General features: G+C 41.9%; 13 protein-coding genes and 2 long non-coding RNA genes across 39 annotated transcripts; 9 read left to right on the forward strand and 6 right to left on the reverse strand.

Annotated features, from left to right (window-relative positions):
* The first annotated feature begins 321 nt into the window (after positions 1–321).
* Positions 322–37,324, forward strand: TMEM181 (transmembrane protein 181). 2 transcript variants are annotated; one of them, XM_062640844.1, is made up of 17 exons: positions 322–527; positions 13,430–13,533; positions 18,428–18,483; positions 19,736–19,826; positions 20,385–20,503; positions 21,595–21,711; positions 23,724–23,804; positions 24,761–24,860; positions 25,644–25,774; positions 26,962–27,053; positions 28,122–28,179; positions 28,852–28,954; positions 29,052–29,103; positions 29,721–29,803; positions 30,824–30,913; positions 32,501–32,567; positions 33,501–37,324. In XM_062640844.1, the coding sequence occupies exons 1-17, from the start codon at positions 397–399 to the stop codon at positions 33,577–33,579; spliced, it is 1,554 nt and encodes a 517-aa protein (XP_062496828.1). In that variant the 5' UTR covers positions 322–396; the 3' UTR covers positions 33,580–37,324. The 2 variants fall into 2 exon arrangements, with proteins under 2 accessions (XP_062496828.1, XP_062496829.1); XM_062640845.1 differs by lacking the exon at positions 322–527 and adding an exon at positions 8,611–8,726.
* A 1,629-nt stretch (positions 37,325–38,953) lies between these two features.
* Positions 38,954–43,976, reverse strand: DYNLT1 (dynein light chain Tctex-type 1). Its single transcript, XM_062640773.1, has 5 exons — positions 43,857–43,976; positions 41,053–41,094; positions 39,923–40,046; positions 39,651–39,728; positions 38,954–39,372 (listed from the first exon to the last, which is right to left on the reverse strand). Exons 1-5 carry the CDS (start codon positions 43,881–43,883, stop codon positions 39,302–39,304), a joined length of 342 nt encoding a protein of 113 aa, XP_062496757.1. The 5' UTR covers positions 43,884–43,976; the 3' UTR covers positions 38,954–39,301.
* Positions 43,977–45,175: 1,199 nt separating this feature from the next.
* SYTL3 (synaptotagmin like 3) lies at positions 45,176–79,476 on the forward strand. 9 transcript variants are annotated; one of them, XM_062640814.1, is made up of 18 exons: positions 45,177–45,279; positions 46,025–46,081; positions 46,442–46,518; positions 50,294–50,456; positions 51,903–52,118; positions 53,729–53,793; positions 56,750–56,801; positions 58,111–58,183; positions 59,153–59,225; positions 62,619–62,743; positions 66,665–66,808; positions 69,603–69,781; positions 71,357–71,459; positions 74,979–75,149; positions 75,356–75,455; positions 76,624–76,732; positions 77,627–77,832; positions 79,018–79,476. In XM_062640814.1, the coding sequence occupies exons 4-18, from the start codon at positions 50,347–50,349 to the stop codon at positions 79,143–79,145; spliced, it is 1,854 nt and encodes a 617-aa protein (XP_062496798.1). In that variant the 5' UTR covers positions 45,177–45,279; positions 46,025–46,081; positions 46,442–46,518; positions 50,294–50,346; the 3' UTR covers positions 79,146–79,476. The 9 variants fall into 9 exon arrangements, with proteins under 9 accessions (XP_062496800.1, XP_062496798.1, XP_062496797.1 ...); XM_062640813.1 differs by lacking the exon at positions 45,177–45,279 and adding an exon at positions 45,395–45,646; XM_062640810.1 differs by lacking the exon at positions 45,177–45,279 and adding an exon at positions 45,723–45,795.
* A 465-nt stretch (positions 79,477–79,941) lies between these two features.
* Positions 79,942–115,444, reverse strand: EZR (ezrin). 2 transcript variants are annotated; one of them, XM_062640820.1, is made up of 13 exons: positions 115,299–115,444; positions 97,691–97,774; positions 93,112–93,207; positions 92,031–92,305; positions 91,201–91,284; positions 90,433–90,579; positions 88,055–88,151; positions 85,026–85,189; positions 84,090–84,220; positions 83,269–83,429; positions 82,881–82,973; positions 81,713–81,964; positions 79,942–81,373 (listed from the first exon to the last, which is right to left on the reverse strand). In XM_062640820.1, the coding sequence occupies exons 1-13, from the start codon at positions 115,308–115,310 to the stop codon at positions 81,209–81,211; spliced, it is 1,761 nt and encodes a 586-aa protein (XP_062496804.1). In that variant the 5' UTR covers positions 115,311–115,444; the 3' UTR covers positions 79,942–81,208. The 2 variants fall into 2 exon arrangements, with proteins under 2 accessions (XP_062496804.1, XP_062496805.1); XM_062640821.1 differs by lacking the exon at positions 97,691–97,774.
* An 11,756-nt stretch (positions 115,445–127,200) lies between these two features.
* On the forward strand, positions 127,201–130,527 carry LOC134175203 (uncharacterized). Its single transcript, XR_009968919.1, has 3 exons — positions 127,201–127,399; positions 128,040–129,096; positions 130,388–130,527. It is a non-coding gene; the product is annotated as an uncharacterized LOC134175203 (long non-coding RNA).
* A 2,361-nt stretch (positions 130,528–132,888) lies between these two features.
* LOC134175230 (uncharacterized) lies at positions 132,889–134,338 on the forward strand. Its single transcript, XR_009968929.1, has 2 exons — positions 132,889–133,262; positions 133,890–134,338. It is a non-coding gene; the product is annotated as an uncharacterized LOC134175230 (long non-coding RNA).
* Positions 134,339–159,103: 24,765 nt separating this feature from the next.
* Positions 159,104–197,930, forward strand: TAGAP (T cell activation RhoGTPase activating protein). The gene is made up of 12 exons (XM_062640893.1): positions 159,104–159,112; positions 159,706–159,794; positions 189,597–189,638; positions 190,068–190,152; positions 190,261–190,314; positions 190,941–190,998; positions 192,358–192,530; positions 193,246–193,407; positions 193,869–193,978; positions 194,687–194,882; positions 195,409–195,523; positions 195,725–197,930. The coding sequence occupies exons 1-12, from the start codon at positions 159,104–159,106 to the stop codon at positions 196,894–196,896; spliced, it is 2,265 nt and encodes a 754-aa protein (XP_062496877.1). The 3' UTR covers positions 196,897–197,930.
* A 9,122-nt stretch (positions 197,931–207,052) lies between these two features.
* Positions 207,053–216,996, forward strand: RSPH3 (radial spoke head 3). 2 transcript variants are annotated; one of them, XM_062640824.1, is made up of 8 exons: positions 207,054–207,230; positions 207,510–207,597; positions 208,702–208,843; positions 209,429–209,571; positions 210,122–210,325; positions 211,331–211,493; positions 212,537–212,623; positions 214,743–216,996. In XM_062640824.1, exons 1-8 carry the CDS (start codon positions 207,088–207,090, stop codon positions 214,949–214,951), a joined length of 1,179 nt encoding a protein of 392 aa, XP_062496808.1. In that variant the 5' UTR covers positions 207,054–207,087; the 3' UTR covers positions 214,952–216,996. The 2 variants fall into 2 exon arrangements, with proteins under 2 accessions (XP_062496810.1, XP_062496808.1); XM_062640826.1 differs by lacking the exon at positions 210,122–210,325 and having other exon boundaries at positions 207,053–207,230; positions 214,743–215,158.
* Positions 216,997–220,544: 3,548 nt separating this feature from the next.
* PLAGL1 (PLAG1 like zinc finger 1) lies at positions 220,545–266,937 on the forward strand. 6 transcript variants are annotated; one of them, XM_062640798.1, is made up of 8 exons: positions 220,574–220,681; positions 236,876–236,918; positions 251,374–251,529; positions 252,615–252,727; positions 254,931–255,080; positions 258,538–258,657; positions 260,146–260,636; positions 261,019–266,937. In XM_062640798.1, the coding sequence occupies exons 2-8, from the start codon at positions 236,900–236,902 to the stop codon at positions 262,283–262,285; spliced, it is 2,316 nt and encodes a 771-aa protein (XP_062496782.1). In that variant the 5' UTR covers positions 220,574–220,681; positions 236,876–236,899; the 3' UTR covers positions 262,286–266,937. The 6 variants fall into 6 exon arrangements, with proteins under 6 accessions (XP_062496786.1, XP_062496782.1, XP_062496781.1 ...); XM_062640797.1 differs by having other exon boundaries at positions 220,593–220,709; XM_062640800.1 differs by lacking the exon at positions 252,615–252,727 and adding an exon at positions 239,880–240,055 and having other exon boundaries at positions 220,594–220,709.
* Positions 266,938–268,542: 1,605 nt separating this feature from the next.
* Positions 268,543–276,199, reverse strand: ZC2HC1B (zinc finger C2HC-type containing 1B). Its single transcript, XM_062640829.1, has 6 exons — positions 276,064–276,199; positions 273,904–274,023; positions 272,816–272,954; positions 270,714–270,835; positions 269,857–270,006; positions 268,543–269,053 (listed from the first exon to the last, which is right to left on the reverse strand). The coding sequence occupies exons 2-6, from the start codon at positions 273,961–273,963 to the stop codon at positions 268,844–268,846; spliced, it is 681 nt and encodes a 226-aa protein (XP_062496813.1). The 5' UTR covers positions 273,964–274,023; positions 276,064–276,199; the 3' UTR covers positions 268,543–268,843.
* Positions 276,200–278,105: 1,906 nt separating this feature from the next.
* LTV1 (LTV1 ribosome biogenesis factor) lies at positions 278,106–287,194 on the reverse strand. 2 transcript variants are annotated; one of them, XM_062640751.1, is made up of 11 exons: positions 287,037–287,194; positions 285,704–285,835; positions 285,024–285,212; positions 283,910–283,997; positions 282,853–282,973; positions 282,108–282,351; positions 281,476–281,603; positions 280,378–280,517; positions 280,126–280,178; positions 279,196–279,396; positions 278,106–278,611 (listed from the first exon to the last, which is right to left on the reverse strand). In XM_062640751.1, exons 1-11 carry the CDS (start codon positions 287,037–287,039, stop codon positions 278,498–278,500), a joined length of 1,413 nt encoding a protein of 470 aa, XP_062496735.1. In that variant the 5' UTR covers positions 287,040–287,194; the 3' UTR covers positions 278,106–278,497. The 2 variants fall into 2 exon arrangements, with proteins under 2 accessions (XP_062496735.1, XP_062496736.1); XM_062640752.1 differs by having other exon boundaries at positions 278,106–278,603; positions 279,187–279,396.
* Positions 287,195–292,064: 4,870 nt separating this feature from the next.
* On the reverse strand, positions 292,065–429,990 carry PHACTR2 (phosphatase and actin regulator 2). Of its 6 annotated transcripts, XM_062640809.1 has the most exons (13): positions 429,486–429,987; positions 343,820–343,987; positions 334,882–334,962; positions 331,470–331,628; positions 321,595–321,831; positions 317,368–317,905; positions 314,460–314,656; positions 312,526–312,682; positions 310,377–310,432; positions 304,105–304,166; positions 302,946–303,083; positions 300,760–300,836; positions 292,065–297,607 (listed from the first exon to the last, which is right to left on the reverse strand). In XM_062640809.1, the coding sequence occupies exons 1-13, from the start codon at positions 429,628–429,630 to the stop codon at positions 297,592–297,594; spliced, it is 2,031 nt and encodes a 676-aa protein (XP_062496793.1). In that variant the 5' UTR covers positions 429,631–429,987; the 3' UTR covers positions 292,065–297,591. The 6 variants fall into 6 exon arrangements, with proteins under 6 accessions (XP_062496793.1, XP_062496787.1, XP_062496791.1 ...); XM_062640803.1 differs by lacking the exons at positions 292,065–297,607; positions 300,760–300,836 and having other exon boundaries at positions 302,829–303,083; positions 429,486–429,988; XM_062640807.1 differs by lacking the exons at positions 292,065–297,607; positions 300,760–300,836; positions 429,486–429,987 and adding an exon at positions 398,915–399,301 and having other exon boundaries at positions 302,829–303,083.
* A 3,074-nt stretch (positions 429,991–433,064) lies between these two features.
* On the forward strand, positions 433,065–443,762 carry FUCA2 (alpha-L-fucosidase 2). 2 transcript variants are annotated; one of them, XM_062640822.1, is made up of 7 exons: positions 433,065–433,348; positions 436,187–436,374; positions 437,953–438,292; positions 438,890–439,100; positions 440,469–440,659; positions 441,611–441,719; positions 443,161–443,762. In XM_062640822.1, exons 1-7 carry the CDS (start codon positions 433,125–433,127, stop codon positions 443,299–443,301), a joined length of 1,404 nt encoding a protein of 467 aa, XP_062496806.1. In that variant the 5' UTR covers positions 433,065–433,124; the 3' UTR covers positions 443,302–443,762. The 2 variants fall into 2 exon arrangements, with proteins under 2 accessions (XP_062496806.1, XP_062496807.1); XM_062640823.1 differs by lacking the exon at positions 433,065–433,348 and adding an exon at positions 433,436–433,696.
* Positions 443,763–444,999: 1,237 nt separating this feature from the next.
* PEX3 (peroxisomal biogenesis factor 3) lies at positions 445,000–467,166 on the reverse strand. The gene is made up of 12 exons (XM_062640827.1): positions 467,030–467,166; positions 459,422–459,553; positions 457,396–457,477; positions 452,110–452,153; positions 450,821–450,945; positions 449,432–449,498; positions 449,277–449,331; positions 448,855–449,011; positions 447,664–447,734; positions 446,760–446,882; positions 445,509–445,605; positions 445,000–445,142 (listed from the first exon to the last, which is right to left on the reverse strand). The coding sequence occupies exons 1-12, from the start codon at positions 467,100–467,102 to the stop codon at positions 445,059–445,061; spliced, it is 1,110 nt and encodes a 369-aa protein (XP_062496811.1). The 5' UTR covers positions 467,103–467,166; the 3' UTR covers positions 445,000–445,058.
* On the forward strand, positions 467,161–476,586 carry ADAT2 (adenosine deaminase tRNA specific 2). Of its 2 annotated transcripts, XM_062640830.1 has the most exons (6): positions 467,161–467,290; positions 467,485–467,589; positions 473,802–473,952; positions 474,513–474,619; positions 476,248–476,320; positions 476,439–476,586. In XM_062640830.1, the coding sequence occupies exons 1-6, from the start codon at positions 467,231–467,233 to the stop codon at positions 476,477–476,479; spliced, it is 537 nt and encodes a 178-aa protein (XP_062496814.1). In that variant the 5' UTR covers positions 467,161–467,230; the 3' UTR covers positions 476,480–476,586. The 2 variants fall into 2 exon arrangements, with proteins under 2 accessions (XP_062496814.1, XP_062496815.1); XM_062640831.1 differs by lacking the exon at positions 467,485–467,589 and having other exon boundaries at positions 467,191–467,290.
* The last annotated feature ends 28,584 nt before the right edge of the window (positions 476,587–505,170 follow it).

The following is a 505,170-nucleotide window of genomic DNA, read 5'->3' on the forward strand; positions in this document are numbered from 1 at the left end:
CTGGAGGTCAGCAGGAGCCAGTCTGAAAATCCAGACAGCTTTATTCCTGACGTGGGAGCACTTACGGCGTTATGACCACGAGAAGCAGACTGAGCGCAGGATGCCTTTTACGCATATGTGAGGCCTTCCTTGGCGGTGCAAACTGGCCCCATTTGGTTGGGTAAAACAGGCCATAACAACCGGGACGTCGGTATTATGCACTGCTGGCACGTTCAACTCGCCCCCGCGCCCTGCCCGCCCCTGTCCGTGGTGCTGAAGCGGCTCCCGCCGTCCCGGCCAGGGCCCGCCCCTAGCTGCCGCCGCGGTTTCTGCGCCGCCCGCGGCCGCGCAGCGCCGGGCGTGCTGCAGCGGGGCGCCATGGCAGCGCGCGGGGCCTGAGGCGGCGGCGGGGCCGGCATGGAGGCGGATTTCGCCGCCTTCGGGAGCCCGCTGTGCGGCGAGGTTAAGCGCTTCTGCCGGCGGGTGCGGGAGACCTACCGCGAGATCAAGGAGGACCTCACCCCCTACAAGGATGACCGTTACTACCGGTACGGGCGCGGTTCTCCCCCGGGGCCCTGCCCGCCCGCCGGGGCTCCGACAGGCTTCGTGCGGGGTGGGCTCAGCGGCGCTCGGCTGGGGCTCCGGACGGGAGCGGGGCCGCCTCGGGGGGGGGGGCGGGCGGGGACCGGCATAGGGAGATCTGTGGCCGGGCTTCATGCGAGGACCCCCGCCGTGCACTCGGGAGCAGCCGCCCCGGCCCAGGGGCCCACCCCAGGCGGGCGACGCCGCGGGCGACCCGGCAGCGCAGTGTCGGGCGGGCGGCAGCGGCCCCGGCGCCGCGGGTGGTGCGCTCTGCCCTGCTCTGGGGGGAACGTGGTCCCGCAGCGCCCTGGGCAGAAAGCCTCACACCTTTGGGCTGCTCCTACCCTCAGGCACCGATATCCGTGTGTAGGTGATAAAAGCAATTCTAGTCTGCATCCATCCGTGCTGCGCCTTTTCCGCTGTCATATCCAGTGAGGGAAATGTGGTCTAGGGTGGCCGTGAAGCAGTTCTGGAATAGGTACAAAACTGGCTGGGGAATCAGCAGCTAGCAAAGGTTGAGGTCAAAATGGACAAATGCACTGGGCAGGCTGCACCCATCTTTCCTCCACGTCTGGCCCTGTGTTTCCATGAACGACCAGTGATGGCTGAGGAGTATTAACGTGAGATGACTCAAGGCTAGAAGAGACTCCGAAGGTTTTGGGGGACTGGGATGTAAATTAAAAGAATTTTTGGATTAGAGGAAGGGTCTGGAAAAGGCAAATGAAAATCATGAGAAACAAATGCCACCAACTGCACAGAGAATGAATGCTGTTCAGCCACACAAGGGTGTTTGTAAAAAAGGTGGTAGTAATTATAGTGCTTTATATACATATACATACACATATACGTATACGTAATTGTTTTAGGAGGGCCACAAAGATGATCATAAGCCTCTCCTATGAAGACAGATTGAAAGAGCTGGGCTTGTTCAGCTGGGAGAAGAGGAGGCTCTGGGAAGACCTTATAGGAGCCTTCCAGTACCTAAAAGAGGGCCTACAAGAAATGTGGAGAGGGACTTTTTACAAGGACATATAGTGACAGGAAAAGGGGTGATGGGTTTAAGATGACAGAAAGAGATCTAGAGTAGATACAAGGAAAAAATTCTTTGTCATGAGGGTGGTGAGGCACTGGAATAGGTTGCCCAGAGAAACATGGGATGAAGTTGTAGCTGCCCCATCCCTGGCAGTGTTCAAGGCCAGACTGGATGGAGCTTTGAGCAACCTCGTCTAGTGGACGGTGTCCACAACTTCCTTGGGCAACCTGTTCCAGTGTCTCACTACCTTCATAGTGAAGAATTTCCTCCTAATATCTAAATTGTCTCATTGTTCACAATAGCAAAGACCATACAGAGTTACAGTGTTTGGAGACTCTGCCTGCCAGCTGGTCAGAGTTGAACACAACCACGGCCCCTCCTGTCAAGACAGTGGCTCCTTGTTGCTGAGCCTGAGAGATGTGAGAAGCCATGGGAGGTGATAAGGAGTGATGGCAGTGTACCTGTATGCATCTGGCAATGTGATAATGAATACTGGCACTAGAACATTCAGGAGGGGAGACATAAGCCTTGAATTAACAAATCAGAGGTCCCAGGAGAGGCATTTCTTCAGCTTTATTTCCAGATGAAACTTGAGCTCTCCAAGGGAAATTGTTATTAACTCAGTTTTATGACTTAAAGTGTGTACAGAGGGACTTTCTGTATTGAAAAGAGAAGATGCTACTCCACCGAATCAAATGAGCTTGTAGAGTAGTACTAAATTGCCCTCTCTTCAGTGAGAGTATCCTCAAGAGAGATCAGCTGCAGAATGAAACAGAGTGATATTGGGCTTTTGGCAAGAAAATGACACTCCGTGACTTAGAAGTCATGCTGGTACTTCTCTGCGTTCCAAAGATCTTAACCCAAGTGACCTGGCTTAAAGTAAGTTTACTGTTACTGTCACTGCATACCTGCTGTTCTGGTGAGTGTTTCTCATCAGCATTATGGATGGATGTAGCAATGGCACTTGCTTTTTAGATTCCTGGTAAGGAAGAGGGTTTCTCGATCCTACCGTATATTCTTCCCATAGCCAACTCTCACTGGTGGGAAGCAGAATTAAATACTTCATCCTCTTCTCTCTATACTTCATTCAGTATGTTTGGTCAAGTTACAGATGAGCACATTTATGGATGTAATGGGGATCTTTACTGGAATTTTGGAAATTTGACCAAGGAAATGCTGTGTGGCTTGTCTTTACTTCAAGGAGGTTCTCTAAAATAATCAGGTTACTAAAAGCAAATAATATCTTATACCAGACTAACAAAATCAAGAGATGGTAAAACCATATAAAAAGTGTGTGTCCTTTCACACACTGTATTCACAAATGTAAGGCCATCAGCCACTCCAGTCTCCCCTCCCGCTGGTTGAGCAAAGCCATTTGGCCATCAGCTGGTGGTTTCCAATACCTCTTTGGAGCAGTCTAGTCCATTAAGTGGTAGAGAAGGAGAGGGCTGGGGTGGGAGCTTACAAATAATCAATATTTTCTAGAAAAAACATCAAAATTGGCTGCTGCAGTCTCACTCATGATTTCTGTATGGACATCCTTCTCTGAGTGCCAACAGGGAAGCTCAAAACTGGAAAGCCATGGGGCACAGCTGATACAGAAATGGAAAACCAACATGCAGGCTCCTTTGTGACTGGCAGGGAAATGGCTTTTCTTGACTGGGGGTGCTCGTTGTAGGTTGTGTGAGTATGTGGTCGTCCTCAGAAACAGCATTTGGTGCAAGAGGATGGCCTATCTCAGAGGCGGCTGATGAAGCTGTTGCCCAAGTAACTGTCCTGTTGCTGCACGGATGGCTGAGTCATTTCTGATTCAGCTCGGAGGCTGTCCCAGTTTAGTGACATCTTTTGGCAATGGTTTCCTTTAAAGCATGGTGCTCTTGAACATGTGGTTCAGCTGCTGTCTATGAGCAGCCTGTTCTTTGGGCAGGGGCAACAACTGATGGTGGCAGGCTCCTCAGCCACCCCAGGCTACACTGTCCTCACTCCGCACAGCCCCAGGGCACTCATCCACACTAAAGAAAATAAGGGATGTCCATGTCAGTGAGTTTGTTCTGCCCAACAGCCTAGAATAGTCTCTCTACATTGTACCTTCTGGGGTATTTCCCCATGAGCAAGTGCTTATTTACCCAGCCATCTGGGAGAGATGTGAGAGCAGAGCTAGCCATGGCTCAGCACACTGATCAATGCCATCTGTCTGGGTTAATAGTTCTCTTAGGGAGACATGGCACCTCATGGTAAGCTTGTAACAGAGACTGTGTATTTACAGACTGATGAGTGCAGTATTAATAACCTCACTGGTAACCACAATACAAGATTGGTCTGGACTTAGCACACCTAATATTAGTCTGTGGTACATGAGGAGATGCTTGGTGCAGTAGATAAGCTCAGAAAAGAAAGAAGGGAAAAGTGTTACACTCTCCCATCAGTTGTAAGGGCTATCACAAAGCGTATCGTATTTATTACAGCACCTTCAGGATTGCTCCAAGTAAGCCACTTGAATGAGCAGTTTGTTGGCTTGTATCTCTCCCTCTCATTCTAATGAATTCCTCTCCCCACTAGCATGCCTCCTGGCCAAGATGGCAGGGCAGGGAATGCTGATGGAGAGCTCCCTTACTGCACTGGGCAATTTGATGTAAACTATTGGTATGAAAAGAGCTTAATATTGGTGTTTCTAAAATAGATACATTTTTATCTCTTCCATATGTTGTCAGTGAGATATACAAAGCTTACCAGAACACACCAGGCCTCCCAGTCAGAGTTTCATAACCCTATCCCGTAGCTAACATCAAAGAGTTCAGCATGCTGAAAGCATTTTGGTAGGAAAGCAAGCAATTAAACCTGATAGAGAGGAGGGAACAGGAGGTTGGCCAAATTGTGGCCTGACAACAGGGTTGCGTAACTATAAGTAACAACCTGGTATTCTTGAAAAATCAGTTTCTAGGTTAATGAACACATCCCACTGCCCAATCAGCTTATATAGGGAAGCACAGTGTTGATGCTGAATTTAGTAATAATGCCCAGAGATTAAGATAAAAGACCTACAATCCGCCCTGCTTTAAATAAGGGATACATTTTAAACTCCTATCACAGAACAATATGACATTTTGTACATCAAAAAGAAAACACTATGTATTGGATATCATGGAACATATTATTTAACTCACAGTTTTAATTAATGCTTGATGTTCCTTATACGGGTAACAGAAGAGATTAAGTATGGATGATACCAGTGTTCTTATTTCCTCAGCATCTTCTATTAGTGTTTTCAGTTCATTAAGACACAGCTACTTTTCAAAACATTTGGGAAAAATTAATTCACAGTGGTTCTGCTCCTTTGGCAAGAAGAGAATAGCAGATCATTTGACTCAGCAATAAAGAGAAGCTGTTTGTTTTTCCTTAGAGAAACTAGTGTTCACATGCTTCAGAGAAGAAAACTTGAAGCTTGCAGAGAGGACTGCTTTGTCCCACCTTCTTAAAATCTTTCCCAGGTGCTCAAAGTGCAAGCCTGTGAGAAGCCAAGGGGTCAGCATGACCTTGCTGGAGAACTGCAGTCAAATTTCCTGAAGGCTCATGCCACACTTCCAGCCTGGACCCAGGTGGGATCTTCAGTGGCTGCCTCAAGCCACATCTGGTATCCTTCCCTTGTTTTTCCAGGGCTCCCTGATGGGTCTGGAAACTAGGGGAGGAACCTGAATGACTCCAGTGTGAAGTACACAATGAGGGTGAGAGGCTGTGAAGCAGCAGGTGGAGGAGACTAACACCTCAGCTCCGTGACTGCTATAAGCTGGCTCTGCAGCTAGAAGAATCCATCCCAGCCTTCTTTCCCTAGCCACACATTTCAGCTCTCTTGTCTGCCCACAAATATTTCTGTAGCTGCACAGGGACTGAGCAACCAATCCAGCAGAATGCCTTTTTTTTTTTTCTCCTGAGTGACTTTTAACTCAGGTAATTTCCATTATTTAGTTCACCACTCTACTGCACAAATATTCACGCTGGCAAAACCCAAAGAGCTGCCAAGAGGCTGCATTTCACCTTTTGTCACTAAAGCTGTAGGTATGAGCCAAAAAATGTATAAACTGGTCATGAAAGTATAGCATTGATGCTAAGGTGGCTAGTGTAAGTAGAATCCCAGCTAAGCTAGCATTCAGCCTGCTTTTTCACATGTCAGTCTGCCACTTCTTGCAAGCCTCCTTCCCTATACACCATTCAGTTTCTACACTGGATGAGGCAGACAGTAGCTTCTTGCACTATTTCACCCCTGAGCACCTTCTTGCAAGTAGGAAAGCAGAGTGAGACTGATTGACTCTGTGTTTGTGAAAGGAGTGGGGTTTCACAGTACCTTTCTTCAGAGTATTTAGTTTGTAAACTCAATGGCACTCTTTTCACAAAACTTAGAGGGTGCAGAATGTGTGTTTACAATGTACTCACAAGCCTTTGAAAGCTGGTAGAAGGCAAAGAGAGATGCATTCCCATCTGTGTGGCTAATTGAAGTGACCTGGATTTCAAGCTTTTTCAAGCACATTTACAGGCTGGAGAGGGTCCAGAGAAGGGCCACAAAGATGATCCAAGGACTGGGAAACCTGCTGTATGAGGAGAGGCTGAGAAAACTAGGTTTGCTCAGCCTTCAGAAAAGAACACTCAGGGAAGACTTTTTTCCAGGGAAGACCTTATCACCATATTCCAGTATTTAGAGGGTGGCTACAAAGAAGATGGAGACTCCCTTTTTTACAAGGAGTCACATGGAAAATACAAGGGGTAATGGGCACAAGTTACTCCTGGGGAGATTCCTACTGGACAAAAGATGAAATTTTTTCACAATGAGAACAATTAGCCATTGGAATAATCTCCCCAGGGAAGTGGTGGATTCCCCAACACTGGACACTTGTAAGATTCAGCTGGACAGGGTGCTGGGCCATCTAGTCTAGGTCATGCTTGCCTAGAAGGGTTGGACCAGATGATTCTTGAAGTCCCTTCCCCTGGTATTCCATGATTCTGTGAGTCCATGCCACCCACGCTGTTCTCCAAATGTCTTTTGACAAGACTCGGTCTCTCTGTGCTTCAATTTCCTACCCATGCAATGAGAATGTATTTTTGTTTTGAGAAGAATAATGTCATTCACCTTAGTGGGACACCTGAATGCCAGAGCCGTCATCCAGATAGCTCAGACGTGTGCACAGAAATGGCAGCAGCCTGCAGCTGTACCTCCTAGAACACTGGAAATGGCCACAAATGCTGTAAGCACCATTCTGTTGTTTTCTGGCCAGGGAGAACTTGTTGGAGAAGCCTGAAGTGTGCTGAAAGCTACACAATGCGTATCACAGTAACCTGTGACTTAATGACCTCAACTTGTGACTTGCAGTGCTGTCTTGTTCTGAGCAAATGCAGTTTGTTGTGTTGCCCTGACTACTCAAAGCTTTATTTTCTGCCCTACAGCAGTGATTCTTGTTTATTTAAAATTTGTAAATGACTTTCTTTCATCACTTAATATTATGCTTGTCTCAAGACAGCCTTTTTATGAGATTACTAAGTAATCATCAGTGCTATAAATCACAGATCTAACTGATGGGATACACACCAGTATCAATGACTGAATTAATTCCCAGCATGTTTCTTTTGGCTTCAGGGGTGTTACACAAGAGATATACTGCATCCCACCGATCACCAGAGATTATATGAATTACCTGTAGGGCAACTGAATGAAATGAGTAATATTATTAATGTGAAGTACCTTTTAAAAGTAATTGCAATAAAACTGTCTTACCATCTACATAAGCTTTTAATGGAAGTATTCGATTGTTGAAGAGCTGAATTTTCAAATTACATGTTGACTGATCTATCTAAATATTTCTGGGGTCACACTGAGATGGCTCCACCTTATGTATACGACAAACACCAAAGCCAGGAGGTTACTCTGGATTTTATCCTCAACTAGGCACCAGGCATCCCCACATGTTTAAATAACTAAAATGCTGACTTTCTCTAAGAGCTATCAAAAATTAATACAAAATGTAACTGTGTGAGCCCCTAGAACTGCCTGGTTTTCACCATCAGTCCCCAGTGGATGGGTTGACAACCTTCGTTGCTCAGTCTCAGGACGTTTAATAGGAAAGCAGGACAAACTTCCATTTCATCTCAACATTTGTGCAACAGTGAAGTAGCGTGAGGTGAGATCTGGAGATGTTTATTAAATGGCATGTTTGAAGTAGTAGCTTACTGCTAGCATCTCATGTCCAGTGCTTGAAAGCTGACCGGGTTCTCCGTGAGCATGATGCATTAGTTGCCTCTTCAACATCACTAAGCTGCATGCAGGTGACTGCAGTGATGGCATTTTCAGTCCATGAAAAGCCATTGCCTTTTCCCATCAGGCTGGGGGGAAAAATGGCTTACAAGCCAGGCAGCTGTCTCCAATGGGCACTGAACATGCATGTTGGGTGTGGGTAAGTCACATCAGTCCTTATGCCTGAAAGGGATTGAATTTTATAACCCTTTTTTTTTTTAATCGTTTTTTGTTTAAATGGATTCAGAAGCTCTTACTCTTACATATTTTCTAAGGGTAAATGTCCCTCTGACGAACGTGGTTGCTGGTACTACAATACAAGCTGGGAAAAGGCCCTGGTAATGTGTAAATCACAGCCGTTCCCCCCCAGCAGAACGGGGTGTTCGGCGGGCAAGGACGAGACACAGCCCAAGGCCTGGTCACTGAGGTGGCGCTTCAAAGCGCCGGGGCCAGCTACTTCCAGAGGTAGCTCTCTCTCCCTCCGGCGGCAGTCGACGGCTGCCTGGGCCGGGCCGGTGGCCCGCGACCGCGCCCCTTGGCCGCCCCGGCTGTGGAAAAGCTGCGGTTTGCCGCTCAGGCCGCAGGCCAGGCCCTGGCCACCGGGGCTCCTCCGTGTCCCCTCTGACTCGCCGTAGAACCGCCGCCAACAGTGCTGCCCTTCGGCCTCGCGGCGAAGGAGTGGCGGGGGCTCCTGTGACGTGTCCCGGGTCGCCTGGTAGCCGAGTGACGCACACGGAAGCCGCCGCACGGCACCGCTCGCGATCGTGCCACAGCGGCGGCGGCGGCGGCGGCGGCAGCTCACGGGCGAGGGCGGCGGTGCCGCCCCCTCCGCGCATGCGGCGCCGCGATGGAGCCGTGAGTGGCGGGCGGGGAGGAGGAGCGGGGTGGTCGCGTGTGGGGGCTCGCTGGCGGCAGGAGCGGCCGTTGAACGGGCGGAGGGGCTCGTGCCCACGCCTGAGCGGGGGCGTGCACACCGAGCCGAGGCTGCCGGGGCGGGATGTGCTGCCTGGCTTGGGTCCGGGTCCGCGGCGGGAAGAAGAAATGCCTTCCGCTGTCCGGGAGCAGTGATTTGAGCTGCTGCTCTGTAAAGGGGTGAATCCCGTCCTTCGTCTTACACACGTTAATTCCTATTGGGGAAATAAGATCACCGAGGGTTAAATCAGTGTGTCTGAGGCTATGATTCGGCAGTCAGAAAACCCGAGAGTGACTCTCCGCTTCAGTAAGATAACGCTGCGTTTTCTTTCTCTTCTGCGGTGAATAACCCCTCCTCTTATCTCCACTCTCATATTAGATCTATTAAGGAAAAGCAAAACTTGTTTTCCTGGGTATGTCTTCGCTTGGACAGAGCCACAGTCGTGACTAATCATTCAGACTTCAATGAGTACAACAAACAGCACACGTAAAAAAGAAAAGCCAAACCCACCCCGTGCACACAAGCTGTTTAGCATAGTCACGGTTAGCTGTCAGTTGTCCTATAAAAGTGCTATGTAGTATGTTAATTGTATGCATCTTTTTGTGTAGTCATGTGCTGCCTCATTAGTTGTTAACCGCTGTGGACTACATCTGCACGAAATTCAAGGTCTCCTGAGGGACAACAAGGCAAGCAGTGTCTTTAAACAGTAAGGTGTGGTGTGTACAGACAGACCCAGTACTATGGTTGTAGGTAGCATATGTAATAATTTAAATCAGAGTGGTTTTGATGGTTTTATTTGGGAGGGAGCCTAAAATAGAGCATTTGGAGGCAGTATGACAGAGAAGCTGCTGTGCATAAAAGTAAGTTATTTCTGATTTTAGTATGAACCCTGTGCTACCTACTGTTTAATCCCAATTTTGTCACAGCTTTCCCATCTGTAAAGTGGGAGTCTTAAGTGAAAACTGTCATATAAGAGATTATTTTTCTTGATGGTCTTTACTCTGGCTAAGACTGTGTTGTGCAACCATGACAGGTGATTTGAAGATGAGGAATAGCCTAAGAAATATTTTGCTTACCTATTTGAGCCAAAGCTTTACTCATAGAGCACGAGTTAACTTACCTCTCCATTTCATATGTGAACAGCTACTGGAAGACTGCAGATGTTATGATGGTGCATTTCCATAGTTCGTTCTAGCACAGGTTACGTTAATGCAGTTGAGCCTTTACTGACTACTATTTGAGATGTGTAAGCATAATGTGCTTTCTGCTCCTTTGCAATTAGTTTCAGACATATCCAATTTAATTATAGAATATTTAGTTCCTGTCGGAGTTAGGATAAAACTCAGTGCAGGTGGAGGAAGCTGCCTGAAAAATCGGCAGGTGCTTGGATGGCCAGTCCTGAGCTTTGGACTGCCTTGGCCAGGCCAAATAAGGCATCTTCTGTTGATGAAGCAAAGCACAGTTCTTCACTCATTTGAACAGGTGCTTCCAGAGTGAGTAACCTTCTTCATTTTTCCTGTAAATGCCTTTCAAACATTATATTCCTTGTTAGGCCTCTCAAGTGTCAGAAAGCTGTTAGTGGGGATCATCAACTTGCACTTAGTAGATTAATAAACTTTATATAGTCTCTTTCCAAAAAGCAGATGTTAAACAATGAATGTATAGGAAGATAATTTAATCTGCTTGCTTTGTCAGCTGGTGATAGGTTGATAAGAGGCACTTAAACCACACAAGGAAATGCTATTACTGTAGCAAGGAGCAGTCACCCCACGGGAATCCTGTTGTTTGCTGTCATGATAAATGCAGTTAAGATTTGGCTGAGTTCTTATGTTTGCTTTTACAGAAAGCAAATATGTTGTTTTACTGACCTGTAAAGTAGCACAAACCGTCAGTGGCTTAAATGAGACTCCAGGAGTTTCTCTTCAGAAAAGGGAAAACACAGTGTTTTCTGGTCTCCTGTCTTTGTTAAGTGCCAGTATGACTGTTCTTAGGTGGGTGTGCACCTACCCATTTTGACTTCTAGGTGTTGCACTGCCTGGAGAGGAGTTGGAATAAAGAATGAGGCAATGTCTGGAACGTGTTTCTTCGAAAGCTTGCAAGCACACCTGTGCTCTAGCATATGAGTAACGGAAGGTGATAATTACTAAAGGCTGTAACACTGTGAGTGTTGGCTGGGTGGCAAACTCTGGTGACTTTTCTGTAAGGACTGCGGAGGTGAAGCTGCTTTTCATGTTCACATTGCGCATTTTGAAATGTCTGTAAAAATTTGGAATTAGGAATCTTATCAAAAGAACTAGGAATATGTGTAGCAAGTCAGAAGTGTCCTGTATGGGGCTGTAGCTGTTGATGCCCTGATATAAGCTGTTACAAACAGCACAAGCATATGTGATACTTCCCTGCATGTATCTGATACTCTTCCAGTCGGCAGCAGTTCTCAACTCTTTCCCATCCAGACTTCCGCATCCAGACCTGGTTCTGTATATTGAAAGTGATTCTCAGTGCTCTCTCACGAAGCCTTTGGTATGCACTTGGACCCTTACAGTTAATTTAGGCATATCAGAATTTTATGTACCATTTTTATATATGAAGGATTTTCTTGTTAAGATTAGTGTTTTGGTCTCTCAAGATACATCTTGATGCGTAGTATCAATAGGCAGACAGGGAATACCAGATCATCTGGGGAACTGAAGGAGCCCTTGGAACAAACAGGAAAATGTACCTTAGTTAGTTATTTAGTTAGTTACTTTAATACTAGTACAGATGTAATAGCTTTAAAGAAGTTTAAATGCATGAAGGCTGAGATTTTAAGATGTTGATTTAAGGAAAGTACTGTAGTTACCCTGGTAAAGTTGTACAGACAAGTTCTGGTTTGAAATGCCTCTTTTAATTGGCATTTTTCAAAGTCAACTTTAAATAGTGTATTTAGTGTCGGTGAGAATTCTGTGTGATGATCTCTGTGACAGAGATCTGATCTGTCCCTGTTTATGACTGTTATAATTTAATGTACAATTTACCTTTTTTTGCCTATGTAATCAGCTGTTAGGACTTCATAGGCTGCTGTGTTTTTGCTCTGCCTAACAGCATGTGGCAAAGCAAGTTACACTCTGCAGGTGCTATGGCTGGAATCCTGTACAGCCAGTTTGTTCAAACTTGTAACATTTACAGTTACTTGCTTGTAGTTCTCATTACTTCTGTTGAGGTTTCCTCCCTTCCTAGTCTCCTTTGGGAGCTAAATTAAGCTTTCTGTCTTTCAATCTTTATAGTAAAGGAATAATGTAATTATTTTTGTAGTGCCTCCTTTGGAGAGAGTGCAGTGATTCTTAGAAAACAAAAGGTATTAATAAATCTTTTACTGGTTTAAAGTGAATTGTTTGCCTTGCTTTTAAGGGCTGCCAGACATGCAGGCGTGTGGTACCCGATCCCAGAATTCAGGTTGGGCTTATGGAAAGGATTCCACCACCTTTTCTGCATTTCTTCATAATGTGGTTAATCAGGAAGAGCACTATTCAGCTAGTGAAAATAAGTTTTATTCCAAGCTGAAAGGGAGCACTGTCATTAAAGTCTTACACTTTCATTTCTTTCCATGATGGTGCTCATACAACTTTATCAGAAAATAGCCCCACCTCCAACCCTATAGCTTTCCCATATAAACTGTACAGCTTTCTGTGATCATGCCTACAGGAACAGCAGCACAAATCAGCTATACAGTGGCTCAGTTATGGCATAACTCAAAAGGAAATGTTGGCTGTATTTTAAAACATGGGGGTTTGTCGTTTTTTGAACTATGCATTTAACAAAAAGGGAGATAGAGAAGGGATGCGTTATGTAGGATTAAGTCTTTGATCAACTTTCCTTTAAGCTAGCAGTTTAACTGGAAGTTACCTGTTTCAAAGAGAATGCAGTTGGTCCTTTCTGTGCTTTTTTTCCTCTCTATTTTGCCTTTAACTTAAGGATAACCACCAAACAGCTGTGGAAGAGATGTCATTGCTTTTGTGTTTAAGCACTGTATATAAATACATTGTATCTGTATTTAAGTGTCTAATAATGAACTTCAGTTCAGGTTTCTATTTTCCAAGCTTTGGTAGCCTTCAGGCAGGAATGCAGGATCTGAGCATCTAGCAGATTTGGGGTTCTGCTTTACTGCATGTTAGGGGTGACCCTTCAGGGAGGAAGTGTAGTTATATATACAGAGTGCAGAAAACTCATCAAGACCCTGTGCAGGTAACTGAGTTGTTAGTGACGTCAGTCCCTTTAGGTTAAGCTGTCATTGCAGGAGACATGGTATCTTGGATGTTTAACTTATTACTGTATGAACTAAAACCACTTTTTCTTGCTCTAGAAATGCTTTTTCAAGCTCAGGTCCAGTAGCTTTTTCAAGCTCAGTAGAAAATCCTGGCATCAAAAGAGTGGGGAAAATTCATACGTTTTGGGGCATGACGCCCATGCATGTATATACGTATGTCTAATAATTCCTAGTGGTTACCCTTGCTCTATGAAACAGCGTTACTTTTTTTTTTTTTTCCCCTCAGTGTTACCTCAGAGTTTGATTTAATTTTCTGTGTGAGGAATGAATGGGGCCTGTTCTCTTCCTCCTTTTAAAAGTATGACTGGCAACTAATTCATTGCTTTCTTTTGATTCCTGTAGGCTGGCACCTATGCGATTATATACACTGTCCAAACGACACTTTGTGCTGGTCTTTGTAGTATTCTTTGTTTGTTTTGGTCTGACAGTCTTCATAGGAATAGCAGGTAAGGATGTTGTATTTTTAAGAGATTACAGTTCTTGTATGCTTTGTCTAAACCTGTTAGTATTTACAGATGTATTTAAATGCTAATGAGCTTACTGTGCCTGGGATGTCTGAGGGAGCATTATTCTTCCCAGGGAGGAGGAAGTGTTTCTTCCGTCTCATTTTCTCATAGGAGTACTACCTACACAGATTTGGTGTTTGCAGCTGCCTTGCAGGGAAGAGTCAGTAAAGTAAAACAAAACCAGCCTTATCGTAATGTATTTTTTCAACAGATTGCTACGTTAATTTTCTTCTGTGTATTTCAATCTGCAAAATGGTGGTGCTAATAGCTGGTTTACCATGAGGAAATTGATAACTGTTTGTAAAGCCACCTAAATGTTTGGGTGATAAATACCACAGAAATACAAAATACTTTAGTAATGCAAAAATACGTATTTCTGCTGTGAAACCAGAGCTTCAGTCTCTGGTTTCAGGGACCTTTGTGGGAGTCATGAGGCAGTCTGTGAGGCTAAGCACTTAGTGCCTGGATACTTGTCCTGGGAGATCAGAGATCAGTGCAAGTCTGGTTGATAGAGATGCAGAGTGTCATTAGAGAGATGGAAAGCGTGGGAGCCCTCTGTATTTCATTGCCAGAGAGCTTCTCCAGGTCTAAAACGTACTTGCAAAAGAAGTCAGCATGCTGTCCCTGCCATGTTAGTAAGCTAATACTCTGTTGTAAGGGTAGCTTTGTCAGCACAGAAGTTAGGGAGAGGGGGAGGGATTTGTACTCAATAAGCAACCTGCCCCCCCATGTAAGAATTATAAGGATGTTACCACCTCCCCCCGCTTTACTGCTGTTTTCATGTCACCCAGCATGTTCTCCTGTGCCACTGTCTGATACCTCTTGACCTGTCTGTAAGGTTGTCTCTGCCACTGCCCTGTTCTTCATTTCCTCCTGAATGAGGCAGGCTGCCCAGGCCTGGCACTCATCTGCTCCTGCCTGCCTTGGAAAGGGAGATTAATTGGAGGCAGCTGTTTGGGCCCATCTGTGCCTTGTAGGTAGTACATTCTTCATAATAGCATTAAGTAATTAAATTTGTCTGTGTTTGGTTTATTGTAGCAAACTAAGTTCCAAACAGACTTACAGTTCATAAAGGTTAAACAGTAATATTCCTGTGATTTTCCTAAGGATGCTTGCTGAAGTGCGTTATTTGGCCACTAAAATACAGTATAAACACATTCGCAAAGACGCGTTTTATATGAATGATAAAGGAAAAAAAAATCCCTGGAATAACTTGGTTTAGTGTCATTTTGCTGTTTGGCTTAAAAAGTGAACCATAGTTATACTTGTGTATTTATACTGCTCAGTTGCAAGAAATGCAAGCAAGTTGTTTTATGTAAGACTAGGCAAAAAGCAGTGCTCCTGGGAGAGAAAACTAAACATTTAATTCTTAATCAGTAGGAGAACCTGAAAGAGAGCTATGTTAGTGTGTTGCATTTTGTCTGCAGGCAGCTTGATCTGATGATGTTGTTACCCTTTGGTCCAGGGGACTTGACTGCTATAAGCAGCTCATATGTATCCTGCTTCTAGGGTCCCAGGATTCACCTACAGTCCCTTTCAGGAGTGGATGTGGGATTCTTGTCCTTGTAAGACTGGTTTGCTGGGTAGTTTTGTTGACAGAGCATGAACACAGTTCATTATTATAGCTTAATTATTTTTAAAGTAATGCTGTTTACCTTGGGAGAAGACTCACTGAATACTTACAGTGATGTTTTTTGAGGCTTTCATTGACAGGTCCTTGCTGCCTGTGAATAGTAGAGTCCTCCCTCATTGAAGTGTGCAGTCTGAGCAAAACTCACCAAACCCTCTTAAATAAGTGAAAAAGTGGGATATGCATCCATATTTACTGTGCCACTTGAATATGCAATTGTCCATACTCAACATCTCTATCTGCAGTTTCATAAGCCTAGCGGAAGTCCTGCTTTTCATCTGAGAAAACAAGACAGTTTAAAGTAGCTGTTGTTTTTCCAGTTCTTGTAAGACAAGGCAGATGCAGACTTGTTGGTTTGTTGTTTTCCTTTTTGTCCTCTTTTTTTTTCTCCAAGTTACACTTTTCTTTCCCTTTTCCCAATGGGTCTGTGTCAGTTTTGGGGTAAGACAAGTGCAAGGAAAATCCAAGGTGCATAGCTCATTTTCTGTACCTGTGTAGTTCTTCTGTTCACCACCTCAGTGTGGTTCTTTGCTTTCAGATGTCATTCTGTTAACTGAGCAAGACTAAAAGAAAAACAATAACAGTGTCATTAAGTCACCATATTTTAATAATATGACCACAGCATTGTTTTGATGTGTTGCTTGCTAGAGGAGTAGCAATTACAGCAGTAGAACCTCATAATTTATTTTGTTATGGTTGCTGCTCTTAAAAACTGGCACTGTGATCTCTTTGCCCCAGTACTGACTCATGTCTTCTGGTTAAAACCCCCAGCTTCTAAAAAGGGCTCATTCTGTTGGGTTTGTTAAGACTTAATTACTGAAATGTGATGAGACGTCAACTATGAGCACTTACTGGATTTCAGTTGTACTTTTCAAAACAAAAATACCATGCAAAAATTTGCCCTCTTTATGTGTACTCAAGAACTGGAAAGTTCAGTGATGTGGAGCTGACTTCGTAGTGGGTGGCTGTTGGTGAAGTTGAACTGTAATTCTAATACAAGGCTTTGAGTGTGATGGGTGAAGTTCTTCAGTTTTCCATTTATAGTTTGTAAGGTTGTTAATATTGTAGTTGCGTGGTTGTAGAAGCCCAGCCAATGCTGCACGTTTAGAGCTGTCATGACAGCTAACCTAAAATACTTCTTGCACAGAATGATCTCATGTTGCTCATTTGTAAACTTCCTTCTTTTCGATGGTTTCTCTGTAGAAACTTTGAAGTTCACAATTTTTGCGAAAAATTGCTTTTCTTGATATTCTTTTTTAATACTAAGTTTGTGGCTGAAACAGCCTGTTTTGAGAATTAATAAATTACATTAAATTGTCAGACCAAATATGTAAGGGGAGAGACCATTTAGGCAGAGAAATTGTACTGTGGCTGGGAAGCCTCTAGCGTGACCCAAATGCACATGCATACATCCTGCCTGTGTCTCTCTATGTGCTATACATCTCTTCCCTGTCTGTTCACACCCCAGTATATAGATGCAGACCTTTTCCTACTCTTCCATTTAATTTTTCTGGTTTAGACCTTTCATATATATACACAGGCATGCATGAATACTCTTGTGTATGTACATACACACATGCATTCCTCTTCTCCCCAGTACCATGTGTTCTTGCATACCTAGGGCGGCTAAGGGGAAACCATACTGCTGTGGGCAACAACCTTATCAAAGGGTATTCAGAAGATATGGCTAGACTCTTCTCAGTGGTGCATGATAATAGGGTGAGAGGGAACAGACAAGCTGGAACACAAGAAATTCCAGCTAGATATTAGGAATTTTTTTCTACCATAAGAGTGGTTAAATACTTCTTTACTGTGAGAGTGGTGAGGCAGTTGAATGGGTTGCCCAGGGAAGTTGTGAATGTTCCATCCCTGGCGGTATTCAAGGCCAGGTTGGACAGAGCCTTGGGTGACATGGTTTAGTGTGAGGTGTCCCTGCCCATGGCAGGGGGGTTGGAACTAGATGATCTTAAGGTCCTTTCCAACCCTAACTATTCTATGATTCTGTACTGGAACAGGTTACCCAGAGAGGCTGTGGGAGTCTCTGCCCTTGCAGATGTTCAAGATTTGATAGCACCCTGAGCAATATGGTCTAATTAAGCAAGATGGTGGACTAGATAGCCTCTGGAGGTCCCTTCTAACACAAATTATAATTTTATTGCTTTCCATTTATTGCATACAGAACTAGAGGTAGGGTGTGAGTGGATGGATGCTGTTGTTGAGTACGTGTTAAGTGTGTTGTCTGTATGCAAAATGTTTGAAGGAATGGTTGCATAAAAGGTCTGGTAGCAAGCTGAACATCTCCTACTATAATTGGACATGAAACTCCATTGATTAAACAGATTGTTTTAGCAGAAATTGTTTATAGAACTTTTCTGCAATTCTGTTTATTTATGCAACTATATACATTCTATATTACAGCCTCAGATTTCTATAGGAAAGGTGGGGCCCAGTCTGAGTAGACTGAGAACTGTTCCCAACCAAACGCATGGGTATATTGGCTTGTACAGACTAATGCAATGAAAACCAAACACTAGGCAGGAAATACTGTTACTGTGATTGGACCAGGTAAGTGTGGTACTCATACATAGAAAGGTATTAGCATCATGCACTCAAATGCCATGAGAAGTGTTTGCCCTGGTACCCAGACCTTGAGTGCAATGCATTATGGATACAATGGTCTGTGTAGATCAGGTAACAGCAGTAGTTTAGCTGTAGAAACTTTATAGTGCAGTTAAATATGCTGGTTTCTCAGGTGGGTTTTGCAGCCCTTGTTGAGCTTCAAGGTGCTGTAACAACAGTGTTAGCCAGCTTAGCTAACTTAGCTAGCTTTTTCTGTAACTGAATACTTTCATGACTGCAGTATACAGCTTAGCTTGGCAAAAATACTGTGTGGATTGTTGTAGTAGTTTAAAGTTTAGAGTACACGTGCAGCGCTTCTGACATGGAGTTCTTGATTTATAATTTACTTCCTATTTAATCATGACTAGAAATCCTATGGCAGAGAGGCTTAAAGGAACATTCAGGCCAATTTTATTAACGATACTGAAATGTCTTAGGTGATTTATTTATCCTTCAGCTTAAATAGCTGAAAAGTGGGATACTATTTACCTGCTTTGCATGGAGATGTTTTTGAAATCATGTATTTACATCAATAATATGAATACTTTAGTATTGTTTTCTTCTTCTTTCTTATATGCTGTGTAGGTCCTAATGTAATCGAAACTTCTGTAGCAAGAACTGATTTAAATAACAGCCTAAAGGTAAGAGTTAATAAATATCATTGGATTACAGGAGTGGCTTTATTTGATGTCAGCAATGTTGAACATTTCCCCCATCCCCCAATTATTGTAAGTATTTAATTTTTTACTGGGAAACTTCTTGGCCACATGGTGCTTTCCAGTTTGAAATTGAACACGTAATATTGTACTACCACTGTGTCATTTCGTGAGTAGCCCAGCAGCAGTTTCTAGTCTCTTACCTTTGTTAGCTGGTAAGGTAGAGAATTCTGTGAATTTTCTACACAGTACTTTCTGATAAAGTAGCATGGGTGTTGATAGGATTCCCTGGGGAGTTCATGCTGGAGATCCTGGTAGGGGGTCCAGAAAGAGAAATTGAGAACATAAACTGAAAAATAATGCTCTCAGTGGCAACTAGTGATACTCCTCTCATGATGTTCCTTCCCATCAGCTGGGAAGGAACTTTTCTTGTTAATTGTCCACTGTCACTTGAGCAAGACCTGGGATCTAGCTTCCTAACACGAACCTTCCCATTTGTTTTCTTGAAAGCTCTCGTAGTTGGGTTCTCACTTCTTGCATTTTTATTTCTGTCTAGCTCTTTACTGTCAACCTAGTATCTGAAGTAATTTTGGTGAAAGTGCTAAGAAGGTTTTGTTGCTTTGTTTTGAGGGATTTTTGAGTAATTTTTCTTTAGATATACTGGAACCTTATTTTTTTTGTCTATTAGCCACCTGTATGTGTTTGGCTTGATATTACATTATGGGTGGATTTTCTTTTAAGCGTATTTTTATATCAAATAAGAGAAGTCATTCCTGCTTGTGGGTTTGATCTGCTAGTGATATCTTCTGTGCTTTTGAAATTCTTATGTGATTTTTAGAAAATGTAGTGGAAAACAGTTGTTGTTTTTCACAATTATAGTATAATAGGCTTAAAACTGAGGGGTCACAAATCTGACTTTTGATGTAAAGTGCTAGAAACGACTTTTTATTTTCAGGCTAAGTCTCAGGATTTTGTTTTTCATATCTGAACTTTTTTGGGCTATTGCTGCTGCTTTTATGTGCTTTCCTTACATGCATGATGTGCAAAATACATGTGCTATTTGAGCTACTGCTCTGTAAGACTTTGAGTTGCTTATTGTACTGTCCACAGAGCAACACATATCTATTCCCAGACACCATGTCACAAACATAATGAACATGTCTTTGCTCATTTTAAGTACAGATATGTGATGTAACAGAATAATGGATGATGCTAACCAGGTGGGTTTTTTTTACAGCTGAAGCCGTTTAATTTAAGTTCACCACCACTGTCTACTTACAACCAGCAGCTGTGGCTAACCTGTGTAGTTGAGTTGGATCAGCCTGATGGTAAGAATCTTACCCAATTCTCAGAAAACTGCTATAGTAACCTGTATATTGGAGCTTCAATTTCACTTGTCACAGAAGTGATCCTGTTGCTTTCTGGTACGGTTGGTGGGTTTTTCCTCTGATACATTTTCTTCCCCCTGCCTCAGTAAAGACATGGACAGCACTGATCTTGGGAACTGAAAGCAACAGGTATATGGGATAAGTTGTTTGTGAAAGCAATAGTATCTAGAGAATCTGTGTCTCTCTTCTTTAATTTTGGAGGGAATTAGATGTGTAGATTGTAATGATATTATTTTTTTCTATAAAGCTTCCCTAATTGTTAGTAATTGTTAGTCTGTCAAGATTCAGTACAGAGCATCTGTGACTTACTGCTTAAGCATATCAAGAAAAGAGTTCTGTGGGTTTTTATTAATATACTGGACCTCTACTCTAGTAAAGTATAACTTAGTAACTTTGAGTAATTTTTGGATATCAGTATGTGGTTTAAACTGTATTTGGAACTCTGAACTTTCATTTCTGCACGTAGCAATAGCTTAATGTTTTCTCTTTTAATTACAGTATCCCTCAAAAAGAATGTTACTATGACAGTCAAAGTACTTGGAGTGGTGAAGGATGGAAGCACACCCTATGTTAATAATCAAGTTCACAATCGGACAAGATTACTCAGTTGTTCACAAGTACATGCCTTTTTAAACGAAACCTATGTAGTACATTTTCTTTAAATCTGTTTGTGTGCATGTTACGTTACATTGCAAATGAGAAAAATATACCTGTTAAGCTTGTCTCAGGAAAGACTCTAAAGTATATTTCTGTTTATAATTGCAACCTAGCTAGTAATTCTGACCAAGATACCTACCCATCCATCTTTTGTTTACTTCTATGACTTGTGTCTGTTACCCCTTGAACATGCCTCTTATTAAAGTAGCTCCCTAAGCAGTGAGCCCTGCTTAGTCACTTAAGCAGATTTAGCAGTGCTGAAGAAAGGGATATTGTAGAAAATTGGATAAAGGGCTCCAAAGGAAAGAAAAATTCTCCTCTAATATCTAGCATAGAGTCTGGTTTAAATCAGCTGGTGTCTGTGTTCTAAAAAAGCCAGATTTCTTGCCACCTGGGAAGAAATGTTTAAGGTTTTGAATTTCTAGTTTCATTTTCACTGAAATTTTTAAGCTCAGACATCCAAAATGGCTTCTCCAGGTGCAAGTCCTTTAAGGAGGGGCATAGCTGAAGTTTTTTGTGATAAGCATATTGGGTAAATAAAATATTTTGGTTTTATATATGTATACACATATATCCGAAAGCTGCAGAAACTGATGAATAGAGTTCCTTTAGATTTAATTACACACAGCCAAGAGAGAAATATGCTTGGGTTTTCTCCTTCCTCCTGTTAACTTCTAGAATCGAGTTACCACAAGATAGCCTGATTTCACAATCCAGTGGCTTAGAGCTTGACTGACAGAGTTATTCAGATCCTTCCCAGTACTGCTAGCAGCTGCTGTCACCAGCTTAAGTGAAAAGGTAGCCTTATTTATCAGTTCAACCTTTGATCCTGCTGACTGACTTTATCAGTTCATTCTGCTTTGTCTGGTATCTTTCAAGAAGTTTGTTATCTGTGTGTCTAGTTCGAGTCTTCTGATGAAGATTGTCAAGGCATATAATAAATATTATCAATATCTGACTGTTTAGAAACAAATTCTCAACCTGTACTTATAGTGCATATACTGGAATAAATTGAAGGTTTTTACATACTGTTCTATGTATACATTCACAGAAATGCAGTGAAATTATTGTTGCTCACCTTGGCTACCTGAACTACACTCAGTACAACATATTTGTTAGCTTTGAAAATCTAAACAAGTTAACGTACATCCAGAATATTACTTTCACAGTAAGTATAAAGCTTTATATTAGTAAAAGAAATCTCTTTAATTGCTAATGCCATGGAAGTCTGCTTTAATTATAAGGCCCTCAGTGATATGGTTTAGTGGAGGACTTGGCAGTCCTGGGGTAATGGTTAGACTTGATAATCTTAAAGGTCTTTTCCATCCTAGTTGATTCTGTGATTCTATAACAAAAAGTTATCTCATTTTTGAAGATAAACATAAAGATGCTTCACAATTAATATTCAGTGGCTGAACTGTTACAGTGTTTGCAGTTAATAAGGGTCTGGACCAATTTTTTTATAAGGGCAGATTTTTCTTCCAGAACTGTTAATGCTGTTTTCTGGAGGAGATAAATTTAGTCTGATTCCTGGGGGATATTTTTAACACTAGGCAAGCTAGACTAGAACATCCAGTTTTCTGCATTTGCTTATAAGGATGTTGGCTCTTTAAAGCACGGTATGTTTTTCAGCCTTTCCTGGAGGTGCATTTGAATTAGCAACATTTTCCAGCCTTTACAAAAGTGTGGGCTAGAAATATTTAACAAACCCAAAGATACATGAAGAGTTGTTTCGGTTTTGGTTTTGGCTGTGCTTATGAGGAAGAGAAAAATGTTTATGTAGCTAAAAGAAGCAGGCTATTAAAATAATTCACTAAAATAATCCCTAGTGAAATAACTAGCTCAGTAGCGCTAAAGATTGCTTCTAAAACAGTTGCCTCATCAGTGTGTGCTGGCTAGCTTCAGAAAGAAGTTTAGAAACATTTATACTGGGAGACAATGGAATTAAACACAAGTTATAATGCACGTTACTATGGTATAATCTACCTGTATGCAACATTTGGTATGTCAGAGCAGGTAGCAAGCAAAAAATCTTTCTGTAAAGCAAAAGTGTTTTTCATATACTAAATGAACTTCCTGAATAATAGTATCTGTAATATTTCCAGCACATAAAGCACATAATTAAAAATAAGCTCTAAGGAGAAACAAACCAAACTCACAAACCCTTTGCTTAATTGCAGATTTCAAACATGACAAAGTGTACGGTTTATTACCTTGCTTTGCAGGCCACCTCTAAGGCAGACTTGTATACAACCCTCAGAAAAACAAACCCAAAGCTCTGCTTTCCTGCAGCAACTAAAATTGTCAGTTTATTTCATTATCATAATGGTTTATGGTGAGCTCAGTTGAAATCGTAGTTCGCCTTCTGTATAATGGATTCTGTACATGTAATTTTCATTCTACATTTGTGATTTAAAAAGACCCGAGATTGACAGGTATAATACAGTGAAAGGCAGAGCTTATTGTTTAGATGGGCAGAGCATATGTTGTACGCGGGAGCTTACATTTCAAAAGTGGCTTCAAAAGAGAAGTGTGCCCGGTATGAGATAAATCATCAACAGAGCAGAGTTTATGCAAGCTGACATGTTATAATTAGTGTTTGTGCCCTTCTAATGATTAGAGGAGAAGGAGCTTTTCCTCCTTAGCCTATGAAAAAAGTTTACTTCTGGTTGGGTCATTTATTTTTCCATTACTTGATATTTTTTTCTTCCATTTCTGAATCAAGAGAATAATCTTTAAGAAAACAAACCTATTACAGAAAGCATGCCTGTACCTTATCAACCTCTTCATCATCCATTTATGCATCTGACCTTGGTAATAAAAAAGAACATACTGGATTTACTCAATTATTGGCATTCAGACTTCTAACGGAAGTGTAATTGAAATCAATGAACAATACCCTTTTTGTCCTGAAAAATGCTTTAACATGTGACAGCACACTTTGTTACGAAGTGGCAGGGTAAAAGAGAAGCAAGGATATTAGCTGGTTTGGTTATCTTCTCATCAGATAGTCCTATGTTATGAATTTATCTTTGTCTTTCCATGGTGCTGTGGTGGAACTTGGTTATACCTTTCAATTTTGAAAGGCCAGAGAACTTTTCAGTATCTGCAGAATGCTAATTATTGATGTTGTATGTACTGTCAAAACAGTGTTCATTGGGCTATTCTGTTTTCTTGTAGTGGAAGACCTACAATCCAACTTTTTCACAAGTGGAAATATGGTTCCGATTTGTCTTTGTAGTTCTTACTTTCATGGTCACGGTAAGATTTTATTTCAGTTTTTCTGGAGTATATTATGTAGGCAGCTGATAACACTGCTTTGTAGTGCTGTGTTTAGTAACTTAACCCCAGGCAGCAGACTTGAGATACCACTGAATGGGTGTAAAAATGTTTCTTCAGTATGTATATAGTTGCTGCTCTTATGTTTTTTACAAGCGGTATTGAAAGGACATAAAGAAAATAGGATAAATGGGAAAACTTGTTTTCCTAAACTCTGATTCTGGATTTAACAGAATTTTGCTTAAACAAAGGAAACTGTGATTAGATGCTAAAAAAAATATTTTATTGCAGTGCAGGCAGGCCCAGAGCTTGGGCTCTCTGTCACTGAAAATGAGCAAAACTCAGCTGAATATAACCTTGATCCAACTTTAAAGTTGTAACTGCCTTGAGTGTGAGGATAAGCCAGATAACCTCCAGAGGTCCCTTGCAACCTGAATTATGCTATGATTCAGATTATCTCTCCCCTTCAACCTGGCTTGGCCCTGGAAAAGAAACGTTTGTGGGAAAAAAACTACAAACCCATAACGTCTAAAATGCAGAATTTTCAGAGTAGGGACACTGAAGCAAAGAAAACTTACATCACATTTTCCTCACATAGATGTCCCTCAGCAGGTAACTGTGGATGTGGTGTGGAATCTGTTTCTTTTAAAAAGTGAGTTTAAGCGGAAATTGTTGGTACTGTGTGACCAGTAATCAGGCAACTTTTTTTCCACACACTGTTGCTTTGCACAGTACTAGCTGGCTTCCTTCTCAGTTTGCTTGAAAGATTAAGTAATTTGCATTGGGTAAGCCACCAGACTTGAAGCAGAAGATAAGAGATGTAGCTTCTGGTTTACAGTGTTGTCAGTGGCAAAGTGAAGTAGCTTTTGCAATGTGCTGTGTTCTCTCTTTACTCTGATTAAACTACTAAGGCTGTATTCCTTCCTTACATATTATAGTGTCTGTTTGCACATTCCCTGCGGAAATTCTCCATGAGAGACTGGGGTATTGAACAGAAATGGATGTCCATCCTGCTTCCCCTCCTGCTACTTTACAATGGTACTTGTATCCTGGATTTTTTTAGAGAAGCTCCTTTTTTTTTAACAAAGGAAAATAAAAATAAATTAAAAAGAGTGCATGAGAGAGAGAGAAGATAAAATGAAATTTGGCTTTGAACTTACAAGCAGCTCTTTATAATGCTTCAGAAAACTAATTAAAACCTGACCAACCAACCAAAACCCTAAGCTTTAAGTATATCAAATTCAAGGGCATAATGAGTAGGTGGATTTCATTCTTTTCAGTCATGTGAGTGTCAACTTTACCTGTGTAAAGCTCCAGCTGAAATAGGTGGCTGCAACCATTCTGAACCTTTCATACAGCAACATATAAATGCAGTTTCTGTGTTTGCTAAGTCTTACTTCTTCATTTTTCAGATACGTGCACTATAGTTAAAAATGGAGGCTACTTTTAGTCCAGTAACTACATCAAATTCTAGCACTCTCTAGCAGTACCAAATAACATTTGCCTCTCAGTCATTCTGTGGTAAGTTTTAGCTCATCACCAAAAGTGATTTAGTAGAAAGTCTAATAAAACTTGAGATGTTGTAGACATGTTGGGACCATTTTAGGTTATTTCTACAGCACAGAGGATTGCTGCTGGAGGCACCATTTTCTTTGTAAATTTCGTCAAGACACAGCAAATTTCAGTTTAATTTACTGGTATAATTTGAAAGATCTAGGGGGTTTTGTTCCTCTGAAGTACATTTTGCTTTACTTTTCATAATGGAAAGACTGTGCTTTTTCCCCTCGTTTAACTTTTTGGTTTGCCCTTATTTTGTTGCAGATCCATTTTTCCCCCTTTCTTTTCTGGTGAACAGCTGGTTTCCAGGGATGCTGGATGATCTATTCCAGTCACTGTTTCTGTGTGCATTGTCACTGTTCTGGCTTTGTGTCTACCATGGGATAAGAGTACAGGTAAGAGTACTTACTGAGAAGACAGTGCTTGTTTTATCAGTTCTCTAAAAAGGTGATAAAATGAAACCAAATTTTTAGAAAAGAGACATTTATTTGATTCTTACAGTGTGACACATGAGGCTTTGGAGTTAAAAGGATTTGTGGTGAAGTGGCTTGTGGGGCTACCATGCCTAAATGAGATAGATGGTATAGTCCACTCTAAACATTTGCAAGACAGTCTTCAAAATTATGATGCCATTATGCTTTGTTCTTGCTGGAAGGGTTTTGTTGTTGTATATGTGTCCTGGGTTCAGCAGTAGCAGTCATGTTTTTTCCTTTGTGGTAGCTGGTGCAGTGCTGTGTTTTGACTTCCAGCCTGAGAACAGTGTTGGTGAAGTCGATGTTTTCGGTTGTTGCTAAGTGATGTTTACCCTGAGCAAGGACTTTGTGAGGCTCATGCTCTGCCAGGGAGGAGGGGAAGCCGGGAGGAAGCAGAGACGGGGCGCCTGACCCGGGCTAGCCGGGGAGGTATTCCATACCACAGCACGTCATGCCCGGGGTGGGGGGTAACTGGGAGTTACCCGGAAGGACACGGGCTTCCGGGTGGAACTCGTTTTCTTGGCCGGTGGTATCGTATTCTCTTCCCTTGTTATTTTCCCTTATCATTGTTGCAGTTGGTGGTAGCGGTGGTGATTTGTGTTGTACATTGGTTGCTGGACTGTTCTTGTCTCAACCCGTGGGAGTTGCACTTTTTCGATCCTCCTCCCCGTTCCTCCGGGAGTGGGGAGAGAACCCCGGTGGGGGTCGGGACATGGACCTCGATTGTTGTCAGCTCGGCACCACTCACTGGGAGTGAGTGAACAAGTTACCTGACTGGGTTTAAACCACGACAATATGATAGTTGATTGTTTAGTTTAAACCACTTTACTGCATAAGATAAATATGAATTTTGGAGCATATTCCCATATTGCAGTTTCAGTGAAATACATGGGACCTTATAAATAGGATGCTCCAAATTTGCAGCATCTTATTTTCACAAATGATGATACAATTTTATGTCTTCTGTAGTCACCTGTGCAGGTGAAATGAGTCTCTTAAACTAGTTCATGTTGAATGAAACAAAGATGATAGTTACTTTATTCTGTCAAGAATTAATGTAATCTCAAATGTGTGTTCACTCCTTCACCACACTGCTGTTTACTCAACAGGGGGAAAGGAAATGCTTAACTTTCTATCTGCCCAAATTCTTTATTGTTGGACTATTGTGGCTGGCTTCTGTTACCTTGGGAATATGGCAAACGTAAGTAATTTAAACTTTAGTGCAAAAGGAATGAGCTGAAAGTGTTCAAGAATGAGCAGATTGTTTGTAATTAGTATCTGTTTCTTAATGCTCCAATTATGATGTTGGAATAGTGTTCAAATTTTTACATTTTTGTTTTGCAAATTGTGACTGGTTTGAACAGTATTTCTCATTGACAATCTAGCAGTACCTGATTTTATAAATCAGCGTGAGATCTAGAAATTGCTACTGTGACGTTATGTTGTGACCCCGCTACAATACTGCCTCTAGTGCTATGTCCTAATTAGCTTTTAGCGTTCGAAGGAACAGTTTCTCTGTAGTTAACTTACACAGTTTGACCAAACTTGCTCAACCACTAAACCTGCACAATTCTACTGACACTGCTTAGTCAGGCTATGCTACTGCTCCTCAAAACTCAGGTCTTGTGTTTGGTTAGGTGTTTCTTTCTTTTTACCCAATTTGTTAACAATATGTTAACATACAGGTTTCCCCAGCCAGAAAACTTTCTCAGTTTTGGTACATTTGTAAGTTCTAAAGCTCTTTAGTCTCCAGTGTTTGCCTCTTATGTCTCAGAAAGAAACATACCTTCTAACCTTTTCCATGCAGCTGTACACTATTGAAAATAGTGCAGTTGTAGGCAGTGCTCATGCTAGTGACCTATCATTAGAATTGCTGTAAGGGAAGGGCTTATACCACAGTTATTTCTTAAGTATAATTCATATCACCAGGCTAAAAATTAAACACTAAATCCTGAAGGCTTGTAGGAATTGGCAAGGTTATAAATTTTCTAAAAAGTAAGTGGGGAGATTAGACATGCTTACAACTGAAATCCTCCATATTCCTTTAAAACTGGGTTTGGGAAAGATGATGTTTTGTACTGTAAATTGTCATGACTCCATTGGAATCAATGGCATTGCACCCCTTTCTACAGCAAAACCCCTCAGTTATAAACTCTGTATAGTAACTTTAAACCTTTCCTTTGTTAGTGGGTTTCTTGGTCAGTATAGCTTTTTGACCTTGTCTTTTGTAATAGTGTAAGTATCACTTTCTCATTTTGAAACTTTCTAGTGTTAATGAAGTACATGATCCTACATATCAGTACAGAGTTGACACAGGTAATTTCCAGGTAAGTCAGAAATGTTTTGTTCCTATTAACTTGTCAGGTGGAGTTAAGCAGTGCAAGGAAGTATGGTTTGTCCTTCTATTAAAATCTATAACACAATTGAGAAAATAGCAAATGCTGGTCAGATGGTGTTATACTGACTAGGATACTTCCAGTTTTGCTTTAGATAGTGCTTAGGCCATATGGAGCTCCATCCCAGTGGAAAGAGTAAATTGTCTTGCAAATCTGGAGACTCAACACCACAAGTTTAGTGCAGGCTCATGACTGTTGTGATTTAAAGAAATTTTTTAGCCTCTTATTAAGTCCATTTTGTACATCTTTGCTCCTGCCAATATCCTCTGTCCTAGTAAATTTCAGACTTTCTTCTTGTAAAGGAAGATCTGATTTATACGGGTCATTGTACTGTTCTCAGGAGCTGTGCTTTTAAAAACTCATTGAGATTCAGCTCACTGCGAACTCAGTGAACAAAATGATGACTTCTATTAAACATCCTTTCTTTACATTCCCCGAAAACCTGCCTCAATGTATAGCCATCCTTATTTTAATTTGTAAGCCTACTTTCCCTGAATAAACAGAGCATTGTATGTTGTGCTTTGGGAAATAATGATTACTGTTGAGGGAAGAAGGAATAGATCATATCTTGTTAAATAATAAAAACTAGCACTCTTCTTACAGGGAATGAAAATCTTCTTCCTTGTGGTAGCAACCACATACGTTCTCTACCTTCTGTTCCTGATAGTGAGGGCATGCTCAGAACTTCATAACATGCCTTATGTTGGTAAGGAGTGTTTCTTTTGATCCTTCCCCAGACAGACTTGTTTGTCTTGGATGGAGGCATAAATTTACTAATAACAACTTTTCTCAATCTTTTTCAGATCTCAGGTTAAAATTCTTGACTGCATTAACCTTTGTAGTGCTTGTCATTAGGTAAGGCTTTTCAAAGTATATTTCTCAGTACTGTAACCTTTATTACCCTTTTTTTTTTTTTTAGGGCTTTGAATGCATTTTCTTGATAAAATTGTCAGTGAAACTGGGGAATGTCTTTTGATCTGATTGTTACGGCAAGCATTTCTCATTTTTTTAATGCTTCTTGACCCTTTTAGAGCTAACTTTACATTATCTCTATTACCACTGCAAGATTTAGCAGAGATGTTTTCTGTACTGCTGAGTGGTCTGCAGTGCACCCTTCATCTCTTTTGGAGCTCTCTTGAGTTTCACTTAGTCAAAGAAGGAGTTTAGAATCGGTTGCTTAGATTATTGTTAAGCAGTTTGTTCAAATTTCTGTTGATTCTTGGATTGTCTGTAGCAGATGAAATCTGAGGGAAATAGACCATGGGAATTTTTTTCTCCACTTTGCTCAATTGACTGCTGACTTCTAATCACAAAAGAATCATTCTTAATTTCGAACTATGAAAGCAAACATGTCCTAGAATAAACAGCATATTAACATAATTATTCTCTCATATACTCTTCCATCAAGCTACTATTTCAGCCTTGCAGTTTAAAGGCACAGTACACCTGTATGCTTTAACTTTTTTCCACAGCATTGTTATACTGTACCTGCGCTTTGGAGCACAAGTTCTACAGGACAACTTTGTTGCTGAGCTGTCAACTCATTACCAGAATTATATCCTTGTGTTGTGATACTGCTCAAGTAGGAATATTAATCTCTTTTCATGTAGAATGTACTTTAAAATGATGTACCTAAGGACTGAGATCTTTGACTTTTAGGGGAGCTTTTGAAGTTCAGTTAATTTTGATCAAGGTTTCATGTCAGCATTTTGTAACGGCTCTTTGTAAAGATTATGAGTTGAGACAGTTTCAGTCTAATTTGTTTATATCACATAAATCAGAACTGCATTTAATACTCTTGAAAGAAATGCAAGCCTAGATATGCAAGCATTCAAATAATTTTAACATTACATTACATTATTTTAACATAATATTAAAGTTACTGCCAACAAATTTGGCTGTATTTGCTGTATGAACTTAGCTTGCTCTGTACCTGTCAGTTGGCATGGGGTGTACCGAAGTATTTGAGAAATTAACAGTTTAGAAGTCACTGAAAATGCATTTGTGTATTGGTCCCAGTCTAGCTGTGGAAGAGGTCATGGCAGAGAACTGTGACTTGAGAGAGACTATTTCTGATGTCTGTTGGCAGGAGGATTACAAATTGTATTTCTGGACCTGAACCATGAGGTCCCGGTTCATTCTACTCTCTAAAATTGCCTGTGTAACTGCAAGTACCCTTACTGATAAACATAGATATGTGATGGGAGCTAGTATAAAACAGTATGTAAAGCCTTTAGCATTTTACCAAAAATGAAGGCAAGAAGCCTTCTTGCTCAGCTTTCGTAAGGCACCCAAGGCAGAATTATATGCTGCACCTCTCAAGAGTAGACCTAACCTCAGCAAAAGTTGCTTGTGTTAAAGCTTTGTCTTCAAGCGGGAGCTTTACCTCGAAATGGCTTGAATGCATTAGTGGGCATTGAATTTAAAACATGCAGGTTTGTTTAGCCATTCTTGCTCTCAAACTTTAGTAAGGTAAACTTCCTTTCCATTGAGGCAGCTTATGTACGGTTTGGGTCTTGTTTCTAAAGTTAATATGTATGGAGCTATATTGAGCAATATCCTTGACACTTAATACCAGCAGAATTCTTATCTTTTTATGGTTTATTGAATTTTTATCTCTACACATTAGCCTTCGTGTATTCCCCCTCAAAGAATGCACTGTATGGTAAGTGTAAGCAATTGTATGGTAAGTGTAAGCAATTGTCTGGCAAGCTTAGATGATGAGCTGGCGTATTAGCAGATACTGTGTAATGCCTTCATATTTTGGCTGTCGTGTTACTATTTGAATTTACAAAGTTTGAATACTGTTTGTATTTGAAAAGTTAACTGAAGCAGAAATTAATTTGCTCAGGAGCAGTGCAGCATTGGAAATATGATGGAACACATAAAATGTATGCAACTGATTTGCTAAACTTGAATTCTTATGTACTTGGATCAAGCTCATAGTCAATATGATGTTTGCATGTGATGCACCAACTTCTGCACTGACTTAGAGACAATACTTCATTTATACTTTGTTCTAAGAAAGGTTAACATATGGTCATGCTGACAAACTGGACTCTGAAACAGGTAACATGATGTTGGAAAAGGAGGATGAAGCTGATCTCCAACATGGGAGGAATTTTGGGGAACACAGTTGGGCTGCACGGGGCCCACCAAATCAGTGGCACTTTTTTTTTTATTATTATTCCTATGTAGAGGATGTAACATGGTGCTTATAAAACATCATCGCTTTCTAACTGAAAGATATATACGGTAAATACTTGCACCGAGTCACTCTCCACTTTAAACACTGAGTTTAAAATACATAAACATAGAACAGCCCAGGTTGGAAGGGACCTGGGAAGATCACCTGGTCCAAACTTTCATGGGAAAGGCAGCCTAGATGAGATTATCTATCACCCTGCCCAGGAACATCCTGTGTGCTGACAGGTATGCAGGGGGAAGGCTGCAATGGAGCTGGTCCTTTCTCTGAACATTTTAGAGTTGATATAGGTAGAACTGTTATGGAAATGTTATTTTCACATTAAGAAGACAAGAAATGTCTGAGTGAGAATAAAGTTAAACTTGCTGTTGGGTCACAAGAAATACTAGTTTATAGACGGCAGAAGGTAGTGCCAGGAAAAAGATGTTTATGGCAAGTTGCTGGATTGAATTTTATTTGCATATAATTATGCACTGCAGCTAAGCAGCACAGATTATTTAAGAAATAAAGGCCTTAGAGGAAATTGTCATAAATAACCAATGAAAAGTTATGTGTTTCCTTTCATCTCACCATAAAGGTACAAGTCCTTCTTTTACCTATTACAAGGGTGAAAAATAACTAGCTAATCATTGACTTGCATACAGGGGATTCCAGCCTTGGTGTACGGTATTTGTAGCTTAGAAATAACCAAGAAGTCAAGTCTGTGCTTTTCAATAATGAGTAATAATAATGAAATCTGACTTAATTACTCTTATGTGCAGGTTGACATAATATGACATAGGAACCTGCACAAGTGAGGAAATCCACTTATACCACATGGAGAGTATCTATCTAAAAATGAGGTTGTTACATTATCTCTTAAGAATACCATGATGTTGTGGATGAAGGGTGAAGAATTTAATGGAGAGAATTCCTGTTTGGGTATAGTTTTGTTGAACTGTAGTCGTGACTGCCTTGGGAATTGTCAAATCTGTTGCTACAGCACCGAGTTAGAAGTACAGCCACATTTATGTATTTAATGTATTAACTCCTATTTATATTTTCCAGAATCACAGTTGAAAGACAATCCTGCTTTTTCTATGCTGAATGATTCAGATGATGATGTGATTTATGGGTAAGATTATAAAATACCTATGGGGAGTTACTTTAGGTGTGTTATTTTCATAATGTTCTTTTCCATGTTCATTAAATAGGTGAAGAATTTGTAGGTTGTTAGTGAAAGTATTCTGAACAGAGTAACAGTCTTATTCTGAAATAGAAATGCAACGAGAGTGCATGTTGTCTTGTCTTTTTTTTGGTTTCTAAAAGGGATTGCTATGACACTGATACAAACAGGTAAGAAAGCACCTGTAGGGTGCTGGTAGGTCATGGGGTGAAAGCACCAAGAGCTGTGAAAGGAAAGGGCTTCCTCTGAAACCAAGAAGGAAGTTGGGTGGAGCTGACAAAGGAGCAGCTCGTGTGTAAATACTTCACGGAAGCAGAAAGGCTCTTCTTAAGTCCATCACTGACTGAAATAAGAATAATCAAATCTAACAAAAAGTCCCAGACTTGTGTGAGTTTCTGTAATAAGAGAATTATAGTAGTACTTAAAACCCACCCCTGTCAGGTGTGTCTGTGTTGGACACTGAACAAATGTATTAGCTGCCCTTGATACGTTCACCTTTTACCAAAGACACTGACTGTGGCCGAAACAGTGATGGGATTAATACTAGGGTGAACTGAGCAAATTTGTGTTAGACTAGCTGTATGTTTGTCTGAGCTAGCTTGCTTTTGTTTAGATTGATGAGTAGTGGTAGTATCAGCTTGATTCTATGTGGATCCTTATGAAAAGTGGCTTGTAATTGCTGGAATAACTTCTAATATGCATCATCCTCTAAGGAAAAGTCATATATATTGTTCATACTTCCAACAGGGAAGGAAGAAAGATACCAGATTCTTAACCTAATAACAATTTAATGCTTCAATGTGGTTTATAATTTTCCTGTTTATTTTGGACTTCCCATCTAAACACTGTGTTCAGAAGTTTTCACAAGTATCTCTTTCACAGGAGTGACTATGAAGAAATGCTGCTTCAGAACGGCCAAGCTATTAGAGCCAAATATAAAGAGGAGTCGGACAGCAATTGACTGATTCTGACATAGACAGACTTGTTCAGCTGAAATTAAACCAATTTTGAAGTTTTCCTAGACAACTTCTTAGCTTCCTTGCAGTCCGCTGTCAGTCTGAACAGTGACTCCCAGGAAGGACATCCTGCTTCTGTTTCTGTTTACAAAGTTTAAACTGAAGAAAAAGAATGCTTGAAAAGGTTGTGGTGAAAACTTCAGAAATCAAGAGTTTTACCTGTCTTATAAAATGCCTGATAGCAGGATGCCTGTGGACTAGTCTTTAAGTCTATTTCCATTCACAAGTATCACTGATTATATCCTGATTTTAAAATTGCTTCCTTGCTGCTTAGTTTTTTGGGTTGGTTTGGTTTGAGGGTTATGCACAGCATACTGTCATTGCTCTGTTGCTTTTGTGTTGGCTCCTTTGTATATTGTCCACGTACGTGCCTCGTTTTGCTTCCGATTGCCTACCTTAGTCTTTTGAGCTGGAGGCGGGGAATGAAGTGTCTTCGGGCTTTCTCTCTTCTGTTTTTTTTGTTGTTTGGTGCAAGAAAACACACGCTTTCCATTCTTCAAAGTGATACAGACTTAAGACCATTTTTGTAATTCATTGAAATGAGTTTACCAGACTTTTAAGTGCTAGGTATGTGCAAATAGTCAACTTCGAGTGAGCCAAATAGCCTCAGTGGTGCAAAATTATTTGCCTAATATATGTTTTATATCATGTTTTGCTGCCACAACAGAACTGTCTGTTTTGGGTTTTGTTTTGCTTTTCTCACCAGCCTGTTCAAATGGAATTACTTAGCAACAAATCCCAGAAGGAAGCCAGTGGATTTTTGTATGCTGAGGGTGATTGTTACACTTACAGAAAATACAGTATGAAAGCTTCATAGTGAATTAAAATTTGCAAATTCCAAACATTTCATTTCTAGAGGCTTTTTCTACATCAGGATTTTTCCTTAAGATGTATTAGGAGACAGTTAATCTACATCCCAGGAACAATCGTGGTTGCTCATGAATGTGCATCAAAGTTGGCTTTTGAGTACGTTCTGTGCAGTTCAACTTCTCTGTCATGCCACAGTCACCACCTATACTGGCCAGAACTAGCACGTTTTGAGATTATCTGTATTGTAGTCTGTCCTGGAACAAAGTTAGATGGGAATTAAGTATTCCTAGTACAATGCTGCTTCTCTGTTTGAAAGTTGGTTTTCTCCTACACCATTGTTCGGTTCATTATTTAAGTGGATGCTGTTTGTCTCTAAATACTTTTGTTTTCAGGTACTTGAGTACAGGTATCTTTCTTTTCCATGAATTTGTAACTGTGATTTACTCTTGTAAAATTTCTCTACCCTGCTGCTGCAGAAGACTCTAAAGCACCGTAAGGTGTTCAACAAAAAATGGTGCTGGCTTACACTAGGAAATTGTGCTCCTCACTGAAGTAGTTTAAACAGGAGATTGAAGTCCTATTAGACTTGCTGGATTAGACTGGGGAAAAATAAGGTTTGTTCTGCTTTGATGCAACAACTGTTGTAGACCATTCCCACTGCAGGAACCTCCTGGCAGCTGTTCAGAATTGTGAAGGGGAGACTTCACAGGACAGTTCCAAGCAGTTTGCTTAGAAAGGACCAAAGGAACTGCCTCATATGGTTGCACCCTTGCTATCATAGAATAGTTCACATTAAATTGGTGCTCTGCTAAAGGTAATTGTAGTAAGATACTGCGTGTGTTTGTGAGAGAGAACTGCATAAAATAGGTAGAGCTGTGAAATTTTTTGAGGGTATTTGAAATTTAAAACCAGGGATCACTTACGTGTTAGAAGCCAAAGCACTATTGTATGGCTAAAGCAAGGAAAATGCTGTGGAGGAAGGGAAAGGTTTTCCCTTTGATTTTTAAATGAATTGGTGTCAGTTTAGTAGAAGAACATAGGAAAACACTAAAGAAGTATTCAAGTTAGTGGTGTTTTGTTTCTCCAGTGTTCATAGTCAGCTCTACCCTCAGTGCTTCCTCTTAGGCTTGTTTTTTAACAAGTATGGGAGATGATCTTTGTATCCTAAAATCAGAGGGCCCATTCTCACTCTTACTATTCCCCAGCCACCTCTCCTGAGACTCACAGCTGTTTGGATGTGCAGAGTCAGACTTGGAAGCCACCTCGGCATCCCTCACATACCCCAAGTCCTTTTGACTTCCATTTGGAGTGAGTACAGGAAGTGGGTCTTCAAACACTGATATTTACATGATCCTTACATATTCCATCTGTTTGGCTCTGATATTTCTTAATTCTGTTCTAAATTGTTCTGAAGAGATCAAAACTTTTGATTTGACCAATGTGCAAGTGTATTCCTATTTCTTATCACAGTCTGCACTGATGGTTACAGTTAACCCTGAAATAGAGTGTCATGCTCTGGGATTTCATTAACTAAAGAAGCTATTTTTAATCTAACTTTTGAGATGATGATTTTTTCCTAAGATGTTTTCCATTTCACTTGCTGTGTTGTTTGCATTAACTTTTCTACATCACTACATTCGAAGTGGAAATAGGAAAGTTGAGAATGGGAAATGTGTACTTAAGGATCTCACTATGAAAACAGTGAGAAAATAGTTTCCTTGTTAGTTTTCAGAGATTATATTTAAGCAGTGTTTGCCATGCAAAATATCTTTGTATTTGGGAAATTGCTAGTGTGTAGCTGTAAGCTTGGTTGAATGAAGTACTGTCACATCAAATTCAATGTACAGTAAAGGCAAGAGTTGTGAAGCAAGTGAGGAAGTAGTTTTGCCAGTAAGAAATCTCAGTTTCACCCTTCTTATTTTCACAGCTGGAAAGCAGAGACAGCATTTGAGGCATATTACAACAGGGACTGTAAACAGCTTGGGAATAGATGGCATAAATTCACCTCTAAGTATTGTAACTTAAGGGTGAAACAAAAGATATCTGGCTAAGAAACAAGCCTGGCTGTCCTTTCATTACTGTTGAAGTAATTATTTCCATCAGTAGTGAAGCTGTATAAAATGAGACAGCTACACAAACAGGCCCCACAGCACATGGTGTTCATCCTCTGAAGGAGGTGCCATCTCTTAAGTAACTGCAAGACTTCCATGAACACAGTGGCAAGAGGGATGTTTCAGACACCAGTAACCATTGAGTGCAAGCCATTTGTGGCAGCCATTTTCAGTAGCATTTGCTTTAAAAATTGCTGGTGTTGGAAAGGGTGGGAAACTTCCCCAGTCCTGGCAAAGAGGTGTAACCCCAGTGAGAAGCAGGGACTGCAGCAGGGCCCATGGCACTCATGCTGGGGTGGCCCAGCTATGGAAAGCTTCTGTCTGTTGTCTTTCTCCCAGCCAAAAGACAACTTGGTATCTACAGCCACCCAACTCTTCCCTGTTTCCATTTGCTAATGCCAGTAATAACAACCTTTGCATTACTGTAAGACTTTTTTGAGAAGTTTGTAAATGCGTAAAATGAAAATATGGAAAAATTGTGTACCAAAATGGTATCAAAATGTGTAAGATAAATGCTCTGTTTAATGAGAAGCTGTAATTAAATGCTGCTTTGAGACAGTGTGCATGAGGACACATGTTGAATATCCTGTGTATCTAGAAGATGTGTTAATGACAGCAAATTATCCAGTTATGTTGGAAAACTTCATGCTAATATGGAATATGAAGGAGAAAATAACACTTTAAGCAAAAGTTGGGTATTGAGTTTCTTGGACAACTTCATGTGCATAATCATTGTTAAATATGTTCATAATAAAGTTTTATATCTTTATATTGTAGCTTAGTTCTATTTTCCTTCTAGCACCATTTTCATAACTTACATCTATTATTTGCAGTTTACATGTATCTTCTTATGCATATTTAAACTTGGTTAATTGCATAAGGATGAGATTCAGGAGGCTGTGGCAGTACAGATTAACCAGTATCTACCTCTGGAGTAAAACTTAACGTTACTGTTTTTTCCTCCCATACAGCACTTACTTACACTGATAAACATCCCAAACATTTTTGTCTGCACTTTAGCACCTTCATGAACCAACAAACAGCAAAAAGAAAAAAAAAAAATAAAAAATCAAGGGCTTTGCTATTATTGGCATGAGCAAAGGACAAGGAATGTCTGAATAGCTTGACCAAGAAGTGAAGTGTTTCTAAAAGTAAACAGTGACTCAAAGTGCACAAAACTATTTCTTCTAAAAGTAAACAAGACGCTGAAGAGGTGCTTCGCAACAGCCGCCTTCTGGAATGCTGATGGAAAGGAGATAAAGTATCTAACTATCCAGATCAAATACGAATGTCCTTAGCAATTCAGAGATTAAAGATCTTTTTATAACAAGTTTCTCTCTCACCCTGATGACTAGTTTCAGGCACTGTATTCAATCTTTGTTTTAATATTTTCCTAAACATAAGCAAATGCAGGTCACTCACACTGCCTCCAGCCTGGAATCCTCTACCCCGCTGGCTTTGTAATTCTTTCAACTTCAGCAGCAGCACAGCACTTCATAGGGGTAGTCTGAAATTTATAGCATGCGCCCATTTCTTCAATTAGCTGACAAAAACTTACCCAAAGCCTATGCTGAAAACAAGTCTTACATGTTCCTCTCTGCAGCTTTACTCTAGAATGCAGGAGGCTTATTCACATGTTATTTAGTCATGTGCCCGAGGCTGGTTTTTCCCCTGTCGGAAAGGTTCATGTTTTACCAACTATCAGAGCTCATCACAAACCATCACCAAAACCAACACAGAGGATAACAGGGAAGTTCAAGACCTACTCAACATGCATAACTGGCTGTGGGAGTGAATGGTTACCCATGTACAGCTTGCTGAGCACTCCTAGAATGTGAAAACCTTATCTGCCCTTTTTCGCTGAAGACAGTTATTTCTGTTATCATTCCATGCCTTCAAAACCACACAATCAGATTAAAGAGGTACCAGAAATGCAGACAAGTTACTTTCTAATAAACATCATCTAATTTTCTTGCAATTTTGTAGGGACTATTCATTAGGGACCGTAGTGACAGGACAAGGGTTAACGGGGTTCAAACTTAAACAGGGGAAGATTAGATTGGACATAAGCAGGAAATTCTTTCCTATTAGGGTGGTGAGGCAGTTGAATGGGTTGCCCAGCGAGGTTGTGAATGCTCCATCCCTGGCAGTGTTCAAGACCAGGTTGGACGAGGCCTTGGGTGATATGGTTTAGTGTGAGGTGTCCCTGCCCATGGCAGGGGGGTTGGAACTTGATGATCTTAAGGTCCTTTCCAACCCTAAGTATTCTATGATTCTACAACTTGGGCAAAACTACGGAAGTGCTTTGCATTCTGGTATGTACCTCAGCTAGCTTGAAGAGAAAGATTTGGAACTTTTTAAATATCAAGAGTTAAGTTTAAATGAATCACACCAGTGGTTATGAATTTCAATAATTTAATGCTAACCAAAAGTACAAAGTATGAAAATCAGTGTCTCATTTAGATTGGTCTTAAAAAAGAAATCTAGAGAAAGTGTGTGCACTGCAGCAGATTTCAGTACTAGCACCTTGAAGAGAAGTTCTTGAAGTGTTAAGACAGTGTGGCAACACTGCTACAATACTAAGAACAAACATAAACCATGTAACAGCATGTTTTTACGCTTCTACTTTTGAAAAAAAGTTACTAAAAAAGTACATTAAAACCAGAAGTTGTTCAGTGTATTCACAGTTTGAGTAGAGGTGGACTTAGGTGCTGGAGTAGAAAAGAGTGAATAGATTCCAAGGCAATCAGATTGCAAGTCCAAAGGCACTGACAATACAGTACACAGTCTTATTCTCCCATCTCACAGTGCAGGTCCCTACAAATACAAAAAAAGGGTTTCAGAAACAGAAGAGTGTAACAGTGATTACATGCACACCCTTATGTGCAGGTTTGTAATTTACATTTAGAACCTTAAGCATGAAGCTTTCACAACAGCTAAACAGTTCATATGTAGCAGAGCTGGCACCACACCCACACAGAAAACGCACCAATGTATTTGCTATTACTCCAGAACTACAGCACTCAGGAAAACACAAAAGTATGTTGCTTAGCTTAAGGGGATGAGCTGAAAAGTCCAACAGTTGTGTTTCTTACCATCACTGGAGTTGTCCCAGAAGCAAGAGCTTGCTGTATGTAGCCCAGCACCATTTTTTTGCATAATCACACAGGTCACTGTTAGTAGAGAAGCTTTTATTAATCTATCACTGACATCAATTAACATTTAGTTCAATTTTTGCTTAGCATAGCACATACACCCATGCTTATGAGTAGTTTACAGACACGGTTCTTGCCAAGATCCTCCCCCAGCCCCACCCATCAGCACACTTGTCTATATCAGCTTTAACAGCAAAGAGAAAACAGCTCACCAATATACTTGAAAGGCTTCCCCAGCTTTGTGAGTTGGCTCAGCGTTTGCTCTACCACACTGGTTGTCCACTGGTTCACCTTGCTGTGCTGGTAAGTATTGCCACCTATTGCACTTTCTATGGCCTATTGGCAACAAGTACACACAATAAGCTTCACAAGGCACCCATTAGCCTGTTCCCCATAGCCACAGAAAAATTCCTAAATCCTGCTTGTTCATACCGATCGTTGGAAGTGTTTTCAATTATTACAAAAATTTAACCCCAGCTCATTCATACATATTCCTCTACGAAAATGATATTCAGATTTGTCAGCAGAACCATTTTTGGGAAACAAAACCCCAAATTGAAACAAAAGACTCGTGGTTGCGGGTTACTAAGAGAGCAGTAGCCTTCAGCCAAACAGACCATTTTGCTTACAAGGATAGTTTCCCCTTTAAGATACAGGTAAGTACATTAAAGCTGCATGGTTTCATTGACACATTTCTTCCTCACAGAAATTGTTTTAAAAAAATAGCCACAAAATCATTTCATATTCAGAACAGACACAAGCATGCACTGAAGCATGTGCATTCAATTTACAGAGTGACCAAAATGGCTGTTTTGCAATGAGAAAAAGACTCCACTAGTTTAGTCTACAAGAGGAATTCTGGACATTAAGAACCCCACCCCAAATCCCTCTGGAATTTTTCTAGACAGGAAATTCATGTTTCTTAGCAACAAGAACAGTTTAAAATCCCAAACAAACAAGAACTCATTTTGGAGGAAAGGCAACTCACACACAGTTACATGCACATACAGACAGCCTAGAAAAAAGCCCTGTACGTTACTGAAACATAAAATCTATTTCTATGGGGTTTAACCTAAAAAAAAATCCAATAAGGATACGCTGCAATGAGAGAGAAGCATATGAAATTACTTTAGCTATCATCTGGATTTGCAATGTATATCACAACTAAAGCCAGGTATCCCACTTAACGTATGTACGCTGGTTAAATCAGCAATTATACTTTGATAGCAACCTAGCTAGAAATCTATCACATCTCAGTTATCACATTTTCTCGAATGCCTTTTAGAACACAGCATATGATATACTCTACTTTCACACCAACAAAATTAAAGTGTTAATTTACCTCTTTAATGATGGCACTGACTTCATCAACAACAAAGGAAGTCTACAAAAAAAAGTAGAATTTTAAATAATCAGTGGACACATTTCTCTGATCTGAGAGTTCAAGCTTTGTTAAGAATATGCACAAGAAGCTTAATTTATGCTTGTCAATTTCTTGCAAGTCAGGAGATTGGAGTTTTCCTTTATTTGCCCACATGTCCTTTGGCCCCCTGAACCCAGGAAACATTCTTAGCAAACTAATGAAAAGTAACAGGTGAACTAATATTGGCTGGCCCTTAGAGGCAAAGTTCTCAAACTTTAACTTGGCAGTATTTTGGAACAACATATACAGCACTTCTGTAAATGTATATTCACATATTACAACAAGCATTAATGTTCAGTTTGCAGCAGGGTTGCAGAGGTAAGCTCAGTGTGCAGGAACAGCTTACAGTTAAACTAAACCAACATCTCCAGGGCACTGATGCAGACAAAACGTTAATTGACAGTTTAAGGAGAAACTGCCATGACAATCTCAGCTGGGGACACAAAGAAAAGTGCCTTGGAAACAAAAGGGGAAATCCAGTTTGATGTCCTTCCCAGCACCTCAGTCTTCTCCCAGGCTCTGGGGAGCAGAGATTAAGCACAGAGAAGGCCCCAACATTTTACTAATCTTAAAACTACACTCGTATGGTTAGTATGTTCTCCTGGTTGAGTGCCTTAGCTATTGCTGCCTCCCACGTAAGACACTTAAAACAAGCAGGACCCCACATGGCATGGCAGCAAGCCATGCACCTTGGTTTTACTGCTGGTATCTCACCTCATAAACCAGAAGAAATGAATCAGACAAAAGAAATGCACATAACAATTAATTTCAGAAGACTGAATAAGGATTTCAAAATGAACTTCATGGAGTATATATTGTCTGAGTTCTCACTGGCAGGTCTGTCAGCTTCTCCAGCTGGCAAACATGAATAACAGCATAACTCACCTGTGCAGGCAGGACGTAGTTACACCCGCTCAGAATGTCAAGATTCTATTGATAAACCTTTGGCCAGAACAGTCTGGCTGGCTTCAGTGACATTCAGAAAGATGTGAACAGCTGAGTGTTCTCTGAGAGAAGAAACAGCGGGATACATGCAAGCAGTGCCTTTTCTCTATTTGGAGGCACCAACCTGCCTGCACACATCAACATTTGTAAAAGCTTTTATGTGCTGTGGCAAACTGGGTTCTATTTTCAGCTTCTTGACTTTGATTTAATTTTAATACGCCTCATTTGTTTTCATGGTACTAAATTTTACAGGTGCTTATGTTTTAAAGAGCATATTTAAACAAAAAAGAGCGCCAGTTATCAAAGTACTCCTTCCCTAGAGCATAAGTTAAGAATATGGATGCCAGACATGCTGGCAGACATGAAACATGCTGTCAGGCAAGATGATAAACTACATATAGCTTTTTCCTTTGTGAAGTCAAGAACTCTGCTCAGAAACGCCTTTGAGTGAGCACAAACAAGGTTCACCAAAGCAAACTGAATTAAATTCAACCCAATTTCAAATTCTCAAAGGTATTTTGAGGACTAATTTGTACTGAAACAAGTGGGAAAGAGCCATACAGAGATTTAAGAATTTGATTCTAGAGTTGCTGTTACTTCTTGACTGTCTTCCTTTTTGGGGATCACAGTGAATATAGGTTTAGATGCATGACAAAACAGAACACAAAGTTCTGATATCCAACTTTGTGATTTATGTGCTATAACTGAGCTGCTAAATCACACAACACTACCAGTCCATCTTTTAACAAGATGATATAAGCACTTTCTGTATTAAATCAGCAGCTTATTCTTTACCTGCACTACCCATCTGGCACAGGGAGATCAGATATGATGTTTCCAGTATCTTGTTTAGGCAGGGCGTTCCCAGGCAACAAATATAAACGACAAAGCAGCCTTGGTTTTTCATCATTCTGAGGATGTTTTTGGAAACAGCTCTAAGAATGATGTTCAAGTGTGTTAAAGAAAACCCCCCAAACCTGTAACTGTGTAACATAAGCCAGACCCAGCAATGAGAAAAAGGCTTTCAGAACAGCACAAGTCTGACCCACCTTCACTCTGCTTTGCTATTGTCTAACCAAGTCACAGCGCAGCTGTTTAAGAACAATGCAGCAAATTGTCACAGCTCACAAAAAACTGTCCCTCTGCAAAGAGCACCACTTGCTGGGCAGTCACTTACTGTGATACAGACCCTTGATTTATCCGACTCTATCCTCATTAACGGGGTACAATGTCTCATTAATGAACCTACCTGGCTGAACTCTTCTTTCCTCACAAATTTAGCTTGAGTCTTTCACTGAGGTAACCCGTAAACCTTTTACCACAGCATACTGCCTCACCCCGCTGTGGGGGGACCAGAGGCCACGACACCCCCCGAGCGTTTTCTCTAAGCGATCTGCAGCGGCCGCTTTCGGGGGAGAGGCAGGCGTGGGGAGAGGCCAGGGAAGAGGAGTCAGCCAACTCCCGAAACACAGGCAACGGGCTGGCCCATCGGTTACCGGCCGTACTCCCGGGAGGAGGAACAAAGACTGGGCCTGTCGTCAGCCGCTACGCGGGATGCGCCGCTCAGAGACGCCGCCAGCGCCCGGCGCCACACCGGCGGAGGGCAACAGGGGACCGGAGCGATGAGTAGAAGAGGCGGGCGGGTTCCCAGCGGCCCCGGGTTCACCCAAGTGGTGTGGTCCGGGCGGACAGGTACCACCCGAGACCCTCCGCCAGCACTGAAAGGAGAAGCCGGGGCAGTCCCGACGCTGCCCTCCCGCTGCCCCCAGCCCCGTTACCTCCTCCCCCGGCTGGAACTCGTCCATCTTCCCGGTGAAGCCCCTCACGCCGCAACCGACACCACCCCCTCGCCGCTGCACTCCCCGCGGCGGCCGCTACTCGCGCTGCGCCTCCCACCGACTCCGCGGCACCGGGGCGTTTGCGCAGTGCGCCTGCGCACACACTCGCCTCCCCCGCGCTCGCAGCCGCTCCATTACGTCCCTGGCGCGTAGCAAGGGGAGGTTCCGTAGGCTATGCCTGCCCAGCGCCCGCCAAGATGGCGCGGTTTCCATAGCGACAGCGCGGAGGTGTCAAACGGCGCAAAGCCTGAGAGAGGGAGAAGCTGCTTGTCAAGGGCAGATACCTTTGCATGCAGATAGACAGCTCGCCGTTTGTGTTCCGCAGGCGTGCCTGCGAAGAGGGACATCCAAGAGGTCTTTCCCTGGAAAGGAGGGTCTGCATCTTGCTTCTGGAAACAGAGCTTGAAAAGAAGACCTGAATATGTCATGTATGCACTGGAACTATTGAAAAACCAAAACCAAACAAAACAACCCTAAACAAAACAAACAAAACCCCACAAACAAACAAACACATGGAAAGACATGAAGAATACCTGAATTCTTACACCTGGATGTTAATGAAATTAAAGGGCATGCTTTTCACAGTTTATGGATTTTGTGTTATGCAGTGTGAACAGGTTGTCCCAGTGTCTGATGATACCGACCTCAGAGAGCTGCTGTAGGCAGTGGGAGATGCTGTTCCGGCTCAGAGTACCATAGATGAACTGGAAATATAGCCTGAATGAAGGGAAAAATAACAGGGAGCCAGTGCAAGGTGTGTACTGAGGCAGGAATACCTAGCTCTATAAATGCAGACAGGGCAGGACTGGCTCATTCAGTACCTGTTCCATAGACCAGGGAGTAAAGGGGTGTGGGAGGTACAATTTTCCTAAATTCATCCTATGATGTGGTTAAAAAAGGGAAGATGCCATACTGGGATGTGGAAATGGATGTATAGCTTGCAGGACATGGGAAGCAGGATTTCCATTGCGCTCTCTGTACTAAGGCCTTGCAAGGAATGCTGTGTCCAGGTTTAGGCTGAGGGAGTTAAAGCCTCAGGGCCTGAGTACCGACGGGCCTGAGCTTCCCTGACCAGCCCCAGCTGTGGTCTCTGCCAATGAGCCCCTCTGCTTCAGGCTTGTCTCTTCAGTGAACCTCTGCTATATTTTTCGCACTTGTCTCCACTCCTGTGTCAGACCCTGCTTTTCTTGAAGCAGAAGAGCCAGTCCCCTTGCCTTGGGAGTGTGTAGGGGCACCATGCAGGCAGCACCCACTGCTGGATGTGGTGGGACTGTGGCTGGCTGCTCAGCCTGCCCAGCCTGCCCTCCACTCATCTCTGAGCCTACGCTTGCTGCTCCTGCCAGCCTGAAAGCAGAGATGAAAGGTGAGGCTATGGGAAGGTTGAACAAGTGGAGCTTGTTTAGGCATGTTCTTAGCAGGTATAAAATACTGCAGCAGTTTTCCATGCCTAGGGATGAGAGGGAAAAAAACAATGAGGTGAAAAGTGTGGTGATTAAGGTTGTGGTTAAATATTGGGGGAAAGCTGGTGGTAAGGCTGATGTCTTTCAACCTGGATTTGTGATATTACACATCTGTTGCTGTGGGTAGTTACAGTTCTCAGGTTATTTCTGAGCTTTCATTTAGTTAAAGTTTTACCTGAAATGAAGGCCCAAATCATCCAAATATTCTTTGTTGAGCATAACTGTGCTCTACTAACAGTTACTTTCTGTTTGGCAATACAGCTGTAGAAGGTAATTAGACTTGACATACACAGGTGGAAATGTCTGAACCTATTTAACTGAGAAGGGCTGCTCCAAGGTACATACAGTTTATCTGGTAGAGCCAGGAGGGAAACAGGAGATTGATTTCCAAGAACAGCAGATTTTGAAATAACTTGGATGTAATTTTGAACTTTATCACTCCCATTTGGTTCTGTAATAGATTGAACTGGGATAACTAATCCAAATAATATTATAATTTTTAATCATTATCTGAGATCGAATTTCTAGTTATAAAGTTTAGTTTGGGTTTGGGTGTTTTTTTTTCACAGATGCATTAAAAAAAATTCTTTTAAAGTTTTTTACATTAATTGCTTTGTCATTCAAACTTGAAAACCATTTTGTTTCCAGGAAAAGACTGTTAATGATACAAGCAGAGTTTTTTGTGCGAGTCCTGGGGCCAATGAGGTTAGTAAGATTTTCACATGCATAGTGCCAGAGAAAGAAATGATGTAGAACTCAAAGCCACTTCTCTTCCTGTGTGGCTTGAAGGCTGAGCATAGTTTGATGGTATCATTCAGCTTTTATAGTCTTTTGTGTTCACTCTCTTTTTAATGTTAGAAAGAGGAGTAACTTTTCTTGATTGCTTGTTGCTGGTAACAAAACCAGACACCTGGGGAAAGCTGCTGTAATATTACAGATCTTTGTTGAGTGTATTTGCTTTTAGCTGTTTGAAGGATGCTCCTCTCTACATGAGTCAGTCTAATTTTGGTGTCCAAAGGAAGGAAAGGGGGTGGAGAACAGCCACCATTTTTTTTTTTCTTTAAGCAAAGATAAGTAGAGTGCTACTCATCTCTTAAAAGCAATTTACTTCCACCTGTCTTTCTTTGGTGGCTGCTGAAAAGGTAAGGGCATTGTTTTAATCTGTTCTATATGACATTGCACAGGGGGATGCATTTTTACTTGGATGTTGGTTTTTTTTAAACTGCAAAGATTTCATAGAAAGACCACAACTGGAGCTTAAGTGTCTCTGTTGGGTTTGGGTTTTGTTTGTTTTTTATTTTTTTACTGTAAGTGCTGGCATGGGATGTCATTAAAATCACAAGACATAACTTTGGTAAAATATTATCAAAGAACTTTCAAGTAATTTGCATGTGTGCATGCAAGGATGTGAAAATTAAACTGCTACAGCCAGGTAGTGCAAAGTAACACTTGTAATTTTCTTAACTAAGAATAAATTTCTGTGATTGGCCTCTACAGAACAGAAAATAGACACAAATTACAGTAGGTTTTGTGATAGTTTTTATCTATATTTTTAATCTGTCCTAGCTACTGATGTACTGATACATCCATCTTCTGGGTTAACGGATGCAAGTAGTCCAGTTATCGCAAGTCAATGAAGGCCACAAATTTAGAAGATCATCTTATTTATACTTATTTAATTGTAATTATTTTGCTAATGCTTAAGGATCTGAATGGAGATCAAGAATACATTACATGCAAGATTGCTTTGAGAAAAAGCTTGCTAAGTCAGGCATTTCTAAGTTCAAAAACTTAAACTACCCTTTGCAAACTTAATCTTGTCTAAGGCAGGCCTTTTGGTTGATGTTCAGTTATATAGCTGCATACTGTTCTAGCCTAATAGAAAAAAACATGGCCTTCTGAGGTTGCACTGTGTGTGTGCATCTCTCCCTCTCTTAAGGTGTCACCACACTGGTTGTCCAGTCTCCTTTACAATGGCTTTGAGCCTTTGCATGATATTTTTAAAAAGCTACTGATCCATCTGCAAGGTGCCTGATGCTGTTTTACTTTAAATACATAATTTAAAATAATGTTTGAACAAAATATTTCATCTGAGCTTTGTGGGAGAAGTGTCATTGTATTTATTACAGAGGTTGCTGTTGCTTTTGGTTTCATGTAGAAGACACTCAGCTTTGAGGTTAGCTGACTATGTAAAACGGCTAGCTAGCTGGGTTCAGTGGGTAGATGTGAACGGAGGGCACCTGAGAAGGTTTTTTAAATTATTTTTTCCTGTCAAGGAGGATCATTACTGAAAACACCACTTGTAGCAAGTGACCAACTGGTTTTAATGATGGTGCTTGCAGTACCACTGATGGGCTGCAGTAGGATGCCCTTCTGAAGAATCGTGCCCTGGCTAGGGCAGAAGCTGTATTTCCAGGGGGGAGTAGCTGTGTGCAGGGCAGAGTGGAAACAAGAGGGAGGCTCCAAGCTGTTCCTTTCCTCACACCATTTAAATTTGAGCAAGCTTGAATAGCTGAAAAAATAATAAGAAAAAAATCTGCATCTCTAAATAAGATTCTATATACCCTCAATATTTTTCATACAGTAAGATGTTATCTGAAACCCATTTACTCAAAATAGCCATGAAATGTGGAAAACTTTGTATTCTTCTATGAAGAAGGGAGATGGCCCTTTTATAAAGCATTTGAAGGAGATATAAGAAGTATTCTGTGCTTACTTAACTGCAGAAGTTGGTCTTAGTAACTGTTTTACTGTGGCACGTTCTTAGTAGCCTTGCAAGACATTCATATATTTTCTTTAAAATCATTAGAGTGCTTTTATGGGATCCAGCTAATAATGACTATCACAAATTTGCTAGCTTGTACTGATGCTTCCGCTGGGCGTTCTGATGATTGTGTAGATATGCTTGCCTTTGGAAATTGTAGGAGTTTATAGAAAATGTATCTTGCCCAGTAATGAGTGTTTTGATATCCTTCATGCGGAGGTCGCTGAGTTTGTGCTGACTGCTCTTTTAGACTGTATTGACTTGAATTGAAGACTCAAAACATGCTCATCAATCCTGGGAGGTATTTTTGAGGTAAAAGATGAAAGCAGGTAAAGGAAGCAGGGGCCTTTGAAAATTACATATACTGTGTTAAAAAGTTGCTCAGGCTTTTTAGCTTTCAACTGAGTAACTTCCTGTTAAACTGCAGTTTGTAAGGAAATAAAGTATGATTCTGCCTATCTCTGCCTCTTTTGCTTCCACAGGAAGACAATCTTTTTTTTTTTTTCTTTATTGACATTGTTTCTGTGAAACACGTCGTTCTTTATAAACACAAATTGTCACCTGCTTTTTTCTTTTTTCTTTTTTTTTGTGGGAAATTAAGTAGCTTGATGGGGCAAGCTGTATGTAAAGTAATTCCCAGCACTGAAAAAACACATTGTCACTATATATCTGAAGTTTTGGTGCAGGGTGGGTGTTTTCCTTTGTTTTTTTTGTTTGTGTTTTTTTTTAACTTAAAACTCACAGTATTTTAACATGCAGATAGTTGGTCAGACTCTCAGCTGAAGTCCATCACTGAAGCATCAGTAACTGCTTTGGGAAAGTTTTCCCCTTGCTGTCCTACTCCCTAGACATTCTGCCTAGAGCTCGACTGCATGTATTTCATACAGATTAAGTTTGAAACACCCAGTTTTTATGTATAAATCTTTAATATTTGGTGTACCATGTGTGGAATGCTCTTCTATGTCTTGTAATAGACGCCAGACAGCAGTATTAAAACTGAATATGGTGTGTAAGCTGAATTAGTTTGAGTAATCATTTTCTTGCTCTACTTTGCTGTAAAATACATTAAAATTATTTCCTATTGTTTTTGAAGTTTTACGAAAGTGAAGATCACAGAATATATCCAAAATACAGTTGTGATTCTGTTTTAATTTTATACTTCTCATTTATCTGTGCACCAACATCATCAGTTTGGAGCCAGAATTGTTAGTGCACTGAGCTGGAAATAATATATATCTTAAGTCTTCAGTGTTTGTGTGTATTAAGAAAGATAAACATTATTGGGTATTAAACTGTTTATTTAGACTTAACAGACTGAGGTAACTGGTAGGAGAGACCCTTAAAAGGTTTATTTTGCTCTTTCCTCTTAAACTTGATGTTTTATCTTTTCAGTAAGATGAGATTAGAAAGGGGTGTTTTGTCTCGACCAGTATGGCTTTTCCACTTATGGGACCTGTAAACCTTTGTTCAAAACTAATTTAAGCTTCTTTATTGGTTGTTTTATGTTTACTGAATAAAAAATGTGAAGGCTTATGTCTGAGTATAACGGGACAAATACGGTAAAACTGTCTGCAGAACAGGACTGTCTCAAAGCCTCTCCTGTATCCGAGTTAGTGCATGAAAGGTCTGAGGATAGCAAAGTGTGGTCTTCACATACTACCTAAAACGTCCTGAAGAGGTGAAAAGACTGATAGCATGTTCGGGTTTTTTTGGTTTGTTTGTTTGTTTGTTGGGTTTTTTTTTCCTGTAGGTCTGGAAATGCCAAATCTGCAAGACCAAATAAAAAAATCCTTCCATTCCTTTACACCATCTCTTGGTGAATTGTCCCTCCTTCTGGTGACAGTTAAAGCCCAATCCTGAGCCTTGCTGCAAGCTCTCATCTCTTTTGGAACCACGCTCAGCCACAAAAGAAAAAAAAAAGAAAAAAAGTTATTTTGTGTGAAACAGACAAGCTGCTGTGACCTTGCTAATTGTTCATGTTCCCTGGGTAGCAGAAACACTTAAATGATGACTTTTGTGAAGACAGACATGGTGGTTTTTCTCTTCTGGGGTATGATACGGTGAACCATATCACTGAAAATGTTAAGAGTGCAGGCACTTATAAACACTCGGACCACTCTGACTACTCTATAAAGTAGTATCCATCATTCCAGGTGCTGTAGAACCATAGGACAGGAGTCTACAAAAGAGGACGAGTTTGGGGAAAATGGCCTGTGAATTCAATCTAAACTTCCTTAAGCAACAGGAACAAGAAGCTGTTCTAGAAGTCCTGTACCGTGACCAGATGGTGAGAGAAACAGAGGAGAAAAGAATAAGGTATCTGCTGTTCCCTTATTCTTGGATTTCTGTTTTTTGGTTTGGGTTTTGTTTTTTGTTTTGTTTTTTTTTGTGTGTGGTTTTTTTTTTTTTTTTTCCTAAAAGGCACTCCTTTGCTATCATTCCAAATGTATTCCTTTTTATGACTTGTTAGCTAATGCCTTTTTATTCTTTGGGAATACTAAGGGTTATCCAGAGTCCCTTACATTTACCATAATATACACTATTCTTCAGTAAAGATGAGCAAATACTGTTCAGTGAATAATCTACTTAGAGAATTTTACTTGCAGCCTTCAGAGAAAAACTAAAGGCAGCAACTGAACTTTCTATGAAGGCTAGCAGTGAAATTTTGTAAGGAGGTTCTGGCTTTATGGCATTCTCATCACATTCCTATGCGTGCCTATATAGTCCTAATAACACAGAACATCTTCAGCGCTTTGGATGCTTTATTTAACTTACATTGTGCCAAGACTGGAATTAAGAATCACTGGATACCTGCTCATTTTGCTGAATCCATCACTGCACTACACTGTCTTGGAGATTGCTACTAGTGTCAATAGGTGTCATTGGCTATCTGGTTATTTTATGCTATGCAAATATCTTGGTTGTGAAGGCTAAGGGATAAATCCTCCAGAATTCTATTTGCTTTACTTTAGGGCTACAGCAAGGATTTCCTTGCAGCTTGTCTACTTTCTCACACTGCATCCTTGTGTAAAACGGTATTTGTGTTGCAAAGTTAGAGATTTTTAGTCTCTTAAGTGTAGAAACTTAAACTTTGCTTACAGCAAATATTTATGTAAGTATTACTGGATATTTTAAATTATGATAAAAAGTAAGTAAAGGGTTATAAAGAAAGTTGGAATTGGTCAGAAAATATCTTTCACCTGTTGAGGATTTGCTAACTCTTTGCTAACAGTTAAAAATTTAGATCTTGGTTACTGGTATATGTAATGAAAGCAAAGTCAATGAAAGGGAAAGGCTTTGATACCTTGGTCTGATATGGTTTTAGTTAACTTACAGATGGTGTATTTGTTATGAATATTTTTACTTGATAGAAGATTTTATTCTTGGATAACAATGGTAAAAAGAATCATCTAATGACAGGGACCACTGTCTAGTCTCAGTTTTTGTATGTGAATACATAATCACTTGCATACACAATTTCAAAACCCTGCCCTGAGCATGCACAACTGACATGAACAGAATCCCATTTATACCAGACTATTACTCTATGCACAGTTGTGGTTGCATACAAAGTCACAATGTAGAATGCTGTGTGTAGATGCCTTCAGCAAGTGCTCAATTGAAGTCAAACTTGGAGGCATATCTCCCACTGGTAATGATATTGCACAACCAGGGCATTAGCTTGCAATTTACATGAGGGTTTTGGTCTATTTAATTTTGTAATCTTTTCTTTTTGTTTGCTTTTCTTATCCGGGGGATTAGGAAACTGAAACTACAGTTGCAGCAGCTTCGGTGGAAAGGGGCAAGAAATGCCAGCCATGAATACCAGGAGAGATCTTGTGCTCGATGTCAGAAATTGCTTGGGTTGCTGATGAACAGGGGTGCAGTATGCAATGGGTGCAGTCATCGAGTGTGCTCTGAATGCCGTGTCTGCCTGAATCCCTGCCTTTGGAAATGCACTGTTTGTTATGCTCATGGGTAAGAAATGTTATTGGTTTGGATAAGTGCTGGTTTACACTGTTTACTCAGTGGATACATGCTGGTTTATGTTTCTGTTGCTTTAAATAATTAATGAAACCAAGCCTCTGGTGGAATGAAAATGTTATATGGAGTCCTGGTAGCAGTGAAGTTGATGGGAATTTTATGTTATACTTCATGTAGTCAGGATTTTGCAAATGTTCTTGTATTTTGCAAAATGAATCCTCAGGGTAGGCCAGAAGTAGTATGACAAAGATGATAACAGCAAAGCACAGGAACAGTTGTTAGTTTCTGAACAGCAGATAGATCTCCTTCCCCTGACTCAATACTGAGCCAGTAGATCATAGCAAGGTACTGAAGGGGTAACTAGTACAATATACACAGGTAGTGAATTTTTTTTTTTTTTAATTTAATATTCCGCATTACTACTTACAAAGGTATATTTTAAATGCCTAAAATGCCTTAAAATCAAGCCACTGAAAGAGCAAAAAACACCATCCTACCTATAGTTTGTCCATCTTAACATAGAGTAAGGTTAGGTGTAAAGTGGCAGACCCAGGGATTTTGTGGCTGGATTTTGGATATTGCTGTAGCTCTCATGTTAACAGGTTTTGCTTTCTTAAGGAAACAAGCCCTATGTAAATCTACTGTCTGCATGTTGTTGCCAATTTGAAGCAATTTTGTCAAGGAATGGTAATAAAGATGTGATTTTCATAGAAAAAATGAACTACTGGGTAGAGAAAAAGTTTAGTGGTACCTTCACGACGAAATTTTTGCAGTGGAACTTCATCCTATAATAAGTGTCAGAAAATCCACAGGGAACAGAGATACTATATATGCCCTAAAAATTAGTAAGACATTTAGATGAAAATTTCTACCCTGTAAACTCCAGAGAATCCTTTCCTCACTTAAAATTCTTTTTGTCTCTTTAATAATGGATTAATTCAGATTGTAGACTTCATCTAAGTCTGTTGGAGACAAAATGCAAGAGTCAAATCTGCTGCAGATTGGCTTTTGACAGAGCTATTTGGTCTAATATCATTTTATACTTGTTAGTCATAGCTTTCCTGATCCTTGTGTCTGTGTATGACATTGGCAGTACTGATGTTGGTTTCCACAAAATGGAGAGAGAGAGAACATGCAGCCGTTGCACCATCACGGTTGTGGAGCTTAATGTTCCTTGGTAGCCATCCCAAGTTCTGCCTGGGAGCACATCCTCCATTGTTGACTTTCCCTGCTCTTCAGACTAGACTGCAACTGTAAGCAGTCAGCACACCAGGCAGCACAAGTACCTGGGCTGTACTGTAACTTGCTTGTATAGACTAGAGTGGATCCAAGACTCCTGGCTTCAAAGTTAACACCTAGAGCAGTATGCATTGCTTTTCATGGGCAGTCCTACGTAGGAAAAAGTGGGAGGAGGGGAAGGAGAGGAGGAACCCTTTGTTTGCAGACCCACAGCAAAATTGATCAACAGAGTGAGCAGTCATAAAATTTTAGCTTTGTGGTAGGATTAAAAAAGAAAAATTGTTGGATTGTTAAATAGCTACCAAACATATGAATAAATGCATTTTGGAAAATGTTGATTCAAATGCCTTTTATTTGCTTTTCAGAGATGTGAAAGTAAAGGCTGGCGAATGGTTTTTTGAGGAACGAGCAAAGAAATATCCAAGTGAAGGTAATCACTGACCATGTCATGTGTAGTCTTCATCTTTATGAAACACTGAATGTAGTTTGCCACTGTATTTAATTTTCCTTCCACTTGGTGAGAGATTTGTCAGAAATTACCATGCAGTGCATCTGTCTATGCACTAGATAAAGCATGAACACAAATTAGCAGAATGCATTTAAAAGTATAATTTACTTGGTATGAGTAATAGGAATAAGAAAATTGTTGGCCATATCAATTTAAGTTAATGAGCATGGAAGTCTTCTGAGAAATACAATGACATGAAAAAAATACAGAAATGTTAAAATATGTGTGCAGGAAGGAAATGATCTTGCATCCATTGTCTGTCAAAGTTAAAACTCCAGTTGTTTTCACTGAGACAGTTCTAAAGCTTGAAGTGGTTACAGAATGGAATAAAGAAAAACATGCATAGCTATAAATTATAGAATCATAGAATATGGAAAGGACCTTAAGATCATCTTGTTCCAAACCCCTGCCATGGGCAGGGGCACCTCACACTAAATCATGTCACCCAAGGCTCTGTCCAACCTGGCCTTGAACACTGCCAGGGATGGAGCATTCACAACTTCCTTGGGCAACCCATTCCAGTGCCTCACCACCCTCACAGTAAAGAACTTCTTCCTTATATCCAATCTAAACTTCCCCTATTTAAGTTTTAACCCGTTACCCCTTATCCTATTACTACAGTCCCTGATGAAGAGTCCTTCCCCAGCATCCTTATAGGCCCCCTTCAGATACTGGAAGGCTGCTATGAGGTCTCCACGCAGCCTTCTCTTCTCCAGGCTGAACAGCCCCAACTTTCTCAGCCTGTCTTCATACAGGTGGTGCTCCAGTCCCCTGATCATCCTAATGGTCCTCCTCTAGACTTGCTCCAAGAGCTCCATGTCCTTTTTATGTTGAGGACAGCAGAACTGTACACAGTACTCCAAGTAAGGTCTCATAACTGTTCCTTTACTTTCAGCCAGCTGTGCCACTGCCTTGTGTTCAGTCTTTTCAGTGCAATTACAAAGGTCTAAAAGAAATTACAGAGGATGTGGATGGGTTGCTCTATGGGGAATGTGTTTTGCTAGCCAATGGGTTGTTGGTCTTTGGTTTCACCTACAATGACTAATGAGGTGGAGAGGATTTCCTTCCTTCTTCCCCTCAGATAGGCACATATTTCACTTTGTGCTTGACTGTAGCTAAATGCTGAAGTTTTACTTACAGTATCTGCATCACATATAGATTAAAGAGTAGCTGGTAGATAGGAAGGCACTGAAACATCTCTTGGAAAACTTAAATAGGAAGAAGTTTATGAATGGAAGAATGTAGTCAGGCAAATTTTGGGTAGTAGGTATTCACAAAAGACAATAGGTAGCATATTAAGAAACTGAACTACAGTTCCTGCAACAATTCATTTAAAATTTGAAAGATTACATGGAATTCAATACTAGCTAACATAATTTCTGATTTTTAAAATATTAGTTTAACAGTCTGTTATTGGAAAATGCTGAGTTTGTCTCAGAAACTGAACCTCATACTGCAAGGTACTGACTGTCCCTCTTTCCAGTAAAATGAATGAGTTCTCACCTTGCATTATCAAAGCTTTGTGGGTGCTTTGAAGCATTTTGCTTAGTTAGTTGAATAGTAATACTGTTGAAGTCACAAAAATCTAAGGACATGCAGATGATAAGCTTCCAGGGAGACATATGTTTTGTTTAGTTCCTTTGGTTAGACCAACTAATATAATTAAAGGGATTAAAACGGTCAAACTTTGAAACAGCAGCTGTTGTAGTTGTGTGTCCTTCAAGTCTGGAGAGACAGTGCCCTCTTTTGGTTTGAAAATATAACACACTGGAAGTTTAACTGAAAAAATACATGTTACGGTAAAGTTTTTCTCATGTAAAAAAATTATATCAGTATACTTTTTACTAATTTTGTGTAGCTTCTACCTAAAGAATAAAAATGCTTTCATCAAATTGATTGCCTTTCCTGAATAATGAGTTAAAAATCTAAGAAATCTAACTTAATTCTGCAATACATCATGATACCAAATATTACTTATTAATAACAGAGCATTAAGTCTGGAGCTCTGATTGAAGTTTGGAACATCAGTAAGTTGATGTAAGTTGAAGTAAGCAGTATGTTATGATTAATGACATATTCACCAAAGTACGGATTGCATGCTGTTTTCTATTGTATTAAGAACGAATAGCAATTAAAGCCACCCCAGATATTTTAAGTTGGCCATTTGTTACAACATTTAGCTCTTCTTCCTGTTTTGCAATCACTCAGGAGCTACATTTTTATGAGTCTTCATTGTTTCTGCCTGATGGAGTGCTTGCTCTATTCACCTGAGGAATGCCACATGGTTGCTATTTCCCCACAGGGGTTGGCCTTGGCAAAGAGTTGTGAGCTAGTCATGTGTTTTCATGATTGTTCGAAGTCTCTGTTGGGGAAAGTGAAAAGAATTTTTTGTAGAGATGCAGGAGGTGACCATGTGCCTACTCTTGTACACGTTTTCAAGCTTTTCATAGTGTTTGAGTGTTATGGTTGAAGTGTCTTGTCAGTGCAGTAGGTACTACCTGCTTCCGGGACCTCAGGAGGCTGAGAGCACTTCTAACCTGTAGGAACGGGCCTGTTAGCACCTGTACATCAGCTGAGGTTGTCCTCAGCATTTGTGAAGTGCTGGTCTGAACATGTCGCCTGTGAAAGGTGAGGGTGAAATTGTGATGTGGCTTGTGATACAGGAGAAACTTGCATGTTGCTTGGCATGTATGCTGGTATGTCAGGCGAGGGGTAATTTTTTTACTCCTGACTTGCATGTGCATGAGCTCCTGTAGATACAGGCCAGCTCTTGAAAGGCACTGATTTTATAAAGGTATCATATGGATGTTAGTAACCGCTGCTGTTGCTAAATGACCTCTGTGTGGGTTTTTAGTTTGTTTGCTTTTCTCCTTTGCAGGCAGACACGAAACAGTTGGTGCGAAGCTCTTGAAATCTTATCAGAAACTGAGGTAAGACTCATAAAAGGACAAATGGTCCTAGGACACTGAGAATTTGTATAGGTGATATATTGTATGTTACAAACTAACCAACAGTTTGTTTTTATCGTAAAAAACAGATTACAATACTTTCAGCATACAAATAAAAATCATAGAAAAATGCCACTTTTACCTGTCAGCAATACATAAGAAGGGAGTAAGTATGTTTAGAGTAATATGTATCTTATTTACTTGAAGGGACGTATGTTGTTTTTGCCGTATCTGCTTAAATTTTTACATAACTGCTTACACCATTATCTTTCAAATTTACACACTATGACAGAGATTAAAATTATTTATGCAGTATAATAGCAACAGCATCATTTTTTACTCAATGGGAGATACTGATAATCTGATAACTTTAGAATAAATAGCAGACAAGTAGCTGTCTGTTCAGTAAGATGCATCCACTTACTAAGCTTAAAACGAGTAACAAATCCAGTTTACACTGAATAAATACTTTGACTAGAGGCCTAAGCATAACCATATGTAAGTTATTACTAGTGATACATAATGAAATAAGTCTACTTAAACAATATTGCATAAAAGAAACCCTCTTCCTTAAAAAAAGTTAAATAAGATACAAAGAGATGGCCTCAGTTTTATGGTAATTAACTGGTGAGGCATAGCTGCATGAGACAGAAACTTATAGGTAGCTAGATATGATCCTAACTAGGGCTGCATAGGACTTGCTTTTATCTAGATGTGGTAAAAGTAAAAGGCAAACAAAAAAGAAGTTCACTAGCTGCCTTTAGGGTCTGTGATTGTGCTGTGGTAGCAGAATCAGTAAGATGACAGTGAGCTGGGGCTATTTACAGCAATTGAAATGGCTGGAATGCTGTAAAGGGGCTTTAATAGCTTTGGGCCCAGACAAGGGCCTTTTAGTATGCTAAATAAAGATGACTGTTTTCTGGAAACATCTCTGAAACAGGGATGGGGCGTGTTACACAGAAATTGTGTTTTAACACTCCGGAAACGGATTGTGATAATGTCAACCATGTAGAATTGTAGAAAGCCTGTCCTAAATCAGGTCTTCCTGATTGTTTTAAATCAATAATCCTGCCTAGAGCAGCCCAAGATTAAAAAGTCAGAAAGGTAGTCATAATTGTTACAAACAGGCAGTCAACCTGTGATGCAACTATTAAAGACACAGGATCTCAACTCGGATCTTTAGATTGCAGGAAAGGCAGATAGTAAAGATACTGTGCATGAATATGATTAATTTATCCATCTATTAGTATAATATATTAATTGTAGCACTGTTTATCTCTTAAATTTCTAGTAAAATTTCTGTCATACCTCCAACTCCACCTCCTTTCACAGAATCCACAGCAGGAAGTAACGTGATGGTAAATGTATGTATCTGCAAAATATACATATATATATCCACCTCTCAGGGTGCCATTCATATGAACAGGCCAGCCACAGAAAGGCAGGAAATAGCAAATACTGCAGCATCATATTGCAATATAAATGCTCCCTGATGTTCCTTTGTAAGGTTTTTTACACGCTGCATTGGTAGTAGTAGAGAGAGGTCAGAGGCTGTCATGAGGGAAGTTTTCAGTTAGTTTTCAGTTTTGAGGAAAGTGATTAACCATGCCACTTGGCACTGGGATACTGCACCTGGTTTTTGGTCCTTCATTACAGGAAGGCTGTAGCTCCTGAGCTTACCTCTATCCTGAAGAATCTCGTGATCCTATGGTATTCAGTAGTCATTTATAAAGCTATAATTCCATGTGTTACTTTCATTACTGGTGAAACACAGTAAATTTGATGCTTGCCTTTGCATTACAATTTCTAATGGACGAACTAGTAGGGCATGGCTCAGAACTCATTGAAATCACACTGAATTACTATTTCAGTTAATTTTGGACTGGGTCCTCAGGCCCTGGTTTGAAGCCCATTGCAATTCTGTAAACATTCTAATATGTGCTTACCTGGAGCTTGATGGAAGTTCCGATTCAGAGGCACAGGAACATCTGTAATAGATAGGACTTTCCTGCTTAGTATTAAATACATTACAACAAATTGGTGATGTAAATAGTTGTATTTAAGAAATTGCTGTGTAATCTGCCTACAGAGGAGTTCCACTTCTACATCAGAGTATGGAACTGAAAATATTATTTTCCATCTTCATACATTAGAATGACAGTCTTCAACCATGTTAACATATGTCCTCAGATGTATTTGTCTACAGAAGTGAGCAAAGGGCTGCAGCCTTACCATCTGATTGTTATATGGTCTGTAGATAAGTGATCATGGAAATTTTAAAACATCAAATATTTTGTGATTTCTCACTTTTGGCATCCATCTCCCATTTGCAGGAACTCGGTCAGTCTAAAAGTTTTAACAAATCTGTGGAAAACTTGTTTCTGTCTCTCACAACACATATAAAAAGTAAGTAACTTCCATTGCTTTATTGTTCTAGGGTAACATAGTGAAATGTTTTTTGGTCCAAACTGTTGGCAAAAAAAAATAGTTATTAAAAAAGGGTATTGAGAAGTGGCTGAAATGACTAATGCCAAGACTGAGCCAACCTGTAAAATAATACAGCAAGTATAGTTCTCCTTCAGTGTTTTGCTAATTGAACAAGCTGATGATACTATCCCAGAATGCCTTATGCAGATGCGAAAAGACTGTTTAATGTCATTTTTCAGTTTACTGGGTGTTCAGATGCAGCATTTTTAATTCACATTAGTACAGTGTAATAACCGCTTTCTACTTCAGTGATATTCATGTTGTATCCTTGACTTGAACCCCAACTGACCCTGTCAAAGAATCTATCATGTAATGGAAGTAGAGTTTAATATTTTCATTCACTGCCAGTTTTCAAGAGGGCTTCCTTGCTTCCTCTTTCTCAGTCCATCTAGTTGTGTGCTTTTGTCCAGTTCATACTTTTAAGAGCCAGGCAGTCCTAACAACTCTTCTTTCATTCTCATACTTCTCATTCCTTCCATTCACTTATGCTACCTGCTGTTCTTGAGGGTACAGACTGGGTATGCACCTCTAAGGCTAACTACAGCCAGCCTCTGTGAAGAACAAATTAAAGGCATCAGTGACCAAAGGAAAACAACTTCTGAGCCTTATGAAGATTACAGGGGCTTGCACATTTGCATATATTTGAACAAACCTTAGTGTTTTTTTACTAACTTAATCTTACACAACCCCAAATGTGGGATTAGACCTGAATAAATTTGGCTTTAGCGCCTTCCAGCCTTTACCCCTAACTCTTGTCCTAGCTTTTGGTTGGTCTTTCCTCTAACTTTTTCCACCCACCCTAAAGGCCTGGTCTTTAACTAAACAAATTTAATGTTGTTCATGTGAACACATATTAAAGCTATGCAGAGACTCAAGGGCTGCCTCTTCTGAACAGAAGCATAGTGTAGGGTGGCATAGGACACTTCACTGCTGGAAGCAGACAGCTGAGGTAGCACAGAATTGGATAAAAAGTAATTAATTCTGATTTCTGTTAGTCTAAAGCCAAGTCATACCCCACAGTTACTGGTGAAGACTGCCAGGACTGCAGCAAGCTAATTTAATAGTTGACTGCTACCAAAAGAAAGGTCCTACTTCCCCGTCTTCCCCCTTATCTAGCTTCCCTGTTTCTGGTTGTATGCAGCCATCACTTAACTTGAATTAGCATCAGTGTTTCTGGAGCCTTCTGGAAACTGATTTAGTTAATTAAAACGGCAGAACATTAGCACAGACAAAGCATGTAGGTGCTTTTCCACTGGTTCATTGAGTTGAATAGGTTCAGGGTAGGTTATATATGTTGGAGCTTGCACAACAGAGCATGCTGGGCTATATGGCCAGGGGCTGAGTAGGGAAGAGCAGTGGTTGCAGAGGGAAAAATGGCAGCAAGTTGTTAGCTCAGTTCAGCTGTATGTGGAACCCCACCCAGGTGCTATCATTCTCTTAAGGTAGAACCTTTTAATTTGTAAGGAAATAACTGGCTGTTGCAATCACTGAAGTCAATAATTAGAAACTATAGAAAGTCTTACAGGGGGAAAGGCTTGGGCTTCTTGGCTTAAGAAAACAGCTCTTTTGAACAGTGTGGCCTCTTAATGCAACCTGGTAATGTGCTGAGAAACGCTTTTGGTCACAAGTGTATGAAGTTAGTACTCTACCTTATCTAGATAAAAAACATCCTAGTTTGAAGAGGTATTTAATACATCCAGCTCTTGTGTATTGCTGGAGAACTTCGTTATGCCTCTGATTCTGGAGCCTAAGTATGTGCATGTCTGAGAGCAGAGGGAACAAAGGACTATCACGTGCAGCACAATGCTGCCTTGTACAGTCTGCTCTCTATGCTGTTACCTCCTGTTCCAGCATGGTTTGGCAGTAACGGGAGGTTATAATCCAATGGCTGCCATTTGGAGAATATAAAACGAGGAGCTGGTTGTAGTTTTATTTGCAGTGCAAAATCACCCTTGGCACTAGAGATGGTGTCTGTGTTACTGATATTCGGGTAGAGAAGCCAAAGTAGGAATAGATATGAAATCTGAACAATCTTCTTTTTTTAATTTGTTTTCTTTTTCCTCACAGTAACCTGTTCTTTAACTTGTTCATTCTAGCAGAGTGTGAGGCAAGCTTGTGTTTCTGCTTCTCCTGCTGGTCAAGCTACTCAGATTGTATCTACCCCATTAGATCTCTCACTCCAGTTCTTTTTATGATCTCTTATTTCAGTGTGTATTTTAAAAACCTGGTTTCATTTACAGTCAGAAATGACTTAATTGAGCCTGCCTGTATATGTCATGTGATGCCTTAATAGTGTGCATAGAGTACAGTAAACAGCTGAGGACTGATTGCTGCTAAGAACAAAACTAATTCAAAGTGGCTTTAAGAATCACACTTAAGAGTGCAGTTTGGTTTTTTTTTAATACTGTAATGACCTGTTGTCTGAGGCTCCTCCACAGAGGCTTATGTTGTGAGAGAAATATTTATTTCTTCTGTATGAATTAAACATATGATAGCTATTTAATGTACATCTTATAAGTTATTAATTTATCATGAGAGACTATCTAGGGCTTGCAATGCAAAGTGTCTGCTGCTAAGCCTGCTAGTTTTCAACTTCAGATGCAGCTGAGTGCTGCCCTCCTCTTTATGTGAAGTTCTGACTGTACCCTGAGGAATAAGAAGCAAAAAGTGCTGCGCTAAATGCCTAATTGTCCTTCAGATTTATTTGACAATAAACTAGGTATTGCTGAAGTGCTAATTCAATAAGCTACTTAAGTATGGACATAAACTTATCCATATGAGTAATGTTATTGAAGTCAATGAGGGCTACTCATGTTCTTAAAATTATATGTGATTTGGTACCTGAGTGTGTAATGACTCTCCTTTCATCTGTATTTTGGATACATTTTTAAATACTTTCCAATATGCTCTGCTTTCTAATTTCCATTGTCATGTTGCTTTATGTTATAGTGATCTTGCTTTTACTCTGAACCAAACCAAACTGCTTTACAAATGAAACTATATAAAGGGACTGTAGTAGCTACTTCTGCATGGAAACTGTATTTGATAGCATACAACAATTCCTTGCAGTAGCTATAATGATAGGAAGCACGTAGTATAATCTCCAGTTGAAACAGCAGGAAAGATTTAGGTGGAAAAAATATCATTATACAAAATGGGATGAGCACTTGCTTTCCCATCTGTTTTTTACTCTTAGGAGATCAGTACTAAAACTGCAGGCTGAAAGTTTGAAAGCTACAGAGTTAGCCTATAAATCTACAGGGTTGGTTGCAATGTTTGTTATAGTGACTCCTCTTTTCATTTTCACTTCAGAAATCTCGAAGTCCCAGAATGATATGGCTGACAGATGTCTCCTAACCACAGATCATGGGCAGAATTTGGAAAGAAGGAAGCAAAGAAGGAGCCAGTCTGACACAGCCATCAACATTACAAGCAGGGTATCTGTTATTATTGCACAGTCTCTTAACTGTAAGGGCTGTTTCAGGAATGGAATATGTTTGTAAGAATAATGACTTACACATTGGAATTTTACATTCATTATACGAGCAGGGCTTAGCTGTTGTTCACTGACCATGGCCAGAACTCTGATTCTTCACAAGGTTTTTGACTGAGTCTGAACACTTGATCTCAGCCCACAGCTGAAATGTTGGACTGAGATTTTTACAAAGACTTTCACACAGGGAGGGAGTGGGTCATTTCACTCCCAGTTGCTCACAGTCTCTCCTGAAGCTGATTGATGTCTGCCCTGTGTGATTGTTGGGTTGCTGGGAGGTGCTCTGTCTTTTGTCCTCTTCCTGCCCCTCTTGTTGCTGCCAAGCTATGGCCATCCAAAACCCATCTTGACAATTTCTGAGCTCTTTTTAATTTGGCAAGGAGAAAATGTTGCCTGCTGTTAGTTGTTGGGCAACTTGCCTTTTCATTTTGCTTTGGTTACAGTCTCTAGCTTTCAGTGTTTTCTTGAGAAGTTTGAGAAAAGTCCAATCATCTGTTTTTCCACAAATCATGCAGGGCTGAAGATGATGTCACATATCTGCTTTAAAGTTACACTGAAGATTTTGTGTTGTGCACTTTTACCTCTCAAGTGACCAAATTTTGGCCATACTCAATTTTCTACATAGTGGGTACTTACTGAATTGCTTTGTTCATCTGAATGAGGTAAATGTGGTCTACTAAGTGCCTGGATTAGATGCTGAGGAAAGCTTTTGCTTTGGACCTCGTGGTAAATACTTCTCACAGCTCCCTTGATGCACACTTTTCACTTTCCTCTGAGGTGTTAGGTGTTGATAAATGGAAGAGACAGGATGTCGGACTGCGTGGACTAGTGGTTTGAATTGGCCCAGCAAGGACTGTGAACTCTCTGAAATTAGTTCTGGTATTTTTGTATGCAATTATACTGTAAACAAAACTGGCAACAGTTGTTAAGTACTGGAGTGCTGCTTTCATTGTGGCAAGCCACGTTTCAGTGTGGCTTTATTCCACTGGCAGAGCACTGTTTTTTTTAATGCAGAAAAAAACATTGCAGTTGGAGATAATATGGACTTAAACTATGTTGCATTGCATGCTGATCGCATGCAGCCTGTCATGTTGATGAATATGGATTCTTTGTCATGAATTGGATTCATAACATGAATTGGATTCATGACATGTCATGAATTGGATTCAATATGAATTCTTTGTCATGAAGATGAATATGGATTCTTTGGCTTGAGAAATGTACTAGTAGGAGATTACAAATTATTTGTGTGGCTTTTTAGTTGCTCATTTAAAGACTTGGTACTTAATTTATGTCCACCTTTGTGTTACAGAATTTGAAAGATAGATTTCAATGGGCTTTGTGTGCCAGAGCATTATTTCTCTGAGTTGTGGAGCTTTTGTCTCATTCAAACCAGTTAGACTATATTTATGCTAGAATTTTAGTTTTACTAGAATTACTGTTGATCTTTTTTTCTTGTAAATGCCATCTTTGACATTTAGAGATTTGGGTTTTTTAATATTAAGGAAATTTTACTCAGTTGTCCCTGCACTTATCTGATGGCTTTTGTATCTGTACTGTGATTTTAAAAATGAGTTTTAATTTCTGTCAATGGCAGTATTGCATTATTCTTCCATTTATTTTTTTCTTTTCCATCTTTGTTTTCCTTCAGTAAGGGTAGATGTTTACATCATTACTAAAAACATGACTTCAGTTTAGAGACAGGACCTGGTTTAAATTATGCTTGCAAAACAACAACTCATATTTATAACAAAATACAATGTATAAATCTTACTTGCAATGATTTTCACAGCAGAAAGAATTCTCATTTTTAGAGAATGCATCAAAACAGAGGGGTGGTTTTACCTAGAAAGTGTGTGTTTTTCTCCAGGAATAGCTGGGAAGTAATAGCTGTAACTGTGCTATTTTGAACGTGCAGGGTATAAGACTGGGGCACCACTTCAGTCTCAAAAGCATTATCTGTTTCTTAAAGAAGTTTTCCAAACATATTATCTGTTCAGAGCTTGATTCTTTCATTAAACTTGAAAGAGGTTATATTTAACTTCAGTAATAGTGAAGAAACAATCCCATGGCAAGAACTAGCAGCCGGTGTAAAATCTGGATTTAGAAAGTTAACTGAATAATGTTTTCTAGGCCTCTCTCCGTCAGAATCTCCAAGCTCACTAAAGGAACAGCCTCACTGGGGGAACAAGCAGATGTATGGAAGCTTTGGAAGCTGTGGTGTGTCAGTAGCTGTGGGTTATCTCTCCTGTGACAGTGAATGCATGGTGCTTCAGATGTTAGAGCTGGGCTAGGGGAGAGACTTGCTTGGGTGATCTGCTAGTTTAGTGTTGCTAGTTATGTTGCCTTGTCAATTACTTGTGTTCTGTTTAACACAATAGTCTTTTCTGATCCAAGTAGAAGCTAAAATTTGGTGTGTAGTAGGTTGTTTTGGTTAGCAAGTGGGATTTGTGGTGTTTCAGGTTTTATAAGGCAGAAGACAATTTCTCTACTGAGAAATATGATGGTGGTCATTGGGGATATATGAGACTCTATTCTGAATGTGGTTTCTGTTAGTTTCCTTTTCACAAGAGAATTTAATGAATTCTTACATCTATTCTTAAAGTAGAGCAGTTACTACCCATAACAATTTCTGTATATAATAACAGGCTAGTGGTTTGCATTTAGCACATCCTGTGGTTTAGGTTTTGGGTTTTTTTTTGTTTTTCTTTTGGGGGGGAAACTGTGTTGTTTTGTTTTGTTTGTTTTTGTTTTCCCAGAAGTAATGTCAATATATCATCTCCTCTGTTATCCTCATTCTTTAGTGCTTTCTGCTGATTGTGTGGGAGGGGTTCCCAGGTTTCTTAAATATATGTAGTTTCTTCTATGCAAATATGTTGAAGTCCTTTTTGTTGGTTCAATTACACAATGTTTTTTCCAGTCTTTCAGGTAATCCCTGTTATACATTATTTTTAAGAAATTATTTTATTAGCTCCTAACCATGTAAAGCTTCTTACTTCACTCTTTTCCTACCCATTGAGCTATGAATGTACTTTTCATAGTTTGTTTTATCCAGGGGTGGTGGTGTGCCAGAATGAGCTAAAATCTATTTTCAGCTTATTTCTAGCCTTATGTATTAGTCTTTCAGCACTTCATTCTAGTAACTGTTGTTACTTGTAACAGAGATGGCTGAAGTTAAATCTCAAGGAGTTTAGCTGCTATATATGTTAATTTTTCACAAATTATCAGGGTATTATTCATGGGAAAATTGGAAAAGTGGATGGACATAGTCAAAACAAAGTCAAGAACACCTCAGAAATGTAAACTTTGTCTATAATCAAAGTTAAATAAGAACTTGAGAATGTGTTTCTATTTTCAAGTCTCTTCCATCTTGCTTTCATTCTTGCATAGGCACACATGGGCCTGTGTCATGCATATTGCAAAATACTGTTTTGAGTTTCCTGGAGGCAAGGTTTTGTTGTTTTGGTTTTTTTCTTTCACAAAATTACTGGTTTGTTAAAGACTAATAAGGCCTTTTATTAGTATATTGCTACTTTTTGGTCTGTTATTAGTAGACTGTTAATAATTGCTGCAGTACTGATTCTTAGATTAGGTTGTGTTATGTTTGGAAAATTATGAATATACTACTAGCTGGGATGGGGAGAGTTGCGAATAAAACTAATAATTCAATGGAGTTACTAAATTGTCTTTGAAAGTGTGCCAGCTGTGTGACGTTGATCAGAGTGAATTGCAGCAATTCACTGAATTTTCTTCTGATAGGATAGCATTCCTGAAGGAATCAGGGCATTTTTCTTAAAACAAACAAACAAAACCACCACACCCCCCCTCCTTCTCCCCTCCCAATTACTTGCTGGATTTCTTACAGATTAAAAGTACACCCAGTCTTCAGCAGCTCATTACTGGGGCCCAAAATGACATTGAGATTCTGACCAAAAGGAATTGCAAGGAGGAAGAAGGCATAATAACGAGTCCTACAAGTGATGCAGTTTTCTGTGATGGCAAAACACATGTAAGTTAACAGGTGGAAGCACAGAAGCCCAACAGAACAGGTGTCTAATGGGAACAGATATAAAAGCTATAACATATATAATATATAATGGGAACAGATATAAAAGCTATTCTTGTGCAAAATGTTGGTGTATTTTGGGTTGCATTACAAAATGAAGGAAGACTTTTACTTGAGTTTGTATCTGATGAAAGACTAACTGCCTTTGGCACAGTCTCCAGAGTAACACTGAACTTTCTGAAGCATAAGTCCAATCAAATTCATAATGGATAATTGATGGATATATCCATTAATAATGAATAATTGATAGATCAGCTTCCTCTGATTTTGCAAATGCAACTAACATTCTTCCCATTTTATAAGGTTGGAATTGTGAACACTATTCTTTCTAACTGAATAATAGTTTTAAGAGAAAAACTTTATTTAATGGAAGGGGTTTGTTATTCTGTAAGAGCTGTGGTAAAGGAAATGTCAGTGGAAATTCAAAAGTCAGAATGTCAATGAATGAAGAGGAAACTGACAATGATGGAAGCCAGGGGAGCAGTTCATAGGTTTAGGGGGTGGCACTGAGTCATCTGCTGACAGATGGCATTCTGAATACTGCAAATGAGAGAGAAGGAAGCCAGTTATAAATGAATTCAGCACATGCTTTAAAGCCTCTATAATTGACTGTGGAAAGTAATTTCTATGTATTAATGATGAGGTTAAGCAGGGTGAAGTATCCGAAGAGTCTATGATTGATATAAAGAAGGAAATTAAAATGACTTTTAGGGAATCAAAATTAAAGCAGCCTGCTCACTTTATACTCACACTTGTGAGTATAAACACTCACAAGGGCCTTGGTGCATGCTCATAGTTTACTGCACTGTGGAGTCAAGGTGTTAAGCCAACAAATGGGTAAGTTTTGAATGACAGTTGTGATTCTTATGACAACCGTTTGAACTGGGCTATAGAGAGCCCAGGCTTAAAACTGAAATATTTTCTACTGTCTTATAAGGGGAAAGGTCAAGTTCCATTAAACTTCCCTTTATGGGTGTTGGATATTGATGACTACTCCATGAAAATGTATCTTCCAAAATATCAGATGAAATTGCTTTCAGTCATGCCAGCAGAAGTGCAATACATGAAGTCATTTAATCCCTCTTTACTGAACGAAAAGGACAAATGATTTCTGCATTGAATGTATGTGACTCCTGATCAGATGGAGACATATATAGTGATATTCGGTCCAAACATCATTAGTCAGAGCACACATCCAACCTTTCTAAATAAATAAGAGATTCTGTGGAATAAATATTGGGGATTTTGCAAAACATTTTTTTAGGACATATAAGCTAAGACAAAAATCTGTTTGCATTCCTTTATCATGAAGGATTTTGGTGGAAACTAAGCATTTTCTCTTCAGAAGAATAAAAATATCAGTGAGCAGAAGAACAGAGCTGAACAAAGCTGTAAGGGAGATTGATTACACTGATATGCATCTCGTGGAGGGAGCAAGATTACATACAAGAAGCATCAGGTCAAAACAGTCCCAACACTTAATTACTTCCTCAGTAAGCACTGAGTGCTCTGACCCTTCTTTTGTCAAGTCTGTATGTTACTTAGATCTTATAAGATAGATAAGCTATCTAGATAGGTAGCTGCTTTAAACTGATTAGGCTGTTGGCGTAAATTTTACAAAGAATATTTGGCAAGCTGCACGAAGGAGGAAGAGCTTCTGCATGGGAGAGAGATATGATCTAAACACTACTCTGCACTTTTAGCTGCTGGGTTATGCAATGTAGAGCTTGTTGGTTAACCAGTCCTGTGCAGGCTGGTGTTTATTTTCAGAGGGAGGAGTGATCTAACACATACCTTGGAAATCTAGGGCAGTGTTGCTCTGAGATTAATCACAACAACAATTATGTCCTTGTGACATATACTATGCAAAAGGTTCCTAGGGCTAACTTTAAAGAATATCATTATAAATGAATGGAGACCAAACTATTTTGATAGATTTGATAATATGTTATGTTGAAGTCTAGGTAGCATCATGAAGTTACATGTCTGTGCTGGGCCACAGAAAGGATTAGTCTCTTCCTTCCACAGATGCAAATGCTGTTTATGGATGGACAGTGTCCAAACCTTTGCCTCAGAGGTGAAAGTAGGTAAAAGGAGAACAGAGTGGCTGAGGTGAGCTAGGGAATAACTTCTTTATGCACCAACATACAACAACTGGGTATCCTTGTATTTTAATCTTTCCTGAACTGTCTGCTGCAGTATGGAGTATGTCACTTTTATATGGAATTGGGGCATATTATAGAAAAATATACTGGATTTGCAAGAACACTTTTGTTTCCATGATAGAACATAACATCTTGGCAGTGTACCATACTATGAGTTATGTATTAAAAGCAGTCTAGTTCAATGTTTTGTATGTTCTTGTATTTGAGAGGCTTTTTTTTTTTTTTTCCTCCACTCTCTTCCTTTCAGACACTTATCCCATTTTTCTCCTGGTAAGCTACATAGCAGTTTTATTTGGAGACAATTTCTAGATCTAGATATTATATAAGAAAGCATTTTCTTATCCTGGGGAGCTTACAGAGGGGAAAAGGCAGAGCAGTAAAACTGTAATTACAGTAATAATTTTCAGGGCTATTGTGGAAGCAATAGGATATCTTCTACAGATCACCTTAAATCTTCCTGATTTGCAGTAGCTCTAGAGTCATGTCTGTAAAGATACTGACCTTTGAGGAAAATGCATGTCTTGTCCTATTTGATCTGAAGCTATTTTCCCCAAACATTTGTTTTTTCTTAGGGGAGTTTGTATAGTCTTAACAGCACTTGCACTGAGTCTGGAAATTTTGGCAAAGCTAATGTCATGGGAGAAATAGAGTTTGCCATGAGATATATCTTCAAAGCTTGCATCTTAGAAATTTGTATCAAGAGATGCAAGAACCTGGCTTATGGAGAAGAGAAGAAGAAGAAGTGTAACCCGTAAGTATTTCGTAGAGAAGCAGAAAAAAACAAGGAAAATATTCTGCATTTAAGATATTTCTGTATGTTGTGTCTGATATAGCATGGTATGCTGTATTTGCACTTTCAGAGCATTCAACATATTACCCATTTTACATATACATACTTGAAGTCACCTTCACCCAGAAGGCACATGGGTTTTGTGCACCTTACAGAAGGTGTTGATAAAGACAAGCTTGGTGATTAAAGGAGTCTTTCTGGAACAGCAGCTCGTGACAGGGCAATTTGGGAACACATCAGAAGTGGCTCAAGGTTCTTTGAGTCCTCTGGTAACTAAGCCAGGCAAACAGTTGCAGGAAGCCTGAAAGGCAATGTGGGAAGTGCTACGTAATGAACATTACACTCTCTTAGTATGTATTTACATACTTCTGTTGGTTTCCAAGCCAACCAGAAAAATACCGTCAGTGTATTCACTTAAGACACTTGCCAGAAAGCAGACTTTTAGCTGATTTTTTAAAACCTACTGAATTATTTAGCTTGTTGACTGGACTGGCTACTTTTCAGTAACATTGGTCTGGGTTGGTAGAGCAAGAGGCTAAAACTTCTAGTATCTGGGTATTTTAAAAAGCTATTGCTATGGATAAGTTTGGAAGGAATAGGGAAGGTGTGTAAGCTCTGCACTGACAGTATGAGGTACAGTTGATCTTACTTCTGAGTAAGTTAATCAAGAGGCTGTTTAAAAATTGGTTTTAATCACAATATCTGAAAAGTATACAAGCATAGTTAAAAAAACCTTGGTATTATGTCAACAATCACTCCTTTCTTGCCAAGCTGTGAGCAAGCACTCTCTGTTGCTAATACTCTTTAGTTTTGAAGCAATAACACAACTCAAGTCCACTGAACTCTCATTAAGGCGAATATTTAATATTCACATGACCTACACATTAGAAACTTTGGATAGGAATCATTGGAAGCTTGATTCAACTTCCAGACATTTTTTACTGGGTTTCCTTGAATCAATGTTAAGTCAATTTTCAGCACTTCAGACAATCTCCCACTTTCACTATAGTGGCTATTTTAACAGGTAGCATTTGTAAAAGCTATAAATTATTATGTATTATTTGTATGATTATACCTTTTTTTTTTTCCTACATGGTACTTGATGTTGTAAAAATGAGATGTTTTTTTCACGAGCAAGCAACAATGATCCAAAAGTTAATTGTGCTAATATTTTTTTCTTGAGCACATAATATACGATTTTTATTTTTGTCACAAAACCATCACTACAGCTGACAAGGTGACTACCTTTGTGGCTATTTTATGAGAGGCCAAGAGTATGAAAGCAGAAGATTCCTATTCAGATACTGATTCTTTCACAATTAGAATTGAAACATATTAGCTGAATGGTATACAGGAATCCTTATAGTCTCTGTTTTTACTGAGAAAGGATATAGATCACAATTTCCATTTTATTGCTTGGAAAATTATAGTCAGGAAATTTGTTCAAGAATTAAGGAAAACCTAATTTTTCTTCTTTGATTGCTTCTAACCAACCATTTTCTCTGGTTACCTTCCATATATCCTTCTCTCTACAAGGTATGTTAAAGTTTATTTACTTCCTGATAAATCTCCTCAGAGTAAGCGGAAGACAACTGTCAAAAAGAGAACAGTGGATCCGGAATTTGATGAGACTTTGAAGGTACTGCTTGCAATTGTGTGCTGCTAAGTGTGCTTTTCCAGGGTAATGTTTCTTTTTGTAATGTACAATCCTGCAAGTTCAGAATTGTCCTAATGGGGCAAATCTAAAAGTCACTGACAACAGTTAATAGAAAAAAATTATGGTTTTCAGTCCAAATAAGAGAAAGTGCTTTTGGAGTTACAATAGTAAATTGCAAATCATTAAAAGAGTCTGCCTTTGTCCGTGAAAGCATTACTGATGAATTCCATGTTGTTCTGAGTTACCTTGTGGGAAAGCAAATTGGCTTCCATAGATGCTTTCTTTTTTTTGTACATTTGGGAACTGGGTGCATTGCAGAGCAGCATGTATTTTGCACGAGTATCTCTTTCAATCAATACCCTTTGTCAGTGCCACTGAGAGTGTGTCTCTGCAGTTAGCTGAATGCTAACTGAATTCCACCAGCTGTAAAACACTGTCTGCTTCCTTTTTCCTGTGCAATTGATGCCAAGCCATCTCTTCAGAGTTCTAATTGCAAGCATTAAGAATCCTGCCAGATAACAGTAGTTGTGCTTATAATGCTTTAATGCCTTGCAATATTACTTCTTGCATCCTTGTAAGAGCTGTGTGTAGAAAATAGAAGCCATTATTTTTGCTTCATATACACTTAATGAAATGTAAAGCTGAAGCTGAGTACTACCACCTGGAAGAAGTTCATAGTATCATAGAATAGTTAGGGTTGGAAAGGACCTTAAGATCATCAAGTTCCAACCCCCCTGCAAAGGGCAGGAACACCTCACACTAAACCATGTCACCCAAGGCTCAGTGTTCATCCCTGGCCTTGAACACTGCCAGGGATGGAGCATTGACAATTTCCCTGGGCAACCCATTCCAGTGCCTCACCACCCTTACAGTAAAGAACTTCTTCCTTATATCCAATCTAAACATCCCCTATTTAAGTTTTAACCCATTACCCCTTGTCCTATTACTACAGTCCCTAGTGAAGAATCTCTCTCCAGCATCCCTATAGCACCCTTCAGATACTGGAAGGCTGCTATGAGGTCTCCACACAGCTTTCTCTTCTCCAGGCTGAACAGCCCCAACTTTCTCAGCCTATCTTCATACAGGTGGTGCTCCCGTCCCTTGATCATCCTTGTGGTCCTCCTCTGGACTTGTTCCAACAGTTCCATGTCCTTTTTATGTTGAGGACACCAGAACTGCACACAATACTCCAAGTGAGGTCTCATGAGAGCAGAGTAGAGAGGCAGGATCACCTCCTTCGACCTTCTGGTCACACTCCTCTCGATGCAGTCCAGGATACGGTTGGCTTTCTGGGCTGCAAGCACACACTGCAGCCACCAGCTCATGTTCATTTTCTCATCGACCAACCCCCACAAGTCGTTCTCCGCAGGGCTGCTCTGAATCTCTTCTCTGCCCAACCTGTAGCTGTGCTTGGAATTGCTCTGACCCAGGTGTAGGGCCTTGCACTTGGCTTGTTTAAACTTCATGAGGTTGGCATCAGCCCACCTCCCAAGCGTGTCAAGGTCCCTCTGGATGGCATTCCTTCCTTCCAGGGTATCAACTGAACCACACAGCTTGGTGTCATCGGCAAACTTGCTGAGGGCGCACTCAATCCCACTGTCCATGTCACCGACAACGATGTTGAACAAGACCGGTCCCAACACCGATCCCTGAGGGACACCACTTGTTACTGGTCTCCAGCTCGACATTGAGCCATCGACCACAACTCTTTGTGTGCAGCCATCCAGCCAGTTCTTTATCCACCGAGTGGTCCATCCATCAAATTGATGTCTCTCCAATTTAGAGACAAGGATGTTGTGTGGGACAGTGTCGAATGCTTTACACAAGTCCAGGTAGATGACATCAACTGCTCTACCCCTGTCCATCAGTTCTGTAGCCCCCTCATAGAAGGCCACCAAATTGGTCAGGCAGGATTTCCCCTTAGTGAAGCCATGCTGGCTGTCACCAAGCACCTTGTTGATTTTCATGTGCCTTAGCATGCCATCCAGGAGAATCTGCTCCAAGCTTTTGCCAGGCACAGAGGTGAGACTGACTGATCTGTAGTTTTCTGGGTCATCCATTTTCCCCTTCTTGAAAATGAGGGTTATGTTTCCCTTTTTCCAGCTGTCGGGAACTTCACCTGACTGCTATGATTTTTCAAATACGATGGACAGTTGGATTAGTTTTGTTGTTCCCAGCTCCAGTTGTGTACTTAGATCACTACAAATCAATTTTTTGTGTGTGTTAATGAACTGCAGTAGTACATAAGATGATGACTTCTTCAGTAATGTGTTGTCTTGGAAAAGATAAGAAACAAAGTTAATGGAGGGAAAAACTTGTATTGTTGGTCCTTGAACTACACAAAAGCTTCAGTGTTACCCCCATCTTTTGGTGTGTATGAGCAAGAATTTTTAGTGAGTGAAACAGGCAATGTGTTTGAAAAGACCATTGTAAAATTCTGTAGCAACCACAAAAAATTTAAGTAATGTACATAACTCTTATATAGCCTGAAGTCTGTATATAGGGTTTAAGCTGGGAGAAAAAAGATTGTGAAGTTGGAATAACTGATCCTAATTTTATAGTCCCTTTTCTATGCCAAATCATGAAGAACTAAAAAGGGGAAAGTGAGAGCCATGCCTGAACTGGCTCTATGAACACTAAAGTTACTTTTGTTAGAAATCTTTTTAATTAGTTTCATTATTAATTTATCCAGAGTAGTAGAAATGGTCATAAGACCACAGTGCTAGTGCAGGTAAACTACATCATGACACCAAGATCCAACTTGGTGAGATACAGCTGCAAATGAAGGTGCCTACATCTGGGTAGCTTCATGTGTGAGAGGTGTGTAAGTGCTCTTGAGAATTGCTGGAGCCCAGGGTGATTAGTTCCACAGCTTACACCCAGCCTGTGATTCAGCAGCCTAAGTGTGGGTAGTGATGTCCTTGCCTCCAGCTTCCAGCCCAGGTGGATGTAGATTCCTTCCAGGCTGGGTATCACATTTGCCAGTCTTATGTGGGTATGTTAGATACCCAACAATGTCTCAACAGGCTCCAACTATGTTTTGGGAACAGATCAGGGCTGTAATTAGTGATCGGCTGAATTACTTCTTTCTTCTTACTGACTGCATTGAGTAGATGTCCACTCACCAGAATGGAAGTTGAGCACCCTTGTTAGGCGTCTTAGTTTTGAACTGGCCTCCAGAGTAGCCAAATTGGAGTGTATAACAGAGAGAGGGAGAGAAGGGAAAAAAAATACCTCAAAAACCCCACCAGCAAAAATGGGCAAGAATTATTTCAAGTTCTGAATTAATAACCAGAATCTTTAGCAAGGCGGGTCAAGGTATTCCTGGAATGTTATTTCATATTTGGATGAGTGTTATTTAGCATTTAAATGGTGGAGCAATATGCAGATTGCAAAGCGCATTCAGATGGCATGGTTCTGTCTGTATCCAGGTATGCTGTGGCTGGCCTGGTTATGGGCATGGGCGTGCATTCACCCTCTAAATAATATTTATATTTCCAGTACAAGATTGAATACTCCCAGCTGGGAAGTCGGCAGCTTCAGATCTCTGTGTGGCATGCAGGAGCACTCAAATACAAGGTGTTTTTGGGGGAAGTGGTGATTCCACTGGCAGCATGGGATTTTCAAGAGGACTCAATGCAGTTGTTCAGCTGGTACCAGCTCAAGCCGAAGGTGATTCTTATTTTTTTGTGCTTAGTTATATCTTAAAAGCAAGATGTAGTAAAAGCTATGAAAAATGTCACACTTCTAAGATCATTGGAGGGAAACATGCTGTCAATCCAGCCCATTAAGAAGGACATGTTGCAAACATAAATAAACTGTGAGAAGGATGTGGAATGTTCGCAGTAATGCAAATTTCTGTGTGTTCCTTTCTTCAGCTTGAAAAGCCTGGACATGATCTTACCGAGTACAGTGGTGAACTCCTTGTGTCTGCAAGACTGTCAGCACCAGCTCAGTATAAGAATTTCCAGTTTGAAGGTATAAAATGTTTCAGCATATTTCACTATGTATGCTGAATCCCTTGGCTAGAAAAGAATTGGTATCAATGAGGGACTAGCAATGTGTCCATGTAACATGCCTGTATGGGGTTTATAACAGCTGCTGCAAATAGTGGTTTGTGGTGTATTATATTTCAAATTAATTAAGATCCAAACATTTGCCAACTTCATCTTTTTTGTTCTTTTTAATGCCAACAAAAGCTGCACATTATTGTGGTAGCAGTATGATGCAACCGGCTGTTTGGGAAGCTTGTGCCAGTCATAGTGTTGCTGGTAGACCTTGTTCTGGAGGTGGTGCAGTTTTAATGCCCAAGGTGGAGTCTGCCAATTTGGGGAAAAGGTGGAAAAGAAATGGCTGCAAGGATACCAACCACCACCCTTAGCTTCCTCCAGTGGTTTCATTTAAGAGAGATTGTTTCACTTAGAAGGTGTTAGGTTCAAAATGTAGAGTCAGGATTCAGTTTTTGGAAATGAAAGACTTATAAGATGATACATAAAGTATTGCTGGTGGAGTAAAAGAAATACCTTGGGAGAAGAAGGGGTAGGACAACCTCATAGGAAAATTGCCTCCCTAGATCATAGTGAGATATACAGAGGTTCAGAGCTCTACTAACTCTCTCAAGTGAGAGGACCACAGCATAAGGTAGAGGCCACTAAGAAGATCTAAGTAGCTGTTAGGCTAATTTTGTTTCCTTTTCTTTTCCAAATGACCTAAAAGTTACAACTTTCTTTCATTTTTCTTCCCTGTGCATGCCTATGTATTGGGCCTCTATAACTAGAGCTGTAACAGAGGAGCGGAATCTCACTGTATTTGGCTGTTTCTCCTGCTTCTGGCTTTGTTTCAGAGAAACACTCCTGTAGGTACTGCCCTGTATTTACTTTATACAAATACATCAGAAAGCTCGGTCTTTGGAACAGGAATCACAAAGCAACCTGCTACTCATTGCTTGCCTTTTTGGGGAGTGTGTGACTCATACCCTGTACAAACAGGTTAAAGTCTTTCAAATGATCCAAATGATCCTGTATTAGCACTGTGAGTCCTTATCTCAGTAGTACCACTTAGGCATTTTTCTACTTACTGATAGTTCAGCTGAAAGCTTAAGATGTTTCTAACTGGTTATTTCATGTGATAAATGCTCTTGTTGCAGGAAGAAAAGACGAAGGTGTTCCCAGCTGCCAGCTTCAGGTTGTGATAACTGGGGCCAAGAACTTGCCTGTGCTGAGAACTTCTGGAATGCCAAACCCATTTGTTATAGGGTATGTATGAGACCTAACACTTCAAACAGAAAATGTCATACATGTTCTGTGTGAATGTACGTGTTAACATGTTTTCAGTAGGAGAGTGGCCCTTGAAAGTGGCACTGTCCACATTCTTAGACATTCCTTTAATGGTGGCATTTGGGTGCCTACACAACAGCAGCATTCAGCAGTGCAGTGACAGGTCCCACTGGCTCTTTGGATCCTGAATGGAACTTCAGCAGTGACTCATGTCATTAAAATTCAGAGGTCGCTAGTTTAAGTACCTGGTTTTAGATATTGGGGGTGAGGTTGGGGTAGCGCCAATCAGAGGATATTTTAATTCTTGTTTTTCATGTGTGCCATGGCAGAATTAAATATATCTTTGGGTAAAAGGAAACCTTTATCCTCTTCATTTTAGACTTTTTAAAAGAAGAGGGACTGAATTTTTCTTCAGTGTACTGAGTAACTTGTATGTGGGATCATTTTACTTTCTTACTGTCCAGCACCAGATGCCACTGGAAATATGATACTGGGGTACATTTCCACCATCATGTAAAGCCATTTCATTGTTTGCGGCACTGAACTTCAGTGAAATGGGCCGGAAATTTATCTACAGAAAAGCAGGTTTGGGGCAGATTTGGGTAACAGAACAGACAGTAAAGATTTCTTCAGCAGTCAGTGACAGCAAAAGGCAAACAGACTAGAAGAGCCTACTTGCACCCACAGTGAAGGCAGACAGGAAAAGGAACAAGTCCCAGAATAAACACATTGGGACCATGTTCTACCTTGCACTTAAGCTGAACTTTTGTGCTATTTAAAGCAAACCAAAGGGCCCTGGTTGATTATTGCAAATGTTCTGTTTTCTGGTTGAGAAATCAGTAACCTTGCTGAACTCTCATTGTTTTGGGGAAGTTGTCTTATCCTTCCAGACCAACCAGAGGTAAAGCAGAAGTCTCCTGTCCGGAGGAAAGAAGCCTGTCCCCAGTGGAATCACTTCTTTGTCTTTGATGGTGTGACCCCAGCTCAGCTGCAGCAGTCATGTCTACACTTGACTGTCTGGGACAAGTCAACTTCCAGCTCAAGCGATCAGTTCCTAGGAGGAGCTACACTTGGTGCAAGTAGGTTCTTTATCATGAAAAATTGAAGGCAATTGGGGAAAAGTTCATTTACTTTACATTCTAAATAATACTTACACTGTGCTATTTATCACCCACTGCTGTGTGCCTTGGGCTTTGATCCTGTAAGAAACACTACATGTGCTTTAGTTCAGGTCTTTGCAAAAGTTCAAGGTTGTCAGTGGGAATTTTCAGGAAAGCCATTTGTTAACATGGTTAAGTTACAGGACTGAAGCCTGGCCATGCTAAGGCAGGCATTGCAAAGCTGGGTGGAGTTAACTCATGTAGAGCTCTGTTAATGATTTTTTTAAGACCGGTTCTTTGAGCTGTTTCCTATGCATTGGTTGATTTTAAATACTATTTAATAAAAAGGAAGCACAAGAACTAATGACCTACTAGACTCCAACCTTCCTTATGTTTGTGCTTATTAGTTTACATCCACGAAACAATCCAGTCACTGGGAGATACAGACAGCGAAGCTTGCTCAAAAGGGGCTATTGCACATCTGAGTTTTGGGCTCTGTTCTAGTGTATGTGCAAGTGAGGAAGCTTGCTCTCAAGGCTGAGAAATTTTTGAGAGGCCCTCCGCTCACTGAATAGGCCCCATTTCACTTTTAATTGAAGGCTGCCGCTTGAAGACTGCCCCATGGAGTCTGTCTTCCCAGAGAGTTCTGAGAGGAAAGGCTCAAAAAGATTGCTCAGACACTGTGTTATGGTATCAACACAGACTTTAGGGGAGTATTATCACTAATAGCTCAGTGCTGTGCAAGCTGCCTTATGAACTTGATTGTCCTACCCAGCATCTTCCTTTCTGCCAGAGCAGGAGCTACGTGCTCCTGAGTGAAGACGACTATTCAAGCTCTAAGCCTAGTAATGCATTAAAGTGACTGGAGATGAACCGCAGCATGCAACCTAGTGCCATGCTGCTGTTAGTAATACACATGCTTGCTCCTTTGCTTTTAGTCATATAACCAGAAAATTTTTCTTTGCTGCAGGCTGAATTCTTTAGTAAGTGATTCTAGTTTAACAGGATTTAAATACTGTTTCAAAATATAACTACAATTTATTGCAATTAATGCCCTAAGGCATTAGCTACAGAACAGCTAAAGAAACAGGTTCATTGTTGTCCAGTCAGTTGGGTAAGACCAAGTGAAAAGTAACTGTACCCTTCCCTTTTGCTTTGTTGCAGTGGAATGGTTTGGCTCTACAGCCCTTTCTCAGTCAGTGCTTCAATGGCAGGAAGTACTCTGCAGACCAAACACATGGATGGACTTCACACTTGTACTGCATTCAAACAAGGAAAACTTTAAATCATAAGAGAACTGCACAACAGCTTTCCCCATGTGTGAAGCTTTCAATTCAACTGGCATGTGCCTTTCAGGTCTGGTGAAAGGTACACTGCAAGCGTACCTAGTCCTGCATTTGTGAAACAGAGTTATACATTTGAAAGTGTGTGAGGTTTTATTGCTCCAAAGGTTAAGGCTTTGTTATCTGTGCATCTATCTGAAGTATAAGGTTTCTTTGAGAGCGACAAACTCAGAAATGCAGTGTGGTGACAAGGCAACAGTAGCCAGATGAGATGCAGCTTTCTAGTTCTGGGCATAGAACTGTCATTCTTTAATCACAGATAGGAATACATCTTAAATAACTGTTACTTCAAAGTTACCTGCCTTCACTCTCATCTTGATGTTTTATATGTTGAAGGAATTGTCCTGCACTCCTCAGCAGGAGTGAGGGACAACACTTAATAGAACAGTGTGGTTGCACTAAGTTCCTTGCTCTTATCAGCTGTAAGACAGTATTAACAAGATCCATATGGCACACAGAACAGGAGTTTAGCTAGGGTTATAATTTATTCATGTAAGCTTAAGGCCCAGCTGCTGTATGAGTTCACTTTGCCTGTGAACTGTAGTGTTACAGTCAACTGTAACAAGTGCTGCTGTTAATACCTCAAGCCATTACAGATAGTACTCTCCTTTCTTCCTTCCTAGGTAATGTGGCTTTTAAGGAGACTTAAAGACACAGGGACTTATATGCTAAGCTCAGGAACTAGATGAAAATGCACACCTGATACAAAATATGCCCTACACAAGAACCACTTGACTCCAAGTCCTTTGTTACTTTGCAGATCTTTTATTTAGATGTTTGCTGCTGCAAATAAAAAACCACACACAATTTAACTCAAGTATAAAGCAGCAGAGATGGTGTAAATGGAAGAGAAGAACTGACAACATACTGTATCTCACTTTCTAACAGATTTTCAAGGAAAGGGGGAACTTAGGAGGGGAAGGAATGGTCACAGAAATGCTCTCTACTAGAGAGAATACAACTGTGATATAAACAAGCAGTCCCTTCATCTTTGGAGTCTGAAACTTTAAATCAAACATTTAAAAAAAATTAGAAAATTTGTTAGAAAAATAGGTGCAGTAAAATTGTATCTATTGGATTATGAGTACATAGTAAGTTTTCATTAAGTAAAAAAGTGATCTTTACAAATAATGCTTTGTAGCAAATAATCAGTTAATGCACTGTATCAGACTAAGCATTGTTTAGGCATTTTTACAGATGCAAGTCTTATTTAATCTGAAAAGTAACAAAATATACAGAGCAAAACTATTTCCCTTTAAGCTACTGCAATCCACATATTGCATGGTTTTAATATATATATAAATACTACACTATGACTGATCAGTAATGAAGCTGGAATGCAAACACAGGAGTGTATTAGATTCCAACAGCATATTTGCCTAGGTGTTACATGAGGAGGGTATCGGTGTCCCTGTGCCATCACTGCAGAGTTTCTCCAGTTGAGAGCAGCAACCAGAAGCAGCCTAATTTCTACACAGAGCAGTTCTGAGGTGGTGTCAGTTCTTCTGTGTGCATGGGGTGGGGAACAGGTTATGGGCATCAAGACCAAGGATAAAAAACAGGGTATATAAACACACATGCACACATACATACAGGGCTTGCAAATTCTGAGTTCTACAACCTGTCTTTGCAACTGTTGGACTTTACCACTGTAACTAATAATACAGAAACATATGGCACAAAATATGCCCACAGTCACTTAGTTTTAGACCAACCTGAATCCAGCACCTGCTTGCTTAAACAGAGATGTGACCTAAGGCCTTTTGGCACTAAGCAAAGGTGTGAGCAAGTTACCAGGATCAGTGGTATCATGAGTTTTTAACTATACCAAATTTAATAGGAGGTACAAAATAAAAGGGAGATTCAAACACCTTGGGGTTTTTAAAGAACACTTGTTACGTCTCATACAGTGACCCCTCCTCAGGGGAAAAAAAACAAAAACACCCCCAAAACAAGAATACAGCATTAAGATCTGCCCTCCCCACAGTCCTTCCTTCTTGTTACAAACATCATTACATTGCCTCAAACTCATCAATTCTCTGCTTGGTGTTGCCTTGCCGGATCTGCCGCAGCGTCTTGTACTTGTCACGTCCCTGTCGCATGTTCTCTGAGTGGATAATATCATTGTGGGTCCTCTTGTTTTCATCTCTAGCCTGGGCCAGCTCATCTGTCAGCGCCTGCAATATCAAGGACAGCAGATACAGATTATACATGTGAAGCTTTCAGCTGGTGACAGCAGTGCTCTTTGGTGAGAATTGACAGTCGTTAGATGACTGGACAGAGTGATCTAACAATGATGGAGATACAACACATGCTTTCCATAAACGCTATGGATAATGTGCATAAGTAATCTCAAAGCCTGAGCAACGACAGTAACTGTTGTAGATCTTGTATTTAATTCCAACTGCCTACAGGAACTGTAAATGAAGAGAAACTATTGTGCTTTGTGTGCTTAACCAAGCAGTTAAGTGGTCTATTTTCCAGGAACAACTGTTTCAGTTACTCCACTGTCTTACCCTCAGCTGCCTCTGCACACGCTCATTCTTCTCTGCTTCAGTAATGCGCTTCTCCTCGTTGCGGTCATTCCGGATCCCCTCACTGGAGAACTCTGCACTGTAGGCAGAGTACTCAGATCCCTCATCTTGCAAGTTATCATGGACATGGTAGTTAACAGGCTCATAGACAGGCGGTGGGGGTGGAGGTGGAGCAGTCATCACCAGCTGTAGCTCCTCCTTTGTCTTTACCAGATCCTCCTGAGCTTCCTTGGCCTTTGGGCAGAGAGTGAAAAATAGTTTTAAATGCATTTCTTGCTTTACACCAGCTTAATGAACACTTTAACACTTGTCTCCCTGCTTTTTTTCAAGCTACTATGAAAAGCAAGAAGAGGGAGTTAAATCTCTGCAGTTGACACACCGTTGTGGTCTTAAGCAAAACATTTTTGCTAGTGGTACTATCATCCACTGTGTAATTGCGTAATGTGCAGGGGATCTGAACAAAGAATCTTCCAACACAACACACTCTAGGAAGAACAATTCTGCAGGCATCTACAGTTATCTTCATCCTGCACTCCATCTGAAGAGTTGTAGGCTCTAGATATGGGTTCCAGATAGCAAGAACTCTGGTTCCCTGGTTGGCATTTTAATGCAATTGCATACTGGGCAGTCAGATTCCATGCTGCATCAGAGGTTCTGCACTCCTGTGCAGTCTGCAGCACCTGCCAAAGGGCACTAGGAGAACCAGGCATGCTTGAGCCTGGCATGGGTTGGGGTTGGTGCATCCAATTATTAACTCTCCCAACCCAGGTCCAGGAAGCCACTGACAACAGCACACAGTTCTTGGGACTGGTACCTGCAGTGTGGCATCTTCTCTTGATTGATGTGATGTTTGCATCATGGGTTAAATACCTCATTAATACAATGTACCACTTCCCCCCCCCCCCCATGTCTCCAAGACTATAATTACACTTTTAGGTTTCATACAGGCTTCAATTTTGAATTTTGACTGAGGGCTTGTTGAAAGAAAGGTGTTTTACAGACATATTGCACATTCCTCCCAAGTCTGCCCTTTGCTGTTGGCCTACAGATGTTTGTCTACACATTTAGAGAACTCATATCAGGCTAAGCACTGTGGTATGCTCTGCTCAAGTGCAGAGCTCCAGAGCAACTTCGTAAAGCTGATACTCACTCTGATTTGCCATTCTTCAACCTCGCTCTCTTTACGCCTCCTTGCCTCCTCAAGAAGTGCAATCCTAGCTGTATACTCTGCAAGCTCTGTAGCCTGTTGAATAATGAAACTGGAATTACAAGGACTCTTCAAAAAAAAACAAAACACAGAGCAAACAAACACTACTGACTGAGAAAAGATCCAGGTGTTACACTCCACTGTAATAAAGACTGAATAAGAATTTAAGACTTAAAAAGCAGACTGCTCATGATAGAAACCAATGCCACAATGATGTTATCACAGGGTCTACTACTTCACCATGTTTTTCTCTGGAGAAAAAGGCTTTACCTTACTTAAAGGGCATATTAACATGCCTGTATCTCTTATCCTCAAAATGACTGGGTCTTACCAGCTGTTCCTGGCTCTTTATCTGGTCCATATTCTGTCTCTCCAGCTCTTCTTTGGCCTGCAGAGCAGCCAAGCGATCAGCTTCTAAACGTTCTGCTTCTGCCTGCGCTCGCCTCCTTTCCTCCTCCAGCTGAATGGCTCTTTGGATCTGATCTGAGAGCTCTGGAACAAGATGAATCAATGTGGTTACTGCATAAGCCTGGTCAAAGCAAAGAGACTACAGGCAGTCTCCTAGGTAACTGCAGAAGACATGACAAGCACTTCACTCCTGCATGCAGTACCCCTTCACTGTGCACCTCAAAGTAATTATTTGTGTAACACATCAAGTAACTGAACTCGGAAGTAGTCAGCTGCACATGATTCAATTTTCTGCAAGATATTTGCACTGAAGCCTGCAGCACTGACATGATTCTGGTGCCCTTAACTGCACGGACCAGATGTTGCTGTCTCAAACTGAATTGAAACAGAAGCTTCCTTTTCACTTTCCAAAAGTACTTTTTCTGTTAGGAGTTAAGTAAAAAGTACTTGAGAGCTGAACGCTTACTGCCTGCTGGAAGAGGCCAAACTACTTAAACTCTCTTGGCAACAAGGGGAAATAGAGTTAGTGCCCTTCAGTTTCCAAATACAATTGGCAGATCTTATGCTACTTTCATACTTTGGCTGGTATCAGTATGCAAATGTATGTATTTATCCACATAGACAGGTATCAGTAAGGCTTGCCAAGAGATCCCAGTGTCACCAAGGTTTAGGCTAGGTGTAGGTAGTGTCCCATATAACCCTCCTATGGAGCACAATACATATGGTCTGGTACAAGTACTTTACCTTTCTCTGCTTTCTGAGTCTTCACCTCATATTCCTGTAGCCTCACCAGGAGCTCCTCCTTCTCCCTCAACATTTGCTCTTTCTCCCTCTCAATTGTCTCCCTTTTCTTCTTTTCATTTTCTAGTTGTTGCCTGTTAGAAATAGATTTCATGCTTGAAACTCACTTTCAGACCTAAGGTACAGCCAGACAAGAATGCTGCCTGGGCATTTCTCCAGGCAGCTCAGTGGGAAGCAACTGCCACAAAATGAGAGCCAGAAGACAGAAACAGATATAGCTTGTTCCTTCATCACTTCAGAATTTTTGCTCAGTCCTGGATACACCACTTCATAAAAACATTTCTATTTTAGTTGCCTGCCATAGAAATTTAGAACACCAAATAACTACTACATGCAGAGAGAGAAAATCTGGACTTGGCACTGCAAGTCTGGACTGGGTATTGCAAACCTTGGTGCAGCAGAGATTTGTTACTTCTGTTGTAAGGGAAGCTAAGAAGGCATAAGAACAAGAGCACTAAGGGAATGACAGCAAATAAGCCACAAATACAGGAGAAAAGCATCATGATTTCTTGAACCCTAAGCAACCTACAGACAGTAGTGGAAGTCCAACAGAACCACTAATCCTTTTTCTGTGCTTGTAACAGGTCTCTCAGTCCCCTCTTTCCTTTTCACAGCGCACCCGCGTGCACCCTTGAAGGCTTCTTCCTTACTCCCAACCATCCCTTGGTCCAACACATAAACCAGACACTAACACTCAGGAGGATCCAGAAGGAGCTCTGAGTGTGCACCACCACACAAGAGTCCACTGTGCCTTTACTTGCATGTTTCCTTGCAAAAGTCATGTTGCTGGTAGCTGCCCTGCAGGTACAGCTGCCTGCCAAGCCCTGCTGTGGGATTCATCCCTGCCGCCCTATTTCTGCTGACTGTATTTAAGCTCACCTTTCCAGTTGTTTCTGGTGCTTCTCCTCCCGGGCCTGGGCTTTCATCTGTTGCACCTCAATGGTGTCGGGCTTCCTGCGCCGCATATACAGTTCATGGTTGCCCATGCAAAGCTGCAGGATCCTCTTGTTAATTCTCAGACGAGGGGCATAGAACACAAAGTCCTAGAAAAGAGACCTGACAGTCAGTTTTCCAAGCGTGCTTTCTCCCAGCATCTTGCCACTAACTTCACTGTAATCAAGACACATATGCAAGCCACTTAAATATAGCAGTAGAGACTGACAGTATCATCTGAAGCTAAAACAACTGTTATTTATATTCTTCAGTTACAGTCTACATAGAATCAACAAGTTACTGTTCTAGAAAAGGTATCCGTTATAGAAAATTAACAATCTCCATTTAAAGGAGTCTTTGCGGAGATTGTCACAGAGGATTCTGGGCTGGCAGGAAACCATCTGGGCAACTACTCATAGATCTCTAGTACTGAGTAATTAGTTTTTCAGTTTGCAAGGTTTTGTGACCAGAAGATAAAGCATTAAACTAAAAATGCATTACAGATTGTTAAAGTAACCACAGAATTCCCTGATCTGTTTAAATCAATATTCAAGGCACCATCTGTGGGGTTTTGGTTTTTTGTTCAGAGAAAGAGAAGAAACACCTTCCAATGTCATTCCTTCCTCTCCAAGGCATTTCCTAGTTAAGCAGACCTATGCTGTTACTGGAATGTCAAATGGCAGCTATTTTACTGGAACCAGCAAACATAAGGATTATTTTGAATACTGGGTTGCAGGCAGTGACAACACACAAGACATTCCAAAATTTCTGGTTGGTTCAGCAAAAAGAACAGCCCAAATTTGTTATCTGTGTTCTAACCGGGCTTTCATAAAAACCACGCACCAGACTGATCTCCTGGAAGTCAATCTGAGAAAGGGATACAGAGGGCCAAGGTCATCACCTGCCTGATGGTTTTTCCCAAGTCCACAGCCACACGCTTACAACACAGTCTCAACGTACACAGCGAATAAACTCTGCATCTTTGTGCTTGTTCTCCAGTACTGTGAGGATAGCGATATGGGCAGTAGGCAAGCTGCCACATTACCACCAGCACCCATTCCTCAGAATCACTCTCCCATGGATTGCCTTGCTGCTAGCAAGAGGTGGAAATGAGAAAGGGCATAACAGGGTGTCAATTCTGCATGGCAGCAGCGATCATGTTTTTAAATGCCTGAGCTCAGAAGCACAAGTTGTAGCTGTGTTTTGTCCTTGCCCATGGCAGGCAAGTTGGAACTAGATGAGCTTTAAGGTCCCTTTCCAATAACACTGTAGAATCACAGAACGGTTTTATCTCTGGAAAAACTAGAAGTTATATTAGAAGCAATGAAAAGCCCATCAAGTACTGTTAAGATGATCATGAATATGCTGACAATGACTTGTTTCCTTTAATGCATTTTTCCAGCACACTGATGCAGAAGAGGCAGTCAGCAGAGTGTGTTGTTTCCTACTCCCCAGAAATCCTGCCAGAGCCATTCTGAGCTGTACCAGTCTGACACTGTAAGCTGTACCTGTAAGCTATTCATCCAACTTCCTGACAAGTAATTTTGAAAACAGTTTGTGTGCCTTGTGATGAACACGTTCTACCCTGAGGCAAGGCTCACTTCTGTGGAGGTAAATGCTGAGGGCACAAGCAGTGGTTGCGTTTATCATTTAAGGCCATAACCAAGGGACAAAACATTGATATAACACAGAAGAATCCCCACCTCCTTTCCTCATCCCCAGTCTCCCCCAGTCACACATCATTTAGCTTGATATTGTAATGATAATGTGCTGAAGACGTTGAAGTGTGGGGGCAGACAGGCCTAAAAATTAAAAAGTTTATTCTAGGCAAGATGCCACAGGACTCTACTCATTACATTAGAGTCCATTTAAACACTGGCATGTGGAATCCTCCAAATTAAAGGGAGCTTCCAACTCACACCTTGGGTGGACTGGGTATTTTGTTGTAGTTATACTACTTGCATTTTTCAAAGGAGACACAAGCATATGAAAGACACACACAACTTCCCGAGTGCTCAGAATTACTGTCCAGAAAAATTCTTCTTTCAGGCATAGCTTTAACTCAACTCCAGAGGGAAAAGGGCAGTTGAGGCAGAGGCAGGAAACATAATTGAGGTTTTCAATATTAACACCTTTCTATATCAGCTTCTTGCAAGTCTCTAATTTTAAACTGAGTTGGATTTACTGCTGGGGAGTGGATGCAAAGCTGTGATCCATAAACAGGAGGTTAATACTTTATAATGTGTAGAACACGCCCAAGAGGCTCTTCTATTGAGGAAGGCATGCCTGACAGACCAGCTTCTTATCTCTCTGGAGTTTTGTTGGCTTTCACTAACAGCATCACAGAAAGAAGCTCCTCCCCCTCAAAAGCCAGGTTATCTGCAGGAAAGCCCTGCAGCACACTGCATGAGTACCCTTTAAACTACTGGGAGGACCTTTTTCTGTTACAGAAATTCATAAGCCATCACCTTTTGACAAAGACAAACAGCTTATTATTTCTCAGGGGTGTACTCACCCACCAAGGCCAAGTGGTGGGGGAAGAGAAAAGGAGGCCTTTCTCAACTATTCCAAGTGTTTCACAAGACTGACAGAATGAGATCCACCTATACCAGTTATTCCACTTTATGTTTCTAACAGGTCAAAGTAAGTCCCAATTCTTTACTACAGGAACTCTCAAACACATCTGTAAGTACTGAAAAGCAACATTCACAGGTAGCTACATTTCAGTTCTTCCACAGAAATCATATACTGCCATTTACCCTAGTGTTCAGGGTCAATGATCACCATGGTCCTCAACTGGCTTTTACTCTTTTAGTGTGGAAGTGAGCCATGAGCAGACAGCTCTAAACACTAACACTCATTTTGCACCTAGAATATCTGCAGCTTTATCCTCTCCAAAGACTACTTTATTTTGAGATGAAACAGCATTAGCTGCTCATATGCAGTATCCAGGAATCCAGTCTAGATATACTTACTGGTGCTTTCTTGTCAATAGGCTTTATAACAAACTTCTTGTCATTGAAAGAGATGTTTCTGATTTCGCTCCAAGGGAACCCAATCTTTGGAGTCAGCCTGGAAAGAAAATAAGTATTTTTAAGGGATGCTGCAAGGAACTCTTGCATATAAAAAGTATTAAGCTACTTGCAAGGTCAAATGTTCCTAAGCCACTTCAGTCCTGCACCCTTACATATCTGCCCAGTTCTGCAGCAAGTTCTAATATTACAAGGACTTGCATCTTTGACTGTAACCAATTCCTTTAATTCCCCCCAACAAATTAGTTCCATGTTTATGTTTAATATCACATTGTTATTCTTTTATTCTTTTTATCAAGGGAAGAAATATTCTCTAAAGACAGCAGTTAACAATTAAGAATTGTGTCTCACACAAATGGTAATACCAACAAGCAATCTTCTCATTATCTAACACCTCCAACATATGTGTCAGACACACTGAAGTGCTGACAATTATTTCAAATAAATGAAGGCACAAGTATTTAATGTTTAGCACTTAGGGAAACATCTGTCACCACAGAGAGCCACTCACACCCTGTAAGAAACCTTCCTATGGAGCTCATTGGTACAGGAAAACATGACAGTTCTGGGGGAATCTGACTCATTGTCACAGAGATGGAAGGCTACTACATAGCAGGATTTCCCTGGAGCCAAGCATTTTTGTTTAAATTGGACATCAAGAATAAAATACACCCTCTTCAGAATTTACCATTACTCAGCCTTTAACTCAACTGCGAGATTACACAACAGTGTGTGTGTGTGTGTGTGTGTGTGTAACATTAAGAACAGCAAAGAAAATTATCTGATAGACTAAGATTAATTACTCCAGTCTCTGTCATATTAGCTTAAGGGTTTCAACCCTAGATAATACAGCATGATGGACAACTAAAATGATTCACTTCTATTAATGTAAGTTTTATTGCAGGTTCCCCTCTTTAATGCAGAAAAAGTTTCAAGATACCTAGAAGCAGGACACTGACATACACTGCAGTACAGAGGCTCATACACCTATAGCATGGTCTCATGGTTGAGCTTTAACAATGAAATCTTTGTGTTTACACCTTTGCCCCAGTCCCCAAATTTTGCACGTATAAACCAGAGACGAAGTACACATTGCTATTTTTCTAGTCCCCCTATCTGCCCAAAAAAATTAATTACATAGCAGCAAGAGTTACAGCAGAAACAAGCAGTTTATTCCAGCATGGTATTTGTTTTGCAAACACGCTTGATAGCTCTTTGCAGTCAATGGCTACACTCTGTCTGCTTCTGCAGCTCGAAAAACCTGTTTGTGTGACCGTGGTTACATAGCAAGACTAGTCATTCAAGACTGAAGTATTACATGAGCGAAACTACTTTTCTTTCAAGTGACACTCCTTGTTTTCTGGGTGACAGCACGTATTAGCATTGCAGGAAAGATTGCATTTCTCTCTGCAGTCTTTAACAGAAGCTCCAGAGAGTTCCAATTAATATTTGGGTTGGATTCAAAGCTTTTTGGAAGCAAAGATATGGAATGGGTGAAATCCCTTCTGTATTACAATGATAGTCTGTTACAGCTTAGTGACATGAAACTAAGACTTGGAACATAAGGGGCAGGGGGAAGCCACCCAGACAGCAATGCTTTGTCTAAAAAATACCTATTTTAACACCCTTTCAATTGTTCAGTTGTGGAGTATTAGAAGAGACTAGAAGGCTTAGACACAGCTATTCTCACCTTCCTTTTATGTTTATTTATACATGTAGTCTTATCATTTCCCACCTACTACCCAATTAGCAATGGCTCTGCCTTTACCAGAAGGGCTGATTAAAACTACCCATACCTTGGCAAGACCTCATTTCATTCCTTGTTCACAGTAACTATAGGTTAACTCCTCCCTGGGCTCTGGGTGTTATCCAGCTTTGGTTTCGTGTCCACCCCATAATCTTTTTCAAAACCAGGCAGTTGTACACACATCTGTTATTAACTTCAGTGTAGGAATGGCCTTGAATGTCCAAACACTCTGCAGATTTGTTAGCCTATCTGGGTTCTCGTACCCAGTGCTGGCATACCTGGTAACCTGACTCAAGGAAACACTTGGTAAACTCCTTGGCTCAGGGTACAGCTCTACAACTGTGCACGATTTGCCAGATGGCACTGTACAGCTAACATCTCTGTAGCAAGTCAGGCAAGTCATGAAAACAGAAATGATGTGAAAGCTCATTTCCTAGCACAGCTTCACCTACCGATCCAAAACTGGAACATGAGCAAGTTCTAGACCTTGCCTTGATACTGTAAATGAGAAATGTCCCTGGGCTCCCACACCAACCCTTGCTCTGGAAGATTAGAAATGAAACAAAAGCCTCACTTGTCATCCTTTTCATAGATGTTGAGACCCAAGGCATCAACTCCCAGCCAAAGCTCAGTTCCTTTTTTATTCTTTATTTCAAAGTAGTTGATTCCATACATCTCAAGGTCTTGAGCAATCTTGAGGTATTCCAGCATGGCATTCTCTCTGTTTGACACAGGAAGGAGGGCACATGTTAGCTTCTCATTTAGCTGACTATCTCAAAAAGCACAAAGCTGTCAGAAGAAGCTTTTCCTAAACCCATACATCAAACACAGGAGTTAAAACTGAACATTCACCATTTGGGATTCCCTTCAGAAATTAATGATATTACATCTATGAACACAAACAGTGCTCCATCTACCAAGCCATAGTATTTCCAGACAGGAAATTCACAACACCCATCTCTCTCAGCATTCATCCTTGCCTCAAGGTACAGTCAGTGGGAAAGGTACAGAATCTGAACCTTTCCCATCTGCCAAAGCAAAAGCTTCAGTGAACATTAAGTCAGACTTACACCTTATTTTCCAACTCAAAGTCATCATTGATACACTGTATCTAGGGTTCAGGATCTTCAGGAAGACATCCAAGATACTGTTCTCAGCACCAGTGCAAATATCCTACTGAGTTTTACCATGTGATTCAGTGCTGGACTAGAAGATATACACCAAGAGTTCCCAGACAGGCAACTCCTAGAGTCTATTTCAAAAGCTGGTTGTAGAACTACAAGTTTAAGGTAACCAACCAGCAACAAAGTGACCAGTCTAAGGACCAACGCAAAACACTTACTTGAGCATGCCACCATGTTCAGCATGCCACACCTGGATCCGTTCTTCCCACTGCTCTCTGGAGAGCTTATGCTGGTCCATCACCCTACACAAGCAAACAGATATTAGGAAGATTACACTTTATGTTCTGCAGTATCCATTAATGCTGATCTTTGCTACAGACTTACTGAAAAATCAGTCCCACCCATGAAGCCTTCCTGAAACCAAGAGGAAGACCCTACTCAGCCCAAAGATGTACTCTGTGAAGCAGAGCAATTCAGAATGAACAAAACCCTTTCACAAAACCTTTCTAGTCACTGACAAGAGACGCAAGCAGAATGCTGCCAAAAGAATAACATATACACTGTAGACACCAGAGGGTTAAAGCAAAGCAGAAGTTGGTGTTGTTCTTAAAATTAGACACTGCTGCATCAGGAAGTGTAAACAGGAGTCTTTTGTTTGGTAGCATACATTTATCCTTGTGGGGATGGACTACATAGCCTCAAGACATGCTTCCCAGAAACAAGACTTTTAGGACTGCTCATTAGAATTAAGTCAACGCAACTTAGCCTTCTCCAGCAATGACAGGTTCTTGACTGAACGCGTCTCTTATTGAAGAGAAGAAATTCATACTGCCAGTTTCCAGCATGGCAGCAATGTTTAGGAAAGAAAAGGAGAGAGCACAAAGGCCACACTCTATGACACAGAAATAAAGGAAGGTAACCCCCCAAAATGCATAGAGTTCAATAAAAAAAGGCATGCTTTCAATGAAACTCTGTATTTAACTAGAGTGCAAATTCTTGACTTCAAAAATACAGAAGAAAGGGAGGCTGCATCAACCAACTCCTTCACCTCTGGGGTATCAGACGCTCTGAATTGAGGTATCCAGGCTTGTGTACATCTTTGTTGTAATCTCCAAATTTGGCCTGCACAGCATATGAGCCAAGAAGAACTGCCGTTTCAGGAGGACAGTAGATCTCATCGCTGAGAATCCCTTCCTTCACCTGCAGGAAGAAGAGCTTCTGTGTGATGTCTTGGATCAGCTCTTCAGACACATCCTCTGGGAAGAACTTGGCACGGAATTTGAACTGGAGGGGATTCTCCTTTCTGATTTCTTGAGCAGAAACCTGAGGACAGAGGTGACACCACAACTGAGCAGGGTTGCAAACAGTAGAATAAGTTCCTTTTACACAGAAAATAGCATTTGGGGCATTTGCCTAAGAGGAGAGGGACTGTCAACTCATTACTGGAATTCCTTAATTCTGGCTGCTTACTGGTAGGAGAGTACAGGGGAGATGCATTATGTTTTCCAGCTAAGCCAGTAAAATTCCATTTGCACAGCAAACCTTGGTGACTGGAGAACGAGTTACCATGCTGTGTCAGATGGGCAAACCCATTCAAGTACCGTATGCCTCTGACGGAGAACAGCTCCCTGTCACCGAACAGGAACTCCATTGACTGCCCAATTAAGAACAACAGTTCATACCCTCAGAAGAAATGCAAGCCTACACACAAGAGCATATCAGAGGCACCAGGGCTCTCTTACAACTGCCCAGCTTTGGAGTGACCTCTCTTTCACCGTAACAACTGATCTTGAATAAGCAGAGACCAAAACCATTCACCAGCCCAGGTGTTCCTCCAGTCACAGCAAGAATAGCTGCTTCAGTCAACCAAAGTATGGTAACAAGCTGCCGCTGTGTATCTGACAAATGCTATAAAGGTTTCTGCATTTCACACAGAAAAAGGGTAAACTTCCACCATGCCACACCTCACCCAAACAGTTCCCACCACAACCTCTAAAAGCAATCCTGGAGTTATGAGAATTAAAGAACAATTGACAACAGGTACAAGGTTTATAAAGTTAGAGCAAATAACACATCAGGAATCATAAAAGTGTTAACCTTTGTTCAGCAATTAGCCCAAAGTCTGTTACCTTTTTATCAAGCTTCAGCCAAGTCTGGAATCCTTTGTTGTCCACATACTGAAGACCAAAGTACCACACTTCTCGCAAGCCTATGGTTTTAACCACCTGCAACACAAGGGTAAAAAAAGAAAAAAAATCAATTATTGTAGGCAACAGAGCACCTGAGGTGCAGGTATGCTCAACTCTTGCACTGCCTGCGGGTGCAGGCAACAGCCTAATCCTACTCATCTGGCATCTCGTCTCTTAATTTCATCTCATTGACAAAGATACACAGCTGCAGTAGATGACAGCAATAGCACGGGTCAAGCTACTTGTCCCATGCAGTTCCTAGAAGAAGATGATTCTGGGGAAACTGTGAGAAATGAATGGGACAAGTGAGAGGCCACCAACTGCTAGACTGGTACACCAGGAGCATTTGGAGCTTCTGCCCCGGAAAATCTACTGTATCTTCTCAAAAGTGTATTTGGTGAAGCAGACAAGTTACTTCTTTCACCAAAGCTTATGGTGAGATAGTCTGTAATGGTGTTAGTAGTAACTACAACTAGGTAGCGGTACTCAAGTGATCTTGTCTGCCAGTCACCAAAGACTATTTGGCTGTAGGAAGCAACTACAAGATAGTTCACACAGCTCCTGCAGTGAGCTCCCTGTGCAGGTCTGAGAATTAAAACAAGCTGCAAGTAGTCCCAGCCAAGGGAATTCTTTTTTAAAATTCACACACAGGCTGATTTTGAAGGACACAAACATAGGAATGGCTCAACACCAGGACAGATTTAATTTCACAAAGTGTTAATCCTAACAAGATGAAATCCCTGGGTACACCATCCGTTGACTGGATGGCACACTTACTAGTGAAAATAGTCCTGTTTGGAGACGTTCCTTTTCTTTAGTGGAGGAGATGGCCTAACAGGTTCCTGACTTCCTCCTGCTCTTGGACTGCTTGTTCTTACAGCCCAGTAGTTTGCTGTCAGCTCTGCCTCACTGTCCCCCTTTACAGTATTGCTGGGCACTCCATCTGGAGAGCGGACTTGAGAGAAACAATGATTTCAGGACACTTCATTACATTTCCCTTAAATTTTCAAGAAGTTTGTATCTGGAAGCCAGAAGCTTCCTGGGGTTGACAAAAGAGATGGGGAGAAATGCACCATTCTGATTAGCACTGAGACTCACTGTTTGTACGACATTGTCCAATAATAGGCAATCTATGAAGTTTAGTGACAGGAGCAGACCAAGAAAATCACACGGTAGTATGAAAAATGCCATTAAGCAAATACAGTGTTTTAAGGATACAGAAACCAGTGCCTAGCTGACGAAATAGGACAGCTTCATAGCTACACACTGTGGGCTCTATTTAGTAGGGTACAGTTCCCACATCTACTTCAGCAGGGCCAGTCATATCTAACTAGAGTTTATGTTAAGAAAATTAAAACAATCAAGCAAACCCCACAGCCACCCAAACAAAAGCTCCCAAGCCCCTCAACTTAAAGACCTAGGGTCTGAAAGCACTTCGGCCTTTACTGGACTAGAATTCCCCTCCCCTCTTCCCCCCCACGCAGCTCGTTTCCCCACAGAGCAGACAAGTTTATGACAGTTACACATATATTTAGAAGGGACGGAGCTGGGCTTTACTAAACCCAACAGAAGAGCAGGGGTACTTCCTGTTGCACAAAAAAGTGTGGCAACTTTGTTAAAATAGGGCTACATGAATCAAGCAGTTATGAGGCCATTCCCTCTGAATGTCTCTTACAACAGAAAAAGTACACTTCTTCTACAAATCAAGTTAGAAAACTTGCAGAAGTTGTAAGCCCTCAAGTTCTCCCCAAACCTGAAAGGCAAGGAAGAAGAATGTATTAAGCTAAACATTACAATTTGGCCATTTTGAGTTCCAATACAAAGAATAATGTTATGAATGTTTTCACCTACATTCTGGGAAGTGGTCTGTAAACCTCTTCCATAGCAAAACAAGGATGAACTAAGAACCAAGGCACAGTCAAGATGGGAGTCAACTCCCCCCCCCCCCTCCAGCCCCAAAATGCACAAAGCAGCAAATTTTATGCCTTCCCACTCCAGCCAGAAACGTATTTACTCCCAGACACCACCAGTGGCACACTCTCCTCCACTGGAATTTCTTCTCCTCTTGGCCAGCTGCAGAGTCCACCACCGTGTAGGGTCTCAGGACACCTCAGATCATTGTAGCATAAACTCCACAGAGGTCTGGCTTGAGCAGAGCGGAACTCCATAGTTACAGCTTTCCACTCTTTCCCCCTTTCTATAAAAGGGAGCTGTAACTCACCTTACGTGCAGGATACACTTATGACAGCAAAGCCTAAAGCTCAAGGGCACAGCCAGAGCAGCCTTGCTGGCTGACAGCTCAAGCCAAGAAATCATCTTGTGGTTTTTAAAAATAGCCTGCTTCTTCAATGCCCTTTTCCTCTCAGGGTGGGTCAAGTTGGGCCACTCCCCATACCTGTGAAAACCTGTTGCCTCCACAGGCTTTATCTGAGTGTAAACTCCATCCAAGATAAGGGCCTAGTAAAAGGCTTGCACAGCAGAAGTGAAGAGGGGATGTCAGAACAGTTGCAGCTAAACATACAGTCTTGACCTTCCCCTGTTTTGCTCTGCACTTCTACCTCAGTCATCTCTTGATATGCAGAAGTACACCATAACAAGGTATGAACTATGGATAAGAACTTTCAATCAGAGGCTTTAAACCCAAGCCATGGGATGCAAGGAGCAGATCTTCATGAGGTGACAGTCTATCCCAACAGCAGCAATAAGTGCTGCAACAAGCAGACCCCAGAAATGCAGAACTATCTAGACAGCAAGCTGGAAGTATCTTCGAACCAAAGCATCCCCACCTTTTTCCATGTTCTCAAGATCTTGTGCTTCATCTCTGGAGGTCAAGAAAGTAGTCTCTCTTCCACCAGAGAGATGACCCTGACTCTTAACAGCTGTAAACATTAGTGAATATATGGGAGGGGGGAAGTCCTTGTCATAAAGGACATAGGACATACTTGTGGAGTCCTTGTCATAAAGGACATAGGAGGTACTTACACTGTCTGATCTAAGGTATTGCTTTTAAAAACCTGGCTTTTAGTAACTTGGATTTTTGCACTCTCAGAGATGAAACCACAGTTGTCTGGTTTGGGTTAACATGGAAGGGGCTGGCAGAGGAACTTACACTGATACAAGGGTGATCAGCAGTGAATGGGAAGTCAAACACAAAGGCTGGCTCCGTACAAACGCACCTTTCATATGCAATTCACCAAATTTCCAATGAATACTTTATCCCATATCATTAATAATCCAAAGAAATTAAAGTTAGACTTAACGCCAGACACAGTCTGTAGTACTTTATTTTATATTGTGAAGTTCTGCAGAGATTATAATTAGATTTCCTCCTTTCACTCCCTCCAAGGACCCACTAAATGTTTTGTTGTTTGTTGGGGGTTTGGGCTTTTGTGTTTGGTTTCTGTTTCTTTGTTTGTTGTCTGTTTTTGACAAGCACTTCTCAGTGCACAGTTATCATAAAGCCTGGCAAGTCGCAGCTAGCTCACTGAAACAAGAAACAGTACCAACAAAAACTCAGAAGGAATGGACGTTTTTAGCCAGTTCTGCCTACCTGAGTTAAAGCTTAGCCATCCCTTGCTACCAAGGCTAGCAGGGGATGAGAGAAGAAGCACAAATGAACTGCTGCAACATTTCATAAACAGCTCAATATGTGTAACTGAAGTCTGCACAGATCTGTTCTTGGCTTGGTTTTCAGGGTTCCAGCAGTAATAGCTATAAGCAAACTTTTTATTTTTTAAATTCCAGAACAGTAAATTTTTCTACTGAAATCTCAGCCTTGCTTCAGTTTTATAAGAGCAAGCTATCCAAGAAAAGAGTAACTGTTTTACAGAGTACTGTGTTTATTTTAGTTGTCTTTATCTCACCTTTGTAGGTTCATCTCCAAACAGAACTGTATTTTGTTAATACAGCAGCAGGAAGAATAGCAGTATGGGAGGAGAGTCTTGGCTAATTCCTGCCCTCCACTTCCTTGCAAACCCCTGGGGGCAGGCTGGACAAGTCTTTGTTCAATCCTGCTGCACAGAGGCTTTTTACAAGGCATGCTGCTATAGCTGCTGCACAGTGATCACAAACTCTACTGGTTTTCTAGTAGCCTGGCAAACACCTGTGGCATGTGGCTACCTCCAACCCAGCTTCTGATGGGTCTGTCAGCCCTCTGAAGTCCTGATTCCGGGACAACATTTCAACTTCAGAATTCAGTAAGTTCCAAGATGTATTTCACAGCAAGAGGTGAACTTTTACACGCTACCTGTGCTGTGTAGACATTTTAGATCCCTTACAACAGTTTACCATCCAACACTGCTAGGTAGACAGGTTTCACTGGAACATAACATACCTGCAAGGATTTTTGCTTTTTTCTTTTATTGTGACGAAATTTTGAGCTCTTAGCTCAGACCAGGGCCCTTGGATTAGAAGGCAGAGAGAAGAAAGAAAAGTAGGTTTGGAATTCAGTCTTAAGAAAACACTATAGTCTGAAATGTACTCTAAGCTTAAACAAGAGCCCATACCAAACCTCACTGACCTGGTCAAACAGCTGCTTTCCTGTAGTGTTTGGCTGGATGGCAAACTCCAGCTCTGCATCCATAGTAACAACTCGAACATTGATCTAAGGAGAAAAACAAAAAGCATTGTTTAAGACTTACAGAAAGCTATTTCTTGGTGTTAACACAGTACTTTGTGTACAGTACAGTCTCCACGCTTTGATGCACTACCGTAACCTCTTTAATATACACACTTAAGCCCCAATTAGATTTGTGTTACCACACCTGCACACTTACTTGGGGGACTGACTCTGCTGTGTTATCCAGATTGCTTTGCAGGTTTTCCCACTCAAAACAGAATTTGACTGAGCTTCTACTTAAATGAGAGGGAATTTCTGACTTGACCATTTCCAGGCCTAAACTCCCTTAGAATAATGGCTCCTGCAAGCACACAACATAGTTGCCTACAGGCCATCCCTTGGATTACAAAAGGCCCTAATGACTAAATTAAATTTAAGACTTATAATTTAACTTCCATTTAAATTAGAGCTGGCATTAATCTGAGGTTTTAAGGGCAAAAGGCTGCAGATTTTTCTTAGGAAGCAATCAGCATTAACCTGATACATGTTGATTCTTTCCCCTCATAAAAAAAAAAGTCTACTTAGCACATAAAACCAGCAGTTACAGGTACTGAATGATGCTACAGGGCAAGAGTTCATAAAGCTATTACTGTTAGTGAAGCAACAACACAACCAGATTTACTGCAATGGCAGAAGTAGACTGCAAGACAGAGATTACTATTGTACGCAGAAGACAAGAGTGTTTAATGACTAGAAAAAGTCCATTAGCAGTTAATCAGGAGGCAGGAGCAGCAACTACACTTGCAGGGATCAGCATAAAGACCAGCAAAATGGCAAATCAGGGCAGGATTACCTCCAACTGTTCTGACTACAGGAGACTATACTGCTTGCAATGTATCTCAAAAAACCAACCCCAAAACAAATATAAAACCCCACTCTGGGATAATCGTGTAATAGAGTTTACTAGCAAGTCAGATTGGTGGCTTGGTATTTTGAAGGAAAGAGAAGAAAAAGTGGACATGCAAACATAAGGCCAGATAACAGGAAAGCTACAAGCACGCAAGGCTTCATGACAATTTCTCAACATTTTAGAAATGTAATGTTACAGAATAGCCCAGGAGAGCCTGCTACAGCTGCAGCACTGATGCCCAGTGCAGGGGCATCATTTGAAGAAATGAGAGGAACAGGCAGAAAAGAAACAGAATCACTCACTGCAAAGCCCTGACACTGCAGCAGTTTCCAGCCACTTAAGTATATTTAAACTCTAGGATAAATGTCAGGTTAAATCAGTGTTACAGTTAACACAGAACTGCAAACAAAACAAGTTGCCTCTGCTAGTTTTAGTCAAACAGAAAATTTTGCATCCTTTTTCAGTGAGACATGAAGGCATCAAGTGTCTTTCAGCCTTTACTGAATTGTTTCTTTCTCCTGCTCTCTCCCAGATGATGCGCCTATAGAAAGACGACAGAAGGCAGTTTCCAAGACATGGAACCCCAGAACTGAACCAGAGAAGACGACTGTTTGGGTGTGTTGTCACTTTCAATCTGTATTTATAAAGCAGTGTCCTTTAAATTAGCATTAAAAAAAAAAAAAGTCCTCTAAAAGCAGGAAGAAAGAACAAGCAATAAAGGCTTTCTAAGAGCTCCTTTTCCCAACTGTAGCATTTAAGATCCATGCTCCATTATTCCTCTGCCTTAAGAACCCAAGGTTTCTCAGTGTTTCCAGTGTAGGAAGGGAGAAGTTCAGATACCAAATTCTCAGGAACAGCAAGGCTACAATTTGAAAATGTGACCTTAAAAAGCTCCTCTTGCTTAATCCCTCTTAACAACAAATCCCTAATCATATTCTAATCCCTTTCTACCCCCTTTGAGAAAACATGCTTGCAATCTACAGTTTTGTAGAAGTTATTTGTACTCTGCGCTGAAACTCCACAGTGGATATAAAATAAGTATCACTTTACAAGCCGAAGAATTTGAGAGGATGTGCTTCCCATTCCTTACCAGAAAGCCTGCAGGATGTTGGCCAAGCACAGAATTCCAGCTGGTACTAGTACATTCACCTTTTACTCTGTGTCTCCTTAGTGGATATTTATTAGTAACAAAAGGTAAACTCCCTAGTCTAGGGGAATACCTTGCATTACTCTAACCCTAAAAGACCCTTCTGGATGCAGTCTCCTTCCTAAAGGATAGGCTACTTAGTGAGCTATTTAGTGCTAAAGCCATCTACCTCCTACATCTTTTAAGAATTATTTTAGCATTAAGACCAAAAATTGAAGTAATCTGCTTTCCACTTCAATCATTTAAAGCCATAAACATGCAGGCACATGATTACTTGGTTACCCAAAAAGCTTTCAAGGACAGTTGGGGCATGTGGTATAGGTTAATTTCTGTGCTCTCAAAGGGCTGAACAACTAGCAGGATCAAGAGGAATTCCCTGGTGTGCCCTCAGACAAGCTGCTAGCCACATGACAGTCGGAGTAAGGAGAGACAGGGCCTCAAGCACTTGTCACTTCAATGGGTTGATGACTGTGTGGGAAAATCCTTTGAGTCTCCTTCTTGACATATTAGGTCCTCTTGCTTCTCATCTCCAAACCTTCACCTTGATTTACAGAAGAACAACTTCAACAGTGTTTCTGAACAGATGTCCTACAACCACTCCACATAAGCTTTTAACAACGGAAGCTGGTAACGAAGCAGGCAACCAGAGCTTAAGCCACTTGAAACCCTGATTTAGACAGTCTGGAGAAATCCTCATATGTCTGTTAGGCTGACACACAACCAGTTTGGCATTCAGCTCAGACCACATAAAACTCCCCATGGAGCCAAGATAATTAAATCAAAACCCAAGGTGCTAACCAATTGAAGATGCTGTTGGGGTGGAAAACAAGGAACTCTTGACTTATTTCTGTCAGCAACAAAAAGAACAAGACACAGTTAAGATGACTTTCACAAGTGAAGCCCTGCTTACCCTGTGCAGTAGGCAGGGCAGGTCCTGGCAGTACCCCAGGACAAAACTAAAGTCATAACCAAAAAGAAAGCAGGTTTTTATTGTTTCAGAGCACAGGTGCGTGGAGAGGGAGCAAAGCACATGGCTGTTTTACATGACATAAGGGTTTTCAAATGCGCATAGCATGCTAAAAATCCTAGACAATAAGATGTAACTTCCTTCTCAATAAGCAAATCTCATGACACTTTCACTACCCTTTCATGTCCAAGAATAACATACTTGAAATGAATGACAAATAGGGCCTTAGAAGGTTATTAAGGAAACATTACAAAACACAAGCTTTTCCTCTTTCCCTGTCCTAGACTGCATAAATTTGCTAACAAATTTGATCCAGAGGGGCACAACCACTCTACTGAAAAGGCAACGCCATTTGCATTTAAAGGAAAAAAGCTTCATGAATCATAAAAGACAACAGAAACGCTAGAACTTACACACCAGTTCCACACTTCAGACTGTTCAGGGTGGACTGTAACACATTCCATACATTTCCAACTAGGACAAGAAAGTGGAAGTAAGATGAAAGAACTGCAGTGAACTTCAGAATACAGTTTAAGTAATTGTAACACTATGGAAAGTTCTTGTATTAGAAGTTATAGTAGTTAGAATGGGATCGTCCTTGCTTTAGCAATGCCCTTGAGTCATGCATTTGTTCTTACTTTCTGGTTGGGTTTTTTCTCATTGTTTAAAAACACATCTATTCTAATGTTAAGTCAGTAGACCAACCTGTGGGGCACTGCAACCTTTCAGAGACCATACACCATACAGTACCTAACTTAGAAATTTAAAGTGCCATTGGAAAAACATTCAGAAAACATTCTCTCTTAAGGAGGGAACACACTACCAACTAGCTGAGTGGCAACATCTTCCCTGTGTAAGATCCAACATCCAGGTAGGAACCCAAGATGACACTTCCTCTTCAACCCCTTCCTCTCATACATGCCCAGTTTCCAGGTGTGCTGGGCACTATGCATGCACAGGTAGACTTTTTTTTTCCCCTTAAGTTTGATTCCTGAGCTATATCCTGTTGGTCCAGAATTTGCCTCTAGCTGCAGGCAACACGGTATCTTTGAAGTTATCCTGATACTACATCTCCACTGCAAACACTCCATCTTACACTGTAGGGGAAAAGAAGGCAGAACAGAAAAAAAAAACACAAAAACACAGCCCTCACACATAGTAAGTCATCATGGATATTCTACACCCTGATGCATGAAATTCAATGCCTCTTAAGTTCACTTAATTCACTATAATAAAATGGTTCGGTGAAACCATGAAGTTGTGCAAGTCATTTAAAATACCACACAGTTTATTTCCAGTGAATACGCAAGATAAAGGGCAGTAAATACCAACTTTTACCCATACACACAAGATAAACCAGTTCTTAATGTGTTGCATATCATCATATTATGCAGCTTTAAATGCCTCAGACAATGCTCAGGAATGTTTTCTTCCTCTTTTCAAGGAAGGATAAAGACCAGAGCCTCTTTAATAGCAGGTTTACAAGTGCAAATATTAGAGAAGTATCTTTCCAAGTGGTAGCAATCAGCAGTATCATGGTGGAGAAACCTAGACAGGAATGCGTTTTTTCTTCAGTCACTGGATGTCTGGAAATACCAGGCAAATAGCTAGTACACATAAACAGATCAACTACATTCTGAAGTGCTGTGCCTGCACAGCATGTACTGTGAAAACCAGCATGCAGGCCTGTTAAGGTTTCTTGCACATACGTGAACTGACCATATAGAACACGGACATGCTTTCCTCCTAAAAACAAATAAGAGAAAGTGGTGCTATTTTAATATTCTTAAGAAAACAGCAGTATTAAGCTTGCATACACACTTCTGCAGGCCTACTCTTCTGCCACACAACAACTACTATTGTACTTGTAACAAACAGCAGACAAGCTTTTTTGTCCTGATTTGCAATGTACCTGCATGGACAAAATAATTTCATTTCAACCTTAGCAACCAGACCTGTTCATAGATGTGTGTAAATGAATCTGGTAATAAGAAAAGTGATTTCATGTAGCAGCTTCAGAAGGACCCTCTTTATTCTTCCACCTTCCATGCATTAATGCTCTTGGGTTCCAGACCCAACAATAAAGGAAGATATTGTCCTAACTGATGGAGTACCTGTAATCACAGCTCTTGCAAACTCTTCTGGGAAAACTTTCAACTTCAAATTAGGAAAAAAAAAACAAACCAACAATGAAAAACAAAACGAAACCCCTAGGGGCTCCAGAGCTCAGAGCTGACCTGCTCACAGCTTCAGTGTCTGCATTTCTTTATCCTCCACAAGTTATTTCAGCCAACAGCTAATAGTTCAGACTGCACAGAGGGCAATTCTGGGAGGGTCAGCAGAGCGAATAACCCAAGCAACCAGAGAGGTATTAGTTCAATGTATTATGTTATTCTTTAGTACTTCTCAATGTGTCAAGAACATAGCGCTTAGAGTCAATTCTCTTTCTTCTCCAACAGAATAACCTGCCTGATGGATTGAACTTCATCTGTTATATTTGATGGGATCCCATATGACAGACTAGGCATACAACAAATCTGAGCCATGTGAAATGACAACTGAATGACAAGTTGCACAACTAAATTATCCATAGCTTCTGTCAAAGCAAGAGACAGTGTCACGAATATCAAGTAAATGATTTACTGCTGCAGGACTGCCAAAACATGACTTCCTTCCCAGTTAAGCTCAGCACTGTCACCTTGCTGAAACTACTGCAGGGACATGTATTCTGACCTTTCCATGGCAGACCAGGATCTTGAAAGGGGGATGGATGAGAGTGTGCTGGGGTGGAGTAAGAAAATGTAGTTAGGTATTGTCACAGTCCCTGGAAGATGGAGTGCATTTACAAGTTCACAAACAGCACCTAGTCAAGAACAAAACAGAAACTTTTGAAGGACAGGGATGGACCTCAAAGGTCTTGGTATAGTTGCAGGTGTTATAGTTGGAGATGTGAGAACGGACAAGACGCAGACAAAGAACAAATTACAGCCTTGCAAACAATGGGCTACACACAGCAGGACTGTAGACTGTAGTCTATTATAATGCCCAGAAAAGCACCACATTTCCTGGTGTGATGCTATTGCATAGGAGAAAAAAAAGAAAAAAAAAAATCACATTCTTGAGTGTATTTGTCACCGGATGCAGGACAGAAGGTGACTCTTCTGTTTTGTTTGCCTGAGGACTCGCCAGTTGGAATGCTGTCACCCAAATTTGAATGTTTCTTTTGGAAGGGAGCAAGTTAATCAAGGGGAGTTTGCACTAATCTGCACGTCAGGTGGGTTTGGGTTGGTTAAATGTTTCAGGGCTTTTTTGGCGGGTGCTTTGTTTTGGTTTTGAGTGTTCTTCCTTCTCTTCAAGCAGAGGGGCTGGTTCGCTAGCATAGTGCTGATCTTTTCCAAACAGGAGTTGTCTGTAACATGATGTGCTTATGGAGAAGACAAGAACTTTTAAACCTCACCCAAAAGCTGTCTTATTTTGCAGGCTAGATAACAGGAAAAGAATCAGTAATTGCTGGAGTGGTAAAATACTGGGATACTATATAACCATTGCTGCAGCCTTCAGACAACTTAAGTTCAGATCCTCCCCAGTGCTACGTTTTTACAATTTAAAGGATCTCCAAGAGTCTAAAATGAGAAGGCAAATGACAAACCTCCAAATTCCAATTGCTCTTCTGTGGGGAGAATGATTCCCAAGGGAGTGTGAAAGAGACGTACAACCCAGCACCAAAGCAAGCTTTTAACACATTCCTCTACTGCTCCCATGCCAGGATCCTTTCTGAACTACCTGCCCAACACCTAGCATTTCAGAGGGCAATGACAGCACAACGAAAGAGTCCCAAGCGTTCCCTTCCACACTACAGAGCACAGTTTGCTAACAAGGATGAAAACAGCTTCATCAGTTCACAAAACACAAATAGGGGACGACCTCACTGGCATCCACTTGACTGACAAGGCAAGCTCATTTCTCCCATTTAACTGACCCAGTTTCTCAGCATACCATGTTAAATCAAGAAGACCTGACTGTGAACCAAAGGACACGCTCCATTTCAAATCTCATTGTGTTAAACATTGCTTCCTCTTTGCAAATAAATGGGAGCATTAAGTCACCTTCCACTGGAATTCCTGCAAGTCTATGAAGCAGAGTTAGGTACTGCTGTATCTGCAACAGGTACAATTGGAGCTAAGTAGGCTGGTCTTTGTTTCTTAGAACCTTGCTCACCTTCCTGGAGAGGAGGAAATACCACTGAGGGTAAATATCATTTATACAATAATCTAGAAGCTAGTAGTTACTTTAATATTGCCCAGCACAGTTGTTAGTCTTAACTGCTAGTCAGTAAGTACAATGTTAGTAATGCTAATACTAACTACTAGTGCTTAAATGCTAGTACAAGCAACAGCTTGTACAACCATATTGTTGATAGTAATCCTTAGTATTTACGGAGCAGTAACTATATCAGCTATACTTAACTGAAATTTCTTAAGCTTACTAAAGGCAGTAAGAACCCAGGTGTTCACTGCTCTTATGTAAAGTGAAGGCACCTTGCAACAACTTACATAAAATAAGTTCTTCTAAGGAGAAAAAGTACTTTGAGTAGAAGCCAAAAATAATTTTGAAGTGAAATCTGAAAGCTACACTCTTTTGAATGAAAGACAGGGGGTAGGGCAGGCAGCAGGGCTCAAATGGGCAGGAAAACCTTGAACACCCAGATGCGGGAGTCATCCAGAAATTCCAGTTTTAGCAGGTTGAATCTTCAGGACAAACCTCCCTCTCCCTCCCAGCATACACAAACAGATCACAAGAAAGCCAACCTACTGCGTTTGGTTTTGCAGCCAGGTCACTTGACTCTTCTTCGCGAGACATGAAGTCCTCCTTATAATTAAACATGAAGATAATCCTAGACCGTAAATTCAAGCCTTTTTAGTTTAGATAGGCATGTAATTTAGATGGCATCTTCTTCTGCACATCTCAGTTTCCTTAACTGAAGCCTGGTATATCTTCTGTCAGCATATAATAAATGCGTAGCAGGCATCTGCATGTAAAGCTGAGAAGCACCCATGGCTGTAATTCAGTTCTTTATCTTCGGTCAAGCAATAATGTTCTGCATGCCAGAAGATCAGGAAGATTTCATGCAGGTGTGGCAAGCACATGTGATGCTGCACCTCTGAGAGCCCTGGTTCCCAAATGCCTCTGTCAGACTTCCAACATCCTCCACCCCTGGTCAGTTCTCTACAGTTAACATGAGTTGCTCAGTAAAACCTAGGAAGTACACTTCTCAGAGAAAAATATTTCTCCACCCACCAAAGTCCCCCCCAGCTCTCTCCTAACAAGCCAACTGCATCAGTCTGTTTCAAGTTAGAAATAACTGGGCGGAGAGGGAAGAGAGAGGCCTTTCCAAAATTTTAGAATTCCAATCTTTTTAACATACAAAGTTACCTTGGGACAGGCCTATGTTCTGGCAAGACATAAACCAATGCAGTTTAAGACTGAAAGGCCCCAGGATGTTGCCCTTAAAGCTTGGTACACTCAGAGAGCCCAGATGTTTCTCATGCAAAACACCTGCTCTCACTTTCCAAGAAGGACATAGGAACGGTTTACTCTGAACACTGACAACGTTAGGAAGCAGCAGGAGGGTGTATGGTGTTCTGTTGAAATACATTAACATTCACTTTAAAGACTCTCTGATGCTGCATAAATACTCTATTAGCATTGTCAGAATATCTGCATACAAGCATCAGTAAACTCTTTAAAGAAGGAACACAGTGCACAGTAGAAGCCAGTGACAGCAGGCTCAGCACAATACTGCTGCTTAGGTGAGCCATTTGTCCTCAACTAGATGGATGTTAGGATACATTTAGGAACACAGACTGGAAAAACAAAGGTCTTTTGCACCTGCAAGATAAACATGGAGGGAAGCTACGGGCTACTGGATCAAAGTCCTTCATACATAGACATTTATCATGACAGCTGCTGCATCTAATTGGACATAATGAAGTTGTGAAACTGAGGCTTTACACATGAAGTTTAAAGAACCCACAACTAGTTCTCAAATAAGCTTTATCTCAAGAAGTCACCAGAGCTCAGACCAAATTAGATAATCTTTTGGGGTCTTCCATCAGAAACATCAGCATGGGGCCAAGTTCAGATAATACAGAAGTTTAATATCTCAACTTTTATTATAATTTTAGTCTTTTTGACAATTTAACATCTCCAATATTTATGTAAGTCAGCTAAATATGATCCTTCTGCAGTCCTCACAAGGGAAAAGAAAAAATTAGTATCTTACAGGCTTTATCCAGAACACAAACATCATTTCATACCTCTGCTTGGCTTTCTCATTTGGAAACAGACACACACCAATTCAAGTAGAAGCTGAACTCCATACTACCAAGTCACAACAAACAGGGGCAGGGCCTGAAGGCATGAATAACCTAAATAAAAGCTGTAACAGCCTCAGAGCTTCCCCTGAATCCAAGTACCAATGCTGCTGCCTTTTATTCCAATGCTTATGCAGAGGAACAGGTTCTGGAGACCAATGTGCATGGAAAACCCAGAGGCATTCTGAAGAGTCAAAAGTCTGACAAATCCTCACCTGGAGACCAGGCAACAACACAGCCTATCAGTACACAGCTCTTTACACTTTCAATAGACCCTGCATGAACCGCACTCATGCAAGGTACAATGACTGTTGTTCTGAGGTGGAAGAAAACCATATTATACTGGAGCAGGGTGAGCTGTGTCTATGATTTACTCTTTCATAGGATTATGCCCAGAGGATTTATGGGGACCAGGAACAACTGTTGGAGAAATGTTCTCAACAACTCTGCTCTTCCCAGATGGAGACATTACAGAATACAAAGCAGTATTTTCATAGATGTGAACAGGAAAGAGCTCAAGGATGTTCAAAAAAATTGCATAATTTCCATTCAAGGATCAAGTCCCTAAGCTAGTTAAGAACTTCTCAGTTTGGAAGAAAATTAACTAAGGCTAGGACATAAGAGCATACAGATTCATCAGTTACATGAATAGGGTGGAAAAGGGACACACGCTCATTGCTCTACCAACAGAATAACTACAGGGCATCAGCACTGAACAAGAAAAAAGGTTTTCAAGTAGTGCTATAGCAAGGAATTTTGTAGATAACTTTACAAACAACCTGAAGGTTATCTAGGACAGCCTTTGTTAAAACATACTGTGGACATTAGAGTTCACATGGTTTCAAGGGGAGACTGGACAAGTTCTCAGAAATCCACTTAGTAACTCATTATATAGGAACTTTCAATACCTCAGCAGCTCAGAGGAAAGCAATGGTGCATTATCCCTGAAATACTCTTCCACAGGCCAACACCAGAGGTGTACTATTAGGCTACAGGGGCTTTCCACCTGACCTACAAGGACAGCCATGTTCTTATAGAAAGAAGTCAAAGTGCAGAAGGAACATGAACTCCATTTTCTTAAGGATAAATGGCCTTGTGTAACTTGTTATGCTACTCAGTAATGACGTATGTTCATTCTGCATTCAAGATATGAATCCATTTGTCAGAGGGATTTACTGATTCAATATCCCACCCTTGTGTTTTACCTGTCCATAATCAGTCTCTTTCATTTTACCTCAGGGACTTTGGTGAAATGTATCACATGGCATTTGTGAACTTCATAAGTGTGATGATATGGTGTGATCACCTCTGATAGCTTAATAACCTGTTCTACGTCCAATACACTATAGTGCTTACACTTCCCAGTAAGGTACTTCAAATGGTATGCAACAAGCACTATTTGCTCCCAGATAAAGGTAGGTAGGTCAGTGCAAGTCCTGGAATGTCACCTAAGCACAAAGATATTGTTCTTGAGAAGTTATAGATTGTACAGGAAAAGTGACTGGAAGGATCAGGTCCTTCCTGACCCCTAAAATAGCTTGAGGGCTTCCGAGACAAAACTTTCCACAGGCCCTTCACTACAGATGTCTGATGGCAAACAAATATGCACCAGTGACTCCCAAAGCATACCCAGAGCACAGTGGGGGCAGAAAACATGCCAATTTTTAACATGGAAAGCTACTCTCTCCCACACTGACATCACCTAGTATCAATTATGCAAATCCACCCACCAATTCACACCACACACTTTGTGCACCTGGAGCTTTCTGTAACCACTTACCTCTACAAAAAGTGAAGCAAGCTAAGCTTTCACAATTGAAGTGTATTCAGCTTAGATGTTAAAGAATTACTTTAGCTCCCACAAAGAACTCTGAAGTCCAGATCCTACAGCATAAACTCTGAAGTCCTCTACAGGCTAAATTCAGGCATACCACTACAAATGTGAGATTCTTAAATTTCTACTTCTTCAGGTAGCAGGCAGCCCATGAATCTCCTCTATGCATCTGCAGAACGGTGATCTGGCAGAACCAAGCAGCTCTAGACCCATTTCACAAGCCTGCTCAAGATTCATCAGCTGGGTGTCCACGCATTTACAAACTCAGAGGAGCCTTTCTCATACTCACCTCACACTGGGTCTAGAACTACCACAGCAAACAGTGATGTTTTCATGCAAAATCAAGAGATGATAACAGTGATATCTCTGAGTTTTACACAATAGCTAGAGCACTTGCTCCTGAAAGTGGGATGGAGAAGTAGTGCACAAATACCCTCTCTCAAAAAGGGCAATTCCATACTCCCTTCTCGAAGCTAGCAGGCAGCCACAGACCATGTGTAGGAGTGCAAGCACTTCTTACATTGAGCCTATATAGTAGGTAGCCAAATACAAGTCCTTAGTCATCAAGCAACAGTTTCTGTTGCTTACTCAATTAGAAGATGAGAGTCCCACATGTTAATTCTTAGACTAAGGATTTTTACTTTGACAGCTGATAGTATCAGGTGCTCATCAGTCACAGCTGAGCACGTGGCTGCTACTCATGCTCTCTCAAAGGTGACAGCAGATGCAGAGAAGGCAGGTGACTTTTCCCCCACTACGAAATAGGAACTAGAAAGAAAAACAAAATATGGATTTGAATGGATGAGCAATATGGAGCTATTCAATATGGTTAGCTGTTACACTGAGCTATGCCTTGTTTCCAGCCTCACATAGTAACAATTTTCTCTCTTTCCTAAGGGAAAGGATCCCATTCACTGCTTAGTAAAACCACAGATTTCAGTTGCTTCTGCAAAAAGCTGTACTTCTCATCTCATAGGCTAAATGCTATCTAATTCTGAAAACAGGCTTCAAAGCAGTCACACAAGACAGCTAAAATATATTACTTAACACAGAATGTAGTGTGGTTCAGTGATCTTGGGCAGCACTGCCTTCCTTCAAGGTCAACCGAGTGATTATGGGATTTACAGCGCACATAAAGCTCTTTGAACACAGAGTGCCAAACAAGAACACCACCAATGAGTGAATCTTCAGTGGTCATCGAGAAGTCTTACTCTCAAAAAAGTCCTGATGTACCACAGCTTTTTTCACGCCAGAGGAAGACGTGGGCAGAGGGAGGGGGAGGAACAGGAAGGCTTATCTCCCCCCCTTAAGAAGGCTAAGAAATTCTTTAAGTAGTGACTAACATAACAGTTAACACCCTTGACTTCTCTGCAGCATCTAACATCCCAGAACAAACAGTCCTCAGAAACGCTTACTCAGCTCGTATAGTAAATCAGGATTTTGCAAAATTGTGAGCTCAGTCTCTTATAACTTCATTCATCTGTGAAATACTCTTTACACTTATTAATAGCATTCTCCATTCTCCACCTTCCTTTTGCAGCTGAGTGGGAGTTATCACATTTGGCAAATGGAAGCTTCCTTACATTTCCGTTTTGCACCAGAGTATATTCCTCCTGGTATCAAGTAGACTGCATTGGGTACTTACTTACAAGGAAAGGGTAAGATTTTATTCCTGACTAAATCTATAGCTACCCATAAGCTAAGAGTATTTTAATTAATTATGAGCACTTAAAGAAAAAGATAAAAAGATATTAAAAAATATATTCTTCGTTCACTTACAGCAATCTGCTGTGAAGAACTTGGAAATAAAACTGCTATGCGTAGTTAGAAGATACACAGTCAAAAATAAATTGGGAAGATCTGGGCACAATTATTAGTATTAATTTCTTGTATGCAGAACAAATTCCTACCACAACACTTGCATCTCTGGGCTGGCTTATGAGAAACTTGCTGAATTTTAATAACAGAATCTGTTCACAGACAGCTAAAAGTCTGGCTGAAGGCTTGCATGCTGTCTCCAACTGTTTGTTGTTTTTTTCCCAGCATTCATGTATATTCAACATCAAACACGTATGGAGGACTTGTCTAACCATGCAATGCCTAGCACACACTAGCACAACATAGGGCGGGGAAAAACCTTTTGAGTCATCAGTTCTAGTTCCCCACTCCTACAAGCAGGAGCATTAAATTGTGTCCTTGTCAAACTTTATCTTAAGGGATGATAACTCTTGGAACAGCTCAATAAAAAAAAACACAAGAACAGGGGTAAAAAAAAAAAAATTTAAAATCACCTACCAATAAAAAACCAACCACACACACTTAACTGCTCTAATGTTTAGAATTCTCTTACACCACAAGTTCTGCTTAAAGCAGTTCTTCCTCTTCTTTGGCACTTAAACTCCTTATGTTTCATAGAGGGGAAGGAAGAGCTAGCTTGTTTAATTCTACCAGGCTAAACTTGCCAAACACTCTTATCGTGAGGTGGCTTTCTGCCTCTAGTCATCCAAAAACCCATCTCTAAGTTCTGCTTTGAATTTCTCTCTCCTGGACACAGATGATAAGTATGCAAGGAAAGATCTCAATAGCACCTTCTGTTAATGCTTTCCATTCAAGAAACCCTATGCATTGCAGATAACATGGACAAGAGAGTCATACTGCCACCATCCATATTCTCCTATGATATATAGTGAGGGACCTTCTTCCCCCTACCCCTCTAAGTTTAACTACTACAATGGGACCTTATTACCATCAATCCTCCAATCCCTTTATACAGTGCCCCCCCGTATCAATAATACCCCCCTCAATCAACAGCATGGCATTAGCAGATTTCATGAGCATGCTTTGCTTCCCGACCACAAGCCATTAATAAAAGCATTTAAAAAAAAAAAAAAAAGGCACTTCTGGATATTATTCACTTGTATGTTCTCTTTAGCACCAGACTCCATTTACTGCTGTCCTCTCTACAGAGTTTTACATACATGCGCCCAAGTATTAGAAGTTCTTGTGTGACACTACATCAAACGCTCTACTGAAACGCTGAATTCATTTCTCATGAAACTTTAAGCTTTTTCTTCTAGAGAAAACAAAAACCAACCCAAACCTCAACCAAAAAAACCCTCTACCTTCACTAAAGTAACAGCGAATGCAGCTAGGCGAGATCAAATGAACAGGCCTATAGACTAGTGATCATGTTTCCTTCTCTTTCAGTAAGTACTGTTCATTAGTCCACAGCCATGCTGTTGTAGACACAATTTATAAGATTGGCTTGTTTTGCAAAAGGATATAATTCTGCTGGAACACCATCCATTCAATGAGTCAAACAGAAATAAGCTAGTAACATGCATCTATGAAAAATGCAAACAGCACAGACACTCCAGTAATGAAAAGATGCCAGGCTAAGTTTATTCACTGTTTCACTTCTTCCCAGGTAACACAGCAAGATTTGGCCAAGATGACATCTCTTGCATTTCCTTACATAGCAATTCACCAGCTGTAAAGCCCAAGGAATCTCTGTACAGACTAGATAGAAATTATGTATCTGAACTGTTGATGAGCTCCCTCCCAGCCACAACCCCTCCACTAACTGGGTACAAGTCACATACTTACAGCTTACCTCAGAGACAACTCATTATTTTGTAACTGTTACACATGGTAGAATGCCTGCATGAAATTATAGATTAACACTTGCCTATATTAACAAATGTATTTATTTCACAATTATTTTCTGGACTGTTACTAAAATTCGAGCATTGTAAACATGCATCAGATCCAACTAATTGTGATTAAATGTTGCCACAGAATCTGCAATACTGCTGACTTTCTACACTTCGGTACACAATTAAAACAAAATCACTAACTTTCCAGTGCTAATAGGCTTAGTACCTGTTTACTGTGAAAGAACGAATTACAAACACTACCTATAAGCTTTGTGCACGCAAGCACAGTTTTTGTTAAAAGTTTCATATAAAGGTTTAACTTGGTAGTTTGGGGGTTGGGGGAGAGCTGCCAAAATACTGCTGTCATCTTAATCTTCACTTGTAAAGAACGGATGACCAATGTGTCAAACTTAACCCACAGCAGCACGAAGACTGCCAAGCAACATCATATTTACTTATGCCATGCAGACAAGACACATGCAAACAAGCATAGGTAATAAATATTTAGTACCCATGTCAAATACTCATCAGAAACTAAAACTGCTTCACTGTGTGTCCCAAGAGTTCATGCCATCATTCCTCACACATGCCAAAGGCTGTTGTCTCACTTGTCCTGAGCACAGTTCTGCCTCTAGAGCAACAGCTTTACATCTTCTCCCCCTGTTCTCTACAAACTGACAGAAATCCTATTTAGCTGTATTAAGACTAAATGAGCTGGGTTGGGAAGGATCCAAATCCAGTCTCAGTCGGAAGCAGTGTGCTTTATTAAAATAACCTGTGCAAAACTCCTCCTTTCTGTATGAAGTAAGGTAGCAACTACCCCTATGCAACAGCAGATTTAAAAAAAAAAAAAAAAAGCCGCTTATATTGTACAAACTATTGACACAGTCTGGTCCATGAATCCCAGCTAGTAGGTCACATCTCACAAACCATTATCCACCTTGGCTATTCAGCCAAGAAACAAACAAAAACCACCATCTAGGAGGGAATATGAACATAGTCATGTCAGGTAAAAGGATGAACGCAGCCTTATGTTTTCCACAAAGTAAAAGAGTTTTTCCACACTTATCCATGGCTTCCAGTACGACTTCGGCCTACACCAGGATTTCAGATTATTCTGACCAGGATATTTTAAGAAAGCACTCCGCAGTTAGCAGATGGATAATAAGGCAGAGAAAGATTATTCACACATGACCTTTTATATCCATGCTTTGTAAACCATTTGCTCCTCCAGCTGCAGAAGGGTTCCTTCTGTATGTATTTTTATATGCAGTAATAAATCACCTCCTACTAACGAAATACATCTTAAGACTGAACAGTTCTTAAAATGATTGAGCATCCTTTTTTTTTTCCCCCTTAAATTTTCAGTAGGTTTACAGAAACTGCAATGTTAACCCAAGCACTCCTTTGGGGGGGGGTGGTGGTGGTGGTGGTGGTGTAAGTTAACCTCACTATAATGTTATGGTGGTAAAACATCAATTGCTTATTACCCTTAAGATAAGCTTGTTTACTCTTTATTTCACAAGGTGTAGCTAATACTTACCCAAGTCCTTCACTGCACTGCACTTTAAGAAATATTGCCTCTATCGAAAATAGATAGCAACAACAACCTGTTCCGATTATGCCCTTCAGAGTTCAAAAGTGGGTCTGCTCCAATGACGGCTCAGAGCTTTGCATCAGGCAGTTGGTTGCCCAAGGGAATTATCGTTTCTAACTGACAGAGGAGCAGCAGACTTTAAAACAAAACAAGTAAAAAGACCCACCAGATGATCGGGAAGGGGGGGGGGGAGAAGGGAGTGGGGTGTGTCAAGAAAAAGGAGAGATGAAAGACAGCCAAGTTTTTAAATTGAAAAAAAGAAAAGTAACCAAAACCCCAACCAAAACACCCTACACACAAACAGAAGAAACGGGGTTTTGATAACAGCTGGTAAAGAGCACTGTGGAGAACTGTATTAACAGTCCCTGTATTTAGCTTTTAGATCACAAAGCAAGGAGGGGAAAAAAAAAGGTTTCTCCCGCGTTTACAGACAAATATGTGTTTCCTGTACATAAATACACGGTCCATGCAAATAGCAAATGGAAGTCAGATCAGTTTTGCCATCTCTCCCACAAGTGGGAGTGCGTTGGAAGCAATTCTTTCAAGAGTTGCTCGGGAGATCTGTATGCTGCCATCATGGAGTACTGCAGAAGCCGGAGCCATCCACCGTTCCCCCTCTCCAGCACTGCTCCCCAGGTTCCTTCCCGCTCTCCCCGCGGGGCGCTGGGACGGGAAGGGGAGGGGAGGCGCGGCGCGTCAGCCCACCCGAGGAGCCGCTGTCCCGCCAGCGGCCCGGCGCCCGCCCGTTACAGCTCGGCGCCGAAAGCGAGCCGCTCCAACTGCTCCTCCCGCCTAAAGTTGGCTGGGTCTGGAGCTACCGGGTAAGGCGCGGGGGGTGCCCGCAGCTCCCTCCTCGTACCGCGGAGAACTTCCGTGAGCCCAAAAGCCGCATCCCGGTACCGGGAGCTCGGGGGCTTAGACTCAGTTGTCTCAGTGGAAGCGGAAGGACCCCGGCGAAAGCGCGATGCCGCAGCCCCAGGGGTGACAGCTCCGCCAGGCGCCCAAGCTCGGGCAGCCCCTAAACGGCCCCGCAGAGTGCGTGCCTGCCTGCCTCCCTTCCTTCCCTCACCCGTGCCCCGCTTACCGGCTTCGGCATTTTGAAGGCTGCTGGTGCTTCTACTCCTGAGCCAAACGTTCATGCAGCGGCTGCCTCGCCGCAGCCGAGTGCCCCGTGAGGAGGAGAGGGGTGAGGAAGGAGCCGCTCTGGGCCACAGCGCAGCCCACGAGTGCGGCGCCAGCCACCCGGCGGCGGTTAAGTACGCAGGTGGGGCCGTGGCGGTGACTCAACGCCGCCGGCCATTATCCGCCGCTCCCCCCGGCGCTTTCCGAGAGCGGCACCGGCCTCGCCCAGCCACCGAACACCCCCCGGCGGCCTCGCCTCGATGTCCCCAGAGCGCAGGGGGACCCCACGTTCCGGAGCGCTCAGTCTCTGCAGAGCGAGAGGCAGACACCCGCGAACTGTCGGCAACAGGTGTCGGAGGGCGGCGCCGCGCCGGTAACCTCCAGGCACAGCTGAACCGCGGCGGAGCTTTCCGTCTTCCGTCGTCTCCTCCCTGTGCCCTCCACAGCACGACCCTCACCCGTGGTGCTAAGCCCCGCCACCTACACACCGCAACATGGCCGCCTGGGCGAGACCCGCCGCCACGCCCGCACCTGCCGCAGCTGGGGCCCAGCGGGCCGGCCCGCTTGGGCGCGGTGGGGCCGGTGTTTTCCAATCCTGCAGAGGGCTCAGGGACGAGAAGGGTATGAGGGAGGGCTGCGATGTGCGGGCTCACCGGCGGCCCTGCCTCCAAGAACGGGGCACCAGTTACTGCTTCATGCGATGGTGGGCACTGGTGCTTCTTGGGTTTTATTGATAGTCTGTAACAGTCGCTGTTTCCTGAGGTGCAAAGTCGGGAGATAGGGCTACTTAGCAAAACGCAGGATTGCACTGTGTATTAAAGCACGTTTTCAGCCACTGGAGCAAGAGATAAATATTTGAAAATCCATGAAAAGAGTATACTTCAGTTGGCCCTGATCCTTCATCAAGACTAAAAAAGATCACTCAGACTAACAATTTACAGGCACACAGAGATGACAAAGTCTGTGTCTTTGCCCCTTGTTCCTTCTTCCTCCTCCATGTGAACGCACTCCCGCAGCTGAAGTGCCTGCCAGCTCTGCAGGAGCTGCTGGCCTCCCACATCTCCTCGCCTGGCTGGTCGCAAAAGCACATTGTATTTACATAGTCATGGGCAACGGCCTGTAGAGGACAGCCCTTCCGCTGTGCCGGCGATGGCATCCAGTCGAGCTGTGAAATTAAGTAAATCACACAGCCTGGACCCGAGCTGCTGCCTGCGACATCCCCACTTGAAGCGGCGTCTGGCTGTTTGGTCAGAAAAGGCAGAGGACAAGATTAGGGAGGCACAGGACAAAGCAAATAACAACCCACTCAATGGAAAATATATAGGGCAGGAGATAGCCTGGGAATGTTCAAGGGATGGTAACAAAAAGGACATTCCTAACAAATATAGGTCCTGTATTGGAGGAGATCAAAATGGTGTCTTCCCTTACAGAGTCTACTTGGCAGCCATTGGTAGTGCCCCACTGAAATAAAAGAATCATTATGGTGTTAGGTCTGTGAGAGAAAGAGAGCAGCAGTGACGGGCTCAGAGAATTCACAGTTGTATTCCTGTTGCATGATCCTCAGGGATTAGGGGAGGCTTTACCATCAAAACAGAGGCATGGGGGTGGCAGACTTGCAACAGCAGGTGAGACAAAACAGTCTGAGCTGAACAGCTACCAAGAAAAGGGCTATGGGAACAAACATCTTTGGGAAACAGATTTGGCCTCCATTTTCAGATGAAACAATTCCACTAAGATTTACTTGGGTCCAGTTAATTTAACAAAATATAATTTGTGGAAAAGACTTTCCATGCTCTTCTCTTAAGCAAGAAGTTTATGCTGGGATTCATGCCTTGTCCAGTAGGATGGTGCTGGAGGCAGACCAGACCAAATTATCATGGTGTTTTCAGTAGGCTACCAAGCACAAAGAACAACCATTCCAGGTAAGGAGTGCTGTAAGAACCCAGCTTTTGCAGCTCTCACTCAAAACCCTAGTTTGTAGGGTGTTGTTTTTTGTTGTTTTTTTTTTTGGGGGGGGGGTTGGTGGAAAAGGATAGAGAGATTTTCATCCTTAGTCTTAAAATCCAGATTTTGGCTGTGATTGGAGGGGGGGAAACAGCCAGAACAAGTATGTATGTCTGCATAACCTAGAAACAGGGTTGAACAGGAAGCCCACTTCCATCCTGGGAGATTTCCATTCCCCAAATCCTTTCCTGTCCATAGCTCGACATGGGCTCAGAGACCATCCCCCTGGGGATCCATGCTGGAGCAATTCCATGCCAAAGTGATGCCTCACTTAATCATAATTTCTTCAGTGTCTTGGATCAGTCAGGAGTTTTTTTCCACGTTATTTATATATTCAAGCTTAAACCCCTGATTTTTTTTTTTTTTTTTTTTTTTACACTTACCATTTGCTGCTTCCTAACTATACAGACCTAGAGCCAAAAGGAATTTAGGTGACTAATAATTAAGTGTGGCAACATACAATCTTTAGGTTCCTGTTTGCCACAGCACATAACCTTAGTGTGCCATGCTCCCACAATCACCTGCAATGCATGGGGAAAGGTAGGTACCTCAGTGGTATCCATAACTCCCAGCTTACTCAGCACCGCTCCACCCAAACCCAACCACCATGAACATACTCAGCTTACACAGGAAGAATTGTCTTCTGTGGAAGGAACGAGAACAACTGCCAGCTTGGAGTACACATTAGAGAGCCTTTGCCTCCCGGCTGGGCTTTTGCCTTCTGCTAGGTGTGTTTCCAAACCCTTTTGCCTGCAGAGCATGGTGCCTTACTAAACTCTCAGCTAGGTGGGGTAGCAAGGTGTCTTTGTAACAGTATCAAACTCTCTTTTATAGCTGGGTCCCTGAGCTCCTTCTTTTAGATTTCTCTCCTCATCTGCCCCCCAAAGGATGGGAAGGTATATAATGCCAGCCCGTTCTTGCCTTTTATGCAGAAGCCTACTCAACGCTTTGCAGATGCCAACCAATCTGGCTCCCCTTTCCTCCAGAGGTGTGGTGAAACCCCTCAGTTCTCTGGTTTTCCTGGAAGTGTCCTGACAGTCAGCATATTGAATTTTTGGAGCCTGAGCACCATGTAAAATACCGATGAGCATTGCCTGAGAATGTTTACAAACTTAATCCCTTTTGGAGTCTGGGTGAGGGAATATTGGAGAAAGCATGAAATGGATGCAAAGGCCTCATCAAGACAGCCTGGGGCAGAAATACAAATATGAAAAAAAGCAGATACAAATGTAGAAGGTGGGGAAATTCAAAGACCTATGGAACTTGGTAACTTTAGGCATTAATGAAGGAAGAGAGATTTTATAGCCACCCTAACTACAGTATCTTCAGTCAGACCTCACAATTAAGCATAAGACCTAAATCAAAATGAAGCCTTTAAGTTACAGGATTAAGACCTGCTCTGATCCATCACTCATTCTTAACTTGCTTTATTAAGAGGATAACATTACTAACAATTTACAGGAATTACTAAGGCAGAGGAGGTGATGAAAGGATCTCAATTGCTCAGCAGGTCAGCAGCAGAACCCAGTTTCTGTTTTCTTCTCTCTAACAGTTCCTGTACCTTACTGACCCCTGACCAAACTCTTTCATCCTCCTCAAGCCTGCCTTTCCTGTTTCAGAGAGAAGACCCATTTAATTTTCCTGTTCTACTTTAATAACATTGCAACTTTAGGTAAAACATTTATGAATTCCAAGTCCTATAGTTATAAAGTGGTTTTTGCTTAACAGGCTTGGTGCCAGCCAATTTTTAGTTAACAGAAAACTTCCTAAGACAGACTATCCTGGAACTGGGAAACACGGAATCTTGTGCCATAAAAACATCATGTAAAATCAATAGTCTCAACAAGAAACAGACCTGAACTCCCTGCTTCTCCATATAGAAAGCTTCATCTAGGTTTGACAAGACATAGCTGGAAGAGTTTTGCAGCATCTTTGCTGGTTTGTTTGCAGTTTTACTCTGGGGCTACTTTCCAGTTTACTAATTGGGAAGTAGTAGCCAACTCTGTCTTCTCGATAACTGACAGACTGTGTATTTGGTATAGCAATTAAAAGAAAGGACATTCAGTATAGTAGTTAAAGGATGCCATGTTCTTAGCTGTGCTGTATAGATTTAATGAGATTTGCCCTCATCTAAGACAGTCAAGAGGGGGATTTTCTTTGTCAATTGGAAGAGCTGTAGGAGAAAAAATAACCTTATGGTGTTATTGACAATAGCTTATTTTTCATTGTGCATGACTAAATAGGCAGCTTATTCCCCATTGCAGTTTCTGAAATTTTGGCATTAGAATTCCTGAAATGTCAGACTCCAGGAAGCATGGCCAAGGACCTTAGCAGTTCTAGTTCTATCTGCACTGAGAACTGCTTCCCCACTGCCCACACTGAGCTTATTGAAAACCCAATGAATTCAGGTCACAGTGGACCAGCATCTATTGACAAAGCACTGTTGACATTCTCTGGGTTTCTTTTGAAGGGAATATATGAGGTAAAAGAGTGCAAAGCTTGTGCCTCATTTTTGGTTGTTCCTAAATGAGAAGCTGCTGCCAAGTTCAGATAATGTTTTTTTCCCAGTAAGCGTGAGTTCCCACAAGTTGGTTTTTTTTTTGTGTAACAGATTGTTAGGTGGGTTCAGGCCTGGAAATAAACCTTATTAAATGATCCAACGGCTACATGCTGGACAACCTTTATCTTTGCATTTGTTTTATTTTCCAGCTGCACCCCTAAGTATTCATTGAGATTACCTGACCCTCCAATTGATCATCATGGAGCCCTATGGGGACATGCTAGGTTATGAAGAAATGTGTATATATATAATGAAGTTTATGAAGGATTATTTTTAAATGTGGTAAGAAGGAAAAAGATGCAGACAAGACTCCAGGCTTTTATCTGGTTTGTTCTTACCTTCCATCAAAGGAGAGAAAAAAATAAGAAGATTATGAACATCTTCTCAGGAAAAATTCTGAACAGTCCCAAGGCCAGTTTGCTTTCAGTTTGTATGACAGCTGTCTTAGTAACAACTCCAGTAACACATTCTTCACTCTTCTTCCACAGGAGACTTCCACAGGAAGTAATGCAAAGTGTGCAATAAAATCTTCTGAAACAAAACCTAACTTGGTATTTACATTTTGAGTACACTGAGACTGAGAAATTATTCATAATAGCTGGGGAAGCCAAGACATAGCAATAGGCAAAATACAGATAAATACTACTTAAAGTAAAGGCAGGTTTAAACATGCATGTAATCGGGAAAGGAAAATCGATGGTAATCATCTCTGTAACCGAAATCCACAATGAATTATTGATCTTACCAACAAAAATAAACAAATAGAAAAAGCATGGAGTTTTCTGAATCTATTGAATGAGAGCAATCATATTACAAAGCAGTGCTTAAAATGCATAAAACAACAAATGCAGTTTGTGACAGACTGAATTTGTGGAGATAATACCACATGTGTAAATCCAGCCACGTTTGTCCAAGACACAAAGCAAATGGAAAGTAGGGGCAATGCAGCTTTTACATCTCAAAATGAAATACTGATTTTAACGTGTATGAAAGGAAGGGCGTTCCCCTGGTTAAGTAATCTCTATTCCACCTTGATATCTTCCTTTGTGATTTTTTTTTATTTGGAATCTGATTAAAAGCAGAGCTGAGTGCCATGTACTGCAAATACCCCCTGCACATCTGAACTCTTTCTGTGGGGACCAGCTCTTTTGGTTTTGTTTTTGTTTGTTGGTTTGTTTTTTTTTTAACATCAAACTAGAGATGTAAAGAGACATTGTTGACAGAAACAGCAGGTCAGATAATGTTAGCTAACTTAGCTTGTGCTAAATCAAGCCCAGATGTGTATTTAGAGCAGGTGTGAGTAGTAAGGAAGGTGGTGGCAAAATAAATGCTCACTGGTTGATAGAGAGAAAAATAATTCATCCGTCTATGTACAGGAGGTTTTTTACTCCAAGTTGTTTTATAATTATATATACTGCTGACATGTGTATTGTTCTCACTGTGGCTATAAGAGTTCAAAAATATAAATAATTAGCCATTTCAACTAACTAAGAATGCCAAAATTCAGAATTTCAGGGATAAGAGTGCAGAGTTCAATGCACAATTAATGGAGATAGAGTACACTTTCTTTTCCTGTGATATGATGCTGACTCACACCTTTTAAGATCAGAAGGACCATGTTGTTTGACTTTCAGCACAAACTAAGCTGTTGAGTTTCACCTGGCAATTCTCAAATTGAGCCTGTAACTTTAGAAAAGCCTTATACCCCCATCTCAAGACTGAATGACAGTGATTCTACCTCCTGCCCAGTTCTCTCCACAGCCAAGTGCTCTTTCAGGACTGGCAGTTGTATCTCTCATTTTAAAGGTCTTCTCCAACCTAGTTAATTCTGTGATTCAGTTTCAGAAGATGCATTATCTGTAATGCAATCTGCAGTTACATACTTAGTCATGATAAAACATGGCCCTTGCCTCAGCTAGGTCAGTAATATAAGCTGTGCAGTTTGAAGCTAGTTATCAAATGGCCATTTTCTCCTATTTTTCCCTAATTGACACAGGAAGAATTTCTGGATGCAGAGGTTACCAGGTGAAGTTCAGAAGGTCCAAATATCACTTTAGCCTATTTTTATGCTCAGGACTGTCTCTTTCAGATTATCTTCCCATATTTAGCCTAGCTTCATTTAAGTGCTTTATGCAACAAGGTCTCTCCCCCTTTGAACATTAGAAATCAGGTTTATTTTGTAGTGTAAGGCTAGTTATCCTTAAAACCAGCATTCAATAGCAAAAGAATCAGAAAATATGTAATATTGGGGGCTGCTGTTTATTACTGGTCTGTATATGAGCTTTCCTGATCTGCATCACTTTCTTCTGCTGTAGACAAGAACATTTCCAATCACCATTAGGAGCTGAAGTTATTTCTGCTCCGCTCTGGCTCCAACTGCCCAACAGCAGTGCACACTGCATAGGGAACTCCCAGTGCTGGATTAGAAAAGAATATACAATGGAGACTTCTCTCACAGATAAAGGAGGGTAATTTTGACCTTAGTATGTCATGAGTAAGACACTGAGCTGGAGTCTGAAGTACAAGAATCCACCTATCTCTTGGGAAATCCTCTGTTTGCCCTGTGATAACACAATTATGCTGAAAACAGGCAGGCACTGATAAAGACGTAAGACTAAGTACAAGGCAGGTATAAGCAGGGTGACATTGCTAAACAAAGCAAAACACTGCCCACTTTCACCAGACCTGAATTTTAACTCTAATATTTTGCAAGGGCTTACATGGAACTGTACCTCAATTAAAGATTCATTCATGAGAAAAAGCTATTTGGGTTTCATAGCAAACAGCTCATACACAATTTACAAATGGCTACATATATCCTTAATTAGTTTTCAACAACCCTGCTAAACACTGAGAGCAAACTAAATCCATTGTATGTCAAGGCTGCAAATACATAGTCACTTTATCTAATCAGCCCCAGCAGCCTTAAAGCCAGTAACTCAGAAACAAAGAGGCTACCAAACCAAGTAAGTTCTGTGAGGCCTCCCTGGAGAAGAAGGGGATCAAGTTGATTACTGCTCACCTGTCACACTGAGGCATACAGGCAACCTGAAACAAAGGGAGTTTTCAGTACTTCCCAGTGACACACCTAGTTTGTGAAGTAATTACCTCTGACGCATGACACAAAAGATAAACACCAAGTTTTGTAGCATGTTGGCTAGCAACTCCTCAAAACACTTTGGAAAATATCATTATGCTACCACTAAAACTGCAGGTGAATTTCACCTGTTTGCAGCAGGTAACTCATGACCTAGGTACTAATTGAGCACCACTTCAGCCTTCAAAATAGAGCTGAAGTACTGCCTCACATATAACCAGGATTTCACACAGATTTGATTTGCTCCTAGGCAAAACAGGGCTCAGCTCACTGCTTCACTTACTTAATTTATCTTTTGAAGATAGCATGATGAATTATTTGGTCTCTTTTAATAAAAGACAAATGTAAGATGAGGAGGAAAAATCTGTAACATGTAACCTTATGATCACTTTCTGTGCCATGGGTTCATCTGCATGACCTCTCAACAGTTGTTAGCAATGCCTTTGGAGCTGGGTTTGTTAGTCCACTGTTCTGGTTTGACCTTCAAGTGCTTACAGTGTGGGAGGAGAAGGGTGAGGTGCTGCTGGACTCCAGAAGCAGGGTGTTGTGTCCCTTCACCTGGTATCAGTTGAGGGTGAGGATCTGGGTGACTCCAGAGCTAGTGGTTCATGAGCTAATTGCTCAGTATGTTTAATTATTCTGGAGTGGTAAAAAGCATTGTCATTGCAGCAACCAGACATGAAGTAGAGTTTCTGTATCCAAGAAGATTGTCTGTTTTCCCCAACTATGTCATTTGGCCTTGAGGACTTCACTTTGGTTTAGCACAAATATATATCCGTTAGAGACTTTCATAGGCTTTATCTCCAAAGCCAGACCCAGCTCAGTCCTAGATCTGAGAGAGACCAGGAGCAGGAGGGCAGGAAATACCTTGTAGACATGAGTGAACCCTATTGTCACTAAGATGTGCTACACTGTTATGTGTGGCATTTTGCTATGAGAAAGTGGGTTTCCGGTGTTGTTCTCCCTAGCTGTGGTCTGCCTGCCAGGGCAGATGTAGAATGAGGTGCCAGTATGTCAGGTATGGCCTTATTTTGCATAGTTCAGTTTTAAGGTGAAGTGCTGTAAGCACTTGGCATGTTGTTACAGTAAGGGCTTCATAGTAGGCCATACCAGGTAACATGGCCTGTTTTTGACTCAGCTTGTTGAAGCTAGTCACCCCAGGAATGGCCTCTGTTCAGAGTGTCCAAGTGCTCTGAGCCTAGGACCATGAGTACCTTCTTGCTGACTGTCTGTGGAGAAACTGGTCATTAAGGGTGGTTTGCAAAAGCCTGCAAGAAGGGCTCAGCCCACTCCAGGCCAAGCCTCTGGGAAAGTTCCCTGTCCTGCTATCCATGGCTGCTCTGCCAGGCAGGACAGCAACACCAAGTGGGAAAACAGTCCTGGCCACTGACCTAGCTTCCCTTCACCTGCCTGACACCATGAGGCAGGAAAATGCCAGAAGGCCCTTGGAGACGACAACAAAACGGTGTGCATATGCAGCTAATTCATGGGGTGGAGTAACAGCTGGACATTGCAAAGAAAGACACTGGTCTCACAGGTGGGGACCACCAACAGAGCAGATGTGCCTGTAAGGGTTCGGGGGCATCCTGGAGACTTGCATCTAAGGTGCTCCCAGAAAGCAATGTGGACAGCACTAATGAAAGCCCTTCAACTGCACTATTTATCTCTGGATCTGAGAGAACTAGGAGCATAAGGGCTGGAAACAACAGGCGCAAGTGTTTCTAGCAACACAAAATTTTTTCCAGTTGTGTTCAAACCAATGGGAACTCTAGTGATCCCTTTAGGAGGCTGTCCCATAAGTGAGCAATGTCACAGGAGGGAACAGTTTTCTAATGTATTATCTCCCCTAAGATCTAAATGTGCTCCTTCCCTGCATTGCTCTCAATACCCTCCACCCCTGTCACCTGAAATAACTGCTCACTCATCACCTTAGTGGGTTTAGCCATGCTGTGCAAATCCAGGGAGATAAGAAACAATATTCTTTAGATAACAGCACAGTCTTGCACAAAGTTCTTTCTTGTCTCAGAGTTCAGTCTGCACCCTTATTTTTTTAAAAAGGGATGTAACAAACCCCCCCTCTTTACAGGAATTACCTTAAAATGCAGCATGCAGTATCATTTGTGCAGTGCTAAGGACTTTTGAAATAGTGGTGGTGTTGCAAGTAAGATTATGGCCACCATTTTCCCCAAGGTTGCTAATGTGTAATATTTGAAACAATCTCTATTTTTTCTGTGTTTCAAGCAGCAATTAAGTATTGTGTTTCAAATGCTACCACACAGCAATAGTGAGTAAATAATGGCTTAAATAAGAAGTAAGAAAAAGATTTGTTTGCTTTTGCAAGTATTAAATTTCAGCAGGACAATCTAACTCAAACAAAGCCCTAAACAAAAGTTTCTGGAATTCCTGACAACCTGAGTTTCATGTTAGACAAGCAGATAATCAAAATGATCTCTCCTGGCTCTAAAATCTCTAACCACTGATTTTTACCATGGCTGTAAAATTCTGAGATTGCGTTTTTTAACTTGAGGTGTAACATTTTTGTTTAAATTTTTAGTGCATGCGGAAAACAATTGCAGCAACTACACATGGTTAAATGCTTATTTTGGTAATGAGTATCCTTAAAAAAAGAAAACTCAATCCAAACCCCAAAAAACGAACCAGTAAAACTTGCACTGACAACACTGCAGGATTGAAATGTGAATTTAAGTTATTTTCTTGTTCTTCTCATAACCTGGTTATGCCTCCCTTTAGAAGAAATGCAATGATATGTACCCAGATGGATTCAAACTCACATTCCATAAGCAATCTCAGGACATTAGCAGAAAGGTAATTGAATAATTTTTAGACTCGGTAATTAATTGTGGAACACATTTACAGGAAACTGAGCTGCAGTGGAACCCTACTTGTAGAGAAGAGAATGAAAGCTGCAAATTTCAATGTGAACTATGACGCTTGTGAGTCCATTCCCACACGACTCAAGCTTGCAATCCTAACCCAATGTCAAAGCCCTTCAGAGTCAAGACCAGTTCTATAACTGAGAGATTTAGTGGAGAAAATTCCATAACTTCACTAGGACAGGCTCCCATTGTAATTCTTAATTGGTTACTTTAGATTACTCTCTCAGCCAACCCCTGTTAATGTGAAATGATAACCTTGAACTCTGTTCATGGTTTAAGTATTATCGAAAGACCTGCACATAATGTACAGGGACAAAGTCAGAAACTCTTGCACCTGTGTGAGGTCAGAATCAGGTTGATTCTGTCAGCCTGATCACAGAATCACAGTAATCTAGCTGTTTATGGGCCTTATCAAACATCACTGTGTGTGCTAGTCTGGGAATAGAGTTTTCCGGCCTGATTCTGCTACTTTTAGCCATGGTGCTATTACCTGATTTCTTATGCAATCTTATTTAAACACCAGTAGAAGTGGAAGAGGTGAGTTCTGTGTTCTCTAGGAAACTTGAAATGACATGAATGGAGCAAATCAGCGGTTCAGCAATTATAAAAAATTGAGGTAATTCAGGGAAGTTGAAGCAGTCTTGGCCAGTACAGTTGCCCTGTTAATTTTCCACTCAAGCAAGTGCCTGTGTGTGTTCTTTGTCCTGGAAAGAAACAGATGAGAAATTCTTTAAAATAACAGATTCCTTTTAATCTAAATTTTTACGTAATGATTTTCAGCTTTCTGTTGTTGTGCTTTTTATCTCCAATATATTTTGTAGTATTATACACATTCTATATATATTGTGTTCTATGTACACATTAATTACATCTGGCTTTGATATGCACAGATTCCTCTCACTCCTTTGAGAAGACTAGTGGTGCCACTGTTTGGTGGCACTGCTCAAGTGAGGAAGGTCAGCCAGATTTGGTTCACATCACACAAGGATGGAGAGGGTAAACATGACCCTGCTCCTTGAATTATTGAAGTATCTCCTTTACTCCTCCTTCTAGGATTATTATCTACACAAGATTTCCAATTTGGATGTATGCTCCTCTGCACCCATGTGCTGCTTCCTAAAGCTCACTCAACAATTCCTTTTGCATCTTCTGACCTGAAGCTGCTTTTTCAATAGTTGTTTACCCAATGCCTGCTCTGTTTCCTTTCACAGCCTGTCAATGGTGCCCTTCAAGCCACTGCATGGTTCAGCTCCTCTCAACTCTCCCCATTCCTCCTCATCTCACCTCCCTCACTCCTTACCCCAGCCAGCAGCTGGGAAGGCAGCTGCACCAAGGGTCTTGGTTCTCCCACAGGCAAAGAAGGAGAGGAAAGCACAATGGAGTGAGGAGTGGAGTGATCCCTGTTGTTCAAAGTATGGAAGTAAGGAAGGTGTGGCTCATCCTGAATTTGCCTGAAACCCTCTCTCATCAAAGGACAGCTGTCAACCAGGAAGAAGGTTTATCAGGTAAGGGTTACTTGGAATTGCTCATCCAGGCCCTACAAAAAAGGCCAGGCTTCATGGGATTAAGTTTTGTTCTGTGCAATATGGTTAATAAAAAACCTGCCCGTAGGCTGGCTCCTGGTGTTCTGGGCTGTGAACAGACTGCTGTGGGACGCACCAGGACCTTCACTGGATCACATGTACAGGGCAGTACATGTAGGACAGAGAGGGCCTGCTACAGCAGCCAGTAAATGTTAAGACTATCCTAACAGCATAACAAATGAGTTTTACTATTGACACTATTTTACTATGACACTCCATGTAATTTTATCATTAGTTATTAATATTCAGTTAATAGGGCAGTGAGCAGAATGTACCCACAGGTCTATCCACAAAGGAAGTAATTTACAGCCTGACTTACAACAGTGCTGTGTAAATACTTAGGTTGCATTAAATACTGCATTTCTATGGGAGTAGTGGCACATGCAGGTGAGCAAACACAACACTGTGGGGAAAACCAAGCACTTTGGGTCCAGCCCCAGGCCACACTTCTACCAGCCCATGACAGTGTAAAAATAAATCAATGCTGTTAAAGAAATAAATGAGGAACTAAAAATGATCCCAACATACTCTTTAAAATTCAATGTTTCTGCTATTTCCACAGGACTTTTGATTCATGCAGCTTGAATGTAGCACTGGAGAGGCCCTGGCCTTACTCCAAAACTCTCATGGATTTCAGCAGGTCAGCCCACGATGGGCGCCTGAAACCAAAAGGGTAAGGAAGAAAGCCCAAGAGATGTCATTACTTTCCATCATCATAGTGATTTCTTATAAATGCCTTACAATACTCTCAAAAAAATACAATTATGCATACATATTTGATTCTACAATCCTTGTATTGTCCTGCTTAAGCTGCCTCTGTATGAGAGTCAGATTTTCCTCTATTCCCTAAATCACAGAGCAGGTTTCAAATGTCATTATTCAGCTGCTTCTTTCCCCATAGATGTAACACTGTTTCTCACAGTGCAGTTTCACTGCTGAACAGCAAACGAACTGACCCAGAGGGACATAGGATCTGCAAGTCCCTCCTCAGACTTGCAGTGTTTCCTTGCCTTAAAGTATGTATCGGAACTCTTTGTTGGGACCCATATATCTCACTGTGAGGCTACTGACTTGGAACCAGCATCCTCCAGAATTTAGTGATATTATGGTACTTATTTAACCCTGTGCATATACTTTGGTCTTGCTGAACTGGTGCCTGAAGAAAGTCTGGGTCCAGCAGGCATTCCTGCATACATTCAAGGATAATAGGTGACTAATCAGTATGAGGAGAGCTGATGCCCAACTTCTAGTGACTGTGATCTTCAGTAAAACTAACTTTCACCAGTAACATTTCTAGAATCATTTCAGTGTGGTATATGTACACTGTAAGTCACTGTGGCATACATACTCCCCTGTTTTCTTGCAGACACAGGAACTTCGAATTTTTACTCTCCACCCTCCCACATTCCAGTGCAATTCCTTTCCTTAATGAGCATACACACAAAATGACCTCTGTGTTCCCTTCTGCAGAATTGTGCACTGTTTCCCTGAATTCTGGAGCTCACATTTTCATGCTAAAAGGTGCAATTATTTTTCTGTGCAGCAACATTTGCAAGAAGACTGGCTTTGCAAACCGATTTTCAGCCTCTCAGTAGGTTGACAAGAATTTGGTCAGACTGGTGAGAAATCTTTTGCACGTAGAAAATTCACTTTACTTAAGCAACCCTTTACATTACTTTTTTAAAAGAGCAAAGGCAGACACTAGTGCTCCACCTGCCTTTCCCTGTGCATTACAAATTATTAATGAAGCAGGTAGAACCTGATTTTATGCAATTGATCAGGAACATATCTTAACAACTGCAACCTAAAATTAGCACCTTTCACGACTGTAACATCATTCCCAATTTTCCCTCAATTACATGCTGTTTCTGAATGGTTACAGTTCATTCTTTGTCAATCTGGTGGCTCAGAAAACTGAGCCAGGTATTACACTGGAGACCAAGGCACTGGCAAGGCAGAAAGTGGATCTGTTAATTCTTAAACACTACTTACGGATCATTTTTCCCCCCACAATACATGAAATTCAGTGAGTGCAAAACTTCACTGACATTCTTTGATGATGCCTTTGATTTGTGGTGATGGCAAAACTGCTCATCCCAGTAACCTACAAGTATGACATTTAAGTGATAAAACCCACACGACTCAACACCTCTGCTAACAATGTAGTTTCACTATTTTAAAGTTGGGAAATTACTTGCCTTTTACTTGTGTACACAGGTTCTGATTTAGTTCCCAGTTAAGTCAGTGAGAGCCTGGCGAATCTTTCGGTTTGCTTCAGTGATATGGGATAAGCCCAGCAGTCAAGGATTATTCTCCAAATATTAGCAGAAGTGCAGTTGATATTGTTAGCTCAAAGGCAATAAAATCTTTGCATCCAAATACAAGCTTTTGTGAGATCTTAGTTGACAGATGGATTTATAAATTGATACTACAATCTTTAATTTCTTCTTAAACTTTAATTAATGGAAGCATTTGGGAAAGTGTGGGTCTTTCCAAAACAACTCCTTGAGAAACCATACTGAAATTATGTTGCCTGTTCATGAACTTTAATGTGAGTGAACCTTGACTTTCCAATCATCATAAACTGTCTTAAATTAAGACTATTATAGAACTATTATAAGACTATTATAAAATCTATATTTGGATAAATCAACTCAAGACATACAACATGGAGCTAACAGAGTTAACCAGGTCTGAGGCAACCTATGCTAAAACTGGAAACTTTACTTTCAGCTTTCTCCTAAACTTCTTCCCCAGAGAAGACAATTTACCAGTGGGCTTTATAAAAAAATTATGCAATGAAGGCATGCCCCCAAATACACCGAAATTCTTCAAAAGACTCACAGGCTTCAATGGATTCATAATCATGCTCTGAATGTAAGAGTCAGCCTTCCCAGTTTTGTTTTCTAGATAGAGTCAACAGTGATGGAAGTGCCTAGCTCTGAGAAACATGTAAAGTTTTATAGTATGCTGTTGTAAATGGCTGATAGTGGTACAGGTGTGACAGACTGGGAACCCTCATAGGATAGAATATGGTAACTCCCCAGTGAACTGCCTTCTGGAAGAAGATTTTCTTTTAATGAATTAACAGGCAGCAGATGCTGGGAGGAATGTATTTGTCTTTCAATATTGCTTCATATGTAGAGTAAATACAAATAAAGCAAGATAAACCTCTAAATATATGTATAAAAGATGGATTGCTCTTTAGAGATTACAAAGCACTGTAGCATAATCTTTAAACAATTTGATACTTTTGAGAATAATTTTTAAGCCATAACACAAATAGGTTCTGAAGTCCTACAACAGAAGTTGAACAGGAACAGCTTCTGCAAAGTTTATTTATTGCAGTCCACTTGCCGAAAACATGGTCTAAACCAGGAAATGGTGTGAATTAAACCAGCTGAAGTCCAACCACTTACTATTTTACTATAGCTATTAGCAGATGAGACTGTAAAACGTCCCTCTTCCCCATCTGTGTGCTTAGCATGTGACAGGCCAACCACCTGGCAGACTGTCCAGGATTCTTTTGGCTCTGGCTCCAGATTAGCACAGATCTTACCTGCGCAGACAAATTCCTGTGGGAGACAAAGGGCCTACACAGAAGAGCATTCCAGGGCCACACTGATATGCTGTTGCATTTCCAACCTGTCCAACTGCACTGGATGCAGAACACTGGGGATTTTCCAGAATATCCACCTCCATGTGGCTTGACTTCTGCATCTTCCCAAATGCTACATCCAAGAACTCCAGGGATGATGATTCCTGCAAGACTTAAGGGAGGCAATTAGCACTGCTTTTTCAGTCTCACACTACATTTGCCAAGTTAATACTTGCACTTTTCTTGAAGTGCTTAGTTGAACAGTTTGATGAACTGAAGAAACTTCCACACCCAGGTAAGAATGCCAGATAATTTTATCTTGACACCAGTTACTGCTGAGCTCTTCGACTACATGAAATGGCAATCTAGTCTTTCACCTTTACCAGTGGAACTTTCCGACCTTAACCTCAGGTGCATACAGATGTACCAGCAGACCTAGTGGAAAAATGAGGGACTGCAGCTGCTAAAAGCATACAAACTAAGCATGATCACAAACTTCCTCTACACAGAGCATGGAAGTAACACATGGCTTGTATGGGCCAGGTGTTCTGGAGGCTGGTTTTGAGTGGCACTAAATCCTGATATTGTATTTAGCCCATTCATTGAATGTTCACAGACTGCTTGTGCTATATGCAAAAAAATAAATCTGCAGTGACCTGATCCATCGTTAGCCATCCTGTCATGGAGAAGTGGGGATGTAAGGATGCTCCTATGTAGAGCCCAAAATCAGCAAAGCTGAATTGTCTGTACATCTAGAGATGGACACAACCTGGCTGCCTCCTGCAGCCTCATTTGACCAGTATCAGGGGTATGCAAAGGTATCATTGCACATTTTCATGTCTGGACTAACACCTAACCCTAAGGCAGCAGTGGCTACACCCCTTCTCTCAGGTTCATGCCTAAACACAGCTGTCCCTGGGTTTTCATCCCTTCGCTTCTGCAAGGACATGGACACACAGCCGGAAACACCATCACAGGATGTTCTTGCCCTCTGCAAGCAAGTCTAAGGATGAAACCCCAGACCCCTCACAATTCCACCCCGGACTCTGGTGCCCTCTCCAGCCTGCCCCAGGAGTCTTCGGGGGGGGGGGGGGGGGAAGCATCCCCTCAGCCCCGCCGCCATTTTGAGCAGGGAGCTGAACACCCCAGAGGTGGCAGTGGGCCTCGGAACAGTGACGACCCATGTCTCCGCCACCTCCAGTAGGGGCGGGAGCCACAGGCTTCCTCCCCAGCCTGGTGAGGCTGCGACGGAGAGATCCCCACCGCCTGGAATTGCTCCAGAAGCAGCCCCGTCGCGGTGGCACCACGCTCCCCCCTCCCGCCACGCTGACAAGACTCGCGTCCCCGACGGCACCGCGCCCTCGACCGCCACCCAGCGAAGAGGAAGAGCAGAGCGGTGGGACTTTGCCCAGGGAGAGCCGATGTCGTCACACGGCCACGGCCAATGAGCGAGCGCGATTAAAATAGCGCACTATAAATACCAGCCCGCGGGCTGGGCTGGGTGCCACCCGGCGCAGGTGCGCTGGAGGGGCAGTGGGGGGTGGCCCGTACCCCGCCCCTTTCCCTCCGTGTCCCGTCTTGTTCCCCCCCCCACCGTGGGCTCCCTGTCACCGCTACCATCCCGGCTGTGGTGGGCGCCACCGGGGCGGCTGGTGGTGGACGTGGGGCGCGTCCCCCTTCCCACGTGTGAAGCCCCAGGACAAGGGTGCGACGCCCTCGGGCCTGGTCTTGTTGCTTCATCTCCCCTCCAGGACTTGGTGACTCTTTCTGCTGGTTCCAGTGCATTCTTCCTTTTAAGGGTGCTCTCCTCCTCTCTCTGAGGTAGCTGAGGGTAGCCAGTGCTATGCCATCATGAAAAAATACCACCGTTCCTGGCAGTAATGTCTTGTACGTGCTTTGAAAACAGCATCTGTTTAAGGTCTGAGACTTGACTGCTGCCAGTGAAGGAAATGGAGTGATAAAGCTTGTCATGTTGGCCTATTTCTTCTATTTCTCCTTCATTGCTCTGAACCATGCTGCAAAAGAAAATGGTTTCAGAGGTATTCTAGAGCCAGACCCTTCATGGATAAGATCCTGCTGGAAAGATACAGCCCTGCCTTGCTGGGGCTTACAGCTCAGGCCTCCTGGTCCTATACAGATGTGCACTGTGAATACATAAGCTCATACTCACAAAAGGAGAAGCATAAGGTGAGGTTTTCTTTTTGTCCATTTTCCCTCTGGAAAAGATGGGGACGCATTATATGGCGGTGAGTTAAGGAGAACCGTGTTAAAACAAACATGACTCATAATGAAAGCAAATAGTGTTCTATTTGAAGATTTTTGCTCTATTTTTCAATGTACGGTCAGGAAAATGTTAAAAATAAGCAGACTCCCTGACTATACTCAAGACTGCAAGTGGTAGGAGTGCAGTAGGTCACTTAGAAGATGTGTTCCTACTTGCTTCACCTATGCTGTGTTTGTGGAAATGCTTGTAGCATACCTGGTGTCAGTCTGCACTGTGCAGTTGCGTTACACATATTCTAACCTTACTGATTGCATTGTACTGCATTGCTACTGTCATATCAGATAAGGTATCTGCTGTAAGATCACCAGGGTTTGTTTGGTTGCTTTTGCTGGGTTGGTTTTTATTTGTTAGTTTTTGTTAGGTGGTTTGGTTTTGCCCTCCCCTTTTTTTTGTGAAACATTGGCAAAGATAATAAAGAATACACATTTGCTATTTGGGAGGATATCGTGCAGTGCATTTTACATAATTATGTGTATACACTTTCATCCAGATAAATGAATATGATGGTTTTTATTTAATTTTTTACAAAGTTGCCACTGGAATGCTTAACATAGCAGCTGAGGGCAAGAGGGATCATCAAATGGAATTAGGAGGTGGCAGGTTCAAAAGAAGGTACCTCAACATGGAACAATTAAATCTTGGAAGTCATTGCATTGTTGAGGATGCCAGAAGTTCAAAAAGCAATTAGGCACCATCATGGAGGAAAAATCTATGCAGGGATGTTCAACACAAACACCTCTGATTCAGGAACTCTTTGAGGTGCAAATCCGCATCCTGTGGAAGCCTTTTAGACAGCAGCCTCCCTTCTCCTCACACTATCATTAGGTGGTTCCTGTTGGCTGTTCCAGGAGATACAGTCCTGGACTAGACAAGAAATGCTGCTGTTCTGACACACCATGGTCATCCTGTGTTTGACTGTCATTTCATTCAATGTGTTTGGGTTTTTTCCCCCTAATCTTTAATAAATCATAAACAGCAATTCTTGCAATGAACTTTTGTGATACATAAATGCTATTTCCTTATCCTGTGTACATCTCTGCTCTTTCTTGCCTGTTACTTTGGGTGAGGGATGAGAGGTTGCTTTGCTGTGTATTTGTATACTGCCACATTACCAAGCTGAGCACTGGGTCGTGCATGTATTTCCTACATAATTATTTGTTATAAATACATATTAATAACCTGTATTACTGAAGATGGTCACAGGTCAGAAGGTTTGCTGCTCATATAAGTACCCTAAGTAAGGATCCGTGGGGCTCCAGTCCTCATTTGCTGGCAGAGTTAACCAGATGAGCCATTTGAGAAAGTAATTAAAATACCAGCAATACCTGCCTAAAGAGTTACAAATTCCACTCTCCTCCAAGGGCTGGTATTTATTATCTAGGAGCACAGGACCAGACCTTGTGAACCTGCTGACACTGAAGGGTGAGACCAAGGGCAAGACACCAGCAGAGCACAAAGGCATAGGCCCCACCTCTGCCCTGAGCCATCTGCTCTGGGGAAGCTGGCACTGCCTGTGGGTCCACAGTGGGTCCATGCACACCAGAGGTGTTCTGCAGCCTTAGGTCTGTGTGTGGCAGTGCCTGCAGCAGGGAGGACAGAGTGTATCCAAAGAGGCATTAAGAGGGCCTTGTGAGGCATTGAGCAGGCACCCACTGAGGGCTGTATGCTTACAGCAGGCTCAGATGTTGGAAATGGGGTCAGCTGGGCTTGGTCTTTGGATTTTTCCTTGTTAGCAGGGAGATAGGGTTGGCTCACGTGACACAGGTAGCTCCTGTTCCAGCCTTGCTGCCGGAAGGGAGCAAGGATGATGCATACATTTTCCATTGAAGTCAGTTGTCCATATTCATGTTTTCTTTCCAAAGACAAGCCTAATTGAGGTGCTCAGGAATGGAAGTGCCACAGGATCATAAGGGGAACAGGAGTGTGATCATCCCAAGACCATCAGCACAGGTCTTCTGAAAAAGCCCTAATCCCTTTCCTGCTACAGCTGCAGAACCACTATATACTCTAATGCTCATTTTAAACTTAATGGAAACACAATGTATAAGTCTTAGGCCAGTACCCTTTTCTTACAGGGAAGTGAAAAGAGGAAGGGCATGGGATTCTGCTGAGGAGTATCCATGCCACATGGATAGGATTTTATCAGTGTACAGCTCTTGGCTTGGATGCACAGCCTCCCATGTATACAAGGATCCAGCTCAGAATGGATGTGGGTAACCCAGCAAAAGCCAAATGGTAAACCTGTTTATCTCACCTGTGTACCTGTTGCTCTTCTAATTTTGGAGAAGTTCAGTGAGAGATTGCAATAGACACAGACTGAGAGCACATTCTTATAGAGATTGATGATGGAAGCCAGTCTTGTATGCCATTGCCATTTGTGTTGCCAATAACCATGCAGCTTATGGCTTTAGCAGCTCTTCAGAGGTAACAGTTTCAGAGGGACAAGTAGTTCTTCAACAGCTCCTTAAAAAGGCAACTGCACCTTGGTCTTGGATACTTTGTGTAGTGCTTTTCTCCACAAGTGAGTTAGCATATACTGTAAATAGACAATAAAACTGAGTTTATTCTTTAGTGTGGAGGGAATGGGGTAGGTCACTGAGCTTAGTCCCACAGGACTGGCAGTGGGGATCGGGCTTCAGTCTAGAAAGGGCTGCAGAACAGGTATTCCACCCACCCCACATTCGACCTATGTTTATATCACGTTGGCTACATGTGCATAGCTGCCTTCTGTTCTTCCTGTTACTTGTAACAAACCTCAGACTTAGCAGATGTCCAAAAGTCACAGGTATGAGGTCCTACAGAAGCAGAGTAGAGGTCGGGGTGCTGGCACTGTGCCCCCGCTGTTGAAGTGTTTTTCAGTCTCAAGTCCCACAGTGCTGTGGCACTTACTCAGCTCATGCAAAGTCCATAGAGGAACAAGGGAAAGCTCTCCCTACTACTCTGAGTTTAAGCTCTTGAACAAGGCCTGATGCGGGTACCCTTTTACTTTTTCTTCAGCCCATCCCATCCATTCCCACAGGTGCTGCTGCAGCCCTGTGCCTCCTGTCTGTGTGGCTGGGCAGCTCCTGCAGGCAAGACGTAGGGTGTAGGTGTGTTCCCATGGAGCGGTTCCTCAGCTCAACTTCTGTGGGAAACCCAAGTCATCAGTGGGGAATGGACAGGAGATCTTGCTGCTCAATGGCATTTGGAGGGCAGTAACATATTTTTGGAGTGGGGCAGTACCTGGGAGTCTTTGGAAGAGGAAAACTTCTGTAAATTGCTCTTCATTTAGTGTGTCAAGACACTGTTGCAGGGAAATTGCAATTTGTTTCAAAATTCAGAAAACCACAATTTTTAAGTAGTTTGTTGGAAATAATCTGGGCATGCATACCAAAATAATATACTGAATCAGTGTTTATTGAACATAGTCAAAACTACTGGGTTTTGTACTAGTGTAGATTCCAGTATTTGTGAACTGATAGTTAAGAATCATAGAATAGTTAGGGTTGGAAAGGACCTTAAGATGATCTAGTTCCAACCCCCCTGCCATGGGCAGGAACACCTTACGCTAAATCATATCACCCAAGGCCTCGTCCAGCCTGGTCTTGAACACTGCCAGGGATGGAGCATTCACAACCTCCCTGGGCAACCTATTCCAGTGCCTCAGCACCCTAACAGGAAAGAATTTCCTTCTTATATCCAACCTAAACTTCCCCTGTTTAAGTTTTAACCCGTTACCCCACGTCCTGTCACTACAGTCTCTAATGAAGAGTCCCTCTCCAGCATCCCTATAGGCCCCCTTCAGATACTGGAAGGCTGCTATGAGGTCTCCACGCAGCCTTCTCTTCTCCAGGCTGAACAGCCCCAACTTCCTCAGCCTGTCTTCATACAGGAGGTGCTCCATTCCCCTGATCATCCTCGTGGCCTCCTCTGTACTTGTTCCAACAGTTCCATGTCCTTTTTATGTTGAGGACACCAGAACTGCACTCAGTACTCCAAGTGAGGTCTCATGAGAGCAGAGTAGAGGGGCAGGATCACCTCCTTCGACCTGCTGGTCACACTCCTCTCGATGTAGTCCAGGATACGGTTGGCTTTCTGGGCTGAGTGCACACTGCAGCCGGCTCATGTTCATTTTCTCATCAACCAGCACCCCCAAGTCCTTCTCTGCAGGGCTGCTCTGAATCTCTTCTCTGCCCAACCTGTAGCTGTGCCTGGGATTGCTCCAACCCAGGTGTAGGACCTTGCACTTGGCATGGTTAAACTTCATGAGGCTGGCATCAGCCCACCTCACAAGTGTGTCAAGGTCCCTCTGGATGGCATTCCTTCCCTCCAGCGTATCAACCGAACCACACAGCTTGGTGTCATCGGCAAACTTGCTGAGGGCGCACTCAATCCCACAAATCTTAGCGATAAGATTTTTTAAATGAGTAGATTTTTATACCTGTCTGGAGCAGAAAAATGCATTGCTCAGTTATTTCAGTCATGATCACCCAGCATCACATGTAATCTCAGTGGAAGAGACAAGCTCTGGGGAAGCCCACAGCTAGTGTCACTGCCAGCCTGCTCTCTCTCTGCCTGCAACCCTCTGCCAGAAACCCGCCACTGTCCCCAGCAACCCCTTGTAGTGCTGTGGTCCTCAGTGGCTCCCATGGCAAGTCCATCCTTGGTGCTGCATGGAGCAGGGACCCATGAGACTTTCCATAAGCACCTGTGTAGTGTCCATGGGCTTGAGGGCTGTTCTAGCAAATCCTAATGATTGTGGGATTGGCTTTGCCACATTGGTAAAATACTCTTCAGAATCATAGAATCATAGAATAGTTAGGGATGGAAAGGACCTTAAGATCATCTAGTTCCAGCCCCATTTTTCATTTTCTCATCAACCAACACCCCCAAGTCCTTCTCCACAGGGCTGCTCTGAATCTCTTCTCTGCTCAACCTCTAGCTGTGCCTGGGATTGCACAGTAGTAGTGTGTGCATCAGGAAGGACTGAGTTATTGAGGAGTACAGATCAGGGGTGACCAGCAGTGGATCCTTCAACAGGGCAAGTGTGGTTCCCAAGCTGGAGCATTCTCACAGTAAGCAGTGCATTGTGCAGGCACAGATGCTGCCAGGCAACCTCTGGCACTAGCTCTGTGAGGTAGTACATTGGCAGAGATGGCTGTCCAGCTCCATAGAGAGTATGGGCCCATGGGGAGTGGGTAAACCCGTGCTGGAGCTCTTTTCTCTTCCCTGCCCTTGGCCATATGAGGATTTTGGCAGGCAGTTTACATGAGCATGAAGGTTGTTCACGTTGGAGTAACCTCACTTCTCCAGCCCCAAGACATTCACTTGCTACACGGCAGAGACCCAGAGATCAGCTGTAACTCTGTCAGGTACACAACTTTTCCACCACTCATTACCAAACAGTTCCCTCTCCATATGTCACTTTGTCCCTCCTGCACATTTCTAGTGCTGCTTTGGGCAATGGAAGGAAATGCAACAGAACCTGCCTAACAACGGGTCTGTCTAATAGCAAGATGCCCTCTCTGGGTCAGTGCAGTGCAGTTTTTATTGGCATAGGAGCAAGACAGGCTTCTAAGTAATTTCTGTTGCTTTTCATATCTTTAAGCTAGAGCGAACTTAAACAATTCCCATTCAGCCAAAAGAATGTGAGTGCGAGGCTGACTGCAGAGGCCATGCACAGCGATGTTCTTCCACCAGCAACGGCTCACTTACAAAAGGTGGCTTGCGGAGGACCATTATAATATTTTTCTTTTAAACTTGGGTACACCTTATCCATGGGAAATATTTTTTGTCAAATAAGCATTCCTGGAGCCCATACTGATGTTATCATTAAATACTGTATTTAGGGAGCATGGAATAAGTTTGTTATTTCTTTTAACAAACACAACCATTAGCTATTGACAAAAGAACACAGATTGCACCATACTTTAGAGCTAAAAGAATTTGTTACCCTATTATAATACATTTTGCAAATTTATTGTAGGGTAATTTTTACAGTGTAGTATTATTTTCATGCCACATTTGTTTTCTGAAATGCAGACTACTAAGTAGGATTTTATTTATAAATTCTAATGAAGTAAAATGGCACTCTTATATGAATGATGCTGCAGGAGTAACATCTAAACCTAAGTTCTCACATAACCTTTCATCAGTACCCTCTACCCAAATTATAGCAGGTGGAGGGTGAAATCCCAAGCAGCATTAGCTAAAACACCTTAGGCTGACCTTATAGTCTCTTGACTAAACAAACAAACTCTTCACATTCTACTTAAGAAAAAAACAAAACCAAACCCCAAAGTTGATACAGAGTCAGGAGAAAGATACGACCAAAAGATACTTGGTTGTATCTTTCTAGATACGACCAAACCTGCTTTCTTTTCCATAGTTGTGCACTGTTCACATCACTTCAGGTAAGTGTTATGATGGGACTTTCTGAACAGTACTTTTAATGTTATGTGAAAATCAGATGTTATATGTGAGTTTTGGAATTTCTCTTAAACATATTCTTCACCTTTCAGAACCCAATATTCCTGAATTATTGCAATGGATGCAATTAGTTAATTTTTTTCTGACAGCAATTTAAGAATAAAAGTAATGTGACTGTTTAAATACAACAATTCAAGACTCTGTAACTAAATTTTCCAGCTAATAAAGCACAGAGCAGAAATGGCAGAGATGAAAATCTTCCAATTGACCACTTTCCCCTTGGATAATTTCCAAAACAAATATTCAAATCAGCATTTGGTTCTTTGAGTCTTTTCACTAATATCCACAACAATCCTCTTAGCGATGCTAAATCTCTTGTAAAGATATGACAGGACATACAGTAATGAGTAATCCCTAAAACTGACATATAATATTCCACTAAAGCAGCTAAAACATTTACAGTTCTCACAAGCCACACCTTAATGTCCTTTTTATTTATTGTAATCCAGATAAAGTAAGCCATAATAAGACTCATTTATGTTAAGTCATGGTAGGAGTCTCCATCCTTGTGGAAACAAAACCATTGTGAAATCTTAGTCCCTTTGACTTCAATACCTAAACCAAATTTTCACTGCCAACCTTTGACTCCCGTCTTGTATGTCACCAGAAGGAACTGAGCAAATGTTCTCAGATACTAACAGCCAGGTGTGGTGAGCATGGATAATTTTCATTTTGGACAGACAACATATATTTGATACTTTCAGGAATGAATGATAATGAAAAAATAGCACAGTATATTGAATTAGTGTGACTTAAAAAACAGAGTTGACAGAGGAATATTCCGTCCTTAGAAAATGTCCATGGTCTTAGCCTAGTTTTGACCTGAAACCATCTTGACTACAGATCCTCAGTTTGACACACTCAAATCTGCTGATCCTCAAACCCCTGAGTGGATTTGTTGGTGGTTACATCTCATTACTTCTGGATTTCAGCTGCCTACAGAGAGATGTCGATATCTGACACCTTCCAAGGGAGCTTTTCCATATAAGCAATAGCTGCCCTTGTTATGAGTGGATATACTAATCTAGGATGAAATGAAGGCAGGGTCTGCCTTTGAAGCCACTCATACAACTTGTCCAGTAAAAAGTGTAGATGTCCCCTTACAGAGTATGAGATGTGAAGCAGGTCCTTGTCTCTTCAGGACTGGGACTGGGATCTGGCCTGCTGGGTTAGCATTTGTGGCAGATAATGTTCTCAACCCCAAGAGCTTCAGCAGCAGCAGCCTTTGCTCCATTGCTTGCTGAGATGCCCATGTCAGACTCCATCAGGGAAGAAGAGGCAAATGGGATGATAGCTTTCCTGTTAGTCATTTCCCAGCACCCTGCCACCCTACAGGCCTACTCTGGCTGGGTCTGTCCCCTCTACCTGCCCTAGGCAAGGGGATGAGAGTGGATGCTGGTATCCCCTCTGCATCAGCCACATCAAGCCCCATGGCTGTCTCTAAAGGATGAGCCTAATCCTCTCTTTCCCACTACAACCGTTTTGGTGTAAGTCAGAAGATAGACTTTTATCACCATTTCAGTTTTCAGGTTTTTGATTTTTGACCTGAAGCTGTGGAGAGCATGTTTTTTGTTACCTTGCCAGGTTGTATCAATAGGCCTTACACTGGTGTACCGTCTGGTCCCTAAGCCTATCTCAGTCCAACCTAGGGAGATCCTGGCCAGAATATTACACAACTCAAAATGCATGATAAGCAGGAACAATGCTAGGAAGGGCTTTACACTGAGTAAGCTCCGCATGACAAATGCTAAATTAATGCTTGCAACGTCAATCACCCATGGCCATGGTGCAAACAGTGGACAATAGGTGGGTGTGCAAGCCTGCCTTTGAGGGAAAACTAAAAAGCACAGGTGAATGTGCTCTGCTTTAGTGTTATCAGTGACATCTGGTGGTAATAAACAGTAAATTCAGTTTAAATCTGAAAGGCTATGTATGAGTTTTAAATGGCTAATCCAAATGGAAGTATTTTGCAAAGCTGTATTTCCCAAACTTATTTCTAACAAAACTATATAAAGACCATGCTCCATGTCAGGAGCAAGAACTAACCAGGAGACTGCCTGTACACTGCATGGTATTTTTTGATGGCGGAAAATGCTGGAACCAAGAAAGCCCCCAAAGTATATAGTGTGCCTGAAAAGCAGCTGATGAACACCTGTCCTTTATTAGCCTTAGCTACATATAGACTTTGTAAGTTTTCCAAACCTGATAGACCTTCTAAGTCAATGATCACAGCAATAATTCATCTCCCAGTTTGAAATACTTACTTCACAGCTTGTCTTTCAGTACTGGAAGTGGTTTTCTCTCTTCTGACAAGCATTCAGACAGACTCTTCAGAAGTCCTACCTTCTCCTCTCTGTACCGCCTGTCCTGCTCTTCCAGGTGCTGTACTTCAGCAAGCTCTGCGTTGCGCAGCTCTGCATAGGCACGCTGATGTGCCCACAGCTGGGCCAGCTCTTCCTCCTCCATGACTTCCAGCAAAGCTTGCTCAACCGTTTTCCCAATCAGCACTTCCAGGATCGGCTTGACTTCAATGTCAAAGTCAAACAACTGAGGATGGGAGTCAGGGAAACAGACATAAATGTCTCTTGATCACAATCACTCTTAACTTTGCAAGGAGAAAAGGAGGATGAGCAAAGCCCCTGTGCTGAAGGCAGGGCTGAGAAATGGGGGGGTGGGGGGGGCGGCAGTGTCAGGTAAGGCAAGAAGTGTGAATGCAGCTGGGAGCTAAGTGGGCTGGAGTGAGACACCACACACCCTACCACAGCCACTGTGGGGCTGCAGGGAGAAGCAGAGCACTTACCTGGACCCTATCTCTGCTCACCTCTGTGTTCCCAACCCCTTCTCAGGCTGGACAGTATTTCTATAGGGAAAAGCATTTCATACCGGAAAGCAGCAGAACCAGTGCACATGGAGAAACACTTTCCTTAATTTTGAACTTAGCCTGACAGCATGCAGTGGAGACAGTTGTGTTTTAATACCTTCTGTGAGAAAAGCTCCTTTCTGGTTTCACTCCAGTTTTGCATCAGAAACTTGTCTCATACAGAAGACATGTTTTGACAGTGCTTGGGGACTGTACATCTCTTTTCCTACTTGTACTGCCACATGTCCTCCTCTTTCTTCTTGGGTGAAGAGCAGAGAGAATTGTTGGTCCAGAAAAGCATCTTCCTGACTGTATGTGCACCTCTTCTGAATGCAGCTCCAGAAAGCAGGGCTTCATTGTGTTTTTTAAGCCTGACAGTTCAGTAAGGCAACTGTTATCCATCAAATGAACAGTAAAATGACTTTAGTGAAGCCAGAAACAAAACTCAAACCCCAACTTCAGACTGTGCATGCTCTGATGCTATGTTCTCTGTAATGTCTGCTGCTCTTCTTGGAAATGTTTCCTGGAATGACATTTCACTAAACAGACTTCTGAAGCCAGCATCTAGACCTTTAAGTTTCAGCTCACCTTGAAGAACAAACAGTTCTTGGAGGAGTTAGCTTTGATAAGACAAGTTCAAAAAAGGACACAGATAGCATATCAGCTATGCTGAAAATGTGTCTTTGTTTTCTTAGCCTGTTCCTCCTGAAAAGCAGTGGCAAAACAGAGACTTCTGAATCTGTTAGGTTAGGGGAAAGATGCTCTGTTTTGAGCCCAATACAAACAAAATACCACCAGCCACAGCTTTGGCCTCTCTATCCAGAGAGCCTATGGGTATCAATGCCCACTGGTGCCCCTTTGCCCTTTGTGTATGCAGGAGCTGTACTATGATGTAGGGAGCTGTGGGGAAACTGCTTCTTTTGTTCGGGGAGGTGAAACAAGGAGCTGCCTTGCCCATCACACTGCAGGCACCTGAGGTGAGGGGCATTCCCAATATGCAGGGGTGCTCTTTTGTTCAGCTTTTGCAGTGGCAGTGGAATCCCTCTGGATACTCTGAGCTGCCTGAAAGGGGGTGGCTGGGTGGTGAGTCAACACACCTTGCCATTCATCTCCTTCTGCACTTCCAGAGGGATCGTATTGTCTGTCTCTGGGCTCAGCATATTTGGGCCCACACTGGAGTCCATCCTGTTGGTCTCAGTGTTTTGGCTGATGTGGTGGAGCAGAGAGAGCAAGTGCTTGAGCAAGGCCAGGTTTGGCCTAGGAAGTTTTTCAGCCACCCTGCATGGACAGAAATAAAACATGACATTAATTCATGGTGCAGCGGCCACTGCTTCTTCATTTGAGCAAGTTTCAATTACACTCAGACAGATGACACTTCCTCCAGAAAGAGGCATGTGTGTGCTTTTGTCACTGCTTAGCAGAAGTATCATCCAGAAATCCCCAGCAGCAGCTGAGCGTGTGGTTAATTATAAGACCTTGAATTACAAGGTCCTGAAGGAAAGGCAAGCACTACAGCAGTCCATGTCCTTGAGTAGATGGGACGACATCAGGAGATGTCACTGCAGGCTTCCCAAAGGCATGTGAAAGCCTGCAGTTGTGCTGTGCAGCTTTCAAAGCATTGCCAGCCGGCCTCCATATCTGCTCCTTCTGAAGAGCAAAATGTGGTGGTGGTCTCCATGTGCCTGACCTCAGCCCCAGCAGATGTGCAGGCTCCCTCTCAGAGCCTGTCCCACAGCACCGTGTCTGTGTTAGTGGCACACTGCAGCCTCTCTCCTCTTCCTACACCAGCCGTTTCATAGGGCATGCACCAGCAGGGTCTACCCTTGACACAACGGAGTGTGAGGAGGAGGGTGGTAAAAGAAGCTCCCTGGGAGAGTAATGAAGGACTTGCAAGCATGTGACTAAAGCAAGGCTGTTGGAACTAGGGCCAGGTGATCCCAGAAAACAGGAATATACAGCGGGATGAAGTCTTCACCTCTGAAAGGGGTGCCACCACTAAGCCCCAAGTGCAAAAGTGATTCAGGCTCTGCCGATGCTTTACAAAAAGAGACTGTGATTATTTGAACCATCATCCCCAGAGCTGAGGAGACAAAGAAATGAAATGGGTGTTTGGGTGTGGGTCTGGGCCTCTGGAGGGGCTGCTGCTTCCCAGGGCACTTGGGGTGGCATGTTACAGCCATCTGCACACGGGTGTGCAGAGCCAGGGCTTGGGTGCTGCTGGATGCCTGGCTGCTGCAGGAAGTGTCAACAGTTGGGGTTTTTGAGTGGTTGAAGGAAAATGCAGCCCTGGATGTGTCACCTGGAAGGGAGCAGTTTTGACTTAGTGTTTGATAAGAAGCCATCCACGCATGTGGGTTTGATAAGAAACCTTCCACCTCCCCACAGGGCTTCTGCTGGTGCCTTCCCCCCCCCCCCCCCCAGTTTGGCTCTGCACCCACGGGGGCGCAGGGGAGTTGTCGGGCGTTTCCAGCTCCTGTCCCCATCTCAGAGCCACAACAGCATCCCTTGAGTGCATGTGAATGCGACGGGGAGCGCAGAGGAGGCGGAGGGAGACACTAGAGGGCGAGACAGCCCATAGCAATGCGGCTGCAGGAGCGCATAGAGACGCAGGTCACCTATTGCACACTGCGCTAGTGACACCCAGCTGGACTGCTCCCCTTTGCTAAACCACAGAGGCGTCACCCTTTTGCAATATCTACTCATGTTTGTGGGATGAGGAGCCAACACTCAAGAGTCACTCTGCACTGTCTATACTAAGATTACAGACCCGGAATGGGTTGAGTTGGAAGGGACCCTTAAAGATCACCTAGTACAATGCCCCTGACATGTACCCAGTAAGATCCTGGTGTCTGGTCTTTCTAACTGCAGTTGCTGACCATCTATCAGCCCTGGGCCAGACCCTTTCAAAAAGTTCAGCAGAGGTGTTTCAGCCTGTCCTTTGGGCAAGATTTGAGGAAAAATATTTCCCTGCCTATAACCAACCACCTCTGCAGATGCCTCAGTAAGTAACCCTAGCCACCTCCTTGCCAGAAGTTGGTGGTTTAGCTTTGCAGCACCACCATGAGATGCCTCAGCTGGGAGGTGGGAGAAATTGTGCAGCACAGCTCCAGCACACTTTGTGAGAGTGAAGCAAAGGCTTTAGCACACAGACAGGCAGGATGCTGGACTGCTGCTCTGTGTTTTGTGGTTCTCATGAAAATCTTCCTGCAATTTTCAGGGGGAAAAAGGAAGTGGCAGAATCAAACTGCTGAAAACAGAAGTTACTCTCTGGAGCAGATCTTCCAAAAAGTCTGTATTCCATGCGGGCTCCAAAAAAAAAATGGAGAAATTTTCAAAAGAGCTTAAGTTTCTGGCTGCTTTGAGAAGATGTCCAGGGACATTGTCCATGTGGAAAACTCCAGTCCCATAGCTCATGGAAATGACAGGAAGCCCCCTTTTTTTTTCTGCTTCCCATCTGAAACTGAATGCACAGAAACCCAAAGGGCAAGTAGAGCAGGCTGTATGAAACCAAATTAAATGCTCAACAGCCACCTGAAAAATGCATGCACTGCCTCGAAAATTGCAGATTACTGTGCGCTCATGACCAAACCCTGTATAGGGAGCAGCCTTGTTCTGCTTGCACACTGCATTACACTCATTTAGTCTGTGGTCCCAGAGCTGCTGCTGGTGATTCATCTCCTCCAGCACCTCTGGCTGCTTTCCCAAGAGCAGAGCTCCCGGCACAGATCCCGACACCGCTCCTATCTTAGTCCATGCTAAGTAGCTCCTGCATAAGGCACTAACATACTCTCCTCATGGAGACCTGGAGGGAGTGCTCAGCAGACATTCAGCTATGCATTATGCTATCTACTTGTAGAAATGTTTCCAGAAGGAATGCATTCCTGCTCTCTCACTGCTTGGGATTCACCAGCAATTCTTCTGGTGCTCTTTGGCCTACAGGGACAAAGACTGCCTCATCCCATGCCACCTGATGCCTGTTTCCCTCCAGACCATGGGCTCTTTTGCAAGCAGGTCTTGCCAGTTAGGGCTAGGAACAAGAAAAGAGTGCAGACTTGACTCTTTTCCAAAGTATACAAGCCCTTCAGTATTCGGCTCCTAATCAGTTGTGAAACATCATGGCATATGCAGATTCACAGCATTTGCAGTGCCTGACTACACCCAGTGTCTCAGGGTATGGTCCATAACATACCCCCATCTTGTTAGCTGACATGAACAGAAATGTCCATCTGGGGATGACGTGAGCTCCAGGCTTGGACCTAAACCCCAGGAGAGTCCCTCAGGAGCAAGTGGTGGCTGAACAAACCAACCCGGGTGCAGATTTCCTCACCTGCACTGCACTCTGCCGGCCACCAGCACTGCAGGCAGCATCCCTACAGGGTGCAAGGCGTTTATGTGGCCCAATACAGTCAGCTGCTCTCTGTTGCTGAATCTCTTCCCAGGTGGAGACCCACTGGGCTGCACAGGCACACCCTGACATGCACACACATGGAGTAGGACACTCCTTCACTGTGGGGTCCGGGCCAAGGGCGCTTTAGATCATACTTCCCAGCCCTCTGATCTGGTCACAGAGTTTCACACACCAAACAGCTCATGAATGAGAGTCTGCACATCTCTTTGATGAAAGCTCAGGGGAAGAAGGATTGTGTTTTTCTTCCCAAAACACCATTACACATGCTGAGGTCCTACTTCCCACAGAGTGGCTGGACATCTGCCTGCTGATGGGAAGCAGGGAATTAATTCCTCTTTTTGCTCTGCTTGCATCACAGCTTTTGTTTTTCTTATTAAACTGTTGCTATATGGACCCATGAGGGTTTTTTTCATCTTATTTTCTCCCTCTGTCCTGCTGAGGAAAGGGAGTGAGAAAGCATCTGGGTGGGAGTCTGGTAGCTGTCCAGGGTTAGACCGCCAGTCCTTTTTATTGCTGCCCAATGTGGGACACGAGATAACAACAGTTTTGATCTGGGCATACTATAGCTGTGGTAGCTGATAATCAGCAGGCTTCTGCGTGGGTCACAGAGCTTGCTTGATTTATGGTGTGACAGAGCCTAGGACTCATCAGTGGCTGCTTTCAGCTCCTGTCTTTGCTGCATCACTTACCTCTGTGTTTAGCTGTGCCTGGGAATGTTCTGATAAAAGCAGCTGCCATGCACTTGGCCCTGGCATGGGTACCAATCCTCTGCCGGGAGGGCTGTCCTGAGGAAAGGCGAGGGATTTCACCTCCCTCTTTCCCCCTGGGACTGATGTTGCCACCTTTATTGCACAGGCTTCAGAGGTCCTCACACATCCTAATCTAAGCTGCTTGATTCATGTCATCATTTCTTTGTCATGTGCATAGAAACTGGTTTTGGTCTGGTCTTAAGGGGAAACTGTTGGTGATGTGATAAGGGAAGAGGTCAGAAGCAGAAATCCTCTCGGCACCACAATTACACGTGCAGTGCTGGATGTTCAAAGGAAGCACCTCTACACATTGAACAACCTTCACTATGTGCAGAAAGTGGGTAGCAGTGATCACACAACAAGTTTGTATGGGGAGCTCAAACTACCTTGCAATCCTGGAAGAGACGATGGACTGGCCAGAAGGCAGATATTGTGGAGCATGGCCCAAGGGGGCGACTCTTGCCCAAGAAGCACCACTGTATGAGTTATCAGAAAGTGAAAGGCAATGTGCTCTGTTTACCAACAAATCCCTTGTGTTGCAAGAAACCATCGGAAGTGGAAAGCTGCTCTCTATATGAACACTGGGACATCTAGGGAGAGATGTAGCATACAGGTAGGCTTGTGATCAAAGGGTGGACCTGAACATTGAAGCCGTCAAACAGGTCACCAATGAATGTGAAACATGCTGCAATCAAGACAGCCATATAAATAAAGTATCCTTGAAACAGGGGGAGATAGCTGAGTTGTTGATATAGTGAGGCCTGCCAGATACAGCTACTATTCCTTCTAGGTTGGACCACCTGCTGAGGCAAGTGCTGTGACATGCTCACCACTACCAGACAGTTGGAAATATACCCTGTACCCCTTACCACTGCCTGAAACAGCATTTGGGCCTTCAAAGGCAAGCTCTGTGGTGACATGGTACCTCAGAAAGAATTGAGTCAGATAATGGGGCTTATTTCCAATATAAGACTCACAGACTCTTGGGCCAAGAAACATGGCATTGATGGGGTGTATCAAATTCCCTATCACCTACAAGCCTCTGGAAAGGCTGCTGAGAAAATTGAGTGCTGGGGCATGAAAACACTGGGATATAAATTTAGCAGAAGATCTGCTGACTTGGGCATTGCTGCCCAAGCACTGCCGCTGCATATTGTGGAAGGAGATAAGGGAAGTGGCTGGGAAGGGCCGTTGTGGGTTGCCCTTCCCTTGGGAAAAAGGCAAACCCACTCAAAGAATTGTCTTCTCTCAAGGATCCAGGTGTATTTGGTGGATAATGTGGAAGGATGGGGAGATAGCTAGTGTGTATCTCAAGGGAATTTAATCTTGGGAGGAAAATAATCTGTGAATTGAATTGTATGTAAGTGATGTAGCAAGAACCACCTGAGCTGGTGGAGTAGACTGGACTGCCTACTTCACCAGGAACCACATGAGTGCAGTGACGACCCAACACAAACTGATCTTGGCACCCAGAAATTCCACCTGCTGCTTCTGTCCTGCATGATGATCTTGACACATGGGGCCTCAGTCCTTCACTGTTCTTATGGACTTTTTTTGGGGAGGCCTATGGAATGAGAGAATAATACCTCTCTATATGTCAAGGAACAGGGTACAGTGGTTAATGTTGAATGTAAAGAAGGTTCAAGTATGTAGTAGAAGTGCTGGTAAGAGGAGATTTCAGGAATAACAAAAAGATAGAATGGGGTGGTCAGAGGATACTTAGATGTAGTAGATAACCTGGGACCTGGATGTGACACAAATGGCATGGAATTAGGGATGAAGATTGGGCTGGGTCTGGCTGGGTTGAAGTTACAAAGTTAACTTTCTCCATCACAGCCTGTATGGTGCTGAGCTCTGCATTTGGGGCTAGAACAGTGTTGATAACACACCACGGCTGAACACTGCTTGCATGGTGTCAAGACTTTCTTTCTCTCTTCCCTGCATTCCTGAAACCAAATAAACAGGGAATGCACAAGAGGTTGTGTGGGGACACAGCCAGGACAGCTGACCCCAACTGGCTGAAGGGATATTCCATACCACATGACATAGTGCTCAATATATAAAGCTCAGGGAAAGAAGCAGGAAGGGAGGCACATTTGTGCTTGTGGCGTTCATCTTCCCATGCAGATATTCTGCATGCTGAGGCCCTGCTTCCCACAGAGTGGCTGGACATCTGCCTGTGGATAGGAAGTAAGGAGTGAATTCCTCTTTTTGCTTTGCTTGCACACACAGCTTTTATTTTTTTAATTGAACTGTCTTTAACTTGACCCATGTCAGGTTTTTTTATCTCATTTTCAACCTCTGCCTCACTGAGGAGAGGGAGTGAGAAAGCATCTGGGTGGGTGTCTGTCAGCTGGACAAGGTTAACCCATCACACTCATGTGCACATACATACTTACAGGCTCTGTGTGTATGCTGATATACCTGAACATACATATGCTCTTCTCTGAGCTAATTCACTTAGTAGCAGCAGGCAAAGAAGACCGAGTCAGCTTTTCAGATGGTGAAAATATATTTGAAATAAACTTCAGATTGGAGAATTGCTATCAATTCCTTGAACTAATAACTGTTATTAACATTAATAAGAATTCCTTGAACTTACTCTTATTCCTATCCTTCTTATTCTTATTATCCTCATTCCTATTATCCTTATTCAATTATTATGGTATTGCATAGAGCTTCTGGAGGATGGGCGGGGGAAGAGTGAGCAGCATTGACTGGATGTCAGTAAGATTCTGTCCCTGCCCCAAGGAAAATCCAGGCGCCAGTGCAGGTCCTGCACTGTTCAGGTGGTCCAAGCAGTGCCATTAGGGACACCTGAGGGGTAACTGTCAACAGAAGTGATGGTAGCAGAGCCTGGATCTCAGTATGTACAAGACGTGGCAGATGGAGTGCAAAAGCAAACGGGCTGGCTACCAGCAGGCACTTCAGCAATGAAGCATCACAGGAGCTCGCAGGCTCCTCTCTGATTTAACTGGGCGTTGTTCCAGAGTGTGTCTTCACCGTTTTTTTTTCCCTTAAGTATCTGCAAATGAACGCCTGCTAAGCTCTTGGATAAGATAAATGTCTCTTTAACTTCTCAGTCTCTTACGAATTTCAAATTGCAACTTTCATTATCCTAATTGGTGACTGCCTGTTTTAATTAGGCATCACAGTTAATCTTACACTGCTGACACGTATTGAGGCTTTGTGCAGAGCAAAACATGGTTTGTTTTTTTTTTAGCATAAGCACCAAAAGAAATATGAATTGTAAGAAATAAGACGACCACGTTTGCAATTCTGATTTTCATCTTCTTCCTTTCACTGTAGTCCTCAGTTACGACCTTCCAAAATCCTCCAATATTGTACATGCAGGTAGGTCCTGGCCAGGATATTGTGTGAGCTGAGGAAAAAATTCTTCCCTGATCCAGGAAACATTTCTGATTTATACAACAAAAGGCAGAGAGCAGCGGTCTGTCTCGCTTCTCTGAAGGTCTCATGCCATCATTTTATCTGCCCAACTTGAGCTAATATCAAATAACAAACAAATTCTTAAATGTAGAAATCAATCACTCCCGATGATGCCACCTGGGAACATACAATTTCCAGAAAAGCTGGCCCGCGTTCATGTCCTAGAGGGCTTAACTGAGCCTTCACAACAGTTGCACTGATGATGCCAAACCTCGTGTAACTTCCCTGTTGATTTTTGCAGGCTGCCAGAGGGTGTCACGGGGGGAACCCAGCCCCTTGGAAAGAAGTTTCATTAATATTTTACACAAAGAAGTGCTCAGCAGTAAAGCTGAAAAAAACACAAGAGGAAATAAACCCAAACAAACCAAAACCCCACAGAACTCCCTCTGGATCCCACAGAGCTGGGAAAAGGAGGGTGATACTGGCAGGCCTGAAGTCTTATTTGCAGCTGTACACAAACAAGGGCAGAGCTGCTGTGACCAGATGCAACTTCTGCAGGAGTCTGTATCTACCTGCTCTGTCAAAGGGTCTAAGTGGACTTGAATGGTGCTGTATTATGCTGGGGTTTGTTTCCTAAGGAGTGCGTAACGGACAGTCAGGGAATGATAACTCATTCCTCCCTCTCCTCAAGGACAAACTGGAGCTCTTATTAACCAGCCCACATTTGACAGAACACTTGCTGTTCTCATGCGAAAGAGCAGTTCCTATGTTTTTTTCCTAGCAAAAATACCATAATCTGGACTACAAGAGGTAATGTCTCAATTGAATGCAATTCATCATTACATGGAACAAATCCTTTATCTCTAACTGCCAAGCAGCACAGCTCAGTGAAAGCAGGTCACTTGTAAATAAAATAGTTAAGTGCAAGCAAGTCTGTAGGAGAATGAACCTGCTTCAGACTGATGAAGCTCCCCTGCACTTGGGTCACTTTGATATCAATAAGAACATTGAGAGTGATGGGTATTAGACAATCCCAGTTGGTTAAGAGCCCTGTGCAATTCTTACAAGAGTTAAAACAGGTGATTCCCCAAACCTGTGCTCAGGAGGATGCTGAGGATGTGTTTTCCAGACAGAACTGGACATTTGCAGGGGTGATGAATGATTATAGAGTCATTACCTCTGGGGCAGTGCTGTCACAGACCGCTGTCCCTAATGTCCCTTGGCCTCACCCCCCTCATTCCTCAGGACATCCCCCATCCGGGATGGACTCAAATTTGGGTTGTAACTTCTCCAGCACCAGCGCTCGTTATTTCTGACACCCTGTGGTGCCACATCCATACCTGCCACAGTAATAATCCTGGGGGGAGGGAGGGTTGAGCTAGGGGGATAGGCTGCACCAGCAATAAGTAAGAAGCCGAGAAGGGGTTTCTCTTTGTAAGTCACTCTTCATTTCTCCCTATCCTATAGATCCGTGTCTCCCCTTCCGCGGCGGCTCTGCCAGCGGACAGCTCGGCATCCCGGTTCCCCACAGGGTTTTGGTGCCGGGAGGGGGAAAGACTCCTCCCTCCCTCGGCGGAGAGGAGGGGGAATTGCAGCGGGGTCTCCCTCCACTCAGTCGCTCCGGCTCCGCGCCCGAGGCGGACCCGCGCGATGCCGGGGCCGCGGGCAGGAGGCTCAGAGCGGCGGGGCAGCGGTGGCGGCAGCGGGGGGGTCCCCGCGGCCGAGACGGTGAGTGTGGAGCGGCGGAACGGGAGAGGGGCGCGGGGGTGAAGGGTGATGCTGGCGGGTGCTGGGGGGTCTGAGTCGTTGAGCCTGGCTTAGATTTGGTCCAAAGCAAAGCCCAAGGCTTCTCTTGCCTAACTCTATGCATCCTCTTCCCCGAGACACTGGACCAGTTCCCTTCTCCTGGGCTCGGCCGGTTCCCTCACCGAGCGGCGGACCGCAGGGCACTAGTTATCCTAAGGAAGGGGCCACGGGAATCGGGGGCTGCCAGGGCAGGATTGTCAGGGTCAGGCAAACGCGCAGCCCCCACCTCTTGCCAGAGACAGTATTTGAAGAGGCTGCTTCACGATAGCACTGCGGGGTCAAACTGCTCAGGCACCGCTTTAGGGCAGCAGAGTCCTGGGAAAAAGAGCAAACAGAACTCAACCCTCAGCCACGAGTAAATGGGTATTGGTTGAAATGAAACCGGAGCGTTTCTTGGCTGTATCTGTCTGAGGGAAAGAGTTAAAGAGGGCTTTTTGTTGTCCTCATTGTTATTCTCGTTGTGGAGAGATTTACCATCATTGCAAGAGACATGTTTCCCATTAGTGCACGCTGTGAACTCTGTCCCGCAGCACCTGGTTAGTCTGGTGTGAGCCCAGGACCAAAGCCTGGTCCCGGGGGGGGGTGTCTCAGCTGCAGCGATCGCTCCTGTCAGCAGGGAGAGGAGCCCCGGCCACCAGCCCATCGACTGCGGGGTCAGAAGGGACCGTTACATCATTTAGTCTGACCCCAGACAGTAGCGAGGTGCTGGCTGTGGAGCAAAAAGATAATTGGTGGGACTGAATCTCTGCACCGAAACGCGGCATTTCCTCATGCGCTTCAGCTCTGACAGACTCTGCCTTCCACAGAACATGAGATTATTGGCAGGTTCTCACTGCGCTAATTACTTACACAGAGAGGCATGGATTACACATAACAGCTTCAGAGCTTCCAAATATAAAGCCTGGAAGTGTATTTTACATACCAACTGATCTGGTTTTCCATTGTTCCTCCTGCTCTTTAAAACTAGGGCTGATAGCAGAAACCGAGTCTCTTTTCCAATAAGAAAGAGCGTACTGGGGTGGTATGTGTGTGTGTGTAAGAAATAGTTAAGAGGAAAAAATCTCAAGTAATAGTTACATTCTGTTCGAATTTGTTAAAATAACCAAAATTACAGATAAGCATTTTTTTTCTCTCTCTTCATCCCATTTCTTTCTTTTTAACCTCTCTTTGTTTCTCTATTTCTGGTGAGAAAGTAGGAAGAAACAAAAAGAAAAGAGTAGGTGACTATTTTTCAGGAAAGTCGGGATGCTGACTGCCCAGAGAGCAATTTTCACTGAACTTTTTTCAAATGTAATCCCTCAATATACATTGAAACAATGCTATTTTCTTTGGACACGGCACAGCCACAGCACTTGCACATAGCATGAGGCTGGATCTTTCTGCACTTTGGTGTTCAGTCTTGTCTTCTCTTCCAGTTTTACGGAACTGGCCCCCCACTGTTTTACTTATGCCTAGTACGTTTTCAGACTACCAGTGGTCTCCAAAACCAGAAGACAGTACTGACTAAAGCTCCTTAACTTACATCTTGCTTTCTCTTATATTAACAATGTACATAAATCCAGTGCAATGGCACGGGAATGGAGTATCACAGGAGTGCAGTGATATACTGGGACATGATCCCAGGAGACAGGAAGGCTGTATCACCTCCCCAGCCCCATACATCATCCGCCAGGCCAGTGCACCATCTGCTACAAGCCAGTGGGTCCTCCTGGGAGCTTGAGAAATCCATGTTTACTGTGGATAGTCATGGATATCCAGCTTGCATGGTGCGGGAAGAAAAGGGATGACAGTGTTTGTGGTTAATGAAGTCCAGTGCAAAGCTGTGTGCCACAGTAATTTATTACCTTGGAGAGCAGGAGCATGGTGCCAGACAAATAACCGGCCCCTCGGGAGGGCAGGACATCGGGAAGGCAGGACCAGGAGGAGAAGAGGAAGACGAGGAGGAATCTCCCAGTGCCATAGCTGCTGGGGACAGCAGCAGTGCCCAGCAGAGTTTGTGGGGGGGGGGATTTGTCACAGCTGGCTCTTAGAGAACCTGCAGCAGGGCCCCTGCGGGGGCTCTTAATCACACTGATTGCACAATCAATAAAGAGAATCTCAACAGTCCCCATAACCAGGCTGTTGGCTTTTAAACCTCTTCGGATAAAAATCTGTTTCTTGCTGCGCTTTAGAAGTTCAGAGCAACTGTGCTATCTCCAGCGTTGCTAGTAGAACAAAGGAGCTTTGAGAAAGGTTTTAATATAGACCAGCTCAAGGCAAATTCCATCCTGGTTTATTCCATATAGTACTGGAGCCACTCCTTGGAATGGCTAGCTTAAATTGAAAGTGCTGCTCCTTATTTCTGAGGAACTGCTCTCTGTCCACACTGATTCAACCAAAACCAGACATGTTCCTCTTCCGTGTATTTATAAGTTCTTTCCCAGCCCACCTGACTGAGCCAAACCAACCCCTCACCATCCGGAAGTACCTACAGGGCAGCTCTTGTGGGTACTGCTGAGGGCCACAGAGCAGCAGGGCACAGGACAGGTCCCAGCAGGTACAGAGGTGCCCTGGTCTATGGGGGACAAAGGAGTAAGGCAAAGCTCATTTAAAGCACTAATTTCCTCCCAGGAACCCTTTTTCCTCCTGTTTTTTGGTGGTCTGATATGCCAGGCTGGACACAACTGCCCCTTCCTGAGCCTCCTCCGCAGGTGCACATGCATGATGTGGCCAGGGGAAGTCCCTGGGAATTTTGGTGTGTGCCCTGGGAAAATCTGGTCAAGGGAAGGCAGTTTTACCTGCCAGCTCTCCTCCTGGAAACCCCCCGGGCTCCCTTTTCTGCTTCTGCTTCTGGTGTCTCGTGGGATTTGGTTTAAGAGATCACTTAATGTGAGCCGTGTGAAATTTCTGTGTTCGTACGAGTGATGGATTCTTTAAGGAGGAGAAGGAAGGACATGGCTTTGCCATTTCCACAGGGGTTGGCTCCCAGTGTCATGGAGGCGGGGGGGGATGGGGTTGGGTGGGGGGGTGGTGGGGGTGGTGTGAAAAGGCTCTTAGTTCACCTTTCAGGATTGTAGAAGTAGGTTTTGTAGATGTGAGTGTATTTCTGCAAGTCTCAAAGAAACAAAAGTCCAAGGTTTTAGAAATGGGTTTAATTTTCAGCTAGTGCTGGTCCTTGCATGCTGAAGTCTCTCCAGGTAGCAAATCACATCCTTTCATCTCTGAAGGAGGTGACACTTTGAAAGGCTTTCCAAATGAGCAAACCCAAGAGACATGTTTGCACCTATAAACCAGCAGCATGTGGTTAGTCTCTCTGAGGAAGAATGACTGAACTCTGGATTTTCAGTTTTTTGGTGGAGTGCTTTGAGCTTTTGAAGGAGTTTTGACTTCTCTGTCTGTTTTACAAAGCAAATCATTTGGTGCCGGGGTTGTTCAGCACTCTCAGTACCCTCTATCCCACCATAATGTGCAGAGAAGGACAGTTTTTAGGCTCTCTCTTGTTTTCCTGGGTAAGGTTGAGTCTTCAGATAGTTCTCCTTATGGGTGCCTGGGATGGAGCCCTTATGTGGTGCATGCAGATAGTTTCATTAAGCAAGTGGATCTGAGTAAAGACACCTGAAATCCTGCCATCTGCAGATTGCAGATGCCTTCCTTGTGTTGTCTGCTTTGTGTCTCGAAATGAGAGCAGGTTACAGGGCAGAGTAAGAAGGGCTAGAGTTTAACTTGTGGCAGATACTGCAATATATATAGATAATAGATAATGCAATGAAACAAGAAAAGATTTCTGTTAAATGGAGGAAACCCCCTGAAGAGAGAAAGTATGATGTAATTGATAGTCAATACATAAATAGCATAAATGAGTTCAAATTCTCCAGCTCTTGGAGCACAGGGCAAAGTTAATTTGTGTTCTTTGTACCTGCTGCAGTCTTTCATTAAAAATCATATGTAGTTTTTTCCACCAAAGTAGCAGCAACACTTAGGAATAAAGGTTTTCTTCATGATAACACGTTTGGTTCAATACATCAAATGAAAATGACCATCCTCCCCATGTCAGTTAAAGACCAAACACAAAATCTGACAAGTCTAAGTCTGTCCAGGTCCGGGTTTTGCACCACCAACCTGACACTGGCTTTGTCCACCTGTGCTGGCTTTTTATGGGATTTCCGAAGAGGACAGGGAGGTTTTACAGGGAATCACACAGGAAGGTGGGGAGGGGATGGTGTTCCCAGTAAAGATGCACAGTATCTGTGAAGAAGCACAAAGGCTTCCCAGATGTCTCAGCAGTCCCAGAGGGCCAGTGGGGTCAGTTCATGGAGCTCTTCTTGCTCTGATAAGGACTCAGGCCAGAAGGAAAAAATATACAGACTTTGTGGGAACTTTTGTGCAAACTCTTCTAACAAGGCACTAATTTAACTTTTAAAGCCATAAAAACTGACTGCGCTTCCACGTGGAAATAGCCAGTTCCAAGACCCTGGACCCTGGTCAAGTAATTTATTGCTTTTACCTGAAACATGTCACATGCACTGGATTCATTCTCCACAGTTCAGAACCTCCCACTTCCCAGATTCAGTCCTTTGCTACTGAATCTCGATAGGCAACCTCCCACCCCAACCAGACAGGATTTGTTTCCAATTCACCATAAGGAGAATCGCCTAGAAGCCTAAGGAAGAGAATAATTTGGAAGGACTTCTCACCAGTCTCAGCTGGCAGCCAGCATGCTCCTACAGATGACAAGCATCAGAGCTGGGTGAATTAAGGAAGCTCTGCACCTCATCTCCACTGCTGGGCCTGGGGCCCTGCTTCCCACCTCTGCAGAGGCACAGAACTACCACTGACTGTCCCTCACCAGAGCTGCGTCTGCTAAAGCACATAACCCTGCTGCAAAGCAGGGTCCTGCAGGGCCCATCACAGCTTCCCACCCCACAGGGGTGACACTTGGGTTTGTGCCTCAGCCTCTCAGGAGACCCCCCAGCATCACAGCCCAGAGCCAGGTCTTACCCTCCCTTGCATTTGCAGTGAGAGGGGGAACATCAGGTCTGGTATTTTCACTGGTCCCAAAATGTGTACTTTTGTACACACAAAACTTGAAACACATTGCTCATTTAAACTATGCTGTATATAGTTGAAATTGTGGCAGCTCTAGAATAACAGGAATAACAGTAACAGAAATAATCTGCTTTACACTGGTTCAGAGGAACAAACCTGTCCTTCCCCACAGTACAATGCTCTTTCTTTGCCCTCCTGGTGACACACTGATCCAGACGCCCTGAGCATCGTGCTGCCACCAGCCATAACCCACATCCCCACCCCGGGTGGCAGTCAGAAGGTTGCTTTTCCCTGAGCATCCCCCATCTCCCCTGCATACAGCATGCCTCTGGCTGGCTCTAGGTGGTTCAGAAGTGGTTCCTGGCCCACCTCTCCTTGCCGCTTGCTGGCAGACGTTGTGCCAGATTAAGAAAGTGGTGTCTGGCCTCCCACGTGCAGCTTGTTTGGGAGTCTGCTCTGAAGAGTGGGTTTAAATGGAGGCGGGATGACAGACAACACTGACAGCTCTATAAGCTGATACAGCAGAGCTCATGATATGAGGAAGTAAGCTGGGGAGAAAGCAGACCTATGCCTGGGTCAGGATTCATCCTCACTTCCCCTGCAGTGTGCAGCTGTCACTCTATCACCAACCTGGTGATTTATCCTGGTACTGCAAACAAGCAATGGGCAGACCATGCCCCTGGAAGATACCATACTTTAAATTGGAGCTGGAGGGCAACCCCCAGGCTGGAGTCCTGGTGGGATCAAGTATGAGGACAGCACCCTGCAGCATCTGAGGGGAATTATCTTTCCCCAAAACACATTTAACTCCCCATGCTCTGCAGTTCTACCAGGACAGCAACATGGGCTTTGTCACATACTGACCTTTCTTGAGCAGCTGCCTTCAGAAGAGCTTCTGGTAATAATGAGTCAATGTTTATCAAAAAAAAGTCCTGCTGCCTGATATCAGACACATGTGCATAATAAGCAATGTCAATGTTAACTTCTCTGGCTTCCAGTTGTGTATTTTAAGGTATTTGTCAAAGTTAGCCATCAAAAATGGCCATGGTAGTGCAAGCCTGGGGACAACCATTACATTCACAAACCAGCGCCTCTGCAGGTATGAAGCAGAGCCACCTACTCCTGCCATGCAAGCTCTCAGCGCAGAGAGGCCACAGGAGTAAAAATATACCAGTGTAAAACTGGCATAAACCACTTATAAATCATCATCAAATATTCCAGTGTCACTCCTTTCACTGTTTCTAGCAGAAAGGGGGTTTCTAGTATCTCACCGCAGTGCTGCTGCAGCTGACCATGTGTACCAACACCTTTCCCTGCAATGGGAGTGAGGTGGCTTCTGCTGCTGCTTTACTTTTCTCTGCTGATAACAACCAGAAGCATTGTCCATCTCCTCTGGGAAACTGCATTTGCTTTGGGTTACACAGACTGGGGCACCATGGGGATGGTCTCATCCAGCTCAACTTCCTATCCACTTCACAGGCTTGGTCCCGACATCCTCCACCACTTTCCTGGGCAATGCCTGATCACCTTCTCTGTGGAGAAATTTTTCCTAATATCCAATCTAAATCTCCCCTGGAGGGAGCTTTGTGGGAACTTTGCTGGATGATGGAAACTGATAACAAACTCATTCTCATTTTCAGCCCCTCAAGTCTGTTCCTTCCCGGCGGTCTTCAGCACCATCACTCTTATTCAGCAAAGGTTTGAGCAAGCCGTGGTTGCCTTCACCCAGGTAGGTACCTTGTGCGCCACATACAGGGTGTCTGCACAGATGTTTAACACCCAGGAGCAAGGTGATATACTTTAGCTTGCCTATGCATATATCCTGTGGTGCTGCCCTCCCACCAGGACTGTGTGAGCCTGCAGGAGCTCAGCCTTCTCCTCCCACCTCTCCCACCCCATAAGAAGGGCTGCCAGTGCTGGCTCTTTGTTCATATTAGTTTCTGCCTATGCTGTTGAGAAGCCTCCACTGGCAGTTTCCCCTGCAGAGCATTTTGATTCTTTGCTTTCCAGCTGTTTTTCTTTCTTCTGGGTAGCAAAGCCTATAAAACAGGCAGAAGCTGGCTGTGATAGCATTTACGGCCTTATTTTGCTATAGGTCACGGCTTGCCTAGCCAAGCCAGTGTTAAATTTCTGCTGATGTTAGTGTCAGTGCCTCCTTCCTTCATTAAACTGATTTCCAATAAGCAGAGGAATGCTATCATTTGAACTGGAGCTACTTCACTGCAGTGATCTGCAGACTCCCCTTCTATCCTCTAATAAACTCAGTCAAATGGCACTGCCGACAGGGCATGGTGGTGTTGCAAATAGGCTGCTTATGTGTTAAAAAAAAACCTTGCAGAATAAAGACAGGAAGGGCAGCAGTATCTTGGGTCTTCAGGTAGAAAAGTCTGAGTCCTTGAGCATTCCTTGCTTTGGGAATGGGGAAAGTTGTGCTGTACAAGCACTTGCAGTTAATTATTCTTCAGTTACATGTTTCTTCAGAGGGAGCACATATTTTGCATTCGTTTCTTGACATGAACATCAGGAACTGTCAGACTGTGAGAAAGGCTGAGTTTAACACTTTTCCTTTTGCTGGAAACATTCCTGATTGAAGTCTGTGCAGCAGCTCTGTGTGACACCTCCTGGCTTGCCATACGGCTCCATCTCAGAGCCCAGAATCATCCTGCAGCCTTTGAGGGGGAAGGGTGTGTGGCTGGTGGAACTCAAATACTGAACCAGTGCCAGGACTCACAGCTCTGTTTTCCTTGATGCCACAATCTACTGGGTGTTACAAGCCCTACAAACTCCAGGAGCCTGCAAGGAAAAGGAGCTGTTGATGTCTCTATAGGAAGGAGACAGCAGCATCCCTGTGTTGTCTGGTGATGGGTGATCAGCTGAAGGGGCAGTTGTGCCCTGCCTCCTCCAGCCTCTGGCTTTGGCTTTTAGAACTCTATCTGTGAGAGCAGACCCAGCTGGGCAGGAAAGTGGTCCCAGTGCCTCATCCACTCTGCATGCACAATATGGGTCCTCCCTCTTGTTTCTGCAGGAGTCAGCATTTACCAAGAGCTGTGATCCACACTGTTGCTGGTACCATCAGCTAATTTGCAGCTGGTGCCAACAGTTAATTTGCCCGTGGCCTGTGTGTGTAGAGGAGGGAGGTGTGCTCTGGCAGTCTCCCCTATTTCCTACCCATCCAGGCAAAGCCAGTTTAATATCTGGGCAGGGTAAGCAAATGTCAGGTGCGAGCACTGGGCTGCCCCTGGAAAGGGAGGGAGAGGGCAAGCAGCAGCACCAGCAGAAATAGCTCCTGGGCCGTGGGTTTGTCTGCACTTCAGGAGTGGAGCTCCTGGGGCAGGGCAGAGCAGGAGCTGCCGCTCCTCCAAGCAGTGGTCCAGGTGTATCTGCTGCCTCCCTTTGCCCCAGATCTTGCCTCCTAGCTGCCCAAGCAGCATCGCTCTCCAGGCAGTGTGGGCAGGAGAGCTGTGATGGTTTTCACTCTCCCAGCAGCTCACCCCCTGTGTGACCGCCTGCTTTGCCTATCCCTTGAGCTGGTGCTAATCCTGCTGAACAGCCTGGGCAGAGCCCCAGCTGCTCCACCAGCACCTGCCTCACCGCACTAATGGCCACAAAGGCCTTGAGTCAGCCCATCTCCCAAAAGGAAGTATCATTTCCACTGAATACATTACAGTCAATGAACACACAACAGCTCTGAGGTGCAGAAGAGGCTCATGTGAAAGTCAGCTCCCTTTGTGCTGCACACACCGTTCCACCCCAGGACCTCCCAGCCCTGTGGCCAAGCCACTGGTGGCTTCACTGTGATATAAAGCAATAGAGAAGGCCCACAAAGCCCTACAGGAAGAGCCTTTTTTTTTTTGGTCTGTGATCAGCGCAGGTTAATCAGCCTCTAAATGAAAAATGTCTTCAGTATTCTGGAAAACACTGATATCTTCTGCAGTGCTCCAGACTTGCTGCCTGCAGACATGGCTGGAGCATCTGAACCTGCAGAAGCATAAGCAGAAAAGTCTCTACTACATAGAATCACAGAAATGTTATGGTTGGAAGGGACTTTTGGAGATCATCCAGTCCAACCCCCATGCCAAGGTAGGGCCACCTACAGCAGGTTACACAGGAACATGTCCAGGCAGGTTTTGAATGTCTCCAGAGAGAGAACTCCACAACCCCCCTGAGCAGCCTGTTCCAGTGCCCTGTACCCTCAAAGAAGTTCTTCCTCATGTTGAGGTGAAACTTCTTGTGTTTTAGTTTTTATGGCCATTGCTCCTCATCCTGCCACTGGGCACTACTGAAAAGAATCTGGCATCATCCTTTTGATACCTGCCTTTGAGATATTTATATGCATTAATGAGATCCCCTCTCAGTCTTCTCTAGACTAACCAGGCCCAGCTCCAGCAATCTTTCCTCAAAAGATGCTCCAAATCCGTGATCGTCTTTGTGGACCTCACTTAATAGCAGGAAATTTGTCGTAAGTTGGAATTGTCACAAGGAACTCACCTTCATAAAGCTGTCACCTGTCAGGATTCAAAGCAGTCACAGATGCAATATACCCTGAATTTTTCTGTGCTGGTAATAAGCTATACAAATGCCACAGAGCATTTACTAGAACATTATCTTTCATAGTCACTGTACAGTGAGGATGAATTTCCACTGGAGGTGAAAGCCTTTGTGGTCTGACTGCCAAACCCATGAACCATGTAGTCCTGATTGTTCTCGGTGTAAATGGTGATCTTCCTTTTTCCCTACAGAGGTTCACAAACTACCTGACTGTGCTAATGCAGGTGATTGTAGTAACTGAAGTCATCTCCAGAAAACTGATGGATTTATTCATCTTGCAGATTCAGCTACCTAGAAACTAGTTTCCTCCAGCTCTCAAACCAATTCCTGGTAGCAGTGGCATGCAGGACATGCTTAATCAACTAGTGCAGATCCAGACTTTGACTGAAGAGTTAGCTTGTGAGATAAAGTCACTGTAGTGTCTTGTTTCTGGATCTACTGAGCAATTATGAGCAGCATTAGAAAAAGGTAACATAAGCATACTCCTGTGCTTACTTTGTGGTTATGAACCGACACGCCAATCCTTTGGGTTTGTTGGAAAACTAGCAATGACAAACTTCAAGAAGTAAATAGGGCAAACCTTTTGGTTTAAAACATGTCCTCCATAGCAAACCGAGATCCTGAAGGAACATATTCCTTGGGATGTTTTCTAGAGGACATTTCCTGACAACTGATGCTTATTTTTGTACCAGGTATATTCTTTGTATCTTCTGTACCTCTGAGACTGAGTTTGCGTGTTGCTTATTGGATGCTAACTCCATTGCCCAATCCTGGCAGGGAAGACATTAAACAATATGCATCCTCTTCAAACACTCATGGGGACAGGATTCCTACCCCAAAGGTTTTCCACTGGGTTTTCCAGTGAGGTCATTTTGGAGAACTCAGTGGACCCAGACCACTTGCCATGACCGCAGAGGCAATTGGAGAAGATGAGCAGAGCAGTGTACGGAAGATGACACTCAACTGGGCTGACGAGAGTGAGGCAAATCTGATCTGCAGCTTTTATCGTGACATTGGGAAAGTAATTTAATTAACCACTGTCTTGATTTCCAGCCTGATAGTGAAGCTAGCACTGCATTTCCTTACAGAATCATTGGTTCTGGGGGCTTCTTCACACTGATAGAACAAGGAGTGGGGGAGCTTGGGCTCTGTGTTCTTTTCTGTGTTGTCCTGGCTCCTTCCCCTGCCCAGGCAGCCAGGTCCAAGCAGGGAGGCACAGTATGTACCGAACTCTCCTACAGAGATGCTGGATCCCATCCAAACACTGAAGATCTGATTCCTGTCATCATGCAACCACATTTAGTTGCCTTCTTTTTCCCCCAGTGGTGTGACAGATCTGCCTTGCCAAGCTGAGAAAGCTCAGGGAAATGTCTGCAGAGATGCAGAGGGGGTGAATCATGCAGAGTCTGGGGGCTGACAGCAGAGACCCACGTGTGGAAGGCTGTGGTTAAAGGAGGTAGGAGGGTGTCTCGCCACAGGACTGAATTGGGCAGGTGTAGATGAGTCAAGTGAAGCTTGTGGCAAAACAACCTCTCTGAGGGTGAAATCAGTGAGGCTGTGGGTAACAGTAAGGACTTTTATGGGTCAGATCAAAGCTTCGATTTCCTTTCTGTACCCTCCTGCTACTTCTTGACATTCATGCTGCTCCTGCCCTTCACTTTTCTTTCACTTCTTTTGTCTTCCATTTTTCATCCTTTGTGTGCTCATGTTAGCTGAATGCTTTAGCTCTCTTGTTTAACCAGATGATCACTGTGAGTTCCCTTTCACAGGCTGACTGATGGGAAAATAATGAGTAAAAATATAACATTATCATAGCACCAGCTGTATGGAAGCAGAGTGGGCAGGGTACAGCTCTTCAGGGGAAGAGCGGGCATCCACCCCCTGCTCTGGGGTGATGACCTGGATCATCTTCAGCATGGTATTCGGCCTCTGCACCACAAGTCCCCATCTGTAACATGAGGTTAATAATGCTGCCTTTCCTCGTGGGGATGTGGCGAGGAAAGGAATAGTTAACGACTCAGCACAGTAATGTGGCTGATCCATTTGGAGGTAGATATAAGGCAATCAGGAGCTGCAGAGACCCGGGGCAAACCCACAAAATGAGTTTTTTTAGGGTAGGACTTGTCCCTTTATTAACTGTTGGCATAACAGGACTCTGATCCATGCAGGACCTCTCTTTTTTTTATAATACAAGTAACAAGTGAAAGTACTTCATATTCATTGAGAGCACTTTACTTGAGAAAGAGTTCTGTGAAAACAGGCTATTTATAAACACACAAGTAACATATTCAGCTTTGCATGCAGATTAGTGCAAAACTGTTCATAGAAACTGTTCTGATGAGAAACTCAAGAGTTTGGCTGATATTATAGAAGGTGTCTGCTTTCTTTGTAATTGTTAGGTTTTTCTTGAAGAAAAACCCAATACTAAAAATATCACCCAAACTAAAGAGCTTCTCAATGGGAAAACCTTGTCATAGTTGTTGATAGAGACCTTAAAGCTTTCATTCTACCTGTTTTCTAACTTTCATGTGAACTCTAGAAGCTTGGGCTGCATGACTCCCCTTCTTACTTTTAATAAATTACAGGCCCATGCAAGTTGCAATCCAACTTTATTCAATGAACACCAAACCCAGGGTTTTCACACCAGGAAAGCTAAGCACGATTTGAAACAATATTGCCCTCCCAATGACTGATGTTAACACACACAGATGTGTGGTTCCAAAACCAGTCTCTGGGGTCTGTGATTGGATTGATTTGATGGAGTGAAATGGGAACTAAGGCATCTCCTGTGTAAGGGTCAGCCCATAGCAGGATGGCCTCCAGAGCCACACTGCTGGCGTGGCAAGAGGCGTCCAAATTGCAGTGGACTAGCTCATCAAGGTACACATGCAGGTTTAAGATGATTGGAGGGACTTCAGGTGTTATTGCCTTGTTCCTACTTATTGCTATTCCCTGTCTGGAAGTTATAGCCAGCAGCAAAGGCTAGTGGGTGGGATCTCACAGCTTGGGTACCAAGTCTGCTGCTTCTGTATTATGGTGCTGAGTGGTGGGGTTTGAAGTAAGCTGGAGATATCCCCCTGGAGAAAACCTGGGAGCACTTGCTTGCTCTGTTTTACCTGCAGATTGGTGGGAGCAGGATGCTCATCAGTTGGCCAGAGACAAGCAGCATCCAGCAGCAGCTGCTGCCCTCCCAGAAACTGAACTGTACAGTTATTTCACACAAGGCAGAGTTTGTGCTTCCACCAACACACCTTGCTTAAAGCAGTAAAACTGTATTATGTGTTCAAGCCATTCAGTTGTAACCAGCTAAACAGCTGACAATTTCATTTCTAAATGAAACTCCTAGGCAAGTCAGAAAAGGTTTTTGTTGACCTTTCTGCATACACACAGCTATTCCCACCTATGTGCTGCAAGAAATGTGCAAGGGCAAGTGCAATGTTGCTACTGGACTCATCTAGGACTTAGCTGAGTCCAGCAGTACTGCAGACATCTGGACAAACTTCATCCAAACACAGCCAGCATTCCTTGGCACTTGCAGGATGCTTTTAGAATACAGGATTCTGCATGCTTTGGAAAAATGTAACCTAGAAAGGAGAGCCTATAGAAGGCCTTAGAGGGATGGGGCCTTCAGCACTGTGGCCCTGTCAAAAGACCAGAGTGAGAAGAGATAGCCTCAAGCTGAGAGATGCGCTGATGAAAACCAGGAGCATTTCAGTGCAGGTCTCTGTGGAGGCTAATTAACACCCATGACAGATTACATCCTGTCTGCTGGTGGAAAGGAAATACGCTGTGGGCGTCCCAGGGCTGACATTCATGCCTGGCATTTTCCCCATGCTGCCGCAGCGAGGTGGGCAGCACAGCCGGCAGTGTGCTGGTGCATAAAACACTGACACCCGACTGGGATGGGGGGTAAGGAGAAGCAGCATTGCTGTGATGGGGGTTGCAGGCTGACTGGGGGTACTTGCTGCTACCTACTTGATGCCTACCCCTAGTCCCTTCTCCCTCAGCAGTTTTGTGCATGGCGCTTGCTGCTGCACTTGGCAATCTTGGAAAGGCGCATACACATACAGGCCATTAATGCACAGGAGAACCTGTGCTCCTGAGCCTGCCAGGAGCTCTGGTAACCCTGGCCATTGCTGGTGATGCCTTCAGAGCCTCCAGTCAGGACTTCCCCATGTGCAGCAGCATGTGGCAGCCTGCAGAGCTCTCCTGCCACTAGAGCAGGACTTGTTGGGGCATCATCTCTGCTAGCAAATGGGGTGCTCTTGGGGACTTTCCTCATCACTGGCACAGGATCAAACTTCTCAGAAGGTGTTCAGGTGTTCCCAGCACAGTTCTGCCTGGGGCCAGCCAGCCCTTGCCAGCAGCTCCTTGGCACTATCTGGAAGATGGCATGAGCTGGCTGTATCCAGCAGGTGGCTTGGACAAGGTCTCCTTGCTTGGCAGGGCGATAGACTTGAACAATAAAGACATGGGCTGCCCTGCACTAGGTCATGCCAGAACCAAGCCATGCAATGTGCCAGCATTGTCACAGCCTGTGCTTGGTGTCTCCCCAGTCGTTGCACTAGGAAGGACCATACTCTGCCATAGGCCAAGGGCAGGGGCAGGACCTGGCCACACTGCCAGTGCATCCGTAGTCTCTTTAACTGCCTTGCCCACACAGCAACCCTACTTTGCCCCCATTTGTTTCATAGGTCACACCTAGGTGCAAGATTGCCTGGTGCTATCAGAGCGTTTGGGAACAGCACTGCCTACCTCCTCTAGCTGGGGCTGCCCTGTGCAGCATCTCAGCCCTTGAGAGGGTTTCACAGGATGCACAGGTCAACCCGGGCTGCCCACAGTGCTCTCCCCAGTGACAAGCTCCAGCAACGGTAAGTTGCAGGGCTGAGCTAAGCCGAGCAACACTCACCCTCCCCCAGCTCAGGTGGGGCTGAAGCAGTGCCTGTTCCCTGGAAAAGAGCCTTTGGCGCTCACCGAAGCTGGGAATGCTGTGCAGGGTGAGATGGGTCCAGGTTTGTTTGGAAATCAGCTTCAACCCATGCCATGGTGTCAGCCTGTCATGAATGGAGCCAGAGGGTTTCCACTCACCTGCTGCCTGTGCTCTCACATTTGCCAGGCTTTTAAGCCTAGACACACGGTTAACCAGTGCCTCTTCTCCCAGGCAATCTTCTGCTAGCCAGGCCCAGGAGCACTTAGCACCCAGGTTCAGCAGAGAAATGGTGCCTGCACCACATGGCTGTGAGTGACCCAGAAGGGCTCTGTCCTTAAGAAAACCAAGACTGAAATGTGTAAACACACTCAGACAGCTCTTACTGCTTCAGACTCCTACTGCTTCTACTCTTTGTCCCATCCACACATCACCTCCCACAAACGGCACGTTCTACTTCAGTCTCCACAAAACCAGTTAATAACAGTTAAATGTCAACCAAAGCAGCAGAACCTTTTCAATTCTGCAGCAGACTGGAGCTCCCTGGTACAGCACACAGGGGCTCCGGAGGAAGCAGCGCATACCGTATGTGTGGGTGTGCTCCTCTCGCTGCGCAGGGCATTACTGGAGTATCACTCCTGCTTCTCATTCCACACGTGACGCTGTCAGCTGCTTTGCAGGGGAAATGGCATGAGCCGAGTCGTGAGTGACTGGGAACAACCAGATGACGTAGGAGAACCTTCATTCACTTTGAAGGCTTGCTTCACACCGTATTGCTCTGACTCTGCTCGCTTTGAGGTTCCTGAAGATTTGAGTGTCATGGGAACCATCTGTAAATGTGGTACAAAATCCATCTGCACTTCATTCCTCTCCATGAGAGAGGGCAGACTGGAAGGAGCAGGATCCCAAGCTGATCTCAGCCCAGTTCACTGGAGCCGTGGACAGACCCTCAGTTTGCCAGAAAACAAATGTCCTTACTGCCCTTCTAGGGCAAGTGCAAGTATGTATAGACTACCCAAGCCAATGGAGGAGCCTGGCATACTGCAAATAGGCCTGCGTATTTGGGTTTTATATGGAAACACAACCTCCCAGCTGCTGGACCTGTTACATCCTCAAACACCAACCTTGTCTTCTCTCTTGTCCCAGGCAGCAGTCACATCCCACTGTCCGCTGCCAGGAAGCTAAGTAGATAGACCAGATAGATTACTAAAAGGAAGATTAGGATATGACTCATTTTATGTGTGTGGATTCATTCATGGAGGGGAAACAGCTGCCACAGGGGGCTCTTGAAAGTAGGAGAAATAGGCATTAGGAGAAGTTATATCTGTACAAGCTGGGAAAAATCAGATGTGCAAATAACCACACTGTTAATAAGCCATTGTGAAAGTTAGAGCTGCACTGAAAAAAACATCAAGTTAAGTAGTGGTCTCTCTGCTGAGATGTTCAGGGGAAAGGAGAAAGGAAGAGCCTTCTGAGAGGATGTATGCATTAACTAAAGCAGAAGTATTTTAGTCAGACACACATTGCTGGCTGCGCTCACTCCAAGACTAACCAGACAAAATTCCAGTGTGGACATGCAGCCAGACTAGATGATTCTGTGGACTCATGTCCACATGACTGGACATGACACCTGTTTTCCTAAGGAAAAAAAGAGAAACACCTCTCTTCTGCTTGACATTCCCTCATCGTGCAGTCCTCACCTGAGCACAGATTCCATCAGCCTCTTCAAAGTGTTGTTCACACACTCCTTCAAAGCCAAGGGCAGATCCCACTCTTGGCCCTTCTCCTAGCTCAGACCATGACTCTGACATGCCATCATGTCATTGCAAAAATAAGGGCCTAATTGCAAGATGACAAAAGAATAAGCATCTAAAAGGGACCAAACACATCCAGAGGCATCTAAAGAGAGAAGTCTTTGCTTTCTTGGGCAAGCAGCAATATTTAACTACAGCCAGCCACACTTTGCTCTTCCCTGCAGTTGTAAAGTTGGCCCTGTGGTGGGCCTGGATCGCAGAGTCCCAGCAATAAGCATCCATCTCCCTCTGGCTAACAGCAGCACTCCTACACAAGAAAATGTGCACACTTGTTATGTCTCACAAATATTGAGTTAAGTGGGTTTTCTTCTAATACTTCTATTATTTTTCATATAATATCTCTAAAAATAATGCCTGAAACCCCCTACCTGAAGTGGCTCTTGAAAAATAACAAAAACCCCCAAGAAACTCTCCAGTCAGTTATAAACAGATGACAGGAAAATCCTGCACTTGACTAACTGTAGCACTGTGGCCAGGCCTCGTCTTTGGGGATTTCTCAAAGTTCAACTTCTGCATGAGCGAGCGAAGAGCCAAACCAAAAGTGAAAAAATCAGGCTCTGCATGGAGCCCTGCTGAGCCAACCACAGGTGAGGTGGGTAAATCTGCGACTCCCCTTTTCCTTCCAAACCAAACAGGTCATTTTGGTGCTGGCTTGAGGAAGAAATTTAAAAGGAGCTCGATTTCTTAAGAACAACTGCTCAAAATCCTATTTTTAGCAGGCTGCTGGGGACTTTCTTGCTGGAAGTTAAAGAAATACAACAAGTTGGCTTGCATTTTAAACAGTGGGTTTTCAGCTGAGGTAACTGCTGTTTACAGTGAAAGCATTTTATATTCAATTAAACTTTTCATGATGTGGAGGTAATTTCCAAAACAGTTTCAATCTTCCCTTAATTTTGCAAAGAGACAAATCGAACCTGTTTTTCCTCAGTACGTGTGGCTCACCATGGACCAGCAATTGAGTGCAGCTGCCCCATCAGCACCTGCTCACTAATTCAGACCTGCAAATGGTCATGTTCCTGTCCCCATCCTCACCGCAGGGAAATCCACCTGTATCCTACACTCAGAGAGCCTCCTCACAGCATACCTCTCCAGGCTGTTATGCTTAGGGTATAACAATATTTCCCAGGAAAGTGACAGCAGGTTCTTAGTTTGAAAAGGATTACCAGATCCCTTCAGGCTGGTAACCTTTTCATTGCACAGACCCCAGGTACCTGCTGTGTACAGGCTATGACCTGCTTAGGCAGAAACCTGGTCCCTGTTTCAGTTGTGGTGCTCTGATTTGGTTGAGCTCCAGTCACTATGCTGTAATAAGATTAGTAGTAATGATGCTAATGGCTAGATCAGCAACTTCAGAGTCAATCAAGTGTGCCCACCCTCAGACCCCAAACCCAGCCTCTCTATACGTAACATACTGACACAGGAACCTTTCCTTATCAAAACAGCTGACTGACTGTTTATCTAGCATTTAAGCATTTATCACTGGTTTTCAAATCAACCATCTGACATTTCTCAATTTATATGTGAAAGGCACAAGCTTTCACTTCAGGAGAGTGACTTGCATACAGCCTGCTCTCACATGGAGGGTCACTGGCATCCACTGCTTTTTCACACAGGCATTCAGCCACTGGCAGCTCCTCCTCCAGCTCCCACTTTTCTAGCTGAACTCTCCATTCGGACCCTGGTAACACGGTCTGTGGTTCAGATGCTATCTAATGAGCAGATCCTTCAAAACAAATGGGGGGGAGAGAGCAAGCAGCTCTGTTTCTCTTAAAGAAACTTTGAAATGTAGTAATTCAGGAGGATACTGAAGGCAGAAAGGGAATTTCCCTGGACAGGCTCAGTCTGAGGGGTGCTCCTGGCAGAGCTACATGGAGAAAGGAACTCCATGGCACAGACAAAGTTAGGTCCAACCTTTAAATACATTTCGTCTACTCCATAGATCAAAAATGTTTCTGTAGACTCTTTGCTGGGTGAAGTGTTCATTTCAGAGTCCCAGGTCTCGCTTTTCGTAAGCTTCACAGCTAGAGGAAAATGAAGGAGGCTATGTACCCTGAGGGGAGTGATGCTTTTTGAGTCCTTTATCCTCACAAAATTGCATCAGGAATCTTGTACACTGTATAGGCCATTATTCAGAAAACACTGCCACTCTGAACATGTGCCAGCTGGATGCGTTGCAGTACATGCTGTGAAAAGAGCTGGCTAGTGACCTGCAGCAAAGCTTTTGCCTGGTGGACCAGGACAGCTGTTTTGTAGCAACAGAAGGAAAGGTTTCCTGAACCCTAGCAGACACAAAGTGGACTCTGAAGTATGATGTTCCCCAGCATCTGGTGTGTTTGGTTTTCAGTTGGGTTTTGGGCTTGTTTTTTTTTCCCTGCAACTGTCCTGCATGCATGTATCTAAACTCTGTGTGGCTCATACATGTAGTAAGAATGTTCGCATCCTCCTCCTGCATCCTGTCCAGGTAACTGTGCCATGTACTTGGAAATGCACCACAAATCAGACTAGTTTTCCTTTTCCTGGCAGCACTGGAGGAAGGGACTTTGATTGTGCTCCAGGGCCCGAAGGCTTTGATTTTTTTCTTAGGAAGATCTTCTCCTCAGGTAAAATTATCAGCCTAAACTCTAAATCCTTGAGGGGTTAAAAAAAATACCAGCTCTTCTGAAAGAGTCTCTGCCATAGTCTTAAACGGCAGACACCCCTGGACAGCCTTTCTCTTCACACAAGCAAACTATTCAGCCCGCACGCAGGTCAGCCAGCCCACTGCACTTTGTTGTCTTTTCACAATCCTCCTACATTCAGACAAGTTGGTGCTTCTTCATAAACCCCTTACTTCTTATATTACTCAGGGGGGAACTTAGTTTATCAGTCTGAAAGTCTGGGAAACAACAGAGGCTACACCTCCTGATTCAGCCTCAACTGCAATATTTGTCTTAACAATGGACGAAGTGCATCTTGTGTTTCCCATCAATGCTATTCATTTCTGCTGAGAAGTGACTGATCAGAGAGAGCTGACTGAAAAAGAACACAAAGATCTACATGTATTCCTATCTAATTTCTTCTCACAGTCAGCTCAGATGTAGTTTTTAATTTCCATTGTTTGGGGTAATGAAAAAAGTTTCAGTTATTGAATTAGATCAGAAAATCCCCTAGATGATACCCATGGCAGAATTCTTAGAACCAATTTGCAAGGTCACTTTTGCGATACTGTGATACAGGTTTAGGCTTTTATTTCTGCTGAGAAACGCCAGGAAGAGCAACAGTCTTTCCTGGTTCTTTGGGGTAGTTTGCTTGCTTTGGGGTTTCTTTTCCTGGTAGGCCTACTGGCAGTTGTAAATTTTTTCCTTGATTTTCTTGGCCTCTTCTTGGGTGACAGAGGAAGAAGAATGGAACTCAGCTGACGCTTAAAAGAGAAGAAAGGCTGAGTCTTTAATGGGAATGTTTTCATCTACTTCCTTTAGCAGACAGTATTAAAAAGCATAATTTTCAGGAGCCTTCAAGGAAAAAATAAAGAGTAATTAAACCCAGAATTTTGAGTGTAAGCTCATTCAAGCATTTTTCACCCTGCCTATGTTCCGTGAAAAGATTAAGGCAATAATGGAATACATTAATTCACTTTGTTAGTCATTCTTTAACATGACTCTGTGCTGATAAAGGTCTCTTTGGCTATGACTGAGAACAGAGTGATGCAAAAAGAATAGGCTCTGGAAGAGAGGAAGGCTCTTCTCTATTCAAGGACAGGAAGTTCATCCTGCTGCCAGGACTCAATGCAAAAGGGCACCATATGTGTCACAGCTTGCATGGATTAGACAGACATCTGCTATTGATTCTATTTTGGAGGGTAGAAGATGCCCCAGAATAATGCTGCTGGTGTCCTTACCAGCAATGTCTCCTTTGAACACTGCGCTCTTCTGCCCATGGGGACACAGGTTGATGTACTGTTAAAATTGAAATGTTACCAGTGTATTATCATTACTGCTTTTGTTTTTTTTTTTTGGCAAACAGTTTCTAATGAAATAGAACCTAAATCAGCCTTCTCCTATACTCTTTTGTCAAGAATAAATACAATTAATAAACCAGGGCCTTGGAAGAAAAAGCTCCTTATAAAGATATGAGAATTGCACCTGTTTCTGAAGCAAGTAGCATAATTTGCCACCAGAGATAGAAACCTGGATTAACTGGCTTTTGAGACTGGTTCAGTCTGCCAATTCCTACATTCCTATGTTTTATGTATAATGGTTTTCCACAGTGATATGGCTTAAGATGAAAATTCAGCTGTGTTCATACTTCCATGGGCTGCTGAGTATTTGGATATGGAGGTTAGCTGTGGTCACCTATAGGGGCTTCCCACCACCACGCGTCTTCACAGAAATCAGTTTCAATTGCAACTACAAGCAGAAGTACCCAAATAGTGTAAGAAAGAATGTTCCCCAAATTGTTTCTAAAATTGGGAAGTAAAAGAAATTTGGCAAGACCTCTAGAACTAATACAAACGGTAGACTCATTCACAAGGTACACCACTCTTGTGGACTGCTTCTGCCACCCAGATTTTTGGGCTTCCCCACCCTTGAGTATATTTTAAATATAATGTAAAGGGACTATGCTTGGCTGTTCAGAGAACCACAAATCGCCAGGATCACCCCACACACCACAAAAGTCTTCAGGCTATTTGATCATGTTACTTGGTGATCTGCTCTGTAGGCGCCTCAATGCAATCATCATAGAGACAAAAAGGCAGGGTAGTCCCCTTAAATGAGTACTATATGGCTCAGAACTATTATGGACATGAATTACAAATGCAGATCTGTCCTGCATTTCTGTATTCTTTTTTTTTCAACTAAAAATGACAGAACTAAAAATGACAGAATATTGTAGGCACACAAATATTGCCTGTCTGTGTAGATGGATGTCACTACATGTAGCTATGCATTTAGTGGGATGGATCCTGTTGGCTTTCCTTTACACAATGTGTTTTTTTATGGAGACAAAAAATAATGATGCTCAGATAGTTCAGAGCCTCTGCTGACACCCCACAATATTCAAGTTTTCTTGTTCAATTTAGAAAAAAAATAGCACGTTTAGTGAAATACGGTCACCCACTCCAAAAGCAGAATCCTGCTTTATCGCTATCAGCTCAGAGCAGTGGCATGGAGGTTGTCCGTTGCAGTTTCTCGGGGATCCAAGAGAAGAGATTTTGCCTCAGTTTGGGCTGGCTGCATGTTAGTTGATGAGGCATGAATGTGACAACTGTAGGCTTTTCTCTGTGTTACCAGATAATCTGAATACCCACCTCTGGCTTTTTCAAATATGCTGAGGTTTGTAATCAGTGAGTAGTCAGTCAGCTGCTGTGAGGATGACACAAGCGATGGTCATCTCAGCACTGGGAGAAGACTCAGTAGGGCAATAATAACCAACATTGTAAATGGAGCACTCTGGTCGTGGGAATGAACAACTCATCAGATTTCTCACACAGCAAAAGGCACGTAGTTGCTTTCAAAAGAGCAACACAAGCCAAGCTAAATCACTTGAGTGGCAACAAGATGAAGAGCTCATATAAGAGGAACCAAGCCTATCTGAGGTGTAGAAAACTTTCATGATTGCACAACAGGCCACTAGACACTGAGACAAGACACAAAGCAGATGCCACAGATCATATGATGCTGTTGGTCTCATGGACCAGGTTGCAAAGAAAATCTCTGATGTGCCTTTTAGACAGTTACTCAGCAGATCAGCTGGCATGGACCCTGCAGAAGGACCCTTCCACATTTTGTAGTGTTAAGCCCTTGTTCTCAAGAGTCTTGGCACTGTTAAAGAAAGAGATGGGCAAAGGCCCTCAGTCTCTGTGAGATAACAGTGGGAAAACTTTGACCTTTCCATACTGTAGTGTAGATTGTTTCAAGTCTAAAAATGATTCTACTTGGTCAGAATCATTTAAGGGGACAGATTAGAGGGACTGGCTTTTGCCTCCTCGGTTGCTTAGTTCAACACAAGGAAGCAGACCCCACTTCTGGTTTATCAGCCTCCCACATGCAAACAAAAACCTGAGAGTTTCTGAGGAGGAGGGTGTGAAGAAATGTCACCAGCAATTGCTTTCTGAATGCACTGGTGGGCTGGAATGTCCTCTTACTGGCACCAATATTATACAGCTTTCATAGCAGCTTCTTGCTGACATGTGCAATCATGGCTGCAGATCTGCCTCTGCTCTCATTCCTTTTTTCCTTTCTCTTTCTGCTTGGTCAAACTGGAGGCATAAACCCAACTGCTCTCTGGGCCTGGGAACAGTTTGTACTCACCGTGCCCTGAGCAAAGCAGGGGAGAACCCAGCTTAGAGCATCTCCAGTGGCATGATGGAAGCCTAATGCAGCTATTACAGAACCATCAGAAAAAATCAGATGTGGGAATCCCAGGCTTCTTTTGCATGAAGGTAGCACAGGCCCATGCTGCTGAAGGGAACCTAGGTGAGTATATGAGAGAAACCTCACAGCATAAAAGAGCAGAGAACAGTTTAAGAGCAGGGTGCTACTACTGTTAAGTGAGCAGTATAGTTGGAAGGAAAATGGTGGCTGTTTCCTAAGAGCTGCACAAGGAGAATGTCTGTCTTTATCAGGAACTGAAAGCACGTTTCTATAAATAAGAGCATGAAGTTTTTATTCCATCTCAGTTTAATACTTCATCAGGGAAATAGTCTCCCACCAGTTTTCCTCCTTGAAGGAAGCGTGCTACTATTCAGGTCTCAGCTTTTGACTGCATCCTCTTTGGGTGAAAGCTGTTATTTTGTGCTGTGTTTGAAAAGTACCTTGAGCAATAAGCGTTCATTCTGTGCTCTTTCAGTGAACCCTTAGTGTTGCACACACAAAACTAATTATAACCATCATCCTAAAAAATGAAGGTGTGTTTGTCTCATGTTTCTGTGGTGTCAGTGTTGGGATACCAATGCTAGTGTAAATGGCAGGATGGAGGGAAAAACCAGAAAGATGCCATAGGTGAGAAACCATGGCAGTGCCAGTCAGCGTGTCTTCACAGCAGCGACTGTTGCTGATTTCTGCCATCCAGGACTCTGGGCCTCCATTCCCAAGGCTCTGCCTCAGTGAAAAGACTTTCTCAGAGATGGTTCCCATGGTTGCCGTAAGACAAACTAGAAGTAAGTCCCTGCTGCTGCTCTCTGCAGCTGGGGCACAACTTGTTCCTGAACCACAAGCTGGGTCTTGGTGAGCTGTGGGTTGTGTGGAGCAAAAAGGCAGCATTCAGGTGTGAAGAAGAGCAGGAGGTGTTCATCTTCAGATGCAGTAGTTCTCTTCTCCCTGTCTTGACCACCAGCTTCTCTGTTGCCACTTTCTGGTGAATTGGTGACATTTCACACAGCTGTGCTGGGTTGTGTGGCATAACATTCATTCACCATCCTATCTGTGGTACCTCAGGCTTGTGTCAGAGAGTGGAAAGTGAAGGCACCACTTCATTTTTAGACTGTGACCACATTACTTTGAATTGATCTTCTCCCCTTTGTAAACAGGCAAAGCAGTAAGTGTGCAGCACCACAACAGTGAGGCTGGTTTGCAGGAGGGATACGGGATGAGCTTGGTGAGAAACTCTTCACCCATCCCACGAAAAGTTTCTGAGTCTTACAATTTTTCAGAATAAAATTCTATTCAGACTGCACAAAACTCCTGTTTCCAAGGGTATTTTTCTAAGAAACAGAAAGGGAAGATGAAAAGGCTGCATTGAATAAACAGAAGTGGAAAAGTCAGGCTAGACACACTTCGTGTCGGACACAGACTTACCAATACTGAGCCACTTTCCTGTCATTGGTTGAAAAATAGTAAAATGAAAGTTAAATTCAGTGGGTGAATTTTAATTGCAACATCATTCTCCGTGATGTTGGTTTATGAATATGTTGAGCCTTTAAGAAATACATCTCCATAAACTGCAGAAGTAACTTCCCTTCCACCCCTCTTGCAAAACATATTCCAGGAAATCATGAGGGAAATAATATGTCTAGTGAGGAATCCATTTCCAGGAAGAAAACCTCAGGCTGGATGGGCCAAAGAAAAGAGAAACTGAAGAGTGTGGAGGTGAAATATAATCACAGAAAGCTGTGTGGTAGCTGCATATATCAATGCAGAAATAAAAATGTATTGAAAAACATGGGTTATGATGAGATGTATTAAAAAAAAACTGAAATAAGGAAGGTAAGAATATTATTTATGTTAATCTTAAGCCAAATCCTTATGCATTCATTTCAAATCCAGAATGAGACAAGGATCTTATTAAAAACATCTACGTAGTTATATGACCAGAGACATTATGAGGGTACATAGAGTGAAGGCAGCTAACACAGATTTGTCCATCAAGCAGACACTTCTCAGTCACTTCACAGTTTGACTCAGCAATCAAGATCACTTTCTTTCTTCAATATAATTTCCAAGAGAGAAACCAGAGTCACCTGTATTGTTTTGTTGTGCAGGAACATGCATCCTTTCACTTCAAACTTTGTTGTCTATGAGCCTGAGTTTGAAAGTTGGCGCTTCCAAGCTCCTGGCAAGTAGAATCAACTATGTTTATAAATCTGAGTGGAAGAAAAGTGACAACGCTGCTTAAGCCAAGTCCAGTGAGATGGACATAACTGGACATCATTCACACTAACATCATGGATTCGTGTTCCACTTCTGTTTGGGATAAAAGTGTCCACAAAGAGGAGGAAACAAGGAACAGTAAGAGTTAATAAAGACAGCCTACAGACATGGTTCAGGAGACCCTTTTTTTTCCCTGTCCTTCTTGTTCAGAGCAAGAATGATGCACAGCTTCTTCAGGCAGCTCTACAGAAATCCTGCAGACCTATTCCAGCCTGTCTGCCCTCTTGACAGTCTCTACTGTGACTTTGATCTCCCTCCCAGAGGAAGAGCAAATGGAACACCAGGTGTAAACAGCTGAGCAGTTGGAGGACAGGTTCTTTCTGCTTGTCACTTTTCCTGGGGTCTCTGACCTCAATGCTACCCTGGCTCTCAAGTATGGACACTGCCCTAACTGGGTAACTGGGGGTGATCAGAGCCGCTTGCTCCTCACTGAACACTTTCTTTCATCTACCCAACTTCTGTATATCGTTATGTGTAACTTCCAGTAGTATCTGCTTTTCTTACTCTACCCCACCATCAGACCATGATCTGAAAAGAGAAAATGAGAGAAAAGAGAATAATACCATACCTGCACAAGAATTAAATAATTCTTTCTCTCTGCTAATAATCACTGGGTATGTATCTTGAGGTCCTTTCCAAACCTCACTATTCTATGTTTCTGTGATTCTATGATTCTCTGTTTGTCTCCTTGAAGATGTCAGCCAAATGTCCTTGCCATAAGCCCTCCCACTTGAACCCTTTGTCATTGTAAGGGTTGAGTCAAAAAACAATGTGGTGGCTTGCACCAAGTGAGGGCTGCTATCTCAAAGATAACGATGCATGTTTGCATCTGAGGAGTCAGCCAGCACCTCACCTAGCATCTCAGTCAACTGCTGCCTCCCCGTCTTGTGGGAGCAGAAGCAGTATGTGCCAGTACAGATGGAAGCTGTTCAACTGACTAAACCATCTCTCTCCTCCCTCCACTGTTGCAGCTGATTTGACAGCTGTCAAATGTTCTCAGCACGGTGGCTGCTGTTGTTGCTGGATTTGTACTGATGGGAAATTTGCCTTAAATGTTCCTGTATTTATTTGTCATTCAGACGGGCCAACAAAGCGTTCCCAAGGCAACCCAAGGCAACCTTGGGAAGGTCTTTGACTGTGTTTGGTACTTTCTACATCCCCAAAAGGCGAGTGGGGTTTAAGAAAATAATGTGAAGGTATTTGTATCACTCTGTAGCTTTCCATATGCTGAACAGCAAAGACAGTGTGGTTTGTTGGTCTCTCAGATTAAAGATTTTCAGATACATAGATCAGGGCTCATAATCAATTCCCCCTTAAAACATCTTTAGTCCCCTTCTTCAGAGAGCTACAGTCAGCATGCACATTGAAGATCTGTTACTCAATGTTCTTAAATTGAAGCACAACCAATCCTGGAGGTGTTGAGAGAAGTGTGACCGTACATGCACTGTCCTCTAGGACAACAGGTTAGTAGGGGTCATGTTAGCCCAGTGACAACAGGGAAATCTGTAGAACAAATCAGCTATGACATGTGCAAGTGCTGTTGTCCATAACCAGCCAATACAGTAGGACGATCTCTTAGTTTTCTCTACACTTTCGTTATTGTTTCATATTTTATGGGCAGATTCAAACACCTCCTGAATTCCTGTAAGACCTTAGCAGGATTCGTATTTTACATTTTGCATTATAACACTACTTATTAAAAGAAATGGTACTTTCCTTGTTTTCTTGTGGTCATGCATATCACCTTTAATGCATCGAGTTTGTGGAGAAGAAACAGCTTCTGTCCATGCACAAGGTTATTAACCTGTCAAAGGCTATACAGTTAGTCCTGTTAAAGGTTTATACAGCGTGGCAGCATGGTGAAGATGTGTTAAAGGATCTCAGTGATCCAGGGCCCAGTTACAGTAGAGAAAATTACACTAAAGGAAACATCTATCTTGCTTTGGCCCCATAAGTTAGTCCAAGGCAGAGTTCATTCAGAGCAGAGTTCCACTAGGGACACAATGAAAACTCTTCCCTTGTAAGATTTTGACTGGTAGTAGATCTTTGAATTGTAATAATTTTTTTCAGAGATGAGTCATTTGACTGAAACTTGATTTAAGCACCATTTGGAGCAACTTGTCTCTGAATCCCAGTTCTGCAGCATTCCAGTATTTCTGCGACAACTCAAAAATCTAGATGCTGATCTTCATCCCTTTTCTTTCTATGTCCCAAGACATGCTATTCCAGGCAAGCACCATGACATTAAATTCACCCTCTCTAATTATCAGATGCAGTCATGTTTTTACCTTCTGTTTTCTGTAAAAGCAATTTTGGGAATGCTAAATAGAGTCTATAACCTTTGTACCTCCTTTCACTGGTACTGAAAATAAAAGGGACCACAATGAAAAGCACTGCCCCAGGTTAGTTTTACCTCAGCCATGCTTCATGCACAGCTATCATGAAGAAGAGCAAACGGAAGGGAGTTACACCTCACACTGTAAAAGCCTGTCTGCCCTCTCCCTGATACTGCTCTCATCCAAAATTTGACAAGGCAGTTATGTTCCCAACTCCTGTTTAAAATGGGAGTGTGTAGGTGATTAAAAAGGAAATAGGTCCCTAAGTATCTTTGAGGATCTGATCCTTGATTCCAGTTCCTCACCAGAGCCCTCAGTGGTAAGTCCCCAGCACCATGTTGCCCACAGCCTCCAAGGCCAGCTCCAACCTCGTAACACAGAGACAGTGCAGAAGTCACAGCAAAGGAGATAACACCCCACAAGTGGGGAAATGTTGTTTCCATTCCCTCTTCTCTTCTAAGGAACAGAGGCCAGGGTGGTACCTTGACTGTGTAAAGTGGAGCTGTCATACATGTGTATCATTGTGAAAGAACCTGTGGTTTCTAATGGAAATCCTTCATTTTAAGGACAGAAACTTTTCACTAAAAGTGATAGAGTATTTAATGTCAGCAGGCTTTTAGAGGTATTCTCTCATAAAGGCATGATCTTACACCAAAAGCCTGGGATTTGTTCCATGTTTTGTTGTCATTTATCCCTGTTTACTTTCAAACTCCACCTAAGTCAGAATTGTGGTGTTTTACACATGGGCCTGAGGTGCACGGAGAGCCAGGCTGCAGGGCCTTTTCAGTTATACCTGCGCGGATACAGAAACCACCACACAAACCACTGTGAGGGAAGGCATTTTTGGTGGGAAAATGCATTCTCCAAAACGAATGGTATCTTACACATCAAGAAAAGAGAACCAACAGAAACTGCATCTTGAGGAAGTAAAACTGTGATCTGTTAAGCAATAATAAAGAAGAATAAAAAGAGAAGGAAGAGAAAAAAACAACCACAGTGTCTGACCATGATTTCCTTTTAGAGGATTACCTCTGTGTAAGAAATTCAGCAACTAGTTTCAATTTGGGAAAAGTTTGGTTGGTTTGTTGTTGTTTTTTTTTGTTGGTTTGTTGTTTTTTTTTTAAATCAGTACAACATTATTCATCATTAAGAAATGAAACTGCAAAATACAGGCATTTTTTTCTCCTTAGTTTTATTAAAATCACTTTATCTACATCGAATACTGGCCAAACCCCAACCAAATTCTCTAAGCTAAGCAAGGCAAAAATCAGTGGTCAAAGAAAGAGTGTTGCTCCTGTTTGTTACTGGATTCTTCCCGCACTGTTAACTTCACACTCCAGCGCAGTGTGTTAGCTAAGCACTTGTCTATGCTCTCTGCTGAAAAGTGATCAACTGAATCAAGTGCTTTGGTTCACTGGACATCTCAGCATTCACACAGACGGTGTTGCACTGGTGGAAAGGGATGCTGCCTGCCTTGTTGTTAGGATATAGAACAAGAACCGCTAATTTCCAAATGCCTCTAGGAAATTCACTGGTCTGGGGAAGAGTTGCTTGCTTGCCTGTTGTGACTGATGACTGAAACTAATGTCGAAACTAGAAGTTACTGGGGGTGATAGAAAAGTAAGAAACACCTTGGGAGAGGGGAGGAGAAATGCAATCACATAAGCCTTGCCTGTGAGACTAGGAGCCCAAGATTAAAAGCATACAAAAGATGAAATCCAGTTAAACCTGGTAAAGATTCTGCATGGTTAAAGAATTTGGCACAGGGCAGCAAAAATTAGAGGTCAAAGAATACTGCGTGTGAGAAGTTAGACACCAGAGCCTTAGAAGGGGTAACTGTGGGTTGGGGGTTTCTGAGGAGCCGCCACTGAGGGCCCTCACCCCTCTAGAGAATTAGACCCTTTTTGTTAAGGGGTCTTTCAAACTTTCTTGCTAAGGAGGCTAAGAACCTTCTCAGGATCTTGAAGGTACACAGCAGGTGCAATGACTGCAGTGCCATGTGACCCTTGCCAAGCTCACTTTGAAAGAAGTAGTTATCCCACTTTCTGTCTGATGTTTAAAGCATAACATCTGCTGTGACTGTGCTGGAGTCCCCATGTTAGATCCATTTCTTGAGGTCAGGCAAAAGGAGGGGAATTCATGCTCAGAAACAATTTTATTACAGAATCTAGATAAAATAGATAGCTCAGTTACCATATTGAATGGTTATTTCATTGTGATAGTGTCGTATTTCCTCCTGACAATAACTTACATGCTTAAAGTGAGTATTTGATCTGGCCAGAAGGTGACTGTTGCATTTTGATATGGTAAGTAGAACTGCAAAGACCTCGAGGGACACAAGTAATGACCAGAAAATAACATATTCTCCTCACAGATGATGCACTTAAAACACATTTATTTGTCAAAGACTTACTAGAAAGATTAAAATTAAGGTTTTCTTTTTGCTATATGGCACAGGAGACAATAGAAGCTACAAACTCTTTACAGGGTTCTCCTGTATGTACTGCTTTTTACCAAAAGATATCATAGCACCTTGTGCAGTGACCTTTAATTTTGGCATTTTATTCATGACAAACTAAGGCAGAGAGAAGGCAAGCTACCTTTCAGGTGTGGCATGGAAAATCAAAGAGCAAAACAAAGTATACCCTGGAGTTCACACACAAAACCCTGACACAAAGATGAAAATTCCCTAATAGGGGATTATAGTGTGCTGTAGGTTTGATGAGTAAGCCTGTTCAATTGTTAAAGTAACAACTTTTTCCATGATTATGATGTTCATAGGGTTTTTCCTTTAAGGTCAATACAGGAATATTATCTGCATTGTTTATTCATGTCAGTCTCACAGTTGTGACAGGTTTATGTTGCAGCACACTCGTCCAAAGAAAACTGCGGGAATGCTTAGTTCTGGAAGTAAACAGAAATGATGCGGGGAGGAGGGACAATTCACTGGGACATAACACAGGCCTCTCAAACTCCTCTTTAGCACATCTGGCTCTCCTAAAATAGCACAGAAAGGAGTCAATTACAGTGATACATTGTATTTCAGTGCCCGAGTTTAGCAAATGTTTTTGCTGAGTATAGCATAGGAGGTGATTAACTTAGAGCTATAATAGTTCCAGCGGGTTATGTTTGAAAGATACACTCTGGGGATCCGTGTATAATGCAGTTAGAACAAGCACTTTGCCTTGTTACTTACCAAATGGAAGTAGTACCAGCATCTTACATTTGGCATAACTTACAGGATAACTAGTGTTCACTTTTACTCCCTTAATACTAAATTCAATTAAGTTACACAAGGACAGGATCAGTTCACAGTGTTGCACAAGCAATACTAAGACTCTTTGTAGCAATATGGTCTTTGTTTTACACAATTGTTATGGCAGTTGCTGTACATCTTTTTGTTTAGCATTTTTATATTTTGTGGTGCCTAAAGACCACACACAGTGAGTGCTTCAGAGAGAAAAATCCCAAAGAAACACACTCATCTGATAAATGGGAGAAAAGGTAAAGCTCAAACAAAGCACAAGTAAACCTTTAAGAGGAAAGGGGAAGAGAAAACAAAATCTTCTTTTCAGGCTTCAGCCACCACTGAGAGCGGAAATGGACATGGTAGTATGCAGGTACCTTCTCTGTGTACTCCCTACTGTCATCTGTGCAACGACTGCAGATCTGAAAGCAAAGACAGGGTTCAGAGCAGGCACGCAGCAGTGGGATAAGCAAATGCAGCCAGAACAGAACCTGGTCTGCATGGCAGCATCAGTAATTAATGGCCAACTTCACAGGAACACAGACTGGAACAGAACAGCCTGGCCTTCAAGCCGAGCTGTCTCCAACAATTAGCTGATATAGCTGAACTCAATCTCAAAACCATTATTTCTTCTCCCTAACCCACTCTTGCTAGCAAGTGATCCCAGCTCATGTTTGCTCTGGAGAGTGGGAATTCCTCTTTTATTCCTGGCCTGGAAAAGTCACTGCATTTTTGCAAATGTGGAGGCAAGGACCTAGCTGTCCTGGTTCCAGGGAGGATAGCTGTCGGTGCACCCTAGTTGTGCCAGTCAGTGTTGGTGCCCGAGGCCAGCTTGTCCTGCCCCACAGCAACACTATCCACATGTCCCCACAGCAGCAGCAGCAGCAGCAGCAGCAGCAGCAACAGTCATGCTTGCCCAGAAACCTTGTGCTTCCCTGAGGCAGGAGGCAGAGCTCATGCCATAAGAAGCATTTGCTTTCTGAACTCCTCATACGGTAGTCACGCTTTAAAACAGGACAGCAATACAAATGTGTTTATATAAAACACTAACACAGCAGCTGTTGCTAGTAGCAACAATATGGCAATCACTGGCTAATATGGAGATGTTTGTTTCAAATTTATCATCTTGATTTTGAGGGGTTGCCAGAACTACACAGAAGAACATTTTATTTTGCTGTGTTTGGATGTGCATGCACAAGGACAGGGCATGACAGCAAATAAGTCTCCCAAAAGTACAGGGTCAGATTTACACTGGGGATTTTAACTGCAGCCAGCACAGTTGTGCTTGGAAGGATTTGCTCTGACTGACACTGCTTTTGCCTTGAGGATGGAGTCCAGGTGTGTGGTCATAAATGGTCCAATTCATGGTTAATTTAGTGGTGATGAGGATCTGGTTACGGGTTCTACTTATTACTTAGGAAGCAGGTACAACACAGGAGTGACAAACTCACAAGGGCATCACTATGATGAAGAGTTTTAGGATATTCCCATCATGCCACTGGGGCTTGGAGGAGGCCAACTGGAGGTGAACAATGGGGAAATTCCAGCTACTCCTGGCTGTTCCTCCTGGGCGTCTGGTGACACTGTGTTCACAGCCATGGACACTTTCTACGCCTGGAGCAGCTCCTGCTCTACCAGGGAAGTCATATAGTCTTGCCACTCCTGAACCTGGCTTTCTTTTCTAGTTTTTGTATCAATGGGGCACATACAAAACAAAACCAAAAATTACGCTTGGGCTAAGTTTTTATAGTATTATTTCAGACTGGCTCCTAAGGCATTGGCAGTCTGCAGATCACCTTTTGTATGAAAGTGAGATGACTTATGCCTTAAAAATCAAGTTAGGATTCAGTGAAATCCAGGTTATCTCTGGTTTCCACTGACTCTCACTTTGAGATCTGAGATAATTTTGAACCTGAAATTCAAAGCAAAACAGAAGGTGCAAAATGAGAAGAAATACAAGCCTAAATCAACCAAAAGCAGAAAGGAAACACTAATCCTGGAAAGCAAAGTCAAGATTCACACCTTTCTGGATTCAGTAAGAATTTCAGTAAAAAATGCATTCTGTCCCTGAGAACTTGGCAGAAAAGCACCATCTCAGTTCCTGATTTGTGAATGGAGAACATAAAGAAGCAAAATAAGTGAGAAACCTGCTAGAGTAACAAAAAAGTGAGTAGCATCTCACTTTTCAATATTATTTGAGTACCTTCAACCAGAAATCTTGCAAAGAATAGCATTCAGACTTAATTATACACATTCTCTATTATCTTGCTGTTTATTGTAAGCAAGCAAAGATTTAAATCTGCATCAGTCGGAAATGATGGGCAACTTCAATTCCCCAGTGCCTTTGACCCGGCCACCTCAGAGAACCCAAGGAAGGAGTGATTTCCAAGCCCCACCAACCTGCAACATCAACCTGAATTCAAACCAGCACAGACCCTTTGGGAAAACGGTCTACATACACCTGCCCTCCACAGCTAAATAACTACCCATAAGAACCAGTCACTGGATGATGAGTAAAGAATTCCAGAGCTGCCAACTGAGTGTTGGGGGTGGGGGGGCACCCGTGAAAGATTAAAGAAACCATCCTGCATATGCAACCCAAAGGCTGTTATGGAAAGGGCAGAGATTACACTTTGGGCTGTATTTATGGTATTATTTTTGATTTGTAACTTTTTCCCTATGTAACCCAGTGTGCGGAAAGTTGGTGCAGTCTAACTGCCACTGCAATCTAACCTGGATATCTATTTAAGGATAGAAATTGGCTGAACAGAGCTGTGAAAAACTACTTGGATTTCGCTTTCCAAAGGCAGGGTTAGCACGACCTGACTAAAACTGCAGGAGTTCAGCACCAGCTGGGTTGATGGATCTCGCTCTAAACTGTTACAAGTAGGAGGTAGGGACTGGTCTGATGAAAATTCAGGCAACCCTCTTTTTGGTGACCATACCCTGAACTGTGCCTATGCAATCCACAACACCTCTGGGGAGTAGTAACAAATCAGAGCCACCTTCAGTTGTCATGTAGAAATGTAATCTGTTCCCAGCAACCACCCTGTTCTTTGAATCCACGGGCAGATTGTACAGAGCTCTCCTTTCCAAAAAACAACCACAACCCACCCAAACAACACAACAACTATGACTTTGGCAGAACTGCTGTCCTTATTTTCATAAACACCCCTATTGTCCCCCAGGGAGAATGCAGTTGCGCCAGTGAAGACAAAACTAGAACACAGCCCCTTTTCCACACAGAGAGGTACTGATAAAGGCTCTTTCTGTACTATATGAGCTCAAGAGTCACTGCTCCAGGCATGTCCTGCTGTCCCCTCCTCACAGCTACACTCCTGCTGTGTCCTTGCTGGTACTACAACAGGGTGAAGGAGGGTTTCAGGATTCATTCACACGCTCACTTGTTTATAAGAGCTATCGTGTCAAACACTTGTAGTAGAAATAAAAAAAGTGAGCTGTGGCTGGGATTTTCCCATTTGTGGTTTGGTAAGGAGAGAAGAAAACAGATGCTTTCCAGACACAGCAGATCTGTTCGTTTGTTCTTTTGTTTACTATCAGCTCCCAATTCCTTTCTCCTCCCAAGTCATGCTGCCCCTTCATTGGTAAGGTCTGGAGTCCTTCACTGAGCCACAGCGTAAGAGGAGAGAGGAGAAAAATAGGAGAAACCACCTAGCTTGACTGTCACTCACACAAAGGGGGAAATAACCATCTGGTCTGTGTTGGCAGAAAGCACTATACGAGACCTCATTCCAAAAACTGGCTGGGTAAAGTGCTTGGGATTGGACCATGAAAGCAGCCATGGACTCAGAGGCTATGGCTCTTGGACCTCCCTGCTCCTGCCTTGCCTCCAGTGAATCAATTCAGCAGAACTGAGGGAAACAACCTGATGTACGGGAGGGGAAGAGCTCAAATTGTTTTCCATATGGGCAGGCAGGCCTATAACATACCTTCCACACACAATGACCATTATATTTCCACAACTGTTAATAGATGGGAACTAATTAGATAGAGATACAGCAGTGTGAGTGTCAACGGATACACCACCCATTACGGTAACTTTTCCTCCAGGGAAATTGAAAGCATTATGCCCTGTGTACAGCTGTGCCCTATTTGTAATCTAAGCTTCTGGCCTGGCTAATCACCACCCATTAAACTCCCATTTTCTCCATGAGTCACATTTTCCATATCAAACCCCATGTCTTAATCATGAAACATACTGAGCTCAGAAATATGTCCATGTACATTGCTGGAAGTAAAGGCAAGGCAGAACTGAGCTGCATAGGTCTCTAAGATACTCTCTGAGGTATGTTTAGATACACATTTAACAGACCTACTGAAAAATATGCCACTTTGTTCCAGGAATCCTGCTGGAACTATCAGCAGGGGTGCTACAGCTGCCAGGGAGCCTCAGAACAAATTCTCAGGAGAATGTGATGACAATATTTCTGTGAGAATGTGCATCTGCCCATGGAATTTACTAAGGGAATTACAGATATCATGGGACTGCTAACTAACAAAAAAACAGATACAGAAGTGAGCAGAAGATCAGTAGTAAATGTACAGGGCTGCAGAGCAATTGATTGAGATTCCTATAAGTTTCAGCCCCAAACATGTCTATAGACTTCAGAAGCATAGAAATGATAGGTCTCAGGAAGACTTCAAAGGTCTTCTACAGCATCTCTGCCCCTGCAAAGCAGGGCAGCTCTCCTTTTGCCCTTCTGGACAAAAGTGAATTTTGCACCTTGGATTTCTGCCAGAGTCAAGCTGAGACCACCCATCAGTTTTTGCGTGACAACCCAGGGTCAATACTACATGAGCCAGGCCTGATGTGGTTAAGCAAAAAAATGGCTTTCAGGGTGAATTCAGCAGCGGATGTAGACGTAATGTGCATCTACAAAGAGCTGTGCTATGACACAGCCACATCTCCTGCACCTGTGAAACGGAGGATCCACTGCGGGAAGCACCAGACAGACCACAGTTTTACAAGTCTGTTTTCCACCTAAATCCACCACTGAAGTATTCCAAACCTTTGATGCTCAGCCTTAGCTTCTTTTTTTCACTAAAGACTGGTACTCAGAATACTGGGTTGTCATTTGCCTCTGTCAGTGAATCAGGAGAACTAATATCATGCATTTAACATCAAACATTGATGAATTTTTGTAATGGACTGCTAGAGTACTGCTGCCCTTATGTTCCTGATGTGCTCAGGTTGGGGGGAAGTCAGCAACAGACCGTGAAGAGGTACAGGGAGACCAGAGGTAGAGTTTTCCTGATTTTTTGATCTCTTCATTTAAACTAAACTTTATTACTTAGACACATAATTCTTACTAAGAAATATTTTAAGCAAGACTTTTATTGCATATTGTCATACATTACTAAATAATTACATAATACTACTTTTATAGAAGTTCAATGCTTAAGATTTGCAAGAACTAGTTGGCAATGGCAAAGTGTGTGTCTGCATCTGCTTGCAGACAGTAAACTGTTCCCATTAGCCTTAAAAAAAAAAATACAGAAACATTTCCCTGAAACTTGGCTATTGCACTCCCCCATGTTTTTAACTATTCCTAGTGTAACTTCATCCTGCGATGCATCCTTAAACTGCAAAGCCTAAGATCTCTGAGCAGGCAAGGGACAGGCTGTACCCACTGCCCTTTAATGGTAAGGAGAAGCTGCCCACACTGCAGCCCCCTCTACACGTCCCACCTCATGCTGGTGATGCTAGATGGAACCTTTACCTGGCAAGTGTCTCATCTTTTCCATACATAACAGCTAGAAGGGTGCTTTTTCTTAATTATTTTTATTCTTTTAGGAAAAAAAAACCCAACTCCCCTAAAAGGAAAGAGGAAGCCAGAAATTTCATAGCTCCTCAGTCCTGCCCCATGATGCTTCTTCCTGTCTGTGAATTTCCACCTGCCCCTTCTGCATATATAAGGCAGCACACGTGGGGTAGAACTGTTTAGTTGCCTGCCTCTGTGCAAAGGATTAGTAGCAGTGGGGAGTGATGCTGTTTCTCCTTTCCTCTGCAGCTCACGGGAAGTGAAGGAGCTCTGGCTGGACTCACTCCTTGGGTAAGTACTGCCTGGGATAAAATCAGTGGTGTTACAGTTAAAGTCGGTGGGGTGCTCCAGACCCAGTTGTACAGAGACGTACAAAAGTACAGAGGGGAGAGGTGTGCCCACTGCTAAGTGCAGCTCGTGGGCAGTGCTGACTGACTCGCTGAGCCTTGTGTTTGCAGATTAACAACCACGTGTAGCTGTCAGCACTTGCTCATTTTTTGTATGGATCAGAAAAGGAAAGCTGCTTCTTTTCTGTTTTAATCAAGAGCCAGATAGGGCAGCTGGGCTGAGTGCACTCCACAGAAGGGCTCTGTGACTGACTTGTGTGGGATATCTTGCTGGTTCAGGATCATACTTAAATACCAGGCTGCAGGGAAGAAAGACAAGATGGGTGCAGTTTTACAAAGCTCTTTCTCTGTCTGTTCCCTGTTCAATAAACAGGCAAACAAAAGGACCAAAGGAAAGCAGAGTGTCCAGAACTCCCCCGTTCAAACTCCTAATGAAAGTGTTAAGCAGCTGTAATACTGTGAGTGTCTTTATTGCTCAGCTCTGTCAACATAGCGATTTTGAAAAGCTCTGATTTCTAAACTGTAGCATTCAGTTACTCACCTGGTGTCTTTTTTTTCTTGCCTAGTCAAAGACACTAAATACTGGGAACATGGAGAATCTGATTGAGCACCAGTCAGAGGTAAGCAGCCACTACATTTCCCCCTCCCTGATCCTTCTTGGGTACACATGTGGAATATCTTAGCAAAGTGGGGGTGTCCCCTGTAGGAGCTGCTGCCTGCCTACCATTATCCAAGAGTGGGCAGAGCCCTACAAAGGCAAGCCATGCAACACTGCAGAAAGAGCTGGGAATGGCTATGAGAAGCCAGCTCATTCCCTGGGGTCCCAAGGAGCTTTGCTGAGGAATCTGGCAGGCTCCAAAGCCATCAGGGCTCCCTGGAGGAGTCCGGGAGGTATTCTCAAGTGCCAGGGGAGTACACAGAAGAGCAGGCTGTGCCCTGCTGTGGCTTCTCTGGATCTAAAGAATACCTGAAAGAGCTTGAGGTTGTGACCTGCCAGGAAGGTCTAGGATGGCTGGCTGAAGGGTTTACCACAAACCCCTCTCTTGGGCTCTTGGGCCGTGAAGCAGCATCACTCCTGGACCAAGTTACCTCTTCAGCCTCGGGATGTACATGCCCTTTACCTCAGGGTGCTGGGCATGATCTGGTTATTCCTGGAGCCTCCCGCAGGTTTCTGAGGAGCTGCAGCAGCTCACAGGTGGCTTTTGTTGCTGATGGCAGCTCTGTAACCCCAACTTGTTTCTTGCAGGCTGATACCAAGAAATGCCCCCCGCTGGTCCTAGCAGGTACTGAAGATGGACCTTCTGGTGAGTTTTAAAGACAAACAGAAGCTTCTACAAGCTTCTTCAAAACAACCCAAACCTGCCCACTTCACCTCCCCGAGAGCAATCCACAGCCCTCAGCACCATCCAACACCTTTAGCCCTGGAGTGCCAACTCACTTGCAAATGGCTTCTTTCCCTTATGCTCAGTGGCAGAGGTGACAGTGCTGAGTGCCAGAGGTCTTGTATCCCTATTCCCTGGTCCTCAGAACCCTGTTTCTTTATGTTCTCTGGCATCAGTGGGAAGTAAATATGCTCCTTTCTCACTTGAGCATTGCCACTGAGGTGTGGCTCTTAAGGAAGTACCGAGTACTGCTATCAGTGGTTGCACACCAGAGCAAATAAATCCTCTTGGCAGCAGCAACAGCACTTGTTTTTTTCTTGCCCACCGATAAACAACCCAGAGGAGAACATTGGCAGGGCAGGGTCAGATTTGGAGTAGACCATCATATCAGATTGTTTTTCAGGAGTATCAAAAGCAAACATTTTACATGACACTATAATATTAGATGACTTTCTCCCCCTCCCCATTAGATGACTTTTAAACCCTCCCTACCAAGGACTTTGCTAAGCCACAAATATTGGTTCTGAGAACTTACCTGCATAAAAGACAACTTCACTTTGGATTAGAAAGGCAAGTCCTTTATAGGAAATTTGCAGAAATTTCCTTTAAGCTTCCTAGAAAGCTTTAGAAAGCTTTCTAGCAAAAGAAGCCTCCTTTTCTCACTGTTTCTGAAAGGAGAAAAAAGGCACATCCCATCTCAATACAACTGTCATCTCCAGATTCCTAGTATGCCCTCCTCTTTAAGATGCAGATGCAAAAGTGATGCTAAGAGATTTCTTCCGTTGTCTGGTTGACAGGGAACAAGCACTAGCTCTAGCAGGACCACTATCATTAGAGCTGGCTCCAGAGCTGGCAAAGCTGAAGCCATGTATTTTTATTTGAGCCTGTGAAAGAGGCTGAAAAGCAGGAGCCCCTAGTTCCACTCTTGACCTAAGGCTGAGGCACAATCAAACTGTGCAGCGAGATATGTCTGTAAATGCTGTATTTCTGTGCCTTGTATGTTCCCACTCTCTAAGAAGAAATGGTGACTAGAATGTAAAAGAAAACACCCCAAACAGGAAAGGTGGTGTCCTTAGAGGGATGGTCACAGTTTCACAGTTTAGGCGGTTGTTTCCTTAGTAACCACTTAGTTGTCTTTCAGTTTCTCCCAGTTTAGTTTGAGTTGTTTTAACGTACATCTCTGCACTGCACACAGATGAAATAACATGCACAACCGCATAGTGCTCTCTGTTTTGTTTAGGGGTTCTTTAATTGATTTTTTTGCTTTCCTTTTGCTTGCAGCAGATGGAACAAAGAAAAGAAAGAAGGTAATACCACAGTCATTTACTCTGAGACGAAGCTCTGCCAATGGGAATTCCCTAGGGCAGTTAGACTCGGATGCCAAAATCATTCTGTTTGGCCAGCCTCTGGCAATTATCTGTGGGGAAGACGACACACTGCCCCAGCCCATCCAGGTAAGCAAGACAGGCGATAGTCATCATACCCTATCTAACAGTGTGAGGCAGGTACTTCCACAGCAGCACCCAGGAGATGAGTGATTTTGGTGTTTCCCCTCCATGAACACTTCTGATAAATTCAGGGCCCATCCCAGATGTAGAAAGGATCAGGTCTGTAGGTTTTGTCCAGCTCACCCAACTTCCACAGGAATTAACTTTGAGTGGAGACAACCCAGGACCAGGAATACGAGTTCTGTTCCTTAGTATAAACATCTGTGAGCCTACAGAAGTCATTTCAGCAGCACAAACTTCCAAGGATTTCAGTATTCCCCTTAAAAAAGTGTTCAGCTGTGAATACCTAAACGTATCTTCTGGTTAAAAACACTCTTGTGATTTTACTCCCACTGATTTTGTTTTTCCAATAGATAGACTTATATCTCTTCTAAGCAATATTTTCTTGACTTTGGAGGGAAAGGATTTGAACTAAGACTTAAGAAATCCTTTATTTGCTTCTGGAAAGAAGCAGGGATGCCTCCAATGAAATTAGTGGAATTCATCAGTCAAAAAACAGGGTGGGTTGGGGGAAAATCAGGTTATTACTCATGTAATCGGAGAAAGAACTAGATAATGACCAAATCAGGGCACAGTGTATTTCTGTTTCTAAGGAAATGTTCAGATACTAAAGGACTTTTCCTCAGTAAGTGTTCTTCCACTCCTGTCTTTTTCCCTGCAGGATATCTTTGCTATATTGTATAGGAAAGGACCTTCCACTGAAGGGATATTCAGAAAAGCTGCCAATGAGAAAGCACGAAAGGAGTTAAAGGAGGACCTAAACAAAGGTGTGAATGTTGATTTGAAAAGCAAATCTGTGCACCTGCTGGCAGTGGTCTTGAAGGTGAGCTCCTCTGACATTGGGAAGACATTGTTAATCTTCACAGGCCCGCTTCAGTGCCAGAGCTGACTTATGTGGGACTCCAAGCTAAAGCCAGAGCAAAGACAGACTAAATGTTTCAGGGCTGGAAAGTTTGGCATTTGCTTTTTCCACCTGATTTTCAGTCCCTTTTGTTGTGCTGTGGATTCCCATGAGCACAGGAAACTCACTTTGTCCTCCTCAGCATCCTCCCAAGGAGGAATACTGAGATTATGTATGGGTGAACAAAAGGAAGCTAAGACCTGGGTCCTATTGTTATCCTAATGGCAAGTCCACCTGGCATGTATTTATGTATTGCACTGCTCTGCCAGTGATGATGGTGTGGTAGCTGAAGTCTGCCTCCTAGTTAGCTCACATCGCAGTGATGCTCCCTCTGTGCTCAGGGGTAGTGTCCACAGCCTCAGCTAAATCTCTTGGCCTTGCAGGACTTCCTCCGAAATATTCCCTCCAAACTGCTGTCAGCCGACCTCTATGAGAAGTGGATGCAAGCTCTGGAGAAGCCAAGCAAGCAGGAAAAAATTGAAGAATTGAAAGAGTAAGTTCTGCAACCAGGAAGTTTTGCAACCAGCCCCAGTGTGATGGAGAGGCTGATAGGGGCCAATGATAACTCTCAAAAACGAGAGTCTCATTTAAAAGCATGTTATTTATATCAGCTTGCTATTGCTCCACAGGGTTTGGTTTAGAGGGTTATAGCAACAGCACTTCCTGAAGTTATTTGAGATTGTCCTGTGAAAACACTACTGTAGGAAGAGGAGAGAGGCTGCAGTGTGCCACTAACACAGACACAGTGCTGTGGGACAGGCTCTGAGAGGGAGCCTGCACGTCTGCTGGGGCTGAGGTCAGGCACATGGAGACCACCACCACGTTTTGCTCTTCAGAAGGAGCAGATATGGAGGCCGGCTGGCAATGCTTTGAAAGCTGCACAGCACAACTGCAGGCTTTCAGATGCCTTTGGGAAGCCTGCAGTGACATCTCCTGATGTCGTCCCATCTACTCAAGGACATGGACTGCTGTAGTGCTTGCCTTTCCTTCAGGACCTTGTAATTCAAGGTCTTATAATTAACCACACGCTCAGCTGCTGCTGGGGATTTCTGGATGATACTTCTGCTAAGCAGTGACAAAAGCACACACATGCCTCTTTCTGGAGGAAGTGTCATCTGAGTGTAATTGAAACTTGCTCAAATGAAGAAGCAGTGGCCGCTGCACCATGAATTAATGTCATGTTTTATTTCTGTCCATGCAGGGTGGCTGAAAAACTTCCTAGGCCAAACCTGGCCTTGCTCAAGCACTTGCTCTCTCTGCTCCACCACATCAGCCAAAACACTGAGACCAACAGGATGGACTCCAGCAATCTGGCCATTTGCATGGGTCCAAATATGCTGAGCCCAGAGACAGACAATACGATCCCTCTGGAAGTGCAGAAGGAGATGAATGACAAGGTGTGTTGACTCACCACCCAGCCACCCCCTTTCAGGCAGCTCAGAGCATCCAGAGGGATCCCACTGCCACTGCAAAAGCTGAACAAAAGAGCACCCCTGCATATTGGGAATGCCCCTCACCTCAGGTGCCTGCAGTGTGATGGGCAAGGCAGCCCCTTGTTTCACCTCCCTGAACAAAAGAAGCAGTTTCCCCACAGCTTCCTACATCATAGTACAGCTCCTGCATTCTTTGCATATGCAGAGGGCAAAGGGGCACAAGTGGGCATTGATACCCATGGGCCCTCTGGAAGCGAGGCCAAAGCTGTGGCTGGTGGTGTTCTGTCTGTACTGGGACAGATCAGTTTGTCTGCAGCATCAGACCTTGTCTTCCTGACAAGGACTCACTCTCTGACTTTAAGCTAGAATTTTGGCAGAAGCCACGTGCTCTGTGCTGCCCTTCATACAAAGACAGCAGGCAGGGGCAGGAAAGACTGTTCAATAGATTTTCAGCCCTTCTGACTGAAATAAACTTGTTTTTTGTGTGCAGGTGACAGTGTTGGTGGAGTTCCTCATAAACAACTGCTCAGAAATATTTGGGAAGGACATTACCTTGCCTGTGTGCTCCTCAGTTGAGTCAGTGGAGCACACAGACAGCTCCACAGGTATGAGAATGGATGGGAGATGTCACAGACTGGGGCTGCTGGGCTAAGTTCTTTAATTTGATATGGGAATACATCTGTGGAAACACAACTGTAGAGGGCTCAAGACACTGTTCCAGTGCTCTTCTACAGGAACTCTTTCCATATAATTCCCTTTCATCCTCAGATGATCAGTGGCAACTAACAGGTGCTCTTTCCCTACAGAATACCTGTGTGCTGCTCATCAGAATGACTCTGCCTATGACAGCCCAGATCCAGAAGCTGAATGCAGCCCTAGTACCTCTCAGATGGAGCATCCCAAAGGGAGGAGCACTAGTGTGAGCAGAAGATGCCCAGCCTCTGGCTCTTCACTGACTAATTTCAGAGATGACATCAGCATGATGGACAGGAGGTACTCAGAGCCCGACCTGTCCTTCCAGAACCACCTTGAAGGCAGGATAAGGAATCAGAAGCTAAACAAAAGTGAGGACAATTTTCCAGTTCGGCAGAAACAGCTAGGTTTGGAGGCACTGGAGAAACGGCTTGCAATCTTACCTTCACAATTATCAAATGACTCTCTACCTAAAACATCTTCCAGCTGCTCCCTGGAGAGCTCTGATGGCTCAGTCTTCACCAGCTCCCCAGTAGTTTCACCCTCTAGTCCAAAAAAAACCTTTTTAAATAGGCCCCAGTCCTTTTCCACAAAGGCCACTGAACACTGCAGTGTGCCTAGCAGAGAGATCAAAAAGCATTCCATGTCATTCTCTTTTGCAAACCGCAGGAAAACACTAATCAAAACCCAGAGTTGGGGGCCTGGAAAAAACATGTTTTTTCAGAGAGACAGTTCCACAAAGAAAGAAGAACAGTTCTCCTGCAGGATTGTCCAGGAGAACATCCCTGATGATAACAAACCATTGCCTGTGGAGCATCATCCAAGGCCCCGTTTCAAGTCAGTTGATGAAGTGTTCAGAGAGGTAGACCAGAGGAATCCTGGAAGACCACCCTCTTATCAAGAGGCTATTAAAAACTGCCTGGCCACTAAGGTTGCCTCTCACAGTCTTACAGTTCAAACTATGAGATTAAAAATGTCAAACCAGGACACTTTGCTGCCTCATCCAAGCAGCAGCTGTGCACAAGACGCAGCATGTATGGCTTTAAGGGATCTACCTATTGGCAGAGTTTCTGCAGTGAAGAATTCTGATGTGGAAACTGAAAACCTCAATGTCACTGTTGGAATAAACTCCCGTGTGAGTTTACCTGTGACCCCGGGAGTCTACCGATTGAGAGCCATGTCTGAATCCTATCAAAAGAACAAACTGGAGTATGTGGCTCGGAGGTGCAGCCAGCCAGTTTTTGAGGTAGAACAGATCCAGTATGCCAAGGAATCCTATGTTTAAAAAGCCTATCCCTCCTCTTTGTACTGTACAAAGTAAATACTGTTAAAATTGACATCTTGCTCATTCTTTGTAAGGTTTACTTTCAAGAGACCAAGAATAAGCTAGCTCTGCATGAACTTTTTTTTCTTTGAAGCTCTCTTGAAGTGTCTGTCAGCTTGACATGTCACATTCTTTCACCACAAGAGGTGGTGGTGGGGAAGACCTGTGTATTATGTAAAAATGTAAGTGAATATGTTGTACATAACCTGTTGTGTGGAAAAACTAGTTATTCGTTGATAGAGTGTTGTATTTGTATCCCTGAAAGGACAATTAAAAGGTTGGCAGGTCCAAGACCTGCCCCACCATCATTTTCTTTTTTGTATGGTCACAGACTCCATGCCATTTGTCATGTGTGTGTCAGGGTGATGCAATCCTTTCCTGATTATCTGCATCAAGAAGTGGGCTCCTGCATTAAGAAGTGGGCTTCTGCATTAAGAACTGGGGAAGAGCTGCTCTACCATTAAGGCCACTTCAGCACTCTTCCATAAATCCCCTGTACTTGCCTCAATTTCCAATTCCTGCTTGTTGGTGATGAGAATGGTCTGACCACTAAGCAGCATTAGCGTTGTATACCAAGCCTGGGTTTAGAGGATCATTATGAGGATGTATCAAGTAAACCTCATGCAGCCTGAGATGCGTTTAGTCTACGTAATCTGGACAAGCTAAGCAGGAAGAAAGAAGGAGTACCTTCAGGGTTGGTTTTATAAGGGGAAAAGTCCCCGAACAACAAAAACTCCTGTAAAGAAACATTCTGGATTCCAGCTTTAAATAGTTAAAAGCTACAGCTCATTAAAAAAAAAAAAAAAAAAAAAGGTAGTGTCCTTATGACCTTGTAAAATTGACTGGAAGTGCAATGTGTTTTTACATGTAGGAACTTGTTTTGGCTAGTACTTAACTGTCCTTTTATGGCTCAGCATAGCCTTGAACCAGGAGCAGGGAGACTTTTGTTTTTCTCCTGTGCAACATCACTACAATAAAACATTTTTATGCATGAATGCTAAAATGTCCATTGTCTGTCTTTAACACATCCAGGCCTTACATGTACTGTACCTGCTTTTATAGTATTCTGCAGGTACTGCAGGTCTGCTTGAATGACATGGCATATCTAAGTAGCAGGAAGGAGAGTAGTTGATCAGCACCTGCCCTGACAGGAGAAATTATGTGAGAAGGACCATACTGATAGGCTGCAACTAGAGAAAATGCCACCTCACTCAGGTCCTTAAGAAGTGGCACTCTGCTTCCAAGCATGCTGAATGAGCGGGCACTGCTGCCAGCTGCAAAAGGCATTTTTCATTTTCTAGAATCTGCAACTCCTGAGTCACAGAATCACAGAATAGGCAATATTTGAGATCCTCCCATCCTACCCCCCTGCTCAAGCAGGTTGCCCAGGACCATATCTAGATGGCTTTTGAGTATTTCCACAGATGGAGACTCTGGAACATCTCTGGGCAAGCAGTTCCCATGTTTGACCACATGCACAGTGAAAAAGTGTCTCCTTGCATTCAGATGGAATTCCATGTGTTTTAATTTGTGCCTGTTGCCTCCTGGTCCTGTGTTGAGTGGGAATGATAGCTTTCTTTTGTAAAGAACACAAGCATCTTGCTCTCATGGGAGAACAAGTATGAAGAGAATCCACATGCAGAAGCCACAGATAAACATGAACTTCACAGATAAACACAGATAAACATGAACTTCAGAATGTACTCAAACAATAACACAGCAATTTCTTTGGTAAGTGACTCATTCTTTTTGGGGTGTGACAAGGCTATGGATCCCAAGAGGAGAAACTGCTTGTTTCCTGTCCTGTAACTACAACAGAAAACCTAGGGAGAATAAGCATGGTCACTTCACCAGAGATGAGGAAACCCTCTAAGTCTAAGGTGTCCTAAGGTAGACATGACAATAATACTTATATAGCTTACCTGGGCTCTAAATATTCAATATAGATGAGCCTGTATCTTCCTACTTCTGTATAAGAAAGCCTATTTAGAAATTCTTGTAAGGCATTTCAACAGATGGAGAAAAAGGAAGAGAGATGATCTCTACACATTGTTAAGAAACAAGGGGTGAGGTAAAGGGGTGAACAAAAGAGTGGACAGTCTTGCTAAGCTTGCTCTTGCATTTCTTTAAGTCAGGGAAACAACAAGATTAAGCAAAATCTGAAGGTAAATAGACCCCAAAAGAGATTTACTCTCTCATTGACGGATAAATTTTGTTCTCCTCTATCTCTCAAGGCTTGCCTGTTTACTCATCATTATTTTCATGTCATGTTCCTCCACAGAAGTGATTTCTTTTCTATATAAGCTCTTGCGAGATCCCAAAAGACCAGAATAACACAGAAAGCAGAGAACTTTCCTTTAGCACTTACTTATCTGCCTTCAGCCCAGGAAACAGTTTTATCATGTTACTAGCCCACCCTACTACATTGAAAGATCTAGCCCAGCTCTCCTGACCCCGCTTCTTTACTGCTATATCTAAAAAGTGAATCATCTGAGTGCCTTTGTCAAAGCTGCCTTTGACTCCTTAGCCAGAAAGATCAAATATCTGTTTACTACTGGGTCAGTTGGAGACTGATTTTGACACAAGAGTTGAATGATGACAGTAAGCCTCCCATTCTCCACAGGTTACTCCATCATCAGTATTGCATTGCTTGCTTCACACATCCAATTTTCTAAATAGATTTGATGAACACACTCCAAACATACAAGGCATATAGGACTGGAAGAGGGAAACAGAAGTATTAAAGCAGAAAATCCAAGTCATTGCCTTGTGAGGCAATGCTGGAATTCAAGTTATTGGTGCAGCCTGAACTCAACTCCTTGTGCTTACATCCTGCTGTTGTTTTCAATCACATGATGCGCTCTGTTCTTCCCCACAGGATGCACCTGCTCTGTGGAGGAACCGAGGTTGTGCAGCAAAGGAGAAAATTTTAAGTCAGGCATTCCCCAGCACGCTTGGCTAGCAGGGCACCCAAGATTGGACATGTCTCTGGCTGAGTTTCTGGGATTTGAGAGCCAACAGACAAACAAAGGAGTTCTTCATGAAGCAACACGCTCCTCTCTTTCCTTCCCCATGTTGTGCACCAGGGATTTGCAAACTCTTGTTCTCTGCTACTTGAATTATGACAGCAATTTACAGCAAGAGTACACTGTCATGAACTCTATGGTCAAACATTAGTGAAGGCTGAGAGAAACACCATGCCTGCATGTTTCACAGACGTTCAGTCTGGCACCCAGGTGCAGACTGCAGACAGAGTTAGTTATCTATAGGTTTAGTTATTTATAGCTATATATAGATACAGATATTTAAATCTCAGATTTAGTTATCTATATGCAAGCATTTATGTGAGCTGTGTCTCATTTTGTGCACAGTCTGCACTTGAATATCTCTCTGGACTCCTGAGACTAAGTTGAGCACAGGTGGAACACAGTTGTCTGAAAGTAGGTGTCTGCAGTCATTTGGGTACCTAAGGGCACCTTTAGGAATTTTCTATGACATCAGAAGTGGATGCAGAACCAGATACTTAGGCAGCTGAATCCTTCCTTAAAATCTTCTCTGACTGTGATGGGAACTTAGTGTTTCATCTCACAGGTGAAATAAACTAAATAGATGCTACATTTAGATACCATAAATACAGGTCTCTGTAACCTAGGGCTGACATTTTTCCTGACAGTAAGACTTGGGATTTTAGGCTCCACCTAAGCCTTCAAGGGGAGCATTCTTCAGCAGGTATAGGCCCTCCTGCTTGCCTCCCTTCAGAGCTTGGGGCCTTCTGCTCCATCCCACCACAGAAACCTCTGACTCAGACCTCCCTCTTCTTTACTCCTGAATCCTCATCTCTGCCTCATTTTTACTGCCTCCCCATTCCCAGTCTCCGTTCCTCACCTCATCCAGCTATTTACCTTTCAATTGAACAAAGCCCAGTCTATCCCAGTGGATTTGTTGTCAAAGTACCAATTTAATTTCTGTCCTTAGATCCACTTTTCTCAATCAGACAGTTTGTTTTTCAATTTTTTTACATTTTCCCCTTGTACCTGCATTGGTTGTTATTCCAATAAGCCCCACCAACATCCATCTAGTTTCAGTGCCCAAAACACACCTCCCTTGTTTTAGTCTCTGCACATGCAGAGAATCAGAGAATGACACATCATTGCAAGCTAGAAGAGAAAATGTGTAATTCATAAAGTCCAGTGATGACCTCAATTCACAGCTGTAACTATGGAAAGCCTCTAGGATGAAAATTCCACGGACAGAGGTCCTTGACTTTATGGGATTTCAGCAAGGGGTCTGCATATCTCTTGTGTGGAATTATGGGCTGTCAGTTACATTGAAAGGATTTTGATTTGGAGCTAGGATAAATAACAAGTCAAAATAAGCCATTTTTCCTTGTGCCTCACCAAAGCAATTCACCAGCTATGGTGTTAGGGATATTTTTGGTAAATCGCTCACCTTCTCTGGGAAAAGGCATTGTCAAGTACACAGTTTTTTTCTGCCTCTACAAGCAAGCTCTTGGGGAAGAAGCTTTCTCACCTGTCTGACCTCCTCTCCAAGCTGTTATCTGAAGGGTATCTCTTTCTAAGAACTGTGAAAATTAACGAGATTGTGAATCCTCCATGCCTCAGGAAGAACAACTGCTGACCACTTAACAATGATGCACAAGAGAACTGTTACTACCGTGGTCACTTTCTGTAACAACTGCTGCAACAGCCCAGGAAAGCTCCTCACTGGACATAGCCACAGAACAGAAACGCTTCTCTACATAAAACTTTTCTTCTGTATTTTCCTCCCACGATTGTTACCTGTATACCCCAGATATAAGATGCAACACTGAGATTACTGGTACAAACCTGTGGCAAAAAATATTAATGGAAGGAATACCACAATATACCACAGTATAAAGGAAACTTTATACTAACTAGTAGGTTGGAGTGTTTGTTACTGCCTGCACTTTGTACTTGGCATTTATTCTCTACAACACTGACACTTGGCTTTCTTTCAAGTGCACTTGGCTCTTCAGAGTCTCTTTTCATTTAGTTTGATGAAAGAGGATTTGCAATCTCCTTTGGACATTATTTAAATGGAGGACAAGACTGCATGCCCTGCATTGACAAACATCACTTGGAGTTCAACAGAATCCTGCAATCCTACATTCCTGTTCAATGTAAATCATGCCTGTGATAATGGGTGCATAAGCCATTCCACCTGCCTACTAAGACATGTTCAAGACAGCAGGCCTCCTACTCCACTGCTCTGCAGGCTCAGGGGGCACTGAGAGCTGTGTGAAGCAGGCATGCCCTCTGCATGGCAAATATGCCTGTCTCAGATGGAAAGCAGCATAGAATCTTAGTCATCACATTAAGTCAGAAACTAAGGCACAAAGGTAACTAAGTTCACTTTGAAGCTGGTTTGATTAGCTGTCCAACACAGAAAGCATTTCATGTCCATAACTGATCACATCTAGCTGCAAAATTCAGGTGATTAAAACATGCTGCTACCCTGCTAGCATTAGTCAGATAGCAGTTACTGTGGCTATTGTGTGTCTCCACAAGGACAATTTCTGATTACAGGAAAAGGAAATTCACCTCGGTTAGGTGCTCTGGTTACATTTTTCTCTGAATTTTGCAAGCAGTCAGTCCTTATCACTTGTGTCATCAGAACAGAGTGAAAACTTCAGAGGAACTTCTAAAAGCTAAAAATTCAGAAGAAGAATTAACTTTTAAAGTATAAAGTCTGACAATAATAGAGAGAAAAATCCATGGGAAAAGGGCAGCCACTGTTGGAAGCGATACAAACCTTATACAGACAGCTGACTCTCATATACATAGCCAACAGGAAGTTGCTGTGGATGTTGGATGAACAACTGTTTTTTCTGCCTTTCTGTTACTCAGAAATGCTAACTATTCATTTTTTTTTTTAATAGAACATATAACTCTTATTGTTTTAAATTAGTCTTTTCTATTTGCTGTGATAAATATACCAATTTAAAACTCACTTCTGAGTAAACCACTTCCAAATTCTTAGTGTTCTTCTGCAAGGGGAGAGTGCATAAGTCGGAACAAGTGGTTCACAAATCTCAAAAAATGGTTGACTCCATTGAGCTCTGCTTCCTCCACTGTGTAATAATACGAAAAGGTTTCTATGACAGTTTTCACACTTTCTAAACAGAACATGCTCTTTAGCCAACCAGCTATTTACAGAACTGATCCAACGGCTGCTTTAAACTCTTCCTTCCTACAACCCACAAACCTCACACCAACTTCCTTAACAGATTCTACCATCCACATTCAAACCCTGCACCTTCAGTATTCACACAGGCCAAAACTATAAAACTGTATTTTTAAAAGATGTTAAGGCCAAACCCAAACAGATTCCCAGGCAGATGATCAGAGAAGATGCTCTTATGGAAAAGACTAGAGATTTGTCTGTTGTTCCACATGCTTACTGTGCACTCTTGGGCTATGCAGTTCAACCTCATAATATGTAGGGCATAGCCCCCCTATTTCCTCTATGCACTAAGGAAAAGGTTTCCTCATTCACCTCTTCTCCCTAGGTGTGAATTCTGTCTCTCCATCACTTTGCACAGCTTTGCTTACAACTCACCAACCAGTTTTCTTTAGCGCAACTGGTCATGAGGTGCGAAAGTAACAACAGTGTCATTCAAGAACTTCCACAGACTGCTGTACTCCAAGGAGCACACAATGTTACCTGATACGATGTGCAGATGCACACCCATTCCATGAGCTACAGACACCAAAAGACATGGCATTTGAGAAGTCTTTGGGTATGTGAAAGAGCAGAGCAGTTGCTAGTTCTCCATAGGTGATCGGGGAGGATGGTCTGGAGGTAGAGACTGGAGACTTGTAGTTAGGTTATTCAGTATCTGGGTCTGCTTTTTCGCCCAGTGCAGTTCTTGGCCTGTGCAGTTTAATTGCAGTAAAACACAGATACTGCTCTGCCTCCCGGAGATGTGATAAGAAGCAATTTACTTCAGGATGGACAAACACTGAAGCTGCAGCGAAGGGGTGACAGAAGCAGATTAGTCTTCTTCCTTACTCTCCAAGTTTTGTGCAGTTGAACAACTGCCGTCAACACAAGGGAGAGCTTCTTGGTGCAAAAGGAAGGCACTGGGAGAACCCTGTTCAAAGAAGGGAGAGGTAAGAAGGGGCTGGAGAAGGATTAGCAGCACACAGTCTGTGCTTAAATAAGAAGGTCACCAAACAACTGATTTTCCAGTTAGCAGTTAAATTAATGATAGTTTAAAATTAAGTGTGCACTGCTCCACCCTCTAAGGCGCTTTCTCATCTGTACATAATTCTTTCCAGACCCTGGCTAGGGCAAGAATGCAAGCCCTGAGAGGCAGCTTGTCACACTGAATAACAGAGCTTGTGAGGGACACGAAGGGAAGAGAACATAGAGAAAATGGTGCTAGGAATCAGAGGTGAAGTGATAGAGGGAAGCAAGATTGTTAATTTTGGCTGGAAATCATCAAAAATCAGATTTTACTATTCACTAGTGTTGGACAAGTGAAGGCCCTCAGAACTGGAGTTTCCTAGTCCTGCCCAACCCCACATGCTCAGGATGGGCGTCAAGAGGAAGCTGTGCTGCTACAGAGAAAAGGAAGATTAATAATATTGGTTTGCAGACATGAGTGATAGGATCTGCTTTTTTTTTTTTTTCCTATTCACAATTATATATCAAGATTAGCAACCCTTCTTAAAAAAAATATTGATGCCACTATAGGGACTCAAGTTTAGCTCCGGTATTTATTTTCCTTCTATGCCTCTCATATGTCAAAACTCTCAGGCTGACACATATCTTTTAAAATCAAGGCATTGATGAGCAGCAGCATGATGCATTCTGGGATTTTCAAGGCTATCCCAAGCATCTCCATCCCTGGAGATTTTCAAAACCTGGCAGGAGGCCCTGACCAATATGATCTATCTTTGAATTTGTCCCTGCTTAGGCAAGGGGGTTGCACTAGAGACCTCCCAAGACCCTTTCAGCCCAGATTGCTCTGTGATTCTGTGTGTTTGCTTGAAGGCAAAGGCATTCTGGCCTCAAGTAGTTACTTCCAAGACTGGGAGCTCCATCCCTTTATCTGCAGGCCCAGAGGGATAAGAACAGCAGCTTAAAGTTCTCAGGACCATGGAGAACCAACTTTAACTCAAATTTTAGGTAACTACCCAGTATTAAATTAGGGAAGCAGTCCTGTAAATTTAAAAGCAGTCATAGTCCTCTCCAGACAGAAGGCAATCCTCTGGGAAGGCAATATGCTCCTTCATGTTCTTACTTGATAATTAAGCAGCCTGCCTCCAAAGGAGGCTCTATCAACCTCCTTCCTTACTGAATTATGCAATACTGCAGAAAGTTAAGAGTGGAAACTGGACACAGCTAGCCTGCTCAGCATCACATTATGCAATGCACTGTGGTACAAGGTCTCCCGTGCTATCAACGTCCAAGTTAGATCCCAGGAATACACAGTCTCAGCATTGCAGAAACCTTTATATTGTATTTCAAGGTCTCATGCAGTAGTTACAGAATGCATTGCAAGCAGCAAGCCATAAGGCATGGTACAATGCCAGAAGATTCTCAGGAAAACAAAACAAAAAAATAGTCAGTTTGTGGCTCCAAGGCACAAACAGATCTACAGCAAACCTGGAAGGAGACAAAGCCCTTGCTCTGCAGCTTTCAAGTCAGCTGAAGGTAGTCCAGGCCTTTCTTAGCTGCCATATGGGAGATGGGCTGATTCATTCCTCGCTTCCCAGTACATACTGTGCATCTGGGTGGGATGGGGAGGAGAATCAAAAGAATGCAAACCCCATAGGTTGAGACAAGAACAGTCCAATAACTAAAGTATAACATAAAACTACTACTACTACTAATGATAAGGGAAATAACAACGGGACAGAATATGAAACTGAAAGGGGGAAAAGGAAAAGAAAACAATAAACACAAGTGATGCACAATGCAATTACTCACCACCTGCCAACTGATACCCAGCCTGACCTGAGCAGTGATCTTGGCCTTCTGGACTCCCCCCAGTTTATATCCTGGGCATGACATGCTGTGGTATGGAATATCCCTTTGGCTAGCTTGGGTCAGATGTCCTGTTTCTGCTTCCTCCCGGCTTCCCATGGCCCTCCTCACTGGCAAAGCATGAGACTGAAAAGTCCTTGATCAGGGTAAGCGCTACTGAGCAGCGACTAAAACATCAGTGTGTTATCAGCATTGTTCTAAGACTAAAAACACAGCTCTGCACCAGCTACTAGGAAGCAGAAAAATAACTCCTACAGCTGAAACAGGACACCTGGGAATTATGGTTGAACCAAAGATTTAACAAAGGGCATGGATTATTCTATGTATTTGGTCTTGCCAAAGTAATCAAGGCATATCACTCCCTACATAGGTTAAAAAAAGAGCTGTCACTGTATTAGTAACCCTTATTTACTTTCATGTTTCTCTTAACAGATTTTTTTTTCTCGGAATCTGAAAACGCATTCTCATGATTTGTCACGACAGGGAGGGCAGCTCACGATGGAGGGGACGGTGTACTTCAGAGCCCACCACACACTCCTGCCTCCCATCGTATGACACCTTTACAGCATCCAAAGCTAACGCTTGGATGGAAAACCAGAATTAGGAGCGCAGCTGTTGGCGCTGCTTTTCCGGACACCGGCACTTATACCACTGCACGTCATCCAAAAGGTTTGTGCGGTGCTCCAGCCAATTTTTGATCCCCAGTGGCCGTACAGATCGAGTTAAGGCACTGTCAGTTTAACCGGCAGCCTTCCAGTCCCTGGGTAGCCCACGCAGGGCGGAAGAAGGACACTGACACCTCGCGGTTACACTCCGTCATTACCTCAACGCAGGAGGAGCCCCAGCACCCCCAAGCGCAAGCCCGTTAGCAGCTAAAGCGATTGTTTTCCGCTAAGCACCCCGGTGCCTCTGGAGCAGTCATGTCCTCCTGGAGCCTCCCTCACCTTTACCGCTCCCCTGTGAGGAAAACCTGCCTGAGGAACGACAGTACCAACCGCTGCCACGGAAGCCTCGCGCATGCGCAGAGCCCTAGCCCCGCCCCGCCCTCTCGTTGCCGTGGGGACGGGTGCCGCGGTGCGAGCGGCTGTTGCGGGAGTGAGCAGCCAAGCGCCCTGGATGCCCCGGCCGACCCCCGCCATGCCGCGCTCCCGGGACCTGGAGGTGGCGGCGGTTCCTGGCGTCCTCTACAGCTACTGCAGCCTCCCTCGCACCCTGCCCGCCCGCCCCAAGTACCGACCGCCGCTGGACGCCGCTGAGTCGTGAGTGTCCGGCGGGTCGAGCCGTGCAGCCCCGCGGCCTCCGCTCCCCGAACAAGTTCCGCTGCACCCTCCTGCCCTCCGCGCCCTTACCCCAGTGCCCTCGCCGCCCTTCCCGGGGGGGCGGAGTCCCCGCCGCCCTGCCTGCAGGTCCTTCTTCCCGTAACTTTGAAGGGGATTTGCATGAGTCTGGCCTTTCAGAGTCCTCCCGGCACCTGGTCTGAGGTACCAGCGTACCGGTTACAGCTCTGTGAGCGCGACTGTCTGCGCTTTATGTTGCAGAGGAAAGGAGCCTGTTCGTTACACCAACCTCATGTACGACCCGAGAGTGGTGCGCGGCAACACTTACGCCCTTGAAGTCATACCTGTGGTAGGTGTTTGTCATGTTACAGCTTTGTTGAAAAGTAATAGGTAGGGCAGGAGAGCTCTTCCTTATTAGTAATTTTAACTACTGAGGTCGTGATTTTACTTAAAATACTTCACACAGCCACAGGCTCTCCAGTTAAACTAGCATGTGACTGCACTCAGCTTTTCTTAAAGCACTTAGTTTCACATGAACTTCTGTAGTTCTGATTTTTTTTTCCACATTAAGTACCTGATTATTTCCTTCCCCCCCCCTTCCCCCCCCCCCCCCTTAGTATAATGATCCTGGGCACAGGTCATTGCTGTATAATCTGTTATCATATGTAAGGTGTCATCAATGATAATAGCAATAGTGTTTGACTTATTCTACTATAGAAGCAAATGGTCCAGCTGTATGCAAAAGCTGTTTGTATGCTGGTGAAAGTATTTTATTTCTCTTGATTCCGTAGCAAATGTTTTAGTGATGCTTTATTTTCAGGGGATATTTCTACATAGAAAATTTGATCATATAAGAATTGCAGTCTGCATTTTTAAAAGCCACTTTGTGGAAATAACTGTGTTTTTCAGTAGCTGTTTCTTAGAGTGAATTTCACATATGTTCTGTTACGAAGTTTGAAACTGATGTTCATTTCAATTCATAAATGGACTACAGAATTTAAAAGTTAGTATGGGTTTCTCTTACTTCATCAGCAATGAAGAACCTATAGTTTTTGTCTAGCAAACAGAACTGTTTATAATATGATAACTGAAGTCCATTTGACCTTCTTAAAGCTTTACCTAGAAACTCTCACTTGTCAGCAAGAATTTGATATTTTAATATACTTTATCTCACAAAGCAAAGTTGTGTGTGTAATATCCACTTCCAAATAACAACTAATTGCTCTTAGTGTAAGATGCTATCGGCATGTGCTTAGGCAGCTAGCACAACTTATTAGTTTCATGCCCTACAGTCTTTAAGGTAACTGAAAATTCAGGGTCACGACCCAGAAAAGTCAATCTGAAATGCTAGATTTGTAGCATTAAAATCAAACAACCACTTTTTGTGTAGAGAGAAATTAGTATCATTTTAGAGTACAAAGTGATGTTTTTTATATTCTTCATCCCTGCTCAGATTACCCCACCCACTCCCTTTGAGATTCAAAGGCAGAAAGAAGCATGGAAAAGAGCACTGGCTAGAAAGCGTGCAAAAGAGCAAATGCGACCAAAAACACCTGAGCCTGTGGAAGGCAGAGACCATGTTCAGGTGCAAACAGGTAAAAGGCTGACTTTATTTCTTTTTTCTAATTAATCTGAAAACAAAAACTTGCTGTTCTATATTCACTTACTAAATTCATGATACAGTTGGTAGAATCACAGAGGGTTAAGGTTAGACTTGTAGAATAATAGAATTGAAGTTTCTCTAATAATTTCTATTGTAGCCCCTTATAACACCCTTATTTGACTGATCTATGTTTTCATAGAATCACCAGTAATGCCAGTGGGGTCATGGCCCTTCAGGTGTGTGAACGCCACTAACTCTTCTTGCATTGGCATAGAGACATTTCAGTTGGGCCCCGGAAGAAGGCAGCTTATTAGCTGGAGTGGCTGGAAGTACTTTGTGCTGCTCTTCAGGTGCTCCCATTACTGACCTGTGATCCCTCTCTAAGCTCTGGGTATCTCCTACTGTCAAGAGTTTAAGTTGAGGTGTCTTTTTGTCTTCTTTTTTTTTTTTTTAAATTCATAGAAGTCATTTTATGGCACTGTTTGGATATAAATCACACTGTAGAGTCATCAAAAATAGTTGAGAGTTAAAATAAAAGGAATCCAACTTTCAGCATTCGTTGTACTTTCGTTTCTAGAACTGTATTTGGAAGAGATTAGTGACCGGGTAATAGAGGTTGATGTAGAGTGTCAAACAGATGCATTTTTGGACAGACCACCCAGTCCATTCTTCATACCAGCCAAAACGGGAAAAGATGTGGCCACGCAATTATCAGGAGAGGTATGGAGGAAAGTCAGGTCTGTAAGTGCTGTCAAAACACATCGTCCATACAAAACACACTTCTGCTGCAAAAATCAGGGCAGAAACAGAAAGGAACTTATCCTCACAGATCATGCCAAAACCCAACAAACCTCTCCAAAGTCTGCTGTGAGGTTAAGTGCAAAATTAAGGAAGATGTTTCTCCATGTGCACTGGTTCTGCTGCTTTCAGATAAGAGCTAGAGTTGAGAAATGCTCTTCCCTATAGAATGTGTCCAGCCCAAGAAGGGCTTAACACAGGAAACAGCTCCAGGTAAGTGCTCTGTTTCTCCCTGCAGTCCCACAGTGTCTGTGGTAGGGTGTGTGGTGTCTCACTCCAGCCCACTTAGCCCCCAGTCGCATTCATGCTTCTTGCCTTACCTGACACTGCGCACCACCTCTCCCCGCCCCCATTTCTCAGCCCTGCCTTCAGCACAGGGGCTTTGCTCATCCTCCTTTTCTCCTTGCAAAGTTGTTAAGAGTGATTGTGATCAAGAGACATTTATGTCTGTTTCCCTGACTCCCATCCTCAGTTGTTTGACTTTGACGTTGAAGTCAAGCCGATCCTGGAAGTGCTGATTGGGAAAACGGTTGAGCAAGCTTTGCTGGAAGTCATGGAGGAGGAAGAGCTGGCCCAGCTGTGGGCACATCAGCGTGCCTATGCAGAGCTGCGCAACGCAGAGCTTGCTGAAGTACAGCGCCTGGAAGAGCAGGACAGGCGGTACAGAGAGGAGAAGGTAGGACTTCTGAAGAGTCTGTCTGAATGCTTGTCAGAAGAGAGAAAACCACTTCCAGTATTGAAAGACAAGCTGTGAAGTAAGCTGGCTGTGCCCCAAAGGGTACTGTCAAGTCTGATATTCCTCAAAGCATTCTGGTGCTATACCTGCACTCTGCCATTTGCTCTCATGCACCAGCACCATGCTATTGTGTTTATTTGGAGCAGCCATGCTCCAGTGACTCAGGCCTCTGATTGAGAGGCCAAACCTAACAGCATTTTTCTCTGTACCTGGTGCAGCTGTTACTCAGACTTTTTCGTTATAATAACTGCTAAATGTCAGAGTGCTTGAAAGAGAGAGAGACGCCCTCTGGTCCTTCACACCCAACACATGCACTACTAAATGTGCACACATACCTGTCAAGATCTCAAAGTGTTAAGCTGTATTAGTATTATCCAGTAAGTAGGAATTCAGGAATAATAATAAATAATAGGAAATACAAAAGGCAAGTCTTCCTTACTATTCATTAGCCTTGTATAATTGCTTTTTTTAATGTTTCCTGGATCATTTTGAGTTTAATCTTGTATCAAATAGGATATAATATCGGAAGATGAAAAGTTAAGGAAATCTTGACCCAATTTCATCTCCTTTCAAGGCCAATGATCAGTTTGATCTGCAATAGTAAAGCAAAGAGTCATGAGTTTAATGGATACTACGATATTGGAGAAGGGCTTAATTTGTCCAGCTGCAAAATCAGAAAAGATATACCAAAGGAACATGTTTCCCTCTAGTCCCTGTGGATTATAGTACTCCAGAAATTGAGTACAAGTTTGCTTTCAAGTACTCTTTCATATGAGGCTTTGTGAAAGTTAGAGGCCTCAAATACCAGGTAGAGACCATAAGTACCTGTACTTTTGATTATCTTTGCTATTTATGACTCTCACACAGTGATCATTCTTCAAAGTCTAGATCAAAGGAGTAACAGCTAAAGGCCTGAAAGTTTTACACACATTATTGCCTTGACAGGAACGTCGCAGACGCCAGCACATGCAAATGCTGAAGAAACAGAAAGAGACTGCAGAGAAAATTGCAGCTCAGGCATTCGCTAAGCATTACTTGGCTGATCTTATTCCCTCGGTCTTCAACAATCTTCATGAGGGTGGATTTTTTTATGACCCTGTAGAAAGGGGTTTGTATTTTTTTTTTTTTCGCATGTGAACTAAGTAACGTAAGGGTCAAAACCACCATGAAACATAGCTTATTGCCCTATATTTAGAATAATGTCATAAGACTTTATTTACATTTGTGGTTGAATGGATAGTTTCCAAATTCATATTTTTTAACACAAACATTATTGGTCTTCTGTACAATAGTGAAGAATAAGCAGGAGCTGATAGTGTGATAATGAATGGGACTGCTCTTGAACTGGAGAGAAATAGTGGGTGGTTAAGATTGGTAGAGCAGAGAGATCCAAACTGAACTAAATGTGTTTTGATAGGACAGGCAAAGCAAGCCGTATGTCACTGAATCTTTTTTAATGCTTATCAGGGCAAGGGAGAAGTTAGTTAGAATTAGGCCCTGAAAATAATTTTGGAATTGTAAATCAGTGACTCCCAAGCTTTTAGAATCAGCAACATTTCTTGTGGGTTACCTTGCTGCACTTCACTTCCACAGGCCCTGCAGAGACCACAGCTTGGGAATGGTTACACTTTCTCCAGAATGAGTCATGGGGTAAACACAGAAACAGTGTATTTTGCAAACAGGGCAGGCTTAGGGACCATGGCATACAAAGAGCATGATTTGAGAAATACATGGGTAAACAAGAGCTCCTTAAGTCAGAGGGAACAAATGCTTTCAGCAGATCAGAAGCCAGACATCTTTGGAGAGAAAGGCAGGAAATGTTATTCTCCTGACTTGTTCAGGATAGTTATTTTCATCTCACTAGAGCATTACTGTGTATCTCATCTGTGCTTGCCCTTCAAGGGTGCCAGACCTCTTTAAAAATCACTATAGCTCAGAGGACTCTGCTCTGGGTCCATAACAATGTGTAAGAGAGGCAGGAGATAAGAAACCAAACAACACCTGAGAGATTTCTTCCAGCCCTTGCAAAGCAAGTGTCTTTTGGCAAGGATGTTAATCCCTTGGTCGTAGCAAATGAAAAACAGTCCCAAGATCATGTTGCTCATCTTTGATTACAAGATATTTTTCTTTCTTCCTGCTAAATTCTTGCAGATATTGAGACAGAATTCCTTCCATGGTTGATGACAGAAGTAGAAGAAGAACTAGAGGGGAAGGTTCTAGCAAGGATAATGCTTGACTGTAAGTTACTAAATCCTGGAATGCAATCTGGGCTACTTAATGTTCTTGATTGTTCTGATTGGGGAAAAACAAATATTATGTTTACAAGGTCATGGTGGGTTAATGTAGGAGGTGTCATTTTAGCAAGTACCCATGGCTTTTTATGTCGTGGTTGGTTGTGGGGGTTTTAATGTTGGAAACCTACTACTACATACATCTAAGTAATTGATTCTCAGATTAAACAATAGAAGTGTCAGTCATTCTGCATTGTCCTCTCTACTGTCTTTACACTGTTTGAGATGTGTTGATACTGGGAGATGCAGTACATTTGGCAGGAGTAGAATGGTTAGAGAACACCAGTTCTTCAGTACAGAATTGTTATTTCTCACGTGTTACTGCTATGCTGTTCTTTGTAGCGTGCCAGATTGTGCCAGTGAGAACAGAAAAGCCCATCTTGTTTACAGCCATGTGTATACCATGAAAGTCTCCTAACTTGTTTGTGTAAGCTCCCTGGGCTATGGAGTAATATGTTTATCCTGTGTGAAAGGAGAAGGATAATTGTAGCCTATGGTTGACAGAAGTCAGGTGACCAGCACTTTTCATCAAAACAAGGGCTTACTTCCTCAACAGTCAATAATTATGTCCTTGCTTTTGACATAGATTAAAATATCATCTATCTTTTGGACTTGCTCAAGCTTAGTATTCAGGTTCTTTTATTAGTCGGTCTTCAGAGGCTGCAGCTGAAAACTCGGTCTTACGCATCATTATGATGAATATGTGTTCACCATGGTGGTCCTAAATCAAACCACTTTTTATACTTGAATTGAATCATCATTCCTATAGTTTTCCTTAAGCTGTGATTTTGTGTTTTTTTTTTTTCCTTTGGGTCTTTTTTCTGTTGTTAGGGTATAATTTGGATTAGTACAGCTGGTCTGTTAGGTATTTTATCCTATGATGTAAATGCTGGTATGTACGCTTAAGGATCACTTCTTTACGTAGCTCTTCAGTGGAAAGGGAATTTTCTCTTGTTTTAAGTAAAAGTATTGTATGCAATTACCAAATAAACATCCCAAGATGAATGTTGCTGCAGGATGCACTAATGATGAGAACATCTATCATATCCCTGTTAAATCTTTCTCTTTAATTTTTAACCAGATATCATGGTCCTGCACCAGTTCTAAGCACCTGGAGCAGGCTAATAAGTAATATCAGCCATCCCTGTTTTGCTATTTATCCTCTGTATTTCCTGGCTTATAGCCAGTCATCCATTGTTGAGTAAACATCACCTCTGCAAAAGGAATCATAAATTGCATTCTTCAAATTCATAAAGGCAGACACAACCTCAGCTGAGAGAGTTAATGGCTTCTTTGCCCCCTTACGCAGAAGCATAGGAAAAGTCTCTAAGGATCTATTTTTAACCCAATTGAATGAAGAAGCTACTTTGTTACTTAAAGGATTTGTCACTGTTCAGTAAAAGAGCTATGAACTACAAAGGAAGCACCCTCAGTGGAAGGCAGCTATGTTGTTTGTCATCTTAGAGGTGACCATTCTTTCTTTTACTTGGTAAAGTCAACCCATGATTCAACAATGAAGCTCTTTCATTATTTGTCCTATTTTCTATGTTAAACCTCTCTTCTTTCACTGTTGGCCTCTATATTTTTATAATCAAAATTATAGATATCAAAGTAAGTGCTGATTTTAATTTTTTTTTTTGTTGTACCCATTGAGAGAGGTATGGTGTTTAGAGAAATTTACAAAGCCTTGGCAGCAAAACCAATAAAGACTAGGTGGTTTACAGCTGCTTTTCAGAAAGAGAAAATCTTTCGATGACTCCCATAGTTCCAGTAATTCCCACTGCCAAAAAAATCATGCTGTGTACAACCTGGCCAGTCCTTGTTTCTGGCAGTCTGATGTGCTTTGGAAGAGAAGAACAACTATGAGGAAATGAACAAAACAATCCAGGTGAACCCTTTTAAATCAGTAGCAGGGATGGTTGTTCTAATTCAAGTGTTCTTTCATTTTTAGTGTTATTTCATTTTTTCCCCTGTTTAAGAAGTTATAGGTCAGTAATATATAAAATAATCTCAAATTAAGTTTTTTTTCCCCCCTCCATATTTATTGGTGTCTTTTTCTGTTTCAGCCTTGGTTCGTACAGTTGTTGAAAACCGCTTAGAGGCATTTAGCCGTAAACCTCCATCTGATCAGCCCCAGGCACCTGCTGAAGAGCCTCAGCCACCAGAAGAGCCCAAGCCAACACATGCAGAACCCCAGACATCTGGTGAGACAGTTGCTACTGACCAACCAGTCACAGAGAAAGAGGAGACTGACCAACCTGTTACTGTGCAATAGTCTTCTCAACATATGTCTTTCCAGTTAGAATTGGAATAAGTAAGCACAGAGGATTTGGAAACTGAGTAACAAGCAGGCAAGTCATCAAGTAAAAGGAGATGAATATCTTAAAAGAAATGAATTCTTATTGACTTACAAGTATTGCGCCCTAGCCATGCTCAAGGATGAACCTAAGCAACAGTAGAGGATTAAAGTAAGTTTACCGTAGGCTGATATTGCTGATTTCAGACTGTGAGAATCAACAGAGATTCCTAGGCAATAAATGTCAGTGACATTCTATCCCGTTCTACACAATACAATCCATAAAAAACCTGGGACATTTACAGTTGAAAAGTAATGCTGTCACACCCTGTGCCAGAAGATCATGAGAAGGACATAGAAAGCATCCTAGTTACCTTTGCAAATGCTTTGATAACATTGTCAGAAAACAGTTTCCATACTTACCCTGTTTTGAAAAGTAGCTACTACAGCACTTCAATTTCTTTTCACTCATGTTAGTATCTCTTTTCCTGACAAACTTGGATGGGAATCTCAGCAGGCAATAGAGCAAAAGCTGCTGTTTCTGAAGCTCTTTAGGTTCAGCATTGTCTACCACTGGGAATTTCTGCCAGTGCAAAATCCTCCTCAGTTTTCTGACTCCCAGAGCATTCATGAGGGGCTGGAGTCACACATGCAGTTTTCTTTGTAATCATTCTTTCCTGCTGGTTCACTGCAGTGATATCATACCTGACTGACAAAATGCACCTGCACTGCCATGTGTACCTGTCCATGAGCCAGCTCCTCAAGTGGGGCATTTCCTCTCATAAAAGTACAGCTATGCTCCATTGCAGCAACACTGTTTCCTTGATAGCTGTGGCTGTGGTGAAAGTCCTGCCTTGCCCAGACTGCTTTGTGCTACCTCCTCTCTGCAGGTTAGAGATGCATGCTAACCCAGCAGGCCACATCCCAGCCTGAGTGGAATGTCAGGCATGACACCTGAAGAGGATGTGGACCTGCTCCACATCTCACACTCTCAAAAGGGATGCCTAGACTTTTCACTGGATCACTTATACATGTGGTTTCAATGGCAGACCCTGCTTTCCCTCCATCCTGGGCTAGGACATCCACTGATAACAAGGGCAGCTATTGCTTATGTGAAAAGGCTCCACTGGAAGGTGTCAGGTATTGACCTCTCTCTGTAGGCAGCTGAAAAATAGAAGTAATGAAATGTAAGCACCAACAAATACTCAGGGGTTTGATGTGGTATGAATATGTTAAAACTAAATGTCTGGAGTTGCACAGTACAGGTTGTAGACTAACACACCCAAGGATGCTTTTCAAAACTGGAATATTCCTGTGTAAACTCTTTCTCTGTTTGATAAGTTGATAGTATTTCAACAGGGTTTTTTTCCATTTATGATTGATTCCTCAAAGCATCCAGCAAAATGTATTATGTGTATGGCATTAAGGTAGCTGGTGCTCACTACATCTATCTGTAAGTTTGTAAGAAGAATTTATTTTTATGCACATGACCAGAACTGAAGGCTTGAAATGAAACTGGTTTAGGCGTTGCAGTCAGTGGGAAGTTTACCTCAGTTTTAAGTGGGACACAGATTTTGCATTGCTTTTTTTCCCCATGATGATGGAGACTCCTGTCGTGACTTTATATAAATCAGGTAATTGACATCAGGCTAATTTTATTATTAAAGAAATAAAAAACCTTTTGTGTCATGATTATGACAGTTGTAAATGTTACAGCTCATTTTTGGAATACTATATGGCAGGTTTAAGGATTCCTCATTACTGAATGATTTTTTGGTCATGTATTAACAGGAGATTAACCTAGAGGACTGCTGTGGATCATTCCTGAAAAGATACAAACAAATGTCGACTTGAATATTTGGGTTTGGAATGTTCCAAGAGGAACCTGGAATATTTTAATTCTTGTCACTTCTGCTTTGTGCTTGATTGCTGGAAAATTTACTTTAAGTGTTGAATTATTTTATTTAAACAGGTTGTGACACTAACATGTATTCATAAATTATCATAAAAAATAATTAATTGTATGCCCCGCATTTTTACTTCAATAGAATGCATACAACTGGAGCATTGGGTATTGTGGTAGAGCTGCTGTAACAAGTTTTTGTTTTTATGGGGCCATATAGCTATGAAGCTGTACTAGCGGTTTTCCATCAATGGACCTGTACTTGAAGTCAGCCCCCAGTGAGGGCAGGTTAACAGGGAAGGGGACGCCCCGCATCCTGCCAGTCACTGGAGAAGTGGAAAACCGTGAGCAACAGTAAGGAGGGGAAGAGAGATTTGGGGTAATGGTGTAGCTGTTAGCTGTTTGGAGTGATGCCAGCAGACAGGCAGGCTGTGCGGCAACAGACCTCACTGCTGGCATTGCTGGCTGCGGGACTCATCCCAGTGAGCTCTAGTGTGAGCACATCTGTCACACCACTCCCCCACAGGGACCCTTCCCGACGCCTTCCCCTCCAAATACCCGTTCTCTGGTCAGTGTCCCCGGCAGCAGGTGAGGTGGACAGCTCTGCACCCACGGTGGCCCGGCGGCTCCCGCCGGTGCGTGCAACGGGGAGCGGAGAGGCGACCGAGGCAGACGGCACTGCAGGCACCAGAGGGCAGGACACCTCACTGCAGAAAGGTCTAAAGACGCTGAAGTCACCTATTGCACATTGCACACCCTGCACTAGTGACACTCGGCTGGACTGCCCTCCTCTGCTAAGCCACAAAGCCTTCTGCACAGATTAGTCGTACTTTTAACGTGAGGAACCAACACTTAGGGTCACCCAACACTGTGCACAGTAAAATCTAGAATCAGAATGGTTTGGGTTGGAATGGACCTTAAAGATCACGTAGCTCCAACCCCCCTGACATGGGCAGGGGCAGCTTCCATGCTTAAAGCTCCATTCTACCTGGCCTTGAACACTTCCAGGGATGGGACATACACAACCTCTCTAAGCATTGTGAGTTTCAGCTCTTTCTGACTGCAGTTGCTGAGTTTTTCACTCCATGTCTCATCCCTGGGCTGAACCACTTCAAAAAGTTCAGCAGAGGTGTTTCAGCCTGTCCTTTGAATGAGACTGGAGGAAAAATGTATTTCCCTGCTATATTCAACCATCTCTGCAGATGATAACCAACTTGTAACAGAGCTGTGTGCTGGACCTAGCATGTAGGCTTCTGGGTGCTTTCTCCCAGACCCATCAGAAAGCAGACACAAAGTTCATTTCGTCATTGAACTGTGTCTGAAGGGCCGCCTGTAGCAGGGAGGAGTGGAGCCTGTATCTATTCTAGTCAGGCCCAGGCTGGGTACCTGTCAGGGAAGGCCTTAAACTGCAGCAGGTATGCACGGTGAGGCTTCTTATCTTTGTGTGCTCTCTCCAAAGCAGCTGGTTATAACAAGACTGTATCCATATGATTCCATATATTGATTTATCTGCAAAAAGCCAGAGCATTACTCCAACAACCAGTTCAGCAGCTTAGCTCCATATTTACTTCAATACCCACTTGAGATATGGGAAAGACACTGGAACTTACTGCCTGGCCTGATTCAGTTTGGGAATCCTTTTGATATTGCTGCACCAGCCTAAACTCTCTGCATTTCTCCATTGCACACTGTCAGAGTAGGAGCATTCTGGTGAGTGTAAAATTCATGGCTGGTTTGCTGCTGTCAGAAATCATGGGTTTTCAAGAGCTGCGGAGAGAATGAATAAAAAGAATACACCTATGAAAGTGCTTGTTTGTATGGACATGTTAAAAATCAACCTCATCTTACCCATCTTTAATGGCTAAGGCCTTGGGAGCCCACAGATGCTGTATTTAACAGCAGCAGTGTACAGCAACAGTCCCGTGGTGTTCATGAAGGCATGGAGATTCCTGTCCTGCCTTCCTGCAGGAGACATCTTTAGAGCAGTGTGATGGTATCTATCCTAGCAAAATACTGGAACCATTTCTATGTGGTTTCTCACTGCCATGGTGTCCTTACAGGTATAAACCAGAAGCTGGATGTGACACAGGGTGCATTTGAGCAGCATAGCAGTATCACTGTAGTTATAAACTGCCTTTGGTTGCCTCAGTCCTCCTCAGCCCCACCACAGATGTTTGGTGCTCTCAAATTGCCCAAGCCTTAGCTCATAACATACAATAATGCTAGCATGCGTATACTGCCACTGGCAGTTTAGGTTAATAAATTTGACAGTGAACTGTAGCAGCCGCAGCAGTGGCATATCCCACTGCTGACTGCTGTGGGTTTCACGATTTCTGACAAAAAGTCTGGCGGAGAGATGGCTGGTGCAGTAGGACTTGAAACTGCCCCAGAAAGGTACCTACCAGAATCCTAGCTGGATCTGGTGGCCACTGCTGAGACCACATGTACTGTTAAAAGAGACTTAACAGTGGAACTTGACTTAATGGGTAGGCGATTTAATCACTCTTGGGCAATTTAAATTATACCTACTTTAAACAGAGCTTTTTTTTTTTTTTTTAAGATGATCATGTTGAAAAGTTCTCACAGGCATGTTGCAGAGTGCATCTAGATTATTTCAGGCCAACCATCACCATTTCAATTAATGGTAATTAATCGATCAAACACACTTGTTTCAAACAGAGTCGACATAACACTCAACTTATGGACAGCTCCCAAAGCCACACAACACTGTGATCACTGGAAGGTCTAAGTAGGGTGGAAGAGGTCCCTAGATCCCTGCTCATCTGGTCCAACCTTCTCTAAAAGTGGGCCCTAGATTAGGTGGGTCTTTGACTGGCTGCGGTGTAGTGCTGCTGAAAGAGGAGCAAGGGGCCGGTGTCCTGCCATCTAAACAGACACGTCCCTTGCAGCTGTGAAGGCAAACTCTGCTCCGGGCTGTGTCAGCAGGAGCAGAACCAACAGATCACAGGAGGCCATAATGCCACCCTGCCACTTGCTGGTCTACCTGGAGGACTGAGCTCAGCTGTGGTCTTTCTCAGTTCAGAAGAGGCACTGGAAAATTGGAGAGGTCCCATGGAGGTGCACGGAAATGGAGAAAATGCCACAGGGAGCAAGACTGGACGAGCTGGGTGCGTTCCACCTGGGAAGAGGAGGCTCAGCTGGACCTCATCGTGGTTTTCCAGCACTGATCTGGTGGTCACGGGGAGCATCTCCACAAGGATGACCTGCGGCAGGACAAGAGCCACATGTTCACACACCAGCTGGCCTGGGGTATGCATGCTCTCCCTTCCTGCACCCCTTGCCCTGCCAGAGTGCAAGTTGCAGTAAAGACCCACAATCAGGAAGTAAAATCGGTGTGTGTAAAGGAAATGCTTAACGCCGTGAGATGCCTTCTTGGAAGTAATTTACTACCACCAGTGCAGGTGAGGGAGCTGTGCGGATCTTTGCGAGTACGACGACAACGTACGGCCACAGCAGCGGCGGCGGTCGGAAAGCCGCAGGCCGGGGTGCTCACGCTTCGCTTGTAACAAGTTTCTCGATAGCGCCGTTACCGAACAAACCCTTGGGCTCCGGTGGCAGGGCCTCCGGCCTCCTCACGGCACGGTTCGGCTCTCCGCGGGGCGGGAAGCAAACACCGCCCTGCCGCCAGCCCGCCCCGCGGCCCGGCCCTATTCCGCTCCGCCCGCTGCCGCCCCGGGGCTGGGCACCGCCGCGGGGACGGGAGGAGCTGCCGCCGCCGTTGTGCTCCCCGGCCCGGCGCTGGGGGTGGGGGGGAGCGGGCGGTGCCTGAGGAGCTGGGCCATGAGGTGAGCGGGGCCGCGCCGGGGGCGGCAGGTGAGCGGGGCAGGCGTGCGGGGCCGGGCCGGGCCGGGGCTTTTCGTCTCCCCACAGCCGTGTCGGGCCGCTCCGTGGTGGCGGGGCGCTGAGGGGCGGAGGCTGGGGAGGGGGGGCGCCCGCTGTCGCAGGGAAGCGAATTGCGCCACATGTGTCCGCCTTCAAGAGGAGACTCTTGTGTTTGTTTATTTATTACTTTACACTTGTACCTAACAACTTTTCCCGAGCCCCAGCCGCTGCGCGGGCTCTCCGTTGTCCGGCCACTGAGCCTCGCACCACAGCCCGGGACGGGCTAACGCGCTCGGGCCCGCCCCAGCCCCTCTTTGCCTCCGGGAGCAGAAAGGCCTCAGGAGCGGGGATGAGGAGGGGGAACATCTCGGTTCGTGCCTCTCTGCAGCCTTTCGGTGCTCACGGGCTCTGGCAGCGGCCCGTGCCCTGATGCACATTATGTGGTGGCACTCCCGGTCGTGGCCCCCGGGGTTTCGTCCCAGTGTGTACCGCCGCTCATGGACGGGTCTCGATGCCTGCCTCAAAATCCATCCAACAGAGGCAGTCGCAGCACCCTGTAAATCAGTTGCTCATCCTTCTTCAGCAGGGTGGCAGTTTATTGCTGTCAAGTCTGGAGTTGTCGCTGACTCCTGCAGGAGACGTCTTTTTTTTTTTTTTTGGTGGGGAAGAGGGATTTACCATATTATATGGTTTATTTTTTCTTAGTACATAATGTTATTAAATTTCAACTTACAGGTGTTGTGTTCCCTCACCCCCTTAAAATTCTGTGTCTCATGGCCCAATGACAGTTATTTTTCTAGAACGGTGAATTCAGGACAGCCAGACTCTTCTCTGAGGGTTGTTCCTTTCCCTGTGTGACTTGAGCATAACAAGTATGTGCCTCCTTGCAAATGAGGGCCAATAAGGCTAACTGGTTTTGTAGAACATTTAAAGTAGCTGATGAAGAGCACAAAGTAGCAGCTGTCTTTAAAATGTGACTTTGAATGTAACCTTCCAACCTCAGCTGATATTTTTAATTTATAAAGGCTTGTATAGGATGGAATCCAAGCTATGGTTTTGCATACATGATATATCTACATACATATTTGTGATGAAGGTCACCTTGATGAGGGGGGTCTGCATGAAAAAATATAAATAATGTATGAATAAATATAAAAACACATTCCTTTTCCAAGAAGTGGTAGGAGAGGATGTGCTTGACATTATTGCCAGATTAGCAAATCCAGCTCTGACAGAACGAGGAAGGAAGAGATTCCCGATCTGAGCATTTGCCTCTCTCAGTATTGCAGTTGTTAAATTAACATCAACACGTGCAACCTGAGCCTTGGTTGTCCCAGTGTTTAGCAGAAAATCTGTCTGTTTAAGTCTGAGAGATCTAATCTCATGCAGCAGCATAAAGTGTCAAGCAGTCCCATCCTGACTTGGCAACTTCTGCAAGATGAGAGTCTCGGTGGTACTCCACTGACCCCTCATGCATAGCACCTTTGTTGTGCTCTCACCATTTTCTGAGGAGAAGCAAAGATGCTGTCATTGGGAATTTCACTTCACTGTTCCTTCCCATCCCAGTTGTTTTGGAGAAGCAGTGTGTGGAGCACTGCTCCACTTCTGTGCAAGGAGAGCAGTCGTACTGTGCAACACAAAGTGGGGTTGTGTGGGGCAGGTGTCCCTGAGTGGATCACGGGTAGTTCTGCTGAACAGACGTATGGCAACAGTGACAGGATCAGTGACAAACTGCATGATTATTGCTTGATACTCTGTGTGTTTGCTGCTGTGGTGCCATTGGATGTGTAGTATGTTTTCCGCTATTAGTATGCACTTACTTGCCCTGCATTGTCAGTCAAAGCAGTCAAAATCTCATTTGCAAGCCTAATGGTAGCTGCTATAGATCCTGGGGTGGTATTAACTGCTGATCACCAACATGTTTTGAATTGTTGAGTGCTCTCAAGGTGACATTTAAACAGGACCTGATTGTTCTGATTATGCAGGTGCTGCAAATCGATAATAGGATTATTTGTGTAAGAGGCAAAAGATGGGATGAGTGGGCATAAAAGCTAAAATAAAATCAGAAAGATTTGTACCAGTTTCTTTGGTCCTGCCCATCAGAGTGAGAACAGTAGTGGGAGAGTTCAATACAAGAAAGCATGGAAACACAAGAAAGTAAATAATTATTTCTTAAAGGCAGAAGGGCCCATTGAATCATGTGATTAGCCCACCAGGTTTAACCAGGTTGAAGCCTTAAATTGGCATCTTCAGGTTGATTTAAAATTGCTTAGCATTTAAGATAAAAATGAAAAGTTAAAACATTTTGAGTGCGTTGCTTGTAGGTAGACTTTCTTTTAACCTGGACACTTGTTTTGCAGTCATTTTGCAGACATGTAAGCTAGCAGGTCACAAATTAATGCTGTCTAACTAAAGACAATGACTTCTATTTCCTTTCAATTCCATAATCTGCTCTGCAACAAGAATGTCCTTGTTGTGAAGCTCTGTGAGCACACGCATGTCTTCTCTCCCTGCCTGCCCTTCTGCCAGGACTCAGTGGAAAGAAAACAGCATAAGGTAATTATCCCCATGACTGCTGAGACACATTTATTCTACAATGTGTTGCAGGGGAGGGCCTAGGACCTGAACCACTGTCCCTTTTCCCTCAAACCCCTTCTTGGTTGATAATTAAAACCTCAAAACATCAATCCCTATCCTGCCCATAAGTGAATACACACACTGTACTTAAGACAGTCTATGCTGGTGTTTGATGTAAGTTTAATATGTGGATACAAGTTTTAATTTTTTTGAGCACTTGACATTACACCCAACTTTACAAACCTAAATAGCCCTCTTCAATCCGAGCAATGTGGCTTACAAGCTGTTTGCAGAGCGTATTTGAAGTACACATTGCCAACTACTTCCCTACTGGCTCCACTGAGTTTTTATTTTAAGATGTTCCTGCTTTCAAAGATAAGCGTGAAGCAGACGAGACTGCTCCAAACACCAAGGGAACAGCAGTCACACACTTCTACTTAAGCATGTGCCACCGTACACCCGGCCACTTTATTTTGTTATTAAACCCAGGAGAACCTGTTTTTTCTTTCCTTGCGTGTATGGAAAGAAGTAGGAAATCTCTTTAAATGATGCCAAGGATACTGCTATTTTATGATAACTAGCAGGAAATAACAAGAGTTAGGACAGAAAGAAGGTCAGTCTGCTTGCATTCTGTATGGGAAAATCTTGCAAGTTGCTCATACGATTTATGAGCAGTCCAGACAGTGTCCTGAGGATAGTCAAATAAGTATTTTTTTTCCTAGCTTTGCTTTTTTAATGTCTTACCTCTTTCTTCCATGCGTTCTTCTGAATATGGGCTATTTGGAATTTGCTGTGAAAGAGTGGTTTGGGTTCCAAATGCCTCTGATGTGATGATCTAAAAGTGACAATTCTTTCCAGTGGTCTTTGTCAGTATGATTTTTGTATTTCTTTTTTTTTTTTTTACTGACTTTTCTGCCTGCACTGATAGATCTTCTGTAAAATGGTGAGTTGCAGTGCTAAATAAGGATCAAGAATGCCTTTGTATACTAATTCTGTCTTGGAGGACAGAGTAGATCTGCTTTTATCTCTCTCCTTCCTGCACCTAGGATGCTATTTTAGGAGAGGCTGTTTCACAAACAACTTGAGAGAGCAAATTTTAAACTTTCCAAATAGCATTAACTATTCATAATTCCAAGTTGAAATGAGGAAACAACGGAGACTGTGTTATAAGGCATTGATTCATAGTTCTAATGAGTTGGAGATACAACTTGATCACACTGATCACCTTCCAGTGTTTGCTCTCATTTTGCTTTCATGATTTTTCAGAGGACATCCCTGAACACATTGACACTGTGTATCTGCTTGCTTAAGCCCCTGAAAAAACTGCAGTGGAAATAAAATGCAAAAAAAAATTTTGTGGGTCATAAAAGGGTTTAAAGTTAGCTCTGTCATGCTGGTTTGGTAACTCAATATCCTTCTTGTAATTTTTTCCTATGGAGAGCCTCAAGTTTCAAGTATAGAAAGGTTTGGCTTTTTGAGTTGCTAATAAATCCTTCAAGACACTAGACAAATATAAATGGACACTCTACTTCTTGTCTGTATCAGTGAAGAGCCTGAAAAAGTAGCTGTGCAGAAGAACTGTGTGCATTTCATCTTGTTATCCGTAACTTAGGTGCTGTCTGGTAGCTTGAGCAGACAAAAACAGGGCGCGGCACTTGTTGTAAGTCTTGTACCATGGCACAAGTTACAAAGTTGGTGTAGATGTCCTTTACTCTTCTTCAGGGCATGTAACAGAATTGCACTCAGGAAAATAATAAAGTATCACTATTTAACCTGTGCTAGCATGTATGATAGAATGCAAATGTAGTGCAGTGAACAATGTTATAGTTTGCTCCTCCACTTGGTCTCTTGTTACCAGGTTCCTGTTGCTATGAATGTTATTGAGGGACTCTTGAGGATAAGCAGGAATATGTTCTGCAAGAGTGTCACGTATATCTGTCAGAGAGAACTGCATCAGCAGAAGTCCCATGTGCTTTTTTGGCCATAAACTATCACAGCAATTTTGCTGGTTTACTTCAGCTAAAATATTATTTCAATCACTGCAGCTGTATAATGTGATCAGCAGCATTGGTTTGTCCTGTTAGAGAAATAAGTAACATTAGAATCAGTACGGCTTTGTTGAGATGACAATTAAAAGTGCTGCAAGGCTGAGCAATAAACAAGTGTTTTATAACGCATTGAATGTCTGTTTTGCCAGTGCCTTGACAAGACTGATTCCCAAAGAAGATACCAAGTTCTGTTCATTACATTGTCTGGCAATAATAAACAGTGGAAGGACCAGTAAAGCACATGTTGAATACACAGCTGAGATAGTTCAAAGTTTGTTTTATCCCTAAAGAGCTGGATGCTCCTTCTTTGTCAGGTGTAATTATTTCCTGTCATAGCCACAGATATGGTGTGCAGAGAACCAAGGGGAGTATTAATGGAAGGGAAGCAGCAATGCTGAACAAACATCTGTGAAAGGCAAAGGAAAGATACTGAAAACCAGAAAGTATTAGCTAAAGGAATGAAGTTACTAGAAACATAACTGAAGTTGGATTGAGGAAATTGAAGAAAAGAGAAAGGGTATTTTTTGAGTTGTGCACCCATAGGTATTCCGAGCACTACTATGAAAACGTAACCCCTGAAAATAACATATCCTTTAAGAAAAGGCAATAAGAAATTACTCCTCAAGTTACAGTTTAATTCCAACAGAATTAGTACCTGAAGATTCAATGTGATGGCTCTGTTTTTGTAAATTTGTAAATTTTGTAAATTAGCTTTAATAACTGCCCCTTTCATCTCTGCCATATGAAGTAATAGATTGTGTTTTTCACTCCAGCCAGTCCCATTCCCATGTGTGAATGAGAGTGAAAGGACGTGGGTGGTTTTGCTGCTGAGTTTGCTGTTGGCAAATCCAGCTGCTGTTGGCAGAAAATCTGAGCGTGCAGGTTGCAGCAAACAGATTGAGGGATGTGACAGGCAGTTGTTACCCAGTACAAGGCTTGTGGTGTTCAACTGAACAAACTGGGTACTGTTGTCTCTCTGCCTCAAGTATTAAGTTCCTAGTGAAATCTCTTTGCTTTTGCTTTAGTTGAGTTTTGAGGATCTATTAGTATCATCCTTGCCTTCATACGGCTCAAGCAATTCTCTGAGGCCTTTAGGAGTGGACAGAGCAGAGGAAGCACGTTTACTAGCCAAGATGCTGTTACCAAACAGTGGGGCATATTATGGAAGAGCATTATGCTTCGATACATTATTTATGCATAGAGACATCCAGCTTTTATGAAGCACCTAAACAAAGCTGCTAAACCTGTTGAAATTGCCATTCAGATCACGTGTTGCTTGTAAAATGCCTGTAAAAATACCAGTATTCTCAACCTGAAATAGTCTTACAGGTAAAACTTTCTCAGTTTTACAAGTTTCTGAATGAAGTGGTCATTTCACAGCATTGAAATTTAAAGCTGCTAAAGAGCTAGAGCAAGGCTCTGAAAGTGAAATTTGACCAAATAATTTGAATATTAATATTTACATAATCTAGCAGCAACATTACACACTGCATTACATTATTGCAATAGTGCTGTAGGACACATCTGGATGACGTAGGTAAGTGCAAAGCTTGTGATATCTGAGGTTGGGAAGTTTAGATTACTGTAAGATGAGCAAGATGTGTGAGGTAAGGTGTTGGCTTCCAGATGACAAGTCTGTTTTTATGATTTCCTGAAATTCACTGACACTGCTGAAGTACTGGCTAAATATGTAACACCCCCCTCTGCTCTCAGGAGCAGCTGTTGCACCGTGTGGCAACTCGTCAGTCTGTCTGTCTCCGCTGTGGGTTTTGCTCACCGCGTTTGGAAAGCTGGCTGCTGCTAATGTGTTTTATTTGCAGCAAGCTTATGAAAGGAGAGAGTTTTCAAGCCAAGGTTTTCGTAAAACCTTTTCTGAAGCTGCAGGAGACTTGTTGACTCTTTGGGGAAGGCTGCCTGAGGAGGGTGCAAGGAAGCGAAAGGAAATCTCCTGCCATCAGCCTGTCTGGCAGAGAGGAACAGCAGCGCCCTTCCTGAAATGAGTGTTGGGATGCAGTCATGAAGTGATGAAAAATGGTTAGCCAAGGTATTGAGGGAGAACAGAAAAAGTGCTTTTTCAAGTGACCTTGTACAAGTGGGTTTGGTGTTTGTTTTGTGCTGCGGTTCAGTCCTGCGTTGCTGCAAGTAGACCAGAGTCCTCTTCACAGGCTCATTGAAATGGAAATGGTTTTGCTTCCTGCTGTGGAATGCAAATTATTTTAGGAATGTTCCTGGGTCTTGAGGCTTTCTAAAACTCACACTTTCAAGGCCTTTTTTTTTTTTTGGTTAGCTTATTTCAAATAATTCTCATAATAAAACAAGGATCCAGAAAGAGGATTGGTGCCTTGATCCTGACCCAGCAAAATATGAAGTATAGGTTTGCCTTCATGTGTGCAAATAGTTCCCTGCAAGTCAGTGATGGAAAGACATGGGAAATGTAAAAATGCTTTGTTGGATCGCAGTAAAATGCTGAGTGCTTTGCGAAGTCGAACAACAAGAGCAGCCCTCAGTTAGGCAGGCTGGCATGAGATGCCATTTGGTATCATTCCCTAGGCATTTGTCTCTGTTTTGTTACTACCTCTTTTTAAAAATACTATTTAATGGCATCTCATCTGTTAACAGGGCATTGATGCGGGCAGAGTTGTACTTGATGCCTTGTCTGCTATGGTTCTTTTTCTGACTGAAGTAGATCAAGTGATGCAAGGCTAAGAAAATTATAATGAGAGACAGTGCCGTATTTCAGAACAAGAAAAACTAGCTTAGAAACAAGGAGTGGGATTTATTGGTCTTTGTGTTTCTGTTATCAGGACATGGGATATAAAATATTTACTTTTAATGACTAATGGGGCTTTGCTTTAAACTGAAAATAGACTTGGATAGATTAGGTGCATGTGTGGACCATATTTGATGATGCTACATGTTGAGGTGATTGTAACCAGGTTAGAATATTGATCTTTTGATGCAGGGAATGGTAAGGCAGAACTTCTTTATGTATTCAAATTTAACACTCAGTATAGCTTTGGCAAAATGATAGCAAATTCATACAAAAATTATCAAAATCAACATGATATCTTATTGCTTGACCTCTTGAAGTCACTGGAAACTGACAGTGCTCTTGGTTGCTTGTGTAATCTGTAGAGATGTGTATAAAGTTTCCTCCAGGGACAGGACTAGATTATACATTTGTATAATATTTTTGTGTGTGTATACACACACAATAACATGGAGGCATACAAAATATTCTTAGTAAACACATTCCAGAAAACAATCTTGAGTGCATGACTTTTATCCACCTGCAGTCTGCCTTATGATTCTATGCACTGTTCTTTTACATCTGCATAGCCCTTCATAAAAGAGATGTTGCATATACAACTGGAGTCTCATTATCTTTCACATTGACTAGTAGGACTTACATTTGAAGAACTTCTGCAATATCAGTGAGCCAGGGACTGGATCAGGAACACAAGTGTTTGTATTGTTCTGCTCAAGTTGTTGTACTGCTTAATGAAGGGAAACCTGCAGAATCCTGTACATGAAGAAAAACATTATCATGGCAAAACAGTAATTCTGCTGTATAATTCTAAACTAATTCCACGATTTGAAAAAAATATGTAATTTCGTAAAACTACAAGCATATTCTCTTTTCAATGATAAATTATAAAGTGATTTATAATTTCATGTTTTCTCCAGTGAGGGTTTCTACATGTGGTAGATAGAAAATGCATGGAATTTTGCTGTTGGACGTGTTTGACGACTTGTACTTAGCATGTACCAAATCCTGATTGTGAATGTACGTGTAGGACTAACACAAACTTTATAAAATCCACATAGATTTCCCTGAACGGAGATTTTGGCACTGTATGTTCGTTTTTCCCTGTTTGTACTCTGTTAATCATAGAATCGTTTGTGTATCATTATGGTTTTCCTTCCTGTTCATGAATTCAGGAGAAGAGAAACTATGTCAGCAGAAATGCCCTTAGCCCAGCACAAGCACTAGCAGAAGCTAAAAGAGAACAAGGAAGGACACTAGTGCAATGCTAATGCCATGTGATAGATATGTTGTCTCCTGAAGGTATGTTTTCTTCTGATAGATGCAACCTGAGGCATAAGGTATACTGAAAGTTAAACCCCAGAAACTGATTTCTGTAATGGGTGAGGAGAGTCCTTGCTGATTTAATCTCAGCGTAAGTAGGTTAAGTGTGGTTTTCCTGTCACATCTTGTGTATTTTAAAGACATCTGCAAGCATGTTACTTACCATGGATGTCTTGCAAAATTAGTTTTGTTTGCATTTTATCTTTAAAATGTGATAAAAGGTACTTGGATAACAATATCATCCACGTGGGGCTGTTGTGAATCTATAAATGTGTTGTTCTGGATGTTTTCCTATCTGAAGTATAGCAGCATCCCCTTGTCAACTGCATGAGTAAGGTGGACAGATGACTTCACAGTATCAGGAGAAGAATCTTTCAATAACTGGGTAACTGATGTGTCTCTGCATGCAGCATGAAACTGACTGCACTGTGTAATGTCAGATGATTAGAAATCTGTGCTGACAGTTATCATTGGGTTTTGACATTGTTTTTGTGAGGAAAGCAGTGTAAGGAATTTTTTAATAACCTCTGAGGGGTTGGAGAGGGGTAGATGCTGGCTGGTTCAGAACAGTTGTGTTTCCACTCACAGTGGATACATAATGTAGAAGCTATGATCCAGGTCTTTGTCTCTGTATGGCATAGGTCTCTTGCAGACAGCATGTTCTCTTGTCAGATCCAGATGGCACCATGATGTGAGGATAAGGTTATCACCCACAGTGTTAGTGTGGCAGTAGGAAAGCTTTTCCTGGTGCTCCCACTAATGCCACATCAGTGTCTGCTTTTCCCTTGGCTTTCTGGGGCATGAATGCCAAGGAAGGGTAACATACTTCTCTGGAAGAGAGTCAGGTCAGTGAAAATACTCTGTCACATGAGCCCATGTGAGAATGCTGCGATGTTAATGCAGGAGGGCTGTCTTGAGCAGCTAGTTGTAGTCTTACGTTGCAAACGTTGCAAAGTTCACTCACAGAACAGTTTCCTGACCTCCCTTGACATGAAGTTTGTCATCTCTGGTAAAGGTCAGCTTTGGGGCCAGTGAAGCAAGTGCCAATTGCTAAAACTGTTATTCTCCTAGAAATCTGTGGTGACCTGCAGTGGATACAGGACATTGGGTGATAACTGCATTCAGAAACCTTAGCCAGGTGTCATCATAGTATTTTCCAGATACAGGGAGAATAGCAAGTTGAGCCTTTGCTGCCCCTCTTGCTGCCTCTCAATGTGAACCACTGGTAAACAAGGTAGCTATGAAGGCTATTGTTAGCATCCATCCTGGATGTCTCATGTGCACCATGAACAGCCCCAGAGGCCCCATGTGCTCTGATTTCCCTTGCTAAGCATTTCCTTGTGAAGTCACCTTTCCCCAGGTGCAGCAGTGACCCGAGTCCTCATGTAGGTCTTCCTTATGGACTGTACCTGGAAACTATCTGGTTTCATTACCCCCATGTCCTCTGCATCAGAACAGAAGGGGTAACAGGCATTGCCTTTCCCATCCCAGGGCAATCGCACCGCCATAATGCGTACCTATCCCAAGTCTTGTGTGCCCAAAGTTTGCCCATCACAGTCACTTCTAAAATACAAAATGAGTAGTCTGTGAATATGCAGCAGTGGTGGAACAGCTGAGAAAAACAAAACCTAAAATCCTGCTCCTACACAAATGTACTCTGCAACATGTCCTTCCCTACAAGCGGTGCAGAAGCCATCACTTCCTCTAACCAGCACATAACCACTTTTCACCACCACAAGACATTAAATTTTTCATCATCCAGTGTGCTTGTAATCACTGCTTTGCTATCTGTAGTCTGTTAACTATCTGTTACGTTTGACCTGTCAAGTCCTTTTCAACCTAAATGCATAAGCTAATTTCCTGATACCTGAAAGCCTGTAAAGAACCTCACATTTTCAGGGCTGCAATTTTAGAATCATAAAATCATAGAATAGTTAGGGTTGGAAAGGACCTTAAGATCATCTAGTTCCAACCCCCCTGCCGTGGGCAGGGACACCTCACACTAAACCATCTCACCCAAGGCCTCGCCCAACCTGATCTTGAACACCGCCAGGGATGGAGCATTCACAACCTCCCTGGGCAACCTATTCCAGTGCCTCACCACCCTAACAGGAAAGAATTTCCTCCTTATATCCAATCTACACTTCCCCTGTTTAATTTTTAACCCGTTACCCCTTGTCCTATCACTACAGTCTCTAATGAAGAGTCCCTCCCCAGCATCCCTATAGGCCCCCTTCAGATACTGGAAGGCTGCTGTGAGGTCTCCACGCAGCCTTCTCTTCTCCAGGCTGAACAGCCCCAACTTCCTCAGCCTGTCTTCATACGGGAGGTGCTGCATTCCCCTGATCATCCTCATGGCCCTCCTCTGGACTTGTTCCAACAGTTCCGTGTCCTTTTTATGTTGAGGACACCAGAACTGCACACAATACTCCAAGTGAGGTCTCACAAGAGCAGAGTAGAGGGGCAGGATCACCTCCTTTGAGCTGCTGGTCATGTTCCTTTTGATGCAGCCCAGGATACAGTTGGCTTTCTGGGCTGCAAGTGCACACTGCCGGCTCATGTTCATTTTCTCATCAGCCAACACCCCCAGGTCCTTCTCTGCAGGGCTGCTCTGAATCTCTTCTCTGCCCAACCTGTAGCTGTGCCTGGGATTGCTCCAACCCAGGTGTAGGACCTTGCACTTGGCATGGTTAAACTTCATGAGGCTGGCATCAGCCCACCTCACAAGGGTGTCGAGGTCCCTCTGGATGGCATTCCTTCCCTCCAGGGTATCAACTGAACCACACAGCTTGGTGTCATCGGCAAACTTGCTGAGGGTGCACTCAATCCCACTGTCCATGTCAGCGACAAAGATGTTGAACAAGACCAGTCCCAACACCGATCCCTGAGGGACACCACTCGTTACTGGTCTCCAGCTGGACATTGAGCCATTGACCACAACTCTTTGTGTGTGGCCATCCAGCCAGTTCTTTATCCACCGAGTGGTCCATCCATCGAATTGATGTCTCTCCAATTTAGAGACAAGGATGTCGTGTGGGACATAATGTATGGAAAACATTCTCCACTTTGCTCCTTGTCTTTTTCTGCCCACTCATTAATGAGAAAGGACAGCTCTTAAGAGCAGCCACAAACAACTTCTTTTGGTTGAGTGGCAGTACAGCAAATTTGTCCAATATACCTGCAACACTTCATATAAAGGTCAGTGTGGTACATCAGTGTGGTTTACAAGGAGCAAAACCACAGAAGATTGGCCACTGGGACTGTTAAACTTAGGCCAGCATGGCCACTGGCCAACCACCTAAGTTCAGATTGAGAAGTGACTGATGTGGTCAGAAAGCACCAGGCACTATGCCTGGTCAGCACAGTATAAGTGACTGCCACGACTCTGCTTGTGTTGGAGCCCCCTTGGTTGGGAGGCAATACACTGTGCAGGAGGTTCCCTCACGCACCAGAGGGCTGACCTTGAAGCAGGAGAGAGGTTTATAGTGGTGGTTTTCTGCAGCAAGGAGGACAGGCAGTTCTTGGTCCATGTTGAGGGCAACTACAGGGCAAAACTGGTACAGCTTATGAGGGACCATATACTTCTGCCTACACTCCCTTGCCTCTCAAATACACCTCGCTGTGCTTATCCCCACACTGTCACAGATAGCATCCTGACTGGCTACTAGCAGAGGAGTGGTTGCTTGTGTTGGTGTGCGTGCTGCTCTGCTGTTCTGCAAGTGGCTTGGGTTGCAATGACTGGGATGCACTCGCAGAGGTGTTCCCTCTTAGCATGTAATCTCTGTGTCCCCTGCAAGGGCTGGACTTGGGCACTATAGGGTTGCTGCTGCTAATGCTGCTTCCTCAGAGGCCTGTGGAGAAAAGCTTTTGTGATTTATGGTCATTCTTTTCATAGTGCCCTGATTCTCTGGGGCAAATCTTCTTGCAACAGTCTTGTACCTTTGACCACGTCCTAGGGGGACTGTTAGGAGTAAAGGTCTGTACAGGGTGACCTACCAGTACTGGTAAATGCCTTTAATACTGTGAGGGGCAGCAGTCAGATGGCAATGTCACAGTCCTATTCTTCCTGGCTCCACACCATGGGAGTAGGCAGCCCTGTCAATATGGACAAAACGGATGGGAGGAAAGCCAACCTGTGCACTTTTCTGTTGTGTTTCTTATAGCTGTTTCTAAGTGATAAAGGAAAGGATAACCTCCTTATGCTTCTGATTAGTCTTTTGATTGCAGTGGAGGGTTCTCATAGGCTTTTGTGTTGCTCTGGAACATGCTGCCCTTCATCTGAGTCCCTCTGATGTCATTCTGACTTGTCACAGTCTCTGTCAAGGGGAATGGTCTTCTGCCCCAGCTAGTAAATGTGCTCTTTCTTCTTCATGCTCTCTCCTCTACCACCAACATGACACCATGGGACAATTCATCCAGACCTTAATTGGGGTGTTCACTGATCACAGCATCACTACAGCATGGCTGGGTGGCAAATGTGTGGGGGACAGAGAGAGGATAGCCTGAGGTTGGACCTTCTCATGACAGGAGACTCCTGCAGACCGTAAGTGTGAGGATGAAGGTATACTGCTGACTCAGACAATATGGAAGGGGAGATCTTGTTGTGTTGTAGTGGTTTACCAGGTAATTGCCCTGCAGATCAAATGCCAGCACGATTAAATAATTCTGCCTAGTAATTCAGTGGGGGGATGAAATCTTTATTAGCTGATGGCACAGCTTTGACAGTGACAATGTGTAGCCTGCTGTTTCTGGGGATGACAAAGGCTGGCATGTGTACAGTCACATATGGATGCCATTAAAGTTCAGTTCCCTCTGCAAGGCCGAAATTCTTAGAAATCAACACCACAGACAAGTGCCTCACTCTCAGCCAGAATGGAGTGAAACTGCAGAGTGTTTTTTTGCAGGAAGAATTTTCTGGCTGATGGAAATCAGGCAAGACACTTGTTGCTTAGAAAGCATGCTCTCATTATGGCTGTTTTCACCTGGAAGGAGGACTCACTGATGTCCTTTTAGCGTGTGGGCCCCTTTACTGCTTTCTTACATCTACACACAGTCCAAGTCAGAGAAAAAAGCCAGTTTATAAGCACTACGTTCACTGGAGGCAGCTGTTTTGGCAAAGGACAGAGGTTACAGAAGAGAAGTTGGTATGCTGGCACTTGTGTTTTGTGCCTCACCTTCAGTCCTCTTGATCTCAGACAAAAGTGATGTACCAGCAGCCTGCCTATTCTATGCTTGTAAGAACAGACAAATTGCAGTACTGTAGGGCTTGATTAATTTGCCGAAACAAAAGTGTTGAGTGCTGTTCAAGATGCCCTGGGTAGCCCTGCGTGGCTTCTAGCTCCTAGTACAGGAGGGACTCTTTTTCCTGTATAACCAATATTGCAGCTATCAACCTCATGTGAGTGCTTCAAATGTGCTAGGGCACCTCAAAAGACACAGGATGCTTGTGCATGGATAATTGACACATTTTTCTTTGTAGTGTCTTACCTGCTGAAGGTCTCTGATGAGCTGCTCCCAGTCAGTTTTATCCCTTTGATGTTAGAGAATGTGTGCAGCCCAAAAGTGGGAGGAATCTTTATGGTTTTCTGTTAAAAATATGAATTTTCTGCAATGAAGTCTACAGTATACCTCTCAACTACCCCTCACCACCTGCCACTGCAAATCACTCTTTGAAATGCAAAGTTTGTGCTTGTCTTCTGTTTGGTGAAGGCAGCATAGGCTTGAAAGACATTTTTAAGCATGTGAGAAGGAAAGATCAGGCAGCTCTTTATATTTTGACATCAGAACTCTTCCAAATTCCAGAGTGCAGAGCATCTGTAATGTATATTTTCTTTGCATACTCTCTTTTATGCTAGGATTGACAATTTAAATCCTTGGGGATTTGATTATGTTGTGATGAGACACATGGTAAGATAGAAAGTCAGATGTCTTGGTTTTGGAATTGGGTCTGTGAGTACTTAAATGAGGATATGGAAGATTATAAATTGTTAACTTGCTAATGTAATCAGCCTACTTGTTATGTTGCCCCGTAATGATGATCTGTATGTACATCTTTGTTGACTAAATGCTGAGGGGAATGCTCAGCATGGCTGCTTTTGTATGTAGGGACAAACACAAGCTAAAATGGCAACCTAAGAGGTGCTTATGATGGATCACTAGAAGTTTTTATCTTGGTCCTCTCAAACTTGAAAATGGCACTACAGTGTGCTTTTAGATTCCAGCAGATAGCTGGATCTCAGCTTCCTCATCCTGCTTAGGGACAACCTGCCAGAGTCACAGATTCTATGTGTCCATTCCCGCCCCCCCCCCCCCCCCCCCCCGAGGCAGTGGATGGTGGAGTCAGTTCAGTCTCTCACACACCTGAAGGTCTTGCAGCGAGGGGCCCAGAACTGAACACAGTATTTGAGGTGTGACCTCACCAGTGCTGAGTACAGGGAATGATCACTGCGTTGGCCCTGCTGGCCACACTATTGCTGATATAGGCCAGGATGCTGTTGGCCTTCTTGGCTGTCTGGGCACAAGCTGACTTATGTTCAGCAGTTGTCAGTCGGCACCCCTAGGTCCTTTTCCATGAGCAGCTTTCCAATCACTCTTTCCCAAGCCTGTGGCATTGTATGGGATTGTTGTGGCCCAAACGCAGGACCCAGCACTGAGCCTTGTTGAGCCTCATACAATTCACCCTATATCATATATATACACCTTCAAACAGCCCAACATTTTCAAGATTTGTACAAGACACAACAAAATGACATAAGCTGGTGTGATTCATACTGTTATTTGCATGCCCCCTTGTTACTATGTGCCTTATTATTTCTCTTGCTTCAAGTAGCCTTATCCCCACACATCAGGATCCAACTCTGTTGGAGGCTGCTCAAACAGCTACAGAAAACTCACTCTGCTACTATGTGCTTTGGTAAAATTTCAGTCAAAAAACAGCAGATGAATGGGAAGGCAACAAGATGAACAGCGTTCAGCAGAAAGCTAGAAGTCATCACAAGTCTTTTCAAGACAGCAAATGTCTTGTTCTATATCTAGTTAATATTCTGTTTGACTTTGCAAGGGTGAGGACTCTTAAGTTGAATACCAGAAATAGCAGGCATAAACACAGAAGAGCATGCAATAGGGTAAAATAGATGACACCTGAAAATTCTGTTTTATTAATTAATGAAGATGTGGGATACAGTGAACTGCTCTTAATTAAAATGGATTCATTAAAATTGCCAGTTCACATTGTTTGTGGAATGATTAGGAATAGTAAAAATAGATGGATTTACTCTTTCCCTCTACAAACAGAAATTCTTCCTTTTTAGATTTACCTAGATATGTTCCCCTCATTTCCTAAAGAACCAAGAAACTATGCATATGATAACTAGCATGAGGTTTAAGCATGAATAGTGCTAGTTCAGACCACTGATCATTCTTTTTTCATTTATTTTATGTAGGTTTCCTTTGCCTGATCTGTAAACATGTCCACAGACCTGCTATGTAAGTACATTTCCGTTATCCCACAGTGATTTTTTTGTACCATATGTTTTTATCAGATTCCCAGATGTGCTCATGATTGATGTCCTTTATCTTAAGTATAAAGTCTGCATTTTTCTGAGACATCTGTGGAACAATATTACCATTATAATCAACGGGATTATTCTTGGAGTAAACCATGACTTAATATGAGTAAAATTGTAAAAATCTGGCCTATGTATAAGAACAGACTGGTTCATTGAGACTTAAAATTACAATTCTATCTAAAATGTTTTATCTATCTTTGGCACAAATACCATGCCAGATTACTACTGCGTGATGTGCTTGGGGTTTTTTAATCACTTTATGAATTTAACTCTGATGTTTCCAATGCATCTTTATCCAAGTCACATCCAAATCTCACGCCTCATCACTATTATTCATCCTTCTTTTTCTACAATAAAGAATATACAAGTGGCATATCCTGATGCTTTCCTGTCATAACTACCACAAAACACTACTGCTCAGGTCTCCCCAGTACTTGTACTCTCTTGCTCCAGCTTAAGCTATCTGCAGCATTAAGCACATTTTCTATGCTTATTGACCTGATCTACATGCTTTCTTTTGGAGGCCCTCCAGCGCGTCAGCTGCCATTTTTTATCATGGCCTCTGAGGGCTGCCCAGCATGCATGCTGCAGTGTAAGACAGGGGAATTTCAGAAACCCACTTTATCAATCTCCAGTATTTCCTCAGAGGAACAAAGAAAACGATTTTTTTTTGCTCAGTAATTGTAATCATTTAATAAATATAAACCCATCAGTGGCTTGCTTGGCAGATGGCAGCTGTCTGTGAAGGTAATATTTTCAAGATCAAGTTATTTGCAAAAGTGCAATTTTTTGAGCTTTATCTGCTAACTGGCTATTTTGGGGCATGCTTGAGTACTTATTTAGATGCAGGAAGAACTCTAAAATGAGGATTGTAATATACCTGACTGTATCATATACAACAGGCAAAACTGCTATCAGGAGTGAAATGTTAAAGAAAGGCGAGAGGGCAGGTTGACTGCACAGTAGTCATGGTCAAAATGACTTAAGACTCCTTAACTTTACTCAGATGTGTAAGCTGGTTTACTGTTTAAGCTATCTTATGCCCTTGCAGTTTAATTTTTCTCTCCTCAGCTCAGCCTCAGCACCTCTCTCATTTTCCTAATGACCAGTGGGTTAGAGAAGTTGTCACCTGAGTAGAGGTTGAAGGAGATTTGTGTGTTCAGACTGGGGAAGAGGAGGTTTAAGGGGTCTTCCTGTACAGAAATAGTAGTTATGGAGATGGAGGTAGAAGCACTTTCCCCAGTCATGCCCGTCACGGGACAAGGGGTGATGTCCCTTCAGGGGACCCTTCAGGTTCCTTCAGGGGAGATGCTGCTGGCTGTAAGGGGCATTTTCACTGTGGGATTGAATAAACATTGGAATAGGCTGCCCAGGGAAGCAGTGGAATTTCACACTCTGGAAATACTCGAGAGATGGCTTGGCAGGGCCCTGGGTAACACTGATCTTAAGGGCCAGCTCTCAACAAGAGGTTGGTCTAGATGATCTCCACAGGTCTCTTGTAGCATGGAGAATTTTGTGGTTCTATGTTCCCTTGTGTCCTTGGCTATCTTCTGTGCAGTGACCTATCATTCCTATCACCTATCCTTGGTCATCTTGGTATTGTACTGCTTGTGCTGTGACAGGTCCTGTGATACTCGATCATACGAGAGGGGTAGACATTTGTCTTCTCACTTGGAGATGTGGAAATAGCATTGAGGCAGTAGCAGTGCTGGCGGAACCTTCCAGGTTCCAGCTGGTGGGAGAACACTAAAGAATAACATGGCAAATCTGTACACATGTGAAATGATTCTAGATCTTTATGTCTGTTTTTATATAAATAAATAGTACAGAGCCAGCCCATGAGCTCAGTACTGGCCTATGCAAACCACAGGGTGTGTTTTGGGGAGAACATCTACCAGACTCTGTTCCAGGTAAGGAATTTGAATATAACCACACTGTTTGTGGGGGAAAAGGGAAGAAGATGAGGAGTGTTTAGACACATGGAAGTGATGCCAAATGGTCTCAGCACCAGGGAACAGTTTCTGGCTGTTACTATTTAGAAGTAGACATGTAGCCTAACCATGCAGTCCCTAAATCTGACCACAGCATCATCTTTCACTAATGCTTGGTTCAATACAAGGTCAAATTCTAGGATTAAAAATCTTGTTCCAGGTCACATTAATGAAGACTAGATGTATAATTAAAAAGAAAAAAATCTAATCAAACCAGAACAAACCCTTTTAGATTCCTAGGAAAAGAACACTGCAGTCTGGGGCAAACTGCACAAAGAAAATGTCATGGCTTCACAATACAAGGGCTGCTGCAGTTAGGCCTTAAACTCCAGCATCTAAGTCTTCAAGCCTGTGGAAATACAATGAAAAAACCAACATCCCAGTGAAGTTTCAGCACGATGAATTTGAGGTAGCGAGTGTTTCTCTGTTTTAGATGGAGAAGCTAAGTAAAGAGAGAGAGAAGTTTATAAATTATCTGCCAGCTACTGAGGCTCGGCTGGTCGGGGAAGCAGTGGACTTCCCTTGGAGCTTGTTTTTCTTTTTATCCTTGGATGAACTAGTGTGCAGTATATTATGCTGCCTGAATGTAGGGGTTTGTCACGGTTAGCGCCGGGGGCTGTCCCGGGAATGTAGGAAGGCGACGGGCATGAATGGAGCATGCGGTGGTCGGTGGGGTTTGAGCCCGCTTTTCGGGAGCCTGTTGCTGCTCCTCTTGGCCTGGCCTGCCAAAGCCATGCAGGAAAGGAGGTGGGTCTTTGATCTCTTTGTTGTAGCTGCTCCCTGGGAATTTGCTGAAATCAATGCCCTGTTTTCCTGAAGAAATGAATGGCTATGCCTAACTAGCTTTGTGAAGCGCTGGGGAATTCACCGCTTCTGTTTATTGACAGCTGAAAAGGAGCACATGGTGCTGAATGGGTCCTCCTGGGGAAACAAAACAGAGTGGAGTTAGACTTAGTTGAACACAGGGGCATTTGGAAAAGTCTGCTGAAGGAGGATGGCACATCTCCTGCCACCTTGCACTAGCATAGCCTGACTTTTAACTGAAAATGCCATTTTGAATAAGGTAAGGATTGTTTTGATTTCCCATATGTAGTGTGATTGTGAAATGTTTGCATTTCTGTTCTCGAGTGCAAAACCAATGTTTGAATTGTATTCTGTCATGGGAAACACCTAAGTGACTATTGTGCAGTTTCCAGGCTCAGTCTGTGTTGATTAGTACTTTATCTAATGGTGATTTAATCAATCTGAAAATTAATAATTTGGTATTTGGGTCTTGCAGTAAGGTTTTGAACATCAGTCATTTGTGTAGGCTGTTATATTAAATTTTTTATGTCTTTGAGAATCAGCCAAATTGCATCAGATGATTTCTTGACTGATACGAATTGCTGTGTTAGGACTTACACACAAGGCAGTGACTAACAAGCAGGCCTGTCTGGCAGAAAATCAGGGAATCTAAATCCCTTGAAATGTAAGGATGTATTTCCAAACCTCTGTTTCTATAGATAGATTTAAGGCAAGAGGCAGACTTGCCGTTACGCTTGCTGGTTTTAGATGCACAGAGTTTTGTAAAGACAGCAAAGAATAGCAAGAGGAGGATGATAATGAAGAAACAGTGTTTTCTGCGTGTGAGTTCAGAACAGTTTATCAGACCAAAGGAATTTGGTGTGTAATTCATATGTAAATTTTCTACTGAAAACAGGAGAACAAATCACCAGAGTTTCTATATTAGTTTCTCTGGTGACTGAAGAAAAGTATTTCTCAGCTCACGCAGCTACTATTTTCAGGTGTGGTCCACTTATGACTGCAGGAAAAATGTTAAGTAATGTCATTCCTTCCTACGTCAGTTTAAGGGCAAGTTCTGAACACAGTAATTCCCATTGTGCTGCCTTATTCTTACACGGCAGCAGGAATTGCTGAGCTTGTGTTGCAAACCTGATGAAAAATGTCTTTGCGTGCATACAGTTCTTTGAAAACTCCTGAGTAGTCCCCTAATTTCAGGGCAAGGGCTTGGGAAGTTTCGTGTTTTATCAGAGTAGTTTGTGTTCCTCAGTCTGGCATTTTTTTCTTTGAGTGACTTTGAGCTAGTAATCGTACTAGTTTTGTCTCATTTTGTGCTTCTCTGCAGCAGATAGCTTATCTGTTTTTCTTGGAAGTATTTGGGCTCTATATGCAAACATGTTTTGTTCAGAATATTTTGTGATCCTAAAAATGAAAGTATAGTGCTTAACTGTAGAGAGTCAGTATTTTTGTTTGTGCCTTCTGCCTTCAAGTTTCCAAGATTTTTAGAGGGAAAAGCAGAAAAACCAAATGCATTTATAGTTTTGACAAAGACATAAAATCGCTGAACTCTAGCAGGCTGGTATTGGTGTTTGTGGGCTCTGTTGCAATTGTTGTTATCCAAGTGTGTTAGGAGTAGGTTTTGCCCTCATTTAAGTGTATTTATATGTGACAGACATTGGAAGCCACTAAAATTTAAAACTAATTGACAGTTAACATCTAAGTTAGAAAGGAGGTACATTTGTAGGTCATTAGAGCATTAATCTAGATGTCTTATGAAAATGTTGACGGGTGTGGGCTATTGAGTAGTCAAAATGGCATAAATAGAAAATTGCGGTTGTGGAAAACTCAGTTGATCAGAGTGGTTTTAGTTAGTATAATGGAGAAGAAAGTAGATGATTCATGTGTGACACAGAAGGTGGCATTTGTTCTCCCTTACTTGGGTGATAAGGCAGGGCGAAGGGTGTTATATTTAACTCATGTGGAAGGAAGTACATGGGGGTGTTTTGGCAGGACAGTTTTCCCTTTGCCTTTTCTAACGTGAAGGATCTTTATAAAACATGAATATCAGTGTGACCTACTGGCATTGTTGAAGTGGGTGGAGAATATTATAATTGATTTCCAGTCAATGGAGTAAGATATACCAAAGTGGGATGTGTGATCATACACAGCTCTAAGTAAATATGCATATTAAGTGACCAGGGTTATACAAATACATAACTGAGGAATGGTACATTTCTGCCGAGGTGATGCGTTTACCATCTGTTGATCTCATTTTTCGAGCTAGGGAAATACGAAAATGGGAAAAAATTCTTTGCAGTTTTGCTTTGCAAGGTTGCTTGTTATATTCTAATGACAGAGACCACTGTTGATTTTATTTTTGTGATTTTTGGAAATAGTTTAAAGAAACTACAAATTAATCAGAAACATAAAAGAAGTGTCTTCGGATTTTACTTAATCTCAAACTGAGATTCTCAATAGGAAAATAAATAGGGCTTTATGGGCATACATTATAATCTGTGTTTAGAGTGCTTAATCTGCAGAAAAGAGCTGCATTTTTTTCTAAACCCACAATTTTTTCTAACTTTCAGATGTAATTCTCCAATAACAGTCTATAATCACCTATTTTGTCATTCTCTGTTTTAGAGAACTAGTCTCAAGGCTGTCCTTACACCTCAGAAGAACAGTTACTGTAAGGGAAATGTAGTATACTGCTGCCTAATTTATACTGCCAGTTTTATTGCCCTTTTTTAATCAGTCTGTTAAAGAAGCTCGGGTGGACATAATTTGTTATGTACAGTATCAGTCAAGACATTAGATAATTGTCTTATAGTTACCATTTAAAGTCTTTAGAGTGGAAAAAAGTACATGTTAGATCACAGGAAAAAGAGAAGAAGTAAATGGAAACACAGATGAAAGTTGCATGTATATTTTTCACAAAGACAAACTTCTGCGTCTGTTTAACAGCAGAGCTTTCCAATGCCTGTGGTTTTGATTTTAAAAAAGAAACTCTATGCCCTAAAAGAGGAGAATAATTTAACAGGATCAGAAAGGTTAGGATGGGAGTCTCCTATCCATTTTGTTTCCAGAGAAGCTGGGAATTAAGCATCCTTTTTGTGTTGGAGATCAGGAAAGTAATAACAGAAGCTGTTGGCTGTGTCCTCTGTTATGAAGGTGATGCATATTAAGAACTAAAGCTGTTCTGCTAAGCTGTTAATGACCCTTCATTTACAAAAAATCAATGCTTTTAAAAAAAGACTCCTACATTTCAGTATTTTAAATATGTGCTTTAGGTTTCATTAGTCAAAAAAAAAAAAAAGAAACACACCAAAAACCAACTATTTTTTTCCTCTTGGGTTAACTGGAATACCAGTAGGAGGTTTGGATGGTTCACTGAGAAAGCTAACTGATTTTCCAGTTTCATTCAGATTTAGTTTCGACTGAATGTAATATGGATTGGAGTGTTCTTTCAGGATAGGCCCTCCAAAATCTCAGCCCCTGCCAGTCCTAAGTTCCATAATACTCACTTCTCCACACAGACTTATTTCTTTCATAATATGGCTACTCACACATAAGTAGAGCTGAGTATATGGACTTCTTCCTGCAGAAGCAAGTCCCACGGTTTTTACACTGTCCTTTTATTCCCAGTAGCTGTAGCTTGCTTAATTTAGTTGTAACTGCCTCTAAGTACCTCAAGTTCTTCAGCCACGGGATGAGTACAGCATCTCTTCGCTCTTGTTGTGCCAGGCTTCCTCAGTGCCACATCTGACAGTAAACTAATATTTCCTTCTCCAAAGTTTATCTACCTTCCTGGTTCTTTTCTACAAGTAAGCAGCTGGAAATATATCCCAGCCACTAGCATCTTTGCTGGGAAAGTTCTTGCACGTCCATGTTGGAAGTTGTGTCCCAAGTGGAAGAGCAAGTAACTAAGGAGAGAGGTGGCTTTGTCACTGAACCTTCCACCAGTCTCCTCCACATGACATCTGGGCTTGGTGGCCAGTAACAACCAAGTGCACTGAAAGAGAGACCCAGTCTAAGGTTCCCTTTTAAGGGAATGTTGCAAGGGTTGGAAATATTTCAGTTAATACGAAGTGTTAGTCATTGCAATTGCTGCACAATCAGAATTGAAACTGTGGTGTTGACCTGTCATGAATAAAATTGTCGACTTTATTAATGCACTTGATATGGTGTGTGTGGCTGCGTGTGTATTTATAAATGCATACATTTAGCAAGACATACGTGCTTGGTTTTTTTTGTGCTAGAACAAAGATGGAAGATTCTGGTGTTTGTTAAATCGCAGCAGTAACATTAAGATACCGACTAAACAAATCAACTGGCCTGCCAGAAACCTCACAAAAAAATGCATGAAGACCAGTTAAAGCTACTTTTGCTGTGGGAGGTAAAACATGTGCAGTCGGAGATGTAGATTAGGAGGTGCAACACGTGGTCCACAATCCACAGGGTGCTTATGAACAGTTTGAATGTGACTGTTGGTGGCTGGCTGTATTTCTGTGGACAGGAGGATTTTAGTTTTGCTGTCTGCAGAATGAAAACAAGGTAGTTTGGACAGTGCTAGTGAAGACCTAAAGCAAGAAGGGGCACAGGCAAGGAGCTACAACCTTGCCCCAGAACCAGCTGCTGGGGGAGATGAGCAGTGTAAACAGAAAGGCTTGGCCCGCAGTAAACTTTTTTGCTGGGCATTTTGTAGGATCAGGCTATGCTGACTGAGGATGTTTCTCATAAAAAATAGTAGTTGTTTCTGTGAATTTGCTGTTAACCTCCTTTGCGGTTTCTGGATCTAATTGTGTATGACTTCATGCCAAGCCAGTGGAGGGAGAGAAGGAATTAAAAAAATGCTGAAAAATCAAACTGCATTTTTCAATTTGATTGCTTGAAATGTGTTCAGCTTTCAGCAATGAGAGAAGTTGCTTTGTGCACACTGATTAGAAGCTATTACATGTAAACTGTGGGAAGTGACTTCACATGAACTATGTTCATTATGCGTATGGCTTCTGATAGCAACCAAACCCCATGTGATGTACCAGAAATGTGACACGTCCATTTTAGTCCCAAGAATAACCAGAAAAAGATTATTCTTGAAATTAGCTTTCAATTGAGCAGTCAGTGCTTTGATCTCAGTTAATTTCTAATGAATGAACCTACCAAGAATAAACACCTACGTACTTTCCTTGCTGTTTGGTTTGTTGTTTGGTTTTGTTTTATTTTTATTTCTTTTAGTTTACAGGAAAATCTCAGAAGTTCCTGCCTTTTCAGGTATTCGAACAGTGAAGGTAACTTTGTTTTTCCTCCTAGCTGTGAAATTTGTAAGATACATCAGAGTATCACAGGTATCCTGCTGCACAGACTTGTGGGAACCTACTGAAGCTGCTGTGTGCAGTCACACTGCTGAATTTCACAGCCTGGCTGTGCTCCTTGAGGCTTGTCTAACTGTTTTGTTCCCAAGATTTGCTAGACACTAAGGAGCACATTAGAAAGCGTCGTTGGGATTGGCAGGAGGGTGACTTTTTATGGGAAGCTGGTTAAATTCCTTCTGGCTATACCTGTTCTAGTATTTCATAGTCCAGGCAAAAAACTTACTGTTCACAGATGTGCTCTACTGTCATCAACTTCTCCATGTTAGAGACTAGTAATGAATCCTAATTGTTGCTATCTTTCATATGTTTGTATAACAAATAGGGTTCTGAAGATTGCGCATACTGGAACTGGGGTCTGCCAGGAAAATACATACGTGCTTTGCATTAGATTTCTTTACAGTTAGGTAAGTGCTGAGCCTCCCTTCCAGAAGCATCCTTCCATAAGAACAGACCCTGTGCTAGACAGGATCATACTGCTATGAGGCAGGAGAGGGTACCTTGACTGGTTCTCCCACTGCTGAAGACCCAAGGATGTACCCTCTGAATCTTCTTTCCTCTCGGGAACTAAGGCAGGGGAGGATGAAGGTGAGGTGAGGGAAGGTGTCACTGCAGAGCAGCATCTGAGTCGAGGTGCCTAAGGGCTGGGCTTGCCTGCAGTGCTGGGTCCCAGTTTTAGGGAATTAGCTTGACACACACACCCTTTTTTTTTTTTACCCTTTTTGGTTTGGGGGTGTGTGTGTTATTTTGGGCATGGAAGATACAATACATGCTTCCCAAATAATATGCTATGTGGTACATGAAAGTGCAAGTTTCGATTCATTGCTCACGTGAGCAGTTATGACTGCAAAGTCAGCCTGGAGTGTGGTTTCCTGATCTATTTATCTTTTCTTTTTTTTATACACATAGCTGAGCAGTTGTAACTCTCTGCTAATACAAGGTTTTGTTGTATGAGATAAGAGACATGAAAAGGAGATGTTCACTTATTTTTGTGTTGGACCAGGGTTCATTTATTACAGTTAAAAAGTGAAGATCAGTGAGTAGAAAATTGAGCATGACAAAATATCAGAAGTTAATGAGATTTGAATACAATTACTCTGAAGTCTGCTAATTATAACAAGTTCTGGTTTGCCATAATATGAATAGGATGAATTATTAATCAGTTAAGAGCTTCAGCCTCTTTGTAAATGCACTTTGCACATCAAACTTGGGACACTTAAGGCTTTTAATAAACATTTTTTACAGAGGAAATGTGGCAGTGGCCCACAATAATGGGAAAATAACTTGGGATTAACGGTTTGCTAATTGAGTACTTCGAATTTTTTGCCAAATAAATTATATTGTAGAACAAGGTTTTCAAGCAGAAGTGCTACAGAGCAAATCACAGGGCAGGAAAACCTCATGTATCTTTGTGTAAAAAGAACAGAGACTGCTGTAGTGCACATGCAATATATTTTAGATATAAAATATCCACAAGGTATTTTTGCAGCATTCCTCTACATGAAAGTTGAACAAAGCTAACGGAGCAGTACAGTTTTACTCTGGGATAAATTACTGTTGTTTTCTATGCAAATCTTTTGATTGTAATTAGGCTGGGATTTGAACTGCTGTGTACACCAATCTGTGTTCCCACTGTGTATGGGATCTAATTCCAGTGCTGCAAAACAGCACAGCAAATGTTGAGTGCTGCTCAGCCAACAGTCATTTCTTGCAGGGCATCTTTCCTTGAAGTGGATGTTTTAAAAGGAATGATTTAACTCTGCCTTCACAGGGCACATAAATCGTACTGCAGGCATCTTGTTGGCCACTGAAGTGTTCAGGTGCTGTAAGTCTTGCTTGAAAGTAGAGGTTGGAGAAAATGCAGGACTACCTGACAGGCATCTAGTTTTTAGCACTGGGTTTTAAAAAGTGGTGTTCTGCCACGGATTGGTCGAGGAGCTGGTGGTATGTTCGAGCTATCATGACAGTGATTGCAGTTCCTAGTATGGCTATGTATAGCTCCTGTTATCTCTGCAGCTGGACTTTGTTTAACTGCAGCCTGTGGCTCCTTGCCCACGCTAACGAGCTCTCCTCAGCGCTAGTCTTGTGCCTGTGGGGTGGCACTGTGCTCTCACCGTGCTGCTGTTTTGGAAACGTGACTTTGTTAGCTGTACTCAAGTCCAGCCTGCCCGAGCTGCTGCACGAGCTTGGCTACTGCTGGCCACGGGAGCTTGTCCCCATGCAGCGTGGCTGGCTCCAGAGCGAGCTGGCGGAGGAGGCAAGCTGTAGTTTGCAGCAAAGGAGAGCTGTCACAGAGACCTAGACCTGGACTGTGGTGAAGCGCCAGCATAGTGAGAACGGTACAGGTGAGCCACACTCACAGCTCATTCTTGTTCCTGGGAATGCTGATGACTGTTTTGGTCAGCCCATGTGGTGGGAGTGCATCCTGCAGGCAGCAGGGTGTAATTTTTCCGTTGACCCAAACTGCAGGGGAAAAGCACGGCTGCCAGCCATGCCTCCCTGTGGCTGGGCAGAAATAGGAGCAGATGCATTCAGGCACAGGGGTACCAGGCTGGGGACATACAGGACATGTATCCTTCTCTTAGCTTGTCCAGCAGGGCATGAGCAGGGGTGACAAGCTGGGACGTACAGGAGATTTACCTTTCTCTTAGCCTGTTTGCAGGGCATGAGCACCTTGTCCATGCAATAAAGTGGTGGTTGCACACCTGCAACCTGGTCAGAGTCTGGACCTGCACCTGTGCTGGGCTCTTCTGTATGTGTGCCTCCCCAGTGCTGTGGTGGAATTCAGCAATTTAAGAATCTTAACCAGCTACAATATCTGCTAACTTGTGTAGTTTTATCTGCAGATAGATAAAAAAGCATTCTTTGGAAATTTTTCCGACTCATTGCAAAGACGGAGAAAGTACAAAGAAATACCCTCTGGGGACAATATATCACTGCTGCTTTAAAGATATAGTAAATGACACAATATGTTTTTTAACAGCTTGTAACTCCTGTGAATCTCATTTATTTCTTTTTGTTGCCTGCTTATCTAAATCACAGCAAAGCAGAGGAATGGGGGCAGTTTTAGTTTTTCTTTCATGCTTGCACATTATCAAGTATTCCTGTAAACATGATATTGAATCCATTAATTTTGCTTGTGTAAATGCAATTTAAGGAAGCAAAGAATCTGTAAAAGCATCCACAAAAAGCAGAAAAAAACATTCACAGGTGATTTTTCTAACCAAGTGTATTTAATTCCTAGTGCTAATAAAACCGAGTGTGTGTTGTTTCCATAGCTGGATGCTCCATTATGTCAAAACAGGTTAGAGTGTGTTCTGAGGCAGTTATTGAAAAAATGACATTTTCCTTAAGCAGCTAAGTTAAAAGTGGACATAAAATCTGTGTGAGCTTTGCAAACCAGTGCCATGGTGCAGCTATGATAATGCGTACTTTCTTCACCAATGCCATCTGTAGTTTAGCATTCAAATACATAGGATCGTGACTTGGTCTGTAGTTGCCTCTGAGGAAGAATGTGAACTTGACAGTTTTCTGTTAGCTCAGGGGGAAGAAATTACAAAGACCCCCACTCCCCAGGGTAGTCCTTGAAGTTATCCTTTAGGGTAACTATCCTGTCCTTCTGTTACACCTGGCAATTTTTAGTGTGCAGTAAATTCAGAGTCAGGGATATTAACATGCTGGTGTGAATGTTATTTTGGGATGCCAGTTAAATAGCTAAATCATCTAGTTATCTTCACATCACATGTAATGAAACATAGAAGATCCCAGAACAAGCCTTTGGCAGGTCTGGATATAGTTCAAGGTGCCGCACAGTGATGCAGATCAGAATCCCAAGCTGGACTAGCAAATTGCTTAAAAAAACACTTCCAGCACTTTTCATTCAGTACTAGCTGATGGCTTCCTGAGGCCGTTTAAGTGTGCCATCTGGAGAGTCATCTCTGTAGCCACTAAGCTCAGTGGCATGCTCGACACCATTTAGATGTAAAGCAATCCCTAATTAATGGAGGAGCTCCTCCCAAGCATCTAAACCTCATGAATCATTTCAGACCTTACATCTTGGCTCCGGAGGTACAGGGTGGGTTAGCTGGTGGGGCTTGAGTGCCTAATTTGGAGGCCACTTCAAGGGAGACCCTTTTTCCCTGCTTTCCCTTTCCAGCCTTTCAGTGAGCTTCCCACCCCAGGGTGGCTGGAAGGTTTGCTCAGGAGCTCGGTAATGATGAATCACAGAGGCATGGCACAGATTGATAAGGTCGTGTACTTTCTGATTAGATACATCCTCTCTTGAACAGCGGTTCTTTGTCTCCATTTTACTTTTGGTAATGTTTTTCAGCAGTTTGCATACAACAACTCTACAAGCAGGAGCTGTTTGACTTGAGACAAAGTCGCTATTATTCTAGGTAAGCTCAGGAAGCCATCATAATTTTGTTGCCTTCAGAAGACATAGATTGATGGGAATTTATTTAAAAGTCAGTTAAGTTAGATCACCAATAAAGTTTTTTTCTTTTCTTGCAGTCTCGCTGTAAAGGACTTTCAGGTACATAAACCAGTGTGTAACAAGAAGAATCTGCCTTGCAGCTGTATCATTTATTTTTTGTGCATTGTTAAGTGATGGCTGTAGAGTGCTACGTTCTTTATCTGTAGCACTAGCAAAAACCCATGTATTTCAGCTGTTCATAGTGCAGGTGTGTAGTCTGGGAGCCATGGCAAAAGAAAACTGTTACATGGTTCCCAAACTGGAAATTACGGAATGCTGCAGTGCCTGCAGCCAGACCAACATGCAAGTCTTCCTCCTCAGTTAGAGTTGATGGAGAGCCCAGAGCACTCAGTACAAACACTTCAGGTTTATTTGGGGAGATTTTGGACTAGGTTCTCGAGGCATGTAATTTAGTTAAGTGCCTACTTGTGTTTACAAACTGAAGCCTTTTTGAGCTACCCTGAATATGGCATTTGTGGTGCTACTGGCCTTTCTTGAAGACCATCTCCAGTGTCTCTCTAAGCAGTATCGCATGAGCCCTTACGCTTCTCTTGACCTCTCTTCAGCTACAAGCTAAAGCTACAAGCTACAAGCTAAAGCTACAAGCTACAAGCTAAAGTTACAAGCTACAAGCTAAAGAGAAGGCTCACCTCTCTTGCTGCAGTCTCTGCTAGTGTCCCATGGCTCCCTTGGACTCTCCTGGGCTGTTCTGGCTTCCCTCCTCTGCTCTTTATTGTTGCTTACTGAATAGGCTTGCTCAGCAGAGTTTTCAGAAGTAAACCAAAATGAGGTAGTCATGGATGACCAATATCAGCTGTTCCTTTTAATTCAGTTGTGAAGTGTTGTTGGCTCACTGGCTTGGTTTCTACTGTCTATAAAAAGGTTTTGTGCAAGAAGTCCCCTTTTTCTCATCGCCTTGTGTGACACCAGTGCCAGGATGACCTTCTGCTGGAGAGTCTCATTGCTCAGTTGTGTTGCTGCTCTGTATGAGTTTCCCTGGCAACCACTTTGAGCTACACTGAACCAAAAATACCTCACTGTGCTGAGGGAAAGTCAGTTTGCAGACATGTATTTCTCATTAATGACTTCTCTGGATGGTTTGTGTGTTCAGCCTGCAGATGTCATTACTGCAAACCAATGACTGGGAGACGCAGCGTGCCCCTTCTGCTTACTTCTACAGGCAGCGTAGTCTATGAGAAGGCTGCCCTTGTGTGATTGTCAACTGAGTTGTCACTGTAAGACTCATCGTACTCTTTTTCATGGTACAATGAGGTTCTTGTCTTCTATTGAGAATGATATGTGAAGGCTCACAAAGTTACAGTGATCTTTCTTGGACGCCTTGTATCTCTGTAAATTACCTTGGTTGTTATTATTACTTGCAAATTTACCCTTCTCATTTCTATATAAACATATGCACCTCGATTTATAGGTGTGTGTGCTGCAAGCTCCAGCTTTGCTGCCGTTCTAGTCTTCAAAAGCATGGCTTGCGACACTTCCAAATAAACGTGTATAAATCTTTGAAGGTCAGGACCCACCAATTTGCACAGAAGAGAATGCACAAACTGGAGGTGTTTTTTCAAAGCGTCCTTGTTCAGTTTTGGATTGCAAATAGTCTTTTCTCTACCTAAGGTAGAAAAGTGGTGTGAAGAAAAGCATTGGTAATACCAGATGTGTTCTCAAGCTGACAGAATTAGAAAAGGCTATATTGGAGAGCAGTATGTCATTTTTATTAACAAGCTACCTTTTCTGGATTTGTAGGGTGTGAGGATTGTGGTAAAAGCCTTATAGGAGAATGCAAACTCCACGGACCACTCATCAGGGCTAAAGACAGGGTTATTCCTAGCCGAGCCCGTCTCACCCTACCTCATTACCTCACTTTACGAGTGTTGGAGCTGCGAGCTGGAAACCAGCAGAGTAAGTGTTTTAGCTCTTTTTCCCACATTTGAGAAAGAGGAGGCAAAAGGACTAACACTGGCTTTTTTCATGAGTAACTCAAGTCATAATCACTGGCTATTAACATTAGGAAGATTACTTTATTTTCAGCTGAGCAAAACTAAAGCTCACATTCAGCTACTGTTTTTTTATGACTGACTTCTAGTAACTTCAGTGCACTGATGAAGACTGATGGTAGGACATTAGCCAGACCTGGTGTGACATTTAGCTGTGAGCAGTTAGCTCTGTCAGTCAATACAAGCTTAATGAATGTTGAATTTGTGTCTAATAATAGCATGCACTATTACATTATCTTTTTTTTCTTTTTCCTAAGCATGCAAAACAGGAAAAAGTACTTGATATGATGTCAGAAACAAAATGGTAAATAGCATCCCTCATCCACCCCTTGCAAAATCAAAACAACACAGGGGGTTAATTTACCTTTCGCACCATCTTCAGTTCATATTCTAGAACGGCTGTTGTTTCCTTCAGAGGGCAGGGCAATTTGAATGCCCACACTTGAACATGGGAACAACATCTTTAGTGTGCAAATTTTCCAAAGCTATCTTGTGTAAACTTAGACCTTCCTAGATTGCGTTTCAGAAGGAGAATGACATGATGTGTACTGTGTCACACCATTGGTATTAGGCAGCGGAATAAATAGAATGATTAACACAACTAATGTTGTGTTTTATAAATTCTCTTCACTCACAGTGGGCGAGAACAACCTCTAATTATGTCAACAAACAGAGCACTATGATAACATCAACTTTTAGATTGAAAAGTATCAACACATTCATGTTGCATACTCAGTTTAATATCCTGTCATGATTTTAGGCACTTGAGTATTCAGTGTAATGCCCATTTTAAAAAAAGCTTTGTGCATATTTAAATCCTTTTTTATATTCTTTCCATTAGAATGACTTACCTGGGTTATTTGTCTAGAAGAAGAATCCATGTGTTCTGCCCTATTGTGTTCTATCTCCATTTTCACAACTGTCAATATACAAGAAATAATTTGTTATCTATATGTTAACATTAGACTTATATTTTTTTTTTATTCATAGTCCTTGGAGTATTTGCAAAGAAAGTAATACAGAAGAGAACACAGTTTGGTCCTTATGTTGGTCAACTGTCTACAAAACTGACCTGCTCTGATGACAGCAGGCTAGTCCTGCAGGTAAAAACCCAGTGACTTACTATAAAGTGTGGACGTTTCTTTAACAGTTCATATTCATGTCATTTAACCATTCAGTTTGCTGTCTGATTTTATGAATTAATTTTACTCCTGATCTGTATGTATGAATGCAAATCACATTACTGGACAGCACAGCATAACCTGAAGTACCAAAATGTTAATTTAGATTGTGTTTTCTGGAAGTTTGCATTCCTGCTTTCTAGTTTTGCTACTTTCAGAGTGATTTATCTCTCAGTCTGACAGCTCTTCATAATTCACAGAGAATGGCTACTGAAAGTATCCAAGGATAGTACTGTCTACCCAGATAAAAAAAATAGGATTTATGCTTAACAGAATACCATTGGGAGGGTTAAGCTTATTCACTGAGTTAGCAATAGTGACAGAAATACGTGCTAAGACACCTGCTTAATAGGCAGGAACAGTGCAGGGTTGGGGAAACACTTTTTAATGATGTGATTATATATAAACTTTGACACACCGTGCACTAAGTTTGTTTAGTTAGGTTGTTATTTGGGCTGGTACCATCCCTTGTTGCATGTGCAGATACTGATCGTCTCATCTGGACTGTGACATTGTTGTTTGAGCTTTATCCAGTACAAACCATGGTCTCTCAGGACCAACCTAGCTTAGACACATCTACATGCACATGCTTTCCCACATGAATTCCTTGGGAGTGATATTTGATTGTAATCCTCTAGACCCATCTTTGCATTTTGCTGCATGGGATCATGCCTGGGCACACCTCTCTGTCATACGGCAAATCTGTGGTCAAGCCACAGCCTCTATCAGGACTGCATTTTGAGTCAGGTCTTCTCACCCCCTCAGGAGAGGGGGACAAGCAGCAACTCTCCTGTGACATGCTTTATGTTTTCATTTGGGCTGTCTCCAGAGGCTTGGGACTGGAAAACACTGTGTGTTGTGGAGGAGGGCATAGATACAGATACTTCCGTAGTTGCATTTGAGAGCAAAAGTAATTAACTTCAGTAATTGCTGTAAACTTCATTTGCTCATGGAAGTCACGTGAATGGTCTTCCAGGAAAGTAACACTAGCCTTCTGTGGAATTTTCATGGCTTGTTGACACCAGAGGAGATTTGTTCTTCTCCATAAATAAATCTCTTCTTTTTATGAGACACTTTAATTGTTATGTGGAATTAAACGTACTTCTGTAACAAGCAGAAACTGGTGCTTCTCTTTCTGCAGCAAATGTACTTCTCTAACCAGCCTGCAAGCATGGATGAGCTAAGCATGCAGTTCCTTCCTCTTCACCAAGGCATTGTAAGCCACACCCTATCCTCTATCAGTCAGCTGCATTTGCTTAAAAGCTTACCGTGGTAAGCATAGCTCTGGCTGATGAATGGACTGTTTCTTCAGAAGAGTCCAGTTTTCCTCTATGACAGCAGTGGCTGCTTTGATTCTCCCGAGCAGCATTTTGAGTATGTGACCAGACTTGTCCAAAAGCAGGTGTCTTCATCAGGCACATGATGAAGTTTGATAAAATAGTTCCCGCAAGCAATGGAAGTACAGCGGGTTTTTTTTGCAATTAATTGCTCAGTTACATGATTGGTAGAACAGATAAGTGCTGTGCTGACATCTGTTGTGCAGCTTCAGCTGTCCATGATTAAGACTATATTGCAGAAAAGCAATGGCCTTATATGAGGGTGAGAGCATTTGTCTTGGAGATGCAATGTCTTGGAAAGGAGTCTCAAAGAATGAAGTAAAGGAAAAAAGATCTTTCTGACACAATTGTTCATTTGTATTTACTTTTACATTGTTAAGGGGAAAAAGAGAAGACTGTTAAAATACCATTATATTGTATGTTACCTCTTTGGACTTATTACACAAGTTATACAATTGTTCCACTCAAAATGTAGCATGAATACAGCATTGAAGTTTGAGATTATCAGTACTCAGGAAGTACATTAAGGCATAAAGCTTATCTTTCTACCTGCCTGCACTTAGTTCTTATAATATTATCTTTATATAACACAAAAATGATGAAATATAAACTGGAAATACAAAAGCATACAGTTACTTTAGTAGTTGGGTGCTCAGCAGGTATTCATTCTTCACTTTCCTTTGCACTAATAACTGATAACCGTGATTCTGATTTAAAGAAAACTATGTGCCTCTGTACAGGGCTTTGTTTTATTATGTTCCTTCTCCTGTCCTCTTCCTTTGTTTCAGGTATTGAAAGATGGGGGGAAGTATTTTCTGGACACTCCCAATGAAGACTGTGGAAACTGGATGATGTTTGTCCGGCTAGCCCGGAACCAAGAAGAACAGACCCTTGTGGCTTATCAGCACTGTGGAGAAGTCTACTTCACAACTGTTAAGGTAATTAAATCCACATTGCTTCATCTGTCATCCAAATGGAAATTTATAAGCAAAGTTTCTGAAAGACTAACACTTTTACAGATGAAAGATTGATTGTATTCTGCTAAATAGATCTTTATTATATACCACCTTTTACATCACTTAATCTGTAATAAAGCAAGCAGCATATGGCATTTTCCAGTAAAAGGTGGTGTGTATTTGCTGTTGTGGGTAGTGAATAAACCAAGCAGAGGGAAACAGAAATATCATTTGTGATGGCAGTGTTTAAATATGAATGTTGGAACTTCTTCAGTTCCAGATACGTATATAAGTGAGATTATTTAGCATTGTTATATTCAACAGTACTTCATCCTGGAAAGAACAAACACATTCCTTTCCTTAATTACATTTTTGGATACAAATTCCAAGCACATTACCAGGTGCTCAGGCACCGGTGCTGAGTAGAATCTTTACATGCTATTTTCTGTACTGATTAAAGCTCTGAAAACTTAACTGCAGAATTTACTGCAATGCTGCCATGAAATGTGCAACTGTGATAGAGATTCTGAACTGTGCCTTTGAGGAGATAGAACAAAGTACTCTATATTTTTAAAAGACAGTGGAACATTGAGTCTTGTGTTTTGTTTTGGCCACTTTCTCAGGCAAGGTTTGTTTTAATCAGAACTTACTGTTTCATACCCTTAGGAAAATGAAGTCTATATGTCGAACATTTGTTTTCCTTTTTAATTTTTAAGTTGATGCTTGTATATCACTGTGAGCAGCATTTAAAAAAAAAAATGGTCAAAATAAGTTATAAATCCACCATTTCAATTTAATTTCCAAGATTGTTGTGTATCTCTGTGGCTATCCCACAGAAATGTATTTACTTTTGTTCCTCCATTTTTGTTTTCCACCTGCATGGTGAGAAAAATATTTACCACACAGTGATGATGTGAAAGTAAGTTAGTAGTGATAACATTTCACACCTTCAAAGTCCTTTATAACAGTATGAAGCATAGTTGCTTTTGGAGTCATATTAAAATAATTACTTTTTTTAAAAGAAAATCAATGTAAACCAGTATATGCTAATCTGAAACATTGTTTAGGCTGCGCAGTCCATACCATTCACGATTTCAGTTTGATTTTAAATGCATGCTATACTTGTAGAACTGATAGGATTAATAATACTGTATTTGGAAAGCATGAACAAATTTTTTCTAGGAAGTTGTACTTATGAACTGGTAACTTGCAGTTTCCAGTATAATTTACATACTATTGATCCAGCTCTCTGCTGACTTAAGCAGAACTCTCCTCATTGGCATTAATGGAGAGTTGCATCCTGACATGAAGAGTATCTTAGGATGAAGAATATGTCTTGGAACCTTTACTATGCTGTGTATTATAGGGAATGACTTGTGGTTTATTTCTGCTAAGTCTCAGTGTCCTTCGGGCATCCTGCAGATTTTGTCCTGGTCAGTGAAAGTGACAGCCTTTTGTTACACATAGGCACACCCTGCTGGTCATAGCATGAGCCTGCCTTAGGGTTTGTTATGAAGGTGTTTCCTCAAAATACTTTGAATAAAGTCTGTTAAATTGGCAGCAAAAGGATTGGCTTCTCTCCCCACTGTTCCACAAAGAGATGGGATTTCGGTGACTTGAAACTGCAGCTACAGAAGCATATATGCAAGTGGCATGCTAACAGCACCATTAGCATACTTGCTGAACTAATGACTGCAGTCCCTAGAAATAAGTACTTTTTTAAAGTATAGAATTGTGGGGAAGTAAAAATAATCTGCAGTTCTTGGTCTAATCACAGGAAGGTTTCATGTGGGCACTGCGATCTCTTTCTCCTATTGTCACAGGTGACAGTAAATGACAACTTGTTGTGGATTCAGATACTGGTATTTAATCTCAGTTTTACTGAGATCAGAGCTTTTACCTTACGCTGATGCACTTGCTCTCCCTCCAAGTCACATTGACTAGGTCTCAGCTTCCCACAGGGGAGATCACTGCTTGTCCAGGAGTGTCAGGCAGAAGGTCATGACAGTATCATGCTGTACAGCTGTTTGTGGATACCAGCCTCAGGGGTCACTGGCCAAGGTCCTGGGGCACCTCCAGGCATTTGTCTCTCTGGAGCTTCCCCAGGCTTGGTTTCCTCCATCTGAACAGACTATATGCAGGAGTGGAATGGATGATCAGCCTCCTAGTTGGAGATGGCCCTGCCTCTTGTCTTTTATTGAGCAGAAAATTCAGCACGTACCATTTCTGTTTAGGCCAGGTATTAATCAAAACATACAACCGACCCGTACTGGTTGTAGTTGGGAAGCAGGCTTGTGCTTGGGAGTTCAAAGCAGTTTTTGACATTATACCTGTCATTTGTCAGCATTCACAATCTAAGTTGTCTTTCACCTACCACACTTATCCAACACCAGTGGTATAAAATAAGTGCATTTTAAAATGTCCTATTTGTCATGTGGAATAAGACTCAGCTGCTCTCCTTCCATGTTAGTTTGTTCTTTTCAGTGGCACAAGTTTAGCTTAGTTAAAATAAAACTAGAAGTATAGTGCAGATTGGCTCTACCGCTGTTGCAACAATGTTGGGTTTTATTATAGATGGAGAAAACAGGGTACAGAGCTGGGGTGTCATATAAATCGTGACCCCAAAGTTCATTCTCTCTCTTGCTTTTAAGTAACTAATAGATCTTTAGCCAGTGAGTGTAATCATCCCTCTCTTTTTCTATTTGCTGTATTATTGACTGAAAGTATTTGTCAGAGGAGGTCATAGTCCAGTTCAAGGAAAGATTTGGGCAGGCATGACTGAATGAGAGACTGCAGATTATGGGCTCCCATAGTCCTGTGTGTGAAGGCTTCAGTGAAAAGAGGGCAGAGGTACAGTGAAGCACATGCATAGTGAGCCTGACACATTAGAGCTAGTGCATGGATACATGCAAATTTCACTTGCAGGTCACATATTGATCAGCACTGCATCTGTGCTCAGTGAGTGCAACATAACCCAAAGGCATCCAAGCTGTTGTGCATTCATGATGCATTTTTCCTTTGCCTGTACCTGTAGTTAAGCGTTGTGTCCAGTAGGCTTTGAGATAAAAAGGAATAGGCATAGGATATTGTTTGGAAAGGTTGCTGGATGGCTGGACATCATTTCCAACCTAGTTGATTCTGTGATCTCACTGAGCAAAGGTCATGAGGGCTGAGACACTGCTCCTGCTACTCTCCCTCACAGTCTGTACATACACATCTCCGCTTTTGGAAACTGTGAAAGTGACAAGCCCTAGGGGATAGTAATGCTCAAAAAGTGCTTAAATATTGAAACTAAGTTACCAAAAATTTAAAGGGATTCAAAGAATGCAACTTGGGTAAGGACAAAAATTCCCACACTCCCACCCCTCCAAATGTTGCATATTATTTGATGTAGGAAAACTGACACAAGTAAACATGTGCCATTTTCTTCCATTCACAGCCAATTGAACCACACACGGAATTGAAAGTATGGTATGCTGCCGATTATGCCAAATTTATGGAAGTTTCTGCAGTCTTCATTAAAGAAGAATCTGATGTCTGTCCTTTGCCTCCAGTAGCAGTAAGTACTCATAATCTGCATATAAACCAACACCAGACATAGTAAATTACGATTTATTTACATGCTGTCTCTGTTTAGGTAACTCATGTAATGCTAAGGTAGACCACAAAGCCAAGAGCAATTTTAACCAAACAGCTACTCAGAGAAAGGCTACTCTTCCTGTGTTTGTTATCCAATGGAGCCATTAGATGTAGCCACAAGTAAGTGGGATGTGTTGGAAAGACTAAGTTATAGATAACCAAGCTGTCCAGCCTCAGACTTTTTTCATCAGGTCTCCTTTGTTGTGCTTTGTCTAGATGGTCAGCTGATGCACTGATTATTTCAGTCTTTCCTGTGCTGTAACTTTTCTAATCCTAATACCTTCCCCTCCTATGACAATAGGAATCCTTAAACTGATAGGAAAAATCGTTATGTGTTGAAAGTGTGGCCATGAAGATGGATACCTAAGCTAGAAGGAAATGTTAAACAGGGAATACAAATGAACCAGGAATTCAGAGGTGCCACAAGAAGGGAAGTAATCCCATTGCTGCTTTCATGTATGAGGCCCAGAAAGAAGGTTTAGGGGGGGGCACAGCATCAGACGTGGGTAAGAGAGGTGGGCTCCATCTGTAATTACAGACAGAGTGGACATAGACTCACCATGCTCTCCAGAGCGAGATAGCCCAAAAGCAAGGGAAAATAAATACAGGTTATGAGAAGGTTATATAAAACATAGAGACACCTAAGAAAGTATATGGTCGTGTATTAATTTGAAGTATATTTTGCCAGTGACTGGGTTTTTTTGTAATTGTTTTTCTGTGGAATTTTTAGAATGTCAATATTTAAAGTGAATTCAGCTGAATCCAGTTTAACTCATTTTCCACAGAAATAGTACTTTCAAATAATGCACTGTTTCGCAAAAAACAATAATGCCTCAAAATCAGGATAGGCTTGAGATGCACAAACCAAAGGTGTTGTTGAATTTAAGGAGGTCTGATGCCAAATGTGAGGAAGTCTGGCCTGGCGACATTGCCCGTTGTTGTCCATGGAGTCAGCCCAAAACATAGGGAAATCCTGTATGGCTAAACTACATTTGTGTGGAGAACCCCACCTAATTCATGTATGGTCGCAATAGCAGATAAATTGCGTCAGTCTAAGGATAAAGTACAATTTGCAACTGCTTTTATGAATAAGTCTATAAAAGAAACAAATGTAGAGACTCTGAAATTCAGTAGGCACAGAAAAAGGTGAAGGACTCGGAACTATTACAGTAAACACTAAACAAAAACATGGAAATTCTTATTTAGCCAACCATATTTTTTTTCCTTTGAGTTTTTAGACTCCTAGAGAGAAACCATTTCCAGTTGAAAAGCTGTGTGGTAGTATATTGAAGTAAGTATCGCCAAGGACAACAACAAGTCTTGGCAAAGCCCAGAAGAAGATGAGAAGTGAGAATGACCTTTCCTTAGAATGGCTAATAAGAAAGATCTGTTTCTGTTCTCATTGCAGAAAGAGCCTGCAGACCCTTGGATATGTTCCAGCTGTGGAGGCACTTTTGCAACTTTTGCTTTGCTGGAATCTCACCAGTGCATCCATAAAGACCGAGTCCTTACCACCAGGATCAGACCACCAAATAAACTGGGACCCATAAAAGCAAAAAGCAAACTCAAAGGGAAACTGAGAGGAGCTGCATTAGGCAAAAGCATTGCTCAGTGCTTTGGGACCATTTCCTCTGCTGCAAAGCTTAGCTGTGCCAGCTCAGGAAGCCCTTGTGATGCCCTTGTGAGGCTTATACCTAAATGGAGAAATGGCCGGTCTTCACTCTTGAAGGGAAGAGAAGTGAAGCAGCCAGCCAGTTACCCTTGCCGACTCTGTGGGAAGATATTCGATTCCATTAACAAGCGCAGAGTCCACACTTACGTGCACAAAGCGGAGCGCCCCTACAAGTGTTCACAGTACGGATGCACAAAAGCCTTCATTTCCAGATATAAACTGCTCAGGTACAGCTCTAAAGGCACTCCTTTTCTGGTGGGGGTGTGAGGAAAAAACCAAGGACATCTCTTTAATTTGGGGTGTCCTAGTGACGGTTAATCCCAAAGTTCCAGTTTTTATTATTCCTGGTTTGGTAGAATTGGAGAAAACTTAGTAGCAATTGCGGCGGCTACTCAGTAAGATTACGTTGAGCAGTTTTAACCTACTCTGTGCTTTAATGCCTTCCTTCTCCCCCCAAAAATGTTAGGCTGTTACTAATAATCTGAGAACTTGTGAAAATGCCTTTCTTCAGGAGTGACAATTTTTTCAAGTCTTATAGCTGCCAGAGTAAAGGTACTAGAGTAAATGTAAAGGCAGATAACTTTTGGTGTCTATTTTTTTTTGTCTTAGGCACTCAGCCATTCATTCTCCACAGAAGTCTCACCAGTGTGGCTACTGTGAAAAGACCTTTCACAGGAAAGACCATCTAAAGAATCACCTTCAGACTCATGACCCTAACAAGATGGCCTTCAAGTGTGAAGAGTGTGGCAAGAAGTACAACACCAAGCTAGGCTATAAGAGACACTTGGCTCTTCATGCAGCCACCAGTGGGGACCTTACCTGTAGGGTATGTGCCCAGGAGTTTGGTGGTACTGAAGTTTTGTTGGAACACCTTAAAAGCCATGCAGGGAGACCAACTGGCAATACAAAAGAAAAGAAACATAAGTGTGACCACTGTGAGCGTCACTTCTATACTCGTAAAGATGTGCGGCGTCACATGGTAGTTCATACAGGCTGCAAAGACTTTCTGTGCCAGTTTTGTGCCCAGAGGTTTGGGCGGAAAGACCACTTGACTCGCCATACTAGGAAGACCCATTCACAAGAACTGCTGAAGAGCAGGTTGCAGAATGGTGACTCAGTGGGTATCCTTGACCAGCTTTTTCCACTAAGACTGAAACAAGATGCCAGCATACTGTCCCCTTTTCCTGAAAGTGTCTCTGTGCAAAATGGGATTTTGAATAGTTCACAGTCAGAGGAATACATTCTTCATTCCCAGCCAAGCTTACCAACTGCCCTTCCTCTTGACCCTTCTCCTCACTTGCAAAGGATGGGCTGTGCAGACAACCTTCCAGCTGTCCATACCACACCGTGCTCAACAGCCATTCCTACCAACCTGAACCTGCATCAGCCTAATAAATACGACCTTAGTTCTACCTCATTTGCAGCAGGATCCCTCAAAAGTCTACCGATAAAAGTGGATGTTAAAGGTTATAATGTGCATCTTCCTGAGGACCTGCCATTAACAGAACCTCAGTCTCTCCACAAAATCAGTCTGGAAGAAGCTTCCTCAGGGCCTGTAGGGAATACTAACAAGTACCCAGTGCACAAGGAGACAGAGGCAGCAGCTGAAACTACGAGCCTGCCTTTTATGGATCTCACTCATGTGATGAGTTTCTGGCAGCTCCCACCAGGTGACAACCAGAACACCACTGGGGACATCACAATGGCATTTGGTCCAGAGGAACCATTACACAGGCTGAATGGCCTTGGCCAACAGCAAGGTCTTCAGCTAGCAACTGGTGGGATGGCCATAAACCAGCTGCATCATCTTCCTCGCTCCTTTCCATCCACTACAAATTCTGTAACATTGCCTCATTTTCATCATGCCTTCAAATAACTATCACCATGGTTTGAGGGGTTTTTTTTTCCTTCTTTTTTTTTTAAGACTCTGCTTCTTACTTAAAGCTGTTAGGATGGGGTGGTTCTGGTTTCGTTTTGAACAAAAACTTCCCTGAGTGTTTTCAAAGCATATTACAAACATGGCTGGTAGTCAAATTCAGGATATTAATAAACAAGAAGCTCTATTTTTCATACTACTATTAGTTTTTTAGCATATTATGACAGTAGTAGAGCTAACCTATTTCCCTCAACACCCTCTATATTTTTGTTTCTTACCCTTCACACAAAGAGCTGAATAAATATCTTCAGTGATAGCAAGGCATTGTTACAGGCACAATAAACCTATGGCTGCTGCGGTAGTATAAGTAGGGTTAGGGTGAATGGGAAGAAGGGGGAAATCACAGAAAAAATAACGAGCCATAAATCACAGCATATTTATACACATGGCAAATGGAACAACCGATTTATCAACATCTCATAGATTTCTGTTAAGCATTTAATTACCGAACATGATGAATCTTTAATTCAAATCAGAATCATCCCAAGAGTAAATCTTACCTCCTTGTTCCCTTTTTTTTTAAAATGAAGGAGATCACTTTTGTGATTATGCTTGACTAGATTTTGTTTTCTGAGGTGCACTTCAGCTGTGTGCATCATCTGTATTTTTTCCTAGGGTTGGAAATAACTACCACTTCTGCATGACTGAGTAACAACTAATGTTTTATGGGCAGTTGTCAGAATGGGAAGAGAATTTTCTCAAAAGTTAGAGCAAAACATTAATTTTCACTATGAGCAGAATCTGGCAAGATATCAGACACTGCTCTCTCTCTCTCTTTTAAATCACTTAAGCATTTGCTTAAATTGAAGCATTTGTTATCCCACTGGGTCAACAGTTTGATTTAACACTCAATAATAAATAATGCTTCCTACCTAAGGGGCCTGTATTCACCTTTTGTTTATAAAAATGGCCTTTGTTTAGTCCAGGAAGTGACTATTACTCATAGCCATCTGAAATGTGGATTTCTTCATGGAAAGCCAGCCCTGGCCTACGGGAGCCTGTGCCCAAGCAGGATCTCTGTGGGGCCAGGGGCAGGTCCACACAGAAGGGTTGTGGTGGTGAGCTGACACTGGGTCCTGTTTGAAACCAAGTTATGAACCTGCCTCACAAGTGTCGCCTGAAATTAGTAAGCATAATAATAGTTGAGGCCAGTTTAATCACAGGGAGTTTGCTCAGTAACACTGGGACAGCCGGAGCTGGGCTTCCAGCCTTTGTTTCTTCCAGCTTTGTTTCCTGGGGTGAATTGTCCATGTAGATTTCCAGTTGACGGTGTGTTGGTGTGACCTATAACCTGATGCATGAACTAGCAAAAGCCGAATCTGCCAGTAGATGACATTAAAAACAAACAACAACAAAACCAACACAACTCCACAAACCAGCCACGTCCTTCTCGGTTGCCTTTCTTGCTTAACCCATTATTATAAATAATATAAAAATAATCCTAGTTTTAGTGGATAACACAGTTACTAAATGGATTCTGTTGCAACTAAAACAGACACTTTCTGAATCAGAGTAAATTCTCAAACCCCAAGAGCTACTCCTCCATTAAATCAAGAAAGAGTTAATAGTACCTAATGATCATTACAAATACAGCGCAAATCATGGTCTCTTCTCCCCCATTAATTACAGGAATATTTCTAGACAGCTTCAAATCAGAAATGCTTTTTAAATGATTGCTGTTAATGAACTACAGTGACATTGTACGTGAACTACAATGATCTGAATATTGTTACAATGTTATCAGTACTTGGATTAAGGAAATGTATTACTGCAGTTCATGCGGGAGTGTGTTCTTTGGTGACACTGCTGAGCAGTACTTTTTGTTATGAAAACTTTTGGCATAAGACAAGCCAAAAGGAATTTTAAAAATCATTCGTGTAATGACAACAGCAGGAGGCAGAGCAGGTGCTGCACAGTCATGCCCAGTTAGCAGTGATTTAAACTACAAGTTCCAGAATAGGGGGAAAAGGTTGCAAACAGTTAAATGCACATTCTACAGCTAGGCTTGTATTTTCATCAGGGCTTGGAAAGTTGTGTGCATATTCCTTTAATTCATAGTTTTCCTTGTTCATGCAAATTGAATTCACTTGGCTTCATCTAAGCTTATGTACTTGTCAAAAAAAAAACCAATCAGATAACAAACACAACAAAAAAACCCACAAGTTCTGTAGCACTGCTCGATCATATACTGCTAATAGACATTTTGTCATTTTGGTTTGCACTTCTGTAAGAGGTGTAACTAATTACAGAAATACTTGTCTTTGAATTGAAATGTGATGTTAAAATGAAAATGTTATGCAAATACTGAGCTAGACTGGAGCCCACATTCTTTCAATTGCTTGACTGCAGCTGGGTGCCTGAGCTCTGAGCTGCTAAGGGAGGTACTGCTGCCTGATGATGTGTTGGTGAGAGATGCTTACTGTATGTAACTACAGGTTAACAAGTCTCATTCAAATAAGAAGAAAATAACCACTTTGATATTAAAATGCTTAAGAAGCACTTGATGGTGTCTACAGCTACACAGATCCAAACCTTAGATGTGTAACAACAGTACAGATTTATCCCTTCAGTCCATTCAAATCTCTTTTTCCAATTCTTGACATCGTAAATGCAGATGAAACTGATGATGTCTCATCACAAAGGAAGGGAAGTTATTTCAAAAGGTTATGTTTGCAGAAAAATGGTTTTGTTTCAAAATTCTCACAACTCAGGAGATCCCCTAAGTCATCTAATACTTCAGAGTAGGGCTGGACTTTCCCATAGCTTTTGTCAGGGGGACTTCTGTGAGCATTCTTGGGAGGCCAGCAGTAGCTGAGGTTCAAGAATGCTTTATTTTTCCTGAGCAAACAAATACTTTGGGCTCAGTAGACCTTCCTGTTGTGCACCTGAATACCTCACTGGTGAAAGAGCGAGTTTGCCTTTGGTGGTGGTAAGATCATAGCCCTGCCAGTGCTAAAGGAGAGGTGAGGAGACAGCAGCAAGTCTCCCTGGACTCACCTGAGGTGTCCAAGAGGATGCAGCAGTGGCAGGCAGGCATGGCTTCAGGCAGTGACAGTGGAGAAGGTAGCAAGAGCTGCAGGACATCTGGTGGCACTGCCTTTGGCTCACGCAGGGCTGCAACAGCACCAGTGAGGGGAGAGGCAGCCAGAGGCATGGTGGAGGAAGAAGGCAGCGCAACCTGTGGTCGGTCCTCCCTCCTCTCTGGCACATCCCTCCTCTGAGTGGGAGAGTAGGATGCAAGGGCAGAGAGGAGCATGGGAAACGTAGGATGGACTGCTAAGAAACGGAACAGAAAGATCTGACTCACACCCTGACAGAGATAAAAGTACTCTTGTATCTGAACTCTGCTTGAAAAATCTGTAGAAGTGGAGCAACGTGTGGTGGTTAACAACAAATTACTATAACTGATACCATAAAAGAGCAAAACTTAATAAACATTTGGTCTCATACAAAAAAAAAAACTAATCGTTTTGTATATATAAAAAAAAAAGGAGCCATGTAAACCTGCTGAAATAAGGAGCTAAAATTATACTACATAGAACAAAAGACTCTGCAGCCTCTATGTAAACAGAAGTATTGCTAGTGTTCAGTTCCCATCCCCTATCAGAAGCTACGCTCATTCCTTTTTCCTTCAGTTTTATTTACCAACTATTGCTGTTGGGACTCTTCTTAACCAGTGACTTGCTGTTAGTTCCAGAGTTTTTCACAGCCAGTCTGACATAGGAGGGCATGTTCTTTGTATTAATGATACATTTCCTCCTAACAGAATTTTTAAAGTACTGTCCTTCAACATACCATTCCTCCCTCTATTTTTTCTATCAGATACTGGAAAATGAGCTGTGAAGTCCAACACTAATATACACAAACAGAAAATAATGGGAGAACAACAAGAACTACAGTAAAACTTGCTCTAACTTTTCAGGATCCATTTAATTGGTTGTAAAAGACAGCGATTATGGTAACAGTGCCCAGGAGAGTTTGTTGGTTTTTTTTTCCTTTTTTTCCTGTATTGAATAAAAGGCTAAGCACTGCTTTAATGTTTTTGGGCTAATTTTGTGCCTGCTGTTTCTAAGAAGTCTAGCTCTAGGAGTTAAACTTGCTTCAGTGTCATCCTTTCTGTATTTATCTGATCACTATTGGCTAGAGTCTGAGTAGACTTTAATGAAACTCTGTAAAGTCTGATATTTATTATTGCTGTGTCCAACTACTTCTCATCTTCATTTACTTTATAAACATTTAATAGGCAAGAAAATTCCTTATGCATTTTAATTGAAAACCTTACTGGAAATTGTTGGGCTAAAAGAAACCCAACCTGTTGTAACGCTGGGAGTTTATCAAGGTGATCCAAGACTGTTACAGGATCAGCTGGCCAAAAAATAAGAAGGGATCTGCCTCCACAACATTTCTGCCTTATCAATCAATTTCTGAAAGTAATTAAAGTTTTTAATGCAAAAACGAGATTTGGTTTTAGTGTGAACTTGATGTGCTTTGAAGCTGATGCACAGCATACATGGCCATTTATCACTTACCAATCACTATCATTGACTGTTTACTGGAAGATTCTATTAAATACATTCATGAAATTAAAAAAATGTTCATTTGTTTTGTTCAATATATCAAAGTAAAGCATTTGGAGGAAAAAAATAGTCACATGATACTGGATCTCCCTACATTTTCTTAGAACCATTGGAGGGCACCACTGGCAATGTCCCTCCCCTTTGTAGCCAATCAGTTAATTACACTTCAACAACTGATACAAATAATCTCACAACTTTAAAAAGGACAGCATAAGAAGCTTTGTGCCTGGGGGGAAAGAGGGAAAGAAGACAGTGAACTCAGTTTGCTGATTTTATTTAATGTGGTAGCTGTAGCACTTTAGGTGGAAGAGGTGCTGGAAGATTTGAGTTGCTTAAGGTCTTCTATAATGCATCAGAGGAAAACCTTAACACAGCCTTGCTGACCAGCCACTCTATCTTCTGTTGCGCATTTGCAGTCTGAAAGCAGCAACAAGCCACATACTTGTTACTTGTATAGAAACTGCTGTTGTATTTTACTCCACAGTATCTAAGAAGATTAAACCATAATCCCTGGGAAGGTTTATGGATGGAGCAGCTCATCCTGGAAACTACTTCCAGGCACATTAAGAATGAGAACATTTATTTGCACCACTTGAAGCCAGTTTCTCACATCTGCTTTCTCACCTAAAAAGCACTCTTGGGTAGCACTGGAACTGATCTCTCACTAGCTCAGAGTGCTCTGTAAAGCACCTGGCAATGCTCAAGTTTTACAGAAGAGGCAGTTGCCAACAGTTCAGCACCTACAAGCCCACACAGGCCAGTTACTTCCACAGTTCCCATAAAGAACTCTGTCCTGTATTGTGGATGCTAGTGTGGGGTGTCTGTGCTGGGGACCTGCTGGAAGCACTGGTTGTCCTAAGCCTCTGGCTGCGACTACAATTCCAGCAATTCCTGGACTCACCAGTGTCCATAGGGAAAGAGGTGTCTCCTCCCCAAGCCTGTCAAGCCCCCACTTTCACAGTTCAGTGGCTAAACCTTGAGAGCAGTGATGGCATCAATAAATCCCTATTGGTCTGCAAGACCTTGCATGATAACCATAAAAGTTGTTAACACAGTCACAGGTAATCAGGGGAGTGGGGAACACCAGATGAGACCACTGGGTACTGTCAATAGTTTTTGCTGTAGCTGGCAAAGTCAGGGAAGTCAGTAGTGTCAATGGTGGACCGTGGACTGAACGCTCCCATGCCCATTGCAATCCTCCCAACAGCCACCGACCATCTGCAATCAAGGCAGAAAAACTCCACATAAAAGGACCCTGCAAAGACTCTGAGTCTCTGCAGCAGACTGTTTGTGCATGTTAGTATTCATCCCACGCTCTAAGCACTTTTATAAGCTCATCTCTCAGGCTCAAGATGTGTTGCCAGCTACAGGGAACGTCTTGGCTACATTCCCTGCAAGGATCTCATATTCTGCAGTCATATGCATTTCACAGGGGTGCAAGATGCTGATCATCTGAGCCATCCCCTTGCACAAAAGCACCACAAACCCCTTATGAAAGGGCTGGAAGCTTTTTTTTGCTGCTCAGACATGGCTCTCCATGGCCCAAGGTGGGAAAAACACTGTAACTGCATGGTCTGAAGAGCAGAAGCACCAAACACCATGGTCTGGGAAAGTAAACATTACAGAGAAGAAAGAACCTCCACACCATCATCCTGACATATTGAAATGGATGCTGGCATCTTCCTCACTTGGAAGCACATGGTGAGAGCATGAGATGGGCTACCGAGGTTTGCATTATCAAACAGCAAATCTTCTCAAGACGCACATTACAAAAGAACAGTCACTGCCTGCTTGAGATGGAGCTGCTCCAAACTAGAGACTGTGTAACAACAAAAGAATATTCTCAGCAGCCTATACTGGGGACATGAGGAGCTCTGCAAGTTTTCAGTGCAGTTGATTGCTTCAGTTAATACAAAGAAGTTCATACTGCAAACACAAGTATATCAACAAGCATATCAAGTACGTTATCAACAAGATGTTGTACATACACAGAAGCACAAAAGGTCCTTTTATGTTCTAAAGTTGAAATAATAAAAAGAAATAATTTCTTACCCAAATGCTCCTGAAGACTTCTGTCCAGTCGATGCACCCAAAGATTTTCTGGGTTTCTGTAGTATTCCTGAAGAGGTCTCTGCAGATCATTGTTAAAATAAAACATCATAACCCACATAAATTCAACATGAAAACCAGAAATGTAGGGATCAAAGACACTGATACAAAGAGCAGTATGTGTTATCATTTGTAGGTTATACTGCAAATAACCATTAAAATAACTTTGTAAAACATCTTCTAAACATAGACTGAGTACAGGTCATGATTACCAGTAGCAATGGGTGCTATCAAACACATTATATGGTATCCTGCTTAGAGGGAACTGGTTTAGGGATGTAGCAATGTTAATTTTAAGGCTGAATTAACAAGGGGAAATTCATATAGAACAAACAACATAAAAGCCTGATGCTTCATCTAAATGGACATGATACAGAAGATGGAATGAATCTTAAAATTGAGGATTAAGGGTTATGAAGTCCTTTATGGGACAGAAGAAACCTCACACCCAGACTGCATATTTTAGTTCTATATAGATAATTCTGTTTGAGGACCTATAACTGAAAAGGCTAGGAAGTGCCTCCCGAGTACCTGCATGCAAACCTCTGTTTTTGCACTCAGCAGAATAGATGAGGATAATGACTGGGCAAGCCATTTAACATCAACAACATCCACTTGGAAATTTCTGACCTTTCTCATTTCTGACAAGTGTTGTACACAATTACGATTTCATATCCTGGGCTTGAGAAAAAGAAAAAAAACAACAGCCAAACAAAGCCAAAACCAACCAAAATAAATAAATAAAAAATAGATCAATTTTTTTTATTCTACCAGAAAACTGGATTCCAAAGCCCAGGATATGCTCTAAACCTCTACCTCAAATACATCAGAGTTTCTTATGAGAAAAACATAGACATGGCTGAATGAACTTCTATCTGGCCTAGGTTTGTCTGTACTGGCACCTTCTTGTGCTCTCTTCTGAAGGGGTAATGCAGCAGCTGCTGGGGGTTTCCTCTGAGTCACCGGTCGCTTACCCTGGTGAAAGAAGATCCACAATCCACACTGAACTCCAGTAACAGCCTGGTGAAAACTCCAAACCGCTGCGGAAGCAGTGCCAGGAAGAAATGGGGAAAAAGATGCACCCCTCCCACTTGGACGCTTTTTTCCTGCCCAACATAGTAAAAAAGCAGTAAGATTTTCAAACATATTAAAGAGAATCAGTACCCTCCCAAAGGAACTGCTTACATTACTTTGGTTTTTTTTGCATAAAATAGGCGCTCACTTCAAGAGACCGCTGACGAGCTCCACTTTGCTGATCCCCAAAGTGGCTTAGCCCCTTGGCCTTGTGTCTAGCCACCAGGGAATAAATCATCTGCAGGGAACAGCAAACCTGCCAACAGCATGGAGCCCGAAAGAACAGGAAGAATTTTCCCTGTGTATTGCAAAAGCTGACAGGTTCCCGCTTCCCTACAGCTGTTACCCTGGAATCCATTCACGGAACAGTCTGAAGAAACTGGTGACCAACTTTCTTGTACTACCATATTCTGGTATGGTAGTACATACCACATGACTGGAGACAAGAGACTTCAGTTTGGGGAAACCCTTAGCTGGTATTCACCATGTATCTTAAGAGTTTACCAACTTCCCTGGAATCTGAACTTTTATAATATAGGTCTTTACTCACCCTAAGCTACAGTTTAGCAAATCTGCCTCCAAGACAATGCAAGTGTGACTGTGCTTACCACTGGTCTGGTGGTCTTTGCAGCAAACGCATGGCAGATGGCTTGTTCTTCACAGAACTTTATGTGCCTCTCTGCTGCAGCTTCATTAAATCTTCGTGAGCAGTGTGGACACTGAATATAATCTGGCCATAAGAAAGGAACAACTTGTGTCAGTTTATACACTACAGGAGAAGGATTGCCTTGCTTTACTGGAGCACTCAAGATGCAGTTGAGAACCTGGCACCACCAGCAGGTGACCATGGTGAGTTCCCATCAGCTCCCAAAGTACAAACTTTGGAGAACTACAAAAACCTCCTCTTGAAAAGCACTTGGGATCCTAAAATACATGCTTACAGTATTGAACCAGCAAACAGTATTTGCTTTCAAAAATAAATCCCTGAGGATTGATACAAGCAGATTTTATTATCTTTGTCCTATTCCCACCCCCAGTCTCACAATTAACAAGTCTGCAGAAAAAGCATTATTCAGAAGTTCTGGAGTAGCCAAACCCAATGATTTTAAGACTTTTGGAGATTGGTCATCAAGATTTCTCTTTGGCAAAACACTGCTGAAGTTGTGCCCCACCAGCAGAGCCACATCCAAGAGCCAGGTTTCTGGGTGTGAAGCAGCACTGTGAAGAACACACAGCAGTGCTTTACAGAGTCAGTTTTGAGTGTTACAGTTCTTATTCTAGTAAAAGCTATTCAGTGACATTTACCACTGGTGCAGTCCTACCTGTTTCAATGAACAGTCAATGTTCAGGGTCAACACATTCAGCCCTTTCATCCCTCTCTCCATTCTCAGACCTCTCCCCCCGACCAATACTGACCAGTAAAAAACAGCCCAAGTGTCCTTATCCTAATATTACAGATACAGTATCTTCACCAACTGCTTCTCTCAGTAACAGCCCAGAAAAGGTGGCCCAAGCAGCCACCGAAAGCCAGCTCCAGACCAGCAGCATGGGCAAAATGGTTCTGAATGCAGGGGAGAAGATGAGACAGAGCAGATGCTTTGGGGAGCTGTCAGGGGGACCTGGCACTTTGGGGGAGAACAGGGAGCTCTGGGCTGTATCAGGAGGAGGAGTAGAAGGAAGGAGAATGTCTCTCTCTCCTCCCCATTATCCATGGGTTTCCTCTCTAGTCCTGTAGTACAGGGTGTATATCCTGTAGTACAGGATATACATCCTCACTAGGCCCCTCAGCAACGTGTCTTTCCTAAAGAGTTCTCCAGTTCCTTTCTCCACAGCCACCACTGCTCTTGCCCAAGTCGGTTTCCTCCAAGAGGGAGGAGGAAAGGGATGAGTTAGACAAGAAATGACAGGAGTCATTAAAAGAGTTCACCAGTGGAAGTTCAGAGAGGAGCTTGATCCCAATCAAGGAAGGAAGAGGTGTCCAGCTGCTTATACTGCATCGCTGTCATCACAAGAGGAGAAAGGCTGAAATCACAGCAGCTGGTTTTGCTATCAGTCAGTAATTCCTGCTCTGGAAGTAAGCCCAGAGAACCCCCCCCTTCCTCTCCTGCCCTCCACCTTCCTAATGCAGGTAGGACTCCACTAGGACCCTTTCCAAGACTGCTCCCACATTTCATAAATCACATCTCATGAGAAATATTGGCTGTATGTGCCTCTTTTTGGATCCATAACTTCTACCATAGTGAGCTCTGTGCAGAGACCACACCTGATATTAGTAGTAAACCAGACCTGCCTTTTTCTAAATGACTTCCCCTGTCTGCACAGCTGGGTGGGGAAGGGGACAGTAGAAAAACCACCACGTGGGAGTGGGGAAGCCTGTGTGCACACAGTTTTTCTGGATGGTGAGGGGGTACATTTCACCATGGTACAGTCTGTGCCAGAACACAGCCATCCTGAATCTCCTCGCAAAGCACTGTCTAATATCAGACCTCAAACTTGCTGCCTTTAAACTTAAAAGATGCAGTTAGCTTTCTCTCCCTCCCCATCACCTCTGCATTGCATTCCTACTCAATTTAAGCCAAGAAATGAAATTAATGTTCACATTGTGTTGTGCCAGGGGGTGCCAGCCGCAGCCTAGCAGTGGATAATAAGCGGTCACCACTTTACCAACGATCAGTACAGGAACGGCAATAAGATAAAGTAGACCACAAACCTGGGTTGATGCTTGGTGGCAGAGGAGGTGGAAGAGAGCGGCCCTCCTTCAGAGCTTTTGAGACCTGCTTGGCTGATTGAATAGCATTAATAAAATCCTCATGGTGCTGCCTCCAATTAGATTTCTTCTCTGGCTGTTTCTGTAATGGGAATAAAGGAAGGCACAAACTATATTTCTCCATTGCAAGGGAGAAAGAAATATCTTAGGGTAAGGGTTTTTCCTTTCTGAGGGAAAGGAAAATATTACAGAAAAAGAAATTTGCATTTTAAAAGCCAAATTAACCCTTTGCTGTCTACTGACAGCACCTGAAGATAGGTAAAAGAACAATGCACTCAAACAAAACACTGAGGCTGTAGCAGACCAAAAGGTGCTTAAGAGGGACGAGAATTGACACTATCACCCACACCTTCCCTTCTCCTCTGCTTGACAGATTCTTCTTCTTGCTTTAAACCTCTGTGCACTTCTGTTTCTTTCCATAACTGATTTTAAAGGATATTTTATGTCAGCCTGCATGGATGCCAAATCAGCAGCAATTTGACATCTCTGGGTAAAATTACACGCATGCATGTCCATGTGTATTTCCCTCCTCCCCAGCAATGCATGAAAAGAACCTTGTTCCTGTAAGAGCTTAAGCCTTTTGCCTTCCAGCTTTGTAAATAAGTTAAATTTAAATACATTTTTAAACCCTTGAGTTCAACAGCAATGAATCTCCATAGCTCCATCTGCAGATCTGGGCTACTGGCAGCTATCAGGTACAGCCTGGGGCATTAATGCACCAACCACACAGGATCACACTCTATTTCAGATTTAAGAGCAAGCTGACACTCACATAGTCTTTAAAATACATGCACGAGCATTTCCTGGAAGTGCCCAGAGTAGTCACAACACCTACTAGTTTGGCTTCTGAATGGGGAAATATCCTCAAACACTAGCAGCACAGGGAGGGGGAGGAAAGAATTTGGCACCAAGTCAAGCACATATGTGAGACTCATCCACAACATCCAGGCTTTGTCCTCAGAGAAAACAATAGCATTACTGATGAAAGACTTCATATGAAGATAACACATAAGCTTCAATTTTAGTTGTACCTTTTGTGGGTGCTGCTTCTTAATGGTCATGATTTCTGTTCCCTGCAGCCTCTGCTTCATAGAGCTGAAGGGCTTGTGCTTCTTGTTGAAGACTTTCCTGCATATTGGATCATGTCTCAGCTGCAATGCAAAGGAAAAAAGTCATTTATAGGTTGAAGTCACTCTTTGTTAGCAATACTTCCTTACTCAGGCTTTAAAATCACTGCTCTTCAGCAGCAGGAGCTGAAGCAGTATTTATTTCAGGTTCAGTTTAACTCCTAAAGGAGTTCAGCAAAACTTTGAAGAGCTGTCCAAGTACAGCTGCAGTTCCACACAAATAAGAAATAGAAGCCATTTCCAGTTCTGCTCAGGGACATGCTGGAGGCCAGCACAAATAATGACTTGCAGAGAAGAACAGACTGGGGCTGTGAACAGGAACAGTCCTGTTGGGCTCCCCATGCTCCCCAGCACGCTTGGTTTTCTTTCCTTCTTGGTTAAAAGGGAAAACAGGCTGATCCTGCTCAAGAGGCCTATATTTACATTATTAGTTCTCTGAATTTATATAAGTATTCCAGACCAGGGGCAAACACCAGCACTGTCCATTCCATCACCACCACTGAAACAGTGACAGCCCCAGCCTGCAGGGAAGCAGCTACTTACCAGCACACATAACCCAACAGCTCAGGAGAACTAGTGTAACACCTGCAGCTGAGAGCACAGGGGAAGGTTAGGTAGGTAGATACTGGGTGCTGAATCTGTGGAAGAGCCACACCTCATGGCAAAGAGGTTTTAAGGTTCAGAAGTGTCTCAGATTTTAGCATCAACCTCACTCTTCTGAAACAAAATGGGCAATCCCCTTTGTGAGGAACACAGTGAAAGCAAGGACCAGTCTACCTCCTTCTCTTTTGTACTGTGGATCACGCCTATTTGAGACCACCTGCAGCTGCTAAATTAGACTTCTTTCTTATCTTACTTTGCTTACTCCCCTTTCCAGTTCTCAGTTACCCTTCTCAATCTTTTCATTAATTTCTCTATGCCATCTACTCTCTTCCTCTAAGAGTTAAGCAGCTGCTTGCATTTTGGTTACAGCTCAGCTGGGCCAAAACCACCTCATTTCATTACAGCACACACTTCTAAATTCCCATTTCCCTTTGAACCTTTCTACTCATGTGCTTCAGGTCCTTATCTTCTGATTCTAGATATTTTTGATGGCAAACCTAAGGATTCCTCTGCAGGACCAAGAGGGCAGCAGACACCTGCCAAGCAGGTACTGAGGACCATGCCAGTCCTGCATCACCAAGGCACAAGAGAGGCATTACAGGACTTGTATCATGCTAGTCACAGTAACAAGAAACTTCCTGTCTCCCTCAAAACATAGACAGCTGTCTGCTCAAATGATTTTGTTAGAGTAAACCATCATGTTCTTCATGTATCTGATCAGAGATACCAAACACAGAACTACTAACACAGGGTATCTCCACCTTCATCTCAGCACTCATAATCACTCAGCTTCCAGTATACTTTTATTGTCTGTTTTTTGGTTTTTCACTAAATCAGATTTTAGTTCTGTCATGGGGCTGATCTACCACAGAGCCACGGGATCAGTACTGCAAACTGAGGAGGGGAGGGGTGCATGCAGAGCCCACCCCTTGCAGAAAAACCCTGCTGTTGGGTTGTGCCAGGCAAACTGTGCAGCCACCCATTTAGTTTGTAATCCAGGGATCAGGGAGGTCAGGGGGAATCTTTTCATTCATTTCAGCAGGCTTTGGAACAGAGCCTGGTGCCCACATTATGCTGTCAAAGGGACTACTTATCAGATGGTTTATTAGTCTGTTTTTCCCAGGAAGCCTGAAATAACAAGTTCTGCCTAGAAACTTGGAGACCAAAGAAAGTTTCAGGTTAGGAATTTATGTCTCACCAAGCGATAATGTAATTTTAAACACAATCTATAGTAATCACCTGGTTTTGGGCAAGCAGGTAAATGAAGATTCGTGCACACTCAGTAATTCTCTAATCAAGCTCATTTAATTCATTTAATCATTTATCAGATCATTTGCTCTTTCAACATGCATTTAACCCATTTCTCTACTTGCAGCCACCTCCTCCTTGCCCAGTGCTCACCACCCTTCAGCTGAACTCAACATTCCTCATAAACAGACCCATTAAAAAAAACTAAATTACCAGGACATCTTGTGCAAAACATCTTCCACAGGTTCTGCAAGGAGCCAGATCTTGACTTCGGGCAACTGCGTGAAATGCAAACCGTGCAAGAGTCTCAGTTACACAGTACAAGATGGCCAGACTAGAGCAGAGTCAGCATTTGGCCTGAGCCCTTGCTGCAACAGTATTTCACTGTCAAAAGGGACATGTCCTGTCATCTGCCAGGGCTCCCTTTCAGTTACCTGATTTACTTTGCTCCTATGATGCACAAGCTCACCTTTACTACAGTGGACAGCTGTTTTCCACATGACTGCTCAGGTACGTCCTTTCACAATGACATCATGGTTGGATGAGATGATGGAAGAGTACTCTAGTTCCTTGCTGCATGAATTCAGGGAGGAGGGCTGCTGGAAAGCTAGAGCAGGTGACTTGCACCTCTATTTATCCCAGTTCATCAGGAGCCAGCAATACCCAGCAATGGCTTGGCGTAAACTGTTGCTATTCCAGAAAGCTGTAGGTGTCACATTAAGTGTGATGCAATCCTCATTCTTAAGACAGAAGTTTCCATAACATGCCAGACAGCATTCCAAGATTATCTTAGTTTGTAGATGTCAAATTTGTGGGGATTTTTTTTTTTTAATCAATTTTTTTCTGGAAAAAAATAATTAAAAGGTTTTTAAGTTACAAAGAAAGTAGATTTAAAGCCTTTCTGACTCCAATGGCAGTCACATACTCTCATTTCAGAGCAGGGACATGACTTGTATTAAACAAAACCAGCTTTCAGGAAAACTTCAACAATAACTAAGATCCCTTTTCACAAGGTGTGCAACCTACAGAGAGAAAGACTTCAAATGTTCAGTGTTCCTTACCTGCTCTTGCTGAGACAAAAGAAACCTTGTCTTACTGATGAGATGTGTGACTGCTTTTGTTTCTTTCCTTTTCCTTCAGATTTTACCATATTCCAAGGCACCAAGTTAAGGTTACTACAGTGTTTCATTGATGACAAGTGTAGAGAAACAAAGCAATTCTATAACCTTTCTGAGGCTTACTCCGTTTAAATGTCTTTTCACTTTTGTTCCCCAGCAACATCTTTCTGTGCTTAGTCTGGAATATCATCTTTCTTTCAAGTGTCTTCCTCTGCGTCCCCCACCCTTTATTCTGTTCTCATCCCCTCAAGGATTTGGCTGATACAGCTTACTCTGTTGTTCTGTTCGTTTTTTTTTTTTGAAAAAAGAGGGAACTTAGGCATGAACACAGTTATCAGGGTATAAGCAATGAGAAGTCAGGGAAAAGGATAATTCACCACAGATTAGTTACTTTAGACACGTAGCACAGCAGATGAGTTAAGGACTAGTAAAGAACATGTGCACTGTCCTTATTAAAGGCTCTCTTTTTCTGTAAGTCACAGAACCACATGCCACCCAAAACACTGAGCAGCATCTGTTACTCATTCCATTTCCATTTAACTACTTACCTGATATCTGACTCATCTCAATAGAATGGTTTCTCAGATGTCCTCTTCTGTGTTGCTGTCAGGAGCCATGAGTACTAGCTGGTGTCTTCTTTACTCAAGAGCTTGCTATTCTACATTACCACACATCAGCATTACGTAATTAACAATTATGACACAGGCAGACCTTCTTTAAGCCTGTGAAGCACATGAAAACTAGTGCAGGTATTGGCTAAATGAAAACTTGTTCTAATCTTACAGGTGCTTCTTACTGATTTGGTTAACACACTCTCTTTGACAATTTTAGAAAATGCTTAATCCAGATGTGAAAACTCCATCGACACTTCAATTTCCTGAGCAGTGACCAAGAGATTTTTAAATAGAATCATAGAATCATAAAATAGTTAGGGTTGGAAAGGACCTTAAGATCATCTAGTTCTAACCCCCCTTGCCATGCCTGTTCATTCCCTTCACTAAAATCATGTTACTTTATCAATATATTATAAAAGCCTTCTCCAATAAAAACAAGTACTTTGAACTGTTTCTGTACATTAAGAGGCCTCATCAGTCCTTCTGCTGTATTTAAGCATAAGGGAGAGAAGAAACACAAATATATTGCTTTGTAAACTGAGATAATTTAATAGAAGAATTTAACCAGATAGATCAGTAAGATTCTGCTGATTTGTTGAATACATATACAAATATGTATATAAAACTTTGTCCAGTGATAGTTTGTAAGAAAAATACATTTCTTATAATTTTAATACCTTTCTATTTTAATGAAACTCTGCAAAAGTTACCAGGTCACTCACGACAGAACAGACATCACTTAGATGGTTTTATGCATAACTGCATTTCAGAAAGAATAACAAGTTACTGGTTCTTGTTACAGTAGCATGTGAATAACCCCCTTGGAGCATGACTGGCAAAGCTACAAGTTAGCAGTTCCCTTCTCAATACAAATGAAAACTTGAGGTTGTTTCCAAAGAAAGTTCCTCAGTTTCATCAAGACAGCTTCAGTCCTTGAACGTTCTGTTTCAGATTGAGCAACTCTTTCTCTTGCCTAGTTTTCTCCAACTTGAAGGCTAGCTTGTTGGCTTTCTTTTCCATCCTGCGCTCCTGTGCGTATCAATAATTACACATTTAGAAAATAGGCATGACATGCAAGAAGAAACCATTCAAATTAACAGTTCTAGATCATGAAACCAGCAGCAATCTGGACAATAATATTATTTATGGCACTCATTATTAGCAGTCAAATCATATACCACGAAGATTACCATCTTTAACCAGCTGAAGCTTCTGATATGCTGGCAATTTCTGTTCCTAAATAAAACAACTAGTATCTCATAGTGGCAAATCAGATTTCCCACATTTCTTTCAGAGCTTTTTTACTTTGTGTGATCTGAAACATCACAACTGTTTCCTTTGCCTCCCTAGAAAATTAAATGCAAGGGCTCCTTCCAGTGTTATTGTGGCCACAATTACATATATAGCAGTCCCAAAATTAGGATGACAAAATGATGATGTTAACTTTCTTTCCAGTGGATATTTTAAAGAAGCAGTAACCAGTCTTTTGAGACCAGCAAGTCTTTCCCACTGATTTCCAGGCACAAGAACAAGTGAGCTTTAAAAAAGTTTGTGAGACAGAATTCAGATAATGTAACACGTTTTTGCAGGTTCTTATTTAAAACAAAGCATACCTTTCGCTCCTCTTTTATTGCCTGTTTTCTAGCTCTGCGATCCTCTTTGCTCTCATCTTTGGAACGGGGCTGTGTTGATGCTCTTGGCAAGTCGCTGCCATTAATCATTTGCATGCGTTCAATCTGCTTAGCAGTAAGACGTTTCTGAGGCAAGATGTGTAGAGGAATTCCAGTCTTCTGGGAAATTTTTATGGGTTTGGGCTAAAATAGAGAGCAGATTATGTATGAATGGCCCCCAGCTCTGTCTGCAAGGAATGCACACCACACTGCCTTATCAGTATAAAAACATTAGATACAGATTTAACAGTAATAAACATGGAAGTTTCCTCACACTATTTTCTTCCCTCAGAAAAACGCACATTAATCCCTAAGAAAGAAATCAACCTGTGAAGAGAATCTGGCATCCCAGAATAAGAAAAAAAAATACATAATCTTTTATTTAAATATTACTAAAGGCACTTAACATTCCTTTAGAAACTTCCACAGAAAAGGTTTCCTTTCACAGTTTCAAAGATCAAGCTATGTTCCAATGATGGGGAATGTCTAGAAGACCAAAAGAACTAGAAGAAATTGTTTCAAACTGTAGCAGGGAAATTAAAGTGTATTTTCAAGAAAAAAAAACAAGCAATGTGTGCTTGTGAGACACAGATTACACACGCGCATATCACAGGTAACAAGAAAGTCAACTCCGCACCCTGCACTTCTGTCCTGCTATTACAGAAATTTTGAACTTAAGCTATTTTCCTTTCACTAATAGAAAAAATATACCCAAACACTTCTTCAGTACAGAGGTAGTATCAAAGTTAACACCCTCCCAACCCTCTTCTCTACTCCTTCTTTTAAAAACAGATATCCATTGAAAAAACAATCATTTTGGTCTCAAATTTTTCCAGGCCAGGATATTACTCAGAATAAGTTTGATGATCTTACCTTTGATGGCTCCTTAATAAGTGTTGGGTGATTATATAAGTTTGAGTATGTACCTAGGTCACAAAAAGAAATAGTAGTGAAGGCTTGCAAACAGACTTTAGGTAGATTTATTATGAATTGTGTTACTACTTAGCCCTTGAAAATTCACAAGCGTTAAGTATTTTATCTAAAGCACTGCCAGAAAAGTTCTGAGATCACCTATTGTTTACTTTGAAATCCTAGGAAGACACAAGAGAACTCCAAAATACTTACTCAAAATGGATTCACAATCCCATTTTTCTTTTGGTTCCTCAACAACTACAGTTACTATTTCTTCCTTTTCTTCTTCACTTTCCTCATTCACAGGAGAGTCTAAATCTTCACAAGGCTCAAGAGTATCCAATTTCACGCAACTTTAAAGTCCAAAGAACAAAAAAACTAAGGTTTATCTTCTATTGAAAATGTGTAATTATGTAAACCTGGTGTTCGCTCAGTAAAACCCCAAACTAAAGAAAGCTACTTCCAATGGAACTTGCAGCAAAGTTAAGTTTCCTTAACTAAGCATCCACAAAATACACTAAAACATCAGGGCAAGAGATACAATCAAGAAAAGTATTATGGCATTTTGTATGTGACACATAATATTTGTGACTGGAGGACCGGAAGAGATGAGGATATACTTTTTAGTCCGTAAGCAAGGCAGCTCTGGAGGAGAATACGTACTCTGCTACTAACCAGTCATCTTTCACCGCAAGGGACACACTACTGTATCTTTCAATCAGGAAACACAAGACTAATGTGAGAACACTTAGTCATTTAACTTTGGGATATTATCACCTGCTTTAAGACAAAGTGAATACACTATGGAAATGTAGTCTTACATGGTCACAGGGCCGCTTTATAAGCACTAATTTTTGCAGTGCCACAACAGCAATAATAGTCACTTGCGAGTTTATTATCATGAAACTAGGTATACAATGGAATCAGCTGCACACCAGCAGGACAGAATATACTTTGCTAGAACAGCAAAAAACAAAGGTAAAGGTGTAGGGAGAAAGGTAAGTTACACTAAAAAGGGAAAGGAAGAAAGTTTCTAACTATTACTTGCACTATCCTCAATACAATTATACAAAAGGAGTGTAATCTCACATAAACCATCAAAACGCCTCCACTTAATTTGATCATCTCACAAGTTAAGACTGACATTCGGTGATGAGAAAAATTGGATAATATTCATACATAGCTGCTTTTACTGTGGGATGTAATCTTTGAGTACAAGAACAGGAAACAGCATACCCAAAGTTTCAATACAAACACAGGATAACTTAAATGAAACTACTTATGTGAAGCAGTAGTTCTGGGAACACATACTTTTTTGCTTTCTCTTTGTAGTAATCATTCAGGACTTCCTGCAACCGAGCATTGTCTGTGTTAATATAGCCTTCTAACTCCACATTATCCAAGGCTCCAATTTCATCTTCATCAAATTGTTCAAAAAACTAAAATAAAGAAGTGGGTATCTGTAATTAGATCACATTCGTCATGCAACTTCTTGATAGCCTAAAGATCTATAAATTTCTTTCTATTTGCCCCTTTTTCCCCTCCCCTCTCATTTGCTGAACAACTGCCAAACACACCTGCAGTAGGATTTCTTCCTTCCTGCCAGTATTCTTCTGGCACAGGAGTCACAAAGTTATCTTTTACAGTATATAGATCACCTTCTAGAAAATGTTTCTTATTCTGATACATTATTTCAATCTGCACATTAAAAAAACCTGTCACTGCTCATGACAAAAGGTACATCATATTTCCAATTACATCATTTCATGAAGGTATAATTGGCATGGAGAAGAAAAAGGGTGAAAGAACAGAGTCTTTCCCAGGCATTTGCACAGGCATACAGGACACCACCTTGTGTGCATTTTGACTGTGAGATGTATCAAAAGACAAAAGAAGCATTTAGCATCCTTATGTTTAACAATTACTTTCCTGAGCTGCCTCACCTTCTCAAATCTGTCATCCAGCAGGGTTAACTGCTCATTCCTTCTCATTACTGAAGATGTCATAGAATACTCTGTGAAACGACTCCTGGTTTCTTCTTGCATAAAAAGAAATTCTTTCATCTGTCCATTAACCCCATCATCTGATAAAGGCTCTTCTGAATCACAGTTATTACTGCAACTATCCTTTTCATCACTATCATCCTCCACATCTTCCCACTCATCTTCATCCTCAGCATCTGATCCCCTGAACAGAAGTTTAAAACAGTTTTAGAGTAATACATGGACCTTGCCATAGCTCTGACCAACGTTGGGTTATCTGAAACAATTTAGCAATAATAAATTTAAATCTTGAAAGGGAAAGATAAAACTTATTATCTTCAAGTCAGTAAAAGAAAAACGAGTTTAGCATAACTATGTTGCCAAAGCCAGCTTACTGATTTTGTCTGAAAGCTAAAACATTTCTGATAACTTCAAGAATCCTATTACCCATACATTGCATCTGGAAACAAATACATATAATCCGTGAGCTCAAAGTAACAAATGAAATCTGTATCTTGGATAACACATGAAAATTTGATTTTGTAAGCTACCACCCACATAAGACAAGGTAATACTTTTCCCTTTAACACACCCAAGCATTCAATTTGAAACCTTAAACCATTCATGCTTCCTACAAGAACATAAAATAACAAATAACATCATTCATATTTACATATGACAAACAGTTCTATAAAGCTGTATCTACCCCTTCTGTGGGTCATTTGCTTGTAGAACAAAATCATCTTCCAGGATATTTTCTGGATTTTCAAAGTCAAAATCATCATCAAGAGCTGCAACAATATCAGGGTCAAAATCTAACCGTGGTCCTAGAAAGTTAAAAAACAAACAAACCACCACTTAAATATGTAAGTTTCTCTGACATTACAAAGCTACTTTCCTGGATAATAATCAATCCAGCTAGACTTTTAATTTCCACTAAGGAAAGATTCAACTTAAGTATCACAAGATTCCTCAATAACATTTGTAGATCTGATACAAGCCAGGGCAAGTCACCAGCCACTTGTCAATTTTCCTCACACAGACATAAAAATTCTCCAGAGATCTTGCACCTCCATAAATGTACTCTAGTACATTTTACTTAGATAATTTTGCTTCTACAGTATTCTAAGTTAAAGTACTGTACAATCAACTGCCAAGCCTAGCTCCCAGCCCTTTAAATTCCCTACATTACAAAAGATCAGAAAGTTTCTCTAATGCAATTAACAGCAGTGTCGTTAGCATTCTTCTGTTAGGACAGAAACCTACCATAATTACTTTCTGTATGAAGAATTAAGATAGATGTACAGCGAATGTTCAGTGCAAACATGGATACGTAACAAAATCATACTTAAAGCCTGTAACACTGAAATGTTAATAATGAAGAAAATATCACTCAGCCTATGAAAATAAGGGAATTTTTGAGAATGAAAATCCAGTTCAGACTTCCGTTCAAACAGATGGAGTAACAAATCCATGGTCTGAGCTACAGCTCTCCCTTGTTATTATTTTGTATTTGCTACACAATACTAAGAGCTCAAGGATTCTGCACCCCCTGACATCCCCAGCAAACCTAAAAAAGCTATTATTAGTGAATCACAGACAGAGGTCTCAAATTGAAACACAGGTCTCTCATAGATCATTATTTATGTCTGCTATTGGGCCTGTTCTAAACCAAAACTAATATGACAATGTAATCGAAGCCATCATTACCATCTAGTACCTAGATGGCAACTCAAGTTACAGAAAGGTAAAAGATTTGATACCTGAAACAGGAGCAGCTTTATTTAACAAGCCCACATCTTCTTCAAACTCTGTGGCAAATACTGAGGAAGGTAACTTAATAGATGGTGCCTTAGAAAAAGAAACAAAACCAGTATTACAATATACTTGTTCTCAGTTTCTCCTTTGAGTTCACATTCATGAAAATATGCAGACAATCACATGACCAAAAGAAACTCTGTGAGCGTTTCTTAAGTGTTAAGACAAGCCCTACTTTATTGGTGGCAAGTTTTCAAAGTTATGCAATGAAAGCCAGGTGAAGTGTCAGCAGCATTCATTCTCATGTCAGTATTCTCCAGGTAAAGTGAAAGTATTTTTGCATCTCTCAAGCTTTTTAGAGAAGGGTTCTACAGCACAATTAAGCCTGTAAAACTTTCTGGTTTGGAGAACACAAACACATATTTGAAATTACCCTTTTGTTGAAAGTCTTCATAGAATCATAGAATGGTTTGAGTTGGAAAAGACTTTAAGATCATCTAGTTCCAACCCCCCTGCCATAGGCTGGGATGCCTCACACTAGACCATATAGCCCCAGGCTCTTCCAATCTGGCCTTGAACACTGCCAGGAATGGAGCACTTACCACTTCTTTGGGCAACCCATTCCACTGCCTCACCAATCTCACAGAAAAGAACTTCTTCATTATATCTAACCTGAACTTCCCCTCTTCAGTCCCTGATGAAGAGTCACCAAGGAATTGAAAAGTCTGTTTTTACTCTGTCTGGGTTCTGTCACATTTCACATTAAAAACATGGTGCACTGGTAACAGAACCTGGTTTATTTGTAACTCCCAGATCATTCAAGATTTCTAAAAATCATAAAACCAAATGCCAACCCCAGGAAAACGCATGACTTGTTCAAACAAATAAGCCATCCCTTTCAAGGAAAGCTTGATATGGGTACATGGTGTTTTAACACTGTGCTAGCAAAAACTGTGGCTCATCAACTTTTATTTTCACTTGTAGGAAAGTCTTACTGTGGGTCAAAAGGATCCTTATATATAGAGATCATAGTCACTATATGAATATGGTTAATGTGTGTACAGAATGCTAAACTCCAACAAACAGGCTAAAATTATCATCAGTAAAAATACCGCTTACTGGAACTCGCTGAATTTCATCTTCTATGCGCCCCTCACTTGTGACAACAATTCTGCTTTGCTGCCCACGAACAGAAGGGACAAGCTCGGAGGGACCAGAAGCTTCTTTCAGATGCTGAAGATAGTCATAGTCATCATCGAAGAACACTCCATACTTCCGCTGCTCTTCCCTCCTTCGCTCCTCATGCCCCTTGGAATTGTAGGAAGAAATACATGGAGTTACTCAAGTCCATTTAAAACTCACTAGCAAAACCAAAAGCAATTCATCTATTGAGTATAACTGAATTATAAAGTCCTGTAGTCTTCTCTCCACTCATTATCCTAACTCACAGCCTGCTCAAACATTGTAACCGATCTGTTCAGTGTTCAGGTGCTGTGTCAGCATGACCTTAAACTTTTTCCATAAGCAGCATAACTAACAGACCCTCCTTCTTCAGAGTAGGAGAGGGAATTTTTGTTGTTTTTTTTTTTAATACATTTCTATTTCTAATGCCAGTTGAGGTAAGCCAGCAGGTCATAACTCACAACTATCATATTCCCCACAACATCGCCTTCCTTTTAATAAACTGGACTAAAAACTACTTTCTCTCAGACTATGTTTTGAACTGTACAATTTCATACCCACTTTTCTCTCCTGCAGCACTTCCTATTTGAATCAACCTCCGTATTAAAAGTATTTACTTTCTGTGTAGGCAGTAGAACTCTTTGGGGTGCAGTATCATCAGCAGCAAGTGGATCTCTCTGACTTCTGTGCACTAAATGAAATGTTACTGCTTTCTTCTTCTCTATGAAGGGTTTCTTCTTCTTGTGAGGCTGAAAAAGGACATTTGGTTAATCATTACAAAAAAAAATGAAATTAAATGTACCTAAAAAAGAATTTTATTCTGCCTGGAGTGTGCCACTCTATTCCTTTTAAGGAAATAACTTATCAGCATATTTAGAGACAAAAAGTAAAAAAAGACTAGTAGTAGCTTAAGTCTTCTCACCACCTTCACAACAGCCATTTCATATACTCAAATACTATTTTCAGCTGCAAAACAGCAATACATCGGTACAATAAATATTTGGTTGTAGCATATACAACTTAAGATATAACCCTAGAAAGGATTTTTAGGTAAGTACTTTCTAAACACCGGGTCAAATCGGAAACAAACTTCACCCAAGCAAGGTCAGAAACTGACCTTAGGAAATTCATCTAGACACACCTAGCTTTCTGAAAATTGTTTAGACATCTATTCCTACACCTGTAATTCACTACCAATCATGAAGGCTGCACCACTATACAGATATAGCTCTAGTAACAAAAATGTATCTACCTTTTGGACAAACACAAATCTTGAGCGTTCTAACTGGGTGAAAGCCTGTTCTACAAGTCAGCATATCTGACCTGGGGAAACACTTTGATTAAAGTGTCCAGCTTTACGTACATACCAAAACGTGTTAACAGGTACATGCACCTAGCCAACTCCTTTATGGATCTATCCTATCTTCTGTACCTGGCAACATTAAGTATAAAACACGATACACTATGTCATATCAAATCCCAGAGTATCTGAACTGCAGACATACGTTTGGAATTAAAACCCCCAAACTACACGGTAAAACCTTATGCTCACAGCAACCAAAAAGGAAACCTCTTTGGAAGCAGGGCACTTGCTACCCTTACAAACCTGCCGGTGGCTGATGGCACAAGGAAAAGTGCTTGTGACACAGGAAACCTAACCCCACTCACGGTCCCTTACATGCCCATCACCTGGGCTGCTCTCAGGGAAGCAGGCTGCCCCTTCCCTTCCCCGCCGCAGGCCCGGAGCTGCCGGCGCGGATGCCGGAGCCCGAGGAGGCTCCTGGAGAGCCCAGCAAGCAAAGCGGCCAACGGGCCGTTTACCCTTCCACACTGCGCTACGGGAACGGCCCAGTTCAACCCAAACGCTGGGGGAGAACGGACGGGGACGACAGTCCGCGAGCCGCCCGCGCCCGCCCAGCTGCCTGTCCCCATCCTCCTTCTCCTCCTCACCATGGCGCCAGAGGGGGCCGGGCAGCCCGCGCTGGCCCCTGGCAAGAAGAACCGCTACCGCCCAGCACCCTGATCCTGCTCGCTACCACGCGGGCCGGCCCTCAGCACCTCCGAGTTGCGGCCTCCATCTTGGGATAAACCAGTGCCCAACGGGAAGGGGGGGAAAGGTGATAGGCTGCCAGGTCGAGCAGGGCCTTTTCTTACCCAGTAACAAAACAATGAGGATTTCCTCAAACTGAAGTAGTATTTTAATAAAAAAGAAGCTCCGTGAACTCAAGCACGGTACTTTCTTCAATCCTCTAGAGGCATATTTTCTCACTCCCCCCAAAAACTGGTGGAGAATGGTACCACCCTCAGCGGGCCTTATTGGCAGCACGCTTTGCCGTGGAGCAACGCGTGCGCAGAGGCCGAGCTGTCACTCGCGGGGCGGGAGGCGGGGCTTAGGGAGCGGCGTCGGCTGAGCTGCGCGGGGCTGTGGCAGTGGCAGTGGCAGTGGCAGTGGCAGTGGCTGTGGCAGTGGCTGTGGCTGTGGCTGTGGCTGTGGCAGTGGCAGTGGCAGTGGCAGTGGCAGCGGCAGTGGCCGTGGCAGTGGCCGTGGCTGTGGCCGTGGCAGTGGCCGTGGCAGTGGCCGTGGCAGTGGCCGTGGCTGTGGCCGTGGCAGTGGCTGTGGCAGTGGCTGTGGCTGTGGCAGTGGCCGTGGCTGTGGCCGTGGCAGTGGCTGTGGCAGTGGCTGTGGCTGTGGCAGTGGCCGTGGCAGTGGCTGTGGCCGTGGCAGCGCGCAGAGGTGCGGTAGGTGCTGCGGCAGGAGGGCGCGCCGCGGGACGGGTCCCCAGGCTTGAGCGGCGCGCCTCTGCGGTGCAGGCGAAGGAGGCGAGAGGAGGTTATGTGACAGGCGTTAGTCGTGTCACTCCACCGAGTGCTCAGCGCGGCTATGAAACGCAATAAACTTCATGTATAAAGAAACCGTGTGAGACAGGTTCTTCAACTACCTGTGCCACAGGGCACACACACCTTTGCAGTTTGGCTCTGCACGAGCTCATTTCCAAGCTGAGTTTGAAAGCTTATGTGTAAATAATATGTATTCGCGTCAACCGTGTTTTGACATATATAAGTTCCTATTTCTTGTGCTATGACACTGTAGCTGTATAAATTACGCCTATGCCATGCAGCATGCCTGTGCACAAACACACAGGCGCACACATACACACTCTCTGCTAAGGAAAAGGAAAGCATGCTTAATATTTTAGGAGCAGGATGTAAAACTGTTTCGTTGCATTTCAAAAAGCAAGTGTAAAACACAGGGGGAGCAGCTTCATCTATGTGCATATAGGCAATTAAATCTGTGACAACTATGGAAAGGCTGTTCCTGAAAATTAAGAAAGAATTATCCACATCTGGTGTGTGTATACGTAAACAGCTGTATGTATATGTATGCCATAAAATACTAGCTTTAATCATATTTGAGTGGATTTCATTGTTTTTCAGTAGATGTCACTAAAGTTCCAAAAGAGCCTAGATTTTCAGTCTTCTGTTTGAAATCTTACATCTTTACAATCCAGTTTCATCACATCACTCTTAATGGAAACGACTTCTGTACTCAGAGTAATTAAATTACCTCTGAGTAGATTTGTATAAAGGTTAGACCTTCCTTTCCTCTTGCTTCCTAACAGTACAAGGTGAGGTCTTGCTGGTGTCATCCACCTGAAGGTTGTACTGGTACTGGAAGGTTAGCAACCCTTTGACTGCATGCTGTGAATGGGGTTTTCAGGACTGCCCCTGACAGGAGCAGCAGGGACAGATGGAATAGCAGATCTAGCTTTTCATAAAGTAGCCGAGAGTGGAATCATCCAACTGTTAAAGATACATTTATCTGTAGGGAAACAAAGATTACTCACTGCTTCCAGGTTCCTGAGGTAGCTCTTGACACCCATAAAAGTGCCAAGTACTTGTACGCAGATTTGGTAACAGGATTATAACTGGCAATCCCCTAAACGTGATGACCCCCTAACAGTGGCAGTACTGTCATTCCTTATACACTAAATCTGGTCTAGGAGCATCATACCTGTCTGGAAGTGGGAAAAAGTTTACTCTCAGCTCTGCTGCTAACTGTCTCATATGTGTAAGTTGAATTTGCTTCTTTCGTTTTTTAAGTCTCAAGGTTTTCCGTCTTGCTTTAATTCATATTCCCCACCTGTATTTCCTGTTTAGATTCTAATTGTTTAGCGAGAAGGATCTATATGTTCACACTGTAATTAAAAAAACAGGCTCCCTTATCACAGAAGACTGATAGTATATGCCAACAGTAATACATGTGGAGATTAGTTTTAAAATAGAGGGATTAGCAATAATAAGCATCATATTAATGGCTGAACACAATGATCTTAAAAGTCTTTTCGAACCTATGACTCTATTGCCTCCTTTGTTAACAATTAAGGGATCTCATCTTTTTCCAACTCCTTTACAACACATAAAAATATTGAAATTTAGTATCACATGTATGTGAAATGTGTATGAGAGAATGTCTCGGAGAATTCACTTAAGCTTTTGATTTCATCTAAGCCTTACAAGGCCATCCATCCCACAGTACTCTTCCATTGTGTTCTCTACTGAGACACTTTTCAGTTTAAACTCAGTGAAGAGCATCTACAGAGACTGAGGGGAAAAGTGTTCAGGTTTCTAACCACTTCTTTAGTGCTTATGGAAGAAGAATGGTCAATATTGGAATGGTCTCACTGTCAAGGCAGCCACTTGAAAAATAATATTCTTGGAAGCATGCTTTTGCCTTAACATAATCAACATCTTGCCTTCCATGTGAGGAAACTTATGCTAATAATTTTCTCTTAGTTCTTGCAAAGCAGAAGTTATCATCAGTCACTTTGCAATATGAAAAGGCTGGCAGACATACAGCAGACTAGGTTGAACACTCAGCCATGAAACATCAGTTTTGTCCGTGTGCAGGAGGTGTAATTCTTGCACAGATCTGCTGTCAATGAAACCTAAAGTAGTGAAAACCACTTCTTGCTAATAAAAAATAAAATTGGGGACTGGAAGCATGAATTAGGTCTCTGAAGCACTGAGCAGGACCGCTAACTTTATATTTTTAAAGTAACTATCACCTCATTGAACATACCTCTGCATGAATATACCACCCACAAGAGAGCTACCAGGTACTCTTGAAGGACTCTCAAAATTGAAAGGAGTTTCAGGAGACTTCCTTCATCTCATTTCCATGCAGAGAGACTTGTAATTTGGTCTCTGGAGGCCTTTTTCCAGTAAGTAGCAGCTGCCTGAAGTTAACTCTGTTGTACACACACATGTTTTTGCTAGAGATTCGAGAACAAAATGTTTTCTGTAAAGGTTTTCTAAACAATTTTATTGAGGTAATTTTCTTCATTTTATATTTATATATATATCCATTCATATAGACCTATAATTCAAAGAGCCAAACACTTGTCTAAGGCACTTGGACCTGTGCACAGCAGAGTATCCTACAGTACTGTACAACTAGGCAACACACATCTTTTTTGGTTGTTAAACAAAACCACCATAAACCAAGCATAATACATGTACTGTATAAAAAAGATAATACATATTCTATTTTTCAGATTACAATATTGGAATATATTTGAGTCTGTGTATATATATAATTATACACTACAGTACAGATAAAACACCAAGAAGCAGCTATCGATTTGTAAGAACTCCAGTTACTTATATTCACAGATATCAATACACCTGTGTAAAATGCAGTATCAGATCAGCCACTTCTTTGTAGTTATCATATTCAATCACACTAAGTCAAGCCGCCAAAATACAAGTAAATGCATTCACTTTATAACTGTTACAGAAAATGCACACTGCATAAGCTGAAAAGTTATTGGCATTGATTCTCCACAGCCTCAGATGTTTTGAAAGTCATTAAACACATGGAAAGTACATTTTAAAATGTCAGCAATTCTAAGCTGATAATGTTTCAGACACATTTTTATAGTTACCAGTAACTATACAGTATGACGGACAAGTGGGGAACCAAGTCTGGAATTTTGTTTGCCTTATTTTACTTGTAAATAGGAACATGTAGTGAAATTCAAGCAAGTTACATTGAGCATAATTTGTTTCTCTTTTCTAGCAAATTAGTAGAAACAATGAAGTCTAAGAACTGTCCCAGTGCCTATTTATAAGTGACACTCTCCATTATGTGCTGCAAAACTTTAATTGCAAGAAATTCATGTGAAAATTTAATTTCAGGGGACTGTGGCCTGCTTACAGTATATTCAGCACCTAAGAACCTTTTGGCTTTATTGGGCCCTAGAAAGGCCCTGCTGGAGCCTAACCACCTGCACTGGTGTGGGTGGGTTATCAGTCCTTCCTAGAGTCATCTCTCAGTGGTGTCCTTGCAGACTTGATTGAAAAAGGCACATGTGCAAGAATTGCTACTACTGAGTAGTACCTTCCCCGGTGCATTGCAGCTCTGAAGAGAGATACACATTCTTGAATGCCCAGTGTTTAAGGTACAGTTGGGTCTACAATGCATGACATACTAATACTGCTGTGATTTACTATTTGAGCAATTGCTTCATAAAATGATGGGAAAGGATGCAAACTTACTAGCTCTTGAGGTACAGCAATATAATCTGCAATGTTCTTGCACCTATCCTAGATTTTCATTTAGGGGCAAATAGAATTCTATTTCTCTTTCAGGGAGGAATAAAAAAAAAAAAAAGGAAATCTTATGAGTTATTTGAACATTTAAATGCAATTTTTTATTAGGAAGAAATTTTTTACTGTGTGCAAGGCTGGGTTAGATGGGGCTTTAAGCAACCTGGTCTAGTGGAAGGTGTCCCTGCCGATGGCAGGGGGTTTGGAACAAGATGATCTTTAAGGTCACTTTCATCCCAAACCATTATGTGATTCTATGAATTAGCATGTGCCATCTCCACACCCTTCCCACCCCTGCTCATATAGTTTGATGCCCATTCAAACAAGCCATTGATATCTTTCTGTTCCAAATCACACCAGCTAAAATAATTGTCCAAAACACAGTATTTGTTTAATTCCAAAATTTATACAAGTTTACAAATCAATATACCACCACACAAAGTAGTGAAAGGAAAATATGTTCAGCAACATTTTACTATATTATAACAAGGTTCAAATATGGTTAAATTTGACATAGTATTGCAAGACTTTATATTTTAATATAAAGATTTAATGATTGAACAAGGAAATACAGCGAATACCATTACTTTCTTTGTTCCTACCCAATGCAATATTTAGCTTCTAGAAAATAATGAAATAGTGGTGAAATGGTGTATCTAGTTCACATGAGCTCTATTTCCATTAAAATCCTGAAACAACATGGGAGCACTGACAAAGTGAAACAAGATCTTATTAATCATTAAAGTTAATAAATGGAAACCTGTCAAAACATTACAGTGAAATATGTTGTTTTTACTCAATTTCTCCCTTTCTCTATATAGATACGCTTTCGTAATTTTTTTCCAGGTGTCTTAAACAGAAGCTTTAAGCTATTCTGGGGAATTTACTTTTCTTTTGATTCTCAAAATATTTTAACATCAAACTAATACAAACCTTCAGAATTGCTTTTTTGTTCATCAAAAGCTAGGTCCCAGCAATGAGCATTGCTCTGAGAGTGCAATTCATTGTACAGTAAGAATTAAGATAGTAACAATAATGGAGCTAAATGTGGAGCTCCTAAAGGCAGGAAGCAAGTTTATTCTGTGTTTCACCCTGAGTATGTCTTTATTTTAGTTTATAGCAGTGGCACAGGTCTTAACTCCTAGAGATATGAATAAAAATAGACGACATGAAAGCATTGAAAGACACAGTTCTGGCATACCTAACAATTTAATGCAAATGTAGTCTTTTAGCATGGTTTACTTTATCATTAAAGCATTAACAGCATTAAGATAGAAGCTTATATTCTAGTCCCTAAGGATGCCAGCAGTGCTCAGACAGACCTGTCCTAATGATGCAGTCTGCCAGGTACCCAGATGACAGCGTGGCTCTCACTACCCTGGCTCCAACCTACTGCTAGCTGCAGCTGATGAGGGGATTTCGGTTGATCCCCAGGCCGCCAGACTAGGTAAGACATTTTTAGCCCTTGCTGGCTGGATCTTCCTCCCATTTTATGATATAAAATCGTGGCTCAGACTGTATTTATACTCAGGTTAGTGGCAGCTATTTTGAAACAATTTCTCTGATGTCTGTGTCACAGACATGGATTGAAGCATCTCCACTGGAAACAATGTGCTAATCCCACCTGGAAGGAGGGGACAAATTTCTGTAATTTCAGAGATATTTTCATCCCTTCCTTTCACAGTTTTCATTTGGTTTTCAATGAAAAAGGAAGAAAAGTGTTCATCTGATATGGTTTTTACATGTCAGCACTGAGGTTGTGGTGCTTCTCAAAGCACTAGCTGTCCAGTGTGGACAAAGCAGTAGCTGGTGCTGCCCTGGCCCACACCACATGAGAAATCAGTAAAGTCCACTACAGCAAGGGACATGCACAACTGTAGGCAAATGTTAAACTCAACAAATAAATATACTCTTGTAAACCTACAAATGTCTGTGAATACTTTCAGGGATTTTGAAGAGACACTGCTGCTGGTCCTACCTTTATCCAAATCACCAGCTGAAATGGTATTTAGCTTAAATAATCATTAGCATTTAAATAATTAATTTTGGTACTTGTTGAATCAACACATATATTACAATTGGAAGGAATTCTGATAGCTTATTTTTCATTTGAAACAACTAAATTCAGATATAAGAACTGATTTATATTGCCTGAAAGAAGAGAGAGATGAGAGACATTCTAGAACCATTTCAATTTATTATGTGAAGAAGAAATCAGGATTTGTAAGCATCCACTTTTCTGCACTCACAGCAACATGCTGTCATGTGTGATCCTACCTACAAAAATCTCATCTGTGAGGTCGTTTCAGCACTACTACTTCAAGCTAGTAATTTTCTCTTTGTGTGGATGTAAACATCTGAGCTCATACCTGACTCTGTGGAACACAGGTCTGCATGTAAGGTTTGTCGTATGTTGTGGATGACATTTAAATGATTTGTCCAACTTGATAAAAATTGACACAGTGATCCCTTTAGACAACTGGGCTGTGCTATACATTGCATGGAAATTGTTATTTTTTAATTTGCCTTTTTTTACGTCTTTTTATTTTTATCCTCAAGGATTACTTACTCAGGAGTTTCTCAGGACTTGTCCTGATTTTTCCCTTCTAACAGGCATGCAGCACCACAGACAGGTACATGACATATTATTTCCAACAGGCTGTTGTAGCAGCTTGAAGACATTCAAAATCATGAATACAAAGGACTGGGAGATACAGCAGAAACCGACTTTAGGCAGCTCAGTAAGGTAAAGCAAACTCACTTTACTGCACATAGTAACATATCAAAATCTTGTTATTTTTTATTGCATGGATTACTTTCTACAGCTGTTGTTTTTCTGACAGTTGATACTTAGAATATAAAAATAGTATATACAATTCTATGTCTGTGTGTGGGTACAGTACACAATAGATATTCTAATTCTGCAAGTATACTATGTTTTTACATAAGTTCCAATGAAGAAAACTTTTTGTCCAGTTACATAAATTTGGCTAAGTAGTTTGCTGACTTGTGGACCAAAATCATCAAAATAATAAGAAATTACATTAGAAACTAAAGATTAGAAACTAAAACAGCATCTTTATCCAGGATAGTATTCTGCCTCTAGCAATGGCTTGTAGTGAATACTTTAATAAAAACCCAGACCCTGAAGGAGGATAGGGAAAGCCTTAGTAATAGCTCACCTATGTATATCCTCATGTCTTACGGCAAAACACAGCTTGAGGAAGTCTGAGCCAGAAGTTGTATCCTCATCTTTGCGGTTTAACTGTTAAAACACAGAGAAGGTGGCATGTCTTTCCATCCATGCTCCACGCCTACAACAGAGGAATGTCTTCTTGCAAAGTCAATTCATTCACTCCATTCTAAGAATTTAGCAAGTTTTGGTTTGCTTGTGTAACCTGTATGTACTCTGGCATGTCAGTGGAGCTACTGTATAGTTTATATAGTCTGACTTTACATTTGTCCAAGTTATTCTGCCTGTGCAACAGCTATCCTTCTGCCTTTAGCATCACGCCTGCTTTCAAATGCTCCAAAGTGATTAAGGCAACACTGAGGTCTATTTAATTCCTCCACTTGTTTCCTTTGAAGTGAAATGCTGTGGTTTATACTTCAAAGTCAATACAATAGACCTTTATAGGATTTTGGACACACATTTCTAAATTTGGCAACAACAACAACAAAGTTTAAGCAGGAGAAATGTTTATGATGTGCTAGTGTTAAGTTTTAAGTTTACTCTTCAAATCCTAAAAGTAAAAATTAGGATTCTACCAGAACTGCTGACAAACCTTCACTCTAGTGGCCTGATCATTCCTGTATGATTTAGTGCCAAAGAATACATTTCACTGCTTCCTTGATGTCAAAGTGGTGTTTCTATATTTATAAAATCATGGGACCCACAGAAACTAAACTGTTTTCTGCAAATGGAATCCTAATGGCTTTTATTGATTCCTTTAAAAAAGGGAAGGTGGTGCTTCCTTTTCTTTGCTACAAGCACGTAGATGGTTATTTTATTTGGTTATTGATATTTTGGGGTCTGAACATCACCAGACTTTTACTAAAATGTATGCAATCCTAGGAGTCATATAAATACAGATTTTTAAAAAAGAAAAGTTTGTCAATCTCTAAAAATAATAGAGTGACAGCTCCTGTTATTAGAAGTGCTCTTTACTAAAATAATCCACCCCATTTATACAAAGCTGGTCCTCTTGTAATATCAGTAAAGGGGGAGATCTAATTTTAGCCACCAACTTGCCTTCCTGCCTTTAAGCTGACATCTAAAACAACAATCTGCAATTTTATAAACTGAAAACATTCCACAAGAATCTACTGCAGGTTCTGAGGTAAAAATCACATCTACACAGACCTTTTATTGCCTGAAAAAGAAATACTTACACTTCAAAATTAAAAACTAGAAGGGCACATAAAAGACAAAAATAATTTGTAATATGTACACACATTAGAAAGGATAAATAGGAAATATATTGTAATACTGCATTAAATGTATGCATAAGTGAATTCCAGAGCCCCCCCAAATGTTGTGTACATTAATTCAAAGGATAAATAAGTGCTAATATAAGATAGAGAATTTCTTAGTGTAAACAATGCCACAGGCTTTTTAATAGGCCTTTGGGCCAACTTAGAGAAACCATGTATTGCCTTTCACACTTCATACCACTTCATTTTAATAGTACTGTATTCACATGTACAATTTCAAGACAGTATAAAAAATTATGAATCTAAGAAGCAATCTTCACACTCAACAAAACAGGCTGCAGACACTCTAAGAAATTTCCATTCACTTTTACAGGACCACTGGCTGAAGACATATTTATTCATCTGGGAGTTCTTCCTCAAAGCAGTGCAAGAGTCCTTGAATGTAAAAAGTCCCATTAGTAATCATTGCTCAAGCCTACTAGTAAAGACTTCTGTGCCTAATTTAAATTCTGATTTTGAATTCACTCTAGCATGATGTCAAAGTTGTCTCCACTGCCTGCCATGGGTGAGAAAGATGATGATCCCTCTGGTTTGAATAGCAAGTGACAGACAGTAAGGAGTGTTTCTAAACATGAAGCATTTCGTTGCATTCATAGTGTCACGTTATTTGTCCTTCAAATCCTGTTTATGTATTTCTGAGTATCAGGAGTATGTCAACATTAAAACCCCCAAAATATATAACTTGTTCTGTATGAATGTTCAGTGTATTTTCTTGAAGCATGCTCACTGGGATTTTAAAAAAGACAGCTGTGTTATACTAGGACTAATTTCTGGCAACTGTGTTTACTGGCACCAGAGAAAATTACAGTTCTTCACTAAAGTACTGATGACATGAGGACTTGTGGCTTGCTGTCTTTCTAAGACAGGCTGTGGCCACTAGAAAAAATACATGCACAGTTGCTCACACTCTCAGTTTCTTTTAAAAAATAGTTTCTCCCACTGGCCAAGCGCATTGTTGAGCAGTCCCATCTGTTCCACTCTTGTCTGTGGATCAACAAGTGAAGTCTCTCTTCTCCCACGCCCTCAGTCCTTTTCACACTCAGTTAACCTCATTCACAACCCTATGAAGTCTGATGAGTTCCTGGTGACAGGCTCTCAAGCGATTGTCTTCAGCACTTCCTGACTTGTGGAGCTCGGATGAAGAAGTCCACTGACTGATCTGTGTGAGATAGCCACAGAACCATGGTCTGTCTTAACGCTGACAAACACTTCATGTGGGTTCTCCTCCTAGACAAAGTGTTTGTCCATTGATAAAGATGAGGGCCACATCCTTCATTAACCTCAGGGTAAGCTGTAGCACACACTCATACTCGGTCAAATTCCAGTGCAATCTCAGGTCTTCAGGACTTCATGATTTCCCCAAAGAAAATTGTTGCATGAAATAGAGGATGTGGTCAAACAGTTATGGACGATGAAACCTGAAATGATAAATCATTAAGAAACTTAGAATTACATTACAATGACACTGATCCTCATCCTGCTCTGACAGCTGTTTATATTTGTTGCCTGAATAGAATTATTCCTGATTTTCCTGGTCTGTGTGGGATCAGTCAGCCCTATTATTCCCCACTGTCTGTCTCTACTAGAAAACCAAACAGGGCTACAGTGTATCTCAAGCACTGGTGTCCATCTGTTTGTCCATACCCTTAACCTGTTACTGTGGTCCCTGGCACAGTTTTGCTCGCATCAGCCAGTACTCTTCAGATACCACTTGGGCATGGCTGATATTAGCAGACAGATTTTGTATAGAGGGACACTGCCCTGTTTTGGGGTGGGAGGAAGAGGTTAACTGCATGAATTTAAGCTCTGCCAAGGCTGCTGGCCTCAGCGCAAGAGAACAGCTTCCTGGCTGTTTTGTTTGCCAGTACAGATTTAGCTGCAATTGCACCAACTATTTGGACACTGTCGGTAAATTTAAGCCACAAAGCTTAAATTTCTTGGTTTTAATCCTTCTGCAAAATGAGGCTAAAAAAAAGTCTGGATTTTTTTAAGAAAGCAGCAAATTTTTCAGCACTGCAGATGCTTTCATCCTATTAAGAGCAGCCAACTGTGACACAAGAAGGCCCAAAGACACCTCACTAGTTTTTATACTTTTAGGTAGGGTATGTACATCACTCCAGATTGTCTGTATGATGGACAGAGAGGTGGGTTGCTCCAAAGGGTGTTACCAACCTTTTCTATAATAAGTTAGCAACCTACAGTAATTGAAACTCTAACTCAGCATAAATGTCATGAATCCAGGCAAAAAGGTAATAAGGACACCAATATCACATGCTCAGCAAATCTATCACCAGATTTCTAAATGCCTGTTTAAAAGGCTTAAAAAAAAAATCTATCTATCTAATCGATCTATCCATCCATCCATGAAGTAGTAAAAGATGCAGCAGCTTTAAAAAAAGCATAGGTAATGATGCACCTAATACAGTAGATTTATTTAAGTGTTTGTTTGACACATTTTCTCTTCAGTTCCAGAGAAGAGAAAGGCAAACAAGCCACACATTCCCCCTGTAATGTGGCACAGTACAATACAGGGATGTCTTTCTCAAATAAAGGAGGTGTACACAAGAGCTGACATTCACAAAGATGCAGCTCATCTGCTAAGTGAGGGCACAGTGCACTGCAAAAAGGACACCAGGTTTTTGGATTTGTGTAGAACAATGATATATTGGACTATATATAGCATTTTCATTAGAAGCACTTTACAAACATCTGCTAATATCCTCTTCCCAAACATTTATTTATTTCTCTATTTTTAGGAGCTCAGTTTCTTGGATTCTGTTATAAAATAACAGAAGGAATTAGTCTAAATTACTAGGAGTAGAAAAAAAACAGTTCAACTGACAGTCATTACAGAAAGTGATGAACAACGAAAACCAGGGTTTTTCCTTTCCCAAGCTTAATAGCAAAATTTAATGATACAAAGATATTGTAAATACTGACTATAACATTAAAACACCTTGCACTGAATATGTAATAATATAAGAAACTATATGCTATAAGCTATTTTTGTTTAATATGTAGCTCCCTTGTTGTCTCACTCTATCACAAACCTACACAAATAAGCATTTGTTAACCAGCCAGGTAACCAGCTGCCAACACAAGCTGCCTTTTGGTTTGTATTCTCTCAGTGATCTCCTTGAAAAAAAATTAAAAGATGAACAATTCATTCTCTAGCTGGAAGCTTTTGTCTATGGGTTTCTTAAAACAAATCAGTTTTATTGTATCAATGCAAATGCAGTGGTGAACTACGTTAATTTTTAATGAGAGGTCCCAGAGGAAATGGAATCTCTTTTTATTTTCAAAATTGCAATTGAGTTTAAACATCTGCATCTAATTCTGCTCTTAAGTGGCTTTTCTAGTGCTATTCTGCTGACTTCTGTGCAGTGGCTCCACAACATGACCACTGAAAATCCAAGAAAAAAGGAGGGTGATGAGGGAGCAGAGAGAGCCTGATTTCCCTCAGGTCCCTATAGAAGCATTGCCTGTATTTATCACAATTTGGCTATTTGTTATTCCATTTTCCAAGACCCTCCTCAAAACAAATCATTTACTTCTTAATTGGCTTTTCCCTCCACTGGACCCCTGAGATTTTTGGTTCACCTTTAAGAATCCAATTGTAACCAGTCTCAATTGTTTTCAATTCTCCTGAAGAAAAACCCAATTCTTTTTTTGTATGACTCATGCCTATCTGTATTTACACTTCTGTGTTGCAATGCAACACAAAAAACGTAACAACATAAGCAGGAGGTCACACTCCATCTCTCTCAGCGCACGGCCAGGTTTCTGTTCCTGCTCATTTTCCTTCTCTCCCTCAGGATGACCATTTTTTTAAAGTGACATTTTTATATATTCTAAAGAAGATATACTACCTACTGGCTGAAGAGAAAAAGACATCAGAAGCCAAATGAAAATATACATATCTGTGTCTGAAGAAGACATTTCCTAATGGTCAGAATGCAACAGTAGATTGAAACCATGCCTCCCAGTTCATCTCCTGGCTTAGGGTTGCTGTTTGTGGAACTGGTTTGATTTTTTGAAAATTAATTTTCTTGTGTTATATCTACACTTCAGTGACTTTACAGTAGTATTAAAAACAAAAATAATCATGTTTGGTGAGAAAAAACCAGTGAAGTTATGAAATCAAGCAATGAACTACGTGATGGCAGAAATCACCAAACACATCTCCCACTGTGAATTTTGCTTGTGACACTCTTTCATGAGCAAGGGAGTACTACTAGAGAAGAACAGCCCTTACTTCATGCTTGAGGACTGTTAACTTCATCTGCAAGAAATGCCTCTCAAAGGATTGTTTTTTAGATTTCCCAAATGATCTTTTTCAATGAAGTAACTGATCCATTGCAGTCACCTTCACTACTGTATCAGTTTAGATTCTGAGATGGCACCAGCAACAACAGGAATCCCAACAGAATCAGTGATGGGATTCAGGTGGGAGTCAAGGGGACTTATGGTAGGAATCTACACAAGTCATGACACAACTGCAGAGGACTTGCAGAAAGGCAGAGGGTCACTGTCATCTCCCCAGTTTATGCAAGAAGAGGGATTTACCTACCTGGTAAATTGCCGACTTTCCTCATGTACTTCCATTTCTGTGCTTTTGAATTCATTCAGTTCTTTCCGTATGGCTGCCTAATAAGCAATAAGACTAATAAGACTTTTTCAATTGCAGTTATATGGAGCAGTAATACACTACAAAGAAACAGTGCCAACAAAGAAACACCAAGTCTACTGCAATGGGTGAATCGACCTCCTGCTGAAATGTGGCACTTGCTACAGACAAAAATGGGCACAGGATTGGATTACCTGGACAACCAACTGCTGAGTATGCAGCCAGATGGGATCCAGGCACAGCTCTTGAGGAGCTGGTGTGTCTCACTGCCTTCACAGGCACTGTACACACAGCAGGGGCCTCCTATCTCCCTGCTGAAGAAAGGACTTCAGGAATGCAAGATGAGTAGCATTTCTTTAAGTGAAATTAGTCACTTGTCTTGATTAGTTTTATGCAAAATGATGTAAAATCTTTGGACATTTCAGGCTTGCATTTTCAGTTGGCAGATTCTAATGAAGCAGAAATCCAGCACACTTTATAAATGCCTTGTTTTTTATGTTAATAAAGTGATAAGCGGCTTACTTCATCAAGTGTTGAACATAATTTCTGAAATATTCTAATATATACTACAAGGGCTCTGTGTCTATGCCATAAGTTTTCTTACCTTCACTGTGGAATGGAACAACAGTTTATCTTACTCACTCTTTTCTTTCACCATTTTAAATAAAAGCAGTATCATTTCATTAATCCCTAAAGAAATCTCATCTGGTGTGCATGCCTTTCAGCACAGAACAGGCAAGCAGCATGATAAAATTACAGCATCACCAGACTGTGGTCTCATAAATGAGAAACTTCATTTTGAGGAGGGGGTGGTTCTGTTTAGCCACAATAGGATTCTTACATGAAACTGCTGTAACAGCTAGGAAAGTAACAGCTATTTCTGAGCACCAAGTGAGCAGCAAAGACACCAGAGCTCCAGCTCCCTGACATAGTTACAGTACAATTTTCTGCTCCCACTGGAATTAGAAAAATGACTTCCCTGGGAAAAAGGGCAAAGGACTTTCCAGGCAACCTGAGGTCTGCGTTTCTGCACAGGCCAACAAACGTGGGGCTCACAGAACCAGCCTTGGGCACTTGTTCATTACAAAATGAATTAAGATTAAAAGCTCCTACCCTGAAGTAGGCATGAAACACCACTGCTTCTTCTAGCGCAGTTTACTCTGGTTAAACCTAGGTAAACCTGAGTGCTCCAACCTCCCACAGAAATTTCATAAGGACTTGAGAGTGCTCAGCACCTCCCAGAGCCTGCATCTACAAACACTTCTGGGTACATTTTTAAGGTCTCCACCTTGACTTCATATGAGATTCTCCTCTGATTGTCAGATGAGCTGGCATTAATACTAAAATACAAGCCGAAATAAAATCAGTGCTTCACAGTGCATAGCTAAAAGACAGTGGGTTCTTGCACTTACCAGTTCTCATGCCAAGCACATCTCTTATGATTTCTGTAAAAGCTGGTTCAGACCCAATGCTAAAAGGTCCAGCATTTTTTGATACATATATCCTAGACCTTTCTTTTTATGAAGTGGTATAGGAGGGAAATGGAAGAGTATTTTATGATACTCTTTGACTGATCTGCTTTTTGAAAGAGAATCGCAGAATCATTTGTCTCATCCTTTGTAGTTAGGCAGAGGAACTATTAACTGCAACATGTTGGAGGCAGATTTCCCAAGGTATGCTGCATGCACATGGTCAGTTCCCACACTTCTAGTTGTGGCCAAGAAATCTTAGGAGGATGGAGCAGCTTCTCCCTTTTTTCACTTCAGTGAGTTGCAAAAATAACTCTCAGTGGCAGTGACACAGGCTTCTGCCTGCCGAAACCTTGCCTGAATCCCACAGGTAGTGGCCATCTTTGCTAACAGTGTGTACCTGTCTTAGCAAGGCTTTAAAAATACAGGAAATACTGGCCTGAACTGCCATAATGGAGTTGGCAAATATGCTCTTAGTAAGCACCTGAGTGGGTTTTCTTAGGCGCAAGCAATAGATGCATAGTAGTACCATGACAATCTCACTGCTTCTATCAGATGTCATTCATGATGCCAGCATTGAGAGGATGTAAACCACAGGAAAGCCCCCCAAAAAGTGACATATGCAAGAGTTTTCTTATAATCTAAAAGTTTGTCCCTTGCCTTGTCTGCGGGAGTTAACCTAGCCCAAGGCTTGTCAGCACGACGGTCGTAATCTGGAGAATCCGTGACCTCCACATACTCATTAAATCGAAGGATTCTTCTTGCTTGAAGTTCAGCCACTGTAGGCCTCAGGCTGAGCTGTAAGCAGGAGGCAGAAAACAGTACTTTTAATAAGAAGAAATAAAACAAAAGAAGAGGGTATGATGTAATCCCAAGAGAATTCTAGTGGTATTTCTAAATAGGGTCACTTTCAGGTAGCTATAAAAAGGCATCACCCTGGGAGTGCTGCACGGGAATGGGGAAGCAGCACAACCTAATTTCTTCCATTATAAAAATAGTCTTTGCTGGGCAGGTCACAAAGAATCATGACAGTTATCCCTGGAATATTAATTGTGACTTTGCAACTGTCACACCATTTACCCCAATAGGCAGTAGTCCGTTCACATTAATGATTACACAGTCTGCCACGTTCAACTATAATACTGAAAATAAGCAGGATTTGGAGGTGCCTGCCTAACTAAAAAGATTGGGTTTGAATATCTGGGGTCATTTATGATGCCAAATTGTTTCATTCACCTCAAAACAATATTCACTTTAATTAACTAAAGATGATCATATTAAAGAAACTGTATTTTTGCAGAGAAGAGCAGACTAGGAATACGTATGAAAACTCCCCCATCCTGTCCCAGAACAAACTCCTGAAGTCAGGGCAGCAGATCCATTCCTAACTGCTTTATTTCCAGGACAGAGAGTGCAATCCCACCTGCAGTGGCCAAGGCAGTCAGAAGAATGGTGAAGGAATTTCTTAGGGCACACATTGCTTTGCTGCCTTCTCTGCTGCTTGAGGGAAGAGTGGATCTACAGGTACATCTGGCCTCTAACATGACAGCAGTGGCCATGCTCACTGAGCAAATATGTGTAATTTCTCTCCTCTGCTTACACAGACAAATATTAAGCATGGCCAGACTCCATATGCTTTTCCTGCAGTTACGGGAAACTGGCCAGGATGGAGTTTCCCCCATGGTGGACTGGGCTTGTACTGCTTTTTAAACAGATTTCTAGACTGGGGCATGAAGTGATGGACATTTGCAGTAATGTATATACAACAATTCTTAGAATAATTGTACACAAATATACAATACAAAAAACGCATCATCACCTTTCTACTGAGTTTACGTTTTATTTCTCTTTTGGCTTCCTGCTCCTCTTCTTCATTTTTCTCTGTTTTCAGAAGAGATAAGAAGGAGTGAATATTTAAGTATTAGAACTGCACATACTGTGTTTTTCTTGGTTGAAAGCTTCATGACTTAAACCCTGGCCCATGTTTCCTCATATTTCTGGGTGATCCTGCCTGCACTGTCTGCCTTTTAGGTTTTGTGTGCTCTCATTTCTTTTCCCTATCCTCGTTTCCCCTGATTCTTTAGACATCTCAAGTCACCACTGTGGGTCAGGAGCACAGCAGAGGCTGCGTCTGTCATTTTCTATGTAACAGCAAAGTAGTACCCTGAAAGAGCTGCCTGATGTTTCAATTACTCTTCCTAACATTAAAATCACTGTTGCTTTTATTTCCAACATGCCTCCTACTGACTTTAGAGTCTAATTACTCATAAGGCTCAAGAAAAAAGTTTGTTCTGAGTAGCTGAATCAGCTGAGTGTCCTCTACTGCTACAGGATGCAATGAGTCAGTGACAATTTGTTTCACCATCATTTGTTAGTGCAAATTGGTTTTGTTACTTTAATGTTTTTTTTTTTCTGGTTTTATAATGTGGGAGTGTGATTCAGCACTCAAGCCCTCTTGATCAAGGGCCACTAGGCTAGACCAAATGAACAAGTACAGCAGGAAATGGTATATGCATTTTTTAATGTATTTGGGCATGAGACTGAAATACGCTTTCAACAGATTTCTGTGCTAACCCAACTTGATGTCTTGAGTGAAAAGCACACTTACAAAGGCATGCTCATATGGACTCAGCATTTTTAATGTACATTTTGAAGAATATTATTTGCCCTTTTAGCCCACCTCTGAGGGTTATATGCAATGTTAACTTTGTTGTGCCTGAAATATCCCATCTAGAGATACCTGTAAAATTCTGATCCTGTTTTATTCACGGCTGGGGGTTATGGATTCCACATTACAGTTCAAGGCTAACTATAAATGTAAAGGAATTAATTTGTCTGTTGTATAGATAAAAAGGCGGTTTTAAATCCTGTAGTCCTATTTTCCCTGTCTGCTATGGCAAGCCTGCTGTGTTAGTATGGACAACCTGGCCACAGAGGAGTTTCTGTATCATGACTGATACACTGGAAGCAACACTACGACAGGACACCTCGTGGTATTTGAAGATTTTGTCTGCTAACTCAAAGGCTCTCATGCAGGAAAAATGCAAAGGAAAGGGGAAGAGAAACAATGACAAAAAAAAGAAAAAGAAGAAGGTTGCAGCAGGAAAAAGTGATGGCAGCCAAAAGACCTGCTCTGTGAGGAGTGTCCAACACTATCCCCAAGTTTCCAACAGCAAGATGCAATTGTGCAGGCTTGCTGCCAGGATTGGGTTGGATTTCATGTTGATGGTGATTTTACTGAGATACTGAAATGTGGATGTAGTTTATGGTTTATTAATAGCTTTTCTCATAAATGGTGAAGATAAGGATGGTCTGTTTCCATACAGGAGCTGTAAACTGACAGAAAATGAAGAATGGTGAGTTAAAGATTAATTTACATTTTAATATTTTTTAATTAATACATCTATCAATAAAAAAGTTGGGTGTATTTAAGGACTTATAACTTCAAATGTGAACTCTTTTTATAGCAACTTTGCCTAACAAAATCAAAAGCTCTCTAGCTGTTTTAAGACAGGTAAATCATCTGTAGGCTTTTGTTTAAACCTACTGTGTTTCCAATCAATAGACATAGTAACTGAGGTAATTAAATAAAATCTATTAATCTGGGGTCCCATTTACCTAAGAATCATTTGGCATAAAAAATTTTGTCCCCTTATGAACTGAGTAGCTTAGGTCCTACCTCAGAAATTCTCCAGTAGCAGACACAGCAGAAAAACAATGCAGCTGGATGTACACATCACTGTACTGCCTTTTCTTAATTTAGTTCGTAAAATACATTCTGCATTATTCACTTCTTGACATTTCATTGCTATCTAAACCACCGTGTCTCCTAAGATACAGTAATAAGACAGTGTAAAAAATAGTGGCTCGCACTGCTTAATTCATACCTTAAGGAAAAACTACCAACAGCACAGCCACCTGAAATTGTTGGGGGAGGATAAAATAACTCAAAAAAGTTGATGCGGACATTTAGGAAGGTTGAAGGTTAGCTGCCCATCTCAAGCTGTAAAGCTATCTCACAGCGGGTAGCAGATGACTGTATGAAAGGATGGCTGGACACAAGAAACCACCTAGAAATGGGTGATGAGCAAGGCCATCATCTTAGCTGCTGGGCAGAGGATCCAGGCAGGTCCTGGAGAAGGCTGTCGAGATCTGGAAGCCCACCTTTTGGAGGGCAACTCCAACAGGGGGCACCAAGAGCTTCCTTCACTCCCAGGTAAAGCAGGAGGCAATCAAACATGTGGGAAACGGTCTTCTGTATGAGAGGTCAGGAAGCAGGAAGGGCACTACACACCCAAGTTGCTTCACTTCTAGGAATAAACTCAAGAGCTAAAGGAAAAAGACTGAAGTTTGGTGGCTGCTGCTAATATAATGAATCTGCTGGTCAGCAGGTGGCCCTCCATCTGTGGCCCCTCCTTCCCATCCCCAGCCTGCTGGGCAGTGTTGCTGCTTTAAGCTTGGTGCTATGAAAACATTGTTCATAGGATATAAATTCCTATCAACAGTAAAACCTATAGTGTGTTTTTCTTCTCTTAAGATAAAAGTTTTGAAAGTTACCATAGTGAGTTAAGATGTGTGGTGCTAAAAAGAATGGGTCTAGTGCTTCTGCTTCCTTCAGGTGTTGTGGAAAATTCCAGCCGGAGGGCCAGCTTTTGGCTGCAGGTACCAACTGACTCACTTGCCCAAACAGGAACACATTAATGCATAGGAACACACTCTGGCTGCTTTCCACCTTAAAACAGATCTAATCTGTGCAATATGGGTAAGAAAATACAAACACAATGTTCCCAGCTGCAAGTCCCCTCCTCAGATGTCCTGCTGCTGCCGTACTGGCAAAAGACCAGCACATCAAGCGCCCTTGCTTGCAGGAGTCTGCAGTTAGATCCCAGCAAAACTACGGTTTTCCTCCTTCCCTGCCTGCAGCTCCTAGGAGGTCAAACTGGGATTGAACTCCTAACTGAAGCAATTCTGTTTAGTATCATTTAGCAAGCCAAACAAGCAGCTTCCCCGACATCTATACGTTAGTGCTCCTGCAATTTTTGCCATATTAAGTCTGGCCACCACCTGTTCAGTGGGATATTTGTTTTGTAGCAGAAGGGGAAAAGAGAAGAGAGAATTGTTCTGCCTGAGGACTGCTCCATTCTTGACCACAAAGTACTCCCGCAGCGTAAAACTGAACTTTCCACTGTGTTCCTATGGGATTAGCTATGTTTAGACTTCTCTGTGGGCTTGCAGGGAAAGAGAAAAAGACAAACAAAGTGCTTTCCTCTTGCAGCAGTCTGGAACACACAAAGTGTTTTCTCTTTCCTCATTTTACAAGCAATGATAACCATTAATATTCCTTAATAAGCTAAACCCTGTTTTCTACAAAGCCAGTACTGGCAGGCATGCAGGTGCACAGCACAAGAAGCTCACTGTCCCTTACAAATACAGGAAAAAATACAGTTATCTTAATCCAAAATTCCTGGAAGAATAGAAAGGTTCTTTGCCATAATGGAACACTATAAATACTACTGGCTCAAAGCCAGTACACAAGAAACTTGTCTTTATTAAAAACACGGGGCTTTATCTATTCCTTCAAGTTCACTCCTGAGTTATCGGAACTTTGTTTTAGTGTGGGAAGACTCAGAAGTCTGAGTAGTTTTATCCAAATTGTTTTTATAGAAATCTGCCTGCATGTCGTATGATCGTACTCAGTCACAGGATTTTCAGTAACTGGTTTATCTGGAAACATTGTCTAAACAAAATGTCTTTCAAGACAGATTTTCTCACTAACTGTAAATACAGAAAAAGAAAAAAAAATACTGACGTCTGAACTTCTTAAAAGATTTGGGTTGGGTTTAATCCTGAAGTAAACCTTTGCACCTTTACCATTTAATGTAATCTTAAAGTCTGATAAATATTACTCAAAATACTACTTTCAAATATTGCTTTTCCTTAGCTGCAGTTTACATACGGGCAATAATATAAACCCTTCTCCTCATCTATTGCTTAAAAATAGGAGGAAGGAAGCTTTATGAAAGAAATTCCAACTTGTTCACCAAAGCTGCCTGCAACAAAGACATTTAAGAGATGTAAACATTTTCAAATGATCCACAGGAAGGGAATGTAATAATTTTGATAAATAATATGACTGCCCTGCAGCTGAGAGAGAACTTGCACCCTTAAGGGGCTCTGAGTCAGACTCACCACAAACCCAGGCTTGCTTTAGTTTCCTTTGCTTTTACAGATCACTATCAACTCAGAATATTTTATATCTCGGTGATGAACAAAAGGCAGCTCTGGATTCTCTATGTGCTTGCCAATGACTCTGTGACTGCTTGTGATTTATAACCTTTATTTTTTGCTCTCCCTTGCCTCTTTAAGATAGCCCCCTGGCAGCAGCAGGGGAGGATGGTGGGAGGCATTGAGTGCAAAGCCTGGTATGCTGCCAAAAACTTAAAGTAAACAAGCTGAAATGGGAGAAGAAATCCATTAACTGCTTTCAAGTCTTAAGCTACTTATTGCAAAAGCAATGGATGGAATAAACAGTGGCAAAAGGGATATTAAATACATCGCAGGTTCACTGCTAGATCAGTTATCCTGAGATGAGCGAAATAGAGAGGGCAGTAAGGAAGCCCAGCTGGTGCTCCCAGCTCAGTGGCCATATCCTGGCCCACCAAACATGTTTTGGAATGACTTTTCTCATACAATCCAGCACAAGTGGATATAAAAAAAAAGGTTTGTACTTTATTTATCTATGCAATCTATAGGTTCAGAAATTATAGTCTTAGGAAGTCTACTCACATTATGTGCTGGACAGAAGTCCCCTGACCCTGCTCCTGTGCACCACAATGCATGAGCTGTAGCTTCCCTTTTCAGTGAGATGTGGCACTATTTGGCTTTTGAGAGCTTGGACAACAGCACTAGGATTTTATTAGATGGATGACTGTCTAAAAGCCAGTAACTGCTATGTCTCTTTGATTTGCTGGCCTAAGCTGGTGACGGAGTGATCAGTCCATGGATTTTGTCAGGTTAACAGCCCATTTTCTTTCCTTCCATTAGCATGCTGTGCACCAGGGTTGCACAGGTGAACTCTCAACTTTTCCAAAGAATTGTTGGAAATAACGACATTATACCTGCTCTTTCATCAAGTGTGGGAAGTTCTTATACCTTAAGAATAAAAGAGGTTTTTGATTTCTTGCTATGTGTGAAAGACTTGCATGTGCATTTTCTTCATTCATTTTTTCTACTTAGGCATGAAGTGCTAGGCTACCTTTGCAGAATGAATACAAGGCTAGATGGAGCTGGGCATGGCAACTGTTACAGTATATTGTTTAGGTAACATCCATATTATGGAAAGATTCATAAACGAAGACAAAAAAAAACCCTCCTGTTCTGAAATGTCTGTCAGCCTAAGAACAAAACCAACATAAGTAAATGGAGAATAAGTATATGGGGTAAACATCCATCGCACTTCACTCCTCTGCCCCGACTACTTGAATTATTCAGTTCTTCACCAGGGATATTATGGAAGTATTTAATCAATGGGAAGATATTATAGAATCACAGAATCAACCAGGTTGGAAAAGACCTTTAAGATTCAGTGAGAATGTCTCATGCAGGTTTCAGTACAGAAGACATTTATGTCAGAAGTGGATATGAAGGCTAGCATGCTGATGTAGTTGTCATATACCTATTCAGTTTCCCCTGAACACTTCCCCTTTCCTCTTTCTACTCCTCCTTCCAACCTCTGCCCTTATTTCCCACCTCCTACTGATATTCCCTATTCCTCCTCATAAAAAGTAGGCAGAAGTTTAACCAGCCTAGAACTACTTATAGAGAGAGGGTATCTAAGTCATTCCTGGTGTTTGGAGCAGCTTCAAGAAGTGGGATTGTGAGAAGCAAAATTTGGCATACTGAGTATACAGTTTTCACAGCTACCATTACAGGTTAGTATATAAATCTAGTATTGACACATTATTTTCTAGAACATAATTTCTCTCCAGTTACGGATCTAACACTGGAGCAACAATGACAGGCTTCCATATGAATCCAACATATATTCACTTTGTAAGTAAATACTAGATGAAACCTGAATAAAATACTTACGCTTCAGGATATTCCTTTGCTCAAGCTCTTCAGTTGTAGGCCTCTGGCTAAGTCTCCTGTGAGATCAAAGTAAATGACTGATTTAAAACCAGATCCAAATAATACATGATGATTTGTAATACAGCTTAAAAGGTGTTTCTCATGTGGCCAGGCTATTCTTTGCCAGCAGAGGTGTTCAACAAATCAGATAATTTCCAGACAGTTAAAATAACTGCGCATGTAACGACAGTACTGCATGGCCATTTGGTTTAATGTATGTACTGCTGTCACTCAAACACCTAAATAACTGATGCCTGCATAATATTAAAGAAATCATATCAGCAGATTTAAATTCCTCATTTACAATAACAATTTTATGAAAGAAATTCATAAACCTTTTTTTGTTCCCAGGCACCATCATTATAAGATATGCAATTAATTGCTAGGTTATTCTCAGATATCTTGAATTAAAATCCTATTCATTAAAAAAACCCACAAAAGCTGTGCATTACTCACTGTTTTTTACGTACAAGTGGGAGCTTTAGTCGAATCTTAATTTTATTCAGTTACCTACAAATAACACCTGCCATTTAAAAAAAAAACCTATTTTTCTGGTTTATACAGTGGAGAACACGTTTGATGCTGTGCCTATGTTGCCTACTAGACAAGTTCACTTGTTCACTTGAGAAAAGCAGCAGGAAAATACTCAGCAGTAAAATTTATTAAAATATTACTATGTTAAAGATAGCTGCCTCTCTGTCCAGCAAACCTCACACAGTTCACTATGAATCATCTTCAGCTTCTGATTCAAACCATGCTTGGACTTTTGGGTTTGGTGGGGAAGACTGTCAGGTTTACCACGGGTGACCAGCCCCTGCTGTAGAAAGCCCCAGGTGGGACCTGACCTGACTCTACCCAGCTGTGGGAACAAGTTTTCCATCAGACCTCAATGCTGCCAGGTGCTGACCGCCACAGCAGGAATTTTTAAGGAACTGGCGTCAAACTTGGTTGTGATTTCAGGCATGAGCACAGCCCTGGCATGCATGGACACCTTCTCCTGCCATCCCAGTTTCCTGGCAGAACCACCAGTGTCCCTGCACAAGAAGTTCAGGGCAGAAATCAGAGCAGCTTCTGCAGTTCAAGCCTCTGAGGGACACTGAGAAGCAGGATGTGATCATCAGAGCTGGGATTCAGTCAGGAAAGCAGAGATAACAACCACACCACTTTATTAGCAGAAGAAAAATGACCCTTGGGCTCTACACAATAGATGTGTCACTGTCACGGTTAAAGGATGAAAGAAATGACACAGCCCATCATCATAGAGCAACTCAGCTCATCTTCTAAGTCCTGATGCAAGGCTGTGGTACTCTGTACTGGAGCAGTACTGGCTGAACTACCCAATATCTGGAAATCTCCAATAAACACAGGACATCCTGCAAATCTATCTGGACATTTCTGAGCACATGAGAAACAAGGACAGGTCTGGGAAAATCCAGACATTTTGTAGTCTATTTACAGAGATCATGAAAGCCAAAATTAACATTTGTAAGGATTAAAAAAAAAAAAAAAAAGCTTGTAAAAATGGAAGTGAAAATTAATCTCTTTTAATGCAATGTTCTCAAGTCCAGAAAGAGAAAGTTAAACAGCATGAGAAAGACATGCCTCAGAGGTGGGCGCAGTAAACAAGGTCTGCCTCCTTCCATTTCTTTTGCTGGAACCAGCACATGAATAATGAGAGAGTTAGAGAACAGGAGGAGGATGGGGAGGGCATGAATGAACATGCACAGGCATGCTCTGTGTGTCAGGAACTACTCCTCTGACGAAGACGGGTATATATAAGTGCAAGTCTTTGCTAACCTATTTGAGAAAAAAGTTGAACCATGGCACTGACTGCTATGGAGTCACTCTTATTCTCTTCCTCTTTATTCTTTTTATTTTTAAACCAAACAACCCACCCCCCCCTAAAGCTTTCAGATTTGTTTCTTGCAGGACAAAAATGCATTACTGACATTTTAAAGTTTTGTGAGAAATAAAAATACTGTTTTCCAGACAGTTGTACCACAAAGATCCTGCACTGCATATTGGGCTGCATTTAAACTTGAACCCAGTGTTTTCGATTCTCTTCCTCCATCTCCGCCCAATGAAACCACATTTACCCTGCAACTGATACCTCACTAGCTTCGTTCCAATCTGATGTCTGATTTCCTGCCTCTCCTCTTCAGATGTCCTCTGCAAGATGTTTTTGTCTTCTAATTCTTTCTTAGATGGTCTGTTGCCAAGCTTGATAGCAAGAGTATCCCTTCGACGAATTTTACTTGCCAAAGAGCCTGAGGAAAGGAGGAGAAGGGTAGATTCAGTTCATTCATACTTAGGTTAGAGACACAAACTCTGAGTAAGAACTTGAATACCTTCCAGAAGCAGCCATGTTCCCACATGCAGAAGAATTTTAATAAACATCAAAAGAGAAGTAGTTTTAGCTCAGTTCACAACAATAAAAAGCTGAAAGGCTTGGATGAAAGAGCTACCAGCCACATTGATAGGGGAGTTTCAGAAACATCACCTGTCATCTGTGAAGTGCCAGGATAAAAATGACAAATTTATACTTAAGTGTCTTTGAACTATGATACATTACAGGTTGGTTTATTTATCCCCTTAGTATATCTAGCAAGCTGTTGCTCTTTTTCTTCAGCCTTAAATGGTTTAGTCTCACTCTGTCATAATTTCCTCATTCTCTCAATTGTCTTTCAATCTAATACCACTTTGTTCTTGTATAGTGCTTTTAGACTTTAACTGATTTGTAAATTAAAACAAAAATACAGTTTAGAAAAGTGCTCTGAGTGCTTGTAAAATGACCTGGACAGGAACCCCCAGGCACTGAAGCAATCTGTTTGTCCATAAAACAGATATAGTAGAGACAAGGGCCATGCAATTTTGTTAGCCATAGCCACAGCCAGATGTGGAAGGAAGGGTATTTTTCATGGCCTTTAGTCCTTCCCTTGTATCTTGATATTTTGACTGAGGGGGCTACCTATGTCCTAGGCTGGCCGATTTTCACCACATCATAACACAGTCTGGTAACACCACAAGCTCCCAGCTCACTTCTCGTAAGACACATGCTGCTGTCTGAATACATGATTTTTTGGTTGCTACCACTTTGGATGGTATTCAAACCAAATGCAGAACTGCAGAAACTTCAGCCTCTTGATCTATCTGGCACATCAGCTTCCGCTGCACCAGTGGCCAAGGAAAAAACATAAATGTTCATTTTCCCTCATCCCCCTTTGGTACACAGTACTTCGATTTCAGGCAAAGGTGCAGCCATCGGCTGAGCAGGATCAGGGAACTGATTCTATTGAAAATCAGCTCAACAACAGCCACCATTGCAAAAATAAACATTTTTGCTGGCCTAAGGGAAGAATGAACAGCTGGGAGCAGGGATTAGGCAGAAGGTGAGCAGGACAACCCCCTTCAGCAGCAGCAAGGACATCTGTCAAATTAGGGTGATAATATAGTCATGACTCCAGATGAAACTTCAAAGCTGTGAAAGCAGATGTAATCCACTGTGATCTCCTCTGCCTGTTAAGGTGCTCCAATGCTTAAAACATCCTGATCAAAGAGGAACAAATTACTTTGAGACAGTGAAGCTGCTGATTGATGGACTACCTCTACTGTCTACCAAAGACTGTTACTCCCACAAGACACTCTGGGATATCTAGAGCAGTGCTTGTGTGACTAGCTGAAAGTCACACTGGTGTTTTAACAGCAGAGGTTCATGACATGGGCAAGACAAATCAATGGCTTTCTGATGTCCTGAAGTGTGTGCCTTTTTCCACCCTCATGTTCTTCTGAGCCTGCTCCTCCTATCTCCACTCCTATCCTTGCAATGCTTGATCTGCTCTCACCATTGCATAGGTCCCAGAAGGTTTCTGATCACAGCTGTTAGAGAGAAGTGGGACACCCATTTCTCTGTAGTGGCAAAATAGTGAATCATCTAAACCCACCCCATGCAGCCATACCTCTCTTTACTTCACACTAGCATGGGTCAGGCATGCTCATGTAATGCAATGGGGAAAAGGTCATGCAACTTCTTGGTGGGATGCTTACTTTCAGCACTTGCATTATCATCATCATCATCATCATCATCTGTGTACAGTATTGGCCCATCAGAGTCTGAGTCGCTGCTGTGGCTCTCTCTGCTGCTTTCACTCTCAGGAGGAGCAGCAGTGTCAGAAGCCTCCTCCACCAGTTCAGAGTGTGCCTGGTCAGGTGCCTCCCCTTCCTGGTCTTCTTTGGTAGCTAAGCTGTCAATTCATAAGCAGACATGGTGTCACATTAACATAGGCAGCACAAAACACAAATGGGACACAAACTGTATAAGCAAGTGTGAAAATAAAAGTTCTGTTATTCCAATTAACTTCTCTCTTTCTAAAAAAAATTACATATATAAAACATACATAAAGCATATAGATATGTACATGTATGCGTATGTATGTATGAAGACCTCAGGCCCACTGTAGGAGAGGATCTGGTTCGAGACCATCTTAAAAATCTGAACATGCACAAGTCCATGGGACCTGATGAAATCCATGGGTCCTGAAGGAGCTGGCAAATGAAGTTGCTAAGCCACTGGCCATCATATTTGAGAAATCATGGCAGTCAGGTGAAGTTCCCAAGGACTGGAAAAAGGGAAATATAACCCCATTTTCAAGAAGGGGAAAATGGATGACCCGGGGAATTACAGACCAGCCAGTCTCACCTCTGTGGGTGAGCAAAACACAGAGTTTTGCTGTGTTTTGCTCTGTGCCTGGCAAAATCTTGGAGCAGATTCTCCTGGAAGGCGTGCTAAGGCACATGAAAATCAACAAGGTGCTTGGTGACAGCCAGCATGGCTTCACTAAGGGGAAATCCAGCCTGACCAATTTGGTGGCCTTCTATGAGGGGGCTACAGAACTGATGGACAGGGGTAGAGCAGTTGATGTCATCTACCTGCACTTGTGTAAAGCATTCGACACTGTCCCACACGACATCCTTGTCTCTAAATTGGAGAGACATCAATTTGATGGATGGACCACTTGGTGGATAAAGAACTGGCTGGATGGCTGCACGCAAAGAGTTGTGGTCAATGGCTCAATGTCCAGCTGGAGACCAGTAACAAGTGGCGTCCCTCAGGGATCATTCTTGTTCAACATCTTTGTTGCTGACATGGACAGTGGGATTGAGTGCACCCTCAGCAAGTTTGCCGATGACACCAAGCTGTGTGGTTCGGTTGATACCCTGGAGGGAAGGAATGCCATCCAGAGGGCCCTTGACACGCTTGTGAGGTGGGCTGATGCCAACCTCATGAAGTTTAACCATGCCAAGTGCAAGGTCCTATACCTGGGTTGGAGCAATCCCAGGCACAGCTACAGGTTGGGCAGAGAAGAGATTCAGAGCAGCTCTGCGGAGAAGGACTTGGGGGTTCTGGTCGATGAGAAAATGAACATGAGCAGGCAGTGTGCACTTGCAGAAGTCCAGAGAAGGGCCACGAATAAGACCAGGGTACTGGAGCACCTCCCATATGAAGACAGGCTGACGAAGTTGGGGCTGTTCAGCCTGGAGAAGAGAAGGCTGCGTGGAGACCTCACAGAAGACTTCCAGTATCTGAAGGGGACCTATAGGGATGCTGGGGAGGGACTCTTTAGAGACTGTAGTGATAGGACAAGGGGTAATGGGTTAAAACTTAAACAGGGGAAGTGTAGATTGGATATAAGGAGGAAATTCTTTCCTGTTAGGGTTCTGAGGCACTGGAATAGGTTGCCCAGGGAGGCTGTGAATGCTCCATCCCTGGCAGTGTTCAAGATCAGGTTGGGCGAGGCCTTGGGTGAGATGGTTTAGTGTGAGGTGTCCCTGCCCATGGCAGGGGGGTTGGAACTAGATGATCTTAAGTTCCTTTCCAACCCTAACGATTCTATGATTCTATGTTACAAAAAAAGTTGCAAATGATCTGGAATGATGTGCTGCAAAGCCTGTACAAAATAAAATGCTAATTCTACCTTATTGCTTGTGTGATGTGACCAACAGTGCATAAAGGTTACTAAGAAGAGAAAAACAGCTCATAAAGTTGGGGGTGAGAGAAGAAAGTCATAGAGCAGATGGGAATGTAAAGCTTCCTGTTCTGGAAGTGTATCTCTATCTATTTTAAATACAGTTTTACTGCTGTTAAGTCCAAAATATTCATGCCTATCACTGATGAACATTGAAAACAGCAGCAGAGCACTGTTTGCCTTAGGAAAAGTAAGTAAGGGCAGAACAGTACAGTATCATAATGCTGACACAGATGTACTAGCAGGAATTTAAAGGAGTCTCTAGGCCACTGACATCTAGACTAAACCCTCTTGGGTTGTTATGAAAGTTCCTGTGGCAGGGAAAAGACAGATTAATAAGCCAGTTTAATTTGGTGCCAACTATTTCTTTAAAAAAAAATGTAATTATGACCTTTCTCTTTACTAGATTTTGTAGTATCTGAGACCGAGACAAGCTACTAGGCAGTGACAGACCAAACACCTACTAAGCAAGGCCTGAAACTGTCATTTTCAAGTGTGCAAGTAAATTCAGCTATTGAATTGAGAGCTTTAGCAGCGAGATACTTAATGACATCTGCAAAAAACCAAACCAAAACAAAAAAAACCTTGTAACGCAGCAGTATTTCTTGTTTGCCTTTATGAGAGGGAAATAAAAGTGTTACCAGCTACTGGCTGATACTGTGCTGTGAACACAGTGGTCTCATTAAGCCACACGATGTAGGAGGCAGGTTATGAGCAATGACCTTCTTGGGAAAAATGAGGTACAGCAGGTGACTGGCTCAAAGGCACTCTCAAGGAACAAAATGTGCTGGAATGCAACACAAACCATTACCAGTCAGCAGAAGAAACAGAAGAGCTCCCCATGCGCCTGCAGCATCCCTTACTTGAAGAAATGTGGCTTCATTGGCTGTGGGTCTTACCATTCACCCATGACAGCCATACCACCTTACCTTTTTGTGTCTCCTCCACCCGCATCTGGACCACTGTCTAGGGCATGGCTGTCATCTGTGCCATGCTCAGTCTGGAGAGGAGGCTTAGCATCTGATCCGGGGACAGCTGGCCCTGCTGCACAGCCATCTGACACTTCCTGGGCATCTGAAGAGACAGTGGGCTGACCAGATCCAGCAGGAAAAGGAGGTGGAAGCGGAGGTGGAGGAGGGGCAGAGGTGGGAGGAGGGGGGACAACAAGCTTGCTCGCTTGGTTCGCATCCTCCGTTTCTGAAATTAGTATGGAAGGTTGCTCAGGTTCGAGTTTTTTTGCCTTTACTTCCAAACTGTTGGCTGTGGCACCTGAGGGGGAAGAAGCAGCTCCATCTGGTGCTGTTCGTGGGGCTGAATGTTTCCCAGTTTTTTTCTTGCCCCTGGGAGTCCCTGATGTGCTCGATTTGCTGGAAGTCTCCTTAGAGGCCTTGGGATGAGATGATGTGGATGGAGATGGTGATGAAGAGGACTTGGAGACTAGCGTTTTTTTCACATGAGAGGAACCAGCTAAAAGAAGAAAAGAAAAAGCCTTTTACAGTCTCATAACCGTGAATTTTGCTCCATTCCTTCTGCATGTATTGACATGCTGGTATTTAAAAAATGAAAAATATTACATTTGATACTTATACAATCCATTTATGTGCTTGAGACAAGTAAATGTTGCTGTTCAGATTTCACCTTTAAGATGGGAAAAACTGAAACCATGCTAGAATCAAAGTCTCAGGCAAGAACAGTGGAGAGGTTCAACCATACAAATGGGTGATTCTAGCATTCTGCATTGGCCCATTAAAACTTGCCTGGGCAAAAAGAATCCACTATTTATTCCCAATGTGTTTAGTGCCCTATTTAAGAAGAAAAACCCTGCTACTAGAGGTTAGATTAAATTGTGTGACCCTCCCTATTATGTGAATTTTCATCTGAGCACTAGGAGCACACCATGATTTTCCTTATGCTTTTCGGTGAACACCTCAGGACCATTACAGATATAAATTACTTTTCACAATGTTATTGCAAGTGGTGTACTCCTAGCTAATGGCAAGCAGCACAGGGACAGCAAACCAAGATGTACTTTCAAGTCCAGCTGGGCGTGTTCATAAAACAGAGGCAGAAACAACTGATCTCACTCAGCAGAAATGCTCTCCAGAGGCATTGAAGGCCTCTTGCATATACTGGGAGTTCTAATCTTACCAGTGACCAACGCAGGTAGCCTTGAAAATGTAGTGAAACAAGGTTTTGACACTAGCTGTACAAGCCAGTCCTGAGTTGCTGCTGTTTAATCCTGTGACACACACCATATTGAAGCATTTATGCACAATGCCTAAATTTGAAAGATATTTCATCCAGCCTGCATGCCCATATGCATTCCATCCACATTTCTGATTGCTGTGTTGATGCACCCATCATCTGGACCGAGAGCTTCAAACTTCTGACTTTCATTTAAAAAGCAATAAAAAAGACAACTATCTTATGAGCCAGTCCTTTTCATCAAAATGCATCCAACTCAAACACGCCTGCTGTAGTAAAAATGCATTATCCTCCAGAGAACAAATGAAAGCATTATAAAGCTACATAGCAGCCTTGCGGCTAAGCTTATTGAGTCAAACAGAAAGCTGTAACAAAACTCTCCTGAAAGGCCTACTTTACTTATAAGCATTTAAACAAAAACAAAACCCCAGCAGATTAGGATAGGCCCAAAATACAGATACTGGCCATAACAAGCTCACGATATAAAAATAGCTTTCACAGTGAGAGTGTTCTCAGTCTCACAGATGGAAAACAATTCAAAAGACACATTATACTGTCCTCTTCTGTGGCTCAGTATTATGATTTATAAACAGAGTGCTGTGAGGCTTTCAGTACATCTGGAAAAATCCACAGAAACTTCAGGCAAATCACTGTCCCTCTTTGTGCTGCAAGGTCATTGTAAGGGGCACTGTACCGAATCCACTGATACTGCACTAAGCATCCACATCAAGTACAAATCACTAACTTAATTTACCAACAAATCAAAAGGAAGCAAAGAAATGGTGTAGGCTGTAGTTCCTAACTGCAGTGGAAATAGATAGTGGCTCCAATCTGCATATTTAGCAGAAACCTCACTGAGTAAGTGTATGGTAGCAAGAAACGGCTCTGGTTCTCATCCAGCAAAGTGCTTCAACACGGGCTGGAAGTTCAGCAGAACCAGTTACATGCTTATACTTAAGAAGTCCAGCATAATACAGATATGCAGCCACATTATAATTATTGCTGGGAAAATGTCAAAAGATGTTTCCACTGGAAAAAAAAAAGCCTTAAATTATTCTCAGAACCTTTCTGGACCTGCAATCAAGATACAGAAACTGGAATAATTTCTCCCAAGAAAAATCCTCCTGCATTTTTTTGTAGGTCAAAAGTGCTATTGCTAATGTTGCTTTTGACTGGGCTGGCTGACAATTTTCTGTCATGCCTCTTTGTTGGTGGAAGATTTGAATTTTGATTAAATGAAAAATTTCACGGCTGTTATTTGCCTTTTTGGCACATGTCCATGCTTGTGTTTAAGTCCCCTTCTCCCAGCTCCACTACTTCAGTTTGAAAACCTGCTTTGATACCCTCAGGAGAGCTATGGCTCAGTTGTTACTCATACTCCTTTTCTCCTTCACAGGATGGATCACTGGCTATATCATGCATTCACTTTCACAGGAATCCAACAAATCTCTTCTACTAATGGTGCTCCCGGTCAGCTGTACTTACAAAGTACTGCCTCAATTCAAATGATCACAATGTACTTTAAATGTTGGAAGAAATTACCATAAGAACAGGTACTATTTTATATAAGGGATACATGGATGTATTTTACACCACTGCGGTCTCAAGCACTACATGATGTTTCACAGCAAGACGACTGGAAGACAAATCTGGAATATTAATGTATTTGAATTTAAGAACTCGGATACCTGAGTTTGTTACCAGCCACTGGTCTGAACATTTCTTAATGTAATTGGCTGTTTTATTTCTGCTGTTATAAGGTTCCTTCACCTAAGAAGAACTGAGTTTTCCAGCTGCATGTGAAATACACGCAGCAAATTCTGGGTTTTCAAAATGTTTATGCTTCTGGTCATCTGATGCAGTGGGGACAGTTAATACCAAGTTAATGGACATTTTATGGCAGAGTTATCATTGTAACTCTAGCAGTCTTGCAATGTTTTCAAACAGTCCTCTTCTGTATGCTTCAAATACAAAATGTGCCAAATTGTACAAGCTACAAAGGGGTATAATTGGGAAGAAAACTGGAGGGACTGAAGGGCTTTCAAAGACTTACAGAGGATTGAAAACGCAAGGCTTATATAAGTTTATCAGCGCATATATACAGCCCATTCATCACAATACTGCTTGCGTTCAAATTATATTTGGAGGTTTTAATTTTGGTCATTCTCTAAATTACAGCTATTCAAACTCAAAATCGGTACCTTAAAAACAGCTACTTATAATCTTTAATCTAGTATCACTGCTGAATTTCAGTTTAAAAGTATAGGGATAAACACATCTGCTATGTGCCTGATGATTGACATTTTCCATTTCCAGTGCACATTTAGAATCACAGCAAGGCAGCAACCACCTCAGGGAAGCCTGGCTATTTCTAATGGTTACAATTCTTTCAATTGTTTTGCTTGGTTTTGTTTGGTTTGGTGTTGTTGCTTTGTTTTGTTGGGTTCTTTTTTTTCAAGTAAAACAGCTGGTCCTCAACAGTCTTCAAAGATGTTTTCATAGTTCTACCTTTTATCTCTCTGAGATCTTATAATCTTGTCAAATTAACTGCAATAGTAGATATCTCCATCAGAAAGTTACAGCAATGCCATAGCAATTTTACTTTGGGACACCTCATATGTTTCATTTCAGAAGTCACCTTTTTCCCTGCTGATTCTTCAGCAGTTCTTTGGGTTATTTTGTTGCCAGCATTCACACACGAACTGGGAATTCAATATTGTCTCTGGTGTGCTTGGTGTTGTGCACACATTCTTTAAACAGCAAAGTGATCTGTCCGGGGCGTTTGCAGACAGCAGAACCAGAGCTCGACGGGAAGCTGAGCAGGAAAAACAACCATGGCATGCTCTTTACTAATGCTGCTATGTACAAAGGCAGAAGTTATTGTCAGACCAAGCCAAGCACCCCCATGCACATGCGCCCACCAGAACTGGCACTGCCTGTGCAGTACTCACCAGTGTCTCGATTTGCACCGTGACTTGCTGGCTTGGGTGGTGGGAGAGAAGGCTGCTTAGCAGGAGCCTTTCCCTTTTTTTTAGCATGAGGTGCTTCATTACTCTTATGGCTGGTGGTGGATGAGGCAGCAATAGCGTTTTTTGGTGGTAGTGGAGCTTTTTTAGATTTAGGCTTAGGCTTGGGTAGTGGCGGAGCATGGGATGCTGGTATTTCTGGGCAGTGATCAGTAGTGCTCTCTATGGATAAGAAAGTGAACAGAAGCCAACACATATAACGCCACATACATTCAACAACAAGCCCAACAACAATGACTACTTTTTGCTGCTTGAGCTCTTGGGAATCAGGAGAGACTTCATCTTCTGCCTCTTACTGAAGTATTATCCCAGAAAAAATTACCATCCATCTCAATTCAAGTCCTCCTCATGGAAGATTTTTGCTTGGCACTTCTCTCAGTCTCATATACTCTAGACCTGCAAGGATCATTCCTAATGTTCAGTATGCCCAACTAGACTACTGGCTGAAAACTAAACAAGGGAAATGACAATTACTCTTCTAACAAATTCCCTCAGGTTCTTTCCAGCCCTCTGAGAACAAAAGGCTATAAAACTCAGATTCACTTGAACCTGAATGTGAACAGTGCCATTCTCTCAGCCATGGGTTCAAATATGGCTATGCAGCTGAAACTTTCCTCTGAAGCAACCCACACTCCTAAGCTGCAAGCTGCTTACTAACAGCAACTTTATTTTGGGTATCTTCCCCAGGGTATTTCTACCCTTCACAAAGAGATGAAGCTAAATCAAATAGCATATCATTTGCCATGGGAACGCTCTCCTCTCCTGCAAGCTCTTTGGGTACTGTTACAAGACTGCACTTTCAAGAATCATCATTTCCTTAGTGAATAGGAATTTGGACTGCATATATGTCATGCAATAGAAATGGCTCTGTAGAGTGAAAGAGGCAGCACTGAGGACCCAATGTCCACAGTGTGCATTTCAGGAGACGGCTTTGGACTAGCTTCAGGCTACTGCTATAGATTGCATGCTCAGTAGCGCTGGGAGCAAAAGTTCCTGAACGCATGTTTTGGCTTAGTTTCATCCAAAAGAAACCTGGCTTGTGTGTTCTGCAAACCAAAGAAGGGCAAGTGGGAATGTGTCATGGAAATTAACTTCAAAACTGCAAGCCTAATGCCAACTGTACTGTTAATGTAGGTGAGCCATTTATAATCAACATAAAGTTTTGCAACATAATCACTATGGTTGTAAGACTAGCTGTTCCTAGATGGGAACAGCTGAAGTTCCCAGATGGGAATCTTTATCTATTCACCTACACCAACTCTGTCCATTTGGCCTCAAGATAGCCTTCCCAAACCTTCCAGAAAAAGAGTACCATAAAAGCAAGAGCATACCACCAGAATCATATTGGCTTTATTTTCATGTTACTATAAACTACAGTGGTTGGGGAAGAAAGGAGGCAAGCAAACATTGCAAGGACTTCTATCAGTCTCTTATCACTCAAGAGAAAACCAATTCATTCCTTGCAGTATATTCTTACTAGAGCCTCACAGTTACATATATTAAATGTCCATTCCTCATGCTCCTCCTTCCCATGTAAAAGATTCCCAAGAGATAAGCAGCACCTTTTCATTCTAAGATTAGTAGATGAAAAACAAATAACATGTTTGACAACAGATACATTCTTCATCTCAGAAACAAAGCCTTTTCAACCTCTGGCTTAAGGCTTGTTAACATGGACCTAATGAGTCACCTGCAGTTATTAAAAGCAGCATGCACACATTATATCTCTTAATGAACTGAAGGAATTAACACCACCAGTCCAGTGGCTTTGTCCTTCATTTACAGCCCATTATAGACCAATACAGTTTTGCTAATATTTTGCAAAAACCATTGCATAGCAACGTTTTACAGCTTTCAAACAGATTCTTCTGAGCAGATTCTTGTACTGCCTTTTTGTTTTACAGAGAAAGAGCTCCGAACCAGATACAGACTTTGGAAAAGAAAGAAACACACATATTTGTTACATTTTGCGCCCCTCTTTTAGAGCAAAATGCATCTCCTTGTGAAATTCTACCTACCTTCAATCATAGTTGAAAAACTGATTTAATTCTGAAAAAGCAGGACATTTAAAAATTTTAACTCCATTTATAACAAACATGGCAAAAGAAGATTTTATATTTTAAAGATCTTGAAGGCCACAATGATCAGAAAGAATTTCAAGTGTAAAAGATTTTTTATGTACCTTTTACTTATAGGTCCAACAGGCTAAAATTTTATGTACTAAAAAGAAAAAAAAATTAAAATTTGTGTACTTATACACCACTACTGTGTTTTGTTTTCAGCCATATTAGCAGAGAAAATACTGAAAAGAGAATGATAACCTAGTAAAAAGAAATACATCAATCACCGTATTCTAAAGTAAGTGCAATTTATAACAATGATTTTAAATAAAATACTATGCCATCACTGGGATAATTTTTCTCTAGGATCACTCTTTCCAAGCTGTTATGTACATCACACCAAAGACTGGCAGATCCTTTGTGCTCAGCAGCATCCTATCTGCTCAGACAGTTACAGCACTCACCGAGTCTTGACTGCCCCTTCATTATGTACATGCCCTTTCCCTGGCCTTGACCAATGAATCTGCTTTTTGCAGACAGCCACGAGGAAGGCTATAGTGAAGATGATTACCTTTGACCACATCATCCCTCTTGTCATCTTGTTAGCTTTTTTGTTTTTGTCTTTGTTAGCTTCCTCTTTTTTATCTCATCAGATACAAACTTGACTGCTCCCAGTGTTTGTCTGATCTTGCTCAAACTATTGTTTTTCATTTACTCTTGGGATATGGATTTCCAGTTCCTACCTGAACATTATACCAAAGAAGCAAGGTTTTGAAGCAGATGTTTCTCATTACTATTCTTCTGCTGCCTCTCAGGCTTTGTGAACAATCACTGTCCTCCCTCAAATTCCCCTCTGCTGTTATGCTAAAGCTGTCCATTTTTAGGCTGCTGGCATTGTGCTTGTTATCCTGGTCTGGTTCCCTCTTCTTTTTCAGTGCCTAGCCACAGTATCCTCTCTTTCAGTGCAAGTACGTTGAAGCTTTTTGAGGGTTTTCTGCATTTTTGTAAGTCTTTACAATAAATCCCTGGTATATACACAAGTACTGTAACAATACAAATAACTAATAATGGCAACAGTGGCTTGATCTTGAACAGGACAGGGATGTCTGATGTCTGTAAATGGCTCCAGATAGAATTATGTTGTAATTGTACCTCCCTAACATGATTCTGCTTGAATATGGACCCTTGGTCTTCATGCCTGCTCTTTCTTTTGCATCTTTTGCCAAAACAAGGAGGCATCTGAGTCAGTTCAGACCCATCTAGTTGTTCAAGCCAATCTCCCAGGTACCTCAGCGCCAGCTGCAACATAGTCATATTACTGCTGTTTTTCTTAATGTAGACATCTGTTCATCACAATCTGACCTTCTAACTAAAGGTCTCAAAAGACCATCAGATAGGACTATTTTTTGTTCACTGCTACCTCGATCAAGACATCTGCTGTAAAAACAATCTGTCTATAAATTACTCTTTAAATAGAAAAGCAAAGCAAATATTAATATCTCATTAAGCATTTGATTCAATATGTTTATGTTTTGAATATATTTTCCAAAGGTCAGATTTTCAAGAAAGCTCATTTTGAGATGAGATTTTCTTGTTTCCAGAAACTGTGGTTGGGGCCAGACTCAAAGCTGTGTTCTCATGTAAACACCTAAATGATGGTCAGGGTTACAAAGTACTCAGTATACAACAGCTCTTGTGGGGATTCGTGAAGCCTCAAAGACTTTCAGCAAGATGTCAATGTGCCATATGCACTGGAAAATCAGATTATTTATTTTGGACGCTAAATGTGGGACTTTTTACAAACTCTGGACCAAACAGACCTATGAAAATCCTGCCCATTGTTGCAGAAGCCATACATGACTGGTTTGTATAATGCAATTTTTTTTTTCTTTACCTTTGTAAACTTCTAAGGAACCAAAGGCCAAAGCTTTTACACCTCAGGACTTTGTCATACAGAGCTGATATTTTTGTTTCTACAGCTAGAGCAGTGACATAAAGCTACCTCATGGAAAACCAGTAAAGCTGTAGCACAAGCATATAATCTACATCAACTGCAAAGCATCCTTCTCCTGGAAAAGGAGCACAACTGAGTGGAGTAACACTGTGTAAAATGGAAGCTGCAAATAACGCATGATTTGCTGTCTTTTGCAGGATAACTTCCTCCAAAATAAAACTCACTAAGAGTTTTGAGAATCATGAGTTTCCTTTCCGGCATGCACAGAGAGCTGTGTTTAGATTAATCAAAATCCAGGAAGCTGCCATTCAGGAATATGGGACATAGGGCAACACAAGGTGTCATTTGTTTCTTTTTTGGACTCACTGACTATGCTGATGCAGGTGGTCAACTCATACAAATCCTTTCATAAACTTCAGATTCAGTCAGCTCTATTTTTGTTCCTGCTATGCTACGAAAATTCTGTTCAAGAAAAGACCCATTCTAATTGTTAGAAAGCTTCCTTTAATTTCCAGTCTAAATGTATTTCAAGGCACTGTTTATTCCTTTCTACTTGTGCCAGCATTGTCCTTTAGCCATGTTCTCTCCTGGCTATATACCAACTGTTACATTCATCAAACACACTCAAGCTCTCTCAGGCTCCATTTTGCTAGGCTGAACAAGAACAGCTGTCTCATGATGCTTTTTGCAGCTTTTTTCAGTTTTGAATTAATCTTTCTTAGAGATGGATGAGCAGATCTGTATGTCTGCAGACTTCCAGATCTTACTCTGTGATTTCAGCAGCACCATGTCCAAGAGGCTGTGTAACAGAGACAGTATAGAAAACAGGAGAGAGGAGCAAGGGACAGGTGTAACATCTGACCTAAAGCAACCACATTCAGATATTTTGCATTGGTTCCAAGATAAAAAAGGAAAAAAACCAACCAACAAACCAAAACATTGACTGTAATTTTATATTGGTAACTGTCCAACTTTTGTGTAAAAAGTAAGCTGTTAAATTAAGAGAGAATACTAAAACATCTTTATTGTCAGCTGCACACTTTCACCATCTTTTGGCCTATGTAAGACTTGAAAAGTCAAAGGCATGTAGGCTTCTACATTCCCTTACACTTTCTGTATAGATATGCTCAAATAACTCAATGGTTAGTTCATTAAAATCATGTCTACCACCTTCTTTCTGGAGCCACATTAAGGATACCTTTCCTATAAAAAAGAAAGAAAGTACCTTCTTTCTGGAGCCATATTAAGGATACCTTTCCTATAAAAAAGAAAGAAAGTAGTAGCAGTTTTACAAATCAGTGGCTTTCCTCTGGCTCTCAACTTCTGTGGGTGAAAGCCCGTGCCTCTCATGTCACCCTACTGGCATGAGCCAGCCTGGCTGACTTAGTGGACAGGCTCTGCCCAACTATATCTTTATCTAGAGTAGCTTTCCTTTTAAGAAGATTTGGATTCAGCCTCATTTACATAGTTCAGGTGATGAATTGAAGATATACTATTCTTAGAACCGGTTCTAGCCAGCAAATAACTCAGCTGGCATGAGAGATTCTTTGGGAGTCAGGCAAAAAAAAGAACAACATAACCAAAAAACCTTTTATGTATGGTGCTCATATCAATAATCTACAGAGCTCAGGAGTGTAGGAGGCCAGATAGGCATGCAAGAGGGAAGAAAGTCTGCCTTGTCCCTCACAGTGAGTGGTCTGCAACATTGGTTTTCTGAGAGAAAGCAGGCCCTTGGCTGAGATCCTGGAAGATGAGGGTTACTATCTTAAATTCAACAGGTTTTGTTCCACTTTGGGGGAATAAAGCGAAGATTTCTGAGAAAACGAACCCAGAAAAATTGACTTTGAAGAACATTCCTTGGTAGAGAAACTAAAGCACTGGTCAGCAACAGTGCATGCTCGTAAGACCAGAGCCTGTCTTTTTTTGATACCCATGAGAAAAAGATTAAAGTTAATGTCAGACTTAAGGGAGAGCAAACCAAGAGGAAAGAACCTCTGAACCCAATGTACTAAGGCCTAGAACTTTTGCCAGCTCTGATATTAGATTTATCTTGTGGGGAAAAAACATTATGCAGATTTATCCCATGAATTCATTTGTAAACAGGTCTACAAACTGTTTCCTTCACAGAAGGACGAAAGAAAAGCTGAGAGGATCAGTCTGCTATCAGTGCCATAGGAATATTTCAGAAGCTTATGCTCTGTATCACCCAAAACACTCACAGCACCCACAACAGAGCTCTGGCTTCCTGCCATGCAATTGTTTATCAAACACACCTGACTGATAGCATGCAGAAAGAAACTTCTTGCTGCTTTTTTCCTGGCAGTCTCATGCTAACGGTTACTGAGCCTTTCACTTCCTCAAGCCCAAGCTAACAATGAAATGTGAAAGTATCTACCAGTATCATGAAAACATTTACCTTGCTATGATAAAAATGAGCAAGACCTAAGTTTACAAACTGAACTCAGATACAAACTCAGGGTTCTGTGTTACATCTCTGTGCCAGAGACATTCTGGGAGGATGAAAGGAGAAAAACAGCCCTGACACAGGACTGGGAGGTTTTACGATGTGCAGCATGCACGCTGTATGAGCATGCTCTGTCCCTATACCTAGGGAGGCAAACAGTGACAATTTTGACACCTATTCCACTGATGTGGCTTTTAGTCTTCTTCAACACTGCTGAATGGGCCAGAAAGCAGAGACTCCCTGGATCCCCTTTGCAATGCTCATACCATTCCTGGAACCTGAAGCATTGGGTTCTGCTTAGGCTACTGCAGGCAAGTGCCAGAGGTCAAGAGCCCTGGCATGATGGTAAAGTTCAGTCTGCTGCCCAGGCAACCAGGGTGTACTTTGACACGTTGCCTGTCTACCTCCTGCTCTGTATCCCTTCCAGGGTGCTCACAGTTCAGCTGTTTATTTTCTGCAAAAGATGCTAGGGACCTTTCTTAGTCAAAACAAAAGAATTCAGAATTAAACTCAGTACAATCATAACGTGAATAAATGGGCCAGGAAAAGTATTTCTCTGATTCCATATCTGCAAAGCTTTATCCACCTATGACCTGGTTTATGTAAAACTGTCACCAGCTTCTTATTATCCTGCCATAAAGGAGAAATCTCCTTTTAAACACCCTGCCTGGATGACTGACATCATTACTACAAACAGTAACAGTTCCACTGTTAAATTGGCAAAAGAAATTCTTTTTCACCAAGCACAAAAGGCACCTGTGAACTGACAGGCACCAGATGGGGGTACACAGTTTATGGAGCTGCCTGGCAGCACAGGAAACAGATTTCAGGGGTCATCTTTACCCACTTCTACTTAACTCATTTTTACATTGTGTGGCTGAGCCCTTTCTTTGCCCTGTTGATACTGTATTTCAATGGCTCATGCAGAAACAACTTTTTTCCTATAACTTCTTCTAAGTCCCAACATATTATGCATTCTACCATGCATTGTGATCCCATATTATTACAATGTGCCTGTATCACTCATTCTTTTTAAGTTTCCAGGTCCAGTAGGCATCACCGTATTCATATGAGAAGGCCATTTTCAAGACCCACTGAACAAGGGAGCAAGTAAAGACCACCACCGTTGCATAAGAGCAATTTAAAATAACCTCAGAACTTTCAGGGGCTGAGATGCATTTTTTGGAATATTTTGATTCAGCCAGAGTTGGAACTGCAGCACTCTGTGCTACTACATGGCAGGAATTAATCCTGTGTTACAAACATGGAAAGTGTATATAACACCCTTCAAGATTTACCCATAAGAATTCATGACTCTAAAAAGCCTACCATTAACCTTCCTGAAGATGAACTCCTTGCATCCATTACTCCTGGGATACTGTCCAGCTAGTATTCACTGCACCTATCTCAGTTCTCACGACAGAGGGCTGTGATCTGAAGCACCAGCATGTTTCATCGTCTGAGCAGAAGACAGTGTTTTCAGAATAGTTTCAGAAAAATTCAGAGTAACTGACGTGTGTTCACAGGGATTACCCAGTCAGTTGTACTGGATTTGCACTGTGTACCACTGCTGCTTATATGTGGAACTGATCCTTAACACCTTTTTTTGGGCAAATATTCCTCTGCAATAAAACTGTTTTCCTTTTCAGGGCAATTCAAGATGTTTACATGTAGAAGAACTTCATGTTTAGATATAGAAGGAAAGTATACTTAAAGTGCTTTGCATTTCTATACGGTCAGATTGGCATTATATGAAGCCTAGAACACCAAGTTTACTCCTTTTTGTTCTCCTTCCTCTATATATACTTAATTTTCTGAGATGGACTGGAGTGATAGCTGTATATTCTTCTGTACTGGGTCTACTCCTGAACAGAAATCTCTGATTTCTCCCTGTAAGGTCAACCCAACATATAGGAAGTGCAGGGTGTAATACTGTGTTTGAAATAGATATTGAACCTTTCCTGCTTCAGTGGAGTTCTACATTCTGCAAAGTCAGCCAGAGGGAATTTAAACAGAGTTAGAAATGTGTATTTCTAAAAAAATCTGTACCTTAGGAAAACTTCCAAGACCTGACAGTTCCAAAGGCTGTATTTAGGGATGCATAAAATAGTAAGTGGTCTGATCTAACACCAAAGTTAACCTGAACCATTTTAAAGGTGTTTTCCATGGCTTTTATAATTCTTTTCCCCTGATCCAAGACACATCTGGTTCTAGTTGGCACCAAAAGATAGACATATTTAAATGACATGAAAAAGGCTGATCTTGTATTTCTGTCTTGCTGAGAGACAGGAAGTACTAGAAATCTCATAAAAAAGGCTGTTCTCCTTGGAAATCCAGCCACTTTTTACATGGTCAAGTGATTTACATAGCTCAGAGAAGAATTCAAATTTTTGTGTTAGCTGAACTGACCCTCTCAACCTCCAGAGGCTCATTCATCACTAGGTAGAGGTTACTAGAAGGCATTGGAAAGGCTGCTCAGTCTTACAGCCAGCCATGGAGTTCTTGATCGCTTGTGTCCTTGCTCTTTCAGAAAATCCAATAAATGGAATAGTATTTAAGAAAACTTTTTGACAGGGAAAAGAAGTGGTGCATTACTTAAGATGCTACAGAAAGAAAACTGGTCCAAATCTTGCGATTCCGCATTAATCTTTACTTTTACCTTACTCAGTCAAACTCTTGTTTCCAAGGTAGATTTGAGTAGAGGTAATGACAATATGAACTCTGGGACTGCTGGACATTTAGCAGTATTACTGCAGTTCATCTACAGAAAACCCTATAGTCATAAGGCATATTTTCCATAAATGTGGTAGTGATATCGCCCCTTTCATATTTATGCAGAACTGGATAGCAAGTGTTTAAGATCTAATGAAAACCAATAGAAATGAGTTGCTGCAGCTACTTATAAAATGATACATGGTTTTTAAGTGGCTTTAACACTTTTGAACATTCAACCCATGAGCCACTTCTACAATGATACTACAAGGTGATGGTGATGCATATGCACTTAGTGTCTTCTTTCACAAAAGGAAAACCTGAAACCAAAGCTTGCCATGGCCACGAGGAAAGGCTCACACTGAATTCAGAAATCAAACATCCTTGCACACATTTTCATGCTCAGACCATGCTTCTCTTTATGTCCTTACTACATCCACAGTAAAAGGCATGCCTACCACTGAAGAAACAGTGATGTTTCACAAGTCTTACTTTTCAGTAGGTTCTGCTGGCTTCTTTGTGGCAGATCAAAACTCATAGCATGTATTGGAAGACTGTGTTAATACTTTAAGTATGCAAAAAATATTTTGTGAAGAATGTATTTGCTTACCTTTTTGATCCTCTTTTTTCCCTTCCAATGCTGATGCCTTCTCTGATGAAATACCATTATCTCCACTGGCTTTTAGCACATTTTCTTCCTGTATGGTTTCTTCACCAATGGCTATGGTGTGTCCATTTGAAGTTTCAAAATTTACTGTTACATCACCATCTGAAATGAAGATTAAAAAGCTGTTGCCTAGTTTAACTGCTTCCTTAGCACCTATTAACAACCCACAGCATCCCTGTGCTTTCAAGTTTCCATGGAAGCAAAGCAGAAAGACTTACTCAGATGTGAAACATCCAGGCGGCAGATCTGATCTGAAAAGTAACTCTGTAAAGGAACTCTATAGGCTTCCACATCCTCTAGGTGGATACCTCTGCAGTAGTGGGCCTGGAAGTGCATGTAGGTTTTCAGGTCCAGCTTTGCATCTGTACACATTAGTGTCCCGTTCTCTTCCTCCCTGCACCTTCATTTACACAGCAAAGAAATGTGTGCATGGACCACAATGGAGCTGCAATGTCTTCCAATATGCCCCAAATATAGGCAACTCAGGGGCAGAATTGCATGACTACTGTGGTGCATCCCCGCAGGTAAACCAGTCAGGAATTCAGACAGAAGTTCTCAGAATATGTGTGCTCAGTTAATGAATTCAAGAATCAAGGTGAAGTCTTCCTGCATCCTGCATCACACACCATTATTACATTCTGCATTAAATTCTTTCCCAGCTCTGATGATATTTTACTCACCCAGACTACCTCAAATACAAAGTTCTTTTTAAAACCTGAAAAAAAACCTTCTTTCCATTTTTATTTTTCTCTATATTCCTGAAAAATGCCACAGACTCTTGCCGGTTCACAGCTTGCTTTTGTCCCATATTTACTGCTTTCTGTTCTCTTTGCTATGATTTTCTTCTCTGGTCATTTCTAAGGCTTCCTATCCTTGGCTGCTCATGCCCCACCTGCAGTTAACCCAGATGACTGCTTTACTTTTGCAGAATTCTACTGATGGCCATGCAAAAATTACGCAAATTGACCGGCATCTCTTCTGGTTTCTCCTACTGATTCTGCATTAATTGTGGTAAATCCACTCTCCTCTTCTCCTCTTCCTTGCTGTGCACTATCAGACCTGGATGTTTGGCATTTCTCTGGTTTCAGTACAACTACGCAGCCTCTCTCTTACCACCTCAGGTGCTCCACGGGTTAAGCTGATGGCTTCATTCTCACCCATACACTGACTTCTACTTGATCTGTAAAAACTAAGTTCTGCCTTCTTAACTTTGTCTCATTCACTCTAAGCTGACAGTTGCACAAGGCTTCCTTCTTACCTTACCATAACATTCAATTTCTTTAGCTTCTCTCTTCCAAATGTTCATAAATCCATTACTTCCTCTCTGCTTCTGCGTATGGCACTTATTTCTGTCATGGTTCCGCAAACACCTCCTGCTTCCAAAGTGGCACTTGCCATTTTCCACTTGGTTGTTCTTCATCAGCATGAAACACTGTCACTTCTTATTTCTTACCTCTCACATTTCAAAACTCCATGCAATTTCTTCATTTAGCTAGTATCTCCAGTCGTTCCTTCTAACTGCCTTCGCACTGCTCAACAACCATCTTTCTGTATCTCCATTTTTAGCATCTTCAAACCAATTCTATATTCTTTCAAAATGATCCTTAAAAAACTGTAATTTTCATAAGACATGGAGTACAGCACGATGAAGGCAACACCGACTGGATCGACAGCCTTCTTAAGATGGGAGGAAGGAGAGAAAATTGTTCATCTTTATGTCCTTTTCTCACTTTGCTCAACCTCCATAAGGGACCAAATTCCATTTTAAGAATGGAACAGAGGGTCAAGGACACTGATGACCAAAGCATACATACTTTTAGCACAAATTATATTATTTATGTTCAGATTGTAACCATCCTGAAATGTTACCACATTTCATTAATTATCCCAGCAGTCCAAATGCAATTTACAACCCTCAATGGACAAAGTGAGGCAGCTCCCCAGTAAAGCAGATAGTAAAACATCACTAATTCACAGATGGGCAAACTGAGGTATGGAGAAACTACATGTCTTGTTTTAAGACAAAGACAGTGGCAGAGACAAATTCAGAAGCCAGCTATGCTGAATGTCATAGTCTGGTAATTATCAAAACACTGCAAAGACAAGTGATGTCACATGTCAACAAACAAGCCCTTTACTTCTATCAATGTGTATGATATGAACCATACACACTGATTCTTTCAGTATTCTTCTGCTCAGGAAGAGTAACACAATTTCTAGGAGAAAAATAATTCTGGAGATCATGGAATTCTTATACTCCCTCATAAAATGATAAATGGCTTAATTTCAAGCTACAGAAAGTTATTTTACTCACTTGACTTTTATTTGATCTTACAGAAGGTCATAGAATCACAGAATGGTTTGGGTTGGAAAGGACCTTAAGATCATGTAGTTCCAATCCCCCTGCCATTAGCAGGGATGCTTCACACTAGACTGTGTCTCCCAAGGCTCTGTCCAGCCTGGCCTTGAACACTGCCAGGGATGAAGCATTCACAGCTACTTTGGGCAACCCATTTTAGTGCCTCACCACCCTTACAATAAAGAACTTCTTCCTTATATCTAACCTAAACTTCCCCTGTTTAAGTCTGAATCCATTACCCCTTGTCCTATTTCTGTAGTCCCTGATGAAAAGTCCTTCACTGGCATCCTTGTAGGCCCCCTTCAGATATTGGAAGGCTGCTATGAGGTCTCCACACAAGATCAAGAATATTAGAAAGAATACCATTAGAAATATAAACAGATGTAGCACAGAGGTATTAACTATGGCTTACTTGTGTTTTTCAAAACACAAATTTTGGTTAATATCAGTTTCTCAACCTTACAGCATTTTGAAACAAATGGCATCTTCCCCACAGGTTTACGTCTGTGCCATTTGTGAATGTGGTCTGCGTGATAGTGGTAGGATCTATGCGACCCCAGCACTGGTACTTTTTGATATCTGAAATGGATGCTATTGATTTGCTTGGGGTTCCAAAGCCTCTAATTTTTCAGAAAAGATTTTTGACATTATAGTCGAGTTGCTTTAGGCAGCAGACCTTGACTCAAAAAACATGTTAATCACTACCTCCAAAATATTCTGTCAAACAGTAAGTAGAAACCACAAAGGTCACATTATTTACAGGGAGCACCAAAATAGTTAACGGCATGACCAGAAGTCTTGTGATATACCTATGGCAGGAGTTACAGAACACAAATCTCAACTCCAACTTCAGTTCTTTGTCAACTGGCCCAAAGACCCTCTCACACTCATCTTTGTCTCTGCATACCTATTTACACTACATGGAAACAATGCAATAGTGGTTTTATTATCCATGTTTAGCACTTAGTAGCTAAGTTCTAGTTAACATGTTATCACCTTGCTCTGGCATTTCCTTCAGCACTCCCCTTCTTATCAGCTCCTCTCTGCTTTGTCTTGTCGAAATCTTCCTTTCCAACACTAAAGAAAAAGCACAGTTAAGAATAGATTTATTCTCATACTGCCAATGCCTGTGAAATAGGTACAAAAAGATTTTTATTGTATAGTAACCTTGAGAAATCTCATTTCCTGTGATTCTGTAGAAGTAGTCTGGGTTTTCATGAATGCCCTTTGAAAGTATTGCTCCACACTTTCAGGCACAGAAGGTGAGGATTTATATGATCCAGTATCTTCAGCTGAGCAAGACTCTGTGAGGCTTCTTTTCCAGTCAATGGAAAAAGGTACTTCCCAGAATGAAACTGAACTCACCCTAGTGTAGGAATTTAACACGTAAAAGCATCTCTTTCCCATGGACTGGATTGACTAGCTTAGCTGGAGATACCTCCTTCTGCTTTGTAGATGTTTTGAGTTGGGAGAAAGACAAATCCTGCTCAGAGGAAGCAACTCATGGAGTAGCCTTTGTGCAGCAAACTGTTTTAAAGGGAAAAAAAAACCAAACCAACCAAACCTTAAAGAGAGGCTAGAAAGTTGTGCTCTAAAAGGAAATAACATCCAGGCTGGTTGGCTTTCATGGAAAAAAATACAGCATCCTGGTTTTAGTTTAAGAAAAAACTCAACATACATCAGAAAATTAAAAAAAAAAAAAAGAAAAAAAAGTGTGTCATGAAGCATTTTAATTATTATGTTTATTTCCCATGGAAAAAAATACTAAATAGTTTTATACGGAAAAGTGTTTACAGATGGCAAAACATAATAGGCGCCCACTGCACCCCACCCCTAAACCAACATCAATTTGCTCAGTGATCTGGGAAGCTACCATAATGATCCATGAAACAATGGTGCATGGACCATAAAATGTGAGCATCACTTGTAAAATCCTGTCTTTGCTGTTAGGAAAAGTTAATCTTCTCACCCTGATCCTGTTTACACACAGACATCAAAACCCGAGTGATGTTTGGAGCTCAAACTGAGGGCATGCAGCAGAGCTTCAGCCAGCTATACTTTACCCTACTAATTCTATGGGATAGGGTTATTTATGTCATCAGATAATTCAAACAGCCTCTAGGGCCAGTCTAACTGTTGCATGCAGATTAAATACTGCAACAACTACTGTCGATCTCACTTGCACCAGCCCAGTTGGAAGGAACACCCATACAGTGAAGTGGTGGCTCCTGTGAAGGCACAGAGAGAGGCAGTTTGGCTCTTTTGAGAAAGTTACCCTCCATGCACAGCAAAACGTCTTTCCCTGCAGCAACTCAAAACCAGGCTGGCTGACCTCAGATGTTTGATGACGGCACTGCTCATGGCTTTTTACTCCCCCTCTCCACCATGGAAGGGGACAGTTGATCAGAGGGTGAAGCAGATTCTGTGCATTGAATTTATGTCTCACACTGCAAAGTGAGAGGATTCAGCAACTGCATCAATAGGATGCATTTCCCTGCCAAAATAGCACCAGCTCCAGGCAGCAGAACTGGGGGCAGTAACCATCTTGACTGGCCCAGATCAAACTACCTGTGCCTGAGAGATCAAGAGCTCATGAATGCAAACAGTACTGGCTCAAGAACATGTAAGTTGGCATTAGGTCAGTGTTTGTATACTTGAGCACTTTGTGGGATCTGTCTGTTAAAGATCAAATCTTCACGCCCTTCAAATCACATCTGACAATATAAAGGAGCCCATGACTGTGGCTGCAGCCTCTCAGTAAAAGCCAGGCACCTTGGGGAGAGTGTGGTAGCCTAAACACAGATCAGGGTAGACTGGGTCCCAATTTTAAATGATGCAGGAGCTCTTCCAGTTTTTCTCCATTGTTTTTTAAGGTATGTGCTTTGTAACTGTGTGTCACACATTGCCATGGCAAACAAAACACAGGAGCATGCCCTGTTCTTGCAAAGGGTTTTTAATACAGGTGAACATTCAGTCCAACAAAGACTGCTTTAAAAGAGATGAGGGGCCATGAAATCAGAGGACTATGTGGGCAGGCACAGATGGAGGGTCTTAATCTTTCTGGAAAGGTGTACTTTCCAGCAGAGTGAAATCTCCTTTGCCACAGACCCCAGCGATGAACTCTTTATGCATATACTTTATATCCCTTTTGTTGTTTGGAATACAAGTATTCTCTTATTTCAGCTTTACAAATATTATTGACTTCCTACTATTCTTCCTCTCCTCTTCCATTCCACATCTCTCTTCCTGGGGACAGTGAACTGAGATGGTCTCTCATATATTTATTTGTAGGACTTACTCCAATACAACTTGAAAACGATGATGACCTTTACATGAAGTTCAAGAACACGGAATCAGACCCCACGTCAGTGTCTCTCTAGTTTTCAGGATGATATATTTTTTCAGTTCTACAATACTGAATGAATTATCATGGAAAATGTCAACTGGCATTAAAAGACATTAACTGCTTACATTTTTACTGGAAGAACCTTAAAGCATTTTATCAACATTGCATAGGTTTTGTAATATCCCTTAGACATAACTATTGCCATTTCACAGATTAGAAATTTATGACCAGATAAGAAGCTTAAGACCCAATCTTTCATCATCCAAAATGCTAGCCATGAGTAGAGTTTTATTTAAACTGATTAAGCTCAGTTAATTCAGCTTGAAAAGATAAGTTATTTAGAATACTATTTGGCCCATGGAAAGAACATTAGAAATCATGCTAGTATCACTATGAGTGCCTTCATAATTTTATTTCCTACAAAGAAAAAGGAAGAATTTTAATTTAAATCAAAGTGTCCACAAATATGTCTCCTTCAATAGAATAATGAGTAGCCTGTCTACTTATGAACCTACACTGCGTGCTATTTAGCCAGGGTGGACTCATCATTATAATTTATTGCTTATTACAGACTTTAGACTATACAAGATGTTTAAACAGACAAGTATGTTGACTATCACAGCCCAATTGCACTGAGCTCCAGAAGACTCAAAAAATCCCATGTAAAAATCCTTCCCCTACTGCAGTCAAAAGCAAAGCTTGACCTGACTTCAGGTGTAACTGTCAGAAATAAGGTGCATTTGTAACACTGTATGCAGCCCTCATTTACTTGAGTAAATCTTACTCACCCAAGGGATCCCACAAACATTTGCATTTTTAGCCCAATATAAATAACAGTTACACTAATCATAAGAACAAGTCACCTCAAAAAGCCATTTTCATCCCTCTCTCCCTACCCACATAAACCGTAGGCAGTCTTAAAACTTATTCCCTGACTCAAAGAATGTTGTGAGATTCTGGATATTCTCCAGCCTTTAGTTTTGCTCTTCCAAAAGAAGCTTGAGAAATTGGATTTTTAATTTTTCTCTGACCTAGGAAGAGCTAAAATTGCCTTCTGCTCCCTGTCTGTATATACTCTTGCTGTAGAGCTTTGAAGTGGCATCCACTTCGTGCCAAGACACAAACTGCTGCTTTCTTTTCCTTCACAGGAAAACATTGCAGAGGGGATAAACCCTTGAGATGATGCCATTTACTGTTTGTTTTTACTTAATTTTGAAAGCCCTCTAGGCATAAAGTATACAGCCATGCCCAGAGAACAGATTTTCTGAGATACAGCATGGAAAATATGTTGCTAAAGGAAAAAATTCCAACCATCATTCCCACATTGGGAACAGATACTTTCACATTTAGTCCCCCATATTTTTTTGATGTCTGTGGCATTTGCTGTTTCTGAACATCTTTCAGTTGCTACCATAAGGGACTCACATGAGATCTTGTGAAAGCACTGCATGGTACATGCCCTGGCAAGGCTGGAGCAGGAAGCTATTTCAAAAAGCCTACTGAAAACTCAGAGAAAGCAGTAAGAGTTTTTTCCAATAGCCTGCATTCTGTGTTAGAAGAAACTCTTTCTTCAGATGCACACAGATTTATCAAGTTGTAGCCCTGTTAAGAGAATAGGCAATAAATATGCTGATCATTGTACTGTCTCCCATGGTCTCAGGCCTGGAAATGGGCTTCCTGCATGTAAGATGCACGCACGCACACATACACACAGACCTCCCATTCTGTAATGCAAACAAATCTCTGATCGAGCAGTCTGAGGAGGAGGATTTTCTGTAGTATTTTTATTTTCTATGGGTTTTTTCCCATTTCTTTCTCAAGTTAGATAAGCAAGTTTCTTCTTCTGTGTTAAGTATCACTCAACAAGGGTCAACTTGAGAAGTAAATGCACACTCTCTGTCTGTTGGGTCCTGAGTCTGTTTCTTCAAGAAATATAGGGATAACTATTGTTTTTAATTCCCCTCCCCAAAACTACTATCTGAGGCAGGATGAATGCAACCAAAACTACTTTTAATTTCAAATTCCAGCCTCACATGAAGCACATATACAAACATAAGTAATTCTATACCTTACATACGTAAAGCTTAGAAGCAGATAAGTATCTCATTACAGCTCTAGGCCTTCCTGACAGTAAAATAGTCCTCAAGCATTTAAAGATATACTTTCACTGCAAGCTAACCTGATTTGTGCTGAAAAGTTACAGCTCATTCATGGTGCAGCTGAGGCCAGCACCCTGTCTGTTTCTGGGATTTCTGGGGACACAACCCTTACCTTACTGCTGTAGAACAGTACAATTTATACCTAGTATTCTCTATAAGGAAATATGTGGGGAATTAATCTGCATTTCTAGCCAAGACAGAGGAGAAACTGGAGGGCACTGGAAGTCAACACAAACTACTCTGGATCACTCCTATGAGCACTAGCAGTACTAACACTGGGTAACCAGCTTGAATGAAAGTTATGTAAAGGCCATAGCAGGCTGATGGCAGAGGCTGGAAAGTACAACCAGGCTTGGGAGAAAACATGTGTCTTGTATGTAGATAGGAGAGTAAATATCAGTAATGCTTAAGCAAGACTATAAACTATATGTGCCTTAAAGAGGTACTCTAAATCCTTACTCTGTCAGTCAATACTTCCATACATTCTTCTTTGTTAACGTAAAAGCTCTGGGAACTGGTCTTGTGCCACTTTCGTATTTCCAACTGCCTGAATTTGCAGGTCACAACTTAGAGAATCAGAAGGGGCAAAACTCTCACATGAAATTAAAACTCTTATGATATGATAATAATTTGGGAACCTTTCATTTATTTTAAAACTCATCCTGTCCAGATTTACTTTCTTTTCATCTCCCCAGCTTAGAAAGCCAGTCTTGCTGTTTCTCAGGTTAAAGTCAAGATTTGCAGGTATTACAAAAATCCTAGTTTCAATTTAAGAAAAGAAGCACTGAAAATTGCGATGGTCAATGGTTGACAAAACGCATGTAAACTGGGACATACGAATACAAGCTGATATGCTGAATGCACAAGATGATACCAAAGTTTTGAAAATCTGAAATGAATTCCCCACATTGCTATATTTCTATAATACCACCTAAATAAATAAGATTTTACAGTGTAGCAGGATAGATAAGCAGAACATTATTAAAAACAGAGGAGATATACTCCTTTAGAAAAAGAAAAAAAATTAATCTACTGAATAATGGGAAAATATCAGAAGTTCCCAAATCTCCTATAAAATATCTTAAGTTCTGTTCACCAAGACATGCACTAAATTTTGCATATTTAGTCTTCACACACCATTTAGACACTGAAATACTGTAGTTTCTATAAGAATGGCTTTGTGTTTTATTAGCTATTTTGTATTATGTTATTAAATATAATTGCAGTCCTTAATGTATAAAAGCTCGCTATGTACTACACTGATGGCTATCTAGTAGGATGCTAGCTAAACAATGAAGTAAATAAATTAAAGCTTTTTCAGGATAATTTAAGTCTATATAGATGATAGTTTTAGATACACAAGATACATGAAGCGTTTAGGGAATCAATTACATTAGTTGCTTTTTTGACACAAAGGACTATTAAATATAAAGTCTTGCGACTGGACTTAGAGCAGAGATTTCAGTTAGTCATCTAAGTGTTACATTCTCCTACATTGAACTTTTGCCATCAGCTTTAGCATTTACAGAGATATTTCATTGTGCAGATAATTAACTTCCACTTTTCAATACATAATTATAAATAATCATATGTTCAATTGACCAAAAGAGCTCCCACTTATATGATCTATGGACTATACTTATCTTTCAGCATTGACTCTGTTCTTCTGCTAATTTGCAGTGGAAATTCTCCTCACTCACATGTATTTCTGTTTGCACACTGTCGCTCCCCATTTTCAAGAAAACACTGATCACAGAAATAAAGCTTTGACTTTGAAAAACAGACAAGGAGGTCTATATTACTCTTTTAGTTCCCAGACTTGAAATGCACTGCTGCAAAACCACAGCTAAAATGAAAAAAAAAACCAGGTTGTCTAAATTTTAAGAAGTCATCCAAAAGAGTGGGTCTGTTTTTCCTCTCTGCTTTAGCATGCTTTATTTATAGTAATCACATTTGATAGTAATTACCAAGTGGTAACCTTCACAGGATAGTTAAAACTACTACTTGTTCAGTTTTGCTGGATTTGTTTTTAGCTGATCAGGTTTGTGATCTGTTCATCTGTTCACTGGTGCCAGTCCAGAGGCAGTGGAAGCAGATAGATACAGCTGAGAGAACTGGGAAGACAAATTACCACTTGAAAACTAGTTTTGAGGTAGGTAAGATGGATGCTGCTTCCCAGTAATGACCTCTGTCTTAAGAGTAATAAATACACTGGGAGCACACAGGGCAAAATCAGACTCAAAATGTAAAACATTACACATACTCTGCTGTAATGTGATTAGCACCTTAGCGCTGATGGTCTAGGCATATAAATGCAGCAAGGTTCAGGGAGAGAAGTAACAACCTTCACTACTAACTAGTGTGGCTGTACAGCATCTGAAAAAGATAATTTGTGACTCAAAGTTTGTTTATTTGTATCTACAGCATAGTTTTAAAGCTGAATTTTAATTACAGTTCTGAGATTAGTTTGTTTTCTGTCCATTACAGCTACTGCTGGGCACTTCCATTTTTCAGGTGCTCACCTTGAAATAAATTGTCCTGAGTAAGTCCATCTGAAGTCAGTGCAATGGGAACCATGGGTTCTCCACACCCCTGAAAGGACTTGAGGGACCACACCATCATAAACAAGACAATCAAATTAAGTACACACAAGTAGCTAAAGAGGCACTTTTGGAAATCTTGTCCTTATTTTCTTCATTTTGTAAAAGAAATACAAACACATGACTTGCTTTGGTATTACAAGAACTGATGCGGCATGCTTGTAAAACTAGATTGAGTCCCTCTAAAGCCAGTACAATGGAAGAAATACTGTACTTAACATGAATTTACCAGACATTCACTTGTAAAAAAACTCTGCCAAATGACACATGCATTATTATTTAATAGCATAACAATTTAACATAATGCTAATATGTTGTGACAGTTTGAGGAATCTCTCACACAGCATATGAATGGTGATTATTCTGAAGAATTCAGTGCATATAAAATCACATACCTGTCCAACAGCAGCTGCAGAACATCCAGGAGTCATTAACTAGAAATAACTTTGCTCTAGCAATATGATAAAAGTACTGAGGAAGCTGAAGGAAACCGAAAGCAATGAAGGAAATGTCAGACTGAGGGAATGTCTTTGATTGCAGCAGCGGAAGAAGTTGTGGGGGTTTTCTTGCAGGGTATGCAGGAAAATTTAAAAAAAAAACAAGAAAAAAAGAGAGAGACAGGAGGATTTGAAGATCCCAGAAAGGCTGTCCAAGACTTCAGCTGGTATCTGGAGTGATGAAGACACCAGAGAAGACATTTTCTTTTTGCTTTTTTTGTGTAAAGAAAATATGGTTTAGAAGTTAACTTGTAAAACCAGAATGTTCCTTGTAGTAATTGCCAGAGGCTGGTACACTGTTAAAATGTCAAGCAGTGTACTCCTAAGAGTTCAGGAGACACTGATGATGAGACCTTAGGAGACTAGTATTGATTTTATTGCCTAGAGCCATGGAAGACAGTGGACAGAGGGCTTGCACTGTGGTAATGAATCTGAAGAGCTCATAGATGCTCACTGGACTCTGAGTTGACTCAAGTTTACAAAAGCACAGCACCAAGTGTCTGAATCCCAAAACAGAAATTTGGGATTTTTTGGAGAAAGCTCGGACAGAGCTGTGACACACAAAGACACACACACATATATGCAGGGTAGTGTTCAGTTTCCTAAACTTGGGTGTCTACAGCCACTTGAGATGCCCCATAGTTTTGGAAATGTCTGTACAGAAATGGCAAGTATGATACAGAGCCTTCTGGGGAGCAGCCCAGAGCATCTCAGGTGGCACCAGGCAACTGTGTTTAGCTAACTGAATCCCAGCCCTCACATATTCCTCTTTTTCAGAAGGAATATAATTCAATCGCAGTATTTTATTTCAGACCATTCTTCAAGCCTTGCCAATGGGGGACTGAAGGGGCAGAACAGCTTGTATGAAGGCAGTGGTGACAAAGCTGATCCTCATTCTTCTGCTGGGCACAGCTGTGTCTGCTTCTCTACCTCCAAGACAGACCAAACTTCTGTCCCCATGAAGGCAAGGTCTGTTTCATAATGTAAGACACTGACTATTAGGAGGACATAGGGGCATTTCCAACATATCTGAGAACATGTAATATACAGCCTAGTGTTTCTTGATTAAAAAACAGAGTACTATCAACATTGAAAGAATATCACATATAATGTAGAGCAAACAAATAAACTTCATATTTTTGGTGATAAGTTCAGAAAAGAAGCTGAACAAAATGACGTTTTTAACTTGCTAAGGATCAAACTTTTTCTATGTCAAATACTGTGCCTAAACAATCCCTGCCATCTAAAAAGCATCAAGAGCTTTTCAAATATTAATCTGTAAAGCCATCACAATGTTTCCTATTCTTTTCCACCAGAAGGCCACAGACATACCTGCTGACGTTTCTCTGAATTTGTCACTAGTCTTCTTCTTCCGCCATTTCCAAGGTTTAAAGATTTTGCCAATGGTGGAGAGTTTGCCCTTCCTCTTGAAAGGGGGAGTTTGGGATCCTGGGGCTGGTCCATCCGAGTTAGCGACTGAAGCCTTATCCAAACCATCAACTGTATAAACAAAAAAAGTAAAGGTAACTGGAGGATGGAAAACAAAATGGTACCTGACAGCTAAACTCCTCCACTATCAGACTGCAGCAGGCTGTGTTTGGATCCATGTGATTTCTGTTCCAGTTGGCAGCCAAGGGCCATTCAATTGCAGCATGTGGTCAGAACCCAGCCTGCACCCTACCTAGCCCTGGGCTCTGATGCTGCTCAGCACCTCAACTGCAGCAAGCCAGAATTTGCTTCTAATAATGTACATCTGGCAGGTCTGCATAGCACTGTGGTTTTCCACTGCTACTGGAGAATTTCTTTGAACATATATTTGGGTGACTTTTTCCCTGCCTTTGGCAAAGCTGAATAGCTGTCACCGTATAGAAAACAAAACCCTTGCAATGTAAAAAAGAAATGATTCCTTTTGAATGAAACAAATCCTTTCTTGAATGAGCTCTAAAGATAATTGTTCTGGAAGTGCAATGAAAGTAGGTCTCTTTGATATCAGTGGTAATCAGTCATTCACAGCACAGCCTGCCATGAGTCAGGTTTCTTATTAACAAAACATATTTAACAATAAGCTTTTGAGCTATAGCCAAAATTTAACAGAGGATTACTTTTCTGCAAAAACATACTGGGTGATATGAAAGACAATATTTATCATCAATGGCTGTAACAACTGAGTTTTGTGAACCAAATTAAGACCCATTCCACAACATGCTGTAGCATACAGTTAAAGTAAGTTTCGTAGACGTTTCCCTGAGAAGTCTACTATTATTTATTTCTACTTTAGAACTGAGGTTTCTTAGAGCCTTCCATTCATGGACCTGCAAACACTTCAAATGTTCTTAATTTTATTCACGTGAGCAGCTTCACTGCAGTAACTGCTGTTACTTACGTACATAAAATTAATCACACTTAAATGTTTGCGGCATACGGACTCTGTAATTGCTTTCATTCATCTAAACATTCTAATTATAACCAATTCGGAACAGAGTTGATGCCACTCTGAACAGTAATAACGATAATCATAGATCATTAAATCAAAAAGTGCTGTTCAAAGAAGGAAATATCACTGTCCCCATTTTACAGATGGAAGATATGAGGCACAGAACTGTTAAGTGCTTAATTTTATGTTTGCCAAATGGCTTCCTGAATCCTGGTCCTGTGTCCTAGTTGCTAAAAAGATACATATTCAGACACATAACATCATTGTACAATCTTGTTATTCTGTTTCTCAGACAAATGGCATTTAATGAGTCCTATATTTGTCCTAGACTTTAGATTGATACAGGATGCTACGAAAAAAATATCTTTCCTGTGAGAAAGCTGATGTAATGCAAACTGAGTCCAAACTTTACTTCCAATGTTTTGAAATAAAGTACTGGGAAAAAAGATCTATTGTATACCTTCATTCAAGTCTGTGGAGTTAAAACCAGAGATAAATTTGTATGAAAATGATAGCATTTAAATCAATAAATCTCAGTTATACCATAAAATGTAAATTCTGCACTGTCAGAGAGAAGGACCAGAGATATGGAATGCTTCTCCATGACAAATTACTGTTATTCAGATGGATTGGAATTTAAAGCATTTATTTGAGTGATTGCCTTGGGTATTTTCTGATCTGTAATATGGAGATAAGATGAAAGAAAGTCATGCAAAAGGATTTGAAATGTAAAATCCAAGATTATGGCTAGGACTCAGGTATGTCTAACCCTTGAGAGAGTACTAAACCCCATCTTCCTCACTTGTGCACCCGAGAACAAGGCAATATTCAGGGAGGTATACTCCGAGACTCCCTTAAAACCAGCTGCCACCCTACACACCCTGAGAAGTCAGGTGAGGGGTGGGGATGAGAAGACCACCAAAGGCAGCAAGCAACTCTGCAGAAAGAGAGGGGTATGGGACAGCAGAAGGACCCTGGCAGGGGTGCCTTGCCTGGAATTAGGGATTGCTCTGTGGTTTAGGCTTACAGACACTGTTTATGGAGGGCAATTCCCTATGGAATACAGATGCCTCTGCTGAAAATAACGAATCTAAGGAAGTACATTTACTTGAAGGGTAGTTACAAAGGAAGAGAACTAAACTTCTCTTGGCAATTCCAACTTACATAAGAAGGGACAAGGACCACAACTTGTGGCTGGGAAATGTCCACTGAGTTGTAAGGAAAATGCTTCCAGGAGATGGGTGGTGCAGCACTGGAGCAGGTCTTGAGAGGTTTTGGAGGCTCAGTCAGGCAAGCCAGGGCTGACCTCACCTAATGTTGGTAATAGCCCTACTCTGAGTGAGGGACTGGACCAAGTGACCCCCAAGGTCTCAATCAAGATTTCCATGGTCCTAAGGGATGTGGAAAGACACAATTGCTCTGTGAAATCAGCGTTAGTAAATCCAAAGAATCAGAAGTGAAGTGATGAAGAAAGGACACAAGGATCTGCTGGCTGAAAAGTTTTGTCCTGGGACAGGAGCCAAGCATTATCTCACTGGCAGAGGCAGTCCATCAGCTCATTAGAGCAAAACGCTACCCGCCCCTTGGAGGCAGCAGGACAAAACCCATATTCTTGTCTCCAAACAGCTTAGAAAGGCTGGGTTACTGATGTGAAGAGCCTGCACCCTGGTGACAGACAGCATGGTCTTTATGACCACTAGAACATAGATCTTTTCAAATGCACTGGGGTCATGGAGTCCAGCTTATTGCAGGCAACCACTTCCACAAAAGCCTCATCTATATTTTTTCCTCCTGTGCCTACCAGCAGGAATGGAGGAGGATTATAGCTCCAACAGCTCCCCACAAAGAAACATGGAGTTGCATCAGTCCCTGCTCTGCCCTCTGCTGAAAATACTTAACTCTGAAATAATGATATTCATCCTAGCTAAAGAAATCTGCCTGCTTCGAATGAGCTAACATATGAAAAAGGATCCATTTAGTGATGAACAATTCTGTTCAGGAAGACTGCCACTTCTGAAAACAGAATTCAAGAATAACTCCTTCCGACAGTAAAAGAGGAGGAATTGATTTATCAAATGAGTTCAATAAGTCATCATAATTGAAAATTTACTAATCCACTGACCTTATACAAGTTCCTTCATTTGAAAAAAGGACTCAAATATTGATCTGGAAAGGAGCAATAAGCACAGCCAAACATCGCAGATTGACTTTAGAAATAATCTAAGACAGAGTAACATTTCTAGGAAAAAAAGGCTTATTTATATTCAAAAGCAATCATAAAATAACACATTTTACCAATTACTAAACTGCCTAGAAAAAAAAAAACAAAAAACAAAACCCCCAAACCAAACCAAATACAAGTTCAGCAACGACATTCCCGAGCATTTATGGAAAGATCTTTTCCAAAGCTATTACTCCTCCTCTCTGAAACACTCAGCAGCAAATCGATTATTTGCTTTATATGTCAAGTATTACCTAAAAATAAAGCAGTGTATTTTTCACCTCGGAGAGCTTGTGTACCTTCTATTAATCATTATAAACATTATACGTACTCACTGAAATTAAAAGAAGTATCTTAGATTTCCAGGATTAGAGGAGCTTGGTCACTTGTGTTATTCTTTTCTTTGAATAATGTCATGAAGTTCTGCCTTCTTCTGACCATCTTCAAAAACCAGTGAATCACTTAACTGCCTTCAATAAACATCAAGTTTGACATTAAAACTTTAAACTATACTACCTGCATAGTTTATGATATTATATTCCAGTCCTTTGTGCTAGGTGTAGATTTTACATCTGAAGGATATAAAATGTACAAGGGTAAAAAGTATATGAGCCGTGCATGTTGATGTCACACAAAGAGGAGATTTTGTTGTAGACCAACAGCAACTCTGAGACACTGAGAAGCCAAATCATGTTGGCACAGGCCATGAGCTAGACAAAGGATACAAAAAGGACAGCCTCTCCTCAAGCCTATGGGCAGCCACTAACTTTGCAAAAGCAAATTACAACAAAAAACTTATCTAAAGTCTAACATAAACTCCTCTGAATTAAACAGCTGTGATTCTCTGGTTCCAGACCTTTTGTTATAAAATGCAGTAAGATTATTTTTAAAAGTTCTGACTTAGAGGAAGTTCATGATCAGAAAAAGACAGCTACATTTATGCCATAAGTTGTTCTGTGTTTTCACTTGTGTATCTTTTTACTCTTGGCAGTGAAACTGGAAAGCCAGTAGAAGAACCTAACCTCATGAGTGAATGCTAGGAGTAATACAAGATATATGGGAAAAAAAAACCTAACCAAACACTATACCATGATGTCCTTATGCTATTCTTCTTCTAGTAAAACTATATTTTAATAGTTGATAGATTAAAATTCCTTGTTTGTAGTTTACTACAAGTAATTTGAGTCACTGATGAAATAATAAAGGTCAAACCTGAGTAATTAAGTAGCTAGCTACAGTAAGAGTAAATTAAAAACTTATTTTTGGTAGAAGAATCCTTTACTGCATCTGAATACTTTTAAACTTCCTCATCACATTAGTCCACATGTACATTTAGTCCCAATGAGAGTTTATTAGATAGACTTTGTTGTAATCTAGCAGGGAATGTCTTATAAAATTGCTGTTTAGTAACTGTTATCTAAATGGTATTTTAAATAGACTTTTGTGCTGTGTGACCAACAGAAACACATGATATTAACAACATGAGTCACTTTAACTTAATCTTACACACACTCCACACTAATAACAAATACACCAAGATCAATACTAATAAGTGAAGTTTAATTACTTTATTCTTGTCACAAATAATCTTGAGATCCTGGAGTTAAAAGCACTTAGGGCTATATCCAATAAAAGAAATAAAGCAGAATTTAGGTTTGTTTGTCAAAAGTTGTGCTATTGGGAGCCTGAAAAACTCTGATTAGATGCTCCCTGGCTCTGAAAGTAGAGATGCTATAACCCACAGCATCAAAACTGTCTGAAATCTCTGCATCTCTGTACGTAAAGCAGCATCCATACTGGAATTCCACAGCAGAATCGCTTTGGTGATGAAGGCAGCCTGGGAAATTTCTTCTCCTCACTTGCATCTGCTCATTCCTGACCCACAAAAAATATGCCATCCCTTCAGTTGCAAAAATACAACTGTTCATTGGGCTTCATCCTAAGTAGATCCCTTAATTGTCCACACCAAAAATGCTCTCCATCCTCTTTCCTTTCTAAAAGGTTATTTTTAATCTTGGACACTTCAGTGAATTAGTCTTCAGCACAATCCTACAAACACTTGAAGTGTCAAGGCTGGGTGAGGAGTGGGCTGTGGCACAGGGCAGGAGCCAGTGCCTGGGCTGGGCAGGAACCTAAATCAGCTTCACAGCTACAACCAGGATACTAGGACACTCCAGCTATGAACCTCTACATAGCCTGGCACATACCATGTGCCTGAACCTCGATGAGTCTACTAAATAAGCATGCTTTTGCCTACAGCATTCAAAGGGTAGGTGGAAGTCTTGGGTTCCTTTCCCCTCCTGAATACAGTGTTGAAGTATGTTATCCTTCACTTCCTGAAAAAAAACATCCCAATTAGGAGCAGGAGTCATTGTCCTTTGCAGAAAGCAATTCTGGGGCCATTCAGCCATGAGCAAGAGGCAAAAGCAGGGCAAATGTGATGTTGTACTATGGTAGCTAAGTTCACCCATTCACAAAGATATGGGAATTCATATACAACATGGGTGATGTAATGAGTATGGGCCTTCTGCAAGAAAAAGTCACTGTACTTCAGATGAGAATGTACAATATCACTTGAATCTTTCTGATACTAAAAAAAAAGCATTACAGGCTTGCAATGCTATTAGGCCTTCTGAATGAGAAGTTGGAAGCTATTTTTTCTTTACTCTGTCTCTGTATTCCCCTCCCCAGCACTGTTCTCCACAACTGTTCAAATCTTGCTGGAGATCTGGAATGTTACGGGATTCTTTCTCACATCAGGGCTGTTAAGACGGTACTGGCAAAGTGGCAAATTCTCTTCCTTCCCCACCCCTCTGGGTGCTGAACCTTGCATGTTGCAATTCCTTCTCCCACCCACTTCCCTAGAAGACTAGCCACCTGCAGGTCTGCTCTGGATCCTTGTTATATAGCAAGGCACAGAGTAACCAGGTGAAGGAAAGGTTTGCCTCCTTCCTCTCCTCCTCTGGGGAACATGATCAAGAGGGGAAAAGGCACAGACGCAAGCGCTCCACCAATATCCAGGCAGTAAGGTAGTACTGACACCTAATGCTGTCACTAGTATTAGATATCTAATGTAGTGGTATCACTACATCACCCTTAAAGTGTGAGGATAACCTTTTTGTTGGAATACAGGTGAGTCAGGGTCTCATCTAACCATAAATGAATTTAGAAATGCAACAGAAGATGCAATGGCCTCATTGTCACAAATGGGGATAAAAGCTACCTTATGTTTGGATTTGGGTCTGAACAATTTCTGTGCTCATTAACTACGGGTTAGCTAGCATAGATATTTTTTCCCCTTCTCACTGTAAACCGGCAGCCCTGCAAGGATGTGCTGTAAAAGTAATCTTGGTTTATTGAGACCTCGAAACCTCTTCTGACAATGTTATGATTTTCTGTACAGTCTTGCCAAAGGTCACAGAGCTGGGAGTCATGGTTTTTATGCCAGCAAAATCAACATGTTTATGCAGCTGCACATTATCCCCATTTAGTGACAGGAACAATAAGTCATTGACTTGCTGCAGAGTATGGTAAGCTGCTTATTCCTGGAGTTTATGGGCAAAATTCAAGACACTGCATGGTAAAATGTTTGACAAGGCCATTAAAAATCAGAAGTAATTCTGACACTATCAGTGTCATTTTCAATACATATCTCAAATTCTGTAATATCTATTTTTCCTGACCAGAACCAGATGGAAAGATGAGTCTTTTTCCTTTCTCCCTTTTTATTTTCTGCTTGGAAGGGGAAAAAATGTAATTAATCCCCAGCAGATAAACGGACAAACAGGAGAGCTATAATCTACCTCTGAGCTGCACAATGAATTGGCATCTGAATGCTTTTGTTTTGCCATACATCTGGAGTTTAACTTTGGGGAAACTCTTTGAAGACCTAATTGACTTGATTGTGTTTTAATTAAATGAAGGGAAAAAGCTGAAGTTCAGATGTAGGCGGCTGAATGGTAGTTTCCATATGGAACAGCCAATACTGCAAAATGTTAATTGGACCTCCTGCTGGCAATGAGCTAAACAAGATGGGTAGCGGCTACTTCAGAGAGATGCTGGCTGCTGCCCTGAAACAGCCGGAGGGGATCCTCCTGGAATAACTATGGCAGGAACGGATACAACTGCATGAATGCCTCCAGGTTTCTACAAGGATATATGCACAAATGCCTTTTCAGTTGCTGGAGTCAAGCTCACATGCATTTATTCCACATGCCTCCCACATTCCAGTTCTCACTCTCTCACCTATACACCTGGGATTAACTTGCTCACAGCCCAGAAGAGATTGTTCAGCTACCTGCCTCTTAGGTAGGAAGCCGTGCAAGACACTGGTCCCCAGAAAGTAAGGGGACCTTACATTGGCTTCTTACACTACCTTACACAAGGTGCAGTAAATAGAAGTGTTAACTTTAGGGGTTGAGACATGCTTGCTGCTTCACTGGGGTAAAGCACAAAGGGCCTCTTTGCTTTAGTTACCTTAAGTGTTGTTCTGGGTTTTTTTTTCTGGTCACTATAACCACACCAACTTAAGTGCTCTTGGTTGCTTTGTCAAGTTACAGGTTATAACATTATCAGATTAGTTACTGCAAAATGTCTCTTGCTAATGCAACCCAAATGGCAGATGACGCACTTGTAATGTGCAGCTTCAGAGTTACTTCACAGTATGTTTTTTACTCCCATTGGGTTAATTCTAAGAAAAAAAAAAAAAAGCACAAAGTTTTAGGGCACTCTGTAGAGAGACTGGAAATACCACAAGCAATACAGATAGACAGGGCTACCCAGCCTAACTACATTACACTTCTCACACAGGAACCTTGTGCAGACAAGCAGAGCTCTTGTCTGCTACATCTACCCTGGCGTGTGAGCTGGAGGGACTGTGGAGTGCATTAAACACTGCAGTTACACCTCTGCAATCACACCACCTCTCTTCTGACCTGTTTTTGTGTTAAAACATACAAAGGATGTTCTTCAGGTCTGAATAAAAATAAGGACCTGGTCTTATGCTTGCAATATGCCCACAAGCATGTGTTTGCAAATTAATTATTTACATTTTGGCATCATGCAGTCCTTATTAGAACACCTGCATGATTTCCTCTTCCTCTTCAATTAAATATTTACTTCCATCCTTTTGGCTTCCTACAAAACCAGTAAGTGAACATTTAGCAACCTGTATTATACAGGTTTGAAAGCGATCTGGGCGAAACTCTTCTTGCTACCTCCTCTCTGACCTGAACACAGCTGGCTCTGACCAGAAGGATGCAGGTTGCTTGCTCTTTTTTTCTCAATTCCAATACTTTAGCAGAAAGCAGCAAATGGAAAATTTCCAGACAGTTACATTTTCCAGATATATGAGACATCAGGTCAAATTCTGGGTCCAAGCAATTTCTCCACAAAAACTGGGGAAAAAAAATAATCCACACATTGTAACAGAGATGTAGGAGGATAGAAAACCCAACAACAACTAAAAGCACTGTACATAAAAGAGAAACTGAACCACTTTGAGCTGAGAATTGAAAATTCATGATTCTTGTGTCAGAATATTGAGGAATAAATCTCCTTGGAATACAATGGTATAGATTTCTATTTATAGCTAAAAACCTTTCTGGATAATTCCGTAATTCCACCTAGAAGTAAGTTGCATGTACTCATCTTGTTAAACTCTGTACTGATATTTTTAAAAAGTCACATTCTGAAAACCAGAACTGCAGGACTAGAAATCTTTCCTTACTGACTGTTCTTGGCTTAGCCTTAATAGAGGGGAGAAAAAATAACTATAATAAGTTTACAACAAATATTTTTAGCTACAGGCAAGTGGCAGAACTTCCCAGCAGATACTGGCTAAAACTGTGAAAATTAACTCAAGTGAGCACATGGACCCTCTCCTGTATTGTAATAAACATGAATTAAAAGAAAACATTTCTGTGATAACTGATAGGTATTAATACTGATGCCAAGATGAAACTGAATGAGGTGTGTTAACAGGGAAGGCTCTAGTTCTGTTCCCATTTCTCCGCTAGCAGCAAAGTAACTCTCCATCTGCCCCAAATGGGCCAGGAACCCCGGGATGTCCTGTCCTAGCAGCAGCAGCACCCACTGAAGCACAGATAGGTGAGGGACGATCCCCAGCGTTGGCTCATCCCAACAGGAGAGGTGATGATAGGTATGCTATGTCAGTGCCCTACAGGAACGTCCCAACCCAGGCAGTCCCAGAAACTTGACAGGATAAGAAACACAGTCCACAGAAATTTGGGGAAAACTGAAGGACACAAGGTGAATGCAAACCGTGGCATTTTAGGAGCCCATTTGCCTTCAGAGAGGGAACTAGCACACCCTCAGATGGCCCTACTTGCTATCTGAGTCAAAAACCTAGCAAAACAGCCAAAGCACGGCCAAAGTTACTATGGGCTCTATCTAGCTACTCTCCTCAACATACTGTGCCATGACCATTTGTGAGGCTGCACTTGATCACTGCAGTGAGCCAGAAGAAAAATAACATTTTGTCTAGGCTTTTAAAACTGAGGTAGTTCTTACCACTGACACAGGAGATTCAGTCTGCTGTATCAGTGGTTTGGCTGACCAGGCTGAGCTGGGTGGCATGCCATGAAGCTGAGGCAGGAAAAGAAAAAGAGGGGATGGAGGCAAAAATTGGGAAGAGATAGAGAATTTCTGCCATGAAATCGGCACCTGAGCTTACTGCCAGTGGATGTGAGAGCTGCACCTCACAGCAGCACATCCCAACCCTCCCACCTCAACCCCATTCACCACATGTTAGCAGCATGGGAGCTAGCTAACACCGCTAGCTATTTTCCTCTTCTGCACAATGAGCAACCTGGTCTAGTGGGAGATGTCAATGACCGTAGCAGGGGGGATGGAACTAGATGATCCTAAAGGTCTCTTCCGACCCAAACCATTGTATGATTCTATGACGGAAACTGAGGAAGGACTAATCTCTCCATATCCCACCCCATCCTATCCCATTCCATCCCACCACAACTCATTCCAGACCACACAGTACACTTGCTAAATACAATTCTGCATGAACATTACACATACGCTTTCCCCTGTAGTATTACCATCTTTCACAATTAATGTGTTTATACATCTAAGAGCAGGTTTGGTTTTGTGGGCTTCCATCCCAATGCTTACTTGTATTTAAGTACTATAACAAGGAGCTCTTGATCTACAAGTGTCAGAACATTTGCACAAAAGAACCTTTAGGAGCAATTTGATCAGTCGTGTAATTAAATCCCCTGTTACAGGACAGTCAGGAGCTTGTGCTGCCTTTAAAAAGTGACATTTTATTTTATACTGGCACCACTTCACACCTTTTTTCTACTACAGGAAACAGCATATTGCACTGGTTCAAATGTGTGTAAGTCAAACCTGAAGCAAATAGTTTCTGTTTGCAGCCCTGCTGGCCTCAGAACCCCACTGGGGAGGTCAAAGACACTTTTAAATCCAACCAGCAAATTTCTGAGTGTTGCTGTCATTGCAAATGTTTGTACAAGCTATTAGATCTTCAGTTTTTGTAGAGAAAACCATGTGCATTTTTAAGTTCAGTTTTTAGCTGCCTTTAAAATGTTTGTCTTTGTTGCTAGATACCAGCTTGGATAAACAATAATAAAACTCCAACATGCTCAGAAGAAACTATTAATGATTGAACACAGCTCCTCCTCTCAGTCAAAATGCCAACTTCAAAACCACAGCTTGCAAAAATTGTTCATATCACTCTGTACCTACAATATCACAACTCTGAATGCCGCCTAAGTCATCTTCTCTGCTATGAGGAAATGGGGGTTGCCAAGCTGCAGCTGACTTTTATTCCGCATCATGTTTCATTACTCGCTCCATCCCTGGCCGCACAGCAAACAGTTGTTTTATTCCCTGTATCTTGTTCTTTATTAGGGCCAGGGTGGGGAAAATCAGGCACAAGCTGACATATTTGTCAGCCCAGCTGCTCTTCCTTTGCCAATTTAAACTTGGATGCTTAGAGGCATGTTTGTGTAAAAGAACAGGTCTGTGTGCAATTTGTGATGGGATTCAGTTATCCTCTGAAAACCAGTGTGTTCCCTTTCTTACACAATGAAGAAACAGTAATTCCATCAGGCAAGCTGGTGGCAATGTAAATCACTACAGCAAACCCCAGTGGAATTAAAGTACTATCTTCATGCAGATTTAAAGGCTGTATTCATACACATTTTAGATCACATTTTTTCCATCGAATCAGTGTTTACAGAAGTGAGACACAGATAATCAAAAAGCTTTGGTTGGAACAAATTGCGAATAAGAAAGCTGCTCCCCTTTGTCTCATTGCACTGGGATGATATGCTGGGAGACTGCCCTGTTTGCAACATGGAGGTGGGGCTGGAAACCAAGATCCTACTTCCCTGTGGAAGAACCAGCAGAGCTCTCCTTTTAGGGCAAGCCACTAGCCCAGGACTAACCAAAACATGAAGACCTCCTCGGAGAGAAAAGGGGTAAAGAAAAGGGTGAGGAGACATCTCGTTGTAAGAGAAGACACTGAGAATACACTCTTCTTCCCTTAGGGGAAAACAACTGCTCTGCAAGAGCATCATCAACATGGCAGATACATAATTGATACCCTCCTTTCCACTTGCTTGTTTCATGCTATAGTTGATGTCCCCACTTCTTCTCTGTTCATTGTTAATAATGAATGACTGTATTACTGCAGTGCTTAAGTGGGCTGGTCATAGATCAGGACAAGATTTTTGCGACAACAGCTGTACAAACAAAAACCATAAAGACTGTTCTTGCTCCAGCTCTAAGTATAAAACGAAAGAGAACAGTTTGAACAACAGATTTCTGATTTTTCATTGCCACCTGCTCAGCTGTTGCGTTTTTAAGACTTTTTTAGTACATATGATTTTGTTTGTAGCATGTCCTTTTCTCATACCTCTCATTCAGACATTGCATATAAAATACATTCTTGTCACCTGCAGGCTAAAAGAAAATGCCAACTTGAACTTCTATGTGCCACTTTAAACTGAATTGTTTCAGCTGGAGCTGGATGTGCATTCCTTGAACTGGAAAGCAACTACCCACAGAAGAATTACCAGACCCCATCTTCTACATCCCCAATGAATTTTAGTGCAATACTATCACAGAGCCTAACAATATTCATTCAGTACTTAGCTTCAGCACACATTGTTAATTACAGTTTCAAATGGTGCCAGAGGTGATGCCTGATTGCCTGACTTGAAGATCTGAGCCCAGCCAGCTATGTCAGGATGCACTACTGCAGTGTGGTGTCTGGGAACACATTTCCTTTCCTTTCCTTTTCCTACTGATCCAGGTGCAGTTGGGAGTTAGCAGTCATTGTAGCCTAATGAGAAATTTTAAGTCTTCCAACCATCGCTAAGATGCACTCAACCTTGTCCTGCATCAGATAGTATACTGATTTATTTACTTTGTACACCCAATAGAGATGTCGAGAATAATTTAGCCTTCTTTACCCAGGCTGATGCTGACAGAGGTCACTCCTGCTGTATGGAATGACACACTTCACTGTATTTTGTATTTTCATAAAGTGCCTTTTAAGCCAACCAGTTTTCAGTAAGACTTTTTTTTCAATTATCCCTTATGGGTGCAGGGGTAAACTAGGCTACACGGCCCTTGAGTAACCACCAGCCAGAATGCAAATGAAAACATGAAAATTGTTTGCTTTAAAAATCGAATGAAATTGAAGCCATTCTCGCAACTATTAGGATTTCATTCATGCTATATTTATTTGGATTCTGTGGTATCTTTGTGAGTGCCATGACCATGCTCATACAGATGAGCTGAACACAAAAGCTTTCGGAATTAGCCATATGCTTAGAAGTGCCATAGTAAAAACTTGATGAAAAAAGGTGATGCAAAAAGCCTGAATATGACTGGCAAGCCCTGTGACTATTGCTAGCAGCTCCAAGCAGCACTGGAAATTCAAAATCCTCCGAGTAAGTATGTACAGCACCAGGGTTCCCTAAATTCATCTTTAGCTTTATTTAAGCTGAGTAAAGTTTTCTTTTTTAAACCACTACCAAATGTTTTCCTAGAGAGGGAACATTATGTGATGGAGCACTTGCCTGTTCCCAGCAGTCCCTGAGAAAGTGAGCCATCCCTTAGGAAAGCCCACAGGAGTATTTTAGAAATTCCTACTGGTGGTTTCTGCCTGTCCCAACACTTCTGCTCTTATCCTGGGCTTACTGTAAATCACTCAGCAGCTGATGTAACCAATAAGGGAGAGTAAAGGCTAATCATCTGCTCATTTAATAATAAACTGATACATGGATAGAGTCTCCCACAAAGGAATGAGCAAACACTGTTTCCACTGACCGTGTTCCCATAAGGGCTTTCTCTGAACCTTTGCCTAGAGGCAGCCCATCCTGGCAGCCCGGGCTCACTTAGGTCCCTGCTTTTACTGCTCAGCGGCCTCCAAAACAGCATCATTGCAGGGACCAAAAGAGGTAAAAGAAAGCAGAGAGCCCATGGATAGATGTTCATGTCCCTGTTCTGGTGGGTTCTGGTTGAATGCTGTAACGCTGGCCTGGCAACTAGGAGCTGAACCTAGCCTCCAAGCACATCTGCAAGGCATAACATCGTCACAGGCAGCCCCCAGTGCCCTTTCAACTGGGTGATTTGAAGCCCCTTCAACTCCAACCTCAACTGAAGGCGCACAGGGCTTTCCTGTGATCCCCAGCAATTTACCTCCCCAGAAAATACCTCCTGAAAAATTCTCTTTGCCATGCTGAGCAAAGTGCTGCACAACTCCCTCTCCAGGGAAACATTCTTTGTGTAAGAGCAGGTTTTGAAACAGAAAGAGGTTAACAATTATTCATTAAAAGAGTGCTTTCAAGCAGCTTACAAACAAATGACAGCAGCTTTTCTGAGCTTAGGGGAGTGGTTGTGACATTTTGGAAATTAAAAGAAGTGATAAAGGGCTCAGTCACTTCCTTGCCTCAAAAAGGGTTTATAATTTCCCCTAAACTTCCCTCCCATTCCTGACAGCATTCAAGTACTCAGCACACGTATTCAACATTTTAAACCCTATGCTCCCTTTTTCTCCCAGCTGAATGCTGAGCTCTGGGAGGGAGTGCCAATTTTCACCGCAGAAGGGACCCAAAAAGGTATCACAACATCACACCACACAGCTCCCGCCCTGGGCAAACATTGCCCACACGTGGCAGCCACTGGACTGATGGCAGCCCTATGTAGTGGACTTGTTATTTCCACTACACACAGAAGATGCATAAGGACATCACTGGCTAGTCATACTGAACCCATCACATGCGGTGCTCACACAAGGTTTTTCAGAGAAAAAGCTGAAACCATGATAAAAACATGTAGAAGTCACATAATTAAAATTGAACATTTCTGTATTTGGTAGGAGGTTTTCTGTATATCAATACAGACGTATAATACAAGGAATGTAGGTAAGCACAACAGCACAGCCTGACTCCCGTTAGAAAAATTTACTAGAAAAGCATCATGAACTAGAAAAGCATCAATGAATATTTTCTTGTTCCAGAAGGAATAAAATTAAAATCAATCATTAACTGGCTTTTTTGTTGTTTAATTCCTCTGTAAGATCAAGAATAATATACTAAACTTGAACAGCAGAGGCATGCATGATGTAACTAACTCAAAGGTCTTTTGGCAAACCTTATGACATTTCATGCATTTATGAACAGTGGTGAATGGGAACCAGTGCTATAAGAATTTTCACTTAAACCAAAACTCAGAAGGTTCAGCTTTGTCAACTGACATATCCCCATAACACCAGGGCCCATAGGAACAGGGACATTTTAAAGGCTACCGTGTAGGATTCGGACAGGCATCAGCATGAGAAGCCCGGCTGAGCACCCAGGCAGTGACCCACTGTAAGACAGCCCCCACCAGAGAGGTTCAGTGACACTGGAGCAGCCCGTTGGAGGGTAGAGTGCACGGATTTCGTCAGGTCCCAGGGAAAATATGATCCTATTTCAGGTAACACCACCTCTGAAGAGGATGAGGAACCTTCATATGTCATGTCAAAGCTTCCAATCCAAACAGCCTCCTTCCTACCAAGCCCCGTCACCAACACTGCCTTCCCACTCCAGTCGTCCCAAATGTTAACTTTAAACTTCTGTCTTCTAATCCATTTAGGAATCAAAGGTTTGAGTGGAAAAGAATAATGCATTACTACAGTACATACATTTTCTTTTCTCCAGAGCTAAATGTACAGTGGCAGAATACGGTCCTTGCTGTGCTTCAGTCAAGCTGTTGAAGAGAATGCAATCAATTTTATATGGTCAAAGTACTTCTTTGGGGTGTACCTGGATGTTGTTTTTGTAAGTACAAAACTACTTGCCAGTAGAAACAGGTGAGTAATCAGTGGTGGAAGGTGGTAACTAAAAATGGTGGAAGGACAGTAATGGTGGAAGGACAGTAACTAAAAACATTAGTGTAGGTTTTTATGCAAGGAAAGGTTTGAATTGTAAAGAAATACACAGAGCAAGACAAAAGAAGTCCTTTAGATTTGCAAGTTTTCCCCACATTGACATCTGGGCATGCAAGTGAGTGCCTAAACCAGAAAGAATGGTCTCCCTGCTGGTATATTTTTTTATGAGATGGAACTACCTGGTATTTATTTGTTTTTAAGAAATGGCTAATTTAATCAGCAGTGCTGCATCTGTTCTTCCTCCCTCTCCCCTCACTCTTACATAGAATTTACTTCATAGAGAGTAAAAAATTAAACTGAAAGAAAGAAACCTCTAGCCCCATATATACAGAGGGAGTATCAATACTGGGGGTGGGGTGTGGTATAAAAAACAACTGGTCTGTGCCACCAGACACTTCTGTGCTCAGTAGTGCTCAGTTCTGCCCCAAAACATGCCCTCAAATTAAAAACAGGCTGCCAAATGTGCTAAAGAGTAGCATTCCTATCCAGGAACTGTCAGGGTGCAATGATGTTATCTGCTAAACCACAGGCAGGGGCTGAGGACACTTGTCTCCTCACAAAGCTAAAGGATGAATTAGGTGCAGCAGCGGGTTAGCTCACTGTCTCCAGCTGTATTCCTCCACCATGGTGAGCGTGCTTAATGAAGGACTTCACTTTTCATATATAGATTATTTTTTTTGTTCATCTCCTCTTTGGGGATATTTCTTGCTGTGTTTTTCTTCTGTGGTTGAGAAAACCCTGAATGCACTGTAGGCTGAGCAACAAGGACAGATGTTTTCTCTACAAACAGATCCTGTAAGAACAGCGGGTTGAAAGGCACAAATACAAAAATCCATGGCCTGACGTTGTTCATTTGTGCTCAGTTATTTCCTTGGTCTGTGGCTTTTAGGTCTGTGGCAAGGTAAGGAGGTCATAATATTAAATTATCACACAAGACTGCTCTCAGGACTGACCAGTGCTCACGGAAGAGCTCAGAGCTGGGAGACACGAACCCCTCCTGCTCATGTCAGGGTGATAAGCCATTAGTCTTACATGCTGATGGATTTTGCACTGAAGCAGCTGAGAAAGGCTTGCATGTTAGCAGAGCTGAGCTGCAGGAGAGTGGTAACTTCTGCCTAAGGGAAGGAAAACATCACTGTGCCCATCTTCAGCCACTGCAGCCTTTTCCAAACTAATAATCAATCTATGCATTATACATAGCATGCAGTGCTATACACCAAATTTTGTGTCCAGCTTCTGCTAACTATAGAAACCTGCAGTCATGAACCCTTGCTTAATGGTTTAAAAATGTATTGAAAATAATGCTTAGCACTTTGTAATGGCCTAGCTCTGTATTCTCAAGGGTTTTTTTTTCATCTATCATAGATGACAGCTAGAAAGGTACATTCTTTTTTCCTCTTCTCCTTTCAAAAAGACATGCTCCTAGAGATACAACACTGACATTAAATACTTTTCTCTTCAACACGTCTTTTACTCTGCATTTCAAACTAAGCTAGAGAGTGTCCAGGTGCGCTACATGCTTTAGAAGCAAACTGTTTGTCTTACTGGGTCTGCCTGAAATATGCTCTCCTCCTCTTCTCCTCCCCTGCCTCCAGTAATGATGGGAAAATCAAATCAGCAGGAGGACCAGTGCCAGAGTGGAGTTAAGAAAGAGGTGCTGCTGCATGTGTCCAAGATACTTGTATTTTTCAGGTCCCTGTGAATTCCCCCGAACTTTCCAACAAAAACTTTCTTCCTCTCTTCAGAACCATGTTCCCTCTATAACACAACACAGTTACATGATGGTATTATCCAACAAAAGGGTTTAAAAGCCGAGCATCACAGTCACGTAGCTTCTGCAATGCTTTATAGTTAACATCTCTCTCCGTTTCCTGCTGGCTCATGTTCTGCTACTCTCTGACTTTGTCTTCAAACTACAGACCATTTTTCATTTCTGTTTGGTCCTGGTCCAGCTCCTGACAAGCTGGCTTTATCCACAGTCTTAGTTGTCCATTTTATTGTTCACTCCCTTGAACATACAGGCTCTTTCACGTCCCACCGTGAAGCCTTATGTATTTCTTCTATGCCCCAGTTCCACGTGTCAAAAGCAGCAATACTGAAGTAAGAAACAACAGCATTTTCTTCCCAAGAAATCAAATCTGGTGTCTTCTTTTAAGAGTCACACTAGCTTTCTAAAGCTTTTCATGTCAGGAATTCAAGCACAGGAACAACTCTGCAATTAGTGCAATTGTTTTGAACCACATACAGATTTTTAATATGAATTACTAATAATAACATTTTTCTTCTTTTTATCAATCAGTTGAACAATGCATCAAAAGAGGTGAACCACACATGGGGGTATAATGTGTAGGGCAGGAAAGCCACTACACCCTTTTCTGTATCAACATAAAAGAGGCCAGATTAGCAGTGCACTAGAACACTGCTTCACATTTGCAGAACAAGAGTATTCCTAGCATCCATGCCAAAACCAACACTTCCTTCCCCTCAGAAATGCAACAAATCTATAAAACTCCAAGAACAAACCAGTAATCTTCAGACACATTGAATGAATTTACAGGAAAGGAAATGTGCAGCCAGTTTCAAATTATTATCAATGAAATAAATTATAACACATTATATATGTATAATTTAAACATGTACAATTTCTTGGCAATGAACTGTTTGGGTTTTTTTTTTTCTCTCCTCGCAACACAGCTAGTATCCAAAAATCACTTGCAACTAGCTTACAACAACTTTAAGTGGTAACGTGACTAAGACTACTTGACTGTATCCCCCTGAGTCTGCGTTTCATAAGAACGCAATAGAAGTGTCATTTCTTTGTTGATTCATCCAGGATCAAGGAGGGGAGGGCTGGGAGAAGAGGGGAAAAAAAAAGCCCAAGTTTTCAGTCTGGGTGACTTTATAATGCTTGTTATGGCATGAATGCTGCAGGTAAGTGGATCTCTGCTGGTTATAAGCAAGGAAAGCAACTGTGAGAAACCAGTCTGTCTCTCACTATTCATGGTCACACCAGGTTTTTAACTCAAGATGCTGCTGCTTTGAACTTCACTGGTTTGGTGCCTGAGCATTAGAAATCTCTGTGCATCCCTTAGATAGTAGAAGCAGGAGATCTCCAAGCCGTGCTGAGGCTTATCAGGGCCTCATGGGCAAACGCTTATTAGGAGTATCTCCAGCATCTCACTCTCAACACTACCAGCAGAAACTGATGTGGGGCATGGCCAGACATAACCTGTCACGTAACAGCATTGTGACTCTTCCATCAACTGCTGTGCCTTTTGGCATCCATGCAACAACACACACTGACTCAGACTGTATCACCAGGGGCTGCAACCTGCTGAGGATGCAGACACCAACACTAGTGCACACTGCTGGCTTCCCAGCTCTTGGTTTGAGAGGGAAAATCACTTGTGCACCTTATTGCAGCAGGCTGAGCTGGAGTGCAAGCCCAGCTTCCATTGCTGTGTTTTGTTTCTTCAACATGCCATCCTACTCAGTACCAGGCTGCCCTTCTCTCAAGTTTCCTGGGTATTCAGGCTCAATTTCACTCATGACAAGTGCTATTTTACTTAGTTCAGTTGGCTACCAAACAGAAGCTGGGATCCAAATTGTTTTCTGTTGCCTACCATAAAGCCATGCAAGCAGAAGGCAAGGAGAAGGGCCCTGCCATCTTCAGCAGAAAAGGTCAAGCAAAATGACAGTAATTTTAGAGTGCAAAGTTCTGTGTTGCAAACCTCAGAAATACAGTCAGGGGTGGCAAATTCCCAGTCTGCCTCTAAATCTTGTCAGCAGTAATTTAAACTGAAAACACAGATTATATGATCGCAGTGAAAACATCAAGTTTCATGGCCTATCACAGCTATTCTGATTGTGTAAATTACCTAATTAGCTTAAATAAATAAACATTAGAGATTGTCCAGACTTTTCATTAATTATTTCTAGACTGTAAGCTATGTGACTTGTTCAAACACAGCAGTGATAGCCCAGGCTTAAAAGCTTAACCAGCATCTGAGGTCTCTGGACCATTCTCAGGCTTTTACTGGGCAACACATTAAAACATTCAGATCCAGAAAACACAAAAAGGCTTAAATAATACTGAAAGGAGGATGGTCCACCCACATGACCAGGCTTTGCTGATGGTTTGGGCAGCTGATCAGAGTGAAGACGTCTTGTAACACTAAAATGAAACCCCCCCACATTCTGAGGGGCGAGGGATGCAGGCTGATCTTTGGGAACAGAACTGGTTTTACTCACACACTCAAATGTTAGGACAGCTGTATCACAGTCTAACTCCACTCAGCAAACATCACTCTAATTCATAAGAAAACAAGGCAGGAATCAGAGAAGGCAGCACACCCCTTGCTGTTTACATCTTCTCATATAAAACTTCATTTTCACAAAACTGTCATTGATACGGGATTCGGTATTGATACTCCTATTCGCCAAGTAACAAAGTGCTACCACAGTTCTACAGTATTATATAGAAAAGTGTTAACCAACGTATACTTAGTCAAACCTTTATCAATACAAAACTGTCAGCAAGTCATTATCTTCCCATTTTTTTCCCAGTTTACTCACATGCAACCTGACAGCATACCCAAACATACAATGGTGGAGCAACCTAGATACTCATTTCTTCATAGCTTTCCCCCCACACACACTTACACTGATCATCACAGCTGTTCAAAGCAGTGAGATAACATAAAGGTAAATAAGACTTTAGCTTTTGACAGAGACCTTATTTCCAAGAGCCTGAAAACCATGTCAGGGAGAGAAGAAATTCATTCCTATGCAGTGATCTTGATAAAGCCTGCAAGAAACTCAAGTCTTAAATCAAATTTCCTAATAATGAGTCTCCACATAATGAGCAGAGGTAATTGCTTTGTCTGTGCAGACTGTTAGTGCAAACCACTCTGTGGACTGCAAATAAGCAAGGTTAAATTGATCCACATATTGTAATAATTAAATCCAGACCAAAATAGGGAAAAAAAAACCAAAAAGACCCCAAACAAACAAAACCAAAAGAAAGGACATCCCCATGATTCTGGTCAGAAACAGTGTGAAAACAGTCCATTTTCACACCCTACATCACCTGGATGTTCACAGTGACCTCCCTACCTAGTTCCTACTGAACCATTTCTATCTTACAGCACTGCAGAAAACAGCAGACTCTGAAGCCCCACTATAATTTTACATTTGCCCCAAAATACACTTAACAGCCTAGGGGTTGTAGAGGTCACATAAGGGAAGATATAAATTACTCAGATTAGTTCTTTGCCTTTGATTTTGTTTTGGGAACATAAAATCTGAAGAACCCTCACTGTCTGCCTACCTCCCCTGCTGATGGTTTGTACTCATATTTCCTTTCTCTTCCTTCTTCAGTTTTGCACATATTTTTAACTTCAAAATCTTTGTGTGGCTTGAAACCAGACCTGACCGAGGGCCTCTGAGCATCATGGGCAAACTGAATTCTGTCTACTCAGGGATACAGACTATACTGAACTGCCTCCTTCCTTGATGACATACGCCTATGCCCTGGCTGCTGTCTCCAGCAGTTGGCCTCGCTCTCTGGGGTCTGCCAGGGGCAAAACAGACCAGAGCCACCACTGCCTGTTAGTAGAGACATTTTATGGTCACCAGCAAGCTACCTGCTCTCCTTTTCCCTATGCCTCTGCCCTGCCCAGACCTACTTGAATGAAAATCCTTTCCTATCAGAAAAAGCAGGATCAGGAATCCCTCTTATGTCAACTGGAGAACACAATGAACGGACACTTCTTAAAGTTCTCCATATGGAGCTGAATGGCAGCTGGTTGGGGTATTTCTGTGGGTGAGAAACATTTTCTTAGCCGTTGTTAAAATTTAGATACAATGGGCACAAATAAGTTCTGGAAGCAGACTGTTTGCTTAAGTATTTTTTAAAAATCCACCAGTGATTGACCCCAGGCATTAAGTGCACTCTAGATTTTTTATTCATCATCATTATGATGAATACTTTGCCCAGGGAAGCAGGGAAGCTGTGAATGCTCCATCCCTGGCACTGTTCAAGGCCAGGTTGGGCAGAGCCTTGGTTGAGATGGTTTAGCGTGAGCTGTCCCTGACCATGGCAGGGCGGTTGGAACCAGATGATCTTAAGGTCCTTTCCAACTCTAACTATTCTATGATTCCATGATTATATTTTAAGACAATAAACCAAAGTGAAAAATCCAAACACAGCACTGATTCAGAATCATTTTTAAGCAATGTTATTGTTTCATTTTTTAAATCTCAAAAAGCATCAGTGTCCAAAATGAATAAGAGAGAACTTTAAGTAGGTAAAAACATGAAGAATGACAGAAATGTTCAAGTCTCTTCCGCTTTTAACAAGCAGGACTGTGATACAGCTCACTTATGTGGATTTGGGAGCTCTTTGGTTTCCTCCTGACCTTGTCTTAGGTGCTGTCCTGCCTCCTTGCACTCAGTTTTCCCAGTTAAATTAAGAAATACTATAAAAAAAGACTGAAAATCATTTTGAAATCTGTATCAGAAAACACCACCTAAGGACAAGGCAGTATTACCCAGGAGCAATAAGAAAGCCAAAGAAGAGGATCTAGGAAGGATCCAAGCTGATCCAAGAGGTGGCTGAGAACCAATGGAGAGGAATCAGTTGTCAGTGGGGCTTAGCACAGGGGGCTCAGGAAGAAACAAGGTCTCCTGTCAGCCTTTAATCTGGGGGAAGTATCGGGGTGGTCATCTGAGAAGATAACCCTACACAAACCCAGACAGCCCATGGGGCTCTGCACCCTGCCCACACTGACCTCCTGGGAGCCAGCTCTCCTCGTCCTCATGGCACATGAGGAAGCTGATGATTAACACTGCAAACAGGTGATTAGCGACTACCAAATTTCAGTGTGTGAGGGCATCTCAGCCAGCAGGTCCGACATGAAAGGTCACATACTCTGGCAGCTAAATGAGGGGAATCCCTGCTCACTTTTGAAGCAGCCTCAGCCCTAGAAGAGGTGAGATACTGAACCGAGACCTGTTGAGTCTTTATTGTCACACACAAATGTTCCTGTGGTTCACATGCAGTTCCTGTGGTGTGGCTGGTCCTCCATATCCTCACAAGATCTCTGCTCTCTGCCATGATCCTTAGCCAAGGCTCAGATTGCAGCCTCCTCTGTAGTGAGTTACTGCTGCAGCTGAGGAGCTCAGTCTGGACCAACTGGCAGCAACTGCTATGGCAGCAGGGGCACAGTTTTACTCTGGCAGATCACAAATGACACAGCAGCACCCATGACACAATGTAAGCATGTTATATTTAAAAGTGTGTACTACTTTTCCTCTATAAATAGTGATTCATCCCATATGCCCACACTTGGACCCCCATCAACAGCAAAAATCAGCATCATGGTTTTGGGTGCCAAGATCTACACTTTCAGCAGTCGCTATTCGTTTTGATATTTCAGCTCAAGATAAACAAGGACCAAGTTTTTAAAGAGCTCTTGTATTTCCCACTAGTAGAAGGTAAATTTGTGACTACCCATTCTATCGGAAAACATAGGCTTTTTATGCCTTTGACTAGGTTTCCAAAATATCCACCCCATCAGCCAAAAGACTGAGGCAAGTTGCCTGTTTAACCAAATGATGGAGCTGCCACAATTGTAGCCCCATCTGACAACATTAGAATGGTAGAATGAGGAAAGAGTTTCCCATGTCAAAAATTCACAAAACCTGCAAAGTTTTGGATGTAAATTTAGCAGCAACTGAAACAGAACTCCCTTTGCATTGTATTTACAACTCTTCCATAACATACAAAAGCATAAGGGCGAGGGGGGGGGGTGTGTGTGCTGTGAAATAAGATTCTCAATGCAGTATTACAAGGGTTCAACCTCAAAGGCCCCAGCCAATTTAACCCTTGGGAAAAAATCAGAAAGATGAATGTTTCTGCCCAGAATGTCCTCTGTGGCTGTGGACAACTCATTCAGCGTTTCACATCAAATAGGACTTGACATTTCATCTCAGTATCTTTGCTCTTCATTCTTTCAAGTCCACCAATAAGCTGAAATGACCAGCTAGCAGGTGTGTTGTGAATAGCTCACCACACCTATAAATGCTTTGAGATGACCTTCTGTAAAGTGCAATGATGTCAAAGTTCTTCCACTTTTGAAAGGAAGAGAAGCTGGAGGAGAAACATCAAATTCATTTTTAAACTCATTAAGAATTATAACTGCAAGGGCTTGTCTGCACATTCAGATTTGTAGCGCACTGAGTCAGGATAAGAATTTAAGTCTATGGTTGAGTATCTCCGCATCCAGCTCCTCAGAACAGAAGTGCTTGCTCCAGAAGGAGCACCCTCAATGAGGCTCACATGTAGCTACTACCAAAGAGCACTACTGGAATAACTTCTCTTCCTAGACACTCCTGAAACTGTTGTACTGACAAACAATTAGTTTGTCTACCAACACCTGGAGCTGCTCCAAACAAATACAGTTTTAATTTCAGGATTACTCAAGTTGCCCAAGGTTGCCCAGTTAGGGTAATCACAACTCCTTTGCACAGACACAGGTGAAGCTGCTGTTCCCTTGTCAATGAACAGGAAATCCCATAGAGCCGAGAGAGATGAAAAAGAGCAGTCTGAGAAACATACTCACTTCTGACCTATGAGAATCATTTCACCGAGTGCCAAGGTCAACAAACAACAGGATCCTACCAGTGACTGCTTTCATCTCATGGGAGGAGCTTGGTGGGAAACGGTTTTCCTGTGCTGTCCAAGTACATTTTCACATCCTTAAAAAACTCTGGGTCTGTAATAGGATGAAACACAAGCCTGACAATTTGTGCTCTGTTTCTGTAAAATGTATATGATGAGAGGAACTCCCCCCACCCCACCCTAGTGAAAACAGGCCCATGGTGTATGTACTTGGCACTTCAGGTCAGCACAGGGCTCTGACCCCAGGCTTCAACTGCTGAGCACTCTGACCATCGGGGCAAGAGGTTCCTGAGAGACTTCTCCTTTGCAGCTTGTCCTTCCCTACCAGATACCCTCTGCTGCACTCTGCAGACTCCATGCTGAACTGCCTGACCTCTTCCTAGGAGCATTGGTCAGTCTGTTTTTACTGCAAGTTTCATTCCCGACAAGGCACCGCTATTCAAGAAACAACAAAAATCTTTTTTCACCTAACTTTTAAAAGTTATCTTTCCAATACGCTGATCATGCTTCCACTTGAGGACTTGGCTTTCCCAGTACTGTGGCTGGTACTGAACTACCCAAGAACAAATTCAAAAAGACTGAAAAAAGTGCACAGCTCTGCTGCCCTTTGATAAGCTGTATATCAGAAAGCAGAAGTGCCAGCCTTTGCACACAATGGCCGATAACCCCCAAAAGCACTGAACTCCAGTCAATGAATGAGGACAGAACATGTTAATCAAGTCTTGCCAGGCGTGGGAAAATCACAGAAGAGGAAGGAAGATGAACAAGGGCAGCATGCACTCCTCCTTTTCCACGTATCTATACTCTCTATGCTGTTTTCCCAAGCTTCTCTCATGATCACTGTTCACATTTGCTAACCATGACAAATAACAACAAGCTTTAGAAAATTAGCTAAATGACTGAAAAGCTGGAAGAGCAAAGAAGCAAAGTATTGCCTGGTGGGTGTCCACAGCAGCTAAGATGTGCTTTGCCCCTCATGTATGGCTCATGGCTATGGGAGATGATTAAAGCTCTGATCCTCCTGTCCAAAATACTTCAACACCCCTCACCCGCAGCTGATGGCAAACTCTAACGCAACAGCATTGCTACTAAAGAAAGTTCCAATTGGGCATGAAAATCCAGTTCTTCCTCTCTTTATAGGCCCTCTAATCCACCTAGTATGAGTACATTTGCCCAGTGGAGAAGGACTTGGAGTTTTTATGGTTAGACCTCAGTCTTGCACTTAACCCAATGGGGAAGTGTCATTAGGACCTTGGTCTGTTTCAGTACTCCAGTACATATTTCCCTTTGCAAGAGTAAAATTTCTTAAAGCCAGCAGGACATTGGCTGGGGCTCATACTGAGTATTGTGTTATCCTTTATTTCAGGTTCCTGCATCAAACAATGCTCACCTTATCAGCCCACCCAAAGGCCCTGTGATGATTTACTATGTGATGCCATCCCCATGCACAGCCAACAGCCTGCAGCAGCACAGCAAGGATCAGAGGGCAGGATCTGAGCCCGCACATGCTGGCATGGCTAGGGGAAAAACAAGGGAGCAAACAGGCAAGTAACTTCTCACAGCTGCTTTTGTGTGGCTCACTGGGGATCTGAATGCACTATTGATTCCTCAGCACTAAAACAGATTTGTAGCCCCTGCATGTGCAAGACAGGGATCTCCTTCAACTCTAATCTCTAGCAGCTGTCAAAGACTTAAATGGCTTGTAGTTGGCTGGCATACCAAAATCAGTGAAGATTTTAGGCCTACTCATTCTCCTGCCCTGGTAAGAGCTGGACCCTAACCCCAAACTTCATAGCGTATTAAGCCTTCAGACCATACCGGCACAGCAGACTAGAGAAAGTAAATTACTGCCCCCCCAAGGATCCATGCCACCCAAAAACCTACCTACCCTGTGGCTTCTTGTTAAGGATACACTCTCCCAACAATTTCAACAGGGCTGTATGTGTAGTGGGACTGTTCTGTGAAGCCTCCTGGAGGCACCACCAGTGTGTCATCACAAGTACAGTGCTCTTACAATGGTGATAACTACAATTTACTTTGCAATACTGCGGCAACATCACCATAACTTACATCTTCAGATAAAAGTCTCTTATTGCTCCTCATTGAAAACACTGATTACAGTTGGGAAAGAATTCAAGGGTGACTTTTTTCTTTCAGGTGAAACTAGAAATCCTGTGCAATAATTGTCCATTAGCATTCTGATGAGGGAACGCAGAGACCACAGCTATGGTTAGTAAAGATAAGTGTGTGTGTGTCTCCCCCCCCTTCCCAGGCAAATCTCCTCACAATGGAGTCTGCACATAAGAATTTAGATACATTTTTGTACAGGAAGTTTAACAAAGACTTTTAACCAGTCCATCTGTTTCCCTACATCTGTTTCCAAACACCTACCTTGACATAATTCCAATGCTGGCTGAAACCTTCAACGGGATGGTGAAATTTACTGGGAATGGTCAGATTTCTCTTTTATGCGATGTTTGGCAGGAGAAGAAATCATGCAAGATTTTGACTGGGGTGGATGACTGGGAAGTTGCACTGCTGGCAACATAATGGAGCTTCTCTGAAAATATTGTTACTAAAACTATTCTTTGAAACACCAGCAAAGAAAAAGAAGAGGGGAAACCAAAAGTTTGTTGTGCTGTCTCCTATTTGGCAATACATTTTCCTATTAACAGCAACAAGCAAATTAAGAACAACGTTCAGCCTTCAGAATTAAAATCTACAACAGGATTTGCTTATTTTTTTTTTAATGGATACAAAGGAAACAGGCAGTGAAGAAAAACATGCGTGCAGTGACATTTTCACAGGAAACTTCAATCCTCGCTGGAGTTAATTTAAATTCTACATCCTATTATTGTGGGAAGAGTTTTTCAGTAACTAAAACACACCGGGTTATCCTAACATGCCTCCAAACTGCATTCCAAGTAGTTCGTACTATCTTCAGAACGCTGTAAACAGCTCGGGATGCTTTACGGGGGGGGAGTTCCACTCACACGCTATTTATTTATTTTCAATAGTGTGCTTACACACAGAACGTCCTGGAGCCAAAAGCAACCAGATGGGCGGGTTACTAGCGGCGCTGCCGGGCGAGGTGCCAGAGCTCCTTTCCTTCCCCCTCTTTTTACCCTCGATCCATACTTATTTATTTATTAAAGAGGAAAAGAAGCCCCAAGCCCCCCGGCGAGCTGGGGGCACCGCGGAGCTGCCGAGCCGCGAGGGCAGCGCAGGAACCGGCCGCGTCTCCCCCGGCACCATCCCCACGGCGGCCCGAGGGAAAAGGCGGGCGGCGACCGCAGCGCTCCTGGGAGCCCGGGCACAGTAACCCGGCCCGGGACTGCGATCTTCCCCTACGGCTGGCCCACCGCCGCCGGGAGCTCCCCGTCCTCGCCTTGCCGAGCCCCGGAGGAGCCCAGCCGCGCTGTCCCGCCCGCCGGAGCCCCCCCGGTACTCACCGCCTGCCGGCTCGGGCAGCGTGGAGACCGAGGTCTGCCCCATGGCTTAGCCGGGAGGGCGATCACACCTCCCTCCGGGCGCGCAGCCTCCGCCGCGGCTGTCCCCGAGGGGCCATCGCACTTTCCGCTGGGCCAGCACTCCCGGCCGCGCAGCCCGCCGGCTGGCGGGGCCCGGCTGCGGGCCGACGGCTGCCTGTCATACCGCCGCGCTGCCGGGCCGCCGGTCGGAGCGGGGCCACGGCAGCAAAGCCGCGCCCCCCCGCCCCGCGCCTTCTCGCCCCGCCCTGCCCGGCGGCAGCGGTCTGTGCTGTGCTGCGCTCCTCTCCACGCCGTTCCCTGCCAGGGTTTCTGCTGCAAGACCGCGGTGCGGGAGGGACCGTGAAAGTCCTTAATGAGCAAGAAAATAAAACTAATAAGAAACCCCTCTCTTAATTATACGGAAATTGGAAAAGCCGGTGCTTAACCCGCGAGTCCCCGCTTAACACTGCCGCCCTCCGAAGCCCAAAACGTTAGTCCAGGTATCACATTATTTCCAGCCCTTCTCATCCCCTCGGAAGGTAGAGCGAAAACCTGTGGCAGCTGTAGGCAATGATCCCATCGAAGGCTCTTCTTCTCTGGGAGCAGTTTTCAGGGCTTTGCTACAGTCACAACTGGAAAGGGAACGCTTGGGCCAGGCAGCCCCCGGGGCCAATACCAGCCCTTCTTAGCTGTGATAGAGGTCTGAGGAAGAGTCTGACCCTCGCCTTCCTCACAGGTGCATGCTCTTGTTTCTTTTGCAAGAAAGAAGATAACCTAAGACAGTAGCACCCAGACAGCACTCTGCCATAACAAGTGACAAGAAGGGACATAATAAATTGGATAATCTGATGGGGAAGATAGGGAGAAATAGAGATTGTGCACAAGCGCAAAAGGAACAAAGTTGTTTTTTTTTTTTTTTTGCTAGGGTTTTTAAATGCATAACTGAGACCTAAGCAGTGATACAGACTCAATGTTGGAGCAGATAACTGCTACCAACGATGGAAAAAACCCAACCAAAACTAACAAATAACCAACAAAAACTCAAGTGCCTAATAGCTGTTAACGTGTGGTATCTAGAAACAAGCTGGGAGATGCATATACATCACAGGAAGACACTCAAGGCTCATCTAAAGAACATGATGCCCATCCCTGGAAGTGTTAAAGGCCAGGTTGGTTGGGCCTTTGAGCAACCTGGTCTAGTGGAAGATGTCTCTGCAGGGGGTTGGAACTATATGATCATTAAGGTCCCTTCAAACACACACCTTTCTATGATCCTATGATTTGTTAGCAAGGCATATGGTGAAATAACTATGGTTTTGACTAGTGTGTAAATCCTAGAGGGGTTAGCTGAGGAGATTTCTGACCCACTGATCTTTGTATGTGTTGGTCCTATGGTGACATCTGAAGAGATGGAGAATTGTATTAGTGTGAGGCTGACACTCAGGAAGCAAAAGGAGTGCCACAAGTAAGTGCAGTCTAAGTGGCCTGGCATCCATTATAGGCAGAAGAGATGCAGTCATCAACTAATACATGGTGAATAGAGAACACCATAACTAATGCTAATCTTCATGGGTTTTTTAAAAATCAGGTCTTTGTAAACAGGACTTTTTTTTCCTTGTTTTATATGATCACACATCAAATTGCCAGAGGTACAGGCTTGAGCATAAGACTTATGGTAGGTACTTGATTTAGTAAGAGAGCAAAAGTGAGGACAACACAAAGTTAAAAAAGCACAAGCAGATGAAGAACTAAATGAAAAGCAGATCAACTGTCCAAGTAGCACTAACATTTAATGAGGGCGTTTCTGCTGGGGAGCTGCAGGGAGGCTCTTCAGTGTTTTCATCAGCAATCTAGAGCAGTATTATTTCAAACAGCTTTAAAAGACTAAATAAATCACCACCAGCAGCAATTTTAGATGGAGTAAATATTACCAGAGTAATAATGAGGACAAGGCAGCCACAGAGTTATATGGATTATTTAATGAACTCAGCTCTTTCAAACAAGTAACTTTAATAGGGTCAAAAGAACTAAAAAAAAAAAACACAGACAAGTGAATGGGGTGAATAACAGAAGCACCAGGGGGAGCTGAGGCAAAGGTAGATGGTCTACCCAAGAAAAGGCTTTCAGACAGGTGGCATGTTGAACAACTGATTTCTGTCACTTATTTCGCAGGAGAGGTTTTTTGCATCCATTTCCCACATTAATTTTTCTTAGCTTGAAACTTATTTTTGAAAGGTTTGTTTTGAGCAACTCAAGTTACCACTTTGGCATCCCTTGTAAACAGGAACATAAAAGTGTTCCTGTCTGTCTCCAGTGAATCTCATTAATTTTATCAAAGGAATTTGTGTTCCCCTGCCACATAAAAGCCAAGTTTACAATGCAAAAGTACATATCATCTGTCTGCAAAGATTCCTGTGAAGTTATAAACTCCTCAAGGTCGATTTGTAAGCTGATAAAATGGGTATAGTTATCACATCCTCCAGTGTAGTTGAATTAGTTGCCAATTTCTTTTAGTTTGGTTGCTGGGTTGGTTTGGTGTTTTTAATTCCTAAGTTAACTGACTTAGTGGTGACTCCCTTTCATGTTTTCTCTGCAGCCACCTCATTTTTAAGTGTCCTGTCTTCATACAGCAGCAATGCTTAGTGGTATGTTGCAGAGTTAATTAGATATGGTTTCTGCTGTAGAACGCAGGGAACGGCAGTTTTAGTAGGGAGCATAAATGTCAATTCATAGCACTAACAGATTACAGGCAATGTGCTGTATAGAATAAGAAAATGAATTTTCTGCTTCTAAAAGTTTACCCAAAAGAGCAGCTTGTAAACAAGTTATAATTTATTTGAATTAGAAAATTTAAAGGTCTTATTAAGGGGATTTTTATTAATGACAGACAAGATACTGGGAACATCCAACACTGTCATAACAGATTCTTTATTCAGTTTTGTAAAATGGGCAAAAATGTGAATTCCCTGAAGAGAGACTATGAATTGAATGCATAAGATAGTACTGGTCAATACAACAGTTATGTCTCTTTCAGCTTTATTTCTGCCATCAAGATGCAAAGGGTCAATGTACACATCTCAGACTACTCACAGTCACTAATGATCATTAAATTAGAAAAATAAAAAGCACTTTTCTGCTTAGATGCTGCTATTTAAGCCATTTGATTAAAGAATTCAGCTTATGAATCACCAATGAGATGCCATGAACCCTGAAGGCATCTACCAAAATGTGACCTATGAGAGAAACTGGACTATGGAAAGCAAAGGCATATTACATTTCTTGTATGTAGAGCTATATTTATGTAACCGCCTTCACACAAGGAGGGATTCTAGCATCCTACTGACATTCCAATACAAGCACTCACACAAAATACAGTTAGTATTCGGTTATGACATGAGCAAACACAAGCAAGAACCTAAGTAATTTTTTTAGTCATGGGTCACACTAAGGTTTGTGATAGTGACATTGAATTTGTACCTTCCTGTAGAGAACTTGCATTTACATAGGATAAGACTTTGGGGAGGGTGATAACAAAATCAGTTTGTTTGCTTAAGACCAGAACATCAGCTGTGGTTGCACTAATTCTGTGTTCTGGGAAATGCAGTTCTTAAACAGGTGCTGTCTAAATAAAATCACAGGCTGTATTAATGAATTATACTGGCATTGTATTGGGAATGTAGGCCATTTCCCCTTAATAATCAGGAACTTCTATAATAACCCTAGATTATTCTCTCGTTTGAAATACTTAAAAATATATGCATCCTTATTTACTTTTAATGTCTTAGTGATGCTAAGTTCTCGCCAGTGTCCTCTGCCATTTCCAATGCACTAGTACCAAAAAAAAAAAATAGTTTGAAATCTTCAAAAAAGAGCTGCTATCTTTGCAAGTGATCATCACAAGTCTTTCTCCCTCAAAAAAACCTACTGTACATACTGTCTACACAGTAGAATGAAAGGGATTCTATGCAAAATAACTGAGAAGAGCTTCTGTAGTTCAGTTTCTGAATTTGGAAGCTAGGGGTTTAAAGCTTTGGGCCAGAGGAGTTAGCATACATATGAGGGCTATTATGAAACATATAACAGACATTCCTTGGATGAGTTTTGCTTCTTCAGATGAAGACTGCACTAGGAGACAGGTACTAGGATCCCTACCAATAGAAAGTCTAAGGGCCTCAGGTGATCTCAATTCCTGTTTCAATGTCTGTTCTTATTTATTCTTACCAGCTCTTTGCCGTCATAGGTGGGAAAGGAGCATAGCTGGGCAAGCTCATTTCTGGTGATTTGGCACGAACAGGTTTTCTTTCTGCTCGCAAGTTATCTGCAAATAGTTTGTACACTTGAAAAACTTGTTTGCTGCTCTAAATTATTCACCACAACATTTGTAAGCTAATTTCACTTGGACAATGGGAAACAACAATTAATGGCAACAGCAGTTCAATAATCCAGGCTGAATAATATGAGTGCACTATGAGCCCTCAGCCACGGGCCTCTATTTGTGCTCTCTGACTCAGGAGTGATATCTGTACCTAGAGGAAACTTTCACAATAGCTGCATCAATATGATTTTAAATAGTTAGCAATGAATGCTTATAGATTATACTAATGTGGTTTTATCATCTGATCTGTGACTTCTGTTGTAGATTTCAAGTAAACAGTACTCTTGCCTGTACTAAGTAACTGCTTGGCGAGCTGTTCTACAGACTTGAACCTTGCAAGCATGTTGAAAAATCTCCATTTCATTTTAATAACAGTTTGCAGTTTCTTGTGGTACTGCATGCCCTGAGCTTTTAAAGTAATTTAGACAATGTGTGTGGTTGAAAGGCAGAAAATAGAAGGAAAACAGTCGCAACACAAACATTTTGGGAGTCATGGAGAGCAGATCCACTTGTCTCCTGCACGCACTCCTCAGATTCAAAAACTACCCTGCTCCCCCACTGCAATTTCTTTAATATTTCAATTTTTACACGCTTCAACTCTACCCCAGTTCTGTTCCACAATATCTTTCGGGTATTTTATTTCCCTAATCTCCCTTAAAGGCAAATTCTAAAGCTTTCTATCCCTCTGAATTCCTTGACTTTTCTCCATCCTCTGGTTGTCGCTCATGTTTGTTTACATCACTTCCAAAGATCTGGAGCCAGCTCCCTTGCTTTTCTTTAGCAAGCCTGGCCTATGCAGGAGCCTTCCTTTTCTCATAGACACTGAGTATTTCAGTAATTATTTGGGGTATTATTTTCATATCTGCTTTTTAAAAGTTACTGGCTGCCTGAAGACTTCTGATGTAATCCCGGTCTTGGAGAACTTCTTGTGCAAGATTATGAACGGTGAGCAGAAAGACTCAGACACTGAATAATCAGACCCTCCTGACACTAACAGTGTTGGGCTTTTTTAATTTGAGTTTACTGAAAATTTACAGGCTGTAAGAAATGTGTGTTCTTCAGGGCAAGGATCTTCTTTAAAGAAGGGCTAAGCACTGTGCAGCTGATGCTGGAAAAAGCTACCTTCTGTCCTTGCTTAAAGCACCAATGAGAACTGACATATTGGATCACATTGTGTCCCTGAACCCTAGACCAGATAGCCCTGAAAAAAGCTGAAGAAGCCCCAGTAAATGGCATGACATATTACCAGAAGTCCTCACCCTAATACTTAACAGTTTAAATGCAACAGCCCTGGTTTAAATTTTAAACTTCACATTTTCAGAAACTCTCTATATGTTTATGATTGTTAATAACAAGAACTCTTAATATTAATGTTGTTCATATGTGATCATTTCCTTTGTGCTTTATAGTGACTCCTTGAACCCAGCACCTCCTTTTACGTTGTTTCCCCATGCAGTGGCAGTGTTGTGACAGTACAGGTCAGCATTTCCTTTCCAGTCAGAAAACAACCATCAGAAGTTTTCAAACCAAGTGTGTGTTTGTCACCAGATATCAATCTTGTCCAGGGTTCCAGATTTATGATGAAAGACAAAAAGAACTACATTAAAAATTATAAATAGCATTCTGCCTGTCCTAGTTCAAGCCACTGGGGAAGAAGAAAACAATGACGTAAAAATGAGTGTAGAGTTCCTCAAGAGTCGGGTTTCTGCCAGGTTTTCAAAGGCTTTAGTCGCTGCAAGTTCCCATCAGTAGTTACAACAGAGCAGATAGGCCCCTTTACTAATACAAGTTGGCATGTCCCCAGCAGAGAAAATGAGGCAATGCAGCTAAGGGCAGCTGGAGGATACCACCTTTCCTCCTCCACATCTTCTCTCAAGGCCTGTTGCACCTTTCATTGCGTTCACCATAGCAGTGGTCACACAACTGGAGCTCCCTAATACATTGTTTCAAGGAAAGGCTACTACCAGCTGGACCAGTTCCCCTTAGGCTTTTTTTCTGCCTCCTGTCTGGGCTTAATGGCAGCCGCTGGGTGCCTCCTGGCTGCTGCTGCTGCAATAAAGCCCAATTATCCAGGAGAACTCTGTGCTCTCCAGCCTGTCCAGCAGTGCCTTCTCACTTCAGAGAAGTCCGCCATGACACTAGTCCAGCTGCACTAACCATTTTCCTTAGGAAAACACAGCTTTCTGCTCCTCAGGGCTGTGTGGCGGTTGCTGGCTGCGGCTTTCCCTCTACAGCTCCAAGCTCCTTAATGAATCACTACTTTTTGGCAGCAAAGCAAAATAAACACATCATTTTGGTTGCCTTTGCCAAATGTACGTACACTTAGAGCAGGTTTTGAATGATAGAAAGCAAAAGGTTTAATGAAATGTGCAGGCTGTGTAGCTAAAAGTTGCAAAAAATGCGAATCTGGAGGCCACAATACTGTTACCCCAACAGTCATTCACATCTTTTATTTTTTCTAGAACACATGGAGGGGAACTACCAGTAGGGTATCAGCTACAGCTCTCACCAGGAAAAAGCAGTAATAGGAAGCGGCATAGGGCTACAGGATCACTTGTCAGCATGATGGTTAGATGTCTACTTCTTTCTTTCCTCTTCTGTTTGTTAATTGGTTCCGTGTAGCTACACATAGCACAGCAGAATTTTACACTGATGCTTCCTAGCCTATGTGAAGGTGAAAAAAGAGACATCAACAAAATATTTGGCAGGCATATTAAATGAAGTTTCTCAACTGCTCGAGCCAGTCGTGTGCGCATACGTTGTCATGCACTTTAGCCCTTTTGAAGTGCCTGAGCCTGTCTGTGACTTCAGCACATCCATTTGCTCTTGCTGACTTGAGTGAGAATTGAGAAAAAGTTTTGAAAGTGTTTGGCACAATTGTTTGTCTCGTTCCTCTCCATTCAATCAGATTTTAGAATGAATTTAAATGTATTGCTGGACTATAATTAACTCTGAAGGGCAGAAGACCACAGGGGACTGCCTCATACCTCTTTCAATGTGCAACTGAAAAGACACTTCCTTAAACAGTATCCTGGATGTTGGCAAAGCTTGAAACCTAGACCTGTGCCTGATTAACTGCCAAAAATCAGAATAATCTCTGCCTCTGACAAATCAAAGTCACCCCCTATAAAGCTAGTTTATTACAGAAATCTCTAGATCATAATACAAATTTCAGCTTTCAGTTTCATTTCCCCCTATGTTTCTACTACTGTGAAAATGTGGACCTTTTTTTTTTACCCTACTGGGAAAATGCATTTTTTCCACTCTCCCATGACTCAAAAACATCTGAAAGATTGTTCCCCCAAGCTTATGAAAAAGGGTGAGGGGCTAAGTTCACCTTTTGGCAAACACACAGGATGGAAATTTTTGACTCAAAAGAGGATTTCCAAAATAAAATAAAACATAAGAAGCATGCGAAAACAAGGGGTTATAATGGAAACTATTTTCATAGCCAGCTCTAAAGTAAGCACTGCTGCTCCAGAGACACATGGTAGTGATGCAAACATTGGTTTGAGGCCAAAACCCCTAGCATGCTAGTGGAATCCGGAAGCACTGCAATATTAAATACACCTCAAAATATATGTCAGACATCTCCCTCTGTCTGTTCCACTTACTCTGCACAGCGCGACCCTATACACTATTCATCAGTGTCTGCAGAGTAACGGAATAAGGGGTCAGTGGCAGATGCGCTCTCCTTTCTTTTGGTTGGGTTCTTTCCTGCACCATGTTCCATGAATGGTCTTCTGTAAGAAGCTTATTATTCCCATTTTGCAAATATTGAGCTAATAACCACTTTTCATCTGCAGCACTTATACAGCATCTATTATTGCAGCATGTGAGCACCCTTCAGTGGTTCTAGGGAAGTGCTATTATCCACAAGGCAGGACTTCCACATTTCATCTGGGAGGGTAGGTGCTACAAAAGGCATGAGGGCATCCTGCTCAGCTGCACTCTTCATTGGCAAACTTTTCCTTCTATCTTCAGTCTGCTTCGTCCAGCTGCTCCAAGGCAGGCAGTTTTCTATCATGGAAACTTTTTTGGTATTTTTAACACCTACCATAATGACAGCTATGCCTGTGATCATGGACTGCATCTTTGCCAGTTCATTAGGAAAGCCCACAGCCAGTTAAGTGTCGTAATCAAGGGCATAAAATGAAAATTCTGATTTTTGTACAGCTTGACTTTTCTGTAGATTTGTAGCTTTTGCTCACTGTTCTTACCTGCAAAAAAATGCAAACACCAGCTGAAAATTTCCCCAGAAGTGGCACTGGTGCAGCATCCCCCTCTGCCACCTGAATTCTCCAGGGGTTTAATGGAGGAGCAATGTCACCTCCCTGCCGACTCTGTCAGGCTCTGTCTGTCTGCATATACGCATGAACACTAACAGAACTCTAACTTAGGATGCTTCTCCTCTGCCAAGCCTGGTGCCAGCTCCCTGCAGGGCTCAGGAACTGCAGGTAGAAGCTACCATACTTGAGCATTACCACACAAGCCCATTTCCCTTGGGAAAGCAGACCAAAAAACCTGTAGCTTGGTGCTTCCAAGCTCGTGTGTGACTACACCTACCTGCTGACCCTGGAAAGGACCTGGGCTCAGTCAGGAATGAGGGAGGTTTTGAACCTTTTGAATGAGCCACTGTCTTTCATTCTCATTGTAACTTTTTTCTTAATAGATTTTACATACCATACATTTCTAAAGCCATCCTTGATGTTGGGAAACGTATCATCCCTGTTTAACTCCCATATGACTGAGTGCATTGCTGTGAATGAGGAGAGTTATAAAGGGTCAGGTTCTGCACCCTTGACAGCATGCTGTAGGGGAATTCTCATCTAGTAATCTGCTAATATGTCCCCAGAGAAGGCTGCTTTTAATGAGGGAGAAAGCCTGATGAGCTTTGAGCTCCTCCCATGCACATGGCATTTGGTCTCTACATGGTAATTGTTTCAACCTTTGGGTCTCATTCTGCTATTTAAATCCTCATGCATCATTTGTTCCCTTGCTGGTGGCCAGGGGAACCAGCATCCTTTACCCATGCTAAACCTGGGGGTCTTTTGGTGCTGATCCATATCGTGTTTAGCTCAGCTTCATTCAGTTGGAAAACCCACTTAAGGAAACTAAAGCAATGATATGAACTAAAGCAGGAATTCCATATGGTTCTTGTGAAAAGACTTTTACCAAGACTAAACATCAATATTATACTTTTTTCTAACTACCTGCTTAATACAGCAGATCATTAATGCAGCACATTTAGTTAGTTATAATGAGCACATTTTATTCAATTAAAATTCAGCAGCATTAAGTCCAGATGTGCTACAGGGAGAAAAAATGCAGAGACTTTTAAAGCTAATGTAAATGTAATATTATTGTTTTCATCTACAATCCAATTAAATTGGGCTGACACAAGCTTTCACAGAAATGCCCAGGAAAATAACTCATTGCAAAGAAAATCCATTTAAAAGAAAAGTACTTCAGATATTTTCATGGTTCTGTGACTCACTGAATTACATTCCTGTATAGAAGCCACAAAGCTGATGTGGGAGAGCCAGTAATTAGACCTTTACCGGTAAGCTACATACTGGGAGACAAAGGACTTAATTTCACAGTGGGTTTTGGTAGTATTTGAGTGTCAAAAAAAATAAGCAACCCAAAATGACCATTGCTGATGGAAGGGTATACACATTTCCAAAAACATGGCCTGCCCAGGGAGCCCTGACTGTCTCCTCACAGTCCTTGGCGTCACTCAGAGCCAGGCTGAAATGCACCTGGGACAGTGCAAAGCATAGCACTGGGCCATGCAGGAGTGCCTTCATGGCACTCCAAATAGCATCTGCTGGGCTCTTTGGCTGTGAGGCAGATGCCTTTCATTATGGGGTATGATTCACAAAATCCAGCTTGGCATTATGCTTTAGTATTTTCTATAAGGTCACTTAGAATTGTGCTATCTGGTATAGGACTTTCCTATCACTGGGGTGCAAATACAAATGCTGCCTTTGCTGATAGGTCTTAATGATGTTTAGAAGAGAAAAAAAAAGATACCCTACATAAATCTACACCCACTCCATTTCTCTTTTTAAACAGTTGCCCTTTCCTGAGGGGAAAGCTCAGGAGAGCTGAGACAGTTCCTTGCATGTTAGTTGTGTACCACAGTAAACAGTTGTTTTCTCCCAAAACAGTAAGCAAAAGTCTATATAAAGTCTCGCCTACACACATGATGTACCAGGAGGGGGGGGTGGTCCTAAGCATTCTCAAGCACAGATCCCACTCCAACTCCTAAAATACAGCACAAGATGTCAGAGTCTTCATTTTCCCATGAACTGCACAGTAAATATGAACTGCAGCCTTGAGTCACATATGGTGATGAAACCCAGTGCCTGTAAATTTATGAATGTAGCTGGCAGTCGTCAGTACATTATGTGGAGGTCAGGTTGCCGGTCCCTGCTTTGTTTATTCCTCTCACTTAATGATCCATTGCTGGAGACATACTGAAAACTTTCAGAATGTTTTACAATGTATTTATGCAACTGAGAAGTGTGTCCTGGCCTTTCCATTCCCATTATCCTGATACACTGAACATAAATCAGAGGTCGGTATGCAGATTTAGCATTTGGGGAAAGCACAGAGCATCTTTTTTTTTTTTCCCCTAATGGATATAGATTGAATAATTGTTCCTTTCTAAAGTGCCCCTGAAGAGAGGTCACCTTTTGGCTAAGGGACAAAACAAGGCCACCTTCATTTTGCGCAGTTGAATTCCACAGCAGCCAAATGTCTCAGCATGGAATATTACACCCAGATCTAGGAAGACTTCCATGTGATTCAAGACAAAGTGTGGTTAAAATCATGTTATGTTGCCAGGTCGATCCCTGCAGCTCAATTTTTTTGAAGGTAGGGAGACCTCACCCTTGCTCAGAACTCTACTAACTCCTGGCCTCACAAGGCGGGTCATGTCCATGGAAAAGGGCTGGACCAGCTTAAGTAAAATCATTTATAAAGTGAATGTATTTAGACTCATGCATATTCTTTATGTTGTAAAAAAGTGCAAGTATTCTTGTGTGGCCAGCACCACTGAAAACTTTCTTGGTGCACGGATGTTTGTGTTAAAACATCCTGTTGATCCTACCAAATTTTTAGAAGTTTGAATGGAAGTTCCAGCAGAGACCTCTCATGCAGTTCAAATCCATGGACTAGAAGAGGTACGGAAAGCAGGACACACTGAAGAGATCTATTTACCAATCTAATAGAAAGAAAATTAAATATCTTAATTTTAAGGTATTCTGTTATTAAACTAGTAGGAGAAAAATTATGGAGTAGGCAGCCTGTACAAACCTGGCATTTCCAGGTATAAATATTATATATATATATATTATTATTATATTAATTTCCAGGTATTTCCACCATAAATATTAGGTGATTTTATAAATAATTTTCCCTATCAGGTTGACTAAGCTAATTAAGATAACTGGATCCACAATTCATGCAAGGCATATTTTGTTTCTGTAAATTGTCTAGTAAGACTGGTTAACTAACAGACCATAGCAGCTTTAAGAAAAATTCATAGCCTTTCTGATGTAATTTTAGCTTGTCTGTTAATTTTTACATTGAATATAATTTGTCTGACTGGAAGGGCCTTTCTGACTGCAAACCCTTCCATTATGTACGTTCCAGGTTAATGCTTCCTAAAAGCTGAGCAGGTCTAAAGGACAAAAGAAAACCCAGAATATGAGGAGTGTGACGTTCTCCACAGACAGACAGAACATTTATGTGCATACGTCGTTAGTCTACTGCTAATAGCCTGGTACTGAACTGACAGAATGAGTTGTCGTTCAGCTCCTCTCTGGTGCTGTTCCACTGAAGTCACTAAAATGTATTTCACTGACAACCAATTTTATACATAATATATTATGAACCTGCTGGTGCAGTAAACAACCATAATACTTCAGCATGTATGCAGGGATATGGCCATTGCAGGAGCTCCAGGTCTCCCTGTTCTTCATGGCAAGGTACTTCATCAGCATTTGTATTGGCTCACATACCACGCAAGGCAAAGTTCTACCACTAACATCAGACTGTGCCTTTTAAAAAAGAAACTTATAATTGCAAAACCAACAAATAGCAGAAAAGAAAGTAAGCACCACGTGTCCACAGGTATAAAATCCATTTCTTCCAAGAAGTTGCCGAGTTTTGAGGATGACAGCAAAATTCATGTCACAATTCAAAGACGTGCACTTGGTCTTACTCAATTCACCACCTTCTATGTTTTTGACTGGCCTTTGAAAAGCTGGCACATTTCATTACATTAGAATTCAGTCTAAAAATCCTGAACACGTGTTCATGGCTCACTGGTTATTAGGATAATCTGCAGGAAACAACATCACACTAGGGCATTGTTTGTGAATGTGAGGAAAAGGTTACAATAATAGCTTGAGCTCAGACCTGACTTCTTGACTTCCATTCCCTTTGCTATGAAGAAAGCACATGTTTTGTGTGGTAGCTATTTCCTTTATGGTCAAAGTTTTTTCTGACATTTGTTGCAGCCCAGAAAAGAACAAGGTGTAGGAAGAGAACATTTATCCTGAAAACACTGAGTAGCTGGAACATTATGCTTGATAGGAAGTGACCAGCTATGGTGTAAAGCAAATCTCAGGTTCTTTATCATTGCAACATTTGAGTACCTCACAGCACCCAGCAAACAGATCTGCTACAGGCATAATCTGGGAGGTAACAGGATAACTGTGTGAAAAATTATTCCTTTTTACAGAAACGTGATTGGATCCACAAATGTTGAGTTCCACAGTCCCCAGCCTACTCCTTCATTGCTGCCCAACAACACAGGCCCCAGAATCACCCATGCATTGAAGCTTTCATCTTTGGTAACTAAACACCTACCCGGGGTACCACCACAGCTGTCTGCATCATAGAAATGCCCTGCTAGCCCTTACACTTGGATAAATGGTGTCCAGTCCCTTTTGAAGACTCTTGGAGAGCAGCCTGAAGACTGACTTTTTGAAGAGTCTGTGCCTTTTGAAGTGATACTGGGCTGTCAGAAGAATGCACGTTTGGGGAGAAAAGCTTCCTTTTTCTCCTCAAGGTCTCCATTTTCAAGAGATGACCTTCGACAGCACTGTGCTGGGTAGCAAGGCACCCTGACATTTGTGTTACAGGGGCTGTCTTTCCAGACCAGATCTCACACAAAACTGGCATTTAGGTGGGGGGAACCCTTTCTGTCTCCATGCAGTAGCTTGGGTAAGAGGCAGAACAGTTTGGGGGTTCTTGACTCAATCCTCTTTTCTGCCTGAAGGGATTAATTCTCCCTTCTCTGACCTTCCAATGGCCAAAGCTGTTTGCTGGTATAGTAGACATGGTTTGGGACTTTTGTTCTGACAGCTGGGATCAGGGGGAAACTGGTGATGCTTTTGCATAAAGTATAAAGCAGTGTCAGCACCTCTCTATAGCACAGTGGCATGGGGCTGAGCTCTTGTTTCTAGTCTTCCTTCCAAAAAAAAAAAGTGCTTCAGCATTAGCAAATTCTGAGTAGGACAGGTGAGTGCCCTAATCAGTAGGCTGCATTATCCCACACTTATTCTATTAAAGGCCTAATGAACTGCTTATTATTTTAGGCACTGTGGAGCTTGCAGACCCTGGCTGTGTGCTCAGACAACATCATTAACCCTCACCACAACCCATTCTCCTTGTCTCCAGCTCTTTTGTCCCAGGAAGCCTCTCCCGGTAGTGGATGACCTGTGGTGTTGAATTCTTAAGTGCTGCCCAAAGAAAGGCATCATAAACTGAAGAAGAACAGGGCTTAAAGGTTCTTCTTGATGGCTGTTTTTGTTTTTGTTTTTGTTTTTTAATTAAATTTAAGAAAACTCTCTCTCACTAGAGAGCAGAAGAGAAAACCGCACCACCTGCCTAAAGCAATGGTAATAAGTGTTGCCTTGCAGTATGAAGAGCAGCACCAGTAATTTGTCTCCCAAAAAGCTGTATTCAGCCCATGAACCCTTACAGGTTTTCTAATCACCATCTTCACTGCAGCCCTGTGTGGGGCAGTTCCAGCTGCACCATCAGGCTGACAGTGACCTGGAGGAATGAGGATGGTGCCTGATTTCAGAGACAACACTAAAATGCAAGTGGAGATAAATGACTTAATTGGCTCTGGCTCACCCCCACCAGCCCCGCTTGCTACTACTTACCACATAAAAGAAACATGAGATAATGCATTGTACAGGAGCCTTGGCCAGTGCTGACTCCGTGACGATGAGAAAGAACTGAGCATCTTTCATTTATCTACCTGTGCAGTGAATGCACAGTGTAACATGCATTATTTCAACAAGCCTTTCTCCTGCTGAGAAGGCAGGGTAGTCAAGGCTTGCATGTGCCACCGTTGCCATACCATAGTGTCTGACAGGGAGCAATTAAGGCAGATGCAGCCAGCTCCAGTGGAAACAGAGGCTTTTTTAAAACTGGAAGGAGGAATTCTGAGTGTTGATTAGTAAACATCCTGCTGGAGGCTTTCTAACACCTGGGACCCCTCATTTCCAGCCTTTCTAGAAATCTTTCTGCTTTAAGTTGTGCATATTGTTTTTCCCTGGTGGTAGTCAATAGTTACCTTCATTTTTGTAATCTGAAATATATTCAGAATTACCCATTACTGATATTTTAATGTAATATATATATATACACACACATAGTATATGCATACATTACAGTTCCCAACAATGTGTCTCTACAGATAGATCTTGGTGATATTGAGTCATAAGTGGGAATGAAGAGATCCAAACTAGTATTTTCCAGTAAGAAACATTGAGACAGCTTTCTTTGTGGGATTATCAAAACCAGAAAGCTGCCAAGGGATTTTGGGGTGAGGTACAAAGGAGGTTCAGAATATTAAGAAATGTGCTTTCATTAGTCTTTCACAGTGACTCAGATTGCTTAGCTACAAGGCTTTTCTGAATCCTCTCCAGATTTTCATGATTCAAGAATGATGAGGGACACCAATGATTACCTCACATCCTAGGAGCAGTCATTCTACTGCTCAACCCAGAGTAAAACAACATCATTCAGTGGTGCAAATGCATTTAAAGAGTGCATTAGCTCTCTGGGACTGAGCTCAACAGCTGAACGTGTGCTTCTAGCATAATGCTATTAGTATTCAAGTATCTTTCAAAATCACTGCTTCTCAACACTAAACCTCCTAATCTGTAACTATGACCTGATTAATTTTTCCCCTGATTATATGGCTTTTCAGCTTTTCATACTGAACACATTGAATTCCTGTCTAAAAATAGTTTTGTATTTTCTTGCTAGTCAGTGCTGGTAGCACCATGCAGCCTGCAGCAAAGAGCCAGTTCTTGCTGGGTACCTCCTGAATCACACCTGGTGGGTGACAATAACTCCCAGAATACACTTGTATTTTGAAGCCTGGCATTTAGGTGTGGAATAACCCATTTAATACATAACATATTGGGTTTGCATCAGTTTAGGTTCTACACCACAGAACCAAGCCAAACATCTTCTAATGCAGCAAGACATATGTATGAAACAATTCCCTCAAACCTGTTTTTCCTCCAATCCATGTTAATTGGAATTATTTGTATTCAATCTCTCTATTCTTTCTGGCTCAGTCCCTGTATCATCTGTTCCCTATTTTTGCCTGGGACTGATGTCAGATTCACCAGCTAATCATTACCAGCCTACCTCATTTTCTCCCTTTAAAAACTGTTACAACACAGACTAATAATAATTTCTTACAAAGCATGCAGTTCCATCACAAGGGAGACCAAGAGAGGACATGGTGTGCCCTACCTGGCTATCCTCAGAAGAAAAATGAGTCTGAGCCTGCATAGCTCACTGCCTTCCCAGCCCACAAATAGAAGGCCAGAAAGCTCTGTTCACAATGTCTCTGAGCTACAAAACAAATGACAGCTCTGTGCCTTTGTGTGGCCAACTGCCTGCAGCTCTTTCATAGCACTCTCCTGGACGCTATTATACACTGAGACATCTTGCAACAGGCTGGGACCTCCCTACCTCCATATCCTACTTACATCCCTCGAATACATACAGGAAAGGTCCACGTAGCCCAGCACTCCATCTCCAACAGTGTCCCTAAGCACTGCAGACTTCCCACAGGCTTCGTGCTGTGGCTGAATATCACCCGCACAGGTCAAACCCCCATGTGCCAGAGAGTGCGTTGTTTTGCTTGGGAAACATTTTTGCTCCCATGTGATTGCAATGTCTCCTGAACTGCATAAAGAATGTGATGCAGCCATCCATAAATATTATGAGAAGACAACTTGTTCTATAAACAAACACATAACAGAATTTGATTTAATGTAACATTTGCTGAAACAGGAAGAAAAAATTGGGAGCAAAGTGGAAGTGTTGTTACGCTTTCTAAGGATGGTAAAAATCTTGGACTAGTCAACTTTAACACAGGAAAATCTGAAATAACTCATGTTGTTTCATGTGTGGGAAGTCCTTTTATGCCAGTTGTAAAGAATGTCCAGTTTCCAACATTGAGGTCTAGCCAGTGTGACCGGGATCAGCAAGGAGGGAAATCATGAGGCACATGAAAACCTCATTTACGTTTTCTCTCAGCTAAGAAGCAGCCCAGTTTGACACAGGTAACTCTTCTGTTACCATTCTTTTTGTGTTTCTAGAAACCAAAATGCTGTTAAGATTTCACCCACTCCTCCTTCCAAACAGTACGAGACAGCCAATAGAGGACCCATGGTGGAAGCAGCCTAAACCAGCAATGCATATGCTGTCTTATACTGTATTTGAGCACAGCAACCTACTTTCATGGCATCACTTGCAGAACTGGAGCTCTGGTGCACAGTACATAGCACAACTAGGGGAAGTACAGAAAATAAGTGCTCCAAATTCCTTTACAAAGGAAAGCTTTATGGTTGCCAAGCTAGTAATGTTGTCAAAACACTTGTTTTCCTTTTTTATTCTGCCCATAATACACTGGCTGTGAGAATGAGCAGAAGGTAAAAAAGCAAACAAATAAAAAAAAAAACCAAACAGAAAAAAACCCACATATCAGAACACGTATCAGCTGTCTTTCAAAATGGTGGCAACCCACTTCTCCTTTAGCAGGCTGATCTATTGCTTGAGGTAGCACTTACCGGTCTGGGTAAAAGCCTTAATGGCAGAACAGTGGAAAAGAAGATCACAGGCAAGGGGGAGCAGTGTCACAAAATTGTGGCTAAATGCTGATCACAGGAATAACGCTAACTTCTGCTTTGACCTTGTTCACCTCGAGGGTAGTCCTCTGAAATGGCTGCACAACCTATCTGCATCTGGAAGAGGTGCACAAACTGTAACACTTGGGAGCCATCTGCTCTACAAGACAAAAAAAGCAGCGTTTGCCCGCAAGTTTTCAGATTTGTATAAAAATACAAATAAATCTAGTTGTGATTGCAACCTTGTGATTGAGTCTTTGGTGTCCCAGAATTAGCAAGCCATTGCATCAGGTAGACAACAGTTAACAGCATGTTGCTCTGTCATAATGGGCAATGGGACTGCAGGGGAAACAGACTTTGCTGATGCATGCACAGCATTACTAATGTGGTAGAAACTACACTCAGAAAAGTGCTCTTAAGCAGTAATCATACAAACTACCCCCTCATTCAAGCAGTATATTATTAGATTCTTCACCCGCAGTGCAGAAGAAAGAGTGAGGCAGGCTACCACCTGAGAGAGGAAGGGGACACCACCACCTTTATCCTTATTCCTCCTAGGAGAAGGGAACATTTTTTGGGTGGGAAGATGATAGAAATAAAACTGGCTGTTTTCCTCCTTCAGCATTTCAAAATAAGACTCTAAATGGTGCTGAGCAGTAAGTCTACTTTGCCAATATTATACCTTCTCACTTTACTTTGCAGACAAGTTTCCCGAACTACAGTATTAAAGAATATACACAACACTTAGGGAACTTATGAGTTTGCAAAGGTTACAGAAACTTGTGTGAATATGAAGAGCTATGTGTACAGCTACTCTATCTCCTCTTAGTACTGGGGTTGAAGAATCCACACCCAATTCTAAAATAATGAGCATTAATAGATGTTACATTAGTTTGAACTGTAGGACAATAAAATAAGACAATGTAATGATCATCACCTCTAGATGTTGCTGATGTTGGGAAGTAAATTGTTAACTGAGGATTCTCAGAATCTTGCTCAAGAGTTCATCACAGTTATTTTGGCCACAGAACTTCCTACATGTAGGTAAGAAAGTATTTTCCCCTACTACGCAAACTATGTAACCTTGGAAATTGCCAGTATACCCTCACATGGCACTGTGCAACCTTCTTCTGCTTCTAAAAAAAACAGGCAATTCATCAGCATGGATGGCACCTCCAAAACCATGGGCATGGTTGAGCTTTGAGGCCTGTTTCCGTCAATTAACACCACAGTGTTCGAAGATCTTCCAGCTAGAACTACAAAAGCTGTAGTCTTGAGCTGGATGCCTTGCCAACTTAGGACACTGCAACACACCTACCTTGAGCTGCCTAACCAGTCTGGGTGCAGCCACCAGTACATATTTGACTATGCTGTTTACTGGTTGAGATTAATGTCTGCTGGGCAAAAGGTACCGCACCATACAAATATACTCAGAGGTAGCTCAAGGACCTCTGCACAGCGCTGGTTAGGAGGAGCTGACATGGCCTTTGTGGGATGCTGAAGGAAAAAGACAAACAAAAAATCCATAGCTAAGTTTTGTAGGAAAAGTGAGGAAGGTGGGCTCTACCATTGCTTCCTATTCCCTTTTTTAACCCCAATGTCACCACTGTTTCTAACTCACTAAATCATATGATGCCCTATGCCTCCTGAACCCACACATGCCAAAGTAAACAGCCACTATGACCTCATGTGGGCACCACTCAAAGCCTTAAGCTGTGGTGTAGGAAATGCATGTTTATGCCTTACAGAAGACATATAATATATTACAATCACAGTGCTAAGGGATACAAACTAGGGAATTTAAGAGTTACATTTGGCAGCCTGCCTTTACTGTGCTCTAGTTATTTCTTAACATCCCAATTTAAGGGCAGCCTATTGGCCCCAATTTTAAATTGTCTGGTATTTATAAGTTTCTGTCACAGAAGTAATGTTAAACAGTTTTCTAATTCTTTAATGAAAACTGCTGATTGTCTATTGCCTGACAAAGCAGGATGTCTCCATTAGAATAATAATTTATTGTAAATACAGTAGTATTAAGGCTGGCTACTCCGGGTATTAAAAATGCATGGAAAAAATCCATTGAAAAAAATGTTATGTGAGCTGTCACAATTTGTCAGTTTAATATCTTTGTCATTTGCATTTCTTTTCAAAATGCCAAGAGCGATTAAACCTTATCCCACCACTAGAAGTTGCCAAATTTCACTTGAAATTAAAACACAATAATGCATCATGTTAGTTATTTAAATAATATTAAATAACAAAAATAGAAACAGAAAAGAGAAAAAAAAGGAGGCTTATATAACAACAGCAGCTACAAACTAAGCAGCTAAAATATATAGGCTGTTTCTGTGATACTTGCACACACACAGATTCCATAGGCTTCGTACAGTATCAAACCATTTCTGTGTCAGCAAGGACATAGCAAAGCATTGCTGGACTATGATCTGAATGTCAATAAGCAGCTCCCAGCAACATGCATTTTCTGCTGGTTTGAGATCACCGTATTTTCAGTTCATCTCTCCACATGGTTTCCATGCAAGCTTCCATCATGAAAGACTCCTCGATTTTTGGACCAGTGCAAGTCCCAGTGAGAAAGACAGAAGGGACTTGTGAGTCAGCAGGAGCGGGAGCTAGGACGAATCAATCACAACTTTGTTTCCTGTGGAAATGCCAGCTGCTGTCATACTTGTGTTTGAATTGCACTGTGCAAGCCTCTCCCAGCAGCAGTCAAGCCATGGATGAAAAGATTGTGTCTGGGATTGTCTTCCACTGTGTCTGCCACTCTATAGACACAGGATTGCCTGATCGTCACAAAATATCCTGTAGCCATTCAGAAATGTATTTAATAGGATTTTAACATGCATTGAGTTGTAAAATAAGTAGTCACAGTAACTTTTGATAGCTACATTGCAAGAAAGGTGGCAATGAGCAAACCAAGGTTAAGCAAATATTTATCCCTGGCCACTTTAGCTACTCCTAGGCCTTTTGTTTTATTTGAAAACTGAATGTTATTAGGGACCAAATTCTGCACTCACATTTATTAGTTGAGCTATATGTTCCCAGAAACTCAATATCCCACTGCTGACAAATCTGGGTCCAGTTGCCTCTGGGAGGAAAACAGGGAACCATAGACATCCCTACTTCTGTTCCTTGCAAGAAGTCCTATCACTAGTACACTGCCCCCACAAGGTGCTAGAAAAGGGTGCTTTTGCATCAGTACCAGAAGAAACCACATTATCTTCTACCCCCTCAGTATCTCCAGAAAAAGTGGCAGTTTTATTCAAACAAATGTAGCTACTACTTCATTCTGGCATCTCCAGCAGCAAATGGGACACCTCTTCTACTGCTGAGCAGTGCCCAGGGCCAAGCACACATGGCTCCTTGGGTGTGGGATAACAAATCTGGATGACCCATCTCCTCCAACACCCTGTCTCTCCACACGGCACTGGTGTGGGATGCTCGCTTTGGCCCTGGGTCCCTCATGCTCACCTGACGGCTGGGGCCCATGTGCAAGAAGGAGCAATTAGAGAATAACTCAGCTGCTTTATTCAGGATTTACTTCTGTCTGCTGGGAGAAGGTTGCTAAGTGTTCTTATAGTCCTAAATTACTTATATTTTCCAATTATGCTGTAGGAAGAATTCTCATAAACATTTTATGTGAAAATATGAAAAATTATTAAACAGTGAAATATAGAGGGGAAAGAAAAAGGAACATTTGGTAAAATTCCATCCAGTCTACTTTTAGAGCCCAAAGCAATACCCCTGCAAGTCACCCCATAATTAAGCATCAAATCTCCTAAAAGACTCACAGTTAAGAGACAATGAGCGATGATTAAAGAACAGCAGACTGGATCCTTATTATCAGCCACCTGCTCTTTGGTCATACGATCTTGGTTTCCCCCTTGCAGCTCACTTCCAGCCCCCTCAGTCTGGGGTGTTTGAAGCCCCCAGAGCACAGGCTGCTTTTCTCAGAGTAATTTGTGCTGGTGCCTCTCTTAACCAACTTTTCCTCCTCCAGACTGCTCCCTCATGCTGTCAACACCGTTAGCTCTGGCAGCTATGGTCTGGCCCTTGCTAGAAGAGCACGGGGAAGTGATACCTATCAAATTTGGACTACTGCTTCTGCACACAGCTCTTGCTTCTTCACCATAGGTGGCAGTGATGATTCAGAACACAGAACAGGGGTCAGAGGGCAGTTTGCCAAACCCCCCCCCCCAACCAGCAGATGTAAACATAAGACAAGTACTCAGCACCTGATGGTCAGCTGCTTGCTAGAAAATAGAACCACAGCTTATCAGAAAATAAGGTCTGTATTATACTGTGTCTCCAAACTAGCTGGAGTTCATGGTGCTTCTTTATAAGAAGTACTATAGCAACTGGAATTGTTGCTTAAAATACCATGTGTATGTCAATGCAGTGCAAACACAGCATTTCTAGCCAAAGAGAGTCATTTGAAGTCAGGTGGGTGGACCATCTCTACATTAGAAGATGCTCCATCATTTAGTCCTACATTATATTTGGTTACTTCTAGTGCAAGCTCCTATAGAGATATTCTGGGCTACATGTACAGAGACTTGAAAATAACATTGGAAGCAGCAGCTTTGCATGGAAGTTTACTCCTCACAGAAATTTTTTCCAAGATCATGGCTTTATAAGCACACTGTTCCAGCTTCTGGGTAAAGGGGCATAAGCCATGAGTATTATTCTAAAATTACAACAAGAAGAAATTCAATAGTGTGGTACACTAGAGCATCTGCTTCAACTGAGTCCACAAGTGCAAATAGGAGACAAATAAAGATACACAATATAGTATAAAAAATACAAAGCAATAATCAACTCTTTATCACCAACGTGCAAACCGTTTTGTTATCTTTAGAACAGGACACATGAACCCAATAAAAGTTGATGTGGCATTAATGACAGCCCCATTTTCTGAGGACAAGGAACGAACACATACATAAGAGTGGGATGGAGTGAAAGGAGATGCTGCTATCCTTTCCAAAAGCATCTTCACACTGCTGGGGAGAACATGGGCTAAATACCACCAAATAGCAAAACAGAAGCAGCCAGCAGGACATGCCTGATTTTGCTGCTGGAGCTTGCAGTTGTCATTGCATCTCAAGGACTGACAAACCCACAGTTACACTATCACTGTCTCCATTGCAAGAGGTTTTGTTTCAATAGGTTTCCAAATTGATAGGAACAATTCAGCCAAGCTTAAGCCTTACATGGCCAAAGGGTTTCAGAGCTCTTTATGAGCAACAAGTGAACCTTACAACACAGAGTTTTTTATCCAGCCTAAACCCGCACACAGATCTGCTGGGCCACATTGGATATTTGGGAACACAGTGAGCTGATGAGAAAACCAAGACCATAATCTGCAGCCCACTTCCCAGCTTGCTCTTTTACCTACCCGAATGTTTTTCTCCCCTACATTATGAAACAAAGAGCCCTGTTTGCCTTAAACTCAGGTAAGAGACTACAAAGTATCTGTAAGGTCAAATCCTTAACCAGCATTTAATCCCAACAGTCTCATATTTAAAGGATGCTAAATAAGTCCTACTGACTTAATGAAAGACAAAAATGACCAGTTACTTCAAAAGCAAGGGAATTACCATAAACAAACAGTTTCCTGTGTCTCTTACCCTTCCTGCGACACATGAGATCACACAGAAGGCTAAATTGACACTTGCTGTTCACCCTGTCCCACAGCATTTCAGGCCTCAAGTTAAATAGTCTTGCTTCAATGGGAAGGTCTATGTTTCACTGCTGTTCAAATACGAAGTTTGATGTGCTTCCGGATATTCCTCAGAGATAGGATATTCAATACGCGAGACCTCCAGCCGCTTTAAAACAGATTATTTACTGGAAGGCATAGCCTGCGGCCACAGCTGTAGAGCCTACATAATTCAGGGTAACAATTAACCACAGCTAGCTTCATGACTGCTAAACTAATATTCCAAGTGCAAAGAAGTCATATAAATCCCCAAGAAACACTAAACAAGGCCTCCCATTTTTGTTCAGCACTAGTACAGCATGGATTATGCAGCACATCATTATAGTGCCATTCACCCTGATGAGATCCTTTCCCCCAGCTTTTGGCACCTTGTGTTAGCATGAATGAATGTGTGAGACATGCCCACTTTAAGGTGAGATGCATGTCCAGACAGGATATGGCTGACTAGCAGATCTGGGGGAAGTGATGATACTGACCTCACTCCTTCTTACAGGAAATCCCACCCCCAAAAAGCATCACTTGGGATCACGTCCATTTCCGCAGCTTCTCTTTTCCTGCTACTGCACCTTTCTCGCTACTTTTATATTCGCCTTTTTCCCATGAGTTATTTCCAGCCCTTCCTTGTTGTTTTTTTTTTTTTAATGAGTTTTATTACCTCATTGCTATCACCAGGCTTGATGTGTCTAGCCCAGAGCAGACGTGCATCAAAGCCAGAGCCCCGGGACCTGCCAGTGGGTGCAGGCAAGCGGCTGCTGGCTGCCCTCCTCTGCCCATGGCAGCAGGCAGTCTTGCAGCTGAATGCCTGCAGCCAACCAGTCACAAACAGCTGATGCCAAAATAGGCAGGAAAAAAATACAACTAGAACTGTCCTGATGTGCCATACACAGATAGATTAATATTTCATTGTTATTCCAGGAAAGGCTTTTAAAAGAACACACAAGACAATGATTATCTGGAGCTGTCTCGGTACACTGATTAAAAATATAAGCAATCTAACATTGAAAGGAAAGGGCTTTTTAATGAGAACATTGTTTCTTAAAACCACAAAATAGTACAGACCAAAAGAGCTAAAAGGTGCACATAGGTGACCTATTAGCCACACTGATCTTTTTAATAACAGTTTTGGCCAGTAAAGGATTTTAATGACAGCACAGAAGATGGGTGATGAATTACAGAGATATTTCTGTTATGCAGAACAGAAGATGGAGTTTTGCCCAACACTTATCCATGGTCTGACTTTGAAAATCTCTTTGGCAACATGATGGATTTAATAACAAAGGCCTGATTCATTGACATTGATAACTAAATTTGTTATTTCTAACACTCGGTGACTGGAACTCACAGCTTTGCTAATACTCTGCAGTTCTGTACTGACAGAAATAACATCTCTTTAGGAAGAATTCAGGCAGGTATCCAGTTTATATGTATTAGCATGTTTGCATTTCAATTAGTGAACTGCTGAAGAACAAATGAATTAGGCAGTTAGTTTCATGGTTGCTAATATCCTGCTCCTGTCTGTTTGATTTTCTAAATGCCCAGGTCACACCAGGTGGGTTTTCAAAGGTGCATTTGCATCCCTGTAGAAGTCAGAGGGCACAGGCTAGATCTACAGAGGTATTCAGCTGCACAGTGCCCATGTTGGCACCTGACTCCATCTGGTTGCAATTAGGGATCAAGAGCCCTAAAAATACCTCTGGAGACTCAGCTGTGTTTACCCAGCTCCCTGTAGGCTCTTTGGAAACGGATATATTCCCTATACTGCTCAAAGTGTGGAAGTGGCTGAACTCTTAGAAGAGCTGCCTGGAGTAAGGAGCATGTCCATGCCATGTGTGGGGCGGAAGCTTGCTGGGGGCTTGGAGTAAGCTGGCCACAGGCCGCAAGAAGCTCACTGGTAATCACAGGAAAAGCTGGAGCCTGGTCTTACCCTCTGCCATGATGTCCTTCCTCACTAAGGCTTAATTCCATCTGTTGTGGAGTTGGTTGTTTTTCTTACAACTAGATTTTAATTCTCCTGCCAAAAGGATTATTTTAACTAATTCCAACTGTATAAGATCGTTTTCTAAAAAACACAAAGTATCAGTCACTGTTTTACATGAAAAAATAATTAAATATCTGGAGTTATTCAGCTAAACAGTGTTAGAAGAGGCTTGAGAGTAGTTGGTAAAGTTGTGTAGAGAGCAAAGCCTTATTTTAACTTCCAAATTTTGCATATAGTAACTAAACTGAATCTTCCTAAGGAAAAGAAAAATATATATATATATACACACACAGAGGAAAATCTGTTTCTATGGTTTTCAGATACGAGCTTATACCCATTCACACACCATACCCCCCTGCCCCAAAACTGGCCTTTAAGATAAATGTGACTCATTCCAGAACAGATTCTTTTAGCTGGATTAAAGTGATAGCTCTGTCAAGACTTCAATAGTATTAGTTGTTGATGCTGGGAAGTGTAAAAACTTGGAGGAATTTGCAGCTCTGCCTGCCAGGGTATATCTTGCCCACAGACAGTCTGTGCTGGAGAACAGGAATCCTTCCCCTTTGACCAGAAAATTCTGCCTCGTCATGGAATATTGAACACAAGTCATTATCATTTATTATGTTAAGGCTTCTTAAAAGCTAGCCAAACCACCAAATGCAAAGAGTATTCCTAATCTTATGTATTTCACAAAAAATAACCTTCTACTAGGACCATATCAGTTTTTAAGTCCTTAGGTTCTGGCAGTGTAATTTTCCATGATGCAAACGTTTTAATTTCTGGAAAAACTTTTCTTTTTCTTTGTCTTAGGCTTACAGAAATAAAAGCAGCAAGACCTTTAATCTGTCTGTCACAGAAGTCAACAGCTATACTCTTAGGATGAAACACACCTGGATAGCTTAGCAGACACAAGTAAGAGTTTTGCTATTATTATTGAAACAAAACAAAACACCCACAACTCCCCTCCTGCCCAAATAAGCCACATATATAGTATCATTGGTGAAATCTAGTGTAGAACAGAATTTTTAACACATGGTAGAGATGATCATCACTTTTAAGGTCAATGTTAGACAAATCAGATGATCTGAAGAGGTTTCAAAGGGCACTGAAGCTATTGCAGATTCTGTGTCTGAGTATGTATTGCACTAGTACCAATATATCAGTGAGACACTGACATGTTCAAGTTTTATAGCTATCAAAGCAACACGCAAAATATCTGTCCCAAAAACCTCTCTTTTTGCTCTGCTCAGTGATACAAGGTAATGCAAAAGGGAAACGTAAATAATACATTTCATCACCAATGCAATGTTGGTATTGTGTGCACCTCCTTAGAAACCATGAAGTGCTTTATTTGGCATGAAAATGCATGATGTAAAGTTGGAACATCAAAGCAAATAATAAAAAGTGCAAATATATTCAATGTTTTATGTACTAAATATAAAAGAGAGCAAGGCATTATATGGAGAAAATAGAAGCAGCTTTAAATAAGGGAGATGAGAGATACGAATTATCTACTTTTTGTTAGCTTTATTAGTTACCTATCCATACCTATTGAAATCCTTGAGAGATATTTTCCTACCAAAGTACACACATTTTCCCTTCCTATCACATTTCCTGCATAAAGCTTCTGAAATAACACTGAAAACCTTAAAAAGCCAGAACCTGCATTACAGTTTAGGTTCGCATTTCCAGTAAACACAATTAAACAAGAAAAAATCCCCAGCAGACTGCTAAAGAGTTAACAACTTAAGTGTGCCACATTTTACACATAGAAATTTGCTTTAATAAAGGCATTGAAAAGGAAGAAGCCACAAAGGCTAAAGAAACACATCTCCTGCAGCAAGTGAGACAGAATACAAACGAACCCCGTAGCTCCACTAAGAATGAAGATCTGTTTTATTTCACTTACCAGCATTATCCATTTTCCCCCCTCGGTATTCAAAAAAAGCAGAGCTCCCCAGAAAAGCAGCCGGTACAGTCACAGTCTCAGTCTCACTCTCACTAATGAAGCTGGCTTCCCTTCTCCTGGTTATTAGACCTTGCTGGCAGTCAGAGTATACTTCATGCACTGACTGCAGTAGACATCACCAGCAAATTTATATCTCCAAGGATGACAAACAGCCATTAGCTCCATTATAGGCTGATTAAGGTTGTGCAAGCCTATCAAGTAGATATTTAAATCCCCCAGGGTTTTACGTCTTTGAGGGGAAAACAAAAGAACTCTAAGCTTAGAATATTGAATATACGTTTCTGAAAAGTAAAAGTAGCGCTGATAAGAAAAGCTTTAATGGGTAGGAAGTCAAAACTTTAAATAAAAAAGGGATCTATTACAGAGCAAAGGACTGTGATTTATCAATGACACAACATCAGAAGTTTGAAGGAGAAAATAAAAAGGGAGAAATCTATGGCTGAGAAAGTGTTAGGTTAGACTGCAATTTGCAACCATTAGTTTTGGCTGTGCTTTAAATCCTACAAGTTCTGCACCTGATGTTCCCTATGGTTTGTGAGAAACCAAATAGATGTGCTTATCTGCAAATGCATGACAATATATTAATTGCCTGGAGACATTCATTATTATACCATTCACAGCTGAATGTAAGAAATGGGTGAAAAGTAACTACAGGGCTTAACTTCTTTTAAAGGCAAAGTTAAAACACGGCTGCTGGAGGGATTAGACTCAATAGAATCTGAATGTCATGCTGAAATGAACAGGTATTACATCTGCGTTTTCCATACCATCTGAGTCTGTGATGAACAGGCTTTTCTGCCATAGAAATATACAAACAAACAAACCCAGTGTAGGCTCCTATACTGTATAGTATAGGCTTTCCTACAGTTTCTCTAGACAAATGAATAAAATAAAATATCTTATTTTCAAATAAAAAAATCTCTCCCATCGCAGCAATAGGTGAACAGCAGCAGAACATGGAGTACACCAGGAAATTTGGGTTCCATCCCCCGTTTTGGCACTGGTTTGATGTGCAGCCCTAAACCAGGCATTTTGTGTCATAATGTTTGCCCAGCGGTGAAAGGGAGACCATTACACACACTGCATTTGGTGAAAGCAATGTCACAAAGTATGACACTACATAAATGTCACATAGTATCTTCTCAGTATTTTTTCCCTGTTTTTAAATATTCATTCAGCTACTCCAATCTTCTTCATTGCAATGGAAAAAATACAGATTTTTCTGTCTATATTATATTGACATGAACACCCCCCAGCCTCAGAGTATCATGTTAGCAACAAATTACATTTTCTATTTAATACCCCTTCACTGCCCCCTTTCATCTTATTTGCCCTTCTAAAATATTAAATAAAAAGACAGTTGCAGTACTGATCTATTTACACTGATTAAGAAGTGAGAATCAATGGCTGAGAGCTAAAGTCATCAGCAAGAATGGAGAATATCTAGGGCATACTGGATGTATCCTGTATTTCCAGAAAGGAAGCGCTTGGAGGGCTAAGGAGAGACTAAAGATTAGAAATCTGTCACACTTCGTATTAAGCTTCTATTTATAAGTGGCTTATAAAGAGCTTAAAAAAAAATACAAGTTATGAGCATGTTGTATTAGTACAAGTTACAGATATAGTACATGTTACAGATAGCTACAGCCACACCAATATAAGGGGTTAAAAAAGACCAATAAGTTTATTCACCTGCTAGATTCTGTATCAGTTAATGACAATTGATTAATGTACCAATTTAGATAATTGGGTAATGTGCACCAGATGAAATATAGTTGCATAGGAGCGCTAAACTGGAGACCATGACCTGGCTACCTGATAGATGTGACCAGCTTAACTCCTCTGTGGAGGTAGCTGTCTGGAGAGTGCTGGGCTCCTGGAGAAAAGGAGATAAATTGAGGATTCTTAGTGGGTCTTCAAAGTCCAACAGGACCTGAAGAGAGCTAGGGGGATGTACTGCAGCACCAGCAGTATGCCTGGGAGAGAAGAGCAGAGGGCTGTGCCTTTGTGCCAGGATACTATTGCTTAACTATGGAGTTGATCAGGGGAAAAGCAAGCTGCCATCGTAAAAGGAAGATATTCCCTGGTTTGGTAATGGGGCTCTGCAGAGCTGCAAAACCTATATGCATTTGACTGAACCCAAACAGCCTTAAGGGATGGGGACAAAACCCCTGCAGGGCAGAAGGGCCTATGCATATATTAAATTCTAGCAAGTACGCAAATGTCTTGTGCTGGTTAAAGCTAAGGCAGATTGGTTTTAAATCCAATTTGTTTTGAGTTTCATGAGGGAAGCTATGCACTTGAGCAGCCACCAGGCAACAGTGCAGCTGCAGGAAAGCAGTACTGATCTTTGTGGCTGGGGATACATGTGGACAGCCTGTGACAAGGAACCCAGGTGAAGATACAAAGCCGCACCAATTTAGACCTCCAGGAAACGAAATGCTCCAGAGGGTGGCTATTTCTATGTGGCAGACAGGTCCTAGTGTGTGCACCATGGCTGAACATCAGCTGCAGGCATATGGGCTTCCTTGTAGACTTCAGGGTGCTGGTTCTCCAACCATGCAGACGAGAAGACCTGTGTCAGAATATCACAGCTCCCTTTCTGCCCACATGTACAAGTTTCCTTCCAAAGAACCCCTGAAAGATGGTAATGTGTACCCAGGTCCCATCCTGACATGCAATTCCGATACAGTCACAGCCTCAAGTTGGCTGAGGATAAGGATTGTAAGCTGGTAACTAGAGTATGGGAAATCCCAATTACAACAACATGATATGCATTGAGTTTGATGTTTCATCAGGACTGTGTGACAGAGAACTGTTTATTAACGCTTGAAAGCTACCTATAAATGGAAACTTCATATGATATATGACCTAAATTTCTTCTGTTTGAACAGAAATTATCTCACCAGGAATCTTCAAAAAAAAGAAAACTTTAAAAACACATGATTTCTTTTTCTCATAGGTAATTAGATTATTGCATAAAAGTTAACAAATGTGTATGATCAGTGCCATTATTACAGGATTAAAGCAATGTCTCCCTGCACACGCACATGTGCAAAAGAAAGATACAGATATTAGATGGGGTTGATAATAGTTATTTAAAAGTTAAATATACATATATTCCAGGCATAAACCTATTTAATTTGTCAGTATTGAGAAATGCCATCACAATCCATAGTTGCATGACAACATAATGCCTCAGTCTGTTTAAGGACAATTTTGGATAAGAACTGAGAAGATTGGTCTTCACAGATCCAAAACTATCTTTTCCCTTTCCCAAAATCTCATACTCCATGAACCTGCATCCCAGTTTTCTTCAGCTGTCATGTGGTACTGGCTCACAGTTCATTTTGGTCATAGGCACGTAAGACCTGGGTTCAATTCCTTGTTCATCCACAGACTTCCTGAACAATTTTGTGCAAGCTCCTCCAACATCTGATCTCCTATGGGAACTGCTTGTGCCATGCTCACTCCCCACACCTCAGCTGTGTGAGGATAAATACGCTGAAGGTTGCACGAGACCCCAGTGTTAGAGTGTAAGGAGCTGATGAAGCAGCTAACTAAAACAATCAGTGCGACCACCTAGAGAAGCTAGCATTATCGGGTACATTAGAAGCACTGCTAATGATACAGAACCCTAATGATCCTGTTCTTCAATGTACCAGATGTACGCAGCCAGTAATGACTTACCACTCCTGGGAAAATTGATGAGTATTCACAGAGGCACAGCAATTTGCTCAGGTAAGAAGCAAATGGAGAAAAAAGGTAAACAGAGACCTTCTCACCCAACCATTGAGAACACTTTGAGTCGACAAACCCCCAGAATCGATGTGCAGCTTCAGCTGTGGTGTTTCCAATCATGACAAAGACACTTAAGAACTCATTTAGAAAATGTGAAATCTGGCTCAGCTCAGTGCAGATTTGTCACTGCAAAGATCTGACTCCATAAGATGCCATTTTGGGCAAAATGCTTCTCTTCCCTTTCACTGTGTCTGTTTCTTCCCACACAGAATCCATCATGCAGGTGTCTCTGGGAGAAGCTGTATTTGTTTTTAGATGCTGTGGGTTTGTATAGCCAACGCCAACACTCTAAATATACAGCTTCATGCAATTCTCCTAAGTATCCACCATGGCAAAGACTGTGTTGAGTACATGAGATCTGTGGCCTTCCAAAAGATTTTCCTTCTGTGAAGAACACTTCTCTCCACCAGTGGTGGGAAGTTTACAGAGAGGGAGGAAAGACACTCTGAAAACATGGGAATGGCAGCAAAATATCTGGGTTCTGTGACTGACAAATCCCCATTTTTCCATTCAGTAACAAAGATTGCCACTTTCTGTAAAAGGATGCTTTATAAACCACACCAAAATGGTGAGATGTGATTAGTCACATATCTATAAATACAAAGTTGCCAGATGCACATTCTTCAGGCTTTAGGCATATGAAAACCATCTCTTCTCTGGCACATTCTTGAAAACTGTTAGGCAAAGGGAAAGCCTCTTGAGGAAGTGCTGAACTGTATGCATGGAAGAGGTTTCCCTGTGTTAGAGCTGAGGGTTTGGCATGTGACAGGATCGACCTCCAGCAGAAGCCTTCCCTAAACCTCAGCAACAACTCCAAGTATCACCAGGGGAAAGTTTTGCCAAATGTCTTTTCCCCACCTCACAGAGGCAGAAGAGTTTGAAAGCAGGACAGTAACAAGGATGCTCTTTTCCTGGGAAGAAGCTCCAGTTCAACCTCGAAATATTGTCAATACAGTGCTGTTAGTGCTGAGGATGCTTTATTTTGCAATAGGAGCCTTTTGTTCCCCAGGAAGAATTTATCCTTGAACAGCCTGGCCAGATGCAGTGGTTCTGACTCTTTCCCCCTTGCAAGGAGTGAAGCAACACCACTGAAGTCAGCAGATTTGAGCTGATAGAAAACAAGAAGAGAGTGGGATCTAGACAGCAACTTGCTGTCGCTGTAGGTGGGGAGTTTCACAGCACAGATGGATTTTCAGAGGGAGCAGGAAGGGGCTGAGCATGTGTTAAGTACAGTGCAGAGAGAGTGGCAGGGCTGAGGGAGAGGAGGCACAGAGGCAGTGGGAGGGGAAAGCAGGGACGTGGGGAAGGTCAAGAAAGAGGTTTCAGTGTACCATGAAGAGGGGCACTCAGCAGGAGATAAAAGCATGGACAAGAAAAAAAACTCTAAATGCTTGATTATTTAAATAAATTCTAACTTGTTTCTGAATCCCAGCTTTCAGTGAACTCCTATCTGGAAAGTGGCATGTTACTTGTTCAGTTTGAAACATCTGGAAAAATAAACACGAGTTTTTCCCCTTTAGTTTTTCCCACTGTGGAGTCAGGCAGCTTTGTCCATGCCTGACTGCCCACCTAGCCATGGAAATCTTTAAAGGATTTCTTGGGCTTGGATGTGCTTGAATGATTTATACCCTGCCCTGAGATGACCAAAAGTAAATATGTATTAAATATCTGCTAGTGTCACCATATACACAACTGCACAGCTGGCAATGGGAGCCTCAGAAACAAGACATCTAATGGCTTTAAGCATTTTTACTGCTATTTATACCAGCTCAGAACTATTGACAGGCTGGCTGCCTTCAGAATACAATTAAATCTACTCAGAGTCATGTCTAATTGACATGTTGGTAAAAACGCTGTCTCAGACTCATCTGTGGTCTCTCCTCCCTCTTAGACAGCCATTGTTTCTACATCACTCCCCCTTCTTCCCTTGTCTTCCCCTCTCAGGGGCAAACATACACATACAAACTGGGCTGTGGTTAGTCCTCTGTGTTCTTCTCTTACTGGAAGCCAAACTCTCAGAGCCCATCGTGTACCAGCTTGCTCAGACCCAAGTGGGGCTGCAACAGAGGGGAGGTTTACAGATCTGAAACTGTTAGTCTTCCACTGCACTGTCAAGTATTTACTCTCAGAAACAAAATGTGCCCTTCTGTTTGCTTTTTACAGGCTCACAAAATTGGAAATAAAAAAAAAAAACAAAACCAAAAAACCCCAACCAATAAAAAAGAAAAAGAAAAAGAAAAGAGAAAATGGCTACTAAAGGGATTAAGGCTATGATTTGGGAAAGTGCAGAAAAGACATTTTCCTCTTTGTCACAGACAACTGGCTAAATGTTCTTCCGTGAGAAAGGCTACAAGACCTGGACAGCCATTTACAATCCCTGGTGTGGGTGTTGATGCATTAATAGAACATATTGCTCACATAAGTGAATCCTGTCAAGCAAACTGAAATAACCTCTTTCCTTTTCTCTTCAAATATCACAAACAAGTGCATTGAAATGAGTTGCTATTCCTATGGAAACAGAGATGAGCTCCAACCAAAACCTTACCTCAGAGCATGGCCTTTGTTTTCCAGAGTTCCAGGCTAAATCAGGCATAGAAAATAAGGCAAATCAGTTCAAAATAAGACTTTGAGTGTAATTGTAAGGTAGCAGGGTAATATGATCCTTGTTATTATACAGTAATAAAAAGGAATAGAAAATTTGTACCTATATATACATTGTGAAATAAAATCCTAGATTTAAACCCCATTTTATGGGCTGCACGCTTCCCACACCTGAGCTAGACAATTGCAAAGCCTGTTTATAAAATGTTCTGGCTTTGAAAACCTATGAACATCTTTGAATGTTCTGAAACCATCATGATATTTGGCTAGATGCAGTAATTGTATTTGGAAAGATTTTCTACAAAGAGGCTAAACTGAAGCTCTGGGTACAAGGACAGCCGGTTTTGGATCTCAGTTTGTCTCTGGCCCAGGCATACTGTGGCTGGTGCAGCTACACCTCACTCTCAGTATTTGACTCAATGAGAATGGCTAATACGAACAAAGATGATTCAGCCTTCTGTTGCAATGTAAAAAGTGAACACACATTTTAAGTCATAAAGGACAAGGCACCACGGAAAACAAAAGGCCTTTTTGTCTATCAGAGAAAGTTACAAAAAGAAACAGTGGCTGAAAACGAAGAATAGGCATTTTCAAGCAAAAAAATGTACCTATTGCCACAGCAAGTGTGATTAAGCTACCAAGGCTATCAGTGGATTTTCTGTTTCTGGAGATCATCACATCAGGACTGGATGTCTTTCTGGATGACAGCAATCGAATGTAAGTTACTGAGCTCAACAAAAGGGTGAATGAGCGTAATTTAAGACTTTGTATTGCACAAGTCAGACCTAATATCTCCTCTGGCATTAGTGTTATGAATCTATGTAAAAAGGCCAGTCTTCATTGTCCTTGATGAGGTGAAGTACCAGGCTTTTATCATGCCTTAATGACTGCATATAATAGATTGACCAAAGATTTTGCCTTGCTCCTTGCCTTGTGACCTTATTTTTACCTTCTGCCCACCACTCTTCCTCGTGTGATCTGCAGCTTTCTTGTAATCTTATGTGCAGTAAATAGAGAGGGAATTTAACCTCACTGAGAGGCATAAATGTAGTTCTTTTTCTGTTTTCCCTTAAGATCTGCAAACAGATAATTCAGGGAAGGAAAACATGGAGTAACAATCTTGGTCTGAGAATCTGAGGTGATATGCCATTCATGGGTAAGCTAAGAGCAAAAATTCCACTTCAGTGGGGCCAAGACTGAACATAAAATGTGGTCAGACCTGTGTGAAGGATAGAGGAGATTCTGGGTACATCAGTTCATCTAAAGTAGTATGAATAAAAATATAAAGACTTAAGCAATGGAATAAAAGAGTGCATTCAAGATATTTGTCAACATTTGTCTTAACCCTCTCTCTCAGTTAAAGTAAAATTCAGGCAAGTGAGAGCTGGATAATTATCACTTAAATGTCAAACGCCACCCTTAAGAAAATGATCAAATAAATACTGAGAAAGAAAAAGAAGTCTTTCCAACTCTGAGGGCTGATAAACCAGTGCTAGTGTGAAGTCATGTGCTGCACATGATGCTCTGCACATTTAACCAGACAAACTTGACTGTCTCTTCAGAAGTTAGTGTTTTGTAACTTTATTCATGAAACAGAAATCTGGGCAGACTTAAATTAGAACCAACCAGAGGAGACACTTGACAAGATCCACCGAAGAGATGCATAATTTCAGCTTGTTACCTTACTGTCTCTTCTCCTAAGGTCATTCTACTTATCACATAGATCTCACTGCTAACCTGTGTTGCTTTTGTACTGCATGGTACACATAAAAAAAAAGTAATTTACATCAGCCAGAAGGGACTATTGATTAAAGAAGCACAGTTAGGTGCTGCCAGATGTTTAATGATATTTGAAAAGGGGAATGCTTGAGAACCTAACTAAAGTAAAGAACACTGCTTGAGTGTGTCCTCCGAAACAAGTCTTAAAAATATCTATCTATATTTATACATAAATTTACTCTCTATATTACTGTACTGATACTGCATTCTTGTTTAATTGCAACTTCTATTCCACACAGAAGGGATTTATTTTACCCACATACAGTCCAAGTTGTAGTACCCGTATGAGCTATTGGTATTTGTATGAGGTCTGATGGAATTATGTCTCATCTCCTTAAGCTCAGGGTTACTATTACTTCAGCCCCTGAGTTTCTGTGGAGTTGCAAGGATCACTTTCCTCCTTCATGGGCAGGAGCACAAGCTGAATAGGCTGTGTAACAAGGAAGCATAGCCAGCATGCTTAAACTGAGTCCATCTGTGTTGTGACAGCAAAGACCCCTAAATTAAAACACTCATCTTTTTCCCTGCGTCTACTTCACCTGCTGTTTCCTGACTCAAAGTGAGACATTTATGAATGGTAACTTCCTCTGTGTGATCAACCTGCTCAAGAGATCCAGCTAGGCTAGAATCATAGCTCCAGGTGCTGCTAGTACAAGGCGCTTTATACTTGCACCTTGCACAGAGGATATTCCTTTTTAATGACTAATAGTCAAAGATTGACTTTACTTCTCAAGGGCAGAAAAGTAAGGTGAATTCGTTGTCTGTTGGTGTATGCATAATTTAACTCTCAGTACCCCTGTCAGTTACATGGCTATGTGTTCATTTTGACTTCTTAACTCTTGTCCTTAACTGCTTTAGGTACCACACACAGGATCACGATATCCAGTACAGCTTTACGGCTTTTTAAAACCAGCAACAAAACAGGTGTTCAGATGCACCTCAGAGGTAATGGAAGGACAGGTATATGTTAATTCTTTTAAAAATACATATTTGCCCTGGGAGAGGCTAGTTAACAGCACTGGATATTTTTATTGTGATGTGATAATGAATATGTTTGCTGGAACTTACTGCAAAATATGTGTGAAAAACAGAGCTAAACTGATACCAGCAGAGCATATCAGATAAACTGGCAAGCAGGAGATGTGTCATAGGCAGGTGCTGGGAAAATATACATTAGAGAGAGGGTTTTTTTTTTTGCTGAACGAACAGACAAGGTAAATATTTTCCAACTCAGGATGCATCTGTATCACCATAGGCTGCACTTTCATTAGACCGCAGCTGGCCAGTAGAGCAGAAAGAAAATGAACCCCCAGAGTCATTTCAGGTAAGAATGCTGATAATTCAGTAGCCCAGACTTTTTATTCTGAGCCAAATTCTAACAATGCTCCACTCCAGCATGGAGCCAGAGGGTAAACTACTGCTAAAACAACATAAGAGAGTGTATTCCACTGCTGAGAGGTGTATTATGGTGAACTCATGAACAACATGTTCCAATTGCTTGGATCCTTTGCTCAGAAGCATGAATGCCTGGGGAAGAAGGGCAGAAAAAACAGAGAATTTGACTGAGAAGACAACAATGAAGCTATAGAAACTCTGGAAAAACATACCAAGAAAAACCTAAGGACCAAACGCCAGCTGAAAAAGACTGAGCTACAAGCAATGAAATTATGCCCTCTTGTTTGATTCCTGCTGTCTTCAGATAAACAGAACTTGGTGTGCAGATGAAAAAATCAAAGACATTCCTGTTTCTATTATCAGTTTCTCTTCCTTAGTGAAACAGCATATAAAAATGTGTAAAAGTTCAAAAGGGGGCCAAATACACATGACAAGTTGGTTTGTGTTATTTCTTTCCTTCCTTAGCTATTATCCAAAATACCCTGCTTATTGTAATATGCCTTTCACCTGGGCATCCATTCTCAGGGTGTCATGCAAGGCAGTTTAGTTCCTTTTGTGGCAAACAAGTCAGCACTGTTTTCCTGGGGCGGTAATCAGATGTAAGAAGAACTCCAAAGCCACATTTGTACGACATTGTTCCTTTTCTTTTCCCTTTACAATAGCACCCACTTGCAGTTGCAGTGCCGTTTTGGTGTGCAATCTAGGATGCTGTAATTAGCTTCTGAACACAGGTCTTTATATTAAAGCATCAACAAAGGTGTAGGAGGGGAAATGATGTATCCTGCTTCATTTATTTCTAAAAATAACAAAATTTCATCAGGAACATGCTGCTTGAATATGCCCAGAGAGCGTATTTAAAAAGGTAGGGAAAGCTGCCCTCTTGAGAGCAATATGAAAAAACTCGTTAAAGCTGCTACAAGAGGCAGCTAGGTATTTTAGGGCTATGTTGCCTTTTTGTTTCTATTGCAGGGTGGTGACAAGTATAAGCTCCTTTGCTTCAGTGAGGAACAGAATATTCTAGAAGGACCTCAACAAAAATATATTCGAAATATTCTTTTTACCTGCTTTATTAATAGTGTTTGAATTATTAAAATGTAAAGAATTTGAAATATCTAATTATTTTACTGCTGAGCTTTTTCTCTTGTCACCGTAGTCACCCTGGAAAATGGTATCACAATGAAGATTTTTTTTTTCCTCTTTGATTTCCCATTTTCCATCTTAGTTTTGAAGCACAGGCATACTGTCTTTTGATAACTCCCTTTCTCTAATTTGTTTTCAGTTTAGCAATGTGGGTAAATGGCACAGTCATTTGCAATCTTTATTTCCCAAACCTTCTGCTTTCTACTTGCCCTCTCATGCTGCAGCCTTCAAATCTGACAACCCTCAAACCCCCAGCATTTTGGTGAAACCATTAAATGCTAAGTTTCTCTGTGGCGACTTCAGAGTTTCTCCAAAGCATTTTTTCAAACATCTTCATTTTAAATCCTGACAAAACCTAAGCATTGGGCATAAACTACTTGACAGTGATTAGCCTCTCAAGTGCTTTGGAATTTTTCCTGAATTTCCATAGTGCTTTCTTTATGTGCGATAGTTATATGAAAACCAGACCAAAGGAGGAGTATGCCAATTGACAGAAAATGTATCACCTCTTTGCTTGAATCTGAAGACTGTTTTGAGTCCCAGTGCTGTCCTCTCAAGCGCTCGCAACCTTTCTGGCTTTGTAATAGTTGCAGATTTTGCAAGAGTATTCTGTAATCACACATTCAAATCAAAACTGAAGTATTGAGTAGAACTGGGCCAAGGACTGCCCCCTGCAAGATCCTGCTTGTGATGCCCTTTTAGGCTACAGAAAACTACTGATAAATATTTCTGAGAGCAATTTATCAAACTGTTGTACGCCCACTTCATGGAGATTACATCTAGGCCGTTTTTCCTCAGCTTACATCTAAAACACAGCCCCAAGGAACAGTCTTAAAACCTTTTTGATGTCAAGATATATAAAATCAAGATACATCTAGTATTTTATTTCACTCATCAGCCCTCCAAAAGTAGAAAATCAAATGGATTTGCCACACATTTTCTCTCATTTAGTTATTGACTGAGTTTTTTACTTGCCAATCGTTCAACCTAACTCATTCTGGAACCTTCCTGGGATGAATTTTAGTGTAGGTGGTCTCCACCTTTTGTTATAAAACACCATGCTGAGACCAGGATGCTGCCACACAGCAGTGATTTGCAATACACCCTCCCAAAGGTTATCTACCAGTGTAGGTGTCCTGGGCCCAGGCAGCAAGCTCAGCTCCTCTGCCAAGCAGCAGGGTGCTCTGCTGCAGCATGGCTATGGCTTGCTCTGGCAAGCCTGACATGGAAACAATAACACAGATCCCGGTAAATTACCCTTCTCATTCGGCTTTCAGGGATGAAGGCCCCTGAAAGAGGAGAGGAGACAGCACAGTAGACCCACTCATCAACTCTAGCAAGGCCACCTCCACTCCTGCCAGCTGATCCTGGGAAAAGGACCTCCAAACAAAGAGTTGTGCTGCTATACCCAAAGGAAAATGCTTCTTCCACATGTGGCATGGCCAATCCAGGCCAGGGCAGCTGCTTTGCTGAGTGAAGCCTGTCAGGGATGGTGAAACCCTACAAGCTAAGCACAAGTACCCATAGGGAGGCCCAGCAAATACAGGGGAAGAAAATAACACAAGTGAAATGGTTATTATAAACACAAGTGAAAATCAGTTAAGGAGGTATATGATCTCAAGCTGCTGTTATGTGGTTTACAAGATGACACGGCAGAACTGAAGTTGATCTAAAAAGAAGATTGTGCTGGCCCCACAAGTTTCAAGGAGCCCGTATAAATCAAAGGAACAATCCTATCAATGCCTATCCATGTGAGAAACTGCAGCACAGCTGTTCTCTGCAGTTGTACAAGTTCCTATAACATTTTAGCAATTTAACAGTTTTAGTGTCTTTATATTAATTTTGCCATGCTTCTTGTGGAAAAACAGGTAATGTTTAAAGATAAGTAAGAAAATTGCATCAATTTTTGAACTAGACCAGTCCACAAACAGACTCTTCTACTGCAGATTTAACAAACATAGTATTTATTTTACAGAAGAGAAGCGCAATAGGCAAACTTAATGTGCTTAATCAGAACTTTCATATTCCCTGCTATACATCTCCCACGGGCTTTTATGTCCAAATCAAAGACTAAATCACTGTGGAAACATGCTGAACAGTTAGCCTAAAAAGAAACATTCAGATACTATGTTGTCCTAAGGCTTCAACAAGCAGGGGAGTAGGCCACCTTATTGACTGCATCTTTAGGTCAATGTTGTACCCAAACCCAAAATTAATCAGAGAGTAATTTTAAAATTGAAAGAAAACCAAACCAAAACAAGAACAGCTATGTTTTTCATCCTGATGTAAGGACATTAGCAACTACGTATTTTAAGACCTGGATGGAACTGCACCATGCCTCCTCTCCCAGAGTCCAGGATGCAAAGATTTTTTACCACCCAGCTCCAGCAACACAGCCTGCCCCAAAGCTTTCAGAAAGCCCTCAGCAGTCCACTGGGGCTGGAACACACCAAGCATTCCTTGTGGGTACTGCGGAGTATGTGGACTTGGGCTCCTTATTCTTGCAGATGCTGCAATGGCTGCTTGGAAACGCTGGATGAGTATAATTGCTAGAGGCTTGTAGTCAGGTGGGACCTATCTAATAAGGGCACTTTTCTTTCCTTTTTTAGTTTCTTTCACCTCCCTCACCTGTTAAGTTCATCTGCACATGTATGTGGAAGGTGGCCAGGACTTAGAGATGTAACTTTCTGGACTTCTGACTTTGTTCATAGTACTTTAATGCTGTAATTTAATAAGACATGGAATACATTCTATAATACAACACAGTCATTTTTTTCACTGAGTCACTTTTTATGATTGTTTCAGGCAGTATTGAATAAATAATTGAGAAATGTTTTGATGATTTAGCAAGAGTGTTCTTTTCATGCTTAATTTGGAGGATGTGTCATCGGAAAATCATTTTAGCTTACTTTTAGTCATATATCTAGGGTCTATACTTTTATTATTTTATATAGAAAAAATTCTGTTGCACACATACCAGCATACATGAACACTTTGATGCTATCTTTGATACTTAGCAATTGTATACAAACCACTTAACACTATTGGGGTGTTTTTCATGAAATACAGCCTGAAAGAAAAATCCAGTCAGGTCCTCCTCCACCCAGATTGAAATTAAAAAGGAAAACAAAAGTTTTTTTCCTGCCAGAAAGCTGTTTTGAGTTTGGAAAGGATGAGTGATGTCTTTCTTTTAGGCTTCTGGGGAAAGCCATTCTAATGATTAAGTTTTCAGACTGGGGGAAGGAATTCCTGTTTTCAGGCTCTTCTAGGCCAGTCAAGAGATTGTGCATCTGCCCTTAGAGCTGCATACATCAAATCTAAATCTCTGTAGCAGGCTAGGAAAGTTGAGCACCAGGTGAGCAATACCTACTTCAATGCACAATGCCAGTGGAAGTCTAGATGTGTATTTCTGAACACATTCTATAGATCCCACCGAGTTTTGTTTTAGAAAAGGCAACTTTAGGCTCAGCACATACAAAAATTTTAGTCTGTTTATTTTAATGGTTTCTTTTTTCAGAAGACTACATTTTAAATGAACAACTCAGCCTGAGAGTCTGTCTTTAACAAACTTGCTGTGGACTGGGGTCAAAGCACTTCGTACAAATACTGGAAAACCTGATTCTAATTAAAGGCAACTTCTCTCATAATGAATCAATGTTCAGGTGTGCAACAGGCTGCCAGCAAGGAATAAGGGCTTCTATTAGTTGCCAAACAACACTGACAACAGATCTCGCTCAGCTGCTCCTCAGCAATTTGTTTGACAGATCAATGGAAAACCTGCAAGCCCTGACCAAAGTACAGCAGAATCAATACTACAAGGAGATTCAATTTCACCAGCATAACCGATAATGCCAAGCTCGCAGCATCACCTTGGCTGAGGGAAGAGCAACGGCTGATAATAACATTTTGTGTTGTCTAAATATAAATTTTAAGGATTAAAAAAAGGGGAGGGGCTTCAGCAAATTTAATACCATGCCATGCCAGCCCATCCCACTCCAGCTTTGTGTTTTTAAAGACAGCTGAGTTAGCATTTAAAGACACCAGAAGTAACATAACTGTGCTGTGACTTGATCTGTGAAGAAGCAGAAATCAAGCGAAACCAGCTGAGGACAATCTACCAACTCCGCTGCAGGAGGGCTGCTCACTCCGTATAAACAAGCCTACATTTCAAATCCTCTTGTCTGCGGGATGTGATTCAGGTAGAAATCTGGCGTCGGAGACGGTGTTTGCTGATCTGCATAACAACCGCCCCATCTAGTGTATCAGCCTCACACGGCAGCGTCTCCCTGAGACAACCTCTCACCCAACAAGTTTTTGCACTGGCACCCAGCTGGGGCGGGGAAGCACCAAAACAAAGCGACAGCGGTGATAGGTAACGGGAGGTAAATCACATGGGTCAGAAGACCAAGGGGACAGGGGGAACATATGGTATAAAGTGTATAAGGCGTACAGCTGAGTTCAGGTAAAGCTGGTTTAGTGGTGACAATGCCAGATGCTGCAGTAACTGTAAGGATGCTCTTAGCTTTGAAGTCCTACTAAAAGTAACTAAAGTAAGTGGTAACAAAACAGGAGCTACAGGGATGTTAACCCTACTTTATGGTTGGGCAAAATGTCCCATTTTGACTGCATACTGATAAACCCAAGAGTGTTCACAAAAGCCGAACAGCCTGACTTTTCCAGCTTTTTGCCATTTCCCTCCTCCTGCAGCAGGAAGGCTACCAAAGCTGTTGGGCAGGAAATATCATAGACTCATAGAATAGTTAGGGTTGGAAAGGACCTTAAGATCATCTAGTTCCAAACCCCCTGCCATGGGCAGGGACACCTCACACTAAGACATGTCACCCAAGGTTCTGTCCAACCTGGCCTTGAACACTACCAGGGATGGAGCATTCACAACTTCCCTGGGCAACCCATTCCAGTACCTCACCACCCTAACAGTAAAGAAATAAAACAACACAAGCCCCATTATACTCATGGTATTCAAGTTCTGGGCCAGCCAGAAAATGGTGAAAAGTCTAAATATGCTGTGAAAAGTCCCATAAAATTCTGCAAAATGTGAAATCCACAAGACACAGGACACAGATGCATGCAGTCAACTTAAATGACTCTCAGGAAGACAATGCTAATAGTTCCCAGGCATATAAATATACTTTCATTAGTTCGATTGCATGAGGGTTGATAAAAGTGATCTAATTTTCTCCTTAAAGAAACTTCAAGTTTCTTCAAGAAACATGAACTTCCGATTTTAACACCCACTGGAAAGCAGACTTCTAAAGGTCTGAGGGACAGACGAGTATGAGTGATACAGTGTCACACACAGTGAGTCTGTAACCTGTGACTCTAAAAGAAAGGGAAGAAAAAACAATTTTTCCCCGAGTGACATCTTCTAAAATGCAGAAAGGCAAAACAAAGTTCCATCATCTTATACATTCATCATGAGACCTACTTCAAGAAATTACCATAATGGAAATAAATGGTTTAAAGCCACCAACCTACTAATTTGCTATTTTCTGTTGTGAAATCTGTGGTTTTAGGCTCCTTCACAGACCTGCTAGAAAATCCCAACAATTCTTCTCATCTCTGTGCCAGGGCAGAACTGGAAATGGTAATGGTCCAGCATGTCAGTTCCTCTGACCACCAGAGGCAGATGGGCTCCTACAGTAAATGATACTAGACAGAGGCCATCCTTACTTTTCCTGCTCTTGGTGAGCACTGCAGTGCAAAAGATCTGGAGAATAAAGATTTTCCACTGAACAGGAGTCAGGGAGCTGAGCCAGAAGGCAGTTTGCTGGAGATAAAGTGCAAGAGGCTGAGCAGAATCAGCACATTTTTCTAGCTAAAAAATTCATCTGCTCTTTTTGTGGACATAATGATGGGACTAACAAAAAAACTAAATAACAAGCAGCCCAGGGAGAGCTCTCATCTCATAAGGAGACCCCCTCCTATGGGGCTAGGAGCTAGGCTGCCTGGAGACCCCCATGTCATCAAGTACACCTTATAGGGCTTTCACAGGAAAAAGTACAAAATTGCTGCAGATGCTTTCTACTTGATCCTTGTTTAATTTCTTTTGGAAAACAATATCACATTTATTTTGATCATTGTTGAGCCTGGGCAATCACAAAACACGTTAATTCACCTCATTACTGCTTACATCAGGATTTTCTTAAGAGCGTAGAACTCAAAAAAACCCTCAAGTCTGATCCCAAAGAGACCAGACTTGGCCTTCCAAAGTAGTATGATACTGAACTTTAGGTCACCTCATGTTTGTGAAGTGTTGCGAAGAGGCCTTTATGGAATAAAAACTGCAGAGATGTATTTCAGCCTGAAACAAAGCCCTTTGAATTCAGTAGCACCACTGCCAGCCACAACTGAACCAACATCATGAATGGAGCCTCCAGAAACATGAGGATGACACAGAAAGCATTTCATAACTTCATTTTCAATTAAAAAAAAAAATAAATAAAAGAAGAAGAGAAAACCCCCCAAACCAATAAACCAGTAGATTTTTCTGTCTCTTTCTCCTAAATTCTGAATGCCTGGGCATGGCAGGATAGTGTTTTCAGTAGTTTTCAACACCAAAGAAACCCAGCAGCTGTTGGAAAAATAACCAACTGAGAATGTGAGTGTAAGAGCCAAACCAAAACAGTATTAAACACTGGAAAGTCACAATGAAATCACAAGCCTGGAAACACTGCAGTAGACTTCAATGGCAGTGTACTGCTGCATTTCAAAGGAGAAGGTTGCAGAGCAGCTGAAGGTGAAGCTCAGGTGGGTTGCAACCACAGATATGGCTTGGCTGGACCATGCGGTCATAGCCCAAGCTGCAAACTCCATTGAAGCCTGCTTACTCTTCCTCCTTTTCTCAAAGCCAGTGCATTTGCTGACATATCAAAATGTCCATATTACCTATTAACATTACACCAAATACACTGGAATGGGAGGAAAAGTGTCAGCATGGACCAAAGGCGGAAAGGAAGAGGGTGCCCAACCTTTTCTCCTTCCATGGCAAACCCAAAGCACAGTGACTGATGCCTGGTCAGAGCGAGGGCTCACATGGCCAGCCCTCAGTCTTCAGCTTTTCTCTTGGAAATGGCTGATAGTTACCAGTTGGTTCCTTCCTTCCCTGTGACCGCCTGTATGTTCTAGCAGAAAAAGCAAGGCTCCATCAGTCTGATAGCTAGATGCTTATATTTTAGTGGTTTAGAAAAACACCATTCAAATGAACTAGACTGAACTGAAGGTGGTTAGTTCTTTTTTCGTATATATACACACAGCATCACACCCAAGAACAATGAATCAACAAGAATCAATGCCTATGGACAGGGCATACCTGACATGCTTTTATTCCTTGTGTATCATGAATTCTCAATGGAACAGCCCATACTGCAATTTTACATATAAAAATATGCACCCCTGCTAAAAGCTGCCTGCAGTTCTGTGGCAGAATATTTTGATTCCCACTATCCACATGATTCAGCTGATATTCAGTGCTGTTACAGAAATTCCCAGGCTCAGAACTATCCACTTAGGGACATAGATCCCTTAGAGCAGCACGGAGGGACCACATTCCATTAGAAGACAAGCAAGGAATTTTGGTTCCCTGAACCACACCAGCAGGAATCTTCAGCATCGAAGTGAAACCCACAGACATCTGGCATCTAAGAAATGCCATTGAACCTGGCTTCTGATTTTTCCTCATTATAACTATTACACTGGTTGAACCAGTTTCACAGTCATCCCAAATTGCCTCAAAACATGAATGCCACTCTTAAAACAGCTCTGTTTCTAAAAGGTTATGCTTCCATTGACAAATGGAGATTAAGACTACTGAAAAGTGCACGTATTTTGATAGCTTTTATTGACATGTAAAAGGATTAGAAGCAGAAATCATTTTCATTCTAAATCCCTGGTCCTCCTTCAAAATGTGCACAATTTGAAGCATCTAATCCTGAGCCTGAGATGAATATTGACATTTACAGAGCTCTTTCTGTATTTTTCCCCCTTTCTCCCATTGTTATGATAATCAATGTTTGTATAAAAAGATTTTGGATCAAATCCCATTTACTTCATACATGATATTCATGAAGTTTATTTTTCTGGGAAATTTCCTCTATGGAGTATATATAACTGAGACAAATTTACTGGAGTAGAAGTATGGAGTTCTAGTAAGTATTAGGATTCACTTCACTAATTAGTGCCTTAATTAAAATCTCTTTGATATCATCTCTTTAAAAATAGCAATCGGCTTTGGAGGCAGGCAAAACTTGTTTATAAGATGCACTTCTCACTGTCAAGACCCCATAGCCTATAATTCATTTAAGTATTCTAAATACTCACCTAAGCTCATCTAAATATATGTTTATCTTAATCCTAGGGTAAAACTGCGTGTAACACAACTCTTCCTCAAAATACCAAGGGAGAATTTCGTTCAGTTTTGCCCTTTCATTTCATTATTATCAGTTATTTCTTTGCTGCTTAGGAGACTTCCTTCCCATCTCTCTCCATTCCCTCTGCTTTTAAAGGAGGTGGAGAGTACATCCTGCCACAGCTGGGGGGACATACATGTGGCTCTTCTGTCCAGACAGAAAACAAGATCCATCTTCATCTCCTTAGCTTAGTGTGTCTGATGCACTTGGATGGCTTGTTTGCTCAGTCCTATGTCCCCCACTGTCGTTCCTGATTTGGCCTAAACACAGAGCAATAAAAACATCACTGCAAAAGACCCTACTCATTGCCGCTGCAAACAAGTTTCTTTTCACATACCTTTTAGTGAGTTTCCAGTTCTGGTTTTAAGTGTTTCCAGCAGGGTAGCTTTCACTGTTCCTCCTGGGAGACTATTCCCCAGCCCAATAAATCTCACTCCCAAGAAATCTCTTTCACTCATGCCCCTTCCTATGCTCACAGCACTTTTTCAATCTTGGCCTAGAATGAGTGGAACAAATATCTTTTTCCCCACAGAGTTTATACAATAATGCAATAAAGTTGCAAAAGCTGCTTGCTCCATCAATTTACTTTCACTCACCAGGAATTTATGTGCTACCAACTTGTGTGTTGCTTGCAAAAACTAATTTCTAATTTGAATTAATTACAACAATTCTACTTAAATGCAAAACCATTCAAAACAGACAATATTATTACAAACTTCATAGAAGACGTAAGAAAAGTATAGAAAATCTTTACTTAGCCTGCTGACAAAAAGGCTAAATCTGATGGCTCTTTCTCCACCTGAATTTAGCAAACCAGTTATAGACATCTTGCCAGCACTCACTATCAATCAGTGATGTTTCCTTTCTCTTTTTAAAAGATGGGCAACTGCATTATTTTAGACGTAAAATCAGTACTTTTGCTTGCATTTTACTTAACCCAGCTTGAATGAAGAGTCATTTCAAAGCAACGCCTGACTTACTATTGTTTAATAATTACTTTGCAATTCTGAGATAGTGTGCCACCTTCCGTCATCCAACGGTCAAACCCATGGCCAATTGTCCTGGGTTCAGCAGTAGCAGTCATGTTTCTCCTTCTTGGTAGCTGGTGCAGTGCAGTGTTTTGACTTTCGGCCTGGGAACAGAGCTGATAACAATGATGTTTTGGCTTGGCCAAGGAGTTTGTGAGCCTCATGCTCTGCCAGGGAGGAGGGGAAGCCAGGAGGAAGCAGGGACAGGACACCTGACCCAAACTGACCAAAGAGGTATTCCATACCACAGCACGTCATGCCCAGGAGGTAACTGGGAGTTAGCCGGAAGGGCTGGGAGACTGCAGGGTTGGAGGAGGTATCGGTCAGAGCTTGGTCGGGCTGGGGGGGCGAGTTATCGGTCGGCTGGTGGTGAGATGTTGTATTCTCTTCCCTTGTTATTTCCTTTATCATTATTATCATTGGTGGTAGCAGTAGTGATTTGTGTTATACCTTAGTTACTAAACTGTTCTTATCTCAACCCGTGGGAGTTGCATTCTTTTCGATTCTCCTCTCCGTCCCTCCGGGAGTAGGGGGAGGCAAAGAAGGGGGGGGAGTGAGTGAACGAGTTACCTGACTGGGTTTAAACCACGACACCAATGCAGTCACTGATTGAAAGGCTTTGTTTGAACCCATGAAAGCTGAAAGAAACTTTCTTCCAGGATCTGGTGACGATCAGGAGAGCTCTTTGACACAGCCAAAAAAGGGCAGCAAGCAAATTGTGAAGCTCCAAGCTCTCTTCAAAGTCTTTCACCCATGTAGTTCAAAGAAAGCCATTCATTTTGCTGTTTCCCTCCAGGTCTGACAGGCCCTGCACTGCAAGGGTGCAGCTTTCAGGTGTTGTTTCTGATAGACCATGAAGTGCACAAGCTGTAGTACAATGTGCTCATGTACCATGTGCCCAGTGATAAATGGCTGTACCACAGAATGAAGCAGGTGCTGTTGGCTTGAGAGCCCAAATCACTTTTTTTTTTTGGTGCTCATGAGTATAAAATCATTTATACATTCGCCATTTCACCATGTGAAGATCCCTTTAGACAAATCCCAAGTTGACTACATAAATAAGAGAAAGCTCTGCAAATAACTGCATCAATCTTTTGGAAACCTTTCCCCCAAAATGATTTTTGCTATTTTCAGATCAAAAGCCATTGTTTATCTCAACTTCCAAATAAGGAAAAATTCATAGCAGATGTGTCTCCAAAGACTTAAATAGCTGTATAGTAGCGTATTTTTTTGGATTTGCTATTCACAAAAATAAATATGGTGTGAAATATTGCCATTCAGCTTTGTTTGCAGCAAGGCATAACAGGAAGACACCACTATTCTGTTTAAATGTTTAGGGCTCAAAAATCAAACGGCTGGAAGAAAGATGCTGTGCTCCTGAGGAGCTGTAGCCCTCCCTCTCAGCCCCCTCCTAACTATACAGAGTCGAGAGTGTACTCTAACACAGACAGACCTGCCTATAGGCTACATAACAAAACCAGCATGCCATGCTTCATCCTTGGGGCTAGAGCAGTTCACATCATGACTTGGGGTGTCCACTGGTCCCTCATGGATTACACTTGTTATGGCTGTGTAAGTAAAACAATTTATTTCAAATCCAAACCTTCTGAGCTTGCCAAAACAGTTTTTAATCAGGAAAAAAATAAAATCAAATCAGAACTATGTCTTGTAGACTCTACCTTTCCATGCTGTGCTTTGGTACTACCTCTTTTCAAATGAAAAGTTAACAGTTTCGTTGGTGGTTTAAACTGCTAACATTAACTGTCAGCCCTGGCACTGCGCAGCAGAGGAACTGAAGAAAAAAGTAGCAAGGAGATGACTGCTAATTATCCTTTCACTCATGAAGTTTAAATATATCTGCGTGTGTTTGAACACAAAGAAGGCCTGCAATTAGGACGCATTCAACTGCAAGTGCACCGCAACCCCTTCTTTACTTGTGCTTGTGAATAATACAAAACAATACCTCAGCAACAATTCTACTTGATGCCTGTAATTTTCTTGAGTAATGTGTATATTAGTCACAGATGTATCCTAAAAGTTGCGATTCTCCCCCCCCACCCCCAACCCCAGAAAAAGCAAACATACATGCTCTGGAGGCATGGAGCTCTTTAGAGTCTGGTTCTATGAACTACTGAACATTATTACTTCAAGAAGACATTAAAGCCTTTAAAGAATTTGATATCTAATGATCTAGCCTTACAAAGTCAAGTATCAGTGGTTACACTTGCCCTGCATAGGTGGATGGGTTCCCGTAGAATAATCACATTTCTGTGCCAGGTTGATTCTCACACTTTGCTGCCTTCACTCCTGTACTTGCTCCTTAAACTAGAAGAAAAAAACCCTCCTACATCAAATTTTCATGTGATGAAAAACTGTAAAAACTTCAGACTAATTTTTTGAAGTGACAGTTTATCATTTTGAAATTTTGTCATATTTCTCCTGAAAATGCAGAAATGTGCCTGAAAATGGGATTTGTTTTCTACAAAAATGTTGATTTTCACAAAACTCTTATTTGATCAGGATACATTTGTATTCAAAGAAACCTCAGCTAACTTAACTTCAAATAACGTAAGGATCATGCCAGAGTTCAGCCCTTTCCTGATCCTTACCACCATGCCAAGCTTTATCTTAGAAAGGCTCTGAAGCATATCTCCATTCATAATAATCAGCAACCCTTTTAGAGTTTCTGGGGTTGCTGATTTTTTTTTTAGAGTTTTTAGATTTCTTTTCCCTTCCCAATGAAGTCCTAAAACTGAATGAACCTCTGCTCAGCCTGCACAAGTTCTGACCTTTATCTCCCTGTGATAACCAGAAAAGTCAGGAAAAAACCTTAATGTTTCCAGGTTCCTAGTCCATTCACACCTTAGTGCATCAGACTTGAGAGAGCATGATGGAACCAAACACACACACAGCCAGACCTAAAGAGAGGACCATCACAAGTCATATGTAGGCTATGAAAACAACATAAATTAGATTCGTTGAAAGCTGTAGAGAATACAGAAAAGAAGCTAGTAAGGAAGAGAGGACTGAAAGGGATGGGAGAAGGTGAAAGTGGGAAAAGATGAGTGCTTTGTATTTCCAGTATAGCTTGGATAGGAACAACTCAATAAAGGTGCCAAAACTGAGCTCCTGACTGATGCATCCAGCTAGCAGATACAGTATGTGGTACTGGGCAACTGGACAAATTAGCCAAGTGAGAGTCAACAATTTGCGTGTGAGACTGAAGTCTTGTCTGAACTTGAAGGCAAAGAAGAAGAAACTACTCCACTGTTCACTCTCCCCAGATAAGTTTTTCTTCTGGATACTGCTAATTGTGAAAATGTTAAAAAATGTAGGTGGAGCTATAAACCATCAACTTAATTAAAAATAACTATTAAATGCTACATTTTCTGGAAAAAAAAATTAAGCATCTAATAAAAAATATGATAATTATTTCAAAGAGAAGCCATTTACGCACAGTATTTTTGCATGTGAAGAGTCACCATATTGCTCTCTCCAGTGGAACACTTCCTCTTCCACATTTCCCTCCTGGCCCCCCAGGCCCTGCATTTCTCTGAATAGGGCCAAGTGGTATTAACAACAACATGAGAAATGGGAAGGGCAATGAAGAAATATAAAAGAAGCATGAGAGAGATGAGAGAGGGTAGAAGAGTGTTTTACCAGTACAGCATGCAGTAGTTTAAGCTGCAGTTTAGCTCCACTTTTTTATGGAATCCTCTGCCTAAGGGCTGTGGTAGGTGTAGTGGCTTTGAGGTTTCAGGCTGTATTAAAGTAATGACAATACTTCTGAGCCCATTATACTAAATACTTTATACTGATGAAATTTACTAATATTTCACTGCTTCAGCCTTTCAAGTATCAAAAATCCTAACAATGCCAAAGGCACTTGTAGGATTTATACAACACAATGCCTTAAAAGGCAGACTTTGCATCAAAACTGCGTGATGGTGAACAAGTTTTCTCAGCTCACCAGCAAGGGAAGTGTTGACTGCCTGCGAATTCTGCTTGTATTTAAAGGAAGATGCAGGGCTTTCCACATGAATGAAAAGCAACAGCATCCCTTGTTGTGGTGGGTTTTAAGACTGACAGTTTCAAAGATAAAGTGAAAAGTGACTGAACTCAGAACACTAAAGCCAGGATTTTCTATATTCTTCTAGATATTTTTCCTTTTTTACCATTTGGTTACCTGGAAAAAACTAATTTCTGCATACATTATACATAACAACATGTGGGGGGGGGGGAGGGGGAGGGAAGCAAGAAAGTAAAACAAGAAAAGAAAAAATCAACGCTGAAGATACTTTTGCCTTATGCTAAAGTGTATTAAATGAGAAATACTGAAAACTCAGCAGCAAGATTAATACTGGTATTCCTGAAAAGTGGAATCCTACAGGATTTCTGGCACTGGAAAGATTCTGACTTCAGAAAGCAAAATAAAAAAAAAAGAAGTTAATTTTTCACCAATATTTAAAAGAACTTGTCAGCTATCTCCAGCCCTTTGACCTTAACTAGCGCCCACTTTTGCAAGAAATAACAGTAAATAGAGCAGGAGGATGGGCAGGAGGAGAAAGATAAATGATTTACGCTAACAGTGGATTTGACTGATGAAACATTTGAGTTTGAAAACCAAACCAAATGCTTCTTTGGAACAAGTATTTGCATTCAGTTAGAGAAAGAGTAAACTCTTCTTCAGCTATTCTTTAGATCACTTCTTCAGGATTCTTATTTGACACACGGTCTGATGGTTACTTGCTAGAAACCACACACCTGCAGGAAGTGCTAAATGCCAAAGGGCCTTGAGAAACTAAAACACACACAGAAGCAAAATATTGCAGCGATCCCACAGTCAGCTACTGATTAGTTGTTGCAAAATAGGCATTAAATCCTGCACTGCAAATGTTTGCAGTCCAATTTCTGCTTAGCCAACCATGAAGATTATTACCACATTTAGAAAACACTTTTTTTCTTTAAGCCTGAGCCCAAGTCTGAATATTGGATTGTAAAGTTGGTGCCCCAGAAACTGGGTCATGTGTAAATGATACATAGCATGCATGGTTTGTATTTTTAACCCATAGTGTTCCCAGCGTTCGCCCTTAAGCAGCTAATACCAAGAACCTACCCCAGTTATTCTGTGAAGATTTGGTGTAAAATAATATCTTTTAGACAAGTATAAACAGCAGATTCATATTGTGCATGCAGGGTGGTACAAGCTAATACTAGAAATGGCTTACCGTATTCTGACACACATTTCTTCCCTGCACATTTAACCTTATAAACTAATCCAATTTTCAGGACTTAGACTTTCTCAATGTAATCAGTACAAAAAGTTACAAGATACCTAGATTTTCCCTTGGTATCTTTCTGAAAACTAGAAATTACATATAAAGATGAACAGAATGGGATTTAACATTGTTGGACAATGGTCCAGATTACTACAAAGAAGTGGATACTTCAGCTCTATGAGAATATTTCAAATTGCATATGATTATACTTGCTGCCCTTTCCTGATAGTTTAAATTTTAAAATTGATGGAAAAAAATTAATGTGCACCTAGTGACAGGATGCACTCTCAATTAGAAATGACAGAATCATGTTGAGTCTGGTTTCTAAATCCCCAAAGAATCATTATATATCTTAAATCCTACTGTAGTTTTCTACCCCAATTTATCTGCCCTGGGCTTCTTGCAAAATTCTGTACTTTGATTTATGTCATAAAAAAGTCTTGCTTAACACAGTGGAGAATGATGTTTTCCCATAGCTCCCATATTTTCTTATTATGTACCAAACCCAGCTAATTTAGTTACGAGAGTTCCTTTATATCATGAAGCTGTACCCTCCTCACCCCATCTGATGAGTGAAAACACCACCTTCCTAACTGCCCTCCCAAAACACATCTGATGTCTTCTTCACAAACACTGGACTCAACTCCCATAGACCTTGGTATGACTCTTGCTTGGCCTATATGGAAATTAGATGCAAGAAGTTGGAATACAGCCATTTTGGGAAATACAGCTACAAGTGCAGAGGGAAATACAGGTAAACCTTAACAGCTACCTGCCTACGCACACAAAATTTACCTTTTTCCCTATATTCCATGCCCCTAGATAATCACCAATATCTAGAGTAAGAGTACCCTGGGTTTCGCTCTTCCTAGCTTCTCAGATACCTTTACCTGTCAAAAATATTTCCTTTGCATCTACCAGAAAATTTGTCCATTAAGAAGAGAATCTGATATTTGTTAAGTTTGCAAAGGGGAGTATTCTAATACTGAAAAGCTCAAATAAGTCCAAAAATCATAAATTTTCTTCCCATCCAGTATCAGCCACTCTGATGCTCTGATCACTATATGAAAACTTCCCCAATTCTTCACTTAACTGGAGGATATTAAGTGATCTTTTCACCCACTCTATTCTGGAGTCAGCAGCAGATGGCATTATAGCTGTAACCCATGATCATTTTGAATAAATGAATCTGCAAAGGACGAGTCTGATAGCCAAAAATTCCTAAATAATCCTGAGATGTACAAGTTTTGAGGCAGGACTGTAGGTTACACTCCGCCTTTCATTCTCTGCTGCAACACAGCATCTGAGTTATAGCCTGAGGTATCTATGCATTGCTGCCAGAATTCTCATGTAGTTTTTTGTTGGTGGGTAGCTGTTTTTTTTTTTTTCATCTGTCATCAGAAAGACACCAAAAAAAGCATGAAAGGAATGGAACCCTCTCTACCTACAAGGTGCACCTCCCAGCAGTGGAATGAATCTGAAACTTCTTGCTGAAGAGCAAGACTTCAAGAGGAACTGCAACAGTATGACAGTGTCAGTCCCAAAGTGGAGAAATGGGTGGGTCTTTGACTTCTGCTCTGAGCAGTGAAGTTCCCATTTCATCAAGATGTAGCTCACCACAAACCTCATCACCTTCGGAACAAAATGCAAGTCTGTATAACAAAAACCACAACACTAAAACAAGAGCAAATTGCACACTATGCGGACAAGCACATAAAGAGCAGGCAGCGCAGTAGCTGAGGTTGGTACCTGAGGGCTATCATGAAGAGAACTGCCATCATCACTTCACAACCAGAACACAAAGGTGGTTGATATGAAAGAGTAACCGCCTTTACCCTGCACCCCAGGGCTCACTGCTCACACAGGGAGCTGCCCTCAGCCCCATAGCCACCAAATCTACATTTTGGAGAAGTTCTGGGAAAGCATTTGAACAAGGTCTATGTTTCAAATGCAGTTCGGTCCCCATCTATGCTGGGCAAGTCAAGAAACATGACTAACTTGATCCACATTCAAGGTGAATTTAAGTGTAATCACTAAACATGGAAGGCTGCTTAAAGGTATGGAATTCAATAAGCTTTCTTCAAGTGGCTCTTGTGTTGCTCTGAAATTTTAGGAGACTATGATTTTCTTCACCAGTCTCCTTGAGATGCTCCATCAAACTAGCCAGTTGTCAGGTGGGGCGTACCACAATGCTGAAGTGATGCACAGGCTATACTGCCACAGATGCTCTGAACTTCACTGACATTACACTTTTTCAGGGTCTAAATCAAATGTCTAGACTGTGCTACTCTTATTCATGGTGACGATCACTTTATCCCTCACAGGTTCTTACCAGAAATAAAAAAGAGTTGGAAGGTAGAGGCCTGATACAATGACAGGCAAGGTGAAAGCCCAGAGGGGGAAATTAAGTAACCTTCCACCACTAACCCTAAAAGAAAAGGCCAGTTTTAAGAACAAGAAAATGATTATACTGTCCTCATAAACTGGACCACAGCTGATGAAGTGGGATCCTGTGAAGTGATATCAGGAAGCTGCTTCTTTCAGCATATGATAATAGCAGAGGAAGGAGTGGGGGTAAGAAAGCATAAACATGGGAACTACCTGACCAGCTTCACTATACTATCAAAATACATACAATACCAATCTAGAATAATAAACAGATGCATTTTATGAGCCACTGCCAAAGCTGCTTTTAGAAAGGCTATTATATTTCCCTTAGCTAGAAGGGTCTCTGCAAATATCACCTCTTAACAGATCATGCATTGACAATTGTGGATCAGGAGGTGGTAAAATAAACGATGGGGCTAGTTGTCTATAGGGGTACCAACCCATCACTGGTGGAGTGAGAGGAGACAGTATTGTCTTCTCAGCACAGCTGGCATCAGGATCTAGAAGATGAAGACAAATATGCAACAGAAAGAAACTACAACTTGAGACTTCAACAGTTGTAAGTTGAATCACTCCAGGAAGAGGCAGCAAGCAAACATTTTGCAGGTCATTTAAAATGCAAATTGTTCTCTTCTAAATGGAGCAGCTGGAGCATAGGTAACATCTGATGTAAATGAGTGACCTACTTTAATCAAATGGTACAGCTAGAGAAAGAGGTAGAAGCAAAAATAACAATAAGGTTCATATTCTCTAAGTGCTTTACATTTCTGTCCCTATTATACTTGTTCTTCGGGTTAGTAGGGGAATGGAAAGCAGGTTGTTTTAATGGCATCTCAGTATAAAAACAATTAGCCAACCACCACATTAAAAATTAAACATCTTTGCATCTTTAATGTATATTTTCCTTTTTAAAGAGGGAATCAACAGTTGTGGGGCAGCATGTAAGTTTTTTTGTTGTTCCCAGTGAGCAGCTGGAAAAAAATACAGGAAGTAGCAATAGAGAAAATACAGAATGAAAAAAAAAAAGATGTCAAAAAAATAAAAACCAGAGAAAGCAATTCTTGTCACTTGCTGGCAGGAAGCACATCCTCAAAATTAAAAGAAAATATCAAGTAGGGCAACAGGGAGGACTAAACTGTGTGTAAGGAGCTACAAACAACAACACATCTTTGAAAACATTATCATTTTACCTCCACTGGATTTGCCAGTCTCTTGTAATAAACCCAGCTCATTGTTAGCAGTCTTTATAGTTAAGCAACAACAAACAGTCTAACATGGACACAGACTCAATATTGTCAGCTTCTGTGGTGGTCCCTGTGCATCCTGGTTAAGGCATCTTGTGTACACATGAAGTTGTAGGGCATTGTTCATGCAGCACTCTTCCAGATGGTGCTGGAATACACCTTACACCTAAAAATAGTCCTTTCTGATTTGGACAAACCACTGGAATCTCCTCCCTCCTCCCTGTCCCACATGCTCTTCAACATAACTTTTAAGTAGAGACAGTGAAAGATAGAGCAGAAAATTAGGTAGAAAATGGCATGCAGAGTTGTTTTTACTTGCAGCCTCTGGCCCCACAAGTTGAATCTATTTCCTCCTATGTGAACTGAGCAAGTTTCCACTCCCTCTCTCCTCTGCCCTCACTGGGCAGTCAGCTGTGTATGTGAGCTTCCCCAGGCAAATGGTCTGCTTCCTCTTAACACTCCCTGAAGAGCAAGCAAGAGGACATCATGATCCATTATATACCTGACCGCACACTGGGCTGTCCTACTTCTGCTGGCACAGGGGAGGTTCTTCAGTGCACATTGGAGCTTCCCTGATGGTGTTTTGGGTCATGGGTACCTCTGCATAGTAGAGTGTATGAGTGCATCCAAAGTACTTGCATTGCCAGGATGTTTGCTTTAGTCAATAGAATAAAGATTATTTGCAACTGGGCAAGCACTCATTTTCAAAATGTGCTCAGTAGTATGAAGACCAGAATTTCATTTTCTTAGTACCCAAACTCAGGAAACATCCTGAGTGGCCCAACTGGGTGTGTATTTATTTGACTTTGACCACTTTCAAATATCTGTGCTGTAAACTAGGACCCTCACTTCCTCTCATGTTACACAGCAAAGCTATTCTGAATGATGCAGAAAGCCTACACTGTTCTAAAGAGTAGGCTTCCACCCCCAAATCACCCCATGTTCATTTGCAGTGGTTACCTCCTGATGGAAGATGGTGGGATACTGACTCACATGTTTTTTTGCCTCACCCGAAGGAGATGTAAGTGCATGAGGTGAAATTCTAACACACAACTGAAGTGTAATGTGTGAAGCAGCAGGACAAGGGGTTTTGATGTCCCCACAATATACCCTGAAGCATTCCTGGGGTTTTCTGCCCTCGCAGTCAGAGATGCTTTGGGGAAAGGGTGGGTACCCACCACTGCACTGGGGTTCGTTTAAAACTGAGAACACAGGTATGAAAACCAGGAATGTCATGAATATCATCTCGAGGGATAGATCAAACACCATGTAAACCAGGGACCGACATTTTGGCCACCGAGAGAGCCAGTCCTACGTCTGGGAGGGGAGAGGGAAGAGTGTGGAGGATGATGTCTTTTCCCAAATTCCCCGGTTCAGCTCGGCTCGGGGGGGGGCTCGGACACAAGGACCCTCTGTTCCCTCCCCCTTACCTGAGCCACCCACGTTGGACCGCAGCTGGCGGGTTCTCCGGGAGGAGGAGAAGGAGGAGATGTCGCTTTGGGAGCGGCCGCGGGGACCAGGCAAGGACCAGACGGGCAGCGGTGCTCCCCCGGTGCTCCCCGGCCTCTCAGCCATCGCCGTCGGGGAGCCGAGAGGGGCAGGGAAGAGAAAAGAGGAGGGAAAGAAGCGGCGAGGGAGGGGAAAGGGAAAGTTTGAAGAGGAAGAGCCGCCCCTCGTCTCCGACCGCCCCGCCGGAGCGGGGCCGCCCTGCCGGGACCATAACGGGGTTTTGGGGTCTGCAGGAGCTTAAATGTTGTGTTTGCACAGGGACAAAGCAAAGGTGTCTTCATGCTTCCCTTTCCAGTCATTTCCAACTCTCAGAAAACAAAAGCATCAGTTAAAAGAGCCGAGCAACTCACACCACCATTTCTGGTTTGTGTAACAGGGTGCCGTCCCTCCTCCTTCCCCGGTCCGTCCCCTCCAAACCGGGAGGTTGCACAAGGCATCGCACCCCTGCAGCGGAGCAGGGAGGGAGGTGAGTCAAATCTCCTGACTCCCCCTCCCTTTCGTCTTTGTAAGGTTTAGGGTGCAGGCAAGAGGCTGTTCACAACCAGGTTTACGACCGTGTGACTCAAGGTTTTGGGAGGAAAGTATTTCTCCTGGCTTTCAGATCAGAAGCAGGAGTCACACCAACTTCAGCAAAAGCAAAGTCAAGAGCCGTAGTTTCATTTTTCTGGTGTTGTTTTACAGATACAGTTTTACAACACGATTCGTTTTCACTGCAAAATATTTTATATTTTGCCTTGAATAAAATCCTTGCTGCCCTGAAGCCACTGGCACCATGGCATAGACAGACAAGACTCCATCCTGTATTGTAATGCCTCCAGTGCCACATTATCCAGCTATCAAATATGAAAGTCCCATTCAGGCTGTATCAAAACATTTTAGCAACTACCACTCTCCAGCTCTGAATCAAATCCTATCGACTTTGAAACTTGTCCATGTGAAATGCAGCTTCTGATCTCTGCTTCCGCCCAAGCAGCTGAGCACCTGCCTTTCATTGCCAAGCCTTGTGCAGCTCCCCAGGCACAGTGGTTTTCCATTTTCCAGTCTTTCCAGAGTGATACAGCTCCAGCACCCTATGCCTTTGCCCAAGCAATTGATCCAGTATGCAAGTCTTATATGTCAGCCATTAGTCAGGTCAAAAGGTCTTTTCTGCTTAGCATCTCCCATGGAATTGCCTTCCTTATTTCTGTCTCCAGCCTGCTCCTTCTCCAGCTGCACAGAGCTTTCCCAGCAGGGCTGTGCAGGGAGAGTGAGAGGCAGGGGCTTCTTGCAATGCACAGCAGTGCGCTCCATGCTTACTGCCTTTTTGGCCAGGGCCTGGTGGCTCCAGCATCACGCAGGTGGGCAGTGCACCCAGGTTTCCTGCAGTTGCAGACATTGGTCTTGTGTTATTCACAAAATCCTACAGTGGTACTATTTTTATTGTTTACCCTTTGCAGCTTGCATCATTACAGATGTGGCTGTGCACTGAGGACCTTTTCCCTTGTTGAAGATTTCAGTAGCTGTGCCTGTGTGGGCTGGTGACATTTTCTGAACCTGCTTATGCCTTAACCAGGAGTGTAACTCATGACTGCTACTTACTGAGGTGGTTTCTACTTCTTTTATTAATTGTTATTATTAATTTATTAATAATTATTTATATTTCATTAATAATTAATCACAATCTATTATAATATAGATTATTTATTAATAGAATTTATGAATATTTAGTATTTTAAATTTTAAATATGTGGTCAAGTTCATCATTGAAATACACAGTTCCTGCTCTAAATCTCACCAAGGTCGATGGCAGGTCACTGATATGAGGGGTAAGACCCAAAGCCCACTGACGTTTTTTTACATCACTTTTCATTCAAAGCGTTTTGAGCCACAGAGCCAAAGTTGTAACTTTGGTGTGCTGTGCAAAATGAGCTTCAGAGTCTACTTCAAAATTCCCACACAAAGGTGCAGCTTCAGAGTCTGCTATCCTTTGGTGTGATCAAAAAGAGAAGGAGAACATGAAGAAATCCAAAGATAAACTAGAAAAGATATCGTAGTGAGAGGTCAAAAACGTTTAAGGATCCCTTTTGTGAAGCAAAGTGATATGTAAAGGGGAGAAGGTAAAAGAAGACAGAAAGAAAGTAGGTCAGCACTAAATGTAAAAGACATTTGAAGAGGCTCCTATTGTGATATCAAATTGCTTTTGCAAATCAGAGTCATGTGAACAGTCAGAAAGAATGATAACATGGAAGTCACAATGGTCTTTATCAGCCTCTAACTTAATACAGTCATCAATTAATATAAATGAAAACATTTAAAAGATATGTAGTGCCTCTTCTCAGAGCCCTTCAATATTTCTGGATGAAATGTAGCAACTGTGGTTAATAGCTCTGGAAACTGAAGTTCTGTTTCCACAGAACAGCAGTAAAGTGTATGGTTTCCCAGGTGGACAGAGATTAGTTCAGTTGCCTGCTCATTCATTTTTAACAGTTCTGATGAGATTGCCAAAGAACTTTCCATTTGTGGTGATGATTTTGGAAAGTTAGTATTTACTGATTAAGTCAAATTATTTCACATACGCCATGCCATGGCTGCATCCCAGGGTCTGATGCAAAACTATACAATTTGGGCATCAGGAAAGACTGGAGAAGCATCAGTCTGGAAAAAAAAAAAGCTGGAAGAGGCATCTTTTAAAATATGTGCTTGCCACCCATGGTCACAGCACAAATGTCAAGTGTCATCTACTGAATGGAGGCAGCTTCCACACAGACTTTCTTGGCAGGCTTTGGGGCACCTCTCTGCCCTGGAAGCCAGTATGTACAAGTGGGCTGGAAGGAGCTACAGAGCAAGAAGCGTCACACCCTGTCCTTCCTGGGAAAGGGAAGTGGAAAGGGAAGGGAAGCTGAGCCTGTGGTTGGAAGCAGGCAGAAAGGGCAAACCCAGCAGGTCTCATAGGCCACCTCTGCAGCAGACCCTGGCTGCAGATGAGACTCAGCTCTGGATGGGGCAGCAGATCCAGCAGACCCTGGCAGGCAGCCCTAAAGGAGACAGACAGTGCTCCCGGGACAAGCAGAACAGAAATGGGCCATGCCAGGCTGAGCCAGCAGGCCATGGGCCGGAGGAGGCTGGAGAAGCACTGTGGGGTGCTGGCCAAGGCAGAACTCAGTTACTTCGTTTTCTTAAAATCCTTAAAATCCAGGTGGCAATTTGTGATCGAGCACCGAGATAACATGGCACTGACGGTGAAGACGCCTCCAAAGGCTGGCGCGCTTCTCCATGTACAGGAGGCGAAGTCCGCGGCGCTGCTGGCTTCGCCGGGGAGGGCGGGGATGAGCCTTAGCAAGGCCACGGCCGGAGCCAGAGCTCTTCACCTGCTAGGTGCTAGGGTGCTAGGGACAGGATACCTTTTGGCCAGAGGGCGGCGGGCTCCGGTGTGACGGGCGGTGGGGCGGGGAGAGCCAGAGCCCGCCCCACGTCCCGGCCCGCCTTATGCCCTAGCCAGCGGGTACTGTTCTGCTGTGCGTGGTCGTGCAGCTGCGGGATCCGTGCCTTGAGGAGCCACCTCCTCCTAACCCGCCGCCGCCATGCCGGGCTCACCAGGCCGCGCCTCGCCGCTGTTGCTGCTGCTGAGCCTGCCCGGGCTGCTGCCGGCGCGGCCGCCGGGTGGTGACGGGCGGCCTCGCTATGAGCCCACCTGGGGCTCGCTGGACACCCGGGCGCTGCCCGCCTGGTTTGACGAGGCGAAGTTTGGCGTCTTCATCCACTGGGGCGTGTTCTCGGTGCCCAGCTTCGGCAGCGAGTGGTTCTGGTGAGCTCCCCGGCCCCTGGCCTGCCCGGCCCCTGGGCCTCCCCGGCGGTGGCACCCACAGGCCCCGGCATCCTTGGCGCTGCCGCCGAGGGGCGGCTGGGAGGGTCGAACCGAGGTACCGCTGCTGTAGCTGGGTCGTGCCAGCGATCTGAGGAGTTTGCTTGGAAAACTGCTCTTTGGGCAGGCAGGGTTTGACTTGGTGTGGCCCCCTTAAAGCGATGGTTAGGTTTAAGGCCCCTCTCCACGCTGACCCTGGAGCTGAGGTGTGTGGGAAGAGGTTTATTTCCACCTGAGGCCACGGACTTTATGGCGCCGTTTACGAAGGAAGCGGAGTTTGATGTGCTTCTGGTATGTCTCACCGTGTCTGCTTTGTCCTAAAACTCTTGAATATGTTGGCTTGTAGAGCTGAAAGGCGGGTTTTCCACAGCGTTGTGAAAGAGGCGGTTCGTTGAGCGGCAGGAGACCTCTCCAGGGCTGTGGTGAAGGGATCGGTGAAGGGGCTCTCCCCAGGCGCTGTGAGGTCAGGCACTGGGGGACTCCAGCTCTGGAGAAGCCTTGCACAGCTCCTGCTTGGTCGCTGGCGCACTGCGCTGTCTGGGAGGCGCAGCAGTCCATCACTCCCCCCATCGCTGCCTTTGCTTGGCAAGCTGCCTGCAGTTTGCTTGTGCACATTTTCTGCTCTTGTGGGTTTCTTCTTTTTTATTATTAAAGGGTACTTTCCACTTAAAAGAGCCTAAAACGCTGAGCCTTCAAATAATTTGTATTCAAAGGCTGAATGAAACCTCTGGTTTGTGTGTGTTCACTGGTTCAGGCCCCTTGGCTGTCAGCATTCTTTTTGCTGCCTTCTTTCCATGCTCTACCAAATACTTCCTGTATGACTTGAAGTGACTCACATTACTATTTACAATATGAAGATAACAGCAGCTATGTGGCAGAGCTGTAGTAAACCTTAAATACAATATTTGTAAACAAGCTAACATCAATATAAACAAAATGCTGTTCTCTGACAATGTTTTCTCTGTTTTTATCAGAGTTCTGTTCAAGAGTTTCAGCAGTTTTTTAATGTGGACTCCACTTACTAATACAGTACTTTCCCAGTGGGGATGGGAAGAAGCTAACTTTGGGTTCAAGCAGCATGTGTAGTCAGATGATGAGGTCCTGTGTTAGCAGCTTCAGATGGAAAGTTATAAACACTTAACATCACCTTTCCCTTGCGGCTGTTCAGCCTTGGTCAGAATGTTTCTAGAATCTTAATGTGTCAAAGTGGAAGTGCTCATGTTAGCAAATAGTGTGACAAAGGGAAAGAAGCAAGGCTGTTACCTGTTTCTTTATGCAATTACACACTTCAAAATCAGAGTGGGGTGGGGTTTTTATCCAGATTCTTTCAATGAAGAAGGCTGTCTCAGCTCTTTCTTCTAGTTTTTTTTTTTTTTTCCCCCTTTTGGCTATCAGAAGTTGTGCTTGTTTGTGCTGAATTCTATTTGAGAAGGTTACAGCAATATCCATAAAGTTACTGTCGTCTTGCAGAACTGAGGTCAGAGTCCACCTCTGGACTCCAGGACAGGACAAGGAAACATGCTTCAAATATTCAGATTCTGGCCTGGTTTATTCATTTGCTTTCAATTTGTTTTCATTTATGCCTAAATTTGCCAACAGGAATTTTGCTGTTGACTTCATTCATAGAAAGGTGAATGCTTTCAGACCCTTTTCTACATAAGCATTAGCAGTCACAGCATATGGTGTTGTTAAAAGGCCTCCAGCAATAAGGCTGATTATGCAGTAAGGACTGTTGTGTGCTGTTTCTGGAGTTCTCTTTCATTGCTAGGTAGTGGATGATGGAGCAGGTTGAAAATAAATAGTACTCTGTTGGTAACTTATGGTATCTGCACATGAGGAGGGTGAGAGGCCACTCTTGGACCACAGAGCCAAGCTCCAAGCCTTGCTGTGGACTAGACCAGTGCGAATAGTGACAACACTGATCACTGCCACAGGGAAGTACAGGATAGGAACTGTCTCTGTCTTTGCTTGGTGGAATGCAAAAATACATCATAAGTTAATTTTTCCTTGTAGTTCCTAAATCTGTGTGCACTAGTAGGCAGGTGGGTGTGTGCCTGCATGTTAAAGCCTGTGACAGATGTGCACTTTTAAGTGTGCGTGGTTATTGCAGAGGCAGGTTGCTGTGGGAAGACATGCTTTCTTGTATGGTGTCTTTGCTTCAGCCTCACATGTGCAGTGGCTGCAGCACACTGCAGGCACAGCTCTCTCTTGCTCTGGGACTGTGGGTAGTTGCTCATGCAACAGGTCACTCCACTGCACTTGGTGTAGAGCTCTGGGCTGGCAAAGAGGTTAAGCTGCTGGCCTGCATATTTATGGGCTGCAGGAGTTGCAGTGTGTGGGGCAGAGCAGAGATGCCTGGTATGTGAGACTTGAGGAGCATGAGCGATGTTAGTCCAGAAAAAGTGCATTCTTTGTGCTACCTGAGCTGCTTACATGGACTGTCAGCCTGTGCCCTCTGGTATAGTTTTGGGATTTGGGTACTGAGCCATTTTGCCAAAGTGTAGCTGCTGTGTTGCATTGCCCATAATGAAATTCTGGGACTTTTGGAAAGTGTAGTGCTTGAAAGATGTACAGCATGGCCAAAGAGGACAGAGAAAAGGAAATCTTTGATAATTAATACTGTTCTGAAGCAGTTTTGTCTTACACTGTCATATACCAACAGTGTCATATACTGCCACTGCATGTGCCTCTAAGTGTGAACTCAAATAGGAGCTGGTGATTTCAGTTATTTTCTTTGTCTAAAAATATACCAGCAGACATGTGTTGCTCTATGTTTTGTAGGTGGTACTGGCAGAAGGAAAAGAGAGTGCCCTATGTGAAATTTATGGAGGCAAATTACCCACCTGGTTTCAGTTATGAAGATTTTGGGCCACTGTTTACAGCAGAATTCTTTGATCCCCACCAGTGGGCAGATATTTTGAAGGCTTCAGGTGCAAAATATGTTGTCTTAACTTCAAAACATCATGAAGGTAAGTGGAAGGTCTGTGAATGTTAGTAATTGGTGCATTTCTGACAACAGTGGAAAAATCCATGTGACTTTCCTACTTTCTAAGAGAGAGAAAGCCAGAGTCTTACCTGCCCCAACCCAGCCGAGGAAATGAACCACCCAAGAAATGTGCTTGTGTTTTCTTCTTACACAAAAGCTATGGCCATGAAGCTTGCATAGGAGGAAAAATAGATTGTGCCATTGTTCTCTAGCCATAGGTAAGACAGCCTGAAGCAGTGGGGGCAGCTGAGCTTCCTACAGTCGTTTATTTTTTATTGTGAAATTTATTGCTTGAGGAACAAAAAAAGTGAATTCTGCACCTTTAACATATGGAGAGCCACTGTGTACAGGCAGTTAATGAGCTCCATAGGTTTCTCCAAGGAATTTAGGAGTATATTCCAGGGGTCAGCTTCAGAGTTAGAAGGAAATAGCTCTTCCTGATGCAGTGCATAGAAGCCAAAACTTTGAACTAGGTCTGTAACTTCACAGGTGTGATTGATTTTTTGGCACTGCAATTGTAAGATGCTTTGCAGAGTAAAGAAAAAGAAAGTAGTTGTAAGGAAATATGATAGCAAAGAAAGTACAAAATAGTAAGATGCAATATGAAAGTGCATGGAGTGAATGTTGTTGGTCTTTGAGGAGATGTGGGTTCAAGACTGGTAACTTGGGAATTTTCATCTCTGCTGACACACATAAAATCTTGATGATTCCCATGGTGTAATTCGCAGTGACTTCAAGAGAACTGTGTTTCATTTAGTCTGTTCTGTAGCCTGGGGCATGAATTTTGAGCTTGTTTTGTCTCATAGATACAAGTGCATGTATCCGGTTCGCAAAAATAGCACAAGATTTATTAGACAATGAGTATAAAGCAGTTTGAAGGTGAGCGTGGAGCTTCTCTGCCAGTGGTTGAAGTCTGCAGTGCAGTAGTACTTGCGCTTGTGTTGGATTGCTGGATGTCTGAAATGTTAAATCCCTGCTGATACTTTAAAACCTGTTTCAGGAGTTTATATATATGCACTGAGGAGTTGATTGAGCTGTTGTAAGTGTCCAGACAAATAAGAAATGAACATTCGCATAAGATATAAACAGAAGGGAGGACAAGTCTTTGAGCCAAATGGTAGCTTGTGCCTTCTGCAGCTGAGAAAGCCTTTTATATTTCAGTTGTTGAATGTGTATTCACAGTTTGTATTAGTATATTCAGTGAAAATGTAGATGCCTTGAAAATTGCTGTATTTTTGGCTAATTGGGATATATGAATGGAGTGAATAATTAAGGAGAAGGAATAATTATCCTAAGTAGTACAGAACTGGAAAATATAAATATATATGTATGTATAAAAAAAAGCATAAACATATCTGGCATAGTGTTCTGGTGCTCTGGCTACTATCATGCATAAACAGATTGTAGACATACTGTATAGCATGATAACAATATTATTATATGTATGATTTTAATTATATTTATTTTTTGCAACACACTTGTAAACTACATTTCAGAAAGAGGAACTGTAACTTCCCCTCTTCTGCTTCCCTTTCTTATCCTTCCATTTTTCTGTTTTCAGGCTTTACTTTATGGGGGTCCAAATATTCTTGGAACTGGAATGCTGTTGATGTGGGACCAAAACGAGATCTTGTGGCTGAACTAGCAACATCTGTTAGAAACAGGACTGACTTGCGTTTTGGGTTATACCATTCCCTGTTCGAATGGTTTAATCCTCTCTTCCTTGAGGATGCTGCCAATGCCTTTATGACAAGAAAGTTTCCAACTAGTAAATCATTACCAGAACTCTATGAAATTGTGACCAAGTACCAACCAGAAATAATTTGGTCTGATGGGAATGGAAATGCACCAGATACTTATTGGAACAGTACTGGTTTCTTGGCCTGGCTGTATAATGACAGGTACATAATGATGCTGACTTAGCTCTTCAACTCAAATTCTGTTGTGTGTTGTCTCATTTTTTTCTGTATATTTTACGAAACCTGTTACCTCTACTTGCAAGGCTTAACTAAATACTAATTTTCCTGAAATACAGAATCCCGGTCTTACCTAGAGCTGTCAAAGCTTGCTTTAGAAGACAACTTTTTCATATTTGGCAAATCAATCAGTTAAGATGGTGTTGGCTATTCTATGTACTCATGTTCTTCCCTAAGTCTGCTGCACAGACAAACAGGAGAGCAAGTTAATTTGAGAAAATGGGTACCTTGTTGTCATCACAGACTGAACATCTGGTAGTGGATGTGAAGCACAGGCTGATTTCTGGCAGACCTTTATGAAAGTCTGGAGCATATTTCCCTAAGAAATGCCGGTCTGGACCTTTTACTAGCAAAGGATGAGAATAAGATTCCTGAAATAGCACTTATTCTGATTGTAGTAAATTAATAAGTACAGAAGTAATCCTAAATGTTAGTTTCTGTGAGGGGTGTGTGTGGAAATGGACTATACTGGCTGTGACTGCATTTTATAGTATAAAAATCATAACATTTCTCTGTTTCCAGTCCAGTCCGGGACACAGTTGTGACCAATGACCGCTGGGGGGTTGGCAGCATCTGTACACATGGTGGCTTCTACACTTGCAGTGACCGGTATAATCCTGGCCACCTCCTGCCTCACAAGTGGGAGAACTGCATGACCATTGACAGCAAGTCGTGGGGGTACAGGAGGAACGCACAGCTTGGAGATTACCTCGCAATCGAGGACTTGGTGAAGGTACAGTGGGACAAAGATGTTGCCTGCAACTTCTGATTCTGCCACCTGATTATTATGCTATGCTATATAGCATCTCTATTATATATCTATTTTATTAAAATATTATTTTAATTGAATAACGAATCAATGAAATAATAAATGTTCATTTCCAGCCTAGCACTGGCAGGATGGAATATCCATGTAATTCTTATTAATGTCATAGAAATGACCAAGAGAAGCATGAGTTAGTAAAAATTCAGTAAGTTTCTTAGAAGCTGTTTCCCCCATGTGTAAGGACTGAGCTGGATAGTTTCATAATTACCTTTTTTACTAGGTTTTTCTTGTAACTGCACCTCCAAGTTGATGAGAAGCAAACAGTTGCAGCTTCACAGCCACTATTTAAGAACTCCTGATTGAAGGTTACATCTTTTTCCCCCTTCTAGCTAGAAACAGTTTCTGACTCTTAATAGCCTTTTTACCTCGTAGCAAGAAACTTTCCATTCATCCCACTTCATTTAAAGGAAAAAAAACCCAATGCTCTTCTTACAGATACACAGGTAGACATTAGCAGATGCAGAGAACTGATGTTAATGGAGCATTGATTCCCTTTGCTAATCTAAAGTATTAAAAAAAGATTGGAAGCTTAGGAGAACCTAGTGACAGGAAGACTGATCAATCTTTCAGATAAATGCATTTAATTGCAAAATTCAGGTGGCGAGGGGAAGGTTGTTATTGTTGCTTAATCTAAATCTGTTACTAGTACTGTCTTGCAGAGGAGAATTTCAAATAAAAGTAACCTCTTTCCAGAGGCAGAAGATATAAATTCATTCAGTATCTTATCTCCAGCTATCTGTGCATCTCAGTCCATGATCTCTGGAGGGCAGTGTGGATGTGAACACAAATATTTACGGACTTTAGAAGGCCTGCTCATGTTTTACAGATGTCTCTGTAAAACAGGAAGAGCATCAAACAGAGGAATAAAAAGGAAGTTGCTCCTCTTAGCTTCAGTAAAACTGAAGTGGCATCTATTGGTTTTATTCTTCTCTCATGTAGAGAAATCATCTATCCCTTCTATCGGTAAAACCCTAGAAGTCGAAATGTTAAAAAGTGGTAGGCTCTGATTCTAATGTAGGTTCAGATGGACATACTGGTGCAGAATGTATTTTGGTCTGTTTTCTGCCATAAAAATTGCCAGCAGAGCTTTGTTTCATAGGAGCTTAAATTTTGTATTGGCTGTTGGGATGATCCCTAAAGTCTAAACATGCAACAGTAACAACTCGTTCAGTTCATCATTCTGGAGCAGTATGGCAGACTTTGGTAAGTACTTCAGATGTATGATTTTATTAATTATGACCATATGCTCTGTGTATGTGCTTAAAAACATTTCAGCAACTTGTAGAAACAGTGTCTTGTGGAGGTAACCTCCTGATGAATATTGGGCCCACTCATGATGGTTGCATCGCCGTTATATTTGAGGAGCGCCTGAGGCAGATGGGTGCCTGGCTGAAAGTCAATGGAGAAGCCATCTATGGAACAAAACCATGGAGAGCGCAGAATGACACATCCACCCCAGGAGTGTGGTAAGGTGACTGAATCAACATCAGCTCTTCCATTAACAGTGTATGTGACCCTCTGAAATTCTTAATGATGACTTGGTGCTACAGAAATCACCACCGTTATGTATGTGTGAAGAAATTAACCCCTTTGTCAGTTTGACTGCACGTAAAAGTGTGTATAGAACTATAGGTGGGCAACGGGTGTCAGAGACTGTAGGTTTGGGATGATGCTGAGGCTGAGGGGAAGGTTGCAGATGTTTCCTTTAGTGATCTTATGCTTCTTAGAGTAGCTGGCAACAGAAACTATATAAAAAACTGGAAATATAATAAAACTGCTATGAAGTGTTTATCTGCACAAACATGATGTCACTCTTTAGAGAGAAAGAAACTAGAAACCAGTCTAGCATATCCTGCATTACTTTTTAAGGTAAAAATGCATGGGAAGAGAACTGCAATTGTTTGGTCCCTATATTCAGCCAGTCTCTGGACTCTCCTCTGCCTTTGTGCCTCACAGCTGCTGCATGTAATACCTTAACAATCCATCAGGGTTTTGGTCTTGACTCTCTTCTCCACTTCAGTGGGTCTTTTTACTGCAGTTACTAGTAAGATCTGGCTATCTGGCCTTAGCCTCCAAGAGCAATAAAACATTGTTAACTAAAGGAAAGAAAGAGGGAGTACCTCCCTCCTCTATTACTGAGCAGCAGTGAGATACGTGCTTCAGTTACTACAGCTGTTTACCTCTGAACTCAGTTATTTAATAGTCTCCATTACATCTAGTTTGTTGGAACATGTTTTCAAGGATCAGTACTTTATCAAAGGCTATAAATTGCCTGAAAAGACAGTTGTGTGTGTGCAAATGTAATTAACACTAAATCTTGAAATCCATTTTTCCAGTCCTGAAAGCACTCTATGCATCACTTCAGAAAATTTACAAGGCAAAACTGACACGCATTTCTATTCCCTATTTCCAACCAGGTACACTTTCAGCCCTAAAGAGGGGAAAGTCAATGCCATCTTCCTTGACTGGCCGGTCTCTGGGACTCTGGTACTTGGTGAGCCACGAGCCAAGCTTGGAGAAACACAGGTAAAAGACAACACACCTCACTCTTCCCCTTTAGAACAGCAAGGCTTTTAATATTGCAAGAAATGAACATGCTCTGAAGGAAAACACCTCTAGGATTTGTCATGTTCCATCATGTTTCTTTTAGTTTCTGGCCTCTTTGGGAATGCACAGCTCAGGACAGTGTACATTGGAAGGGACCCAGCAAATGTTTGTTTTCATTCTGGGACCTCTTTGTCATAGTCCTCCCAGTGGGATGTTTCTTCTCCAACAAAATTAAACTGAATTGCTGGTGGGGTATGTTTTAGCTTGCAAACTAAGGGGGCCAAGTACTAGGGGAAAACAGCTGTGCTGCCCCTCCTGTTTCCTGTAGCCTCTAACTCAGCATGACCTTTCTTTATAAATAGTCGTCCTCTTGATTTGGGTGAGACTGTAATTGCTGCAATTGTGCAAGTCAAAGCCTTGCACAAAAGGGAAGCACACAAAGATTTTCAATGCCCAGGGAGGCTAAGTAGTAGAGCAGTGCAACCCTAGATGTGTGTCTTACAGCGAGCGGTGGTCAGAAGTTGAGGAACATGATGCCGAACCTACATTATCAGCAGTGTAACCCAATGGAAGCAAATTTATAGAGCAAAACAGATGGTGCCCAGGGCTTAGTATCAACACTGTGCATCCAAGGTAGGGATTATCTTCTTCTTAGCTGTTCTCATGCATTGGATGTCCACTAGCTGCTGAAATGAATGCATTACGGGTGTTTCTGGACTAGTTCCATATGACATTAAGCCAAGACAACTCTGTGCCAGGGAAGACAGTAATTTCAGAAGTGTTGCAGATGAATCTTGAATAGGCATCAAGAGTGTATGTGCACAGGAGAGTAAGGATGTTCCTCAGCAATAGCTGATTGGTCTTCAGCTACTCCACTGTTTTCAGCATGTTAGCAGCTGGTGTGTCTCACCCTGTTTGTGTGATTTCTGTAGAGGGGTTCTCCAGGTCTGCTTTGTTTGCAATACCTGGCTGCACTCTGTAAGGAACTGGTGCTCATTCAAGACTACAAGTTCCACTATGGGAAATAGGTGATACAAAGGTGTGTACTGTGGCACCTAGATCCCTGCTTAGACCAAAATCCCATCCCAGACTTCTGAAAATTATGTACCTTCTTTACAGCTCTGAGTACGTCTTGAGACCCACCAGCTCTACCTTTATTCCTTGTAGTAAATTATTGATTGTAATTACTTTGCAACTAATTTTCAGTTACCTTTAATAATTATCATTCATCTGGTTGGTAAGTGGCACTTAAGGATAGTGGCTAGTAAGGTAGCTATGGACCAGCACTGCACCAGCTAAAAATGACTGCTACTGCTGAACCTAGGACAACCACCATTTCTTTTGTCAATACTGCAATGATTTGAGAATCACATGCATGGAGAAGGCACTGTTCTAATCAAAGTGTGTATTTCTGTCTCAGGTGAAGCTGGTTGGCTACGAGGAACTGCTGAAATGGATTGCGCTGGGAGAAAAAGGAATCATTGTAGCTCTACCTCAGTTAACTCCCAAGCAATTGCCATGTCAGTGGGGCTGGACGTTACAGCTGACTGCCATAAGCTGAGCTGTATGCTGCTGGAGTCTTGGGCAGCAGGGAATGACGATGTTTTGCTCACTTTCTCATCACTGGTTTCTCTTGATTGACTGCAACACTCCAATGATTTCACTTCTCATGAAAGGTGGCCTGTTGTTAAAGGATGGAATGAACCTCTTGAAATCTAGAACTAGTCTGAAGCTCTGCCTACAATTTGTTTCTTTGAACTTGTGTGAAAAACTGAGCATTGACCTTGACCTCTCCACTTAGTTTCTTGCCAAGTTATGGGAAAGGGGGAAGGAAATAAGGGAAACGAGGCACTAGATTTTTAAAGCCATGAGAAAAAGCAGAGCTAGTTCAAGCCAGAATTCAAATGTCAGTTGCTCAGTCATCTACCTTCTTCAGTGCAAGAAATCTTAACTTCCACAAAACTGTACAGTAAAAACTGTCTGGTTTAGAGAAAAGAATGAACTTTTTCCAGTTGTGTGCAACCAGTGGCAGTTGCAGTGGAACAGGGTAGTGCATCTGCATTACTCTGAAGAAATTCTGTCCATTACTGAGATACAAGCACTGTGGGAGGGGTTTTGGCTGTTTTATATAATATTACATGGTTAAAGCTGACTGTTTACAGCCATTGTTTTTAACCAGTTACCAAGGTGCCTCCTGTGGACAATAAGCCAAAACATGTACTCCAATGACAAGCTTTTTTATAAATGAGAAATAAGCAGGAGTTGCTAGGGAGCCTCAGCATTGTCCAGAGCCATCATTTTAAGCAGAGGGTAGATTGCATCTGACTTACAAAATTCCCAAGCTCATCATGGGTCAGGATTTGCAGGGACAGACCTGCAGTATGCAGTTTGCAAAGAGGGGTAGGTATAGGACAACAAAAAGCATGAATTGTTTCAGTATAGATATTCAAGGTTTATTTTTCCTGAGTAATGTTAATAAGTGCAAAATGATTACTGTATAATTTATGCTCATTCTTACAGGATTTTAAGTGAAGGGCCAACGGAGGCTATTGCCCTTCCTGCTGGTAATGTGAATACACACAAAAATTTTACATTAAAATATTTTATTACAATACAGACAATTAGGCTCAAAAGTAATAATACAAATTAAGATAAAATATTTACAAGTTAATGTGTATAGTGTAGCTGTTTAAACAGCATAAACAAGAGGACTTCTAGAAATCCGTTCCTTTAGTATTAACAGCGAGAGAAGTTTGCTCCTTGCCACCACCACCCCTCCCCAGCTTGTTCAAGAAGAATGTGCATCAGTTGGCAAAGGCTTTCTGAAGAGTGACTCTCTAGAATAACATTTGTAAAGTTATGCAAAAAAACAGTTTTCCTTTATGAAAATAAATATGTGGGAGAAGAAGAAAGCAGCCTGACTTCATTTTGCTACTCTGCTCTTCGTAGGTCATTATCATTAGTTTTCTCTAAAATGTAGGCACCTCACACAACGAAATGGGGTTGTTAAAAAGTGACTGGTAACACTGCCACCCAATGCCCTTCAGAGGCAATAATCAAATTAATTATGGAAGAGTTTGAGCACTTTAAAAAGAGAAAAGTCTTTTCATATAATGATTCCTTCAACAAGAGTATTTTCAAAGGGTGCTTGAAACTGACACTATTAGAGCAAATAGGGGCTTACTCCCACTTTTTTCAGCACATTCTTTCTCCTGGTCTGCCACTCCTACACTGTTACAAAATTAACCCGAGTCTCATCAGTAGTCACAAGGGATTTATTATATATACACACACAATCTCTCCCTATGAGTGTGCAGTTCATTTCTCTAGTTGCTGCGGGGTACTAAAAGCTTCATAAACATTAGCAGCAAAATCTTTCACTTGTTCCATCATCAACAGGTCCTGGAAGAAAGTTAAAGAATAAACGTTCTCAAACACATCCAGCACTATTCTGGTTTTGCTGCAGTACATAATTCATTATGAGAAAAGCACCTGGCCTAACTCTAATTTCTTCCTTAAGCAAGCTTTATGAGCAAAACTGCAAGTAGAAGGAAGAGACCTTTTTGTGCTTCTGCACAGGTTAGCAGAGGGAAGAGGTTCTAGAAAAATACCATATTTTTGGAAGATACAAATTTACAAAGGGTTACACCAATTGTTTCTACTTTATTTTACAGCCACTGAAATGAAACAGTATGAAGCACACTGTGAAAAAGAAATACACAATGTTCAGTTCTTTTACTTGAGATTTTAAATAAGCAAGGTTCTTACCTGAACAAAGTGACTGGGTGTTTCACTGCATACTGAATGGATCTGTCCATTGATTATTGGAATTATCTTGGCTAAAGGAAGACTGACACTAGAAAGACTAGACAAGAACAAAAATATTGACCTAGATCTGACGTTAGTAAAGCCACTAAAATAGGATCATTATAATCCTAATTACTACTTCAAAAGTAACAGTTGAAGAGCTGCAAAGTAAAACGTACCGATGAAGGTTTCCTTCTCTTATTAAGCCTTTCATTTAATACAGAGAAATACCAGAGTGAATTTCAGCTGGTGGTCTTGCTTTACACATAGCTTTACACATGCTTCTCATGCAACAGAAGAATGGGTTAGCCAGAGTCTTTACATGTTTATGTATGTAAACAGATGTGCTGGTCTACAGTTTCATGCTGTTTCAAACTCTAAACCAGGCTTAGGATAGACAACTGAACTAAAGCCTTTGGGATACTTTAAGTGATGTAAATAGTAGATATTAAAATAAAACCATTACTCTCAGAGCCATCAATTATTACAATAAACATAAAACCAATTATTATTCAAGGTTTTAACATTTTAGAAACCAAATTTCAATGATTTGAACTCTGCTTTTGGATTTTTGACACTCTTACTGCACTGTAACTTATCTTCAGAATAAACGCTCTTTTTAAGCGGTCTTCTAGGAAGGAGGCACAATATCCTGAATGTTAACATCCTTCTTCCAGCACACCAGTGAATAACCTAAAGCTCCATAGATGCGTTAGGCTACATGTATTTGGAGAGTCATGGTAATGCCACTGTCCTTGAAAACTGCAGTAACTAGCAGCCAGAGACTGGGGCGTAGAGCTTCTCTGCTCCAGGCAGGGGAACACCACCCTCCTCAGTGCCTCAGAGGAGAGGTACTGCAGTACAGCTTTGAGCAGTCACCACCAGCGAGGTAAATCCTCCTTAGCTACAAAGGCAGTTTGCCTGCACAGTGCTCAGGAGAAAAGGGAAAGGTAGAGATCTTCTGATTCCTACTTTAAGATCTGCAGGTAATGGTGGGAAAGACACCTTACATAAATTCTAGGAAGAAACACACAATACCCCTAGCTGTTGACTTGACCGAAGTGAGGAGATTGCATTTATTCTTGACGAGCATAGAAACAGAATTGTTTCTAACATGGGAACTTCAAGTAGAAAGGAAAAATCACTGTGAGCCTTTTTTGGAACTCACTGTGAACCCAAAGCAAGTGAACCACAACAAAAGAAAACATTTACCTATTTACAGAGCTGCTCTGAGAAAGGTCCTGTTCAGTAGGTCTAAAAAACTCTGCCATATTGTCCAGCAATCGACTGAATCCTCTGTTTAAACATGTGCTCAAAACTGTACTGAAGTCTGGACTGGAAAAAAATAATAAAAAAATAAAATGTCTGATTCCTGGGATTTATATTTTTTTTTAAATTAAAAACCCTGGAAGTGTTCAGTGCTACAGATGTCCCTGTCCCTCCCACGTGGAAAGATGTATGACCCAGACAGAAGGCCACCAGCACAGCCACCTCAAGGAAGACCAGCTCCCCAGCAGACCAATCAACACCCTAAGATCCACCATAAGACTGTTAAACCCTAGGTAAATCTAAAGCATTTCTCCCTCTTACTGAGTAACAGCATAAGAAGGACTTAATTGCATCCTTATATGCCCCAGACCTCTAGCAGTTAAATTGTAAGCTTGGCATTTGACACAATTCTCTCCTATTCCATGTTTCTTACACAAGCCTCACTTCAGCAGCACTCCAGTGAAAGGATGCACACACTCACTCAAAGCCATGCATTAAACAAATTCTGTTAAGCCCAAACCGTTTTAATTTTATCAAAGCAGTAAATCCAATAAAATGACCCTCAATTTACACTGCTTTAGCAGAAGAGAAGTACTGCTCTGTTTCTGCATGACTACAGGAAAGGCAAGGAAGAGGTAAGGGGGAAGTACATCCTGGTCATCACATTAAGGCAGGATTATTTCTAATAAATTTGGAAAATCCCAGCCTACAATTAGTGAATATAAAAACAATGCAGCCAAGTGGTCACATTTCAAAAGTGAGACTTGACAGGTTCTCATATGAAAGTAATCTTACATAAACAATAGTGAGGAGGAGTTTAATATGAATACAGGATATTGCTCTATACCTTTCTAACATATCTCTAGTTTCATTAAGCAATTTAATTGTAGCAATGTCTCTTTCTGTGAGTCCACAGGCCTAAAAAAACAAAGACAGACACTGTTTAGTAAGACATCCATTTGCAACTGTAAGAATAAGAGTAGAAGCAGAAGAGTTTTGTATTGGGGAATTAAGATGCATAAGTCAAATCTACTGAAAAGATTTACTGTCACGAATCAGTTTGTGATTTATGTTCTGATTTTCATTTTAAGTGGTCACTGCAGGGTTTTTCACCTTAAAAGTAGTATTAGCAGGAAATACCAGACTGATTACGCAAAGTATTTTTTTCCCCACTTCTGACCTCCAAAACTGAAATAAACCCTGCATATCAGCTTCAGTTAAAGGTATAAAAAGTTAAAGCATGGTGAGGCACTGGAATGGGTTGCCCAAGGAAGTTGTGAATGCTCCATCCCTGGCAGTGTTCAAGGCCAGGTTGGACAGAGCCTTGGGTGACATGGTTTAGTGTGAGATGTCCCTGCCCATGGCAGGGGGGTTGAAACCAGATGATCCTGAGGTCCTTTCCAACTCTAACTATTCTATGATTCTATGATAAGTGCATGTATTCACACACTGAAGCCTAAGTTTCTTCTTTATATTAGCATAATACCATGTTAAGAATGAGTTTTTCCAACTTATGGTGTGGATAGAGACAAACACCTTTAGAAAATTTAGCAAATCACTTTAACCTTACCACTGAGATTAGATACACTTTCTCTTGACTCCTGCTCATTTTCCAGCCCAAAGCACTAAAGTATTCCAGCACACCATCACCTCCCTGTACATTGGCCAAGATGCTACAGCTGTCCCTCATCTTTGCTAGTACACGAGTGCCAGCTAAAGCAATTTAGCTTAGGGCTCAGTTAAGCTGCACTGTGTTACAGAGCACATCCCAGGCTAAATGAAGTAATGGGGCTGAGTTTCTGAGCTCAAAGATGACATTCCAAGGTTGATGCTTGTTTTCAATCACATCTGAAAAAAAGTACAACTTTGCCTCAATTAAAGAGATAACGTCACAACTTATGCAGGAAGAAGCATCGCCCGTTACTGAAGATACAGGTGCTGTGGTACAACTGGAGGGCCATTATGCACCCTTCCTCCCCAGAACAAACGAGCAATGCAGATGGAAAAAAAGGTAGCTGAAAGAACCTGAAACAGGTACCTGTGTAGCCAAGGGGGTTTCTTCATCTGGCATCAGATAATGACATAAGGGAGAGTAAGGTGCAGTGTGTTCTGAATCTTTATGTTCTACTACATTCCTGATATCTTTAAGTTTCTGTTCCAGCTCCAGAAGAGACAGGGTGTGCTTAAGGGAAATACTGGAAAGGAAGAAGATGACATTAACTGCAAAATTAATAATGATGCTTTTCCTCCTCCTGATAATGTGCTCACAACTAACAGGATCCCAGTCTGCTATATTGGTTTGCCCCAGCAGATGTAGCCTGCTGTAATAAAAACATTGTTTTGGAAACAGTCAATAAACTTTCTTTTTTTTTTTTTTTTTTCTAATAAAACTCACTGTTTTGGTAGCAGTCATTCACAATAAAACTTATAAGCTAACCAGAGAGAAATACAAACTCTTACCTTCCAAAAACTTTGTGCACAGCTTGCTTAACAATAGTTATCAACTCAGTCAGTCCTAAAAGGAGGAAAGTGTCAAAATTATTCTAATGATCTCAAGTCCAGAAAAGCAGTGGAATTTTTTAAGTGTAGCAGCTAGCTTATAATAAGCATCATACCATCCCCTAAAAGGTGCTGAATACTTGATAAATATTGCTGCTGAACTTCAGGGGGAGCCAGCGGTGTCTGTGGAGGAAAAAAAAAAAAGTTTGTGACATGTCAACAGAAGAAAGCAATGCAAAAATAATTTCAAACTGGTTGTGACCAGTTTCCTCCCTCTTTACAGTCCCTTGCAGCAGGTGGATTCCCCCATTCTCAAGCAACTCTCTAGCATCTGGCTCTCTTCCTGCCATCAACCCATGAATCTTTAAGTCGTTTTCAATCTCTTCAGTACTATACAGATCTTCCATTTTCAGTGGCACAGAAAAATCTTTCACTTTTAGTTCATACATAGGAAAGTCTCTTTAAAAACTGCATTACAGGTAAAACTAGACCCTCCATAAGCCCCAAAATTAACCCTAGTGGAACAGGATATTTATGTCTAACCCTAACAAAGGCTTTTCTGATGTAAGTTTTCCAGAACTGAGACAGGATGATGCCAGTTTGCTCTAGAGGAATGCCACAAGGGTTGGCCACATCAACCCATTTCTCTATTGGAAAAATAACTGAAACACGATTCTAGTCCAAACTCATCTTGCTCTTTTGAAAAAGCTTTTTCAGGTTTTGCAAAGTGAAGCACAACCTCCATCAACCCTGATGAAAGCTTTTCTCAGGCCTGCCTTGCCATGCTGTTCTTTGACTCTCAGAAGGAGCTATCATAGGGGGGCAGATGCAAATTAATCAAAGTTTGTATCCATTATTTTTAGACAGGCTGTCCAATGATTTGAAGATCTTACTCTCTGCAAGGGGTATTTGCTTACTGTGGGATTCACTTATTTTTATTGAGCAGTGAGAGTTACAGAACATAAACAAAACCCAAGTCTTCTGCCTTGCTTGGCCCCACCAACAGACGTTCACATAGATGGCCTTTGAGAGTTACAAAAAAAAATACCAAAATTTCAAAGACAACCTTTTTCTTCTACAGGAAAATCTGACTTGGGGAATTAATGTATGTGCTAGGAAGACCTAAGCACTTGGATACATTAGCATGAGTGATCCATGCATGGATCATTCACACACTATTACTGTTTCACACAAAAAAAAAGCAAAAGAAGTTATTTTATATTGGTGTTTAGGTATGAATTGACCTTCTTTTTTAAGCAATACAAATGCAGACAAAAGTACTCTTCAATATTGCTAGCATTTTGTTAAGCAATAGTGTCACCAAATCATCCAAATCTAGAGGCTATTAAAATACATCAAGTAGCTTACTTTCAGTAATACTTCCATATCTCCCACTCTTACAAGAACTCTTGGTTTCATTCTAATACTCCTGTGCTAAGCCCTTTTTAATCTTTCCCTTCCAAGAAAGCGGATGTTCTACTTTTGAAACAAAACAAGAAACTTACTGTGCCATTTTTGCAGAGTGCAGCATTATCTAGGTAGATGTAACCACCAATAATATTTAACTGGACTCTCAAAAGAACTACGAGCATACAGGTACTATATACAGCTACAATGCTTCTTGTGAAACCTGGAAAAGAGCCAACAAAATAACTTCAGTCAAAGAATGAAGGGTAAGCCAAGGAGTGAGAACACTCTCCAAGTCTCAAGTAGTGCTGGTGATTTTTAAGTACAGTCACATTTCACTCACTGATTGTCACAACACATCTTTTTACAACACACACCCAAGATGACCATGAGTCTAATACTTGCTGGAGCTACATCTAAGTGTGCCATTTAAAGTCCTATATTAACATCATTTTTCATATTACAAGGTGTTCCAGAAGGAAAATGGATATGCTGTGAAATCATCTTTCTTTGTTAGACCAGGAAATACATGCCATATGTTAGCCCTCATCATGGAACTGAGACACAGAAGGAATAACAGCAGCTTGGGAAGAAAGCTACCTAAAGCAGGAGCAGCTAGTACCTATAGAGAGAAAATTAAAATGAGCATCAGCTACCAGGCACTAGGCAAGAGAGGATGTGTGGAAAAAGTGACATGAATAAATATGGATGAGTGCTGAAGAGCACAGAAAGAAAGGAGACAGGTTAAAAGCAGGATCTGCAAAAGTGGTGTGAAAAGGGGAAACAAAACAAAGAGCAGACAAAACCAGGGAGGTGGCAGGGATAACAAATGGTACCGAGGAATCAAAACTAGTAAAAAAAGCTCAGTAGTATTTCACTGCAAAATTATTTGACCTCCCTATTTTTCATTCCCTTCCACTGCTATTTCTTCTTCCTTTCCGAGATGAACTAAGGTGTCCATAACCACTGTGATGGTGGTTCTCTTCAACAGGCCGGAAAAGAGGAAACTGCTGGCCATGTAAAGGCTGGCCAACATTCTGATCAATGCTTTCTGTTAGGTTCAACAGAACTTTCTTAAAAGCCAGGTTGTTTTTTCTGTGATGGCACAGAAAGACCTCACAAAGTTTCCTTGATTAAGGTAACATGAAGGCCAATAAAACTCTTCACCTTCATCTCTGGGCTTCCAAGTCCCCTCAGGGCTATGGAAAATTCCTGCATGAGGAGGTGGTTTTTTTTGGAGGGGGAAGGTTTGCCAGGTAGTGTGTTACACTATCTTCATATCTATTGAAACAACAACCCAGTGTAAAGTCTACTTTTTAAAGGGTGTGAAAGACATTTTAGATTTATGCTAAATATTATGAAGATGGAATCTTTCATTTCCACTTACTTATTATCTTTAAATCCTCCCATATTTCTAACTTGTTTGCTGGCCTGTAGGAAAAATAAATGGGAATATTAAACATTTAAAAGTATATTTTCCTGGGAAATAAATAAGTATGTTAAATGAAATAGCAGTGCTTTAAGGCGAACTCATTTAGCTACCGTAATTATTCAGATCAGATTCATGTGTACAGTGATTTGCCTCATTCAAGAAAGCAGCATATAAACCATACAATATGAAGTCACAGGAAAGAGATACAAATTTTAATCAATAAATGTAGCATTTCGTCATGACATTTATACACTTACATTACCAATTTTGAGTTAAACTACGCTAAGTGGTCAGAAAAAGCCCGCTGATGGTACACACTGGTCCTTTCTGAGGCTTTCATCCCCCTGTACGTTTAGACCTCAGTTCAGCAGGGCTTCCTGTATCTACCTGTGCACAAGTGCAGGGTCAGAATTTCTATTTCCTACCTTCTTGCAAGATTTACCATTGCCTGATGTAGTTTTAAAGTTCAGATTTGATCATCAAACCAAAGTGATCATGATCATCTGTGGAAGTCTTGTGCCATCCACACAAGCACAAGCTGATCTTCTTGTGTTGAGGCAGGTTTACTTCCTTTATCTGACCGATTCCAAAAAGTAAGTCGAAAGAGTAAGACTGCAGATTGCACAGATACACCTGAACTGCCTAAGGTACACTGCAGATTTAGAACTACAATCCGGAGGTGAAGTTAGCAACATAGCTGCACTAGCAGAGATAAGACTAACCATGCAAAAGGCTTCATCAGACATTCTTGCCTGTTAAGCACTGTCAGAAAAGAAAAGCTACTCTACATTTGCCATGGAAGAAACATTGCAAAAGTCACTTAGAGAAACATTTGGTAATGTCTTAGGATCAGAATTAACACTTAAATATTTAGGGCAGGTAGTTCAGATTAACCCACACTTTATAGTAACCCAGTTTATAAAAAAATAATATCCTTTTCACGAGGAATAATTTCTTTAAAGGCACAACTTGTGCACTTTGGGATTAGTTTAACCTGTAGGCAGGAGGACACAAATATAGCCCCTCCTCCAGGTTATCAGTTCTTGAGAAGCAGACAGGTTAAACTGCACGTTGTTAACTGTCCAGGAGTTTGCTGCATCATTGCCTCTTTTTCTTTTTCCTGCCACCGTGATGCTGCTTAGGTGACAGCCCATAAAGCTTGTGGTTGCACTACCCCTCTCGCTTTTTCAGTTAGCAGTTCTTATTTCAACCGATCTATCTATTCCTCCAAGCCTTGGATTCACCCCCAGGTTACCTTAAACATACTAAGCAAGGCTCCTACCATGCACCCACTGTGTTGCAGGTGCTCTTTAGGCTTTGTGTGTGGTGTCTCTACAAACTGCCTCAATACCTCAATAGATTGAGAGGTTGGGTTTTGGTTTGTTTTTTTTTGTTTGTTTTGTTTTTTTTTTTTTTCCCCAAAAGTTGCTCACCCTGCTTTGCACAGCTACAGATGCCGGCCTGCTCAGCAGCAGCTATAAAAGCCTGCCTGCTCGGCAGCAGCAACCATAAATACCCGCCGGCAACCGCACTTTTGCATTAACCCTTTCTTGCCCGAAATGTTAAACTGCTACCGGTTAAAAACTTTTACATGAACCCAACAACAAAAAATACACAGAACACGGTCTGCCCTCAACACACACACACACGTACGGGATCCCACAAGCACCCTCCACACAACTACAATATCTGAAGCACAAAATCCAGACAATCATTACTCCCGCTACAGTCCCACGTACAGAACGTGGCACAAGGACCCTGTGGAGACTAACAGCAAACCAGCTCCGAGAAGCATCATTGCAGTGCGAGGCGACAGACAGGCTCATCCTTAGCGGGCGTCCCCGCAGAGGCTCAGCCTCCCCCACAGCGCATGAGGCTTGGGCTTTTATACTGACCAAAATGCACACTCATTCTGACACAGGTGGCCAGCCTATGTTAGAAGAAGTGGCCAGCAATATCTATAAAGGTCTCCAAAGGTCTCCAGAAACGTGGACATACTTATATTTGCCAACTTCTAGTACACAAGTATCACAGAGAGACTGCATCAAATGAGTTGTATAAGGGGTCCCAAGTCCACGGTCCGTCACAGTATGCCCAATACCCCTGATAAGAGCATAAGAGAGACCTTCCCACCACCAGAAAAAAAAAAAAAAAAAAAAAAATCACACAATACGTCTGTATCCCGCGCTGATCTCGCTTCCCTGGAGGTTTGGGGGAGGGGGGCGTGGGGGGGGTCTTTTTTTGGGGGTTTTGTTTTTTTTTTTGTTTTTTGTTTATTTTAACATACAAAAGGTTGCTCCCTTCACTTTAAGAAGGACAGAAAACATCCATAAAACAGGTGTCCTAAGCTCAAATTTCAATTAATTCAATCACTGACAAGGGGGGTGTCCTGGAGCGGTGCTGACTCTTTCCAGGGTTTCACCCATCGAGCTGGCACCCACCGCAAACCGGAATCTGTAATTTACACACATATAACCTCGACCAGTTACTTTTACTTCTGCAGGACCTTTCCAAATGCTGGTTTCCAAATCCTTGTACTGGACCATAATACCCGGAGTTTTAGTCATATAACCTGAACCTAATGCCTGACCATGTATTATAGCAGGGGGATCATTAAAGTCTCCTGTCAATCGCAAAAAAAAAATCATAACATATGGGTTAAAATCCTCTTATACTCAAGCTGTATATGTGGTCACCGCTTGTCAGGCCTCCTTAACTATTTTGAGATCAAAAGCTTCCCACTCTTTACCCCCTGTTGTGTAGTAAACACAGGATATGCAGAAAGGCCCACTGCAGAAAATTCACCTGTAATAATTGCATCATTGATTAACCCATGCCAACAGTGCGCGGGATTTGTGCGCCCCGATACCTCTCCCACCCCCTCCCCTGGTTGCCTTCGTTAAGGAAGGGGTTCTGTGGAGGACAAGGTGGAGGCGCTGATGGAGATGTCTCAATCCAAGTCTTGAGGGCTTCAAGCTTTTTCATCAACTGTTGCAGCTGAGCATCTCCAAGGCCAGTGGGTAGTTGCTGATGAGCTGAGCAGACCAACCCAGGAGATGAAGAGTCAGAGTCTGGAAGCAGAGGATATAAATCTGGCTCAGATTCAGGGGACTCGGAGTCTGATCCTGGGTCGAACTCAGGATCTCCGTTGTTCGCAGCTATGTCTTTCTTGTCAGGTGTCTCTCGTTCGGTATGTGCCCATCTGTGGACCTGGCTCTTGCTTTCATCGGCTCGGGGTGTTGATTTTTTCAGTGCCATTCCAGGTACCACAGGAGGTGCAAAAGTCATAGCCGCAGCACTATGGTGGGGGTTAGGGGAGACAGCCCCTTCTGGAGCTGTGGCGGCAAATACAGAAGCTACTGCCGCCCTTTCCAATTTCATCTCTTTCAAAGTCTCAAGCACCAATCTCCAAAGTGTAGAGTGTTTCTCTGCATCTTTGGTCCCTTTACTAACCTCGCAATCATGGGACCACTTTAACAGCCTCTGTAAGGCGGCACTATCATATTGCAGTCCTCTCTTATTAGAGAGAATGTGTTGGAGGAGCTTCACCACCGCCTGTTCCTCTTTGGATAGAGAGTGTCCCATCTCCTCCCCGGCCACTCACCTGATCAGGGCGAGATTCCCGAAGTTTTGCAGACATCTGACTTCCCAGCGCCGGGGCAGCGCTGACTTTCTGTCTGCTCTCCGCCCTCTCCTTTTCGTCGGGCTTTCAAACTCGTCTTCATCGAGTTACCGATCGGAGGGTCCCTGTTCGGGCGCCACTTGTTGACGCGGGAGTCACGGACAACGCAGAGACGATCAATGTGATCAAGTGATTGCCAAATTTATTACAAAGCCTTAACTCCTTATATACTGTTTCTTACACGCACTTACAGTGATTTGGCATATTATGATTGGATACATGTCTTGAAGACCCTTAGTGACTAACTTATAATTGGTTAAGCACAGGTGTGAGAACTTGACCTTGAAAGCTTGCCAACAGTCCACAGTTCTCATTAACTCAGTGAATTCCAGCTTCTTCTTATCTTGCTTGCTTAAGCTTCTTCGGGCCTCTCATGGCCTTGCTGTATCTTTCAGGATTATTCAGAGTTTATGTACTAATTATGCATTCTCCCATGAGCACTGCCTCCACAAGTTTTAAAGTGTAAGGGAGCGAACAAACTTTAAGTTAGCTTACCTAAGCCATAACACAATCTGTAACATAGATCCATAACATGCTGAGGCATAACATAGATAATTTGAGAAAGAGGAATCTTCAGGGACATTGAGAAAGGTAAATCTCCACATCTACTATTTTGTGTATTCAACAGCAAGGGCTCTAAAAGGTCTTGTTGTTTGGAGTAAATACTATTCAATTACAGTTGCAAATTTTCAGATAATCTATTATAAAAGCATCATTCTGGCTGTAATTCCCACTTTAAGCAGCACGTTCTGTTGCCTTGTGTTTTTACTGAAACAAGACAATGCCTATATAGATAATCTATTAAATGCTGGACAGCTGAAGTTACAGCAATGTAAGCAAGCTAGTGGGAAGCAAACCAGAGGCAGTCTAGACTGAGTCAGAAACCCTGTGTTAACTGCCCACACAACACTTTTACTCTGTGACAAATGCCAAGTGGCTTACTCTACTTTTAAGGTATACTATGATGCACTTCATGATTTTAAAAATATGCTATTTGTTTCTGCAGCCACAAGGAAACCAGAGGTGTTTTCTGACCAGGGAGCACTCTGCTTAATGTCTGACATATCCATATTTGTTCTACTTCAAAAAAAGGAAAAAAATACATTACTTCTCATAGCTTATATGCATTTGCAATTTCATCCTGGATCCTTTCCATTACTACTCATGTCTGACCTTGATGAGATTACATAAACATTTTTTACAAACACAACATCAACGCCTTAGTCAAGGTACTCTGGCCTGTTTAAGAGAGAACTACATACTTTTACCTGCCTATCTTATAAGCACTTCAACAAAACCCATAGCTCTCAATGCAGTATCTTAAAGCAAGCATTATTTCTTGTCATGTCTGGAAGATGCCAGCCATATCTATCAAAATAGATCCAACATGACACAAAATATTTATGCAGTGATTTCAAAATACTTCAAGGCCAGTGAGTCAATGGGACACAGAACCAAAGTCTTGCAAGCTCCCTACATTATAAATAATTTGAGAAAATCCCAAAATATCTTGTGCTCAAAACAAGTGATCTTTAACACAATTAACAAAACAGTCTTACCTATTTTTAAGAAGAGATGTGAGATTCTCAGAATTTAATTGATGCATTAAGGCATCCCTCAGTGTTGGAAGCATTGACAGCACTGTTATTAAAAACAAAACAAAACTGTCAACATCAAAATAATCATCATAAACCTGTGCCCAGCTCTCATTCAACAGATGCTTTAATGTAAATACCATTGCTCAACAGGCAAAGCTTGGAGGACAAGCAAAATATGAAACCCTGGGAATCCTCTGAAGTGCAGTTACCTGTCTGCCTCTGATAAGCTGGGGCACAATGCTGCCCTTACGCTGCTATATGTCTCTGTTGGCTCTAGCTCAAATATGGGCTTACATCCTGCATATTCAAGCCTTCAACACCCCTCAAGAAAATCTGGTGAAAATCTACACTGTCGCATTTTTCCAAATGAGAAGATCTGAGGTTTGGGCTTTTTCCAACAAGAGAAGCACAGAAAGGTATGTATTAAACAGAAGAAAGCTGGTAGGAAAAAAATCCTTATTTTCAGAATATTCAATGTCCAATCTGCTGTTAAATGATGGGAACAGGAAATGAAAAACAACCATGCACAGAACATAATAAATACTAAGAGCAAAGTATGAAAAATCTTGACAAGAACACATGCTCCCAGACGGAAGGTACTTTGTACAAAAAAGAGCAAACAAAAACTTAGCCCTTGCAGTAAAATTAAAGCCAGAACTACAAAATGGAAAAGATTAACCTGAAATACCAATCAGTGCACAGAAAGCATTTGCAGCCACCCAAGAAGCCATTACAAATTTCAACAGGAAAAGAAAATGCTGCCCAGATTGTATTACGGAAATAATTTTGAGTGGCCTATATTTAAAAAAAATTACAAGGATTTTGTTGAACTCTGCTCCACCATCTCCTCTCCAAAAAATCCAAAGACCACTAATAGGTAATGTAAATACTGTCATATTGTAACATACGTATTGTTGTAATATAAATACTTCCACATTTTGCTCCCCAGCTAGTCAGGTAACTTTTAACTGTTAAAATATAGGGAACTAATGGGCTGACATGCTTCTTATTTGTAAATCAAAACATACCCACCAAGCTCTCTGTGTGAAGCTTATTAACAACATGCTGTAATGAATAAAATAAACCTGCTGTAAATTCAGTATTGTTTGAATCTGGGTGCTGTGTCACACCTCAATAGCACACACAGTTTAGGGAAATACGCAAAGGTCCTGAACTGACGAAAAGTTGTAACCTGCATGTGTAGCTGTATGCATTATAGAGGACTCCTAGGGTTCTGTATGACCCCTACAAATCCTGTCAATCCTCTGTTCTTCAGGTTGTTTGCATTATGCAAAACTGCTCTATCTATGCACTTATCCTGGTTTAAGCCCAGCTGGTAACTCAGAACCACTCAGCTGCTCAATCATTCCCCCCTGCCTTCCTCCCCCAGCTCCAGGAAAGATGGGGAGGAGAACTGAAAGAATGTAACTCCCATGGGTTGAGATAAGAACAGTCCAGTAACTAAGGTGTAACACAAACCACTGCTGCTACCACCAATAATAATAATGATGATAAGGGAAATAACAAGGGAAGAGAATACAACCACTCACCACCTGCTGACCGATACGCAGCCCAACATGAGCAGTGTACCTTCTGAGTTAACTGCCCCCAGTTTATATAGTGGGCATGATGTGCCTGGTATGGAATACCTCTTTGGTTAGTTTGGGTCAGGTGTCCTGTCTCTGCTTCCTCCCGACTTACCCTCCTCCCTGGCAGAGCATGAGACTCAGAAAGCCCTTGGACAGAGTAAACATTCTGACCAGCAACTAAAACCATCTGTGTTATCAGCACTGTTCCCAGGCTGAAAGTCAAAACCACAGCACTGCACCAGTTACTAAGAAGGAGAAAAATGACTCCTACTGCTGAACCCAGGACAGCACTAGTATTTAAGATTTTGAATTCACCTACATTTCTTATTCTTCTTCCATCCTGTCATTACATACTATAAATCCCCAAATCAAGAACAGCAGGTATTTCCTTATCTTACCTGTCATATTGCACGTCCTCTGATTACTTTCAAAATGGTACTGCCTTCGTGCTTGGGCGATGTATTCAGCTGCCTCCCGCTCCTGGATTTCTCTGATTTTCTTCTGCCCATATTTTCCCAGTAAATAGACGCCTGCAGAGAGATTTTCATATCATAAACTGCTTTAAAACTGTAAAGTGGGCCCCTTCAGCCCCTTTGTTTAATTTCAAACAATAAGGGTGCATAGCGTTTTCTGGCGATATGTGGGTCTCAAGTATTTTAGTACCAATTGCCACAGTAATACTCAGAAAGAATGTTTTCAAAATTAACTGCCACTGGTAATGACTTGAATCAGTATAAGAAACTTTTCTGAGAAGAAATATCATGCCTTTCAAAGAAGGCATTCTTTGTACTACTGCAACATGAACAAGTACTGAAGCAAATATTGGGAAGAGAAAAAATGTAGGATAACAAAGAACAGAGAAATAAACTGTAATGGCTAGAGATCTGGAGAGGGATGAAAATTTTAATTTTTCTTTTTAGAGATCTTTCTAAAATTAGCAGAAGTTGAGATAAAACTCAAGTCTTAAAAATCACAAAATAAAAATGCTAGAGACCAACATTTTCTTCATTTGGCCTTGAATCTTCTGTAGAAGAACCTTGGTTTCAGTGTCCCTCTTATTTCTTACCATGCCTGGTGCCTACTCTCCAACTCCACTATCCTACCCTTACTCCCTCACCACCCTTACTACGAATCTGCATTTTCAGAAAGACCCATGAAAAAATTCCGCTCTGTATTTCCTCCTCTCCCAACATGCCTCCCTTTGAAGCGTCCAACTGCTCTTCCCACACCACCACAGGTTCAGAGAACTCTCCACGCTGCCCACAGCCCTTTCCTCATCTCTGTCCTGCTTTCTTAGCCATTGCTCTAGATACCACTATATATTCTAGACCTACCCTCAGTACTTTTGCCCACTGCCAGCAGCTTTACATTAATTTCTCCTCATCCACCTGGGGCTTCTTATAACACCTCCTGCATATCAACTTCATTTGCTGCCTCCTGTAGACACTGGTAGCAGCAGTTACCTATTTAGGTGCAAAACAAGCTCCTTCCTTGTTCTCTCATGAAAGAATTCCAGTGGTTGAGGGTCGGTGAGGAGTTATAAGGAAGGAACAAACCCAAGCAGAAAATACTATTGTGCAAATTGACCATCTTCTGTCTACTGGGGAGCAATCTCCTAAGGACTGAAACTCCTGCACAGAGCGAAAGCTCTGACGCTGTCAATAATGGGGCACCGAAGAAATCTGGGTATCAAAATAAGTATTTTTTTCCACCAAACACTTTCAAAAGTTGTAAATACAGAGGCACAAAGTTTTCTTCAAAGCTCAACTTTTGCATTCAAAGTTAATATCCAAGTGAGGCATTGAAGAGTTGCTGAATGCTAGAAGTTTTAAAACTGATTTTAAAAGCCCAAATCACCAAAACAATAACAACACCCCAAACCAAACTCCCCAATATTTTTAACTCAGTTACATTGTTAGGTCATTACAACCTTTCAGTACATTCTCCAAAACTACCATCAGGATTTCAAAAGGCTTGTCAATTTTGTGCAATATTTATTCCAAAAAAAAAAAAACAAAACCAACCTCCAGCTATTCACAGCACCACTATGTTTCCTAATAGGCTACTGCAAGCCAGACCAGTTTGGAACAACCACAGGCACTTATATTTATTTCCCAAAAGTCTTGTAAATGCCTTCAGGCTGACCTTTTGCCATGTGGAAGACTCACCTCGTTAGATGCAAACTTTATTATCAGGGCTCCATATACAAAAAATGAAATTCAACTACTAAATTATTAACCAGAATGAGACTTAATAGGTAACAATTAGATCACTTTTACCTAAAAAAATATCAATTCCTGCCAAAAATATCTATTTAGAAAACAACTGCCAGGTTGCTGATTTTTTTTTCCCCAACAACAATATTTTTAGTATTAGCAAATCATTTTGAACACAAGATTTTTCCAATCATTTTATCCCACCACATTTTTCACATTACATTTACAAATAGTCATTTCTCCAAATTACTATTTTTGCTTATTCCTCCTCCAAACCACACCCCTCCTCCCACCCCTCAGTGAATAAATCCTTTAACTCCAGGTTTTGTGGCAGAAAGGTCATGAATATACACAGGACATAGGCAGACATGCAAACAATTCAAGAAGAATCATGTGCATGCCCTTGAGTGATATGCTGGAGCAGCAGCTTTAAGACTGAGACAACTAATTGCTTAATACTTGATTCTCAGTGTTGTGCAATTACTCTGTACTAAAACCTGCTGGGTCTTGTGAGGGTCCAAAGTAATATCCAGAAAAATCACCTGTCTAAAATGATGCAATACCAGCCACCAGTAGTATTATTTCTCCCTCCCCTGAAACAAGCCATAACTTTGGCCCATCACTAATAGATGTTATCTATTCCAGTATCATCCTCATCTTTGGGAACGCAATACATTAGAAGTTAACCAAGGTCAAAGTTACATCATCCACACAGCTTCAGCAAAACCAATGACTGGATGTCAGGAGCAGATCTCTGGTGCTGAATGGGTTGCATTCACATTTTACTTTAGAGCAACCATGTGTATCAATGTGGCATTTATTCACAAGACCTGAATATAACAGAGACACTTTAATGAGTCCAGGCTGAATGTATCACATGAAAACACCATCATTTGGAGTTGGAAGCAGGACCAGAGAAAAATCACATCTCAAGAATTGCCATAATGTCAAGTCAGATGATGTACCCATAAGAACCTAACATGACACTTTGAAAGACTCTGTTGTTACAAACAAGAAAAGTAGACGCCACCTTTTTACAACAGCTAATATAACTCTATTTTACCTCTCAGTATAGAATAGGAGGTCTGCAAAATGTGGCAGCATCAGCATTTTATTCGTAGCTACTTAAGTAAACTATTGTTTAGATTGAACTTCATACAGTACCTTGCAAATGTTCCATACAAAACCAGGAATTAAGAAAATTCAGCAATAATGAAACTGCCCCAAAGATAATTTCTATGTAAACATTTTTTTTTGCCTTCATCAAAATGTGAACTATGCAAACGACTATAGCACCAGCACTTCAGATTCAGAGGGTTCAGAAACAGATGAGTGGCACAAACTAGGATTGTATCACTTGATGCCATCTGCCTGATGCCTCAGGTAGAGGAACCTCAGTAAGGATCTCAAAACACAATTGATACTGTTTTAAAACTGATTTACAGAGTGGAAGTATTTACATTCACACTGGCTGGCTGTGCTGGTTTTGGCTAAATAGTAGCTAGTACAGGGCTACGTTGTGGATCTGTGCTGGAAACTGTGAATAACACAAGGATATTTTCATCAAGGCCTTTTCTGATTTATTTTATTTTTTAATTATTAAACTTTTTATCTCAACCCCTGAGTTTTCTCACTTTTACCCTTCCAATTCTCTCCCCCATCCCACTGGGGGGAGTGCAAGTGAGCAACTGTCTTGTGCTTCAGCACTGGCTGGGTTTAAGCCACAGCACTGTCCTATACCACCAGGATCTCCTGGGGTCTACAACACCTATATTCTGTGGAAGACAAACTGATTCACCTATTAACAGTGAACTGAGTTAAGTATGTTCTAATTTGTCTCAGTAGGACTCTGCCTCTAGCATTGTATAGTCTCTTCCCATCATAAGAAGGACATGTACATGCTGGAATGTGTCCAGAGGAAGCCACAAAGATGCTCCGAGGGTTGGAGCACTTCTCTGGAGACAGGCTGAGGGAGTTGGGCTTGTTCAGCCTGGAGAAGAAAAGGCTCAGGGGAGGCCTTATACCAGCCTTCCCATACCTAAAGGGGCTTACAAGAAACCACAGACGGACTTCTTACAAGGGCATCTTTGAGGTTCCTACCAACCCAAACCCTTCTATGATTCTATTATCTAAATGTAAGCAATGGAAGTAGCTTAGAAAACCTGTAAGCTCTTACACATTCATGCCAGTGGCCTCAAACAGGTACGGTATTTCTCACATAATTTATGGCTTAAGCTTTCCTCAACCCTTGTCTTTCTTCACAGGTGGAATGGAGAGATGAGCAGAAGGGTGGGAAAGGTAACTAGGAGGCATCAAGTTTCCAGGAAAACTCTTTACAACCCCATGTAACCTTCACCCTCACTGTCATACTTCCCTCACAAAATTAAGGGGAAAAAAACAGCTTTAAGAACTTTATTATGTTGAAATTGCACTGACACACAGAAGCCTGCATCCTTACAGAACATCAACAACTCTCTAAGTTGTGTCTTGTCCTTATGCACAAGCAAGGTGTGCATCAAGTGGCATACAACTGTCCCATTAAGAAGGCATTGCAGCCTTAATCTCTTGGCACCACCAAGTCCCACCAAAACCTGTGTAACATCCCTGCACTTGCTCACAAACCAAGACAACTTTTTCTGCTAAGTAGCCAGACTTCTGAACTGAAACATTCTTTCTGCAAGCCGAAGGTTGCAAGAGATAACACTGAGCAATCATTAATGCACCTCTGATATGAGAGGCATACATTGCAGGCACACCCTGAACTTGCTCTTCTACTGCAGCAAGAGAATTTCAATAGTGAATAATTTTGCAATGTCCACTGAAATCCACCTTGAACACTGAGACAAAAACCACTACCCAACAGAAACCACTACTCCACACAGAAACCTACCTACCCAACAAGAACAAGTGAACATAACATGTCATGCAAGCTCGCCCTCTCTGCTTCAAATACGTCTAGTGGGTTTGATCCCAGAGCACTAGATTTTGCTTGCTTGAAGAGATTTAAGTCTTTAAAGTATGTGATTTACTTTATATTGCTAAAAGAACAGACTTCTGAAGAAAGGGTTTGTCAGGGTCTCTGCTAAGTTGAACTCTTCTCAACCCCACTCCTTGGTTAAGGCACAATTATATCTATTTCAGTTGATTTTCCCTCAATCTGAGCTCTTATTTTATGAGGTTTGTATATGCATAAACAGAAAAATCTCTTGCAGTGCTGGGATTAACAGAAATTACACTGAGAGCCACTGCTAATGCACAAGGAATCCATCTTAGTAAACAGATGAAAGACTACCAACCAACTCAGTTTGGTACAATTCTTCAGTGGCACAACACTGTACCAGTAATAATGTAGAGACTCCTCTGTAGCAATGCATCATTAAATATTCACATTAATCTCTGACCATGTGCCAGTTAAAGACTTAAAATCATTAAACTCTGATGTCCCATTTTCCTTGTTACATCCTCCTTCCCAGAAAATGCAGCTACAGCTATTAAAAAAAAACAAACAACAAAAACCAAAAAACAACCAACCAAACAACAAACCACCAAACACCAGAGAGATGTAGGTTCCAGTCTCTGGTATTAAACCAGCAGATTTGGATGCTTTTCTTAAATCATTCAGTCACTTCCAATTATTCTACCTTCATATGAAAGCAGCAATGTGCAGTTGCATTCTACCTTTCAGTGTTAGGCAGCATTTTTGGAGGAGTTCTGATTTATTGGTGGTGGCATTACAATAGCTCCTGGAGTTATTTTAAGGTGCAAGCCATAACTTACATGTAGATGGCCAAAGCAGTCACGATTCAGCTGCTGAATAACTGTAATGCAATGCTCTGCAACAAACCCCTCCATCTCCCAGGGTGCCTTAAAATACCATGGTGCAAGTCACAGCTGGGGGCAGATAATGGTGTTCCTCTGCTCGTGGATACCCTGATTTACTACAGACTTTCAACTACAAAAAAGCAATTATCTACAGAGTCCTTAAATACCACATGGTTCAATGAAACACATACTTGATCCATGCTGCAGGCAGCAGCAGTACAGTTCAGTATTTTCAGCCAGAAGCTGAAATGCTTGTTAGATGAGGAGCATCTTGGGGCTTTTCTTTGGATTGGTCATATTTTGAATGACTTATCTTATTTCGTGATTACTTTTAAGTGTACTTCATCCACTCAGTAGCATTTTAGTGAAAGTGACACTGAACTATACATAAATAGCTCCAATTATAAGGTAAAAGCTGCAAATTCAGTTTTATCAGGCTGGCAGCAGGCTGTTTATACATGATGAACTTAGGATTTGAGTGTAGGACTACCAAGAGCCACAAGCTCCTCTAAATCCGTCTTCCCACCTGGATATTGATACATGTTTACTAGGTGAAACTGGGACAACTGATGTTTCTGCTACTCCCATTTGTCCTCCCACTACTCTCGTAGTTAATGGGGGAACAGCTTGCAGGTCACAGCTTGGTGTATTAAAGTAAATCTGCTGACTTAACATAGTGGGCTGTAAGCATGGTGGCTTAAAAACTGGTAATCATTAAATTCTGATGTACTTGCAGTCTCAGAAAACCTGCAGGTGAGGGGGGATGAATTGGAGAAGCAGACTGACAAGTGTTTCAGCAATCACCACCTAACACGTCATTGTGCATTAACTGGCCCTCTTTGGAAAAATGCAGAAGGAATTAATGCTGAAAGGATGCAGAGGACACAGCCACCAAGGCAAGTCAGAAATACACACAATTCACCATCACAAGAGGCCTCACCTGAATAAGAGACAAAATATACTGCAAAACCTTTGTAGCTCTTGGAATATTTAACTATGCAGGCAAGCTGCGGTAGGTATAAACAAATGCAAACTTTCCTTAGCAACTCTAATGTTTAATTCTGTGTCATTTGCATAAGATGTAAATACACCTGATGATTGAGCTTGCAAAGACATGGCTGTACCTTCTGGGGAGTATCTAACCTCCAGCTGCATAATATGCTCTTATTATTAAACACAGAGACAGATCTGAGATGTTCCTTTAAATCTAATTCCAACTAAAAATAACCCTAAAATAACTCCAGGGAAAGTAGAAGCTTACCAGACTACAACCACCCTACAGATTAGACAAGAGTCGTAAGGAAGAAAGTACAACGTGAATAATTAATGTAAATCCTCTCCAGTAAAGTTTAGTGTCTGCAGTTGGTTTACACCTGACAATTGACCTCAATGCACAAGTAACTTTCTTGAAGTACAGGCTTTCAGCCTCCACCCTAGAAATAATAACACAAGCGGCACCCACGCTTTGTGCAGTCAAACACTGCTTCAACCCAACACAAACCCCCGCCGCAGGAACACGCAGGAGGCTCGAATCCCTGCGGTTTAGGGCTTAAGGCTCGACGTGTCGATTTCCCCCCCTGCCCGTGAGAAAACCCCTCCCACCCCTGGGCTTCCCCAGAGCCGGTCGGTGGGCAGGTCGGTGTCACCAGCGAGGCGAGGGCCGCTCCACCCCGCGGCGGAGCTCCCTGCGCAACACCCCGCGGCGCCGGCCACGCGGAGACGAGGCCGGTCGGACCCGCTGCACCGCCGGATCGGTCACGCCCACGGCCGGCACCGGGCCCGTCTGGGGGCAGACCGGCTTCCTAACAGAAGGGCTCGGCGGCCGACCGCCGTCTCCGAGGGGGCCTCCCCAGCGGGAACCGGGAGCAGCTCAGCCACAGCGGAGAGGCCCCGCGGCACCAAGGCCGGTTCCGCTCCGGCCCCTGCTATGGCCCCCGCAGCCCCTCGGCTCAGCTGCCGAGCACTCACCGCCAAGGAAGGTGCCGAGGGCGAGACATTTCTTCTTGTGCCGCTTGAGGAAACTCCAGAGGGACCTGAGCATCCTTCGCGCCCGGCCCGGCCGGCCCTCGCCTTCTCACGTCGGCGGAAGGGGCGGGGGCAGCGGCCCCGCCCGAGGTGCCTCGCCGCCCAGCCCCCCGGAAACACCGCCCGCGACCCGCCGGTGCCGGCATGGCGGCTGCGGAGGACGAGGCGGCGATTTTGGCCTGGATGGACCAGGCCCTCGATGTGGTCAGTGCCGCCGTGAGGGGTGCGGGGGGAAGTGTCGGGAGAGGCCTGAGGGGAGCCCCGGGGCGGGCAGGCCGGGCCTGCCTTCCCTCCCTCCCGGCAGCGGGTAGGGGGCGGGAGGACAGGGGCTTGCTCGTTAGAGCTTGGTACGGTAACGCTGTTGCTTGCTCCTCTGTGTGTGTGTGTGTGTCCCGCAGGCTAAAGAGGCGCTGGAGAAGGGGGAGGTTCCCGTCGGGTGCCTCGTGGTGCACCACGGCGAGGTCGTGGGGAGGGGCAGGAACGAGGTCAACGAGACCAAGAACGTGAGTTGGGGCGAGAGGTGTTCCCGGCGCCCCAGTCGTACGCCGGGGGCAGCGCGGCCTTGCGGCTTCCCCGCCTTGTGGTCTGCACCCCGGTACTGGGCCAGCACGGGCGGGGGGGGGGGGGGCGGGCAGTGTCATCCCGGTAACGGGGCAGAGGGCGAAGTTGGGAAGATCATAAAGCCCACCTCATATTGCAGGACTTCTCCTGAGCATCGTTCCTCAGATGGGTAGAAAACAACGTGGTTCCCAGTTTTGAACTCTTTATTTGTCCATTTATGTCTCCTTAGATCAGCATCATCCGTTATTTTACATAGCTTGGATGTATTTAGATTTTGAGCACATATTCCCTTTTGGCTTTTGGTTTTCCCTGTTTTCCTCAAGCTGTCTGTTTAATATCCTCTCAGAAGAAAGGTTTTCCTTCTGTGCACCTGCTAATAATTATTGTATACATCCATTCCAGCTTTGATGCATGTTTCTTGAATTCACTTAACCAGAACTGTATACTTTATTCCAGATGGACTTTCTCTTGTGCCTTGTTTGATAATGCTTTCCATTCTTCCTGGAAGTAAGGCCACACATCTTTTCTGGAGCTTCCTTAGTCTTTTATGCTGTCTTGTTATTCTTCATTTGTTGTTTTTATTTTTTTTTATTTTAGTTTATTTTAATTTTATCCCATGCATGAGGCCATCTGCATCTTGAATGGCAGTCTGACCCTGTCTCTTGTGATGATATCTTTCATTATATGAAAGATGTGACCTTATTGGTTGTTTTCTGTAGGTGTTTCTCCAGTTAATGCCAATGTCACAACTGAAAACATTTGAACAAAGTGATCTTTGAGCATCTTTGCTAGTTAGTTCCCTCTGGACAAGTATTTCCCCTTATCTTCTTTGCTTTCCCACCCTGCATGTCTCATGCTATGCTGTTTTCCCCAGACTGACACTAATTTCGTGTGTTGGCTGTGCCAGATGTGTTGTAAAAGTCCAGAGAGGTGAGACTGACAAATGTTTTTTTCCAGGCAAGAGAAACACCAAGGAAAGTTACGAGGTTAATTTAGTATCAACTGTTTTATGCAAATCCACATTAATTTTCCTTTTATAGACTAGACCTTATAATACTACCTCCAAAATTTGTCATGTTGCCTGTTTCATTGTTGAGACTATCCTGGATCTCTAGATGTCAGGGTTGTATGTCCTTCCTGTTCTCATTATGGTGACTCTATATGCTCTGCCAGGTTTCAGTCATGTGACACTCTCCCTTGATATATTAAAAGCATTGCTGTGAGACTCCTCATGCAGGAGTTCTTCAGTATTTTTCTGATGGAGGTGATCTATAAATTTGGGGTTTTGCACTTCATCCCTCTTCTGTGGCCTATACAATTTTGTAAAGTCCTAGTTCTGTATCTCATATGCTGTAATTTGTGCTTTCATGATCTTATTTTGTCTTTTGAGCACAATCTCCATGTCATTTTTATTGAAAAGGCAAAATATTAATTTTGCTTTGGAGTAGTACTTGTATTTGAGCCTCATCTCAAGGTCACTGTAGTAGTTCGAACTCCTTTTTTTCAAGTTACATCTCAGGTTATTTTTACTTTATATGTAATTTGTTTTGCAAGGCTGATGTTTGGTTCCTTTAGCCTTTGCCTTCTGACCTCAAAAATTTAGCTTTATGATATACTGGCTTTTCTCACTCCTTGAAAACTTTTCCCCCACTTTTAAAAAATTATCATATATCCATTTAGATCTGCTGTCCTTCCCTCCAGTCCTGCTCTTGGGAATCAACTTGCCAGTAAGGCTTTGTGTCAGGTACATTCCTCCTTCTCCTTAAGTCCCTGCATCTTCTAACTGACTGGAGTTAACAGCAGGTAGTGTCTTTTTATGTGCTCTTTCATTCTATTCCTAAACTGCTTTTTTTGGCAAAAAAATTTAGTTGCTTTTTTTAAGTCTGTCTCTGGTCACCCTGCATACTTGGTTTCTGCCCTACATGTCCATAGTAGAACACATTAGTGCCAGAGATACTGCCTCTTACTCTGCAATTTATTTGCAAAATTATTGATCATCATCACATTCTTACAGAAAAGCGTTGCTGTTGGAAGGAGGGAGTTTGTACACAGCTGTGTTTGGTGTATTTTTATTTTTTTTTTTGAGGAGCATGGCTGTGTCATCAGCAATTCAAAATAGGCATGCCATTACTTGTATTTATTGGGCAACAGTGCAACAAATATCTTTGTAGGACATTGGTTTTCAAAGGCCTGGCAGTACATTCACAAGCTTGTGCCAGAACTGGCAGCTCACACATTCACTTGTTCATAGCCTTTCCTTGGACCAACCTGATCATTTTCTTCCTTAAAACACGTGACCCTTCCCAACTAGAACCCTTTTCCTGGGTATCTTTATTCCCATGTGTGATACAGTCGTTCACTTCCCACTAAAATGCTATCTGTCCTAGGTCCTTTGTTGATACATGCGGACTTCTCCTTTGTTATCTCATGTTGGGTCATTATAGCACGTCTTTGTCCAGATCATCTTGCAAGTACAGAACATGATAATAAAAAATGAAGTATTGTTTGCATTCATATATTGCCAATGAAGCCACAAGATAATACAGAACTTTGAGCTTTGGCCCCTGTTACTCTCACATGTTAAATCTGGTCTAAGAGTTAGAAGGTAAACTGTTCAGGGCAGTGATAACACCTTTATTTTTCTCCAGAACATTTGCCACAGTTTGGGGCGCTATTTCAAGTCTTTGTTAAGGCTTTTTCCCCCCTGACATCAGCTTCAGATGATTTTTCTTTTGACCACCATTTGCCACTCTCTTGTAATTCTCTTTTCCCTTGCTACTCTTACCTGTTTGTGTTTTCTTGGCTTTAAAATGATTGGCAAACTAAAAAAAAACAGGGGTTTATAGAAGCTTATGAATTGAGCCAGTGACTCAAAACGAAAATCACCTTTTTTTTTTGTATGTTATTTTACACACAGCATGTCAATAAAAATACTATCTAGTGATAGTTCTACACAAAGTAAAATCTTAAGACAGACCTAGGAGGTCAGGTTTTCCCCCATATCTTGTCTTTAAGAGGGACCTTTAGCAGATGCTTAAGGAAGGACCTCAAGAAATGAGAGCAGAGGGTATCTTCCCCTTGCGTATCCTTTCCACTTGTGAAAGTGAATAGGTTAGAGACTTCCAGAACCCAAGTGTGTATCTGGATGTTTGCTTCTGATAGCTGTCTGTGTACATATCCTCCATGAATTTGTCTAAACCTTTTCTGAACTCATTTATGGTTTTGGCTTCCATAGCATCCTGTGGCAATGAGTTCCACAATTTAATTATGTGCTTTGTGAAAGAGTACTTCCTTTTGTTTGTTTTAAATCTGCTGCCTGATAATTTCATTGGGTGCCCACTTGTTATGAGAAATAATAAATCACAATTTACTGTTTGCTTTTCCACATCTTTCTTGATTTTTATAACCCTCTACTGTAGTCATCTTAACTTGGAAAACTAATAACTGTATCTGGTGAGTTAAGAGGTGTAGTCTAGTTAGTGTTTGTACAGAGACTGTTCTGTAACTTGGATAACCCTTTCTCATGCTGTGGTGAGTTTGTCTTGGTGTTCCCATGTCTTCATGAGGTGAGATGACCAAATCAGTATGTAGTACTTAAGATGTGGATGCACTGGGATCTAGTAATACTCTGTATTAGCGTAGTCTCTTTTGTGTAGCTGTCTTCTATTGCCACAGAAGCCGGTATGACTTAGAGCAGCTGCCTGGCTTTTCTCAACTTGTACTCCTAGGATCAGTGGAGGCCTAAAAGCTGCTCAGTGTACTAGCTAAAAGCAGTGCCATAGGTTAGAGACATGTTTTACTCTGGTAATGAAGGCTTATCATATATATGCTTTCAATCCATGCTCAGGAGTCAAAAGCCAGTACAGTATTCATGTCTCTTTTGATCTGAGGGGCACAAAAATAGAGTAGCCACAACATACACTTTTGAGTTACAGTAGCTGTAGTGATTCTGAGGCATCTTTCTGCTGGAGCATGCACTGTGACTTCAGCTGGTGTGATCTCATTTATTCAACTAGGCAACCTTCATGGCAAGATTGCACTGGTAGGTCTGGAGGAATCATGCCTGCATACTGATTCAGATCCATGTTGTTATTCTGAGTGGGTTCATTACTCTATTAATTCAGATCACAAGTGCACTCATGGAATAAATTTCTTGATTGTGTCTGCTTAGCATGCCTTTTTTTCATGCCTCAGAGTTGGCAAGCTGTCTTCCTTTCAGATGAACCTATACTGAAAAGATGCACTCAGGAAGCATACCTAATGCACTCCAGCTTCTGCTGGGAATATACTGTCCATGAGACTACAGTGGAGCTAGGCAGTGTGAGCACCCCTGATTTGATGTTGAGTCCTCAGCACTGTTTTGGTTTACAGATACGCTCCCCTTGTACTACACTATCTGCTAATATAGGCATAGGCAACATAGCTCTCTGTAGGACTTTAGAAACATTATAAACAGTATTAAACTTACCACAAAGTCACTTACATGAGTCCTTTGCCATATATTGTGGAGCATCTCACAGTTATCACCCCAGATTTTCAAAGTGCTGAAACATTAACCCAAGGTCAGGTATTGAGATGAAGTTACCTAAGGTCACATAAAGACATGTAGCAGAGGTACAAGCACAATTTGGATTGATTCTTAGTCTAATGCCTGTGTCAAAACCTTTTTTTTTTTTTTTTCCAGAACAGATTAAAAAGAAGGAAAATACTAACAACCTGAATTCACATAACCATCAGGCTTTGTAACTGGAGAGTCCTTAGCACTTTGTGGTACTTTTGCTATGACATTTGATAGGTAAAACATGCTGCCGCAAACATTTCAGAGCGATACGGAGACATTACTGGTTGTTTTTGTCTCTCTGCAATTAAAGTCAACGCTTCCTGCTCCCTCTCTTTCTTTCTCCTTCCAGTACCTAAACGAGGGGTACATCAAAGCTGGAGAGGGACTTTTTACAAGGGCATGTAGTGATAGGACAAGGGGCAGTGGCTTTAAACTGAAAGAGGGTAAATCTACATTAGATATTAGGATATTAGATATACATTAGATACAAGGAAGAAATTCTTTACTATGAGGGTGGTGAGACACTGGAACAGGTTGCCCAGAGAAGCTGTGCATGTCCCATACCTGGAAGCGTTAAAGGCCAGGTTGGATGGGGCTTTGAGCAACCTGGTCTACTGGACTTGTGCAGGTGGGTTGGAACTAGATGAGCTTTAATGTTCCTTCCAAACCAAACCATTCTATAATTCTATGATTCTGTTCAGATTTTTGTGCCATGCCTATTGCTGTGACCTCTGAGATACTTATAATTCAGTTGTCTTGGATTAAAAAAAAAGATAAATCAATATTCTTATGTCTTTTTGCAATCAGGCATATGCTGCAATCCCTGCCTGTTACTTGATGGACCTATTGCACATGTATGCACCTATTGCACACAGGATTAACTGGTGCAAACTGAAAATGCTGTGTCTACACAGTAGGCCAAGCAGTTCCAAAAACATACTGAAATTATTGCATATTCACAGTGTGTTCATTCCCTGCAGGCACAGCAGCACTGTCAGAGGCAAGAAAAGGTACCAGCTAGGGGCAGTTTCTCAATATTTCCAGAGAATGTATCAAGCCTGTGTTCTTGCTTTTGGAAGCACAGTGGGTTGGATCAGTTGTTCTAACAGGCTTTATGTGTCCCTTAAGCCTCAAATAGAGCTTTCATGTCTTGTCTTGCTATGCTGGCATGACAGAGAGAGGAGAACTTCTGAGCAGACTCCTCTGCGTAGGAACAAGTAGAAATAAAAACTGGTTTGCACTTGTTCATCTTGTGTGTGTTGCATATGAGATTGAGGTTTAATATGTTCTTTCTTGGGCCGAATATTTCTTTTGCAGATGAAATTTCTTCAGCCTGGATGAAATTTCTTCAGTAACTTGAGCCAGCAAAGAGGTGTACTAAGAAGAGACTTCTCAAGAAAGCATTACATTATTTTCACTTAAGTGAACATAATTGCATCATTAATAGATTAGGTGTTGGTCCATTGTGCCTTTGACTTGAAAGAATAATTTTATGACACTGCATTTTATGTCACTTGTATCTCTCTACAAGCGAGAAGCTTAAAGCTCTCAACCAATGCACGCCTTAAGAAAATGTTTATTTTTATATCCTAGGCTACTCGACATGCCGAATTGGTGGCAATTGATCAGGTCCTGGACTGGTGCAAGCAACAAAACAGAGATTATACAGAAGTGTTTGCCAACTCGGTAATGTACGTAACAGTAGAGCCTTGTATCATGTGTGCAGCTGCCCTGCGCTTGATGAGTATCCTTTCATGTTTATTCATGCTGGCAAACTGTGTGTCAAAATGTCACTGTTTTGGTCATGTGCCCACAGAGAAGGGCTTGACACTGTAAGGAAAAGCCAACAGGGATACCATCTTACTGCTTGTGAGTCTGCACCCATCTCCATTTACTACATGGCAAATAGTGAGAGACTCAAGGATGAAAGAGGAATGGTGCAATTATGACAAACAACGGTTTCTCTTAGGGATGTAAAAATCAACTTTAGAGATACCTGTTACTACGTAAAACAAGTTAACCTCATTCAGTATTCAGCTTTGACACTCAGTAAATCACGTCTTCTTATGCTTCTGCTGTGGGATTCATGCTTCTCCTTTCTGAGAAAAGCTGAATGTACATCTTCAGCAATACATCTTACATTATTCAGATGTAGCCTCTGATTTTATGAGGGAGGAATTGTAGTGCAAACTAATTTAGTTTGAAAAGTACAAGCACATGTTAGTGGAATTTAATGACTAAAATGAGGCTACTGTACTTCCTGCTTGCTTTTCACTTTAACTTAATACCTTAACTCATTCACATAAATTCCACGGGTCATATATGGCTGTCGAAATGAGCGATTTGGAGGCTGTGGCTCAGTTTTGAGCATCTCGTCTGATGATATGGTGGACTCAGGAGAACCATTTGAAGTAAGCTGTAAAATTTTTTTGTTTTTCTGCTAGTGTATTGTGCCTAGCTTTGTCACCATGCTTTGAGAATGTTATGCAGCAGTTTAAGAGGACTCAGATCAAAGTCAAGTAAACTTGACTTAACAAGAAAATAACATAAACAAAATTAAGTCCTTAAAGAAAAGACTGCCTGATGACAGTCTTAAAATATTTGAAAGGATGCATCAAAGAGGAAAAGGAAGAATTATACTTGTGGAAAAAGGTAAGGAATAAGTATATCTAAAAGATGTGTAATACTTAAAACAGTGATTGTATGCGGCAGGAAGAGGTGAGGGAAAAATTAAACTGCAGCAACAGCAGTAACAGCACCTTACTAGGTTACTGGGTTTTAGCTGAACCACTGAAAACGATTGTATCTTTGCTCCCAGTCTATCTATGTATGAGGTAATACACATTAGCTTAAACTTACTTCATATAATTCAAATCCCAAAATAAATACAGACTGGAGAAGTAGCAGAAGTGATTTAGTTTAGGTGTTGGGAATTTCCTGAACAGTAAGGATACTGAAGGGCTGCAAGAGAGTGTTTGGGGGGAATGAGGCGTCTTTGTAATTCAAGAAAGGCTGGACAAGCATTTAGTAGAAGTATAGCGTACATAAATCTACATGCATGACAGCATTATACTAGTATACCTATACATATAGAGTATTTATAGCATTACATTGATTACATTATACACCACAGTAGATGATCCTGCCTTGTACAAGGACACTGATTAGGGTTATTAGGGTTCTTTTCCACACTTAAGCTTTCTGATTTAATGGATGTGAAAAACAAGTAATATATTTCAGCATTCTAAATAAGTACTGAAGTCTGAAGGCTCAGAAGGAATTTTAGTCAGGAAGACAATACGGTTTGGCAGTCCAGTGTAAACATATTAAGCATCTTTCAGGATGGTTGTGAGACCAGCATCTGAATTAATTTGTACAGTCAGTACTGGAAGGGTGTTCATGTGCTAACACTGGCATGTGGTATTTAGGGTATTTATATGTTCAGAAGAAAGAAAGCAGAAGATTCTTGCTATTACAAATCCTTCGTTTCTGTAGGCAGCTGCAGTGGGATATATAGGTGTAATTGTTTTCTAGTGTGGGTGGAGATTCATTTAGTGTTAGTGACATTTAAATGCTTTGTCATTAATATTCATAGTCTGGAAAAATATCTTGGAAGGACTAAAAACATCTGAGAGGTGACTGTTAGGAATAAAGGATGTGTGTGTGGACCAATGTTTTCTGAATCTTACCTATAATACCTACATGTATGTCTTACATTTCCAAGTGCTTGAAGAGTATATGAAGTATGCTGGAAATACCATCTTAATAAGAAGGAAGTTTAAGATTGCATAAAATTTTTATGTAAGTTACAAAGAAAGTTTGCTTTGCTTAACTTTAAGTTATTAGGCAAATAATTTAACATAGTGTTAAACATAGTGTTTTTCATAGGTATGAGGTGTTCAACCTGAAAAAGAGATTTTTCTGACCCCTAAATAGACAGTACAGTTGTTTACAATTATTCTGTACTTAAGGCATTACTGTGAAGCATGGAATGTGTTATTCTCAGATGTGCTCATGAACATCATTCTAATTTGAACAGTGCATTTCTGGCTATCGTGCCAAAGAAGCAGTGGAATTGTTAAAAGCTTTCTACAGGCAAGAAAATCCCAATGGTAGGTTTCACATTAATGGACCTGTTCTGATCCCAACTTAATTCAAAAGAATGCTGGCACTGGTATTACTATAATTCACTTCTGATGTTTTTCCCCCCTTTCTATTTCTTCTTGGCAGCACCAAAATCCAAAGTACGGAAGAAGAACAATCGTAATTAGTCCTACACTGAAGGGAGACAGAAACTTACCAAAAAATTATATGTGAAGGTTTCTTCAGTGTCCTTCTCTTTTAAAATGTCCAGTTATATTATGTATAATGTTCTGTACAGAGTTTTTACTAATAGGGTATTTACTACCTGTTCCTGCAATTCTATGTGTGGGATTTCTTTTATTGTGACCAGACAGATGAATAAGCGGCTGTTTCTAAACAGAGGAAAATTTATGGTTTAAGATCACTTGTTTACAGCCAGATGTATTTTTTCATAGCACTGGTTGGCTCTGTCATTTCCATGTACTTTGCTTGGCCATGCAGTAATTTATAATCCAGAAGAGGGCCTTACAGTTCCACTAATGAATTAAGAATACAAGTTCAGTTCAATCTTGATTGTATACCTCTTAGTGGATACTTCTCTTAAGCAACAAACTGTTAGTAGTTTTTTTGGCTGATTTCAGACATTTGAGAAATGCCCTAACTTTTTTAAATGTGAAAAAGAGTGGCTCAAATTTTATGACTGTAAAAACTGAATACAATGAAACCTTTTAAATATTTAAATAAATACTTTCAAAAAGAGCATTAAAATCAATAATTTGTTACCATCACTCCTAATAGCTTAGAATTTGTATTTTGTGTATTTATTTATTGTTTACAAGGTCACATGGGAAAGAAGCATTTTTTCCATACTAGCTGTTTTCAGAGTTTAGAAGTTTTATTTCTTTAACTTAAGCCGTTTACCTGATGTTTGTGACCTATCCTATTCTCCTGACTGTTACTTACAGTGCTCTTTGAGTCTTTTCCTTTCCATAAGCAAAAGAAGTTCTGACTTGTTGTGGGCAATTTGTAGATTTAATCAGCTTTGGAGCTACCAGAGCTCATGAGCCGAACAGCTAATCTGGAAAAGCTGTTGAGGAAAAGACTATTTAATGACTGTGATGGCTTTATTGGAATGAAGTGGTCAAACCACATTAGGGTATTTGGCTGATGATACAAGACAGCTATTTATCTATACAGATACATACATTCAGTCATCAACTGGACCATAATTTTCTTATACCTTGAAGAAATCAGTGAAGTGCAAATCAAGTGAAGATGTTAGACTTCTGGCTTGTTAATGACATCAGTGGCAGTGAGAGTTGGAGCCTACATATTGTTTTGGACCAGGACCTAAATCTCTCAGCATTTATTCTTCTGCAGGTGGGTTAAGAACACTTTCCTTCCCCAGTGCCTTCTGTAAAAGAAAAATGTTAGCATTTAGATAGTGTGGCAGTAGGAGCCATGTAAGTAAGCATCCGATTCTGCAACCCTCAGACGTGGAACAAGTCAGTAGCAATCTGTCACTTAAAAACATCCAAGTCCCGTTCAAAGGCAAAAGAAACTGAAGACGGTCACAAAAATAAAAATTTCTCTTAAGAGTGATCCAGGGTAAAAATGTGCATCTTAGTAAAAGGGCATGAAAGAGGAATAACATAGCAAGCTAAAAACTATGGTACTACAGAAAGGTTATAAAAGATGTTTCTTTTTGCTATTTAGTCCAATGTGTGAGCAAAAAAACCTAGTCTAGTATTAAGAGGCACATTTGGATGTGCATGGGGTTTAGGTTTTTTGTTTTTTTTTCCTGAAGTTTAATAATTAGCTTCGGGAACGTACTGCTAAAAGATTACACTGAAAGCAAAAATGTAACCCGTTCTTAAAATCCTGTTACTTAGGTGAGGAAGAACCCATGCAGACACACAGGTATTCTTTTAAAAGAAATTAACTTATATTTGAAGATGAGCTGCTCATCTGAGCCATGGCATAGCATGACATCTGGACAACTCACACTTGAGCAAGTCTCCTCCTCTCCCCACCTACCCAGCAGTGCTATCCTTCCTCCCTGCAAACAGCCAGGCTCCCACCACAGCAGCAGCAGCTCTGGCAGCAGGAACCTCCATTCACCACTGCCTTCAGAAGCATGCCTGGGACAGTTGTCCCTGCCAGATGTGCTGCAGCTCTTCCTCACCATGAGGTTTGAGTTTGCCAGGGTCATTTAGAGTTGAATTCACCAAGTTGAGCTCTTACCAAGAAATTACAGAGACCCTGGGCAGAAGGCTCTAGGTTCAGGTACAGAGAAACATCATGGCTAAGCTCAACACAGGGGCTGGAAGAAAGCAGGAGGCAGATCTCAGGCTTTGGCTCTAGGCCTGAAAAAGCATCAGGAAAAACAACTTTAATTGTTACTGCTACCTGGAAAACTCAGAGCAGCAGCTTACAAGTGATGCTATTCATTTTCACCGTGCCTTTACTTATTTTTATCTATTTGTGTCTAGGTTACTAGCAGGCCTTGAGAGCAGCAGTAAATACATTCAGCTGGTTTATTTAAAGAAGCTTAAATGCTTCACACCACCGTTTTCCCCTTGCTGCTTGATAAATAAATACATAGGCTTCAGCGTTACATTTACCTTGGACTGTATTTTTGCCAGTTCATCACAGGTAAACATGATTGTTATTTCAGCCTTTCGTTTGCTTGTCAATAATCCTGACATCAGAATATATTGAACCAGCTAGGAGGGCAAGGAAGCAAAACAGCACAGCTTTGTCTCTGCTAAACCAATTACAATTGACAATCCAAGGCTATAATAAATATGTCTTGTGACTTGCACACTAGAGGAGAGTCTGAATTTAAATTATAGCTTTGCGTTTTGAAATGCTCACTGATCCATTCCATTCCCATTAAGAGCAGCTTCCGCTCTGCAAAATTAAGTGATATCTTTACATGACAGTTTAATTAATTTATTTTTCGATATGCACATTTATGGTGTTCCTCCATTAAGCTTTTGAAATGCCTGTAGGTCCTATGCATTAATGTAAATGCGCCATGGCCCCTAATTACCTTTGGCAGGCTCAGGGCACTGATAAAAAGATTATACTTTTAAAAACTAAAGCCTTGAAACTTCCCCAGCGCTTGGCAAGAAATCTGTTTCTGTGTTTTATTTGGAGCAGGGCTCGGGAGCCTGCAGCCAACAGCTCCGGTGTAGGCTGTAACTGCTACATTTTAGGAGAAAATACAGTTGACACTAAACAAGTGAAGGGGAGAGGAAGACAATTAGTGCGAGAGTCCTAGAAGCAGGTTTTTGTTTGTTTTGCCTTGTGGCTGTCAATATATTCTCTTATCATTAAAGTGCATCTAGAAATTGGGTATTTTCTGTGAAATCATTTTGCAAAGCATGGATCTTTGTCTTTTTAAGGGGCTGCCCCAAAGTGAGTTTATCTTCCTTTTTCACAATAGCTCTGTGCTAGCCAAGAATGCTGGATTCTCCCTTTGCCTCCTCCTCCTCCTTCCTTTCTAAAAATGAATTTTTCAGGGAAATGTGGAATTCAGAGAAGTTTGAAGGAGAGCAGATGGCCAACAGTGATCCAATAGGGTGTAAAACCTCAGGTAGGTAGTCACTTGGCAGGCAAGTACAAGTGAGCCCATGATGTTTCCATAGCGATGTTTTCACATGGTGCCTTCCTTTTGTCTTCAAAAACTAAAGTGATTACAAAAAAAAGGGGAGGGGGGGGAGGTGGGAGAGTCGGGGAATGAAATGTAAAATGAAGGGCTCTCTAAACCTGAACATTTAGTGTGGTATAATTAACTCTGCCCTTCCTGGGACAGAGACGTGGGCTTATTGCTGCTTTCTGGCTGAAGAGCAATGCACTGACCTCAGGTACGGTCCTGCCCACCAGCTTCAGCTGCTGTGATCCTTGTGGGAACTGCTGGATAAAGCAGGGACAGCTTCTGAAATGAAGACGTGACTCAGATGGTAGCGCTCTTGGAGGGGCAATTGCTCAGGCACCGACTTTCGTGGTGTCAGGATTTCACATTTCCATCTAGGAGGTTTGCCATGGCGCTTCTCTGACCTTCAGAGCTTTCTCTACATGCATGGAGGCAGCATGTTAAAATTGATGCTTCCATGACTTCAATTCCTACTTTAGAAGTCAGAGTTAGCCATTACAGTCACGTTAATTTGTGAGGCTATAAACAACTGCTATTATCTGTACAGCCACAATGCACAAGAGAAAAGATTTGTAGGGAGAGGCCATGTTTTTTTATTAAGCCAAAGTTGGTTGGGGAAAAAACAGGCAAGTTTTTCAAAAACCAGCCATAGGGACACCGAGTTCAAAAGCTTACCAGCTTTTCCCACACCTAATGAAAGCAAAACAACAATAAATACTTGTTTGTAAATGTCATCTCCCTGCAACCCTTGCTTTTTGTTAAAACAAATCTGGACAAATTTGACTATTAGTTGGTCTGAGCAGGAAAAGAGGTTGTGGGAGGCTGGACTTTGTGGTTAATTCTACTCCTAACTCCCCAGCAGACCCTTGACTGCCTCTGCACAGAGATCTGTGAGGACCCAATGCAATTTTCCCTTCCCAAAAGCCTCCCAGCAAGGTGCTGAATGCAGCAGCTCCTTTACTGAGCCCCTCACCCTTGAGCAGGGAGACTCTCCCAAGGAAAGGCAGCTCCCAAGCAGGAGTGCTGTGGGATGGGGGGGAAGAGTAGTTCACATTGCCTGTGGCTTATGAATCCCAGCATGAGCTCCCCTGAATGCCATGGTACAAGCAAATGCAGTCAGTTTAGCCTGGGAACAAAGGTTCCTAATTGCCCTTCTGTGCTCTGGCCTCACTTGTACCCTCAGAGCTCCCCGGCAAGGAAACCCTCTGCTTGTGTAGTGGCCAGGCTGTTGCTAAATCTCCTGGTGCTGGAGACAGCAAATGCTTTCTTTTTTTTAATGACTACATCTTTTTTTTTTACCCTCTGCAACTTTCCCAGCCACGCTGTGCAGCACTTGTACTGGCAGCAGCCTGAAAGAATCATTCAAAACCATACCTGTTTAGCGCACTTTTTACATGTGTTTATCCCATCAGGGAGCTCCACCGGAATGCTCGAGCTGCCAGTGACAGTGGGGGGGGGGGGGGCTGAAAGCTTTCAGCCATGGTTGCAACAAAACCTTAGTTACTTACAAGGCACTTCATGGCATTTCCACCACAGGGATCATCTGGCAACGTCAGTGTGGGCAGCTGCAGCTCAGGGAGGTTTAACCAGTGGATTTACCTACAGATTGTAAAGAGTCCTTGCAGTGCTGCTGCGCTGCAGAGGGCAGTGAGGGAATAGCACTGCAGGGGGTTGAAGCTGGGCAAAGTGGAGCGGCTCAGACTCTTTCCCATCTTTACCTTAACCCTGTGCCATGGCTGTTTCCGCAGTGCTTACTCACTGCCCGAAATCTTACTCAGTTTGTTCCTGCAAAGTATGGGAGAATCGAGGCAGGGGAGTCTTTATACTCTGCAGCAGAGCTACAGAGCACTCCCATTTGGAGTCACCTGCCTGTGCATTTCAGATTTTAGACCAGCATCAGGCAGCGCTATTCAGCAGCCATCAGTACTTGCCTGTGTGCTGAAGCTGTAGTTACAAACCTAACCCCAAAGCATCTCTGTGTCTGGTCCAGTGCTGATCTTGACATGGCTGTGCTGAGGAACACCCCTCCCTATTGATCTCACGCAGGTTTTTTTCATGTTGCACCCTCTTTTGTCTACTATTGCCCCCTAAAACCAGACAGGAGCTGTACTGTGTACCTGAGGCACTGCAGCAGAGGGGAGCCTCTGCCCTCCTACCTTTCTGCTGCTCCAGCTAGAATAACACCAGCTACCAAGAAGGAATAACCCACAAGGAGCCTAATGAAACAGCAATCTGGCATTAAGATGTGTATATAGTTGCCATTTGTTAAACTGACAGATGACATTTGGAACATGAAGCCCCTATTCATTTTTTAAAGCTAAATACTTTCTTGAAATAAAGTGTTTGCCATTAGTGTTAAAGCTGATTTCCAGCCCAGACAAGGCCAGCTGTGCCTTTACACTTTTCTGGGCAGAAGGTCAGATTCTTAGAAGCTGTAAGATTTATTTTGGGTGGGGCTATTTTTTGCAATGATCTGGACAATTCATGAACAATAAACAGTCACTTGCCTCCCAGCTTACCTTGGACACTACCTTTATGTATTTTTCCCTGCTCCTTTTCCATGTAAAATTCTTTATACAAGAGAAAAAACAGAGAGTTTTAATAATCAGGTTTTAATCAACTTGAATTTCATCATCTGCTACCTAGTCCCACTTGTCTGCATTTTATCTACAACAAAAAAGGTGCTAAAGGGAAGCTCCAAACACCTTCAACAGTAGTTTAAAATGTGTTCATGAGCAACAAAGACTCACTTTCCTAGAAACAAATACTTCAGACGCTGTATTTTAGGAACAGTTAAGTGTGAAGGGACTCGACTCATCCAAATCAAAAGCACAGAAATCATGGTAAAGATGCGATATTCCTTTACACCTTCAAATTGCTGTCAACACTTTCAATAGCATACTTACGATAACTTCCATTTCCAGCTCCAGGAATACTCAGAAGAAATAGGTGCCCAAACATTATCAAAGTTATGCTCTTAGACAAGTACTTGGCTGTTACCTCATATGCTTCTTTATCAGTTTTATTGATAAAGGTTCAGAGAACTCATCTGACTGCTGTTTATTGAATGTCTTTTCAAAGTAACTCCATTTTAACACTAGGATGTCATTCCACCACTGCTATGCTGCCACTTCAGCATAGTTTTTGCACACAAAAGAGCAAAAAATAAGCCTTCCAATATGCAGAAAAGATGATAATAGATGGCTACTATTGACTGAAGGGAGGGAAGCACCTTCCTTGGGTGTATGCCAGGCACAAGTGTGTAAAAGCATAGTTTTCTCTCACATCCTAAACCAAGGTTGGCAAAAGGTAAAAGTCTCTTGACAGATGCTTTCACCAGTAGCTAAGGCAAGAGATGCTGAGAGCATGGCCAGCAACAACCTTGTCAATCTACATCAGACATGCCAGGAGTCACAGCCACACAGGAGCCACAAGAGGAACAAGAGCCTACAGAATCTTTGAGTCACAGCACAGGGACACTTGCTTTCTTTAAGTAAAAAGAATCTTAAATGATTTACATATGAATTGCTTCTAATGAGGACACACGTCTCAGTTTTCCAGCAGACTTTCAACAAGGCCAAAATTAAGGATACAATTACATTGCAGAATACTAGACTGAGATCTTCATGGTTTTTATGTCAACAGTGAAGTCAGCCACTGCTGGTGGGTGGGAAGCAGCTCTTTAGGGATGTTGAGCTGGTTGATTTTCTGATTACTTCAGAGAATTTTAAAAATAGCAAATGATAATAACAGGCCTAAAGACTCTGTAACAGCTTTCTGATTAATGTGAACCTCAAGATATAGCTGAGTTCTCGTCCATAAGGTAAGCTGTTCAGGCATTTTCTCGATGCTATTTTAACCTGTGTCTTCTGAGTCACATTAGTCAAAAGAATTGGCCTGTAATTTAATTATTGCAAATGGTGCATCAGTGAGTTATTTCCTAGGAAAGAGAGTTAAGAAAACCCAACAGTGCAATTAATGCTGAAATGGAACCCTTTTGCTTTGGCCTTTTGAAAATTTTTCCGTATGACAGGAGCCAAGTGAGACTGAAAGAGTTCAGAAAATTCTATTAGAAAGCCATCTTCACCCGGAGCTTTCCCAGAGACCAGGGGTTTTATTACTCCTTTTTATTTCTTCCTCTGCTTTTGGACTACCTAACTGTTCCCTAATTTCCTGCAGAATTGTAAGTATTTCCAATTTACTGTAGAGACCTTGAGCCTGTTCAGCTGTGCAAATGGCTCAGATTAGTTAAAACATTTTAGAATGCAAAAGAGATGTCCTTAAGGGCCACAGGGTTTCTAGCTTGTACAACATATGACCATGCACAGGAATCACATAACAACTCTGTGCTTGCTTTCTTTCCTGAGCTGTACTGCCAGCAGTTCCCAGACATCTCCTCATAGCTCCTAGTTTCTGGTTTTCCACCATTTTGCAAGCAAAGGAGTCTCTACTTTTGTTGCCCATAGAAAATATAAGTAGGATGCACTTCTGCATCTGAGTCCCATTAAGCAAGACACCCTCATTATGTTGCTTCTTCATAACCACACAGCTTGATCATTCAGAACAGTAACATTTAGGACCTGAGCAGATTAATCAACACAATCAGCAGCATAAAGAGTTCTTGGTGGAATTCATGGACTCTCCCAAGCTGAGGCAAGGAGCCTGGGAAGGTTTTTAAGCCCTGTTATGTCTGAAAGCACTATGCGCTTCACCTCATGGTAAGTTCTGTGATCCACCCCTCCAGCCTTCCCTCTATACTGTCATCTTTCAACTCCACCACATGTCTTGTGGGTACTTTGGGGCACCCACCCTCTACAGATGAAAAGCAGCCCCTGCTGCACCTGCTAGTGGGCTGAGTCTGCCCATGCCTGACTCATCCAAACCATTTTTGACACACATTAAGATGGTGAGTGTGACTGGACTTTTTCCTTCAGAGTTCTCATGAACATAGCTTGTGGCCATTCAAGGTGGGTGCCATCAGCTGTACAGATAACACACGAAGTTTGAACTCGTGAATGAACTTAAGAGCCCTCTTACAGGCACTGAACTATATTGTGTGCAAGGACTCTGCCACTTAGCAACTCAGCTGAACTAGGCTACCATTGCCTTATCACTTTCTAAGCAGTGCCTCCTAGGGATAGTATTTCATAAAATATCCAAGTGCTATTTTAATTTGGTCTGTCAGTGTGCTTATCTTCTGCCTGACAAAATAAAGAGATCAGAAATAGAGGGGAATAGGAAAAAAAGGGCACAGAAAGAAAAAAAATCCAAATAAACATGAAAGATCTGGCAAGTCAGAGCAACACAAATGAAAAATGCTAATACACAACAACATTAAAGCCTTGATCCTGTGAAATGTGTAGGGCACACATGGGAGTCCATTTTACTTACAAGGAAAGAAAACAGTCCTATTTCCAATACATTTATCTTCTAATTTCCTTTTGCTAAAAACATGTTTGTTAAATTAATTTCATTGGGAAAAGGAAAGAGAAATGGGTGCAGTGGAGCTGGAGGAAAAATAAATACTAATTAAAAAAGACCTATGCACCCACAGAACATAGTGGAGACCAATTTTTCACTCTTCAGCTGTTTCTGGAGGCTGAAGGAGAACAAATGGACTGAACTGGTTCTATCCTCCATAGCAGGTTGCACCAGAACATATGCACCCTTTGTTCTTCAAGGTAGGCAGCAAGACACAAGGAGATGTACTTACAAATGAGCCACACATTTTTTTTTTTTACTTGATTTTTACTTGATCTTTAATATACGTGATATCTGTGGAGATTCCAAATCTGGCATGCCAAAGCCTGGGATTGGACTGGATGCAATCTTTCTGCTGTGGGAGAGCTATTTCTACTAGGCTCTGCTCTCCACCACTTCTAGAAACCATGAACCAATGCTTGTGCTGGCAAGTGGCTTCACTACTCCAGGTAGACTCACAGTGTGACACCCTACCAGCTATAAAAATTCTGTCTACCCTTCCCTCGTTCCCTAGAATTCCTGCTGGCTCAATGTACCTATATCCCACTGGATTCAGACTGTGTTTATTTGGCTGCACACCCCTGCAGTGAGTGTACAGCAACCAAGCTGGGCTTTGATGATTTCACTGTGCTTGTTCTGCCCAGCGCACACAAGCTCACAGCCTTAAAGGCTGTGTCCATCACAGGATCCATATGTTAGTACATCACACATGTGTTTAGCTTTAAGACAATTCAGATGCGTGCTTGACTGATAGAGAAAACACACCTTTTGTTCGCAGGGTATGTATTTTCAGTGTATCCTAACTGGGCATAGTTTTCAGATCCTGTGTCTGTTCCCGAGATGCCGAAAGCAGATGATCCGGTTCTCAGCGTCTTTGCCTAGAGAGACATAAATCACATCATACGTATTATTTCTTCACATGTTGTGTCATTTGCTAAACAATTAAGTGTGTGCTGCTGAAGGATTTATAAGTGAACCAAGGCTACAGAACATAATGCAACTTCACAGCAAGAGATGACAATGCAATTCTTTAATACTGTAATATTACATTTGATGTAAAACCAGCTGATGCAAAATCAATTCCATATTAAATTGTGTTTTCCTTTTCAGTCCTTTTAAACTTAAAAAAAAGTGGGAAAGGTACCAACAGCTCATAAATAATCTCTAAATAATGTGTTACAGATGGATAAGTGGCATTCTCACAACCCCGTATTTATATTAAAAAATCTCATATGTGTACATTATAGAGGCTATCAATTACAACAGCTGAAAGGAGAACAAATGTGATGAATGCACATCTACTTTACTATCCATTACATCTCGTCTTTGTGAGAAAATATTTTTATTCCAAGCTATATATCTTATAAAGTTAATACAAACAAACTATATGTTTTAGCTACATCAAAACCTAAATACCTACATCCAAGACATGCTCAATTACATATAAGTATTATAAATGATACATGAATAATAAGTCACTAGTTTTAGGCATTTGTGGAGTTCTATTTATCATACTTTGGTAGATAAATTGATTCATCCTTGCAAAACTGCACTTGTTTCAATAAATGCGATTCTGGGGTGTGATTTTGGACAGCATCTTCATAATCCAGGACAGCTCGACATTAAGACTGCTGGAATCCAGAGCAGGTCAAAAAGCAGCCAGCCACTTCAAAGGTTTTCACTTGTGGCTCTCTCTCTGATAATTACTCGAGGAGCAGAGGATGCTGGTCCCCTTCCACAGCGGTATCATGAAAAGCCTGTCTCTGAGGCAAGCACTGGCTCCAGCAGCCATTGCTTGAGAGGACCAAACAAACCACCCTTGCCTCCTGGCAGAGCATGTTGCCCCCCGGTCTATGGAAAATGCTTGGCTGTTGCTAGCATGGCAATTACACTGCAGGAAAATCTGCTTCCAAATAATTTAGTCTTTATTTACTCAGGAAAAAAAAACATTAAGCAAGCTTAAACGTGAAGGCTAATGAGATACTGGCGTGGGAGTTATTTTACAGTAATAAAATGCTTCACATGTTTCTAAGGACACAACATCATGCACAGGTCCACAGAGAGTCCTTCAGAGTGACATTTCCTGAGGACCCTGCACCCATACACATGATTTGGTAGCAGGAAAGCTGCAGCTACATCAGCCTGTCTCAACAGGCTAAGAAGGCAGGGTACAGACTAATTGAAAGGGCTTGGCATACCATGAGCAAGCAAGCAGGGAAACAACCAAGTGCCCTTTCGTTCTATGTTAACTTTACATGCAAAGTTTTTATAATGGTTTTTAAACCTCAAGTTGAAACTACTCCATTATCCAGCTCTACATGAGCTAGATAAGTAGTAGGACCAAGGTGCCTTCTTATATTTATGCAATGTTTCTCATTTGGTTGCTTTTTTAATTAATATATTCATATATAAATAAGATAAATTAGGATATGCCTTACTGTACAAGTGGGGAACAGATCAGACTCCTGGTAACACAGAAACTTTTCCTATTCATCATTATAACACCTAGGAAAGGAACAATGCAATACAGAGCTCAAGGTTTCACATTTTGCCTCTGCCACTAACCCGCACAGACAGGGTGAAAGCTGCTCAGTACCTCCATTTGCTCCTCTAAATGACAGTGCTTGGCAATACATCAGCTGGGGGGGTTGAGGCTAACTCTTGCAAACCAGTTTTGATTCCTTCCATCATGTCTCTCATTAAGTGTAAATTGCCTCCAGGGAAAGGCAGCTGATTAAACAGATTCCTCAGTGACATAATGAATTTATACAACCTCTCTAGTTTTGCTGGGTACGTTCAGGGAAAAATATCTTCAGCCACTGAGGGCAAAGTCCACCGAGAGGAAGAATCACTCTATTTCCTAAGCCTCAGGGCCTGACAAACCTTCCCCACCCATCCTGGGGGCCTGAAAGGAGATCCCTGCTGTGTGCTGGGAGGGAAGAGAAGGACATGGACACAGCTATCCATCCATCCATCCATGGCACCAACACATCAGCCCACTGCGCCCATGCCAAAGCGTGCAGGTCACAGCCTCCTTGCTTTCCTTGGCAGTGCAGCCTAGCCCAGCCAGCTTCCCCACAGCAAAGCTCTCCAAGGCAAACTGTGCACAGAGAAGTACTGCCTCTCGGCACAGGAAAGATGTAGGAGGCTTTTTCCAGCGTTCAGACCCTGTTTTTAATGTGACTCAGCTCTGCAGAGTCCATAAGGATGACACGGGTTGTGCTTTATTAGCAGTTAGGTTAATGTTTGGAAATAAAAAGACTGATGGTTTTATCTGTTTAATCATTTGGTGCTGCCAAGAGCGACCATAAGCACAGCCCAATGGTGCATGAAGAGAGTACAGCCAGACATTCATTTCCCACCACTAAAATCCAAACATTAGCATACAAGTAGTGTAGCAGGCTGGCAGGGGCAGGCAGCCAGGATTGCAACTATTGGAGTGACTCAACGATCATAATTTTCTTCATGGAGATTTTCAACCTCCCCGCAATGGAAGGAAGTAGGGATGGATGAGATGGGCTAATTTCAAAGTCTGGCAGTTCATTTGTGTTTGCCCAGCTTTCCTATGCCCTCAGCTGAACTAGGCTTCAGAGTTAAGGACTAAAAGACTGTAATTTTTCCTCAATATTATTTCACTTTTTTGTGCGAGTCCCCCCTCTCTTTTTTGTTAAGTCTCCTCTTCTCAGGTACATTCTTCAAGCAAAGAGTAGCTGCAATGCAGATTCACCGCATGTAACTAGGCGATACTCCTGACCTACCATATGCAGCTGGCAGCAGCTATAGCAATTTATCACTGAAAAGCAATTGGATGGCTGGATCACACGGTCAGCTGGCACCTAGACAACACTGGATGTGGCAGATGCCATCAGTGCAAAGAGCAGAATAAGAGACAAGGGGAGCCAACAAGGCATTGTCTTAACAGACCATAGCTATCTCAGGTAGTGCTTATCACCATTTATCACTGAGTAAATGCAGCCATTGGATTCATGGGTCCTTCGAAACATATGTAGAGCAGAGTCTGTCCAATTTTGGCCAAGTTACACAAACCACTTTTCTTTTAATACACAAAGTCAAAGGGGAGAGAAGCCACTGAAACAATCACAGTGGAGTTGCACTCCAAGCAAAGCTTCCTTGGACATGCAAACACACACCCTACCCACTTCTGGGAAGGTGCATGCCTGGGTATGTAACAGTCCAGCTGGCTCAACAATTCCAAAGTGTAAGTATTGCCCTGTCATAAGACCACTGCAGAGCTTATAACCAGCCACATAAAGTGCTTTGTGCAAAAGCTTCTTAGCAGTCACACAAGTGGGCTATCATGTAGGGGCCTGGCTAGCAACATTAAATGAGACAGAGCTTCTGCAGGGCTGGTAGAACCAAAACAAGGGAACTTAAGGCCCTCAAAGCTTCTGCAACTGTCCCACATCTAATTCATAAAATCATAGAATGGTTAGGTCTGGAAAGGACCTTAAGATCACCCAGTTCCAACCGCTTACCGTGGATAGGGATGCCTCACACTAGATCATGTTGCCCAAGACTCTGTCCAGCCTGGCCTTGAACACTGCCAGGGGTAGAGCATTTACCACTTCCTTGGGCAACCCATTCCAGTGCCTCACCACGCTAGGTTTTTTCTAAGGAAGAAGTAAAGAACTTCTTTCTTATATCTAACCTGAACTTTGCCTGCTTAAGTTTAAACCCACTGCCTTTCTTCAATTCGTATTCTGTTGATATATGCTCTTTCCAATTAAAAGGACAACAGCAGCAGCCCATGTTCTCAATCATCTTCTCATGTCTGTGGTATTTCAGAAAGAAGATGCTGTAAGGAGCTGCCCATGGCTTTAACATGTCAGCTCAACACTTCAAATCCTTTCTCCTCTGCCAGAACTATGCTGTTTGCTAGCACAAAAATAAGCTGAGCCTGAGCTCTACCTACTCTCCCTGCCTTTCCTCAGATATTTAGGAAAATAGCTAGAGCACAACTCCCACACACTGTACAAGATCCAGACTTACGCAGCCCTAAAAGAGCCTTTTTCCTGTCCCAAGTCTATGCTAGAACTAGTCAAAATTAAACACTTGCAAGATTATAACCTCTCTGGGGGCCAGGAAATGGAGTGGGGGGAGGAAATACAAACAAACCTGACCACACCTAACACACATTGCCACTTCCATAGCTAACAACACCCCATAATGCAAAGGTAAAAGAAAGATAAAATTGAAAAAATCTTACCACCATCTCTTTAACCCCCGGCTCAAGGCCACCTCTACTCCACAACTACGTGGTTTCCCTCCAGCTTCACATTTGCAGCCTTGCCATCCTAATGAGAAATCTTTGCCAGCTGGATCTATCTCTCAAAGCAATCTCTGTAATGAGGACAGGCACCTGGGGACCTACCTGCCTGGCTCAGGAGGAGAATTTCGTTTGTTTTTCCAATCCCCCGTACTGCATACCCTCCTTTGAGGCTGCGATAAGGGAATGCCAGACCACCTGGCAACAAGAGCAGATGAAGAGGGAGGGGACTGATGAAGAGCGAAGATGTGGGTGGTAGCCAGGGTGGGAGGAAAGGGTTAGAATCATAGAATCGTTTAGGCTGGAAAAGATCTTTAAGATCATCAGGTCCAACCATTGACTTAATATGATCAACTCCACTACTGAACCATGTCCTGAAGTGCCACATCTACATGGCTTTTAGATGCCTTTGGGGATGGTGATTCCACCACTTCCCTGGGCAGCCTGTTCCAGTTTTGGTGAAGAAAGTTTTCCTAATATCCAGTCTAAACCTCCCCTGGTGCAGCTTGAGGCCATTTCCTCTTGTCCCATTGCTTGTTACTTGGGAGATAAGGGTGAGCCCCAACTCACTACAACCTCCTCTCAGCCAGTTATAGAGAACAATAAGGTCCCCCCTGAGCCTCCTTTTCTCCAGGCTAAATGACTCCAGTTCCCTCAGCTGCTCCTCACAGGACTTGTGCTCTAGGCCCTTTAGCAGCTTTGCTCCTTCCTTGCCTGTCCCTTCTGATCAGAACTCCTGGGTATGAGCTCCCACCTTTGACACCAAGCCCGAGAAGAAGCTGTAGGGTGCTGGTGTCTGGCAAAACTCTCTTTTGTTTTATAGCTTTGTTTCTTTATTATACATTTTTTTCCCCCTATTTCGTGTTTCAGTCACAGCTAGCTAGGAAGGGGAGGCTTCACTTTCTCATGAAGTTACTGTTCAGTCAAAGCCCAACTTTAAAAATACATTTGCTAAATATGCACTATTCACTCTTGTCCTCAGCAATTTGATTGGCAGAAATAAGAGCCACAAAAGTGGATCTTGTCAGTCATTCTCAAGCCTTCCTTTATATGGAAACAATCACCTGCCATTTCAACCATATTTTTAAAGGGGCACAGTGCACTTAATAGGATGCACACACCTGCAATCACAACCTCTTCATTTTCTAGTGAAATATTATTTGTGGGGATTGCACATGTGCACAGGCAGGATAACGGATCCTTCCAGATGGCACTTGAAACCCATCCTGGCCTATTTCCTAACATTTTCTGCAAATACACTGCATATATGTGTACATCTGCATCTACTTTCCATCACACAGACACCCACCAGTGCAGCTCTGAGCATGTGTCTCATGAAATCCAAAGGATGAGCATATGCTCACATGCAGGATTGGCACTGTACCGTAATGCACCTTGTGGCTGTGGGAAGTGGAAGGCAAGGGTGTTTGCTCTGGAACAGGTCACATTGGCTCTCTTGCACAAGGTGGGCCCAGTATGGAGGAGATTCTGCTATTTTGTGTTTTTAGATTCAGCTTTTTCTTTTAGGGTCACAGCAGAGGACTGGGATGGCACATGGTCATCACTTGCATGTTGTGGGCACAGACTGTATGTCATGCACACCCACTAATTTCAGATGTATCTTTCAAATGCAGTGAGTACCCATGGCACTGGCTGTACCCTAAGAGACATGGAGACACTCAGCAACCTTAAAAGAAGCCTGATGCTGGGGTCACAAATTACATTTGGAGAATGGTTCCACAACAAGTAAAACATTTAGTTTTCATTAAGAGCCCTCCTAAGAATTAAACAGGAATTATTCTGTGGTAAATTTTGCTACAGCATTTCTGGGACAGGATGTCCAGAGAACAAGTATTCTTCATCTTATCACCAGAATGTCTCAAATCTGACCTAAAATCCAAATTTGGTGCCAGGTGTAGTACTGTGTTTGTGGTCTGTTGCAAATGTCGGTCAGCAAGGGAATGCGTTGGGTTATGGCACACAAGTAAAAAGCACAGAGCTAAGTTCAGCTGCATTTGCCTTTGCTGGGAAAGGAAATAATTATTCTATTTGTTTTTCTTCCAAGATGGGAATAGCAAATGTTTTCTCACCTCGCTGAGGGGAAAAAATCACACCCAATATGGTTAAGGTGCATCCCTTTTTACTGAGCAGCATGACAACCTTGCAATTTGAACAGGGTTGGGTTTTTTTCTGGCTCTTACCTTCTGGGTTTTTTGCTGCCTTTTCTTTTTTTCTCCTTTAAAGTGGTTTATCCTTGAGAGATGCCTCATTCATGAACATCTTGGGTTGTTTCCCACAAAATGGCAGAGCTCATAAACAAAGGGAACGGGTAGAGGCAGAAGTGAAGCTCATTTTCAAACATGCCTTTAGAGGAGCTGATTTTACTTCAATCTGGAGGCAAATACTGGACCATAGAGAAAAAAAAAACAACCCCAAATGTTAAAACAAGCCCTGCTGTTCTGTCACCAGTAGCAGGCAGATTGGTCCTTGCTAGGGACCTGATGTGATTTGTCTCTTGAAGGATGTGCTGTGATATCACCACGGGTGCTGCTCTTATGGCAAACATGCTGCAGCTGAGATCCCCTTTTCCAAAGTTCAGATACACCTTCTGGAAAGCCAGGGGCCAGATGAGCATTTCAGTGTTTGTGTCCCATGACCAAAGGCAAGGCTTTGATAGAAGCACAGGAGCAAAGCAGATGTGTGGACTTGGAATGCCCCCAGCACTGCTCCTTTTTGATCCACTGCACCTTTTTGGGGACCCTCCTTCATTTTTCACCCTCTGGATGCTATGGCACAGATTTCTTGACATGTGGTGTGGCTTTCTCTGACCGAAGGCCTTGTGAGAGGGAAGCCTTTGGGCACAGCTCATCCATGAGCTCCCCTGCCTCCCTCAGCTCCAGTGACAGCAACCTGTGTCCCTGCATTACTGCTTGGATTCAGTTCCCTCGCATAAGGTGATCCTCGAAGTGAACATCAGAAAGCATTTTCTGGGCCAAGGCTTTTTCCTCAGCAGGCTTCAGAAAGGCCTGTTTGCTTCTCTCAGGGCTGGTGTTGCCTCCATTCAGCCTCTGCAGCCGAGTGCTGTCCTCAGCATAAGCCACCAGTCACTGCCCCGGCTGCATTGCACTCTGACTGTGGTACTTTGATCAATCAAAGCAAATCAAGGGCAGGTCAAATTGAGGCACCATGTGGATTTCCTTGTCCAGCTCATGTCTTACCCTGACCACACACAGGACAAACTCCTCCTCAGCCTGCAGTTGCTTTCTTAGCAGTTATTGCTCTGCTCACGGTGATGCTGGTGACAAAGGAGGAAATCCAGCTCTGTATGAAGAGATGCACAGAAAAGAGCTGCATTGCACTTAAGTCCCAAACCTTGTGGTGCAGCTGCGCTTTCTCCCTGGAGGTGGGGAGGGGAGCATGGCTTAGCTGGAGGCAGTAGGGGCTGCAGCCTGCAGGTTCAATGTACTGCCCAAGCTGCTGTACGAGGCACGCGGTAGGTGAGTTAAGGACATACTTGCAGCCTTAATTCTTAGTTTCCTAGGTTTTGTCAGTTTAAGCCAGATTCCTAATGTTATTTTAATGCAGTTGTTTTGTGTGTGAATAATATGCTTTCTATGCCAAACCACAAGCTCTGGAACTAGTATCTCATAAAAATGCCTAGAGTCCAAAGCTAATAGCTGTTTTTCAGCTGGTCGAGTAATGCCTAAAAAGTTACAAATTAACGCTATTCCCCAGGGGAAGGTAAAATTAAACTCGACTTCTGGTGGGGCTGGGTATTATTTCTCACAGTGTCTGAGCCTGGGCTGGGGGACACAGCTCACTGAACATCCTGGGGGCTCTGTGGCAAGGCTTGGCATTATGAATGCATGCAGAGAGTGCTGCGTGGGCTCTACATGGCATCCCAGCAGGCAGATGTTGGGGGGTGTGAGAGATTTCCATCAGTTTTCCCTTAAAAAAGCCCCTGCCCTCCCAGCAACACTCCATCCAGCAATCATAGGATCATAGAATAGTTTGGGTTAGAAGGGACCTTCAAAGGTTGTCAAATCTAACCCTCCTATGATTAGCAGGGACACCTTTAGCTATATCAGGTTGCTCAGAAACTCATCCAACCTAGCCTTGAATGTCTCCAGGGACTCATCCTCACCCAGCCCTTCTGCTATGGGCAGTAATGAAAGGGGATGCTGAAAAGGCAAGGGGGCCACGGACAGGACAGACAGCACTCACTCCTCAGGCCATCAGTGTTTGAGTGAGTGGCAGCTGGGGTGAGATAAGGTCCTGTGTCCACCAGCCTGGCATGGTGAGCAGGAGCCAGTGCTGGAACCAGCAAGAAGGCAGATGCCCCTTCGCCTCCCAGAGGGTTTGGATGAGGCATCAGTGGCCTGCAGGGAGCAGAGTTAAGAGCGGACTAGCAACAGGGGTGAAGCTGTCACTTGGTGCTTGAAATTGTGCCACAGGATGTCAGTGCAGCCTGTGTGAATGCCATGCTTGCTGAAAGAAATTGCTGTCTCCTCTCAAGAGCACACAGGAAGATCTCTTTCCCAGAACACCTTCTTATTTAGGAAACTCACATCACAGCAACAAGGCAGAATGCTTATTTGGGAATAAGAAAATGAGATGTGGCCCTGAGTCAAGGTTTGCATGTAGGCACCATGGCAGAAAGTTTGACGACGCAGCAGAGGCAGCTGATGGCTCAGTAATGAACACAGAGCTGGATGGGCTGGAGGCTCAGACAGCTGGTGTTTGCTGCCTGCATCCTCCGACACCGGCTGCAGAATTGTAAGGTATCTGTTATTTTCCTCTTGCAACACAAAGGGATTAGCTAGATTAGATTCTGCAGAGGTGAGAAAGAAATGTGTCATGAAGACTGTTTATTTTGTCCTAATTGGATTCACACCCTCTTTCTGAATAAACCTCATTTTACTCCAGCTCTTGCGGTTTTTCACAGCCGTGAACGCTGAGCTCTTCCAGGGATAGGCAAGCGAGTCCCAGCTTCGGTGGGGAAAGTGAAGGGGTTGCGCTGCAGTTACTTGGGGCAGATAGTCTGCAAGCAGCGTGGCCCAGGAAGCCCTCATGGTCATGTCCCAGATGGTGCTTCGTGGTCACAGTTAGTTTTTGGCAGCACGAGGTAAAAGCCACTCTTTGATCAGGGAAATCTAGGCTTTTCAGTCTTTCTGGACATGACATCCACACCTGCTTTGAGTAAGCTGCAGCACAACATTGCGACCCAAAGGCATGGTGATGCTGCCCATCAGAAAGCAGCATATGCCAGTCCCCCTTCAGTAGGATGAGCTGTGCTGTATGCTAAAATTGTCAGCAAATTTTCTGCTGCAGTTCCATCATCTTTTCTAGCTGGTGTAGAACACTGTACGAAAGTTATCTTTGTCTGCTGTTTTTCTTGGATCACTCACTCAGAAAAAAGAAAGTACCTGAAGCAGGGGTGGCCTCTTGAGTTGTCCTTTACATCTCTGGAAACAAAATGAGCTCAAGTGGAAAAGAAAGAAGAGCAAGCATGGTTCAATAATCCTAGGTCTGGGTGTTTGCAAAGTGGTTTCAGGGCAAGAATCCTAGGTCCAACCCTGGGTGTTTACCCAGATCACCCATAAAAAGTGATAAACCTTCAGAGCTGTGCTCGAGCCACTCTCTGTGTTAATCCTACAAAACAAGTAAATGCTTTTCACTCCCATGTCCTTTGCACTGTGCAAACTTTTGATGTCTCTATACTGGCCACTGTGATTTGAAGCTCTGCCTCTGAGTCAGATGGGTATCAAACACCTCAGACCAGCTGGACTGAGCAATGCTCTCTTGATGAGCATAGTGGAAACCAGACACAAAATAAATGAGATTTTGGGGGGAGTCTAAATTATGCCTGCATATGCATTACAGAGTTCAGCCCTAAATTTGAAATTCTTCCATTTATTTCTTGTTCCTACAGAGAACAAATGAATGGTACATCAGGAGAGCACATTTCTCCAGAGATCATTTGCTCCTGCAGTTTCCAAAGATGTCCTGTATTTGGGGATGACTCTTCATCTACACCAACCTGTGACTTGCCTGAGAGAGTTGTGTAGGTCTCATTGGAATTTGTGCACACATATTAAACTTGACATAAAATTTCTCTTTTATTGCTCTTTTGGTTGTATTTCTCCCCACTACAGATTGTTATATTTCCTGTTGGCTTTGTTACCCTATGACTGGACACTGAAGCATCAAACAAATCCATACGCTGTGTACATTCTCTGTTTGAAGTGGGTATTGGAGTGATTTGGTATATAGATTGCCATAATTTTCAGTGATATCTTTCACCTTGCTCATTTCATCTTGCAGAACTTACTTGCTTTAGTTCTGTTAAAGCTCATGGTAGGTGCTAAATAAACATTTCAAACTATAAAAAAAGTTACTAGCCAACTGTGAAGTGGTAAAATCACACATGTGAGCAGAGCATCCAGTTCTGCAGGGCAACCTTCAGATTCCCCCCTTTCTCTTCCTGTGCTTATTTGCGGCACATCAGATGAGGTTTTGACATTCTCCCTCCCTGCACAGTTTCATGGAGCAGTATCCATCCTAACACCCCAAAAAACAGCCAGAAAAAAAAAAAAAAAAAGAGCCCAAAATAACAACTGTGTGATCAAACTAATTTGAAGGAACTTTTTCTCATTTAGACAATACAGTTTATTTTTCCTTACCCTAATTTCTGGAGTGCCAGAGCCATCTTAGAAAATTTCCCCTCAGTATTTAGCCTGAATCAAATGTAGAATTTTCCTAGCAGGGAATATTCCAGTATACAAAATGAAATTAAAAGGAAAATAACTGAAATCAGACCCTGCTACTAGAAAATATGACACAACCTGGACAATGGAAAACACCATAATACAGAAATCACTGCATCTACTGAAGATCGCCACCTCTGCAATGGAGCTGCCAGTTGCTCTGGTTCCACAAAGCAGCGCTAATACAGATTTTTAGAGCAGGAAGCAAACCAGAATATTATTTCTGAAGGAAATCAATGGTACAATTAGGAGAGCTGGTATTAAAAGCATCACTTTGCCATCACAGTACCCATGCAGCACAGTAAGAAAGGCTTGATAGTACAAGGAAGGACAGGACAGACTCTAAAGGGTCACCCAGCTAAAAAATGGGCGGGGAGAACCAACAGGCTTCCAGTCCCTTTCTTGCTGTGCTTCCAGAGGGAAATATAAGTAAATGGAACTGGCTCCTCCTCTGCAGATTGACAGTAAAGATTTATGGATTGCTTGATTCAGAACTTTCTAACTTTTGGAAATGCAGAATGACCCATCTGTCAGTTGCCTTTTTAGCAAGCTGGAAATTGAAGGACACTGCATAAACTAAGGGAAAACCCCAGCAGTCTTCAGCACAAAATTCAGTTAAATCTCTGTCTTCAGCAGCTTCCAAATCACAGAAACCTTGGGAATACAGAAGGACTAGGGCATGAGGCCTTAAGAGGCCAGAGCAGAAATCAGTGTTGTTTCCTTTCAAGACAATCTATAAATAGTATTTAGCATCTCCAAGTAGGCAAGTTCATAAGTGAGCCTGCCTGATTGTGGACTGGCTTCTTTGTCAACTTAGTATTCAGGAGAGGGAAGAATTGCCATAGCAACATTCCCAACTTCTGACATGTATCATGCAGATCATGTAGTCAAGGCAGCGCAGCACCCTCACACATGTGCTCTGTGAACTTTTGCATTCCTGACAATATTAAAGACAGAACTATGTCTCATGATTGACACACTTGCCTGTGTGTCTTCATGATGCCTCAAAAAAAAATATGGAAATGCTTCCCTTCCCCCATCATCCTCCTTTGAACTGTTTTCTCTTCTCCATCCCACTGAAATGATGAGAACAGCTCATGCCCTAGATCTGCAGATATATGTTCCTGACAGTAGTCCTACGCTATGCAAATGTGTAAATTGAAAAATGTAGAGGGTTTAAAAAAATTAAGTATATCCAGCAGAACCCATATTCTGAGTTAAAGCACTGAAAGGAACTAGAAATCTTCCAGTCCATGCATCAGTAATGGTCTATTAAACAAAGCCTTACATCTTTTTTCTATTGTTATTGCCTTTTTTTTTTTTTTTTTTGCTTTGAGTTAGTCTGAAATCTCCGGACACACACACACACCAGCCAGACCTACGGCACATGCCAATATATGTATTGCCCTGTGAGGGAGCTTAGTTCACAAGCAAAGCAGAATACACGTTTGCAGCCAAAGCCTGGCTAACCCCTGGGATGGTTTGGGCTATGTGAACTTCCTAGTGAAGGACAAGCACTACACACTTCACAGGGCTAAGCTGTGGGCCAGTACAAACAGGATGCTTCAACAGTGTACAGTAAAATCTCCTCTGTAACCCTGACAGCAGTGGCAGCCAGGTACTTGACTTTACAAGTGCTCTCGATTTAATCACAGGTCACCCAGTGGGCCTCCTTCTAAGCTTACTGTCTATCCAGTATTGTGGCTCCCTTCCAAAACCCTGTAACACCAGAAACAGTTGGAATATAATTATACCACTCTCTATATATGCCTCTAACTATGCCTATCCTACTAGTGGTTCTGACATTAGAGGCATCACAGTATACTGTCTCAAGCCTATGTTTTTTTCCACAGACCTAGGATTTTATGTGATGCCCTTGGCAGGATGCTGATGACACCATTTCTACGCAAGGATTGGCCTCAGTAGCAACTTCTCCAAGGAATGGGCTCAAAATTCTGCGTAACTATACGGCCTTGGCAGAGGGAGACCAAAACCCACTTTGACTGAGTGCTTCTCTCTGAACTGGAGATGCACTTAGCTGTGGGCTACACCTAAGTGGGGTGGTTTTTATAACGAGGTTAGTTTATTTTCCCATGGTCTTCTTTCTTACACAGCTTCCCAGAGCTGCCTCAGGAGTGCTCACTGCAAAGTGTTCCTGTTGGATGGCAGAAGCTCCCACTGTCTGTGCCAAAGGAGCTCCTTTGTATAATGGTCTAATGGAAGCAAGCCACCTTCAGATGGTACCAGCTTTTTATCTTTCCCCCTTACTCCCCATTCCTGTCCATACTGTCCAATTATGCTTCAGTCAGCATTGCTTAATGGTTCAGCTGGGATTACTTCTCCAACGAACTCCTGAGTTTCACCCAGATTTGAGAGCCCTTCCTGCTCATTCCAAGAAATAAACATTCAAGAAATTCCTTCTTTTTAACTTGTCCCATGGAGACTCTTGGCCAGACTACATTCAGATAGTTGAGGTCCTCCATTATCATAATTTTTGCTGCCTCTCTAAGTATTCTGTGCTTAATTGCCTCTTCCTACTATATGACTAATAACACTCCTGTTCTGTTAAGCCACCTCTAGAGAAAATGGTTTGCAGCTTAATACCAGTAGCAGAAGAGGAAGAGGGATGACCTCCCCCTCTTTTATCCCATTACATCCATCAGGTGTAAACTTAAGAAGCCAAATTGGGAGCCATTATTACATAAGAATTATTTATTTTACATAGTACCTAAGCTAAAATGATTCTATGTATAAAGCTACCCAGGCACTCTTCTGTTTGTAAAATCAGACATCCAGGAATACAGTACTACAGAGCACTGCAGCCGCAGATCATCCCTATTGCTACAGTCAGGATGGCCAGCAGCTCACCAGCCTTACTCCCAGGAGAAAAGTGGGATCTGTGTGCATGTGTGTGTTTAACTTTCATGTACACAATATTCATAGTGTGGACTATTTGCATATTAAAAAAAGCATAGAGATATTATGTCCTAGTACTGACTGTACCACAGCAATCTCTATATTTAGAATGCACACTGTGGAGATACTTCTCCAGCCTAATGGTAGATGTTTACTTTTTAATACACAAGCTATATATAAAATGCTGAACTTGGACACCATGAGTAGCTATAATACAAATTACATGAAAAATGCTATTTTACTTCTGTCTTGTTTTACAGAGCTCTGAGGAGCAGCAGATACCTCTCTGGTGGGCCACGAAGTCTGTGGCCTGCCTTTCAAATTTCCCTACTGGCATTTATTGTTCTGAGGTTCAAATCCCTTTACAGCTGCGGTCTGAACAAGAAAAGGGCACTTAAGGGATTAAGACTACAACTTGCTCTTCTGGGTTACATTAAAATCCATTGATTTCCATCTGCTACTTGAACAAAACAGAGTGCATTTTTGATAAAAATAAAATTGCTTATTTTGGAGGAAATACATTAAATATATTTGATGTTTATGGTCTGTAAATTGGACAGTTCTGTTTTTCTTAGACTTAGTAATACAAGTACAAGGAAGCCACTATACTCAAAAGACCTATTTTCACCCGAAGCACAAAAAGCTCTTTCATTTTGTCATCAGAAGCACCACAGAAAGCATCCCACTTGCAAGTCCACTTGTCCCTCATTCAGCAAAGCCCCTGTCCTCAAAAGCATGTATGCCTGTGCTTGGAGCTCTGCATATGCACAAGCAGTGTTCTTAAACAGATAATCTCTTTACTTTCCAGGCTAAATAGGATGGCCCAAATATATAAGAAAACACCCAGTTTTCTTTCCTTCCCTGCAACACCTGTGTCCCCAGCTTAAGCAGCTGGCTACAGCAGCACATGGAGCTTTGAACTACATGAGCAGAGCAGAGCTGCTAGGATACGCTAGCAGAAATGACCTCTTTGACTACTATGCACTATGGTTCAATTAGGAGCTTTTTTTTCTGCTGCAGATGGAAAATGCCTGTCACCAGCATTTGCCCCTGTTCACATGAAACACAGGAGCACTGAAAGACAGGATTAGTAACATAACTTCTCCAAGGATGCATTCAGAGGTGACCTCACCTACACATCTACTGCTTGCTCCATTATTCCCAGGGCAGGAACACCAGACCTACCTCAGTGATGCTAACCTCAGGTTGATGGTCTCTTCAGAACTGTACTTTAACTCAAATTTTAGATTATAAATCCTGTCAGTGTTCAGTCCAATGGTATCTGAGTCTTCAAAGGCTACCAAAGGGTGTTTCAGAGCAGACTGACTAATCTTTACAGAAAAACTGAAGAACAAATTGTGGTTAGGATTTGGAATACACTTTGAATAGCAAATTCAACAGGAAAAATGAACTAAGAAATGTATGCCTTATATACTGTCATTACAAACTGCCACATGAGAACCTGCAGAATGGTTACCCATTTTTCAGTCTACTCAGAGTGTCCAAGCAGCTTTGACATGCACTGGTGGTAATTTAGCTAATATTACTCATGTGGGCAGAGAAGCAAAGAATCATCTTAAAATTGGGGAAAATATCTGTAATTTTTCCTTTAAAATAAGGCAACTGTTGCTACAGAGAGACAGCAAACTATGGTTTTATCACACACAAACTGAATCATAGACTAAATTAATTTTGTTTTGAAATTGTGGTAAAATTTTGCAAATTATGGCAACATTTTTATAACACAGTATTATGGGAACTGTGCATATATGTTCTAGGGTAGCTAAATGCATAAAGTCAGGATGAGCCTTTTACAGCCAAACAGGGGGTACAGTTGTACTGAAATTTATGGCAACTCTGTGGCTAGACTTTCTAACTAGCCTTAAAAAAAAGCCCAAACTTTTTTGTGTTCTATAGTAAGTCAAGATTACAAAGCCAGGCATTCAAGACTGAGGTAATGTCAGAATTAAGGCTGTCTGTTCAACCTTAATTTGGCCCCTTGTAAGCATGAATTATGATATTGCCTTTAATTAGATGATCACACATTTTTTCCTATGCCTCACTCATAACTCATGATGGATGCTGCTCACTGAATGATGAAACTGTATTTTGTTTTTTCCTTGTGGTTCAAGGTGTGGCAGCCTGCCTTATTTACTGCATCCTATATTCTTCTCTGACAACCAAACTAATGGTTCCTTCACAGAGTTTTCTACGTAGTTTATCATTACAGCTACAAGAAACTCAAACAAACATTACTAATTCCATTTCACTGCAGTCCTCAAGGGAAAGGCTAGAGTTTTTGCATTTAGTTTATCCACCTACAACCAATTTTCATTGCTCAGTTTCATTAAAGCTTTGCTTCCTTCATCTTTGGTTTAGGCAGCTTTATCAGCAGCAGCTTTGTGGGGGTATTGATAAAACATGGAAACCAAAGACAGGATCCCTATTCTGGTGTGCGTCTTGGGTAGTCAGGACTGGAGAAGTGGATGGGCCACAAGATGGATTATTCCCAAAGTTGATAAACAATTTTGAGAATTACCTGTGCACTCAGGGAAGTGCAGGCATATTTTTCCTGAAATTTGGGCAAAACCCAAGAGATTTTCCCCATAAATTCATATCTTCCATCAATGCTATCCTTCTTTCAAAGACCCATCTCTGCAGCAAGAGAAAGTAAAGTCTTCCAGACATGACTTTTTTCTCCAGACTTGCACTTGAAAATAGATGACTTGTTCTGTCAAAAAGTTTTCCACCAAAAAAATAGTTCCCCCAAGAGAAATACCTTTCAGGGACAATTTCAGCCACGGTGGTTGAAATTTGGCAAGCTTACAAGTGACTTTTACTTTAGTCATCATTCATCCATCATCTTTCTTAAGACTGATGGACTGTGTAATTCTAAAGGGAATGAACACAGTCTAGAAGAGCGCACTCTGGGTAACAGGCCCCCAAGTTATTTATATCATGGTTCATACATCATAGCCTGAATTTAATGCTCTAAAATGTTTTTTTACTTCAAACATGATGATTCAAAGCTCATAGGAGGCGGAGAGCTTTCTGAGATATGAGAAGACAAATTGAGCTCAAATCATCTTGGACTACTATAAATTTCCTCAGACCAATGAAACCCACCACATTTTGTGTCACATATATTGCTCTGGCTAACACTGCCAACCTCAAGGGCTTAATGGAGATCTAAGCTTGGTAGGTGCTTAATATTCACAGGTTCACAGATATCAGGGATTACAATTTTAAGGGCCCCTATGGTGTACCTCTGAAAGGGAGTCTTCTTTCACTTGGACACCTACCTATGGATTCAGCTATGCAATTTTGATCACTCATGCTCCTGTTCTCTTTATATTCTTACTACATTTCCAAAATCACCTAAAATTACATTGTACTAAAAGAAAAACTTATCTTGAGCAGGTGCAAAACTTGCTGAGAAAGAAGAATCTTTCCATCAATAGCCAGTTTTTGAGGCCTCAGACATCCAGTGGTGCAATAAATACAGCAGAGATGTTCAGAGTGTGCTCTAGCAGAATGTGTACAGCTGTGCGGCATTCTGGCATTTCTTACTTTTATTTAACACATTCTTTCCATCAGAATGAATTCCTGAATTCAGTGAAGGAAACAATCCCTGTGAAATAAAAATAATTGCAAAAATGTCCTAGACTTAACAGCAGAGCACGAGTTATGCAAGCTCTTCATATGACAAACAAGTCAACAAGGTTTGTGCTTTGGGTTTCTCACCCTGAGCTGCAGTTGATAATCTGCCACAATGGGATGTCTGTCATTGCTGCTGCTGATGTTGGGAAGTACAGCCAGATTCTTTTACGCATTCATTGTCCAGCAGTACTTTCATGTGCTATCACACCTTTCAGAAGCAGTGACTTTAAGCAGTTCCTAGATCACTAAACATAACTGATTCCACATTTTCTTTCCTTACCAAGTTTTGAAAGCCTGTTGCAAATAAAAGATATGTTACCACCTCCAATATCAACCACCTATCACAATGAAGCCCTAGTTACCTGTGGCTAAAGCAACCATGTTGCAGTATTACTGTGCATATGTGAGGCACAGCTCAGGTCCAGCAGAAGGTAATATCCCTAACACAAAGCCCCATGGCTACAGCTAATTTGCTTCCAAATTCTGCTATGCTTGTGTGTCCTCTCCCTCTGTGGTACCATCAGAGGACCTCCTTCTTCTTTTCTGGCTTAATGTTATTTCCATGAACACTGTAGCAACTTGCCTAGCTTTGAAATGTTTGCAACTCTTTGATCAACAGGTTAAAAATTATAGAGAGGACACACAGTCACAAAGACAGTATCATCACAGAGGACTTATTTTTTAAAGAAATCAACCAAAAAGCACGTTGATGAACTTGTGTATTGTATCCTATGATAGCGTATACATAAATACATTTAACAAATTACTGTGGAGGCATGTCATGAGTTGTGTAAGGCCAGTTTCCCCAAGAACTGTTCTGGAACAGAAACATGCCATTGGAGCAAACCAGCAGAATCTGGTAAAGCCATTAAAACTCTGCAGAAATCCCTTTAATAAAAATCACACACTAACATTAACCACCTTTGAAGTGCTCTGCGTGTGTTAAAATAAATACACCTAGATACACTACTGAATGAATGTGATGAGAATACCAAGACATTTGGATCTTAAAGTTACTTTTTAAAAAATAATGTCTGGATGAAAATTATTCCATTCACTTGATTTTAACTCTAGATGATCTTTCTGCCTACTAGAGTTCCTTCTTGA

Source organism: Pezoporus occidentalis, unplaced genomic scaffold (genome assembly GCF_034315485.1).
Source record: "Pezoporus occidentalis ecotype Australia unplaced genomic scaffold, CSIRO_AGI_Poc_V1 ctg67, whole genome shotgun sequence".
NCBI classification, from domain to species: domain Eukaryota; kingdom Metazoa; phylum Chordata; class Aves; order Psittaciformes; family Psittacidae; genus Pezoporus; species Pezoporus occidentalis.

What these genes read in the sequence shown, in the direction of transcription:
- TAGAP (XM_062640893.1), top strand. An exon ending in AAAATTGAAGAATTGAAAGA is followed by an intron (nt 193,979 to 194,686) that starts GTAAGTTCTGCA and finishes CTGTCCATGCAG; the next exon opens with GGTGGCTGAAAAACTTCCTA. An exon ending in AGAAGGAGATGAATGACAAG is followed by an intron (nt 194,883 to 195,408) that starts GTGTGTTGACTC and finishes TTTTGTGTGCAG; the next exon opens with GTGACAGTGTTGGTGGAGTT.
- LTV1 (XM_062640751.1), bottom strand. An exon ending in TGGATGACAGATTTGAGAAG is followed by an intron (nt 281,604 to 282,107) that starts GTGAGGCAGCTC and finishes TCTTTATTTTAG; the next exon opens with TTTTTTGAACAATTTGATGA. An exon ending in TACAAAGAGAAAGCAAAAAA is followed by an intron (nt 280,518 to 281,475) that starts GTATGTGTTCCC and finishes TGGACTTTAAAG; the next exon opens with TTGCGTGAAATTGGATACTC.
- EZR (XM_062640820.1), bottom strand. An exon ending in GGCTGAAGCTTGATAAAAAG is followed by an intron (nt 92,306 to 93,111) that starts GTAACAGACTTT and finishes CTCTGTCCTCAG; the next exon opens with GTTTCTGCTCAAGAAATCAG. An exon ending in GAGCGTCTGATACCCCAGAG is followed by an intron (nt 91,285 to 92,030) that starts GTGAAGGAGTTG and finishes TTGCTTGTGTAG; the next exon opens with GGTGATGGACCAGCATAAGC.
- FUCA2 (XM_062640822.1), top strand. Translation starts at nt 433,125, where the DNA reads ATGCCGGGCTCACCAGGCCGCGCCTCGCCGCTGTTGCTGCTGCTGAGC. An exon ending in CAATCGAGGACTTGGTGAAG is followed by an intron (nt 439,101 to 440,468) that starts GTACAGTGGGAC and finishes AAAACATTTCAG; the next exon opens with CAACTTGTAGAAACAGTGTC. An exon ending in CCAAGCTTGGAGAAACACAG is followed by an intron (nt 441,720 to 443,160) that starts GTAAAAGACAAC and finishes TTTCTGTCTCAG; the next exon opens with GTGAAGCTGGTTGGCTACGA.
- ADAT2 (XM_062640830.1), top strand. Translation starts at nt 467,231, where the DNA reads ATGGCGGCTGCGGAGGACGAGGCGGCGATTTTGGCCTGGATGGACCAG. An exon ending in AGCTGCCCTGCGCTTGATGA is followed by an intron (nt 473,953 to 474,512) that starts GTATCCTTTCAT and finishes ACTCATTCACAT; the next exon opens with AAATTCCACGGGTCATATAT. An exon ending in ACTCAGGAGAACCATTTGAA is followed by an intron (nt 474,620 to 476,247) that starts GTAAGCTGTAAA and finishes TAATTTGAACAG; the next exon opens with TGCATTTCTGGCTATCGTGC.
- RSPH3 (XM_062640824.1), top strand. Translation starts at nt 207,088, where the DNA reads ATGCCCCGGCCGACCCCCGCCATGCCGCGCTCCCGGGACCTGGAGGTG. An exon ending in CCCTTGAAGTCATACCTGTG is followed by an intron (nt 207,598 to 208,701) that starts GTAGGTGTTTGT and finishes ATCCCTGCTCAG; the next exon opens with ATTACCCCACCCACTCCCTT. An exon ending in AGCAAGGATAATGCTTGACT is followed by an intron (nt 212,624 to 214,742) that starts GTAAGTTACTAA and finishes TTTCTGTTTCAG; the next exon opens with CCTTGGTTCGTACAGTTGTT.
- TMEM181 (XM_062640844.1), top strand. Translation starts at nt 397, where the DNA reads ATGGAGGCGGATTTCGCCGCCTTCGGGAGCCCGCTGTGCGGCGAGGTT. An exon ending in TTCTTACTTTCATGGTCACG is followed by an intron (nt 23,805 to 24,760) that starts GTAAGATTTTAT and finishes TACATATTATAG; the next exon opens with TGTCTGTTTGCACATTCCCT. An exon ending in TCATAACATGCCTTATGTTG is followed by an intron (nt 28,955 to 29,051) that starts GTAAGGAGTGTT and finishes AATCTTTTTCAG; the next exon opens with ATCTCAGGTTAAAATTCTTG.
- ZC2HC1B (XM_062640829.1), bottom strand. Translation starts at nt 273,963, where the DNA reads ATGAAGCAGAGGCTGCAGGGAACAGAAATCATGACCATTAAGAAGCAG. An exon ending in GCCACCAAGCATCAACCCAG is followed by an intron (nt 270,836 to 272,815) that starts GTTTGTGGTCTA and finishes TCTTATGGCCAG; the next exon opens with ATTATATTCAGTGTCCACAC. An exon ending in CAAAGACCACCAGACCAGTG is followed by an intron (nt 270,007 to 270,713) that starts GTAAGCACAGTC and finishes TTCTTTCACCAG; the next exon opens with GGTAAGCGACCGGTGACTCA.
- DYNLT1 (XM_062640773.1), bottom strand. Translation starts at nt 43,883, where the DNA reads ATGGACGAGTTCCAGCCGGGGGAGGAG. An exon ending in TCAGTGCCATCATTAAAGAG is followed by an intron (nt 40,047 to 41,052) that starts GTAAATTAACAC and finishes TGTTGCCAATAG; the next exon opens with GCCATAGAAAGTGCAATAGG. An exon ending in GAAGCCTTTCAAGTATATTG is followed by an intron (nt 39,729 to 39,922) that starts GTGAGCTGTTTT and finishes CTCTACTAACAG; the next exon opens with TGACCTGTGTGATTATGCAA.
- PLAGL1 (XM_062640798.1), top strand. An exon ending in ACAGCAGGCTAGTCCTGCAG is followed by an intron (nt 252,728 to 254,930) that starts GTAAAAACCCAG and finishes CCTTTGTTTCAG; the next exon opens with GTATTGAAAGATGGGGGGAA. An exon ending in GTCCTTTGCCTCCAGTAGCA is followed by an intron (nt 258,658 to 260,145) that starts GTAAGTACTCAT and finishes TTCTCATTGCAG; the next exon opens with AAAGAGCCTGCAGACCCTTG.
- PEX3 (XM_062640827.1), bottom strand. Translation starts at nt 467,102, where the DNA reads ATGCTCAGGTCCCTCTGGAGTTTCCTCAAGCGGCACAAGAAGAAATGT. An exon ending in ACTAGAGATATGTTAGAAAG is followed by an intron (nt 446,883 to 447,663) that starts GTATAGAGCAAT and finishes ATTTTTTTCCAG; the next exon opens with TCCAGACTTCAGTACAGTTT. An exon ending in CAGAGCAGCTCTGTAAATAG is followed by an intron (nt 445,606 to 446,759) that starts GTAAATGTTTTC and finishes GTTCTTGTCTAG; the next exon opens with TCTTTCTAGTGTCAGTCTTC.
- PHACTR2 (XM_062640803.1), bottom strand. Translation starts at nt 429,630, where the DNA reads ATGGCTGAGAGGCCGGGGAGCACCGGGGGAGCACCGCTGCCCGTCTGG. An exon ending in CGGTGCAAATCGAGACACTG is followed by an intron (nt 317,906 to 321,594) that starts GTGAGTACTGCA and finishes TTCTTCTTTTAG; the next exon opens with CTGGTTCCTCTCATGTGAAA. An exon ending in GCAAAGGAATATCCTGAAGC is followed by an intron (nt 304,167 to 310,376) that starts GTAAGTATTTTA and finishes TTCTGAAAACAG; the next exon opens with AGAAAAATGAAGAAGAGGAG.
- SYTL3 (XM_062640816.1), top strand. Translation starts at nt 50,347, where the DNA reads ATGGCCTGTGAATTCAATCTAAACTTCCTTAAGCAACAGGAACAAGAA. An exon ending in CCATCAACATTACAAGCAGG is followed by an intron (nt 62,744 to 66,664) that starts GTATCTGTTATT and finishes GATTTCTTACAG; the next exon opens with ATTAAAAGTACACCCAGTCT. An exon ending in TCTGTGATGGCAAAACACAT is followed by an intron (nt 66,809 to 69,602) that starts GTAAGTTAACAG and finishes GTTTTTTCTTAG; the next exon opens with GGGAGTTTGTATAGTCTTAA.